This window comes from Notamacropus eugenii, chromosome 1, assembly GCF_028372415.1.
Source record: "Notamacropus eugenii isolate mMacEug1 chromosome 1, mMacEug1.pri_v2, whole genome shotgun sequence".
NCBI classification, from domain to species: Eukaryota; Metazoa; Chordata; class Mammalia; order Diprotodontia; family Macropodidae; genus Notamacropus; species Notamacropus eugenii.
The window spans coordinates 43,200,411-43,777,126 of record NC_092872.1 but is presented as its reverse complement, the minus strand read 5'-3'; the positions used below and the strand labels follow the sequence as shown (position 1 = coordinate 43,777,126).

The following is a 576,716-nucleotide window of genomic DNA, read 5'->3' as shown; positions in this document are numbered from 1 at the left end:
CTCACAAGATGAAAGCTCCACCAAATTATGTTTTCTCCAAGTTCCAAAATTAAGACTTATGAAAAACAAATATTAAAAGTAAAAATTTTAAGGACTTAAAGAGCTATCATGAAAGAGAGATTATATTTAACCAACTTCACCTTGGAGGCCAGAATTAGGACCAAATTGAAGCTACACAGGAGGAAGATTTTGGCTAGATTTAAGTTCTGACACTTAAAGCTGTCCCAAAGGGGAATGCGCTGTCTAAGATGGTAGTGAGTTTCCCCTTTCTAGAGGTCTTCAAGGAGAGCGTAGGTCACAGATGTCATAAAGGGAATTCTTTATCAGGTACCTGTTAGATTACATGACCTCTGAGGTCCTTTACTTTTCTAGCATTCTGTGGAAATCCACAGGTTCAATTCAAACAAAAAGCAGTACATTGGTATCTGATGACACAAATGTTTCTCCGAACATAGATTTCCAGGGAAGTCTCATCTGGTAGACCCAAATGAGCCTCTGAGCTCCTCCCAAATGTAGCTCTTATAAAAGGCACTCCCCCTTCTCTCAAGCCCCCCTCCTACTCTGCCCATCAGGCTATAGAGGTGGGCTCAGTCACACATCATGGCTTTTCACCATTGTTTAATCTGTGAGGAGTTGAAAATTCTGGCTGTGTTTGCAGGAATTCAATTACCCCTGAAGATTACACAAAGATTATCAAAGTTGTAAACAGCGGAAATATGCTGAGAGATCAACGAAGCACAACAAAGATCATATTTAACAGGAGAAATAAAAGTTAGAGCTGGCTGGCAGGCACTGACAGAGGAGTATAATGTCACATCATCATGCTGAAGGTTAGAAAGTAATTGAAATCTCTGTTAGATAACAATATATCCTCCTGCTCTGGTTTGTACTTGGAAAGCACTGTTCTAATTTCATATCTCAGCAATTCATTTGCGTTAAATAGACACAGTATTCATGATGTGTTTCCATTATGTCGGCCATGCTGAGAGGTTCAAATTGGGTTAGACAGTGCCAACCAGGTCTGGTACTCCCAACAAGAATGCGATGTACAGTTCATAAAATCCATTTATCCTCATCAGGGATTGTTCAGTCTAAGAATGGCAGACAGGTCTACATAAGGAGAAGATACACTCTCTCTTTGTCCATCCTAAAATCACAGTCCAGCTCCTGAGCACCAGAATGTTTCTTTTTGGGTTTTGTTGTGTTTGTTTGCTTGGGAGACATTTAGGCTGAGATTTAAATTGCTAGAAATCATAGAATTATCTAATTACATGTTTTTGATACCTCCCCAGAAAGGTTATTCTAAATCGTATGAAGTGGCAAGTAACTACCTCTTGGATCATTAATTATGTGCGTAATGTGGGTCAGCAACGACAGACATGAAGAATAAAAGTAATTATAATTATCCTGTATATTAACACAGCATTTTATATTTACAAAGCTCTTTCACATACTTTGTCTTATCGATTCTCAGAAAGGCCCTATGGAGATGATTATACAACTTATGATCCTCAGTTTAAAAATGAGAAAACTAAAACCAGATGAGGGCAAATGACTTCACTAAGGACACACAATTAGAAACTGGTAGAACAAGGACCTGAATGCCCATCTTTTAATTCCCAGATCTGTGCTCTTTCCATGACCATCGAATTTGTTATCAAGTCACTACAGTTAGTAGCTTTATGCTTCTTGTTCAGGTCCTGGTTCATCACACAATGCTTTACCATGAACAAAGGGGAAGGGATAGGGCCAAGGGGTGGGAAATCTGTGGCCTTCTAGGTCCTTGAGTGTGGCCCTTTGACTGAGTTTTACAGAACAAATTCTTTTATTAAGGAGATTTGTTTGGTGAAGTTTGGATTCAGTCAAAGGGCCACACTTGAGGACCTACAGGGCCACATGTGGCCTAGAGGCTGTAGGTTCCCTACCCCTAGGATAGGGTATTTCTGTCATAGGTTACAAATAAATTCCATGGAAAGAAATTCTTCATACTGGTGAAAAATAAAGCTGGTTGGTTATTGTCCCTCTTCTTCAAAGAGGACCAAAATGACATCACCATGATGAAGTGAAATTTTAGTATGTCTGACTGTGGCTGATCAGACCAATATGAGCTCAGAATGCTGTACCACAGGTTGGGCACAAATAATCCATGTGAATATTTGGGGTGGATATCCCAAATTTGTACATCCTGCATTTATTTTGTGTTGTCTCAATTCTGCTCTGCTCAAGAGCACAGCACCCTTTCTGATGTGGGAATGCCATGCTAAGTGGTCCTGTGCCAGTGTCTCCCATGTTGCACAGTCAAATCCAAAGTTCTTGAGAGAGACCTTGATAGTGTTGTATCACTTCTTCTGGTCACCATGTGGTCGCATGTCCCATGTGAGTTCTCTATAAAATAAGCTTTTTGGCAAGCATATATTTTGCATTCGAACAATGTGGCTAGCCCATTAGAGTTGTGCTCTCTGAAGCATAGTTTGAATACTTGGCAGTTCAGCTCAAGCAAGCACTTCAGTGTCTGGTACCTTGTCCTGCCAGGTGATCCTCAGAATCTTCCTAAGACAGTTCAAAAGGAAGCGATTCAGTTTCCTGCCATGGCATAGACTGCCATAGACTGTCCATGTTTCACAAGCATATAACAATGAGATCAACACAACAACTCTGTAGACCTTCAGTTTGGTAGTCATTTTAATACCTCTTCTCTCAGACTTTTCTTTGGAGCCTCCCAAACACTGAACTAGCTCTGGCAGTGCATGTGTCAACTTCATTGTCAATGTGTACACTACCAAGGTAAGTGAACTTACCCACAACATTCAAAACTTCTCCATTTGTTGTAACCTTTAGTTCCACATATGGATGGTGTGGTGGTAGCTAATGGAGCACCTGTGTTTTCTTGGTGTTAATTATTAGGCCAAAATGAGCACAGGCAGCACAGAATTGATCCATACTTTGTTGCATTTCAGCTTCAGAATCTGCAATGAGTGCACAGTCATCTGCAAACAGAAAATCATGCACCAACACTCCATTCACTTTGGTCTTGGCTTGTAGCCACTTCAAAATGAAGAACTTACCATCAGTACAGTAGTTGACCTTAATGCCGTGTTCATCCTCATTGAAAGCATTTCTCAATATGGCTGAAAACATCATGCTAAAAAGCATGACAGCAAGCACACAGCCCTGTTTCACTCCACTGGTGAATGGGAAGGCACGAGAGCATTATCCATTATCCAGAACCAAGGCAAACCTGCCATCATGAAACTGATGTACAATATTGATGAACTTCTCTGGGCAACCAAATTTTGACATAATTTTCCATAAGCTCTCACAATTAACAGTGTCAAAGGCCTTGGTCAGATCCTGGAGCCGTTGGGCAGCAAACACCATATTGACTATTCCTTGGCCCTTTTTGAAGCTACATTGGCTCTCAGGTACATGACCATCTTCCAGGTGAAGGATCAGTCTATTAAGGAGGACTCTAGCAAGAATTTTGCCAGCAGTGACTAAGAGAGAGATACCTCTGTGGTTGCACAGGACAATCTACTCCCTTTATAGAGATGGGAAATGGAGCCATCCTTGAACTCCTGGGGGATAATCTCCTCTTGCCATATAACCTGAAAAATTTCAGTCACCTTTTGTATGAGCAATGGTCTCCCTACCTTGTAAATCTCAACTGGAATAGAATCAGCACCAGGAACCTAATGGCCCTCAGAGCCTCTTCTTCAGTTGGAAGTTCAGCTAAGGAGGGATTGACTTCAACCTGAGGTAAATAGTCAACGACCTCAGCATTGATTGATGATGGTCTGTTGAGAACACTATGGAAGTGTGCAGCCCATCTCCCTAGGATCATGTCCTTATCACTAACCAATGTGGCTCCATCAGCATTGAGTAGTTGTGATACACCATAGGTTTTTGGTCCATAAATAGCTTTCAGGGAATCATGAAAGCACTTCTTCTGATTGTTACTATCTGCATAAAACTGAATTTCATCTGCCTTCTTACTGAGCAAGGAATCCTGCATCTCTCTAAGTTTTGCTTGTACTTTGTTTTTGATGGAATTAAATGCTGCCTTCTTAGAGGTGGATGAACTATCCTGCTGGCAAATCCTGCAGAGTTCTCATTTTTCATTTAGTAGCTTCTGGATTTCCCCATCATTTTCATCAAACCAGTCTTGGTGTTTGTGAGTGTTCTGACCCAGATGAGCAAAAGCAAATCTCTGAAAGCTGCTCACTCCTTTTTGGCTCCACTGTTGCCAACTGTGTATTGGCTCAACTTTCCCTTCAAGTTAGCAGTAAACTGTTCACGCTTAGAGAAGAGCTCTAATTTGCTGACATTAATTCTTCCGGTAGTCATTTTGCCTTGGGGTCAGCACTTTTGATGAATGTGAATATTTAGCTTGAAAAGGATAAGTCTGTGATCAGTCCAGCACTCTGCACCACACATTGTCTTTGTCACTCTCACATCTTTTCTGTCTCTTCTCCTCACAATCACATAGTCAATAAGATGACAATGTTTGCTGTGAGGGTGTATCCATGAAGTTTTATTGCATTTAGGTAAGCAGAAAACAGTGTTGGTGATGAAAAGGTCATGTGATGCACAAGTCTTCAGCAGTAAATGAATTGCTGTTGCTGTTTCAAACTCCATGCCTCCCTAGGACTCCCTGCCAAGACTGGTAGTCTGAGCCTACTCTAGCATTAAAGTCACCCAGAGATATAAGCTTGTCCTCTTTTGGCACATTGGCAATAAGGGTCTCTAGGTCTTCATAAATTTTTTCTTTGATTTCATCAGGGTTTGTCATGGTGGGAGCATGGCGTTTTCCTGTGAGTGGCAATCACATTGTCATGAGCCTGTCTTTTGCCAAGCATACGAGCTTGCTGATTAGACTAGTCTTGATTGCAAAACCCATGTCAGCTTCACAGCTCTCCCCTTCACTGCTCCCACTCCAGAAAAAGGTGTATCCAGCTCCACCTTCGGTAAGCTGGTCTTCATTTGCCAACTTTGTTTCACTCAGAGCTGCAATTTGGATGTGATACCTGTTGAGTTCTCTTGCAACAAGAGCAGTTCTTCTTTCAGGTCTACTGGATTTTGTGTTGCTATTAGTATGCACACTTCTATGTGCCCATGGTGAGTGGAATCATCTTTGCAGATGTTTTCATACATTTTGTACATTTTTTTGTGTTTTGATCACATAGTGGGATTCCCTACCTGCTGCAGTAATCAGGCCAGGGTTGGGTAAGCAGACAATGTTTAGGGAACCTTTTCTAGCCCCCTTCCTCACACCAGGAAGTGAGCAGTGTGATCCTTAAAAGGCTGCTCAGACACCCAAGGGGCTACCGAGTCCCACTGCTGCTTCCAGTGAGAAATGACGCTATAGCCTAGCTCGCCTGTTTGCAGGGTTGTGACTACAGCTCCCAGTGTATCTGCACCTGCTGCTTTATCACTTACCTGTCACCACAGGACTTTGAGGCATAATAGTGAAATGGTATGGGTGATGTCTTTTGATTCATGCATAAAATGGATTTAAGTGAGGCAAAATTGCATGAAGTCATCAGCCTCACTCTCTCTTCCAGAGTCCTCTTAGTCCAGTGGCAGGACAGAGTCAAGATGAATGGCAATGGCTCAGGATGCAGTAGATCACCTTGGTGTCTTCAGTGTCTAACCAAGCTCTAAGCATTCCATAGCTGCTATTTCATCTGCCTTCATGGCTGTTGGAACAAATTGTTCTCATCTGCCCATTCCACCAGAGGAAGTCTTCACATGCCTAGGGTAGATGCCTCCCTAACTCACCAATGGGTGTGAGAACCCTTGGTTACCCTCAACCTGGTGTTGCTCATGTGCCAAAACTGTTTACCAGAGTGTGGTCACTGTGCATGTTGCAGTTTCTTGGAGCCACAGGTGAGAGTTAGGTGGAACAGGTGGACACCAAAGGTGGAAAGAGCCCCCAAAAGGGCTTGGCAGCCATTACACCAAAGGTACCAGTCCTCCCTGATCACCCCCCACATCCCAAAAATAAAAGGTAGAGGGGACATGAAAGCAGAATTTGTGTCTTGCTCTTCACTCCTTTATCCTTCCCTTTTCTTTACACTCAAACACATAAGTGTCTAGGAGTTTTTAGTGGTTCTTCAGGTCTACTATGATTTGGCAACCAAGGAAGTCCATAGAGGGTCCAGAACCCAGGAGATGATTAGACTAATTTACTTTGCTGTAGCCAGATCAAATTTGGAGGATTGTGTCTGGGTTGGGGCCCTCTACTTTGAGAAGTACATTAATAAACTAGAGTGTCAAGAGAAGACAAATGAAGATGACACAGCATGAGGACCTAGTAGTGCGAAAAAAAGTCTATAGAAAGGTCGAAGAGGATGAGGGAAAAGACTAAGAAAAGGCCGTGGATTTAGTAATGTAGAGAATATCTACAAAGGCAAATAATCAACAAATATTTATTAAGCACCTACTGTGTGCCAGAAAATAACCTAGGTCATAATGAAGGTATAAAAATTTCTGGGAGGAAAAGGTGTCATGAAGGGAAAAAATGTTAGAAGCCCTGCATTAGGCATTTGGCATTAGGACCCCTGGACTGTACTTAGACTGCAGGCATGAGGCTTTTCTGGGGTAACCTCAAGGGCTCTTAGTCAAGTCTTTTCCAAATGTAAAATTATTGCAGTGAATTCCTTCTCATCAGTGACTGAGGTTGAGCACCACTGGGATCTCAAACAAACCCAAGCTCAGAGTAGAACAAAGACCTCTCATGGTCAAAACAGGAGAGATTAGTGAAGCAGGAACTGAGAGACCACTGCAAAAGCAAGGGGCAGTTTGTCACTTTTAATCTTTCAAATGTATATATTAATGAAGAAACCAGTTATCATTCACATTGCAATAGCCTCATCCTCCCATTAGGTCTTAATGCTCCTACTGCCTCCCCTTTCCAGCTCATTCTCCTTAGTGTTACCAGATTTCATCTTTTTCATGTACAAGAATGACAGCTGACAGTGATATGGCGTGTCACTTACATTATTGAGCCTCATGACTAACCTAGGTGATGATGATGGTGATGATTCAAAGACAAAAGCAAAACTTGTCCTACTCTTGTGAGTTCATATTCTACCAACACACATACCTACTACTAAGAGTTACCAACTATACTAAGACTTTTGGATCACCGTGTGCGTGCACGCGTGCGTGCGTGTGTGCGTGCGTGTGTGTGTATGAAAACAAAACAAAGGTACAAGGTACCTTTGAATGCAAGGCACTAGCAGCAGAGAGTACAAAGAAGGCTCACAGAGAGCTGAGTCTAGAGGCAAAACAGGAATTCTCAGAGTCAGAGGTGAGGAGCGAGTATTTTCAAGCATGGGGGAGAGCCAGTGCAAAGTCATGGAGATGGGAGGTTGCATGTTTTACACAAGCAATTTTAAGAAGATCATTTTGGCTGGAATTTGGAGGCAGGAAGGGGAAAATGGAGCCATATTGTGAACAATGTTAAATTCCCAAAGAAGAAGTGCATATGTAATTCTATTGGTGCCTGGGAGCTATTACACTTTATTGAGGGGTGTGGGGGAGGTATCCTTGCTTCAGGAAGTCACTTCAGTAGCTCTTCAGAGGATGGATTGGTATGGGGAAGTAAAGAGGTAGGAAGACCAATTAGGAAGGTATTGCAGGGCAAAAGATAATAAAATGGGTCTAGCATACCACAGCAGCTGGGTAGCACAATGGGTAGAACACTGGTCTTGTAGTCAGGAATACACACCTGAGTTCAAATCTGGTTTCCTGCACTTACTAGCTTGATGGCTCTGAGGCAAGTCCCTGAAGCTCTGTCTCCCTCAGCTTCTTCATCTGTAAAATGAGAATGATAATAGCACCTACTGCACAAGGTCATTGTGAGAATCAAATTATATAAGAACTGTACATTACTTAGTATATGGCCTGGCACATAGAAATTGTTAATAAATGCTTATTTCCTCCCTCCCTCTTGATGAAACCATCCTAGATCTTTGTGATTATCTTTTCTCCTTGAGGATATTTCTCTTTAAAAATACATCATGGAGTTTTGCCTGAAATTTAAGTGAAACTCTAGGGACTATGAAAGGCTCCACTCTCCACATTTTTTGTTTTTTGTATTTTTAAAAAATTGGTAAATTTGCCCTTCACTACCCCAGGGCCAGCTCTCCAATTTTCCATAATCTTCCAAAGATCACTGAAAGCACCTCAGCAATCAGATCTGCCTGTTTGCTCAGTCCTCTGGGATATACTTTATCTGAGCCTGGTGACTTGAACTCATCAAGGGCAGGAAGGTACATGCTTACTATCTCACTGTTTATCTTTTCTTCAATTCCTTATTAGCCATTTCTTTTCTGTTCTTTTTAGCCCAAAGATCATTCTCTTTGGCAGAAAAAAAAAAGATGGAACAATCACAAAAAAATTCAATAGCTCCATTTTCTAGCCATCATCCATTCCCATTATTCCATCCATCTTGAGCAGTGGTTCTATCTGTTCTTTGATACCCTTCTTTTCACTAATAATTGTTTTAAGAGGAAAAAAGAAAGCTTTTATTATCCTTAGTTTTCCGCCAAGCTTTATCATTCTTGATAGTAGCCTTGGAAAATTATGCCATGTTTCTTTTAAAAATTTCATCCTTTATTGCCCATGTTACATCCATTTTCTATTCATGTCTGTTTTTACATACATATTATATTTTAATGATGCTTTGGTTTTTATGTCACATTGATTTCTACATATACCCTTTCATTCTGCCAACAGACACCCCTCCCCACCTTGTAACAAACATTAAAAAAGGAGAGAAGAGCAATTCAAAACTAAACAACATAAACTGACAGTATATATATTCATGAATATATATATACGTAATATTTGTGTACAGATATATGCATATTGTGTATGTCTTGTATATATGCATAAGTGTATGTGTGTATCCACACCTGTAGTCCTAGGACTGTTTATTTTCTCAGTGTGTCTCTAGGGAACTATAAGCAGACAGTGCTCAGTTTCAAATCATTATCCTTTTTACTTACTTGTGTGTGTACTGTTTTTTTTCTATTCTGCTGACTTCACTCTGCTTTATTTCATATAAGTATTCCTTCCCATGCTCCTCTGAATTCTTCATATTCATTATTTCTTATGGTGCTGCAGTAATATTCCATGACATTTATGTACCATAATTTGTTAAGCCATTCCTCAAATGACGGGCATTTACTTTGTTTCTAGTTCTTGGCTTCCACAAAAAGTGATACTATGGTTATTTATATGAGCCCTGTCTTTGATTTTCTTGTGGGTACATGCTTAGCAGTGAAATCTCTAGATCAAAGAATTTTGAACAGTTTCATTACTTTTTATGACAATTCCAAATTACTCTCCAGAATGTGTGGACTAATTTACAATTCTCCCAACCATGTATTAAATGTGCCGATCTTTGGCTACCCCTTCTTCCACCAGTAACTATTTCCACATTTTGCCATTTTTGCCACATTTGCACTGATTCCCTATATCTTCAGTATAATACTCTTATCAGAGAGAGTCAACACTAAGAATTTCCCCCCAATCAATTGCTTTCTTTCTTATCGTTCCTGCACTGATTTTGTTCATATAAAAACTCTTCCCCTTCTTGTGGTAAAAATTACCTATTTGATCTTTTGTCACTTCCCCTCATCCTTATTTTGTTAAGAATTCTCCCTCTAGCTATAGTTGTGGAAGATATTTGAACTTATTCTGTCCTATTTTTTAAACGATGTCATCTTTTATATTTAGGACATGTAAGTTTATTTTGATATAAAGTATAAAATGTTGATCTAAGCTTAATTTTTGTCGTTTCTGTTCAATTTTCTCAGCAACTCTTGTCAAATAAAGAATTCCCTAAGTACTTTTTGTTCTTGGATATATCTAATTGTGATCTGTTGAACTGAACAGTCTTTGATTCCTGTTTATTCAGCTGTCTGTCCCACTGACCTATGTCTCTCTATTTTTTTATCGAGTGCCAAAAAGTTTAGATAATTATTGACTTTATAATAAATAGCTAGCACCTGTAATATAAGAGAAATAAGTAAATGGTGAAGTTAGGTTAACACTAGACCTGTATTCAGGAAGATCTGACTTCAAATCCATACTCAGATAACTACTGGTGTGAGACCCTGAGCGAGTCACTTAACAGCTATCTGCCTCAGTTGTTTTCATTTGTACAAGAGATAATAATATCTGACTCATAGCGTTGTTATGAGAATAGAATGAGGTGATATTGGTAAAACACTTTGCAAACCTTAAAGAATTTTAATGTTATATTATTATTGGCTACTCCATAATAACTGCTTATGAAATATTTTTGTCATTCATTGTTCAGTCATTTATAGTACGATTAAATCGCGAAAAATGCCATTCTCTTTTAATTCCCACTTTACAAACAATTATTTTCCTTGATATTCTAGAGTTTTTCTTCTGAAAGAATGAATTTTGTCATTTTTGTCTATTTCTTTTTCATTGGTATAATATTAAATCTGGCGAAAAAACTGTTGCAAGTTGTTTTATCATTTTTATTGTGTTGGCACAGCCCAGTCACTATTAATGTTTATCCATTCGTTTTCTTAAGTCCATATGTGTCTTTTTAAAATTTATGTTGCTGTGAATTCCTTGTGTATCCAGATCCATCTAGTTTCTTCAGGACAATTTTTCTTTGAATCTTCAGAATGCCTTTTTTAAGAGTTTTCTGTTCCACCTGACCTGACAAACTACCTAAAGTAGAATCATAGTTAAGGAGAAGATAGAAAGACCAGCTAAGTTATGAAGAACTTTGCTTATATTTGATCCTGGAAGTGAACAGATTATTATAGTTGTTCAACCACACTCATGGGGAAAATAGTATGTGAATAGATATCTACCTCAGGTAGCTACCAACCACCACTACTTGTCTCTTCTTCCCCTTTTTCTTATTGCATAATTTCTTACCCGAGGACACCTGTGGGTCCATCCTTTCTTTCTTTGGAGAGAAGAGAGGGGAAACAGCGACTTCTTCCTCAGAGTACTCTCATCTTCAGGAAGACCTTTTATATATCACTTAACTCCTAGGCATCAGGGTTCTTTCTTTTTCTCTTTCTTCTCTGTTTTACCTTTTTTTCTACCCTCCAATTACCTGACAAGTCAGAACACCATGCTGCCTCTTTCTTCTTCTTTTTAAATATTGGACATTTTTTTCTATTTTTAAAGAAAATTTCATCCTAACTGATGATGTGGAAAGTAGAGAGATGTTCACCCAAACCTTGTGCCTCATCTTCTACTGTCCTGTTCTTTCTCATGGATATACTTTTTATTCCTAGGTTTTCATGACATTGTTCTCTCTTCCTTTGAACATTCCTTTTCAGCCCCCATTTAATGAATTGTATCTGAATGCTTGGTTGTACCCAAAGGCCTGAGCTTACTTGTCTCCCATCTCTACATTGTCTCTTGGGCATCTCTTCTATAGGTTCAAGTGTCATTTTTTTTACAAGTGACTCCCACACTTTTGGCATTTAGCTCTCAACTTCTTCCTGATATCTGGTCTCACATCATATATTTTGTTGGATATCAAGAGTTGGACGTGACATCAACATTTCAAACTCAACTTGTCCAAAACTGAACTCATTTTTTGCCACCTCCACCTTTAAACATACTCTTCTCCCTAACCTGCATTTTTCTGTTGTGAGTACCACTAGCTTTCCAGGCATTACAGGTTCATAATCTTGGAGTCATATTCAATTTTTCACTTCCTTTTGCCTATGTCTTATCAGTTGCCAAATCTTGCTTTCCCAACAGCTTCCACATCTGCCCCCTAATCTTCCTTCACCACGTTTTGGGAACTTATCATCTCTCATCTAGAGTATATACAGCCTCCTAATTGTTTCCCAGTTACCATTTTCTTCTCTCTCTAATCCATCCCACACATAGCTGCCAAAATGTTACCTCTCGAGGAAACACATGATTGTGTCCCTGTCCCGCTATTGTCTGCAGAACAATAAAACTCTTTCACAATCAAGCTTCAATCAGTCTTTCCAGATTTATTTCACATTATTCTTCTATACATACTCAACATTCCAAAGTGAGAATCTGATAAGATCTTAGCCTTAAATGGCCAGGGTATCACATTGCATCCTGGGCCATCTCTAGCTATCCTGATAAATATCTGGCCACTGGACCCAGATGGCTCTGGAAGAGAAAGTGAGACTGGTGACTTTGCACAGCCCTCCCTCACTCAAATCAAAGTCAACTGCAAGTCATGTCATTATCTTGATGTCATGGTCATCTTTAAGAATGAAAGACAAACACACAACATTCCAGATAAACTGGTTTTTTTTCCCAGTCTGGATTATTCCACCCCTACCTCTGTGCCTTTTCCCAGGCAGTCCACCATGTCTAGAATGCAATCTATACTTCCCCACCTCCAGATCATGGAGTCTCTAGTACTCTTCACGTCTCGGTTCAAGTCTTGTCTCCTATGTGGTGACATTCTTGATGCCAAAGTTGTTAAGTCTGAACCAAAAAATTATTTTAAATTTTACTTTGCATATATTTTACACTTACTTAATTGTATATTTTGTCCCAACCCAAATGGAATGTAAGCTCCATGAGGATAGGACTGCCTTACTCTTATCTTTTCATTCCCAGCATCTAGCAAGACCACTGGCACTGAGTAGGCATTTCACAAATGATTTTATAAGTCAGGTCAACCCCCTTTCTTGACTATAGCAGTAAGACAAATATCATGCATTCTATGGTGGTCATTGCAAAATTCATGCTCCTCTCTTAACTTGATGGGAGTAAAGTTCTCAATCTTCTGTCTTTCTTGCTAGTAGTTCTTGGGCCAACTCCCTGGAGAACTAACATTAATCTCTGATGTTTACAGTTTACTAAGGCTTACAAAGTACTTTCCTAACAACAATTCTGTGAAGTAGAGTATCTGTCAAGGACAAAGGCCATTTTTATTCATTTAATTCTTCCCAAAAAATAATGATAAAAATAACAATATACTGATTTAATGTTTGAAAAGCATTTTACATAAAATATCTTATTTGCAGGAAGGAAAAGCCCTTTCCCCAGGTTACACCCTGGGGAATACCAGTACCAGACATGGAATTCCTAGATATAGACACCTAGGCTATGCCAAAACCCAGTAAGCTTGATGCCTCTTGAGAACTTTCTCAGACTTTATTTAGTATATGCTAACTTGCAGTATTCACTGCAGTTGAGTTCATTCTTAGAAAACCAAAAATATGGAAAGATACACAGTGCAGGGAGAGGAAGAAGGAGAAACTAGTGAGGCAACTGAAACACTCTACAGTTTGGAATGTTTGCAAATTTCTCCCCTGGTCTGATTCCAGCCCTAATTTCATTCACTTCTGAATGAGTGTCTCTCTCATAGACTATTTCACATAGCAGGTAAACACTAAGACAAGGGGATTAATCTGCATGAGCTAACCACGTGACTGAATTGATAATTCAATACTACAAAGTAAGAACTTCATCTTCTGTGTGGCCTTATCATAGAGATACCTCCCCACCCCACCACCCACCACCCAGCACATGTTAACACAAAGTTAACAGCATCATTATGTATACATACTCACATACCACATGTCTGTCATGAAAAATGTGTATTGTATATGTGTACATATTTCTACAAGTGTATATGTATATATACTTGAGGATTGCACACTTCCATACATTTTATGTGTACCTTTATGTCCTAGTTTTTATATATCTGAGTAAACATATGTACCTATATCCTAGGTGAATATATTTACATGCCTTGATCAATCAGTAAGCATTTATTAAGTGCCTACTATATGTCAGACAATGTGCTGTAAGTCATAAAGAATATTCAACTTCAATAAATTTCTAATTATACAATTTAATTGTATACAAATGTACAAATATACAATTTAAGGAAAACTTGTCTAACCATTAGAGCTATCCAAATATGGAATAGAATATCTTGTGTGATTGTGAATCTGCCATTCCCAGAAGCATTCAAGAAGAAACTAAAGGAGAATGACCACCTGACATATTCTGAAGAAGGAACTTTCACTGAATGTGAGGTAGGATTAAACGCCTGCTAAAATCACTTCAAATCCTGAGAATTCAGCATAAAGACTTGCTTCTCTGGCTTCCTAATATCCCACATTTTGCACCAAGTCTCCTTAATTCTAGTGTTCCTTCTGTTGATTATATCTAATTTATCTTGTATATAACTGATTTCTACATAGTTGTTTGCCTGTTGTCACCCCTATTAGATTGTGAGCTTTTTGAGAACAGGGACTGCCTTTTACCTTTCTTTGTATCTCCAATGCTTAGCCCTGTATCCATCAAATAGTAAGAATTTGATATATATTCTTTGACTGATTGAATGATTTCTTTCCTGAGTCACCAGGGATGGTTTCCCCTTTTCTGGAGGACACCAAGCAATGGTGGGGGTGATGATTTGGTACATATGTTGTAGAGATAGCTAGGTGGTATAGTGGATCAGTGCCATGATAAGAACCACCAGTGCCTGGGCCAAAAACTTAGTGGAAAGGACTGGATGATTTGTGTCCAACTCATAGAACTAGAGCTCTTACTTCCAAGACTTGCTTGGAAACCTAGGTTTCCTCAACCTTTTTTTTTTTTTCTTTTCTGGGCACAGGGTGAATACTTGTCCTATATATTCAAAGGATATTCCAAAGCCCCACATTGAAATTCACAAGGAATTTCTGTTTTTGTCAAAGCTGCCAGTTCCTTTTAACAGGGACTCTTCAAAGCAGATTAATTACTGTTATCTGTGCCCCTGAGGTTCAGGCCACCTGTCTCCCCTACTCCTGACAATCACAGCATGGGCAAACACAATGAAAGAAGACTCCTCCATCCCCCTCCTCCCCCTATTTACTTGGGCTTTAATCTGCATATTATCATCAGCACAAAGCCCTCAGAATAACATCTGACAAATGATGTCTATTAAAAAAACTGTGCGCACTTCTCTCTGGCCGCCTTCTAATTTGGAATAGTATTATAACTATGCATCAATAGACAAGCAATATTATGTTAAGAACATGATAAAATACCAGCAGCTCTGTAATGGCACCAACCAAATGGTAATTTCTGCTTCAGAAATTGGTCATTTATTTTGCTGGTCTGTTCTTACGTTCAAATTAGATGAAGTTTAATATACTGTAAAATTGAATGTATTCTGTCCCTTTCAACAAATATGGCACATGGGCCGATGATTTACGACTCGCACAAACCTCTGAAATGTTAAATAATCTCCGTTTTTTTCCCCTTTGTATTTCTTAAGTAAGTTATGGCCAAGAGTTTAAATACAGGGAAGCAAACTTTATTAGCTCCCGTCCATCCCCAGTCATCACTTTATTTGGCCTCAGCGAGAAGGAAGGCCACTGAACTGAGAGCACCAGGCTGAGTGGTAAGAGAAGCTACATTAATTGTTACATTAATTTTCTTCTATTAACTGTAATTGGGAGGAAAGCAAGACTTCCCCAGTGAGTGTTCTAATTTGTGACATAAAGTCACAATGAGCTCATGGGCACGGAGTTCAGATAATTTCTTCTTCTTAGGAGGCCAGGTTTTCCTTTGATCTTAGACCAGATCCATTCTAAAGGAAAGGTTTTCACTACACCTTCTACACCACCTTCTTCTTTCTAGGTAAGAGCCAAAGAGTAGGAGTCAGGAACTCTGGGTCTTGGATCTAGCTCAGCTATTGATTCCCTGAGGTTCTTTGGCCATGGAATGTCTGAGTTTTGATATCCGTGTGTCTGAAATGGAGATAATAATAGCTACTTTCCTTCATTAGAGTGGGAGCTCTTTGAGGTAAAAGACAGTCTTTGCTTTTTTGCTGTATCTTAACCATTTAGTCTAGTATCTGGAACATAATTAGCATTTGACAAATGTATGTTCATTGATAGTTTATTATTCTGCCTAGCTCACAACGCTACTGTGAAGACCAAATTAGATAATGTATGTGAAAGAGCACTGGGAAGTGTAAGGGACTCTGGAATAGCAGCTCATGTTTATAGAGCCCTTTAATTTTTAACAACGTACTTTCTCAGAAGAATGTAAGCTTTTTGCTTCTTTTTGATGTTTAGTTTTGTTCTTGGGGCACAGGGGACACTGCCCCAAACTTCTTAGGCTGGGGGCCAGGGAGCTGGTCCCTGGCTTTCCAAGCCAGGGCTTCAGGTGCTGGTGGCTTGCCCGCTGTGCTGGGGTGGCCCAGTTGAGTTCCACTTGTTGTGCCAGAGTTTTGGAGCTGGCAATTTGCCTTCTATGCTGGGGCTGGAGGCCTCGCATCTGGCCTGACTTACCGTGAACCTGCTGAGTCATGATGGAGGAGCCTCAGTTGCTAATCTGTGCTGTGGCTAAGAGCCTCCCACTGGTTTGCGGGAACACCATCTGCTCTGGGCTGCACTCCCGTTCTACTCAAGTGAGACAGACATTATCTGAAGTCCTAAGTTATCTTAAGCTGGAAAATTGTTTCACTCCATCATTTTGTGGGTTCTGTCACTCTAGAATCTGTTTAGAGGCTTGATTTAACATTGTTTCTGAATGAAATGGGAGAGCTCAAGTAACTTCCTAGTTTTTCTCCACCATCTTGGCTTTCCCTGAATGTAAGCTTTTTGAGGCACAACCCTGGGAGACAAGAAGTGTATTAATGTAATAACAGACCTGCTGGGTCCATGGGGCCTGAGGTGTTTGCCCTCTCACACTAGGGCACCTCTAGCTCTGGTACCATGTGGACCAGACTGAATTTAAGCTTGACAGAAGCCCCTCCTCTAAAGATAAGATGTTTAGTCTTTTTCTATTATGTCCAACTCTTCACTATCTCATTTGGAGTTTTCTTGACAAAGATGCTGGAGTTATTTGCCATTTCCTTCTCCAGTTCATTTTACAGATGAGGAAACTGAGGAAAACAGTGTTAAGTAGCTTGCCCAGGGTCACACACCTAGTAAGTGACTGAGGCTGGATTTGAACCCACAAAGCAATCTTGCTGATTCCAGGTCTGGCTCTCTATATATCATACCACCTAGCTGTCCTCTAAAGATAATAGATTCTTACATTCTCTGACTCATTACAACCCTTTCCCAGAGGCCCAGGAAAAATTAGTTAAATTTCAGGTCTGGTTCATGTCTCCCCAAAAGTGAAAAGAAAGGAACTCAATGCATAATTTATATCAGGTATAGGACAGCTATTATCAGGTATATTTATATCAAGCATAGGATACTCTCTTGCTCCCAGGAAAAAAGAAATACTACATTAAAGTTTCAGAAACATTTACTGACACTTAAAAATGGCAAGGCAATCTATAAACCCTATTATTCTATTCTAGAAGGGTGATGCTTAAAGTATTAAAATAAGAGATATTTAGCAGCACTATTGAATAGACCTTTCACATTTATCTTGGTCTTGAACTGTTTAAACAATTCTCTAAAGGTTCATACCTTTGGGCCATCCCCTCAGAGCTCTGGTTAGTCATTCCTTTGTTTTCACTTTTTTCAAGGAGGGTGTAATTGCTGCTGTCAGTAAGATTTGAGTGAGGGACCCAGGAGCTCCTGGGTGTCTCAAACTCATGTTTGCCTCCAAGGATGGAAATGTTTATCTCAAAATTACTATTTAGTAACCTCTGACCAGGAAAAGAAATAAAGGGAAAAGAGATTTCAGATGCCTAAGGCAGAGGTTTAGATTTGCCTAGACGACCTATATCTAGGAGCAGAGGGAGAGGAATCCCAGAAAGAGAATATGTATTTCTGTGACATACATTATAGAAAAAAGAAGAAAAGAAGGAGACCTTAAGCACAGTACATCTAGATTTATTCAAAGTGATTATCGTTTTTTCATAGCAAATTGCCTATGCCCTTTCTGCAGTGGGGCAGCTAAAAGTGAACACAATTCAGGTGGCTGACCAGGACAGAACCAGCAGCATTATCAGATCTCTGTCCCTATCATCTATTCCCATCAGATTTTTCACACTATCTATTAATGCAGTTTAAGAGATCATTAGATTTTACTGGCTGTCCAATCACACTTATGAACTCATTTTGAGTTTGCAATAATTAGCATTCTTTTACATGAAATTCTATCTAGCCTCACCTTCCTCAGATTCTTTCACCTTCTCCTCATGAAACTAAATTTTTGTACCCAAGTGCAGAACTTTACATTTATGTTTGCTCTTGCTAATTTCGTTTAGATAGATTAGATCCACTGTTCCAGCCTGTTGATATAAATTTAGATCCTATTTCTGGTCTCCTTATGTATTAGCTCTTACTCTCAGATTTATGTCACCTATGAATGTTATAAACCTGGCTTCATTTAAGTAATAATAAAAATTATTGAATAGAATAGGTCCAACGACAGGTCTCAAGAATATTCTACTCAAGAACTCCCTCCAATTAACACCAATCCATTTATCAACAATCTCTGATTACAGCTATTAAAATCAATTCCAAACCACCAAACTGTTGCTGCCTCTACACTCCTGGCTTCCAACTTAAGGAGAAAAAGTGGAAGATGCCAATGCTACTTCAGGCTGCTAACGAGAGAAAAAGACTCTGGAAAGAAGCTGACAGGAGAGCAGTTAGCAGTTTCCCTCATGTACCTATCATCATCTTGTTCCTTTAGACACTTAGCAATTTCCCCTTGGGTGAGATCTGGGACTCTCTCAGTTGAACTGTTACTTCTCTCAAAGGGAGAGCGCTTTCATTCTGTATTGTTTGGTACAGTGTTTGGTGGGAAGGGCCCTCCTTTCCCCATTAATGAAGAAGAATCAGACTAATATTTATGGGAATTGATAGTTATAATCTTAACCTGGCACTTTCTCTCACTGAGGAGAACAGAATGGCCGAATTTCTGGCCCCAACCTCCTTCTTCCTCTCCTTGCTTGAATTAAAGTCTTCTTTAGAGGACGGTTGAGGGGAGAAGAGGCTAGAGTGTCTATTCTGCCTCCCTTAAACCACCAAATGACACCCTAGGCTACATGGGGGATACATTACACACACACACACACACACACACACACTCAATTTTTATGTCCTAATATATGATTAATCTTTGGAAAGTTACCATAATCTGCTGAAAAAAAAGATGTAGCCTTTTCTGTTTCCATTTCATTCTTTCCAGCTATCTGTCATATCTAGCTTATTTAAAATTCTATTCCCTTCCTTGACTTCTTTCTTATTTATTTTTTGGTTAGATTTATCTAGTTCTGAGAGATAATAGATTTGCAGTTTCATGTGCAATCATCTTTTTTATTATACTATATTATGGAAATGCTTGTCTTATTCCATAAATTAAAAATAAAATAAATTAAATAAATATGCATACACAAAATATGTATTTTATTTTGGTCTGAACCCATGATATGAATGGGATTAGACGGTCTCAGGTAGGAAATCTCCCCTGTCAATGCAGATAAGCAACTTCACAACACATAATCTTAAAAAGTTGCTTGTAGTATTGAGATTTCAAGTGACTTGCCCAGCTCACACACGATTGTGTCAGAGGCAGGACTTTAATGCAGGTAATCCTGACTTGGAAGCCAGCGATCTATCCTCTTTATGATACTGCTGCACTCGTACAAAATATATGCAAGGCAAATTTTTCTCTTTGTGGGGGAAAGCATCTGCCTTCCCTTAATTTGGGGTAAATCAGGAAAGGTTTCATATGGAATGTCACTTGAACTGAGCACTGAAGGAAACTAGGGATTCTCAGTGGAAGATTTGAGGAGGAAGTGCATTTCAAGCATGTATACAGTCTTGTAAAGATATAGATGAGGGAGATGGAATGTCATGTTTTACAAACACCAAGAAGAAAATGTTGATAGACTACAGAATGTGTGGAGATAAATGCATAAGTACTGGAGAAGTTGATTATAACTAGAGAAGTAAGTTAGAACTTGCCAGGCCTAGAGGCCTGAGGGCTACCCGAGTCTTACCTTACCTGTCCCAGGTCTTCGGTTGGCCAAACCAGATAAACGTATGAGAGAAGAGACTTTCCGGAGTCTAACAAGGATTAGGCTTTATTCAGGGTCCTGGTTACATGTGCAGGGGGAGCTCTTCCTTAGGAGGGAGAGAGAAATCTCCCAAGGAGGCAAAGATCTTACAGTAAGAGATTGGAAGTAGAAGTGTAAGTGGGGAGAGAGGGGGAGGGGAGAGCGAAGAGAGGAAAAACAGAGCCTTCTGTCCTGTCAGGGCCCCTCTGCGCTAAGAGCACCTTCAGGCTTTCCTGACCCTAATTAAGGTCTCCGGCCGTGTAGTTTGCACCTGAATACCGTGCCTGTTAGATAACAATAGGTGTGCCCAGATCTGGGACAGTCTCGAGGGCGGGGATGCTCCTCCCATCACGTTTCTCATGGGAAGAGGCGGAAATACACGAGATAGCTTGGTCTCACTCCTCGATTCCCTGGTGTTTCATGGGGGGCCTCATGAGAACTCTAAGATTTAGAAGTTCCCACCTTTACCCGCCCGAGACTGTCCACATGGAATTGAGCTTCCACCCCCAACAAGAACTAAATTATGAAAGGCTTTAAATACCAGAGGAGTTTGTATTTGGTCCTAGAAGTTATAGGGAACCTTAGTGTTTGCTGAGTAATAATGTAGCATAGTCAGACCCATGCTTTAGGAAAATCACTTTGGTAATGGTGTGGATGATGAATAGGAGAAGGGAGAAATGAGGCATGGAAACCAATTAGGAAGCTATTATAATCATCCTGGGAAAAGTGAATGAGTGATTGAAGTAAATTAGACAGGAAGAAGAAAGAAGTGAGAGATATTGTGAAGCCAAAAACTAGAAGACTTAGAAACTTAAATATAAGGTTAAGCAAAAGTGAGGAACTTCAAGATTGTGAACCTGGGTGAGACAGTATTGGTCTCGACAGAAATCAGGAAGTTTCAGAAGAGGAAAGTGAGTTTGAAGGGAAAAGATAATGAGTTCTGTTTTGGTGTGTTTAATCTGAAACATCTACAAGACAGTAGTCAATATCCAACAGGCAGCTGGGAATGTAGGGCTGAAACTCAGGAGAGAGACTGGAGTTGGCTATGTAGATTTAACAGCCATTTGCATAGATGTGATAATTATATTCATGGGAGTAGATGAGAATCTGTCTCTTTCATTCTCCTTATTTTCTTTTCCCCATTCCCTCTTTCCTATTTAATTTGTATTTCTTTTCCCTTTTCCTCTTTCCATTCTCCTCCTCCTTTCCCTGTCTTACCATCCTTCTCTTCCTCCCCAACCCCTACATTTTTCCCCCTTCCCTAATGTGGGTCTCCAAGAATTTCTTCCGTAGAATAGGCCCTTGTCAATAAGATGCAAGAAGCTACACTGAGAAGAGAGAAAAGCGAAATCTTGGAATTATGTGCATAGTAGGCCCTCCTGTCACAAGGAATTATGGTCATGACAACTTAGAAGGAACCGCTAACCAAGCAGAAATCACATTGATCAGGTGCTGAGGAGAGGAGGGAGGGAGTGAAGGTACACTCACTATGAGCTAAATAACACAACAGATAAAGCATTGGAACTGGGATCAGAAAGACCAGAGTTCAAATCTAGCCTCAAATACGTATTAGCTGGGTGACCCTGGGCAAGTCACTTAATTGCTGCTTGGCTCAGTTTTCTTTTCTATAAAATGGGGATAATACAATATCTACCTCAGGGTTGTTGTGATGATAAAATGAGACAATATTTATAAAGTGTTTTGCAAACCTTAAAATGCTATATAAATGCTACTTAGTGTTCTCTAGAATGGGACATAAAAACACTTTAGAATAAACCAATCAAGAAAAGATTCCCATAGCACATGCAGTTGTTGAGTTAGGCTATGAGAGCCAGTAAAAATAACAGAGGGAAAAAATGTCTTGTAGCTAATTCTGGATCTAGAATTTTGGAAAACATCTTATACCAAATGTCCTTCTCTTATTCTTCCTCCACAGTTCATCAGCTCTAAGGATGACACCATCTCCTGGACAGGAGAAATGACTGGGCTGGGAAAAGCCAACAGCGGTCAATCAGCCCTTGGGAAGTAGTGTCGGGCAAATAAGCTATATATTTTATAATAATTACTATACAACTACTCAGTGACAGACAGACAGACAGAGAGATAGACAGATGATAGATAGATAGATAGATAGATAGATAGATAGATAGATAGATAGATAGATAGGGCTCATTATGCTGCCTCTGAGCAGGGGAACCAGCATATTGATGAGAATTGTACGCACGGAGGGATGAGGACAAGAGGGGACAGATACCCAGAGGGAGATGGAGCCATTATTGGAGTGAGCCCTGACATCCCTTTTGTGGACATCCTGCCCAAGGGAGATAATAATAGCATCTTCCTGACAGGATCGTGAGGCTCAAATGAATATAAATGATGTTTTACAAATCTCAAAGTGCTATGTAAATGTTAGTTTTTATGATGCCTTATGATTCTAAAAGGTTGTAAGGGGAACCAAAGGCCACTCGTTGAGGGCAGTTGATAGAGATGACTTTCTCAGGTGCCATCTAAGGAGGAAAACAAAGAAATGTAAGAGATACCAAAAAAATAATACATAGTATCATTTTTAGGATACATAGTATCATGACAGAAGGGAACCTCTGGCAAAAATGCTATGCTTACCTCCTTTCTTTACCCTCTAATCTCTCTATCTTAGAATTGAAGCATTCTTTCAAAAAAGATTTTTAAATAAATATACATTTGCCCTAGGAGAGTCAGTGTTGCATAATAGATGGAAAGATGGCCTTGATGCCAGGAAGCCATGGGTACATCCTTCCTCTGTCACACTGTGTGTGATCCTGGGCGAATCACTTTAACTACTTAATGATCTAGGCAAAAATCTATATATTCCAGAGAAGACACCAATCTGCATTAGTAGGTGTGCCTTCACCAAGAAATCCTCTATAATAGTGAAATTACAGGTGCAGTTCCTAACCCCTACATTTATAAAATTGAATGAAATAATTTGTTCCCCCTTCTTTAAACTCCTAAGAGTTTTTCAAATTTCTTTTTCTATAAAATAAATAAAACAAATATCTATGTTTAGATGCATTTACTTGTGTTATCCTCTGATTCTTTCTGTCCTTATTAGTGGCCTCAGGATTATTAGTATCCAAACTTCTCTCTAATTCTAGTCTCCAGCCAAATCATAACTAACGTATGTTGAATGGGACTTTGTTCCAGTTCACCAACATCTAAAAGGTCCAGGAACACAAGCTTTCTCCCAGCAAGATCTCTACTTACCCATAGTGCTTTGTAGCACAATTAGCCCCAGACTTCAGCTCCACCAATTATCATCACAATGGTACCCTATCCTGAGGATTGCTTTCCCCACACTCCTGCCAGGGTTCGTGTCTACTCTCCTACCAATGGAGCCCAGTTAATCACAATTCCTCATCCACTTTCATCCCCTCTAGCTCTCTTTTCAACTATTTTTCCTTAAATGGAGAAATTTCTGATTGTGTCTCTGGCTTCGGCTCTGCTGCTAACAAGTTGTGATCTTAGGGAAGTCATTTACCCCAGTTGATCTCTAAGGTCATTTCCAGCTTTAACCTGCTGTACTCTATGATACCTTTTATATCTAGAATTGTGCCCTGAAGTCCCCTTTCAGTTCTGCAGTTCTAGGAATATAGTCATAAATTCATAGATTACAAGAATTATTAGATTCCTTCCAGCTTTAACCTTCCATATATTTTTGTCCAAGCTTTCTTCCAGCTCTGACAATTTACAGTCGAAGATCCCTTTCAGCTCTAACATTTTGTGTTTTATATTTTAAGGTTCTCTGCAGCTCTGAATTGCCGTCTTCTCTGTCCTGAGGACCCTTCCAGCTCCGACATTATGGTCCAAGGACTCTTCCAATTCTAATAATGCTATTAGATTTTCTGTACCTAGCGGAGCTTCTATGGAAATACAGACAATCATCCAATCCCCTTTGTCCAACAATCCTGACTAGCCATAGGCAAAACTTGCTCAACTCTGAAAAGATGAAAGTCTTGACCCCATTGCTTCCTCTATCTTTCCTTCCCCCGCTTGAATGTTTTTCCTGTCTGCGTCTATGTTTCTAAGCCTTGGTGCTTTTCATTTACTCCTGGAAATGAGTTGTACAAAAAAAATGTCCAGAGGAAACGTATGAGGTTAATCAAAGCCATGGGTGGCATCTCCCAAGTCCCAATCTGCTTTAAAAACGGGATTGTTGTTTTTCCCCTTGTAGGCATTTGAAACAAGCCAGTGATTTATCACTTGAACTTCTGGAGCGGCTAAAGTCCCCAAATAGCTCAATAACAAATAGAAATGGTGTTTCTTTTCAGAAGCTCGGCTGGCTTCCTTGCTCATTTTATCCTTCCCTACAGTCACCCAAACTTTCTACCCAATCAGGATCAGATTGCCTTTTTCTTCAGTTAAGGACAAATGTTATTTTTTAAGCGAACATTTTATCCCTCTTCCCAGTTTAGCAGAATACTCTACACAGAGCAGGCACTTAATCATTGTTTATTTTTAAAGATTCACTAACTACCTAATATGTACATGGCACAGTAGAGGGGAAACTGTAGAAGACTTAGAATGCCAGGGGTAAAGAGTTTGGGAAAAAGATAATGAATTCTAGGAATGTATTCGGTTACTTCTCTATGATTTGAACTAGCTAAGTATGAATAATACAACATTCATCCCCATTTTATTTTATATTTATATCAGGCAAATAGAGGAATGCATTCATGTCTACTGACCCAGGAATTAAATTCAAAGGAAAGAATTAAATGGCATTATGAGGATTTGGCTGACACAAGAGGTGCTACTAAATTGTCCCCTTTCTCTACCTTATCTTGCCTCACCTCTTAGAAACCACTAAAAAAAAGACAAAAGATAGATCCAGTACTAAAAACATAATCAAATTTAGCATCTAAGTGACAGTGCTTCCCTTCTAAGTCATCATCTTGGGAAGCTATATATTAGGGTCCTAAGATCTCTGACTGCAAGGGTCCTGCAAATTAAGACAGAGAAACACCTTAGAGTAGAAAAGACCTCTCAACAGGCATTGGATTATACTTTTGAGTACTGAATTATATTGTTAAGTGGTTGAAGCTGCCACTGATCTTGAGATACAGTCAACGTTGCCCAAATACTTTGGTATTTTCTGTGCCCAGTACCTTAACCAATTCAAAGCATTGCCCAGAACGTAAGACTTCCCCAGGACACACAGGAGACAAGAGAATGCCAATGTAGAAACTAGGAAAAGCTATCTAGAAACACCAGAACTACCCAAAGCTCTGCTACTCTCCATCAGTACTCATTTAGCTCTTACTTCTGGCAACATAATAAATTTTGCAACCACAACATAAGGATTACTTTAGGAACACCAGCTCCGAGATTCTGGGTCTCATGGCAGGAAGCCCCAGAATGCAAAAGTGGCTACGGTTCTTCTCAGAGAGCTATGGGCAACAGCTGCTGTCTTTCTGCCCCAGCAGCTTACTGCCCTGCTTACCTGATTGAGGAACACGGTATACCTTTTTCAGTGGTGCTACTGAAGCAAAGCTGTTGCTTAAAATACTTTTGGCACTCCTCTACAGGAATTTCCTTAAAAGCCAGTTTATGAGTCAACAAGGGAACGAAGCTCATCTTGTTTAACCAAAATAATGTTTTTTAGCTTAATTACCAACGTTGTTCATCAGCCTTGACTCATAATGAACTTTGGCTACTTCCAAAAGTGAAATCCACCTTAAGAGGATAAAGATTGGACACACAGGATCATATATACATACACACACACACGTATATACACATACATACATACACAAATATAGAGAGGTATATGCATATATGCATATACATACATGTATATGTGTACACATACATATACACAGGTATACATATATACCTCTCAAATTAGCATTGGCTATCTCAGTTGTGTATCTCGCCAGTCATCTTGATTTTTGTCTCGCCCCTAGAATTTGATGACTCTGAAGCAGAGAATGAGGTTGGCTGCTTTGCACAACTCTCCCTTAAACCCAATTCACAAGCAATTTAAGACACCATCATCATAATGTCAGTGAGCCTCTGAGAACACAGGATGAAAAAGAACAACGTTGAGATCTCAGTGTGACTCTTTTGATTGGCAATACTCATTTTGGAAGGATGAATAAATAATAAGACTTCTTACTTTAACATTACATCCCCAAACCAAAGCTAATGAGAGCCACAGCAGATCATTCAGCAGAGCTGGTCCATAAATCTCCAAGCTCTCTTAGCTATAGAGAAATAGATAAAAGGAGAGGGAGAAAAAGGGGGCAGAGAGATAACCAAAGCCTTTCACACCGAAATTCACAAAGAAACAGCCAGCATCAGGTACCACACAGAGAATGATTTGCTGAACCTGTGAGTAATCTTGCCTTAGGTACAAATCAGAGACAAGTTAGACCACATGCACCCCTCCAGGTGCTCTAGCCACTAATTTCATTGTGGAATGAATTCAGAGAGTCATGGAAAACTGGAGGCACTGTTTTCCTTTATGACTTAGTTCATATGGCTCATAGTACCACAGGGTCAGGTCTAATTTGTTCCTCCATATTGTGGCTTCCTGCTATTTTGACCTTTCTCCATCATAGGATGAATTTCAATGGTTTTTTCCCAAGTCTGAGAGAGATGCATAATTCTATACCTTTTCCTTTTCTCTTGTTAAGGTTTCCTCTCTCTTTCCATATTTCCATCCTCTAATGGTGCCTTCCCTCACCAACAGGGGGAGTATTCTGATCCATATAATCCAGTGGTCCAGGTTTGGGATTCGAATGAGAAAATATGGACAAACTTGTTAAGACCTTATTAAAAAGCCTAATCTTTGTCTTAACTTTAACCTTGTTAAGGTATTTTATTTCAAAGTCACACCAAAACAAATCTATAATAATTTCTCCCAATACTTCAAAGGCACTCTCTCTCCCACACTATCTTGATATCTAGGTGACTAGAATCAAAACCAAGCTCAATTTCTACTAAACATTGGTGCCCCTCCTCCAAAAAAATTTCATATCCAGATTTAACTTAACTCTACAATGATTTCCTTAAAGCACTGATGTGTTAGTGCAATATGTAGCCTGGAATTCCATACTCAGATTCCTGTGGCTCACATCCTATGAATATAAACTTCATTCCTTGTATCTAGAATGGAAAAAGAATGAACAGAAAAAGTCAAAAGGGTCCAATTCCTCTGGGACCATGGGTCTCAGTGGGCAAAGGTCCTAAGGAAGACCTTTCCCTTTTGTTACACAGTGACTCATTGTTCATCAAGCTCCCCTAGATGCAAGGAAAGGACAGAGACAACTGAAGCTGACTCAGGTCTTTTTGAAGACATCAAAGATTCATCCAATTAAAAATATTTTCTCCCAATCATGTGGATAACCAATTGGAACTAGTTACAGAAAGTCCACACGTGGTCTGCAGTCTCTCCTTATATGTCATCATGATTTCCCTATTGCAACCTCTGGTCTTCTTCCCAATATTATTCACGTGGAAAGACTGCATTGGCTGAACAAACTGAAGGGGGGGGCTACAAAGAACCAGGCCCTCACTGTAGTTGGAAGAATTGGATTTGGAATCAGGTCACCTGAGTTTGAATACTAACTCTGCCACTTGCATGTCCCTGGGCAAATCACTTTCTGGGCAATGTGTTTAAAGGGAGAGGGTTGGATCAGGTCAAAGGTTCTTCACCTAAGGTCCATAGATTTCCCTAAAGGTCCATGGATAGATTCCAGAAGGATGTGAACTTGGGTGAGAAAAAATTAAATGTTTATTTTAAAATTTTCATTGAAATGGAGTATTTCCTTCAATTATGAATGTAGGCAATAAAACATTATTCTGAAATTTAGCATTTTCTTCAATTATCATTGTAGGAAAAAAAGCATTTTTAAGTAGATATCCATTGGCTTCACCAGACTACAAAAGGAGAACATGGCACATAAAAAGTTTAAGAACTTCTGTACTGAATAAGTTCTAAATTTTCTGAACCTTGGAACAAAAGTGGTAGAATTAGAACCCAGGACTCCAGTGTTCTGAGAGTGCTTGTGATATTCCTGTTCTTGTGAAGTCAAGGAAGAACTCAGAAACACAAAGGCTCAGTTCTCCTCTTACCAGGAATCTTTCTTTACTCCAAATTGCTAGAATGAGGAGGATGTGTGGGGTCAACTATCTCCTGATCTTGGATCTCAGAGGTGGCTCTGAGCCTACTGACTAGACAAGAATAAAGGCCTGACAGGTCATGAGACTGCAGTGGGTTTAGTGGGGGACTGACCCTCATAAGCATGCAACATGCAAACCTCACTTAGGCTTCACAGCATGCAACATATGCTTTGTTCACTACCAGTCTGTATGGAAAAAAATGGCATCCTGTTTCCACACAAGTGTAGTGACAGGTTATGGAAGTGCCCTGCTCCCTGATTCAGAGCATGGACAGGCATTGTTTCCAAGACTGCTTAATGAACTGGAATTGAGAGGCAGGCAAAAGATGTACAGGGGAAAACTTGGGCCTGGAGACAGGACCACAAGTTCAAATATTACTTCCGACACTTATTAGCTATGTGATCCTGGGCAAGTCAATTGATCTCCATTTGCCTCAGTTTCCTCCACTGAAAAAATGGGGATAATTATGTAGCACCTGCCTCCCAGAGTTGCTGTGAGGATCAAATGAGAAAATAATTGTAAAGCATTTAGAACTACCTGACACAGAGTAAGTGCTATATAAATGCGATCTATTATTATTAAATGAAATAATATTTGTAAAGTATTTAGCATAGTATCTGGCACATAGTAGGCACTCTATAAATGCTAGTTTTTATTATTATCATCATCTTTTCCCTTTTGCTGCAATCAAGAATTAGATGCTATAAATCTCTGTGTGAAGAAAGGATGCTAGCACTTAATCTCTCCATCCAGTTTAAATTTGACTCATGAATATGGGTTTTGTTTCTTTATGTCTATTGTTTTCTGCTTTTTGGCAGATTATCAAATTAGACTGTAACCCAGCAAACTTTGAGAGATTGGGAGAGCAAGACACCATCAATGTGGAAACTGGGTGCCTTGCCTGACTTTGTAGATAGCTGAGCTGAGCATGTAGAAGACCTGATTAACCTGTTAACCCAGAAAATGGAATGAATAAAATTCAACCAAGAGGAAAGAGCAGCAGTTCATCCATTGGCCATGCCACATTCAGGAGAGGACTTGGTCAGGCAAAAACTTTGTAGCAACTGCTTTAAAGTCTGAGTTCATTCTCTTCAAGGGCTAGGGTGGTATAGGGGAGAGTGAGCTCTCAGATGTTGGGGAAAGGGGAAATGATTAGTAACATGTTTTTACTACGCTTCCTCAGTAAATATTCTTTTGTAAAAAAGCTAACTGATGTTAATTGTGAAATGATGCCAAAGCACTCACTGTTGGTAGTTAACATGAGGAAGAACATGCTGGAAAGGGGCTTACACCAATTTAGAAATTCATTGATCCCTCCGAGATTCTTCTAGAACTCTGAAGAGGGAAGAGATAACCTTCCTATGGGAGTATACAGATCATCAATATGAGTGGAAGTTGAGATGAGAATCACCGGAGTTTATAAAGGCTATCTGGGCATTAGATGTGATTATTAGCACGTGACTGATACCCATTTCAAGGCTCCTGGGCCAGCCCCAGAGTTGTATAAATCACTAGCCTGACTGTCTAGTTCTAATGCAACAGCAGACATCAGAGCTGCTAGCATTTCACAGAGCAGCCATTGGTAAAGGGTATAAATTATTTTTTGATTGAATGAGAAAACACCCCATCACTGAAAATGATTCACTAAATTGTAGTCCATGGTGACAGTTTCGGAAAATGAAAATTATATGTGGACCTTACCTACCTAGCAATGAGAGGAATTCCTGGCCAAGTGACTGGAGCCCATGAAATGGATCAAGGAAGACCTGGGTTCAAAGGTCAACTCTGCATGGTGACCTCAGGCAAGTCATTTAACCCCTCTGAATCTCAGTTTCTTCATCCATACAATGGAAAGAACATGATGATGGCAACTGTCTCGAGGCTGTTGTGAGATCAGATGAGAAGAGTTGTGTAAGAGCTTTGCAAACCTTAAAGCATTATATCACAGTGCTTGGTACATAGGTGCTTAAGATTTATTGATTGAAATCCTATTTAACTACCCCTTTTACTGCTCTCTATTTTCCTTTCCTGGCCTCCTTCACTTTATCATCATTTTCCCTCTAGCTCTTCCTTTTTCCTCTTTTCATTCTTCCCTCTTAGTCTTTCTTATTTTTTCCTCACTCTCTTCTCTTGTTTTTTGCTTCCTCCCTCCCCTCTTCTATCTTCCTCCTTTACTACTTTTTCTGCTTGTGCTCCCTTGAACATTTTCTTTTGAACATTCCCCTTCTTCATTTTCTTCCTCTTTCTCTCTCTTCTCCTCTTCCTTGTTTTCTCTCCTCCTTTTTTAAGATGGTATCATTTCTGATCTAAGAGTATGAATTCCATGTAAAGAGGATAAACACCTTTAAATCCAATTGCTACAGTATCTAGATTAAAGACCACAAGCTTCCAACATTTCTGAAACATTTGAAATGATTTGGGTTTGCCAGTCTTTATTGTATACTTGTGTGAATTGTATGTTCCCCCAATTTGCCCACTTGGGTCTGGATCCCTAAAGTTCTGGATTACATGTTTCCAAGAAAGTGAGCATACCTAGGTGGGTACCTACGTGTCTATGGGAAACAAGAAGAAAGCAGAGGATAGTCAAAATGACTTTCTTCTCTGTAAGTTCTTATACGTTGAACTAAAACATCTTTCCATTGATCCATCACTCTTCTTTTGATGGGACCTAAAAATCATTTTAGAAAGCTGCTTACAATTTTTGTTTGGGCCTAAAGAAAGAAGGATCACTTATTCATCTCCACCCCTCCCTACCAAAGACCACCCTCAGTGAGGATACACAGTGCAGATAGTTTTTCTTTTCTCCAAGTTTAACAGCTAGGAAAGAGAAAAGTGCCTTCACAACTCCACAATTTTTTGGTAAGTTCCCTATGGATAGGGAGTAAGCCCTAATACTGTATTGTTTTATTAACCTCCTTCTCAGCATAGGCCTAAATGATTTCCCTGAAGGATGGGACTGACTATGCCATCCTATATTCAGTTGACTCCAGTAGCTCCCCATTATCTCTAGGATCAAATATAAACTGTCATTTCAAGCTGGCCCCTTACTGTCTTTCTGCTCTACTTATAAATAATTCCCCTGCCATGTTCTATAGGGTTCAGTCATACTGGCTTACCTGTTCCTCATACAGGACATTCCATCTCCCATCTGCAGGTTTTTGCAATAGCTGTCTCCCATGCCTGGAGTACTCTCCCTTCAAACCTTTGCCTTCTTGCATCATTGGTTTTCTTCAAGACTCAAATCAAGCACCATCTACCAAAGGAGGCCTTTCCTGATTCCTACAAATTCAAGAGCCTTCCCTCCAAGGTTACTTTGTTTTTTATTTGTACATGTCTTATCCATATCCATAAACCTCCATATTGTCTTTCCCATTACTCTGTGCCTTCTTTGAAGGCAATGTCTCTTTTTTCTTTTTTTTGTCTTTTTAATCCCACACGTAGGGCACAGAGACAGGCACATACTGCATTTTTTTAAAAATGCAATTAATTGATTGATGGAACAACACTGTGGGTCTGCCACGAGTTGGTCCACAGAAAGTAGCCAACAAATGCTACCTATCTCCCTAAACTTCCAAGACTATTTTCTCTTTTGTCTGTGTGTTTTAAAGTCAGATACAACCAGGCATCAAGTACATGGAGAAAACACTATCTTTGAGTTGCATAATACAAATGTGATATTATTGTCCTCAGTCTGAGTTTTTCTTCTTGATCATCACTTGACTAGGAATGCAAAAATCTGCTTGCAAACACTGCATCTCATCCATTAGGCAGACACCCTCACTCACTTCAACCAAGCCTGATAGCATGTGTGAGTTTCATTCTATTTGTTTGCCTACTGTAATTATGCCTGTTGCCCCCTTGACCTGTAGGGAAAGCTTGCCCCTAGTTGGGCTCACTGCTGGGTGCCAGTTTTCTCAGGCTTCTGCTGGGTTTGCATCTGATGCCCTCAGTGGGCATGGACAATATGTCATCCAAGTCAGGAGAGATTGCAGAAAAAACCAAAGGAAATCAATGGTGATGCTGGGAGCTATACGCCTGGAAATATTTCTCCCAAAGAACAGGAGATTTAGTAGGGGCATGATCTCTGTCTTCAAGAGCCTAAAGGGCTGTCATGGCGAAGAGGAAATACGTTTGTTCTGTGCTCCTCCAGGGAGGGAGAAGACAGATTTCAGTTGAATGCTAGGAAGAACTTCCTAGCAATCAGAGGTGTCCAAAAGTGGCACAGACTGACTCAGGAGATAATGAGTGCCCTGTCCATGGAGGTCTTCAATCAGGTACTCTAAAAATAGCTAACATTTATAGAACCCTTTAAAGTTTGCAAAACACTGTATTTATATTGTCCCATTTTTTGTGCTCCCAGTAATAGCTTCTTGGTACTATTTTTATTCCCATTTTATAGCTGAGGAAACTGAGGTAGACAAAGACCAAGTGACTAGAATGGCATCACACATCTAGTCATGTCTGAAGTAGAATTTGATTCAGGTATTTCTGACTTTGAGTCCTACACTGTATTCATGATGCCACCTAATTGCCTCCAGATAGCTCCTTGTTGAAAATGCAGTGGAATTCTTTATCTGCGTAGAGATAGGTTTAAAAGATCCTTGAGGTCGTTCTCACACCTAAGTCTATGTTTCTATGAGTACCCCCAAATCTAGGACACATCACAATGACATTCCCCAGATGGAAGGTTGCTATCCCACTCGTAAGTGAATGGGAAAATAAAACGCCCTTTACAAAGTGCTTACCATATGTTTGGCCAAGGAATGCAAAAAGTAAGACAGTCCCCATCCTCAAGGAGCTTGCATTCTAACAGGGAAGACAATGGGAGTGGAGGCCAGAGAGGGGAGGTTTTCATCAGTTAAATCACAGGAATACGGAGTAGAATCATTTGATCAATTGATCAACAGATCCCTTTCAAGAGTTGTGGTATTGACTTGATTCTCATTCCCAGAGCTAGAGATGGACACTGAGTAGTGGAAGGGTGTAGTAGGGAAAGAATAGGATGGATGGCATGACATGAAGATGGCTAGGGAGCAGCTAGTGAGTTTGAGATTGGTCTAAATATGGTCAACTCTCACCAATCAGAAGCCAAGGAGTATCATCATTGAAGGGCAAGGGAGCAGTTGACATTATTTTCAAGTAATTATCCTACCAGTTTAAAATAAGAGGTGACACTGTGCTATGCTATTTAACACCTTGGAGCTTTTACAACCCTTTTGCCTTTGGACAAATTACTATAGCCAGCTGAGAGGAAAAAGACTTGGATAAGCTTCCAGCATGTAGGGAATGGTATGGTGACTGCTGTATAGGCTGCATTGTTCTGTCCCTTCCATGGATTTCATGCTTTCAGTTTCCTAAGAGAGTGGTAGTAGATTGCAGAACAGGAAGGCTTTGTGGAAAAAAGTCATTGTAGAATGTCTGTCTCACTCATTTCCACTTTAATACATGGGAAGAGGGGAAGGGGAGATAGACTCTGATTGAAAATCCTAGCTCTATCACTTATGATTTTTTTCAATAGAATTTTTTTTCCTTTGGTTCTCTAATAGACCAGTTATTCTCCCCTCTCCTCACTCCATGTCCATCCATAGAGGTTAGGCTAGTTCTTTTCCTAAAAGCCAAGGAAATTGTCCTGATTAACTCCAGGGGACTAAGACTCAAACCATGTAGGAAATGATATAGCTTCCTGGTGGTCTCAGACCCTATTAAAGTGGCTTCTTGTTCACTTAAAAGCACAAAAGACCCATTTGCTTAGAGTTGAGGCCCTGTAGATATACCAGTTGTCAAGGAGTCTCACCCTGTCTTGCTGTCCAAATGATCAACTGAAGGTGAGTACACTATCCTTTCTGTTCGTCTAAGGAAATCTTTCATTAACTGGTGAATGAGATAAGAATGTCTCATTCCATTCCCAAACTGGATCTAAGCTGTCAAGTTACCTGAACCAGGTCCATCCACCAAAGAGCCTCAGTGTCCTCATATGTAGGTTGAACTAGATCAGAGTTGTCAAACACACATGGGGCCCATACTACCAAGAACAGCCTGAATCAGGTTAAACTGTAATTAGGAACTATTTAGCAAAATACATAAAATACAGTGGAACACAGAGAATGCTAATATGTAGTTTTCTAATCAACAACATCCTTGTGTATGGTTTAAAGATCCTGCTTTTCTTTTTTAGGTTGACACCAATATTCTAGATGATCCCTAAGCTTAAACCTCCTTAGTTTAACATTTTGTGATTGTGAGTTACTCTGATTTTATTTGTTCAACATGAAGGCCAGGAAGAAAGCTCATAGGAACTAGTTCTGCAGTAGGAAGACAATTAAATTTAGAGTCTGAAGAACAGCCTTGGTTTGAATCCCAGGTCTGTGATCTGTTTGTGCCGGTTGCTCAACCCACTTGATTCCTATTTCTTTGTGGCATTAATGATATCATTAACCGATAACTGATATCATTGATCACAAAATTTTGATTTCTTAGTATTCTCACCACCACCACCCTTAATGCAACACCTGGCATAAGTGGAATGTTTGATTAGTGCTTGGTGATCAACTGTTTGGATCACAGATTTAGAGTTGAAAGAATTCTCAGAATCCTTCTTGTCCAATCTTGTTTTCACAGATGAGGAAACCAAAACCCAGAGATGGTCAGTGACTTGTCTGAGGTCATATATGTACTGTGACATGATATCATATCACAGGATATCATAAATTTAGAAGTGGAAGGAATCTCAGACGCCAAGTACAACCCTCTAACTTTGCAAGTGAGAAAACTGAGGTATTAAGAGATATTAAGTATCTTGTCCAGGGTCACCGGAATAGTATCTGATGTACAAAGGTCAGGATTTGAACCCATGTTCTCTGACTTCAGCACCAGTGATCATCATTGTTCTATGCCTGTGAAACCTAGACAGGCTCCCAGTGCCATGCCAGAAAATTGAACCCCTTTCATTTGAATTGTCTTAGGAAGATTCTGAAGATTACCTGGCAAGATAAGGTACCAGGCACTGAGATCTCTTAAGTTGAACTGCCAAGCTTTCAAACTCTACTACAGAGAACACAACTCAAATGGGTTGGTCACATAGGCCAGATACCAAACATGCATTTTACATAAAACACTATTTTACAGAAAACTCACAAAAGACAAGTGCTTGCACAGAGGTCAGAAGAAGTGGCACTAGAACACTCTCAAGGTCTTGGTGAAGAACTTTAGAATCTATTGCGAGGTATAGGAGACACTGGTGCACAACTACCCAACATGGTGTGCCTACATCAAAGAAAGTACTATGCTCTAGGAGCAAAGTAGAATTGCAGTAGCACAATGGAAACATGAGATGTGGAAATTTATAGACATCTCCATCCCAAATGTTCAAATGGCCTATTTGTGCCTGATCTATGGGTAGAGCCTTCTGAGCTCCTATTGGATTGATTAACCACAGTCAAACACAACGTACTTTGACCTCAACATCATAATGTCATTGGTCCTCTTCAAGTATAAAGGATGAACATCTAAGAATTGGACACTTTATAATTGTAAAGCACTTTATCAGTGTCAGCGATTATGATGATGATGGGGACATGGTCATTCAGATTCTGTCTACACTTTATAACTGAAGTAGAATTCTTTCCTAATTTCTTTACAGTATATCTTAGGGAAACCTCAAACATTACAGACTGACTCTTTGTTATAACTTCTTGAGACTTTAGTTTCAAAGAAGAAAAACAAAAAATTAAAAGATGACCTTTCTTTTTTCCACAAACCCTGTCTGTTCTGCAATCCACTGCTGCTGTCTTAGGAAACAGAAAGCAAGATACCCATGGAAGGGACAGAGCTATGTAAACCACACAGCAGCCACCGTACCATTCCCCACGTGTCGGAAGATTCCTCAAGTCTTTTTCCCCTCAGCCTGCTGTAGTGACTTGTCCAAAGGCAAACAAACAAACCAATGAATAAATAGAAGTAATTAAATAAAAATAAATAGATAAAGAAAATAAATAAAAAATTTAAAAGAATAACCCAAATAAAATAAAAATATAATATATATTCACACATTTATATTTGCAAAATATCTCATATACATTTTTATATACATATATATACATACACATATATATGTATATAAAATATTCTGTAGCCCTGGACAAATCACTTAACCTTGTTTGCCTTAACTTCCTCATCTGTAAAATTAACTTGAAAAGACAAGGGCAAACCACTTCAGTATCTTTGCCAAGAAAACCCCAAATGGGGTCACAAACAGTTGGACACAGCTGAAACTACTGGACAGCAATACAAAATCTAGGAATCTGACTTTTAATACATAACCAGAGTTGAGAAACCCAAAGGAACATGCTATGGCTACAAGAATATGTTTCCTTTTCCACCTCTTTTCAATAACTTCTATGCCAAGAGATAAGGAGGTGTGCTTCATTAGGAATCTTCCGAATCTACCATTGATTATAGCCTTGATCAAACTTCTAAAATCTTCTAAAATTGTTCTCCTTTACCGTGCTGTTGTATACATTTCTTCTCCCTTTACTCCATATCATCCCATACATATTTTTCCAGTTTTCTCTGAATCTATTGTTTGTTATAGTAAATAGTGATCATGATATCTACATACCTTAATTTGTTTACACACACACATACACACCCTGTCTGGTATCTACATTGTTCCCTACCACATGGTAAGCAGAGGCAAAATACTACAATGGATGGGGAATTGTTCTAGGAACAAAGATCTGAGTTCAAATCCTATTTCTAAATCTACATCACTGGTTGTGTGACCCATAGGCAAGTATCATAACCTCTCAGTGCTATAGGTAACTCTCGAGGACTATAAGCTGCAGACAAGATTACATACATAAACAAAGGTAGTTTTCTTTTCCAGGGGTTCCTTATCCTGATGGCATCCAACATTTAGTCCTTATTCTAATTTTGCCATATTTACAAATGCTGCATTAAGTCTTTTGTATATTCAACAGCTTATTCTTTCCAGACCCACTCCTACTTGCATTAGGTTAGGTTCCCAGAGGGTGAGGTCACAGCTTTCTTCAGGGTCCTAGATATAACCTGAAAGGACTGAGGTTTCTAGTGTCATCAGTCATATGTACCTACTAGTATATTACTCATTAAAATGAGTCATGCAAATTTAAATTAACTGTGTTTTTCTTGTTAAGTAGTTGTTTATTGGAAAAAGCGGGCTGAGGAGGGGTCGCTAGATTCACCAGAGAGCAACAATACCGCACAAATGAGGGGTGATGGGAGAGGTCAGCACAAAGCTCTGTGATCTCAGCCTCTTCCTGGACTGTGAGGGATGGCCTGGAGTGTTAGGGCATACCCAGCTGGAAGGCCTTGACTTAAGTTAGTAGGCATGGTTAGAGATAAAGAGAGACTCGCTGGCTGCAGCTCCTGTCTTTCCACTTGGAGTATACTTGCCTTGAGCAGCTTGGCTATTGGCCGTGGCCCACTTAATATATTCCTCTTGGGCAGCCTTGACATTTTCCTTCTTTCCACCCCAGGTCTTGAGAGCAGATGCCTGCAGGGCTCGGCCATAAAAGAAGGTCAGGGCCCATGGCTTGTGCAAGGGGTAGGTATTGATGGCATTGAGTTTGATGGAGGCATCCTCTTCCCTCTGACCCTCAGAGAGGAAGGTGATACCAGTGACTGCAGGAGGCACAGTCTGGCAAAGGGCAGTTGCAGTTGCCATTGCAATCTCCTCATGTGAATATTTCTGGGTACAGGCATGGCCAGGGGTGACCATGTTAGGCTTCAGCAAGGTCCCTTCCACACAGATATGGTGGTCACTCAGAGCTTTGTAGACAGCAGCAGGACCTTCTCAGTGACATATTGACAACACTTCAGATCACGTTCTCCATGAGGGAAGATCTCTGGCTCCATGATGGGGACAATGCCATTCTGCTGGCAAATGCTAGCATATCAGGCCAGCACATTGGTATTCTCCATGAAGGCAAGTGAGGATTACCCCTAATCTTCAGTACACAATGCCACTTGGCAAAATCAGCTCCATCCTTCTTATACTGGGTACAGAGCTCACTCAGCTCATCCAGACCTTGGGTGGTAGTCTCACCATTGGTCCCTTCTAGAGGCACTATACCTTTGTCCACCTTGATGCCCACAATGTCACCCTTATCCTTTATGACTTTGGGGAAGGGATGACCATCATCAGTTTTCTGGTAGAGTGTCTGATGGAAAAGGATAACACCTCCAATGCAGGAGTTCATTCGATCATCTGCTATCAGAAGCAACTGCCTATAGAGGTGCCGATTTTCCTCTGTGTTCTCAGTTCCAATGGACTGTAGCCACTTTGCAATGCTACCAGTGGACTCATCTGCTGCCAAGATTTCCTTGCCCAGAGCAACAATTTAGAGAGCTATATCAAAAGTTCTTTCTTTTGCTCTGGTGTCAATGCTGGGTATTGGTGAGGAATGTTTTCTTTGGCAGTGCTGGTAGTTTCCTGGCTTCCAGGAGCAAGGCTGCAGGCCTTGGTGTTGGGTTTACTGGCAGAAAGCAGACCTTTTATGGTCGAGAACAAAACTTCTGCTAAATTAACTTTTAAAAAGGCTATTTACTAAGGTGGTATGGTAAGAACAGTTGGTACAAAACCTTTCCCTAAAACACACCCTCTCACAAGTGCACACAGATGCATGGAAGAGTGCTCTCTAAGTATAAAGTAGACCTTTAATGAATCATAGATGTGAATACCATGTGTGGCCAAAGGATAAACACACAACTCATGATAACTGGATGTCCTTTCTTGAGTCCATTTTGCAAGGGATCACGATCCTTGAAGCTATTTCATTTCTTGTAGGCTATCTCTATCCCCATTGATCTATGTTTGTTCTCAACGAGCCCTTGGCATATCTCTACTTCTGGCTGGATGTATTGCTTCCTATTGGTTCAATACCTCCACGATATAGTCAGTTGGGTGGGGGAGGAGCATAAAACACTATCTAAACTCATTGCCTCCTTTATCAGTCTCTGGTACAGAAAGATTCTGCCTCCTCAAAGTACTCCTGGGCCCAGTTCTCTACTGGTTGATTGACTCACTGCTGACATGAGTAACTGCTGAAATTCCTGTATTATCTAAAATCCCTCAGAGGCATGGTTAGCTTGTTTGCTTAGTCAATCACACTAAGTCCCTTACTGACCCAATCAAAGAGATTCATACCTCATAAAGAGATCCCAGGGTATAGCCTGTTCATCACAGCCTCACACTGATTACATTACATTAATTGAGGTGGGAATGTGAAAAACCATCCTCTACATACAAATTGGTCCTTTTCCCTGTCTTTGACATCTGGGGTACATGCCAAATAGTAGTATTGCTGGGTCAAATGATATGCACAATTGCCAGACTTTTTGGGATAATGCCAAATTGTTTTCCAGAATGGTTGGACCAATTCCCAGTTCCAATAACAGTGCATTAGTGTGCCTGTCCTCCCACAATCTTGCCAACAATTACCATTTTCCTCCTTTGTCCTTATTACCAGTTTGATAGGTGGAACTTCAGAATTGTTTTAATTTGCATATCTCTTATTGTAAGCAATTTGGAGTATTTTTATATGTTGTTGGTGGCTTGCATTTCTTTTGGAAACCATTCATATCCTGTAACTATCTGTTATGGTTATTAATTATTCTATGCACCCTATTTCATTTAATTGAATCTCCTATGGAGAACTTAAGAAACAGCATAGGCAAGAATTGCACAAGATGAGAGGGTATAGATCTGCATGGGCAGAGGGAACAACTATGTCAACCATGTTCCAGATACAGTCAAGTCTTGAAATCTGTCATTAAAAAAGCAGAGAATAGTATGATGTCCTTTAGGAAGATTTTATACTAAATGGTAAAACTTGAAATAATGTTGGCCAAAGATTCCTGGATTTTGCTGTTTAAGAGACATTAAAATTTGTCCAATTGAATGCCTTCATTTAACAAATTAATTAAAAAGTAGGGAAAGTGAGACCCATGTCTATGGTCATGCAGTTAGTAGGTAAAAGATGCAGATTTGGACCCAGTTCCTTTCATTATAAGGCTAGTTCCAGTGTGCCTAAAAGACAAGACACTACCTCTCTGGGAAATATAAGTATCTGAAACAACTAGGATTCTGGGATTTGGTGAGCAAAAAAAAGTTTGATAAGATACTATTAAGTTTTATTCTGAGGAAATATATAAACTCTTCAGTTTCAGCTCTGTCCTCTTTCTTCCCATTGGGTATAGTGGTGAAAATTGTCAGCAGCTGAGATCAATATATCAGTTTCTTCTCTCTAAGCTGTCTAGGAGCTTCTCTTATCAAAGTACTTCAAACAGGGCTGCCACATTTTTGTAGTTTTTCCTGTCACTTGACTGAGATGGAAGATGTATCTCTGGTGGAAATATGGCCTGTCTATGCAACAAAAATGCCCTTCCAAATCAGTTGCTTTTCCAGGTGGGATAGGCTCTCATAATGAGATTATAAACCCCAAGAAGTAGGGTCTAGACTTTTAGGGATCATAGGATCATACATCTCGAGATAGAAGGGACCTCAGAAACCATCTATTCCAGAGTTTCCTAACTTTTTTTTACATCATGGGTCCCTTTGACAAACTGGAAAAGCCTATGAATGTTCTCAGAATGTTTTTATGTGTATAAAATAAATGCATACGATTCCAAATAAACCAATTGTATTGATAAACAATTATCCAAATGTTTTTAAAGCAAGTTCACAGACACCAAGTAAAGAATCCTGGATCTACTCCAACCTCCTAATTTTAGAAATAAGGAAACTGAAAGTCCATGAATATGAAGTGATCCCAAGGGAAAGTAACCATGCCAATGCCTACATGAGCTAGGGAAATAACACTATATATTTAGACTTGAAAGAATGCTTAGAGGTCATCTAGTCCAATCTCTTAATTTTCCAGAATTCTACAGTATCAAATTCCCAAATGGTCAAAGAACAGTCTACTGATGTCTCCACTAGGGAAGTATCTTAAATATAAAACTCAGAATGTGTGAAGCGTATCATAAGGTATAAAGCACCTTAACACAGAAAACATAGAATATTAGAGTTAAAAGGGTACTGAGAATTTCTAATTCAACCCTTTAAAGAAGAGGAAACTGAGGTCTGAGAGCATACAAGTGATTTGCTCAAGGGCAAAAGCTAGTTAGTGACAGGAATGGCACAAAACAGATTTGAATTTTCCACTGAATCCTCTGTGAGCATTGGGAACATTTCAGCCCTTTGAATGGGAACAGCTCCCATCCAGCCATAGTGACAGATTTCTGTAGGCCCTCAACCCTAATAAGAATTTAAAGCATTTTCAAGGCAGAATTTCATTTTTTTTTAATAGTGGCACTCACAGGTACCTGGGCATTGATAGGGATCTAATCAGCCAGGATTCTTGCTCTACCACGTCAGATCCTCAATAATCAATCAATGCATATGTATTACATTCCAGACCCTGTATTATTTGCTGGGATTACAAAGAGAGAAGTGAAACTACTCCTTCGCATGAGGAAATTACATTCTACTAGAGGGATACACATGTTCACAGGTAATTAAATATAGGAAACATGCAAAAGTAATAATGCATAGTATGTGTGTGTGTATGTATATATATATATATATATATATATATATATGCATATACCTATGTATGTATGGAGAGAGAGAGAGAGAGAGAGAGAGAGAAATATTACACAACTGAATGGGGAGGGGCACTGGCAACTAGAGTAAGATGTGAATTCAAATCTGACCTCAGACCCTTATTTACTATGTGACCCTGAGCATGTCACAACCTCAGTCTGTCTCAACCATATCTGTCTCACCTTTTCTCAATGTAAAATGGGAAAAACAATAGCACCTACTTCACAGAATTGTTGTAAGGCTCAAATGGGGCAATATTTATAAAATACTTAGCACAGTTCCATAATAGATGGTTCCTCCTTTCCCTATAAATCTGATGCTTCAGAGGCACTGCACCTGGGAAGTACAGGGTTATAGGAAAAGCACTAGAGTAGGCATATGGACTCAGTGGTTTGAGTCCCAGTTGTCATGGCTTCTAAGCTACAGGACCTTGGGCAATTATTTTAGCTTTCCAGGTTTCAATTTCCTATTACATTTTTAAAATATAGCAAGAGAGTAATACTTTCACACAAGGTTGCTGCTAGGATGACATGAGTTCATGTAGGCAAAGTGCTAGCTAAACTATGTAAATCTGAATCATTAAAAAAATCTGCTTTAATTTCCAGTTTTATTATTGTAAAGAACCGTGGCCCAGAAGGCAGGATGACGCTCTTTCTACCTAGCTCTGAGCTCACACTGTCCAGGCTCAGTTCTTGTTGCTTCTGACCTTTACAGATGAACAGTAGCCTTTTTCTTGAACTTTTCTGGCTCATTATACCCCAACCCTGAAGCCCTGGGGAAAAAAGACTTAGGCTTGGTCCATTTCTAGGTTCTTCCCCAAAATAATTAATGTTGTTCCTGCCAGGTTTAGGAGAGTTATTTATTTCTTCTACCACAAAAGAAATACTTCAAACACAAAATACTCATAAACATGCATTGACAAACCTCTCATGCCTGTTATGCTATCCAAGGAGGTTGGTACTTAAATAATGAAATATCTTGTGATAGTGTTGAACAGGCATTTCACCGTCAACTTGGTTTGGCTTTGCAGCGTCTGAGTCATTGCCTCCCAGCTAATTAGCTTCTCATAAGCCAAGGTATGGCTTGGGTTCATTCTCCTGTTCATAGTTATTTTCTGCTCTGTGAACTTGTCTCAGATATTATCTCCTTCTGAAAAGTCAGTAACTAAACCTGAGGACATCTCCAACTCGTAAGATTGCTGCCAAGGTTAGAAACACCCACCTCATAATTCTGAGTCTGCTTTAACAGAATAGAAGAGGCTACTATAAACTATGGTTCCAGTACCAGACACATTTAGGTTTCACCAGTCACTGAAACATGTGAATGGTCATTGTTGTCATTGGGGCAAAAGGAAAATATATTCTCTCCTTCCCTCAGTGGAAGTCCAAGAGAGATGTCAAGTGTCCTGACTTGCTCAATAGACAGAAAGAGAGTAAATAAGATGGCAGAGTCACTTTTTAAGTCTTCTGAATGGACAGCTCTTCCTACTCAGTGTATAATCCTCTTTGGTGTAGCCCAGAGAAAGAAAAGGTTCTGTGCTCTATGAGCAAAGCAGATTTGAGACAGCACAAACAAAATGTAGGATGCACAAATCTCACCCCAAATATTCACACCGGCTATCTGTGCCCAATCTGTGGTAGAGTATTCTGAGCTCATATTGGTCTGATCAGCCACTGTCGGACACACTGAAACTCCACTTTATCATGGTGATGTCATTTTGGTCCTCTTCGAGAACAAAGGACAACAGCCAACCAAGCACAGAGATAACTCCTCAGTTGGGAGTTTCTGTTGTCTAAACCCTTCAGCAAAAGGCTAGGACACATGTATTATCAGAAGTGGTCAAGGAGCTAAGCTCAGCTTGATTCATGCTTCAGAAGATGACTCTTCCAGGCCCATGCCCAACTGTGCTCCATGAGAGGTGCTCCAATACAATCTTTGGGTAATTATTTTTACATTTGTTTTGCCACTGATGTGAATCATCTCTAGATTGGGGCTCAACTCAAAATTGAACCATTCATACTTTCTCATAGTCATATCATTACTTTTTATTTTACATCTATTACCTTTTTTGAAAAAAATGCTGATTTCATATGTTGTATCTATAGCAAAGTTCACACAGATTTTTTAAAAAGTTTTTTTGATGTCTTTTTTATATCAGAGTCATTTCCTGATATGGTATCTCCCCTGAGCCCCATCCTAAAGAACGCTATAATGGAGAAAAGACAAAAAGAGCTGAATAAAATAGAACACATGAAATTTTGTGCCACATTCCATAGCTATCAGCTCTCTACCAAGAAGAGAAACATTATGTTCTGTCCTCTGTCCTCCAAGACCAATACTGCTCATCAGATTTAAACAGTTAAACTGTTTGGATGCTTGTCATTTTGGGGTTTTTTACATTACTGTATATACATATATGCTAAAGGCCTTCCTAATCCACTCAGCCTCCAGCCACTGTTTGCTCTAGAGCCAGGTGCGCTCCGCGCATAACAAAGAAGGGGAGATGTTGGGATTGGAAGTTCAAATCCGTGTGGACGGTCTTGGGCGGGTAAAAGTGGGACTTCTAAATCTTAGAGTCTTACGAGGCCCTCCATGAACAGCGGGGATTCGAGAAGGTCAGACTGAGCTAGCTCGGCTAGCTCGGGTATTTCCACCTCTCCCCGGGAGATACGTGATGGGTGGAGTCTCCCTGCCCTCGAGGTCGTCCCGGATCTGGGCACACTATTGTTATCTAACAGCACGGTATTCAGATGCAAACTGTGTGGCTGAAGGTTAAGTAGGATTGAGGAAGCCTGAAAGCTCTCTTAGCACGTGAGGAGCCAAGAGGACAGTAGGCTCCGCTTCTCTTCTTTCCTCTCTCCCCTCCCCCTCTCTCCCCGCTTGTACTTCTACTTCCAATCCCTTAAGATCTTAGCCTCCTTAGGAAATCTCCCCCTCTTCCTCCTAAGGAAGACCCCCCTGCACTTGTAACTAGACCCTGAAATAAAGCTCAACCCTTGTTCGACTCTGGAACATCCTTTCTCTCATATGAGCATCCGGTTTTGGCCAACCGAAGACCTCGGAGGTGAGGTAAGAAGACTCGGGTAGCCCACACAGGCCTCTAGGCCTGGCACATATATATATATATATATATATATATATATATATATATATATATATATATATACGATATATATATGTAATATACTGTACTTTCTGTGTGACTGTGGATAAGTCACTTAATTTCTTAGTGCTCTAGACAACTCTTTAAGACTATAAGTAACAAACAAGGGGACAACCGGCATTGGTAGAAGCTTTCTCATCTAACAGTTCCCTATATCAATGAATGCAGTCCATCCTGTAATCTCTGTATATATCGTTCTCTTGATTTTGTTTTCTTTTGTCTGTATCAGTTCATACAGTTCTTTCCATGTTTCTCTGAATTCTTCATGCCCATAATTTCTTATGACATAATAACAATCCATTATATTAATGTACCACAATTTATCTAGCTATTCCCTACTTGCAAGACACCCACTTTATTTCCAGTTGTGCATGTGTTTAATTGCTACAACAGAAATTTTCTCAGATTTGTAGCCACTAAAACTCTAAGAATTAATTCACCAGTTTACTCAGAAATTTTCCTAGCCTGTCTTTACTTCTCCCTTTGATTCTTCTCCCTTCTTAACTCCCTCCCCAGAAGTTCCAAACTTGATGAATTAATGAAATAAATATTCTTTACCGTAGGACTAACCCTACTTGTCCCAGATGTGGATGGGGGATGGTGGGAAAGACCCTGTTGAAGGATCTGTGTTTGCTATTAACTAGCTGTGTGACCCTGGACAAGTGAGACTCAGGTTCCTTGGCTATAACACAACAGGGTTGAGCTAGCTGATCTCTAAGGTCACATGCCATTCTATTTATCATTGCCTCACAGCCTCAACTATACAGAAATCTCATGAAGAAAACTTTCCTTCAAGGTCTATGCCTGTTCTACACACATGGAAGTTGTCAGGTCCCAGTCAGTAGCCTGCTGAGCAGAAGCAGCCAAGAGGGGCCATCCCCGGATCAGTCAGACCCCAGAGGAGCAGTGTTTGACTGGGCACCCAGGCCTGGCTCCCGGCTCATTATCACACAGCAGGAAAATGAATCCTGTGAAGACAGGAAGTTGACATTCTGTCTAGGGAGAGACAGCTTTCTCACAAAGAGCAAGTTTTGTTGCTATCAATCAGGTAGAAGCTCTGCTGTTTCCCTACCTACAATAACAGGAGAAAAAAATAAACTGGAGGAGATGAAAGAAGAATATATACAAAAGGACTCAGAGTAAAGTAAAAACAGACCAAGATTTGAGGAAGAACTACTTTCTCATGTACAGCAGATATACTGGGTAGGACATACAGTTGTAGGAAAACCTTAATTAGCTGCAATCTGTGATGCACAGACAGGCACAAGAGGGACCTTAGAAGGTAGACTGTAGAATTGCAGGACTAGATGGAGATTTTAAAACACAGAACATAGAATGTTAGAGATGGAAGGGATAGAACCACAGCCTGCATGCACATTGTTACCTATAGGATATTGAGAGACCCAGAGGAAGGCCTTGACTAAATGGGGTGGACTTCTTGGGGCAGATGCATGGGAGAATATGGCCAAGAGTCACATAAGATGAAAAGGCATGGATGGGTGGTGATGTGCACCACTGGAGGGAAGGCCCACATCACTCATAGATCCACTTATTACATTCTGTGTAAATGTCGTCCACTGCTCAAAATTCTTCAGTGGTTCCCTGTTGTATCCTAAGTAAAAGTCAAATTGCTTTGCCTGGTATTTGAGGAACTCTTCTGATCCTACCGTGCTCTTTCACCCTCATCTCAAATCACCCTTCTCCATGTACTCTCCATGCATTGGATTGTAAATTCCTTGAGGTCAGAGACTGTCTTTTGTATCTTTTTGCATCCCCAGTACTTATCATAGTTCTTGACCCATAATAGGTGCTTAATAAATAAGCTTAACTGAACCAAGAGCAGAGCTGATGGAGTGAATAAGGAACTGGATCTGAAGTGAGGACAAATCAGTTCAAATTCTGACCTGAATACTTGTTGAGTCTATAACTCTGGACTAGTAACTTAACCCACTCTTGGTCTCCATTTCCTCATCTGCAAAATGGTGGTGTTAGATTTAATGACTTCTAAGGTTCATTGGAGATCCAAATTCTAAAATCATATGATCCCATAAAACTATTCTTTGTACCTCATGCTTTCCATGTACTTTCCTGCCTTACACTTTTACTTATGTTATTCTATATGCCTGAAACATTCTACAAGCTTCCTTTTATATCTTGGATTCCTATTTATCCATTAAGACTTCTTGGAAGCAGAGACTTTCCTATAAAGTTTGTGAATAACTGTACCCAGATATGTTCCTGTCAGAGAGATGTGTACTAAAGGTCGGAGTGAGTCTGAGATGGCCTTTTGACAGACCTCAACAGTGAACTACTAGGATCTGGGAACATGGAGGGAATTGGGAGTTTCATATCTGTACAAAGTGCATGGCCCCTCTCCCATATTTCCAAGAGAAAACATCCTGTGCCTATCACTTAGGTAGGAATTTAAGGACTGTCCAGAGCTATTGTCAAAGACCTCTGTAAAACAAGGTAGCTTTACCAGAAGGCCTCTCTATCCCCTTCTTGCTTAAATTTGTGATCATCTACTTTGCTGGCACATTCATGTGAATAGGTCCCTACATTTTACATGAAACATGTTGGGGTAAGGTGACTCACTTTTTGGTGACATCAATTCTTTCCTCAAATGCCATCCTTGGTTCCCCTTTGCCTACAAAATACAATTCAAGCTTTCTTTCTTGAATTTAAGGCCCTCTTCAAATCTGATACCACCCTCTCTTTTCTACCTTTCTCATATGACTCCCCTCCATACAATTTATATTCCAGCCAAAATGGACTAACCATCCTCTGTCTCTCGTGCATTCCTAACACACCTTTTGCTCAGGAATGTCCTTCCACCAGTCCAAATGACTTTTTATGTTGTTTGTTGAATACCTTTCCATCCTTAAAAGACCAATTAAAAAATACCACCTTCTCCAGCCAGTCTTTCCCGGTTCTCCCTGTGAATAATAATCTTCTCCTCCTACCTCAAATAGCCTCTTGAATGCATTAACTATATTGTTATGCTTTGTAATTATTTGTGTTGGCATATAACCCACCTCCCCCCCCACCATATCAAGTTGTAAATTCTATATGGGCAGGAACTTTGTCTTATCTGGACTCTATAACCTCTCCTAATGCAGTGATCTGCACGTAGATGATAATTATTATATTTGTAAAATTGGATTGCTGGAGCACCAGCACAAAATGAGGGGGGCCAGCCTACAAACACTCAGGTCGATCTAGAAGGTTATATTCAAGTGTTTAGCCCACTCTAGATGTGATTAATGGCGATCCATGCTTTCTAACTCCTTGCCACTTTCTGCACCAAACGGACACATGAGTAATTTCCCATTAACAGCTTTGGAAGAGATTTTTTTTAAACCATGATCTGTAAAATTAGATGTGTCTCCTGTAGCAATTACCAGTGAAAAGAGGAAGGAATGATTGGAATACCACCTGGAGGAGCTGTGTGCATCTCAGTCACTTGCAGGGAGTTGGGCCCGAATGAGACACGGTTGTTCCCAGGGATGCTCAAGAGGAAAATTAGAGGGTATAGGAAGCATTAAACTTAGGGAATGGAACAATTTTATTTAGCCATAGCTCCCAAGGTAAGAAGCTGCATGCAGCTGAAATGGGACTGCTTATATAAAGCCGACTGACCTCAAAGTTACCAATCCCAATTATTAAAAATGATGAGAGGGTTCCAAAAGTGGAATAGGCTGCTTTAAGGGATCTCTATCAACAAAGGTTATCAAGCAAAGGCTAAGTGGAAATGCTGCAGAGCAGAGACTCTTTGTCTTTTTGACATCCTGGGCCCTTTTAGCAACCAGGCAAAACCTATGATAATGCCTACTCAGAACTACATTTCTAAATGCATAAAAGAAAATGCATCAGATGACAAAGGAAACCAAAGGTTAATAAGAATGAAGATGTAACTTTTTTCTCATCTAGGTTCAGAGACCCCCTGAACTATTTATCTATGGACCCCTAAAGGTGTTAAAGAACCTCTGTTGCCCAGGGGCTCTTCCTATTCAGGTAGGAATTGGGAGCTGGAGGATACTAGTTGATTTCTGAGGCCTCTTCCAACTTGGAGATACTAGGCAGTGAGTGACCAAAGGTCACTTGGATATGACAGAGTGAAAAGTGGAACCTAATTCTTGTGTCTCCAAAACCCAATGCTCTTTCTACAACTTCCACACCTATAGAAGTCTATTTAGCTTTGCTTTAGATTTGCCTACTTGGCTCATTTTAGTTTAGTATGTATGTTCTTGAAATAAATTTTCTTTATTCTTTTAAATAATATTTTATTTTCCCCAATTACGTGGAAAAACTCTTTTAATATTTGCTTTTGGTTTTGTCTTCTTTGAGTTCTAAATTCTCTCCTCCCCTCTCCCTGAGACTGCAACCAATTTGATATAGACTATACATGTGTAATCACGTAAAACATATTTCCATATTAACGATTTTGTGGAAGAAAACTTGAACCAAAATTTAAAAAAAAATAAAGTGGAAAATAGTATGCTTTGGTCTGCATTCAGACTCCATCAGATTTTTCCCCTGCTCCCCTGGAGCATTTTTCATCATGAGTCCTTTGAGATTGTCTTAGATAATTGTATTGCTGAAAATAGAGAAGTCATTCATGTTTATCATACATTATTGCTGTTATTGTGGACTATGTTCTCCTTGTTTTGCTCATTTCTCTTTGTATCAGTTCATGTAAGTCTTTCCAGGTCTTTTTTAATCATCCTGCTCATCACTGCTTATAGCACAGTAGCATTCTACTAAAATTATATAACACAACTTGTTCAGCCATTCTAATGGGTATCACCTCAATTTCTATATCTTTGCTATCACAAAAAGAGTTGCTATAAATACTTTTGTATAAATAGGTCCTTCTCTCCCTCTGCTGCTTTTATGATCTTTTTAGGATACAGACCTGGTAGTGATATTGTTGGATCATAGTTTTATAGCCCTTTGGCCATAGTTCCAAATTGCTTCCCGGAATAGTTGGATCAGTTTACAACTCCACCAATAGTGCATTAGTGTTCCATTTTTTCCACATCCTCTCCAACATTTACTATTTTAATTTTTCCTATTTTAAAAAATATATATTCATATTTAATTATTGGGGGGAGGTGACAGGGGGATTAGATATGTCTGTTGCAATGTTCTGCTCTAAAATCATTACTATCTATTTGACACTGAGAATTCTCTTTAGAATTTTAGAAGTAAAGAGAATTCTCAGTGTCAAACAGATAGTAAATCCCAGAGGTCTTATTAATGCTAAGTCCACCTCTATCTATCATATCCTACTGCCTTTGTTAATCTTTAAAATGCTGTAGCAATCCTTGCCTCACTTTATCAGTAGTCAGACATACTTCTGTTTTTTTGTGTTTTGTTTTGTTCCCCCACCCCACCCCCAAATACCTATTCATCTTTGAGCAAATCTCTTCTCCTTAGTTTCAATTTTTTTATCTGTAAAATGAAAGGGGTTGGACTAGATGACTTCTGAAGTCCCTTCCTGCTCTGGCATTCAATGATTCTGTGACTCTTGAGGGAGTTGGACGATTTACATTATCAACTCATTCCAACTTTAATATACCTTGATTGTATGAACTATCTATGCCACATACACAAAGGGGAATAGTTAAAGACTCAGCAACCTGGTGTTCTCATAATTAAAATCTTGTCCTTAATATTGCCCAGCTCTAGCATTTTGCATTAATAATTTCCATCTATAAATTTATATCAGCCAGGACTTAATTGAAAAACACATCTGTCATCCTGATGTCTAAACTCGTAAAGTAGCTGAAAAAATCTCCAGCCTCTCCAGAAAAGGTCTTCCAAATGAGAAAAGGGAAGGAAGGAAGGAAGGAAGGAAGGAAGGAAGGAAGGAAGGAAGGGAGGAAGGGAGGGAGGGAGGAAGAAGAGGAGGAGGAAGAAAGAGAAAGGAAGGAGGAAAGAAAGAGTGAGGGAAGGTAAAAGAGAGGGGGAAGGAGGAGGATAAGGAGGAAGGGGAAGGGAGAGAGAAAGAGAAGAAGGAGGAGGGAAGACAAGACAAGACAAGATAAAACAGCAATGCAAAGACCTAAAACAATTCCAAAGAACTCCTGTTGGAAATTGTCATCTATATCCAGAGAAAGAACTATGGAGTCAGAACACAGAGTGAAGCAGACTATTTTCCTTTTTGTTTGGTTTTGTTTTTTCCTTTCTCATGGTTTCTCCCCATTCGTTACAATTCTTCTATGCAACATGACTAATGTGATAATATGTTTAATAGGAATGTATGTGTAGAGCCTATGTCAGATTGCATGCCCTCTTGGAGAGGCAGGGGGGAGAGGAGAAATTTAAAACTTATGGAAGTGAATGTTGAAAACTAAAAATTAATTAATTAATAAATTAAAAAAGAGAAAAGAAAGGGTAAGAGAAACGAGAAACTACCAGTTAATGAAGCTCAGCTCTGCAACCAACAACCTGTGCAACCTGGGCCAAGTACATTCTTTTCTCTGGGTCTGTGCTCTCTGATTCCTGTCCCCCATTCCATTATAATAAGTACAACCATCCAATGAAGGGGTTGAACTAAATGGTCTTTAAACTTCCTTCCAGTCTAGAAATTGCATATTCTAAAATCTCACCTGCTCTGACCTTCAATTACTCTCTGACATTTGGGATGGAAAGGTTTCTGTGTTTCTCTTTGCATTAAATTGTAGGGGTTGGATCATTTGTCCCCATTACCACAGTTCTCTCCCTCAAGTGTCCAGGTCCCTCTTGACATTCTCCAGCAGAGACCAAATGAGTTTAGTGTCTGGGACAGTTCTCTGGCCTCTTTGTCCTATGCCCTGGTCCAAAGAAAATTGATCATAGTGAAGGATGGAGGAATGGAAGGAGAGGAAAGAGGGATCAAAAGTAATCCAGGGTGATTTCTTATTACAGAATTTGTCATTTATTTAGAAATAACTCTCATACTAATTACAAATTATTCTCACCTATTCATTAGAGCAGGTGTCTGAACGACTGCTTATGGATGTCATTTTTAAAGCCTAGGCCTATACCTTAATTATTATTTCCTCACAAACTATTTCATTCATACAGCTCTATAGGACTGAAAAAGAACCTTTTCAATTGATATAACACCCTCATTATACCAATAAAAACACTAAGGATCAGAAAAGGGAAATGACTGTGACTTGCCCTCAAATCACATAGCAAAGTAGTGAAGAATCTCAACTAGATTTTAAGTCTCCTGAGGTCCAATGCAATGCACCTGCTTCTGCACTAGGAACCTTACTTCTATTTCTGTGTTGAAAAATACATTAATTATAATTAATTCTAAGATTGCGTTGCTATAACGTATCTAGGTCCACCAGTCCCATTAATCAATCCATTCTCATATTCAGGGTAGACTTTGAAAAGATTTTCCCTTTTCAAATGACAACCATTATTTTCTCTTATTTATCTTCCTCCCCTGGATCAGGGAGAAGTCGGTTCCCTCTCACCCATCAGCTCTGTGGGAATCTGCAACTCCTACTCTCTTCTAGGACAATTATTGAGAGGAACAAAGGAGAAGATTCCACAGCAGAGGATAAAGAAATGCGTTTCCTTAAATTAAATGCCCCCTGGACTCAAGTATCTATCCTGGTTACTAATATCTAGGGATGGGTATCAGCTATCAGCAGAGATGTCCCAGCTGAACCATAGGTAACTGAGATGAAGCACTTGTTACCAGTGTTCCCCCAGTTATACATCAAAGAGTCCACTTCTAATATCTAAGCCCCCTAATCTCTACCATCCCACTTCCCATAATTTGGTTTTCCTGAAATTTTAACCATGTCAATAGACATTAGTCCCAGATTTTGTCTCTATCTCCCCATTTTACTGCTTTAGGGAGGTCTTCACTGAGATCTGAAGTGGGCAAAGCCATCCCTATAGGCTATCCTTGCCCTAGGGAGCTTCACCTGAGTAAGAGAGGTAGCTCCGTGGGACATATGGTGAAATCAGAGTAACTGGGCTTTCCACAAGGCTGATCTTATAGTTAGGGGAGAGGGCGATGAGAAAAACAATGATTTTTATCATTTTAACTTTGGGCCATCCCACTTCCTTTATTATTCATATCTAATAATTACACGCACTAAAAGGGTCATGAATACCATCCTCAGAGACATGGTGCCAAGAAATCAGATTAATTTTGCTGTAAGCCTTATTTGATTACAATATTAAACCTTGTATATTATTACCAGTCCTCATACTTCCTGGCTTATGTAATATAGTTGAATGTTCATACTTTTTTTTCTTTAATTAGAGGAAATACTTTGTTGGAGAGAGATGAAGGAAAGGTGACTGAAATTGGGAAAATATAATTTTATGTTTAGGTTAGAGGTAGTGTTATTTAGTTGAAAGGACACTGAACTGGGAGAATATAAATGCACTTCAAATAGGGATTGTTTCATTCTTTATACTTGTATCCCCAGACCCTACACAGTATGTTCAAGGCACAGTAGGTACTTCATTAATAATTGTTGATTGATTGCAAAGAGACATTCCATTTCCTGAAAGGTCCCTTCCATTTCAACCAATTTATATTGTTGAATTATGAAAGAAGCAAAGGACATGGAGTCTAAGAACCTAAAGGTTCTAATCCTGGCTTTTCCATCAACTAACCAGGAACCTTGGGCTTGTTACTTCCTGTCTCTAGTGCTCAATTTTTAGGTTGGACAAAATTTTCTCTAAGGTCTCTATTAGCTTTAATGTTCCATTCAACTTGATCCTGGCCAATCCAGTCCAACAAACGTGTATTAAGAACCTAATGTATATATATATATATGTAATTCCCAGGCCCTTCTCCCCACAATAGTCTCTCTCCTCAAGAATTAAGTTTCTTTTAAGACTAAACTCTACATCTTCTAAGGTATGACTTATCCCACCAGTTGCCAGTGCTAAATTTTTACCCAAATTATCATGTATATAGCTACTTGTAAATATGTTGAATCCCCATTCCTACTCCTGTCTCCATAGAATGTAAATGAAACTTAGTTCTAAGAGGTGAAGAGCACTGTAGTATCCAAGGGTCAATCTATGGAAAGGGTGTGTATGTTTGTGAAAGATGGAATATTGAATTTAAGCAACAACACGGAGGCCTTTGCGGTTGGACTATGTGCAGGAGAGTAATGTAAAATGAGCTTGGACAGTTCAGAATGTGAAGGGTTTCAGACATAAAAACAAGGACTTTCTTTTCCATCCTAATGGCAATAGAGAACTAGGAAAGGTCTTTGACCAAAGAAGTGATAATGTTTGCGGATGTGCTTTATGGAAGTTATTTCAGTGGTTATGTGGAGGATAGATTGCAAAAGAGAGGAGCTGGAAGCCAGATGTCTTACAAGGATTCTGCTGAAGCAATCCAGGCCACAGTGATACTTATATTAAATACATAAGTTCCTTGTGAAAGATAGATAGATAGATAGACAGATAGATAGATAGATAGATAGATAGATAGATAGATAGATAGATAGATAGATAGATAGATAGATAGACAGATAGATAGATAGACAGACAGACAGATAGATGAATGAATAAACAAATGAACAAATGAGTACTATTTGTTGTTCTTGGGTGTGTCTATAAAAGAAATACTTCTTGACATGACTGCAATGAAATTGTCACTACCTGAAATACAATGGTTTTCATTGATGTACTTCAAAAATATCTAATGAAGTTCAAGAAAATTCATGTAAGATAGAATAAGCATTCATTCATCACCTACTATGTGTCAGGCACTGTCCTGCGGAGATACAAATACAAGCAAGATGGACATGCTCTACCCTCAAAAAGTTTACATTTTAAAACAAAACACAAAGGAGAGTTGGAAAAGTAGACGGGTCGTGGTTTAGAGCAGGTGCCTTGGAAATGATGAGTATGAATGGGGTGGGTCTAGGTGTCTGCCCACTGTTGGAACAAAGACTCAAAAACTGGGCCTTTTCAGCTTACTAAAAGCCGAAGCCTGAGAGAGAACAGAATTGAAGGCCAGAGAAGGAGCTCTGAGTGTTGTGGTGAGAGAACTGAACTCGGAATCAAGAGATCTGGGTTCAAGCTATTCCTCTTTTACTAACCAATGTATGACTTTGGACAAGTCATTTCTACTTTCTATGATAAAAATTTGGGGTTCTCCCCCCCACAAAACGTAGAGGTTGTATCAGTTGATATCTAAATTCCTAGCACTTAAGTAGAGAAAAAAAAGATATGCAATATTTTAAAGTTTCCACAGTGTTTTACAAATATGTCATTTTATCCTCATTCCAACCCTGGGAGGTAGGTCTTATTATTATTTCCATTTTACAGATGAGAAAACAGAGGCAGAGAGAGATTAAATGACTTGCCTAGAATGAAACAGCTAGTAAATCTGAGGCTGGACGTGAATTAAAATTGTCCTGACTCCAGGTCCAGCACTCCAGCCACTGCACCCTCTCTGTGGTTGTTCAATCATTTTCAGTCGTGAACATCTCTTTGTGACCCCATTTGGAGTTTTCTTGGCAAAGATACTGGAATTGTTTGCCATTTTCTTCTCCAGGTCATTTTACAGATGAGAAAACTGAAGCAAATAGGGTTAAGTGACTTGCCTAGTATCACACAATTAGAAAGTGTCTGAGGACAGATTTGAACTCAGGAAGGTAAGTCTTCCTGACTTGAGGCCCAGCATTTTATACACTGCACCCTCTATTTGTCTCTAAATACTTTCAACTTAGGATATTCTATAGTCTAAGGTCCTTCCAATGTATCACGTATGATGATATTGTAAAGTGTCAAATTATAAATTATCAAACAAATGTTATTTATTATTTTCTTGTCAGAATATTTCACAAGTCTCAGTTTTTAGTTTTCTTGACATTCTTATAGAGGTAATATTTCATATTTCTCCATTATATTCCTTTTAGCATGACTTCTTAAAATGAGTTAATTGGAGAGTTCCCCATGCAGCTACATCTTTTAGTCAGCTCCTTTCATTTCTCATCTGCAAGTAAATAAGCTGAGATTTTTCATTAGAATTTAATTCCTAAGACTCTGCCCTCTCTACTGAGTCAATTTGACTTTTTTAGCATATGAGGCTGTGGGATACTAATGATTCCACTCTGGTCTTTTTGAAATTTAACTTAAGGGCACATGTCACATTTTCCTGAAAGAACCACCTTCATCTGATTATCCAAGAGTCCTGATTAGCAAATGTGGTTGCACAAATGGGAATCCTATGGTCTAAAAAGAGGCTCCCCTCTTCCTCCTTCTGTCTGTGGATATCAGAACAACAGGATAACCATTCCCTGGAAAGCAGAGGTCTTAGGGTGGATTTGAGGGACAGAAAGGATGGGGCTTCTTAGCTAATTAAGTTCAGAATACTGAAAAGCTTGGCTTCAGAGAAACTCAGAGCTATGTTTGGGTTTGCCAAGGCTCATTTATTTTTCCTTCCTATTCTAAAATGCCAGCTGAGAAGAACTACCTTAGGAGTTTAAAAATATTAATATATAATCATCTTAGATTTCAATAGTGCTTTTTATCTTGAAGGATTTTCAAACTATTTTATAGGTTAGCACTCCTAGAGTTAGGTCCACTTTGTCTTCATTTGTGAGGAGTGAATTGGCTCTTGTAGAAGTCTGAAACAGGAAAGTGTTTATTAATGTGCTGTTGTTTTCAGATCAATGACTAGATTTATTGGGCAGACTCAGAATTTTCAGAAGCTGAAAAGGAGATCTCTCCTCTTTGCAGAATGAAATAATGGACATTGACCTAGACTTGGCTTGGGAAAAGTTGGGCTCAAATAATGCCTCTGATATTTACCAACTCTGTGACCATGGCCAAGTCACATAAAAATCTCCATTTCATCTTCTGTAAGGAGGGGATATTAATACTTAATCAATTCAATTAAATGCAAATTTATTAAGTATCTACAATATGCCAGGAACTGTGTCAAGTACTGGGGAATTCATGGTAGGAAGGAGGGTGGAGAAGAGCATAGTCTCTGTCTTAAAAAGTTTACATTCTGCGCGAAGCAAAGTTTATATAAATAAGCAAGTTATATAGCAAAGTTTATGTAGATAAGTAAATTCAAAATACAGGATATCCCGAAAGGCTTGGCTCACTTTTAAGCTTTGATAGATCATTCTAATGAAGAAGGACAACATATAAATGGAAGCTAGAAAGGAAGAAGAGTTACAGTTTGGAGCTGGTGGCTAAGACAGCTTTAATACTTTAAAACCGAACTAAGACTTTGGGGGTACCCTGTATATGACAAACAAATGCCAAGTAATTTCAGAAATAGGCAAATCAAATGATTGAATGAATTAGATCATGGTGAGCTGTAAATACCACACAGAAGAATTTGCATTTAATCCTAGTGATGACTGGGAGTCTTTCAAAGTTTGGGAGTAATGTAGTTAGACCTGTGCTTCAGGAATATCAATTCTGATGACTTGAAAAATGAAGCGATTAGATGCATGGAAACCAATTACATTGCATTAGTCTATGACACATATAGTGTGGGAATGGGGGAGGAGAAGAAAGAAAGAACTTGTTAAAACTTACATCTTTAATCAAGATAATAAGAGCCTCAACTAAGATGGCAACAATGTGAGTGGAGAGAAATCAGATGTGAGACATCTTGTCAAGGTAGAATTGCTAAGACATGGTAACTGTTTAGATACGGGGACTAAGTGAGACTAAAGAATCCAGGATGACTCCTGGATGAATGGAAAGATGGTACCATCAAAAACAGAAATAGGGGAGTGGATGGATACAGAAGGGGAAGATTTAGGGAGAAAGATAATGAATTCTGTTTTGTACAGTTGGAGTGTGCCGATGGGTTATTTAAGTAGAGATGTCCAGCAGGTTGCTGGTAATGGAACTAGAACTGAGGAGAGAAATGGCCTACTAAGACTGTTGTGAGTAACTCTTTTAGTCAACCATAGAAAAATATGAGTTATTATTATTGCCCCATACCCTTTACCTTAGTAATTCTCAACTGGGTTTTCACAGGCCAGCACTAATGACTTTAATAGTGAATACGAAAACATTTTCATGGGAGAGTCACAGAACTACAAAATATCAGATCTAGAAAAAACTTCAGTGGCCAAGTACTGCAACTCGTAGCAGAAACATGAATCCACCCTGCGACATACCCAACCAGAAGTCATGAAGGCATTCCTTGAAGATTTTCAGTGAGGGAGAACTGATTACTTCTGGAGGGATTCCTTCCACTTTTGGAAAATTTGTTGGGGGAGCCAAGATGGTGGAGTAGAAAGACGTACATACCCTAGTTCTTCCCCCACAGCCCATAAAATATCTGTAAAGAAAGACTCTCAACAAATTCTAGAGCAGCAGAAGCCACAGAACAACAGGGTGGAGGAGATTTCTAGCCCAGGGTGACCTGGAAGGCAGACTGGAAAGGTCAGTTGCTCTGGACTCAGAGAGCAACCCAGCCCAGTCTTGGCCACAAGATTCGGGGAGGAGCAGGGCTAGAGCAAGCCTCAGGGATGGAATCCCCAGCAGCAGCAGTTGTTTGCAGATCCCTTAACCCACAGGCACCAAAGGTCAGTAGAGGGCTTTTTCAATCACAGCAGGGTCCTCTCCTAGCCCAGGCTCCAGGTGGTGGTGGCTAAAGCAGTAGCCAGGGTCCATTGTGGGAGCAGCTCAGTTTAAAGCCCCTGGAGGAACTGGGCAACTGATCCGAACCTCAGCCCTGAGTGGTGGCCCTGCCCCCACCTAAAAACCCTGGGGAACTGAGCAGCTGCTGAATCTCAACCTTGAGCACAGTCCAGTGGTGTGGCTGAGCTGGAGGTCCCTGAGGAGTAAACTCCTCTCCCTTGATTGTGCCACCTTGGAGAAACTGAGAACTTATAGGTCCCCAGAGTATACCCTGCTCTTGACAAATGACCCAAAAGTCAAGTAACTGGTTGGGATGATGCCTAAAAAAGGGGAAAAAAATAAGACTATAGAAGGTTACTTTCATGGTGAACAGGTATTCTCTCCCATCATTTCAGATGAGGAAGAACAATGTTTACCATCAGGGGAAGACATAAAAGTCAAGGCTTCTGCATGAAAAAACCTCCAAAATAAATATGCAATGGTCCCAGGCCATGGAAGAGCTCAAAAGGAATTTTGAAAATCAAGTAAGAGAGATGGAGGAAAAATTGGGAAGAATAATGAGTGATGCAAGAAAATCATGAAAAGTGAGTCAACAGCTTGCTAAAGGAGACCCAAAAAAATGCTGAAGAAAATAGCACCTTTAAAAATAGGCTAACTCAGTTGGCAAAAGAGTTCCAAAAAGCCAATGAGGAGAAGAATTCTTAAAAAAGCAGAATAAACCAAATGGAAAAGGAGATTCAAAATCTCCCTGAAGAAAATAGTTCTTTAAAAATTAGAATGGAACAGATGGAAGCTAATGACTTAATGAGAAACCAAGAAATTACAAAACAAAACCAAAAGAATGAAAAAATGGAAGATATGTGAAATATCTCATGGGAAAAACAACTGGCCTGGAAAATAGATCCAGAGGAGACAATTTAAAAATTATGGGACTACCTGAAAGCCATGATCAAAAAAAGGGCCTGGACATCATCTTTCATGAAATTATCAAGGAAAACTGCCCTGATATTCCAGAACCAGAGGGCAAAATAAATATTGAAAGAATCCACCAACCACCTCTTTGAAAGAGATCCAAAAAGAGAAACTCACAGGAATATTGTAGCCAAATTCCAGAGTTCTCAGGTCAAGGAGAAAATATTGTAAGCAGCTACAAAGAAACAATTTGAGTTCTGTGAAAATACAATCAGGATAATACATGATCTAGGAACTTCTATATTAAGGGACTGAAGGGCTTGGTATATGATATTCCAGAAGTCAAAGGAACTAGGATTAAAGCCAAGAATCACTTACCCAGCAAAACTGAGTATAATACTTCTGGGGGAAAAATGGTCATTCAATGAAATAGAGGACTTTCAAGCATTCTTGATGAAAAAACCAGAGCTGAAAAGAAAATTTGACTTTCAAACACAAGAATCAAGAGAAGCATGAAAAGGTAAACAGCAAAGAGAAATCACAAGGGACTTACTAAAGTTGAAACTGTTTACATTCCTTCATGGAAAGATAATATTTGTAACTCTTGAAACTTTTCTCAGTATCTGGGTAGTTGGAGGGATTATACACACATACACACACACACACACACACACACACACAGACAGAGATAGAGAGCACAGGATGAGTTGAATAGGAAGGGATCATATCTAAAAAATAAAATTAAGGGGTGAGAGAGGAATATATTGGGAGGAGAAAGGGAGAAATGGAATGAGGTAAATTATTTCTCATAGATAAGGCAAGAAAAAGCTTTTCCAATGGAGGGGAAAAGTGAAGAGGTAAGAAGGGAAAAGTGAAGATTACTCTCATCACATCTGGCTCAAGGAAGGAATAGAATACACCCTCAACTTGGTATGAAAATCTATCTTACACTATGGGAAAGTGGGGGAGAAGGGGAGAAGGAGGGTGGGGGGATGATGGAAGGGAGAGTAAATGGGAAGAGGGAGCAATTAGAAGTAAACACTCTTGGGGAGGGACAAGCTCAAACCAGAGAATAGAAGAAATGGGGGGCAGGATAGGATGGAGGGTTATACATTTAGTCTTTCACGACATGACTATTATGGAAATCTTTAGCAAAACTACACATATATCACCTATAATGAATTGCTTGCCTTCTCAGTAGGGATGGGTGGGGAGGGAAGAAGGAAGAGAAGCTGGAACTCAAAGTTTTATGAACAAATGTGGAGAATTGTTATGTAACTGGGAAATAAGAAACACAGGTAATGGGGTATAGAAATTTATCATGCCCTACAAGACAAGAGAGAAGATGGGAACAAGGGAAGGAAGGGGTGTTAGATGAGAAGGCAGATTGGTGGAAGGGGCAATCAGAATGTAAGGCATTTTGGGGTGGGGGGAGAGGAGAGATGGGGAGAAAATTTGGAACTCAAAATTTTGTGGAAATGAATGTTGAAAACTTAAAATAAATAATAAAAAAGAAAATTTGTGAGGTTTTTCTCATTATACCAAACTTAAATTTGTCTGTCTGTAACTTCCATCTATTGTTCCTAGTTCTACTCTCTGGGTCTGGGGCAGCTAGGTGGTGCAGTGGATAGAGCACCAGTGCAGGACTCAGGAGGACCTGAGTTCAAATCTCACCTCAAATACTTGACACTCACTAGCTGTGTGACCTTGGCCAAGTCACTTTACCCCAATTGCCTCATCCTGGGTCATCTCCAGTCATCCTGATGAATATCTGGTCACTGAATTCAGATGGCTCTGGAGGAGAAGTGAGGCTGGTGACCTGCGCAGTCCTCCCTCACTCAAAAAACAAAATCAAGCGCAAGTCATGTCATCATTTCTCTGATGGTATGGTCTTCTTCGGCAATGAGGGATGAACACACATTCTCTGGGTCTAAGTAAAAAAAAAATCTATTCCCTGTTTCATAGAGACCTAGAACAGAGTTTAGGGATTATCTAGTCTCCCTCCTTTATTTTGTTGTTGTTATTCAGTTATTTTCAGTTATGCTGGACTCTTCATGACCCTATTTGGGATTTTCTTTCCAAGATGTGGTTTACATTTATTTTTCCAGCTCATTTACAGATGAGGAAACTGAGGTAAACATGATTAAATGACTTGTCACAGGATCACACAGCTCATAAGTGTCTGAGACTGAATTTAAACTCAAAAAGATTAATCTTCCTAACTTAATGCCCAGCCCTCTATCCACTATGCCACCTACTTGCCCCTAACCCCTTATTTTACAGATGAGCAAATATAGGCTCAGAAAGAGGAGGTCATGATAGGATCAAGTGTGGATTTTTTGGATAGTTGTGCTGAACTCCAGAGTGTTTATGAAACTCGTTTCCAAGACTGAATGTTCTGGGACTAAATGCCATCAGCACATCATCAACCACAAACAGATACTTTATTATCTATAGGGAGTTCCTATTCCATTTGTGGAACAACATTCTGTGCTGCCAGGTATACTCCAAGTAATCTGTTTTATAAACTGTACCTTCTTCAAACATTCATACCTGTTTTATAGATTCATAAGTTCATAGACCTAAAGCTGGAAGGGATCTCAGAGGCCATAAAGTGTGAAACCTTCACTTTACAGATGAGAAAACTGAGGCCCAAGCTGGTGAAGTGAGCTGCTCACAAGTGCTAAGTGGAAGAGATAGGATTTGACCAAAATCTCTGATGAAAGGAACCAGGTCCCTTCCTCTTGTTCCATGACTCACTCAAAATTAATAATCAATGGGACATTGAAAAAAGTCACCTCTATTACTTTAGCTTTCAAAGAATCTTGTATGGTTTTGAAACATGCATGGGATTCACCTTGTTGGAGGAGAAGCTTTAGGGTCCACTTTGCTCTACTTAATCAAATTCATGTTTAGACCGAATCAAATAAATAAATAAAACATAGGGATCTTGTCTCCTCTACACTTTTCAATTATTTGTGTGATTATAAAGATGTGCTCTGCTGTAGTGTATCATTTCCAAAATCTTCCTATGCCTTCTCATTCCTTCATCATGAATTCTCTTGACATATTTCTAGATCATCAACATGAAGATGCTGTAAAAATGGCCAAAAAGGGTTATAGGTTAGATTTTACTGACACTTTATATCAGTATATTTCATTGTTTTGGAAATAAGGCCTGAGACTTCTCCTAAAATCTTTGGACATTCATTCTTTTTAGAAATTTTGAGAATTTATTCCTCAGTGCTTTCAATATGGTGTAGACCTCTTGTGTATACTCTTCGCCTAATCCAGGGGTTCTTCCCACCCTGAATTTCTTTAGTATTATTTCTCATTTTCCATGCAAGTACATCAATGATTATCACATAGTCCAAATGTAGTCAGGTCACTTCACTATCATCAATGGAAAAATAATTTGTTATGGATATCTTCACTGATCTTTTCCACTTTTCTAATCTATTTATTTCTTTTCTAGTTTCATCCTTAAGTGCCCCAGGAATGATCTGCCTTATCCAGTTCTTTCACCAAATTTGGATGTTTTTTGTTCCCATCTCTGTTCCTCATTGTCTATGAGGTGATAGTTTTCATGATCCCTCTCCCCTCCCCCTTCCACACACACACTTCCACACACACACACACACACACACACACACATACACACACACATCATACTCCGTAAGATTTTATAAATTAGTGTAAATTCTATACTTGTGTTTTCTGGGTTGCTGTTTCTTGTCACTTGATAAAGAGGTCAAGTGTTTACTAACTTAAATATTCCCTAGGGTCTCTTGCTTTTGATCTCATTGTGGTGACTGAGTTAGGTTATATTCTTCCATTTCTCCTCTGTTAATTATTTCCTATTTGTCCTGCATATGGCTTATTTTGTAGATATTTTGTTTGCATGTTTTCTCACCCTTTAGACTGTTAGTTCCTTGAGGGCAGGGACTGCCCTTTGCCTCTTTTTGTAGCCCCAGTGCGTAGCACACTGTATGTGTGCAAAGTCTGCTGGCACACAGAAAGTGCTTAATGAAGGATTACAGATTGATTGATTGAGTTTAATTAAATTTCCATAGAAAATTGTAATAGTCAGGGGTGGAGCCAAGGTGGTGGAGTAGAAAGACACACATATGCAGGTTCTCCCCCCACAGCCCATAAAATAGGGACTCTCAACAAATTTTGGAACAGCAGAAGTGGAGAACAATAGAGTGGAGATTTCCAGCCCAGGGTGACCTGAAAGGCCCACAGAAAATATTGGTTGCACCAAACTTGGAGCAGAGCCCAGATCAGCCTTGGCTGCAGCGTGGCTGGAGAACAGACCTTGGGGGTGGAATCTCCAGTCACAGAATCCCCAGTCCCAGCAGCAGCAGGTTCAAAGATCCCTCAACCCACAGGCCCCAAAGGTCAGTGACAGGGTTTTTCCAGCTGGCCAGGAAGGTAGAAGGGCCTTCCCATAGCTCCAGCAGCAGGTAGCAACCACAGAGGCTGCACAGCAGCCCGTACAGACCACTCCATTGTTGGAGTGTAAAAACCCCTGGGGACATGGAGAAGCTGACTCTTGCTTATGCCCTGTGTGGAGGCCCTGGGCGAGCTGGTCTTTTTCTCACACTGAATGGTGGCCCTGCCCATCCAGCTTATCTGAAAATCAGCCCCCAGTGCTAACTGGGGAACTGGAAGCCAGGTGGTTGTGGAGAGGTAATTGCTAAAATTCTGGGCACAAAAATTCCTCTCTGCATCTAGACCAGTACACGCTTGATCATGCCACCTTGTAGGAACTGAGGTCTCACAGATTCCCAGAGTATACCCTATTCTTAACAAAGGACCCAAAAGTCAAGTAACAAGTTGGGAAAAATGTCCAAAAAGGGAAAAAAAAAAGCCTAGACATCATCTTTGATGACATTATCAAGGAAAACTGCCCTGATATTCTAGAACCAGAGGGCAAAATAAGTATCCAAGGAATCCACTGATCACCGCCTGAGAGATATCCAAAAAGAGAAACTCCTAGGAACATTGTGGCCAAATTCCAGAGTTCCCTGGTCAAGGAGAGAATATTGCAAGCAGCTAGAAAGAAACAATTCAAGTATTGTGGAAATACAATCAGGATAACACAAGATCTAGCAGCTTCTACATTAAGGGATTGAAGGGCGTGGAATATGATATTCCAGAAGTCAAAGGAACTAGAACTAAAACCAAGAATCACCTACCCAGCAAAACTGAGTATAATACTTCAGGGGAAACAATGGTCTTTCAAGGAAATTGAGAACTTTCAAGTATTCTTGATGAAAAGACCAGAGCTGAAAAGAAAATTTGACTTTCAAACACAAGAATGAAGATAATCATGAAAAGGTAAGCAGCAAAGAGAAGTCATAAGGGACTTACTAAAGTTGAACTCTTTACATTCCTACATGGAACGATAATGTTTGTAACTCTTGAAACTTTTTTCAGTATCTGGGTAGTTGGTGGGATTACACACACACACACACACACACACACACACACACACACACACAGCACAGGGTGAATTGAATAGGATGGGATCATATCTTAAAAAAATGAAATTAAGAGGTGAGAGAGAAATATATCAGGAGGAGAAAGGGGGAAATGGAATGGGGCAAATTATCTCTCATAAAAGAGGCAAGCAAAAGACTTCTTAATGGAGGGAAAAAGAGGGGAGGTGAGAGAAAAACATGGTTTACTGTCATCACATTCCACTAAAGGAAGGAATAAAATGCACACTCATTTTGGTATGAAAACCTATCTTACAATACAGAAAAGTGGGGGAGAAAGGGATAAGCAGGGTGGGGGGGATGATGGAAGGGAGGGCAATGGGAGGAGGGAGCAATTGGAAGTCAATACTCCTGGGGAGGGGCAGGATCAAAAGAGAGAATAGAAGCAATGGGGGCAGGATAGGATGGAGGGAAATATAATTAGTCTTACACAACACAACTATTATGGAAGTCATTTGCGAAACTACACAGATATGGCCTATATTGAATTGCTTGCCTTCCCAAAGGGAATGGGTGGGGAGGGAGGGATGAAGAGAAGCTGGAACTCAAAGTTACAGGAACAAGTGTTGAGTGTTGTTCTTGCTACTAAGAAATAAGAAATACAGGTAAAGGGGTATAGAAATTTATCTGGCCCTTCAGGACAAAAGAGAAGATGGGGATAAGGGAAGGGAGGGATGTTAGGAGGGAGGACAGATTGATGATAGGGCTAATTAGAATGCTAGGCATTTTGGGGTGGGGGAGGGGAGAAATGGGGAGAAAATTTGGAACCCAAAATTTTGTTGAAATGAATGTTGGAAACTTAAATAAATTAATTTAAAAAATAAAATAAAATAAAATAAAATTGTAATAGTCATGTTGATGTCCATTCTTACACAAATTTTTTTAGCATTAACATCTGTTTAAATAGACCTGGTTAAAATTATCCTAATTACGTACTCTATCTTTTCCTCAATTCCTTTTTGATCAATAGCAGTTATGTTAGAACAAAAAGCAATACATAATATACAATACTGTATATAATGCTGTATGTGCATATTTTATATCTATACACCTATATGAGAGGTAATGTGGCATAGTGGATAGAATTTGCTTCAGAGCCAGGAAGAGCTGGTTTAAAATCCAACTTCTGTTACACAACGCCTATGTGACCTTCAGCAAGACACTCAGCCTCTCATTGCTCTAGCCAACTCTGTAAGACGATAAATTGTAGAGAACCCTATTGGGGAAGGATGCTTCTTCATTTGGGAATTCTCTGTACCAATGAAATCAGTAGTCCAGTCCCTATCTCTATCTCTGTGGTCATATATACATATATGATTCCTACAATTATATGATATGATTCATATGATCATATGTATGTGATTCATATATACATATACATATGCATGCATAGCACACATACACAATAGTTATACATATACATACATATAAATATCTATATATCTATAAATAAATATCTATGTATGTGTATCCATATAAATATATATGCATTTATACAAAGATACATATGCATCTTTGTATCTGTTTGCTTATATATAATATGCTTATTTCAAAACATCAAGAACCTGTAATTTCATTCCAGTGACACAAACTGCAACCCATTCTATAAATGAGCACATGGCTTTCTTGAATTTCTGTGGCTAGAAAAATTTCAGGGGGAGGAGCCAAGATAGTGGAGTAGAAAGATACACATATGCTAGCTGCGAACTCACAGCCCATAAAATACCTGTAAAGAAGAACTCTCAACAAATTCGGGAGCAGCAGAAGCCACAGAACAACAGAGCAGAGGAGATTTCTGTTCCAGAGAGACCTGAAAAACTGATCTGAAAGGTCCATCAAGCCATGGACCTGGAGCAGAGCCCAGCCCTGCCTTGACCCCGCGGCACCAAGAGGAGCAGATCCGAGCAGGCTTCCGGGGCAGAATCTCCAGCAGTCACACAGGGCCCTCCACCCACAGGTGCCAAAGGTCAGTGAGAGAGTCTTTTTGCCTCACCGAGAGGAGAGTGGGGTGTCCCCATAACTCAGGCCCCCTCGGGAGGCAGCAGCAGAGACAGCAGCAGACAAGGGCTCCCAAAGCAGGCAGGAACTTGGATCCATTGTTGAAGGTCTCTGCATAAACCCCCTCAGAGAACTGAGCCCTGTATGGCAGCCCTGCCCCCACCTGAGCACCTGAACTTAATCTCACACTGAATAGCAGCCTTGCCCCCGCCGAAAGCCTGAGGCTGGGAAGCAACATTTGAATCTCAGACCCCAAGCACTGGCCGGGAGGATCTGGAGGCATGGTGGGTGTGGAGAGGACACTCAGAAGTCAAGTTACCCACTGGGAAAATGCCCAGAAAAGGGGGAAAAAAAATAAGACCATAGAAGGTTACTTTCTTGGTGAACAGATATCTCCTCCCTTCCTTTCTGATGAGGAAGAACGATGCTTACCATGAGGGAAAGACGTAGAAATCAAGGCTTCTGTATCCCAAACCTCCAAAATAAATATTCCATGGGCTCAGGCCATGGAAGAGCTCAAAAAGGATTTTGAAAATCAAGTTAGAGAGGTGGAGGAAAAACTGGGAAGAGAAATGGGAGAGATGAAAGAAAAGCATGAAAAGCGGGTCAACACCTTGCTAAAGGAGACCCCCAAAAAATGCTGAAAAAAATAACACCTTGAAAAATAGGCTAACTCAATTGGCAAAAGAGGTTCAAAAAGCCAATGAGGAGAAGAATGCTTTCAAAAGCAGAATTAGCCAAATGGAAAAGGAGGTCCAAAAGCTCACTGAAGAAAATAGTTCTTTAAAAATTAGAATGGAACAGATGGAGGCTAATGACTTTATGAGAAAGCAAGAAATCACAAAACAAAACCAAAAGAATGAAAAAATGGAAGATAATGTGAAATATCTCATTGGAAAAACAACTGACCTGGAAAATAGATCCAGGAGAGACAATTTAAAAATTATGGGACTACCTGAAAGCCATGATGAAAAAAAGAGCCTAGACATCATCTTTCATGAAATTATCAAGGAAAACTGCCCTGATATTCTAGAACCAGAGAGCAAAATAAGTATCCAAGGAATCCACTGATCACTGCCTGAGAGAGATCCAAAAAGAGAAACTCCTAGGAACATTGTGGCCAAATTCCAGAGTTCCCTGGTCAAGGAGAGAATATTGCAAGCAGCTAGAAAGAAACAATTCAGGTATTGTGGAAATACAATCAGGATAACACAAGATCTAGCAGCTTCTACATTAAGGGATCGAAGGGCATGGAATATGATATTCCAGAAGTCAAAGGAACTAGAACTAAACCCAAGAATCACCTACCCAGCAAAACTGAGTGTAATACTTCAGGGGAAACAATGGTCTTTCAATGAAATCAAGGACTTTCAAGCATTCTTGATGAAAAGACCAGAGCTGAAAAGAAAATTTGACTTTCAAACACAAGAATGAAGATAAGCATGAAAAGGTAAACAGCAAAGAGAAGTCATAAGGGACTTACTAAAGTTGAACTGTTTACATTCCTACATGGAAAGACAATATTTGTAACTCTTGAAACTTTTCAGTTTCTGGGTAGTGGGTGGGATTACACCCACACGCACTCACACAAAGGGACAGAAAGCACAGAGTGAATTGAATAGGATGGGATCATATCTTTAAAAAATGAAATTAAGCAGTGAGAGAGAAATATAATGGGAGAAGAAAGGGAGAAATGGAATGGGGCAAATTAGCTCTCATAAAAGAGGCAAGGAAAAGCCTTTTTAATGGAGGGAAAAAGAGGGGAGGTGAGAGAAAAACATGGTTTACTGTCATCACATTCCACTAAAGGAAGGAATAAAATGCACACTCATTTTAGTATGAAAACCTATCTTACAATACAGGAAAGTGGGGGAGAAAGGGATAAGCAGGGTGGGGGGGATGATGGAAGGGAGGGCAATGGGAGGAGGGAGCAATTGGAAGTCAATACTCCTGGGGAGGGACAGGATCAAAAGAGAGAATAGAAGCAATGGGGGCAGGATAGGATGGAGGGAAATATAGTTAGTCTTATACAACACAACTATCATGGAAGTCATTTGCAAAACTACACAGATATGGCCTATATTGAATTGCTTGCCTTCCCAAAGGGAATGGGTGGAGAGTAAGGGATGAAGAGAATTTGGAAGTCAAAGTTTTAGGAACAACTGTCAAGTACTGCTCTTGCTACTAAGAAATAAGAAACACAGGTAATGGCATATAGAAAGTTATCTGGCCCTACAGGACAAAAGAGAAGATGGGGACAAAGGAAGGGAGGGGTGATAGAAGAGAGGGAAGATTGGGATAGGGGCAATTAGAACACTCAGTGTTTTGGGGTGGGGGGAGGGGAGAAATGGGGAGAAAATTTGGAACCCAAAATTTTGTGAAAATGAATGTTAAAAGTTAAATAAGTAAATTGGAAAAGAAAAAGAAAAATTTCAGCATTTAATGGGTAACCCTTCTCATTTTCTCTGAGCTCTCTCTGACACAAAGATGTGTCCATCTTTGCAATTATACTGGAAGCCAAGTGGACTTGTTCTCTGCTATCACAGCCTTCAAGAACCTTAGATCACAATGAGCAGAAGCCAGTGTTCTGGTAGTGGAAGGCATTCCAGCTTGTCAAAACTTCATGTATATTGTGTAGTATTAATACAATGAGGCTATTAGTACTATAATACCCCCAAAATGTGATATATACTACAGTAGACTATAACACAGTAGAATGGTCACAAACTTTGAGATTATCTACTTTAATATGACATGAAATAATATTACGAAATATAACATGATATAGTACTATACAATGAGGCTGTTAGTATCACAATATATAATAAATGTGATATTTACTGTAATAAACCATAACACTCACATACATACACACAAAAAAACCTATTCATGTCTCAGATTCAATCTAGCTCAGACTTTGTCTAGCTGAGATTCTATCTGGCCTGCTTGTGAATACAAGCATCACAAATGCTTAAGCTACTTAAGAGTCAACCCAATATGGCAAATCTTAAACAAACTTTGTTTTTCTTTGGCCTTAAGAAAACTTGAATAGAATTCATTTGAGCAGGACCTGGTATGTCAGTATTTCAGAGTTCCCAGTACCCCTAAACCTCAACATATGGTTCTCTGACCAGGAATAACTGCTAAACTCAAGTTCTTCTGCCAAGACTGGAAGGTATGTAAACCTCCCCCTCTCCCTATGCACTTCTCGCTCTCCAAGTCTCTTGTTTTTTTCAAGGTTAACTCTCATGTTCTTCTTTACAGAGGGAGGGACTTCAAGCCCCATACCTGTAATGGATCAATCCTCCTCAATCCCCAAAAATTTGCCTTTGGGATGTCTCTTACAAAATTGGAAAAAAAAATTAGCTTCTCTAAAGAACTTAAAAAGAAAAAGTTGGTGTTCTTTTGCAATAGTTTGGTCTCAGTATCACCTGGAAGACCATGAAGTATGACCCATTTTTTGGACCTTACAATGTAATACTCTTTTACAGTTGGAGTTATATTGTTGCAAAAAGGAAAAACAGATAGAAATACCTTACATAAGGGCTTTTGTCAAGCTCTCTCAGGACCCCATTCTCAGAAAAGATTGTAAGATGCTTGTAGTCAGAGAAGCCTGAGACCTGGGAAGAACTACAACCTTTAATTGAAAAATTCCTAAAGTATAAAATCTTTGTCCCTTGTTCATCTCCATGCAACACTGGAATTCTTCCTGCAAAAAAGCTAAATGGAGAATACTCACAATTTAATCCTCATTTATTTGGCCAGGCCTTAGGAAGGAATTTAAAGGACCTGAAACTACCAGGTAGTAGCTTAATTCAGTTTGTGCATAATATTCTTATTTGTAGGCCCACCCAGGCTGCCTCTTTGGCTACCCTTAATTTCTTGGGCACTCTCATTTATATGGTCTCTTTGAGCAAAGTCCAGATACCATGCCAATCTGGAAGGGGTCTGGAACTCTTGGGTTATCAGGGTCACGATGCCCTCAGGAGAAATCTCTTGAGACGACATGTCCTTGCATGACTTATGTGATGGACCACCCTTATGCAATAACCAACCTTCACAATTATCTTGAGCAAGAACAACAACAGCCAAGCATGTAAGCTCAGCACACAGTGTTTACAAACCTCTTACATGAATGGAAGTAGAATGCCTATATATATTCGGAGCTAGCTGAGAATAAACGGAGTGCATACCATCCTTACTCCTGCCTCATTCATTCACGCCCCGAAGAAAGATCTCATGTAGGCATTAGATCTTTGGGAACTTAACACCAATCCATGAAGTACCTGTGCCATGAACTCATGCCCACCTCTCTCTCCTTAACCTCTGAGAGAAGAAGGAGAATCCTGTCTATTCCTGTTTCAGCCACTAAGAAACAAGTTCAAGTGTTTTTAGGCATGGCTGGATTTTGTAGACTCTGGATTCCTAATTTTGGTTTTATTGCTAAACCCCTTTGTGACTCTATTCAGGGCACTGACTCAGACCAGGCTAAAGCTTTTGAGATTCTGAAAACTAATTTGACCAGCACCCCAGCACTAGCCCTACCCAATCTAGAAAAACCTTTCCCTCTGTATGTTGATGAAAGGAGAAGACAGGCTTTGAGAGTTTTAACTCATTCCTTAGGACCTGACCCCAGGCCAGTTGATGCTTTTCTTTACTCAAAATATACTTTCCTTTTTCTATATGCCCATGCAACAATCTGGAAAGGGGATACCTGACAGGAAAAAACTACCCTGTCAAATATGCCCTTCTATATTTTGGCCTTGCCATAGGCATCTTTAACTCTTTCCACAGAAATTATCTTTTATGCCAGGGAAATTGTCTTTTCTTTATACTCCTTTTGCGCCCCTTTGGTCTTTGTCTAACCTCCTTGCCAGGTTTGTCTTTTTCAGAGTGCAAGCCAAGAACTTCCAGATGACTGCTCAGGCTGCATACCCCTTGAACAGGACCCATCAAGGCAGGGACAGCTCTACACCCCTTGCCAGCAGGAAGCAGTTTCAGAAACTGAGACCTTCACCCTTTACCCCAAAAGAATTTGGGTCCAATTTGTTTGAAGGGGGAATGATGGGGTACAGACTCTTGGAACCTCCTTGAATTCTCCTTGAATCTCCCCTCTTAACCTGACCTTTCATACTCAACTTTGTGGCCATTATGTGTTACCTCTGGATTGCCTCACCTGCTTCCCATCCAAACCCTCCATTGTCTGCTATCTCCTGATTGCCTCCAGGTGTTTCCAACCCTTGACCAGTCATCCCCTCTTAGGACTTCTCCTCAAGATCCTCTCTAAACCCCTCCTCCCATCACCCTGGACTACCAGACCACCCCCAGATCCCTCCTATAGTTTTTTCTGTATTTAAGTTCCATCTTGCTTTCATGAAGGCTCTCAGATTCAATCCAGCTCAGACTCTGTCTAGCTGGGATTCTATCTGGCCTGCTTGTGAATACAAGCATTACAAATTCTTAGGCTCCTCAAGAGTCAACCTAATATGGAGAATCTTTAATAAAATTTGTTTTTCTTTGGCTTTGAATAAAAAACCCTAGTCACAAATGTTGGTTCTAGAAGGACCTTAAAGATTATCTACTTCAATATACAAAATAATTAATACAATGACATGACATGACATGATGTGACACCACAAACCATGACATATCACATTACATAGATATCACTTTTGCTTCATACATACATAAGGTAGATTATTAAATTCTCAATCCAGAGGCTGCTTGGTGGCACAGTGAAGACAGCATTAAACCTAGTCAGGAATATAAGTTAAAATCCTACCTAAGACACTCAATAGCTGAGTGAACCTTGGTAAGTTAGTTTAAAAAAAAAAAAATCTCTTTTTGCCTCAGTATCCTCATCTGTAAAATGGTAATAAAAATAGCGCCTACCTCTCAGGGTTGTTGTGAGGACAAAATGAGGCATTCCTTGTAAATCACTACCTAAATGCTAGTCTTTATTATTTCTATTTCAAATGAAAAATGTGGCGCTATAAATTTGTCTCCCTGCTCTGTCCACAAAGGCAGCTTCCCCAAATATTCTTCAGGGTGGCACGCAGACAGGTCTTACACAGGACAAAGAAATAAAACAGCATAGGGCACATACCAGGGGTGAGAGTCTCTGGTTTCAGGTGCTGTGAGCAGTTTTAAAACCCATCACCCACTGGTGACAGGGAAGCCTGTGGCAAGGTCACTAGCACAGGTGAAAGGGCTAGGGATGGAGAGATCAAAGTAATGGCATGCAATGTGTTTATTTCAGGATGACAGCTCCAGATGCCCCCAATACACCAAATTCCTCTTCCCAACATCCCATTTTTCCAGGTTTTCCATGAGGCATGAGCCCCTTTTTACTGAGAAATAGTCAGGGTACAGTCCATTGTGCTCGGTGCTTTTGCATTGAAATATCCATCGTTATATCCTGTGGAACTGTTTGTTATGAGGAAATGTGTGGAGTAGAAAAAGTTAGACATTAAATCATTATTTCATGCAGAAAGACGTTGCTAAAGGGAGAGAATTACTCACTATATTAATCCTGTCCTTCAGCTACCAGTACATCTTTCTGCATAATGACCTCAGTTGAAAATGTATTGCTGAAACCATTTGAGTTTATTTCCACTGTGATTTTTTTTTTGCCTGAAAAGAAATAATCTAAAGCTTTCTGTCCATATTCCCCTCTCTTTCCCCTTTCTTTTAGTCTTCTCTTGCGGTCCTCTGCTGCCACCTCCACCAGTCAGTGCCCTTCCCACCACCTTCCATTCATAGGAACACAATTTTAAGTGCTGAAAAAACCTTGGACATCATGTACTCCAATTTTCCCCTCATTCCCCTTGCCCAGACAAATGTTTTGTGATTGAGGAACCTAAGACCTAGAGAGGGTAGATAATTTACCCCAGATCAAACAGGTTCTAAGGGCAGAGATGGAATTTAAGCCCCAAATCCAGTACTTGTTCTAATAAGACATGATACATCAGACCCTCTATATACAGAGGAGCCTCAGATGGAAGGAAGGAAACAAGTACTTATTTAGCACCTACTGAGTGCCAGACACTGTGCTTATTTTACAAATAGTTCTCATTAGATCCGCACAATAATCCTGGAAGGCAGGTATTATTATACCTATTTTACAGTTGAGGAAACTGAGGGAGACAAAGGTTGAATGACTTGCTCAGGGTCACACAACTAGCAACTGTCTGAAGCTAAAGCCATATACTCTATGCCTCTCAGAGCATATTGACTGAATTACAGAATCTCAGAATTACAAGCGACCTTACAAAGGCCCCTAACCCAAACCATTACCCAATGCAGGGATGCTCTCAGCAATATCCCTGACAGGTGGATTTCAACCCTCTACTTGAGCAATTCTTGTGTTTGGTAACATTCTAAATCCTTATCAATTTGTCAGCAAGCATTTATGAGTCACCTACTAGATGCCAGGAGCTGTATTATATACAGAGGATATGAATTTAAAGAATGAAGCACTCCTTACTCACAGGAAGTTTACATATAAAAGGCAATTCATTCTAATGTTGGACAGTTTAAATAATTGTAAAGTTTTTTCCTTATAGGAAGCAAAATCTGCCTCACCATAGCAACCACCCTTTGGTGATTTCTAAGGTCTCTCCCAACTCTAAATTCTAGAGTTGTACACCCTGACCACCCCAACACTCCCTCACCAAATAAAACCGCACAGTCTCTTAGAAACCTGACAATAACTCTCGTCTAACAAAAGTCAGGCATTAGGCCCAAGAGAAATCAGCACACTGTATTTTTGCCTTCTCATTAATTCATTTGAAAAACATTTATTAACAAGCATATGTTCCCAAGCACCTACTACAGTTCCTGGCACATTGCAGATGCTCAGTAAATGCTTGTTGATTCATAGGCTGATTTGAGGTTATTCTGTATCCAGACCTATTTCCATGGAAATCCATTGTGGTTTGGGGTAGAAATGAATGTCTGTTGTTAGCAGTAGATTCTCAAGCTAAGAGAAACATCAGGGCAACTGGGAAAGCGGAAGATATAGGATCATATGACTAGGGTTAGCCTCCCAGCTAATTCAGGATTACCCCAGTTTGGCTAAACCTGGTTTGCTCAGTTTAAAAAACAATTCTTGGAGCTGCATTTCCTTGTCAATGTGGCATAGCAGAAAGAGGGATGGAGTTGGAATCAATGGACCTAGATTTCAACGTTGGCCTTGACACTAAATTAGCTGTGTGACCATGGACAGGTTGTCTGATCTCGGAGCCTCTGAGGTTTCTCCTCTGCAAAATGGAGATAATATCTGTAGGAAGGCCCGAGTTCAAATCCAGCCTCAGACCCTTACAAGCTATATGACCTCGACAAGTCACTTAACCTCTGCTTACCTCAGCTTCCTCCTCTCTAAAATGGGGATAATAACAGCACTCACTTCCCAGAAGTGTTGTGAGGATAAAGTGTGACAATATTCAAAAAGTCCTTTATCAACTGTTTAATGCTATATAAATGCTAATAATGTTATTATTTAAATTAGATATTACATTTGAAGCACTTTGCAATCCTAAAACACTGCGTAAATATCTATTATTTTCATTATTAAACTTGTTCTTCTGTACCACTGAAAGAATGTTGGATTTGGGATTAAAGGGTGAGGGGAGACTTGGGTTCAACTCCCAGCCTCTCCACTTACTACCTTGGTGATCTTGGGTAAGTCACAACTTCTCCAGATCTCAGTTTCCTCATCTGTGGAGGATCTACAAGAGAATATGAAAGTCCCTTCCATGCCTAAGCCAATGATTCTATGACTATTAATACATCTTTACAATTTGTGTGGTTTATGGTGGTGTCCACACTGTAGCAAAGCACCCATGGACCTGCATGTAATAGCAAGCACCCTGGGACATCCAGGATGGCTGCTATCACAGGTTCTTTGATATGCTTTGCTAAAGGAAAGATAAATTTTAAAGGGGGGGGGTCAACGATCTTACTTTAATTACAGATGAGTAGAAAATACAAGTACAGAAATTAGTACAGAGATTTAACAGGCAGGGCTCCTACTGTCTGAACAAAGTAATACAAACACCTACATATACCACTGGAAAGAGAGAGCACAAACATCTCAGTAATTCAGGGGACCTCTTAACAAATGGCTAGTGAGAGTCCCACCCAGGGTAACAAAACGGCCTTCTCATAAGTGAACCCCCAAAACAAAATCTCACCACAGAATATATATACACTTTTGGCTAATAGGCTCAGAGCCAGAAGGCATCACAATCCTTGTGACTCAACACCTAATAAGTTTAGTACCAAAATGTGTAAAAGCCTTGCTACAAACAAGCCTCCCTGTATGCAAGGTTCTCTCTAGGCAAATTCCTCTCTCAATGGGCTCTATGTGACTCAGGATGTATCACAGCTGTGATTGATCTTTAGACCTGGGAACATGGCTCCTGTTTCAAGGGAAAAGGGGACACACATGATCACATAGGCCTCTTAATGGACAGGGAAGATCTTCCTATTCTATTAACATTACACTGAGTTGTAACATCTCTTTCAACCACAGAGGCAGAGATAATTTTCCTTTTAAATCAGATGTGAAAAGGCCTCATTTCTAGAATATATAGAGAACTGACTCAAATGTACAACTATACAATTGATAAATGGTCAAAGGATATGAACAGGCAATTTTCAGAGGAAGAAATTAAAGATATCTATAATCATATGAAAAAATGCTCTAAATCACTTTTGATTAGAGAGATGCAAATCAAGGCAACTCTGAGGTACCACATCACACCTATAAGATTGGCAAACATGACAGAACAGGAAAATGATAAATGTTGGAGGGGATGTGGGAGAGTTGGAACACTAACTCATTGTTGGTGGAGCTGTGAGCTCATCCAACCATTCTGGAGAGTGGTTTGGAACTATGCCCAAAGGGCTACAAAAATGTTCATACCCTTTGATCCAGAAATAGTGCTACTAGGACTGTATCCCCAAGAGATCATAAAAGTGGGAAAGGGTTCCACAGGTACAAAAATATTTATAGCAGCACTCTTTGTAGTTGCCAAAAACTGGAAATCAAGGGGATGCCCATCAATTGGGGAATGGCTGAATAAATTATGGTATATGAATGTAATGGAGTACTATTGTGCCATAAGAAATGATGATCAAGAAAACTTCAGGAAGGCCTGGAAGGATTTATATGATCTGATGCTGAGCAAAAGGAGCAGAACCAGGAGAACTTTGTGCACAGCAAAGACTACAGTGTGTGAGAGTTTTTTGTGGTAGACTTGGAAGTCCATAATAACGCAAGTACTTAAAAAAAAAAATTCCCAATGGTTTTCTAAGGTAAAATGCCTTCTACACTCAGAGAAAGAACCATGGAATTCATCCACAGAAGGTAGCAGATCATGTTTGTGTGTGTGTGTGTGTGTGTGTGTGTGTGGTTGTGTGTGTGTATTATGTTTTGATTTGTTATATGATTTCTTCCATTTATTTTAGTTCGTCTACATAGCATGACTATAGTGAAAATGTATTCAATAGGAAAGTATATGTAGATCCTCTATAGAATTGTATGCCATCTTGGGGAGGGAGGGCGGTGGTGGTGGGTAGGTGTGGAGGGGTAAAAATCTAAGTTTTATGGTAGTGATTGTATAACATTAAAAAAATAAATAAATAAAATATTTTTTAATAAATCAGATTTGAAGATGATACAAAGTTGCAAGAGATAGCTTAAAACCTTGAATGAAATAGGGTTCAAAGAGAAATTTCTAAGCTGAGATGTCTGGCTGAATTGAATAAGAAGAAATTTAATTGGAATAATTTTTTTAAGTCATACATTTGGGCTTGAAAATGAGCTTCAAAAGCCTAATATGGGGACTATATAGTTATATAACACTTCTTTTGAAAAAGAAGATGTGGGACCAGAGGACTGAAGATGAAGCACTCTACCTACCTCCTGCCAGACTGGGGAAGGACTTAAAATGCAGAATGAGACTTACCTTTAGGGTCTCACCAATGAAGGAATTTGTTTTGCTAGATTTTGCTCATTTCTTATGATGATTTATAGGAGGGAGAAAGAAATAAATGCTGCAAAACATATATATGTATATAATGAATGAATGAATGCACATACATATACATATAATATGTATATGCTTTCTTTAAAAAAAATCCTGGTAGTTTTAATGGACTTTGAGCTCAGTATGAGTCGGTATGATATGGCAGTCAAGAAAACTATCTTGAGGAGAGGGATAGTGTCCAGAATGTGGAACGATGACAGTTTCTCTTTACTTTTCCCTTCTCACATCACATGTGGAGTATTGATTTCAGTTCTGGTCACCTCATTCACTCATTCATTCATAGTTTGACACAAGTTATTTTATTTGGGTAATAAAATAGCATCTATTGTCATATAGCACAGAACAGGTTCCTGAAAGAGTAAGACAGAGGATGAGTCAACCTTGATGAGTGGTGGTTAGAAGTTCCATAAAAACTGTAATATGTGGGGATACTTTCCAGGAGAATAATTCTGGTTGGATAATTGCAACTAGAAATAAGACGAGAGCTCCAGGCTCTTAAAGACAGTACAATGGGAAGAAAAAAAAATAGGAGATTGATCAGGATAGGGAAGCAACTGGAAACTTTGCCATGGAAAGAATGGTTTAAAAATGAGAGGTAGCAGGATACAATTGAAAGTCAGAGGTTCTGGGTAAGAATCTTGTCTCTAACACTTAACTTTGTGACTCTAGGAAAGTCACATTGTCTCACTGGGCCTCAATATCCTTATCTAAATGATAGTGTGGTATGAGATGGTTTCTGAGATCCCTTCCCATTCTAGACCTATGATTTTATATTCTAGAGAGGGGTATGGTATTTATTCATAAGTGAATAAATAAATCAATCCTCAGCTATCTTCAGCTATTTGAAGAGCTGTCTTTTGAAAGAGACTAGATTGGGAGGGCCAACAGGTAAAAGATTGAGAAATGCAAATTTAGGCTCAATGTTAAGAAAGAACTTTCTAAGAATCATAGCTGTGGTACAAGCTGTCCAGAGGTAGAGGTTTTCCAGCACTGTCAATCCAGGCCAACTGACTGCTTGTTCAGGCCTGCTGTTGAAAGTATATGGACTTCAGGTAAGGTACTGACCAGATAGCTTCTGAGGTCCTTTCCAGCGCTCACCATCAATAATTCTGACATGAACAGGATGCTGGAGTTTTCAAAACTGCAGACACAAGATGAGGGTAGCCAGACTGAGCTATATCAAAATTACAGGAAAACCTGTATGAGCCAGGTTTTTCAGAGAACAGGTCATTCTGGGTTAATAGATTTTTTTCAGGTTAACTCATAATAGACAAAAACTCTTTTATTCCCTCTTTGGGTTGAAAATCTTTCTCAACCCATGAGCCGATCAATTACAGGATGTTAGTTCTGGAAGAGGCCTTGGAGAGCATCTTGGGTCACTCCCTCATCTTCTAGCTAAAGAACTATTGGTCTAGAAAACAGTAACGACAGGATTAATATCACATAGGAAACTCATAATGGAGCCAGACTGAAATGTGGTATCCCTGGTGTTCAGTTCACTTTTTCTGATATGCCACACTACCATGTGGTCCAGAGGCACTGAGAGTCTGAGGAGAGAGAGGATGTGTATACAGTCTGGGAGTCACAACTACCTTGAAGTGTGGATTTGCCCTTGTGGTATGGTGTAAGGGGGCAGCAAGGTGGTGCAGTGGATAGAGTGCCCATCCTGGTGTCAGGAAAACTCGTCTTCCTGAGTTCGAATCTGTCCTCAGACACCACCTGTGTGATCTGGGCAAGTCACAAAACTCTATTTGCCTCATTTTCTCATCTGTAAAATGACCTGGAGAAGGAAATGGTAAAGTGCTCCAGTATCTTTGCTAAGAAAACCCCAAATGGGATTACAAAGAATCAGACACAACTGAAACAACTGAACACTGACCACAAATGGTATAATATAATAATTAATATAGGTTATCACATTTGATCCTCACAGGCTAGACAGAGTTGATATGGTGCTGGACTTGGAGTCAGAAAGACCTGAATTCAAATATACCCTCAGACACTTGCTAGGGCAGTGACCATAGGATTTATTTAATCTCTCTTAACCTCATTTTATTCATCTATAAAATGGGGATAATAATAGAGCCAACTACATGTGTCTGTTGTTAAGATCACATGAGATAATGTACATAAGCCCTCTGCACACTTTAAAGGATTTACAGATCACAAGAGGTTATGAATTCCAATGGACAAATATTATCCTCATTTTATAGATGAAGACTTGAGGCTGAGAGAAGGGGATGGAACTGTCCAAGGTCTCGCAGTTGTATGTGCAAGTGTTCTGACTTTGATCGAGGTCTACCCTCTCCTCACCTAACGCACTGTCTGTCTGCGTCTGACCTAATGTGATTTTTATCCATTTAGATGAATCAGGCTCATTATCATCAACGTTATTATTATTCAGACATGGGGATTAACTAGCTAATTAATTAGGTGAAAGAGGGAAAAGAGAAAGATTTCTGGTGGAGAGGGAGATGTTCAGCTGGGGCCCTGACCATTTCAGGTGGCTGAACCCAAGATGATGGTAGAGACCTGTCAGCCAAGGGAAAGTACTAATGTCAAAGCCTGGAGGGGACGGGGAGCTCATTCTGACCTTGAATTTCAGATCAATGAACTGAAGGTAAAAAGCTAATGGCCAAGTCGAAAGGGAAAGGGTTTCCTTTAGCTTTTTACTTTTGATCTAATCATCTAATTAAACGGTAAACAGTGAAGAGAGGTTTGGTTAATTAACTAGTTAAAAGGTCAGGGTATCTCCATCTGAAGTTAATCATCCAGGCCACTATAGAATCACAGGATGGGAAAGCTGTAAAAGACCCATGAACAAAGGACACAAATGTTAGTGCTAGGATGAACCTTTGAACATAGCTCAGATACTGCAGCTGGTCCTGCAGGGGCCTTAAGAACAGAGTGACAGAGCTGGAAAAGAACTCACAGCGTAGAACATGGAATGTTAGAGCTAGGAAGGCTTTCCCATCATCTAGTAAACCCTTTCATTTTACTGATGGGGGAACTGAGGCCCATAGGATGGAATAACATGTCCAGAGTCCTATGGCTTATTAAGAAGAATGCCCAGGATTGTAATCATAATGATTCTAATTGCTTTGAAGTTTGCAGATAGTTTTACAAACATTATTTTATATGATCTTGGAAGCCAGTTGTCCTGAATTCCATCTCAATGCTCTCTTATCTCAAGCCCCGCCCCTCCATGCCACATGCCCTGTGGATTTTTTTTTTTTTTTACTGTGAGAGCTCATAATTCTTCTTATTGTATTATTGATTACATTTCATCCCTTCATAACTGGAGCTGAGTTTTTAAAACTTATTAATACAAAATCTCTCTGTAACCCTGCTCTTTGCTACATTGGTAGGTCTACAGCTTCCTCAGGGAGAGCTAACCTCCAAAGATGTAAGTCAAATTAGCAAGCATTTATTAAGTGCCTACTATGTGCTAGGCACTATGCTAAATGCTGGGGATACAAAGAAAGGCAAAATAAAAGATTCCCTGCATGGAATGCAAGCTACAATAGACAAAGTGTATACAAAATAATTTGGAAATAATCTCAGGGGTGAGGCACTAGCACTAAGGAGTTTCTTGAAGAAAGTAGGAACTTTGTTGAGATGAATGAAATTAGGGAAGCTAGGAGGTGAAGATGAAGAGGGAGAGCATTCCAGGCTTGGGGGACAGCACATCAAAATGTACTGATTCGTGCCTTCTATAATGAGCATAAAGGCCAGAGTCAAGGGATTGTCAAGTACAAGGAGGGTAGCAAGAAGACTGAAATGTTAGAAGGGGTCAGATTATAAAGGGCTTTAAAAACCAAACAGAGGATTTAATATTTGGTCCTGGAAGTAATAGGGAATAAATGGAATTAAAAGGCTGGGGTGGGGAGGATGAGGAGGAAGGGTGACCTGCATTTGAGGAAGATCACCTCAGCATCTGAATGGAAGGTAGACTGTCTGAGGCATTGAAGTGGTGTTGGCATGACAGGATGAGAGCCTGTGCCAGGTGGCGGTAATGTCAGGGGAGAGAAGAGGGCGTATGTGAGAGATGTTATGAAGGCACAGTCAACAGAACCTGTCAACAAATGTATATGGGAAAGGGTGAGAGTGAGTAGTTGAGGATGACATCTAGGCTGTGAGTTTGAGTGACCAGTACGGTGGTGGTATTCTCTACAGAAGTCATGAAGCTAAGAAGAAGGGAAGGTTTGGGGAAAAGATAATTAATTCAGTTTGGGGCATGTTGAGTTTAAGATGTTTAAAGGACATCCAGTTCAATATGTTCAGTGGGTAGTTGGAGATGAAGGTCAGGAGAGAGGTTTGTTCTTGTTGAATCATCTTTCAGTTATGTCCGACTCTTCATAACTCTAGTTGGGGTTTTCTTGGCAAAGATATTGGAGAGGTTTGCCATTTCTTTCTCCAGCTCATTTTGTAGATGAAGAAACTCAGACAAACTTAAGTGACTTGCCCAGGATCACACATCTACTAGGTGTCTGAGGCCAGATTTGAACTCAAAAAGAGGAATCTTCCTGACTCCAGGCCCAGTGCTCTATCCACTGTGTGGAGCTACTCTGGAGAAAGATTAGGACAAGATAAATTGAATGGAGAATCACGCACACAAAGATGGTAATTGAATTTATGGGGGCACATGAGATCACCAAACAAAATAATGTAGAGAGAGAAGAGAAGGAGATTCAGGAGATAACCTTGAGGGATACAGCCTCTCTATATCTTCTTATCCTTTGGAGTTCCTGTCCATTTCATTCCCTCCATCCTCCATAGAGGATTTACTCAACATTGTGCAGGCCCTTTGACCAGTTCTTTTAATCTCAAGAGGTACCAGTTCACCTCTCCTGCTGTTTATCTCTCGCCTATCATCCTTAATACACAGCATAATGTTCTTTGTTACCCTAAACTGTGTGTGGTTATATGGGCCCATCTGGCTAATAGGAATATTTTCACTAATAATATGAGAGGATTGTAGATTTACTTTTCAGTCATACATCTTCTAGAGAATGTCTTTCATGCTACTTCTCCCGTCTAAGTTCTCTTTGGTGATATAATATATCACCATAACATAACTCTTTATATCCACCATACGTCTTTCCATTTCCCCTTTGGGCAACTTTTTATTTTGATTCATTGAAGAGAAATACTTTGATTCAGCGTGATACAGTGGAAAAATGCTAGATTTAGAGTCAGAAGACCTGGGTTCAGATCATACCTTGGCCGCTTAGGAATTCTACAACCTTTGGCTAGTCATCAACCCCTCTGAGCCTCAGTTTTCTTGTTCATAAAATGAAAGTATAGGATTAGATGGTCTTTAAGGTCCCTTTGAACTTTAAATCTATTTTTCATTTATACAGGATGTCCCCCACATCTTCAGATTTAATCTTAGTAGCTTAAAACTACACTAAGGCGGCAGCACTAAGTTTACTGCTGACAATACTGGTGATAACTCGATGGTCTTGTGTAGTGACAGACAGTTTGGGATAATTAAAAATGTTGTGCAATTTCCCAAATTCTATTGATTCAGTCTGATCATTTTATCTTGTTACTCGGTTTAGTCTATTTACTTGTTGTGCTTGTCTAAGATAAAACTATCGTTATATAACCCAAAGGACAGCCCTTCTAGCTGAGCACCACAAGCTGAGTAATGTGTATTTTTGTTCATTTAGTATAAATATTGTATCCCAATACAAGGTAAATTGTATCCAAAGAAAACTTTCAAGGCTACATTCTGTTCTACTGATTTAAATGCTATTGGAAAGTCAATAAATTACTAAATAAGGAATCTTGTTTTATTTTATACCTCTAAACAAATTGTGTGACCATAAAGATCTTAGGAGAGGAAAAGCAAGGAAAATATTGAGGAGACAAGCAGTCTGCAAAGAACTTGTGAGATTCAGTCAAAGTGGATTGTTTTGCATGCGTCTGCAGAGGAAAATGGAAAGCAACAAACAGACGAAAAATGAAACAGATCTGCTGAAGCTGATACAGCTATTTTCATTGGTGACTATAGGGGACACAATATATTTGGACTCTGCTAACTCACTATTTGCTGTGAGGAAGTGAAAACAGAACTTAAGCAAATAAATGTTGTTTTTTTGTTTTTGCTTTTTTAAGGTGGGATGAATTTGACCAAATATGTAGAGAATGATGGAGGTGACAATTTTGAAAGCCATTAAGCATCAATTTTCAAGATATCTCAGATGAAAATATTCTAAAAGAATAGAAAATTAGATATTAAGAGTTGCTTTAACCAAAAAAATACTTTTTTAAGTCTTCAATAAGACACTGAGAACTACTATCCCATATATTTGGTTTCTCATCCCTATAACATCTACATGAGAATGGTTATTATGTTAAATGAAAATATGGGTAAAGAATAGACTGGCTTTTACAGATGATTTGCTACAGTAGGCCACAATTTTACACCCCTATAAAAGTGTTAATTAGATGACCATATTTGCTCTCCTGGTCTGACATGTTGGGGTCATCTTATGTCAACTTCTAGTAAGAAATATCTCTAGTCTAATTCTGGTAATTTCCACACTGTTTAGACTGGTTTTAACATTAAAATGAGAAATCATGGAGATATATGGCACATTTGGGAGGTGATTTCTGAGTCAAGTAAACACAGATGTGACAGAAAACTGCCCAGAGAGACAGAAGATTTAGGTTCTAGCCCCCAAACCAGAACCATCACTAGTTAATTTTGCATTCTAGGCAAGAAAGTCAAGTCCTGCTCCCCTATCCTGACCCCTTATCCTAATTTCATGCTTGCTTGAGATAGTAGACACACATCCTACTTCTATATAACTAGCCCATAACTTTGTGTGTCCTAAGAAAGTGAAACACAGCCCAGCTCAGGAGTAGGGAACCTGAGGCCTCACAGTCCCATGTGACCCTCTAGTTCCTCAAGTGCAGCCCTTTATTCCTCGAAATTTGGAACTGATCATTTCCAACAGAAATTGCACTCACACTCACGTCCTCTCACTGCTTCCCTAGAATACAGGGGCTGCTTAGGCAGCATATGCACTGAAGGACTATCTCAGAATTTATTTCTTTTTAGGACTGCCCCCCTCCCGCAGAATCCTACTGTCTCTAATAGTCTGCATATACCCACTCCTGTGCTCAAGCAACCAGTGAAGATACAATTTCATTTTGCATTTATTTATGGCAGCTTTAGAAGCTTTTAATGATCTCTGCAGGTGAAAATGGCACATTATTAAAGGTACTTTGTTTGATTGTCTAAAAATACAGTGCTTGCTCTCAGATCATCAAAGCAGCCTAGATTTCTCCTCTGCTCTGAAATCAACAGGCAGATCACAGGGCCAAAAATGGAACCAGGAGCTGAGCACGTTGTGTTAAATGCCTTCTTCCAACTCTCCTTCATCTCAGATACCTACGGTTCTAGGCAACAACCCTTAAAAAGAAAGACTGTTCTTATCTATGACTGCTAGTAAGAGTTTTGATACCTTCTGGAGAGGAACATTTGAAAGACTATCAAGTGACAGGGAGCAAACTTTGTCCATTTGGCCCCTGAGGTCATAATTAAGGGCAAAGAGTGAAAGTGACAAGGGAACAGATTTTTGCTTAAACTGAGGAAGGACTTTCTAATCCACTTTTTCAACAATGTGAGAAGGGATGCCTTAGTAGGTAGTGAGCTCCTCATCACTCTGAGTATCCAAGCAGAGGACAGTAGACCATTTGCCACGGATTCTATTTAGAAGATTCCTACACTTACTTGAAAATTGAATGAGGGTGATTTTTAAAGTTCCATCTAGGTTCAAGATTCCATGAGCCTATGATAGGGAATTGTGAAATGAGAGATTACACCCCCCAAAAGGCTGGATAAGAATCATAAGTATTCTCTCCTTGTTTAGTAAATACACCCAGTGGTTAATGGTGGTTAATGGTGCCTGTAATTGATGTCTAAAGTTATTTAAAAGTAAATTTACTAGAAAATAATTAGCAATTTTATAGTTCACTACTTCTTAATTTTGTGGATAAAAATTTCTCAATGGTTTTATCAGACGCCACAATACAACTGTACTGTGAAATAGCTTTCCCAAAATGGAGGGAAAAGTATGTGCCCAATAAATAAATATCTTTCTGTCTGCCTCATTATTATAATTTCAGCTCTAAGAGCCCACCTCTCTTTCCCTCCTCCTTCCTCACCCCAATTTTATTATGCAGTAAATTAGCCTTAATCAGCCCCAAGTGAAAGTTGTAAGAGACTTGCTCAGGGATGTGCTGACTTTGACCTTGAGAGCTCTTAACCTTAGCTGTGGGAGTAGAGAAGAAAATTGTTTCCTCATTAGACCCGATGCATCTTTCCTTAATGAGCTTGTAGAAATATTCATTACAACACATTAGCCCACCTCTCCTTCTCTCCTGCTTGGCCAAGCTCTGAGCTGAGAGAAGAAATGGAGAGTCTGAAATGAATTTAGAGAAGCCAGCGGACCCTGAGATCTGAGCCTGGAATTGTCTGTTAATGACCAGTGTGGGAATGAATTCTTTTCTGCCTTCATAGCTTGAGGCTTCGGCTATGTCTTTTTATCCTTCTCTAGTCTGTAATGAAATGACCTGAAGGGGAGAGCAAAAATGGCATTCATCCCTGCCTTCGGGCCAGCTGCTACCCATACCAGCCCATCTAAAACAGATTCTTCCACATATTTATGTGTCTCTGGGAAAGAAGGGTCCCCAGCTTCCTTTAAGATCCTATGTCAATATTTGAAATTATTAACGGAGGAGGAAATTGAGACCCAGGGAGATTGAATAATTTGCTCCAGATCTCATAAGGTAGTGACTGGCAGAGTTGGGATTGAAATCTTCATGGGCTGTCTCTAAATATAGGTGTTTTTTTTTTGTTTTGTTTTTGTTTTTCCCACTGATCTCTGCTGATCTCTGAATCTCAATCCAGGAATTTTCCAACCATAACCATGAGGTGGGCAGTGTGATTTAATTGAAATATGCCTGCACTGTATAACATGTGAAGGTCCAAGATCTAGTCTTGGATCTGACACTTGTTAGCTATGGGACCTTAGACAAGTCATTTCCCTTCTGACTATTGGTTATCTCATCTGTCAGATGGAAATAATAATATATTATCTGCCCTGCCTTCTTCACAGGACTTTATGGGGACCAAATTAAATAGCAGGTGTATTAGTGCTTTGGAAATATAAAAGTCCTACAGGAAATTAAAGGTTATTATTGATTCTCAATGATGTCTCTTTTACAACAGTTGAAGTTAATTTCCTCTGTAATCAAAATAGAGATGGAGAATGGTCAGTTCATTAGGGAAATGGTCCTTCATGAACCCACAGAATAGCAGTGGCATATCACCATTTTCTATTCTGTACAATCCTTGGGGGGAAATGGTAATTAGGTGCTCTCTATGCCCAGGTAGGAGCAAACAAGCTGAAATATCACCAAGTTAGAAGGGAAAGAATGCTAGATTTGGCATCAGGAGTCCTGGGTTTGAATCCTGACTCTGTTTAACTACGTAACCATAGGCTTAACTTCTCTTGGCTTGTTTTCCCTTTTCATTTTTTATTAATCTATAAAATTAGAATTTTTCACAAGGGTAGCCACAAGAATTCTTCAAGTAAAAATACCACAATTCTGAATTACATAGAATTCTCATGTCAGAAGGGACCACAGAGGCCATCTGGTCGAACCTCTTCCTATAATAACCAGGAGAAATATTCATACAGACTCAACTTCAAGATCTCTAATGAAGGGGAATTCACCATCTCCAAAGGCAGCTGTTCTATTTTTGGAAATTGTTAGGAGATAATTACTCACGTTAAGCCAAAATTTCCCTCTATTCAGCTATGGCCCATTGCTCCTGGTTCTGTCTTCTGAAGCCATGATGAACAAATCTGATCCCCCTTCCACATGACAGTGCTGATTTATTCATAGAGATATCATGCCCCTGTGCCATTTTTTAAAATCAGTAATATCTCAGTTGAAAAAATATTTGGAAGCCCTCTTACACTTGTTCTATTTCATTGTGGTGTGATGGAAGACAGGCTTTAAGGGAGTAGGACTAAGTCTTTTCTCTTGCAGGCCATAGATGCCCAGCTTCTTTAAACCATCTTCATGTGGCTTGGGTTCCATTTTTCTCACCATCTGGAAATAATAGTAAATTCTAGAAAGAGGTTTTTTTTAATGTAAATTAGCAATATTTTCTTGGCTAGGGTAAAAAAAATGCTGGAAGAGACTCAGTCAGGTTGTGAAATCCCCTGAAGAACAGGAAGAAAATATAAGACATCTATTGGTCCTAATGGGTTAGTCTTTTGCCTGTCCCTTCTGTTTCTTTCCAGTTCTGGGATTTCAGACTACATTCAATAATGTTATCTAGATATCAAGGCATAGTTTAATGGACTTCTCCTCTATGAAGTTTTTCCTGATCATCCCTGCCTAATCTCATCTTTCTTTCCTTCTTTCCTTCCCTCCTTCTTTATGTCCTTTCATCTTTCTTCCCTCGTTTTCTTTCTTCCTCTCTTTCATTATCCTTTCTTTTTTCTTCCTTCCTTCCTTTCTCCTTTTTCTCCTTTCCTTTTGATTTTTATTTTTAGTCTACACCTGTAATTTTATTGGTGTGGGGAACTTATAGTGGGGAAACTCCCTCTCCCTATGCAAATCAATAACTGATCATCTTAAAGGGTGACCTGGGGCATTGATAGTTACTTGCCCATGCTCATACAGTTAGTATGTGTCAGAGTTAGGAATTGAACTCAGATCTCTCTGAATCAAAGACTATCCCTGTACTGTACCATATTTTGATTCCCATTTGTATTCTATCCCACTCATTTGTATTATATTTATCATGTCTATGACTTAGCAACTCTCTCAACTCTAGCCTCCTTTAGGGCAGGATATTTATTTACTCATGTATCTCTTCTAGCTCCTAGCACAGTGCTCTGTATATGGTAGGTGCTTAATCAATGTTTGTTGCATGTCCGAATAAATAAAGATGATTGAGAGATCATTGTAGGCTAATCATATTTCCAATCAGAAATACATCTGTTAACAATTCAGAGGAAATTGGCAAGTTCTTCCTGTTTTAGATATAATGAAGTCATTTCTGAATGAATAGTGACTGCTTTCCCATGGCCCTTAGGGGCTAGCTAAGGAGGAGCAGCTTTTAGCATACTCTATCCCCACCTTAATGATTCAAGAACAGTTTGGGGGAAGAGGCCACTTGCTGTAGTTGTTTCATCATTCAGTTGTGCCTGACTCTTTGTGACCCTGTATGGGGTTTTCTTAGCAAAGATACTGGAGTGGTTTGCCATTTTCTTCTCCAGAGGTTAAGTGACTTGCTCAGGGTCACGCAGTTAGTAATTATCTGAGGCCAGATTTGAACTCAAGTCTTCTTGACTCCAGACCTAGCATTCTCTCCATTGAGCCACCTGGCTGCCTCTGAGACCACCACAAGCTTGCTTACTTAGCACCAGGAGAATTGCCTTTTCGAAGATAAGTCAAGGCAACATGCATTAATATAGCATCTACTCCATACTTGTCACTGTGCTAAGTGTTCTTTAAGGTAAGTAATTGAATTAACTGAAATAAAAACATAATAGAGGAGAGAGAGGACAAGAGGGCAAAGGTGAGTTCTACATTCTATGACATCAGAAGGAGCCCAGCGCAAAGTAAGCTTATTGAAGACAGGGATCATTTCACTTTTGCCTTCATTGATATCCCGAGTCCCTAATGGAGTCCCTTGCACCTAGTAAATACTTAATAAATGTAGGATGGATGTTAGAGCTGGGACCTTGGAATATAGTTCATAAAATGTTTGAGCTGGAAGGGACCTTGATGCATAAAACATGGAATGTCAAATCTGGAAGGGACATTTGAGATCACCTAGTCCAATGCCATCATTTTATAGATGAAGAAACCAGAGAGCCAGAGAGAGGAGGTCACTGAGTGGGTGAGTGGCAGACCAGCAATGAGACAAAAGGCCCTGCAGGGAAATGGCTGGCACTGTCCCTATTTGAAAACAAACAAAAACGGAGAAAGAACAGAAGAGAGCTGCTGATTTTCCACCTGGATATATGTTGCTTTAGAGCATTCGACAGTATCCTCTTGCCATGCTGCCTGTGGCATAAACAATGCCCATTGCATTCCGTTTTTTTTCTTCCTCTCTGAGAGGTGGCCCGATCCCCGACAGGAGGCTCACAAATGCCAAAGATGATGAAAGCTTTCATTTCCAAAGCCTTCTCCCCAGGCATTCCTGGGGAGTAGGGCTTCTCCCTTGGCCCCCTTGAAGGCTGCTGCACGGTGAGCAAAATGGAGCCAGATTTCTTCTTAAGTGGCAAAAAAAGGAATGTCTTTCCATCACCATGCGATACATGGACTCAGTAATGTTCCTCTGAGGGTCCTGTAGAATCTGCTGTGGTCACCTCCACTGCTACCTACCCTGGCTCGAGGGAAGGGAGAAGCCAAAGGCTTTGCTAATTATCGCTTTTTTCTTCCCCTCCCCTACTTAAATAAAAAAAGAAAACACTTATTTTGACCTTTTATTGTGGATTTTTAAAAACCCCCAAGGTTTCTTGGAAAGAAGCTGGTGACAAAAGCTCAGGGCCTCAAGACATTATACAATGAAAAGAAAAATCCTTTTTTCGTAACAAGGATGACGTTGAGTCATGTGATGAAATGAGATAACGTGTGGAAAATGTTTTGCCAACCTTAAATCACTATATCCGTGTGAGCTATTATCATATCATGAGTGAGAAGTGGAAAAATCAGCTCTTCATAGGGGTCAGTGACTTCTCAGGTGAGCAGCTCCCCTTAAATAGAGAATATATTTACTCTGATTCAGCATCAAACCGGGGCTTAGAGATGCCCAGAAGTGCCCTGGATTGCTTCTGTCACACTATCCTCCCCCTACTGCACATTCTAGCCAAAATTAGATAATAGCTTCCCCCTATGATGGCCACACTATTTCCAATTCTGGGCATCTTCGCAAGCCACCCCTCAGCCTAGAATGTGCTCTTTCCTCATTCTTTTATAGTGTTCCTTCACAATGACAGGGCAACTATAAATACCTGTCAAAATCCTACTTTCTTCCAGGCTTACATCATGTATTACCTCAAAGGACCATAAGATTTAGAGATGGAAGCATCTTTAGAGATTATTTACTTTGGAAAGTAAAGTGAGAGTAAGTTAACCTCAAGGTCACATAGATAGTATTTAACAAAGTTGCGTTCTGAATTGAGATCCACTGACTACTCCCACACACACATCTGAAAATCACTTTTCACTTGTCAATATTTTTCTTCAGTCTTATTTTCAAGATTCCCTCCTTTCCTTTCTCTCTTAATCCTCCTTCTGGGATATTTATTCATGTTGCATTTCTTGGTAGATTGTAAGCTCCTTGAGGACAGACTGCTATTTTTTCATCTTTGGATCTTCAGTACACTGTATAGTGCTCTAACCGTAGCAAGTGCTTAGTAAATGTTTGATAAGTGGCATTAAATTGATCCAAATCTTATCATATCCCTAAGTGGCTGGCACAATCTGTTGGCAGAGTAGTTGAGGGAAGCAGGTGCCAGGAGATTGTGCCGCTTTAGAACCAAAACTGAGAGATACATAAATGGTGAGGCACACATGGGAAAAGTGTCACCTCTTGGGGGTGATTGAAAAGTTAATAGCAAGGCTGCAGGAACATAAGGAAAGAAGAAAGCAGAGGACTAGTCTCTCTGTCAAGAAGCAGTTAGAAGTCAACCTGCATACTCAAAATGTTAAAGTATACTGAGGGAGAGGAATTGTGGGACATGTAATGACAAGCAAAGTAGGATCTTTTGCTGTCTTTGTTTTAGACAGTCAAGTGCTTCTGATTGAATCTTACCTTTGATTAATCTTGTCTTTAACTAGAAACAGTGTGTGTGTGTGTGTGTGTGTGTGTGTGTGTATGTGTGTGTGTGTGTGTGTATGTGTGTGTATAGTAGAGAGAGTTTTAACCAATCAGACATATGCAAGTGGGCTCAAACCAATCAGATACATGTGGGCTCTAGCCAATCAGATACTGAGTAGAACTCTGTGTGTGTGTGTGTGTGTGTGTGTGTGTGTGTGTGTGTGTGTGTATGAAGACAGCCAGAACTGAGAGAAGACATGAAGAGAGCCATCATTGAAAGGGTGAGCCAGCATTGAGCAGAAGAGAGCTGAGAGGAGACCTCTGAGAGCCTAGTGGGAGGCTCCTAAAGGAAGCCCTGTCTGTTGGTCTGTGTTGATTTCTCAGAAAGAAGTTCCATCTGTTGGTCTTTGTGAGTGAATTGAGATGATGATGCTGGTGGTGTGTGTTAGTATCGTTGTTGCCCTGCTGAGCTTCATTTTCCCAGAGACAGAAGCTGCAGAGTGGAGCAGTCCTCATGAGCTGAGACATGGAGCAGGAGCAGAGAGCTGTCCATGCATGAATGCAGGGAGAGTCAGGAGTGGTCAGCCCACAGACAAAGAGCCATGGGACTTGGAATCAACCTCTAGTTAAGATGAAAGAGGACTTTACTTGGACACTTGGTATTGATTAAAGACATTGTTCTTACTGTGACCTGGGGTGGATGATGTGTTATTTCAAAAAAGGATTTTATTTGGATATGTGGTATTGATTAAGGATGTTGTTATTGTTATGAGATATATATTGATTGAATGATGTGTTTTACTTAAGGATGTTGCTATGAATGTCATGCTTTATTGTATTAAGCAATGCTTAGTTTGTTACTGAATAAGTAAAGAGTTCCTTATACTATGTGATTTGACCCTTGAAATCATTCACAGCAGCAGTCCTCAGGTGTTCTGCCATGATTGGCTTTACACATGAATTATTTGAGGGAGTAGGAGAGATGGTGTTTGGTGGCTTAGAGATTTTTGCACTACAAGGCTTGCTATGAATGTCCTTCCTTTGGTCAATAAAATATTTTCATAGTAGAGAGCAAGAAAGGGGAAGGGAGTGGAGATGACATTAAAGCCAGCGATTAGTTGCTGGCTTCTCCATACCACGTACACTGGCACAGGATGAGCAATGGAGAGTGATACAAATCAGGTCCAGACTCAGTCTAGTACAATTTATCTCAATCAACTGAACTCATTTCCTGTTTCTGGAGAAGAGTGCTTGAGCTGGGGCAGGAAAAGCACCAGGCAACCTGATGCTGGTAGGGAAGGGATGGGTGTGTTCCCTAGGTGGGTTCCAATAAGAGAAGATCATTGAAGATTTTGTTCTCTTATGTGTGGAATGTTATTTGTAGACTCATGATGTCTTCTGGGAATCCATTTTTTTTAAACAGCATATGACTGGTCAAACTATGAATTGGTTTAGGCATTCTGGATGAGAATGTGGAACAATTTGAAGAAAGTGACAAAAAATATCTTTACTCTTTGATCAAGTGAGCCCCATTGTGAGGCAGAAGACAAGAAGGTCAAAGGTAGAAGGAAAGATTCCATGTGCACCAAAATATTTACGGCAGCACTTTTTACAATAACAAAATACTAAAAGCAACAAAGATAATCATTGAATGGCAACAGTTCAAATAGATTGTGGTATGTGGATACATGGTATGTGGTATGTGGTATATGATGATGGAAAATGGACTATAACTGCACCATAAGGAATGGAGATTATAAAGAATACAGAGAAACATGAGAAGGTTTATATGAATTGATACAAAGGGAAATTGGTAGGACCATGAAAATAATATACATAATGATTACAAGTTTAAAATGGAAAGAATAACAACAAAGAAAAGAAATTAACACAATGTAAGCGTAATGAACAAGCCTAACTCTGAAGAAGAAATATGAGAATATACTTCATTTCCTGATTTGCTAAGATGGCTAAGATTTGCTAAGATTAGTGTGAAAAACCATATATACTGGTAGACTTCATTGTGGATTATTTTATAACATCATTGTTTTGTCTCTCTGGGTGGAGGTGGAAGAGGAAAAAGATACATTGGGAAATATATGTACTATAAAATCAGGATATATCTTTTTTTAAAGCACCAAAACAGCATTAGTCACAATAGCAATGCCATCAGTGCACTTCTCTGCTTAGCCTGATTTTGTCATTCCCTCAATAAAGGAATCAAAAGTCTGAACATTAATGAGGTAGGTGCCACACTTACAGTAGAGCCATCATTCCTAAATGTTGGGTATTTGAGGGAGAGGATGGCTGGATGAGGCTAGACACTGCTATGTCTTTTAGGTCCCCAAGCATCAGGACAATCTGAGAGATGAAAAAGAACAAGAGGGAACATGTCATCTAGCCCTCATGCTCAAGCACTAATGTTGTTCAATATTCCTGGTAGATGGACATAATTTAGACTTAGTCAGATATAGTACTTTACAAGGCATCCTCATAGATTTAGGAATCTTAGGAAGCTTAGAAATCATCCAGTCAGTGTTTCCATTTGACAGAGCAGAAAACTGAAACATGGAGCATGGAAATGACTTGTACAAGGTCCCTAAGCTAAGTGGCACCATATGATCATGAGCCTTGATAACATTGTTAAATGGGAAGACATCCAGAAGAGTGAGACCAGGATGGCAGAAGGTATTGCAATCATACAATGTAAGCATCAGTTGGGAGATAAGAGATTTTCAGTGTGAAGAAGTGAAGAATTGTGGGGCAGGGAAAAAAGGGAACATGAGAACTCTATTAAAGTATCTGGAGGTTTTCATGTGGAAAAGGAATTAGGTTTATTGTGCTTGGCTTCAGAAAAGTGACCTACTGCAGAAGCAATGAATGGTGGATGTGGATGTAATGGGGCAAAGGTAGGCATCACACACACACACACACACACACACACACACACACAAACTTCCTAATGATGAGATCTATTCCAAGACAAATTAGATTGCTACTGGAATCAGTGGATTTATGTTATTAGAAATCTTCTGGCCAGATGAACCTTTCTCAGGTGTGTTGCACAGATGATCGATCCTCTTTCAGGCAAAGGTTGTTCTAGGTGACTTAGTCAACTCTTAGATTCTGTGAACCTAGATCTCTTGATTCTTCCAGTCCCCTTCTTACTCACTACACCACTGTTTCCCTTTCACATTTATTACCTCATTTGATTCTCTCAACAACCCTGTAAGGGTCACCATCATATAGATGTGAATACCAAAACACAGAGATGCCAAGTAAGTTGTCCAATGTCACACAACTAGTTAGTGGTAGAGCCAGGAGTTGAACTCAGGGCAGCGTCAGTCTTGATGTCAGGAAGATTCTCTTCTCGAGTTCAAGTGTGTGACTCTACACAAGTCACTTAACCCTGTTTGCCTCAGTTTCATCATGTGTAAAATGAGCTTTAAAAGGAAATGCAAACCACTCTAGGATCTTTGTCAAGAAAACTCTAAATGGGCCATGAAGAGCCAGATAGGACTGAAAAGTGACTGAAACACCTTCTGATTCTATACTCAATGCTCTTCAGTGAGATAGAAAAAGTTATACTTGGAGTCAGAAGCTCTAAGCTCATATTCTGGCTCTGTTACTTACATCTTGCACGACCTCTGACGAGCTGTTTCTGCTCTCTGGCCCTTGACTTCCTCTTCTGCAAAATAAGGTATTTGAATCAAATGATACTGAAAGTTCCATTTAGCACTGAGCATATGATCTTTGGCTTCCTTTGGTTGCATTCAACCATCAGCACGACCAAGATGTCTAACCTTTTGACCTGAGACTCAAAGAGAGTCATTTCTTTTTCAGGGATCTCAATCTGTACCCAGTGATTCCCAACATATGCCAGTTCTTTGGTACAGGGGTATTAGAGGAGGGTAATTAGACAAAGGGAGGGGGGACAAAGTTCAATGAGAAGACACAATAGTAGAGCTTGTCTTCATCTTACAGGATTTAGGATCCCCTTAAAAGTCAGTTAGTCTAACCCTCTCATTTTATACAGGAGGAAAGTGAGATTGGAATTGACTTGTCCATGGCTATAATGAATTAATAACGGAGCCAGGATTTGAACTTAGGCTTCTTAAATTTATTTAGTATTTTATTTTCCCCCAGTTACATGTAAAACTTTTTTAACATTTATTTTAAAACCTTTGTAACTCCAGTGTTCTTAATGAGAAAAGGAAGGGAAGAATTAATGAAAATGTGACATTCAGGAAGTAAATCTTTCCACAGAATGATTTGCAAAAAAGGCCTTTGTGGAGGCTGGGGATTGACTGGTTGAGACCCTATCAACTCTGAGAGATTATGAATTACTGAATTTGAGAATCTCTCAGATTTCAGAAAAACCTGGAAAGACTTGTATGAACTGATGCTGAGTGAAATGAGAAGAACTAGGAGAACATTGTACACAGTAACAACAGCATTGTGTAATGACCACCTTTGATAGACTTAGTTCTTCTCCACAATGCAAGGATCTAAGATAATTCCAAAAGACTTATCCACATGCTTATCCAAAATGCTATCCACATCCAGAGAAAGAACTATGGAGTCTGAAGGCAAATCATAACATACTATTTTTCCTCCTTTTGTTGCTTTGCTTTTTTCTTTTTCATGGTTTTTCCCTTTCTTCTAACTCTTCTTTATAATACAACTCATGTGGAAATATGTTTAATATGATTGTACATGTATAGTCTATATCAGATTGTACACCGTCTTAGAGAAGGGGGAGAAAATTTAGAACTTGAAATCTTATAAAAATTGAATATTGAAAACTAAGAATAAATAAATAATATTTTAACCAGACAAAAAATAACTCATTAATTCTTAATTCCTTGAATAAGGAGGGACAAAGGGGAGACATGGGCCTATGAGAAAGAATAAAAATGGGAAATGCTAGTTGATGGGGTAAGGTAACACAGGTATAAGATTTGGGTGAGTCTTAGAGTCAATGCTATGTATGTATTATAGATGTGAATTATTATTTTTTCCTTATGGATCTAGATGTCTCACAGCACCAGAATATTTATTTCCTGGGTACAGTGGAAGTCTCAATTAAGACAAAGTTTCTTGTTCTTAAAACACCATAGAAAGCTCTAATTCCATTTCATCACTGGGAGTTCATAGGCAACTTAGACATTAACTGCCATAGCTGGATCGTCTATCAAAATCCTATGTCCAACAGATTGGTATTTTGGTGGCAACTTTTTTTAGGATAAGAACTCCAGGATTCCATGTGGAATTGATCCTGGATTCTTAAGACTTCAGACTCTTGTAGGAATTCTAAGTTTGGATGCAGCTTTGAATGTTTTGTCTATTACCTGAGGAATGATGGGACCCAATGTAGAGAGGCTCTTCCCAAAAAGACTGACCATTAGTTGAATTGGGAGTTTTGGGGGGATAGGCTAAAATTACACTTGCAACAATCAACTAAAGAATTGAAGTTGAACTCTGCAATGATGGGAGTTTTGAAATATTGAAGGTAGGAGCATTTAAAATGATCCCAGCAGATCACAACCAGGTAAAACCTCTCCCTAAGCTCAGATGACCTTTTGTGGTAGTTGGCTTCCCACAGCCATGGTGGATGGCAGGTACAACCAAGCCCTGTTGTCTCAGTGAATCCATGACTGTGGAGCCCTTGAACTAGATGGCCTTTCATTTTACCTTTTCATCTGATTCCATCCATTTGACACCATTAATTTATGCCATGAAACTTAGTAAGTTACAAGTTGCTTAAAGTCAAGATATGCTATCTTTCTCACCTTAATAACAACCTTAGCATCTTGCACAATGATTTACACATAGTTAAGTGCTTAACAATTGTATTCAATTGAATTTCACCCAATATTTTCTGGAGAGCAGCTGCAGAAATAAACTCATTATCCAGCAGAAACATGTCCATAATTACTATTCCAGTCCATCCACAGCTGCCAATTGTGATTGCATACAATCACACGTATATCTGGATGTAGAGGACCTACATGTGGATAGTTGTTGGCAAAGGACAGTTGTAATGGTTGAACATAACAGAGTCTAATGGAAAGAATACTAGATTTTGAGAAAGGAGAACTGAGTTCTTCAGTTCATCCAGATGAGGAAACTCCTTCTACCAATGGAGATTGGTACCTGCTCAATACCTCAGTCTTAGAGAGTTGCCTGGGGACAAGTTAAGGGACTTGCCCGGAGCCACACACAGCATGTCAGACATAAGACTCAAACTCAGGTCATCTTGACCTCAAACTAGGTTTCTAGCTCCTATACCAAGTTGCCTTTTACTTACACTAATAATATTAGCATTTATATAGTTCCTTAAGGTTTACAAAGCATTTTAGATTCATTATCTCATTTAATCTTGAAACAACCTTATTAAGTACTATAGGTATTATTATCCCATCAACCCTACAGGGTGGCGAAGAAAAACATTTTGTGAACTTCAACATGATGCATAAATATCAGCTCTGTTATTGCTCATTGTACCCTGATGCCGTTTCCATCCTAAACTCAGCTAGGGATAAGGCTATGTCATTTGGACTGCCATTGGACTATTTCCCAGCAATATAGCAAAGACAATTGTCTCCATGCTTCCTACTTTGTTATTGCTACCAATGGGATCAGGGTCAGTATGACCCATTATCTGCCAAGGTTCATTGAGTGCCCTACTACTGACTCACTTCTTGCTCTGATTTACAGAACTCCATTCTTGGTGCTTCCTAATTTTTCTCCTATGGGTCTTTCCTTGGCTGAATTTTAGGGTCTCTGACTACCCCCTTAAGTCTAGTTCTAGAAACAAATAACAAATATCTTTGCTTTTCTTAAGTTACTACAAAAAAACACCCTAGTCTAGTATACCTCATGGTCATTATTATGAAATCATAGGATATCAGAACTGGAAAGAACCTTAGACCTCCAGTGAAATCTTCTATTTTTAATAGATGAGGAAACCAAAGCCAGGAAGAAACGAGTCATCCAACCAGCCCAACGTGATGAACAGAGTGCTCAATTTGGAGTATGAAGACCTAGGTCTCCACTCTGTCATGTACAAGCTGTATGACCCTATCCAAACATTCATCTCCATAAGACCCAATTTCTGCATTTGTAAAACTAGGGTATTTGGACCAGGCAATCCCCAAGATCCACTGCAGCACTAACGTTCCAGGAGTCTATGGAAAGTAGAAAAGTCAGAATTTGAACCAAGGATTTTTCACTCCAGATACCAGGTTCGTTTTAGGGGAGTGGGAGTGGGGAGACAAGTGGGGTCAGGTGACTTGCCCAGGGACACACAGGTCACAATCCAGCTGAGGTTGGATTTGAACTCAGGTCTTCCTATTCCATGGCCAACATTTTATCCTCTGTGCCACCTAGATGCACTCAAGTACGAAGTTTTAGTATTCACACAGAAATTCCTCAGGAAAATACATAGCTTTTGACAAAACATAAGCTCCGTAAGGGAAAGGATTATCTCATTTTTGTCTTTGTATTTCCATTGAGTAGAACAGTGCTTGGCACATAGTAGGTGCTTAACAAATACATCTGGGTGGTTGAGTGAATGGAGGGCTAGTCATAGTCAGAAAGACCTGAATTCAAATCTGGTCTCAGATACATCCTAGATGTGTGACCCTGGACAAGTCACTGAATCTGTCTACTTTGATTTCCTCATCTATAAAATAGGTATAAAAATAACATCTTCCATACAGTGTTGTTGTGAAAATAAAATGAGATAATATTCATAAAGTACTTTGCATACTTCTAAAGCACTATATTAATATAGTTATCATTATTACTGTTCTCTAATTTTCTAGGTCCATGCTAACAAGTTGTGTCTCCTGTGTATATTAGATGGCATAGGCAGCCATCATACAAAGCTAGGAATTCTGGGAATTCTAGAAATGTATTTTTCAAGTGACACCAATTATCAAACTTCATTTTGTCATGTTTACCCTTGCCCAAGGTGACGCAGACCATAGGAAAGCAGATGATCCATATCTGTACTTTACAGTTCTATTGAAGAAGCCAGAGCACCTTATCTGAGTCCAGTTCCAGGAGTATTGGAATGACTGGCTGGATTGGTCAGGATGGTGTAAAATCCCCAGTTTGAGAGTAATAAAATCTTAGTCAGGAAACCTTGGTCAAGTTACTAAATCTCTTTGTTTTTGTCAACTATCAAATGAGAATTAGATTAGATGATCCCTAGAGACCTTTAACATTTAATAATATTGATAACTTTTATATCGAGTTTTCAGGTTTGCAAAGCATTTTACAGGTTTTAATCTGATTTGTCAGTCACAACTTTGTGAAGCAAATGCCATTCTTACCCCCATTTTTCAGAGGAGGAAACTGAGGTTGAGAAAGGTCAAGTGACTTGACCACACAGGGTCACACAGCTAGTCATTGTATGAGGTGCTTCTTGACATTCTACAATATATCCATGATATATTATAGGGTCTTTAAATTTAAGGGAAAGTTGCATTAAGTCCCTACTATGTTCAAGTACTTACCTACCATGATAGGGACTAAGATTGGAAAGGCAAAACCAAGATAGTTCCTGCCCTCTATGAGCTTACACTGAATTGCGTTTAGAGAGGGTGGAACAACATGAAATAAGTAAATAATATCAAGAAGGAGAGAGAGATAATAACAGCTGGTCAGCAAATGGAGGCTTCCCAGAGGAGATGAAGTTCAAAATCCCATATTTTATGAGCAGCTGGCTTTTTCAGAATCTGCTGAGCAGAGTAACAGCGTTTGTCTGAGAGTGGAAAAAGCATGATGGGATATAAAGCAAGATTAAAAAGAAGAGACCTTACAGAATTGCAAAATGAAATGGGACCTCAGGGATTATGTTCCAGACCCCAACTTCAGTCCCTGACTAGATGATAATAAATGTAGAAATGTTAGGATCTGAATTATTAATATTATTTTGATATTCATTATTAATACTGATAAGAGTATTCCTTGGGATGGTGGACAGAGTGTTCTGAAATGCTAGCGTTCAAATCCTGCCACTGATACGTATCGGCTAAGTGATTCTGGGCTCATCACTTAATCTCTAAGCATCCCAAGCAACTCTAAGTCCATAAAGTGTAGAGAAGGATAGAGGGAGTTTCCACACTGGAAACTATCAGTAAATTGATAGCTCCAGTCCTCCCCAATAATAACAATCTAAAGCATTTAAATTGTGTTGTTATGATTTCTTCCACCTGTGAGTTGTATTTCCAAGAAGTGTTGGAGTAGAGACATGGCGAGGAGTGTCCAGGGACTATGGATCAACGCACAGTCTAAGGAACTGGAATTATCTCATTCCTAACAGAACTGTTTCTCAGTGACATTCTTCATTGCCTTCTCTCTGTGATTATCTTCAGTTTATGCTGTATATATCTTGTGTGTACACAGTTGTTTGTGTGTTATCTGCCCATTGGACTGTGAACTCCTTGACAGCTAGAGTCATGCTGTCTTATTTTCCTTGGAAATTCCCTCAGGGTATAATACAGTGTCCTGCACATAGTAGGCTCCATCAAAGATAGATTACAGTGAAAACCAGGATGCAATATTTAGGTGCTCTCTCTCTCCTGTATGTTTTCTATTATATGTCTGATGAAGTGAATTGAGTTGATAGGGAGCAGGACAGTCAGACTCCAACACCGTTACCCCTCCTCTTTACTTCCACAACTCAGCTGCTATTTGTGAAATAAGAATAGTTTTAGGTCAAAGTTTCTCCTTAAGGGTTGGATAGCCAGGTGACAGGTTGGGTACTGACCTGTATCTAGAGTGTTGGACTTTATGAAGAAAGTCTTAACCTAGGATCTTATGATAGATTTCAAGCAGTCTTTGATGGGGAAAAATGCATTTTTATTTCAATAAAATTGGTTTCCTGTGTGATTCTATGTATTTCACTGAATGAATTTAAGAATATTCTGTGAAGGGATCCATGGGTTTTGACAGACAGCCAAAGGGGTCCAAGATTAAACAGAAAAAAAGGTTAAGAAGTCATGGGATAGAGTCTGATTGTCCGGGTCTTCACCAAGAATATAAACTCTTTGAGGGAAGGAACTATCTCATTTTTGTCTTTTCATAACTGGTACCTAGCACAGTGCCTGACATATAATAGGCATTTAATCAATGTTTGCTGATTGGTTTATTGATTGTTTGCTTGTATTTTAGGCATGGTTCATAAGCAGAGGCCAATGATCAATGGAGCCCAGAGATGTGGCTGCCACAATGTTTTATTAGTTAGAGCTGGCTGGTTCAGTTTTAAAGTTTGAGATGGTCATCTCCTTCTGGTACTTAACAATACACAAAGAAAGAGGCCAGTTAGGCAGAGCTGTCAGCAGCAAGCATAGTGTGAAAGGTTAAATTCTCCATTTCCCAGCCCTAAACCACCCAGCAGCAGCCTTTCCAGAACAGTGAATCATCCACGCAGCTTGTAGAAAATTAAACATAATTTATGCTTTGCTAATTGAAATCAAATACAAAATTCAATCTCTTGTGGGTTGCAATGCTGACATTTAAATAGGAAAGAAAAAAAGTTATTAACCCAACTCTCCTTCCGCAGGTAAGCTACACCCACCTAACTAGGAAATAATTCCTTTTGTCAAGTGTCCCATTTAAAAAAAAAAAAAAAGGCAATTTGGGTTCAGCGGATCCCTTCAGGGGCCACAGAAGATGAAAACAAAGTCAACATGTGGAAAGCAGGACTTCACGGTAGAAAATTTTGTATTTCCTTTTGAATCTGGATCTTTCAAAAATGTCTCCGAATAGATGCTTTAAAAATTAATAAATCTCCCTCTCCCTCCCTATGTGACACTTCTGAAGAATGGTTCCCTATTCTTCTGCCTCTCTGGAGATGAGAGTGACCCTTTCCAGGGCTATTTTCAAGGGCAAGACATTTGGTAAGGATAACTATATCCTTGAACCTCGCCTGTCACTAAAGAGGAGATGGTGAGTCATTGATCAGGGGACCTGATGTGGTCTTTTTAAATCCCTTTCTGTTCAACATACAGAAAAAAAAATGGGGTATTTTTTTCACCTCAGTAAAACTCTGGGAAAGGTCCTATTGAGTCACTAAGCACTTTACTTCTCTGTGGACCACAGGGATATAACCTAAACAGAGAAGAAATCCTTGGAGGGATAGGAAGGAAGAAGCAATAGAAGTTACAAGCACCCTGGGCCATGTTTTTAATCCCTGGGAGTCAAATCTAATATCCCAGCCTTATCATACATGGCCCAGCATGGACTTTCTTCTAAAACCTGTTCTGTAGAAATCAAGATTGAAGGAAGGCTGAGGAAGCAAGGGAAGTAATGGTCTCAATAAACCATCTGAGTTCTCTCCTCTGGAAAACATCCAAACCTGATTGTAAATGCATTATTTTTCCTTGTCTTGTAAAACAATGCTTTTCTAGGTATGACAGACATGTAGGCAGGAGAGAGATGTGGTGAGGATACTGAGTCGACCCTACCACTAAAATGGGGTACATCATAGGATTTCAGAATACAAAGGATTTAAGAAATGATCTAATCCAAATTCACATTTGACAAAGGAGAAAACCTAGGCCCATAGAAAGGAAGGGTCTTGTTTAAGATGTTATAGAGAGTATTCCTTCCTTGGGTATGAGGAAAAAGCAGATGACCTCTTAGAGGCCTTCCAACTCAAAAGTTCTACACTATAGGCTCCGACTAGGGGATCCTCCAAGAAGGGGAGAAAAAGGCAGCTGGGATCTTGTATAAACACATGCTCTCAGGTACCTGTTACCTATGGAACCTCCAGTTTCCCATTTACTATCTGGTCAAGTGTCAAAGACTATTGAAAACCCAATTCTGCCTCTAGGGTAGGCTAACCTAGGCTAGATTGCCATTAGCTCCTTAACCACACCCCAAATCTCAGAAGCTGTCTTCCTTTGGGTCTATTTCATCACAAGAGCAGAAAGTGGGTAGTGAGTGGGAAAGAGGAGACATAATCTTTTTTATAATGGGCCATAGGAGCGTTTTTAGTGCAAACGTCTTGACCCTGTTACGTTTAAGGTTTTTTTTTTCTTTCAAATATTCACATACTACATATATTTTTTTCTATATCATATCTATATCTTCTTTTTGGTAATAAAGGTGTCTCTATTGCCTTCAGCAGTATAGGAACTTTCTCGTCTGAAAAAATAATTCTCATTTATAAGGCTCTGTTAGAGTTGGATATACTGAATTAGGCACAAGTCCATTCTTTGTCAGAACTGCCTGGGACAGAGAAAACCATGGCCTCAGGCTCTATCCTCCCCCTGAGCACAGCTCTGTAAATCATTCCCAAGAGCCTCCTTGCTTCTGCCGTATCCAGATCCATCAGGTGAAGCAGGTGTCAGGCTCCAAAAGAGAATGCAGCTGGAACTATCCATGCCCTTGGAGGGTGGGTGCATGGTTACTGGAAACTAGGGAGACTAAAAGAAATGCTATCAGAACCCATTAATCAGGTTGCATTCCATTTTTATAACAACACAGTTTTCATTTAGCGGGAGAAATGACATTTTAATAACATCTGAGAAAAATTAAACTCATCCCCACTACATATTTTCAGTTTTACCAGAATGATTTCTGGTTTTGTCGGTCTGTGGAAAAGTGCTTTGTGTCAAACGCTGTGTTTTAATTGAATCAAGCTAATGGGAACGGACATTTTATTCAGCCACACCTGATGTGCACTTTCCTATTTCGGGCCACCCCTCCAAGTCTGACAAATGAAGTTAGCTCTTTTGCCTCGGACTACAGCCAGCTGGTTGCAGCAAGACAGACTGAGAGGCCTAGCTAGAACTGGCTTCTCCCTGTCCCCAAGCTACGTGGTACCGTTTGCCTCAATTCCAGTAGCTTTGAGGCCTGGAAGTTTCCAGGGGCCTACTTATAGCCTATATGAACAGCGCCAGTTCCAGAAAATGAATGTGTTCCATGTCCCAGGCCCTTGGGGAAGAGGGGAGGGGGGAAGCAGAGGGGCATGCCTTGTGGGTTACAGGCTATAGCTGCCTGGCCCTGAGCAACAGACATAGCAAGAGATTTGGAGAATCCTATCCAGAAGCAGCATAGAACACTTTATCTTCCTGGGGAAATGGGCTTTTTTCCTCATCCCCAATCAAAAGAGGGTTGGACAGTCTTAGTTTTGCAGCCACTTCAGGAATCTTGCAAGAACTGAGAGGACACTCTCCTGCTTGCCAGTGGAATAATGCAATCAAGTTTGCTCGGGGGGAGGCCCCTGCTTCTAAAATGAGAGGGAATGCTAAGCTAACCTCCCTATCCCACTGGAGGAGGAGGTCCATCACCCTGAAAACTCCCTAGAAGCAATTCATGCTCTCTACAATAGGTGGAGAGGAGATGGCCCTGAGGAGCAGCCTGAGTGAGAGACAAATCTCTTTTGTCCCAACATCAAAGATGAAGGGGATACATGGGAGGATTTTCAGTGGAAAACTGAAGATCCCTGGCATCTAGACTCACCTCCTCAGTCTCAGGGTCAGAGTTCCCCAGGGCCATTTGGTCTTTGCACAGACAGGTAGGATCCCTCCTTTATCCCTCCCTATAAATGGCCACTTGGAATCTCAGGGGACTCCTAGTTGGAGGGCTAAATATGCCTGTGCAAGGAATAAGAAAATGAGGTCATTTGAAGGATAAGGAGCTGTCAAGCATAGGATGAATCAGACACCTTGGCAAGGGGGAGGGTGGGGTTCTTCAAGCTAAATTCCTCCCTTGTTTAACCATGATTTTTGCTAAGAGTGTGTGTGTGTGTGTATGTGTGCGTGTGTGTGTGGTGGGGAGGGATCTTCATTTTCTTCTTGATTGCCCTCATGCTGTACTGTCCAGAGACATTTACTAGCTAAGACCAAAGTGTTGGATCTTGGCTGGAGTCAGGTTAATCCTGTGCAGCTCTAAGGCAGACATTTGCCTTTGGGGGCTGTGCTGAAAGCAATCTCCCACTTACTCCTTCACTAAGCTCTTCTAACTAGATAATGAACACACCAGATTTGAGGGAGAACTGAAGGGAGAGAGAGAGACCCCAAAAGAAGATCTCTTAGCTGCTTGGACAGTAAGGTTTCAGCTCTGCAGGGGCGGGAACTCTGCAACCTGACCAGGAGCTGAGCGCTGCCTGGCTCCCAGGCTGTGACCATGAGCCCTCTGGGGATTTTCACATCTCAGACAGTGATTCACCTCAAACTATCAGATTGCTTTCCCCAGAATTTCTAGTCTCATTTGTCACTATCCTCCTGTTCCCACTGGAAATCTTGACCTGTCATTTGGTAAAACATAACATTGAAGGGTCTGTAAAATTTCCGCAGTCTGTGAATCACATCTGGATCAATCCTGGGGTGAGTCCGCCCCTTGCTTTTGCCCAAGCACCTTGGGGCGCTGCTGTCCTCTGGCTTCTTCAAACAAGGGAACCCCTTGGTTTTGTTGAAGTAGAAATGTTTCTCAGTCACGACTCGTTTGAGACCTAGGAAATCCTGCACTTTGGCCATCTCCCCGGCGGGGTCCACAATAAGCCTCTCACCACTGACAAACAGGATCTGAGACAGGGGGAAATACTGAAGCCAGTTTTCCAAGTGCAGGGCATAAATCCCAATGCGGATGGCACTCCAGGAGGCATCAATCAGCCCCAGGGTCCGGTTTTTGAAGGCTAGCACTTCAAAGGTCGGGATCTCTGGTTTCTTGGAGAGGGTCTGTGTGTAATCAGAGATTGCCCGAGTCACAGGGTTCCTCACAACCACGATCAGCTTGGTATCCTTAGCCATGGAGTGGATTCGTTTGGGAGCTTCATTGGTTACAAAGTAACTTGGAGTTTTCTCCATAGTTATCTGCCCCTCCAGGGTCTTGGGCATTACATTTCTGGAATAAAAAAGGGGAGAGATTTGTTATTCCCACTTCAAAATTTCCATTTTCCCCCCTTATCCAGCAAATAATACTTGAGATGAAGGAATTGCAGAGAGCAAAAGAAACTGATCCATCATAGAATTCTAGAATTTTTAAATTAGAGTGGATTTTAAAACGGAGAATGGCAAAGCCATCTGACACAGAACTTCTTGGGCGCCAGACTCAAATGATGCCACCTCTATTTTAGCCATCATCCTCACCTCCTCCCCATGGGAACTTTGGAACCTGACTCTGGAACCTCCCTGAGCTCTGATTGGTGAACTTTCCATTTCTCTTGCCCAGAACCAGGGCTCCACTTTACTAACCAAGCTCTAGACCATACCTCCTTGCTGGTAGCAACCGTTGTTCCTTTCCAACTTCCCTTTGTATGTCATTTGCCTTCATTAGAATGTAAGTTTGAGGACAGGGACTCATTTGCTTACATGTATCCCTAGTGCCTAGCACAGTGCCAAATATATATTAAGTATATAATAAATGCTCACTCTATCTATCCATCTACCTACCCATCTATCTCTCATCTGTTGGATTTCAGAGCTATGAGGGACCTTAAAATAGAGGAAAGGGGATGTTGGAGCTGGCAGGAAAATTAGAAGAAAAATGTCAGAGTTTGAAAGAACTTTGGAACATAAAATGCCAGGATATTGAATGTTGGAGCTGGAAGGAACCTTAGATTATGGAATTGTAGAGTTGTAAGTGAAACATAACGTTAGACCATAGGATATGATTGCTGGAAAGATCCTTAAAGAACACTTACTCTAACATCACCACTTGACAGAGGCCACTAAAGGTGAAATGACTTCCTTACAGTTTACACAGCAAACCAGTGGCAGAGCTGGAATTAAAACCTAGATCTCCTGACTTGTAAAGACTATTGTTTGTTCTAGTGTTTACTTAAAAAAAAATTAAACTCTCTTTGGTAAGAGCTTCAAGAAATCAAACGGGTTTTAGCATCATTTATCCCCCTAATCAGAGCATGGCAAGTCTATCAGGTGTTAAAGCTGGGCTCAGTAACATATTATACAGTCAATTTGCCATAGGCATATGTAGACAAAAGTTAATTGACAATAAACCTGTACAATACCTGTCTGTACAGCAGGCCATCTGCTACCATTTGCTCAATTAAGTCTATGCACTTCTGAGCCCTGCACCAAAGTGGTCCATTTAGGATTACACAAGACCTTTTTGTTATGATGACATGCTTTTAAATGTCTCAACTAATAAAACTTAATACGAAAGAAGATCCCCTAGCTTCTCCTACCATAATTAAATTTATTTACTATCTGGTGAGTGAGGAAAGAACGACTTTTCTTTTATCTCTAATTCGCATGCTCTGTCAATAATTAATTGCTACTGGGTATGAAGCTTCCTAAGTAAGCACTTTTATTAGGCAAAAGAAATTTGCCTAGCGGATAAATTAACATGTAGCTAGACTTTCTTTGAGAGGGTGTAATAATTCTGTAACATGAAACTTTCTGATCAAAGCAACCGTACCAACCCAAATCAGGAAACCATGAATTGAAGAGATGGCTTCCCTCCAAATGATTCAGACTAATTGCATATCCATTAAACTGCTTGTTTTCACTCATTTCTATTTTTAAGAAAATTTCACATAATGAAAATGAGAAAAGATGCGGAACATTATCGGTATTTTGTCAAAGGGTCAACAAAGCACTTGCTGGGCAGCAGAACATAATGTAAAGAGCGTTAAATATGAATGTTGAAGATCTTAGCTCAAATCTTCTCTTTAGCACTGACTCCCTGTGTGCCCTTGGGCAAGTAACAACATCTTTGGGCCACTAATTTTTCATCTTTAAAATGAGGGAATGAGTCTAGTTGTCCTTTATAATTCTTTTATATCTAAAATACTACAAAAATACTCTGATCCTATAATCCAGAGCAATCTAATGAATTCTGAACTTGGAGTCAAGAGATCTGGATTAAAATCCAGGCTTTTAAACTTAATAGCCATGGGATTATAGACAACTCATTTCATCTCGCTGAATGTCTCCAGTTCCCCTATCTGTGCAATGGTAAAGAATCTTTGCACTAACTACCTCACATGATGAATGTGAGGAAAGCTCTTTGTAAACTTGAAAGTGACAGATAACCCTGTTATTAATTTATTGTTAGTAAAGCTAAGACTAGCATTTGAGTCTTCTAGCTCCTACTAAGGAAAGGACATTAGATTAGATAAAGACTTGGACCTTTCCTTTCTAATTCTAAGAGCCTATGATTCTAGTTTAATGCAAAGGTTCAAAATGGATGAGTTACCATTAAGATAAGATTCCATTCAGAAAACTGATACACTGACTTGTTTCCCAGCTTAAGGGTTTTTAGAAAATAGAAGTAGTTTAAGTTCCAACAAGTTCACTAAGAGGTTAAAGCAAAACAAGAAAAAAATTTTTTTTGGTTCAGTTGAATAAACTGAGTTTACTTCAGCCTAGGGATTCAAAGAAAGATCGCAGTAATCATTCTAAATCTTTGGATTTAGGCCAGTTTGGTAAAAAAGAAAATGAATGAGACCAGACCGATGAAGAAATGAATTCTAGTTTCAACTCTGTCCTTTCTGTTCTATGTGAACTTTGCTTTCCTCATTTGTAAAACAGAGATAATAATGCTTTCCCTGATTCCTTAGGAGGACTGTTCTGATAAGCACATGTTTGTGAATGGACTATTAAACCTACAAAGTTCTATACCCACATATGGGAATATTTTTACTATTCATGTTGTTATCAGTTCAGTAGAGGGAGGAGACACTGGTAATGGTAATCATATTATACAATACTGCATAATAAACACGTTAGAGAATTACAGTCTCCTGTTTCCATTTAAAAAGAAAAGTAAGGGGCAAGTTTTATGATACCTTAAAATCAAGACTGACTTTAAAACTTGTGTGAGAGCAGTCCTTGGTACCTGTCAGTAGTAGCTAAGTGTCATGAATCCATATTAACGCTGAGATTGCTATAGGATGAACCAACCAACGAACTAATGAATTAAGAGATTATAGTCTTGGTGCTATCACATACTGCATAACAGTCAGCAAGTCACTTCTCCATTTTTAAATTAAAAAAATTTAAATTATCAAACACTTCCCCTTCTCCCCCCCAAAAAAACAAATCAAACCAAACCTGTATAACACAGAAGCATAGTCAAGACAAACAAATTCCCATTTGATCATGTACACAAATGTAAATTTTATTCTATATATTAGTCTATCATGTCTATGTCAGGAGGTAGGTAGCATTTTTCCTACTGGTCTTCTGTAATTATGGTTGATCATTGCATTACTCAGAGTTCTTAATGGCTCTTCTTTGGAATGTTGATATTATGTACTAAATAATAGTTTTCTAACTCTGCTGACTTCATCCTACAACAGTTTGCACAATTTCTCTAAGTTTTCTCTGAAACACGTTCTCTTTCCATAGATCCACTATAATTGCCTCATCCACTCCTCAATAAACGGGAAATTAGTTATTTTCCAATTATTTGCCACCATGAAAGGAGCTCCTAAAAATATTTCTTGTGCACATCGGAGCTTTTGTTCTTTGTTGAGCTCTCTGAGGTATAGACCTAATGATGTTATTACCAGGTCAAAAGATATACACAGTTTAGTAATTTGGGGGCATAGTTCCAAATTGCTTTCCAGAACATCTGACCAATTTACAGTTCCACCAATGTACAACAGTGTGCCTGTTTACCTGCAACCCTTCCAACATGTCATTTTCCCTTTTTTTGGTAACTTTGCTATCTGGTGGGCATAAGGTGAAATCTCAGAGTTGTTTAATTTGCACTTTTCTATTATTGATTTGGAGAGTTCGTTCACATGGCCAAAGCCATCACAGATTTCATCCATTGAAAACTGTCTTTTCATATGCTTTGACCATTTATCAATTGATGAAAAACTGTCATTCTTATAAATTTGAATCAGTTCCTTATATATCTTAGAAATAAAACCCTAACCAGAGAAATTTGTTGCAAATATTTCCACCATTTAACTCCCTGCTAAGGTTATTGGATTTGTTTGTACAAAATCTTTTAAATTTTATGCATCAGAATTGTTTATCTTATCTTTGCTCCTTTACAGTCCATGTTTGGTCATTTTGTCCTGTACATAAATCTGAAAGGTAATTTCATCCTTGTTCCCCTAAACAGTTTATGAGGTCACCTTTTACTTCTTAGGTCATATATTCATTTGGAGTTTATCTTGGTGCATGGTGTGAGGTGTTGACCTAAATCTAATTTCCGCCAGACTGTTCCCAGTTTTCCCCATTGATTTTGCCTAATAGTGAGTCCTGATACCAACAACTAGAGTCTTTTGGGTTTACCAAATACTAGATTTCTGGGTCATCTGCTTCACTATGTTGTGCACTTAATCTGTTGCTCTGATAGACCTCTCGATTTTTTTAACCAATACCAAACTGCTTTGATGGATATTGGTTTGTAGTTTGAGATATGGTAAAATTAGACTTCCTTCACACTACTTAATAATGATTTCCCTCAAGATGCTTGACCTTTTGTTGTTCTCGATTAATTTCATGATTATTTTTTAATTCTATAAAATACTGTTTTATTGGCATGACAATGAATAAGTAAATTAATAAGTAAATTAATTAATTTCATTTTTATTGTATTGGTTTGGCCTACTTATGAGCAAGTAATACTTTACCAATGATTTTTGTCTGTACTTATTCTTCTAAACTATTTTATATTATTCCTATAGTTCTTGTGAGTATCTTAGAATATCCCCAAATATTAATAAATCCTATAGTTGTTTTAAATCAAATTTCTTTCTATGTTTTTCCACTGAGTGTTATTGATAATATGCATAAATACTGATTCATGTGGATTCAATATAAAGTAAACTTGATATTAATTCACATAAGTGACAACATTTTCTAATTTATTTCTAAAAAATTCTTTGACTTTCTAGGGTTTTCTAAATGTGTCACCATATCATCTGCAAAAAAGCAATAACTTTGTGTCTTGTTTGTCTATGCTTATTCATTCAATTTCTTTTTCTTCTCTTATTGCCACAGATAGAATTTCTAGCACTATATCCAATAATAGTGGCAGTGGACATCTTTGCTTTACCTCAGATCGTATTGTAAAAGACTCTAATTTACCACCATTATTTACAATATTGACTTGGATTTAGATGTGTACTATTTACCATATTAAGGAAAGATTCCTTTATTCTTGTATTTTCTGGTGGGGGGGCTGTTTGTTTGTTTTTAATTAGTTGGTTTATGGGTTTTTACAATGTCACTCCTTGTAGGTTTCAGTTTCTTCATCTGTAAGAATAAAGGTATTGTCTGGATATTTTTGATCCCTTCCAACTCTAATATTTCAATTTCTATGTAGTGGTATTACATGCCCTTTGGAAAGGTGGGGTGGCATAGTGGAAAGACTATTGGTCTTGGAGTCAGTAAAGATTTGAGTTTAAATCCTCTCTCTAAAACTAGCTGCTTACCCATAGGTTAACCTGAGTTTCTGTTCTTTCATCTATAGAATGAGGATAATGATATCTGTAAGAGTTACCTCATGAGGTTCTTGGGAGAAATGGATGGCATAATGTATATAAAGCACTTTGAAAACCTTAAACCTTTTAAGTCCATAAAAATGTGAGCAATTCTTATTATCGCTCCTTTTAGCTCCAGTCTTCTATATTATAAAGTCTCTTCCAAGTCTAGTATTCTGTGCTCCGTGTTCTATGGTACCTTCTGGCTCTGACATTTTATGATGCTCTTATTTTATTTATTGGATGACTACTACATGTGTGTAATTTCTGAAGGAAATTATAATGGAATCTAGGATTCAACTGAGGAAGTCATAGGGGAATATGAAACCCCAAAAGGGTTAGGCTGCTTGTAAATATCTGCTAAGTCATTAGATGAAATTGAAGCCCTCATTTTTAGGAACAGGTGCATGTTTCACCCAGAGATTCCAGGTGATTGATTCAGATGTAACCACCAAATCAAAAAATGAGAAATGCCTCTTTTTTCCCCTTGAGATTGACCCAGAACTGAGACTTATTTATTTGTTAGGGATGAACCATTGCTCCCTGCTCTAAGTCAACAGAATCTTGGGGCCAGATCTCATCAGAGGCTAATTCCTAGTGTCATCTGCTAGACCTGGTCAGGTCCCCAGCTAATTCTCACAACCTACAGACAAAGACTGGTGAAATCTACCTAGAGTACTTACCTTTCTATAATTACAAAACAAATGTAAAACCTTTAGGAAGAACTGCCAGGATTCTGCATGACTTCAAAGAAAGAAAGGGAGAGAGAAAGAGAGAGAGAGAGAGAGAGAGAGAGAGAGAGAGAAAGGGAGGGAGGGAGGAGAAAAGGAAGGAAGGAAGGAAGGAAGGAAGGAAGGAAGGAAGGAAGGAAGGAAGGAAGGAAGGAAGGAAGGAAGGAAAGAAGGAAGGAAGGAAGGAATGCAAGATGAGAATCTGAGTTCAGGAATTCCCCAGTCTTTGATCTCGTCTCAATATTCCATCTGTGAATGTATCACAATGATGTTGTTACAAGTATAGGCTCCTTCACTACAAAATGACCAGACTTTCCCAGATCACCAGTGTGAGTACATCTATGTTCTTTTCAATCACTTTCGCTACAGCAGTAAGAGGGAGTAGATAGTTCTGCCTCTATCATGGTTGTCTATTGCTTTTTGAATTGAAAGCCCACTTCACTCATACCTTCATAGACCCATAGATTTAGAGCAAGAAAAGATCTAAGAAGTCATCTCCATCTTACAGATTAGGAAATTGAGGCTCAGAGAGTTTAAGAACCTTAATTAACACACCAATTGTAATAAGCAGAGTCAGCAATTGAACTCAGGACTGCCTGCCATAAAATGTGGTTCCTATGACTGCATAATATACCCCCAGAAATGACCTAGTCATTAGAGTCTACAGTGAGACTATGTTGATCTTGACACAATAGTTTAGTTATTTCAGTCTAAGGTTGTGTCTTTTCCCCACTCCTTGAGCTTATAGCCAAATCAAACCCAAGGTATTTTTCTAATGAATGTATGTTGATCCATAGCTCACCTTTTCTTCATGCCATACTTGTACACTATCTTTCAGAGAATGTTATTCACCAGAGCTAAGAATTCAGTACATAGTGAACATACTTTACAGTATGTTAGAGGATCATAGACTTAGAACTTAACAAAGTCTCAGATACCATTCAGTCCCTACACACGTGTACACACACACACACACAGAATAGTTACACTGTGTCATACTTTTTACTTACTTATTAAAGATCTTTTCAACCAGCACTGTGCTAGATACCTTTCCTGATGCATGCGTGGTAAGCAGCTCAGTCCTTTGCAATTTGATTTCTGAATTGATCACTCAAATGCATTGATTTCACAAAGGTTATCAATGGTCTCCTAATTACCAAATCCTTTCTCAGGCCTCATCTTTCTTGGTTTTTTCTGCAAATTTTGACACTGTTGACCAGACTCTCTTCCTGGACATTCTCTTCTCTTCCCAACTTGGCTCCTTTCCAAGCTTTCCTTTCTTTTAGCATATTACTGCACTCCAAGTCCCTTCTATGTTCCAGGCATACTGGTACACTTCCTGTTTCTCACATGTCATCCATCTCCTGTCTCTCAGCATCTGCAATAGCTTTTTCCTCTTTCCTCCTCACCACTACCACCCCAAATGCTCTCTTTCCCAACTTCTGCCTCTTAGGGTTCCTGTTACACTTAAGATTCAACTCAAGTATCACTTCGTGTACACAACCTTTCCTGGTCCTCCCAGTTACTTGTGCCTTCTACCCTAAGGTCACATTTTATTGACTCTGTATTTATCTTGAACATACTGACATAAGTATATGATATCTACCTCATTAGACTCTAAGGTCCTTCAGAACAGAGGCTGTTTTTCCCCCCTTTTATACCTTTAATACTTATCATGGTGCCTGGTACATAGTGAGAACTTTAATAAGTTCTTGTCAAATAATTCTCCAACACTGCACTATTGGTTTTCCCCCTTCCTCTATGAACACTCATTTTCACTGTCCTTTGCATGCCATCCTCTATCTTCTCTTTCCCTGTATTCTCTTGGTGATCTTATCAGCTCCACAGGGTTCAATTGCCAGCTCTAGGCAAATGACTCCCAAATCCAGCCTCCATCTCTGTCCAGAGTTCCATTTCTTTAACAGCAATGCCTGATTGACATCTTAACCTGGATGTCCTACAAGCATCTTAAACTCAACATGTCCAAAACAGAACTCATTACTTTCCCCTAAAAATATACCCTTTTTTTCCTGACAACCCTATTTCTTTCTGCAGTATTATCATCCTTCCAGACACCAAAGCTCACAATCTAGAGTCACCTCCAACTTTTTACTCTCTCTTGCCTTCCATATCTTATCACTGTTGATTTAAGCTCCCTGAGAAAAGGAAAGTAAAGATGAAGAGAATTTCTTCAAAATAAACTATTAATTGAATTTTGTGTTTTTTAACATATTATTACCAATATAATTGCCCACAAACCTCCATTGCTGCAGTACTAGACTATAAGTTTTCTGAGGGCAGAAACTGTGCTAGAAGGCCAGACACACTCCATATAACAACAGAATAACAAGTTCTTAATCATTCTGCAGACATATGATAAGAAGTAAACAGTCCTATATGCACTTGGTGACAGTCACACTTTATAAGGCTCTTATCAGTAAAATAAGATACGGAAGTTATGCACATGTGAAAGTGTGTGGGGGAAGAACCATAGAATTTAAGACAAACATACTGAGGTGTATTATCATAACCTCACATCCCCTTCTGTCTTTGATGTAGCAATTTAGCTTGACCTGTAAGAATCAGTAACAGGGACACTTCCGATACTAGTGACCTGACACTTATTAGTTATCTCAGCCTCATTAAACCAATTTCCTTCAAGAAAAACTGTAGCATGAAATGCAACTAAAGGAATTTTTCTCATGCAGTGCTTGTGTCATCCCATCCTTTTATGCACTGTATGAGTTTGCACATTTTCCTGGGAATCTGTCCTTTCAGGATTGTCCCAATGAGAATAAGCTTGTCTATGTGTTCCCACAAGATCAGAAACAGGCTTTCTGGTAGTGTTTATCTGTACGGAGTGGGAAAGAACCACAGAACTGGACTGAGTAGGAGAGAGTTCTGAGATGTATTGACACTGTTGAGAACTAGACCCTAACTAGGCAAATTTTCCTGTTATCCAGGAGTTTATCTCAAAGGCACTACCTGTTGTCTTTTAAATAATAATGCCTAGGAGAGAGAGACAATACCTTTACAAAAGTCTTCTGTTTCTTTTTAGGGCCTACAGTGCTAACCATGGGACTATAGTCATTCAGTCAATAACACTGTCTGAAAAAATGCATTTCCAATTATCTCTTTGGAACTTTAATCATCTGATACCCATGTCTCTGGCATTCTGAGTATCTTTACCTGTCCTGAAATCAGCTGCTTGGGGCAATAATAACCCCCAACAGACGAGGCAGAAAGATTCTATATTTGTTGGATGCCCTGGATGTGATCTTCATGGGATAGATCACTTTGAGACACGGGATTACCTTGTTGATTTGGCCCTATATAGCAAGCCGACTATGTTTCGGTTCTGAGTAATATTTTTCTGGGAAACTGCACTTTAATACAACCATATGGTGTGAGAACAATGTGTCTAGGCTTGGAATCACTCTTTAACAGTATCCTGGGTGTTCATCACAAGCATGACACTAGCATCAGCACCTTGGCCAGAAGCAAACAACCATTGCATGGAATTACCCAGCTGATATCACAACTCTGCATGTTTATTAGACATTGTCCAACTAGCTTTAACATCATCTTGTATGGATGACTGTGCTAATTACAATCTGCTATTAGCAACCTCAATATGTGTTACATTTATACATTTTTGGTGTTATTCTCTTCTGAACAGAAGCTTATGGTCTAAACAGATAGGGAGTCAGGAGATCTAGACTCCAGTCACAGTTCTGCCATTTACTAGCTGTATCATCTTGGGAAATTCACTTGTCTTCTCAGGGACACAGAAGTATTCTCTTTTATATGAAGGAACTGTATTATCTGGCCTCTAAGGTCCTTTGCAGCTCGAATATTCTCTAATCTATCACTTGCCCAGAGAGTCCAGAAGCCCCAGGAATCCTAGCAAGATCTACTTATGCAGTATAATTTGTGATATTCCTCTCTAGGGCCCCCTCAAGCGCAGCAAATGGACAATATCATGAATATCAAGGGGGAGAGCGATCATGAATATTAGACATGAAGTGGCTATTCTCAATTGAAGGGTCAATGGCACATATTGCCCTTGGTCTGTCTGAATTAAAGGGACAGGGGGCATCTTTAACTTCCCCAAATGCATTATCCAGTTGAACAAATGGTGCATAAATTAGCAATTTTCTTTCTCAAAGACTCCTGATGAAATGGATTCCAAGGAGAGGGCAGGGGGAATGATTAAAACAGGGGAAGAGTACAGGGAGTTCCTAGCCTTAGCCTCAGCACATCCACCATTTGCCCCTAGTAGAAACCTATCAAATAATCAGGATCAATAAGATATTTGTAAAATGCTGAGGCTATTTAGCTGAAATTTTAGGAGTCCTTTAAATATCTCTACAGGTCAAAAGGGAAACAGGCAGAAAACATGCATAATTTAAATGCGCATCTGGGGAGGAGGGAGCTAGAATGAACTATAAGCACCCTGACGTACACAGGGGGTGCTGCTATCACAGGTTCTTTGATCCGCTTTTCTAAAAGGAAAGGCAACTTTCAAGGGGTTAACCATCTCCTTTTAATCAAGCACATGTATCATTCCCTTAGTTCAGGGGAAAAAGGCAGCACCCTGACCTTCAGAGAAAATACAGGGAAATCTAAATCAACAGACAGCATTTCCAAACTATCTGACAGTAAACAATATATACATCACACATCAACAGACAGATGCAACTGCCTGACCATACATACACAGAGGGAAGCAACAAAATCTGGGTTTTCAAAGCTGGGAGGCTGCTTTGTGGTTTCCCAGAGTCTCATCTGGCACACAAACCTTTTTCCAAAAACTCAGCCCCAAAGTAAAACCACACCTCACAGTCTTTACACACTTCTTAGAGCCAGAGAGCATCACAACCCATGAGAACCAGTGCCTTATGAGAAAATTAACAGAAGGTGTGGGCCTTCCTATAAATATTCCCTAATCAAACTCCCCTTAATGGGCAGACCCATTAATGGGTGGGGAAGATCTTCCCATTAAGAAGCAAAATTATATTAACAACAAGCAAAAAGGCATTATCCATATAGTGGTGAATACAGAAAGTGTAAAATAGGATGCCTTTCTTTAAGACATTTATGGTCTTGTGGTAAAGACAAGATGTGGGTGCTATAAAATAATAATACTACAAAAGTATTGTGCCACATATTGCAAGAAGTATAGATTTGAGGGGGGGATGTCTCTAGTTGGATACCTGGTGATGCTAGCATGTGCCAGCTTCTGGATGTCTCCAGGCTTCTATCACTACCTAGGTTCAGGAATCTCTGGTTATGGATATAGGAATATAGATTTACAACTACATTTGTTGGCATTTTTTATATTGATGAGAAATTTAAGACCCATCCTTAAAAATTTTGCTTTGGGTATTCTTTGGGGAAAAAAGTCTTATTATATATTATTGTGGGTGCCTTCCCTATCCTGCAAATTGACCCGTGTCACAAAATGTCTTTTGATGGATAATCCAGGAGAGGAGAAGCCACTGAACTACATAATACTTTCATGTCATTCCTTTCAATTACAATTGGTTTTGTAGCAACAGGAGAAAATGCAAGCATAAACACACATGCACACACAGATACGAGAAAATCAAAGGAAGGTTCCTATTTATAACATGTGACTAGAGAATGTTAAAGTAGCCTTTTTATCAATCTGAAGCAATAGAAATGCTTTTCTTTTCTTTCTTTTTTTATTTTTTTGAACGGTTTTGACTATCCTGAGAGTCAAAAGTCCTGAGTTCTAGTGATGGTACTACTACTAACCAGCTCTGTGACATTCAGCAAGTCATATAAGCTTTCTGGATTTAACTTCCTCAATCAGAAGGTTCAGTCAGATCACCTTCAAATTCTTTTCTCACTATTACAGTCTAGGATCTATGTTCTAAGGACTTTTCTTGTTCCAACAGCTCATGTTTTCTATTGTAAAAGCTGTTGCTCTCCCTCTAACATTTTATATTCTAAGGTCTTTTTTCAGTGCTAACATTCTACATTCTAAGGTTCCTTTTGGCTCTGGTTTTTCATAGTTCTACTCATTCTCCCTAAAGGAAAAAAAAACATCCTGTCATTTTGTGACTGATTGCCAAGTTGTATTAATTCCAGGAGAGAGGGACTTGGAGTTGGAATCATATCATAAAAAATTTCTACAACTTGGCCTTTGATCAAGGCCCGTAGAGGAGAGAATATGATTGAAAAAAACTACTTGGGAGAGAGAGTTGTTACAAACACAGAGCCCTTCATATAGTCAGAATGTAATAAATATCTCTGTTAAAAAAATTTAAAAAAAATAGGCTCTCTAGGGTTGGATGAATCCAAAGCCCATTGCTTTGGGCTGTAATCTCTGGCACCATGGACTGGCCCTGGCTCAGGGAAGTATTATTCAATTCTGCTGTCCCTAATCATGTCAGGAATGTTGACATCCAGGACCTAATACAGAATTTCCACTTGATCCAGGATATGCTTTGGGTTTTTTTGGTGTTATTTTTTTTCCCAATTCAGTAGTTCGATTGTACAGTAGATAGAGCATTAGTTCTGAAGTCAGAAAGACCTAAGTTCAAATCTAGCCTCATACAGTTACTATCTGAGTGATCTAGGGTGAGTCTGCCTCAGTTTCCTCAACTGTAAAATGGTGCTAATAATAACACCCCATAGGTTGGTATGAGGATCTAATGAGATAATATTGTAAAGAGCTTAGCATAGTGCCTAGCACACAAAAGGTGCTTAATACATGCTTGTTCCTTTCCTTCCTTCAACTCCATAGGTCATATGTACATTGATATACGTTGGTACCAGGACTTATCCTGCCAAAATTGGTTAGTGAATTTTGATTTGGCAGGTCAAACAACAGGCATTTATTAAATGCTTACCATGTGCCAGTCACTCAGCTAAATGCTGGGGATCTCTCTCTCTCCCTCTCCCTCTCCCTCTCCTTCTCCCTCTCCCTCTCCCTCTCCCTCTCTCCCTCCTTCCCCCACCCCTTCCCTTCCCTCCCTTTACTCTGTGCTTGATTTTTACTATCAAGAATCCCACACCTGCTGTGGTGGGGAAATTCCTCCTGTACTGCCTCTCCCATTCTCACAGGTTGGCCTAGGGTTTTTGTAAGATTTCCCAGGACTAAGTGTGAACACTCACCTTTCCTCGCTTAGGAGTTCCAAGACATTTCAAAAGCACTTTATTAATTCTCAAAAGAATTAAGGTAAAAAAAAGTAAATTTTTAGAACTCAGTATTTTCAAAGTAAAAAGTCTCAAAATCTTATTCTAATATTTAACAGGAAGTGTGGCATAATGGAATGAATGTAGTTTTTGGAGCCAGAGTACCTGGGTTCAAACCTCAGTTGTTATTTATTATCTGTGCGACCTTGAGCAAGTCACTTACGCTCTGTGGGGATGAGTTTTCTCATCTACAAAATTATACAGGGGGTACATTATCTCTAAGGTCTCTTTCAGTCCTAACATCATGATCCTGCATTTGAAGTTTAGGTATGGAAGTCAACAAAAGCCTAGAAACTGGTCACTAGCGATACAATCCTGAGTGAAAAGACAGAAAATTCACAAATGTATTGTAGCTCAGTCAGTGAGGTTTTGGAAAGAGCTCTGGACTTGGTTAAATCCAAAACGGGGAAAAATTTTTGCATTGCCTACCTCATAGAGTTATTGGGGGTGATGAGGGAAGATATGGATTTTTAAATCTTACAGTTCTATTGAAATGTGAGTTATCACTACAGCTTACAAAATGAAGATCAAACTGCTCCACCTGGTCGGTATTCAATTTTCAACAAATCTAGTGTTGGCCTACATTTTACCTGTAAAAGGAGAGGGTTACAGTAGATGGTCTCTTTCAGTTTGGCATCTGTGATCTCAATATTTCCAACTTTATATCATGTCAGTCTACCATGTAAATCTCTTCCAGACAGAGCTGGCTCCTCACAGTTCCCTTCACACAATTCCCAACCCTGTGCCTTGTTGGCAATCATAAAATCTAATGTTGAAAAGGACCTGAGAGACTTTGAGTTCAACTCCTCCATTTTACAGATGAGAATGACTGAGATATAAGAGGCTAAAGCGACCTGCCTAATGTTGCTCAGCTAGTAAGTAAACAGAGCTGGGATTTAAACCTGAATTCTCTGTAAAACTAGTATTTTTGCTACACCACCTTATCCAGTCCTCCCTGCCCCAATTGTAATGTCCTTCTCCTTTTCTTGGTATATCCCTATCTTACCCACACTATTTTAGTTCCAGTTCCAGCCCACAGGAATGGGTCCAGAACATCTTCTGATATTCTAAACAATCAGAGAGACATCACTTGTTATATATGAATACAGCACTAGACTTGGAGGCAAGAAGATCTGCATTGAAATCCTGTCTCAGACACTTACCACCTACGTGACCTTGAGCAAGTCACTTAATTTCTTCAGCTTCCATTTCCTCATTTGTGAAATGAAGTCCCTGTTCTTCCCTCCCCACAAGACTGTTATGAGAATAAAACTGAATAATATAAGAGGAACATTTTGCAAACTATAGAGCACTATGTAAATCAGCTGGCAGCATCCTGGATGGTGAAATAGTTAATAGGAATTACATTATTTATGCATACAAGGAGGATGGGTATTAACTATACTAGGACTGAAATTTTAAGTATAGTTTGAAAGACCAAGCTGTGTCAATCAATGCAGTATACTTTTTAATCTATAAGGAAATAAAAGAGATATAATAGGATTACATTTTTATTTCAAAGTGAAATTGTAACACTTACTGGTAACAATTGGTGTTTAAAGTACATTTGTACTCTTCAAAGAAATTATAATAACTACAGCAAAATTACCAAAAAAATGGTTTTGCATCAATTGATACTCTTAATCCTTCCAGTGTTAATGACGAACATGACAGCAACAAAGAACGCTACTGGTTACCTACACCAGAGGTATTAAACATGGCAGTGCAGCCTGCAACATTCCTGAGTACCCCCATGAACCAGATTCAAATAGAATTGGAAAATATCTAACAAAATAAACAAAAAGCAATGAAATATAGATAATATTATTGTGTGGGTTTTCTAAATCAATATACAATGGCAGGGATCCTTATACAGTTATAAGTTAGAGGTGCAGTGCTCCCACAATCTAGCAAATCCATGCAAAATATTTTATCCCTTCCTTTGTACCAGAGAAGTCCAGATTATTATGTCATTAAAAGATAAAATATGTTGATATTATTCAATATTATACATATATTTTATATGTGTCTGAGTTTCTGAACTTTTTCTGTGTCATCTGCTGATTTTTGAGTGTCATCTATGGCTTCCATAAAACACCCCCAAAATGCCCATTTAATTTCTTCTTCCACTCACAATATATTGAAACCACAATGAGGAAACTCACAATGTGGAAGGGATAACTGTATATAATTTAGTGTCTCCCTTTTCTATTTGAGTTTGACACCATTGATCTACCCCACCACCCTGTTTACTGATCATCTTTATTAGCTACTCCACCATAGGCCATCTATATACTAAATAATTTCTTATCTCCCATCCTAACAGCAGCTGCTCCCATCATCAACTTTCGGACAAGTCAACTAGAGACAATTCTGACCCTTGTGCCTCCTCCCATCATCCTCATGATCTTTGATTTTCACTTACACAGCACCTGATCCTGGCCAAGGTGTTCATCCTGAACTTTACTCTCTGATTTCTTATTCATATGAATATAATATGCTTTCCAAGACAGAACTTCAAAGACAGCAGTACTTCTAAAGGCCAGGTGCAACAAATTAAGTGACGATTAAGGACACCCACCCCAGCAGGTTTGCACAAAAGTATCTAGTGCTTCCTATCTAACAGGTACTGACAGCTGAGGGTCCCTCCTGGGAGAAAGCTATCCAGTTCTCTCTTCTTCCCACATCTCCCCCAGCTGTGCTTCTGCCTGTCACCCCCTCCAGGATGCTGCCAACATTCTCCTCACCTTGATCCTGCTCTGTTCAAATCCCTCCCCTCATCTGTTCTCCTGCTCTGCCTGCCAGGGCTTCTTCCTCATTCTGCAAAGCACGGACATTTTCTAACATCCAAGGGGGCAGAAGGGGGGAAAGAAAACTCTGACAGGTCTGTGAACATTTCCAAGCTTAAGATTCTTGGATCCTCGGATGGAGAATTGGAAGGTACCTCTGAAACCATTTTGTTTAATCCCTTCATTTTATAGAGGGTGAAACTGAGGATGAGAGAAGAGATTGGTTCAAGAGGACACAATGGAGTAGTGGCAGAATCCCTCAATTTATGCTGCATTGCTAACATACTAAAATTAAAAGACCATTGGATTTGGAGTCCATCTTTGAGTCTTGACTCTTTTTGCTTTCTAAATGTAGGACCCTAAAATCATCACTATCCCTTTCTGGGTCTCAGTGTTCTCATCTGCAAGAGGGAATAATATTAGCTGTACAATTTACTTCAAAAGGTTTTTTTTTTCCCTTCAAAAGGCAATTGAATCATTTTATTAATCAGATCAGCATATTTATTAATAAAAGGATGGTCATTTGGCAGTCTCGCTTAAATCAAATGGAAGTGGGCTCACAGTTTATATGACCTTCAAAGAGCAGGTATTCCTCAGGGTGGCAATCAACTCTGACTGGTTAACAATTAATGAGGAAATGAATATTACAATGACAGGGTGGGCTATAAAACAATGAGGGTCCTGGAGTACATGACTTGGATAAGCCAAACCTTGGTCAAAGACCTTTATCAATTTCCATATCACCTGCTGACCAAAGGGAGGATTCACATTTTCCTAGATCTGAGCAAACACAATAAGCGGTAAGGTACACATTAGCCTAAACTTAGAATTTCTGTTACTCTCTGATTAGATCTTAGCCTGGATACATCTTTAAGAGAGATTTCCCACACTGGTTGGTTTCTGAATGAAGAAGTAGGAGGGGGGTGGAGGAAAGTTTATTTTTTAAAGGAAAGTCCTTTGAGAATTGTAAAGTGTCATCTGAATTTGAGCCATTATTATTATACATGCATGATCTAACAGGAAAAGCACTATCTTGGAGTCTTAGGACCTGAGCTCCAACACCTAACTTGCTCCTTGCTACCTGGTCAGGTCACTTAATTTCTCTGTCTCTGGGCCTTAGATTGTTTTATGTAAAATGATGCACTTCTTCTCAATGATCTCTAAGGGCCCTTGTACATCTAAAATATATGACCCTTTTCATACATCCTCAGCCAAAATCTACCAAGAATTTTTTTAAATCATGTATTAAGTGTTTATTCAATGGTGTTTCACCCCTGTAGTACAGAGGGATTCCTTAGAAGTCTTGACAGAGAGAAATAGATTAAGTAAACACCAGAGAAAAACCGGTACTGAGTTATGGTATGCAGACTCAAGGTTTCATCTTCTACCCTTAAGAGAAGGACTCCAGGTCTGCCATTCACTTCCAGTACAAGGATAAGAAAGAGATACTGAAGGGGGAATGAAACTTTTCCTTTCTACCATGTGGATAAGACACTACTGAATCTCTGAATTAGGCTCAAGTTCCCCACACTAGAAAGACTGCCTGCCAAGCAGACAACTGACAATGGGCTTTGGAAATTAGACATCTTAAACTGGCACTGGCATATCCTGTGATGATCAGAAGTTGAGATCCACATCTGGAATAGAGAAGCAAGTTGCTGAATTTGAGAAGGCATCACTGCAAATGGAAGTTTCAGAATGCAAGGGATAACCAGCTATCATAGCACATGGAGAAGTCTTGAGCCAAGGCCAGAGAAATGGACATTTCTTATTAAGGCACTCCAAAGTCCATATAGGGCTAAGATCCAGGACATATACATATCCTCCCTTATCCCCTTTCCACAACTGGAGAGATGGGAAGTTTTGAGGTCTATGATGGGAGAAAGTGAGTACTTCAAGATATTTTTTCCATATTTTCCTATTTTTAATAAAAATGATTTGGCACAAAACACTGACTGTGTCTTATAAAGATGCTTGGTGGAGAATGAGCCAAGAAATTTTCCAGATACCATTTGAGGATGAACTATGCAGATTTTATCTAACCTTTGTATTTCTGTGATGTATTTTTTAAAAACAGACTAGAATTCAGAACCTTGGCTGGTGAGAGTTTTTTGCTCTTTTTCAATATTTAGAGTATTGCAGCATTCCTTAGGGTGGGAATCTTGCATACATGTATCAAAGGAGAATGTTGCCATTTTCTGATATTCTGCAAAATGTATTATCTTGACTCATTGTTCCCGGCATTAGGGAGATCTTCAGAAAACCACAAGACAAGTGACTCAAGAGTAATGGGAAGGAAATTATTAATTACATCCCTCTGCTAGTTAATTGTAAAGTTGAATTGTCCACCTGTGGGCTTAAGAAAAGTGCTACATAATCCAACGTGGAGTGCTATTGCTATGCTGGCACAGAGGGAAAAGCCATACACAGTCACAAACTAATTTGATATAACAATTTTAAACATCTGGTCATAAGCCTTATTTTGACTAGAATTCACATGAAAAGTCAACGTAAGTAAGAATTATTATCATAAAAATCATTCTTGTCTTCTTGTTCAGTGAAGTTCAGTCCTGGGAGAAGTAGTTATTCTGATTTTTTAAATATTTAATAAGCCATACACTATTGCTCAGATGGATAAAATAACTTTTTGTTGTTAAATAAAACTATTATAATTCAAGAATACGTGCAGACTTACTGAAAGCATCCTAACTGCGATTCCTTTAACAGACAGGATGATGGGGATGATGAGTGCTTCACCCTGTTCCCCATGGTTTTGATTTCTTCCGGTAGGTCTCTAAAGTTTGAAATCTTTGCGTTCTACGTCACTTGGAGATTACAAGGATTTGGTGTGGCAGTATCTATTAAAAATGCTGCTTGTAAGTATTTATGGATAAATATCACGTCCAGGGAATTGTGAGCAATAGTTTGCTCTGTGACTATGTTCTGGTTCTGCTAGAATTCTCCAAGATATATTGTGGTCTGTATTTGTAATATCAAAATTTTTCATCTCTAATTCCATGAAACCTAGCAAGCTTCTGATGTATAATCCTAACCATCAGGTCATGTCTTGTTAGATATTTCGTAGGTGATAAATGTTTGGAGCTTATAGTATGTGTTGCATTGTCTACCTTTTCCATCAGTATGCACCAATCACAAAATATGGGCTGTTTAAGGATACCCTTTCTGTATTTTTTTTGGTAGTGATAACATGATCCTGAATTGCTATCATAAATCTCTTTTCCATACAAACAAATCCACGTGACTCAACCTTTTGTTCAATATTTCTTTGTCTATAGATTGTTGGTTGAGTTCAAGTGGATGTTGCCCAGAAACTGCCTTTTGAGTCTCCTCTTAGATCATAATTAATGAATTCCACTGGAATGTGAACCACTTTCAATTATGTTTCTCAAATTCTGTGTACTTATTCTTGGCATTGACCATGACTCAGTGACGTGATGTGTGTTTGTTCCAAAAGTAATTAGATAAGTTTCTGATCTGTTTATCAAGTGTTCTGAGAACATTTACCAATCTCTTTCATCCAATGTGGCAAGGAAATGTTAATCTTTCTGTAACTGTCTTAGGACAATGGGTTATGAGTTTTATTATTTCATGAGGTTTTGTTAGGATAATTACATAACTGTTATGATCCATTTTACAGTTCCTCAAGTGTACATTAAGACTGTTATTGCCTAAGTATTCATTGCATATGTTCTTTTCATGAAGTTTTAATTTCTGGATGCTAGAAAATCTCTCGACATATTCAGTCGTGACTGATAAATAGCTTTCTGCTTAGTATGTTTTGCCTAGAGGAGACCTGGGTATTTGGAAGGCCACTTTGACCTGTTGGTTCACGCTTGAATCTTTACATTTCTATCTTGACTTGACGTCCATTATGAATTTTACACCAGGACCAAATGGTTTCTTATATCGCTGGAGACAGATTCCATAGACGAAGGAGCTCTATAATATGATTTTTGGTGATGCTCTAGACTTTGATGCCATTTCTTTAAGTGATTCAAACATGTATATTATGATCATTATCAACAGTAATAAATAATAACTGGCATATAAATATGGTAACATATAAATATAATGCTTTATATTTTACAGAGTACTTTTTATACATCTCATTATGGTAATGATAAATGTGAGTTATTATTATCATCATTATTAGATCACAGACTCTTTGAGTATGAAAACTGCCATTTGAAAAAAGGGATTTTATAATCTTTATCTCCCTTTTAGCACATAATACTTTATGTGTTACTGAGTGTAGTGAGAGTGATGGGGGATCTTCAGATAAAAACTGCTGCTTAGCTTTTAGAAGCTTTCACAACCTGTCCCAAACCTAGGTTTCCAGCTTCACTAGGTATTACTGTCCTTCCTGCATATAATCTAGCTAAACTTGCTCTCTCTCTGTTCTCCACATAGTACCTTCTCCCCCATCTCTGTCTTTCTGTGTCTCTGTGTCTCTCTTGTTTCTCTCTGTGTTTCTATGTCTGTCTGTCATACACACACACACACACACACACATACACACACACACACACACACACATCACTGTGTCGCTCCACTGGCTATTCATCCAGGCTTGCAATACCCTCAATCCTCACCTCCACCTCCAAGAATCCCTTTCTTCCTCTAGGGCTCAGTTGAAGCACCACCTTCTCTATTAAAGCCTCTCCTATTCCTATTCTCAACTGCTAGTATTCTCCCTCCAAACCAGCTTGGATTTATTCCCTTCCTATTTATTCTGTACCTATTTACATGTGTGTTCACTTTCATTAGAATGCAAATTCTTTGCAAATGGAAGTCGTTTCATTCTACGTTTTTATATGCCCAGTATCTAATCCAGTTCCTGCTATGCAGTAAGTGTTTAATAAATATTTTATCAATCAGTTGATCAGGGCAGTTTCTGATCAATTTGTAAAGTCCCCCAATTTACTTGGTAGGCTACAAGTCAGGGAATTTTATGAAAAGGCACCTTCTGGGAAAATAGCACGTCCCCTAGCTAGGGGTGTGCTGGAACTAGCCTGAATGAATTCCTGAGAACCTACTGCTAAATTTTTATTATGAGCATTTACACCCTGGAAATTGGCAAACCCTACAAATCAGGGCTTGATTTTTTGGTTGTGTTGATTTGTCTAGGCTCAAGAAAGTGATGAAGAAAACGTTGATGCAGATTAAACTTAAAATGTGTCATGCATACATTTTCCCCAAAGAGCTGATTGTTAAACATTTACAAGCACATCCCTTCTCTTGACTCTTGCTGATAAGACAGAGGAAACTTCCCTGGTTGGCTCCCAGTGACTCTGGTCACCTCCAAGATGTAACGTCTGAGAGTCAGGGAGATGGATTCCCATTACAGAACTGTCCTTTCTTTAAAATCTCAAAGATCAAGCTGTCATAAACTTGCTTCATTTTCCCTATGCACTCCCTCCACTTTACTTTCAGACCAGAACGTAGCCAAGTGGAAAAGAGTGGGATGGGAATATCTTTCCCAGGGCTAGCAGAAAAGAATAATTGGCAAGAGAGTCATAACAAATTGCTTAGTTGGCCTAAGAGCAAAATTTGTGAACCTCAAATTCCTGAGTACCTCCTGCCCCTCTATTTCCTTTTCTGAGCACAGGGTAGAGAAGAGTTCCTGAGAATGGTATATAATCATAGATAAAGATAAAGGTAGTGTGGCAGAGTAGGTAGAGACATGACCTCAAGTCTCATCTCCAACACATACTGACTGTGTGACACTGAACAGATCACTGAACTTGTCGATATCTTGGGCAACTCTAAGACTATAATTTGCAAGGAAGGTGCTGCCCTGCATTGGTATAGAATTTCCTTATCTGAAGTTCCTTATATCAGTGAAATCAGAACTCAAGCCCCTATACCTACTTCTAATAGATGGTAACAGTAACAGTGATGGTGATGATGAGAGCTCACATTTGCTTAGCACTTAATAGTTTATAAGGGACTTTCCTAGCAATAATCCTGGAGATAAGTATTATTATCCCTATTTTACAGATGAAGAAGCTGAGTGGTTTAAATGACTTGCCTTTGGTCACTAAAGTCGTACATGTCGGAGCTCAGGTTTGAACTGGGATCTCCTTTCTTCAGTGCTTCCAGGAGCTGTAATGCCATCCATGTGGCCACCCTCCAAGCCTTAGTAGATGGTTTGCATCAGTTACTGTGGCCTAAAACATACCACCACCTGGTGAGCAGCCTTCTGGTGAGAAGTCCTTCCAAAATCTGCAAGGCTGGTCCTCAAACAGACATCCTTTCCATCACCAGACCTGTACTCAAAGATTTGCCAGCCCATTGTGGTCTGCCAGCTGGTATAGTCCTCAAGGATACAGGGTCACTTTCACCCCACAATGGGGTGTCAGAGTAGTGCTTTATTATATACATATACATACATACATACATGTATATACATATGCGTATATATGTATGTGTGTATATTGGAATACACAAAATGTATCTGCCCATATTTCACATGCCCTTGTGTATATGTGTGTACATGTATACATATAATTCATCATTCATTCAGCAAAGATGTATTAAGTTCTCCTGAATGAGGAGCCCTATGCTAAGCACTAGCATGGATGCAAGGTTTAGCTAAGACCCACAGAAAGTTCACTACCCACAAATAGCTCACCCCTTAGTAGGGAAATTAGGTTGAAATCCAGTGTTAGCATAAGTACTGGGTTCAGGGTCCAAGGACCTGTGTTTGAAGTCATGTTCTCTTGTTTGCTGCCTCTATGACTTTGGGCAAATCCTTCTCCCCCCTTTAGTCAGTTTCTTCCTATGTAAAATGAAGGGACTGACTTTGAGAACCTCTAAGATGCCTCTAAGATGTCTAAATCTTCCAGAAACACTTTATAAAGTTGATAGAGCACTTGCTTGCCATAACTGTGCAAAGAGATACAGTGTAATGTTATCATACCCATTTCATAGAGGAAACTAAGGCTCAGAGAGGCAAGGTTACTTGGCCAGGAACACAGAGCCTATATGGGATTTGAACCCATGGCTTTGGACATCCAACATTACTTCCAATTCTACCATATTGTTTCAAAATTGTGCAGATGTCCTACTAAACTGCTTATTGTTCTTGCATCTCAAGTTCAAAAGCTCTAATTCCACAAAGGCAAAATTCATTAGCATAGTTTAATGCAGATGTATTCAGACCTGATAGTCAAAGAATGAAACTTGTGAAATAATGAACAGATTCCTTAGCTAATCAGTCCACATAGTGACAGACAAACAGCCAGAGAGATCAGATACCTTCCAACGTATACTTCTACCACTAGGGTGACTGACAGTCACACATCCCTACCCCTCAAAATATATATACACACACGACACAATATACACATGCATGTATGTATACATATATAAACACACAAATATATGTATATACATATACATGTGTGTATAAACACATTCCTATGAAAAGTCATTCACATATTTACAAGCACAGAGACACACACCCCTCCGGAGATGCATACACAGTCCCACATCCCTACAGACACAAGGTCATTTGCTACAACAGAGATACTCGCCTACAACCTTAGCAGCAGAAAGACTGTTGGACTTAGAATCAGGTGAGGCTTTAACTTGAAGGCTTACTTTAACTTGGTTACTTACTAGTTCTTTGGCAATGAGCAAATCCCTTAACCTCTCTATGTCTCAAGTTACCTCACCTGTAAAAATAAGGGAGTTGAACTAGGTGGCATCTAAGTCCTTTCCTGCTTTGATCCGATGTTCCCATGACTACTTGTAAGTAGATAAATCTCTCTGAGCCTCAGTTTCCTTACCTGTAAAATGGATATGATAATATCTGTAATACCTCCTTCACAGAGGGTTGTGAACTTTGCATGAAGTAATACATACAACCTTTCTGAACCTTAAAGCATGCTATAAATGTGAGTTCCTGTTATTCTATGGTGACCCTCCCATTCATATACTCACATGTCCTTACAGAGACTGTGTTATTTACTATATTCACAATGCAATGCAGATACACAAATAGCAATGAAGAAGTTAACAAATGCATACAGCCTTATTTATGGACACAGACATTCTTACTCACACGTCTTTCTACAGATAAATTCACACATAGACCTTATGGAAACACAAGGGTATTTATGCATTTCAGTCTCTCAGTCTCTGTCTCCCTATCTGTCTGTCGCACACACACACATGTACACACACATACACACAAACATACACACACACGCACACACAGGAGCTTAGACAGAGTCATCCAGCATTCTAGGTACATCTTTTCCCTCTCCTTATCCATCCTTTCCCCTGTCTGCTTTTGACTCTAGGCACAGGAAGTGAAATGTGAATGCTTGCCTCCTCAGAGGAAGGAAACATGCTCACCTACTTTGGCTGCCCTGGGACAGCAAGTAGCCAGGTTAGAGAAATCCCTGATAAGGATTTTTTGAGCTCTCTGACCTACTACAATCCTAGATGCCCCCCTGCCTCCAGCAAAACCAAATGACCCATGGTTTGAAGGCAACTTGAATCTCAAGAGAGACACTGTTTTCTGAATCTTTAGGGGTCTATGTATAGGTGTGATTCTGATGGATTGCTCCTAACTGCTACTGAAAAATGCTGTGACCCTGCATAAAAATGAAGTCACTGAGGCCTCCCTTGTGTGTAAGGAATTCCCCAGTGTTCCTGTTAGCCTAGTGATTCTGATCCCAGTGAAAACTGCTGCCCATCAGAGGCACAAATGAATGAAAATGATAATGGAAGGAGTCCTTTGTTCATTCAAAGATGTAGTAGGCACCTACTATATGCAGAATGACACAACATAGATGAGTAGATACAAAAAATTACATAACTTCATCAGAGATTTACAGAAAGAGTCAATGTAAGGTCTGAACAGAAGGGAAGGGTTACTGGAGAATCCAGCAAGTTCATGGAATAGGAGGCCTTTGAGGGGAGCTTTAAACAAAGGAAAGGAATTCAATAAGGTATAAGGATATTTCAGACAGCATGAGCAAAGGTGAGGTCCAAGACTGTGGAGGATGTTCAAAGGGCCAGAATTGTCTAGATGACCTGAAGTATTGAAATGGGTGATGGGATATAGTATGAGATAAGACTCATGGGGGGTGGGTAGGGCTAGGTTGTATTAAGCCCTGAATGCCCTGAATACCTGGGAGGTAACAGTATGTATGCTTGGTAGAAAGGAAGAGGAAGAGGAAGAAGGGGAGGAGATATTGAAGATTTGGGGCTGAAAAATGACATGATTAAGTCAATATAAAGAAGTCCTGGAAGTAGAAAAAAAATAGATTGGAGCAGAGAGAAAGTGGAGGTGGGAAGACCAGTTAGGTGTCTCTAGCAATAGCTTCCTAATGACCAAAGAGTATGTGTGGGAGTGATAATTCAACCACCTCATGGTGATAACTGTCACACACTTCACTTCCTGAAGATTCTGCCTGTGCAACTCCATGCTATCTCAGCAATGTGGGCTCTAATTTTGACAGAATAATGGTTTACAGAGTCTTTCAATGTTACTGCTAGAAGTTGTAGTGGATAAAACCTAAAGACCACATGTAGAATCAAGGCCACAGCTTCCCCACTCTTGGCCCACATCCTGACTACTCTACTAACTTGAAGCATGCATGACCTTGGATAATATATGTTCCTTTCAGGGTTTCACTTTACTCTTAAAATGGGTGTGGAGGGAGGAAACTAGAACAAAAACTCTTCTTTTAGATCTGACATTCTATGAAGTTATATAGCCAAAACAGACCATTTTACAGCCCAGAGATATAAGGTCACAAGGCTAGTCATCGTCAAAGTTGTTAGAGATCCATTGTGTAAAGCATATTCATTTTCCATTAACTAGACATTATCCTAGTTTTTAGAATTCATTTAAAATTTAGTTTAAAATGCATACTATACCAAATGGAAACAAAACTATTTCTTTGAAAATGTTTTATGATTCAGGTTTGTAGATCATTTGGAGAGGATCCTTCAAAGTCTCTCCCAAATCTTATGGATTTTCCCGTCCACTCCAGGCCACAGTGACTTTTCCCTTACTTCAGACTGTCTCTTTCTGACAGCAGCTTTTACAATCAAATAGAATACTGTAGAATTCCATGGTGGGTTTCTCAGAAAAGAATACTGAGAAATCTGAAACCAGGGGAAAGTAATTCAACATGAACAGCAAACTGGTTTGCTACAATTGAGCAGAACTGATTAGAATGATGGAGCCCAGGTGATAGACTTTGTGGGCAGACAGAACAACTGTAGCAGACAGTACCATTTAATCTGGACGGTAATATGTGTGTGTGTGTGTGTGTGTGTGTGTGTGTGTGTGTGTGTGTGTACCAGACTGCCATGATTTCAATGCCACAAAGGTTATATGTCACTAAGACTGATTTTCCTTGCACCAAAGTACAATCAGAGACCTTGACTCCCTCATAAGGCAAATGTCCAGGATATTTAGGTCCAAACCCTAGGTGTTCTGGTGTGTCTTAGAAAAAACTCTTTCTCTTCTCCAGACCTGTTTCTTCATCTGTAAAATAAGAGAAGTCCATTAGATGGTCTCTAGTCCATTTTATTAGCTGGTAGAGGAAGGATCATACCAGAATTAAGAAGGTAGGGAGAAGTAAATATAGCACCTTGTACCAAGAGAGTGACCTTGGGGATTTTGTTGGTTTGCTTTTCAAACAAAGCCCCTATTCAGGGGCTCCGTGGAATAATCTTGTGAGAATGGAAGAGGCAAGGCAAAAATTGCTAGAGTGGATTATTCATATTCCCCTTCATGACATTATGGATGCAAAGTAATAATGGAAAAGCACAGAATGGGATGGGGGATCAGGGATGAAGGAGCAGTAAGGGGTATGATCCCAAATCTCAGGGAATCTCTCTCCTTTGCCAGTTTTTGAGCAGAGTGACATGGTCCTATAAGTAGAGTCATCTGCTTAGAGATACATCAATCAGCAAGCTTATATTTAGTGCCAACTGTATACCAGGCACATAGGAGATAGCAATTGAATCCAGAGAAATTGATGAGATAGCTATAATAAAGAATGTAGACAGAGAAGAGAGTCTCCAGAGGACAGATTCAGATGGTATGGAGAACCCACAGTTAGGGATGACAGATGAGCCAGCAAAGGACACTTCCAAGTAGTAAAATATCAAAAGATGCTGAGATGTCAAGAATGATGAAGAATAAGGAAAGACCTTTGAATTTAGCAGTTCAAAGATTGTAGATGATGTTTGAAAGAGCTATGATGGTCAAAAGGTGGGTAAAGAAGGCAACTAGGTGGCATAGTGGATAGAGTGCTAGACTGGAAGTCAAAAAGATCTGAGTTTGAATCCTGCCTCAGAAACTTAGTAACTGTGTGATTATGTCAGCCTCAGTTCCCTCATTTGTAAAATAGAGATAATAATATTCCCTGTACCACAGAGTTGTGGTTGTGAGGATAAAGCAAGAAAATATATGTAAAGGGTTTGCAAAACTTAGATCACTATATAAATGTTACTTATTAATATTATTAATAGATTACAAAGGACTGAGATGTGTAGGCAGGGAGGTCGGTGTAGCAACAAGATCAAACTAATAGTTTTTAATACCCAGGCAGTAAGGAGAAGAAAGGATGATAGCTTGAGGGGATGGCACACATGAAAGCTTTTGTTGTTTGTCCATTTAGCCTAAGGAATACTGAAACTTGATTTTAAGTAGCCAATGGGTGGAAGCCAGGAGAAAAAGAGAGGATGAAGTTGAGAGAGAATGTAGGAATGTAGAATTTATCATTGGAGAAAATTCCCCAAAGAAATGGATCAAAATGGAATCAAGGCGAAAAATAAAGTTTTGCCAATGGCAGAGTAAGGGCCACTTCTTCCTGAGAGACATTCAAAGAAAACAATGGATAGAGAATTACAGTGATTTGGAGGTAGAGAATAAGAGAGAAGGGTGAACTCTAAATGGATGGCCTTGATTTCCTCTGTAATGTAAGAAGGAAGTCCAATTGCTGAGACAGAAGAGGCTTAGGAGTATGGGACATAAGGAAAGACGAGAAAGTTTGAAACAGCTTTTGTGGGTAATATGATAGAAAATCAATCAGAGAAGACTAGGAAGATTGCTGCAGTGTAATGGTAACCCAGGTGAGATTAGATAATTTATAGAGGTCCAAGCCAATCTAATTATCATTTCCTGCTGTAGCATCCTACAGCTACAGATCAATAGCACAGAAAACAGATAGTGGGCATGACCCAACAGTGAGCATTGGTAGGGTGTGAATGGTCCTAGGACAAAGAGGTAAGGAATTCAAAGACTGAGGAGAATCTATAAACTACAGGGACAGATTCTGAAGAGAAGAAAATAATGATAGAGCAGAGGTGATAAACTAGGAGAACAGAATAGGATAGAATATGTGGATATCACTCTCAGTACAAAACAGTAAGTCCAAGAAGAATTTGACAAGGGGGAAGGTGGAAAGATACGACATTTTTGTCAGAAAGGAGTAATTCAAAGTTTGAGACCATAGAGGTAGAGATGTGATGAGTGATATTAAGGACAAAAGCATCCACAGTGGGGTGGGCTGAAGTGGAGTGAAGATATAGGGCATGGAGCCAGGTAAAATTGGAGGCTAGAGAATGTGATGGGACATTGAAATATATATATTTAAGTCCTGAGGGTGTGTGTGTGTGTGTGTGTGTGTGTGTGTGTGTGTGTGTGTGTATGTGTGTGTGTGTGTGTGTATGCATGTATGTGAATTTCGTCAGGGCTTGTGATGGAGAGGGAGTCAAAGACTCCATGAAAAAAGAGAGAGAGGAGCCTGGAGTCTAGTAGGTTATGTTGACAAGGGTCAGATGGGATGATGTAGACAGATGGACTGAATCTCAAAGAAAGAAAGGCCACTAAGTAATTTTGTTCAGAAAAGCATCAGAAGTGACAGCAGTGAATAGAAAGGAGCGGGCCAGCTTTTCCTCTTGGCCTTCTAGGTCAGGGCAGCATAACAGCAGTATTAACCCACACAGTATGTTCAGGAGAATGCCTGGTTTCCATGAGTGGAAAGAATTTAAAATGAGAAGAATTTTTCATTTTTTGTTTTTTTCTTTCTCTGGCTTTCCTTTTTTGTTCTAAGTCTTCTTTCACAATATGACTAATGTGGAAATATGTTTAACATGTATAACCTTAAAAAAAAAGAAATGAGAAGTAAGATAAAAAGGAATGTGCAAATGATATATTAGGGCAGCTAGCTGGTACAGTGGATAGAACACTAGGCCTGGAGTCAGGAAGTCAGGAAGTCCTAAGTTCAAATCCAGCCTCAGACACTTACTAGTTGTGTGACCCTGGGCAAGTCACTTAACCCTGTTTGCCTCAGTTTCCTCATCTGTAAAATGAGCTACAGAAAGAAATGGCAAATTACTCCAGCATCTTTTCAAGGAAATCCCAAAACGGGATCATCAAGAGTAGGGCATGACTGAAAAATAACTAAATAGCAAAGATAGATTGACAGTTCAAACAAAAATGGAGTACATAACAAAATGGGAGGAGGTAGTAGTAATAGTAGTAGTAGTTGTTGTCGTAGTAAGAAATAGTAGTAATGATAACAACTAAAACTTTAAAGTACTTTAAGGTTTGCAAAATACTCTGCATTTATTTCAATTGTTCTTCCCAACAACCCTGTGACATAGGTACAATTACTATAATTGTAATTACTATATAATTTTAAAGATGAGGAAATTGAAGCTCTAGGAGATTAAATTCTTTGTGCAAAGTTATTTAGACAATAAGTACCTGAAGAGAAATTTGAACTCATATCTTGCTGAATCCAACTCTAACGCAAGAGTGATAGCAGTTGTAAAATGGTTAAGATTGAACTGGATAAGGAGGAACACGCAAGTATAACAGGAAGAATGTTCATTGGCTTCATCCAATCTAAATCATAGGGGTTAGGAGAGTAGATCATGGTTGTTTGCCAGCCATAGGAATGGGGAAGCTTCCCTAGCCTCTGGGTTTGTAGAAGAATGGCATTGCTGCTGGGACAGTGACATCATCAGCTTCTATAGCTTATCACTCCAAGTCCCTGGGCACTGGATGGGCATCTGTATGAGTCTCCATAGCTGATGATCATGTCCTCAAAGATGGATGGAAGTCACATTTGGTGCCAATTCTTATAGCCTCATTTCTAAAAGAGGATGCTGGCTCCCTAGTACTCCTGGTTTCTTGAGGTCTGGGAATCTCTGAAGTCTGAGTCCTGGGCCATAGAAGACAAATGACAGTGACCTGGTCCCAAGTGGCTTGACTGAATTCACATGCTGTACCAGCCTCCTCTCTTTCCAAGTGGTAGAACATAAAGTACACCCTGAGGATTCCCCACACATTTAATACAAACTTAGTGCCCCAGTCTTTTTAAAAATGGCATCTAGTGGTCAAGAGAAAAATAAATGGGCACAGTTTCACAAGGTAAAGTTTCACAAGGTAAAGGCATGGGAAAGTTATGTTTTTAATAGCACTTCTCTGAGGTCTTCCTTATTTCCTTAGGAATGTCTGGGTAAGAAATTTTAGCAGATTCCTTCCAACCCTGACATTTTATGTTCTAAGGTTTCTACTAAATCTGATTTTCTATGATTCATCCATAGAATATTAATACTAGAAGATACTTCTCTCCCTCTTTTCCTTCTTTTCTTCCTTTCCTTCCTTTCTTGCTTCCCTTCATTTCTTATTTCCTTCCTTTTTCTCTTCTCCACCCTCTCCTTCACTACTTCTTTTTCCCTCCCTCTTTCTCCTTTCTTTAAGACACACTGCACACAATATACCGTACTGTGTTGAGGGAAATAAAGGATCAGCAAAGACATGATCCCTGCTTTTACAACATTTAACATAGTACACAGGAACTGCCATACCCTAGAAGTCATTGATCATCTCCTCTTACAGATGTGGAAAAAAGAAGCTTGGAGATTTGAGAAGCCTTGCCTGATATTACACTAAAAGACTGAAGCAGCTTAGGGAGTGGTCACCTATGACCCAGCATAGTGTGCTTGTCTCATCCCCATTCTGATTCCCTCTGGTGCTCCGGGACCCATAAGGAGAGTGAGGCACATGGCCACTGCAGGAATCCCAAGCTGTTTAGGGGAAGAAAGTAAGAAATAAGTCTTTTTGAGATGGTAGTACAATAGTACGGGGAAATTGGTTCCAAATGCAAGCTGCTGATTGGGTGTGCAAGGCTTGCTGAAGTCTAACACTTGGCTTTCTCATTCTCAATCTCTTTTTAGAAGAACTTTAAATGCATTCAGCTGGAGGGCTTTAATTGCTTTCCATGGTTATTGATTTCTGGAGGCTGATTTAGTTTTATTGAATGATCACTGAAACAAATGTCCAGATTACAAATGGCGATGTTATCCCTGACTGCATCTCCATAGCTGCTGGCCTCCCCCTATGAATTCCTGTGTGGTCGGTCCCCTGAGGATAAGAAAACTATCAGGGAGGTACTTTGCAATCCCATAAAAATAACGATAGGTGACATTCATAGGGGGCTTTGCAGCTTACAAAATATTCTATATACATTATATCATTCAATCATCATAGTAGCCCTATAAACTAGGTAAACCAATTATTATTCCTATGTAATAGGTGGGGAAACTGAGCATCAAAGAGAGGGAAGTGACCTTGGCCAAGGTCATTAAGCTAGTGTCACATATTCCAGAACGTTGGTTCTGGAAGAGACCCTAGGTCTCATGTACTTCCAATTTTTTGTTTTATAGACGTGGAAATTGAAGTCCAGGGATTTAAGATAGCTTGTTCAAGTTTACATACCTAGTGAATTAACAAATACTTTCAGGCCCTGAATCTAGTGCTTTTTCAAATGTGTGGTCTCTTATCTACCACTTATCTTTTGCTTACAATATGTATTATTTCATATTCTAGTGTATATATTCTAGTTTGCTGATAAACTACATATAAATTACATGAGAGCAGAAACTATGTATGTCTAATTCATTTTTCTGTATTTCCTCCAGAACTCAAAACAATGTTCTTTGTATAATAGCCATTTAATATATGCTTTTAATTGGTATTTAATTGAATTTTGAAAATATTATTCTTCACAGAATGTAACACAGCAGCAGATGTTTCATGATCTAAATACATGCTTCATGTACATTAATTTCAATACATATTTCATGAACTGAATCCCTTCTGAAATGAAGTTTGTTCAAAGGACCTTTGAAGGTAATGAAACTGAGGATCTTGGACTAACAAATGGGGAAAATGAGGTGCTGAAAACTGAGGTGACTTGCCCAAGGTCACATCACTTGTTAATCATAGAGCATGGACTAGAAAAGTGGGTCTCCTAAATGCACTTCCTGTTCAAAATGTGGTATAGGTCTACTGGGATTATAATTATTTTTCATTAAATTAACATCATTTTTATTTCTCCCATTTGTAAAAGGGTAGAGTTGGACAAAATAATCTTCATGGTTCCTTACAGCTCTAATAGTCTATGATTCCTTGATCCTTAGAAGCTATTTATTGCTTAGCATCCCCCACCAAGCAATTAGCATCATCATTATTGTTCAGAAAATGCATTGTTGAGAGCTTGTTACTGTGATAAAGATCCAGACTGAAACTGGTATGAGGCTCAGAGGTAGGTCAATTTCCAAGTAGGCCAATTAGCTTTATTGAGATCTACGATATGAGACTGTACCTCTTACACTGGTCAGTAATTCTGCCTGGACATGTTGCTGGGAAGGAGAGAGTGTGGATACATCAGAACAACTCTTTCCTTTTCCTGGACAGAGTCAGAAGTATCATTTGTATGGAAAGTGAAGCATACTTCAGCCTTGCCAATGATCGCAGAAGCAAGGAGGCAGCTAGGTGACTAATAGGGTAGAGTGCTGGACGTAAAGTTAGGAAGACCTGAATTCAAATCTTGCCTTAAACACTCACTGCATTAGTTGTGCAACCCTGAGTGAGTCATAACCTCTCAGACCCCGAGTTTCCTCAATAGTAAAGGGAGGGCATTGTACTTACTTTTCCAGGTCTAAATCTATGCTCCTATTATCATCATGCCCAAAGCCTGAAAGCATAAAACTTGAGTTTTTATACTATTTTCCCTCAATTACATGTCAAGACAATTTTTAGCAGTGATTGAAGTAAGATTTTGAGTTCCAAATTTTTCTCCCTCCCCTCCCCTCTTCTGAAAATAGTAGGCAATTTGATATGGGTTATGCATGTACTATCATGTACCATATATTTCCATATTATTCACAGTTGTGAAAGAAGAAACAGACCAAAAAGAAACACACACACACACAAAAAAAAGAATGAAGTGAGTGAAAAAAGTATGTTTCGATCTGCATTCAGAGTCCATCAGTTCTTTAAATGAATATGGATAGTATTTTCCTTCATGAGTCCTTTGTACTTGTCTTAGTTAATTGTGTTGTTGAGAAGATTTGAGTCATCCATTGTTTGATTATCACACAATGTTGCTGATACTGTATGCAATGTTTCCCTGATTCTGCTCACTTCACTTTGCATCAGTTCATACAAGTCTTTTGAGGTTTTTCTGAAATGTGCCTGTTCATCATTTCTAATTGCATAATAGTATTTCACTACATTCGTATTCCACAGCTTATTTAGACATTACCCAATTGATGGACATCCCCTTAATTTCCAATATTTTGGAAAAGGGATGCTAAAAATATTTTTTCACACATATATCCTTTCCCCTTTTCAATGACCTCTTTGGGATACAGATCTAGCAATTGTATTGCTGGATTAAAGGGTATACACAGTTTGGCTGCCCTTTTAAGCATAGTTCCAAATTGCTCTCCAGAATGGTTAGATCAGTTCACAACTCCACCAACAGTGCACACGTCCCAGTTTTCCCACATCCTCTTCAATATTTATCATTTTCTGGTTTTGGTCATATTAGCCAGTTTGATAGGTGTTAGGTGGTAATTCAGAGTTATTTTAATATTGTATTTCTCTAATCAAAAGTGATTTAAAGCACTTCTACATATGCCTGTAGATAGCTTTTATTTCTTCATCTGAAAAGCCCCTGTTCATATCATTTGACCATTTGTCAGTTGGGGAATGACTTATATTCTTATAAATTTGACTCAGTTCTCTATATATTTGAGAAATGAAATCTTTATCAGAGACACTTGCTGTAAAAATTGATTCCTAGCTTTCTGCTTTCCTTCTAATCTTGACTGAACTGGTTTTTTTTTTTTTTTTGTGTGAAAGCTTTTTAATTTAATACAATCAAATTATCTACTTTATATTTTGTAATGCTCTATGCTCGCTATCTCTTATTTGGTCATGAACCAAACAAAGAGATTGTGTGTGTGTGTGTGTGTGTGTGTGTAATTGATATTCATTAACTATGGTACCTTTTAGCAAAATGTAGTTTCCTTAATTATCTCTTTTAATTAGGTCTATTTTTGCTTTTGCTTTGTCAGAAATCAGGATTGCTACCCCTGCCTTTTTTATTTCCGCTGAAGCATAATAGATTCCCTTACCTTTACTCTGTGTATGTCTCTCTGCTTCAAGTGTATTTCTTGTAAACCATATATTGCAGGATTCAATCTTTACAGCAAATGTCTCTGATAAAGACCTCATTTCTAAAATATATAGAGAACTGAGTCAAATTTATAAGAATATAAGCATTCCCCAATTGACAAATGGTCAAATAATATGAACAGGTGCTTTTCAGATGAAGAAATAAAAGCTATCTACAGCCATATGTAGAAGTGCTTTAAATCACTTTTGATTAGAGAAATACAAATTAAAACAACTCTGAGTTACCACCTCACATCTATTGAATTGGCTAATATGACAAAAAAGGAAAATGATAAATGTTGGAGAAGATGTGGGAAAATTGGGACACTTTGATCCACTCTGCTATCCACTTCTGTTTTATGGGAGAGTTCATCCCATTCACATTCACAGTTATAATTATAACTATCCATCCTATTTCCCCCCCATTTGTCCTCTCTCCTTTCACCCTTTCCCTCCTCAATAGTGATTTTGATTCTTTCTACCACTTCCCCCAGCCTGCCCTGTCAGTGTCCCTCTCCCCCCCCATATTTACTTAATTTCCTTACCTCCTAGTTTCCTGACAGGTAAGATAGATTTATATGTTCAACTGATTCTGTATAATATTCCCTCTTTTAGCCAATACTGATAAGAGTAAGGTTCAAGTGATGCCTATTGTCCACCCTTCTATCTTTTCCTCTACTGAAATAGTTTTTTTGTGCCTCTTCATGTGAAATAATTTTTCTTCTTCTCCCTTCCTTCTGCACCCAGTGTATTCCTCTTTCTCATCCCTTAATTATTTTTTATGGCATTCCCTCAAATCCACCTTATACCCATATCCTCTAAGTGTATTCCTTCTAGCTGTACTATAAGTGGTATAATTTTTAAGAATTACAAGTATCATCTTCCCATGTAAACAGTTTAGCTTCATTGTGTTTTCTTTTCCCTTTTCCCCCTTTTCAGCTTTTCTTGCATCTTCATATCAGAGATCAAATTTTTTGTTCATTTCTGATCTTCTCCTGATGAAATCTTGAAATCCTTCTATTTCATTGAATGACCATTTTTCCCCTTGAAGTATTATGTTTAATTTCACCAGATAGCTGATTCTTGGTTGTAGTCCTAACTCCTTTGCCTTCTGGAATATCATGTTCCACGACCTCCAATCCTTTAATGTTGTAGCTTCTAGGTCCTGTATAATCTTGATTATGGCTCCCTTATAGTCGAAGTTTTTCTTCCTGGCCACTTGCAATATTTTTAACTTGATCCAATAGTTCTGTAATTTGGTTGTAATGTTCCTTGGAATTTTTATTTTGGGATCTCTTTCCTGAGGGAATTGGTGGATTCTTTCAATGCCTCTTTTGTCCTCTGGTTCCAGGTTATCAGGGCAGTTTTCCTTGATAATTTCTTGAAAGAAGCTGTCCTGGTCCTCCTTTTGATTGTGGCTTCCAGGTCATCCAATAATTCTGACATTCATTCTCCTGTTTCTATTTTCCAAGTCGGTTATTTATCCAGTGAGGTCTTTTACATATTCTTCTATTTTTTTCATTCATTTGAATGTTTGTTTGATATCTGATGTCTCATAGAATTTTTAGCTTCTACTTGCCCAAAACTTTTAAGGAGTTCTTTTCCTCAGTTATCTTTTGTACTTCCTTTTCCATTTGGTCAATTATACTTTTTAAGGAGTTGCTTTCTTCAATGAATTTTTGTATCTCCTTTGCCATTTGTCTAATTCCATTTTTTAAACAGTTGTTTGTTTCTTTTTTTGTCAAGGTATTGACTCTTTTTCCATAATTCATTTTCATTACTTTTATTTCTTTTCCCAATTTTTCTCCTACTTCTCTTATCTGATTTTAAGCTCCTTTTTGACATCTCCCATGACTTCTTTCTGGGCTTGAGACTTCATACTTTTCTTTGACATATTTTGCCCATAGGTGTTTGGACACTGTTGTCCTAAGTTTATGTCTTTTTTTTTTTTTTTTTTGCAAAACTGGTCATACCTAATGACCCAATGATTTCTTTACTGGAACTTTACCCTGAAAACATCTTTGAAAATGAAACAATCGTCCCTTTTGGGAGTGTTGCCTCCAAGGATGCCATAAGCATGGAATCAGGCCAGCTTTGGAGACGGCGGGGGCAGGGGAGGGGGGCAAGAGGAGGGGGAGGTTGGCGTCAGAGTGGTGATTACAAGCCCGGAGTGCCCTCAATGGGTTCTGCTGGGGAAAGGGAAAGATCCATTGGAGCTGGCACTTTTCAGCTTCCCTGGCGGTCACTTGGAATTTGGTGAAAGCTGGAAAGAATGTGCTGTGAGGAAAACCTCGGAAGAAGCCCCTCTCTTCACCTGAAAAATGTTCTCTTTGCTTCTGTTGTCAATTCAATCAGTGAGAAAGACGATTACCATTATGTCACTATATTGATGAATGAGATGGACATGACATGATCCAGAGCCAAAGAACATAGAACCTTTTCATGCTTCTCTTCACTCTTGTGTTTGAAAGTCAAATTTTCTTTTCAGCTCTGGTCTTTCTATCAAGAATGCTTGAAAGTCCTCTATTTCATTGAAAGACCAATTTTTCCCCTGAAGTATTATGCTCAGTTTTGCTGGGTAGGTGATTCTTGGTTTTAGTCCTAGTTCCTTTGACTTCTGGAATATCATATTCCATGCCCTTCGATCCCTTAATGTAGAAGCTGCTAGATCTTGTGTTATCCTGATTGTATTTCCACAGTACTCAAATTGTTTCTTTCTAGCTGCTTGCAATATTCTCTCCTTGACCAGGGAACTCTGGAATTTGGCCACAATGTTCTTAGGAGTTTCTCTTTTTGGATCTCTTTCAGGCGGTGATCAGTGGATTCCTTGAATACTTATTTTGCCCTCTGGTTCTAGAATATCAGGGCAGTTTTCCTTGATAATTTCATGAAAGATGATGTCTAGGCTTTTTTTTGATCATGGCTTTCAGGTAGTCCCATAATTTTTAAATTGTTTCTCCTGCATCTATTTTCCAGGTCAGTTGTTTTTCCAATGAGATATTTCACATTATCTTCCATTTTTTCATTCTTTTGGTTTTGTTTTGTGATTTCTTGGTTTCTCATAAAGTTCTTAGCCTCTATCTGTTCCATTCTAATTTTTAAAGAACTATTTTCTTCAGTAAGCTTTTGGACCTCCTTTTCCATTTGGCTAATTCTGCTTTTGAAAGCATTCTTCTCCTCATTGGCTTTTTGAACCTCTTTTGCCAATTAAGTTAGCCTATTTTTCAAGGTGTTATTTTCTTCAGCATTTTTGTGGGTCTCCTTTAGCAAGGTGTTGACCCGCTTTTCATACTTTTCTTACATCTCTCTCATTTCTCTTCCCAGCTTTTCCTCCACCTCTCTAACTTGATTTTCAAAATCCTTTTTGAGCTCTTCCATGGCCTGAGCCCATGGAATATTTATTTTGGATGTTTGGGATACAGAAGCCTTGACTTCTGTGTCTTTCCTTGATGGTAAGCATTGTTCTTCCTCTTCAGAAAGGAAGGGGGGAGATATCTGTTCACCAAGAAAGTAACCTTCTATGGTCTTATTTTTTTCCCCCTTTTCTGGGCATTTTCCAAGACAGCGCTTGGGGTCTGAGATTCAAATGCTGCTTCCCAGCCTCAGGGCTTTCAGCTGGGGCAGACCTGCTATTCAAAGTGAGATTAAGTTCCAGTGCTCAGGTGGGGCCTTAGTTCCCTCAGGAGTTTACTTGGAGACCTTCAACAATGGATCCGAGCTCCTGCCTGCTTTGGGAGGCCTTGTCTGCTGCTGCCTCCTGAGGGGGCCTGAGTTATGGAGACACTCCACTCCCCTCTCAGAGCACTGAAAAGACCCTCTCACTGACCTTTGGTGCCTGTGGGTGGAGGGACCTGCATGGCCACTGGAGATTCTGTCCCTGAAGACTGCTCAGATCTGCTCCTCTCGGTGCCGTGGTGGAGGCAGGGCTGGGCTCCGCTCTGGTCTGGTACGCGATGAACCTTTTGGGTCAATTTTTCAGGTCTCTCTGGAACAGAAATCTCCTCTGCTCTGTTGTTCTGTGGCTTCTGCTGCTCCAGAATTTGTTGGGAGTTCTTCTTTACAGATATTTTATGGGCTGTGGATTTGGAGCTAGCATATGTGTGTCTTTCTACTCTGCCATCTTGGCTCCTCCCCCCTGTTTATGTCTTGATCCTCCCTGTCACCATAATAACTTTCTCTGGTCAGATGCTTTTTTTGTTATTGTTTTAGCTCATCTTTTTTGGCCTTTTTCCTTTCTTTTAAATTTGAGCTCTGCTCCTGGGATGGAATGGCTCAATCGCAGGCTTTTTGTGCCAGGGGCTACAGACATTGACTATTTACCTGGTGCTACACTGATGTTGCGTGGGGCTCATGGGGGACCCTCATGTCTGGTGCTGTGCTGAAGGGGTGGGGTGGGGGTGGCAGCTTACCTGGTGCTGAACTGGGGTCTTAGTGCTGGTGTCTGGTATGTTCTGAGGCCAGTGGAATATCTCTGCATTTCCCCTGCGCTTCACTGAAATACGTGGATGTCTGACCTCTGGAGGTTGCCTATTTGCTCAGGGCTATGCAGAAGCATATGGAGGTGCCTGGTCTATCACACTGGGGCTCAAGATCAACCACTGGTTTGCTGATGTGGGGCTTACCACTGGCTTGCTGGGATGCTGCCTGTCCTAGACTGTATTCCCCTTTTACCTCAGTGGAACAGACCTTTGTTGCCAATCTTTCAAATCTCTTGAGCTAAACGATTGTTTCACCCTGTCTTTTTGCTGGTTCTTTTCTGGGATTTGTTTTGGGGCACTATTTTATGGTTGTTGGGAGGTGAATATGAGAGAGTTATGGTGATTTATTCTAGAAATTGAGTTTCAAAGAATTTAGATAGAAGACAGCTGACCAAAGACAAAACCACACACACAAACAAAACACCTGTTTCTTCCTGCTGCTGTTGCTCAATGCCATCTGGCCCCATCCCTGTGACAAACAGAGAAAACCCTAGGGCTTCTCAACTTTAGTGATGGTTCAGTGGCCAATGCATTTCATATACATTTCCCAAGGACTCTGTGACCCATACAGAAAGAAGGGATTAGGATCCCATAATATCCTTCCAGGCTGGGATTTGTTACTAAATACTCATCTCCTTGATTGGAATTGATTTTTCCTGTCACAAAGAAAATTCCTCTTGGCCTCCTGTTGCATTTGTGCCTCCTCTGCTGAGAATGTAGGTGATCTCAAAGGCCCAGTTTGTACAGTACCTTCAGGCAGGGAAGGGGTTCCCCTTAGAGAGTCAGAACTCTGACTTGAGCAGCACATGAAACCACTCTGGATTTCTTCCCTCTAGCTCCATAGGGATGGGTGAGGAGGAAGCATCATCTCTTAAAAGATGCTGTCCTTGTGTCTGTCTGTATGGACAACCCATTGGCGTAAAAAAATAAGAAGTGGTTTAGAAACCGGGAAATATATTTCTGTACCAGTATTAAATGGCTAGTGGGAATGGTCACACAGAATATAGAAAAAAATAGTAGGAAAAGTGACCTCTCCAAGGTCAAGTAGAACTGGTTGAGCAGAGATTACATGGTTCCTACTTAAGAATTATCGAACTCCATCACGGCTTCCTCCCACTTTCTGCCTTCTGGTTTGGGTTAATGTAAGTTAATACTGCACTATCATGTCTGCTGCCTAATGAATTCATTCTTAGTAGCAATGGGGAGCTATGGCAATTTGGGAAAATCAGAAGAGTTTGAAAATCTCTCTCAATCTCCTTCCTAATCCCTTTTGTTTGTTTGGTTGTTTGGGTTTTTTCCTTTATAACTAAAGCATATTTCTTTCCCCTTAAAAATGTTAATAACTGTAGAAATACACAGGCCATGTTGCTAATCATTATCTCAGCCTAGCAGGGGAAAGAAAGTATTGGACTGGGAGCCAGAGGACTTAAATTGAACCCTGTCACGACTCACAGGTTGTGTTGTGTGGTTTTACTTGCTGCTTTTCTGAATTTGGGCTGGTCACTTTCCATCTCTGAGCCTCAGTTTTCACAACTAGAACTGGAGTCAATGGTATCAAGGGTTCCTACTTGGTATAAATCCTATAATAGCATATATTTAACACTTTGCACTTATATATGCATATATATATATATGAATGCATATATATGAATATGTATATATACACATGCATACATATACATACACACACACATATATATACATGCATATATATATATATATATATATTATAGTCTCATTTGATCCTTGTGACAACCCTGTGAACTCAGTGTTATTATTACCCCATTTTTAGGTGCGGTAACTGAGGCTTGGGGAGATTAAGTGACTTGTCCAGAGGGACATAGCTAGGTTGTGTCAGAGGCAGGAATCATGTCTTCCTGACTCCAAGTCCAGAGCTCTTTCTGTCCTCAGACACTTAGTAGTTATATGACCTGGGGCAAGTCACAACCTTTCATAGGTTGTCTCAGTTGCCTCATCCATAAAATGGGGATATTAGCACCTACCTCCCAGCATTGTTGAGGATCACAAGCTAACTTGTATAAAGCACTTGGCACACCTTAAATCACTATATAAAATGCCTATGATTATTATTTTTGTTGTAGCTACTATGCCCAAGCTTCAAAGGGCTCTTTTCCCTTCAGCAGCAAAGCCCAAAGAGAAAAAAAGACCTTTCTGATCCCTCTCCTGTCAGCTCTGCTGCTAGCCACAGACCTCAGACACAGAGAAAGTCACTCCTGAGACCAGAAGATGTGTGGAAACCGGGGAAATGAGGCGGTCAGCAGGAACCGTCTGTTTCTCTTCCTGTCCCTCTGCATGGGAGACGAATTGTTGGGAATTCAAGTGTTCGCTCCAGCTCATAAAATTTCTGAATTCCTAATGCAAAAAGCCCAGCTAGCGGTATGCACACACACACACACACACACACACACACACACACACTCACACACACACACAGAGGCAAGATTTGAGGAAAATGTAGATTATGTTGTTGCCTGAGGTTGCTTCTGAGAACAATCCCACCAAAATGAAAATTGCTTACTGTGTTTACTATCCAGACGGCATCCCTACATCTACCGCCACAGCTCCTAGGAAAGGAGGAGTAAATTAGTTGTAAATATTTTACAACTTGTAATTTGCTTGAGTAAATCACTGTTCATTTTGCCAGGAACTGCGCTGAGTGCCGAGTTCCTTTTTCTCCCTCTGATTATCTGTGATATGATTTTTGCCTCTTCATTCCACTCTTAATTCAGTCTACCAAAGTTTTATACCCTTTCATTCAACTCAACCAAACCTACAAGGTTATACTGAAGCTTTGGTGGAAGCTGGGGAACATGTTAGATCTCTTCCCATACCTCGGGTACCAAAGTCTGCCAAATAGTAATCATTTATTTTGGAAAATAGTATATACTCTCATAAGAGGCATTGAAGGACGGTACAGTAGAGAATAGACTTCAGAGTGAACGAGACAGGGTTCAAATCCCATTTCTGACACATAACAGCTATGCCATACTCCCTTTCTTGGCCACCACCCCCTAATGTTTCATTTCTCATTACTGACTGTTAGAAGGTAAGTTCCTGGAGAGCAAAGATCGCCTCACTTTTGTTCTGGTGTCCCCAAAGTGCAGCACAGCATTCAGCAGAGTGACAACAAAGGCCTTGATAATGGCTCATTCATTCATTCATTTGTACTGCATATTTGGTTATAAAGTCCTTTCACATACTTTCATTTGATCCTCACAGCCTTCCTCTGAGGTACATAAGGTGGACAGAATAATAATAAAGCCCATTTTATGGATAAGGAAATGGAAACACAGAAAAAGAAAGCAACCTGCCCAGGGTCACGTAGCCTGCTAGTGATGGAGCAGGCTCTAAATCTCAAAGGCTTTATCTGGCTGGTCCAAAGCCAATTCTACCCTGGCTTCCTGGGGTGCCTGTTTTTCCAAGTAGACCTGTTAACTGGCATGTGGGAGGCCCAGCCCAATTTCTCTTCATGTATTTTACAACATGGTCACAGAATCTGCTTCTTTCGGCAGCATCTAATGGATGAGCCCTCCTTGCAGAGATCCACTGTTCCATCACATCCTGAGTCATTACATGTGAGCAAGATTGTGGGTTCCTAGCAGCCTCGGCTAAGTTGTAGGATCTGATTCTTAATATTTTTAAAAAAGCAGCTAGCATTAGTATAAGGTTCTATGATTTACAGTATACTTTTCATTTATAACTTATTGTTTCCTTAGCTTTCATTATTAACTTCTCCCCTTCTGTTCCCTCTCATTTAGCAAATTTAAAAATAACACGAATACTTCAATTCATATTTACATAATTCAGTGAAACAAATTCCCATATTATACATGAACAAAGACATATGTCTCTTTCTCCATTTTTTGTTCATCACATCTCTATCAGCTAGTGCATCATCTTCATTATTTTGAGACTTCTGGTTTATCATTGTGCTAACCTGAGTTCTAAAATCTTTCAGACTTGTTTTCTCTATAATGTTATCATAGGAAGTGTTCTCCTGGTTCTGCTCCCTTCATTTTGTATCAGTTTATAGAGTTCTTCCTAGTTTTCTTTGAAATTGTCCATTTAGTCATACCCATTACTTTCATACACCACACACATTTTCCAGTAGGAAGATGGCACCTTTGTTTCCAGTTTTAGACTACCATAATAAGAGATGGTTTTGTGAATGCAAAAAATTGAAAACAAAGTAGATGCCCATCAATAGGGCATCTATGAAACAAATTGTGGTACATGAATATCACGGAAAATTGCTGTGCTATTAGAAATGATGTATGTGATAAATACAAGGAAATATGGAAAGATTTACATGAACTGATACAGAGTGAAATTAGCAAGAAGTCACTATACACAGTGACTACAACAATGTAAATGGAAAGAACAACACAGCGAAAAATAAAAAATGAATGCAACAAAATGGTAAAGATCAAGCATCACTAGAATTGAGAGCCATGAGAAGATACACCAGCCCACACCTTTGTGGAGGTTGGAAGTCCATGGGTATTCAACATTGCACATGATTTCAGACTTTTTCAATGTATCCATTACTGAAGCTGACTTTTTTTTCTCTTTAAAAACTGTTATTTGTTACATGAGTATAGCTTTCTGGATAGGAGTGGGAGAAGGAAACTAGGTATAACTATGATGATATAAAACAAAAAAAATCAATTAAAAACTCTTAAAAAGCTAAGAAAAATGCAATAAATATGTTTATAAATATAAATCCTTTCCCTCTCTGATTTCTTTGGGGGATTATAGGCTTATTTCTATGTATGATCTAATTTCATCCACATTAACAACCCTGACAAAGGCAGTTCAAGTATTTTTATTCTTACAGACAGATGAGAAACCTGAGATTTAGAGAAAGGAAGTGATTCTTCCAAGGTTATCTTGTTAGCAAGTAGTCTAACTTGGATTCAAGCCCAGGGGTTCCGTCTGTAAATCCAGCGCTCTTTCTACTATGACACACTTTTTTTGAGAATGGGGGTGTGCGGCTATGTCTAGGGACATTATTCAAGAGAGAAAAATCATCACAAAAGAGAACTTTGAGAATTTTCTTTGTAAGACATTGAAAAACTTTGGCACACACAAAAAATTGATACAACTAGGACAAGGGAAGCTGTTAATTACTCACCTCTAATTCAATTCAGTTCCTGACTCTGGACTACTTTTCCATCTCTAGCCTGGAGGCTTTTCTTTTGAAGGAAATACCTCCCCAGTTCCTCCTTAGAAGCTCCATTTGAGAAAAACCCATGCCAGCCATACTCTTCTCTAACAAGGCCCCGCAACTGACTCTCTACTAATTTTCTATCTTGCCCCTTTCAGGGTACAATCCCTTCCTTCTCTTTTTCAGCTTCCTTACTGTTTTGTTTTCTTTCCATTTTCTTTCCTATACTATTTCTTTCCATTAAAATGTAAGTTCCTTCAGGGCAGGGACTTTGGTTATATCTGTATTTTCAATGCTTAGCATGGTGTTCAGCAAACGTCAAGTGCTTAATAAATGCTTTATCTAACTAGGTTGGGGGAAGAGGGGAGGAACTTGCATTGGATATCTCTAATAAGGTTCTGATGTCCAAGTTATATACCTAACTAAAACAAATATATATGACTAAAAGTCCCAATAGATAGTTATCTGTTATGGTTAGAGACTGAACAATCCTCAAAAGAAAAATTATGAATTATAATCACATGAAAGATCATTCTAAATCACAAATAATATGAAAAATGCAAGTCCAAACAGCTCTGGGGTTTCACCTCATCAAATTGGCAAAGATTATAAAAGATGAGAATAGTCAACATTGAAGGGATTGTAGAAAGACAGGCACACTAATACACCTTTAGTGACATAATAAATGCTCCAAACATCCTGGAAAGTAATTTGATATATGTGAAGAAAGAGATTAAAATGCCCATACCCTGCAACCTAGAGATCTCATTGCTAGGCATACATGCCAAAGAAGTCAAAGAAAAAGAAAAAATATATATACATCCAAAAATTTATAGCTATACTTTTGGTAGTAGCAAAGATCTAGAAACAAAGCTGATGCATATTGAGTGGGGAATGGTTCAATATATTGTGCTAAATTAATATAAAGAATTAATATGGCATATTAACATGGCCAACATGGGACTTTATTTTTCTTGACTAGATATATTTGTTTGTCTAGTTGCTTTTAGTTGTGCCTGACTTTTCGTGACCCCATTTGAGATTTTCTTGGCAGAGTGGTTTGCCATTTCCTTCTCTAGCTCATTTTATAGATGAGAAAACTGAGGCAAATAGAATTAAGTGGCTTGCCCAGGGTAACACAACTAGCAAGTGTCTGAAGTCAGATTTGAACTTAGGAAGATGAGTCTTCCTGACTCCAGGCCTGATACTGTTATCTACTGTACCACCCTGCTGTCCACATGAATATTTGTCACAAGGGTTTTAGTTATTTCCCACCTCCCTTTCAGAGGAAAATAATGGTTAGAGAAGAAATAAATGCTTTTTAATAGAAAAAATTAATACTAAAAAAGAAATGAGTAACAGGAAAGTTCTAGAAGATGTGAAGACTTTTTAGTGCTGATACATATTAAAATATGCAGAACCAGGAAAACAATATGATGATTAGAGGGTAAATGGAAAGAACGAAAACAATAGAAAATAAAATTGGATTTTTGTGTTCTTATGACTTGTGACCCAACTTGGTCCCATAGACAAAGAATTTTCCTTTATTTATTCCTTCCTTTATTACTGAGTTGAGGGGGGAAGACTATGTGTATAGAATATGCACATATATTGCCAGACTTGATAGATGTGTTGGTTAATTTTTCTGAATGGCTTTTTCTCCTCTTTCATTTTTATTTATTGTTACGAAGGATGACTCTCTTGGAGAAGAAAGGAGATACCGCTCAATGATGATAATATAAAGACAAAATATATTAAGACTTAAAACAAAAAAAGAAACATGGGATAGATTTCATGCTCCTTATTGGTGGAGGAGTGAATTATGGGAGACAGAGAGACGCAAATCTATCTATCGATCTGTCTATCTATCTGTCTATCTATCGAACTGTCTATCTGTCTATCATTTATCATATATCCAGACTGAACCTGTTATGGAGGGAGCTCTTGGTAAGGAACTTTCTCTAGCCAAGACAATCAGCACCTCTGTAACAAATAGTCTTATAATATATAGCAAGCTGCCTAGACCACTGAAATGTTAATTGACTTAGTCAGGGTCACAGAGTCAGTATGTGACAGAAGCAGATTGAATTGACTCTAAGATCTTCTCTCTATCCAGTATCTTATGCCTTCTCTCACCAGTGATAGAATTCAAGTTACATTGATAGAATCCAAGCCACATTGATAGAATCCAAGCCACACAGATACAGTGTTTAAGCACTGATGTCCAGTAGCACTCAGAGGGGCGGTAATACTGTCAGATTTAAATACAAGCGCATTTAGTGTTCTGACTCTAGCAGAAGTCAATGTGAGTCAGGCAGCTCAAATGCTCCCCACTGATTTGAATATGTACCCCTTCACACTGAAACAAAGAGCTATCAGTGAGAAGGCCTGGAGTGCTCACTTGCAGCCAATTTTTTAAAAATAAAGTGCAGGAAGGAGGTAAACCTCCCAGGCAGTAGTAGCCTTAGTTCAATCTCAATCAAGCATCTCTTTCAGGGGAACTCCCAGAACAACTTTCCATTGATCCTTTAACTAAAGAAATCAATGCTGTTATTTTTTTGGTTCTCTGCTGGGCAAAACTGTCATGTTTTAGGGTCATTTGTTAAAGAGGAAATGGCAAGTCCAGTGTATGAACTTTGGACCCAACTCTTTGACCCATGGGTCTGACTGACTAGTGGGCCAGTGGATCCAAGGTGGGCCCATTGGTTGATCCCAGAGGGGTGTGCCCTTATGGTAAGCAAATGTGGCTTCAGTCACTATATCCTTGAACTACCTTAGCAGACTTAAAGCTCTTTGAGAACAAGGGCCAGGCTTAACTAATTGTTGCATTTCTATCAGCTCCTGACACTGTTGATGCTTCATGAATGTTACTTAATGTCTGTTGGAAAAATAAAAATTATATCATATATTAATCTAATAGGATGACTAGAATGCCTGGAAACTACAGCTCCACTTGAACATGGAAAATAATGGAGAAACATGTTACAGGTATTCTAGGATATTAGCTGTGTAGTCTAATGGATAATACATGCATGGATATAGCAGCAGGAAGACCTGGATTCAAATCTCACCATGGACACTTACTAGCCAGGTGACCATACCCAAGCCTTAGTAGAACTTAATTTCCTGAAATACAAAACATGGATCAGTACACTTGCAGTATATAGGCTGCTACATGCCTCAAAGGACCTACTGCATATACATAAGTAAGCAGTACACTGCTGGACCTGCAAGAGGGACAGATCTAAATTCAAACACTGTCTTGGACACTTACTAGCTGTGTGACCCTGGGGCAAGTCATTTAACCTCTGTCTCAGTTTCTTCATCTGTATAACAGAGATAATAACAGTATTTACCTTCCAGCATTATTGTAAAGATAAAAGAATTTGAAAAACACTTTATAAATTTTAAAGCACTATAATTTATTATTATCATTCTTGTTGTTATATGTTAAAGTACTTTGCAATCATATAACAACCCACCACACATTTTATGACAGTGGTTATGCCTCTTTCTCTCTAAGTCTTCTCTTATTTAGGCAAAAAATCCTAGTTCCTTCATATTTCAAAGATTCAAGTCCCTTAATACCCGGGTAATAATCTTCCTCCTGGATGTGCTGCATCTTGTCAATGTCTGAAAATATGGCACCCAAAACTAAACACAACAGACTAGAGGTGGTCTAGATCTAAACTGACCTACTAGATGTTCCATAGATATCCCATCTCCCCGACCTGTGCCCCTGCCTTGACTGTCCCTCGGGTCTAGAATGCTTTCCCTCCTTACTTCTCTTACTTATTTTTCCTCTTACTCGCTTACTTTTCCTTACTTACTTCTAGGGCTCCCCAGCTTGCTTCACCGCTCAGTTCTGCTGCTACGTTGTCCAAGAAACTTGTTCTGATTCACCACCTGTTGAGAGTCTCCCTAGCCCACTCCAATTACTTTTTCTTTATTTTAAATGTACATTGCATTCACTTACCTGTCAAGATGTATCCACGATCATAAAGTAGCCACTTTAAGCACAGAAATGTCTTACTTTTATATTTACATCCCTAAATGCCTGGCACATAATATTTGCTTAATAAATGACTAGCTTCTTTTGATTGATTGATCGATTGATTGGTTGGTTGGCCTAAACAAGATAGAGCTTCCTTTTGCTTCTATTAATAGAGCTTAAGTTTATATTGGTTATTTTGGCTTCCAGGTCACATCATCAACTCATCTTGAGCTTGCAGTTCATTACAAAGCCCCAGGTTCTTTTTACATAAACCCTTATCTGTTCACATCTTCCTCATCCTATACTAGTTCAGGAAAGCTCATGTTAATCACATTATGTAACAGCAATAGCACATCTGCAGAGAAGACCTAGAAGGTAAGTAAACTTTAACAGAGGAAGACGTATCTAGTTCTACCTACTACTTACCCGTGGCTGTCAGACATAACTGTCAGAGTCAGATGAGATGTGCATGTTCATGAATGTGTGTGTGTTGGCCCCTCCATAGCCATACAGCTGTGATCAGTTGCTCCCTGGGGCCCAATTACCAGCTGGTAAATGAAGAACTCTTCTGTCAGTGATTCTGATGATAAAACAAGCCACTCCCACGGAAGGTACCAAGGGAATTCTTTGCCTTGATATAGATGCATAACTGGCAAGCACAAGAAACTCAGATCTGGAGCCCCAGGAAAATCCTATTACCCAAGGTGTCTTTGGGGTGCCCATAACAGTATGGCTACATTAAATGGAATGAAAATAATGGCAACAACTACTTGCATTTATATATGTTGTAAGGTTCATGAAGGACATATGTTAGTCTCCCCATTTGACAAAAAAAGAAACTGAGACTCAGAGAAGCTCAGTGATTTGTTTATGGTCACACTGCTAGTAAACTCACTCATAGAATCCTATAGATTTAGAACTAAATGGGACCTCAGTGGTCATTTGATTCAACCCTCTCATATTATAGATGAGAAAACTCAGGGCAAGACATGAAATTATTTTCCCAAGGTCACACAGATAGTAAGTGGCAGAAGTACAGTTTATACCTGGGTTCTGTTGTCCAGTTTAGTTTTCTTTGCTCTGAATTGTGCAGATGTAGATCAGGATATATCCATGTCTCTCATTTTCAAAACAAAGGAATAATGTAGAACAATCAGTTAAAATTACTACTGATCTTTTCCCAACCTTTTTGGTGTAGGATTAATTGAAATTGATTATGTCCTTTGAAAAGTTCCAAATGCCAGCATTTTGGATTTCATTTAATTCCCTAGTATTAATATTGCTGAAAAAAATTGTTTTTCCTATCTGTGGTATTTTCAAAGAAACATCAAAGGGGGGATGGATGGAAAAACCCTATTTTAAAGTTATAAGGGAATCATTTACATGTTGATAATAATAATAACTCACAGATAGCGTGCTACATACATAACTTCATTTGATTCTTCCAATATTTTTTCCAATTCTTTCAATAAAAACATTCCAGCAATGTTTTTAAGAATATTGGTTCAGAGTTGGAAGGGATCTCCTCTATTCCAATCCTTACAACAAGGCAGAAATCTCCCCTTCAACATCCCCCTATAATCGTTACCTAGCCTCTTCTTGAAAATATCCTGTGTCAGAGAATTCTTTCTAAATTCTCCTTTTCTATCAAGGACACCACCATCCCTCTAGTCACCCAGATTGGTTGTCTAAGAGTAGTCTTTGACTCATTCCTCTTCTATAACTCCTCTCTCTTCCAGCCAATCAGAAGCTAAGATTCATTGATTCTACTTTCACTTCTCTTGTGTATATCTCTATCCATTCACTCACACAACCATCATCCTAATTCAGGCTCATATCATTTTTTTCCTCAAGAACTGCTACGATATCTTGCTTCTCTCCTTTCTCTAGTCCACCCTCCATATAATTGCCCAAATGATATTTCAAAAGCAAAGATCTAATCCTGTTATTCCCCTCCTCAAGAAACTTCAATGGATTCCAATTTCCTATAGGATAAAATACCAATTCTTCTGTCTAGGATTTAAAGCCCTTACAATCTGACTGTTGACTACCTTTATTATCATCCAACTGGCCTGCTTAAGGTTTTCAGTAAATAATATTCCAAATAGCATCTCCATGTCTTTTTAAAATTCTTTCCAAGCCTGGAAGGCTCTCTCTCTCATCTCTGCCTCTTGGAATCCCTACATCCTCTCAAATATCAATTCAGAGGCCACCTCCTCTAGGTGCCTTTTATCAGTCCTCTTAGTGGTTAGTGTCCTTTTCACCCTCAAAAATCCCATTGTATTTATAATCATAGACTGCTGGAGTTAGAACTAGAATGGACCTTATAGACTGTCTAGTACTACCCTCATTTTACACATGAGGTTGCACAAAGAGGTTAAGAAAAATTAGAACTCAAGAGTATATGGTCAGCAAGTGATAAAGCCAAGATTTGAACCCAAGTCTTGTGACTTCAGATTCTGCATGCTTTTCAATGTACCATGATGTCTCATCTGTGTGTTTCTTCTAGTAAAATAAAATTTTCTTAAACCTAGGGACTTTATATTTTTGTTTTTTTATGCTCAGGGTATAGTAGCATAGTAGGAACTTGATAAATGGTCAACAAATGTAATACACATCCTTAAAGGTGGGGACTATTTCATATTTTACTTTGTATCTCTAATGCCTAGTACAATGACCAACACATAGTAGGCACTTAATAATTCCTTATTGAATGGCTGATTGATTCTAACTCTGTAGTCTCTCTCTATAACTCTAGATTGCCTTTCACACATCACTTAACCGTGGCCAGCTTAATGTTGTTTTTGTTGGTGGTGTTGGTGATGTTTAGTTGTTTTTTAACCCTGTTTGACTCTTTGTGATGCCTTTGGGGTTGTTCTTGGCAAAGATACTGTCATTTCCTCTTCCAGCTCTTTTTATAGATGAGGAAACGGAAGCAACCAAAGTTAAGTGACTTGCCTAGGGTCACCCAGCTAGTAAGTATCTGAGGCCAGATATGAACTCAGGTCTTCCTGACTTCAGGCCTGGCACTTCATTCACTGTGTTCCCTGGCTTTTAAGCTCACAGTGTGATCAAGTCACTGAGTAAAGCAAACTGCCCGCATACAGTTGAGTATGTGATGCTCAACTGAACGTGGGTCAAATTAATATTTCTTGAGTTGACCTCTTGTTTCTGGCTTCTGTCAAAACTTGGGTAAGCTGCTTAACTTTTCTGAGCTCGTTCCCTCATCTGTAAAGTGAGTATATTTGCTCTGCCCAGAGTTGTTGTCAGAATCAATTACAGTAATATATGCAATGTGTTTTTGCAAACCATAATGTTCCAAATGTCTTTCATTCCTTCTCTCCTCTCATCTCTTCTCTTTATTTTTTCTCATCTCTTTCTCTTCCCCCATTATGTATGTATGTATGTGTTAATTTGGCATGTGGAGGGAAAGAGAAATTTACAATTTGTATACAAAGCTCTTTGTATACATAATACATATAAAATGTTTATATCACACATATTTGTCTTTAAGCCATTAAGGTGGTAAGTTTAATTTACTTTAGGTTCTAAATATCTCTGCTTTATGACAAAATAACAAGAGTGATTTCCATGGGGCAAATCCCCACTCAGTCTTATTAAAGTCCTGCCATGGCTTCTGAAGAAGATAGCACTGAGATGAGGACATCAGAAGCAAATTAGAGAGATAAAGTTGGCAAAACATTTGAACTGGATTCAAGAATACCTGGAGTTGAATCTTAGCTCTGCCAATCATTTAACTATGTGACCTTGGGAACATTATGGCCTCTTTGGGTCTCAATTTTTCAGCTGCAAAATGTGGAGTTTGAACCAGATTATTTCTTAAGTCCCTTTCTGCCCTAAATTCCATAATTATAAAAATTGAAAGTAACAGTGTAATTGATTAATCCATATTGTAAAATTACTAAGTTGTCTATGGGACTTTAATCCCAAGGCAAATGCTCATGGGTCAAAAAGATCAGAGGGAATTGGAAATTCTTCACTTATCCATGAAGGACATATCACTACCCCAATTTGAGTTAACAGAATCTTCTGGGGATTTTTAACTCCCTTTCCTCAAAGACCTTATTCAGCCACAGTCATTTTTCTTCATAAGCATCCTAAGTTACTAGAACTAGAAAGGATCTAATCAGTCTTCTAGAAATTGAAGGGATATGACTTTTTCTAAGTCTCAAAGAGAAGTTATACACTTAGAGTCACACAGCCACCACTAACAGAAATGATACCCGGGTCTCCTGACTGATTCCAATACTCCCTAAGTGCTTTCCATCCACAGGCTGTGACCTTCTAAAAGATTCTACCATTTGGATCACAGGAATTAGAGCCATTCATGGGCGGAGAGATCAATAGAGCTAAAAGACATCTTAGAGATGATCAGGTCCAGTAGGAAGTTCAGGAATAATTTGAACTCAAGTCCACTAACACTATATCCAGAATTCTTTCCTTTACACAGGAGACTCAACAATATCAAAGTTCCTGCCTCAATTGCCCACAATACCTCAGTTATCCTATGTGTGAGGGGAAAAGGGAATGGAGCAAGAATTTATTAAACACCTACAAGGCCTCAGGTACTATGCTAAGAGCTATAAAGAGCATTACTAGTGATGCCCATGGCTGCCACCTGTTAACCTTTCGTCAAGTGGCTGTTTGCCTCTCACTGGTTCTGTACCTCAGGAACCCTTGCTCAGGTCAGGATGAAGGGAACCAGTGTCCTGCACTTGAGAATGAATGATGTTCTACATTGACTTGATTCCAGGCAGCAGCTTTGACATAGTTTGCATAAAAGCTTCCCCTTTGAGAAGTTCAACAGAATCAGTTTCTCAGGAGAAGTGAAATGATTTCTCAGATGCTTCCAGGAAGGAAGCTGGGGTGGTAGAGGGAGGTGTAAAAGGGTTAGTAATAGCTCTCTTCTGTAAAGTCACCTTGGAAAGTTGCTCATGCAAGGAAGAGATCTCCATATAGATTGTGTTCTTGACATCAGAGGGTAATAGGAACTTGAGGAAGGAAAGACTTAGACTATCTAGTCTTCCCAGTTTTCTGAATGAAGAAACTGAGGAGTAGAGAGGTGATATGTCTTCATTTTATGGTCAAATTAGTAGTTAGTTGTAGAGCCAATATTTGAGCTCAGGTCCTTTGACTGTAAATCAAGTTCTCCATGCTATCTATGAGATAAACTCATCAGCTCTTATGCACAATGTGAAAATTTCCTCAGTACGAATGCTATTTGGGTAGCAGAAAATACCCTAAATCTGTGGCCTAGCTCAAGAAAGGGCCAGAGTGTTTCTTCCTGCCTCAAGTCTCTCATCAATCCAATCCATCCTTCAAATAAGACTGAACTGATTTTCTGGTTTTGAAAGTCTTTCACATCCTGGCCCCTTCCTACTTTTTCAGTATTCCTACCCTGTATTCCCACCCACATATTTTATAATCCTATTTTCAATTCCTCAAACGTAGCATTCCTTTTTCCAAAATTTTACTGGCTCTCCCACATGTCTAGAATGCCTTGCCTTCTCATCTGTATCTTGGCATCCATCATGGTTCAGCTCAAATCCCACCTTTTGCAGGAAGACTTCCCTAGTGTCCTTCCCATACCTCTCAGAGACATACAGCGCTAGTCTCTTTGCTCTGAGATTACCCACTTATACAGCTAGGGTGGTGGGCAGCTAGGTGGTACAGTGGATAGAACACCAGTGCAGGAGTCAGGAGGACCTGAGTTCAAATATCACCTCAGACACTTGACACTCATTAGCTGTGTGACCTTGGGAAAGTCACTTAACCCCAGTTGCCTCATCCTGGGTCATCTCCAGTCATCCTGATGAACATCTGGTCACTGGATTCAGATGGCTCTGGAGGAGAAGTGAGACTGGTGACCTGCACAGCCCTCCATCACTCAAAACAAAGTCAAGTGCAAGTCATGTCATTATTTCTCTGATGGCATGGTCTTCTTTGACAATGAAGGACAAATACACACACCCACTTATAGCATATATACCATTTATATGTACAACTATTACGTTGAATCCTCAAATTAAGCTGTAAGCTTCTTTAGGGCAGGAAAGTGATTTTGCCTTTCTTGTATCTCCAGTGCTTAGCAGTCATAGTAAAAATATAACAAATGCTTGTTGACTGACTGATCACCTGCCCTGGTCAAAGAAACCAAGAAGAGTGTAAAGAATCCTCCAAAGTTCCAGATGAAAAAATCCCCTTGGGTCCTTGGGGAGTCAGTGTGGCTCAGGCTCTTTAAAACCAACAAGCAAACTCCATAGAGTTGGCATGCTGATGAACTCCCATCCGTTGAGATCCTATCTCCTATAATTATCACAAAAACAGAACTGGGTATCTCTTTAGACCAGAAGAAGCTAGTCTGGGGACTCTGTGACCAAAGCACTTAGAACTTAGCTTCTGCATCTTGAAAATGTGATCATTAACTCAAATTACCTCTGATTAGCACCTATTTCAGCTCTAAACTTTGGTGCAGTCTTCCAACTCTGGCATACTGAGTACTCTGTTTTATAGTCTTTTCCAGCTCAAACATTGTGTTCTCACGTACCTTTTGGTTCAAATATTTCATTTTCAACTGAATTGAATTGAAATGAATTCAATAAACCTTTATGAAGCCCCTGCTATGCACAAGGCATTGTTCTTAAAGTAAGGTTGCTTCCAATTCTGTAATTCTATTTTCTGGATTTTAAAGTTGCTTCCTGCTCTAACATTCTTTGTTTTAAGGTCCACTGCAGCTCTGTTCTGGGCCAGGCCAAATTTGGGCCAGTCTGGTGGTTCCAACCCAGGACTGGAATGAACTATGGAGCTTGTAGACCATCTAATATTTAATAAAAGAAGGCTTACTTAACAAAAAGCATGGAACAGCTATTCAGAAAGCATGTGGCATGGATTCAGTTGGGCCCAGCATCTCTGTCTCTGAGTTTGCCTGCGGTAGGTATACTTGGTCATCAACAGGAGTCAAGCCTCAGAATCCCTTATTCTTAGAACCCTTGTTCTAAGATGACCAAGAAGCAAAGTTGATGGTTCAACCCTTAGTCCCATGGACCAATTAAATCTCAAAGATTGCCTCAGTCTTTTTTTTTGGGGGGGGGGGGGTAACCAATCTAGCTTATGCAGCAAGATCCTAGTAGGCACTGTTCCTAATACAACCTTTAATAAAACCCATTCTAACATTTAGTGTTCTAAGGTCATTTGAGCTCTAGCATATTTTAACGTCAATTCTATTGCTTTAACATTATTTGTTACAAGATACAGTCAAACTCCAATATCTTCGGTTCTAATAATCAATGTTCTAGGGTTCAGTCTAACTCTCACATTCTTTGCATTGCCCTGGTGCTAAGATTCTGTGTTCTAAATTCTATGTGCTAAGGTCCTTCACAGTTCTGAAATTCTCTCATTCTAAGATTACTGAAGGAGGCGGGGCAGGAAAGCACAGAACTTCACCCCTGCAGGCTCATCAGAAATTACTTTGTTAGCTGTCCCATCGCCAGGGCACATTAAGCTACAGGATGTGGGGAATTTGCCAGCTTTCTTGGCTCAATGCCATCCTTTACTATAACTCAGTTTTAGTTATTTTCTTTTTTGTTGCCCAGAGGCCTCAGGATCTCCAAATTAAAATCTATTATGACTATTTATGATTGCGTGGCCTTTGGATAGAGTTACAAATCTTCTACATGGTCCCCTGGAGCTATTAGAGGGCTGAAGCTCGGCTCTCCATTATTCACGGGTCACCTTTATGAACGTGGGTAGTTTGATGGTCTCAGCTCTTCAGGCATCGTCCATTCTCAGGGATGAGCCAGTCTCGGGGGAGATCTGGTGCACCCTTTCTACTTTCTTCCACGGCATAAAAAGAATGTAAGATCCTTAAGGGAAAGTCTGGACTGTTTAGATGCCATCATATCTGTCTGTCAGCTCATTTACCCAGGGAAATATTGGCCAACTTGGAAGCAACTCAACTGTTAATAACTTCTGTACCCTGCCTGAGAGTTCAATATTCAACTCACTCTCAGAGTTTCCCGGTAGCTTTTTCACCCCCTTTTCAGCTGGAACAGAGGCTCTTTTAAGTGTCCTCATCTGGCTTTTTACCCTCCAAACCTTCCCCTCAATTACATTTTAGAGTTTTTTCTTACAACCAACCTACCATGAACTCTCTGCCTCCTGTTCCCACCTCCCTTCCACCACCAGGGCTTAACAGCTTACTGTGCTCAACAGAGGAAGGAAGCTTGACACTTAGCTCCATAAGTGTCAGAGCTTCACAGGTTGGTGATCGCCCCTGCACCTCCTGGGTCCCATCTGGGGATGGGCTTTGAGGGATGGGAGTGCGCCCAAGACTGCCAAGTCCTATTTCCTGTGACTCTTTTGCTTGGCTCTCTATTTCTTTGTGCAAAGGGTCTTGGGATACATTCACAGGCTTGATGAGAAAGGCCATTGTGATGCCACAGATGCTTAATTCAAATACCTTCTCCTAGAGATGATTTCTTAAAGTATTAGAGACTTAGCAGTGTCACAGGCAAGCAATTAAGAAGGGGAACAAATGATTACGGACAGAAATTCATGTATGTTTTTGTTCCTGGAAAACATTAAACATATAGAAAAGAAATCACTTATTGCCTCATGCTGCTCACAGGCAATCTCATCCCTAGCTATGTAGTACTGCCATACCCAGGACCAGTTTTCTGCTACCAAGACTGTGGCAATATGTTGCTTCTCTGTGCCTCAGTTTCCCCATCTGTAAAATGAAGGATTTGTGGGCTAGATAGGTTGTCCAGGATGGGATGACACAGGATCCTTGAGAAACAAAGGTATCCCTTGCCTACCCAATGGTTCCATAACAGTAGGGAGGTAGCATGGAATCCAGGAAAGATTTTTTAACATGGAATCCATGACCTAGGTCTGAGTGTAGCCTTTGCTACTTATAAATTGTCTGATCCTGGATCACTGGCTTCACCCCTCAATGTTAAGTATTTAGGATAATAATATTATATAGAGATTCACATTTTGTGTGTGTTTGTCTGTATATGGAGAGAAAGGGAAAAGATACAGAGACAGACAGACAGAGACCGAGAGAGAGCACGTAACCATAAAAACACAAGTTAAAAATGATTACTGTGCCTAATGGAAAATGCACTGGTCTTTTAAATCATAAATTGTGAATTTCAATTCCATCAAGGGTTCATATGATTCTTCTCTATTAATGAAAATAACCTCATCTTTTTATGCAAATTTATAGTCAAAGGACCCAGTTTTGATTCATAGATCTATTGCTTACTACCTGTGTGATTTGGAAAAGTTGCTTCATCTCTTAGGGCCTCAGTTTCCTCATGTAATCGATAAGTATCCTCGTTAATGATTAAGGATCATCATCTAGCTCTTCATCATCATTATTAGTATCTCAGGTACCTTGTATTGATGCTGTGGTTCTAGAAATCACCTTATGTTTGTTGGGAGACTCCCACAATCTCTTGATCAAATGTATATTTTTAAATTCAGAAATCTATTCGGTCCTGGCTACCATAATCCTTTACTCCATGTGTAATGACGATGATGATGATGACAGCGGTAGTGGTGGTGTTGATGATGATAAGTAGCATTTGCATAGTACTTAGTTGGAATTCAATTGCCTGGGGCGGAAGCGAGCTACCCAGGCAGCTTCCAATTTTAACCAGTTATTATTGCTAACTAGGTGTTAAGCTTTGTCATTTCTGCTTGATAAAGGAGAATAAATAATATCAGAGCCCCCCAAATTTTGGCACCCTGGGACAAAGAGACCTGTTTCCTACCCTCTACTTGCTGTTTTGTTAAGGATCTTTTGTGGAAAGGTCTAATGGAGAGCAGGGGCATGGAGAATGGCTTGGATCAATGGTCCGAAAGCCAAACCCAACCTCTACCTTTACTATAGCAGAAGAAAGGGAGCACTAAGTTGGTAGGGAGGGGTTTATTTACCGTAGGAAGAAATGATTCATTTTGATCTAAACTCATCAAGGTGATTTAAATCCCATTCAGTGGAAATAAATACATCTGAGCCCTTCCTTGAAGGCTGAGACTCTGCATGACAGGCTAACATGCCTGCAGCTCCTTTTTTTTAATGGCCAAATTATATAAGCCTAAAACCAGTCAGGGGCTTGTGAGAGAAATGCCAACAGACTCTTAATTACAGCAGATCTTCCAGGTGCCAGGATAATAAACAGATGCAGAAAGCAGGAGGACAACACACACACACACACACACACACACACACACACACACACACAAACACATAGCAGCAGCAACGATAAAAACAACAAAACCTCCCCAAATTTCACAAAGAGCTAATAATCAGGGCATTTACACATTAAAAGCTTTAAAAAAGTCTATACAGCACACAATAGAGGGAGATGGAGGAGAAGACTGACATTTCAGAATGACAGAGAAGAGAAGGAAAGTGAGGAGTTTATATCTAAGCTGATAAATGCAGATTCTGAAGACTTAACTCTGCAAGGGAACAGGTTTTTTATCAGAGAGAATGCAGCAAGCATAGAAACACTTGGTTATGAAGGACACTGCTGGAGATTAGAAGTTCATTAACAGACAGTCCAGTGCTCTGCAGCCAACTTAGCAGGGATCCTCTCTCAAACTTCCTGTGGTAGAGATGGTGGTACTGGGTCAGGGGTGAAGAGGGCATTCTCTCCTCGCCCGTGCTGGAACTTTTAAAAATTGCTCAGTAGCCCAATCTGTATTGGCTTTAAAAATGGGGAGTTTGCATCATAATCCAGCTCTACCACAATCTATGTGATCTTGAGTTAAGCTATTTCTCCTCATTGTTCCATTTGTGGATTGAGGACACTGGGTTTGATGATCTCCAAGGTCCTTTCCAGTTCTAACATTTAAATGCTCCTTTGAGAGTGAGATACTGACCAGAGAGGCATTTTATCTAGAGCCTATTTCTTTATTCATCCAGCACTGAAATCATTTATTTTTATTCAGTTGCATCTAACTCTTCATGACCCCATTTGGAATTTTCTTGGCAAAGATACGGGGAGTAGTCTGCCATTTCATTCTCCAGCTCATTTTACAATGAGGAAACTGAGACAATGACTTATCCAGGGTTACATAGGCCATATCTGAGACCATATTTAAACTCATGTAGATGAGCTTTCCTGACTCCAAGTCTGCACTCTATCTATTGCGCCACCTAGCTGCCCAATTGAAATCAATTTGATAGACATTTGGCAATCCTGAAAGGAGAGTGAGAATGTTGTATGTATATGTATATACATATACATATGTACATGCACATATATGTGTATATGTATATATATTTGTGTATATATATCTATATCTTTTTAAGATTGTAAAACATCTTATAAATATTATCTCACTTCATCTTCCCCAAAACTCTGGGAGGTTATGCTATTATCGATCAATAAATATTTGCTAAGCGCCTAGTATGTACCAGGCACTCTGCCAAGTGCCAGGGATACAAAAAAGGGCAAAATTCTGCCCCCAAGAAGCTTATGATTTAATAATTTTTAATTTTTTCACTTTTCATTACCATATTACATTATTACACTTTAAAAATATTTTACAGACGAGGAACCTGAAGCAGACAAAGATTGAACAATTTATTCAGGATTACACAGTTAGTTAATGACAACCTGTAATTCCTTAGAAGTTCATGAGCAAGAGCCAATTTACCTGCATCATTTCATTTAATTTTTTAAATTACTCTAGGTGGTAGATCTAGTAAGTATGTTTGGTGTTACTTTACAGAAAAGGAAATAAGGGGTCAGAGAGATTAGATAGCCTTTCCTAAGCTCAAACGGTTAGTAGAGAGGTGGGACTTGAATCCAGGCCTCCTGATTTTCAGTCCTGAGCTCTTTGCACTCACTCTTGTCTCCCACCGCAGTCAGACTATACTAGCTCTAATGTTCAATGTTTTGTGGTCTAAGATTCCTCCCAGGTCTATCCTTTGATAAATCTGTGAAAGAAAACATGTTTTTCTGGTTTCCTTTGATTTCCTGTAGGTTCTTGAGTGTCTGCATACTCTAAAAGTTCTATATCTAGATGGAGATTGATGGGATCGATCATGTAATATTCAGGATGTAATCTTGATAGAGAATGAATGAAGTGAACTTGGTGTGAGATTAAGGAAGTAGTCAATTTAAAGAAACTGGGAAGCTTCTGTTTCCATGTTTGGAACTGGGAAGAAAGGGACCATAGTTCCTCCAAGAAGGGCAATCTAAGATTGAAATTAAATGGAATCTTGACTATTGTGGGACTCTTTTAAATGAGGAGGGTTGGACTACATAATCTCAAAAGTTCCCTTCAGCTCTAAATCCTGTGATTTCTATGACACCTTATTTCCCCATCTGTGTAACATTTTTACCAGATATTTATAGGAGTTATAAAGATTTAGTGGGATCATAAAAGCAAAAGATATAGAGTGACAAAAAACCTCAGAGTGATCTGGTCCATCTCCCTTATTTTACAGATGAAGTAATTAAGGTCCAGAAAGTTAAGGAAATTTCCTCAAAGTCACATAGGCGCTAAGTAGCAGGACTGGGGTTTAAATTCAAGGTCTCCTACTCCAAATGTAATCTGTCCATTAGACTAGATAGTGCCTGTAAAAGTGCTTTGTAAAGGAGAATTGCTGTGGTTGATAATGATAATAACAAATCAAATTGATGAACTTACAGGATGTATTGAGGATAGTCATCAGGGTGTACTGGCCATTGGTTGTGCTTGTTTCCTTGGTAAGCCAACCGTATAATTAAGAATGTTCCATTTCAAATGGTTCTCCTGGTTGAGTCCACACTCTTATTTTTAGCCTAGCCTTCCTATACGTGGAAGATTCTCTAAGACACCTATCCAAGTAAACAACCTAAAGGAAATCCTAGAAGAACATTCACCACAGCAGGTAAAGGAGGCAGAAATAACCCCAGGCTCCAGGACACAGACTCAATAAAAATTATTCTCACTTTACTATTACCATTACCAAAGTGAGCTGACTGTACTGAAGGACTGCCAAGGGATCCAGTTTCATGACAGAGTGACAATACTCTCAGCAGCAGCATTCCTTGTCTGAGGGAGTGAGAAGTAGACTGTAAGACCAGCATCAGAAATTTTCTTGCTGCTGGTGAGCTGTCCTAACTCTGTGGAGTAGGGTTATTGCAAAGCAGAAAATGTATGTAATGTCACTTTGTACCTTGTTTTCATTTCTACTTTTTGTTTGTACTATATTTATAATACTGTACATTTGCATGTGCACCATATTCTCCTTGATAGATAGTAAGCTAAATCTTTGTATCTCCCTCAAAATTGAACAGAGGGCCTTGTATGTTGCACCTTTCTAACAAATTGTTGAATAGATGAATTTCACAGCTCAAACAGCCTGGTTCCTCATACAAAACCATGTTATATGAGAGATATTCTCCTCTTTTATTGTTTGGGATCTCTCCTTCGGCCATCAGGTTGTATGTGTTTCTGTCTTACTTTCTGGATCAGTCAATTCCAGATTTTCTGAAGTTAACTATATTTAGTCACTATATTTCTTAGGAAAATCAGAAGGCTTCCTAGCCTGTTTGTCTGTAGCAGGCATCAGAACACCAGGGAATTGACCTTAATTGGTTCTCTTGCTAGGGATGTCACCCATCTGAACTGGCTGCAGAGTAGGTTAAGTGGGTTTTTGTTTAAGAATGAAGTTCTGATATCTGTACTCTCAAAGACCAAGATCATGGAGAAAATACTCTCAGAAAATGTCACGGACATTATATTAACCTCATAATAACATTTCCATCTGTAAAAGTAAAGGAGCTGGATGAGAGTTCTGAAAAGGCCAATATCCTATGTTCTAAGCCCTCCTACATATAATATTCTATGTGTTTTCTTGTAATTGATGTTATTCATGAGATGAATAACTAGTTAAGATTTGTTTTAATAAAGTAGGAACTTAAGATTTGCTGAATTGCTTAAAAATCATTGATGAACTGAAATCCCATGCTTACTCCTGAGTATATCTGTACTTGCTAGGCAGATACTGAAGCTTATTGAAATGGTCTGTAGCTGACCAGAAAGTTTTATTTTGTGTAGTTTATACAAGGAGATAAAGGGATATATTTGTGAGATCACTTACCTTCTTTTATTTTTTACACCTGAAAGATATCCATAAGGGTGATGGAGCTTAAAAAGGTAAAATTCTGGAAGAAAGGTAGGATCAAGTCTTTGTCTCAAATCTCTTTCTGTCTCCCATACCCTGTCACATGGGCCACTTCCTAATTCTAACCATCTTGCAAGTGTGTGTGTGATTACTGTTCAAGAGAGGGTAGATATAATATGGGTTAGAGCTGGAAGAGACCTTAGAGATTATCAATCCTACCCTTTCCTTTATCTTAGAGAAGAGGAAACTGAGGTCCAGAGAAGCTAAATGTTATATTGGAGGTACCTGTTATTCAAACCCAGTGTTGGATTGGTATAAAGCCTTCTCCACTGGAAACAGAATTTACACTTCATTTTCTACTATTTCTGGCCCTTTGTTTACTCTTCATAAATATCAGAGTTGAAAGAGACCTTAGAGAAATCTCTAGGTCTGCTCCTACTGGAAATATGTACCTTCTCTGCAGTAAGTAATCATTCAACCCATGTATTGACATCTCTGCTAACACTGGACCTTACTGCCTCAGGTGAGACCAAATTTGAAATGAGGTTTTCCAGACTGCAAGTCCAGGGCTCTACTCACTGTGCCACTTTGATGCTCTATAGGTCTCTCTGAAGAACTTTGATATCAATTGTGAGACATGGGAAACACTGGCATAGGGCTATCTGGCATGGCAAGCCCTCATCAAAAAAGGTGCTATGTTCTATGGGCAAAGCAGAATTTCACTAGCGCAAAAGAAACATGAGATGTGCAAATTTAGAGACACCTCCATCTCAAATGTTCATAGAAACTATGGTAGACGTGTGGTAGAGCCTTCCAAGCTCATATTGGTCTGATCAGCCACAGTTACACACACTATACCCTGATCCCCAATGCAGTGATGTCATTTTGGTCCTCTTCGAGTATGAAGGACAAGCTACTTCTAATTCTACCATCTAAGGCCAAATACAACAAATCTAATCCCTCGCACATGATAGTCCTTCAGATAACTGAATACAATGATCAAATCTCAATTAATCAACAATTGCTTATTAAATCTTTACGATGTTCCAGGCATTTTCCTAAACACTAAACAGAAATCAAACAGTATTTGCCCTCAAAAGAACATAAATTCTCATGAGAGACACCATGAACATGCATCCTGATATACTTAATGCATACAAAATGAAAACAAGGTAGAAGCCTTGTGCGCAGAAAGCCCTTGATATCTGTACTTTTATTGAATCATCAAAAAACTCATATGGGAATAGATTCTTCACATAATTCACATGCTTCTTCCCCCCCCCCCCCCGGCATACATGGACACAGAAATATCATCTTTTGGGGACATGGAAGATAGACTGCATATGACACTGGACCTGGAAGCAGGGAAATGTGTAACCCTAACTTCTCTGTGTCTCAGTTTCTATATCTGTAAAATGAGGGGGTCAGAATCAATGACCTGTAAGATCTTTGTCAGTATTAAGTCCATCACTGTATGATCTGCTAACGTAGCTTATCTTACACTTCATGAGCTTATACGTAAATGGCATCATATGGCTACTGCCAAACAGGTGTGCCTCTCTGCAAATAACAGTCATGGCTATTGTTACTGTTGGTTTTTGTTCCCATTCCTTACTTTAATTACTCCTGTCCTTTCCCTCTAATTTCCAGTATCATCCTATGTGTCTGATATACATACTGTTTCTTCTTGGAGTTGTACAATTTCAAATACGTGTGTGTGTGAGTGTGTGTGTGTGTGTGTGTGTGTGTGTGTGTGTGTGTGTGTGTGTGTGGTTCTGAGGCAGGTTACAAGTAATTTTTCATGACAACACAGGACAAATAGCAGAATGAGATCTTCATAAATATCTGTTACTGATTATAGATGATACATTCTTTAATATTACACAAGAATTTCTCAATATCTACAACTGACTCATTGTATGACCTTGTATTTTACTTCCCTAGACTTCAGTTTTGTTTCATTATCTATAAAATGAGGGGGTTAAACTAGCTTGTCTCTAAGGTCCTACAATCTCTAGCTCTTGTGGTCCTGGAAACAAAGTGAAGCAATTGAAAGTGATCTCTCTTTAATATCATCTCATAGCATTTTGTACTCTTCTTATACATTTGTACAAGTCTAATGTCTTTTATATTTAGCCCTGTACTCCCTGTCCACTAATTCCAAAACAGTGTTGCCACTACTCCAGCCATCTTTCTCATCCTCATAACCTCTCTCTCACTGGAACCCTTGAACTTCCCTGAGATCTTCTATATTGTAGCCAGAACAAGGTTTTCATGTAATTTCCAGACTACCATGAACAACTGTGCCCTTCCCCTTGCCTTCTTCAGCCCCCTTGTAAGATTCTCCCCCCCTCCCCATTGGAATATAAAGTTCTTTGAGGCAAAGAATTCTCTTATTTTTTATTTTTGTATCTCTGGTGTTCTATACCACGTCTGGCACATAGTACAGTCCTAGAGTTAGAAGGGAACAGAGTTCACCTACATTAGCAATTCTCAAATTTTTTGGTCTCAGGATATTTTTACTGCTTCAAAATGACTAAGAACCCTAAAGAGTTTTTGTCTGTGTGGCTTATAGCTATTGATATTCATCACATTAGAATTTCCTACATCTTAATATCATTATTAAAATAGTTTTTACCCCAGAGACCCCCCCAAAAGGGCTTTGGGGAACCCCAGGACCTGTGGACCATATTTCAAGAATTACTGATCTAGTTCAGCCTTTCACTCAGTGAAAGAATTCTTTCTACAATATCCTTGACAGTTTTTGAGATTCATCTTGAAAAACTCTAGTGATAATGAGCTCGCTAACTTGATCTACCACCTACTAAATTAATAAACTCTTTGAGGCCAGGGACTATGGGGTGTGTGTGTGTGTGTGTGTGTGTGTGTGTGTGTGTGTGTGTGTGTGTTGGTTTATCTCCCCCACCCTCAGTGTCTAATATAATATATCAATATGATACTGTTCAGTCCTTTGAATCATGCCCAACTCTTCATGAGATCATTTGGGGTTTTCTTGGCAGAGATACTAGAGTGATTTGCCCTTTCATTCTCCAGTTCATTTTACAAATTGGGAAACTGACCAAACAAGATTACACGATTTACTCAGGATCACGCAGCTATTAAGTGTCTGAGACCAGATTTGAACTCAGGAAGATGAATCTTCCTAGCTGCAGGTTCAGCGCTCTATCCACTGCACCACCTAGCTGCCCAGTCACATCATTAGGTACATTAACATGTTTATTGAATTAATGAATTCCTAAACCATCTCTAAAGTGAAATTCTATATATGTAGATATATGTGCATGTATATACATATGCATATATGTGTGTGTGTATGCGTGTACATGTTATTGAGTCGATTCAGTTGTAATGTGACCCCATTTGGGGTTTTCTTAGCAAAGATATTCCAGTGGTTTGCCCTTTCTTTCTCCAGCTCATTTTATAGGTGAGGAAACCAAGGCAAACAAGATTAAGAGACTTGCCCAGGGTCACACAGCTAGTAAGTATCTGAAGTCAGATTTGAATTCCCAAAGATGAGTCTTCCTAACTCCGTGCCTGGCACTCTATCCATTGCACCATCTAGCTGCCTTTGTTTTGTACAGCATCACAGCAGTTTAGAGCTAGAAGAGGTGTGTAAAATGACTAACTCTCCAACTCTTAATTTTTAAAATGAAGGAAACAATTCGTGACCCATACAGGGTGAAATGATTTGCTCAGAATCCTGGAGCCAGAAAGATGCAAAGCTAGAACTGAAGCCCATGTCTCCTGACAGGCTTCTGAGAATCCTACAGAATTAAAATGCTTCTCCAAATCTGTCATGAAGATAAATCTAAAGACATATGCATCCACATTTGCAGAATCTACACTGTATTTACTTTGATCTTTACCAAATTCACAGAACTCTAGTCTTAGGGGTCTTGAAAGATGCTGGAGAGTTTGATGATGGGAGGAGGGGAGAGAGCTAAAACTTTTACTCTGAGAACCACAGCAGCGGGCCATCTGGCATGTCTAACTTTTAAGCTTAACTGAATGAATGAGACAAATATAATGACAAAGGGTCTGCAGGCATCCAGAGCATTACAAAGCCATTAGCAACAAGGAACTCTGGGGATTTATAAAGAGGAGATCACGCCACACAAACTCTAACTCTTCGGTTGGGAGAACAGCAACATTAGGAGGCAAATGCGATGACAGAAATGTGATAAACGTACAGAACTGAGAAGCATTTAGTACCTCAATCCGCAAAATCTTTTTGGAAAGGAAAACTTAGATTGTTTGGGGGATAAGCTCTGTGACATGAACTGAAAAACAGAGGAGGCATAAATGAAGAGGAATGCTAAGTATCATCCTGATGTAGAAGAATGTTCACACCTCAATGGGGGCATGAACTTGCTGGAAAGATGGTTGTTTTTAAGTTATGTCCACTTCTTTGTGACCCCATTTAGGGTTTCCTTGGCAAAGATGTTGAAATGGTTTGCCACTTCCTTCTCAAGTTCATTTTACAGATGAGGAAACTGAGGCAAACAAGATTAAGTGACTTGTCCAGGGTCACACAGCTAGTGCCTGGGACCGGATATGAATTCAAATCTTCCTGACTCAGCCAGGCTTGGCACTCTATTCATGTGCCACCTAGGTGTCTAATACTGGAAAGATGTGAGGAACAAAATTCCTGGGTACACCATAGTTAGAGCACGATGATGACAGTGGCTCATATCATGCTTTTTAATTTCAAAGAGCTCATTTAGCTGGTCAGTTAATACATATTTAGTAAGATCCTGTGCCTGCACTGTGCTAAGTGCTGGGGCCAGTACCTGTTCAGAGGAGCTCACAGTCTGAAAAGGGAGACAAGATGCAAACAGCTATATACAAACAAATTCTGTACACTCTAAATTGGAAGTTAACAATAGAAAATACCAGAATTAAGGGAAATGGAGAAAAGCTTCATGCAGGAGATGATATTTTAGCTGGAACTTTCAAGGGCTTGCCTATGTCAGGTGCTGTGCCCGGCATTACAGATTCAAAGAAAAGAATGAGATGACCCTTCCCCTCAAAGAGCTTACAGTGAACACTAGCTCATTCACTCTTCCCAACACTAATATGAAATATTAAATCATTACCCTTATTTTACAGAAAAAGAAACTGCCATTCAAAGAGAGGAGATGAGCTGCTCAAATTAGACTGTTCAAAAATGGCTGCCCAGAACAGAACTCAAGCTTAGGCTCCAAGGACAGACAGTATCTGAAATGCCTCTAGATAAGTGGGAAGATTGTTCCCTTAGACTGTCTCTCTAGCACTCTCTCTTGGTAGTGACCCTTCCTCCACAGAGCCTCAGTGAGGTTGAATTAGTGAGCTAAGCACTGGAATCCAGAGAGGGAAGATGAAAAACGTCTCAGAGCTGGAGACACTGATTCATTGGAAAAGATTAAATGAATTAAATGTGTTTAGCTTGGATAAAGAGTGACTATGGGGAGCCAAGATAACCACTCACAATCATTTGAAGGTTAAAACACTTGGGAGGGATGAGCATTATGGTGTGTAGTCCGGGGGGATCCAGCACTGAACAATAAGATGAAGTTAAACCAAAGAAAATTTAGGCTAAATATCGGGGCAGGAATCTTAATCAGGCAGTGTGGAAAACACAGCAGGAGATATGGCAGGAATTCTCATGTCTGAGAAATAGAAAACCTCAGTGGATTATGTGCTTGAAAACATCCCAGGACGAGTCAGCCCCTGGTGAAAGTCTGTGTGACCCCATGTGCCCACGATCAGGTCATATGAATGAGGCAGTCTGTGAGGGACACTGTTCAGGAAATGATGTGACTGCTTTCACTCATGCCTTATCTCTCTCTCTCTCTGCTTTCTCCAACGAGCTCACGACTGATTTAGAGACATTTCCCAATTTTAATCTCATAATGGTTTCCAAAATGACTTCTAATTCTAACATTCTGCTGTGACCCCTTTTGGAGTTTTCTTGGCAAAGATACTGGAGTGGTTTGCAACAAGCCAGGTTAAGTGACTTTGCCCAATGTCACATAGTAAGTGTCTGAGGCTGAATTTGAATTCCGGTCTTCCCGACTCTGCATCTAGGTCCAGCACTCTATTGACTGCACCACCTGGATGCCATCCATACATTGCTGTACTTGACTAATGTTTTATTTAATTTGTCTAGCTATGCTTATTTGCTATAAATAAGGGTTCTATGGGGAGTGGAGTAAGGTCATTCAGAAGTAATAGAAATGCTCAAACTTTTTTTTTTAAAACAGGGAAAGAGAGAAATAAAATTATTTGCTTATAAGTATGAGATGTTGCTTATCTATACTATTTTACCCTCACTAAGTTGATAGAAACATCAGCTGAACCCGAAGTCAGCCTTCTCCCAGAATGTGATCTCCTTACAGGTATAGATCTTTTTCATTCTTTGTATACGTATCCCCAATGCCAAGCACAATGTCTGACTGACTCATTGCAGCCACCTGAAAAAAAGTTTGTTGATTCTTGACGGGGATCTTGGGCAAAATCTCCTGACTACAATCTATTGTTCAGTTTATTCCTATTGTGATGTAGAAAGCCAGTGGAATTGATATGGTTTGAATTAACTCCTATGCTCCCTAACCAAGAATGAGGATTATTGTGATCCAAGTAACTGTGGAACAGACATGGCACAGCTCAAGTTTACATTGTCCCTGTCAGACTGATCTGGAGTCCGTGAGCTCTTTCAGCCAGAAGTGTATAAAGACAGCTCCAAGATTTTGGGGGAGACCTCTTGGATTCCATAGCATTTCCCACTCTTCATAAAGAGAAGCTAAGGATAGGACTCATCCCCCAGGAATTCCAGCCTCATAAGACAAAACCCAAAGAGAACAATACAAGTCACACTGAATGATGGTGTGAGGTTGGAACTCAGCATCATTGGAAGCTATAGTGGTAAATCTGACTTCTGCCATGACCAGATCCCAAAGTCATCACTAAAACACACAGCATTGGAATAATGTTCAGGATCATTCTCTCAGGAGAATTCCAACAATCATGTATAGGATTCTGGCATGATGAACTGCACCCCCACCCCAACCTCTCAGGGGTGTTAATAACCACCCGCAGCTTACTCCATACCAGTAAATGCAATTTCTGGCACCTCCACATTGCTGCCCTGAGCTGGCAGCCTCTATACTCACAGAAGTGTGACTAACATGGCCCCTCAGTCACTGAACTATTGACAGGAAGACTCAGGAAGTCACTTATTAATCCCAGAAGGGCCTTCCAGTGTCTTCACACCTAGTCCAAAGTTCTAGCTCCTAAAGGCATTGCCTCTCTACCCAAGTATCCATTCCTGTAAAGAATTCAGGTGTGAATTGATAATGATCAGGTCCAAAAAAAAAAAATCTGTGAACCTGAAATCATTTTGGAAATCACTTAGAGGAGTTTCACAAAAGACCACATTTTCTAGGACTGAGAATGATTTCAGAGAGGGCAATACAAGTTGCCTTCTCATTGGTTTAGTTAAAAATAATTATGGCACCCACTGCTCCTCCCACATTCATTACAACCAGCAACCTCGGCAATGCCTGCTCACCTCCTTGATGTTCTAATTATCTGGAAGGAAGCTACATACGCAAAGCCATACAAGCTATCATGGGGAAAATGAGGGGACCCCTTTGCTGCCTGCAGGCCACTGCTGCTGTTATCACCGATTCTGACATTGCTGCGCTGCTGCGTGGGGAGAGGACAGCTTATCTTCTAAAAATGCTCTCCAGATTTTAAACCATCATGTTCTTCCCCAGAAGAAATTACCAAAAAAGTCTTTCTTTGGGAGCCAAGATTGAGGACTGAATTGTACATGCTCACTATGGGAAGCATATTTGGGGTAGCCACCCGATCATACTGTAAACGGATTGCAGGTGTGAGTAGGTCAATCTGAAATTGGCGAGAGGGTTGGAAACTGAGTTACAGACTCTTGGTCAAGAATCTGGCTTTCTCCTGTACATGCAGGAGTTCACACTAGGCCAACAAAGTGTTTCCAAGTTCTGGGAGGCTGGCTAGGAACATGGTGGGTGCTCGATAAATATTTTGTTGACTGGTTGAAGAACCTAACACTCATTTATAATTGGCAGCCTACGAGGTCTGAGAGCATTCATGCAGAGGGTGGATGGCCATCTGCCAGGGATGCTGGAGAGGGGATTCCCACACTAGGAAGCAATTTGGACAATACAATACATGAAAATCTTTTCGCATTTGAATCTTTAAGATTCCATGATTCTAGGGAAAAATCCTTTCAAAAAATGTTTTCTTAAGTTGCACATATCCTTCGAGATGCTCCTTTACAACCTCTGATTAACTCAGTAACATTTGAACAAACGTGAAGTGCCTACTATGTATGGGGCTCTCTCTTAGGAGCTAAAGGAATATAAAGTCCCTTCCCTCAAGGAGTTTATAATCTAACAAGTGCATATGGAACACATATTCAGATAAATATGTGGGGGAGGGTTATTGGGACAAACATCATGTGATTACTCCCAGTCCACTTGATGAAATGACATGGGTTTGGGTCAGATAGAAGCACCTCTCATGGTGATGGACATGAGTTCTGACTTCTGCAGCTGAGAGGATTGTGTTGAAGAGGACTGGACATCGAGAATAGGAGTTCATTATCAGACTATAAAGGCTTTGGAAATAGTCCCTATTAATCTCTTTTCTTATCTCCTCCTTTTAGGATTCCATTCTAGTGCTTTTTTTCTCTTGTACTTTCAAGAAGGATGGGGTTGGGCAATTTCTCCCTCCATCTTCTCATCCCTAGTGATAAAGGCAGCTAGCACCAGGGCTATCTGTGCTGTTTAGGCAGACCAGAGATGGAGCCTCAAGTCTCTATCTGGCATCGACTTCCTTTAGTTCTTTAGTTAGAGGATGATGCCAGTGGTGGTCGTCACTTCTGAGACACTCCTGTCCCATATCAGTTCAAGCCTGAATCCAGGAACTCATGACCCTCAATGTTACTAACAAGTCTGGAAAGCAGGATTTTAGGATCATAGCTTTAGAACTGGGGGAGATCTTACCCACTTTCTCATTTTATAGATCAGGAAATTGAACACCAGAAAGATAAACTGACTTGTCTATGGTTACATAATAAATAACAGAGCTGGTATCTGAAGCTAGGTCCTTTGACAGTGGTATTTGTTTTATTTGGAGGTTGTTGACCATTTGATCTCTTTTGTTTTTCCCAAGGTAGCTAAGTGGTTAAGTGGTACTGGGCCCAGAGTCAGGAAGACCTGAGTTGAAATCTAACCTCCAACGCTTACTAGATATGTGACTCCCACCAAGTCACTTATTCTCTGTTTGCCTCAGTCTCCTCAATTATAAAATGGAAGAGAGGAAGATATTACCTATTTCATAAAGTTGTTGTGAGGAACAAAGAAATGGTATTTGTGAAGCACTTAGCATAGTACCCAGCATGTAGTAGGCACTATATACTGTATCATCTCTCTGTCTCTGTTTCTTTTTCTGGTCTTATTTCCACCCCACCCAAACCCCATGATGCCCTCCTGTTCCTCAAGATCAATAGTTGCCAACTCATGTTCAGAAAAAGGAAAAGAAAGCATTCAAGGAACAGAGGTGAAACCCCAGACCTAAACAGTCAAGCATATGTGCTCCTTTGTGAGCCATTGGTATCCAGGGTGGGGAAGACAAACTCAATTAGCCACTTTACTCTCAAAGTCCAAGGGAGGTAAAATTATGGAAGGATCCCAAAAGGAGAAGAGTAGAAAAAACAAGTGAGGTTCGTTTACATTTTTCTGTCTAACTACAAGACATACTTCTATCTGTGGCCAATCATCTTTGAAATAATAGCCCCTCTCCCCCAGTCCTGGAATTTTGGAATTTCTGTTATCTCAGCAGAGTATATATCCTGTGGCACAGAGTTAGAAAGTGTATCCAGTGACATAGGAGGTTATCCCTTTCTGATAAGGTTCATACCCAGTAATTCTGTGGGGACATCCAGGCTCTGGAATCCAGAGAAGAGACATGAGAAACAGCTGAATATATGGTTATCATTATTAATAGACTTGTATGTGGCTGAGCTAATGATGTCCCAAAGGCTAACATGCCTAGTATTTTACCTTATATTAGATTGGGATGTTCATTACTGAACTAAGAATTCCCTTAAGTCTATATTCTGATAATCCCAATTAAACACCTTTCTTTTTTAAAAGAAAAAAAAGTCTAGGTAGTTTGTGGATTTGGCTTTGCAGATATGACAAGACGAGGACCGGAATGCTTTTAGAATCCTGGCATTCCAATACATTTAGGGGTTCCATAGACTCAGTAAAGAGCAGGAATTGGGGGAGGGACAGTTTCCCTCTCCCCTGGTCTCATAAACATAAAGGAACATTTCTCGCCTCTTCAGGCAACCAAGACAAATGAAGCTTGTTTTTGTTTCATTTAAAGCCCTTCACTCTGTCGTTCCAGTAAAAGTTTTTATATTTCACCATCCATTACACACACCATATTCTAGCTTGCTGTTCTGCTTATACAATAGTATTTCATGTCTCATCTCCATGCCTTCCCATGCCAGAAGTACATTCCCTTTGCAACTCCAACTTATAACATCCTGGGAATTATTAGTTACTAGTAAACAGTAGGATCCTTAGTTACTAGTGCCCCCTCCTAACCCCCATCTCCCTGTATTTACTTTATACTTCACATTTGTCTTAGTTTGTGTTGGTTTACAAACACACACACATACACACACACACACACATACACACCAACAGAATAGAAACTGCTTGAGGGCAGGGATTTTTTTTTTGGTCTTTGTTTCCAGCACCACAAAGTATAAAATGTTGGTTGTATGAATAAATTAATAGAATGAATGAAGAGTCAAAACAAAGGAAAAAGCACCTGGACATGTAAAAGAGAACCCTGAATGCTATTAGAAATCTAGACAGTAGAAAAAAGGGCAAAGAGAGGGAAGGGGAAACAAGGGATAATGGAATACTTAGAGCCAACTAATAGATATGAGAACTTCCCATTAAAGATGGGGCAGGTATTTGACCTCCAAGGAATGATGCTGTGGATAAACATATACTGTCAGGAAAGAGATGACTGAGGGTCAGAGAGAGAGGGAATGAGTAGTGGCATGGATCAAGGGGTACTGAGGTTGCCATTTGTAAACTTGACTAAAGTCAGAAAGGTGTGCCTTCTTCGCACACCATGTATCCATGGCAAGGAAAGACTCCTAAAAACTTGTCAAAATGGATGACCACCTCTCAAGATGACACATTCGTTGTTGTTGTTCAGCTGTTTTAGTCATTTCTGACTCTTTACGACCCTAATTGGGGTTTTCTTTGCAAAGATACTGGAGAAGTTTGCATTTCCTTCTCCAGATCATTTTACAGGAAAGGAAACTGAGCAAATAGGTTTAAGGGACTTGCTCAGGATCATATAGGTGTCTGAGCCTGATTTGATGGAAGATGAGTCTTCCTGCCTTTAGACCCAGCACTTTTTCCATTATACCATCTAGTTGCCCCAGATAAGTCCTAGGGTATTAATTAAGGCATAATTTATATTTCTAGATGGAACCTAGGAAGAATTAATAGAAATTATGAAGTTATGGGCAAGTAACTAAAGATAAGGGCACAGGGGGTATTTTTACAGGTGCAGCCAATTGAAGGTGGGCAAGTAAAGCCCACTTCCCTCTCAAGATCCTCCCCTGGATGGGCTACAAATGAATCTGAGCAAGATCAGCCCTAAATAGGAAAGTCAAGACCAATGTCCTCCATCCTCCAGGCCCACGTCCTTCCCTTTAATTTTCTTTATCTATGAACAGCAGACCCCCCACCTCCACCCCCACCAGGCTTCTGTTATAATATCCTGGTCAGAATAAAACCTCCCTGACTCCTGGGGCTATACCAAAATGGAAATGTGCTGCCTAGGGAGGTAGAAGAGAAGACTGCATTAGTTTGTTAGGAATGTTAGACTTTTCTTTGGTTATGGGAGAGACAACATGACCTCTGAACTCCCTTCTAACTCCGAAATTCTGCAATAGTAAGAAAATTAGAATTAACTTCCAGATTGCAATGCCCTAGATTTCTTAGCTGAGTTGCACACCTATGATCTAAAAGGCCTTGGATTTTCACTCATTGTTTTAGTTTTTTTCCTTCAAACATTCAGTCTGAACTTCCTTTTTCAACCTTGAATTCTGACTGTGCTCTTACTGGTGTTTCAGTAGCAGCATTTCTCTGTTCAGATGCAGAAGTAGGGATGGGAAAGATGGGCAAGGGGTTAGAGAGATGGCTAAGGACCATAAGGTACCCATTCATTTTTTTCTCCCTTTACTCCATTATGATGATGTACACTGAATTGTGGGTAAAGCTATCTGGTGTGCCAATTGCCCATTTTTCCCCTACGGGAAAAATGGGATTCCAGCACTTTTTCCTGACTGCCAGCTTCAAACGAGCTCTTAATTTCAAAGGCTACATTTGATGAGTTTGGGAATTTGCATGCCGCCGAAAGCCCCCTGTGGTTACGTAAATCCAGATTAGGCTGTTGATTCTTTTGGTCTCTGATGTCGTTTATCTCTGTGTAGGCAGCTAGTTCATTGTCCCTAAGGTTTCTCAGAACCCCACTCGAAGGCAGTCTTTGTTAACCACATTTTAATGCCTCTGCCCCAGAGAAAGGCTCTTCCAAGGGTTTTCTCTGGCCAGTGTGGCAGGGCAAAGAGATCTGCAATATGGCAGGTGGTTTATGGCCCTGGAAATTCCCCATCCCACCAACTCCTTCCTAACCATCAATTGCTGGGAGTCAGATCTGGCCATTCTATCCTTCCTGGGACCCAGTGGAGGAATGCTGATTGTCTTGCTCCCAGTTCTTGCTAAAGTGGTACAAACAGCTGTTTACATTTTTAGACAAGACAAACACGAAATCATTTCCCTGTTTTATTATTAACACATTCTACTGTAATTGCTTGGGTTCTCAACTGTGACCTGTTAAGGAGTCACTGAGCCATAGAAGGTTCAAAGGGGAATACAGCCACTGTAGTTAAAGGCGCAGTGTGCTCTAGGAACAGAATCTATTTGTCTGGGAGCTCCCTCTCACCCCAAGTCAAATCTCTTCTTGAATTTATTCAAATATAAATCCAAAGCTGATTTTACATAGATTTAATGTTGTCTAATCTTTCTGCTCCGTGACTCTATATCCAAAACTGAATGCATTAGCTTAGGAATATTGTATTTAACATAAAAATAAGTTTAATCTCTCCAAAGTCCAATCCTTCTCACATTGCTAAATCATAGAGCCCTATCCTTTCTAGTAAGACACATAGAACCTGCTGTTACTGATTAATAAATGCATATTATTCCCATCTGGACATAGACATAGGTGTTAGGGAATAATTAAGCTACAAATATATTTCTAATATTTTAAAAGTAATTTTATGGGTATCTTTTATTATTTTTTAATTACCGAAATATCCTCCTGTATCATTTCTCCTCTTCCCTCCCAGGGAACCATCCTTTCACAAATATATTTTTTAAAGGATAATTTTTCGTCAGTTTTTTACTCCAATGTTTTCCCATCATTTCCCTGGAGTAAATTTGGGCTCACATAACAAAAAGACAGACACTGAGAGGTTGAAGTAAAAGAGACTTGGAAAAACAGGTCTAGAAATTGAACCAAGTCAATTACTCAGCACTCCTGAATGCAAAATAATTACTGAAATTTCCACACTTATGCCCAGGAGCACAGCCCAATGCTATCCTTAAAAGCCAGGGCAACTTATCATAGGACTTAGAGCTGGAAGGGACCTTCAAGATCATATACTCAATTCTCTCATTCAGTAGATGAGGAAACTGAGGCCCAGAGAAATTATGACTTGCCCAAAGTCATTGCCCAGATATTAAATAACAGAGCCAGAGTTCAAAACCAGGTTTGCTGACTGCAATCCCAATGATATTTGCACTCTGCTGTGCTGTGGTTTCTTCTGTGCCTACTCTAAAAACCTGGGTCTTCTCCTTTCCCACCAGAAACACATTTTTTTAATTCTAAGTACTGCTTCTAGAAGCTTTTTCCAAAGGTAACAACAGTCACCCTATTGTTCACTGAAGAGAGTGAAATGGTCTTCCTAATCTGCAGTGAAAGAAAAGACCAGATCACATTTATATTATTCTTTGAAGTCTACAAGAGCCATTTTCTCACAAGTCCTAAGATGTAGGTCGCATCAGTATTATCATCCCCATTTTACAAGTGAGGAAATTCCTGGGAGGTTAAGTGACTTGTGTGAGGTCACTTAGCTGAAAGGCCAAGTTTGAAGGTAATTCCCTCTAGATCTCATGGAACAAACAAGAGATCCCTGCCCAAGCACCAATCTATTTTATTTTGAGCCATCTTGGCTCAGAGTGAATGTTTCTCTTTTGGACAACAATCCTGCTTGTCTTCTCCTAAGGGACCATCCCTTGACTCACTTCTTAAAGAAGGCTATTCACTGAATGGGCTTTGCCTCAGTCAAACTGAGAACTTGAAATGACCTTAGCTGAAAAGGGCCAAGGTCTCCCACTGCATACTGAGCATCTCTGGACATCCTGATGAATATCTGACCACTGAATCCAGATGGTTCTGGAGGAGAAAGTGAGGCTAGTGATTTTACACATCTCTCCCTCACTCAGATCAAAGTAAATTGCAAGTCATGTTATCATCTCCCTGATGTCATGGTCTTCTTCGAGAACAAAGGACAAACCACAAACTAGTGTCAGGACTGAGATTAGGACCCAGACCTATCTGATACCCAATATAAGCCTTTTTCAACTAAACCACTCTGTGTCTCAGTGCTACATACTAATGTGTGCAATTTTTTTAGTAATATATGTAATTTACAAAAAAGATTTTGTCCTTTAGATGAGTTAGAAAACTAATTAACAATACAGTTAAGTTTTCATTGCTGCTGAGTCTTAGAGAGTTATCCTCTGGTTAGGGAATGAGAGCTAACATTAATAGAGAATATCAAGGTTTGCAGCATTCCAAATATAGAATAGAGGGAAGTTGGGGTAGCTGATCCAGTCATGGAGTCAAGAAGACCTAGTTTCAAGTAATGTTTCTGACGTTTGCTAAGTATATGATCCTGGGCAAGTCTCTGAAAATCTCAATGCCCCAGGCAACCCTTTATGTCTATACATCAAAGAGGAGTTGTTGAGCTGCCTTGACAACTGATGTTCCCATGCATGGAGTTCCCAACACTTTTAGAAATAACCAGACTGACCTCACCAATACATCTTGCATTCTATTGGATACTTACAATAACTTTGTGAAGTAGGAAGTGAAAGCCTTGCTCTTCCCATTTTCCAGAAGAGGAATTTCAGGCTTAGAGTGAAAGTGATTTGCCCAAGGTTATGTAGGTATTTTGCAGTATAGCCGGGTTCAAATTTACTCCTGATTCTAGATGTAGTGCACCACTTCTTTCCATTATACCATTCCTTAATAAGTAATATGGTCAAAGAACATGAATAGTTCTCAAAAGAAGAATTGCCATGTATTAAAAATCATAATAAAGAATGCTCTGAACCATTAATCCTAAGAGAAATGAAAATTCAAAAAATATTTAGGTTCAATTTCATACCTCACAAATTGGCAAAGATGACAAAAGATGGAGATAGTGTTGGAGGAGTGGTAGAAAAGCAGGGAACTAATGTGAATTGGTTCAACCATTCTGGAAAGTACTTTGGGAAAAAAAAGTGACTAAAATATTCATATCCTTGGACCCAAAGAATTCACTGATAGGTATATATATCCGAAGGAGATCAAGGGTCAAAGTTTAAGTTATGAAAGAACAATTCTATATATGCCAACATATTCATAACAGTCCTCTTGTAGTGTCAAAGAACTAGAAGGAAGGTAGAAAAGCCTACCAATTGGAGAAGGACTAAATAAGTCATAGTATTTGAATGCATGAATGGAATGGAACATTACTGTGGTATAAGAAAAAACAACGATGGAGACAGAGAATCATGGAAAGATGATGTAAACTGATACAAAGTGAAGGAAGCAGAACCAGCAAAATAATATACAGATGGCTATAAAAATGCAAAATGAAACAAAAAACAGTGAAAGCAAAATAACTGAAACTGAAGTAATGACTAAGCTTTGCCTGAAAGAAGAACTATAAGAAGGTACTGCCCCACCTCACCCTCCATACACCTCTATTCACAGAGGCCAAAGACTATGGGGTATATAATACTTCACACTGTGTCCGACTTTTTTGATGTATTGACTATTTTGGTTGATCCTCCCCCTCCCCCTTTTTTGTTTTTTGTTCTAGAAAATGCCTTTCTGGGAGAGGAGAATAGGAGAAATATTGGAAAGTGTAGTTGAAATGAAAACAGAAAATATAAACAATGTTTATTTATAAAGAAAGAAAAAAACTGGAGTTCTACATATCTGAAGAGATATTATGATGGAAGAATAAGGTTGAAGTGTTTGTCAAGCCTTTTCCTAACTTAGTTACCTTGTTGGGCACCTACATCTGTAGCGGAAGCAATAGGCAACTATGAAAGTTTAAGAGTGGCCCTCCAATTATATGATCTTGGAATTTTAACAATGCTTGTCCTTAAAGAACATAAAACATTACAGTTAGCATAAACTCTCTTTAAAAATCACCAAAGCATAGACTGAGCCCATCAAAACCATCATTCAATGTTCTCCCAGATCACACAGAATCACTTAGCTTCTTCTACCATTGGCTGTCCTTGTCTTGGCATCAGCTTTTGGTCCCTATGTCCCATGTAATCTCACCTGTACTTTTGAGTCATTCTAGTTCTTTTTTCTGGCACTATAAATTTTTTCCCCTTGGATCCAACAATATATAGATCCCAGATCTATTTATATACTGAAAAAGCTATTTGTATACTAATCCAATGTCCCAACATCCTAGCTATTAGTTCTTATTCCCCCCCCCCACCCCCAAGAAAAGCTATGGACTGACACTTTTTGTGACTCTTGCTTAGAATCCTGGTAGTTAGAACCTTCTGCTCTCACATCTTTCATTATCGTTTCCCCTTGACTTGGAAGAGAAAAAACACACTTGCAGTGTTAGAACCTGGGTGTGAACCCTGGCTCTGTTACACACTAACAGGGTACTCTTAGAGTGCTCATTTTTGCCTCCTTGAGTGCCATTTCCTCATCTGTAAATTAGGGGGCTGAACTAGGTGTCCTCAAAATCTCTTCTAGCTCTAAATCTATGTTCATATGATAACAATTGCCCCAGCTCTTAGCACTATGATGATGTATACGACAGAGAGAAAAGAAACAAGGGTAATAGAAGGAGGGGTTGTCATGAAAGGAGATGGTAAAAAAAGCTCATGATTCAATCATCTAGCAACATAGAAACTTAGAGCTCACCAAAGTCAATAAAAAGTAAGGCTCCATCAACAAGTCATCATTAAGCTTTTGTTATGTGCCAGGCACTGTTGTGGAGATTCAAATTTAAATAATAATAAGAAGAATGAAGCAATCTCTGTTTATCAAGCAGGTCCGGTTCTAATGGGAGAAGCAATATACATATATCTAAGATATGTATTGCGTATATGTATGTACATGCAAAGTAAATATATGTATTTATGTAGCAAATATAAGGTAATTAAATATAAATTAGTAAGAGAGAGAGAGGGTTGAAATCAAATGAACATGGACTTCTTCCACCAAGTTCCTTAATAATAACATATTTTTATCAAGCTTTACATTTTTAAGTGTTTTTCCATTCATTACTTCATTTAGTAATAATGACACTTACATCTGTGTAACAGTCTATTCTCTTAAATGGAATTTCACAGCATGAAAGCAGCAAGATCTGGTGGAGAAAGCACTGGACCTGGAGTTAAAAAGACCAGTGTTTAAAAGCTGGCTCTGCCACTTTTACTGTATTCCTTGGAAAGCTTGCTTTGCTTTTCTGGACCTTACTTTCTGTCATCTGTCAAATGGATATAATAATATTTAAACTGCTTTCCTTACACAATTGTTGTGAATATCAAATAATGTATGCAAAGCACTTCATAAATCTTATATTGCTCCTTAAATATGAATAATAATATGTAATTATATTATTTATTAAAATGATATGTGATTATGTGTAACAGCTTCTTGTTAATGTCAAGGGGTTCATTGGATCAGAGAGATGGGTCAAGGCCCCGGATTCATACAGTTCCAGTCCTATGGTCTTTCCCCAAAGAGGCACCCCTCCACTTTCTATTTTGTTCTTCCAAGTCAAGGAGATGCTCAAAATGTTGGGGGTGGGGTGTGTGAGTTTCTGGTTAGGAAAAAGGAATAAGACTTATAGAAACTTATGACACAGTAAGTAACCAGTGATACTATCTGGAAATATCAGAAAGATGATGATAGATCCAGAACTAATTGTTAAGGGAAGTTCAAATCATCCTCAGCAATCTAAGACTGATTTCATGAAGGGCAAGCATGTCTTCATGCAATCTGTCCCCTTGATGGTACTGCCAGAAGCTATTAGAGAACACACTTTGCAATCTACAGTGTTATCAAAACTAGAAGAGTCTAAAAGGTTACTTAGCCTGTTAGAATCCTATGTCCAACCTTACTTTTCTTCCCCGTCATTTTTTTTATCTGAGACAAGCTGAAATCCAATAAGAGAAAATGACTTATCCAGTGTCGTACGATGAAAGAGTGGCTAGGACATGATCAGAACCCAACAAGTGCTGATAGAACCAGCATCTATTTTATATGGGATGCAAAGTTCCTTTTAGGAGGCAAGAAGGCTGTCTTTGGGATTTAGCTGACCAGAGAACTAGGAACATAAAAAGCCCAGCCTATGGAAAGCTGGTGTTTCTGGGTTCTATGAGAATCGCTACTACCCTGTAAGTCATCTTCTTGAACTAGCATTGGTATTCTGTTGAATGTAGAAGCAGATGGAAGAAATATCGCTTCAGTAACTATATCCTTTCTGAATCCTTTATTATAAGTAAAGTTATATTCATTGCAATATATGGTCCATGAGTATTTAGCACTTTTCAGCCTCAGGCCTGAATCATTCTGCTGGTCTGAGTGAGAACACCAGGGAGTCATCTGACTCCCAAGCCAAGGATCTTTCCAGAACCTGATATCGATTCTCCCTCACTGCCTTCACTCACTCCACCCTTTCCCATCATTCATCACATTTTGGCTCATGTCTGTTCTTTTTCCTTTTCCCCATCTTACATTCCTACAAAGATCCACATGAGCTTTGCCACTTAAAGCAACCCTCCAGTCTTCCTGTAGAGTTTTCCTCTATATAAGGAAGAATTTCCTCACAAGGAGGACCTTGCAACAATGGAATGGTCCTATTCCTGTGGTGGTCAATTACTCATCACTGAAAGTATTCAAGTAGAAATTGGATAATCATTTGTCTAAGATGCTGTAAGGGGAAATTATCATATGGGGTAAAGGTTGGATAAGATAATCTCTAAGGTCCTTTCCACTCTGTGAGTCTAAGTTCTGTAATAGTTCTCTACCCTTAAATTCTTTCCAAAGCCTCTATGGCTATCCATCATGGACCTTCTCTATAGGCTTAACTGAATGCAAGAGTACTTTTTACACTGGGCAGAGTTCTATTTACCTCCCCCTCATCTAATAACAGATTTTCTCCCCAGGGTTTGTAACGATCTGTGTACATATGCCTTTGGGGCTCCATGCATAATTAATAACAATTCAGCTGCACATGCCCTTGCTTACAAATCTAGGTTCATTAAATATTTTTTTAAAACATGCTTTGCAACTCACCAAAATTCCAAGAGGCATTTGAATAGAGAAAGAAAAAAATCTATAAAAGCATTGAAACTCTGAGATTTCTAGTAGGAGGCTCAATAAAGGATCTATCCCCCAGAGGTACATTTCCTGAAATGCTTTTTAATTTCTTCCCCAAGTTTTCTCCAGATGAGTACAAGACTAAATAGCAGGCCTCTTCTCCAAAAAAAAAAAAAAAAAAGTCATTGGAATACATTTTAAAAAATGGTCCCAGGTTACCATAACAACCAAGGTTCCAACATCATGTTGACTAACTGCAAACTGATATGATCAGGAAGACCAGATCAGAGAACAAAAAAAAAAAAAAAAGTATCAGGTTGCTATGGTAACCGAAAATCCTGAAACTGGAAATTGTGTCGATAGATAGGGAAGTTCGTCCGTGCCAGAGTGAATGTAAGTCATGGTTTCAGGCCAAATACCTTGGAGTTCCTTTATTGTTTTTTTCTTTTTTCTTTTTTTTATTAGTTAATCACTAAAACATATATTTTGCTCAGTGTAGTAGCTCTATTACACCTCAAGGATTGCTTATGGGACGCAAGGCAGGTCAGAGAGTTCATCTGTCTGCACAGGGCATGAAAATACTGCATGGGCAGAGGAAAAAAGAGTACCAGTCCTCTGGAGGTCAGGTTCTTTCTCATTAAGTGTGAAGGTCTCTCTCCTGAATTTAGCTGAATTCTCCTCTCTCATACTCAGACCCATGGACACAGCACAGCCTGCCTTATAAACAAGCTACTCATCAAGGAAAAGAAATAAAGCTGGGCATGGACAAGAATGCCAATCTTATTCAGTGTTCTGCCTATGTACTGCCTGCAGGGCAGAGAGATTGGCTGAAACCAAAAGTCTGGCAGATGTGGTCTACTTATTGGCAAGGTAATATTACATCAGCTATATTGTCCTTGACAATATAGCTGACGTATATTGTCCTTGACTGTTTCCAAAATGTATTACCTCATTTGATTTTTGTAGCACTCTGAAGCAAGTTCTACAGAGATGATTGTCCACATTTGACATTTGAGGAAACAGTCCCAGAGGACTGAAGTGTCCAAGGTCACATAGCTGGTGAACTCCAAGACTGACCCTCCAATCTAAATCTTTTCATTCTAAGTTCTATATCTTTTCATCACTCCCACAGTTACTTCTCTTTCTAGGCTAATACTAAAGAGCGGTGGCTTAATTTTGAAGCTGTTTTGTCCAAATTGAATTCCTACTATTTGGGCAACTATACAGCCCAATGGAAAGAGCAGAGGAATTAGGGTCAGCAAGACCTGAGTTCAAATCTGGCCTCAGACACTAGCTGTGTGATCCTGGACAAGTCACTTAGACCTGTTTGCTTCAGTTTTCTCTTCTGTAAAATGAGCTGGAGAAGGAAATGGCAAACCAGTCCAGTATCTTTGCCAAGAAAAGCCCAAATGGGATCACAGAGTCAGAAACCACCAAAAATGAAAGAAGTAGATGTTCTAAGCTCTGATATTTTCTTGCAGGGAATTCACTGGTTTTGAGGGGACTTGAAAGTAATCATTATGCCTTTGGAAGATGCTGCCCAGAGGCAACTTCCTTCCACTTATATTCTTTCCAGGTTATAGAACCCTATAGCTTACAAGAGCTAAAGTTATTTAAATTATATTAAAAGAATATATAACATAGAAGGTCAGACCTGGAAGGGATATTTAAAGACAAAACCGAGATTATTAGTGCTGGCAGTGATGCTATAACATAAGACAGGGAGTGTTAGATCTGGAAGTCTGAGAGATGATCAAGTCTAGTCTCTCCATTTCTATGGGACTTGGTCCCATGTATAAATCTGTCCAAACAGGAGATAATCTAACCTGATCTGAACATTGATATTGATCATATCACCATGTTATTTTGGACATGAGTAAGCAACAGAGGTAGGAGCAGTAGTGATAGTAGTTAACATTATATAGTCTTCAAAGTCTATAAAATGTTTTACCTATCTGTTGTCTCATTTGAGCCTCACAAACAGCCCCACCAGATAGATGCTATTACTTCCATTTTGCAGATTAGGGAAACTGAAACTGACAGAGATAAAATGACTTGTCCAAGGTCACACAGATCCTAAGAGCTGCCATAGTAGAATGAATTGGATTTGGAAAAAGAGGCCTGGAGGTGTTTAGCTAGGTCTGCTCCTTGCTCTTTATGTGATCTCTGCAAATCACTTCAACTCTCTGAATTTCAATGAACTCACCTACAAAAAAGCAGGGATCTACGGGTTTGCTCAAAGTCAGACTGGGGAGTAGTAGAACTGAGACGAACTCAGGTCCTGAGATTCTCAGACATGAACTCTTTAAGTTTCTTGAGAGAAAGAGGACTGTGAAATTGTTTGTTTTAAATCTCTATATATTTTCAGCTCCTGGAAATGTCTGAGCACTCACTAAATGTGTGAGTTGAACTGCATTTCCATTATGATGTACTGACCTGGTATATTATTAGGCAAATGATAAACAGTAACTCAATAAATACTTGTGCATAAAATAAAGTCAAAGAAACCCCACAAATTTCTCTAGTCCAGTCCATCCTATAGGATGTTCTGTGCATTTCCCTAAGTCCACGGTGGGGCTCATAAAACAAGGCCACAATATTTTCTGGGTGACAAACAGCGATTTTTTAAAAGTTAGCATTATTTATTACTTAGTATTCATCTCTAACACTTCCTTCACTTGTTTTCATGCCCATTTATCCAATTGATCTGTCAGAGAGTACATTAAAAGAATGCATTAAGAGAGGTATATAGCATCCAAAATGAGAAAGATGATTGCCCTTGAATTTTCTGCTCTTGTCAGGATATATCTGAATCGTAGGCTCTATTTTCCTCAGTTCCTCATCTGTAAAATGGGGACACACTGAAGAGCAAAATGGCAAACCATTCCATTATCTTTGCCCAGAAAACCCCATTGATGAAGTCCATGGGGTCCTGTAGAGTTGGACATCAATGAATGAACAGCCACAATAACAGATATTTGGTTCAGGGCACGACAGTGTGGGAAGAGTCCTGCCAAGCTTCCCCTAAAATAGGTGGCTTGAAAAGTGAGAGGACTTTTTTTCAACAATGCCATACAAAACTGGTGGAAGAGACTTAATATATGCAGTCTGCTCTATTGAAATAGCTGACGAAGTCTCGTACAGAAAAGGTCTAAGGCTTAGTTCATTGTTGCCGTTACTTGATAGTCGATTTCTTGGCCCTGGTGGAGAAGATTAAGAAAACTGAGCAGAAGTTGGAAAAGCAGATTTCCACTCACCTAAGAGACAAAAAGAAACAAACACCAACGACAACAACAACAAAACTTGCTAAATTTAGGTTTATATAAGAGCAGAATGGGACAGAAACTTTTTTCCAACCCCACATAACTCTAGTGTCTTCCCTCTCTTTATTATTTCCTGTTTATCCTTTATATAGTGTGTTTTGTACATATTTGTTTACATCCTGTTTCCCCCGTTAGATTATCAGCTCCTTGGGGAGGGGACTGTTTTTATCTCTGTTTGTATCCCCAGCACTTAGTACAGTACCTGTCACACAGTAGGCACTTAATAAGTGTTTGTTCATTAGCCAGATGTCTTTTGAATTAGTGAATGACCCATCACCGAAGGCACCATTTTAATGTTCATTTGTCAAGAAGGTCATGGAAAGGATTCTAGTTCAGATCCCAACCTGTATGAAATTGTCTCTGAGGTCCCTTCCAGTTCACATTACTTTTTAGGCCTTCAGAATACAGAATGGTAGACTGTGAAAGGACCATGGAGAGAATGTAGATTAGAAAACTGAGGTACAAAGTGACTGGTTCAAAGTTAGTGCATCATTATCATCTTGCTTAGAAACAGATTTTTAAAAAATGTATTTAGAGTAGGTAGACATTGAGAATCACTGGGGGATATTTCATTTACCCCAGAATTCCAAAACAGGGGGTACCAATAATGAGAAAAAAGAAAAAAAGACTTTCAATCCAACTCATGCTTCCAGCATAACAGAACATCTGGGAAAAAGCAGGGTGTCTGTGGGAATTCCAACTCATAACCTCAGGGGAGAAGTATACTCATCTATAATAGGAAAATAAAGGACAGCACACCAGAGACAACTCAGTGATGTGATTATGAAATGTAAAATTAAAAATATTAGCCTTGGGTCTGCTCATAGTGAAACTACGTTGGATGAGTGACAGATAGCTAGAAAAGCCTTCACCAACTATAACCCAAAAGGAAGCTTATATTATCTGCTAAAAATATTCACATCTAAAATATTATCATGACTCTTCATTCATCTATGTCTATGCTAGATTTTTTTCCCCTACAGATTCCAATTAAAGCACAGAGACTATTAGAATTAGCAAGGAACATAGAATGGAAGGAAAATTGGAGGACAGAAAGCAAGATCTCAGACAGGTCTTTAAAAGACAGATCATCAGAAGAGGAAAACGTCTTAGCACAGAGGGTATTAATACTGAAAAAGAGATTGGGATATGAAATACTGAAAGGCAGATTTAGAAGGTCATGAAGTGATCATCCAATCTAGAACTTCCCAACCTTTTCGGTGTCAGGATCCCTTCACACCCTTAAAAATTGTTGAGGATGCCAAAGAGCTTTTGTTTGTATAGGTCATATCTGTCAACATTTACTTGATTGAAAATTAAGATAATTTTAAAAATATTTGCTGCATTTAAAGTAACAAAAATACCCTGCCATGTTGACATTTATATATTTTTTGTGAAAAATATTTTCCAAAACAAAAAAAGAAGTGAAATGAATGGCACTGTTTTATGTATTTTTGCAAATCTCTTTAAAGTCTGACATAAGACAGCTGGTTTCTCACATCTACTTCTGTATTCAGTCTGTTATATTATTTTGGTTGATGTATATAAAGGAAATCTGGCCTCATACAGATAATTAGATGGAAAAGGGAGAAATATTTTAATAAATAAATAATGCCTTAATATTATTATAAAAATTGCTTTGACCTCAGGAATATCCTAGATGATTCTTGAGTACCACACTTTGAGAACCACTGATCTAGTTCAACCTTCTTATTTTACAGATGAGTACACTGAAACTCATAAAAGTGAAGTCTCTGTTATAAATTTAGATATTCAAGAAATATATGACATTAGGAAGGTGATGTCATGACTTGCGAGTGAATTGGATTTAAGTGAGGGAGGGCTGTGCAAAGTCACCAGCCTCACTTTCTCCTCCAGAGTCACCTGAGTTCAGTGGCCAGATATACATCAGGATAACTGGAGATGGTGCAGGATGCAGTGGGAGACCTTGGCATTTTTCAGCTAAGGTCTTTCCCAGGTATCAGTTGACTGAGGCAATGTCCATTCAGTGATTAAGGCTGGGTAAGAAATGAGGCAGAGAATGACTTCTTTTACCTAATCAAAAAAAAAAAAAAAGATAACACCAATCTGGGATGGGAGGGTTTCTGGCCAAAACAAAAACAATTGCTATTTACACTCACTCTGAGCCATTCACAGTGCTTATCATAGTGCCTAGGTACATAGTAAGAGCTTAATAAATTCTTGCTAATTTGATGGACCCAAGGAATATGTTGTGTGCTATGACAACGGGTGTCATGAAATATTGGATAATACAAATAAATAAGTGAAAGAATAAAAAGAAGTTATTAAACACTATGTATTAAAGACAGCTATGAATTTGAAAAAAAAAGTGAAGGCAGTCCCTACTCTCCAGGCCCTCATATTTTAATAATAATGTCTAGCATTTATCCAGTGCTTGAAGGTTTGCAAAACACTTTATATGTTATCTTATTTGATCCTCATAACAACTCTGGGAGATAAGTGTGCATATCATCCACAAACTGAGGCACAGAGAGATTAAATCAGTTTCCCAGGATCACACAACTTGTAAGTGTCTGTGGCAGGATTTGAACCCAAATCTTCCTAACTCCAAGTCCATCGCTCTTTGTACTATGCTATCAGCTTAGTAGAGGAAAACAACACATATATGGATGTGATAACCAGGGAGAAAGGAGTTTTTTGACATGGCATGCAATCTGATACGATATATTCCTATCAAACATTTTCACATTAGTCATGTTGTGTAGAAGAATTATAACAAAGTGGAGAAATCATGAGAAAGAAAAACAAAATAAAACAAAATAAAGCAAAAAAGAAAATCATCTTTGCTCCTCATTCCACTTCCATAGTCCTTTCTCTGGATATGGATGGCATTTTCCATCATGAGTCCTTTGGAATTGTTTTAGGCAAGGCATTAACTGAGAAAGGCTAAGCCTATCAAAATCAGTCACTGCATATTGTAACTGTTTCTATGAAAAATGTTCTCCTGGTTCTGCTCAAAAAGGGTTAATTTCTCTAGGGCATGGCCTCTAGTCTGGACAACAAGGTAGTTGGTGAGAAGATGGTAGTCAAGCAAGTGGATACAAATTTTGATCAGGATTAATTTAGCAGCCAAGAAAGGCTCCCTCAAAGCTTTTAGAAGCTTTACCTTAAGTGGAATGAATATTTTCACACAGGATATGAAAAATTCCCTGGTAGCAGACCATTTGCTCCCTGCTATATTTTTCCTAATCACTGTGAGAAAGAGGTGACAGAGCCAACTGGTGGGATAAATGACAATCTTGTCACCGTCAAGTGATCGATGGACAGATGCACTGTAGAAAATGAAAGCCTGGGCCTGAACCAAACCATGGCCCTGGTAGTAGAACTGTTGCCCCTAATAGGCAGCCAAATAGGGAGAACTGAGAAAAAATGAACACAGTGAAAAGCTCATTTAAGTCAATTTGTTAAAAATCTAATTATGGGATAACCACAGCAAGAGTAATACATCTCTACCCCTCTAATTCTCTTTCCTTTCATAATAAAGATTCACATTTCTGTTAGATTTGACCATCCACTGGAATTTGAAACTCTGTCCCTGGAAAGCTCCCTCTCATAGGTGAGCTTTCTTCTTATCTTGTCTGGATCCAGCTTCCACATCACACCTTAGCTACCATTTCCAAATCCCTTTTCCTCCCCTGCTAGATTCCTTTTCTATACTGTTTTTCTCCATTAGGACATAAGGTGACTGATAGCGTGGTGAGTGCCATCAATGATTATCTTAATTTTTTTTATTCCCATCTCCAACAATTAGTACATAGTGCCCGGTACCTAGTACGTGCTTAATAAATATTCTGCCTATTCATCTCTCTGTTTCTGTCTGTCTCTGTCTCTGTCTCCCTCTCCCCCACCCCAAACACTTTCCTTACAACAGTCCTTTTGATTTCTAGTCCTGTGGTTGTATAGGGTTTAGTATCTCTATTTTACAAAATTAAAAAAAAAAACCCAACATGCAAAGTGTTGGATGAGTCTGTGTGAAAGAAAGGGCAGTGGAATGAAAATTAAGAAACCTGGGTTCTAATCCTAGTTCTTCTATAAGCTAACCATGCTACCTAGAAAATGATTCCTCCCCTCTCTGGACAACAATATTTTCATTCCTCCCATGAAGAGGGTAGACTAGGTAATCCCCAAGTTCCCTTAAAGTTCCATGTGTCTGGTTTGGAGCATTTATAGTTTCTATTAAGTTAATAAAACGGTAGGATAGAAGGCATCTATTAGTGAATCAGATCATATACTGTAGTCCAACTTGTACCTGAGTAAGAATCCAATCGACAAGATCTTTGATATAATATCATCTCATTCAACTCAAAGAACTCTAGTAACAGGGAATTCATTACCTTTCAAGGCAACCCAGTCTACTATTAGACAGTTCTAAGAGTCCAAATTTCAAGCTGAAATTTGCCTATTTGACACTTGTATCCACTGTTTCTAGCATTTCCACCAGGAGGCAAACAGAACAAGTTTAACTTCTCTTTATTTGTTAGCTTTTGAAATATTTAAAGACAGCTATCACTGTCCCCCCCCCCCCAAATCCTTCTTACTCCAAGTCAAACATCCCTAGTTCCTAAAAGAATCCCCAACTGGAATGGTTTTACTATGTTGATTTTCTCTGAAAATGCTCTGGTTGCTCAGTGGTCTCTCAAAAATGTGAACTGTAATAGTCTAGAAATGGTTTGACCAGGGCAGAGGACAGTGAGGCTATTACTCCTCTGATCAGATAGATAGATATACACATACATATATACACATATATGTATGTATTTTTTCTATTAATGAGTCCCAAGATTTTATTGCTATTTTGTCCCTCTTTTGTCGTTAGGAATACTGTAGGGAGAGGGGAAAAGGGAAGGATTTAGGTATATTTTCAGTCAATGACCTGAATAGCTCATTGTGGAACATATATTGCATAGAATGAAAAGAAAAAGTTAACAATTACAAAATTAATTTGATTCCATATAGAAAGCCAAAATGTATAACTATTACCAAAAAAAAAATTCTGGATGAAGTGGATGAAGGTATTCTATGAATCTACAACAATCCTATGATGCAGACATAGCAGGAATTATTGTCCCTATTTTATCCGAGGTTGACAGAAGTTAAGATGCTTGTCCAGGACTCAAGACTAGCTAGTGACAGAACCAGGTCAAGCATCCAGATCTTTTGATTTCTAGTTAAGTGGTCTTTCCATTACACTACACACACACACACACACACACACACACACACACACACACACACACACACACACACGACTCCTCTGTGATAGAATCAGATAATTTTATAGCTAGAAAGGACCTTAGACTTCATCTAATCCAAATCCTTCATTTTACAACTCCATGAAGACTGACAAACCAGATAATTCAGACCCAAAAGTGAATTCATCTGGCCCAATTCATACAGCTTTGTTATTCTCATGGACTAAATTGACTAGAAAATTGGCAGACCTCCACCTGCTCCTGAATTTTATGGAAGCCATTGGGAACTGCAGTATGCAATTAATCCCAGGAATTCCTGAGAGAAATGATGTGGGACCAGACTTTCTCATGTAATAAGGCCTTCTTTAGAGCACAGCAGTCCTGTAAAAGAACCCTCACAAATGGAACTCTAACTCAGCATTGAAGTCTGATAGAAGTTTAAGTAAAAGGGTTTGTCAATAGTCAAGGGAGGGATGCTTTGCCAACTCATAGGCATCATCATTTTGGGGAACTAAAGAAGAAAAACTGTAAAAGAATTTTGGAAGGCAAGTGAAATCAGAGCCCTGCAAAAGGGTAGAATCATTAAAGATCGACATTAAGGAAGGAGAAAGGTTCAAGGGTTCACTTTCAGTCAGAAACAATCATCCTTTAAAGACCAGTTTATCAGGCTGAAGTCTCTTTGAGGGACAACTCAAAGGTGATGAATAGAGAAGAGGAGGGATAGGGTGGAGAGGGAAATGACATCCAGATGCTTGCTACTACTCCACATTTTGGTTCATCCACTGAATAGAGCCATCCCTCATGTTTGCAGAAAGCCTTGTAATTTGCAAAGTTTTTTCACTGATATGATAGTGTTTGGTCCTCGAAAGACCCCAGAAGGGTAAGAAGGGTTAGGGAAAGGCAATGGACTGGTGATTTCATTTGTTCAGGGAATTCCTACATGAGAAACTCCCTCCACTAATGAAGGTATCAACTTTTTCTACACTTGATAGCTAAAGAGTTGGCTGGAGCAGAGGTGTCAAACATTCAGCTCTGGACCACATGGGGCCCATAACACTCCTGAGTCCTGTCTAAACCAAATCAAAATGTAATTGGAAAAAATTTAACAAAACAAATAAAAACACAACAAAATATAATGTTAATATGTAATTTTTTAAGTTAATATATTGCTTGCAGGAATCTTTATATATGGTTTAGTGAGTCTCCCACCCCCTTTTCTATTTCAGTTTGATACCACCAACCTAGAGCACTTTGGGGAAAAGTGATTTGCTCCGGATCACACAGCCAGTATGTGTCAGAGGCAGGTCTTGAACTCAGATCCAAGCTGGGTCTTGATCCACTACATTAAATTGCCTTTCAGGGCAAGAATGTAGGGACTATTATACAGATGAAAAAAACAAGTTTCAGAAAGTTGATATTACTTGCCTGAGCCCACTTAGTTACAAATTGGAGCTTTATTCCATATAACTCCCTTATACTCTAACTCAAACTTCCTTCCCTAGAATATCCATTAGGAGCATAAGGGCATAGATAAAGACACCGAAGAGACCTTAGAGGTCATCTAAAGGCATCATGAGTACAGAAGAATCAAGATCTAAGTTCAAATCCCACCTCCACCACTTACTAGCTGTATGACTTCTCGTTTAGCAACAAAAAAAGAGAATCATTTTAGCTGTGTCTAACTCTTTGTTACCCCATTTGGGGTTTTCTTGACAAAGATACTAGAGTGGTTTGCCATTTCGTTCTCCAATTCATTTCATGGATGAGGAAACTGAGGCAAACAAAGTTAAGTGGCTTGCCCAGGGGCACATGGCCAGTAAGTGTCTGAAGCCAGATTTGAACTCAAGAGGATGACTCTTCTTGACTTCAGGAAGTCTGTGCCACTTAGTTGTCCATGACCTCTCCAAATCCCAGTTTTCTCAGCGGTAAAATGAGGATATTGGGCCATGTGACCTCTAAGGTTCCTTCTAATTTTAAATATAGTAGCTCAGCCCCTTCATTTTGTAGATGAACAGTCTGAAATCACACAGCCAATAAGGCTGGGATTCGAACCTAGCCCCCACAAATTTCCAGCCTAGCAGCTCTTCCACTGTATCTTGTTGACCTGGGTTCTCCCAACTTTGTGCTTACTGTCCCCTCTTCCTGCCTGGAATACTCTCTCCTACCTTCATCTGCTGAAATTCTAACTAGCACAACTCATATGCTACCTTTTACTTGAAATTTTCCCTGATTCCCTTAGTCAACATGACCTTCCCCCTTGAATTTCACATAACAATAATAGATCAAATTCCCAAAGTACTTTAAGGTTTATAATGCATTTTTCTCACAACATTCTTGTGAGGCAGATGGAAGTTCAGTGATTTGTCCCAGGTCACAAAGAAAGATAACATCAGAGATGGAATTTAAATGTTGGTCTACTCCAAGTCCAGAGTTCTTATTACCCCCACTGAATTCATGGAAAACTCTGCAGCATTTTTATGCATGTTTTTTTTTTTTTAAACAGGATCTGTAATTTCTATGGTGTAAAAACCTTCCTGATGAGAAAAGTCCCCAGATCAAGATTAGTCTCTGTTGTGCCATTTCTAATTTTACATCACTGTTAGAGACACTGAGGGACACTGAGAGGGTGAATGACCTACCAGGATCACACAGCCAGTATGTGTCAGGCTTGGGACCTTAATCCAGGTTCTTCCACACTCTAAAGCTCCCTCTCTATCCACTGTGCCAGACATTAGTTTGTGAACTTATCTCGTATTATTTTGTACCTTAGTTATTTTAGTATGTACCACATACCAGTAATTCTTTAATACTTCAAAGGTCTCTTGACCTGGGAGTCCTAAGCCGCAGCAAGCTAAGCTGATCAGGCATCCACAGTAAGTCTGGGATCAAGATGATGAGCCCATGGGAGTGACAGAGACCACTAGCCAGCCTAAAGAGGGGCAACCTGACCCAAGCTAGAAAAATAGAGTGGATTAAAATTCTGGTGCTGATCAGGAGAGGAATCAATCTATGAGTGGCAACTGTACTTCTAGCCTGGGAGCGATAGGGAGACTCAGTCTCAAAAAATAACAATAACACAAAGTTTAAAATAATAATAAACTGGTATGAGACACATAGGTCCCTACAGGAACCATACTTCAATTTTTTCCAGCTTAGTTGAACCTGCCAGAGCTTAGATTCCATTGGCACAGCCTTCCAAAATCTCGAATCCCTTTCACACCAGAATGAGTTACTCCCACATTTGATGCTCACAATAAACCTGTAAGCTAAATACTAAAGATAACATCATACTCATTTTAGGGATGCGATAACCATGGTTCAGAGAGGTTATATGAGTGACCCATTGTCAAACAGCTGGTGTAAAGCTAAAGACAGAATTTGAGTATAGCTCTCTCTCAACTACAAGGTCAATACTCATGATTATTAAATAGGGGGGAATGCTTTCTTCAAGCTTCAAGTTTTTCCATGCCTATTGCTATCTTAAAAAGTATGTTTGAGTACTCAACAAGAGTTTGGGGTTTTAATATGTGACTCCACATGCCCTTATTACTACATAAAACTCTAATTTCCCCCAACTCTAACCCATACCTAGCACAATACGTTGAACGTAGTAGATGTTGTTCAGTCATTTCCAGTCATGGCTGACTCTTCAAGATGCCATTTGGGGTTTTCTTAGCAAAGCTACTGGAGTGGTTTGCTAGCTCATTTTACAGATGAGAAAACTGAGGCAAAAAGGGTTGAGTGCCTTGCCCAGGGCCACACATGTAGTAAGTATCTGAGACCAGATTTGAACTCAGGAAGATGAGTCTTCCTGATTTCAGCCCCTGCATTCTAGCCACGTACTACCTAGCTAGCTCCTGAATACAGTAGATACTTAACACATATTTTCTAATTTGATTTGAACTAACTAAAATGAATAGCACAGGAGTCAAACAACTAATTAATGAGCCAGGACTACAGAATTTAGTCCGAAAACACTGTTCTACACTTTGGACCATACGCCTGCCATCATGCTTGGTGAGCTATTTGACAGAAAAGAAGCCATATCAAACTCAACAAAGGAAGTAAAGTCTACCACCCTTTTCCAGGAATATGGAATTCTTCCTGTTTAATGGGATATAAAATGTAGAGAGAAGTAAAACTCCTCTCTCCCCCTCCCCCTCCTACCTCGCATTAAGACCTTTTCCAAGAGTAGTCTAACTAGATCAAAGAAGAACAGGTGAGCCTTCAATAGCTGAGCATTCAAAAATGCTCAGGAGATAAAAGCAGAATACAAACTATTCATGGAAAAGGCAAAAAAAAGAAGAAAGAAAGATGCAAGGATGCACAAGAGAAGCCTGAAATACCAGATGCAGGAATGGATTCTTGAACACACACAGAACAGAAGCAAAGGGTTATGTAGGAGAGACTGAGGCATATGACATGTCTTCTTCAAGTAAGCAGGTTAGGAGAGGTCGGAGAGTGAAGAGTAAAGAATGATTCTAGAAAGCAGTGAAGAAATGTATGGGCAGGGAGGTATGACCCTCAACAAGAAGGGGTTTTTTGTTTGTTTTTGTTTTGTTTTCTTTCATTTTAATTGGCAAGAAAGTTTGACCTTGCATAAGGAAAGGTTTTGTGTTAACCAAGAAGCGGATAGCTGACCATCATGGCTCAGAGGAGGGGAGAATTTTCCATGTTATGAGTCAAGGTGGCATGAATGAGGATAAATAAACAAGAGCAGACAAATCTGGGAAATTACTGTTTTAATGAAATGTTAGAGAGTCACTAGAAGCTATTTTGGTCCATTTGATGAATCAAGGCAATTTGAGGATCAAGACCACAGGTGATGTCACCGAGATCAAAAACAATGGAATTTGGTCAATTGGAGTAATGTTCTCTTCAAGCCCCTGTTCTTCTTTTATATCAAAGCCAAGGGGCTTTGATACCTGTAGGTAATGATCCAGGGGTAAAGGGATATCACATTTGTGAATTTCAGGAATTGACTTTTAACTAATTAACTAGCTAGGTAAAATGCAAAAAAAACCAAGCAAACAATTACTTAGTGCTCCACAAAAGACCTACCTATTTCAGTTCTTCATGATGGTATGTAAAGAACTCTAGATTCTCAAAGACTATGCTGGAAAAACATAAACTTTGAAAGATATTATCAAGCTGTGGCTACAGATTGGGCCTGTTGTTTAAGGATCAGACTAGCTAATTACAGAGACACTTGTCACCAGGAGGTGGAGGATGCTCTATCTATGTAACAAAGAATGCAAAATAGTCCTCAGTCTCACGTGAGTCCCCACTCCCCTCCCCAAAACCCATGCTAGCACACACACACACTCACACACACACACACACACAAGCATGCGGGCATACACACTCCTTTCATTTCTACAGTGAAAATGATGCAGTGGTACATATGTCAACAGGAAATGTTGGGTGCTAAAAATTTGTGTACATATTATATTCTCCACTAAAATGTAAGCTGCTTGAGGTGAGGGACAAAGTTGTATTTGTCTTCATAAACTCATTGCCTAGTTTAGGGACAACCTTTTTGAAATCACAAACAAAATAGGGAAGCATGGAATATTTTCCGTCAGATCTAAGGATAAGGGAAGAATTTATGACCAAACATGAGATACAGAGGATCATGGGAAGTAAAATGGATAATTTTGATTACATTAAATTAAAAAGCGTTTCCACAAACAAAAACAATGAAGTCAAGATTAGAAGGAGAGAAACTAGAGATTTTTCAATAGCAAGTTTCTCTGATAAAGTCCTTATTTTTAAAATAATATAAGAACTGAGTCAAATTTTGAAAAAATAAGAGTCATTGATAAATGGTCAAGAATATGAACAGGAAGTTTTCATAAGAAAATAATCCAAGTTATCTATGAAAAAATGCTCTAAATCACTTGCTTAGAGAAATGCAAATCAAAACAACTCTGAGGTACCATCTCACACCTATCAGATAGGCTAACATGACCAAAAAAAAAAAAATGACAAATGCTAGAGGGACTGTAGAAAAATTGGGACACTAATGTACTGTTGGTGGAGTTGTGAACTGGTCCAGCCATTTTGCATGGCATAGTGGATGAAATGCCAGGCCACACTCATCTTCTTGAGTTCAAATCTGGCCTCAGACGCTTACTAACTGTGTGACCCTAGGCAAGTCACTTGACCCTGTTTATCACAGTTCCTTATATGTAAAATGAGCTGGAGAAGGAATGGCAAACCACTCCAGTATCTTTGCCAAGAAAACCCTAAATGGAGTCACAAAGAATTAGATGCGACTGAAACAACTAAACAAACCATTCTGAAGAACAGTTTGTAACTATGCCCAAAGGGCATACCCTTTGACCCAGCAACGCTACTACTTGATCTGTATACAAAAGCAGTTAAAGAAAAAGGGAAAATACCTACACATACAAAACATATTCTTTTTGTGATGGCAAAGAATTTGGAATTGAAGGGATGCCCATCAAGTGGGCAATGGATGAACAAGTTGTGGTAAGGGACTGTTATGGAATACTATTCTGCTAGAAGAAATGATGAGCAGTGTGGTTTCAGAAAATGCTGGGAAGACTTATGTGAACTGATACAAAGTGAAACTAGCAGAACCAGTGAAACATTGTACACAGTAATAGCAATAGTGTAATACTGATCAACTATGCAAGATTTTACTACTCTGAACAGTACGGTGATCTAGGACAATTCGGAAAATTCATGTTGAAAAGTGCTATCCACCTCCAGAGAGAGAACTGATGACATCTGAGTGAAGATTAAAGTATAATTTTTTCACTTTCTTTTTCTTTTGACAACAGGACTATTTTTGCATGTATTTTGCATGATTTCACAAATATAACTGTCATCATATTGCTTGCCTTCTCAATGGGTTGTGGAGGGACTGGAGAGAGGGAGAGAATTTGGAACTCAAAATTTAAAAAAAAAGAATGCTAAAAATAAGTTTAAAAAGAATTTACAAGGAATAGCACCCTTTTCAATATCCCTATAATAATACCACAGTGTCATCAATTTAAAACTGAAAGGTAACTTAGAGGCTATTTGATCCAATCCTCTCATTTTGGAAATAAGGAAACTGAGGCCCAGAGAAATTAATATATTCCCTCCCCAAACTACCTTCTATTCATTTTGAAGATATTATGCTTATGCTATATTTATGTTTCCTTGTTGTCTATCTCATTAGAATGTAAGACCCTTTAATTCAGGGTTTCATTCACATGCATCTTTGTATCTCCAGTACTTAGCACAGTACCTGGCCCATAGTAGGTACATTAGGTTTACTGCTTTAGTGACTACCTAAGGACACAAAATTAAGGAACAGAGGTGAGATGTGAATTCAGGTCTTCTGATTCAGTGACCTATCAGCATATTTATTTGTTGATATTCTAAATGTGAGACCTCTATCTGAGGGAAAAATTTATTGAGGACTTTGTTGTAAGAAAACATAATCAAATCTACATTCTTCCTGTAGATAAAAGCATTAAAAAGTTGCAACTAAATGGAAAGCTACCCCTTAGGTTGTTTTCCTTAGAAAGGAGAATAATAGAATTTCTCAGATGCCCAGAGGAAAAAACCCATCATTTCACAGGACACTTGTTCATCTTCTTTTGCAGCACTCAAGATGAATATTGACACAAAAACAACCAGGAGGATGACTTTTAAAAGAAGAAGAAAATACAGAGAAATTATGTGAAACACTTGCCAAGATCTTTTTAGGACCATAGACCTTGGGCTGGAAAGGACTTCGGAGGACATCTAGTCTTACCTAGCTCAGTTTAGGGATGGGAAAACTGATGACCAAGAATACTTGTCCAAGGGCATATGGATAGGAAGCATCAGAGGCAGGATTTGAATTCAAGTCCTCTGATTCCTGGATTTCTTCTATGGTATACCAAGCTGCTCCATGTTGATTCTTGATGCTTTCTTATTGTAATCAATGCAGATGTGGGCCTTGGTGAGGCAGGCTTTTCCAAACGATTCTCCGTATTTGACAATATCTTTACAATCTACACAATTAACAAAAATGTGTGAAGAATACCAATACCTACTTTACTTACTGAACATTATTTTTTTTTTTAAGCATTTGATTCAGTAGAACACAAAGCCACCTTAAAGACTCCCTTTTTACAACTATTTGAAAGGCTATTATGTAAAATGGAGATGAGAATTCCTCACGTAGATCTGTTAACATCAGAAAGAATTCCATGATAAAGTCTACCTCAGATAAAATCCTATTTTTAAAAAGATCCTCTATCATTAACATTAAGAAATCTATAAAACAGAGAGATGTGTCTCACCAAAAGGTATTTTTCACTGTCATGGATGATGCCATGGGTTCAAGGTCCTCATGGAAGAGGGATTTTCATATAAAAGATGAGACACTCCAACTACAAGTGTTTGTGGGTGAGGGTCTGATGATTTTACCAATTCCCAGAATAACATGGGGCCTCCTAAATAACATCCATGATTACTCAAAAGAAGTCAGACTGGTAAACCATGCACCAAATACTAAGTGCAGATGATGACATGCAGTTAGAGGCCTGGTCTGTGTGGTACAGGTACTAGAGATGGAAAATGACCGAGGCCCAGAATTGAATAGGTCGAAGACACTAGGCAGCATTGCATTTAGCAAATTGTCATTATTTTTAAAAATGACAAGTTGCATATGACAGAAAAGAAAAATGGTGGCTTTTGGAGGGGATGTGGGAAAACTGGGACACTAATGCACTGCCAGTGGAGTTGTGACGTGATACAACCATTCTGGAGAGCAATTTGGAACTATACCCATAAGGCTATAAAACTGTGCACACCTTTTGATTCGGCAATAGCACTGCTAGGTCTATAACTGAAAAACCATCCAATAAAGGGGGAAAAGATCTATTTGTACAAAAATATTTATAGTAGCTCTTTTTGTGGCAGTTAAGAATTGGAAATCAAAGGGATATCCATCAATTGGGGAATGACTAAACAAGCTGTGGTATATGATTATAATGGAATATTATTGTGCTATAAGAGATGACAAGCAAGATGATTTCAGAAAAACCTGGAAAGATTTACATGAACTGATGTATAATGAAGCAAACAGAACCAGGAGAACATTGTTCACAGAAACAGCAACACAGTTTAATGATGAACTGGATGGTTTAGCTATTCTCAACAATGCAATGATCTAATTTAGTCTCAAAGGACTAATGATGAAGTATACTATTTGCCTCCAGAGAAAGAACTGATATTGACTGAATAGAGAATGAAGCATGCTATTTTTCACTTTCTTTCATTTTTTTGCCTGAGTCTTCTAGTACAAAATGACTAATATGGAAATGTTTTACATGATTGCACATGTATAACCTAAATCAGATTGCTTACCATTTCAGGGAGGGGGGAGAGGAAGGAGAGGGAGGGAGGAAGGGAAGGAGAGAGAGAGAGAGAGAGAAAAAGAGAGAGAGAGAGAGGGAGAGAGATAATTTGTAACTCAAAACCTTAAATAGAAATGTTTTTAAAAATTGAAAAATAAAAGCAAGAAACTATTAATCTAAATTACCACACAACAAGTGACAAGCTGTTTGTTCCCTGGAACAATTCAACTCGACTCTCCACAAGTGCTATAGCGGCCACATAGTATGGCTGTGAATCTTCAAATATTACCCTCTCTAATGGAACAAAAGTTGTGAGTGACCAAAAGGGGAATGGAGGAACATTTCCAATGATACCCTGCATGTAAGAAATGGCAAAAGTGATAGGTTACTTATCTGAGGATCTGAAATTTCATCATTAAGGAGAACTACTGGGTTGGGAGTTCCTTCCGCCAAAACATGTTGAAATCTAAATGACTTATCCAAGGTCACTCAAGTATTAAGAGTCAGAGGTATGATTTAAAACCAGATCTTTTTTACTTCAAGCACAGAACTCTCTCTACTACGGCATGTAGTCAGAAAGAAGGTCATTTAGCAAGTGTGAAAGATAGTGAGTAGACAACCTAAGAATTTCAGTGGTACCTAAAAATTAAATTATAGATTATACATATACATGTGTATAACACACATGTTTTCTACAAATACTGACAAGGATCACACAGGATGAAAAGGCACGGATGGGTTGTAATCTGCACTGAGAGAGGGAAATGTCTGATGAGACAATAAAGCTCCTGAAATATTAAAATACACAATTCCATAAGACACTTCAATAAGAGGATCAATGAAAACATTAAGAAATACATATTTAGTGTCTGCTCTCTTCACAGACTTTGCTAGGTGATAGGGCAGTTATAATATTCCATTAAGTGATAGTCCCTTTCCCCATAGATATTATATATAAATTGGTTGGTAAGACAAAAAAACAATGCCTAGGATTACCGTGAGGTCCTTAGGACTGAACATCATTGAGTATTGCTGTCCATATGTAATTCAGCCTGTTTGCATTGACTTTGTGGAATTCTGCATCACTTTGTTTACGTATATCGAGAGTCAAGCATACTCTTCCTAAGATTACGCCTCTCAGTAGGGCACAGAAAGCATAGGACTGGTAAGGCCAGTAAGGCTGGGGAGACATGCTTCTGGTAATCCAAAGGCAAAAAGAACCTCAACTGGTCACAGGAACATGTAATTTAGAGTCTCAAGAAATCTTAGCAGTTGAATCCAATCCCTTATTTTGAAGATGAGAAACCCATAGTTCAAAACAGAAATGACTTATCCATGATTACACCGGTAATAATTCAAAGGGGAAGTATGGCGTATTCAGGGAGACCAGCACTTCTGGTATAAGCTCTCCTCAGGGCTGCTTATCCACCTTTGGTGTCCAACCTGTCCCTCTCACCTGTGGTTCCAAGAAATTAGTATGTACAGTGTTCACACCCTAGCAAAACTGTCTCAGCAGATAGGCTAAAACAGGTCGAGAGTAACCAACAGGCCTCAAACCCATCCATGAGTTTGAGGAATGTTTCCCCCAAGCATGTGAAGACCATCCCCCGATGGAATGAGTAGACGAGAATAATTTGTTCCAAGAGTCATGATGGCAGCTGAGGCAGGTGCTTATGGAGTGCTTAGAGCTTGGTCAGATATCAAAGACCCCAACGTCATCCACTGCATCCTGGGCCACAGCTACTCAACCTTGACTTTTGTCTTGCCACTAGACTTTGATGACTCTGAGAGAGTGAGGCGGAGGCCTTTGTGCAACTCTGCCTCACTTAAATCTATTTCATGAACAAGTCAAGACACCACCCTGTGATGCCATTTGGTGCTCTTGGAAAACATAGGATAAAAGCAACAAAAATAATTCAAGAGTTGGATTTCAAGCCTAGGTCCTCTACCTCTGAAGCTAATGCTCTTTCCGTTGAGCCTCACTATCCTACCCCTGCCCATGACCTTCTGCTCCTTGCCACTGTTGCTGCCTAGAAGGGTGAAGACAGGAGATTACAGGATGGAAAAATATGTAATGAAATAGAGAAGGTAAACAGAGATTGCCTTTCCATATCGCAGATCGCTGGAATGAGAATGAGAAGGTTTCTTTGAAAGCCGAGCAAGGTAAGTTTATTGGATTGAATTTAGAACCAATAAAAAGAAGTCCTACTCTACACAGCAGGTAGTAAACTTATGGAACCTGTTATCCCAAGAGTGAACATTTAAATAGATACCAAACTTGTTTAGATAAATTCAAAGAAGACGGAGCTGTAAAAAGGGTACAATCCTTTGAGTTCTTTGTAGATTGGAACCATATAAGAGAAGACAGTTTGGATTCGAATCACAAGCTCATAAAATCAAGGTAGTGTTGTACTTCTGAAATTCAGCCAGATACCAATGAACATGTCTGCTTTTTTTTTTTTCTTTCCTTACATCAGAAACGTAACTAAATAGAAACCATCATATGGAGGATGGGACTGCTATGTGGAGCAGTGGGGAGAATATTTGATTTAGAGTCAGGGAGACCTGAGTTTGAATCTTATCTCAAACACTTATTAGTTCTGTGACCCCAGACAAGTCACTTAACCTTTCTCTGCCTCAGTTTCCCTATCTGCAAAATGATGATTAAAAATAGCACCTATCTTTCCAGACTATTGCCAGGATCAACAGAGAAAACATATTTAAAGTACTTTGCAAAGCTTAAAGTGCTATATAGTTGCTAGCAATTAATAATATTTTTAATTACAATATGTAGTATATTGCAGAGATCACTTGAGTGATTATCAGAAGACATAAGACTATTCTTCTGTTAACTAGCCGAGGGATCTTGAGCATATCACCTCTGATTCCTCATCTACAAAATGGGAATCAGAATGCGCTACCTACCTCACAAATTTGTAATGAAGAACAATGCTTTGTAAACATCAAAGCACACTAGAAATGTGAGATATTAATCTAAATAAAGTTCATTTCATATTCAAAATATTATGATACTCTAATGTTAATTTCATATAAAAGTTCATCTAATTTGGATTTTATAATAGATATTTGGGTTTCTGGTTAATGTACCTTTGAAATCCTCCTCTAGCCTCTAAGCTCTAGAGGCAGCTAGGTAGCACAGTAGATAGGGCACAGGGCCTGGAGTCACAAAGATCTGAGTTCAAATTCAGTTCCAAGACACTTACTGTGTGACCTTAGGCAAGTCACTTAACTTCAGTTACCTCAACTGTAAAATGGGAATAATAATGACATTGCTGTAAGGACTAAATGAGATAATATTTGAAAAGCCCTTAGCATGTGCCTGGCACGTACTAGGGTGCTATGTAAATCCTTATTTCTCTTGTCTGTAAACTCCCTGATAAGAAAACATAGGTTTATAGAATTTAGAACTCTAAGGCAATTTCCCAAATTGTTTAGTTCAATTTTCTCAATTAAGTCCTGAAGAAGGAAATTGACTTGCCCAAAGTCACACAGGTAGATTTCAATGCCCCAGATCTTCAAAGCAATATTAATTTCAGACACAGCCTATCAAGATTGTCTTAGAATCATAGATCATAATTAAATTCAATTTAACAAGCAATTATTAAGTGTCTATTATGTACTAGATTCTGTACTAGGTGCTGGGAATTCAAAGAAAAAGAAACTGCCCTTATCTCTAAGGAATTTACATTTTACCGAAGGAAAACAAGATACATAAACGTTTGAAATATAAATTGTGTACCAGTAATGTCAAGGTTTTTTCCCAGCACATTCTTTGGCTCCTGCCTAATTCTCTGGACTTCACTATATCTCAGCTCTCTGCTCACCCTGGAAGACACCCCAGCACTCCTTCCTCCCATTGGTGAGTTTCTCTTTGAATCTTCTTTTTGAGGAAGTACACAGGACAACCATTCTTTATTCCTTTCTCATGCAGTTACCCCCACCTACCCCTGGCTTACAATCCCCCATTTATGGATTGTTTCCCCCTATCAGAATGGAAGCTCCTTGAGGGTAGGGTCTAATTTCTTGTTTGTTTTTGTATTCCTACATAATAAGCCCTGGATAAATGTTTGTGTACTTGACTATAACAACTGGAGGAACCAAGAAAGACTTCATAGAGACATTTCTGAGGTAAAGAGAAAGTATCCCAAGTATGGAAGACAGACAACTCATGCAAAGGAATTGAAGCAGAGGATGGAGTATTATAAATGGGAAACAGAAAGACATTATAGGAAATTATCTGATCCATCCTCCCAACATTATGGAGGCAAAGTATTATTGTCTCCATTTAAAAATGGGGCAACCAAGGCTCAGAGAAGGGAAGCCAACCAGTTAGCCAATGAGCACTGGCTGGAGAATGAGCTAGCAACCCAAGTTTCTCTCCTCTCTCCCCATCAAAGGGTTTTCTGCCATACCAAACTATCCCAGTGAATGGAAATTCCTCTGCAACATAAGCCAAACTACCAAACACAGATGCCTGAATGCTTTCAGCCAGTGGTTACATGACCACCTATAGGTGATCACAGCCCAATTCCCTACTGCTATACATGAAAAGACTGAAGCTTAGGGAGACAAAGTGATTTATCTGAGGTCACAGAGCACTAAGTCTAAATTAGAATCCAGTGATCCCAAATCCAGGCCCCTTCCCTTTGTGTCACAGAGGAGATTCCTGTTCAGTTCCATGATGAACTGAAATCTGTGATGTCAAATTCAAATAAAAATGAATTGTATATTGACTTAGAAAACCTTAAAGTAACATTATTTATATTGTATTGTATTTTCATTTATGTTATTATAAATCTTTTTTAAATTTTGTAATTTTTATTTATTTTTATTTCACTTAATATGTTTATTATTTAGTTATTTTATTTGTTTAAACACAGTCTGCTTCTAGAGTTTTGTGGGTCACGTGTGGTCTGCAGACTGTATGATCCCTCTGGACTAGATGACCTTGGACAAGTTACTATTTTGTATTTCCCTCCCAAGTCTGAGATTCTAAAGCAGGCATGTGCAATGCTCTTCAGGCAGTGGGGACAGGGGTAGGGAGATAAATGATATCAATAGGGGATAGAACCTGGAGAATGAAAGGATTTAACCATTAGCTAAGATCTACTAGCCTATCTACCTCTTGGGGTAGAGGAGTCAGAATCTTATCTTCCAGCTAATTAATCCTGGGGAAGTCACTCAATCCTTCTAAGCCTCATTTGTTCATTAGTAAAACGATACTTATGTGACCTAGCTCGTAGGGTTGTTGTAAGGAAAAAGCATAATGGATTGTAAAGAACTATACAAATTGAGTTACCTTGAATTTTATTATTATTGCGGTTGATATTATTATTACTATTAGTACAGAGGAGAAAACTGAGCCCCCTAAAGAAGGAAGTGACGACTAGACCTGAAGACCTTCATGTAGGCTCCAACCCCTATAAGACAGAGGGGTCAACACAAAGACAATGAAGAGATTTTCTGCCTATAGGGAGAAAAGACCAGAAGCTGCTAAGATCACCCTTTCAATTAAAAAAAACAAGCAAAATAAAAGATAAGGACTTTTTCATGCACATGTGGGGTCCAGTTCACTAACATTTAGTGCAGGGTTGACACCTAGCAGGTGTCCAGTAAATGTTTCTTGATGTGAATTACAATCTGCTGTCTCTCCTGCTGCATGGTTAAAATCAGAAAAATGTGAACGGAGTTCAGGCAGATGTGCAGTTCCAGACTCTCTTATTATTATTAAATCTGACTTATGCTTGTTCTGCCTGCTCCTGAACCAGAAATATAGGCCAATGGTACAAAAAGTTAGTCTAGACTAAATCCAAGAGATTATAGGGGGGTCAGCTTCTTACTTCTTCATTTTAAGAAGACTATTTCACCTGTCCCTTGAGAACTCTGAGCTTCCATACCCTCATCCCCAGTACAATGGAAAGCACATTGGAATAACTATTAAGAGACCAGGGTTTTCAGTTCACATCTGCCATTAATACTGACATCATTCACATCACTTCCACTTTTCTGGCTGGATTTCTATAAAGAAAAAATAAAAAGGGTAGAAGGCAGTATAGCCTAGATGAACAGTTCTCAAACTTTTTGGTGTCAGGAATCCTTTACACTATCAAAAATGATTAAGGACACCCGATACCCACTCCCCTTACCCCTAAGAGGCTTTATTCATGTGAGTTATATCTATCCATGTTTAGTATATTAGAAATTAAAACAATGTTGTATCATAAAAATAGTTTTGGATTCCTTAAAAACATCCTGGAGACACTCAGGGATCCCCAGATCATATTTTGAGAACCACTGGTCTTGACCATATCTCTGGTTACACCCAGCTCCAAAACTGAATAGTTTCCATCCCCTTTCAGTGCTAACAAAGGTCTCTCTCTCAGCTCTGGTGTTCTGTTTTCTTCCCTCTGAAGCCCTTTCCCACTAACATTCTGTGATCCCAACAACAGCAGGGCTTGGTAGGTACAAAGGAGATGTCTGCCTGTGTTCTCACCAATGCAGTAGAGTCCTGGAAATCTGCATATGGTTTCTGCAGGTGTCAGTCAGCATGCATGAGATTTGAGCAGTAGCTAATTGTATGGCAGACAGGTGTCATTAACTCGTTAACCTGAAGTTTTTCTTTCTTAATGAGAAAGGAGTTTGTGAATGGTTTTGGACGAACCAAGTTTGACTTTGACGTTTTCTTTTCAATTATTCCACTTATTGTCCTGTGCTGCTGCTTGACTGGCTTGTTGCTTTTCATTCAGGGAATGCACATGATGAATCTAAAATATGTCTCTGGCAGGGGCAGAACATACGTCTTTCCCCTCAAAGCATCCAGCTTCTGAGGGTCCCCTGCATTGATCTTCTTTCTAAGAAGAAAACCCCTTCAACCCTCCCCACCTCCCACCCCCAGGTGTTTATTGTGTTTCTATGTACTTTATTGATCGGTCTCTGTTTGTCTGTAAGTGCTTCAGGATAGGGACTGCTCTTTTCATGTTTATTAGGAGTTCTATGTACTCCTCAGAATAGTAATTTTTGCATGCCATCCTGGTGGTCCATAGAGAAAACTCATGCAGTTTGTCTCAAATGACCCACTTCAAAGTATGTTCACCAAGGTCAATGGCTCTGCTTTTGGGGTCCTTTTCATTATATGACATTGACTATAATCTCTGGCTTCATCAATAACACCACCCTCATCTCAGTAATGCATGACACTGGAGTCATCTTTGGTTCCCCATCTCCTTCCAATCCACTATATCCCACCAGTTAACAAGATCTACTGATTTTGTCTCACTCTGCAATTTCTCCAGAATTCATACTCTTCTATTCCCACTGCCTTGACCCAAGGTCAAGCCCTTATTACTTCTCATCTGTATTATTGTGATAGCTGACTAATCCATCTCTCTGCATCCAGCGTCTCCTTCTCCTATCTATGCTTTATGACCCTTAGACCCAGATTGTTCTATGTATACAAGTGATCAAGTCACTCAACTCAACAAGCACTAAAGTGTCCTAAATACAAGGCACTGTACTAGCCTCTGAGGATACAAATGAACAGTCCTTGACCTAAAGAAGCTTGCATTCTTCTGGAGGGATGCATATTTGTGCAGATAAAGAAACAGAAGGTAATTTGAAAGGAGAGCTCTGGGAACTTTTCCTATTGGAGGTGACATTTGAGTTGAGCCTGGAAGGAAGGTTTTTAAGAGGTGCAATTGAGAATGGAATGCCCTCCAGGTCTATGAGACAGCCTGTGCAATAGGCCAGAGGTGAGAAACAGAATGCCACATTCAGAGAATAGCAAGTGCTCCAGCTTGTCTGGAAGACAGGGTCAGAGACTGGAAAGCCAGTCTCACGACTATCTAGGAAGAGTCTTAAAGGACAAGCTGGCAAGTTGGTATTTTTACACCACTGTTCAAAAATCTTCAATGGCTCCCCATTGCCTGCCATATAAAGTTGCAAATTCTTATTCTGACATTCACAGGCCATAATAATCTGCCCTATGTCACCTTTCCATACTTAACTCAAACTACTCCTATCATACTTTCTATATGCTACAACTCAACTTATTTGCCACCCCCACCCAAAAAAATACTCCAAAAATATATCCCATCATGCTTGAATTCAAAATCTTTGTTCAGGTATTTCCTACTCTTGAGATGCCTTTGTTTTCCTATCTTCATCTATTAACATTTCCCCCATCCTTCCAAACCCATTTCATTTGGCATCTCATGTATTCCAACCCTTGCCCTAAGAATGGATGCTCTCTAAATGGATCGTAATCACACTCTCCCTCGGTAGAATTAGGAATGCTGGAATGAGATACAAGAAACCTGAATTCTCATTATAATTCTATTACCTTGTACCTCAGAGCACAAATATTTGTAGACACTCTGAAAGAGAAGAGATATTTAGTCCAGCTTCCTAATTGAATATAGATGAGGAAATGAAGGCCTAGCTAGAGTAGCTATGTGACTTGGCCACAGTCTCTCAGACAGTAAGCAGCAGAGCTGGACTAGGACTTATGGACTTCCTGACCAGAGTGTCTCCACCACAACACTCGGTCTCTCAGTGTTTCTCACCAGAAACAATACTTCACTGTGGATTTATTTTTCTGTCCAAAATGGAACCTGCTTCCAGTGGATAGAAATGCAACTGATATTCATTCTTGGAGTAACCCACAATGTCTCTTATACACATGTGCCACATTAAAAGTTTCGGCTTCCCTTGCTCCTCCATAGAAATATGCATAGTCTGTTTTCCAATTTGCCACAACAAGCACAGTATGCAATTGTTAAAGGTATTGCAAGCAAAATAATAATAACCACAAAAAGTGGCATTTATGTACACTTTACGGTTCATGAAAGACCTCACATTCACTCTCATTTGAAACTCACAGAAACACTATAAAATCAGAAACACAAATATTAATTATTTTGCAAATACAATAATCAATATTCTATATTAAAGGTGAAGAGACTGCAGCTCAAAGTCTTGCCCAAGGACACACAACTCAAAATGTACTGGTAAAATTCAAACCCATGTCTTCAGATACCAAGGTCGGTGACACTTTGTTACGTCACATTGCCATGTTCAAAGTACACCTACGTTGAAAGGTTTTACATTTGCATTTCCTTGCATCTGTAATTTCATTGGTTTGGGTATTCCCTCCATTGAGGCAGATCACCAGTCCCCCATGTATTCTTAGTCTTTGGGCATTCTTGCCCATGTCCTCCTATAAATCTTCCACATTCACCCAATGTGAAGAGCTGTCCATCATTGAGCTGCCAACATCATCATCATCATCATCATCATCATCATCATCATCATCATCTTCATCATCATCATCATCATCATCTTCATCATCATCTTCATCATCATCGTCAACACTGCATTTACAAAACACATTGCCATTTACAAAGTGCTTTCTTTGAAATAAGTCTGATATCAATATTATTATTCAAGTAGTATTGACCCTGTTTTACAGATGTGGAAATTGAGGCTCAAAGCTGTTAAGACAGCATGAGGAACCTGTATCCTTGAAGTCACATGTAGCCCTTTTAAGTCCTCAAGCGCAGCTCTTTCCACATTTGAAGACCTAGAGGACCACATATGGCCTTAAGGCTGCAGGTTCCCCAACCCTGAGTTAAAAAATTTGACAATTGTTACATAGCTAATAAGTAATAAAAATGGGATTTGAACCCAGTTCTTAGGACTCTAAGTGAAGTGCTCTTTTTTTACAATAGTGTATATATAATATATATATATATGTACCCATACATATATATATATATATCCAAACATATACCTGCAACTGTAGAAATTTCCTTTTAAAGATAGAAAAGATGCATGCTTTTGAAAAATAATAGCATATTCTTAACATTTGACTGTTATCTGCTATATTCATAGCTAAGTGAAATTAAATTGGTCAATGCCAGAAAGCTGTTAATAACATTCGATGTTAATATTATAGGTTTCCTGGGAAAAAGAAGTTTTTCCAGTGTAAAATGATATAGCCCTAGAATAGTGTGAGGTTTAAAGCCCAAACCACTCTAAATATTGATTTGAATGAATTGAGCAATTGAAAGCATTCTCATTTCCCCAGAGGACAGTTATTCCTGCAGACAGTGGTGAAAATGGAATGTGAAAAATAAAATAATAAGAAGGAAGAAGGGAAAGAGAGAGGAAGGGGGAAAGAGATAGGAAAGTGAAGAAGAGAGAGGAAGGAAGGAAGGGAGGGAGGGAGGGAGGGAGGGAAGGAGGGAGGAAGGAAGGAAGGAAGGAAGGAAGGAAGGAAAAAAAATCTATACTATAGTTCTCCATTACATAGAATTGGGTTTAATTTGGGGGGAGATTTATTTCCAACACACACACACACACACACACACACACACACACACACACACATATACACACATATACAAAAAGCTGCAAGGAATGTCTCTCCAAATAAAACTGCTCCTGCTGTATCATGCTAAAAAGCTTTTAAGGGAAAAACAGTAAATAAATTCAACTCTTCCAATGCATTTGGATGTTATCCTAAAGCAGTACCCAGGGTAATAGGAGAGCAATCAGCAACTGAAAGGATTGAAACTATTATGGAGGGACAACAGAGGAATAATGGGTGTTAAGGAGGTTGAAGAACACAAATGATTGCATCCTCCTACCAGGGAGCTTTAAAGCTTATAATGGGAGGATAGAGAGAGACTCCATTTTATAACAACTGCACTGTGTTTTTCTTGGTTTAAAACAGCAACAACACAACAAATAAACAAGAAGGCCAAGAAATGTTGCATCTGTTTTATTATGTGGGTAGGCAAACAGTCACTGTTCTGCTTCCGTGTTTTAAAGCATACATAAATATTGTGCTTTTTCCTAGTCTTGGAGACAGCAAGAAAGAACTATCTTCCTCCTCCCCTTCCCTCCAGCCAAATGCCAATCTAGATGAAGTCAGACTTCATGGGTATCAGTGACAATTTCAGAAGCAAACACCTGAAATATGAGGCAATGATGCCTAAATACCTGTCATTTTTTGAGAATTTTTAGAGAATTGGCAGCAAAATGGCAGACTGGCCAAAGTTAATTCCCAGAAAAATTCTAGAGCACATTGTTATGAAAATAGTTTGTGAACAAAAGAAAAGTGGTGCTCATTAGGAGCTAAGATAGGTTGACTAAAAATAAATAAACTACCCTCAGGTCCTATTTGAGTTTTGTTACCAGGTGCATAGAGCAGGGGATGCCATAACAATTATGTATCTCAATTTAACAAAAGTACCCACAAGATATCCAACTGGACAGATGGTGAAATATGGGCTGGATGATGTTAATGTTGAATGAATACACAGGAGGCTGAATAACTGCACCCTACAAGTATTTATTAACAGATCCAAGTCAGCCTGGCAGTAGGTCTCTAGTAATGTGCCAGAGGACTCTTCTTCTTTGGTCTTGTACTATTCATATTTTTTCATCAGTGACTTCCTTAAAAAAAAGGAAGCATGTTAATAAAGCTTTCAGATGATTCCAAAATGGGAGAGCTAGCATTAACAAATAACAGTATCCACATATAAACTGCTGGTCTCAAACCAAAAAGAGACAATTCAATCACTCAATCAATTAAAAATGCACACTGAAAGCTTATAGTATATGAGGGATAAATTGAAAGTCTTGCACTTAAGATAAAAAATATACAAATATAGGATTAGGGGAATACAGCCTTGATAGATGTGGAAAATGTCTTGGGGAGGGTTTTCATCCAGCACAAACTTAATAGGTGCAAACAGGTAAGAGCAAGAGTTGCTAATGAAATTAACACAATCTCAGGCCATATTAATAATGTCATATTTGTCCAGAGCATATAAAGTAAAGCCATACTGTATTTAGCATTGACCAGATCTCATCTGGAGTATTATATCCAGTTCACAGTCCAGCTAAGAAAGAACACTGATGCCCTTTGTGTGAAATAGACCAAGAGATCCAGAGGATGGCAAAGATAAGAGAAATTATGTCAAATAATGAATAGTTGAAGGGAACTGGGAGTGTTTAGTCCCCAAAAAGAGAAGATTTAGGGCCACTTGAGGGATAGGAAACAACCTTTAGTCATATAAAGTGCTGTCGTATGGGAGAAAGATTAGAATTATTCTGTTCAACTCCAAAAGGCCAGACTGGACACAGTGCATAAAAGTGAACATGATAGAAGGAAAGGATTTCAGTTCAACAAATAACCAAGGATTTTCTAGTGAAAGTATGAGGTTACAAATGAAGGAAGGATAAAATCATTTATTAAGTGCTTACTGCATATTAGACATTGTACTAAGACTGGGGTTGCAAATACAAACAAATAAGCTCAAAGAGCTCATATTTTAATAGAAAAAGGCAACATTTCAAGAAGAGCCTAGGGATATGGAAATAGGTTTGAAGAAGAAGACATGAGAGTGGCAATGTGGTTTGCAACAGGTTGGGATGTGAGACAAAACATCACTTAGCAACCTGCTTCTCAGCAAGAGAATGCAAAAACTCACCTAGCAGAGTCTGGACTCCCAAGGGCAAAGTTCAAGTTTCTAGTGGTCAAGGAATGATGAAGTCATTTGCTCCTCATCACCAAAACTATTCAAGCAGAAACTGAATGACCATCTGTCAGGAGAGCTAGAGGGGTGCTTTCTATTCTAAATGACACCTAAAGTTGTTTTTTTTTTTCCATTGCTAAAAGTATGTGATTCCTTTGAATGAGGAAGGTCCAGCATGAATAGAATAGTTTTCATATGCAACAGATTCCTGGTTTAATCAAATTCCATTTTTTTTACAAAAATGTAATTAACACGTGCAAGTTAAAGGCAGGTACAAAAATGAAAAATGACAATCTCTGCCATCAAGGAACTTACAAACTAATGGTGCAGGGAGAAGACATGTATACAAATCATTACAATATTATGTGCAAGGCAGAATTTGATAAGTACAAAGGCAAGGTCATGACAACACACTATGAGAAATTTGAGTAGAGGGAGATCATTTTCAAGAGGGCATGTGTCATAGAAGGCATCTAAGGTGGGTCATGAAAGAATGGATAGTTTCCATGGGAGCACCAAGTAATCTAATTTAGCTTTACATGTGCAGTAACTAAGGATAAGGAAAGAAAGATAGTTTGGAATGTGGGAAGCCTTAAGTGCCAGGATCAGTAATTTATACTACACTTGGTAGGTCATGAGGTAATATTGAGAGGTATTTTATAGAGGACTAAGATGTTCAGAGCACAGTGCCCTGATCATGGCTTACCAGTCTCTCCCTTCCAGGGACTCGTAAGTCATTTCCCCTCACTAAGTCTCAGTTTCTCCTGTGTAAATTAAATGGCTTAGGCTAGAGAATCTTTAAAGTTCTTAGAGTTCTAAATATTTTGATCCTATGCCAGTCCTAATAGCCTCTTTTCACAGCCTTCAAGCAAAATGCTCTGTTCCTCAGGAGGGTGTAAAACAAAACCTAACTGGTCTCCCTGATCATGACTTATCAGTCTCTCCATTTTTTAGACTGTCTATAGATGTCAACTTAACTGCTGCTATTCTAAATATAAGATCCTTGTCTAGTGACAGAGTGGCCATACAGCTACACAGAGTAATACCAATATTGACATTCTCACTATAAATGAAACCAGAAGACAGATGAAAACTGCCTCTAAATGGAAGGATGACCCATATCTCCTCCTCAGAGACACAAATGAAGAAGGTAGTAGAGCTGGTTTGATTCTGAGTCCAAAGGCAAGAAGATATACTAATTAATACATGAAATACTTGGCAACCTATTGTCATTCACATGAGTATATGTACAAAAGACCATTCTGGAAATAATGAAAGTTTCTGCAACAATGTGTACTGCAGAAGATGAGGAAGATTGAGAAAGACTATCATGAACTAGATAGGATCCTCCAAATTAAAGTGATACATATTTTTGCAATAGGTGACTGAAACAAAGGCAGACGTAAAAGAAGAGGGCAAAAAGTATATTGGGAAATATGGATCTACAGCAAGAAACAGAAGAGGTCAGATGCTCATAGAGCATACAGAAATATCACATCTATTTATCATGAGTATTTTCTCAACAAGAGTCAGGAGGTACCAAAAATTTAATTGACTCTTTCTTAACAAGTAGGACACAACCAGCCACCTATGTTGTAGTCACTTCTAAATCAGAGATCTTTGCAGAGTCAGCCCATCAACTCATCAGAGCAAAAATCAAAATGAATACCAAATTAGAAGAAAGAATCAAAATAAGGAGAAGCTTTTTATTTCAAGTTACAAAGGATGGTTCTCTGGAGAAGGGAAGGAATATGTTTGAAAACCAAGTTGATTCAAAAAGAAAGTATCAGTGAAAGTTTAAAACTTAAAAATATAGCTTTATATCATATCTGTGACTTGATCAAGTATAGGAAACTCCTAGGAGAAATTCTCTCCATCAATGAATATGATTACCTACTCTGAAACTGATGGTCTTAGAAAGATGCTTCTGGCTGCCAATAGCGTAAGTATTTTTCATAGGTTCACATAGCCAGTATGTATCAGAGGTGGTATTTGAATGCAGATCTTCCTAACTCTGAGGTCAGCTCTCTAATCCCTAATGCCTTAAAAATGGAAGAAAATATGATATAAAATTAAAACAACTCTAGCCTGACCTACTTAAACTAGCTATTAATGCTGAAAAGATTGGAAATTGAAGAAAACAACAAACTTCAACCCGGACTATCACAATTCCCTAATGAAGTTTAACCAATGAAAACCAGCTAAGGACAATGCTAGTTTATCCTAGAAACCATTTTGCAGAAAGAGGACAGGAAATGCTTTAGACAACAAAAACAAGTGATCAAGAAAACATAAATAAGAACTAAGTTATATGCCCACTTCTCCATCTCTACAGAATATTGAGGAGAATAATATATACATATATTATGGGCATCCTTGATAAAGGAAAGAGAAGGAAGCAGGCAGATTTTCAAAAAAGATAACTTTGTACATCAGACCACATCTTTATAGTCATGTAATTGATCAAAAGAAGCAGAGTCCAAGATCTCACAGTTTTAACTGTTTAATGACTATAAAATTGCACTTGAATCAGTAGAGCAAAACTGCACCTTGTTTCTTCCAATAAGTTATTTCCCATGCAAATGTTAATGTCACTCAAGATTTCTTAAAAGATGCCAACAGAGAAAAACCTGTCATAGGTCCTCTGTTTGTAAATATAAAGGGAAACCAAAAAATGGATTACCAAAGGTTTGTATTTTTTCCCCACTGTCATCAAGAAGGTCCAACCCAGAGTTCAAAATTGGCAAGGAATCATATAGAGATGGTGTGTTTTTCCACCATTTTTTCTTTTTAAAAATAAATAGGACCTAATAGGCTATGGTTATGTAAACACAAATACCACAGCTACTTTGGTAAGGACCCACTACTCATCAAAATCAGCTGGGAAAACTGAAAAGCAGTCTGGCAGAAATTAAGATAGGATGAACATCTCACACCACACACCAAGATACACTCCAAATGGATACTTGTTTTAGATATAAAATGTCACATCACAAATAAATTAGGGGAGAATGGAAGAAATTACCTGTCAGGGTAAGAGAGGATTACACAAGAAAAAATTAACAATTTTGAGTACACATATTTTTTTGGAACACACAAAAAAATTAAAATTTGAAGAGAAACATTTCCCTTGGAGGGGAGGGAGGACATTACCATCAAGTTATTCTGATAAAAGTCTCATTCCAGCATGTGTACATATACACATGTATGTATATACCATACAATACATACATATACATATACATGAGACTGATTCAAATATATAAGAATAAGAACCAACTGATGAATGGTGAAAAGATATGGAAAGGCAGTTTTCAAAGAAAAACGTCAAAGCATGAAAAAACAAAAATGAAAAAATGTTTCAAATCACTTATAATTAAAGAGATGAAAGTAATTCTAAAGTTCCATCTTACATCCATCAGATTGGCAAAGTTGACAAAATAAAAGAAAATGATCCTTTTTGAAGCAGGGCTTCAAGGAAAGTGGTACCTTAGTGCACTCTAAATCAGGTGCAGTTGCACAACCATTTTTACCCAGTAACTCCTCAACCCTGCTGCATCAACTAGTCAGCCAGGTCTTCCCTTTCTTTTAAGTACTCTCAATAACGATAATAACAGCAATTTTAAAAAAAACAAACAAACTTTCAAAACCATTTGCTACAGCAGCTGTATGAGGTAGGTAGCTAAGTAACCTTATTTTATAGATGAGAAAACTGCGACCTACAAAGGTTACGTTACTGGCCCAAGGTAATATAGACAATAAATTAAAGAGTTAGAACTAAAACCCAGAGCTTCTAATGCTTTGTGATGTGTTCTACAGCACCCTGCCCCAACTGTCTCTTTACTTTCTTAAATTTCAGGACAAAGCACTATTCTCATAGCAAGATAAAGACAGAAACTCTGACTACTCCCTTCCCCCCTTCCCAAGCCATTTAAGTGGGTCTCCTGCCTTAATAATGATAAAAGCTGCTGTTTATATAGATCTTTCAGGTTTGCTAAGTGATTTTCATCCATATATCATTTGATTCTCATAACAGTCTTGAGATATAAAAAGCTGTACTATTATTGTTATCCCCATTTTACAGAAGAGTAACATGAGCCTCCAAGAAGGAAAGTCACTTCTCCACAGTCACATAGCTAATATATGTTAGAGATAAGGCTAAAACCCTGGTCTCTTCTGTCTCCAAGGAAAGTTCCCTTTCCCCTAATGATCTCCCTGCACTGCTCACCAAGCTGGGCCAGGAAAGGATGTGGGCAGAGGATATAACGGAGGGAGCCAAAGTTCCTGTCCAGAACATCCACGTACATTTCAGGTACATATGAACAGTAAGATTCATCCATCCTCTTGCTCCCAGTCTCTTCCCAAGGCCTCAGTTAAAGGAACCAGAGAGAACATCCCCGCTCACGCTGGCATCCTGACAAAACCACACTGATGCTTCTAAATCGACTCCATCCCCTAAAAATACACACAGTCGTGAGTCATCGCTGTGGCTTAAATAACAGGAACAACCAAGCTTGGTTCTAGGACACTTCAGAACTAAAACAAGCCCATTCAAGAGGATGTGATTGATTTTTCATTGATTTGACAGAATTCATTGAGCCTTAAAAAAAAAAAATCCCCCTTTCTCCCTCCTCTCTCCCCTCCCCAACTATTTATCCTTTTTATCTAATTTGGTCTCTCTCCCAAAACAAGTGAGGCAAAATAAGGCTTTTGCTTTGTGGGTTATCGAAATATCGTCTTTATGTTCTAATTCTTTGGCATCCAATCTGGCCAAATAATTATAGCTAATTATAATTATTATAAAAATTTATTGTCGTTGTTATTACTATCACAAAAGCAATAGTAATAATCGCTGACATTTATATGGCATTTTCAGATTTACAAAGCACTTTGCCTTCATTATCTCATTAGAACCTTCCCACAGCCCTGTGAGGTGGATACTAGCAGTATTGTCATTACCCTCCAGCTGAGAAGTCCTTTCCCAGACAAGGAAATTGGGACTCGGAGAGAAGTCAAGTCATGTGCCCTGGTTACATTGCTGAAAAGTGCCAGAGGCAGGATTTGAGCCGAGTTCTTTCTGACCAAAAGTCTAGTACTCTTGTCACTACATCATGAGACTACTCTGGTAATAACACAGTTATGTACAGTTTTATAGCTTACAGTGCAATTTGTATATGTTACCTCCTTTGAGCTTCTCAGCAACATTGGGATGTATATAGAGGGAGACAGTCTGGTATTGTGGAAATTGGTCTGGGTTCAAATCCTACCTCTGGCAGTTATTACTTCCACAACCTTAGGCAAATCATTTAACTTGCCTATGCCTCAATTTCCTCATCTTTAATGTAAAGGGAGTTAGATGAACTAGGTGAAGTCTCATGTCCCTTTCCTAGGTCTATGTAAAAAATACATCAATAAAATATAGATACTAAATCAATCGATATGTATTTATATTAAGATAGAACTTTAGTTCTTAGTGTGTAGTCCTTCATATAATGGATTTCAGTTTTTTGTCCAGTTTATAATAAAGCATAGAACATTAATACTGGAAGGGATCTTATAGAATGTTACAGGTGGAGGAAAAAAGATATAATAGTAGCTGAATTTTTTGGTAAAAAAAAAAGAGATAGGTTAAAAGTTTAGAGTAAAAAGTTTCACAGTGTTTTACAAATATTATTTCCTTTGAACATTATAATATTACTATGAAGGTGGTCCTAACAAATATTGCTAGTCTCATTTTACAGATCAAGAAACTGGATTTCAGAGGGGTGACATCACACAACTGGTACATGTCAGAGGGAAGATTCAAACCCAAGTCCTAGTAGATTCTAAGCTTAGTGCCCTTTTCACTATAACCCCACTCTTCCACCTTACTTTTATTTTGGAAACTGATGATCAGGAAGGGGAATTACTCCAAATTATGTGACGATTTAAATGGCTGAACCAGTAGCCAACCTCCTAGCTCATCTCCTGCCCCAATGTTCTCTTGATCATAATACTGTGCTTTATTTGTGTGGTCATTCACCATCAACAAAAACAATTTCATTAACTCTAGAAAGATCTCTATGAGGTAACTGAAGGAAAAGAACACTTTTATGAAGGAGGCAGGAGAGGTATTATTCTTATTTCACAAATGAAGAAAATTGGAACTCAAAAGCATCAGTTTGCCCAAACTACAAAGTCAGCAAGTTTCAGAGCTTAGACTGACAGCACATCTTCCAATTCAAAATTCATTATTTATTCAATGAATCTATATTTCCTCCTTTAGAAATGCATCCATGCTTGAGCTTGAGAATTCTAAACTGCAATAAAGCTAAAGTCCATCAGGGATATAAGCTAAGTCCTGTACTAATATGGTGAACCCTCAGGAATGAGGACCATGAGGCTGCCTAAAGAGAGATGAACCAACTCAGGTTCAAGAAACAGAGCACATTAAAGTTTCTTTGGTGATTAATATTGATATCAGTCTTTGAGTGGAGGAGGGGAGTGGGAAAGGGAAGACAAAACAAGGCAAGGCAAAGCAATGGAAGGGGAAGTAGAGGAAAGGAAAGCAGAGGAAGAGAAGGCAAGTGAGGGCATTGGAACAGAGGGCAGAGGAGGGAAGAGAAGAGAAAGGATCTGCTTAGTCCTAAGTATAATGGATTTCAGTGACCAGTTTATAAATTACAGGATTATTCAGGGGATCATAGGCTTACAACATAATTTTTGACTGTCTATACTAATGGAGAACAGAGGTACATTCAAGTTAAAATGTCATATAGTCCCAAAATCATTTATATCAAATAAATCCACCCTCAGAAATCAGGATTTCGGATAGGAACACCAATAAGTCTAACTCTGGCCTAGAACTGCCACAGTGATATCCCTTTTGAGCAGCCCACAGATGGCTGGCTGATGGCAGGGGAATTTTCATTCTGCCTCAAGATACCTTTCCTCTTGTCAGTGAAGGAAGAAGTATTTGTAGATACCAGTGACTCATATCAAGCTGATAACTTCTGTTGTCCCAGTAAAGATTGTTTCCTTAAAAGTTACTAGTGGTTGGGACCTCTCCTTTCTGTTTGACCACTCTACAAGGTGATCAAAGGTCATCAGAGAGGATCCCATCAAATCCAGACATGTCACCTAGATGATGGTGTGTGAGTTTGTGTTTGTGTGTGTTTACCGACTCCCTTGCTGAATATATCTTTCAGGGTCTCCACTGCCCCGGGACTTGGGCCAGGGGTATTAACAATTGGTAGTGAGTAGAAGAGGTAGAGGAAGGAGGGTGGAGGGGGAGGCAAGAATTGCAACTGCTGTTATCTTGAGCAGCAGGAGTATTTTGACAGTTTTCAAGATGGACATTAAATCAGCTGCACGAGAGAAAGTGAAGTGGGTGTCAGTCAGGCTGGGAAAAGAAGCTGGAGAGTCCCAATTGCGGTGACTGTGTGATCCGAGTCAGAATGAGAATCATAAATCTTGATTATTCTCTGTCTCAGCTGATTTGAACCAAACGCCTTGGACAGGGATATAGTTCACATCTCGCTGAAAACTGCAAAAAACTGATTAAATGTACAAACTGATATAAATAGCACTCTATCCATGTTAATGTTCAAACTGTCACTGCTCAGGGAGAGAGGTTACATTTTGCAAAGCCAGGATCTATTTTGATATGAAGTGCTCGTGGCTTGCCCCCCTCTCCCAACCCACCTATCCCAATCCCAATCCCCAACCCCAACTCCCTCCCACCCCTGCCATCTATTTGGTTCCAGGTACCATTTTATGAAGTACTTAATTCCTAGAATGTTAGCAGGTATTACGATGTAAGCCAAAAGCGTGGCAACCCTCTTGATTGTCTCTTAGTTCTTACAATTAAGCACCCTATAGAAAAATGCAAATGTCAGGTTGTTCATGTAAGGCAATAATGAAGTAAACCATTCAGTTATGGATAGAAAAAACAATACTTGGGTTAATAAGAATAGTGTATGCTTAAGAAACATTAAAATACCAGGAGATTACCATTTTGCATATGCAATAAATGGATTCAAAGCCCAGAATTATTAGTAGAAAAAAATCATAAGTGATAGTGTCCTCCTCAAAAGTCATCTCAGCTCCTTTTGTCTTAGGACAGAGAAACACATGGGCTAAAGAATGAAGTTCTGGCTCAGAGCAGGTGCTTACTAAATGATTGCTGACTGCTTGATTGAGATACAAGTATCCTGGATGAAGAAATCTGCTTAAGGAGACCCCTTGTCACCCTTCTGAAACAAAGGAACTCTTATTTTAGTTCAAACTGATACTCACATTGTGATCTGTGAATTTATCCACAGTTCAATGGAGTCCTAGTTTATGCCTGGCCTGATGCTACATGATGATGATGGTGATAGCTAGCATTTACATGGGCAGCCAGGTGGTGCAGTGGATCGAGTGCCTGGTCTGGAGTCAGGAAGATGAGCTAAAATCTGATCTCAGACACTTGCTAGCTATGTGACCCGGGGCAAGTCAGTTAAGCCCATTTGCCTCAGTTTCCTGATCTGTATAATGAGCTGGAGAAGGAAAGGACAAAATGCTTCTATATGTTTGCCAAGGCAACCCCAATTGGGGTCATGAAGAGTTGGATATGACTGAAATGACTGAATAATAGAAGAATTTACAGAGTCCTTTAAGGTTTACAAAACACTTTCCAATGTCATTTGCTCTACACCCTGGAATGGAGGAGCCATTATTACTCCCATTTTATAGAGGAGGAAATTGAGGCAGATAGAAGTTAAGGGACATGTCCATGACCAGAGTCACACAGTAAGCACACGCCTGAGGCCACAACTGAATCTGGGTCTTCCTGATTCTACGCCCAGCACTCTCTCTACTACATCACAACTGTATTCAGTTACAGTATGCAAATAAAAGTAGTTCAATGAAAAGAACAGGGTTAAGTCTAGGTGCCAGACACAGGGACGTGTTGTATTCCAAGGGCTCAACCCCAAGCAAAATTCTATAGAGGGCAAATTCAATTTAACTCAACAGACTCTTTTTAAGTGCTTCCTTAAAGTAGTGTACTTGGGGGCAGGGGGCAAAATGCAAAGATGAAAAAGACATGTCATGGCCCTCATGAGCCAGGCAATCTATAAAGAAAAAGACATACTTACAGAAGTATAGAATACAAGCTAGTGTGGCAGTGACACTGGCCTACAATGTACAAGATGAATCTCCTAGGAGTAAAGAAAGGCCATTTCTGACTGCAGGGATGAAGGGAGAGGAGAGGCGAGGAGAGGGGAGGAGAGGGGAGGAGAGGGGAGGGGAGGAGAAGGGAGGGAAAGGGAGGGAAAGGGAGGAATGGAGGGGAGGGGAGGGGGAGAGGGGAAGGGAGGGGAGGGGAGGAAGGTGGAAGGATTTCCAACCAGCAATGGGCTAACATTTGCCTTAGGGCCCAGCTCCAGGGCTCATTTGTTCCTACCATCTAACTGTTGTCACCTCCCCCTGCCCTCCAAGGCCCTAGGAGAGCAGAGATAACAGTAGATTTGGAATCAAAAGACAGGTTTGATCCCTGGTGCTGATACTTCCTAGTTCCGTGACCTTAGAAAGTCACTTCACATGAGAGGTAGAGAGGGCTCTCAACATGGGGCCAGGAAGACATGCCTTTGAATCTTGCTTCATATACTTAGCTGCATGAGCCTGGGTAAGTAACTTAATATCTCTGGACATTCATTTCCCATTTGTAAAATGTGGAAATTAGAAGCAATGACCTCAAGAACCCTTCTGGTTCTAAATCTGTTATACTAAAATCTCACTGTGACCCTATTTCCTTATTTGTAAAATAAGGAGGAAACTAAAGGGGAGAGGAGCAGTGCTATATAATGAAGGCTTCTTTCTAATTGCACTCTATAAATATATAGATGTTTAACACCGGGACATCCAACTCCCTTTGGGTAGATTTGTATTTATTTCTTCATCAGTTAACTTGAATGTGTTACAGGGTGGTTCAAAGCCTTTAGAGGATGGTGATTCATAGAGGAAGGTGTAAGTGTTTAGCCTTGTGGGTGCTGATAATGTATAACTGTGTTATCTCTCCAGTATTTGTATTTGAACTGGGGCCTCCTAGAGGTAAAAGAAGCAATCTCCATGGTTTGGATTTCAGACAAGAGAAAAGGGAGTAATTTAGAGGTAACCCTGCTGCCCAAATCATACTACATAGGATACTTCCTTTATAACTTGGAATCTGTCCTCTACTTGGGAAAAGTTAGAGCACTAAGGGCAAGTAAGTTACTATTATCTTATATGGATGACTAAAGCTCCTCTAATATTTGTTGCTTCTTTATTGAGAAGAATTTTGATCACATATGAAATGTCTTTCCAAACATTTAAAAACTGAAAGATTAGTTAGTTGCACATGAATTAAGGTTATTCCCTTCTCCAAATGCACAACCCTCTTAAACTCATTCCAAGCCTAGAAGACTGGACATTGGACATTGGTTCCACTAACCTTGACAAGGATATGGTTGAACACGTGAAGTTCAGGATGTGAACCTCATATTTTAGACCTTGACTCCTAGTCTTCCACTTAAGGACTTTTGTAACAGATGTATAAAGTCCTCGAGGATAGGGACCATGATTTCTCTCCTCTCCTGTCATCACTATCACCAAGAGACTGAAGGTTAATTGATACATCTTACTGTAGTGGAATGCTTGTGAAATAAACTCAAACTGACTGGAGAATGCTCATCCTTCATTCTCCAAAGAGGATCAATGACATAGGAGGGTGATATCTTGACTTGCAAGTGAATTGAACTTGAGTGAGGCAGAGTTGTACAAAGTCATCAGCTTCACTCTCTCCTCCAGAGTCCAGTGGCAAGATACAGGTCACCACAACTGGTGGTGGCCCCCAATTGAAGTAAGCAGATTGCTAAAGTGCCATCATAGCTAGATGGTGTGGTAGATAGCACACCAGCCCTGGAGTTGGAAGGACCTGAATTCAAATCTGGCCTCAGACACTTACTAGCTGTGTGATTCTGGGCAAGTTACTTAACTCTGTTTCAGTTTTTCATCTGTAAAATGAGCTACAGAAGGAAATGCAAACCACTCCAGTTTCTTTGCCAAGACAACCCTAAATGGGGTCATTAAGAGTCAGACATGATTGAAACAACAAAAACCACAAAGATGGTGACGACGATGATGATGATGATAAATCCAGAAAATATCCAGAGGTGTGGTGGTCCATTATTGTTTACTGTAGAATCTTAGAGTTGTTAGGGAGCTCAGAGATCATCTGACCAAATTAGGCATAAATTGGGGTTAGACAAGCAAGCAATCACTGGTCCTCTGTATAAACATGTGCATTTGCAGGGCCTCACTGCCTCCTAGGCATCTGTCCTATTTTCATACAGTTCTAATTGTTAGAAATGTGAAATGTGCAAATTTAGAGAATCTACACCAAATGTTTCTGTGGGTTATTGCCATACTCGTAGAACATTCCGAGCTAATACTGGTCTGATCAGCCACAGGCAGACATGTTGAAACTTAACTCTAGCAGAGTGATGTCATTTTGGTCCTCTTCGAGACTGAAGAGCAACAACCAACCAATTAGTAGAAAGTTCTTTACATGTGCTTCTCTGTAACTACTACCCCACAGCTCCTCCTATCACATTTAGGGGCCAAGAAGAATGAGGCTTTATCTAACTAACAAATAAGAAAAGGGTTGGAGATGACTATTAATTCCTTAGTTATTCTAGTCTTTCGCAAGCTAAACATTTCAGTTCCTTTGACTATCTACCCTATCATGGGAATTTACATCCTCTCTGCCTATCCAGTTTCCTTTTGGGGATTTGCCCCCTTTTGCCAATGTCTTTCTTAAAATAGAAGTCCACAATAAAAGACAACACTCCAGAACAGACTGATGATTCTACCACATACGCATATATACCTTCTAACAATGCTTCAATATTTCATCAAGAACGTGTGATTTCACCATTGTGAGTATAACCTTTGCTGATGAGGATTCCAACTTTCTAAACTACAGCTAGCAAATTTCACGAATTACTGGGGCCAAAAGCTTTCGCCATCCTATGGCCAACTTTGTGAGGAGTTTTTCTGAACTCCATTTTAAGCAGAAGTCCAAGCCAGCCATGTCTTCAGTCCTCCACAGGCTGTACTTCTTCCCACTCCTTGTCTCCCTCCCCCACCCCCAGTAGAATATAACCTTCTTAAGGGTGGGGACTGCTTTTCTTTATGCTTGTATTGGCATTCTCAGCAGTCAGCACAGTTCTTGGCAAACAGAAACCACAAGTCAACCACTCAGTGACTTGACTTGATTTAACTAATGTTCTGGTTGAGAGAAATTACTATTTCCAATTATATTAATAACATTAGGAGTGAGGCTTTTTGTTTCCTCATTCAGAGATCAGTCCTTGTAGGTCAGTCATTGGTAGACCAGGACATTGCTGATAGATGAAATTGTTCAAATCTCTGGGAACATGTTCCTTGATCTTGGACAGACCCCCACCCAACCAGGAGACCTGATTTCTGTTTAACGGGTAAACAGAATCCAATCTAGATAAATTCTAGCTCCAAAGCATCAAATCTATGCCTTTGAACTCAATCCATTGGAGTTTAGGGTAACCAAGCTCATGAAGGAGGAAATCAACCAGAGTGGTCTGGGTAGAGATGGATTCCTTTGTCCAGGTTGCTGGAGGGGGCTGTGTCTTAAGATCAAGCCATGTTCTCAGCAGCAGTAGCTGAAGACCAATCAGGGCTGATTTCTCCTATTGAGGCACTCCCTTTTCAAAAGAAAATTTTAAGGCATTTGGTGTCTCCATTAGGGGTCTTTGCTTGCCAAGAGAAGCCACTGACCATCAATTTATTATCAGATAGTCTTATTAATAAACTTATTATTAATTACCCAGAAATTCATTCATCCTACTTTCTAAGACTGAGATCTAAATCTTTTGACTTCATAGGATCCAACCACAGTTTTGTGCCTTGCCTAGTGTGATCTTTCAGAACCTCAAGTCACCTCCAGAGAATGATGAAATATCAGAAGAAAATGTCAAGGGATTATTTTATATATTAAGATAAATTTAAATTAATTTTCTTTGGATAGATTTATGAAAATACCCATGGAGGGAACTGGGATATTATAAAATCAGGACTTGGAAATATTGTCTTATGACAATGTTGGGAGGTAGAATGGAGTAGTGGATAGAGTACTGTACTTCAAGAGCTGGGTTCAGGTCTTGTTTCAGACACTAACTGTATGGATCTGGGTAAATTGCTTTACCTCTCTTGGACTCAGTTTACTCATCCGTAAACCAGGATTAATTATAGAAGCTACCTCATAGAATTGTTGTTGTGAGAAACAAGTAAGATAATGTGTACAATGCACTTTGTAAACCTTAAGATACTATAGAAATGCCAGTTGTTTTCATTATATGTAGTTTTCTCTTTGTATTTGTGCATAGCATCTGTCTGTCTGTCTGTCTGTCTGTCTGTCTCTCTCACACACTCACTCACTCACACACACACACACACACTCAGTTCCAAGTTAATTACTTCGTTCTCTCTTATCTACCACAATGAAAAGTCACCCTCTCTTCCAACCACCAAGAGCTCAGTGCTGCTCACATTCCAGTTGCATCTGCTGTCCCACTGCCCAGTTCTCAAAAGGCTCTGTCTTTGCAAGGAAAAAGAAGAAGAAATCAGTGTGGTAAAGCAGGCTTCTTTCATTTTGGCTCATAAACCCCATTTTCAATTCATAGTTCATGAAAACAGAATGCTATGACCCTGAAGGGAACATCTGAGTATCACTTAGATCTGTCTGACAGATTACTCAATGAAGGCTCTTGTCTTGACTGTCTGAACCAGTGAATTAGATAAGGGAGAGAAGCAGCCTGGTCCTTCCTGTCTACGTCCTCCACATAGGTATCAAGACAAATGTGCTGGAGCTGATGGGGAAAGTATGTACTAGTAGCTTATTCACCAATGCTAGCAAAGGCACCTCTCTGGCCTTATATCATGATGTCACTTCATATACTCTCCAAAATCCAACCAAATTAGACTGTGCACCAACCCCCAACACACATAAGGCTTTCTCACTTTAATACATTTACTTATACAATACTTTATGCTTCAAGTAATTTGGATTTTCCTTCCAACACCTCTTCCTTTTGAAATTCTGTGCATTTCACAAGGCCCAGATCCAATGCAATACCCTCACTGAAGTCTTCCCTGGTCTTCCCCAAACAGTAGTGGCTCTGCTACTTATTAAATTTTATCCTTTATTGTGTTTCCTTGAGTGCTCGTTTTTCCCCCTGAGCCCCAGTTACTCATCTATAAAATGAAGGAGCCAGACTAGCTGGTCTAGAGAGTTCTTTCCAGGTCTACATCATACAATCTTTTATTATTATTTTTTTTTGCTTTTATAAGAAATATATATAGGTACATATAATTATTTCAAGTGGGTGTTTAGTACAGTGCTGTGCAAAAGATTTTCTCATCTTGGAATAAATAGAAATGGACTCAAATAAAGATACATCATACAATCTCATGAGTGGACGAATAATTAATCCCTGTATAGAAGAAACCAAACTGGGGCTGACATAATGCTCCAGGGTCTTCAATACTCCCATGCTTTGAGTCAGGTGTGGGTTAATTTTTGCTAATGAGGCTGAGTCTTGAGCTATACTTGCAAATCTGGCTTAATGTTCAAGTATATAAGAAACCCCAGCAATTCTACTCCAGTCAATAAAGTAAACAATGCCTGGTTTAGATAAACCCCATTACTACTGAGAGAGTGGCCCAGGGCAGCCCTGCTCTGGCTGATTAGCGTAAATGCTAAACACAAACCAATTAACACACTCTAAGGCTGCTTATCTCACTTAGTGTGAAAATAAAGCCCAACACTAAATACACATATTGATTTAACCATTAAATCCAGCATCACTCAAAATAAACCTCATTATATTATTGAGTAAAAACAAAATCATCTTCATTTTCAGAATCAACTGTATTATATCATAAATTTATTTTTATACTTTCCCATTAATTTGCAAACATAAGGACTCATCTCAAAATTTGCATCTCGACTGACTTAATTAGTGGTTGGTCTTTCTCCTAAGGCTTGAGCTAGGAGGCAACGTTGGATGCTGGAAATGCTTTCATAGTCCAAAAATCTAGGTTAGAGTCCTAGCTCTTCCACTTAGTACCAGTGTGACCTGGGGAAAATTCCTAAACCACTCTGGGCCACAAGGGGACTTGACCATATGATCTCTTAAACCCTTTCCAGGTCTATAATTCTATTCTGTTCCATTTCATTCTCTACCTTTGTCTCTAAAGAAAACAGATTCAGATGTTTCTCTCTCCTTCAAAGGATACTACTTTTTTTTTTTTTTAATGTTTAACAATCGCTGCCATACAATTGAGATTTTATCCCTCCCCACCTACCCCCCACTACCCCCCTCCCTCCCCACGACTGCATACAATTCTGTATAGATTCTACATATACTTTCCTATTGAGTATATTTTCACTATAGTCATGCTATGTAGTCAGACTAAAATAAATGAAAGAAATCATATAACAAATCAGAACATGATACACAAACACATACACATACACAAACATGATCTGCTACATTTTGTGAGTGACTTCCATATTTCTTTCTCTGAGTGTGGAAGGCATTTTGCCTTGAGAACCACCTTTGGGATTTTTTTTTTTAATTTTTTTTTATTTTTTTATTTATTTTTTTTATTTTATTTTTTTTTTTATAAGAAGTTTTTGCGTTATTACAAAATTCCAAGTCTACCAGAAAAAACTCTCACACACTGTGGTCGTTGCTGTGCACAAAGTTCTCCTGGTTCTGCTCCTTTCACTCAGCATCAGGTCATATAAGTCCTTCCAGGCCTCTCTGAAGTCTTCTTGTTCATCATTTCTTATGGCACAATAGTACTCCATTACATTCATATACCATAATTTATTCAGCCATTCCCCAATTGATGGACATCCCCTTGACTTCCAGTTTTTGGCAACTACATATAGTGCTGCTATAAATATTTTTGTACACGTGGGACCCTTTCCCATTTTTATGATCTCTTGGGGATATAGTCCTAGTAGCAATATTGCTGGGTCAAAGGGTATGCACAATTTTGTAGCCCTTTGGGCATAGTTCCAAATTGCTCTCCAGAATGGTTGGATGTGCTCGCAGCTCCACCAACAATGAATTAGTGTTCCAACTCTCCCACATCCTCTCCAGCATTTATCATTTTCTTGTTCTGTCATGTTTGCCAATCTTATAGGTGTGATGTGGTACCTCAGAGTTGTTTTGATTTGCATCTCTCTAATCAATAGTGGTTTAGAGCATTTTTTTCATATGATTATAGATATCTTTAATTTCTTCCTCTGAAAATTGCCTGTTCATATCCTTTGACCATTTATCAATTGGGGAATGACTTGTATGATTATACATTTGGGTCAGTTCTCTATATATTCTAGAAATGAGGCCTTTATCCCTGAGCTTAGCTGTAAAAATTCTTTCCCAATTTACTACATCCCTCCGGATTTTGGTTGCATTGGGTTTGGTTGTGCAAAAACTTCTCAGTTTAATGTAATCAAAGTTATCCATTTTGCATTTCATAATGCTTTCTATCTCTCCTTTAGTAAAGAATTCTTCCCTTCTCCATAGATCTGATAAATACACTATTCCTTGCTTCTCCAGTTTATTCATGGTATCAATCTTTATACCTAAATCATGTACCCATTTGGACTTTATTCTTGTGTACGGTGTCAGGTAAGGGTCTATGCCTAATTTCCGCCACACTGTTATCCAGTTTTCCCAGCAATTTTTGTCAAACAATGAGTTCTTATCCCAGAAGCTGGGGTCCTTGGGTTTATCAAACAGAAGGTTGCTATATTCCTTGCCTATTGCATCTTGAGTGCCAAGTCTATTCCACTTGTCTACCTCTCTGTTTCTTAGCCAATACCAAGTGGTTTTGATAATTGCTGCTTTATAGTACAGTTTGAGGTCTGGTAGCGCTAGGCCACCTTCCCGAGCATTTCTTTTCATTAGTCCCTTTGATATTCTGGACCTTTTGTTTTTCCAAATGAATTTTGATATTATTTTGTCCAGCTCTAGAAAGTAATTGTCTGATAGTTTAATTGGTATGGCACTAAATAAGTATATTAATTTAGGTAGAATTGTCATTTTTATTATATTAGCACGACCTACCCATGAGCAACTAATGTTTTTCCACTTACTTAAATCTGACTTTATTTGTGCAAAAAGTGTCTTGTAATTGTGTTCATATAATCCCTGGGTTTGTTTTGGCAGGTAGACTCCTATACTTATACTGTCTACCCTAGCTTTAAATGGGATTTCTCTTTCTATCTCTTGCTGTTGGACTTTGTTGCTAATATATAGAAACGCAGAAGATTTGTGTGGGTTTATTTTGTAACCTGCAACTTTGCCAAAGTTGTTTATTAATTCAAGTAATTTTTTACTTGAATCTCTGGGATTCTCTAGGTAAATCATCATATCATCTGCAAAGAGTGATAACTTAGTTTCTTCTTTGGCTATTCTTATTCCTTGAATATCTTTATCTTGTCTAATTGCTACAGCTAACATTTCTAGTACCATATTGAATAATAGTGGTGATAATGGACAACCTTGTTTCACCCCTGATCTTATTGGGAATGCATCTAGCTTATCGCCATTGCATATAATGCTTGCTGAAGGATTTAGATAGATACTGCTTATTATTTTATGGAAAGTTCCCTTTATCCGTACGTTCTCCAGTGTTTTTAGTAGGAATGGGTGTTGTATTTTGTCAAAAGCTTTTTCTGCATCTATTGAGATAATCATGTGGTTTTTGTTAGCTTTGTTGTTGATGTGATCGATAATGCTAATAGTTTTCCTAATATTGAACCAGCCCTGTAGTCCTGGTATGAATCCTACCTGATCATAATGTAGTAATCTCATGATAAGATGCTGTATTCGTTTTGTTAAAATCTTATTTAAAATTTTTGCATCTATATTCATTAGGGAAATTGGTCTATAATTTTCTTTCTCTGTTTTGTCTCTTCCTGGTTTGGGTATCAAAACCATATTTGTATCATAGAAAGAATTTGGGAGGACTCCTTCTTCCCCAATTTTCAAGAATAGTGTATGTAGTATTGGAATTAACTGTTCTTTAAATGTTCGATAGAATTCACTTGTGAATCCATCTGGCCCTGGAGATTTTTACCTAGGGAGTTCATTAATGGCTTGTTCAATTTCTTTTTCTGAGATGGGGTTGTTTAAGTATTCAACTTCCTCTTCTGTTAATCTGGGCAATTTGTATTTTTTAAAATATTCATCCTTCTCGTTTAGATTATCGAATTTGTGGGCATAAAGTTGGGCAAAGTAGTTTCTAATTATTGTTTTAATTTCCTCCTCATTGGAGGTGAGTTCACCCCTTTCATTTTTAATATTAGTAATTTGATTTTCTTCTTTCTTTTTTTTAAATCAGATTGACCAAAGGTTTATCAATTTTATTAGTTTTTTCATAAAACCAACTATTGGTTTTATTTATTAATTCAATAGTTTTCTTAATTTCAATTTTATTAATCTCTCCTTTGGTTTTCAGTATTTCTAATTTGGTATTTACTTGGGGATTTTCAATTTGTTCTTTTTCTAGCTTTTTCAACTGCAAGCCTAAGTCATTGATCTCCTCTTTCTCTATTTTATTTATGTAAGCATTCAAAGATATACAACTTCCCCTAATAACTGCTTTTGCAGTATCCCATAAGTTTTGGTATGTTGTCTCACTATTGTCATTCTCTCGAATGAAATTGTTGATTGTTTCTATGATTTCTTCTTTAACCCAACCCTTCTTTAGAATTAGATTATTTAGTTTCCAATTGATTTTTGGTTTCTCTTTCCATGGCCTTTTATTACATGTAATTTTTAATGCATTATGATCTGAAAAGGATGCATTGATTATCTCTACCTTTCTGCACTGGATTGTGAGATTTTTATGTCCTAGTACATGGTCAATTTTTGTAAATGTTCCATGTACCGCTGAGAAAAAGGCATATTCCTTTTTATTCCCATTTAATTTTCTCCAAAGATCTATCATATCTACCTTATCCAGAGTTTTATTTACCTCCTTAACCTCTTTCTTGTTTATTTTGAGGTTGGATTTATCGAGTTCAGAGAGGGGAAGGTTGAGGTCCCCCACTAGTATAGTTTTGCTATCAATTTCTTCCTTCAACTCCCCCAACCTCTCCTCTAAGAATCTGGATGCTATACCACTTGGAGCATACATGTTTAGTAATGATATTGCTTCATTGTCTATGGTGCCTTTTAGCAGGATATAGTTTCCGTCCTTATCCCTTTTGATTAGATCTATTTCTGCTTTCACTTTGTCTGAGATTAGGATTGCTACTCCTGCCTTTCTTACATGAGCTGAAGCACAATATATTCTGCTCCATCCTTTGACCTTTATCTTATGTGTATCCCCCCGTTTCAAATGTGTTTCTTGTAAGCAGCATATTGTTGGATTATGACTTTTAATCCATTCTGCTATCCGTCTCCGTTTTATGGGAGAGTTCATCCCATTCACATTCACAGTTATGATTACAATCTGTGTATTTCCCTCCAACCTCTTTCCCACCATTTGTGCTTTTAGCTCTCCCGTCTCCCTTCCCCTCCTCAATAGTATTCACTTTTCTCCCCCTCCTTCTGCAGCCTTCCCCTCCTTCTTTTAGCCCCCCTCCCTTTTACTCCCCTTTACTCTTATTGCTTCTTTCCTCCCTTTTAGCCACCCTCCCCTTTCTTTCCCCTTCCCCTCCTACTACCTATAGAGCTAGTTAGGATTATCTACTTAAGATTATTGTTCCCTCCTTTGAACAAATCAGATGAGAGTACCTCTCAAACAATGCTCATCTCCCTCCCCTCCTTCCCTCTACTATAGTTTTGTACTTCTTCCTGTGATATAATTTGCCATTTTCTGATTCCCCCTTTTCACACCTCCTATTACAATCCCTTTTCATACTTAAATCATATTTTTGACATGACATCATTTACTTTATGCCCATTCCCTCTACATATATCCCTTTTATCATAATAGCTGCACAGTTCTCAAGATTAACAGGTATCATCTTCCCTTATAGGGAGGTAAACAGTTTGCCCTAATTGAGTAGCAAGTTTTTGTTTTTGTTTTTTCCCCTCTGTTTACCTTTTTATGATTCTCTGGAGACCTGCATTTGAAGATCAAATTGTCTATTGAGTTCTGGTGTTTTGGTCAGGAAGCTCTGGAAATCCCTTATTTCGTTGAATGACTTTCTCCTTGCCTGAAATGTTATGCTGAACTTTGCTGGGTAGTTGATCCTTGGTGGAAGTCCCAACTCCTTTGCCTTACAGAATATTGGGTTCCAATTCTTTCAATCTTTTAATGTAGAAGCTGCAAGGTCCTGTGTGATCCTGACTGTGTGTCCTTGATATTTGAATTGTTTCTTTCTGGCTGCTTGTAGTATTTTCTCCTTCACTTGATAGCTCTGGAATTTGGCAACTATATTTCTTGGGGTTTTGAGTTTGGGATCCCTTTCGGGAGGGGAACGGTGGATTCTTTCGATGACTATTTTGCCCTCTGAGTCTAGTACTTCTGGGCAGTTTTCCTTGATGATTTCCTGGAAGATATTGTCCAGACTCTTTTCTTCATCTTGGGTTTCTGGCAGGCCAATAATTCTTAAATTTTCTCTCCTGGATCTATTTTCCAGGTCAGTTGTTTTTCCAATTAAATATTTTACATTTTCTTCTATCTTTTCATTCTTTAGATTTTGTTTGACTGATTCTTGTTGCCTCATTGAGTCATTAGTTTCTACTTGCCCAATTCTAATCTTCATCGTATTGTTTTCTTCAGTTAGGTTTTGCATCTCCTTTTCCATCTGACCAATTTTTCCCTTTAAGGAGCTATTTTCTCCATTTAATTTTTGTACTTCTTTTTCCATTCGACCAATTTTCCCAGTTAGGTTTTGGGTTTCCTTTTCCATCTGATCAATTTTCCCAATTAGGTTTTGGGTTTCCTTTTCCGTTTGATTAACTCTTCCTTTTAGGGAATTATTCTCTCCAGTTAATTTTTGAACTTCCTTTTCCATTTGTTCAATTTTCCTTTTCAGAGTGATGTTCTCATCAGTGAATTCTTTTTTTATAATTTTAAAATCATTGGCCAGTTTTTCTTTTATATCCTTCTTCAGATGTTCCAGGTAATCTAGTTGTGCTTGCGAGAAATTCATAGTCCCATCTGAGGTTTCAGATGGAAGTACAGTCTCAGCTCTGACCTCTTTGGTGTTTGTGTTTTGGTCCTTATCCCCATAGAAAGATTCTATGGTTTTTTCAATTTTCGCCTGCTTTTTCCGATTCATGATGTTGGCTGAGTGTTGTAGCTTCTGGTTCTTTCAGTCAGAAGGTACAGATCTTTAAGTTGAGCTGATGTGTGTCTAGGCTAAAAGCAGGCTTTTTTTTTTTTTTTTTTTGTTTCCCAGATCAACCCTGGGGTTAGCTTGTTAGGTGTGTGGGAGGGGTGGTCTGGTCTCAGGAGACCTCCTCAGCTGACCTGAGGCAAAGGCAAGGTCAGGGGATGGTGATCCCAGCTTCCCTATTGTCTTCCCTTTTCCCCTGGAGGGCTGGGGCACACCTAGAAGCTAATGCGTGTTCCCGCCCCTCCTGGGGCTCGTCTCCCAGCTCTGAGGCTTGCCTGGGTCTCAGTGCGAATTTTCCCTGCCCTGGGTCGTCTGTCCTTCCAGATCACCTCTGCCACAGTAGGAAGAATCCCCCTTTGCTATTTTTCTAGCCTCTGGTGTTATGAGACTTTTTGCCCCCTTCTGCTGTTCCCGCTGATCCAGGATTTATCTGGGGAAGAATTTTATGGTTCTTTCACGGTCACCAGGGCTGAGGAGAGAGCATTTACTGATCACTCCGCCATCCTAGCTCTCGGAAGTTCCAGTAGGTGTCTTACCGAAGTTTAGTCTTCAGGCTGAAGGTTTCAAGGGCTGCTGCGCTGATATCTGGCGCTCAGCGGCTCTCACCGGCTCGGTTTGGCTTGTCTCCTGCTCCGCTGGTTTCGCCTGCCACTCTCAGGCTTCTCAGGTCCCTTCTGCCCTGCTGCGCTGACCGCGCTGCGCTGTGCGCTGGGGGCTTACCCCCGCGGAACAGATCCTTCCCGTGGACCTTCCAGTCCAACCTGGGCTCCGAATCTGTCAAAGTCTGTCACCTACTGGATTCTACACCTCCAAAGTCTGGTCAGATTCTCTTTTCAGAGATATCCAGAGGAGTTTGTGAGGGATACTACTTTTAATAGGTTATAAAAAAATTATGCCCCATTCCAGCACTGAATATTGAACTTAGATCTACATTAGGAGAGTACAAGTAAGTATGTATCATCATTAATTTTCAACATTAACCTAACAAACTGGCTAAAGTTAAAAGTGCATAAGAAAATTAGCTACCAAGTCACCAAGAAAGAGAAAGTATGGATGATAGATTTGGAATTAGAAGACTGGGGTTTGATTCCTGACTTGTAGTATTCTCTGCATGAATCTTGGACTAATTATTTACCTCTTTAAGGCTTCAGTTTCCTCATCTCTAGCTTGAGGGAGTTGTACTAAAAGACACCCAGTGCTCCTTCCCACTCTAAATCTATGATCCTGAGGCTCCAGTATCTAAAGGAAAGAACTATTCTAAAAATGTTACAGAACCTTCTTAAGGCACCCCAGGTAGTGATCAACTATTTGACTGGAGAGGGAAAAGTTGCAAGGCTGATAAAGTTTGTTTGGATCACCCTACCAGCTCCCTCTCTGTGTCCCTCTCCCTAATCCTGGATTTCCCAGGGTAACAGATATGGGTCTTTAGAGGGATGTCAGACACACTTCAAGTCCTGCCTTGTTCCTCCTTGCCTTCTCCAGATGGTTCCAGAAACATTCACCTGATACCAACACCTACAAACCTCTGTACTTATCCTAGGCCCACTCTCTGTGGAGCTATGAAGCCACGAATGATTTACTGGGTGACCTTAAGCCCAGGATTCTCCTTCCTCAAATTAATCCCCCCTTCTTTCTATGAGGAAACAATTCTAGAAAAAGCATTTGTGGTCCCCTTCTTACTCTTGGTGGGCCCCAAGTAACAAAAGGATCTGCCTCAAGGTAACTTGGGTAGAATCTCAAGAACTGGTCTATCAGTATAGTTGACTTCTCCCCAAGCCACCAACTTAAGCCTGTTTTCATGTGATCAGTATTGGTGTAACAGGATTTAGAACTTGAAGAGACCTTCTAGATCATTAGTTCAACAAGCCTTCATTTTACAAAGATGCCAGAAAAGGGAAGTGATTTACCCATGATCACACTGTTCATGACTGGTAGAGGCAGGACGTGAAACCAGGTCTTCTGTCTTAAAATCTTAGGCTTTTTTCAATATATTGTCCTGTTTCGTTCTTATATAGCAGAACCATGTGCTCAAAGGTTAAAAAAAAGAGAGAGGAATGTTGGACTAGACTTTATAGCTCATCCTGATAATTTCCCTCCTCATAGCTCACTGCCTAGGAATAGATTTCCCATTTGGTTATTTATATTAATTATCTCTCACTCTCCATCTTATCTACTAAATTCTCTCTTCCAGGTCTTACAAAGAGGAGGGGGAACTTAAGAGAGTTCCTGGAGGCAGTAAAGTTGTCCCTGGTGCAATATAAATGGTAAAAGAGAGAGAGGGTAAATTATCATGTGATTCTTGTAGAAATAGAAGGCCAGGGGTGAAAAGGTGCTTTATCTTTGGTCGTTCAGAACAGTACCCATTTACAAAACAACTCACTGATGGATCATGGGAGTCCTAGAGCATGGAAAGGGGTCTGGATCTGGAGTGAGAAGTCCCAGATTTGATTCTAAGCTCTGACACTCACCTCCTGTGCAAAGGAGCAACCCACCCAACTTCCTAGAGGCTCATTTCCCTTATGAGTGAGGAAAATAACACCTTCACCTACCTCTCTTCCAGGCTATGAGGATTGATTGACATTATGTTAGAAAAACCTGTTGTCTCTGTGGAGTGCTACCCAAATGTAAGTTATTATACTAGATATAGTTTGAGCAGAGTTGGTAAGAGAGGGAAGGAAGAGGGGCAGGGATTCTTTCTGCTCCCAACCAAAGTTATGACTTTACAATTAAGTTATAATGCTTGTCAAGTGTGACTGTAATACCATTCAGGAAAACAATTTCAAATTTTGTGAAAAATTCACTCACCTGTATATCTTTTGGCCTAGAAATCCCACTGCTGAAAATATTTTCTCAAGAGAGGTCAAAGAGAGAAAGATCCCATCTATATCCAAATACTCATAAGAGCACTGGTGGTAGGAAAAACAAACCAAGATAGTGAAAAATAAGTGCCCATCGATTAGGGAATGACTAGAAAAAATGATATGAAATTAAAAGTTATTGCAACATAAGAAATGACAAATGTAGAATTTGGGGAAAAACATATGAAAACATATATATAAACTGCTCCAGAGCAAAGTAAGTAGGACCAGGAGTATAATATACAGTGACTGCAGTGATGCCAATTAAAACCACAGGAAAAGGCTCTTGAATTCAGATTGATCACAGTGACCAATACTGCTTTCATATAAAATTATAAACTTTCAAAGACTGATAGATTTAAAAACAGAGAATTGGTTCAAAGTCACTCTATGCAACTTGGCACCTTTGAGGCCTTGGGCAAGTCATTTGACCTTGGCAATTCTGTTTTTTCCTCTATAAAAGAGGGGATCAAACTCAACCTCTCAGTTTTCTTCTAGCTCTAAATCTATGATCATACACATATACATGCCTATACATATATATATATATATATATATATGTGTGTGTGTGTGTGTGTGTGTGTGTCTATGTGTGTGCGTGTATGCACACACATTTTTCTCCTCTCTGTATAGTAGCAGGAGCACCATACGTGAAATAACAGGCATGGTTATGGTATACTTTGGATTTACTTAACTCTTTTACTTTGTTAAAATGTAGGGTTCCATTGTGGATAGGGGCTGCTGGACATCACAGAGGATAAAGTGCTGGCTTAGAGTCAGGAAGACTCATCCTTCCTGAGTTCAAATCTGACCTCAGACATTTACCAGCCATGTGACTCTAAGCAAGTGACTTAACCCTGTTTGTCTCAGTTTCCTCATCTGTAAAAATGAGCAGGAGAAGGAAATGGAAAAACCACTCCAGTATTTATGCCAAGAAAACCCCAGGGTTACTAAGATTCAGACATAACTGAAAATGACTGAACAACCACAAATACAGCAGTGGATAGCATACTGGGAAATGGTGGTGATATTCAAAATAATTTTTCTTTTGGGAACAAAAAAGTATAATATCCTAGGAAAATTTCATGTTTTATTTCAGAGAACACCATAAGGTAACAGGAGCACATATTTGAAAGCCCCTATATGGTGCCCTATAATTGTGAAATTATTCTTGGGGGCCATTTCTTAAAAATGGGAGAATGCCTCAGAATCACATATTCAGACAAGAATTAATTTGCTTACTCTGGAGCTAGTCCTCATCCCTGCTACCCACAGAATAACGCTGCCTCTGCTCTCCCACACATACACAGACAAGGGCATGTGACTCCCTGGACCAAGCATGGAAGGACAGAGCCAGGGAGAGTGATACCAACTTACACACAATGTCAGAAAGAGAGGTGGAATGAATCTAGAAACACTGGCCAGGGAATGCCCCATTTTATATGATCCTATTGGTGTGAAACTACAGGTTCTATTAAAATACCTTATTCTGGTAAAGCAATAGATTACCAATACTGGAGTGTTTTTGAAGCTGGTTCTTATAGATCCATCTGATTTCAAGTGGGAGCGGGGGGAGGCATGGGATATTGGGTAGGTATTGCCAGTGATGTGTATGCATACCTTCCAGTATGTTTGAAATATTACCTCTGCCTGTAATGGACAGATGGATAAGCATTTATTAAGATGTCTGACTGGAGTAAGTTGAGGAGAAGGGGAGAAGAGGGAATTCTCAGTAAACTGTGCCAGTGTTTTCAGACAAGTATGCACCACTGGTAATTTTACAACAAAACAAAAACATTCCTGGCAATCCTATGATACTAAACATTAACTTGGTCCTTTCTTCTTTTTTTTCAGAGTGGTCCAAAGCCCCTGAGGTTTGTGAGGTCACTTGGCATTCTGATCATAGGCTTTAAAAGATCACTAACCCCCTATCTATTTCAGCATTCAGAGTATTACAAACATTTTCAAATTTTTTTCACTACAACTCAGCTTTTATCGAACCACTGTTCTCTAAGCCCTGGCTTGTTCCTTCTCCACCCCTCACTGCCTTTCATTAATACATCTGAGAAGAAATATTCTTCCCTCTGTTTCCTCTGGAGACCATTCGGATTTAGGGTCAAACTATATCTGTGTCAGCCTGGCAGGAGTAACTATCACAATTGCCCCTGGAAGTTATTTCCCCAGTAGCTTTTAACACAGAAAAGGGGGGGGGGGGGGAGAGTGGATACACATAAATGATTAAGAACATTCTATTGGATTAAAAAAAATAAAAATGAATTGAAGGTTTGCTCCTGGAATAGCATTGTGCCAGGCACAGAAGGAGAAGTTTATGTAACACATTTCCCCTGTCCTCATGGAGTTTGTATTTTAATGGGAGATAGAAACAAACACATGTAAACATAATATATAACAGAGCATGAGGAATTCATTAGAGAACTGTCAAAGTGCTCTGTGGTGAGATCCCCAGTGGCTTAGAAGTTATTGGCAAGGATGCAGATAGAAACAACTCCTTGATAGGGTCATCATGGCCTAGCTTTTTGGTATTACCTGGACTCAAAACATCAGACAACTTATAGCATAGCCTGATATACAAGACTTTCCCAAAGGAAATCACAGACACTCCCAACAAAGGGGTATAGGAATATTAGCAGGCAGGGAAAGGCACTCCAGTAAGATTCCTCTGTGTCATACTGTTCTACCAAAAAGTGAGCTCATCTGCTTCTTTTGATTTGGCTAATATCAACACACAAAGCTATAAGCTTCATAAGGACATTGAGGAGGACCAATTTAAAGAACACAAATCCAAAGGCCTCCTGAGCTCTTCTTGCTTTTATACAGTTACCTATAGACAGCCTAAAGTGGGAGAGTAGCTGATGTCTTCATCTGGACCATTGTCAGCATTTTCAGCCTTTCCAACCTCAAGTTCAATTTCCCTACTTCTCTGACTCTGCCAACACCATATAATGTCAGAGCAGAGTAAAAGTAACTGTGGATAAGAAGACCTGGGAAGTCTAGGAGGTGTCAACAGAGTTGGGCTTTAAAGGATGAGTAGGAACTCAACAGGCGTTAGCTCGCATGTATAATAAATGGTACCAAATGAAACGTAATGCATCTACTATTTCCTTTGAGCTGTTACCTTTTGCATTAATTGAAACAAGATATGTTCCACTTAGTTAAAACATCTGCTTGGTACCCTGCTCATAAACACACCTGCAGATTGAGCTCACTGGTTCAGTGAGTTTAAATTAGTTGATATCAATGTTATTGATGGCATAGAGGGACTAGGAAAAAATACTGAGACTTTAAGGAGGCAGGCCTAGCTAAGCCTTTACTTAAGCCAACTGCTAAGGGGGTCAGTCTCATAGAAGATCCAATGTCAGTGTTTATAAGAGAATTTGGTGCTTCAGAAACTCATCACCCAATACTGAAGGACAACCATGCAAATCCCAGACATCCAAGTTGGCTGAAGGGAGTGAAGAAAAGTGTGACCTTTGCTACAAGAAAATGATGATGTTCTCCACAAGGCATAGGGATTATATGTAATGAATAAGCAGCTGCAAATGGTTTTGCTAGGAGCTAAGCAAGTGATTATTTTTATTACTACTACAATAATCAACATTTATAAATGCTTTTTGGTTTCAAAGAGATTTGCATATATTTTTCAAGTTAATTTACCCAACAATCCTCTGGGCAAGGTTATGCAACCATAATTATCCTCATTCTAGGATGTCCAGGTCACAGAGTTAAGTGACAACACTGGGACTCAAACGCAGGTCTTCCGACTCCAAATCCAGAACCCTTTCACAAATCAAACTTTCCGGCCTCAGTGGGACCTTAGACAACATCTTGTCAAAGTTTCCAATTTTACAGAAGAGTAAATTGAAGTTCAGAGATGAAGTGATTTTTCCAGGGTCACATGGAAATTCAAAAGATTGGGATTCAAATCTAAATCTTTGGAAACTAAATTCAAGGTGTTTTCCTCTACAGATTTGTGCGTTGGCTGTAGCAGACCTCTAAAAGCCAGTTAGACCTTCTTTTAATGGTCTGTTCCTTGCCGAGCTAAAGGAAGCAAGGCCTGGAAAGAAGCAAAACCTCAAGCTTGGCCAAAGGAAGCCTAGAGTTGTTTACATTCCTAATTACAGGAGCTAATTCTTCAGTTTAGCCAGGTGTCAGTCCTATAGACAAGGTTAATAGGATGTGAAAGGGCGCAGCTGCCACTGCACAAGAAAAGGAGGATGGGAGAGATGAGCACAGCAATATTAATAAGGAGGGAGCCATGGGAAACTGGTTATCTGGAACTGTTTGGAGACTGAGATTAAAAACAAATCTTGCCAAGTTTAAATAGTCTTCTTTAGTTAGTTCTGTCTGTCCCCCATTCCCCACCACCAATCTACCCCCTGCCTTTCTGATTTAAATTCATTAAAAATACCATCTTGGTCAGAGGGGAAAAGGAAGAAAATGAACTGAGCATTTACATAGTGCCTACTATGTGTCAGGAACTGTGCTAAGCACTTTGCACATATTATCCGATTTGATGGAGAAGCAGGGAATGAGCCCTGAACATGGAGAGAGAACACCAGGCTTTAAGTCCTGGCTCTTCCATTTGCTTCATGGGGCCTTCATGAAACTAGTCTATCTTTCTGAGAATCAGTTTTCTTATTTGTAAAATGGAGGAGAGAGAGGGGAAATACATCTGCCCTGCCTCCCTTACTGGGTAGAGTTCATGTACTTAAAGTACTTTGGACACTATAAAAATCTTCATTATCATTCGTGAATAATAATGCTACACTGCTAAAAGTGCTACTGATAATACTCCTGATAATAACACTACACTAGTGAGAGAGGCTTGACAATTAAGGATTTGCCCCAAACTCCTCATGCCTCCCTTTCTACCACCCCAAAATATAAGAAACATACAAGAACTAGTAGCCCAGCCAGCATACCCACTAACTGGGCATGCATAAATAACCTACATCCTGCCAACTGACTGGCGCCTTCAACAGACCGATTAAAAGCCTGTTTCTGATCAATGATTTATGGCTCATATTTTTCATGTTAATGAAATGTAATTGCTAAGCTCTTGATGTAATGTGGTGGCAAAACAAAAACGTGGCCCGAAAATTAAATCCCAGGTCCCATAAGTAAAACTATGGTGAAACATGGTGATTGCTTATTTCCAAAGTACAGCCTACAAGTTGTTCTGATTTGAGGTGCTTATTTTACTGGAAGAAAAGAAGTTCTTAGCAGTGTATACTTCTCAATAAAAATTAATGCTTTAACAAGACACCAAATTGCTGCAGCTAATGTATTTTTGAATGAGAACTAAATTTTATTCCTAAGCATCAGCATCGAGACTAAAATAATGTTTTTTTATGGACACTTTGAGCATAAACATTGCTGATTCAAAAGCAGCAACTGCAGCTCAGAATGAATCAGAATCATTCACTCTAAGGAAAGAAAGCTTTCTTCAAGTCCATCTAAAAAAAGGGGGCAAGTCCAGACAGAATATGTCAAAGGGAGTCTCAGACTAATAGATGAGAAATGGGCATGATGAGGACAAAGGAAATAGAATTCATTTGTATGTCTGGCTACCTGAAAGAATGGAAGCCATTTAACCATCACCTCCGTATTTAGGCCTGCCTTAGGGTCCAGGAGCATTCTAGGTCTGAGGCAGAGTAGATACAAAACTCTACAGATATAAAGATTCATAGACTCATCACGTATTAGAGCTGGAAGAACTCATATAATATAGAAAGAACATTAGAACAAAACAATTCTACAGTGGAGAAGAACATGGAATATACAATATCTGAGCCAAATGGGAGCTCCAAATATTAGAAATAAAATGGACCTTAGAGAACTTCCATTCAAGTTAATAAAAATTGACCTTAGACATCTTCCACTCAAGTTCTTTCATTTGTACAAAAGGTAGTAAGGTGATATAGTAGGCAGAATTCTGGACATAGAGTTAAGAGGACCAGAGAGTTCTGTTCCCAGATCAGACCTACTAGCTGTGTGACTCTGGGAAAGTCATTTAACCTCTGTCTACGTCAATTTCCTCATTTGTAGAATAGGACTACTAAGAGCGCCTTCCTTCCAGGGTTGATGTGAGGATAAAATGAGATAATATTTATAAAGCACTTTGCAAACCTTAAGGCACTATATAAATACTATGGTTATATTTTCAGGTAATTTATTAAATTTTAGCTATTATGGATAAACTGAGACACAGAGAGGTTAAAGAGTTTACCTGAGGTCACATAGGAATGGAATGTCAGCCAGAACCAGAACTCAGACCTTCTGACTCCAAGGTCAATGTTCTTGCCATTATAGTATGCTGTAGTATGGATGGGTTCCAACTTCTGATAACACTCCCACTTTAAGGAACAGAGTAGGCCACATCCAGAATAGGAAGATATACCATAATAATGATGCTGATGATAATATATAAATAAAATCTATATAGAATGTTGCATTTATTATCCTACTTGATCCTCATGGTAACTCTCTGAATTGAAAATTCAACATCTTTTTTGTTTTCAGATGATGGCACTGAGATATTCAGAAGTAAGTTGTGTTCAAGAGCACACAAGTAACAGAGCTAGGGTTTGAATTCCCCATCTTGTGATTCTAGATCATACAAAAATACAAGTAGCTCCTAAAAAGACATTATATTAAAGGGATAGAGTAAAAGCCTGTTAGTTGGTTGGCACCTGTCAGATGGCATCTTAATCTGGATTTTCTCATTATTTTGTTTATCTGAATTTTCTCATCATTTTGTTTATCTGGATGCCCCTACCTTGCCTCAATTGTTATTCCTTCATGTCTATTCCTTTATATTTCACCCTCCCTGAAACCCCCTCCCCCAAATTCTACCTGTGCTAATCTCTTTTTGATAGACAACTTTTTTTATATATTTTATTTGTTGTCCAGTTTTATTATCAGCCTCATACTCTAACTATTACTTTGTTATCTCAGTTTCTGATTCAGGCACTCTACTTCCTTTCCTTTCAAGAGACTAAAAGCTACTCCTGCCAAGTTATCAGCTCTCTTATTGGATGAGCACTGATGGACTGAATTCAGGCAAGTAAATTTTTCTCCTGGTCTTTTATGACCTTGCTCTGATTCTAGTACCTATGCTTAAGATTTGTCTCTTTTGCAAAAGCTTCCACTTTTTACCTCATATCTAGGACAAGGTCATTGTCTTGTTCCCCTAGGGTTAATTTCTTCTAGTATGTTGTTCTCTGATTCTTTCACTGTCATCCCATCTTATTCTTATCAAGAACTAGAGCCTTTCCCCAGACCTAGATCCCTGAGTCTGAATGTCCAGCTTTCCCTGACATTGTTAGGCCAGCTGACATGTTATACTAGAGCACCTCCTTCTGCCTACTATTAGACCTCCCTGACATTGATCACATTTTTTCCTGGAAATCAATCTAGTATTTATGGACATATATCCTTATATTCCAACCACTTATCCACATATCCTTCAACTGCCCAAAAAAGAAGAGTAGATGCAAGGAAGCATAAGAGTAAAGAGAGGGAGTAAAAATGGAGCAATAGCCTCAGGACCTAGGACAGTTCCTGTGCACTGGAAACTGACAGTGAAAGAAGAAAACTTATTAAAGTCCAACCACTATTAACTAAATCATTTATTAATCCTCTGTTCACCATGCTGGATTACATGCTATAAAAAGAGTATACACTAATATAAGCCTTGCTTCAGGAAGCTTAGGGTCTGAGACAGTGCAAGTGATGTATGATAAGTCTTACACATGACAATAAATATCAGCAGCTCATATTTCTAGAGAGTTTTAAGGTTTATAAAGAACTTTTCTAACAATGATCCTGGAGTGTAACTATAATCCCCATTTTACAAATCAGGAAACTAAGTCTCAATGAGATAGAGCAACTTGCCCAGGATTACAACTAGCAAGAGTTGGAGCCAAGTAGATCCAAATCCATATCTTTTGACCTCAAATCCAAAGTTTTCTATTCTACAAAATGTTTTTCCACCTATAGTCATCTCTTCTTTCCATCAACTTAGTCACAGTTTAAGTCACATATTTTAGTTCATAATTATATGCTATCCTACACTGTTCTGTTGCTGTTTTATATGTATAATCTCCTTTTCCCTAACATGATTATAAAGTCTTTGAAGGTAAGGTTTATTCTACTCGATAGTCCCCCCAGGACTGATTACATTACAGAAGCTTAAGAAATATTTATTGATTGATCCAATGATAAGTTGTTGGGGTTTTTTTCCCTCTGCAACACAGGAATGTATATTCCTTGGCAAGATGGGTAAGAATTGAGCTGCTTGATCCTAAATAACAGATGCCTGCCTATTTTCATTAAAATCTATATAAGCAAGTGACAAGCAGCCTGCAAAAGTAAAGATTGGAAAGCTAATAACAAGTTTGGCTACTTCCCTGAAGTTAGTCCCACCTCTTCTGGTCTACTGAGCTCCTGAAAATAAGAAATTATCTGAGACCTTGTGTTACACACTTATTTTGAATACGACTGCGGTCCATTGCTTTCTCTCCCTGTTCTCATTCTCTACTCTTGAGTAAAAGGAGTGCCTCAGGAGTACTCTCACAGGCAAAAGTTCAAGGTGCTCTATCTAAACTAGTCCATGCTCCCAGGTCACTTATATCATTCACCTGCAGAGACCACTGAAAGCTCTTCTTAGGAAACTAACCTCTCGGCTGGATAGGAATAACCTCCATTTATGGGTTTAATCCCACAAAAAGCAATCACAGAGGAACACCAAAATTCATAATACTGGTAATGAAGGGATGGGAGCTCCAAGCTACCATGGGTAAGGAAGCTGTCCTCAGTTCCTGTCTTCATCCTAACATTGCAACTCAATTTTTTCAAATAGCAGAGAGATAGGAATAAGTTCAGTTTGGTGAACTCTATAAAATGGAAACAGGAAGATGTCTAAACTAACGTTTTAAGAAATAAGAGAATGAAGATACCCCAAAGTATCCTGGATGTAGAAGTTATGTTGTATGCCTGACCTTAATCCCACGTATCTATAAAATGTACCACAAGAATATTGACTACAATATTTTCTAGCTTTCCCAGACTAGTTCATCTAGGACTAGTGAAACTCTAGTACCATCTTTTCTCTACTGTCTTCAGTCCCTGAGGCTACAATTTAAGGCAAATTGCCCTAAATCACGGACCTCCATTACTTGTGACCTCCTCTGTCATGAGCCTCTTCATACTTGAACCTATAGAGAAAGATGAAAATAAGTCGGAAGCTACCTCTATTGCTCCCCTTAGATTTCTGTGATTTTGAAGAACAGAGTATGTGAAAATAAAAAGAAATGGGAGAGAATTTTTAAGGTCACTAAAGATCTCAGTATACATTTTATTGAAACCAATTCTTCCATCTTTAAATTATGGTCTCTTAGGGCAATATTTTAGGAGAAAAAAAAGGAAAGAAAGAAGGAAGAAAGGAAGGAGAGAAGGAAGGAAGGAAGGAAAGAAAGAAGGAAGAAAGAGAAGCTAAACTAAAATGAGCCCCAAGAGACAATAGCACAATTATCTCTATACGAGGGTTGCTGCTATGACAGTTCGGGATGATATCACTTGAAAATACTCAACACACCTTCGGGAATGAAGAATTATGGATAGAAATACCAAAGGACCGATTTTCCCATTTGTTTCCTCCTTTTACAGGGGAAACTTGAATCAGTCTGCTAAGTCTCTATCACATTAATTAGAAAATAAACAATATACTTTTTTTTTCTTTTTTATGTCAAGCATCATGGGATTCTAGATCTGAATTCCAAAGAAGCTGGCAACTTGCTTCTATGTTTATGAAGTTGCAATTTTGATGCTTGTTTTTCAAAGTAACATGGTTTCAGGGGCAGCTAGGTGGTGCAGTGGATAGAGCAGCAGTGCAGAAGTCAGGAGGACCTGAGTTCAAATCTCACCTCAGACACCTGACACTCACTAGCTGTGTGACCTTGGGCAAGTCACTTAGCCCCAATTGCCTCATCTTGGGTCATCTCCAGTCATCCTGAGGAATATCTGGTCTCTGGAAGAGAAGTGAGGCTGGTGACCTGCACAGCCCTCCCTCACTCAAAACAAAGTCAAGTGCAAGTCATGCGATTATTTTTCTGATGGCATGGTCTTCTTCAGCAACAAAGGATGAACACACATTACATAGTTTCAATGAAATAAAGGGTGACAAAGGCACTTAGGGACAAAGAAATTGACTTCATTTTCTAGCTGTGAAAAATTCATTTGTGACTCAATTTTCCTTTCTGTAAAATAAAAAATTAAATATCAACTGAATAATGTGAGAACTTATGCTGAACATTTTAAAATAAGAAAACATTTTTTGTATTATAAATTCCTGATGTTTTGAAAACAAATTGATTTGTCTACGATTCAAAGTATTGAGGACCATTACCTTATTATCTTTGTTTCTATGTCATATGTATTTCCCAATATATCACATTCTCCTCACCCCCTCTAATAAAATCCATTGTAACAAAGAATAAAAATGAAAGTAAAAGATTGAGAAAAACTAACTAACCCATCTAAAAAAACAGTCTGACATTCTATACAGGGTTCCATTCATTCACCTCTGCAAAAAGCAGGGAAAGTATTGTCTCATCCTTCTTCTTCAGGGTCAAACTTGGTCAGAATTTTACAGCATTAAATTTCAATTGCCTTGCTGGTATTCTTTGAATGTATACTAGTATAGTCCACCATACATATTGTTTGACTGGTTCTGATTACTTTACTTTGTATCAGATCTTCCTAAGTTTCTCTGTATTTCTCAAATTCATGAGTTTCCTATGGCACAAGAATATATGACTGAATGTATGTACTACAATTTGTTTATTCTTTCTCGAATCAAGTAATTTACTTTATTTCTAGTTCTTTGACACTACCAAAACTAATGCTACAAATATGTTGTTATACGTGGGCTCTTTCATTTTATCATTGACTTTCTCAGGGCATATGTTTCAAGGTTAAATCTCTGAGCCAAATAAATCGTGGACATATCGATCACTTTTTAAAACAAGGTGAAATGGCTTTCTAGAATAGCTGGACCAATTCACTTCACCAACAGTGCCTTAGCATGTCGAGAAGAATTAACGCTATTCATTGTAATTAACAATTAGTAGTAGAGAAGAGGCATGGTGTGATGGGTAAAAGGCTGATCTCGGGGTCGTAAAGAACTGAGTTCAAGTCTTACCTTTGACACACTGGCTATGTGAAACTGGGCAAGACATTTAACCGCTCAATATGCTCCCCTAAAACACTCTGAAAGTGAAAAATACAAGTTGTCCACCTTCACTAATGAAGAGTTCCCTTTTTGCTGAAATTAGAGGTCCAGACCAAACAATGACAAGAAGAAAAGTTTTGTCAAGAGAAAGGAGATGGAGAAGCAGAAGAGAAAGGGAAGGAGAGGAAAAAGAGAATCAGAAAGAAAAAGAAGGAAAAGTGCAAGAAGTAGGAAAAAAAGAAAGTAGATAAAAGGAAGAAGATTAGAAAGAAAGAGAGAGAAAAGAGCAAAAGGAGGGAGAGAGGAGGCTAGAAGAGGAGGAGGAAAATCTATGAGCAGCACCTAGCCCAGGCTTTTGGTTTACACCCATCTGGAATTCTACTTGGGCTCTGCCCCAATCCCTAAAAGAAGATTACCCTTTCCCCCAAAACTCTTTGTGGAAGCATGAGAACTGGAGGGTTCTTCTTACAGATATGAAACAACCAACCTCTTCCAAGAAGCATTCCCTTATTCTTCTACCCACTGGTGATCTCAGGCCTTCCTGGAGATTGTAACAGTCTGTGTACCAGGCAAGGGAGCCCTCATCTATATGCAATCCACCATTGTTCCTTAATTGATACACATCTGGTTTTCTTCACTCTGCAAGACTGTAAACATCACAAAGAGGAGGGGCCCAGTCTTAGATTTCTTTTTATGCCCCTTCTCTTCTCTCTCCATTTTCTAGCAGAGTGCTAGCCAGTATTAAATATGTGTGGGCTCATGTGTGTGTGTGTTTATATATATATATATGCATATATGTGTGTGTATGTGTGTATCTATCTATCTATCTATCTATCTATCTATCTATCTATCTATCTATCTATCTATCTATCTGTCTATTTCAGTGGACTATGGTAGCATATTGTGACTTCCTCCATGCCACAGTGCTCTGCCCAGATTCGGGGAGAGGGATCACTAGAGAACTAGAATGCTAGGATGGAAAGCTTACAGAATAGGGACTCAGGAGTCTAGGTTATAATCCTGGCACTACCACTAATTAGCTACATAACACTGAGCAAATCACTTAACTTCTGAGTGTCAGTTTCCCCCTGTGCTAGATGAGAAGATTGAGCTATGTGATCTCTAAAGTGTCATCCACTTCCAACATTTCTGCGATTCCAAATGATAAGGACGTTGAGTTTTCCTGTATTTGGTTTGATTAGCATCTACTAAAAAACTACTGCAGATAAGTTACTCTCCAGTCTGTCTAGTACAGAAAGTTGGTTTCATTCACTGAACCATTATTGTGATATAGAAAGATTAGCCTGGGTTGATGACAGTTGAATAAAAATGTATCATGTGTGGGTGAAATTTGACATAGTATATAGAATTTAACCTCACTTTCCAGAACAGCAAATCTTTTTGATATATGTCTCTTGTGCACCTGGCACAATGCCCACCCATTTCATTTTCTTTGTCCAGAATCCTATGGGTCACTTGCTGGATACTCCCCTACCCCCCAAAAAAGACAACATCCCCAAAAACAAAACAAAAGCCTTAGGAAAACAGACTTCTTGACTGCTTTCCAGATTGAATGTTATTTTCAGTTCCAAAATCCAGATTTTTTTTTTTAAGCAGCTCTGGTGCTAGGGTCGCTTAGTTTGTAAGCTGCAGTTTCCACTTAATTGTTGTGTTATAAGAAGGGCCCTCCTGGGACTCAGTGCATAAAAGATGCCTGAGGAGCTTAGCTGAGATTTTGACTGAGTAGGTATAGCCACACTACCCCAATAATGCAGCTTCCAAGGTTTCAAAGGCACGAGTTAAAAATAGTCCTTTAAAGTCACACAATAACTCTAGATGGTAGAGTGCCTTTTAATGTCATGCAAAATCTGGTGTCAGATAAAACTCACAACTAATGGCTTGATGACTGATAAAAGGTTTGAGATAAATACAGCTCAAAGAGATTGAGGGATTGTTCTAGAAAGCAGAGACTGATAGATTATAAAAAATTCTCTGGAGGGGATATGCACACCCACTGTGAGGAAAGGAATTGTTTTTTGAATGCGGAGGGTGAGCTGAGCATCAGGTTGAACTATTATTTTTGCTGAGAGATTCGGAACAACTGTAATTATATCTTTTACAAGGCTCCCCCAAAGCCCCCACTCCTGCTGGCTTCTGAAAAATGGTGCTTCTTACACAAGCACAATCTTCAGGATGATTTAGGATTCACCCAGCCTGGTACTCTGGATTCCATTCAACAAGAAAGTTAAGAAAACACTTATTTTACAAAGATAAAAGAGGGGCAGGACCTCTACTTTAGGGACATGCTTTGGGGGGCATATAAAATGTACACATATATAATTAACACAAAGCAAGGAATTAAGAAAGCAAAAGATCCAAAATATTCTTGGACAATTTGAGGGTAAAGAGATTGTTCTCACTGGACAGAACGGGAAAGGCTTCATAGAAGAGGCCAAGAAAGATTTTGGAAGGGAGATTTTCTGCCAGGTTTAAGGGAAATCCTGCATAAATCAACTACATGGAAGATGGCAAATTGAGTTCAGGGAACAGTTACAAGAGTTACTATTATCTAATTAGACTATAGAGTGTATGAAGGAGTCAAATTAAAAACAGGAAAAGTGAGGGGGAGCCGGACTACATTGGGCTTTGAATGCCAGGCTGAAAGGTTGTTTTTTATTCTAGAGATAGTAGAGTCACTGAAAGTTTCTGAACAGAGGAATGAAAAGGTGACAACTATGAATCAGGAAGATGATTTTGGAAACCAAGTGAAGGATAGACTGACTAAGAGTAAATGAACTAGTTAGGAGACTACTGCAATAGTATAGACGAGGGAAGAAAAGAACCTGAACTACAATGATGTTCATTTAAGTGAAGAGAAGGCAGTAGAGATGAGATCTATGGATAAAAAATCAACACAACTTGGGAGCTCTGGAAGGGGAGGAGTCCACAACTACAGTTGTGGATCTGAGTGGCTGAAGGATAACATTGCCCTCAAAAACACAAGTCTGGAGGAAGGTTGCTTTTAGCAAGAAAGACGATGGCTTTAATTCTGGGCACTTTGAGCTTGAAGTATTAAGATAGATTAAGATGACTAAAGGACATTCAGGTGGAGATCTCCCAGCAGGCAGTTGATGATACATGACTAGAATCATGGCAGAGGTTAAAGCTAAATAGATACATCTGGGAGTCATCTATGTCAGTCAGTCAATACACATCTATTAAGAGTTTACTCTTTGATAGGCATTGTGCTAAGTTCCAGAGATTCAAAGAGAAGTCAAAAAAGTACCTCCCACAAAGAATTCACATTCTGATGGGGAAAGGGAGGAGGGGTTTGCAGCTGAGGACATTTAAATAATTAGCCATAAGGTAATCACAGAGTGTGTGTGTGTGTGTATGTACATGTATGCATGCACATATATACAGGCATGCACATGTATGCATACATATATGCACACGTGTAGATGTGTATGTGTGTCCCTGTGCATGCACATGTTTGTGTGTGTGTGCATATACACATACATGCACATATGCACGCGTGCACACACACACACACACACACACACACACACACATATATATATATATCGAGGGATTGAAAAAGGCCTCCTGCCCCAAGGAGAATTTGAGCTGAGCTTTAAGAAGGTTGGGGATTTAGGATGAAGGGATGGAGGTAGCGGGAGGAAGCCAGAATAAAGGCACAAAGGCAGCAGGTGCATTGTTGTATTCAGGGAACTACATGCAAGCCATGGTAACTGGCTCATAGAATATGCAAAGGAAAGTAAATATGAGAAGACTGGAAATGGAGGAAGGGGCAGATTATGCAGAGTTTTAAAAGGCAGTGCTTTCTAGTTGATCCTGGTGGTAAGAGGGAGCCACTAAAGTTCACTGAGCACATGGTCAGACCTGTGCTTTAGAAAAATCATCTTAGTAGCTAAGTGGAGGCTAGACGGGAGGAAGAAGAGCCTTCAGGCAAGAAGACCATTTAGATGGTCATTGCAATAGTCCAGTTGAGAGATGATGAGGGCTTGAACTTGGGTTATGGTTGTATGAGTTCTGAGAAGAAGGGCAAAAAAATGTTGGGAAGTTAGAAACAAGAAGATGGTATCCGAATCCAGGGAAGCAGTTAAAATGATTAAGGCTTACAGTTTGAGTTGGAAGGGATCTGAGAGGCCATTTAGTGCAACCTGCTTACTTTATAAATTAAGAAAGTAAACTCCAGAGAAATCAAGACATTTACTGAAGAGGACATGAGTAGAAAGTGTCAAATATGAGATTTGAACCCAGGTTCTCTACCTCCAGAACCAGTAAGGTCTCCATTGTACCACAATGTTCCCTCTTCTTCTCCCTCAAATCATCAAATGAGAGGATGGAGGCAGAAAAAGTGACCAAATCCAGAGTATTGGAAAGGGGAGGGGTAGACAACTGTACTTGGGAGTCAAAATACAATGAAAAATAATTGATGAACCGAATTTACAGTCAGAAGATCTGGGTGCGAGTCTTAGGTCTGCCACTATGTGACCTTGGGCAAGTCACTTGAACTGAGGTCTGTCTCCTTATCTAACAAATGAGGATTTCTGTTCTACCTCCCTCATGAAATTATTGTGAGAAAAGTGTGTATAAAGGGTTTCTCTCTCATTCTCTCACTTTTATGTGTGTATATAACAGTATATATAGACATATAACAGCATTTATACATGTATATGTGTGTATTATTATATATTATTAGAGGCATGTCATTTTATAGTCATCAGGACCCTTAAAGGTCACCTTGTCCCCTAGCTCTCATTTTACAGATAAGGAAACTGCTAATGCCCAGAGAGAGGAAATGACTCTCTCCAGGTAATACATCTAGTTAGCAGCAAAGCTTAAAGAGATTTAATTTAACAAACATCTAGTGGGTACCCACGACATCAAGGCTGGCACTATATCAGTTCATGCAAAGAGTTAAGATAGGTATATTCATCAGTGTAGTATAGAGTAAGATGTGCTAAATCCCAAGTGAATGGTGCAAAATGTGAAAGGGTTTCCGAAGAAGGAATGATCGCATCTGGTTGGGGATGCTACATACGTACGTCATGCTCAAAGCATGCTACTTTATAGCTATCTTAAATTTTGAATTAACAGTTTAAAATTGCCCGGATTCCTGGGTGATTTGGAAGGAAGGCCCATCTGTTCCTTATCACCGCTCATCAAACTCAAGTTAAACCATATGGCATGGCCTCTATTTCCCCTGGGGAAAAAAAATAAACTTGATACAAGAACTTGTGTTTAGTAGAAGATACCATTGGTTTAACATATATTAACTTATATTTATCTTGCCACATAATATAACCCCTTCTCACCCCCAACCTCAATAAGATGGAAAGAATTTTGCATACAGGGACTATGTCATATGTTGTCTTTGAATCCCCAGCATCTAACACACTTTTCTACGTATAGTAATAATGTTTGTTGAATTTAATTGGCTTCCTGATGTCTATGGATAATGTAGCAGAAAGAACAGTGGAATTGCTAGGGCCAACAACTGTGTACTATGAAGTCAACTGCATACTATAAACTATTGAGCACACCAGCTGTGTGCAGAGGATTATAGAACCCTACTCTGAAAAGCTACTATAGAAGAAGTGCTCCCATCAAGAAATGCCCCTGATCCACTCACCCATCTTCCCCCTCCCCCCAAAAAAAATCCTTTGGCAATAAATAATTTGAGGCACAAGGCTAAAGGCATCAAATGACCTGGGAGCTCATTTTCCTTATGCTCTGCACCATTTATAGAATCTGATGCCTAGAGTAATGAGAACCTCAGAAAGCAATTCAATTCGATAAGCATTTATCAGTCCCTGCTATGAATATAGCACTATGCTAGGCACTGGGAATATTAAGCCAAATGAAAAACAGTGCCTGCTCTCAAGGAGATAACATTCTATTGGTCACAAACTCTGATCTCATATATCTCTAACATTCTACTGGTCATAAACTCTGATCTCATATCATTCTGACCCCTGGTAGGCAGCACGAAAGCAGGTTGACACCAGGGAACTGAACTACTCTTACATTTGACTAGTCATCCTATCATGAGAGCACAATAAGGACCCTTAGAATTTCAAAGGACCTTGGAAATTTTATACACACACACACACACACACACATAGATACATAAAATTACAACTTGTATATATTTACACACACATTATATATTATACACACACATACATTCCTTATTTTGCAGCAATGACAACTGAAGACAAGGGAGATAAACAGATTTTACAAAATCTCATTAGAAGAAACATCTTTTCTGAGTCTCATAGGCTAGTCACACTAAGACAAGTCGATGCATAGGAAAATGTAAAAGTCCACTATTATTAAGCCAGGGAGTCCACTGAAGATGCATATACCATTTCCATCCTCTGTTGATGTATCTGATTGATTGTCTTGGAAGGTTATAGTGACAGTCCGAGTAACATGACAACCGTGTTCTTTCTAAAAGACTAATGAGGGTAGCCCTTCCACCTTCCTGTTGCTGTCCAAGTGTCAATTTTGCCCAGATGCTCCAAGAAAAATGGCGAGAGGACATGTGTCAGCTTAGGACCCTGGCACAGAATCATATCGACAAAATCTCTCAGTGGTGGAAGGGACTTCAGAACATATCTAGCTTGACCTGCTACCCAGTATAGGAATTCCTTCTGCTGCATCCCAGTGACAAGAGTCTTGAATCAGTTTCAAATTTCTCATCTGATGTCTGCTTCCTGTTCTCTAGGTGTCAATTTTCCCATCTGTAAAATGGGGCGAGGGGGTGGCCTAAATGGCCTCTGAGGTCCCTTTCATGTCTGGAACTATAGTCTTATGATCTAAATAGATTTTCATTTTAATGGGAGACTACAGTGTGTTGGAAAGGACACTGAACTTAGAATCAGAGGAATGGAATTTATTCCTGGATATGGCAATTAATAGGGATGTTGTCCCTAGGGAAGTCACTTCAGGTCAATGGGCTGACTCAGTTTCCTCATCAAATGAGAATAATAACATACTATCTAGTTTCAAAGGTGAAAAGGAAATTACTGTATAAATACTAGCTACAATTATCTTTCTTCAGTGTCTGCTTGAATAATTTCAGGGACAGGAAATTCAAGGTAATATAATGAATCCCAGTTTATTGTTAGAGCAGTCTAGAAGTAGACTTCATTCATTCACTCAATAGATATTGTTAAGCACCTAATGGGGAGAGAATATTGTGCTAAGTTTTTCCTTATAATAAATCAAAAATAGACCTCCCTGTCTAAATTTTACTCTTCCTCCTAGAGGAAAGTGAAGTCTTCTTCTCCACAATAATTTCTACAACACTAGCCTCTCACATCTATGTATCCAGCCCCATGATTTCTTTTGAGTTCTCCTATGGAGTTTCCAACAGCCTGCTAGACATCTTCACCTGAGTATCACTTTATTTCAAACTCAACATGTCTAAAGTTGAACTCATCATTCCCACCCCCAAAACTAAACCTCTTCTAATCTTTCCTCTTTCTGTTTACAGCATCACTACTGCCCTAATCACTCACATTCACAACCTCAGTCATCTTTGATCTATCCTTCTCCTTGACTCATTTATATGACAAAATCTACCACAACATCTCAAATTAACTCGCTTCTTTTCCATTTGAACTAAGATATCATCCTAGTTCTTGTCTTTTCAACATCCCAGGAACATTGCAATAGCCTGCTCATGTTTTTAATTGCATTCTCTTTTTAACCATGGCAATGGACATAATCATCTTCCTAAAGCACAAATCGGATCATGTCATTTCCCTGTTCAAAACTTTTCATGGCTTCCTATTGCTTCTAATATCCCCCCAGACTTAGCCTTCTTTCACATTACTCCCCTTCATTTCATACATTCTGTGAACCAAACCAAACGACTTAATGGGCACCACCAACCTCTCAGTCCCCTAGACTGGCAACTCCTCGCTAACTCCCCATATCCTATCAGTTGCCAATTCATGTCATTTCTACCTTTGTCACATCTTTTCCATGTGTTCTCTTCTCTCTTCTGACACTGTCACCACTCTAGTGCAGGGCATCATCACCTTACTCCTGGATTATTGCAATAATCTGTTGATGGAACTCCCTGCCTCAGGTCTCTCCCTATTCCAGTGAATCCTCATTCAGCTGTCAAAATGATCTTCCTAAGTGCAGGTCTGACTATATCAAACCTATTCAATAAACTCCTATGTTTCTACATTATTTCTCAATCAAAAATAAAACCTCCTATTTGTTTTTTAAACTACCTTTCCAATATTCTTACACTTTACTTCTTTCAGCTACGACACTGGCCTCCTAATACTCCTCACATAAGATACTACCTTCCCATTCCTTGGATTTTGGCTGTCTTGCATGTCTGGAATGTTCTTCTTGCCCTTCATATATTCCTCCTGGCTTCTATGGTTTACTTCAAGTCTTAGCTAAAATCCCATCTTCTACAGGAAGCATTTCCCCAGTCCCTCCTAATGCCAATGTCTTTCCCCTGAGATGAGGGGGGGGGAGACAGATATGCAGAGAAAGAGAATATAGATAAATATGTATACATTTATATGTATATAAATACATATAAAGTAAATGTAGATACAGACATACACACATAAATATACATATATGCATACACATATATCTATTTGTATATATATATGTGTGTATGTGTGTATATATATACATACATATACACATACAAATATCTATCTCTATCCATCTATCTATCCATCTATCCATCTATCTATCTATCTACATCTTGTTTGTACACAGTTGTTTGCATGTTCCCTCTCAGATTATGAACTCCTTGAGATCAGGGACTATCTTTTGCTTTGCTTTGCTTTGTATCACTAGCACTTAACACAGTGCCTAGAACATAAGAGGAACTTAATAAATGCGACTTGCCTTGTTCCTTGATTTTAAACATCTCCATCCACCCATCAAGCCCTTCCCTGTGACTGCAATGCATTCCTTCTTCCTAGAGACTATTTCAATCTTTTTCTTTCATTCAAGGCTCAGCTCATGTATCATCTCTTCCATGAAGTCTTCTCTGATTACCAGCACTGCAAATGGTCTCCTCAGATCTCCCTTGAGTACTTTTATATATCCTTGGTTCCTATTATATTGAACCATCTGCTTTATTATATTATATAATTACCTGTACATCAATCATACAGTTGAAGATCAGTACCTAGAAGACAAGGACTATGTTTTCTATCTGTATCTTTAGTTCCTTAAATATTATAGGAATTTGATAAATGTCTGTTGAATTGATTTTTTTCACCCTGTATTTGTATTATCCTTCTTAACAAGAATGAATAACTAGCACGACATAGTATTTGCAGACAGATTATCCTCACTAGGGTTGTGTTTATTTGTGGCAAATCTCCCTTCAGCTCTCGGAGTGAGCATTACCGACTACTCCTCACACTGTTGTGAGCTGTCCATTCCCTGAAAGAGCTGCAAGGGAAGGATATTTAAATAAAAACACATAATACAGTTTTATCCCATGGAAAGTTTGAAACAGAAATGCTTGAGGGCTACTTGTGGGTGCTGAGAGGATAGCTCAGCTTATCTCAAAAAGAAAAAAAGGTAAAACAGTCAGTTTCTAGAATTGGTTGGAAGCAAGTGAACAGAACAGATAAGTTGTAAAGCCTGATTCCCTATAATTCAGGAATTAATATTATGACCTCATCATTTTGCCTCAAGTAGAGTGAGTAACTTGAAAGATTTCTGTCCCATTTGTAGGTAAAATAAAAACACCTCAAAGACAAATATAAATGATCTTCAATCATTCACCATTTTATATTATCTAATCCAATCTGTTCTGTTACTACAGTACTACTCTGTGCTGCTCTCTGTACTCTCAGTCAAGAGATGTACAAATATTTTCCTCATTTTCCTATGATGTAGGTATGGCATATATTACAACTATACTGGGGACCCAACCAGTCAAACTGGACCAACATCTAAACATCTCTCATGCCTACCCACCCATTGCTGATTCCAATTCAAGTTAATCAAGCATGTATTCTGTACCAAGTCATGCTAGGTACTAGAGAAGATGGGAAGTAGGCAAGCACTATACCTGCCCCTGAAGGGACTACCATCACAACAAAGCTAAAGTCATAGTCTTCAGAAGTTACAGAACTTGAGAATTATATGGAGACTTTACAATCACCTGATATAATCCCTTTATCACACATTGGAGGAAACTGAGGCCTAGAGAGGAAACTGAGGCCTAGAGAGGTGGTCATGGGCAGATAGAGTCATGACCCAAGTCCAGTTCTCTATATGTTCATTTTCACCTCCTGGGAATATAAGATCTCACTGTCATAGAAAAGATACCACCATACTTCTGACACAACCGTCTGCCTTCCCAGAGAGATTCCATCAACATTTTATCTTCTAAATCATCAAAGAATTGAGTCCTATAATGCTTGAGGCAAAAGTCCTTCCTTTAGAGCTCTAAGTTCTCGTGCTTTGCAAACTCAATGATCCACTTTAGCTGAGACAGTAAATCCTCCCTGCTGAAATACCAATCCGGCAGTGAGGGAAGAAAGACAAGGAGGCAAAGTGACCAGATGCCCTGCTTTGGTCAGGACCAGCCTGGAGTTTACCTTCCCTCCCTTCTTTACAGTATGTGTTGTATAACTTTGGGCAAGACATTTCATCTCCTTAGATCTCCCTTTCCTGGTTTAATAAAATCAGGTGTTGTTTTTAAAATCCCTTCATGCTCCAGCATTCTGTGTTCTCAAATTCCCTTCCAACTCTGATATTTTGTCTCTTATGGTCCATTTCCAGCTCCAATATTCTATGTTCTATGGCTCATTTCCAGCTCTAATTTTTATATTCTGTGGTCCCTCTAGTTCTAACGTTGATCTAACGAACATCATTATATTTTGTTTTTCTCTGGATTCCTCTTCCTTTTTTAATTCGTTTTGTCCCTCACTATCTCCCTGTCTCTCATTTTCTCTAGCTTTGTCCCTGGTTCTGTAATCAATACAGATAATATTTAGTTGCTAAAGCACAGCCTCTAGATTTCTGATTAGTGGTTCTGGGGAATTTAATAATTGATTCTCTAGCTGTTACTCTGTGTGACTTTAAGCAGGATCTATTAATTAATAATGTAGCCCTTTATGGTTTAGAAGGAACTTGAAAACTTTCCATAGAGATAGATGGCTCAAGCAGAATTTGTTTTTATTGCTCAGTCATTTTTCAGTCATGTCTGACTCTTCATGATCCCATTTGGGGTTTTCTTAGCAAAGACACTGAAGGGGTTTGCTATTTCCTTTTCCAGCTCATTTTTACAGTTGAGAAAACTAAGGCAAATAGGGGAGTGACTTGCCCAGGGTCACACAGCTAGTAAGTTTCTGAGGTCAGACTTGAACTCTAGAAGATGAGTCTTCCTGACTCCAGGCCTCACGCTCTGTCTACTGTGCCATCTAGCTGTCTCCCTCAAACAGTGCTACTCTCCAGTGAAAGACTGGGAAAAGGAATACAGAAGGTACTTTCTGAAGCTCACATAACTAGTTTGTAGCAAAGCTAGTTCTAGAAGATACATATTCTGACAGCTAAGCCAGGGCTTTTCCCATCACCCCTTACTGCACCCCAACTTATGAGACCATGGACAAGTCATTTACCTACTCTGGGCCTCTCTACTCCTATGGAAAAGAAAGAGGCTGGACCAGATGATATCTCAGTTCTCTTCTAAGTCCCTATCAATGACTCTATAATCCTAGGATTCTAGATAAGATATAAATGTGATACTAAGACCTTTCTTTGATATATCCAAGCATGAACACCCATCAGACAAATGCAACTAGGTTTATGGAGGCTATCTGAGGGAAAGAGCTAACATAAAGAATCATAGAAAGAGAGAAAGGGAGGGAAGGAAGGAGCTGAACGAGTCATTTAGACTGATATCTTCCTTTAACAGATAAGGAAACTGAGTCATTAAGAGGTAAAGTGATGCAGGTGATAAGTGACAGAACCAAGATCTGAACCTGGGTCATCTGACTCCAAACCTAGCACTTCTGTCAAGTACCCCTGTGTGAAACAGAGATGACTGACAAAGTATCTAGAATCACACTTACATATGCTTTATTTTACAAATAGGAACACTGAGGCCAAGAGACGGAGTGACTTGACTAAAGAATCAAAATTTTTTTTTTTGCTTAATCTTGTAATATTACTTTGGACTCACTGCCACACTCCCTGATACTTAGAACCCTAGGATAATAATATTACTTTTCTCTGAATACCAACTACAAAGTGCTTTGAGACCTTTAGCACAAAGAAGCTATATTAACACCAGCATTATTTCAGTTCACCACATTGCCTAGTTGCCATACATTTGGTGCTGAGCTCTGCTCAGTGAGGACTTTGAAGTCGCTGCTAGTTTAATGCCAGACTCACTGCTTGGTTAGACTAGAACAACTAAGCCCTTTTCTGCTAATTCTGTAACATCTACTACATATGTTCTAAATAATTAAAAAAAAAATTTTCATGGGTTACTAACAGAATACAATAGGTCACTGTAGTGACGGGCCCACTGCTTAGTATACAATATGGCTACTATCTTTCTCATCAAACCCTTTATTAGAGTCATTCTTACACTGGTGGTACGGTTAAGCAAGCCTTGGGACATTTAGGTGGTGAACTTAGAACCAAGAAGATTCATTTTCATGAGTTCAAATCTGACCTCAGACACTTAGCGTGACCGTGGGCAAGTCACTTAAATGAGCTAGAGAAGGAAATGGAAAACCACCCTAGTATCTTTGTCAAGAAAACCGCATATGGGGTCCCAAAGAGTTAAACACAATTAAAACAACTCCGCAATAAGAACAACATGTAAGCTTCTCTCTGAATGGCAAATTATGGTGATGGTGAAATCCATCAAAATCTAGACTATCTAATTCCCAATTCACCCTAAATAAACCTAGGAAATTTACATAACCACATAACTACCTGGAGCAAAATTCTATCTCTAGATTGTAGGAGGGAAAACATTGACCATAAGGACAGAAGGTTCAGGTTCAGTTCTCAACAATATTCAACTTCTAGTTGTATGATCATGGGGATGAGCAGTTTCTCTTCTCTCAATCTGTTTCCTCATCAATAAAATAAGTCCATGATAATTATGCACATTTATGCTTTTATAGTAAGACAGAGGTATCTAAACTGTTTTCTTCATTTTGCAGACAGGGAAATTGGCATGTATTGTCACATACCTATAATGACATTGAATTGCTGATCTAGAACTCATACACGTATCTTTTGATTCCTACTCCAGTGCTCTTTCTCCTATGTGATATTGCCTTTAAATGAGACTAATTTCCTAGCTATTCAAAACAAGGAGGACTAAAAGAAAACTCTCTGTGCAAACCATAAATCCATCACAGAAGCACAGTGTGGGAAAAAGACCGATGGGTTTGGAAATGAGAACTGGGCTGGCATCCCAGCTCTGCCACTTATTAGCTGGGTGATCATTGAAAAGTTGTGCCCTCTCTGGGTCTCAACAGAGCTAAATGAAATAATTAAACATACCTTCTAGATCAAACATTTTGTGCAATGGCAGCCTTTCCTTTAAAAAATAAATCATAATGGTGCATTACACCTATGTCATGTACTTGTATTTTCAATTATATGATATGTCTTTGCTCATGTCCCACTTCCCCTGTTGGACTATCCACTGCATGAAGACAGGGCCAGAGTTAAATTTATCTTTGTTTCCTCCCAAATGTGTAGAGCAGGACTGGTTACACAATAGACACTTTGCTGAATGTTGTTATATGAATGTTGAAGTACCTTATAATTTTGGGAATGTGGAGAATGGATAATTGGTGTGAACACACATGACCCTTTTAAAGAGCTTTGATTGCCGACATATTATCATTAGTGGATGGAAACTGAACTTGTTCCAAATGACAGAAACACAAAGGCTCCTGGTAGTCATTCTACTGGTGAATTTGCAATGCCCACTATGTAAAGCAACATGTGCAAAGAATATTTACTCTTGGTTTTAAATAGATGCTAATCATTTTAAGAAAGACTCCATTGATTCCTACGATTTCTAGTATTTTTAATAGGAATAAGTGTTGTACTTTATCAAAAGCTTTTTCTGCATCTATTGAGATAATCACATAATTTTTGTTGCTTTTGTTGTTAATATTGTGAGTTTTGCTGATAGTTTTCCTAATATTGAACCTGCCCTGCATGCCTGGTATCAATCCCACATTGTATGTTTTTTGTGATATATTGCTTTAGTCTCTTTGCTAATATTTTATTTAAAATTACCGCATTATATTCATTAAGAAAATTGGTCTATACTTGTCTTTCTCTGTTTTTGCTCTCCCTGGTTTATGTATTAAAACCATATTTGTGACATAAAGCAAATTCGGTAGGATTCCTTCTTTACCTATTTTTTCAAACAGTTTATATAGTTATGGGATTAATTGTTTCTTAAATGTTTGGTAGAATTCACTTGTCACTCTATATGGTTCTGGGGATTTTTTCTTAAGGGAGTTAAGTGATGGCTTGTTTAATTTCTTTTTCTAAGATACTTCTTTAAGTATTCTATTTCTACTTCTGTTAATCTGGGAAGTTTATACTTTTGTCATCCATTTCACTTAAGATTATTAGTTTGATTGCCATAGCACTTGGAAAAATAACCTGTAAAATTGCTTTAATTCCACCTCTATTGAAGTTGCATTCAACCTTATAGTTTTTGATACTAGTGATTTTGTTTTTGTCTTTTTTTAAATCAAATTAACCAAGTTTTTCTATTTCATTGATTTCTTTCATTAAAGAGCTTCTAGTTTCATTTATTAGTTCTTTTTTACATTCAATTTTATTAATCTCTCCTTTGATTTACAGGATTTTAATGTTTTATTGGGGATTTTAATTTGTTCTTTTTCTAATGTTTTTAGTTGCAATCTCAATTCCCTGATCTGTTATTTCTCTCTTTTATTGATGTATCCATTTATATTCCACAAATTTTGGAATGCTGTCTTATTATTGTCATTCACTTTAATGAAATGTTCAATCATGTAATTTAACCAGACTCATTTGTTAAGATCAGATTATTTAGTTTCCAATTAGTTTTATCTAATTTTATCTAGTTTTTAGTTTTTATTGGATGTAATTTTATTGTATTGTGATATACAAAGGGTATAATAAATATTTCTGCTTTTCTGTATTTGATTGCAAGGTTTTTATACCCTAATACATGGTCAATTTTTGCGAAGGTTCCACATATAGGTGAGAAAAAGGTATACTCCTTTCTATTCTCATTCTGTTTTCTCAAAATATTCATCTTTTTGACTTCTTTCTTATTTATTTTATGGTTAAGTTTATTGAGCTCTGAGAGGGGAACGTTAAGGTCCTCCACCAATGTAATTTTATGTCTACTTTCTACTGTAATTCATTTATCTTTTCCTTTAAGAATCTGGATGCTATGCCATTTGGTGAATATATGTTTAGTATTGATATTACTTTATTGACTATGTTGCCTTTTAGCAAAATTTGGTTTCCCTTGCTTTTCTCTTTTAATTGGGACTACTTTTGCTTTTTTTTTTTTTTTGTCTGAAAACATTACTGCCTCCTTCTTTTTTACCTAGGCTGAAGCATAATAGATTCTACTCCAGCCCCTTATTTTAACTCTGTGTCTTTCTATTTCAATTGTATTTCTTGTAAGGAACACATTGTAGATTCTGGTTTCTGGTCCACTTCAATTTTATGGGTAAGTTCATCCCATTCACATTTACAATTATGATTGCTAACTGTTCCTTCCCTCCATCTTATTTTCTTCTGTTTATCCTTTTCTTTCTTTTTATCCTCTAAAGTCTGTTTTCTTCTGACCATTCCCTTCTTTTCTCTGCCCTTCCTCTATCAACCCCTCTCCCTTATCCTCTTCCTCTTCTGCTTCCCTGTGGAGTAAGATAGAATACTATTACTCTCATTGAATACATACATACATACAAATATACATGCATACATACAGATAGATACAAAGATACATAGATAAATAGATTTTTTTAAAAATTGATTTAGACGTGAGGTACAAGCCTTGTCTTCCTCCTCCTCTGCCCCTCATTTTTCCCCTCTACTGTAAAAGCTACTCCTTGCATATCCCTTTTATGTGAGGAAATCTCCCCCCATTCTACTTCCCCCTTCCCCTTTCTCATAGGACATTCCCTTTCCAACTATTTTTTTACACTGTCCTGACATAACTGATTCACTCCTGTACCCTCTTTTTATTTAGAATCCCTTCAACTGCCCTAATAATGATAGAGTTCTTACATGATACATACCTCATATTCCCATACAGGAAGGTATACAGTTTAACCTTATTGAGTTCCATATGATTTCTCTTTCAAGTTTACCTTTCTATGCTTAGGAATTCAAAATTTTTTTAAAAAACTAAATGTTAGATAAATAAATTTATTTACAAATATTATTTATTTATTAATTTATTTCATATTTATTTTTTTTAAATGTTTAAAAAATTGTAAAAACAAATGCTAAAAACTGTCTTTACATATAATTGAGAAAAAAGTAAATTCTGTTATGTAAAGATGAACACTAAACATATTTTACATGTAATTGGGAATTATTGAATAAAATAAATAAAAATTTATTAGAGACCAGAAAAAAAGGCATAGGTTTATTTTTATTAGCAGGATTATGTATCATTATCTGTGAAAGAACCCATGAAGACACACAGAAGTATAGGAAAAAATGCTTTGGTCTTAAGAATCGTAGAACCAACACTTATTGGATGTATTACCTTGGACAAGCCATTTTATCAGTTTAAGTCTTACTGTCCCCATCTAAATTTTTTTGTCATTCAGTTGTTTCAGTCATGTCCAACTCTTACCCCATTTGAGATTTTCTTGGCAAAGATACTGGAATGGTTTGCCATTTCCTTTTCCAGATCACTTACAGATGAGGGAATTGAGACAGACAAAATTAAGTGATTTGCGTAGGGTCATACAGCTAGTAAATGTCTGAGGTTAGATTTGAACTCAAGTCTTCCTGACTCCAGACCCAGTGCTCTATCCACTGTGCCACCTGGTTGCCTCATTTATTAAATAGGGGTAGTAACAATTGTGCTACCAGAGAGACTCATAAAACTGCTTCGTAAATTTAAGGTGCTATCATTATTTAGCTAAAGCCCAAACCACTTTCTCATCTCCGCTTTCTGTACTTATTAATAAGCTCTGGGTAACCATAATGCCCAGACCCATAGTTGTCTCATGTGGTCCTTTGCTTACTCACCATAGTATCTCCACCCACTTCTGCCCTCCTCAGTTATGGAATTCCAAGAGTCCAATAGTCAAACACATTCTGTCCCTTAATCTTCGAAGGTTGTGAGCAAAGAATTTTATGAGCTGGGTAATAAGAATGGGAAATAATGCTGTTCTACAAGAAAAACAGTCTCAGAAAATGCAGGAAAGGCAAAATCTCTGACCACTTTGGTCTGGTCAACAGTGAAATCCCCTACTTCTTGCCTGAGAAATGTAAGGAAGTTCTAAGCTTCTCCATTCCATATTCACTGCTCTGGCTACTAAAGCAAGAGTCTAGATGTGCAAAAAGCCTCAAACTCAATGAAACTCTGGCTTGTGTTTGTCCTCCCAATGTCTCTTCCCTATAAGGAAGGTCCTGGTCTATGCTGTTTTAAAAGCAAGGCCCCCAACATACACAGGAGGGACTTACTCATTAGAAGTATTTGGCCATATGAGACTCTGAGCAGCTGCTAAAGAGCCCCCTGGCTTTGAAAACCCAGATGCTGGTGCTTCTCTCTCTGGTAACTATGTATGTATGGTCAGACAGTTGCATCTGTCTGTTGATCTGTGATGTGTGTATTGCTTATGGTCAGACAATTGGAAGCCATGTCTATTGATCTTTATTTCTCTGAAGTTCAGGGTGCTGACCTTTTCCTCTGAACTAAGTGAATGATACATGTGTTTGATTAAAGTAGATTGTTGACCCCTCAAAAGTTGCTTTCCTTTTTAAAAAAGCAGATCTAAGAACCTGTACAGCTGACCCTCCTGTGTATGTTGGGGTCCTTGTTGTTACAGCTGTTTACATTAGAACCAAAGATTAAATTCAAGATCCAGTGAGGTTCCCAGCTGAGAGCTTGAGAGAGTCCTTCTGATTTAATCCCAGATTCTAACTTTTAAAAACTGGACCAGAGAGGACAACACCTTCTGCCCATCTCAGCAATAAGGCTTTCAAGGGAGCATGGTACCAAGCAGGAGATACCACTAGGCTTCAATGAACATTGAAAGACAGATCTGGAAAATTTACCCTTTGGAGACAGAGCACCATTTTTCTCTGCTAAGATTCAATTCCTAAACAACATATTGAGACTTATTTACCTGTCTTACAACAGCTGCTTGAAAAATAACAATTCCAGTCAATAAATAGCAATTTGTCTACACAATACCACAAAATTTCTGAGTTGTTTTTTGATTCCCATAGACAGAACCTGAAAAATTCATTGTTTTTTCCCCTCACTTTACAAGTTCAATGGAATCTCATGAGAGTATATACATACACAGATATGCACATACGTACACATATATGGACACACATGTATATGGTATGTGTATGTATGTGTAAAATACAGATATATGTGTATGTACGTGTGTATATGTTCACATTCCAATATATACATACATTCAGAAGCAGCTACGAAGTAATGGAAACCATGTTGGACTTACAGTTTAATGGTAAAGGTTCAAACAGGATCTGCCACTTACTACCCATAGTAACTGCTTAACTTCTCTGGGTCTCAGTTTCTGGCTCTATAAAGTGGGGAGTATAACACCTGTTATCACTATGCCTCATCACATTTATTCAATCAAGAAGTACATATTAAGTGCCTAATATCCACAAGAGGTTTGTGAGGTGGTGTAGGCATGAAGACAAAAAAGAAGCCAAGAAATCACACTAGAATCATTTACCTTTTCTGCTAAGTCTTATTCTCAAAGCATTTCTATTCTATTCTGTTCTGCTGATGAGGGGAGGATATAACCAGAAAGGTTAATACGAAACATGTGCAAAAAATTTGGGGGGAGGAACACTCCCAAAATTAGCATTGTCATGAAACTCAAGTGAGAAGCAATGCATGAACACTTCATAAACTTCAAAGCACTTTATAAATGGCAACTATTTTTACTTACTATGCCTCTATCTTTAGTATTTTTCTTTTGGGGGGAGGAGACCCTGAAGTCATTACACTTAAAATCATAAAGCTATGTTGCTGTTTAGTTGTTTCAGTCATGCTCGACTCGTCATTACCCCATTTGGGGTTTTCTTAGAAAAGGAGTGTTTGTCATTTCTTTCTCCAGCTCATTTTACAGATGAGAAAACTGAGGCAAACTAGGGTAAACAACTTGCCCAGGTCACACAACTAATAAGTATCTAAGGTCATATTTGAACTCAGGTCCTCCCGAATATGGGGCTGGAACTTAATCCACTGCACCACTTAGCTGCCCATCATAAAAATAACTTATAAAATATTAGAAACCATCTGTAACTTCAGTGGTTGATCCATATGAATTCTAAGATCTCAAAGCTCTAAATTTATGGTTTCTGTTTCTCCCCTCCCCCAGCCATGAACTAGAAGGGACTTCAGAGGCATTCTGCCCAAACTTCCTTTTTTATAGTTAAGGAACTGAAACCAATAAGGTCAAGAGACTTTTCCAAAGTCACACAGGTATTCTTTTATCATTATCACCATCACCACCATCGTCGTCATCATCATCATCATCACTGGCATTAAGACAGTACTTTATGGTTTCCAAAATGCTTTACCTGCTTTATTTCATTATAGCCTCACAAAACATCCATGAGGTCAATACTATGAGCAGTATTATCCCCATTATACAGATGAATGACTCCTGACAGAATATCCTAAATAGGTAATCAGTCATTTAGGCTCTGCTTGGACTCATCACCTATTAGCAGCTCAGCCCCATTGTTGGACAACTGCAATTATTGCGAACTTGTTCCTTATATTAAGATAAAAATCAAACTCATTCCAATCAAAGTCCTAGCCTTGGAAACTACCCAGAATAAATCTTCTCTATCAGCCCCTTAAAGTTCTGAGATGTTGTCAAGGCAGGTTTCTGCTAAGCACTGAAGAAAAGAGATTTAGCCTAGCCTTATGGATTTCACGATATGACACGTTATGTCCCACGACACACAACAATCTTAAATAATAAAAACCAGATGTTTTAATCCCATGTCCCTAACACCATCAAGAAATTTCACTGCAATTTTCAAAAATGGATCTCCATATTTACATGCTCCAAACTTCCTTAAAAAGCCATCTATACTGTATTCAAACCTGGGTTCAGATGCTGACTAAGCATGTGACCTTGAACAACTTACTAAATCTCTGTGTTCCTCAGACTCCTCATCTGTAAAATGGGAATAATCATAGCACCTACTTCTCAGGGTTGTTGAGAAGATAAAATGCATAATATCTTTAAAATACTTTACAGATCTTAAACTCTATATACACACTAGGTATTATTATTACTGGGAACATTATTATCTCATCAACCAACAATAATAAACAAAAGCTTTGGAAGCAGTAGAAGAGACTGGCTCATACTATAATAGAAAGAGGGCTGGACTTGGAGTCAGGGGATCTGGATTCAAATTCTGACTCCAACATCATTTATCAGCTGTGTGATTATAGGCAAGTTGCTTCACTGCTCTGAATCTCCTTATATAACAGGTATAAAAAATGCTTTCAAGACCTGCCTCACAAGGAAGTTGTGAGAAAAGCACGCTATAAACCTTGAAGTGCTATATAAATGTGAGTTATTATTATCAATAGAAATAACAACTGGTAGAAACAAAACATGCGGAGATTAAGTTGCTTTGGAGTATTAAAGAAACTACCTACTGAATGCAATATCTCCTTCCTCAATTTTATTTGAGCACTTTCCCCAGTTCTCTCTTTTGCCTTTGTCACCTTCTAACTTGAAGCTCACTTATCTGTGTACATGTCTTTTCCCACTCTATTACACAGTAAATCCCTTCATGGAAGAAGTTGAGCTGTTTTTTTTCAGAACCGCACATAATAAAAGCTTGTACATAGTAAATGCTGAATACATGTCTGCCAAATTGAATTAAATATGTCTTTTGATATGCAAACAGAGCAAGGTAATGGGGATTCTGTGGCACACAATGAGAGGAGTCAGGTATAAAGCAGAATGCCTGTTCCATTTTGATAGTATTTTCAGAACTGTCCAAAAAGTCTAAGAATCATCTCAGAAATGATTTTTTTCTGTCAATTCATATCATTCAATAAACCTCTAATTAAACATAAGAAGATGTTATTACTGATGAAACTGTCCTCAGTAGTTCTGCATCAAACACTCCTCCATTAGGACAGTGACCTGTCATAAACAAAAGAGAACAAAGATCGTTCATCCTCATCTATCTGACAGTCAACACAGACCCTGCACAGTGGGGAACTTAGCAAATATTTCGAATGACACTGGTGATGTATAGCATGGTGTCACTATGTATATTTTATAGCAGTGGCAAAGAGTTGGAGTTTCATGCCTTTTTATCCAAGGTTATATTTTCATGAAAAATCTGATTGAGTCATCATGGGATTCAGGGAAACTATTTTCTCATTAACAGGGAACTGGCTTAATGACAAGAAATAAAATGTAGGAGTAAACAGGAAAGGCTCTAAATTGGGAAGAGAGAAGGGTTTCCAGAAATCAGGGACAGAAACTTGACTTCCTTTATATTTGTACAAGTTGCCAGGAAAGGGAGTAAATGCCTTAAAGTCATCTTTGTAAAGAAATTATAAGCTGTTGAGAAGCCATGAAATATTGAGCTACCTGGACCTCCAATGGTTTGGCATCAGGTGAGATCTCTCAACATTCTTATGTTCTGACACATAGGGGTTTTTGAAAGTGCCCAAGAATGTCACACACGTAAGGAGAGATCCGGTCAAATGGAAGTCCTGCATTTGAAGTCAGGAATACCTACTGCCTCAGATACCTATTAGCAGTGTGATGTTGGGCAAATCATTTAGCCTCTCTTAGCTTTGCTTTCCTCTGTAAACTGGGCATAATAACACCTACTTCACAGGGTTGTTGTGAGGATCAAATGAGAGTATATACCTAAAATATTTTAAAAACCTTAAAACACTGTACAAATGTTAGGCTATTATTAAAATATCATTATTCTTGCTAGGACAATTCCACACACAGTAAGTGTCTACTATGTGGCTCAGAAAGAGACATAAAGATTAAATTAAGACATATCCCCTGCTGTCATGGAGGATAATGGAAGACACACATGATAATGACAAAAAAATAGTACAAGATAGAATACAAACAGAGTGTTCTGACTGCCCCAGACCAGAAAAAGGTTTATTGACAAGGGATTTGGGGGGAGGCTTCACGCAACAGGTGACCTCTGACATAGACTTTAAAATATGAGTAAGAATTGAATAAGTAAAATAGGGAAGAAAGGGAACATAGGGAACCATAGGGAACAACGCAAACAGAGCTACAAGGTGAAAGAAAAAATAAGGCAAAATTGTTTTGTTTTGGTTTGTTTTTTTAGTTTTGCTAAAATACAGAGTATGTGGCAGAAAGATATAAGATGAGGCTGGAAAAATGAGTTTGTTTTAGATATCAAATGCCAGGCAAAGGCTTAGTGCCTTCTTCAGGAGTAGTAGGGAGGCATTGAAGACCACTGAATGGAGGAGGAGTGAGTGACATGACCAAATCCATGAACTAGGAAGATGAATCTGGGAAGAACATGAAGAATCGTTTAGGCTGGAGTTCTTGATCTGGGGCTTGGGAACTTGGTGTGTGTGCACACGTATGTATTGTCTACATATGCATATATGAATATATATATGTTTGTGTATTATATATATATGCAAAGATGCATGTGTACAATACACATGCACCTACGTACGTATACACGTTATTTATTTTATATATAATCAGATGATTGTGTTTCAATATAATTGGCTTCCTCTATAATCCTATGCATTCTATTCTATGCATTTTAAAATGTTATTCTGAGAAGGGGTCTCTTGGCTTCGCCAGACTGCTAGAGAGGTGCATGTAATGCACACAAAAAGGAAAATCAAAATCCTTTGTTTAGACCAGGGATGGGGAACCTGTGACTTCAAGGCTCCATGTGGCCCTCTAGATTCTCAAGTACTCCTTAACAAAAGGATTTGTTCTGTAAAACTTGGACTCAGTCAAAAGGTTACACCCAAGGACTTAGAAGGCCACATGTGGCCTCCAGGCCTCAGGTTCTTCTCCCCTGGTTTAGATGGGGGATGAACTGAGGTAGGAACAATCCATTAAGAAGCTACTGTGGTAGGCCACTGAGGTTAAGTTACTTGCTAAAGATCAGACCTCTAAGTAAAGGTCTCCTAAGTCCTCTTCAAGTCCAGAGTTCTTTTTTTTAAGGAATAAAAAAAAATATATTCTCTCCTTCTTTATTCCTGACCCATGAGGAGAGGAGAAAAGAGGAGAGGGGAGGGGAGGGGAGAGGAGGTGAGAGAGAAGGACCTTGAAGCTAATATGCCTAGCTAAGCAGAACAAATTCTAGCACTGACCATGTCAAAAAAACACATCTCCCTAGGTAACTGGAGTCTAATACCTCTGTTGGGATCTTTCCTCTGAGTTTCTAATCCTCATTTCCAAAGGCTTACAGGATGTCTGTTAATATCCTTTCTAGAATCTCAAACTCAAATGACACATAACTGAACGTATGAACTTCTCCCCAAAATCTCCCTTACTTTCCAATTTCCTTTATCTTGTCCATGGCACCACAATCCTCCCACTGACCCAGGTTTGAAACCTCAGAGTCATCTGATTCTATACTTTCCTTTCCCCCATGTCTGCCCCCCCCCCCAATCGTTCCAATGGCACCTGCACGATATCTCTCCCATCGTTTCCTTATCTCCATTCACCCTGCTCCCTACAGTTCCAGTTCAGGTTCTTACCCCCTCCTGTCTGGACTATTGTTACTTGTTTGCTTTGGTTTATATTGTCTATTGACAAAATACATTATAAAAAAAATCGAAGCAAATCCTTTCCAAAGTATTACAAAATACAAATTTACTTATCAATTATTAACATAAAGAAAGATGTCTCCTTTAACTATTTGTCTGGAATATTTTAACAAGAACAAACACATTTATAAATAATATAATATGGCTTGTGAAGCATTTTCTACATACAGTAATATATCTTTAGTTAGGTCGTGCAAATATACATTCATTCATTTATTCAATAAGTGTTTATTGAGATCTCCATACACTCCAGACAAAGCACTAGGCATTGAGGATAAAAAGATAAATGCAGGGAGCTTATATTCTATTGGAGGCGGAGGGGAAGAAATATGTGCACAGATAAGGAAATGCAATATATATATATAGAAAGAAATATGGAGGGGCCACTCCCAACTGGGAGGGTCAAAATAAGCCTCCTGTAGGAAGTGATACATAAGCTGAGTCTAAAAGGAAGCTAGGGATTCTAAAGGGTAGAAGTGAGGTAGGAGTACATGGCAGGGATTGGGGTCAGCCTCTCCAGGTTGACCCCAGTCACAGACTGAGGCTCAGAGAGAGAAGCTAAGGTGCCCTTGGTCACAGGGTTAAGTAAGTGGCAGTCCAAGTTTCAAGACTACATCTGACACAGATCTTTCCACTCGACTGAACCATCTCATAACTGGCATTCCTGCTACCAGTCTTCAGTTTATCCCTCACATCGCTAGCTGCCAAAGTAATTTTCCTGCACAGCAGAACCCCAAACCTCTGAATCGAAGGCTCACTCAATTACACCAGGCTGACGTCTTGATTAGCAACCAGAAGAAATAGTTAAATATAACAGAATGCAAAATGCAGAGGTGACAGATTATGGAGCCTGGACATTTTATCCTAAGATAGCACTCAGCTTGCCATGGAGTAACACATCTAAGCCTTGGATTGCGCATGACCACCTGTTAGCAACCCATGCCACAATTATCCCTTAATTCAGAGGCACTTATTGGTAGACCATGTATCTCTAACTAAACGTCAATTGTATTACTTTGCAGTCACACTTTGTCACTTAGTTCAAACTCCCTGAGAGTTTGCTAATCTATAAAGTAATAGCTGGCATGTTTACACTAGCTACTATCTCTGTAGTGTTTTAAGATGTGCAAAGCACTTAATGAATATTATCTCAGTTGAACCTCACAGCAACCCTGGGAAGAAAGAGCTATTATTGGTTTTAATAATACAGATAAAGAAACTGAGGCAGACAGAGGTTAAGTGACTTGCCAAGGATCACATGACTAGTAAAGTATTTGAAGTAGAATTTGAATTCAGGTCCTCATGACCCCAGGCACTGGGTTTTATTTATAGCAGCTCTTTTTGTGGTGGCCAAGAACTGGAAACTGTCCATCAACTGGGGAAATGGCTGAACAAGTTGTGGTAGATGAATGTAATGGAATACCATTATGCTATAAGAAATGATGAGCAGGCAGACTTCAGAAAAACCTGGAAAGACTTCTCTGAACTGATGCTGAGTGAAATGAGCAGAACCAGGAGAACATTATACACAGTTACAGCCACAGTGTGTGAGGATTGTTTCTGATAGACTCAGCCCTTAACAGCAATGCAAGGACCTAAAACATTCCTAAAGGACTCTTGAGGCAAAATGCCATTCATATTCAGAGAAAGAACCATGGAATTAGAGTGCAGAATGAAGCAGACTATTTTCTCTTGTGCTATGTTTTGTTTTGGTCTTATTTTTCTCATGCTTTCTCGCATTCATTTTAATTCTTTTGTGCAATATGACTAATGAGAAAATCTGTTTAATAAGAATGTATATAGGAGCCTATATTGGATTGTATGCTGTTCTAGGGAGGGGGAAGGAGAGGGTAGTGGAAAAAATTTAAAACTTATAGAAGTGAATATTGAAAACTAAAAATAACTTATTTTTTAAAAAATTATGGATTAATATATGGAAAGTGCTTTGCCGTCTATAAAGTATCAATATAAATCTGAACTATCATGGTTGTGGTGCACTCAATCTGTAAGGACATCTAGGTGGTGCTGGGCATTCAGGAAGACTCATCTTCCTCTGGTCTCAGACACTAACTGTGTGACCCTGGGCAAGTCACTTAACTCTATTTGCTTCAGTTTCCCATTTGTAAAATGAGTTGAAGAAGGAAATGGCACACTACTACAGTGTTTTTACCAAGAAAATCCCAAATGGGTTGAAGAAGAGTTAAATATGCCTGAACAACATCAGTCTCTAGGCTCTCTCCCAAACCTACATGGATTAGCAAAATCGGCCCCCAGAGCTCAGCTGCTACATGTATGGAGTGAGAGCTTGTTTAAAGCCATAACTCATTAGACCCAATCAATGTGCTTACCATTATGACTATTAATTGATAACAATGAGTTAGCCAGGCTTTCTCAGAACTTAACAATGAGTATTACTAAGGTAGTATAGTAAGAAAAATTGGTATAAACATCCCCCAAAGTCTATGACACACTCTAACCCCAGAACATACAGAATCCAAGAAAAAGTAGGCTCCAACTTAAAAAGTACCTGTGGCAAAGGGTTAACTCACAGCTCCTGATTTCTGGGAAATTATTTCCTCACTTTAATGGAATTCTCATGAAGAAATGATATCTTAAGTGCAGTATTGCTTATCTGCTGAATTTTTTGTAGAAGCTTGTATCTATTTTTTCTTAATGCATACAGTCTGTTCTCAGATCCCAATACAGGTATTGTCACCAGCCAAAAAAGATTTTAAGATGGTGATGGAAGATGAGAAGTCCCAAACCTGACTCTTAGGAGATGCCAAGGTCCTCCTTTGGTCAAGATAAGTAAGTGGCATCTAGGTTAAGGATAAGATGTTCTCTTCCTTATCCCCATGGAATTCCTTTGCAGGGGCAGTGCTCTCTCCTTTCTACCACCAGACACTTGAATCTCTAATTTAAACTAGCTTGATGATATTGTATAGGCCTCAGAAGGCATTGCCAAGTCCCCAGCTAATGTAAATAGATTTCCTGTTTAATCCAGGAAGGTGTCCAAGCCTTATTCACACCTAGAAAATTAAGACTGTTCTCACCTGAAAAATGTGTCAAGATTATATGGAGTAAGGTAATTTCAACCATACACTTATATCATTATTATTGCTACCTCTAAGTTCCTGAACCAAACCAAATAGAAGTGACTTACCAAGGCCAAACAGTAAGTGGTAGGATCTAGACTTGACTCCCAAGTTCTAGACCAATTTTTCTCCTACTGTACTATATATTCCTATCACTACAAGACCTTGCACAACACAAAGGAAGATGCCACTGTCAACCAGCCTCACAGGAATGTCACGATGATGAATGAATTAATAAAGAGGCATTTATTAATTGCCTGCTATGTTCCGGGCACTGTGCTAAGTTCTGGAGATATAATCATAAAATAGAGATAGCTCTTGTACTCAATGAGTTTATGTTCAAATAGGGAAATACAATACGTGACAGGGAAATAGTGAGCAGGTAAAGACACTTTCATCATAAAGTCACAGGGATGGTGAATTGATGTAAAGAGCAGTAAACTTTCCAGAAATAATGACACTCTTAATCATTGCATTGCCAGAGCAAGAAGGAGAAATCTAGGAGAATGGGATGGAGGTTGGGCAGTAAGAGGTAATGGCAGGTGGAAAGATGACTTAGGTGGATAGATGGATAAATGGATAAATCACCCCAGGAATTAGGGGTATTGCTCCTGGAGGTCTAAGGTACAGATGTCTGGGACTCATAGATCTAGATCTGCTGTAGAAGCTGTTGGTATCCTGCTCCAGGTAACAAGAATCAGGTCAATGGTGTCAAGCCCTTAGTAAGATAGTCTGGGTAGAAGTCTGGAAGGGATATTAAACTAACACAGTCTGATGTGTAACACCAATACCAGACATACACATACACAGACTAAGTGATCTACTGTGCACTCAGACATTAATCTTCTCAGTGGAAGCTCCTGAGATAATATCTGATCAAATGTGATATCTATAAAGTATTTAACACAGAACCTGACACATCACAGGAACTTAAAGAATGCTTCTTTCTGTCTTTCCCATCCTTTCCTTACATGAGGGTTAAAGCGATTCAAAAATCTTCTGGAAAACGTATAGTAGAGCCAAGATAGTAGAGTAGAGGAAGCACTCAGCCAAATTCTCCTAGTATTCTCCTCCAAACTTTAAAATAACATCTCACACCAAATTCTGGAGTGGCAGAGACAACAAAAGGTCAGAGTGACATGGTCTTCCAACCTAAGACAATTTAGGAGGTCAGAAAGAGAGATCTGTGACACAGGGTTGGAGGCTGTCTGGGCATTCAAATGGATGTGACATCACTGATAGGACTAGGTAGTGATGAAAGATATAGCAACAGCTTCAGGATGTCGCAAGCCAGAGACAGTACGGGGACATGGAAACTGGTCAAAAAGGAACTAGGGAGACCCCTGTGCTAGCAGCTAACATAAAAGTAGATAGTGTTTGGTAACTGCATTGACTTTACTCACTTCTGAGTCACATTTCAAGGGCAGAGAAGAAAGAACACTCTCACTTGAAAGGAAGCAGGAGCCTAGAGGAGCAGTATCATTTTTGGTCACAAAGGATCAGAAATCCTGAGGAGCAATATCGTTTCTGGTTCCAAGGGAAAACGAGCCCTGAGAAGCAGTATCATTTTTGGTTACAAGGGACCAGGGGTCTTAAGGAATAGTATCACTTTCAGTCCCAGGGGAGCAGGAGCCACAAAGAGCAGTATTGCTTCTGGTCCCAAAGGTACAGAAGCCCTGAGAAGCAAGCAATATCGCTTCCAGTCCCAAGGGAATAGGGTCCCTGAGGAGAACTCATTGTAATCCCGAGATATGAGGGGCCCTTCCTGGGTAAGACTAGAATGCAGAGCAGGAGAACAGTGACCATCCCTCTCCCTGAATCCCATCACCTTGGAAGCACTGGAAACTTCCAAACCCTAAGAACTAGCTCTGAAAATAGGAGTTCAGAAAAGCCTAAGGCTTGAGACAGTGCCTCCCTCCCACTGGGAACAGAGTCCAACTTTAACATAAAGTTCAAAATCAAGAAATAAAGTAAAAAATGAGCAAAAAAAGCCCTAAAACAATTTGATCATAAGAAGCTACTATAGTGACAGGGAAGATAAAGACACAAATTAAGAAGACAATGAAGTAAAAAAACTACAAATAAGACCACAAAGAAGGGGGGGCAGAGATGTGAATCGGACACAGGCACAACAAGAATTACTGGAAGAGCATTTTTTTTTCAAAATCAAATGACAGTAGCAAAGAAAAAATTAGAAAAAGAAATGAGAGCAAAGAAAGAAAATTATGAAAAATCATTTAGTAACTTGGTAAAAAAAAAAAAAAGGCATAAAAATATCTAAAGAAAATAACACCTTAAAAAACAGAATTGCCCAAATGGAAAAAGGGTTACAAAACTTCACTGATGAAAATAAACCCATTAAAAAACAGAATTAAATAAATAGAAAAAGAAGTACAAAAGGTCATTAAATAAAATAATTCCTTAAAAAGTATAATTGGGTAAGTTAAACTTAATGACTCTATAAGACATCAAGAAATAAAATAAAGTCAAAGGAATGAAAAGAAAACATTACAGCATTGGAAAAATAGCTAACCTGGAAAACAGATTGAGGAGAGATAATTTAAGAACTATTGTACTACTTAAAAGCCAAGATCAAAGAAAATGCCTAGACATTGTCATGCTTGAGATTTTAACAAAAGGGTAAACTGAGGCAGATCTCTGTGCAAGATAACATTTATTAGCAGGCACAAGCTACCTGTCAATAAATGAGTCAATGTATTGCCTCCATTAATGCCAAAGATTCCTAGTAAAAGGACAGTTCCCTTAATATAGGTTTTGGGGAGTACAGAACAGAGAATAGAACAGGGTAGATGACATCTTGGAATTATTAGTCAACATGGTTGGTTACAGAGCCACCTATCTGCCTTAGGATATAAAATAAATCCACATAAATTATTAGCATTCCTATATGCTACCAACAAAACCTTGCAGGAAGAGATTAAAAAAACAAGAAATTCCATTTAAAATAACAGCAGACAATATAAAAGACATGAGAGTTTACTTGCCATGACAAACCCACATACTGTGTGAATATAATCACAAAACACTTTTCACACAAAGACAGATCTAAAAAAATTGAAGAAATATTAATTGCTTATAGTAAAGCTGAGCCAATGTTATAAAAATTATGTTCTGCCAAAATTTATATATTAAATTTATATATATGTATATAAAATGGTAATTTGATAAAAAAAATTACCAAAGAATTACTGTATAGAGCTAGAAAAAATAGTAACAAAATTTATCTGAAGAACAAAAGGTCAAGAATATTAAGGGAACAAATGGGGGGAAATGGGACAGAAGACAACCTTTATCTTCTTTGCAACTATGTTACAAAGGGATAACCATTAAAGCAATCTTGTACTTGCCAAGAAAATTGTGCGTCAGCAAAATAGATTAGGTACACAATACACAGTAGTCAATTACCTGAGTCATCTAGTGTTTGAGAAACCCAAAGATCCAAGCTTTGGGGGTAAGAATTCACCATCTAACAAAAATTGCTGGGAAAACTGAAACGCAGTTTGGAAGTAACTAGGCATAGATCAACACCTCACACCACGTAGCACATTTGGTCAAAATGGCTAAATTATTTAGACACAAAGGGTAACATCATAAGTAAATTAGGGGAATCTGGAGAAATATACCTATAAGATCTCTGCATAAGAGAAGAGTTTACATTCCCAAACAAGAGAAAGGATTGCAAGAAATAAAATGAATAATTTTGATTCCATGAAATTTAAAAACTTTTACCCAAACAAAACTAATGCAGCCAAAATTAGAAGGAAAATAGGAAATTAGGGATAGATTTATAGGAAGTTAATCTGATAAAGGCCTCATTTCTCAAATACATAAGGAACAGAGCCAAATTTATGAAAATAAGATCCATTCCCCAGTTGATAAATGGTCAAAATAAAATGAAGATGCAGTTTTCAGAAGAAGAAATTAAAGCTATCAAAAGTCACATGAAAAGATGCTTTAAATCACTACTAATTAGAGAAATGCAAATTAGAACAACTCTGAGGTACCATTTCCCACATATCAGATTGGCTAACATGAGAGAAAATCAAAATGACAAATGTTAGAGGGAAGGGGAAAATTGGGAGACTAATGCATTGGCTGGTGGACTTGTGAACTAGTCTAACCATTCTGGAGAAGAATTTGGAGCTATGCCCAAAGGACCATAAAATTGTGCATATTCTTTGACACAGTTAAACCACTACTAACTAGTTCTGTATTCCAAAAAAGATCAAAGTAAAGGGGAAAAGACCAATTTATACAAAAATATTTACAGCAAATCTTTTTTGTGGTAGCAAAGAATTAGAAGTCAAGGGATGCCCATCAATTGGAGAATGACTGAACAAGCATAACAGCAAGGACCCTGACATACACAGGAGGTCCTGCTACACAGGTTCTTAGATATGCTTTTTTTTAAAAGAAAAGCAGTTTTTGAGGGGTCAGCAATCACTTTAATCAAGAACATATATCATTCACTTAGTTCAAGGGAAAAAGTCATCACCCTGAACTTCAGAGAAAATACAGGGCTTCCAACTGTCTGACCATAGGCAATAAATACGTCACAGATCAATAGACAGATCCAACTGTCTGACCATTACATAAATACATAGTTACCAAAGAGGAAAGCAGTAACATCTGGGTTTTCGAAGCCAGGGATGCTCCTTAGAGGCTTCCCAGAGTCTCACTTGGCACACAAACCTTCTTCCAAAAACTAAGCCCCAAAGAAAAACCTCACCTCAGAGTATATATACACTTTTCAGAGCCAGAGGGCATCACAACCCTTGAGAACCAGTGCCTCATCAGAAATTAACAAAAGGTGTGAGTGTTCCAACAACAACAACAAAAATCTCCCCTAATCAAGCTTTCTTTAAGGGACAGGTCCATTAATGGGTAGGGAAGATCTTTAACTCTCATTAGCATTACAACAAGTTATGGCATATGACTGTGATGGAATACTACTATGCAAGAAATAAAAAGCAGGAGGGTTTCAGAAAAACTTGGGAAGATTTTTATGAACTCATGCAAAATGAAGAGAGGAGAACTAGGACATTATATGCAGTAATACAATATTTTAATGATCATCAACTATGAAAGACTTAGCTACTCTGATCAAGACAATGAGCCAAGATAATTCCAAAGGATTCATGGCAAAAATTATTATCCACATCCAGAGAGGGAACTGATAAACTCTGGATGCAGATGAAATATACTTTTTAAACTTTGTTTTTCTTGTTTGTGTTTCCTTTTGCAACATAGCTAATATGGAAATATGTTTTGGAGTACTTCAAATGTATAAATGAAATCAAAGTGCTTGCCTTCTCAGGCGTAGAGAAGGACAAGAGGGATGGAGGAAATTTGGAATTCAAAAATTTTAAAGATGAATTTTAAAATTTTTTACATGTAATTGGGAAATATTTAACAAAATAAAAACATATCAGAGTTTTTTTTAAAAAGGTAAGTAAATGAAAAAAAAATAGTAAATGAATCCTATTAACCTAATGATTGTGAACCAAGCATCCTTGATATTAGCATAGCCATGGGTTCATTGTTAACTCTTGCCTCCAATATCAAGTTTATAGGAACTGGAAGATACATTGTTACCAGCATTTCCTCCTCAGATCCTCAAGAAAATTCATCATTTTCCAACTGTCCTTTGGGTTTAACCTATAGTTTTATTTGTGAAAAGATACAGGGGAGAGATCAGCAATAACTCTGTTGCCACTAGAATCTACCCTTGGTCAGGAACCACTTAGTAAAGTCAACATCTTTTGTGGTAGGAAAGTTTTAACTGCGCTAAGATTTTGGGGATACACTATCCATGAACTCTAAAGACCTCCTTCAATACCTCATTATGATGCAAAGTATATCCTGGGTTCCTAAGGCTCTACCTTACTAAAGTTACATGCCTTCAAGCTGATAGGCTGTATATCTGTCATCTGAAGTCAGGCTTCTATAGGTACAGAAAGGTTTGCCCCCCCAGGGGCATCACAGAGGGTTTAATGTTTTAGCCACATACTCTCTGAAGACTTTCTGCTAAACAGATCTACAGGGGTTGCAACTGGTATCAATGGAGCAAGTTCCCACACCAATGAAATCACAGTTCCTCAAAGTAATAAAGTAATGTATGCAAAAGGATTTTTAAAAAGTGAAATCATAAGTGAGAATCCTTGTGTGTATATGAAGCTTTACCACTTTTTCTGAGTCTCTGCAAAGGGGAATCCTTTGAGATGCAACAGCAAGCTGTGAATACAAGAAGAGGTAAACAGACTTCTCTGCTTTAACTTAGGGCTCTACTCAGAAACTAAACCTTAAGAAAGTAGCACTAAGGCTCAAACACTTAGCAATGTAGACAGACTAGAAGAGTGTGATGGAGGGAATGGTGAGGTACAGAGAGATAAATTCCTTTGTCCAGCTTGGCACTACACAGCAAAGGTAATAAAACGTGCCAGCCTTGATGTATTTCTGAATCCCCCAACTATGTCCTCTTCAAAGGAGACATATTAAGAAGAAAACTGAATGGAGCTCCCACTTAACAGAAACATGCATCCTTATGTTTGATACAGAAAAGGTTCTAAAGAGAATTTAAAAAGTTCTTAGAGACATTAAACCAAAGAGGATAAGAGTATTAAGCCCAAATTAAAAGATGTGATGTTAAGTGCACATGTGCTCCCTAACAATAGACAGCAGTTCCCAATGACATTTATTTATTTTATTTCATTATTTCTTTTTTGCATAAGAACATAAAATAATCCTCTAAGGATACCCAAGTGAAGCATTTTCCAAGCAGGGTCCCTTCTGGCTGCTTTTAGGAGAGTTGCAGGTATTATTTCCTTTTCATTACAAAAAAGAAGGTCTCCTTAGATTTCCTTGTCAATAACTTGGCATGACAGACAGCTCAGTGGAGCCAAGAGGCTGTACTGGGATGGCCCCTAAGCACTGCATTTAGTTTGGGGCACTCTATTTTAAACAGAATACTGATAGTCTAGCAGGTACAAGAGTGAGAGAGATGGAAACCATATCATATCAAGGAGCACTGAAGGAACTGGTAATGTGGAATCTGGGGAGAAAGTATATTATAGGAGTCAAGTTAAGGACTTATTCATGTACAGAATGAGGGATATGATGGTGCCACTGTCTACTGCCTTATCTGGCTATATCTGGAAGGTTGTATTCAGGTCAAGGATAAGATTTCAGGAAGATCAATGGCAAAGTGGAATGTCTCTAAGAAGTCAAGTAGGATGTTAACAGCACTATAAAAATACCATGCAAGGATTTGTTTTAAGAAATAGAGACGTTTAAAAAGATAGAAATGTTTGCACTCCAAAAGAGAAAGAAAAATGGGAGGGGGGAGGTTATGATGTCCTCAAGAATTAACAGGATTAACATTGGAGGATTAATGGGGAGAAAGATCTTGCATAGTTCCAAAGGGTAGAAAAAGAAGTAATAGATGGAAGTTGTAGAGAAGTAAATTTGGGGTAAAGAATGTGTCAAAAAGTCAAATTGTGTGCAATAAGTCAATCAACAAGCAGCTTACAATATGTCAGGTAGCAGGTTTAAATACTAGGGATACAAAGAAAAGCATAAATATATTCCAAAAGGGCAGTCTATATGAATATATACATACATGCAAGATCCGTAGAGTCGGTGAAAGGTAATCTCAGTGGGAAAGTATTAGTCCCCATGGTGAGGACTGTAGAAGAGCAGGAAAGTAAGATTTGAGGACTTCAGGAGAGATTTGACATAAAGTCTTGAAGGAATCCAGGAGGGAGAAGGGAGAGGGGGGAAGAGAAAGCATTTAAGACTTAGGAAATAACACTACAAAGGAACAGATTTAGGAAATGGAGGGTCATGTTTGGACAACAGAGAGTAGGCCAGTGAAACTGAATCATAGGGTACATAGAAGGGAAGAAAGTATGAGAAGACTGGAAAGGTAAGAATAGACTAGGTTAAAAAGAGATTTAAAAGAAAATTCAAATCTAGAGGTAATAAATAGTCAAAATTTGTTTAGCAGAGCAGTGACATGGTCAGATCTGTGCTTTATAAGAATCACTGTGGCAGCTGAGTTGAGGATGCCTTGGAGCAGGGAGAAATCTGAGGTAGGAAGGCCATTTGGAAGTATTTTATAATAGTCCAGATAAAAGAGAATAAGTGTCTAAAGTAAGGTGGTAGCTGTATGAGTTGAAAGGAGACATACAAAAAAAAAAACTGTTTGAAGGCAGTAATAACAAAGTTTGCCAAAAGTGGATATGTGGGGTCAGTAGTTAAGGATAATACCAAAACTGCAAGTCTAGGTTTTTGGAAGGATGTTGGCATCAATAGCACTGGGAAAATTGGGAATAGAAAAGGGTTTGAAGGGAAAGATAATGAGGGTTTTTTTAAGATATGATGACTTTAAGTTGCCTCCAGGACATTCAGTTTGAGATGTTTAAAACTGAGTTGGAGATACAAGATCTGGGACTGGAACGCAGGAGGAAGATTAGGGTCAAATGTGGGAACCTGGGAATCATCAGCATGGAGATGATAAATGAATACATGGAAGCTGATTAAGTCACCAAGCAAGATGGTATAGAAAAGAGAAGAGAGCCAGGAAAGAGTTTATAATTAATAAGTGTGAAGATCCATCAGAGAAGATTAAGAAAAAGTGGTCAGACAAATAGGAGAACCAAGAAAGAGTAGCATAACAAAAACCTAGAGAGGTAAGAACACCTGGGAGAAAATGGCAATTAACTATGTCAAATGTTTTGGAGATCAAGAAAAAGAACCAGATTTAGAAAAGTTCATTTAACAACTGGTGACTTTGAGGAAACAGTTTCAGGTCAATGATGAAACAGAAAGACAGAATGGAGAGAGTTTAGAAGAGACTGAGAAGGGAAGTGAAGGCACCTAGCGTAGATTGCTTTCTCAAGGAAATAAGCTGGGAAGGGGAAGAGAGATAGTAGATAATATCAAGTTAGGATGAAAAAATCAAGTAATTAAAAAGAGATGAGGGAAACATGGGAGAGTCTGGAGGCATCAGAAAAGTGCTAGAATAGGGAGAGATGGATGATGAGACAGAATAAAACAGGAGAGAATGGGACTGATGGAGCATGCTGGTCTTAGCAATGGAAAGGACAATGTCTTCTTCAGAGACAAGAATTAAGAAGGCAGATGGTGGGAGTAATTTAGGGTTGGTGACTGTCAGGGCAAGAATAACAATAGGAAAGGGGAACAAGTAATAGATGATAGTGTAAAGCTGAACTGGTTCACCAAGAGCTCAAGACAAGGAAAGGAAAAGAATGTGCTCAGTGAAATGGTGATTGTCTAGCAAAGGACTGAGGGTAGCATGAGCAAAAAGTGGAACTGGGGGATGGTAAATCAGGTCCATGTACTGATGAGATAGAATGAAGAAATAGGTCCTGGAAATTAAGTAGATTGAGGGTTAGGAAAGTTAAGGTATTTGAGGGGGCATAAATAGATAAACTGAAGTCCTTATATAAAATTAGTAACCAAGGCTATAGGAAAGATTGTGAACCAGGCACTGAATTTATTAAGGAAGAAAGGAAAATATCTTGGGGTTCAATATATAACAATCAGCAGAATCTGAAATTGATGATAAATTTGTATTTCATGAACCTCAAAGGAGGGGATATTGCTGAGTTTGACAGTAGAGGAAGATCCTGGAAATAATAATGGGAAGGAAGGAGCAATCTGGCTCCCCATCATGAGCAGGGTGTGGGGGTATATGAATAAAAGTACAACCAGTATTGGAAAGGGAGGCCAGGGATGCTGTGTTGTCAGGAAAAGCCAGAATTCAATGAGGGCCAGAAGATGAAAAAGTGAAAAATAAAAAAAGGTTTGGGATGAAAGGAAGTTTTGTTAATTATGGAGCAAGCATTCTAGAGGGCACAGGGGAAGGGGCAGGCAGAGCAAGAATGGGACATTGGTTGGGGTGGAGAAGGTAGAACTGAGGTAGATGGAAAAAAGAGGGCAGGTAGCTAGGGAGAGGGAGCAAGGTTTGTACATTGGCAGTCAAGGGCTCAGAATCACTGGAAATGGGGAGAGAATGTGGGGATGAAAGTATCCTAACTATGGAGGCATGAGTCAGACAAAATGAATGGATAGAGATTCATTGAGGAAGATCAGCAAATATATTGTTCAATATCCTCTCCTCATGGTCTAACCTCATGGTAGGCAGTAATGTATCCCATGAAGCTCCAGGAGGTGCCCTCACTGAAGGCAGAAGCAGATTGAAGCAAATTTTTTGGGATTCTAGATAGGAGATAGGATGTGGTGACAAGAGGTGGGGAAATTAAAGACATCTGTTGGGGCAAGGATGGAAGCTATAATGAGGATAGAGCTGTGGGAGAAGGCTTTGGGACAAATGAAACCTGGGGGGAGAGGCAAGGTCCTTGAGATATTCCCCATGGCATTGGAGAAGATCTTGGAGCAAAGTGGGAGTTAAAAGTCAGAGTCTAGGGTGGAGCCAAGTGGTTGGGTCTGGTCATGAGTAAGACCCTAGGTAGGTAAGCAGTCATCACCATAGACATTCAACGGAGGGATGTGTTATAATTTTCTTGGGATGTCATGTAGAGAAATTCTACTTTAGTAAAGGTTGAACAAGAAGACCTCCAAGTCCTCTTTCTTGTCTCACCATTATACTTCTATTTATCCAATTGTTATGAATGCCATATAAGAGACTCCTATCCAGGTATTGATTGGATTACATAGCATCTGATCCTCCATGTTTCTCATGCTAGTGGATGCTGTCTTATTAGGCAGCTTTGAAAATCTGAAGAAATAGGGGGCTATGTTTGAAACTGCCTGAGTTCCCAGAGGTCATAAAAAGCCAATTAAACCTGAGTTTTCTGGAAACTCTAGGAAATTAGATTTTTGGGTTTTCTGGTTTTTCCAGATAGCTCTGAGGTTCACCCTTTTAAGCATCCGTATTTCCTTTTTTAAAATTAACTTGAATTTACAGGGTTTTTCTCCCTAAATCATAGCACAAACTGTTGCTCTGCCTTTTTAAATAGAGGATACCGAATACAATTTAATCTCTTCTTGATGCCTCTGGATTATTGCACATAGTAGGTACTTAATAAATAGTTGATGAAAGAATGAATATATGTACGACAAAAACTGGTGCTGTTTCAATTGCACTAGATGAAGCTTTAAGTCCAAACTTTAAAATCCTATCATTCTGGGGACCTAGAATTTGTGGAATGAATGAATGAGTGATGAAGCATTTTATTAAGTGCTTTTTGTGGGCTGAGAATGATAAAAGGATAGAACTGGAAGGAATATTAGAGGTCATCAAGTCCAACTCTTTCATTTTACAGATGAGGCAACTTCATCTCAGGGAGGGGAATTGACTTGCCTGAAGATTTCATAGCTGGAAAGTAGATATGTAAGACTTAGAAGCAAGGTCCCCCAACTCAGTTTTCCTTGCCCTACCCACTATACCATACTATCTATAAGTGGATGTGTTTATGTCTCAGACAGTGTCTGGAATTCTGTTTCAGGGTTGAATTCAAAAGGACTTAGACTGTTCCTTAAGATTATCCCATAAAAAAAATACTAAATGCCCATTAACTTGGGCAAAAGCTCAACGTTTGGATTTGGCAGGCCCTAATGTCAGAGAACCACAGCTCTGATGACTCCTTCCTCTCTAGGCCTCTCTCTCATCTGTTATGATACTGTGCTGTAATGGAGTGATACTCACAGGATTTAATAGGATGTTTACAGCTATTTGTCTCTGAATGGACCAGACCTGGCTCGGGTGATGTTTTTATGATTTTTCTTACCTCCCTTCCTAAGTCTTAGGCTGTCAGCTGTCATTTCTGCAGCTACAATTATCACTGCCTCTAGCAAACCCTCTGACCTTTTAATTTATTGTTTATATTTTTGGTGAGCGGGGAAAATATTAAATAAGCCTAATGAATCATTAAGGTTCTGAATGAGACTACTCATATGTAAAGTGGATGAATTTTATTGCAAGGCTTTGTGACATATTTTGGCTGCTCAGATTTATCATTATTTTTTCTTTCTGAATTAATGTTGAATTTCTGAATAGTGCTACATGTGGCTTACTGGAAAAAGTGATGGATTTAGAAGCAAAGGTCCTGGATTAGTGTCTCAAGTCTAATATTAGCTGTGGGACTTTGAGCAAGTCATTTAACTTCTTGGGAGAGGGAAAGGGAAAAGGAGGAGGGAGAGAAAGAGAAAGAGAAAGAGAAAGAGAGAGAGAGAGAGAGAACATATATATGTTAAATGTATATACATATATATGTATATACATATATACATACACACACACACACACACACACACACACACACACACACACATAAAAGACTTTGAAGACCCAGTCCTAGACTAGAAGAGCTTGAAAGTTACTTACTTTCAGCTATAAATTCTTTGACTCCTATGGTCAGAATTTTAGGAATGGAAGACAGGGGGAAGTTATGACAGAGGAATCTTTGGGAAATGGAATCTAAAATATAATCTAAAAATTAATAAAAAACAATTTTGTAAAAAACTTCTCCAAGTAAACAACAAACCCATATTTTTTTCTGTTGCATGTTAATGAAACAGAACTATGTATGGTAATGCAACAGATATTATCAAGTAGAAAAATAGCAAGGAGGTGACAAAAGATCCTCAGATCCAGAAAGGATCACATATGTAAACCGTCTGAGCATCAGTTACTTCAGACCTACTCTGTGTACAGCAACAAAAGAAAGTCTTTGGGATTTGGTTTGTTAAATTAATGTCTAAGAGATTTAGTCTATTTTCTTGTTATATATAGCACCCTTACTGTCATCCCTGGCAAATCTTGCTAAGTGGGGGTTTTGTTTTGGGTAAGGGTTCCCAACTTATCAAATATTTCTGACTTGAGTCACTGGCATTAACCTGCTATACTCTGGCTAACCGTCCTTCCAACAAGGAAGGCCCAGGCATCAACTTGTCCAAGGTTACAGGCTATAAAACAGATCCACGAAATGCAATAGCATTTCTATATGATAATAACAAAATACATAAGATAATTTAATAAAAAGTCACCTTCAAGATATCACCACTGGGCACTGTGACAAACAAGTGTAATCCCACTAGTAGGGGAGGCTGGGGCTGAAGGAATTACTTGAGCTTGGGAGTTCTGAGCTGCAGTAGAGCTAAAGGCAGTCAGTGGTCTTCACTAAGTCCAGAATCAAAATTATGAACTTCCTAGGAGCTAAGAGCTACTAGGCTACTTACAGAGAGTAAATTGACCCATATGAGAAACGAGGCAGGTCAAAGCTCCTGTGCTGATCAGCAGCAAGATCAGAATGTGAATAGCCACTGGACTTACAGCACTGCTAAGATAGACAAACCCAGTCTCAAAAGATAGGGAGAGAGAGACAGAGAGAAACAGAGAGAGAACGAACAAATAAATACAAAATATAGAAAACATTTGTGAGCTGGTCTACCAAAGTACACTCAAAACTTATGTAAATTCAGCACAAAATTCTAGGTAAAGGAATGAAGGACAACAAATATCTGGAAGAATCATCAATGCCCATTGGTTGGCCATGCCAATATAATAAAAAATGCAATATCATCAAAGGTAATTTACAGATTTAGTGTTATGCTAATTAGCTTCCAAAGGGATACTTTAAGAAGCTAAATTAAATAATAAAGTTCACTTGGAGGAACAAGTGGAATAACAAGGGAAATAATGTTTATAAAAGTAGAAGGAATTCAAGGAGATATAATTTTTATGTCAAATTATACTATCAGGAGCAATCATTAAAACCATTTGGTATTGATTTAAAAAAGAGAAAAGCAGATCGATCGCCACACACTAGATAAGGAAAAATCAGAAATAATGAAACTCAATAATCAAGATTTGATAAACCCCCAAATACAAATTGCTTAGGAAATAATTCCCCCATTTGATCAGAAATGCCAGGGAAACTAAAATTAAACAGCCTAGCAGAAATTAGACTTAGACCAATTTCTCATACTATATTCTATAATAAATTCAAAATGAATACATGAACTGAATATTAAAGATAATACCATTTCAAATTAGAAGAGAAGCAGACCAAACAAGGGACAGAGACAATTACAAGAGATAAAATAGATAATTTTTACATAAAATTAGAAAGCTTTTTCATAGACAAAATTAATCCACTTAGGGTAAGAAAGGAGACAGTCAACTTTGGGAAAAATATTTGTATAAGATCTCTTTGATATGTGCTTGATATTCAAGATGTGTAGACAATAATCAGAAATACATAAACCATAAGCCATTATAAAACAGATAAATAGTTAAATGATATTAGAAAAAACTTTGAGGTTTCACCTCACACTCAGCAAATTGGCAAATGTGATAAAGGATAGTTAGTAACTGAGGGGCTATAGAAAGACAAGAACACTGATGTATTGTTGGAGCTGTGAATTAGTTTTTTAAAAAACACATTCTAAAGAGCAATGTGAAATTATGCAAATAAAGTGACTAAAATGTTCATACTCTTTGACCACTGCTACCCAAAGAGGTCACTAACCAAATTCACTAAAATATTGATTGCAGTACATTTTGTGGTAGTAAAGAAGTGAAAACAAAGTAAATACCTTTCACTTGGGAAATGCCTAAACAAATTGTGTATGGATACTATACTATAAGAAATGATGACTATGACAGAAACAGAATATTATTAAAAGATTTACATGAACTGATGATGAAAGCGAAGCAAGTGGAGACAAAGAAAAACAGAGAGAGAAAGGTACACAATAAATTCGATAACGTAAATGGAAAAAAAGAACCACAAAACAATTACAAATGAATGCTGTGAAATTATAAAGAAAAACTCAAGAAGAAATATGAAAATGTACCTCCCCACTCCACCTCCTTTAAAGAGGCTGTTGTTTACAGGTGTGAAACATTATTTAGAACACTAGACTTTTTCACCATGTTCATGAGTTTGAATGATTTTTTTTTATTTCTCTTTTTTCTCTTTAAAAAAAAATATTTGTTATAGGACATGACACTCTAAGAAGGGTAAGAAAAGGGATATAAGGGGAACTCTAGGCAATATAAAAGTAAAATTTATCAATGAAATCTATTTTTTGAAAGAATCCTGGGGTCATAGAACTATAAAACAAGAAAGCACTTGGAAATATAGACTGTGAAAGCTGAAAATAATCTTAGAATAATGGAGTAGGGGGTGGGAAAGAGTCAAAATGGTTGATTAGAGGCAACACAGCTGAACTCTTTCAACACTCCCCTTTAAACAACTTTAAAATAATGCCTCAAATGAAATTTTAGAGTGTCAGAGCCAACAAAAACTTCAGAGTGAGACACCTTTCCAGAATAAGAAAACATAGAAAGTAGGTAGAAGAAGGTGGTGACACTGGGGTAGAAACCTGTCCAGAGTCTACAAACATGGTGGCAGCAACAGTAGCAGCTTCAGGAGCTGATAGTAATGGCGTCAGACAAGTGGTCAGAAAGAAATTACAGGGAAACCTTTCCTGGCAATGGGCATTGATTGACAATTCTATTGTCCATTCACAGTTCTGGGTCACAGGTCCAATGTGGAGAGGAGCACTGAGGAACTGGTCACGAGGGAGCAGCAGCCCTAGTCACAGTTTCAAGGCAAAGAGAGCACTATTGCTTGTGGCTGCAGAAGATTAGGGGCCCTTCCTAGGTAAAGACCAGAGTATAGAACAGGACAGCAATACCCATACCTGTCTCAGAATCACATCACCTTGGAAGCACCAAAAACTTGCAAACTAACAGATTTAGTTCTGAAAACACCAGTATAAAAAAGCCTGAAGCTTGGGATAGTGCTCCCCACCCCTACATGAGCAGAGTCCAATTTTAACATAAATTTCAAAGTCAAGAAAGACTTGACTCATGTTGGAAAATGAGCAAAGAAAAAAAAGAATTTGTCCATAAAAAGCTACTGTGTGGCAGGAAAGCCCAACATGAAAACTCAGAAGACAATAATGTGAAAACATCTACAAAAAGAACCTCAAAGAAAAATGCTAATTGGACCTAAGCCTAATAAGAATTCCCGGAAGAGGTAAAGAAAGAGGTGAGTGGTAGAAGAAAAAAATGGGGGGGGGGGAGGGTGATAAAAGAAAATTATGAAAAGAAAACTAACAGTTTGGTAAAAGAGGCACAAAAAAATAATGAAGAAAATAGTGCCTTAAAAACAGAATTAGTTTAATGGTAAAAGAGATGCAAAAATTCACTGAAGAAAAAGAATTTAAAAAACAAAACTGGAGAAATGTAAAAAGCAGTAAAAAAAAAAAAAACCTCACAGAAGAAAAAAATTACAATTAAGTTAGTGGAAGCTAATGACACCATGACTCTTCAAGAAACAAAATTGAAAGAATAAAAAAAAAAGAAGAAAATGTGAAATATTTCATAAAAAACTGATCTGGAAAACAGATCATGGGGAAATCATTTAAGAATTATTGGACTACCTGAAAACACATCATATTTCAAGAAATTATCAAGGAAAACTATCCTGATATCTTAGATCCAGAGAGTAAAATAGAAATTGAAAGATCCACCAATCATCTCTTAAAATAGATACAAAAACTCCCAGGAATATTATAGCCAGATTCCAGAACTCTTGGGTCAAAGAAAGAATAGTTCAAGTAACCAGAAAGAAACAATTCAAATACTATGGATTCACAGTTTCCACATTAAAGAAGCAGAGGACTTGGAATATGATATTCCAGAAAGCAAAAGAGATCAGATTACAACCAAGGATTAATGTGCCAGCAAAAGTGAGCACACTCCTTCTGGGGAAAAATCAGAATATTTAATGAAAAAGAGGACTTTCAAATATTCCTGCTAAAAAAATCAGAGCTGAATGGAAAATCTGACATTCAAATATAAGACTCAAGAGAAGCATAAAAAGCTAAGCATGAAAGTATAATCATAAACATCTTAATAAAGTTAAATTGCCTATATTCCTATATGGGAAAATGATACATGTACATTCTAAGAACTTTATCATAATTAGGACAATTAAAAATAATTTACAAAGAGGGCATTTGTATTGGAATTATCTTCAAAAATAAGGAGTGAAAAAGAGGGATACACTAAGAGAAAGTGGAAGGGAGAGGTAGAATGGGGAAATTTTTCTGACATAAAGAAGCCACACAAGGAAGAGCTTTTACAGTGGAAGGGAAAACAGATTTGGTTGCAGGAAATGATTAAAACAAACTCTCATTAGAATTAATTCAAAGAGGCAAGAATACACACTCACACACATACACTTACACACACGTGAGTATAGAAATGTAACTTAGGGAAATAGAAAGGTAAGGAGATTAAAAAGGTGGGGATGATTAAAAGGAAGATGATTATGGGAGATAGGGGTTAGAAGCAAAATAAACTTTTTGAGGAAGGACTGGATGAAAAAGAGAAAGAAGAAGAAACAGTAGAAAAGGGGGAAAATACACAGTTGGTTGTTGTCCTTCATTTTTGAAGAGGACCAAAATGATATCACCATGATAAAGTGAAATTTCAGTGTGTCCAACTATGGCTAATCAGACCAATATGAGCTCGGATTGCTCTACCACAGATTGGGCACAGATAGTCCGTGTGAATATTTGGGCGGATACTCCAAATTTAGGCATCCTACATTTACTTTGTGCTGTCTCAATTCTGCTTTGCTCATAGAGCACAGCACCCTTTCTGATGTGGGAATGCCATGCTGAGCGGTCCTGTGCCAGTGTCTCCCATGTTGCACAGTCAAATCCAAAGTTCTTGAGAGAGACCTTGAGAGTGTCCTTGTATCATTTTTTCTGGCCACCATGTGATTGCTTGCCCCATGTGAGTTCTCCATAAAATAGTCTTTTTGGCAAATGTACATTTTGCATTCGAATAACATGGTCAGCCCATTGGAGTTGCACTCTCTGAAGCATCATTTGAATACTTGGCAGTTCAGCTAGAGCAAGGACTTCAGTGTCTGGTACCTTATCCTGCCAGGTGATCCTCAGAATCTTCCTAAGATAGTTCCAATGGAAGCAGTTCTGTTTCCTGGCATGGCACTGGTAGACTGTCCATGTTTCACAGGCATATAACAATGAGGTTAGCACAACAGCTCTGTAGACCTTAAGTTTGGTAGTCAGTCTAATACTTGTTCTCTCCTGAACTTTTTTTCAGAGCCTCTCAAACACTGAACTAGCTCTGGCAATGCATGCATCAACCTCATTGTCAATGTGTACATTCCTGGTAAGTACACTACCAAGGTAAGTGAACTTATCCATAGCATTCAAAACTTCTCCATTTGTTGTAACTGCTGGTTCCATGTATGAATGGTGTGCTAGTGGCTGATGAAGCACCTGTGTTTTCTTGGTATTCATTATTAGGTCAAAATCAGGACAGACAGCAGAGAATTGATCTGTAATTTGTTGCATATCAGCTTCAGAGGCTGCATTGAGTGCACAATCATCTGCAAACAGAAAATCATGCACCAGCACTCCCTCCACTTTGGTCTCTTGTAGCCTTTTCAAATTGAAGAACTTACCATCAGTATGGTAGTTGACCTTAATTCTGTGCTCATCCTCCTGGAAAGCATTTGACAACATGGTTGAAAACATCATGCTAAAAAGCATGAGAGCAAGCACACAGCCCTGTTTTACTCCATTGGTACCTAGGAAGGCACAAGAGCATTGTCCACTATCTAGAACCTGGGCAAACATGTCATCATGAAACTGACGTACAACATTGATGAACTTCTCTGGGCAACAAAATTTTGACATAATTTTCCATAAGCCCTCAAAACTAACAATGTCAAAGGTCTTGGTCAGATCTCCAAATGTTGTGTACAGATCTCTGTTCTGCTCCTGGCATTTCTCCTGGAGTTGTCAGGCAGCAAATCCCATATTGACTGTTCCTCGGCCCTTTCTGAAGCCACTTAGAAGTGGCCTGGCTCTCAGGTATACGACCATCTTCCAGGTGAAGGATCAACCTATTAAGGAGGACTCTAGCAAGAATTTTGCCAGCAATGACTAAGAGAGAGACCTCCCCTCTGACTGTCACAGGAAAATCTATTACCTTTATGGAGATGGACAATGGAGGCATCCTTGAACTCCTAGGGGATAACCTCCTCTTGACATATAACTTGGAAAATTTCAGTCAGCTTTTGTATAAGCAATGGTCCCCCTACCTTGTAAATCTCAGCTGGAATAGAATCAGCACCAGGTGCTTTTCCACAGGAAAGGAGCCTACTGGCCCTCAAAACCTCCTCTTCAGTTGGAAGTTCAGTGAAGGAGGGATTGACTTCAACCTGAGGTAAATGGTCAGTGGCCTCAGCATTGATTGATGATGGTCTGTTGAGAACACTATGGAAGTGTTTGACCCATCTCTCTAGGATCTTTTCTTTATCACTAATCAATGTGGCTCCATCAACACTGAGTAGCTGTGATGCACCATAGGGTTTTGGTCCATAAATAGCTTTCAGGGAATCATAAAAGCACTTTGGATTGTTACTATCAGCATAAAACTGAATTTCCTCTGCCTTCTTACTGAGCCAGGAATCCTGCATCTCTCTAAGCTTTGCTTGTGCTTTGCTTGTACTTTGATTCTGATGGAATTAAATGCTGCCTTCTTAGAGGTGGATGAACTATCCTGCTGGTACATCCTGGGGGTTCTCGTTTTTTGTTTAGCTGCTTCTGAATTTCCCCATCATTTTCATCAAACCATTCTTGATGTTTGCGAGCGTTCTGACCCAGATGAGCAAATGCAGTGCTGTACACCAAATCTCTGAAAGCTGTCTACTCCTTTTCTGCTCCACTCTTGCCAACTAAGTGTTGCCTCAACTTTCCCTCCAAGTTATCAACAAATTGTTCATGCTCAAAAAAGAGCTCTAAATTGTTGACGTTAATTATTTTGCCTTGGGGGCAGCACTTTTGATGAATGAGAATATTTAACTTAGAAAGGATAAGTTTATTATCAGTCCAGCACTCTGCACCATGCGTTGCCTTTGTCACTCTCACATCTGATCTGTCTCTTCTCCTTACAATCACATAGTCTATTAGATGCCAATGTTTGATGTGAGGGTGCATCCATGAAGTTTTATTGCATTTAGATAAATGGAAAACAGTATTGGTGATGAGAAGGTCATTAGATGCACAAGTCTTCAGTAGTAAATGACTATTGCTGTTCCTGTTTCCAACTCCGTTCCTCCCTAGGACTCCCTGCCAAATCTGGTAGTCTGAGTCTACTCTATCATTAAGTCACCCAGAATTATAAGCTTGTCCTCTTTTGGCACATTGATGATAAAAAAAGAGAGAGATGAAGAAGAAGCAGTAGAAAAGGGGATGGAGGAAAATACACAACTGAAAATGTAAATCTGATGAGCTCGCCCATAAATGGAAGCAGATAGCAGAATGAATTAGTAGCCAGAATCCAACAATATGTTGTTTACAAGAGACAGACTTGAAACAGAAAGACACACACAGAGTTAAAATAGAGGGCTGGAGCTGAATCCAATATGCTTCAGTAAAACTAAAAAAAGGCAGGAATAGCAATCATGATCTCAGACAAAGCAAAAGTAAAAACAGACCTAACTAAAAGGGATAATCAAGGAAATTACATTTTTCTAAAAGATACCATAAACAATGAAATAGTATTAAAAAAATTTTTTACAGCATTTCTCTAATTAAGGGCTTGTTTCTCTAATTAAGGGCTCCTTTCTCAAACATATATTGAATATAGAACTGAGTCAAATTTATAGAATAAGATCCATTCCCCAACTGATAAATGGTCAAATGATATGAACAGGCAGTTTTCTGATGAAGAAGTCAAAGCTATCTATAATCATATGGAAAAAATGCTCTAAATCACTATTCATTAGAGAAATGCAAGTTAAAACAACTTTAAGGTACCACCTCACAACTATAAGAAATGACAAATGATGGAGTGGATGAGGGGAAAATAGGCACATTGATGAATTATTGGTAGAATAGTGAACTAGTCCTACCATTTGGAAGTAGGCCTAAAGGGTTATAAAACTGTATATACCCTTTGAACTAGAGATTCTACTACTAGACCATATCGCAAAGGGATCATAGGAAAAGGAAAAGGATCTGCATATACAAAAAATATTTGTATCAGCTCTTGTGGCAGCAAAGAATTGTAAATCAAAGGGATGCTTATCAATTGGGGAGTGAATAAGTAAGTTGTGGCATATGATTGTGATGGAGTACTATTGTAGTATAAGAAATGACAAGGGGAATTTTTTTTTTAAATGGCAGAATTTATATGAACTGATATAAAGTAAGATCATCATGTACAGTAACAGCAATGTAATAGTGGTGATCAACTGAAAGACTTGACTATTTTGATCAATCCAATGATCAGTTCCAAAGAATTCATAATGAAAAAATGCTGTCCACCTCCTGAGAGAGATCTATTGAACTCTGAGTGCAAATTAAAGTATAATTTTCTTATTTTATTTTTCTTGCTTTTAAAAAATATGGCTAATATGGAAATATGTTTTCTACAATTTCACACATATAATTAATATCATATTGCTTGCCTTCTCAGTGGGTGAGGGAGATGTGGGAGGAGGAGAGAGAATTTAGAAATAAAAATTTAAAAAGAAAAGAATGTTTAATAAAAAAAAACAGAAGAGCAAAAGTGGGAAAGGTCTTGAAATTTAGAATGTTCAATCTGGAAGAGACCTAGAATTCAAGGCTCTGATTATCTGTAAGCAAGGCTCTTCACAACATAGGTTTGTATTGAATGGGCCCTTAAATCAGATTAGTTGAGCTGGAAGAAATCCTGGAACACAGAATGTTAGATTTGTAACATATTTCAGGGCACATTAAGTCTGACCCTCATATTTCACAGAAGATGAAAATGAAGCTGAAAAGGGAAAACCTGGCAGCCTGAGGTCACACCGCAAATAATTAAGAGAGTGGAGACTCAAACCCAGTTCTCTTTACTCTAAGTACAACCTTCGCTCCAAGCTGCTGGCAGGATCTCATGCTTTAAACTGCCTTCTCCCAATCCCTCTCCTGTCATGTACTCAGGTAATAACATTTTGATTTCCCTGGGGGAATGTGAAGGAAAAAAAAGCGGAGGACAATGAAAAATGGTAACTGCTCAATGCATTGACCCAATTGTGAGTTTTATCTTGGTGAAATTCAGATTTACTATTTATTCTAGAAAATCTAAGTACCTTCTCTGCGCAGTTATGTGAATATTACTGGGGCCATTTAGCAATAAAATGTGACTGACTTCATTATGGAAAATGGAGGAGAGAACATCTCATCTTAAATCAGAAGGAGGCTGACCAGACTGTACTGGCATAAAGACATGTAAATTCCCCTTCAACGGAGTGAGGAGCACTATATCGGGAAAAGTAACTTTGTTATTAAAATTCAAAATTGCTTTAAGTCCTTTTGTTTAGGCTGGTGCCAAAAGGTAATTTATGTGTAAAGCTGTAACAGGCCATATGGAACTTCCCATATGATTCCAGCGCTGCTGGCTGCTAACTCTCTGACTTCAAGGCTTTCCATCCCCAAAGAGAAACATACTTTCAGAGATTGCCTTGATTCTCTAGTTTGTTCCAACAGAGGGCAGTTACATGGAAGTCCATTTCTACTGAAAAGGAGTCGACTGAAAAAGCTGAGCTTCATTTAGCAAATGTTTCATAAAACAGAGCAAATGTGAATATGTATTTAAAAGCCAATTTCCAAAAAGATGACATTTTTGGTGGGAAGACTAGTCTCATCATTATTAATAAGGACAATAATTCACTTTTCTATAGGACACTGAGGTTTGAAAAGTGTTTGTTCACAATGAACTTATGAGGTAGGTAGGGTAAGAACGATTGTTTCCATCTTGCAAAGGAAACTGAGGCTCGGAAAAGTTATTTCCCTAGGGCTGTGCAACTAATATCGGAGCTGGGAATCTAATCCAAGTCTTTTGATTCTTTCCACTGTACCATGCTATGGATCCCTTTAAACTGTTCAATCATCCACCCAGTAAGCCAACAAGTCTTTATTAAATGCCTGCTTTGTACAAGACACCATGTTCAATGTTGATGGGAAGGGAACAGGTATCTAGTAAGTGCCTGCTATGTACCAGGCACTGTGCTAAGTACTTTACAAATATTGAGAGATAAAGCTTATCACATACTTTAAAATATTAGCAGAGGGCATATAATACAAATAAACCATAAATTACACAGTAATAACTGCAAAGAAGAATGGGATATGAAATCATGAGAGATGGAAAGTGTTATGTACAGCCAAGGAAGTAAAGATAATTTCCAATTTAACGGATGAAACAGCATTTGAACTGGTCTTTTAAGGGAGGGTAACATTTCAACAGGCTGAGATGGGTTTAGAGGAAGAAAGGTATGGGCAAGGGGGAAATATCCTGGCCATTGAGAACTATCAAAGGAGAGGAGAAAGAAAATGAGTAACGGGAAACTCTGTATAAATATACCAACATGTATACATACATACACACATGTGGAAAGACACTAAAATTAGGGAGAATGACTACCAAACATCTAAAAGATTACAAAGCTCTCCAAATAAATATTATAAAGCAAAGGAAGTTGAATCAATATCTGATGAAACACAGAACCTGATAGATTCCCAAGAGTGCATGGAAGCACCACCAGATGTTTTAGAACAGATCATGAGACAAATAAGAATTTTAAGAGAAGTCATAACAAAAGAAATGGCAGCATGTATGGCTTATACAGCAGAAATGATTAGCAGAAGATTAAAACCTTGGGCAGTTGCAAGTCTTTCTAGAGAAATGAAGTAGAAAACATTAGATGGAGGATACCAGTATTACTGAAGTGGAAGACAACCTCAAAGAAGGCAATAAGAAAGCAAAATGATCTCTATATAATGAAATGAATCACACAGAAATTCTGAATGAATTACATTCTATGGTTCTGAGTGAACTTTGCTGTCTTAGTGTTGGTGATATTTAAGAAATCACAAAAGATGGAAGATGACGACAGCAACTGGACTGATGCTGCTTCAATTGTCAAAATACAGGCCAATAAGCTCAACTCCAACTTCTCTCAAAATTCTACAACACTGATGTGAAAGCTTAGAAAGGGAAGGAATGGCCTCGTCAAGGGCAAGTTGTGACAAATTAACCTAATATCCTTATTTGACAGTACTGCTAAAGTGGTAGACTGGAAAATGACAGAGATATGGTATACTTGAAATTTGACAAAACATTTAACAATACTTCTCATAATTTTCTTATGGATAAGATAGAGCAGTGTGCACTATATGAAAGTAGTTAAATGAATTCCAAACCTCATGAATGACCAAACCCAAAGATAAATGGCTAGTGCCAACCTGGAATAAAATACCTACTGGAGTATTCAGCAAACTTGTTCTTGAACACATTTCATTTAACATTTTTATCAGTGAATTAAGTCATAATAGGTACAAATCTGTAAATACTCAAAACATTTGATAACATATGATCCCCAAAAGAGAGAAGATTAATTATAATAAAACATTCAATTGAGATCAATTGAAATTCACTGGATTCAAAAATCAAATATACACATACAGCACATGGGAGATGTGGCTACACAATATCTGAAGACAACCTATCAACTTTAATATAAGTTCAGTATAAATCTGACCTGAAAGTCACCCAAATCACTGTAATCTTAGGCTACATTAATGAAAATAAAATATCCAGAACAAGGGAGATGGCAGCTCTTTGTACTCTATTGGTCAGGCCACATTTGGACAGCACGGTCCAATTTTGGCTACCATGCTGAAGGAAGAACTTTGACAAACTGGAAAAAAAAAGAAAGGTGTCCAGATTAGTGGACCCAAAACCAAGAAATATATAAAAGAACAGTACATTTAATTTAGAAAAGACAAGATTTGAGAGAGAGGGAGATAATAGCCATATTTAGGTATTTAAATGATTATTAGATATAAAGGAAATTAGATCCCTTAACTTGAATCAGGAAAGCAAAATTGGGACCGGGGAGAAGTTATATACGAGGTGTCAAACTTTGACATGTTATTAAAAAATTAATAACAATTAGAGTTTTCTATGAGCATGATGACTTGTTTCAGTAGATAGTGAATTTCCAGACCCTGGAGATCCTCAAATGAAAAATTAATGAGCATGTATTGAGCATGTCCTTGAAGAGAATCATGCCTCAGGTAGAAGTGAAACTAGATGCCTTTTTGTTGTCCCTGTCCAATCCAGAGATTCTACAATCCTAATCCTCAAATTTTTGAGGAAGATATAGATTCTGGTCTTCATATTTTATTTTTCATCTTTGCTTAGACTACGGTATGCCCCCTTGGCCTCTCTTCCATCATTAACCTGGAGTCTGACTTAAAATACTTCCCATTCCCCAACCCTTGCTCTGCCTGAGATGTGCTAAGTGACTACTGCCAAACTATTTCAGTTCTTTCATATTTCCATTCAATACCCTGTTCCTGGAGAGCATGCTTCTTGCTCAGCTGTGTTGTCTATCTCCACTGCACTTATCACTGAGGTTTCTTTGCTCTCAGGCAATCTCATTAAACTGACTTTAATTACTTATGTGAAGGAGAAGAGGGAGGCTTCTCATGTGCCTCTCCAGAAGAGCCATCTTTATTGATTGGGTGGTGAGAGGATTTTGTCAGACAGAGGATTAGAAAAGGTTAGTTTGCTTAATTCCCTAACACTCTTCCTAGTGATAATTGGTTCCCAGGTGAACCGCCATCCCAAACACATGCTCATTGCTGTTTGTTTTCCTTCTCCAGTTGCATCTGAATTGAAGTTTATCACCGCTGAAAAATATGGCTTCCCAACATCTCCTCTGGTGGATAACAGAGTTGCCTAATCAGCTGCTGCAGCTGCTGCTGGTGCTACAAAGGTTGCTTACAATTCACATCACTACAGCAAGGTGATTTGCCATCATTTTGCTCACGACACTGCTCAGGTTCCTATCACTCATCCAGCTCTTCCCAGGGCCCACGGCTAGTCTCTGGGAGCAGTTTAGGATCTTAGGCAAGATGCCTTTCTTAAGTAGTTAGACAGGTTTCTATTTGTTATATGGAAAATAAGGGAGTTAGAATAGATTTCTAAGGTCCCATCCAACTTATAAAATCCTGCACTTTTTTAAAAAATTTAATTAATTTATCTGTTTTTTGTTTTCAACAATCACTTCCATAAGTTTTAAATTTTCTCCCCCTCCCTGAGATGGCATGAAATCTTGTATGCGTTCTACACATACATTCTTATTAAACACATTTTCATGTTAATCATGTTGCATGGAAGAATTCAAACGAATGGGAGAAAGCATGAGAAAAATAAAACATAACACAAGAGAAAATAGTCTGCTTCATTCTGCATTCTGATTCCACTGTTCTTTCTCTGGATGTGGATGGCAGTTTGCCTCGAGGGTCATTTGAGAATGTCTTAGGTCCTTGCATTGCTGTGAAAGGCTATGTCTACCAGAAACAGTCCTCACACTCTGCAGCTGTTACTGTGTATAATGTTCTCCTTGTTCTGATCTTTTCACTAAGCATCAGTTCATAAAGTCTTTCCAGGTTTTTCTGAAGTCCTGCTGTTCCTCATTTCTTATAGCATAATAGTATTCCGTTACAATCATCTACCACAACTTGTTCAGTCATTCCCCAATTGATGGGCATTCCCTCAATTTCCAGTTCTTGGACACCATAAAAAGAGCTGCTATAAATATTTTTGTACATGTTGGACCTTTTCCCATTTTATGATCTTTTTGGTGTACATACCTAGAAGCAATATTGCTGGGTCAAAGGGTATGCACATTTTATAGCCCTTTGGACATAGTTTCAAATTGGTCTCCAGAAGGGTTGAATCAGCTCACAGCTCAGCCAACAACGAATTAGTGTTCCAATTCTTCCACATTGTCTCCAACATTTATCCACTTCCTATTTTGCCATGTTAACCAATCTGATAGATGTGATGTGGTACCTCAGAATTGTTTTGATTTGCATCTCTCTAATCAATAGTGATTTAGAGTCTTTTTTCCATATGACTATAGATAGCTTTAATTTCTTCCCCTGAAAACTGCCTGTTCATATCCTTTGACCATTTATCAATTGGCAAATGACTTATGTTCTTATCAATGACTCAGTTCTCTACATATTTTAGAAATAAGGTCTTTATTAGAGATACTAGTTGTAAAAATTCTTTCCCATTTTTCTGGTTCCTTCCTAATCTTGGTTGCATTGGGTTTGTTTGTGTAAAACTTTTCAATTTAATGTAATCAAAATTATCCATTTTGCATTTCATAATGTTCTCTACCTCTTGTTTAATCATAAATTTCTCCATTCTCCATAAATCTGACAAATAAACTATCCCTTGCTCCCCTAATTTGTTTATAGTATCAGTCTTTATACATAGATTGTGTACCCATTTGGACTTTATAAAATCCTGCACTTTTAAGAGAGATTAGACTTACTTTTCTCAGTCCCATATTGCATCACTAGGAAAAAAGAGAGAACAGATGTTACGTGGAGGGGTTCTCAACAAGTATATGCTTCTGACTGTAGTGACCATTCCCCAAATCTTAAATCTTGGTCCATTCCCTCCTTTAGACTAAGAGTGCATCCAAAGTAGTGAGGCCTGAATGGCAAGAGAGTCTGAAAACTACATCACAGGAAAATGTGTTGAAAAGTATGGTGACTTCTATCCTGGAAAAGGGAAAATTTACAGGGATATAATTGCCACCTTCAAAAATATGAAGGATTATTATGTAGAACAACTTGGTCACTACCTGTGCAACTTTCAGCATAGTACTTCCCCTCTCTGGGCTGCCATTTTGTTAGATGTAAATGAGGGGTTTGGACTAGGAGATCTCTAAGGTCTTTTCCAACTTAAAAATCCTGTGCTACCAAGAGAGATTAGATTGATTTTGTTTGGTCCCATATTATACAATTAGGAGAGGGGGGGAAAAAGAATGAAAGCTATATGGAGGAGGTTTCCATGATCTATAATCTGCCACTGGAAAGACCAACCATATCTAGCATCACATAACTCAGAAGAGTCAATGTCAGAGTTGAGACTCAGACTCAGGCCCCCTAACTTTAAAATCAATGGTCTTTATACTGCACCCTCTGAAATCCAAACTTTTGGTTTAACCCTGTAGTTTTACCAAGTCGTTATGTGTGACCAAGAGCTCTGTTCTCATGTCACAACACCCTCCCTGCACCCTAAGCTCAATAGTAAACTATGTTTGCTTCACTGTACTTACATGTTTGATTATTTAGCTTACCAAGTGAAGCCACTGGCCCCCTGTCTTTGCTATCCATCAACAAGGCTTGCATTCTGCCAATACTCACCCATAACTGGCTATGTACTCTACCTAACCCCAGTAGGGAAGGGAAGAGAAGGGAATAAGTATTTACATAGAGCCTCTGTACCAGATACTGCACTAATTGCTCATTTACAAACATTACTTAATTCTGTCCTCACAACAACCCTGTGAGATAGGTGCTATCATTTTCTCCTTTTTACAGTTGAGGAAACTGAGGAGAGATTAAGTGTCTTGCCCAAGATCTCATGGCCAGTAAGGGCCTGAGGCTGGATTTGAGCTCACATCTTTCTTACTCCTGCTCCAGTACTCTCCACTGTACCACCAGCTTCCTCAGTAACTGGTCAGGGGAGACTAGTACCTGCTCAGAAGAAACTTTAAGCTCTCTGTTATTCTCCAGGGGCTAGCCATTTTTCTCTGCCTATGCCTCTCTTCATGCTGCATCTTCAATGGAATATATTCATGGGAGTATGGTATAAAGGTCAGCCAGCTGGTTAATAAACCTTTGTTAAGTCAGGCACTGTGCTTACCACTAAGGCAGCTACACAAGCTTGTGTTGAGAACATACAATGCTCTATTCATACTGTTAGAATCAAAAGGAATAAAGTAAAATGTATTAGAACAATGAGCATAACCAGGGCACCCTTTAACTCACCTATGGACCCAAAGTCCCAAGAATACATTATAGGGACCCTCACTCAAACCACTCCATTAGCTATGCCCAGTAGGTCCTGGCAAACATTCTCCAACTGATTTAGAGACAAGATCTACCAAATGCAGGGCGTGGAGGAGAGAAGGGGGCGTTGCTTGAGCTTTGAGGCATCATTTTCCTCCACTAGTCACTTTTTCTTGTGCTTAACACACCATTCCTGCCTGGGAACTCTAATCCTGATCTCAGGGGGCATCTTGGAACTGCTGCTAAATGGCTGGCTTGGTCAGGTTCTGATCAATCCTTCCCTACCTCTATTGCTGGTAGAGTCTAGGACAATCTGAAGCACATAAAGATTCTTCCATCCACTACTCTTACTTAACCTTGAGGCATCACACCTTAAAAATTTGCCTGATCTCATCCTATGTCATTTCCACTCCAGCTACTCTTGAGTCCTTTTCCCTTTGCCTTGGCTTTGTGGATGGGGCTCAAATCAGGCTCAGAGACAATGTTTTGTCTTCTGGGACACAGGGATATACTAGCGAATGCTTAACAAGAGCTCTCTGGGAGGAAAAAGAGCATATGTAACACACTTCAGTTAAATCTGCATTATTAATATTTTCTCCATCACTTACTTAGCTATAGATAATCAACAAAACAATATAACAAGTCCTTATTTGTATCATTTGCTAACTTCCTGAAATGTAAATGTTCTCACTGAAAATTTAACAATCTGTTCCCAGGAACCTCTACAAGATGTCTCCAGAACCCCTTGAGTTAACTCCTACTATGCTCACACTCATTACTCCTTCCCTTTTTTAGAAAAAAAAAAAAGCCATTCCCTCCTTACTCCTTTCTTCCTTTACCTCAGGGTCTGGAGCTATCAGTTCAGCAGACATGGAGGTATATGAGAAAATTTGTGGCTTGGAAATCCAATGGTACCCCAATCCCTTAACATGTAGGCTTGCCACGGCTAGAGAATGTATTTGTCAATGTCAGCATGGGGAAGGACAGTTCACCCTGTTGAGATGTGCTCTTTCCCATGACATAATTTTTATATGCATGATCTAATGTAATATGTACTAATATACATGACAAAATCACTGTTTCTATCATTCTGAAATTTTGGGAACCCTGGCAACGCACGTGTGTAGTAAGGGGTATGGGAAGTGGATAGGTTAGGATTTGGAATCAAGTAGTAAAATAATCATAAACCAGAATCAAGCATGACTTATGTCTATTAACAACATGGGGCAAAATATTACCTCGGGAATTCTCAAGCAACTGTTGTTATTTTTCAATCCCTTCCCAACCCCCACCAAACATGAGAGAATTGAACTTACCTCACTTATTTGTCTGTTTATTTATTTATTTAACTTAATTAACATTTTTGATTTTTATGAGGGGGGAAATAGCTTCTATTGTTTAACATTATTACTTCACATTCTACCTTGCCATGACCCCCGTGGATGAAATCAATAGAAAATCTCAAGGTTGATTTAGCCAATCAAGAATTAAAAATGGTTTGGGGCTAAACTAGTTAGCTACACATGCATTCTCTATAGTATTCATACCTTTTATAGGTAATTCCTAAGAGATGACCTGGGAAGCACACAATAACATCCACCAGTCAAGACCAAGGCATTTACACCTATTAACACTTAGATCCCAGGTCTGCATCACTTAATGCTACTCAGACTAATGTCATTTCAAAACATCATTAAGTGCAAGGCCATCAAATCCTTCTGTGTTGTTGTGCAGGCAATTACTGGGAATCTGTCAGGATCTACTCAGCTGAGTCCTACTGATTCAATACCTAATTATATCAAGTTTCCATAAAGACTAAATAGAGTTTTAATGGTACCATTTTGGCCACCTAGGTATAGAGCCCCAATTTCTAACATTTTTTCATAGATAACTAAAACTACCTTCACATCCCTCACCCTTCATTTTATGGATGAGGAAATGGAACCCCAGATAAGATTAGTTCTTTGTCTACAGCAGTATAGGCACTAAGAAGAAGAGTTAGGATCAAAATGAAAATTTTCTGATTCTAAATCCATCACTACAATTCCTATGTGCGTCTTGCAGATGGCAGAGCAAGTTGTGCAGAGAGAAAAACCAAGAGGAGCTGGAGGATACTAGATCTTGGGATGGGGGAGAGGGAAGGGGAAGAAGAGCCATCCCTAATGGGCAAAAGAGCTGAAAGTATGTTACCAGAGTTTACTAAACAAATTGAACTATCATTAACAAATTCACATCTTTGCCAATTTGCATTTTAAGTCAACTGCTAATGTCAGAGGAAGGTATCAGCAAGATAACATTTCCAGGCTCATCATTCTAAACAGAAACACTCTTCAAAATGAAATGAAAGTGGAGGGAAGTGTTTGGTTTCTCAGTTGTTGGGTTTTTGTTTTGTTTTTTTTCTTTCCCCCCTAACAAAACTTTCACATTCGTGGACACTTAGGGGATTTGTAGCATCTTCTCTGAAAAGGCACTAGAGTCTTTCACTACCTAATCCAAGGATCTTTATTGTATGTGCTGCCTTCACCTTAGGGTTCAAGCACACTATAGTGTGTTTTATGTGGGACTAGGCTTTAGACCTATGAGTGGAACACTGGGTAAGAAGAGCCCAAGGCTTCATTTTTTAAATGATTATTTGGGGAGGGGTAGTTCGGCAAGTAGCAGCAGAAAATACATCAGGAAAAACAGAGTTGTTTTTGTTGCTGTTATTAAATGAAGTACAAGCAATTCATTATTAATGATGACAATTATTATATTATCTGTTGTTTTATCTATTTTGTTAAGTATGTCCCAATTACAGTTTATCTGGTTCAGGAATGTTGCAGGCTGCCTTGTGTGTTTGACAACTCTGATGTAGAATGTGGTTCTTGAGCTACATCTAGAAGGGCAGGAGGGATTCCTTGAGGCAGCCATGAAGAGGGAGTGTATTCCAGGCATAAGTAATGGCTTGTACAAAGGCAAAGAGACAAGGGAAGGAGCACTGTGTATGAGGAACACAGAGCCCTCTTTGGTTTTATCACAGAGCACAAGCAGAGGAGTGATGTACAAGGAGGCTGGAAAGATAGATTGGTTTGTCTATACAGCATGACTATAGTGAAAACATATTCAATAGGAAAGTATGTGTAGATCCTGTATAGAATTATATGCTGTCTTGGGGAGGGAGGGGGGTGGTGGAGGGTAGGTGGGGGAGGGATCTAAGTTTTATGGTAGTGATTGTAGAACATTAAAAATAAAAAAAATTCTTTGAAAAAAAAAGATAGATTGGGAGCTAGTTATGAAGGGCTTTAAAAGTTAAGCAGAGAAAGTTATGTTTTATCCTAAAGGCAACAGGGAATCTCCTGGAGTTTACTGAAGAGAGGAGTGACATAGATCTGTGTTTAAGGAAAGCCACCTTGACCTCCATGTGTAGGATGGATTAGACTAGTGAGAAACTTACAGACGGAAGACCAGTTAAGGACTGGGCAATTAGGTGATGTATTGGATAGAGTGCCAGGCCTAGAGTCAGGAAAAATCATCTTCTTGAGTTCAAATCTGGCCACAGACACTTACAAGCTGTGTGACCCTAGGCAAGTCACTTAACCCTGTTTGCCTCAGTTTCCTCATCTGTAAAATGAACTGGAAAAGGGAATGGCAAACCACTCCAGTATCTTTGCCAAGAAAACCCCAAATAGGATCACAAAGAGTCAGGCACAAAATAAATGACTGAATAACAACAAAGAGAGAGCTTCACGGACTCCATTGACTCACCAGGAAAGTCATTTAACATTTCTTTAATAAGTAACATTAGTGGTGTAGTACAGAGGCGCCAAACTTGAATCCCATGGACCATAAAGAGGCTTAAGAAATTGTTGCCAAATAAAATTAATATATAATTTGGAAATGTTTAATAAAATTTAATTAATAAATTAATAAAATTAACAAAATTTAATTAATAAATTAAAAGTAATAAAAAGTACAAATCAACATAGAGAATGTTAATGGGGGGGGGGAGGGAGGGTGGTTGTTAGTTGACCATAGGGATCTATGTCTATTTGGTCTTAGCATTTCTAGCGTAATTCATGAGAAAAGTAACTTGAGTAAGAAATATGGACACCCTTTACTCCTAGAAATAGACTAATATCAAGATTCCATATTTACCCTTGAAACTTTTCATCATACTCACTGGGAAGGAGAAATAAAACTAGATTTCATTGGCTAGGTTTTGGCCTTGACAAGTCCTTTCCCCTTCCTAAAGATCAGCTTTTGTCCTTCTCTGTCTCCATGGCGTAGGACAGTTCCTACACTGTAGTAGGTGCTCAATAAACGTTTATTGACTGGATGACAGCTCAGGTATTTCACCCTATAGGAGGCCTATGACATGAATGCATTTACATTTTAAGCCTTTACATCTTCTTACCCACCTACACTCTAGACCCAGCAATGACTAGATCATGGAGCCATGCAGGGAAAAAAGAAGCTTTCTAAGGTTGGGGAAATTGTAACAGCTGGAAAGATGCTTCCACACATTTTATTCCTGGCAGAGTACATAAGGTGAGTGGGGAGGTGGTTGAGATCTATAAGAAGTCTACTCAAAAAAAAAATTCCAAATATTGCAAAACCTGAGACTGCATTTCTTTTGTTTGTTTTATTTTTAAATTAAATATCCTGCTGGGGGAGTTAAACCTCATTCCCACTTAGAAGGAATATCTTTAATCAGATAATGAGATCAACATCAAACAGTGCTGGTGACTTCCCAGAGAATGGAAGCTTGGATGAGGTTAAGGAAGAAAGGAGAAATAATTTTAGGTTTTGGACTAAGAGGAGAGGTCTGAGTGGGGCCAGGCTATAGCTAGCCAACGAGGTTAAGGATATTGGGAACAGGGGAGAGGAGGTTACAAAGTGGGAGAGAGGTTCATTATGTGGTTGGAGAGGTACAGTCATACTCTTCTTCCGAATCTTAGTAGGAGCAAGTATGGAATTTGGCAAAACTTGCAAATTGATAAACAGGTGCAGAATGATGAAGTTTCATGGCTCCAGAGCCCAAGTGGCCACTGTGCACAAAAAGCATGGTCTTTTTTTTTTGAAGCTGCGCCTCTTTTATCATTCTGTCTAGGACCCTGATGGTGGCTGGAGAATGGCAATAAAAACTGCAAAGGGTAGACAGTTAATACCTAAGTTCTCAGGACTGATTGGAAAGGCTATAAACACTAATTACCCCAATTCAACCTAACCTCCCTAAACCAGACAAAACCAATTTGCCTAAATGAGATGAGGAGGAGGAGGAGGAGAAGAAGGAGAATGTAAAGTGTAAACAAACATGTACCCTCAGATCTTTCCCTTCTAGAAATCCCTATTCAGTGCAGTATTTAGAAGCACATTTTCTGGAAGGAAGCCACTACATTTAACATGAATATTTTCCCTCCAACTAGTTTATTAGTTCACCAATGGACAGTGGGATTATGAGAAAAGGAAGGAAGAGAAGACAGGTAACAGACTTGTAGTTTCACGTGCAATCATCCTTTTAAAATTATACTATGTTAAGGAAAGGCTTGTTTTATTCTATAAATTTTTAAAACATACCCTCAGAGAAACAGAGGACAAACAAGATAGCATGGTCTTACATAGATACATATGAATGTATGTGGCTATATATGAGTATTATAAATATCTAAGTGTATGTATGTGTATTTGTATGTGTGTATGTATGAATATGTGTGTATGTATATATGTATATGTGTGTGCATGTATGTATGTGTGAATCCACACTTAACTGTAGCCTTCATGGGGGAGGGAGTAAGAAGGGGAGAAAAAAAGAAAAAAGTAAAAAGTGCACAGCAGAGAAGAAAAGAAAGCTTACAAGGAAGCCAAGAAAGATGGACAGCTCTGAATACAACGTGTAGTCCTTATTATATAGGCTTTCTTGAAATAGAAATTTACTGCTGTATATTTTGACTCCTCGCTTACATTTTTCTGTGCACATGGCAATGCTTTTTTTTCTTTCCTTGTTTTATATTGAAGTTTATAATAAGTTTCTTTTTTTCTTATGTATTTAAGTTTCAATATTTAAGTTTAAAATAAATAAATAAAGAGAAGACTCAAATTAAAGAAAAAACAGTGAAAAAAGGAGGCAAGTTTTCTGGAGACAGGAACTCTGCCCAAGGAAAACAAGCTCTGTGGGTCATTGCTATAGGGAGTGAGAGTCATATAACTTTGTTACTGGAAAGAACCAGAGGATATATAAAATTATTTGGTCAGCCAAAATTTCTGAGATGCCTTCTATGTTCCAGAAAATATACTACATGATGAGGAAGCAAAGAGAGAAATGAAAGAGTCTGTGCCCTCAAGATAATATTCCAGATGGCAGAGAAAAGGCAGTGACTCACCTGAGCTCTCCCCAACACCCTTCTGAATACCTTTAAATAATGCCATAAAACAATTCCTGAAGCAGCAGAAGCCACAAAAGGACAGGATGAAATAATTTTCCAGTCAAAGAAAATTTAGGTCAGCAGGAAAGGTCTACCATACCAGGCTGAGAGTGGAGCACAGTCCAATACAGGCTTTGCCAATGCACACCAGTCCCCAAAAAACCAGGAGCAGGCTGTAGGAGTCATTGAATCAGCAGTGGCAACAGTTGCTTCTGGAGTTCTCAGCCCATAGATGGTAAGATGATCAGAAGGAGATTACAGAAGTCACTTTGCTGGCTGTCAGGGTAGGACTATAGTCCTGGGTGGTAGTCCCAGAGAAAGGGGGTATACTAACACACTAGAACCTATGGCTACAATTCCAGGGCAGAAAAGAGTGCTTGTGATCTAGACCCAGATACATCCAAACAAATGCAAAAGTTCAGAAAAATGCAGATCTAAGTGAGAAGTACCAAAGTTTCTTTTGACAAGTTAAAGATGAATGTTTGTCAGGAGGTAGACTTACTTGGAGCTAGTCACTGTAATTTGTTATCCCACTCACTCATTACCTACCAGAGAATATTGCTTGGCTTCTTGGAGAAAACAGCTCAAATGAGAATACACAGCTCAAACCAGAATCCATGAGGAATTTACAGGTTTCCATCCCTATGATGCACTAAAACAACACAAGAACTTTCCAGGTAAACTTTCTCAAGAACACTAAGAGGACAAAGTAGAAAATAATCTTCTTATAACTAATCTTGATAAGCTGATTTCGTTGGATGAGGAAAAAAGTGAATAAAGAAGTGAAAAGCAACAGAAAGTCACAAAGAAAACCATTTCTAAATGAGCTAGTTTGAAGCACCTCAGTTTACTGAACCTGAAATGTGGCAAATGATCTTCTTCTAGATTCCCTGGATGGAGAGGATTTTGAGAGGGAATTCTCATTTGTGAACAACCTACTGAGTCTTAGCTCCTCAGGTCCTCGAGAATTTAACCAAGAATGCCAAAATGTCTGTGGGAGCCCCAGTACCACTCTCTCTGCCCAACTCTGCTTCAGGAACAGAGTCTCTTGCTAAGTTATCAGGATTTCTCCTTCACAATTCTTTGACCTGAGCCACCATCCTGTTGGAAATTTCAGTAGCTGGACAGAGAGAATCAATATTTTCTCTTTCCCACAGATTCTGATAACCAGGTTGTGTCTTCACAGAGTCAACTAAAGAAACTGTCAATATCTCCAGAAGGTGGAAGTAATCAAGATATGTCACTCTGGTTTAACGTCTTTGCAGATCTGAATCCCTTTTCAAATTGAGATGCCATCAAACATTCAGATGATGAACTCCTTAATGCTTGACTAGAATTACTAAGTAAATAATTAAGTAGATAATTATAATGTCATGTCAATGGCCTTGAGATATCAAATTTTGTAATATATTGCCTTTGTGGGAAGGAGCTCAGATGGTAATTCAGACACAAGCAGTCAAATATTTGATGTCTGGATATATAGTAAAAAATCATGTTGAAAACAAAAAAGAAGAAAAAAGAAAGGAAAGAGTGCTTGTGGCCACTCACAGACCAGAGAACAGGGCAGGAGAGTAGTAAAGGCACCTGTCCGTAGATCCTACAACCTTAGAACACATCAGACACTTGACACTCACTAGCTGTGTGACCTTGGGCAAGTCACTTAACCCCAGTTGCCTCATCCTGGGTCATCTCCAGTCATCCTGATGAATATTTGGTCACTGGATTCAGATGGCTCTGGAGGAGAAGTGAGGCTGGTGACCTGCACAGCCCTCTCTCACTCAAAACAAAGTCAAGTGCAAGTCATGTCATCATTTCTCTAATGGCATGGTCTTCTTCAGCAACAAAGGACAAACACACTCCACCTTGAAAGAACTGAAAACTTGCAGGTCCCTAGAAGCATCTCTGAAAACAGTTGCAAAAAACCCCTAAAGCTTGGGACAGTATGATCTCTACCCTGAAAGCAGAGCTTCACTTTAATAGAATTAAAACTCAAGAAATAGACTAAAAAATGAGCAAACAACAGAAAAAAATCTGACTGTAGAAAGTTACTATGGTGACAAGAAAGATCAAAATGCACATTCAGAGTAAGACAACAAAGCCAAAATAACTGCATCTGAAGCCTCCAAAAGAAATATGAATTGGTCTCAGGCCATGGAAGCGTTCAAAAAGGATTTTAAAAACAAAGTAAGAGAGTTAGAGGAAAAATTGGGATAAGAAATGAGATTGATGCAAGAAAATCATGAAAAAAAGTCAACATCTTGGAAAAGGAGACACAAAAAAAATCCTAAAGGAAAACATCTTAAAAAACGAGAATAGGTCAAATGGTAAAAGAGGTACAAAAAGCCAATGAGGAGAAGAATGTCATGAAAAGCATAATTGGTTAAATAGAAAAAGAGGCAAAAAATTCACTTAGAAAAATTAAAACTCCTTAAAAAGTAGAATTGGTCAAATGGAAAAGGAGGTATAGAAGCTCACCGAGAAAATAATTCCATAAAAATTAGAAATGAGTAAATGGAAGCTAATGACTTTATGAGAAATCAAGAAACATGAAAATTAAACCAAAAGAATGAAAAAAATAGAAGATAACATGAAATAACTCACTAGAAAAACACCTGATCTGAGAAATAGATCTAGGAGAGATAATTTAAAAATTATTGAACTATCTGAAAACTATGATCAAAAAAAGACCTTAGATGTTATCTATCAAGAAATTATCAAGGAAAATTGTCTTAATATTCCAGAACCAGAGAGTAAAATAGAAATGAAAAGGATTCAGGAGTTGATTAAACTCCTGAAAGAGATCCCCAAAATAAAAACTCCCAAGAATAGTGTAGTCAAATTCCAGAGCTCCCAGATCAAGGAGAAAATATTGTAAGCAGCCAGAAAGAAACAATTCAAGTATTTGTGGAAACACAATCAGGATAACATAGGATATAGCAGCTTCTACACTAAGTGATCAGAAGGACTGAAATATGATATTCTGGAGGGCAAAGGAGTTAGGATTATAACCAAGAATCTCCTACCCAGCAAACCTGAGTATAATCCTTCAGGCAGAAAAATGTATATTCAATAAAATACAGGTCTTTGAAGCATTCCTAATGAAAATTCCTGATTTCAATAGAAAATTTGATTTTCAAATACAAGATGCAAAAGTAGCATAAAAACTTAAATAGATAAGAGAAATCATAAGGGATTAAATAAGGTTAAACTGTTTACATTTCTACATGGGAAAATCATACTTGTAAATGATAAAAACTTTCTCATTAATTTTGCAGTTAGGAATATGTATATAGACAGAGGGCACAGGTATTCATTGAATATGAAAATATGATATCTAAAAAGAATAAAATTAAGGAGTGAGAAAGAGGAATGCACTGTGATAAAGGGAGACATAGAATGGGGCAAATTATCTCACATAAAAGAAGCAAGAAAAAGCTTTTACAGTAGAGGGGAAGATGTGGGCTGTGGGATGGAGAGAGTGAATCTTATTCTCATCAAAATTAGCTCACAGAGGGAAAAACATATACAGTCTTGTGTATAGAAATCTATCTTACCCTACAAGAAAGTAGGATGGGAAGTGGATAAAACAAGGGTGAGGTAATAGAAGAGAGGACAGATTGGGAGAGGTGGTTGTCAGAAGCAAAACACTTTTGAGGAGGGATAGGGTAAAAAGTGAGAGAGAATAGAATAAATGGGGGGAATCAAATGGAGGGAAATACATTTAGCAATCATAACTGTGAAAAAATATTTCAAGGAAATTTCTTGGATAAAGGCCTCATTTCTCAAACATATAGATAACTGAGTCATATTTATAAAAATAGGAGCCACTGGGGGTGGAGCCAAGATGGCAGAGTAGAAGGGGAGACCTGCCTAAACTCTCCCCCCAAACCCCTCAAAACACCTGTAAAAATGATTCTAAACAAATTCTCAAGCAGCAGAATACACAAAATGACAGAATGAAACAGATTTCCAGCCCAAGACAGTCTAGAAGTCTGATGGGAAAGATCTATTGCACTGGGCTCAGAGCAGAGCATATCCAAGTGTAGGCCATGCCAAACACAGATGGAACTAAAGCAGGTTTCAGAGTGCTGAGTTGCTGCTGGAAGCTATAGTGTTTTTCGGACCTCAACCCACAAACACCAAAGACAGCTTCAAAGGTCAGTGGGAAATCCCTCTTATCTACGTGAAAGAAGAACATGGTCTGGACTCAGACCCAGGCTACTAGCAGCCACTGCTACAGTAGTGGCTGCTTTTGGAGCTCTCAGCCTATAGACAAGGGGGAAATGAGCAGATGATTTGGGTCACAGTGATGGGTGGAAATCCTGAGGCAAATGGAGTGCTGTCATGGCAGACTTGGTGGTGGTTGTGCAGAGGGAATACTATTCACAGTTCCAGGGCAGAAAAGAGTGGTTATGGTTGCTCATAGACCAGAGTGCAGGCCAGGAGAGGAGTAACCATTTCTTCTTTAATTACACCACTTTCAAAGAACTGGGAATTCACAGATCTCTAGAGATAGCTCTGAAAACAGTTCAAAAATGCCTAAAACTTGGGGGAGTACACCCTCCACTGAACAAAGTGTTCAAAGTCAATTAACTGGTTGAGAAAATGACCAAAGGCAGGGGAAAATAAGACTACAGAAGGTTACTTTCCTGGTAAAAAAAAAAAAAGTATTTTCTTACAAAAAAGGAAGATCAAAGCATACAGAGGTAGACAGCAAGGTCCTACATCTAAAGTATCCAAGAAAAATATGAACTGGTCTCATGCCACAAAAGAACTCAAAAAGGATTTTGAAAATCAAGTAAGAGAAACAGAAGAAAAATTGGGAAAAGAAACAAGAGCAATGCAAGAATATCATGAAAAATGAGTCAATAGCTTGCTAAAGGAGACCCCAAAAAGGCTGAAGAAAACAACTTTAAAAATAGGCTAACCCAAATGGCAAAAGAAGTCCAAAAAGCCAATGAGATTAGAATGCCTTAAAAAGCAGAATTGGTCAAATGGAAAAGGAGGTCCAAAAGCTCACAAAAGAAAATAATTTCTTCAAAATTAGAATGGAGCAAATGGAAGCTAATGACTTTATGAGAAATCAATAAATTATAAAACAAAACCAAAAGAAAGAAAAAGTAGAAGACAATGTGAAATATCTCACTGTAAAAATCACTATCATGGAAAATAGATCGAGGAGAGAGAATTTTAAAATTATTGGTCTACCTGAAAACCATGTTTAAAAAAAAGAGCCCAGACATCTTCTTTCAAGAAATTATCATGGAAAACTGCTAAGATATTCTAGAACCAGAGGGTAAAACACAAAGGGAAAGAATCCACCAATCACCTCCTGAAAGAGATCCCCAAAGGAAAACTACTAAGAATGTTGTAGCCAAATTCCAGAGTTCCCAGGTCAAGGAGAAAATATTACAAGCATCCAAAAGAAACAATTCAAGTATTATAGAAAGACAATCAGGAAGCAGGAAATTCCAGGAGCTCTGAGGCAATGACCACACTGTGGAATCTCAGGCATATCAGCCCAGGATGGGAGCCCAGTAGTACCAAGTGAGTGAGAGCCACGGAGCCCTAGGTATCTGAGCAGCTGCTCCTGAGACTATCAGTCCACAGATTAAACATCTATAAGTCACCTACCTGAACTCCTGGGAGCCAAATGGCAGAGTAATCAGTAAATTCTCTTTCCCCTTCCCCTTGTCGACCTTGAAAGAACCACAAAATATTTCCCCAGGAAAATCCTGGAACAGTGGGATCAGCATAAGGGGCAAACAGTCTCTTAGCATGTGAGGCTGAGAAAATCATTAAGGAGGCACCCTCTTTCTGTGGATGAAGGGGAACAGTGCAGTACCAGAGCTGTCCTAGTCAGCCCCACCTCAGCAAAGCGGGAGGAGATCCTGAGCCCCAGGGGGTGGAGTCCACAACCACCAACAACAGGACTCCAGATGTGCCTCAGCAACCCCGGGGAATCAGGAAGACACTAGGGCAGACAGGATAACCAACCACAGAGCATATCTATGCTCTAGTTCAGCAGAGGAGACCTCCTGTGGCCAGACCACTCCTCCCTCACATTTAACAAGCTAGCTCCAGGGTAAATCTGGGAAACACAAAAAGACTTCACCTGGACTCTGCTGTCTCACACCAGCTACCTCAGCACCAGGTAAGCTGCAACACTTTAGCTTCTAGCTAAAACAACTAGAGGCCACAACACACAAAGCCTCAAGTTCAAGGCAGAAAAACTGTGGGACAGAGTCCCTAGTGTCCTAGAAGCAGAGATCTACTTTAAAAGTAGGAAAAGGGTAATTATTGTCACCATGAGTAGGAAGCAAAGCAGAAAAGAAAAGACCACAGAATCTTTCTGTGGGGATAAGGATCAAAACACGAATAATAAAGAGGTCAGCATTGAGACTCTGACACTTCAGAAGGTACTATGAACATGTCACAAGCACAAAGATCACTCTTGGAAGAGTTGAAGAAGGATTTTAAAAGCCAAATTAGAGAAACAGAAGAAAAACTGGCCAATGATTTTAAAAGTATGAAAAAAGAATTCCCTGAAGAGAACAGATCCTTAAAAAGGAAAATTGGACAAATGGAAAAGGAAACACAAAAAATTAACTGGAGAAAATAACTCCATAAAAGGAATAATTGGGCAGATGGAAAAAGAGATGAAAAAGTTACCTGAAGAAAGAATTTTGATAAAAATTAGAATTGGGCAAGTAGAAGCTAATGACTCTATGATTCATCAAGAATCAGTGAAATAAAATCTAAAGAATGAAAAGATAGAAGAAAATGTGAAATATCTCATTTGAAAAACAACTGACCTAGAAAATAGATCCAGGAGAGAAAATCTAAGAGTACTGGCATACTAGAAAGTCATGATGAAAAAAGAGCCTGAATAATATCTTCCAAGAAATCATCAAGAATAACTGCCCAGAAGTGCTAGATCCAGATGACAAAATAATCATTGAAAGAATCCACCGTTCACCACCCAAAAGGGATCTCAAACTAAAAACGCCAAGGAATATCATTGCCAAATTCCAGAACCATCAAGTGAAGGAGAAAATATTACAGGCAGCCAGAAAGAAACTATTCAAATATTGAGGAGCTACACAGGATCACACAGGATCTTGCAGCTTCTACATTAAAAGATCGAAGGAATTGGAACATGATATTCCATAAGGCAAAGGAACTGGGACTACAACCAAGGATCAATTACCCAGCAAAGTTGAGCATAATATTTCAGGAAAGGAGATATACATTCAAAGAAATAAGGGATTTCCAGATCTTCCTGAATAAAAGGCCAGAACTCAATAGAAAATTCAATCTTCTAATGCAGGTCTCAAGAGAGGCATAAAAAGGTAAACGGGGGGGAAAAAAACTTGTTACTCAATATGGGCAAACTGTTTACATCCCTATAAGGGAAAATGACACTTGTTAATCTTGAGAATTATATATTTATTGTGAAATATAAAAGGGATATACATAGATAGAGGGAGCAGGTATAAAATAAATGATATGATGATAAAATGTGATTTAAGGATGTGAAGGGATTGTAACAGGAGATGTGAAAAGCAGGAGGCAGAAAATGGTAAATTACACCACAGGAGGAGGTACAAAATTATATTACAGTAGAGGGAAAGAGGGGAGGGAGATGAGCATTGTTTGATATTTACTCTCATCTGATTTGGTTCAAGGAGGGAACATCAAGCTTAATTAAGTATACAAATCTAACTAGCTCTATAGGCAGTAGGAAGGAAGGGAGAAAGAAAAGGTGAGGCTAAAAGGGAGGGAAGAAGTAGTAAGGGTAAAAGGGAGTAAAAAGGATGGGGGCTGAAAGAAGGAAGGGAAGACTGTGGGAGGTGGTGGTCAAAAATTAAAACTCTATTGTGAAGGAGAAGGGAGAACTAAAAGCACAAATGGGGGGGAAAGGATGGAGGGAAAGACACAGACAGTAATCATAATTCTGAATGTGAATGGGATGAACTCTCCTATAAAACAGAGATGGACAGCAGAATGGATTAAAAGCCATAATCCAACAATATGTTGTTTACAAGAAACACATTTGAAACATGGGGGGGGAGGGGGCGGAGATACACACAGGGTAAAGGTAAAAGATTGGAGCAGAATATATTGTGCTTCATCTGATGTAAAAAAAAAAGCAGGGGTAGCAATCCTTACCTCAGACAAAGCAAAAGCACAAATAGATCTAATCAAAAGAGATACAGAAGGAAACTATATCCTCCTAAAAGGCACCATGGACAATGAAGAAATATCATTACTAAACATATATGCTCCAAGTGGTATAGCATCCAAATTCTTAGAGGAGAAGTTAAATGAGTTACAGGGAGAAATAGAAAGCAAAACTATACTAATAGGGGACCTCAATCTCTCCTTCTCAGAACTTGGTAAATCTAACCTTAAAATAAATAAAAAAGAAGTTAAGGAGGTGAAAACTCTGGATAAGATACTTATGATAGATCTATGGAGAAAACTGAAAGGGAACAGAAAGGAATATACCTTTTTCTCAGTGGTACATGCACATATACAAAAATTGACCATGTACTAGGATATAAAGCCCTCACAATGCAGTGCAGAAAGGCAAAGATAGCCAATGCATCCTTCTCAGAAAATAATGCAATAAAAATTATATGTAATAAAAGGTCATGAAAAGATAGACCAAAAATTAATTGGAAACTAAATATTCTAATCTTAAAGAATGAGTGAGCTAAACAACAAATCACAGAAACAATCAATAACATTATTCAAGAGAATGACAACAATGAGACAACCTACCAAATCTTAAGGGATACTGCAAAAGCAGTTCTTAGGGGTAGTTTAATATCTTTGAATCCCTACATAAATAAAATAGTGAAAGAGATCAATGAATTAGGCATGCAGCTGAAAAAGCTAGAAAAAGAACAAACAAAATACCCAAGTAAATACCAAATTAGAAATATTGAAAACCAAAAGAGAGATTAATAAAATTGAAATTAAGAAAACTATCAAACCAATAAATAAAAGTAAGAGTTGGTTTTATGAAAAAAACAACAAAATTGATAAAACTTTGGTCAATCTGATTTAAAAAAAGAAAGAAGAAAACCAATTTACCAATATCAAAAATGAAAAGGGTGAACTCACCTCCAATGAGAGGGAAATTAAAACAATAATTAGAAATTACTTTGCCCAACTTTATGCCCACAAATTCGACAATCTAAAGAGATGGATGATTATTTTTAAAAATATAAATTGCCCAGATTAACAGAAGAGGAAGTTAAATACTTAAATAACTTCATCTCAGAAAAAGAAATTGAACAAACCATCAATGAACTCCCTAGGAAAAATCTCCAGGGCCGGATGGATTTACAAGTGAATTCTATCAAACATTTAAAGAACAGTTAATTCCAATACTATATAGACTATTTGGGAAAACTGGAGAAGAAGGAGTCCTCCCAAATTCTTTTTATGATACAAATATGGTTCTGATACCTAAACCAGGAAGAGCCATAACAGAGAAAGTTTAGACCAATTTCTCCAATGAATATAGATGCAAAAATTTTAAATAAGATATTAGCAAAAAGAATACAGCAACTTATCACGAGAATAATAAATTATGATTAGGTAGGATTTATACCAGGAATGCAGGGCTGGTTCAATATTAGAAAGACTATTAGCATTATTGATTATATCAACAACAAACCTAACAGAAACTACATGATTATCTCAATAGATGCAGAAAAAGGTTTGACAAAATATAACACCCATTCCTATTGAAAACACTGGAAAACATGACTAAGGTGAAAATGTATTTAATGAGAATGTATGTATAGAACCTATATAAAATTGTATGCCATCTCAGGGAGGGAGTGGAGAGGTAGTGTGAAAGGAGGAGGAGGGAGAGGGGAAAATCTAAAATATATAGAAGTGATTGTAGAACACTAAAAACAAATAATAATAATAAAGAAAGGGATGAATATTAAGAAGTAATAATATTTCATTGAGAACAGGTTAAAAAGAAAGACAGAAAGACAATCTGGATAAAACAAGATTTAGCAGCTTCTACACTAAGGGATCAAAGGGATTAGAATATGATATTCCCGAGGTCAAAGAAGCTAGGATTAAAACCAAGAATCACCTACCCAGCAAACCTGTGTATAGTACTCCAGGGTGAAAAATGGAACTTCAATGAAATAGAGGACTTCTAAGCATTCTTGTTAAAAAGACCAGAACTGAATAGAAAATTTGCCTTTAAATACAAGAATCAATAGAAACATGAAAAGGTAAACAGGAAAAAGAAGTCATAAGGGACTCATTAAAGTTGAACTGTTTACATTCCTACATTGAAAGATATTTGTAACTCATCAGACCTTTCTCAGTATTCGGGTAGTTAGAGGGAATGTGTGTGTGTGTGTGTGTGTGTGTGTGTGTGTGTGTTGTGTGTGTGTGTGTATTATATATATGTATGTATATGTTTATATGTGTGTATGTATACGTATCTATGTGTATATAAATATAAATACATATGTATATACACATATATGTGTGTATATATGTATATATATACATATTATATATATATATATATATATGTATAGGGACAGAGAGAGAGAGAGACAGAGAGAGAGCACAAGTTGAGCTGAATATGAAGGGAGGATACCTAAAAAATAAAATTAAGTTGAGAGGAATGTAATAGGAGAAAGAGAGAGGTAGAATGTAGTAAAAAGAGGCAAGAAAGAGGTTTTACAATGGAGGGGAACAGGGGGAAGGTGAGAAGAATAAGGGAGCCTTATTTTCATTGGATTTGGCTTAAGGAGGGAATAACACATATTCAACTGGGTATGGAAATCTATCTTACCCTGCAGGAAGACAGGGGGCAAGGGGATAGGAGAGGGAGCATAATAGAGGGGATGGTAGATTGGGGAAAGGGGTAATCAGAAATAAACACTATTGTGGGGGGGACAGGTCAAGGGAGAGAATGGAATAAATGGAGAGCAGGGCAGCATAGAGGGCAATGTAATTAGTCTTCCACAACAAGACTGTTATGGAAGTGCTTTGCGTAGCTACACATGTATGACCTATATCAAATTGCTTTCTTTCTTAATGAGGTTAAATGCAGAGGGAGGACGGGAGAGAATGTGGAACTCAAAGCTTAAAAAATGAATGTTAAAACTGTTTTTGTATGCAACTAGGAAATAAGTTGTACAGGCAATGGGGTATAGAAATCTACCTTGCCCTACAGGAAAATAGAGGGGAGGAGGATGGGAGAAGGAGGGTGATAGAAGGGAGGACAGACTGAGGAAAGGGGTGGTTGGGGTGCACACTGTCCTGGGGTGGAGGGAGAGGAGAGATGGGGAGAAAATTTGGAATTCAAAATCTTGTGGAAGTGAATGTTGAAAACTGAAAATAGATAAATTATATTTGAAAAAAACATAGGAGCTATTCCCCAGTTAATTAATGAACAAGAAATATGAATTACTTCAGATGAAGTAATCAAAGTTATCTATAGCCACATGGGAAAGTGATCTAAAACACTATTGTTTGGAGGAATGAAAACTGAAACAATTCTGAGACACTACATCATACCTATTAGATTAGCTAATAGAACAGAAAAGGAGAATGACAAATGTTGGAGGGGATGTGAGAAAAAGGAGACATTAGGTCCCTGTTCAGTTATGAGCTGATTCAGTCATTCTTTAGAGCAATTTGGAACTGTGCCCAACTGTGCATACCCTTTGACCTAACAGTGGCGCTACTAAGTCTCTATCTAAAAAGAGAGAAAAACCAAAGGGGAAAAAGACCTATATGTAAGGAAATATTTGTAGCAGCTCTTTTCTATTGGCAGGGAGTTGGAAACTGGGAGGATGCCCATCAACTGGAGAATAACTGAAGAAGTTTTGATATATAATTATGATGGAATACTATTGTACTATAAGAAATAATGAGCAGGATACTCTCAGAAAAATCTGGAAAGACTTACATGAGCTGATGCAAAGTGAAAGGTACTGTGTACAAAGTCAAAGCAATGTTGTAAAATGATCAGTTGTGAATGACTTAGCTATTCTCAGCAATAGAATGATCCAAGACAAGTCTGAAAGACTTAGGATAAAAAATGTTATCCACCCCCGGATAAAGAATTGATGATGTCTGAATACAGACTGAAGCACAGTTTTTTAATATGTTTTTCTTGAGGGTTTGTGTCTTTTGGCCTATGTTTTCTTTCACAGCATGACTAATATGAAAATAAGTTTTCCATGACTACACATGTATAACCTATATCAAATTGCTTGCCTTCTTAATGAGGCAGGTGGGAAGGGAGAGAATTTGGAACTCAGAGTTTTAAAAACAAATGTTAAAAATTGCTTTTACATGTAATTGGGGAAAAATAAAATACTAAATAAATTTTAAAAAGATCATATTCTGTTCAGAGACAATATGAATAATTCACAAATAAGTATATGTGAATGTATATGAGATAAATACAAGATGGCAGTATGGAGGTACCAGCTGCAGAAGGAATCAGGAAAGGTTTCACATGAAAGATGGAACTTCAGTTGAGTTTTGAAGAATAAGGATTCTAAGAGGAAAAGAGGAAGAAAAAATATGTTGTAGGCATGAGGGAAAGTTTATACAAAGACAGGGGGTGGATGATGGAGTGTAAGAAGGTGAGTAATATAGAACAAGGCTAGAAAGATAGTTGGTACTAACTTATGCCAGATAAAGAAGGATGTATTTGACTCTAAAGGCAAAAAGGGAGACATTAGAATTTATTGTACAAGGAGATGATGTGAGCGGATGTGGGCTTCAGAAAAATCACATTGGTAGTTCCATGGAGGATAGACTGGAGAGAGGGTTAAGGAAGGAGAACAATTAACTATCATATTACATTGGGTAAAAGGTGCTGAAGGGGAGAATTAGGATGGTATCTGAGTGAGTGGATAGATGGGGACAGATGTGAAAGATGTGGAAATAGAAATGATAAGCCTTGGCAGCCGAATGGGAATGCGGAGTGAGGGAGAATGAGGGGTGGAGGATGCCTCCAAGGGTTTAAACCTGTATAATTGAAATAGTGGTGGTACTTTTAAAAGAAATAAGAAGTGTGGAAAGACAAGGGTATGAGGAATGATGAGTTAGGTTTTAGAAATATCAGGTTTTACATGCCAATAGTACATCTGTTCAACATGTTCACTTGGCAGTAGATATTCAATTGGGAGTAGGTCTCTCAGAGGGGAGACTAGAGTTGGATACACACACAAACACACACACACACACACACAAAATCAGGGAACCAGTTGTTTAAAAAAGTAAACCCATGCTGGGGAAGGGAAAGAGAAATGGAAGGATGAGAGGGGGCAAAGAGAAAGGTAGGGAAGGAATGAGGGAAAGAAGAAAGAAGGAAGGGAGGGAGGGAAGGGGAAGATTGGAGAAGGAAAGGGAAGGAAGGGAAGAAGGGAAAGAAAGGATAGAGAAAGATGGGAAAGAAGAAAAGAGAGAGAGAAGAGAGAGAATATTATCATGAAAATCAGAGGAGAAAATATCTAAGTAGAGTTGATCAATAATGTTGAATGTTTCAGAGATAAAGGAAGATGAGGATTGAGAAAAGGTCATTAGATGTGGCAATGAAGAGATCACTGGTAATTTGGTAAATACTGGTTTCTATTCAGTAATGAGGTGAGAAGCTGAAATGTAAAGTGTTCAGAAGCAAGGGAATGGAGAAACAGTGAAGCTGATGAGAAGAGACTCTTCTTAGTAGTTGGAAAGGGAAGGAAGAACTATAGAAAACCTTGAGGGGACGATAGAGACAAATGAGGATTTCTTAAGGGGGGAGAGACTAATACAGCTGTAGGCAGTGAAGAAGGAGCATTTTAAGATTTGAAAGAGAGAGGGTTTGGCTATTAGGAGGTGGGGGCAATCTGCCGGAGAAAATAGAAGTGAACATGACCAAAGATAAAAGATGGCCTTATTGAGGGGGAAGCATACCTATTCATCAGAGACTAAAGATAGAAAGAATTACAGAAGAGAAGGTGATGTCACAGGTGTAGAGATAGACAGAAGAGAAGACTCATGGCAAATGACCTCTACTCTTCTAAATATCCAGGGCCACTGATGAGAGGGTAGGGAGAGGGATGGTATGAGAAGCTTGAAGAAAGAAAAGAAGGCCTGTAACAATCACTGGGGGGAGTGCAAAGAGGAATAAATTTGGAAGAAGTAGAATGATTGCCTTCTATGTTGAAGGCCCAGTTGGAAATATGACATAAATTGGTAATGGGCCCAATTAATACAGGTAGATAACTTTTTCTAGAGTCATCTAGGTGGCTCAGTGGAAAGAGTGCTGGCCTGGAGTCAGGAAGACCTGAGTTCAAAACTGGTCTCAAACACATGTAGTTGTGTAATGCTGGGCAAGCCACTTAACTTCTATTTGCCTTAATCCACTGGAGAACAAAATGGCAAAATACTCCAGTATCTTTGCTAAGAAAACCCCAGGGACAGTACTTGGGTGCTATGGTCCACAGGATCACAGAAAGTCACAAACCACTGAGCAACAACAAAGATAACTTTTTCTATCACAGTCATCAGTTTGAGAGAAGAGTCAAGGGAGGAAGATGATGGGGCAATCTAGGGTTAAGGTTTAACAATGCTTTAGTAACACTAGGGCAAGTGCCAGGGATTTGTGAGCAGAATATAATAAAACACTGAAACTATAAGGTCAACGTTTGGAAGACAGGAAAGTGAAGCCATAGCAGTGGTATCACAGTACGAAGGTGTGGGGGGAAATAGAGGCCAGTGTGAGAATATAAAAGAGATTTAGGAGGGGTGAGGTATAGGAACAGATGAAGTGGTAGTATGTTATACTCAGGGGGGAGAAAGGAATTTATAAAAGCAAATGTTAGAATTGGAAGGAGTCCTAGAAAAAGAACAAAAACTGGTAGAGCTTAAAAGGACCCCAGAAACTAAAACTTTAGAGCTGGAAAGAACCTTAGAGAGATCATTTAGATTCTAGTCCAAAAAAGGAAATAACTGGAGACAAGAGACAGATGACTTATCCTGAGTGACCAGGGGGAGACATATTAGGATATTAAATGTCAGAGAAGAGAAAGACATTGAATAAAATATATAGAAGGCCCTGAAGATTAAGTTCACCCACCTGACAATTTCACCACAGGTTCCTCTTTGGTAAGGTGGTGAGGATGATCTAGAACCAGGGATGCTTCTCACAAGCATCTGAAGTGAATTGGTATGTCTCTGGGAAGGAGGAGGTCAGATGCTCACAGCAAATTAGTATTCATGGGCACAGCCAATCATTAATCATCATCCTTGGCTATGTATTAAACACACTCTTCCACACAGTGCTATTTGTTCTAAGCACTATAGAGAATAATTCAAACAGACAGTCTCTAACCTCTAAGAACCCAGACTCAATGAAAAGTCTGTATTTCAAGAATTGTCCATATTTCAGCTTGCAGGGATAACAGGCATTTTGTTGCACTTTGTACCCATGATCATTTTTTATTGTTATAATAACTGCTTTGGGTAGATTCAATTCAACACAATCAACATTTATTAAGTACCTGTTCTATGTGAGATCCTTTGCTTCAGAGAATATAAAGAAAAAAAGAAACCCATTGCCCTCAAGTAACTTTTAGTCTACTAGGGGAGATGCAGCATGTATTCAAATAAGAATGATTTAAGGTAGAAGATGATTGCAAACAGAAGTTGTCTGTTCAAAGCATTAAGCTGATATTGAGCAACGGAGGCCGAAGAAAAGTCTGACCAAGGGGCAGCAGCAGCAGAAGAGAGAGAGGCATTTTACTCATGAGCTTGGGACTGCGAATGAAGGCAGGCGTTGGCAGAGAGGAAATGGAGCTCTGAAAGAACCCACAGAAAGGGTGGTGGGGGTCACTGCAATGATATCAACCAATGGAAGGACTTCTCCTAGAGAGGAAGCCCATCTCCATCCGCTCCCACCCTTGCTCATTGTTGCTGCATCAGGCCAAGGCCTGCTAGCCCTGTGCTAGAGAAAATTGAGTCTGTTGTTGATGGTATTGATGGTAATAGCCACTACTTATGTAATGCTTTTAGATTCATGAAGTACTACAACATATATGGAAATATAACTTTTAGTAGTAAGGATCAGCCAAGGCAATCTTGTCATGTCACAGATGGAGAATCAATACTATCCACATCACTGTGATGAAGGGTTCAATGGGAGAGTTTGATGGAAGAGAACAATGTTGTGCTAAGGTGATGCCATGCCAGGGAGGCAAAATCTGGTGTGGGGTAGTGGTGAACGTGGCAGTAGAGGTTGTGGAAGAAAGACAGATTCCAGAGTTTTTCAATCAAAGAAATCCATGAATTAATAGTGGGACACCTTAATGGTACTATGGAAAGAGTACGGTATTTGGAGTCAAAAGGTCAAGGTTACAATCCCAACTTTCTTATTTACTATGTGACTTTGTTTCTCCATTCTGCGTCTCATTGTCTTCACATGTAAAATTAGTTCAAGGGCTCAATGATTTCCTAGGTCTCTCCCATCTTCAGCCTTATGACCTTATGAATCAGGTCCCTTTCAGCGTTCAGTGTTCCCTAGCATGAATATTTCTACCTACCATTTCCTACAAATGGGGAAATTCTGAGAACACATATGCTGCTATTAACATCAGTGCACCTCCTAGAAAATAAAGGTAAGAGAACAAGCAATTTTTAAGTGCCTACTATATACCAGACACCGGGCTAAATACTTGACAGAAATCATCTCATTTGGTCCTTACAACAACCCTGGGAAGGAGATGCTATTATGATCCTCATTTTACAATTGAGGAAACTGAGGCAGACAGAGGTTAAGTGACTTGCTGTTATCACGCAGTAAGGCTGGATTTGAAATACATTCTTCCTGATTCCAGGACCAGTGCTCAATCTACTTCAAAAAGACGTTAGTAGTCTTCCATTTCAACTCATACTTGAAACGAAACATGGGCTACAACATACTGAACAAATAGTTATCTAGACTTTGCTTAAAGAGGTGAACTCATTGCCTTCCAAGGCACTACAATTATAAACACCTATATCGTTCAGGAGCTTTTCCTTACATCAACATGATGTTACTCCTTTACAGTTTTCACTCATGACTCCTGTTTCTTCCTTCTGGAATCAAATAGTACAAATCTCTCTTTCCCATGATATTCCTTCAAATATTTAAAGACAATTCTCATATCCACCATGAATTTTCCCTTTTTCAAGCTAAACATCCCCCAGTTCCTTCAAATGATTCTCATATGACATGGATTCAAGACCCTTGACCATCTTGGTTGTTTTCTTCTAGATGTTCTCCAAGGTACCAAGAAAAGGTTTCATGAAACTGGAAGCCCTTGAGTTATGTCTTAAAAAAATCTAAAGACTTTGAGAAGCAGAGGTGAAGCTGGAGTCCGTGACAGGCAGAGAGCCAATCTGTGTGAAGACAAAGGTGGAAGGGTGAGCTTGGAGAACTGTTATGGGGTTAGTTTGGGCTAGATCAAAGGCTACAAGAAGGACAATTTTGTTTTCATTTTTTGGTTTAAGTCTGTGATTTTATCATTTTAGAGAAGTCCTGATATGTAAACTCCCTCTCCTGATTCAGATCAATGAGCATCTACTGTGTTATTTTCAGTCTTGGTTGCTTGGAGACATGGAGAACTGAAATAATTTAATCCATGGTCATTCACCTAATATGCACTAGAAGTAGGACTTAATCCAGGTCTTATTAACTCCAAGACTGGATCTTTGCCCATTGTGCTAAGTTGATTTTCATGAAAGGGAGGAATATACAATAAATTTGGAAAGTTAATTTGTAAACAAATTGTGGAGGGCTCCCAATTGATAGGCTGAACCAATTTGTATTTCAACTTTGAGAAAAGAGTGAGCTAGTGAAGATTCTTGAGCAGGGGAGGTCATGGTCAGGCATGTGCCTTATGAAGATTATTTTGGCTACTGGGTGGATAATGTACTGAAAACGGAGGAAATTAGAAGCAGTGTGATAAATTAGCAAGCTATTAAAATAGTCTATGCAAGAGGGGAAAAGGGTTCAAACTAGGTAGTGGCAATTCTGAGTAAAGGAAAGGGAGAATATGAGAGAGATTGTGTGGAGGTATAATAAATAATAGTGGGCAAGTGCCTAGATCATGCTGACAGAAGTAGAGGAGGATAAAATAGAGACAGATACAAACCAAGGTGACTGGGAAGATGATAATATCTTTAATAGAAATAGTGAAGTTTATAGGTGTCAGGTTGGAAGCAGGGAAGGGAAGAGATGATGAATGTTATCTTGGATATGTGGACTTTGAAATGAAGATGTAAAAGTAACTACTAAGCAGTTGAAATGTAAGACTAAAATTATGAAGAAAAATTAAGGTAGATATATAGATTTATGAGTTATCTGAATTGAATCCACAGGAATTGATAAATTCACCAACAGAAAGAGCATAAAGAGAGGAGTATCACCGACAAAGACTTGGGGAGCACCCATGCTTAAGGGCAAGAAAGATACAGGCAATAATGCAGCAAAGGAGGCAGAAAAGGACTGGTCAGATCAGTCTGAAGAGGACAAAGGAGGGACAAATGGCATAGAGACCAGGAAAGAAAGGATAACTAGAATGAAAAAGTGATTGACTGAGGCTTTCCAAAGCTCATTATTGTAATCTATAAAAGGAACAGGTTATATTAGATGATCTATGAGGTCCCTTTCTGTTTAAAATTGATGATCCCATGGTAGCTACCAGGGATCTAGAGCCAAGACACTAGACATAAAAGAATCTGCAACAAAACAAGCAGTTAATAGGATGGAAAATTTATCATGGCCTGAGGCAGAATTTACATACCCAGAATTCTGTGCTTGTGGGGTATCTTCACCTCCCTATCCCTTTCCAAATTCTTTGTCACAGAACTCAAATAGATACGCAAATTCTAATTTGTTTTTCTAGTATACCATCTATGTAAAGAAGCAGCCAATGAAAAAGAAATCAGGCTTTGGTAAGGCCAAGCCAAACATTTGTGTGGAAACGAGACCAACTAACCAATCACTCTCAAAGCAACATCCTTACATATGTGTAGTAAATGGCAGAGCTTGATGTACTAACTGCCAACCTATCCCTCCTACATTAATGCCACAAAATCATCAGTGGGCTTGTTCTCTGTAGCACCTCTCCAACAATCGGCCAGGACTGTTTGCTGCTATTTCAGAGAAATCAGAGTCAGATCGATTGGGCTTGACAGGTGATGCACTTCAAGTAAACCCCTTCCATGTAGCCCTGGGTGCTACTGAATATTTGAAGTCTCAACTTCTGGGAAGAGAATACAAAGCAGACTAAAACACCAGATGCTCTAGAGAGAGCTTTTCTGCTTTAGAAAGTTGATTTGTTTTCTTTTTTTCCCCTTTCCTCTTTTGAAGAGCAAAATTACAAAATGACATCAGTGTTTTAAAAAAAAATCAGATGACTGGGCTCAGACATTTCTCAGGGGGAACATTTCAGTTCTTCTGTAAGGTCTTATCAGGCACTAAAATCACCAGGGACTAAGAGTCTCACTCTCAAGATAATGCTTATCTACATTGCTTTGCTAGAAGAGACCCATTCAGTAATTTCTTTAGACTCCATGGGAATTTTCTCATATTCCCTGAAACAATAAACTTCCACACAGTCACCGTCCTTTGGCACTTACAGAATACATTGCAAAGAGGAGGGCATTAGCAGGCATCAAGATACCTATAATTATTTTGTTTTATTCTCTTCTCCTCCATCTTCCTCCATCCTCCCCTCTCTCCCTCCTCCTCTTTCCACTCTCCCCTTCTCTCTACTTCCTTTCTCTCCCTCTCCCTTTCCCCCATTCATCTCCTTCCCCCTGTCTTGTTCTCTCTCTTCTCCCTCCTTCTCCATTCCTACCTCCTCATATATGAGGTTTCCCTCCCCCCCAGATAAGCAGCTCAAGCTGAGCAAAGTCCCAATAATCATTTGCCATTCTTGTGATGGGCTTGTAGATGTGCTTAGCACTGATATGAAAGTTAAAAGAGGAGCCATCTGTGGGTTTGACGGTTATGCAGTTTTCCTGGGTAATCCCATTAGTAATCTCTTTGTGTCTTCCTCTTAGGAACAGGGAAACACATATCCTTATAAAACTGAAATAGACCCTAAAGAGTCATGGAGGGGCCATCTATTCCTATCCTTAGGCAGAACTCAATTTGATATGATAGAAAGAGACCCAGGCTTGGAGTCAAGATACTTGAGCTCGTATCCAGGCTCTGATATTATGTGACTATGGACAAATGGCTTAACCTCTCTCATTCTGTTTTATCATCTGTAAAATGGATACAATACTTGTGCTACCAAGCTGATAAGGTTGTTGTAAGGGAGTCATTTTGTTCAGGTTGGTAGTGGGGGAACCATTTTTGCAACTTATTTTTGCAAATGAGCGTGTTATAATCTTCCACACACCCCTCAAAAAATCTCCAGCTTTCTGGTCTTCGTTGCTTGCCAGTTTCTATCAATGGCATATCCATTATCTCATTCTCTGGGCTCAAGATCCGAGTCATCTTGGACTCTTCCCCCTCTCCTATATTCAAATATCATTAAGTAAGATCAATCTTCCTTGGGTACTGTTCCTTATATCCTTTTCTTCAAATTCTACTTGTATTTCCCTAATTCTAGCCTTTATGGTTTCATAATTGGATCGCTGCACAAGCCTCCAAATGTACCTCTCTGATTAAGGTTTCTTATTAGAATCAAATCAATAAGTATTTATTGAATGCCTACTATGTGCTAGGTACTATCCTAGGCACAAGGGAGACATACATAAAAAGGACATTCCTTGTCCTCAAGAAGGCCACATTCTACCAGGAGGGAGAGAGAAGAATAAGCGGGCAAGGATATAACTTAAGATCACAGGGTCATAGATTTACAGTTGGAAAGTACCTTGGAGGCCAATTAGCGTAACCATACATAAACAAGAATCCCCACTACTAATATCTGACATGTACTTATCCAGTTTCTAAGGCAAGGAGAAATAGCGCATTTCATTTATAGGCAGCAATACTTGTTAGAAAGCTGCTTTCCTATTATCAAGCTTAATTTAGTCTCTTTTCAGCTTTCATCCTGGTATTCCATTCTGGTATTACCCTGAATAACCGAACAGAACAAGTCTAGTGCCTTTTCCACCCATTGGCTTTTCAAAGACTTTGGTATAACTATGATATCCCCACTGAATATTCTCTTCTCTGAGTTAAACACCCCCAATTTCTTCAACTAGTTCCTCATATTGAAGGCACATGAGGTCTTTCACCATCCTTGTTGCTTTTCTCTGAATACTCTCTAGCTTATCAATTTCCTTTTTAAATTATGGTGCCCAAAACTCATCACAGTGCTGCAGATGAGGCCTGATGAAGGCAGAGTATAGGACTACAGCCCTCTTATTCTTGGAGTATGCTTCTCTTAAAGCAACTCTAAATCACTTTGGTATTTTTGATTATTTTTAAAAATTTTAATATATGACATTGCTAACTGACATTAAATTTAAAAGTCCTCTGCAAATTCTGGATCCCTTTCAGATAGTTGTTTAGTTGCTTCAGTCATGTCCAACTCTTTTTGGTCCACGTCAGATTTTCCTGGCAAAGATAGTGAAGTAGTTTGCCATTTCCTTCTCTAGCTCATTTTTCAGATGAGGAAACTGAGACAAACAGGGTTAGGTAATTTGCTTTGGGTCAAACAGCTAGTATCTGAGGTCTGATTTGAACTCATGAAGATGAGTCTTCCTGATTCTAAGCCCAGTTTTCTGTCTACTATGTCACCTAGCTGACCATGCTGTGACCATCTTTTACTTGTGAAATTTATTGTTTTGTATTCAGTAGTAAGATTTTACATTTATTCCTACCAAATTTCACTTTATTAGACTTATTCCAGAGCTCTAGCCATCAAGATCTTTCTGGAATCAGACTGAATCATCCAGAGTTTTAGCTATCCATCTTACATTTCTGTCTCATACAAATTTAAGAAGATATTCCATTTATGCCTTTATCCTCCTCACTAAATTAATTGTTAAACTGCACAGGACCAAACAAAGGATAATCCAAAGATAATTTCCTGACACAATGATACTGAATCAATTAACAACTACTATTTAAATCTGGTCACCCAAACAGATCTGAACCCATCTAAATATATTATCATCTAGTCAATCAACTGACAAGCATTATTATGTACCAACTGTGTGCCAAACACATTGGCATTAGTCCAGATTTTTTCTATCTTCTACGTAAGAATAGTATGAGATACTTCATCAAAAGTTTTGCTAAAATTTAAGTGGACAATCTATAGCATTCTCATTATCTATCAGTTTTGTAATCCCATGAAAAAATGGAAATAAAATGAGTCTATTATCTGTTCTGCATAAAGTCATGTTGGCTCTCTGAAAGTTCTTTCTAGATGTTCTGCAACCATGCCCTTTAATGACTTATTCTAGGATTTTCTAATTGTGATCACTCTCACAAAAGGCCAAGGAGGTAAAAATTTCCAGAAAGAGGAGTTGGGCAGTAATGCCAAAGGTTGTAGCGGGATCCAGAAGAGCAAAGACTGAGAAAGGGTCATGAATGTAGCAAAAAAAGAGATCACTAGTAACCTTGAATAAAATCAGTTTCTGTTGAATGGTGGAGTCAAAAGCCAAACTGCAAATGACAAATAAGTGAGCGAAGAAAAAAGAGGCAATGAGCATAGTCCAATATTTTTTAATAATTATCTCACAAAAAAAACATCAGATTCATTTTCCTTAAACACACATTGTATCATATCATTACTGTATTAAAAAAAACTTTAAATTATCCATAAGATGAAGTCCAACTCTTTAACCTAGTATTTAAATCCTGCGACAATTTAGTCTCAACCTATATTTCATCCTTCATCTCCCCTTGTCCAATTCTATGATTTTTCAACCAAATTTCTCCTTCACTTCCTCCTTGCAAACCCTTGTTCATTAAAGAGGAAGTATTGAGTAGTAAAAAAAAAAAAAAAAAAGTCCTAGGGACAGAACCAAGATGGTGGAGTGGAAAGATGCACATACTCTAGCTCTTCCCCACAGCCCATAAAATACCTGTAAAGTAAGACTCTCAACAAATTCTAGAGCAGCAGAAGTCACAGAACAATGGAGTGGAGGAGATTTCCAGCCCAAGGTGACCTGGAAGGCTGACAGTAAAGGTCTGTCGCACCAGATGTTGAGCAGAGCACAGCCCAGCCTTGGCTGTACAGTGCCAGGAGGAGCAGAGCCATAGCAAGTCTCAGGGTGGAATCCCCAGCAGCAGCAGAGGTTCACAGATCCCTCAACCCACAGACAACAAAGACACTTCAAAGGTCAATGAGAGGGCTTTTTCACCTCTGTGACAAGGGAGCAGGGTCCTCCCCTAGCCCTGGCCCCAGGTGGTGGCAGAGGCAGCAACAGCCACAGGCAGTGGGGGCTGTGATGGCCATGGCCATGGCAGGAATTGTTGAAGCCTCAGCTTAAAGCCCCTGGGGGAATTGAGCAGCTGATCTGAATCTCAATGTTGAGCCTGGCAAAGGAGTAAACTCCTCTCCCTTGATTGTGCCACATAGGAGGAACTGAGATCTTATGGCTCTCTAGAGTACACCCCACTCTTGACAAAGGACCCAAAAGTCAAGTAACTGGTTGAGAAAATGCCCCAAAATGGGAAAAAATAAGAGTATAGAAGGTTACTTTCTTGGTGAACAGGTATTCTCTCCCATCCTTTCAGTTGAGGAAGAACAATGTTTACCATCAAGGGAAGACATAAAAGTGAAGGCTTCTGCATCCAAAACCTCCAAAATAAATATGCAATGGTCCCAGGCCATGGAAGAGCTCAAAAAGGATTTTGAAAATCAAGTAAGAGAGGTAGAGGAAAAACGGGAAGAGAAAAGAGAGCAATGCAAAAAAAATTATGAAAAGAGAGTCAACAGCTTGCTAAAGGAGACCCAAAAAATGCTGAAGAAAATAACACCTTTAAAAATAAGCTAACTCAATTGTCAAAAGAGGTCCAAAATGCCAATGAGAAGAAGAATGATTTAAAAAGCAGAATTAACCAAATGGAAAAGGAGGTTTAAAAGCTCACTGAAGAAAATAGTTCTTTAAAAATTAGAATGGAACAGATTGAAGCTAATGACTTTATGAAAAACTAAGAAATTACAAAACAAAACCAAAAGAATGAAAAAATGGAAGATAATGTGAAATATCTCATTGGAAAAACAACTGACATGGAAAATAGATCCAGGAGAGACAATTTTAAAATTATGCGACTGCCGCAAAGCCATGATCAAAAAAAGAGTCTAGACATCATCTTTCATGAAATTATCAAGGAAAACTTCCCTGATAGTCTAGAACTAGAAGGCAAAATAAATATTAAAAGAATCCACTGGTCACCTCCTGAAAGAGATCAAAAAGAGAAACTCCTAGGAATATTGTGGCCAAATTCCAGAGTTCCCAGGTCAAGGATAAAATATTGTAAGCAGCCTAAAAGAAAAAATTCAAGTATTATAGAAATGCAATCAGGATAATGCAAGATCTAGCATTCTACATTAAGGGATTGAAGGGCTTGGAATAGGATATTCCAGAAGTCAAAGGAACTAGGATTAAAGCCAAGAATCACCTACTTAGCAAAGTAAGTATAATATTTCAGGGGGGAAAATGGTCATTCAATGAAATAGGGGACTTTCAAGTATTCTTGATAAAAAGACCAGAAATAAAAAGAAAATTTGACTTTCAAACACAAGAATCAAGAGAAGCATGAAAAGGTAAACAGGAAAAAGAAATCACAAGGGACTTACTAAAGTTGAACTGTTTACATTCCTACATGGAAAGATAATATTTGTAACTCTTGAAACTTTTCTCAGTATCTAGGCAGGTGAAGGGATTATACACACACGCACACACACACACAGAGAGCACAGGTTGAGTTGAATGGGAAGGGATCATATCTAAAAAAAAATTAAGAGGTGAGAGAGGAATACATTGGGAGGAGAAAGGGAGAAATGGAATGAGGGAAATTATCTCTCATATAAGAGGCAAGAAAAAGTTTTTCCAATGGAGGGGAAAGGGGGGGAGATGAGAGGGAACAAGTGAAGCTTACTCTTGTCACATTAGGCTCAAGGAAGGAATAATATGCACACTCAATTTGGTATGAAAATCTATCTTACACTATAAGAAAGTAGGGGAGAAGGGAATAAGCAGGGTGGGGGAGAATTATGGAGGGGAGGGCAAACGGGAAGAGGGAGCAATTAGAAGTAAACACTCTTGGGGAGGGGCAAGCTCAAAAGAGAGAATAGAAGAAATGGGGGGCAGGATAAGATGGAGGGAAATATAGTCTTACACAACATGACCATTATGGAAGTCATTTGCAAAACTACACATACATAGCTTATATTGAATTGCTTGCCTTCTCAGTGGGGATGCCTGGAGAGGGAGGGAGGAAGGAAGAGAAGTTGCAAATCAAAGTTTTAGGAACAAATGTTGAGAATTGTTTTTGCGTTCAACTGGGAAATATAGGTAATGGGGTATAGAAAATTATCTTGCCCTACAAGACAAGAGAGAAGATGGGGATAAGGGAAGGGGGGGGTGTTAGATGGGAGGGCACATTGGTGGAAGGTGCAATCAGAATGCATGGCATTTTGGCGGGGAGGAAGAGAGATAGGGAGAAAATTTGGAACTCAAAAGTTTGTGGAAATGAATGCTGAAAACTTAAATCTTAAACAAAAAAAAAGAAAAAGAAAAAAGTTCTAGATTTAGTCAGAGAATATGTATTCAAAACCTGGTTCTATTACTTGGTACCTAATCAGGGGAGTTCCCTGATCATTTTAATGAATTTTCAAATAATTAATTCACCTGCCTTCTTACCCTGGAACTTCCCTCTGTCCCAATGACGTCCTCCTACTGGTAAACTCATCCACAGCCTCCATTTTGGGAAGGGTCTCAGGCAAGCAATTCTATATTCCTTTCCTGGGTCTGTTTCTGACTCTCTGAACTTTATGACAATGCCCTTCCCAAATCCCCATCTTTCCCCCATCTTCCACCCTCCCTACCCCCGACCTGCTTTCAAATTCCTTGTATATGTTTTCTTCCTCCATTAGAATGTGAAGACATTTTCATTTGCATTTATTTGTATCCCAAGCACTTAACACAGTGTCTAGGGAATAGTAAGTGTTTATTAAATGCTTGTTAATTGGCTGATCATCACTCAGTAGAGGACACGAATATGTCAGATGGCACCTGAAGATCCATTCACATCTCAGAAAGGATGAGTGATTGTGTGTCATAGACACGGGATGAAAGGACTGAATTCCCTCTCCACTAGCACTAAGCACATACTATCTTGTTCTATTATTTTCTCATGTCTTTGTACCCTTGTTTCTTCTCCCTTCCTATATGTCAAACCCTTCAAGGGCTACTCTGGAATATTGCCTTACATGGAGTAGTCTGAGATTATGTGAACAAAAATGACTTGGGTCAAAATCTTGAATGGTGATGTACCCTTCAATCTCACTGTAACTATATATAATAATGTTGTCTGGTACCCCTAAACTTGCCACAAGAATAGCTCTTCATTTGGTTCCCTTTTTACTGATACCACCAGAGTCAGGTTTATCTACATATTTTTCTCTATTTCCTAAAACACCCACGTTTTGCAATTTCAAATACAGGCAAGTTATTGTTACTATAGTTAGTCCTTGAATTATGGTGTTTTAAACTGAAGAGTACAGATTTAGAGATGGAAGGGACTTCAAAGCCCTAGCTCCTTCATTGTATTAAAGAGAAAACTGAGGCCTACAGAGAGGAAGTGATTTGCCCAAGGTCATGGAATTGGTAAAATGCAGTACCAGTATTTGAAACCAGTTCCTCTCACTCTAAACCTCATTACTCCTTTAGATGAAAGTCAGAAAGTGAATAAAGGCCTGGATTTCAATCTCAAGGTCTTCTCTGTAAAACAATGGTATTAGACTAGATGATTGCTGAGATCTCTTTTTTTTTTCCTGAGATTAAACTAGTCAGACATAGTTTGTGTTCTTCGTGAAAATCAGCTCTTGTTGCCCTTATAGCTAGTGTTGTCAGGTTGCTTACAATTCACTTGGACTCTGGGACTGTTTTTTTTTTTTTATCCAGTAATTTTCCAGGGAGGGAGGCTAAGTTTGTTTCTAACCTCACTAATGGCACCTTCCCTAAAGAAACACCATCTGGCTGAATATCGTATCACTAGACCTCCTAAACATAAATCTTCAGTATTTGCTCTGATGTAGCAACTACAGGTTACTAACATTTTGAAGAGGAAACTCCAAGATATTAGCTAATTTGTCTGTTGTCATGCCAGGGCTGGGCAGGTCTTTCTGACTTCATGTCTAGCAATTTGTTCACTATAACATTTTGCTCATTACCTCTTGTCTAGAGAGAAGTATTTAGTTAAATATGAAGTGCTATATAAATGGGAAAATCCTGAGTATTTTTTTCAAAGCTTTTTTTAAAAAAACATCTCAGTATGAATGTTTCAGTTCAATTTCAATTCAGTAAGCATTTCTTAAGTACCTACTATGACCACAGCACCAGTATGATGCAAAGTTTAGCCATAATACAGAATAAAGGTTATCATAAAATCATATACATCAGATCCTTCAGCTGAAGTTCTCCCCCTATATTAGCAAAGACTCCCTTAGCAAACACTTGATCTCTTTGACAAGCTAAGATATATGGCTGCCAAGGGCAACTCCAATTTAGAATATAAACTCATTTGTAAAATCTTCCAGGGGTGGAGAGCAGAAGATTATGAGCAATATTGTCTCATAAAACTGAGAAGCAGTAGAGGAATAAACAAGTTTACAGAAGGCTTGGCCAAGAATCTAATTAAGCCACATCATCCTGAGAGCATTTAGGGATGAAACTGGAAAGAAGACAACAGAAGAAAAATGGAAAAAATCTGTTAAGTCATCTATAATCTCTTCCTCATAGTTAAGGTAGATCCACAACATTTGGTCTCAAAAAACAGCACCATTAACGTTCTTCAGGACATTAAGAAAGTCATTGAACTCCTCTGAGCCACAGTTTTCTCATCTGCAAAATGAGGTAATTAAGATAGATAATCTTTTAGGTCCTGTCTATATCTAAATCTATTGTCCTATAATACCTGAAAGAGAGGAAACAAAATACTTGGAAAAATCAGTAATTTTGTTATGGAAAAAGGTAAAGGAGAAATTTTCAGTAATTACCATGTGTATACCTAATTTCCCATCTCTAAAAAGTCGTTATGAGAATATTCGGTACATTTATCAAGGCCACTCTTTTTGAAGGTATGAAATGGGAAAAGCTGACCTTAACAAACAATATTCTATAGCAAGTCACATCCTAGCAATCAACAACTGACTGAAAAGTATAGAGAATACAAAATCCCACTGTTCTCATTTTGGGAAAACATAAAATAAAAGCAGTTGAGTTGGTATGGCAAAATGTTGCCTTAAAGGCTCTCTTTCAACAAGATGTTTTCTATGCATATGTTGAAATAATACAAGATGACTTGAAAGTCGGAACAACAGAGATAACTTTGTTAAATAACCTTCAGATTATTACTGTCAAATGAAGCATAAAATAGGCAGATGTTTGGTTGCCAAAGATGCTTGCTGCTGTCACACAGTATGTTGGGGAGCTGAGTCCAAATGAAAATGGAATTCCTTATAATTAAGAAAGTCCCTCAGAGGTTCCCATTTGCAAATGATACTATGTTGATTTCAATAAGCCCAGGAATGTTCCAGAACCCCTTAAATGAAGCATGTAATGGCCCCAGAGTTTGCCCCAGAGTTTGTTCTAGCTATCCATATAGGGAAAACTAAATGGATGAAGAATGCCTATTGCCCCTACTATGATGTATACTTAGATGAACAGTCTATAAAACCATCAATAAATAGACATTGAAGAGACACTAGACATAGATAATGAACTTGACCAGAATTGAATACTAGAAATGTAGGATGGACAGATATTTGGGAAATTGCATAGTGCCTTTACTGACCCCAAGCTTTACCTTGAAAGGCCCATTTTTTTCAAATCAATATTCTTCAAGTGATGCTACATGTCTGTAAATCATAGAATGCTATAAGTTCAAAGAAGAAAAGATATAAGCCACCCAATGATAAGGCAAAAATATGATGTGCATAAGTATTCTAAAGTATATTACCAAGGATGAAATGCACAAGAGAAGAAATATCAATAATAGTATCAGAGGTCAGCAAATATTCAGTGTTAGTCATGCAGCAAGATCAAGGGATAACCAATAGAAGGCCACATGTTCCATTGGTCGCCACTTTCAATATCAAGAGAACTAGAAAAAATTCTCCAGTATAGCGATTGGATTCCCAATGGAGGATTTACTTCAACTGAAGCATAATATATTCTGCTCCAGCTCCTTATTTTAACTCTGTTTGTGTCTCTCTGTTTCAAGTGTTTTTTGTAAACAATACGTTGTTGGATTCTGATTTCTAATCTATCCTGGTCTCTACTTCCACTTTATGGGTGAGTTCAACCCATTCATTTTTACAGTTGTGATTGCTAACTGTGCATTTCTTTCTATCTTATTTTCTTTAGTTTATTCTCTCTCTCTGTCTCTTTCTTTCTCTCTTTCATTCTCCCTCTCTCTCTCCCTCCCTTCCTCCCCCTCCTTCCTTGCTTTCCTTTAAAGTCTGTTTTGCTTCTGAACACTGCCTTCTTTTATGCCCTTTTCTATCACCTCCTTCCACTAATCCCATTCTCTTCCTAGTTCTCTGTTGTAGATTTCTGTTACCAGTTGAGCATATATGTATTTTTCCCTCTTTGAACTAATTTACATGTAAGTAAGGTTCAAATATTGCCCACCTCTCCCAGCATTTTCCCCTCTACTATAAAAACTCTTCCTTGTGCACCTTTTATGCAAGATAATTTCCCCCTTCTCCCCGTGCATCTCTCTTTCTTGTCTATCTATTTTTTAACCTAATCCTAACGTATTTGACTCCTTCCCTCACCCTTTTTCTATGTAAAATCATTGTTAATAATAATAAAGTTCTTAGAAGTTACATATATTATCTTCATATATAGAAGGCAAATAGTTTAATTTTAGTGAATCTTTTTTTGATTTCTTTTTTATATTTTCCCTTTTATGCTTGAGTCTTGTACTTGATAGTCAAATTTGATATTCAGCTCTGGTCATTTGATCAGGAACGCTTGCAAGTCTTCTATTTTATTAGGTGTTCATTTTTTCCCTAGAAGGATTATACTTATTTTAGCTGGGTAGGCTATTCTCAGTTGTAATACCAATTCTTTTGCTTTCTAGAATATCATATTCCAAGCCCTCTGATCCTTTAATGTGGTAATGTTCCAAGGTATTTGAATGGTTTCTTTCTGGCTGCTTGAAACATTTTCTCTTTGACCTTAGAGCTCTAAAAGTTGTCTATAATATTCTTAGGAGTTTTCTTTTGAGAGTCTCTTTCAGATTGTCATTAGTGAATTCTTTCAATTTCTATATTACCCACTGGTTCTGGAATATTGGGGCAGTTTTTCTTGACAATTTCTTGAAATGTAATGTCTAAACTTTTTCTTTGATTGTGGCTTTCAGGTAATCCAATACTTCTTAAATTATATCTACTTGATTTATTTTCCAGGACAGTTGTTTTTCCAAAGAGATAATTCATATTTTCTCCTATTATTTTATTCTTTTGACCATGTTTTATTGTTTTATAATGTCTCATGGAGTCATGAGATTCCACTTGGCCTGTTCTAATCTCTAAGGAATTATTTACATCAATGAAATTTTGTATATTTTTCTACATTTGGCCAATTCTGACTTTTTAAGGTAATGGGAATCTAGATGGATAGAGTGTCAGCTCTAGATTCAGGATTCTTCTTCATGAGTTCAAATCTGGCCTCAGAAACTTACTGGCTATGTGACCCTGAACATGCCACTTATCCCTGTCTGCCTTAGTTTCCTTGTGTATAAAATGTGCTGGAGAAGAAAATGGCAAACTACTCCAATATCTTTGCCAAGAAAACCCCAAATGAGGTCATGAAGAGTCAGATATGACTGAACTGACCAATTTTCTTCAGTATGTTCTGATGCCTCTTTTACGAAGCTGTTAACTATCTTTTCATCATTTTCTTCCATTGTTCTCATTTCTTTACCTAATTTTTCCTTTACCACTTTCATTTAATCTTGAAAATCATTTTAGCTCCTCTAGGAATTTTTGTTGGGCTTTTGTCTTGTCTAGTTCACATTTTAGCTCAAAGCTTTTCTTGTATGTATTTTTTAACTTCATCATCTTCTTCTGAGTTTGGGTCTTGATCTTTCCTGTCACCATAGTACCTCTTTATATTCAGATTATTTTCTGTTGTTTACTCATTTTTCCAACCTATTTTTTTATTTTGAACTTTATTTTAAAGTTGGGCTCTGTTCCTGGTGTAAAGGATGGATTGAGGAGGGGCACTATATAAAACTTCAGGCTTTTTTGTACTGCTGTTTTCAGAGCTGGTTCTGGGGATGCAGGTTGGAAATTTTCAGTGCTTCTAAGGTGGTATGATTTGAGAAGAGATGTGGTTACTTCTTTCCTGGTGTGCATTCTGTTCCTTATCCAGGAAGGGTCCTTGGTCCCTTGGAATTGCAACTGATACTGTTCCTTAGGATTCTTCCTCCCTTGGGACTGGAAAAAATGCTCTTCCTCAGGGTCCCTGATCCCTTGTGACCAAAAGTGATATTAATCTTCACAGTTCTCCTGCCATGGAGGATTAATGGGAGGACATGGGAAAAAATTATATAGGATGAAAAGATTTAGATGGACTACAATCCACATCTATGCAAGGAGCATACATACCAACGATATCATACATCCATCAATGAATTATCAAATGCTCACCATTCTATGAGACAACATCACATTGTGGATGGAGATAGATATGGAACCAGGAAAACCTGGTTCACACTTTTGATATAACAACCATGTGATCTTGAACAAGTGATTTAAGTTCTCAGTGCTCTAGGCAACTCTCTAAGACTGTAAGCTGCTAAGATGTTGATCTACATTGGTATCAGGGCTTTCCTCACCAGGGAGTTCTCTATAACAATAAAATCATACATCTAGTATCTATCTCTACAATTCTGGAAAGCGTATGAAAAAATTCTAAGCAGGATTTCAGCTTCATTTCAAGGAAGTCATGTCATCATAGAATGATAGAGCTACAAAGAACCTTGGAGACCACATAGTCCAATCCCATCTGATAAATAAAATTATACCTAATGAAGTTAAATAACCAATATGTGACCCCAAAGCCAATAATCAGAAAAGGTGAGACTTGAACCAAGGTATTTTTATCCTAGTGGAGTACTCTTATTAGCAAACCATAACTGTCATGCCAAAAGCCTCTACAACTATATCACATCACTACTCAGATCCAGAAAACAATGGATCCCCAATGATGGCAAAGTCAGGTTCAACCTGGTCTAGTACAAAAAGTACTGAATTTGGGCACTTACTACTTATGTGACTTTTGAAAAGTCACTCTCTGGATTTTAATCACCTTTGCTATATAATGAAGAGATTGAATTACATGATCTCAAAGGTCCCATTACAGAACGAGAATAAGGTTCAAACCCTAGCTCAGCCATCCACTATCTGTATAACCTTAGGCAAATCTCTTTGGGCTCTAGTTCCCTCATCTGTAAAATGAGAGGGTGGGAGTGAATTAGATGACATACAAGGTCACTTACAGCTCTAAATATATGATCTTGCAACTTTGACAGGCGTAAAATTTTATGATCTTCATCCTACCATTCAAGACCATTCATGATTTCAGATTACTCTACCTGCCTCCTACTAGGACATAACTTCTATTCAAGTAAGTCCACTCTTCCCATGACTACCCAGTTGCTATCCTTAATACCAAGAATAGTGCCTGCCTCCCCTCTAGCTAGTCAAATCTGACCTATTCAAGTCCAGCTGAATTCCCACTCCCCAGACAACTTATACTGACATAGTATTAATGAATACTGGCCTATGTGTCATTCATTACACTAGGTTCATCTTCTACTCCATCTCTTTTTCCTAACCTCAACTCTCTTCTCTATGTCACCTGTGTTATCAGGCACTTCTGCTCCCTTACTTTCCTTGCTGTCTCTTGCACAGCTAAAGGGTTCAAACTTCTTAGGGTCTTCTACAATCAGGCTACAACCTACCCTTCTGTCACTTTACTTTCCTTTTGTGCCATACAAAACAACAAAATTATATTTTTTTCTAAATCTGCCAGAATATGTCCTGTTCTATCTCACTTCTATCCCTTTCTTCATGCTCTGGAATATCCTCTCGACTCTGCATGTCCTCCTGGCCTGTTGACATAATTAATGTGGCTGTTGCTGCTGTTCAGACATTTCAGTCATGTTCAACTCTTTGTGACCCCATTTGGGGTTTTCTTGGCAAAGACACTGGTTTGTCATTTCCTTCTCCAGCTCATTTTACAGATGAGGAAACTGAGGCAAACAGGGTTGGGTAACTTGCCCAGGGTCACACAGTAAGTGCCTGAGACCAGATTTGAACTCAGGTTCTTTTAACTCCAGATACAGCATTCTATTTGACATACTCACTATTCTTCGAATCATAACTCAAACAAAACTTCCTGCATTCAGCCTTCTATGATTACCTCCAGCTAAGAGGAATCTTTTCCAATATTAGATTATAGTTATATGTCTCATTCTGATTTTCATTATATTTATACCTCATATTTGATTGTAAACTCTTTAAGGATCAGGCCTACACATCTTAATAATCTTTATACCATCTCCAGTATAATGCTTTGATTTTACGAATCTAGTACAGTCAAAAAGAAACTAAACTACAAGTCAGAATTCTTGAGTTCTAGTGGCAGCTGCAACATGAATCTACCATGTGAATTTGGGGGCAAGTTATTTCCCCTTTCTGGGCCTCAGTTTCCTGATTTCCAATTGGGGCAGGAGAATAGAGAGAGGTGTTAGACAAGATGATTTGATGGTCTTTTCCAGCTCGGAAATTCTGGGTCTCTGATTCTCATAGGCACTTAATAAGCATTAACTAAACGAATGAGTAGTTTTCCTAAGGATCTGAAGTAACACTTGGCAATATTTGCCATCTAAAATCAAATCCACTTTTGAGCTGCCAGAGTTCAATGCTCTAAATCAGCAGCATGTCATCTTCTTGTTTTTAGATTTGCATGCTTGCAGTTCCAAAGTTAATGCTTCCTTTCAAGCTTAAGGAAAGGGCATGTTACCCTGGAGAGATGCTATGGAGAGAGTAGTAGATTAGAATCAGAAAACTGAGGATTTAGCGTAGGATCTGGCCCAAGCACCACCACTCAAAGATCATGTGAGTCTGCATAAATGACTTTACCTCTTGGTGTCTTGATTTTCTCATCTATAAAACAGGGTAGTTGTGAAGATTAACTTAGATAAGGTGTGTAAATACTTTGTGAATAATAAAGAACTGTATAAATGCAAGCTATGGAGGAACAGCTACTCAACTGTGGATCACAAAATTCTCTGGGACTGCAGAATGAGAGATTTTGACTAGATGACTTCTCAACTCTAAAATTCTATGACCTTAGGACTGCATATCCGAATTTCAATTTCCCCACCCTTAAAATGGATATGATGATCAATTTCCCACAGACTTGATGTGAGAGTCAAATGAGATGGCAGCTATCAAGGATTCTGTAAGGAAAAAGTCTGTTAAAAGTTGCTATTATTGTTACTATGTATTATTATATTGAATCACTTGGGAAGAAAGAGCTTCTTGCTATGATAAAAGAGAAAACTATCTATCTGGTGCTACTTTTCTGATCTCAAGCCATAATTATAACTGGGAAGAAGCACGTCGCTCATCTGCTTGATCCCAATGGGTGTGATCCCATCACGGGGGACCCCACAGCCCATTCTCTCCATGCTACAGTAGGCATGGTAGGTTAAATTTCTTTATCACCAAAGCCATAGCAAACTGTTTACGGCTGAGTTATAAATCCCCTGAGCATGGGTTTCTTACTGGAAATGCTGACTCAAACTTAACTTTAGCAGCACAAATGGTACCACAATAAAATGTATATATCAAAGTTGTGGGCGGCCATAAAGCCCTTTAAAAATCTAGTTGACATTGCAGTATGTTTCCTTGAGATAAGGTGAGGATTTACGTTCATAAATAGAACAGTGAGGCACAAGAGGAATAATTGGCAATTTTGGTGGCTGCAACTTGGAGATCCTTTGTCCTTGATCTTTAACTAAAGGCTTTATTTTTCTTCTGCAGGAGTCTCACTCCTTTCTTTCCCTCTCTCTCTTTGCACCAAATGTGAGTGCTCAGTACTGAAACCCATTTGGTGAGCCATCCCTACAAAGCACAGCTTCCCAGATGCATAGAAAGCCGAGACACAACAGAGCTATGGGTCATGGACTTTCTTCCACGTGTCTGAAATTCTCTTTTCAGTCTCTTCCCTGAGCCTTAGTCTCTCTTCTGCTCCTAGCAGAGAACTGAATTCCCACTGGCAACAGCCCCTGCCTGCTGGGCAGCACTTGTGTGGAACGGAGAGAGAATAAACAAGGAGAAGAGGGAGGAGGAGGAGGTGGAGAAGGCTGGAAAGAGAGTCTGAAAATAAACTTTGCAAAATGGTCAATATTTACAATCCTCAAAGTGGTTGATTAGAATTATTTCACAGCCACAGCAAGATAAAGAAACACCCCCACCGCTCAGCACTCATTCTGCATTGCAAAACATGTATTTTTAATATTGATCCATAAAATACAACACTGCCACATTGATTTTCACAGGATCTAGGAGAACAAGTGTGATAAGCCAAAGGCTCTTGGAGCTTTATCAGATCAAAGGACATGACTTATTTTGTTCTGGCTTGACTTCTTTCACAGCTGCCCTTTTCTTCTCTTTTTGTTTGCCTGATGGTTCCCCCCACCCCAAGAGATGATCACTTTTTATCAGTTGGTTTCAAAATCCTATAAATAACCTTGAAGATGAACCAAATAGATCTAAAGAATTAATTTCTCTTTAGGTATCCTAAGTCAAAAAAAGATGTGGGCTAGTGACAGAGAAGAGAGGGAAAATGAATCATAGGTGTGAATAATGAGATGAGAATCTGACAGCCATTCTCTCTACTCAAGAACTATGTGACTCCAGATTTCAGTAGATAGAGTATACCAAACCAGGATCAGATGACCTCTGCTCCATCTGGGTAGGTGAGTGTCTTTAGTCAATCAGCTCAACAACAAGGCTAGTTTCAGTTTCCTTCTAATGCAAACTGCCAAGCAATGGAAATGGACCAATGTGCAGAAATCTATAATGGAAATCAAATCTTGACTTTATCAATTGACTAGTTCCTTCACCATGCCCAACCTTTCTGAGTATCAATTTGTGCATCTGAAAAATGGGGATATTGATAATTATATAACCCATTTCATGGAGATACTGTGATGAAAGTACTTTGTAAACTCTACAGCACTATAGAAATGTGTTATTATAAAGATAATGTTATTGTTATGTAGAACAGCCATCAATCCATCAATGAAAGAGTCTTTATCCAAGCCTTGTGTGCTGTACTGTCTTCTGAGATACAGAAGCATAAGTGAACCTTACTGCAATTTCCTCTCATTGTTCCTACATGTCGCTGGGGACAAGGATGAGCCTAATATCACTTCCAAATGACAGCCTTCAAATCCTTCATGATAGCTATCATAGCCATCCCCATCCCTACCGCCCCCCACACACAAGTTTTCTTTTCTTCAGGCTCAACAACTCCTGCTCTTTCAAAAACCAAATAACAAAACTCTCACATAGTCTGATCTGAAAGCTTTGTTATATCTCGTCTTTGCTGATCCTTAGCGGATGAGGACTGGGTAAGCAAGGATCTTCTAGGGTTTACTGGGTGATTAACAAGTACAAGTCTCAACTAGGGACAGCAGTGACCTGAATGCCATATTAGTCCCAGAAATCCATCAAGAGAGTGATTGCATAGTCTGAAGTTCAGAGCCAGGACTGCTGATCACAGAGATGCCAGAGAGCAAAAGGAATCAAAGAATTCCACACAGAATAAGGGCAGGAAAACCACATAGAGAATCGAGCAAACTATTTAAATCAATGTTACTAACACAAAGCTAATCATCCTGAGTTTTCATCAGTTTATATAAGTAGTCCACTAGCTAGTTACCTTTCCCTACCTCCACCTTGCATCCCTCCACTAGATCGGATGGGCTTTAATAAACGTGTATAAATTCGATATCTTGGCACTTCCAATCTTCCCATTTAGAACCCTCCATGAAGCCTTTCCTGATCTCTCCAGCAACAAGTGCCCCAGGCACAAATTACTTTATATTGTTTGCATGCTTTATGCCAGTATGTAAGAGTATGTCAGGATAGGGACTGATTTCCTTTTTGGTTCTGTATCCCAGAGGCCCAACACAGTATTAGACACATAGTAAGCACTTTAAGAATCCTCATTCATTTGTACACAGTAACAGCTACATTGTGCCATGACTGACTTTGATAGATTTAGCCCTCCTCAGCAACACATGGACCTAAAAAATTCTAAAGGACTCATAATGGAAAATGCCAACCACATTCAGAGAAAGAACTACGGAGTCTGAATCCAGAGAGAAGCAGACTATTTTCTTTTTGTTTTTTTTTTCTTTCTCATGGTTCCTCCCTTTATTCTAATTCTTCTGTACACAATGACTAATGTGAAAATATGTTTAATAGCAATGTATATGTAGAACCTATATCAGATTGCATGCCATCTTGGGAAGGGGGCAGGAAAGGGAAGGGGAGAAAATTTAAAAGTTATGGAAGTGAATGTTGAAAACTAAAAATAAATAAATTAACTTCAAAAAGAAGGAATCCTCATTAATTGATTTATTGGGTTGAATAGGGAATGGCTGTTACATCGGCAAGCTTTCCTGGTTAACCTATGGGTTCTTTGTTCTACAGAAGAGTTTGTTAATATCTACACCTGCATGGATCATCTTTACCTCAAATTCAGCACCTTTTCTACTTCAGGTGTGTCTTCTCCGCTCTTGACCTCAGGACATCTACACAACAACAATGATAATGAATAGCTACAATGTATACAATACTTACTATGTGCTAGGAGCTGTGCTAAGTGTTCTGTAATTATTATCTCATTTGCTTTAAAATGACATCATTGTTTTGGACAGGGAAAGGCCAATCAAATCAACCAGAAATTAGCCATTGAGTGCTATGTGCTTAGTCTAGAAGAATATTGATTACCTGACCTCCTTTTAAGCCCTTTAGAAAGCATTCCTTTTGTGAATTTCTCTTTGTACTTTGTTTTCTACTTTCCTGTGTATCCAGCATAATCTCTTTGATGTTAAGGATGCATGTAAAAAGAGCTCAATTAGATCTGTAGTACCTACCCTTACAGAGTTGGTGTGATGACCAAATGAGATACCATACCAGTAAAATGGTCCTTACCCCTTAGAGGCAGCTAGTTGGCACAGTGCATTTAAAGTGCTGGACTTAAGGTCAAGGAGCCTTGAGTGAAGCTCCAATCTCAGACGTTTACTATCTGTGTTACCCTGGCTAAGTCACTTAACTTTTGCCAAGCCTCAATTTCCTCATCTGTAAAATTGCATAATAATAGCTGCTCTATAGCAGGGTTGTTGTGAAGATAAAATGAGAAAAAAATGAACTCTGCTAAAGTAAAGAGCTGTGTAAGTTTCAAATTCTTCCTCTAAGTATGTGGGGCTAAAGAGCAGTAAGTCACTCAACTTCTCAGTGCCTCAGGTAATTTTTCTAAGACAATAAGCTACAGATGAGTTTCTGACCTTCTACCCCAGTTTCCACCCTGAAAGCTTCCCCCGCATTAATGCCATCACCAATAGGCATTAAAATACAGAAACCATTGTCAAGAATTATTGGCATATATAAATACCATTGTTAAGAATTATTGGCATATTTAAATAAATTTAATATTTAAATGCTGGCATATTTAAATGCAATATTTAAATACTGGCTTATTGAAATGCAATATTTAAATATTGGCATATTGAAATGCACATTTCAATGTGGTTAAAAAGATTTTAAGTAAAGTATGCCTTATGATCCTCAGCTTGACCATTTCAGGCAAGAAGCAGATGTGCCATTGGAAGGGAAGTGTTATTGTTTCCTTTCTGGATGAAATCATTCCGCTTCAGAGCTGTCAAGGGCTTTGCATATAGCATGGGGCAATAAGCAGTGAAGGAAGGATACAATCCAGCATCTTCTGGCTCCAAGTCTAAGGGTTGGTTACCTACAACAGCCCACAACATGTCCCCAGACATGACAACCTAAAAAAGAGACCAGTAACCTTTCAGAAGAGGATACCAAGTGAGCAAGAGAAGTCTCTCTGGTCATCTGTTCTGGTTAGAATCAGTGCACTAGGGTACCTAAGACATAGCTCAAGGTCTGCTCACCACTGCCTGATGGAAGCAAATGCTGCGTACAGACAGATATATGCTGTATTCCCAGACACATCTGTCCCAAATGAGGCACCTTGTCATTTTCAGAACATGAGCTGTCAGAGCAAGAGTCATCATCCATTAAAATGAAGGGAATAGAAAGACCACCTTCCCCCTCTCCAAATGAATATAAACTTTAAAAAAAAGATTCAAAATCCTTAGCACAAAGAATATATCATCAGCTATGGAGAGTACAGTCAACGATGGAAACACAAGGGGAGTGTTGTCAATGAAACCTGATGGTGGAGTAGAAAGAGTACTGGGCTGAAAGCTGGACCTGAATGCTAGCCCAGACTTTGCTAGCCCTGACTTTGCTGCTAGCCAAATGGTGAACTTGTGCAAGTCACTTCACAGAATCTCCATTTTCCTATTTAAATAAAAGAAAAAATGATACTTGCACATAAGGTATTGGATGGAATATGCTTTGAAAGGATGAAACCAGGAGCAGTAGGTGAAAGACTGAACAGCTGGAGGAGTCTATGGCTCCACTTTTTTAAGCCTGCTTTCTATTACATACTGCTGATGTCCTTAAGACTTAAACAGTACCCTGTTCTACTGAGAACTGGCTGTTGAAACTCTCTACCAAGTTTGTTGGTGTAACAGTTATAATTCTGCCTTCCTCAGCCTGAGTAAGCCTTTCTAGATAATTTTTAGAACCGTCTTTTTACTACTGGTCCATATTCCCTGCCCCACATCACCTCCATGATGTGGCAGCTGTCATGGCAGACCCTTTGTCTGAAAACCTATGTAACTAAAGCCCTCAGGGCTCTAGGTTTTCTATCAGATGGCACAACCCACTGCTTGTCCAAACTGTACTGGACCATGGGATAATGAGGGAGGCCACCTGGGACTCTATCCCTGAATAATCAGTTATTCATCAGCCTGTGTCCTCCTATGCTGCACCCAGCTGTACCAATAAACTATTCAAACTCATTCTAGTGTTACAGTCTTCTATTCATCCAAATCCTGATTTAAATTTGCATGACAAAGTCCAAATGTGAAATGAAATCTCTCAGGAAGTAGTGGGCTGCCCTCACTGCAGGTTTTTCAGGTGAAGCCTGCATGGCCACTTGTCAGAGATGTCATAGAGGAGATCACTGTTAAGTTACAATTTATTTAAGATAACTCTCTCGGCCCTTCCAATTCTGAGATTCTGTGTAACTGTTAGATGGTATTACCTTACATTGAGCCTAGTCTGCCTTCTACCATAGCTCTTAGTCCAAGAGTAATCCCACTTACGTATGAGTCATTCAAATACTTGAAGGCAATTATAATACCTCTATTAAATGTTACTGCCTTCAGGCTAAGCGTCTCTGGTTTGCTCTATAAGTATGACTTTGAGGACGGTTACCATCTTGGTCATCTTTCCCCTGAATGCTGTCTAGTGAATCAACGTTCTTCTAGGTTCATCTCATTAGATCTGTCCTACTGTTCTAGCCAGCTGAGATCTCCATGATGATGACTGTCATTAACATTTATTAAGTGTTCCAAGCACTGGGGATACAAAAAGAGCAAAAGACAGACTCTGCCCTCAGGATGCCTCAAATAGAGAGCAGCTAACAATTTATTTTATTTATATATATATAAATATATTTATATATTTATTTGCTTATAGTATTTATCATGTGTCAAGCACTATGCAAACTACTTCACAAATATGATCTCATTTAATCTTCACAATAATTCTAGGAGGTAGGTGCTATTATTATCCCCATTATACGGATAAGAAAACTGAGGAAAACAAAGCTTGAGTGGCTTGCCCAGGGCTACAAAGCCATCGACTAGATTTGAACTCAGGTCTTCCTGACTCCAGGTCCAGCACTCTATCCACTTTACCGCCTAGATGTCGTCCAGGATGTTAATAATCTCTTCCAGTTTGGGGTCATCTGCAAGCTGGATCCACATGATATCAATACCTTCATCCAAAGTATCAATAAAAATTTTGAGTAAAACGACCAATAACGTGCCCCTGAGACATTCAAATAGAAACCTCCCTCAGCGTTCACATTGGGCCGTTAGTGACTACTCCTTCGCTACTACCATTGGAATAGTTCCCAATCTGTCCACTTAATCCACGTATCTCCTGTCTACAAGGCTATGACACTATAAAAATGCCTTACTGGAGTTTCAGTAAACTACATCTCCAACAATCCTCTAATGGACTAGCCAAATAACCCTATCGAAAAGGAAATGAAGTTGGATTGGCATGACCGGCTCTCCGTGAATTCTTACTGGCTCTTCATTATCCTTGCACTCCCTTTTCTTGATGTTCATCAACTATCTATTTAACAGTATGTTCTAGGACTTGGCTAGGAATCTAGCTCAAGCTCACTGACCTACACCGTTCAGACTGCACATTCTTGCCTTCTTTTTTGAAGACTCACAGGGAGTAAAGAAAAGGATACAATATCTCCTCTCATTTGCTGGCCCCTACCTGCCCTTCACCTTTGTCTTCTGAAAACTGTTTTTAATAAAAAAAAAAAAAAGCAATTCTCTGCTTTTAATGGGTGAGTCTTTAAGAATGGAGAGGGGGAAGGCCATGGGAAGAAATCTAGGAGACACTAAAAACAAAAGATATCAAAAAATCTGCTTTAAAAAACAAGCAGAGAAAGCCCATGGTTTTCCTTTAGCCTTTAGTTTAGAGAAGAAAACTTTCCAGGTTGTACCTTTTTCTCCACACCCAGACTCAAAATCTTCTAACATCTAATCCCAGCCCCATCAGCTACTGAATTTAGGCTCTTTTGGCTAGAGTTGGCATACCTTCATTTGAATATAACAAATATTTACTTCTCTACTCAACAGTTCAGATATATACAGTTATGCCTCCCATATCACAGGGGTTAGGGGTACAACATCCCCACAATCTGGAAAATTTATGTAAAAATTTTTGCCACCCCTTTGTTCTAGAGATGTCTGAATTTTTTTTTATTTTTCTCTTACGGGACGTTTACAGTACCTTATTGTAAAATTTGGGTTAAGTATTTTTCTGTGTTGTCAGTTAACCTTCATATGTCATCCTCAATACTCTCTAAAAAAATCCCATTTAATTTCTTATGCTGATCCACAATATATAGAATATATATAGAAACCATGATGTGGAAAGTCGTGATATGGAAGGGATAACTGTACACACACACACACACACACACACACACACACACACACACACACACACAAATATAGATAGGTAGATTGATAGATATAGAGATAGATGATAGATATCTCACAAAAGAAGCTACTGTGTATGAAATACTAATCTACTAATCTAAGTATTGACAATAAAAAATGGAAAAAAATTATTTACCCTTCAAAGAACTTTACCCTCTGTCTAGCAAGAAGGATATGGCATATATGTAAATAAGTATGATACAAGGTAGAATGTGATAAGAAAAAAGGAAGAATCTAAACAAAGAACTAAAAGAAAAATGAGCAGGGAGAGCTCACCTTTTCACTGGCCATGCCCCATGCCTGCAATGCTCTTTCCTCAATTGTACCTCCTACCTTCCCCGACTTCTTCAAGTCTCAGCTAAAGACCTGCCTTCTGCAAGAAGTCCTTCCCAATTCCCGCTTTGTGATTTTGCTTAGAGAAATCACCAGATTATCTTGTATGTATCTTGGTTATACATAGTTGTTTCAATATTGTCTTCTCCATTAGACTGCAAGCAACTTGAGAACAAGGAGTGTCTTAAAGTGCCTGGCACATAGTAGGTACTTAGTTAATCCCAATTTGTAGACTGACTTTCAGCTTCAAGGTGTCAGACTGGGGGAGGCAATAGGGAAAATGTGGCACCTGAACAAGGAGGTGAAAGAGGAAAGGAAGGATTTCAAAAGGTTGAGATCCTGAGAAAGTAGATGGCTTGGACAAATGCTTAAAGACAGAAGACAGCAAGAGGAAAGAGAAGAATGACTAAGACTCTGTTCTAGATGGAACATTCATAGTGTTGAAGGGGAATCGAGTAGAATGAGGTTGAAAAGGGAACCTGGAAGAAGACTGTGGAAAGACTGGAAGATTAAATTCTAGGGCTGTAGCTAACAACTTGCCTCAGTTTATAAGATCATAAACCTTACACAGAAAAGAAGACTTTGAACTAAAATTAAACAAAGTTTTTGAACAGATATTTAAATTGGTTTCATGTGGATCTTCCTCTCTTTTCATTTTTTCTAGGCATTTTCAAATATAATAGTGTTTAGCTGGATTATTTTCTCTAGGTATGGCAGCTAGATGGCACAGTACATAGAGCACTGGGCCTGAAGTCCAGAAGACTCATCTTTCTGAGTTCAATTCTGACTTCAGCCACGACTAGATTTGTGACTCTGGGCAAGTCACTTAACTCTATATGCCTCAGTTTCTCATCTGTAAAGTGAATTGGAGAAGGAAATAGCATACCACTCCAGTAACTTTGCCAAGAAAACCTCAAATGAGATCACAAAAAATCAGACACAAGAAAGATAGGTGGGAGGCAGGCTACTATTCCTTAACTATTATTAACATTTATTTAATATTCAACAAGCACTGAGTACCTGTGGTACTCAGTGCTTGTTGAATATTAAATAAATTAAATAAATGAGGAATATTAAATAAATGAGGAAGAAATAAGCATAATAAAGTAGTAGTAGTAGTAACAGAAATAATAACATCTAGTATTACATAGCACTTTTAATGTTTCAAAGCACATTAACAAATATTATCTTGTTTGAACCTTATACCAACCTTTGGAGAGAGGTGTTAGTATTATTCCCATTTTACAGATGAGAAAACATAAGGGCTGAAAAAGCATCATTCAGCTTAGTATCTGAGGTCAAATTTGATCTTTTTTACTCCAGGTCCAGTGCTCTACTGTGCCACCTAGCTGTATGAGTAAGACACCTCTAAACTAAACAGATGGTGCCCTTCTCTATGCCTGGAATGACTTCCTTGGCACATAGTAGGTGCTTAATAAATAAATACTAGTTGACTTTATCAAATTCCAATCCATCTTTTAATAGCCAACTCAAGTGTCACCTCCTCCATGGAACTCTCTGTGATTGGCAGCCCTTACTCCATATCAGAGTTTTAAAATAAAATTGTTTACCCTTTTCTAATGCACTTACGTTGCAATATTATTATTATAACTATCTGTGACAATATTATACAAATACACGCGCACATATACATAAACACATACAGCTACAAGCTGCTTAAGGATAGTGTCCAGGTCTGAACATGTCATGTATCACCAAGTCTAATACATTTGTACCTGGAGTTTGCATTTAAATGACCTATAATTGAATGGGTACAATAAGAACACTGAACTACATATCTTAACTATATATGTCTCCTAGTTCCTACCCTGACACTATGCATACTATTGGTTCATAATAAATATCTATTGAATTAAATAAAATGTGCACACAGGAATACATATATATATATATATATATATACACATACACACATATACATACACATACACATATAAAATATGTATGAGCAGCGATGAGAGAAAGATCACTTCATTGGATTCATCTGGGAATTGAATTCCAACTTTTTCCCAATAAGACACTGGGCAAATCACTCATATCTCTCTACCTCAGTTTTTTCATCCACAAAATGGAGGTAAAAATGCTTTCACCAGACAACTCGATTTGAAAAAAAGTGCTTTGGAAACCTTAAAATATATTATTATTGACATTCTTACTAAAATTAGTTTTAAAGGCCACTAAGAATAATAAATGTGACAGCTTAAACCTTTTCTGAGGATAGCGCACAATCTGAAATGGTAGCGACTTATAAAGCCTATGAGTAAAATCAGATCTTCACCATGCTGGCAAAGAGAAGAGCCTGTAAGAAGAGGGGGGAGTATAAAAGATTCAATTGTAATCCCACTAATGCATCTCCAGGAGGGTTGGTATCTGCTGAAGAACACTTCCCATTAAGGAAATCAATTTACTATTCGACTTTTCTTCCTGTGGTGCATATTGAAGTGGGATTTGACAATGATGGAAAATAGATTTGTGTTAAATACTGCCAATAGTGCCTCTGTAGCTCAAGGTTACAACTTTATGTGAGCAGTAGTCAATTGTAATCCAGTGCCTCCCAAATAGTGAGCCCTTCGTCCATCAACCAGGTGTATGAGGTTTGAAATGAACCAGCGGATCTGTGCGTAAGACACACACAAATAAATCTGGAGATTATTTTTCTGATTTCATTATTGTATGAAGCTAGCTTGGCTCAATGGAAGGCCAGTAGGCATGGCTAGGGAGGCCACTGTGGTGTAGCCCTGCTTTTTCACTACTTGTGTGATTACAATAGGGATCTTAGTTTACTAATTTATAAAATAGGGTTTCACCAAACATGAAGCTATATGGATGATCAAAAGTGAAAATATAAATAAAGTGTTTTATAAACCTTAAAGTGCCATATAAAATTATGATATTTATAATTTTATTATTATTAAAGATTGGTTGCCTGACAAGCATCTTTTCTTCTTTCCTCCTCAGAGAAATAGATAGATAGATAGATCCAGCGCTATACTTGATACTGGGTCAAGTGTTAAATGTCAAACTTTCAGTGTGAGCATTTACACCCCAGAAGTCAGCAAATGCTACAAATCAGAGCTTGATTTAACGTTTTCTTTATTGTCTAGGATGAAGGAAGTAATAAGAAAATGTTAAGGGTGTAGATTAAATTTAAAAGTGTGTAAAAGTTTTTTCTTCTAGGGAGCTGATTGTTAAACATTTACCAGCACATCCCTAGATAAATCATGATGCTAGAGCTGCAGATACGTAAGTTCAGGGTAAGTTGTTGGTATCATGTGTTCATCAGACCCTTTCTTGGTGACCTATACTTGTGGAAATTAGTTCTAAACTGACACTCAAGTTGCTATAAAGGAACTAAGCATCTGGATCATTTCTTACATTTCCCTTTCCCCTTACCCCATTCCATTTCCCTTTCTCTTTTGGGGTCAGCTGAAATCTTAGTTTCCTAGTTATAGAATCCTAGCTGGAAATTGCCTTGGTTCACAGAACACAATAATAGTCTTTCATAATTATTATTTACAATTATATATTTCTATACTATTATCTAGTAATTCATGTATGTATACATATATTAGTAAAGGTATAATATTAGTAATGGTATTGTAAAATTAGTAATAGTATTAGCAATTCGTAATATAATGGTAATTAATATATTAGCACTTAAAGGTTTACAAAGCATTTTTCTTAAAAACAGCCTTACAAAGCTTACAGATCTCCAGCTTACAAATGAGGGCACTGAGATGAAGGGATTTACCCAGGGACATCTTCAAGGGTAAAGGGCAGAATCACAAAACTATAGATAGAAGTACTCCTAAAGATGGTGCTTGTAATGGAAATAACCCAACTAGGATTTGGATCTAGATCTTTCCTGATTCCAAGTCCAGTGCCCTTCCCCACTGAACCACACTACCTGAGCTAGGAGGAACTTCTATGATATAGCCAGAAGAGTAGCAGATTTGGAATTGGAAGACCTGGATTTCAATAGTAGGTCTGTTGTTTACCACCTTCACAACCTTGGCCAAGTCTCTTAACCTCCATCATTTGCAGAGGGTCACATAGGCAGCAGCTAGGTGGTGCAGTGGCTAGAGCACCAGTGCAGAAATCAGGAGGACCTAAGTTCAAATCTCACCTCAGACACTTGACACTCACTAGCTGTGTGACCTTGGGCAAGTCACTTAACCCCAGTTGCTTTTTCCTGGGTCATCTCCAATCATCCTCTTGAGTATCTGGTCACTGTATTTAGATGGCTCTGGAGGAGAAGTGAGGCTGGTGACCTGCACAGCCCTCCCTCATTCAAAACAAAGTCAAGTGCAAGTCATGTCATTATTTCTCTGATGGCATCGCCTCCTTTGGCAACGAAGGATGAACACACATACATGGTTGCATAGGTGTTTTCCCTGAGAAGTAAGATTCAAGCCCAAGTCTTCCTGATTCCAAGGCTCTTGCCATACTGTTTCTTGTCATCTATAAAAATGAGGGAGGGGAGGAAGCATGCAGTATCTACTTTTCAGGTTGTGGTGAAGTTCAGATAAGATTTCTATATAAAGTACTTAATAAGGCTAGTACAACTTGTTTGCAGAAGATGACTTTGGCTCTACTTTGAGTCAAATCCTTCCTCTCTTGTCTCCTTTACATAAGCACAAGGAGTGAAATTTTTTGAGTTTAAAGGCACAAAAAGTTTCTACTCTGCACATTATTCCTTTTCCTCACCTGCGCCACAACACCTATAATAATAGAAGACTGGATTTTTCCTGATCTGATGGAAATTAATTTTAATGGTAATGACACAGGAAGGACAAGCTAGAATTGGAAGCTTATGTCTGCACTTGAAAATGGAACTGATCAAACAGATGGAACCTAGGACAGCTTTTCCTTGACTGGAATGTCAGCCCCAGTCTCATTGAATGATTGCAACCAAGAATAATTTGGGACTTGGATAGGAGATATTTCAGTGGAAATAATATGCCTTGATTCGCACTCACTTTTTTTAAACCAAAATAGATCAACAGCTAGGACTTGTGTCTATGAGTTATATGTCTTTTTTGTAATGCATACTTTTTCCAGAGTTCCAATCAACATTAAATGACCTCATGGTCCTTTTCCTATGCAATGAGGTTAAGTAGTGTGGTGCAGTAGAAAGAATACTGCCCTCTGAAGCCCATGGGTTGAACAACAATGGGTCCCTGCTCAACCTCCACTCAGGGGCTGTTTTTGGACCCTCCTGGCTTAGTGCGAATGTCAGTAACAACAGTTTCTCTTTGAACAACAACCTGGAGGTTTCTGCCCCTCCCAGCATCATTTATCTATTTATCTATGTTTTTCTTTTGTTCTTTTCTATGAAAGGGGCCATATCCCCCTGACCACTTTTTAAAGAGGCCTATTCACTAAATGGGCATCACCTCACTTTAAGTGAGTACCTGAAAAGGCCTTAGCCTAAAAGGCCAAGGTTTCTCATTGCATCCTTGGCCATCTCCAGTCATCTTGTTGAATATCCTGGTCACTGGATCCACATGACTCAGGAAGAGAAAGTGAGGCTCATATCCTTGCACAGCCCTCCCTCACTCAAAACAAAGTCAAGGGCAACTCACATCATCATTCCTCTGATGTCATGGTCTTCTTCGAAAACAAAGGACAAACACAGCAACAACAACTGGATTTAGAAGACATGCTTTTGAGTCTCAATTCTCACATTTAATGAGATGTGTGATCATGGGCAAGACACCTTCCTAAGCCTCAGATGGCTTATCTGTAAAATGAGGGATGGTATGACTCATACTGCCTAGATTACAGAACTGTTTTGATGAAATTACTTTATAAACCTTAAAAGGCCATATAAATGTGAGTAATTAATAATAAATGACTAGTACAAAAAATAATCGGGGGGAAAGGGAAATGAAATAGCCTGTTATTATAATATAGCCCCAGAGACCTTTCCAGACATAAATCAGTAATTCTGCTTCCTGCCTGGCACACAGTAGGAACATGAGAAATGTATATTGACTGATTAATGGGAAACATTTTCTTGCCTAAAATTATGGATATATAAAGTCTTAAAGTTAAAAGAAGCCTTAGAGATCATCTAGTGTCACCTCACATAAGAAAGTCTTCTTTACATCCTTAACAAGTAATTTTCCAGCCTCTGTTTGAACATTTCCAGCAACATGGAGCTCACTACCTCCAGGGACATCTTTTGACCTCAAGAATCGTACAGATTAGCAGAGCACATAAGACATGAATACAAATAATTACCATAAGGCAGAACTATCTGGGTGTCCTAGGATGGGTATAAGCTAAATGCCATGGGAACACAAAGAAAGAAAGGATTGTTTCCAGCTCGTGGGATCGGGGAAAGTCTCATAGAACAGGTGATACTTGATCTAAGGCTTGAAGGATGGACAAAATTTCAATAGTTGGGGAGGGTGTGGGAAGTCATTCCAACTGAGGATGAGCAAAAGCACTGAGGTAGGAAATTTCAGGGTATGTTCAGGAACCAGTACAATAGTTCAATTTAGCTGTGGCTTTGTGCTAATAAAAGGGAAGAGTGAGACATAAGGCTGGAAAAAGTGCATCAGGACTAGAATGTCAAGGGCTTAAATGGAAAGCTAAGAAACTGGGACTTCGTTGTTCAAGGAAAGAAATCATAAAAAGCTTCTGAATAAGGTAGTTCTGTGTTCAGAGGACCTCCACAAGTTCATATAATCTCTGCACCACCTCTATATGCTCAATAGTCCCCTACTCACAAACCATTGGGACTTTTCTTTTCCTCTCTGGTGTAGAGTTACGGCTTCCTGTGTTTACCAAATCCACCAGACTAACACAAGCTGTGTCATAGACATCTGTGTACTACAGGACTTGCAGAGACCCAATGGCATAAATCTGCCATAACCCTCTGCCTTCATTCTCCATTAACCCCCCCTGCTAGAATTGAAATTGCCAACAACATAAACTGTCATAAAGGCATTCTGAGTTTGGAAAAACTAGTCCTATGTTCCTCCAAATTCCTCTTTTTTCACCTTATGGGCTATTAACCAAGTCACATTTCCATCTGAAATCTAACAACTACTTTAGACAAGAAGTAATGGAGAAAAAACTGTCAAAAAGCAATCCAATTCCATTCTGCAAATATTTGTTGAATTGCACACTATGTGATCATAGGATGTCAGAGCTGGAAAGGGCCTTAGAACTCAGAACATAGACTATTAGAAATGAAAAGGGCATTAGGAGAGGTAGCTGAATATAGTGGAATGAGTATACGCCTTGGAAGGAAAAATTCTGAATCTGACCATTAGTAGCTACAGACACAGGCATGTAGGTGGTGCAGTGGATAGAGTCAGGCCTGAAGTCAGGAGGACATATCTTTCAAATTCAAATCTGGCCTCAGACATTTCCTAGCTATGCAACCCTGGGCAAGTTACTTAATTTAATCCTGTTTGCCTCAGTTTCCTCATCTGTAAAATTAGCTGGAGAAGGAAATGGAAAATCACTCTACTACCTTTGCCAAGAAAATCTCAAATGGGGTCATGAAGAGTGGGACCTGGCTGAAACAAATGAAAAACAACAAAATTTGTGGACTTGGGCTAGTCAAACAGTCAAGTCACTTCACTTTTAGGGATCTTAGTCATCAGTTTTCTCTTATACAAAATGGGGATAATAATTCTTATACAATCTACCTCACAGAGTTGTTTCAGAGAAAGCACCTTGCAAACCTATATAGCACCATAGAAGAGTAAGCTATTATTATTCGAACATAAAATGTTACCAGTGGATGGGACTTGAGACCAGTAGTGTCAAACTCAAAAAACAAAAAACAAAAAACAACTCAAAAACCACTTAATCCATATACAAAAATTTCTGCCATGTTGACTTAGAAAATCACAAATTAGCATTATTTCTATTTTGTGGTATTTTTACTTATTTTGTTAAATATTTCCTAATGATGTTTTCATCAGCTCAGCCTCTGAGCCTGACTGACATCTCTATTTCGGAACACATCAGACTTGGAAAGGGCCTAAAAGATCATTTTATCCAATCTCCTCATTTTAAAGAAGATAAAGCCAAAGTACAGAGATGGCCAGCAGCTGATCCAAGGTAATACAGTAAGTTGGCAACGCAGCTGAGATTAGAGCCTGTGTCCAGGCTGCAACTGATTTAAATCCCTGTAGTTCATAATCTGTCCTGAACCTACCTTTTCAAATCTTTCTTGCACATTATTCTCTATACTTTCTATGGGTCGGCCCCAATGCCCTACTCAGCATCCCACTCCCCATGCTAAGAACATACTCCATCCTCTACTCTGCCTCTAGTCACTGTCTTTCTTCAAGGTTCAGCTCAATGCTATCTCCTGCACAAAGCCTAACTGAATCTTCTCTCTCTCCTCTCACCTAGTTGCCCTTCCCTGCCTCCTGGAAATTAATTTTGTATATTTTTAATATGCACTTACCTGTGTTTCTATTGCCCCCCTCTCCACATCACCCAGCCCCAAGAGAATTTCAGGTTGTCACCCCTTTAAATGCAGGAATCATTTTGTTTGCCTTTTGGCCTCAGGGCCTGATATAGTACCTGGCACATATGTGTGTCTCAAAGGGACAAGGTGTCCCAAAAGTCTTAGTGCAAGTTCAAGCTATTACATCTTACATCTGCCCTAAGATTTTGGGGACACTTTGTATTAGACAATTGTATTCTTGAATTAATTCAGTTGTCATTGTATCATGCTGCTTTTGTACAGTTTTGCCTTTGAGTCCCTTGGCCAATAAGGAGCTAGCAGACTCTTCTAAATTTTAGCTACTTCTCCAGAAAGGTCTGACAATTTCCATCTAAGGTCAAAAACAGAAGGATTAGCAATAAGTCATTGAAGTAACAGTTAATAATAGACAGCATTCATGTAGCACTTTAAGGTATGGAAAGTGCTTTTATATACTTTAACTCACTTAATCCTCACAACAACTCTGTGTCCTAAGGGCTATTATTATTCCCATTTTACAGATGAGGAAACAACAGCCCAGGAAAGTAGCCCAAGGTCATATAGCCAGTAAGTATCTGAAGCAGTATTCAGATTCAGGACTTTCTGACACCAAACCCCAAGTTGTAATCACTGTGCCACCTAACTTTTGGAAAAATACAAATCCTCCACTAAAATCTCCTATTCACTAAGGTTTCTTTGCCCACTCCCTCCTCTTTCATTTCTGTCTCACAGGATGAAGCAGGGCAGCTAGATGGTACAATGGATAGAGCACCAGTGCAGGAGTCAGGAGAACCTGAGTTCAAATCTCACCTCAGACACTTGACACTCACTAGTTGTGTGACCTTGGGCAAGTCACTTAACCCCAATTGCCTCATCCTGGGTCATCTCCAATCATCCTGATGAATATCTGGTCACTGAATTCAGATGGCTCTGTTGGAGAAGTGAGGCTGGTGTCCTGCACAGCCCTCCCTCCCTCAAAACAAAGTCAAGTGCAAGGCATGTCATTATTTCTCTGATGGCATGGTCTTCTTTGGCAATGAAGGGACCAACACACACACATGATGAAGCAGACTTACTCCTTTCCAAAGCTAATCCCTCTACTTGTTTACAAGTTTCCATTCTATCCATCTCCTCCAACAGGTTTGTCTGTTCTGTCTTCTCTACTCTTTCACTTATTTTCAATCTCCTCCTCTCTACTGGTTCATTTCCCACCACCTACAAACATGCCCATGTCTCCTCAATTCTCATTTGATCCTTCCATCCCCACTAACGATTATTCTACATCTCTTCTGCCCTTTGTAGCCATCTGGCTGCACCGTTTAGTCTTTTCAGTCATGTCCAACTCTCCTTGACTCCATTAGGTGTTTTCTTGGCAAAGATACTGGTTTGACATTTCCCTTCTCCAGCTCATCTTACAAATGAGGAAACTGAGGCAAACAGAGTTAAGTGATTTTCCTGGGGTCACCCAGATCCTAAATGTCTGAGGCCAGATTTGAACTCAGAAAAATGAATCTTCCTGACCCCAGGCCCATAATTCTATCCAAAAAAAAAAAAAAATGAGAGTTTTAGTTTTGTTTGCATTTCCTAAGTAAATTTTAGCTGTTAGCTTAAAAATTGTTTAGTTATTAGTTTCTTTAGTTTGATGGATAAAAATAATATTCCTTATGACTAAGCATTCATAAATATTAACTTAAAAAATACCCTTGATCCACTGCTTATTAAAATACGCAGCATACACTTATTCTAAGACTTCTATCCTTCTGTCCCAATGCCTCATCTCTCCTAATCCTATATCATCCTCCTTGCAACCTCAAGACACTCTATCCCTCCCTACTTTTCAAAACTGTCAACGCTGCTCTGGCCTCACTTTTCTTCCTGTAAAATTTTGACCCTGTTATTAGCTAGGTCAACTTCACACTGTTCTTTACCCTTGACTTCCTTGTCTCCTTGTACTTTTCATCGTCTATTATTCCTTTCCAAATTTAACCATGGATTATGTTTTAAAAATCCGTTAGTTTTCAGTGGAGTTTAAATTTGCTGAGTTTCTAGGCCATGAAAACTTGTTTATTATCTCCATTTCCTTGAAAACATGTCTTAAGGTGCAAAGTCATGTTTCAGTCTTCCATCTCCATTTGGAAATTTTTACAATTCCATAATTTGATACTAATTCTTCTCAGAATACCAATGGATGTAACAGAACTCAACATTCCTTCTGTGGAATAATGTAATTTCATGCCTACAGAAAATAAAAAAAAATGTCCAAAACATTTTGGAAGTGGATGTCTTACATCTGGAAGATGCTCAGATCGTACAAGGTCACCTGGACCTCTGACAATGGTTTTGGTAACAGTCTTCTAAGAAAATATGAGTTTCATTAGTAAAAATTGCCCTTTTCCAATCTTCAATACTCCAGTCTATGTATTACCTTGCTCCTGACAGGTGATTGTTCATCATATAAATGGGTAGCAGCTGTTTTCTTTTTCTTCCCACCATTCTTCCAACTTTGAGAAGCCTATGCCATCTATAAAAAAATCAATACCAACTCCTTCAGCTGCCAGATCCCTCTGAAGGTCTTTGCCTTTGTTGAGGATTAAAGAAGTTATTTTGCAGAAATAGTTTGTCAGTTCTAGACAATTTCATTTTGCTTTTTTATTGGAAATCATACTTGAAATTCTTTGCACATCAGTTTAACTGATCCTGTGTCATTATGAACTTTAATATTTTTTTAAAAGCTAAGCTTCTTCATACCAACAGTTGTTAAAATAAATCTACTAGTCCTTGAAGTGTGCTCCTTCAGAGATGCAACTTTCGCACATTTTCTGTGAGTATTGCCCATTTTTGGTAACCATAGAATAAAGAACAACAAAAGAGAAAGCCTAAAACATGAATATTTTGAAAAAAATGAGAGATGAAACTTAGAAAGAATTAACGAAAAGTGGAGGGGCCAGCTCAATAAAGGGATAATAACATCATCACTTCTCAGGATTGTTACGAGGATCAAATGAGATAATATTTGTAAAATACTTAGCACAGGAGCTGGCACGTAGCAGGAACTTAATAGATAATAACTTGTTCCTTTCTTGACTGATTTTCATTGCTCCCCTTTATATATTCTGTATTCCAAGTCAACTAGCTTGCTTTTTATGTTTCTGGCATGAAATTCCATCTTTTGTTTCTCGGTATTTGTACATATTCTTATTGATGCATCGAATCTTATCCATCTCTACCCTATTTCCCTGGTTCTAGGCCACCTCCTATAATAAACCTTGTGTTTTCATTCTCCTAGTTGTCCATGTTCCTTCTTCTCCATCCCAGACACATACTTTGAATTTATGCTATAAATACTTTGTGTTTATTTCCTTGAAAACATGTTATTTTCCCATTAGTAGACTACAAGCTCCTTGAGGTCAGGAAATGCTTTAGTTTGGAGTTTTTTTAACTTGGTACTTTTAACATTGAGAAGATTGACAGGTACTACGTAAGGAACATTGAGAAGTGTTTGCTGAACAATAAATTTATTAGACAATCACTAAGGTCTCTATCAGTTTAATCTATAATCATGTGATCTTGATGATATTCACAGAGCAAATGAGCAAAATGGGTTAAAATTTCTATATCAATTATATATTCCCATTCTACTTCTTGGTATATTATTCTGTCTCATAATTTAGTAACACAAATACTTCATGAGTTCTTCTGTAATTATTCATCAGTATCTAAACCTAACATCATTGTGAGAAGGGGCTAGATTGAATACTTAGCTATATACATGTCCATTAGCACCAAGCTCAATAATAACTCCATAATATTCTTTTGCACTTAGCTGGTGAATGTCATATATTGAAGAGATCTCAAAGTATGTCATAAACCTTAATTAATTCTCAGTGCCCTGAAAGGAAGACACTAGACAAGTACGTGTAGTAATAAGATCACTGACCTAGGACTCAGGAGATCTAAATTCTAATTCTGACTTTACCACCATGAGTGGGTGACTTTCTTTCTGGGCACTTAGTTTCTTCATCTATGTATATAATAGTAAGGTTCCATTAAATGATGCTTAGGGTTCCTTCCACCTCTGACACCCTCTATTCTAAAGTCCTTTCCAGCTCTGATAATTCTCTTCTGTGGTCTATTAAAATGAACACCTTCTAGGGTTTTAGACCTCTTGTTTAAGTGGCGGGTAACCTGTGGGCAGATTTGGAGTATCACGTCGGAAAGGTCTACTGTTCTTGTTGAGTCATTTTTTCAGTAGTGTCCTACTCTTCATGACCCAAATTTGGGGTTTTCTTAGTAAAGATACTGGAGTGGTTTGCCATTTCCTTCTCCAGCCCATTTTACAGATGAGGAAACTGATATAAACAGGGTTAAGTCACTGGCCCAGGGTCACATAACTAGTAAGTATCTGAGGCCAGACTTGAACTCACAAAGAAGAGTCTTCCTGACTTCAAGTCTGACACTCTAAGCACTGTACCACCTAGTCAAATTAACTGCCCTACCTTGGTCTTCTAAACTTTAACCCTTCCAGCGCTTTCCACTGAGACTAAACAGCAAATGAGAGATCATGCAGCAAACTGCAGCAAAACCTAATGGACCAAGACATCCTGCACCTGCTCTTCTGCCCAAACATATCAGATTTCAAGCCCAGTTCTGCATTTAAGGGTCCCTCCAGCACTTTTAAATTCTTAGGCTATGAGATCCACACTTAGAGTCACACCCTTACTTTCCTCTCATGCAACTTATTTTTCTTAGGCTTCCACTATAAGAGCTTCTGGGATCTGCCAAGGTTGAATTCATTTCTAACAGGCCTGACGAACCCAGGCCTCTGGTATCTATTGTCTGGTGCAATTCTAGATTATTTTCTAACGTCCAAAGTGCCCTCACCTCAGTGATCTAGCTTTATCCATACCACAATTCAGTAAGGTAAAGGAAGCAGGGAGGGACTGATTATATTTTTTATAGATAAGGAAATTAAGATTAAGATGGAGAAATGATTTAAATAATGTCTCTAATGGGCCAATAAAGTGAAAGGAACAACCAGAATCCTATCCCCCTACACTTTCCCCCTAGAGTTCCAAAGGCTTTGAATAATGAGAGTGGCATGTAATCTCTTCAGTGCCTGCTTTAGCAAGCAGACAATATGAAAAGAGGGAAGGTGCATTTAAGATTAAAGCCACGTCTCCTTGTCAGCTCCAAGGGAAGGGGTGGCGGAAAGAGGGAGGAAGTCCCAAAAAGTGGAGAGAAAGGAAAGTTAGGAAGACCATGGCTGTGGCCTGAGTTACAGCCCTGGGTCATCATTTTAATGCTGTTGGGCATTTTATCTGCATTCATCAATCAGGGCAGATGGAAGGAGCTAGAGCCATGAAATACCATGCTATACCCTCTACTGTACATGCTCCCTGAAAGCTGATCATTTGCTTCCTTGCCATAGTCCTAGCACACCTGCATGAATTATGCTGCACAGACTTCCTGGATGGTTTCGTGGGGGAGGGGCAGAAAGAAATACACTTACAATTCATGATGCATGCAGGGCTGCTCTATTTTTGTATTTGGGCAGAAGATCATGTCCGAGAGACAAAGAGAGAGAGAGAGAGAGAGAGAGAGAGAGAGAGAGAGAGAGAGAGTTTGTGTGCTGTGCAGTAGCTTCTGAAAGAGGATCATATTCAAATATGCTTCATATCATGACATGGAGGGTTAGATTAACTATGATTTTCCATGGCACTTTTTTGGGCCCATCCATTTATTCAACAAACATTTTTTGAGTACTAATGATGTCCTGGGTTCTCTGTTCTAGGCATTAAGAATGCAAAGATAAAATGAAATAATTCTTGTTTTTGAGAAGTTCACATTCTCCTGAAGGGGAAATGACATAAATGCAAATACACATAATCCAATGTAGAATATGACAAGATAAAAGAAATACAGACCAGCTCATCCAAGAAACTTCATGGAGGATAAGAAATTACTTTTTGACTGCAGGGAACAGTGAAGATACATTGGAGGAAATGATATCTGAGATACACCATGATGAAAACTCAATACTCAAGAAAAGAATACTCAAAGGCAGCGATGAGGAGATTCACTTTATCATGTTGAAGGTGATGACTAGATTACTGCCAAAATGAGTTCTGCTAAGCACATCCAAAGGCATAGATTTTTATAAGTCCAAACAACAGATTTGACCTCTCTTGGAGGTCTCACCAATAATCAATGCCAACCTTAGAGGCTGAGTCTCTACCCTACTCAGGTGCATCTCTTATACTTAATGTTAAGCAATGCCACTCCTCCAGAGGGCTCTTGGACCAGCCTTGGTCATTTAAAAAAAAGCCATGCCCCAAATTTTACAGCTTCTCCCTTCAATTCAATTAGCAAACACCTAATGGAAAAAACAACAGCTCCCATATCTTTAATCCTTTACAAAATAGTTTCCTTACTTTGAGGTAACACATATTCTACCATTCCTATTTACACATGAGGAAACTGAAGCTAAGAGAGGACTGATCCATGCTCATATAGATGTCTGAGGCAGTGAGCCTTGGGGAATACCTAAACTCAGGAGATGGGAATAGCACAGGGAAAGGAAGCACAGAAGGAGGCAGAAAATTCAGGCTTTCAAGTTAAAATGTCTCTCTAAAGCAAGTGGAATCTCTCCACTGTGGTGCTGAATAAGCTTGTTGATTAAAAGGCTGCAGCTAAGTGTCATCTCTGCCACTCCTGGACAAACCTGCCCCTGTGAGTACCTTGACATTTAATGTTGTTGGCCAAGATCAGAGGTACCATCATGTCTGTTTATAATGCATGCCAGGTGAAGTCTGAAAGTGATGATATATTATATCCTCTGGTATCAGTTAAAACTTGGGGAATACTTCTTCATGTTCCTGCTTGAGAATTTAGGATGTTTATGCATGCCCTTTATGCACTATTAATGAAAACGTAGACTAATTAGCAGACTTTTCTTCACTGCTACTATCCTATATAAGCTGCCCACAAACTTACTTAGGATCTCCCCCTATTCCATCCCTTGTTCTTACCCCAATTTTAGCAAATAGTTTACACAACTTTCCTTTGTAAACAAACAAACAAAAAAAAACACTTAAGGACCAGACACTAGACTTTCCTCTGGAAATATAGACAAATCTTTCTTTCATCCTTTATATTATACAAAAACCAGCAGTTTCACTTCAGAGTCTAAACTGTGAAAGTGAAAATGAGTGGGAGGAAAAATAATAAAATTCATCTGGAAGAACAAAAGCTCAAGGATATCGAGGGAATGAATGAAAAAAAAATGTGAAAGAAGGTGGTCTAGCCATACCAGGTCTCAAACTGTATTATAAAGCAGTAATTACCAAAACAATGTGGCACGGGCTAAGAAACAGAGTGGTATGTCAGTGGAATAGATTAGGTACAAATTATATTATAGAAAATGATTATAGTAATCTAGTATATGATAAGCCCAAAGATCCAAGCTTTTGGAACAAAAACTCATTATTTGATAAAAACTGCTGGGAAAAATGGAAAATAGTATGGCAGAAACTAGGTATAAACCAACATCTCACACTGTATACCAAGATAGGGCCAAAATGGGTACATGATTTACAAATAAAGGGTAATATCATAAGCAAATTAAGAGAGCATGGAGTAGTTTCTTTGTCAGATTTATGGATAAGGGAAGAATTTCGGACCAAAGAAGATATACAGAGAATTACAAAATGTGAAATAGATAATTTTGATTATATGAAATTTTAAAAATTTGCACAAATAAAATTAACACAACCAAAATTATAAAGAAAGCAGAAAACTGGGGGAAATTTTTTGCAGCATGTATCTCTGGTAAATTTCCCAAATTTCCAAAATACATAGAGACCTGAGTCAAATTTATAAAAATACAAGTCATTCCACAATTGATAATTGGCCAAAGGATATGAACAGGAAGTTTTCAGACAAAAATAAAAGCTATCTACAGTCATATGAAAAAATGCTCTAAATCATTATGGATTAGAGAAAAGCAAATTAAAACAATCCTGAAGTATCACATCAGACTTATCAGGTTGGTTAATACGACAAAAAAATTTGAAGGGAATGAGGGAAAACTGGGACACTAAGGCATTCACTGTTGGTGGAGTTGTGAACTGATCCAACCTTCTGGAAAGCACTTTGGAACTACACTCAAAGGACTGTAAAACTATGCATACCCTTTGATCCATCAGAGTCTATTTCCCAATAGCACCCAAAAAACAGGGAAAATGACCTATTTGTACAAAAATATTTATAGATTTCTTTTTTGTGGTGGCTAAGAATTGGAAATTGAGGGGGATGCCCATCAACTGAGGAATGGCTGAATAAGTTGTGGTATATGAATGTAATGGAATAGTACTATTTCGTAAAAAATGATGAGCAGACAGATTTCAGAAAAACCTAGAAAGACTTACTTGAACTAAGTAGAACCAGGAGAACATTGTACACAGTAACAGCAACACTGTATGATGACCAGACATGATAGACTTATCTCTTCTAAGCAGTGCAGTGATCTAAGACTATTCCAAAAGACTCAAGATGGAAAATGCTACCCACATTCAGATAAAGAGCCTGAATGCAGATTGAAGTATATATTATTTTCTTTCTTTTTTACTAGTTTCTTTACAATCAATCTGGGTTGTGACTTTCCCAAGGATAAGGAAGTAGTTGTAGTAAAGCAAAGAAGGACAGATTTACATTCCAATAAAAAACAGAAATTCAAGGGTCCAAGCAAGAGAAGGAGCCTAGGGGGATTTAGGACCAGAAATGAATGCATTAATCCACTAGAGATTCAAGAATATGTACCTTCAAAGACTTTTACCACATTAAGGGGGAAAATAATCCCTTCATTCCTATGCTTTAGTGCTTTAAAAATAAATTAAGGGTCGGCTAGGTGGTACCACCTGCCCTGAAGTCAGGGAGCCTTAAGTTCAAATCCTACCTCAAGCACTTGACACTTATTAGCTGCATGACCATGGGCAAGTCACTTAAACTGAACTGCTCACCAAAAAAACAAATAAATAACGTATTGAATCAAAGACTTTCTGCACTCATCGATATATGCCTATATTTTTTATTAGTGATTTATTATGTTAAGGTTTTTCCTAATATTGAACCATCCTTGAATTCCTAATTCAGTTCAGTAGTAATGCATCAGTTTCGGCTACATGAAAGAAATAAAAAAACCCTAGCAAATGTATCACATCATCAATATTCATTAGTGACACTGGACTATTGTCTTCTTCCTCTGCCTTATCTTTTGTTGGTTTGGGTATCAGGACCACGTTCATTTCATAAGAAGGACTAAGGTAGAGTGCCGTTGCTTTATTTTTTAAAAACAGTTTATACAGTGTAGGGATTAGTTGTTCTCAAAATAATTGATGGAATTCACTTATAAATTTGTCTAGTTCTAGTACCTTTATTATGTAACAGTTCATTTATGGTTCATTCATAGGACCAATAAAAAAATCAATCTCAAGCATTTATCAAACTTCTACTATGTGTCAAGCATTATGTTAGGGACTAAGGCAATACCAAAGTAATTAAAATGAAATAATCCCTGCCCTCAAATAGCTGAAATGCTATAAACTAATATAATATGTGTGTGTGTGTATACACATACATATACATATACATATTAAGTAGAATGTCATTTTAGGGAGAGATCAGAAAAGGTCTCCTATATAAGGTGGCACTTGAGCAAAACTTTGAAAGAGACTAGAGATTCCAAAAGGAAAGAATACATTCCAAGATAGGGAACAGCTACTCAAAATCAACTCCCTGTGCAATCTGTTGTCAACCTGCCTTTCCAGCCTTTTGGCTGCACTTCTGTTACTCTGTGATCCAGCCAAACTGGCTTTCTCTCTGTTTCTCATTCATGGCACTTCATCTTTTCATCTCAATGCCGTTGCACCAGTCTCTCCCATACCTGGAATGCACTCCCTTCCGCAGCTCAAGGACAGTCTTCTGTGTTCCTCATCCTCATCCTCATCTCTCTCTCCAAATTCTAGTTCCCTCCTACCCAAAATACCTTGTATTTAACTACTTTGTGTGTAATGGTATGTATTAATTTTATAGTTATGCTATATATTTTTATGCATATTTGTCTCCTCCATCAGAATATAAGCTCTTTTTTCAGTAGGGATTGGATCATTCTTTGTAGTTGTACGTCCAGCATCTAGCAGAGTGAGCTGCACGTAAGAGGAGCTTAATAAATGCTTCTTAGTAGATTACTAGTTGAATTGATCCCGATGGTAATAGGGCACCACTGGATCTCATGTAGGTGAAGTTACATGCACTTACTTGTGCTTTAGGAATATCTTTTTAGCAACTATGTGAAACATGAATTGGAGAAGGGAGAAATAGGAGGCAGGGAGACTAATCAGGAGTCTTCTATAGCATCAGAGATTTAGAACTAGAAGAGTTTTAGAGATACTGCATCCCCACCCCCTCATTTTACAGAGGAAGAAACTGAGCCCCAGAGAAGTTAAGGGATTTGGCAAAGGTAACACAGGAAATATTTTCTTAAATTGACTAGTAGTTTATTCATTGTATTTGTATTCTCAAAAACCAATTCTTTAGACTTTTCTCTTTTTTTCTTAATATATGCATTCATGAATATAAATTTCCCTCTGCGGACTATTTCAGTTGCATCCTGTAAATTTTGAAATGTTGTATGGTTATTATCTTTAATTTTTAAAAAATGTTTCTTTGATCTGTTCTGTGATTTACTTATTTAGCAGTGTGTGCATTTGCGTGTGTATGTATGTGTTTTAAGTCTCTGTCAGGTCTGAATTATTTGCTTATATGTCTCTTATTGATTATGTCTGTTATTACATTATAGTATACTAAGGAATGATTGGTGTATACATGTATATACATATATGTATGTATATAGATAGATAGATAGATAGATAGATAGATAGATAGATAGATAGATATAGACATATATGTATGTGATTTGGCATTACTAGTTCTTTATTTTCCTAAAGAATGATCTATTTTTCTTAAAGCCTCATCTATATTTGAGGGGGGGAAAGTAAACTTTCAAATATTTCCATTCATTTCTTTCTGTCTGTCTATCAAATACAACTTTTATTCAATAGTCCTTTCAAGTCTAGAATTTCTTTCTTGTTCATCTTTCTGTTTGACTGCTTTACTTCCTGTTCAAGAGGGTCAGAATATCCTGCTATGATTATGTAACTGTCTAGGCCTTATCGTATTTCAGTTAACTTTTTGAGTACTTCATAACTATTCTACTTGTAAGATCTACATTTAACGTTTAAATGGCTTCACCATAAAGCCTGACAACTTGATCTAGCTTTTCTGTGTAGATCTCTTGTGGCTTCCTGGTTTAACTTTGATATTGTCTACAGATCATGATTACAGCGGTACCTCTTTTGGAGTCATCTGAGGCATAATAAATTTTACTCTATCACTCACTTTAAATTGCATGTTATGACATTTCAAACATATTTCCTATAGGAAACATGCTATTACATCATTTAAAAATTCATTCTGTGGCTCTCTTCCTTTTTATAGGTAATCTTAGTTCACTTACATTTGTTATTTGATTTTTCTTCCATCATATGTGATTGTATTAATTATATTAGTAACAATAGTACAATTTATTTTATTTCACCAATATAAATCCCATCACACACACACACACACACACACACACACACACACACACACGCACGCACACATGCACGTACTTCATCCTGCCCCAAACATAAACTGGAATTTTTATGAAGGTAAGTTTTTCAAATCTTCCTTGCCCTATATCTATTTTGAGACAGGACTATGATTTAGAGATTAACCACTCTGCCTCATTCATCCTAAATTTTCATTTGCTTGGTCTTTATTTGCTTCACTCATACTCAAGGAACAATAATCCTTTTCATTCTACTTCTTCATCTCTTCTTCAGGATAATCTGCTTCCTTTTGATCTGTGAAGAAATGGATAAAGCACTGGACATTGTGTCAGGAAGACCCAAGTTTGAATCTTGCCTCAAACTCGTAAGTGTATGATATGGAGAAATTCATTAAATCTTTCCCAGACTTACTTTCTTTTCCTATGAAATGAAGATAAAAATGGAACCTACTTCTCAGGGTTGCTGTAAGGACTATATGAAGCAACATGTAAAATACTTTTACATTTTAAAATGACATAAAAATGAGAACTATTTTTTTATTAAAAAGAACTGGCCTTGAAACCATAATGAATTGGGATTATACTTCTGACACATATAGACTAATGTGACCCTGGGCAAATCATTTCAACTTTCAGCACCCTAGACAACTCTCTAAAACTATAGGTTGCAGAGAAGATACCAATGTGCCCTGGCAGAGGAAGTTCCTCCTCTGGGAGTCCTCTGTACGAATGAAGTGGTCCAATCTCTAACCCTATCTCTAGAATTTGTCAAATAATTCCTAGCCATTGATTATACTATGTTTGTAAGGTTCCAATTTAGAAAGATAGTGTCCTTTTTTGCTCCCTACATGATGTAAATACATTCAGCCACAACTTCTACAGTCACTTTACCTTGTTAATATTCACCTTTTTAGCTAGATTGAAATGTCAAAGGACCCAACTAAGCCTAGTGAAACGTGATGTCATTTAAGGATATATGGAAGGTCTTAGGGAAGATTTAAAATGCATTTTGCTCATTAAAAAATATGCTCAGATTTTCTGGATAGATAATTTGGAACTGCAGGCTAATTTCCTTTGTTTTTAAAGCCTTTCTTTTCCCATCTCAGATGAGAAATCCTGAGTAATTTGAATTGGCAGCTTAGAGTAGGTTATTTGTTTCATCCTGCTTGCCTGCAAAACCCTCCTTTGGGACTGAAGCAACTTTGACTCTGATTATGACATTTCAGGAGGAGATGAATTTGAAGATACCCTTTATTTGTGCCCTGTGCATTCTGTCAATCTCCACTTTGTCCCCTCTTTTCAGTGCTCTCAGGACATTTTCTTAATTCTATGACTTCTGAAAATGTGGCATTTAGACTTTTTAAAAAAATATATTTTTTGTCAGCAAGCCAAAAAATTCTACAGTTGCTTCAGGTTGTCTGAAGATCTATCCTCAAGCTACATCTTTTAGCTCTACCACTTCTGTTTGTAACACCTTCTAATCCCCTTCCAACTGCATTGATTTCTTTTATTTAGCTATTTGTTCTGCTACTTCTGCTCTTTTTTCATCCAACAGGTCATTTTGTTCTTTAGAGAGTCCACCATTTTATTGCACATCTCCACTGAATTGTCCAGATTGGCTTTGCCTTTCCTTCATTGATTTTAATTCCATCTTTTCAGATGTTAGCTTTTCCTTCATTCTTCTTATTGACCTTAGCCAATTTGAGGAATCTCACAAAAGAAACACTTCAGCTTTCTAAGCTTTTATATTCCTTCTGATGGCTACTCTTCAGGGCATGTTCTTCTAACTCAATATTTATTTGTTCCATTGGAGTCTTTTTTGCTTACTGAGTGCTTTATAATCTCCCTTTGAATAATGCAATTTTCCTAGTAGAGTTTTATCATTGGGGGAACTGTTGTTTGGTTGGGTTTTTTTGGAATGATTCTTTTACTTGTTTTCCTCAAAATAATGAAAAGGGATCAATTTGTTGTACCACCTTGGATATCTTTAAATTATAATGCTTTTCCTTTGATTTTCCCAATCTGATTACTCCCTTCTCTTATAAAGTCTTACTACTGCATGATAGGTCACTGTAGCATAAAGTGACCCCAAATTCCTGAAAAGCTGATAATCAAGTTCAGGTTCTGGCTAGTACCCCCAAAATAGGAAAGCTTTGGTCTTGACTGAAGGTATGTCTACTGTCAAAAGACCAGTAAAGCCAAGTTCAGGGAGATTCGTTATTAGGTTGGCCATAGAATGATAATTCTTTTTCAGATACGTAAAGACTATACGTAATGATGGTGATGATGATGATGATGATGATGCCCATGATGCCCATGATGACCATGATAACCATAATGATGCTGATAGAATAGCTACCATTTGTAGAGTACTTTAAGTTTGCAAAGCAGTGTACATATATTATTTCATTTGATTTTCACAATAATCCTGTGAAGTAGGTGTTATTATTATCCCCATTTTATAGATGAGGAAACAGAAGCTGACAGAGATCACATAATTTGCCTAGGATCATACATCTTGTAAACAAGAGGCATGATTCAAACTCAGATCTTCTGACTTGAAATCTAACAACCTTCCCACTGCACCACCTAGTGATAGAGAACTTACAATCCCTATCAGTGGAGAAGGTACATATACTGATAAAATTATACATCCTTGAAGTATTAACGTCTAAAGTTTATGCCCTACATATTTCCATGATGTTAAGTATCTCACCCTCAAGAGTAAATAATTCTGGCCTCACCATATTAAAAAAGTGTTTATAAAGGTGTTTCTTGTGGTAATCAAGAACTGAAAACAAAGTGGACACACAATTAACCGGGGAATGGATAAACAAAACATGAATGGTAAGAACTATTGTTTTAATTTAAGTATTGATGAACATGATGAATACGGAATATTTATATGAAATAATGAAATAAATAGTACCAGGTAAATAATATGCTTAATGACAAAAACAATTTAAATGGGAAAAATAAAAAAAAAACTGAAACTTAATGCTGTAGAATGATAATAACCTAGCTTGGCCCCAGAATGAGAAATATGAGAAAACACTACCCCCTTCTGCTTTGTAGAAGTAGGGGACCAAGGATATAGGATACTACATATAATGGCCGACATTTCTGATTGGTTCTTCAGTTCAGTCAAAATTTCCTGAATAATGGGTAATTTATCATTTTGAGCATCAATATTTTTTAAAAATGTAAATCATTCTTTATAAAATGCATTTTGTTTTTCCTTTTTTCTTGAACAGAGTATAGAGAATCTAAACAAAGCTTTTTAATGATGACTCAGGTTTATCAATGTGAATATTATTCATTCTTAAAAAAAATTTTACATGGACAGTTTAAGCACATTTGTTTTTGAACTGCGATATAAAACAATGATGCCCTCCAGACCTAAGAGTGTGTATGATAGAGACCACACATATATATATATATATTATTACATGCAGACTCTGAGTGTTGGTTTCTTCTCCAGCATCCTCTAACCCCATGAATCAAAACTATGCCAATCAGATAAATGTCTATGTATGCTAGGATCTCTCGTTGGTAATTCTAAATGCTAATATCACTTCAGAGGAGGATGGTCCAAGCCAAAGTCTCAGGGTTTAGAAAATCAGTGGAATGGGTTAGGGCAAGATCGATTATTTCCATGCTCCTAATACTAAGTCACTAAACTGCTGAGTTCAATAGAAGTTATACCTCTCTAATATTTATCAATCTTCTTCTTCCTATGTTGACCCTCCTCCGAGTTAACTCTTCCAACACACTCTTTCCCTTAACCTTCAGTTCATTTTAGTCATTAATCATAAATACATGCAGAAGTCATATTACATCACCACCCATGCATTTGAACAAACTGAACGAGGACTTTAGCCTGACCATCAGTATCACTGATGCTCTATCCACATTTTGGAGAGATAATTCAGGCTATAGCTTTCTCTCTCCTTCCTCCCCCCACCCCAGCAACAGCTCTCTCTACCTCTTTAACCTTAGTAGATTGTTGGGTTATACTAAATGATTCTTGGGTGTACATGGCTCTAGAATGCTTGAGCATTGCTTCCCCTTATAGGCACTCTCATTGGTTTGTTTTGCCCCTCCTCATTATCTGTCAGTTTTTGCTGCTGTCAAGGAGCGTTCCTGAAGCAGTTCCTGTCCTTGGTTCTCATCTGCTATTCACATGGAAAGCAGAGAGTCAAGCGGGTTTGAATTCTGTCTTTAAAATTCATAAGTAGTAGTTATTTTTTAAAAATAGTGATGAGAAAAGTTTATGGGGTTTGTGCCATCGACTTTGACCGTTCAAAATATTCTTTCCCACCTTTCCTAGTTCATGGCTATCAAACAATTAAATCAAGTATTTATCAAACATCTCCTATGTGCCAGGCTCTGTGTTAGGAATCTGAGATAAAAGTACAAGGAAGAAATCATCATTGCTGGCAAAGAGCTGACAATATTCCAATGATGAAGACAAGAAGAACATATATAAATACATGTCATAAATATAAAGTGAATAAATCCAAATCCCGACAAAGCAGTTAAATCCAAGGTAATCTGGACACCATTGGTTTAAGGAATCAGGAAAGGTTTCACATGCAGAAGATGGTTCAGGACCTGCATCTTAAAGGAAGAGATGCTACAAGTCATGAGCAAGCAGAGAGTGCATTCCATGGATGTTTGACAGCCAGTACATACACCCAGTATATAAGGAAAAGAGAGAAGCCTGTGCTGCTCCAAGGTATCAAATGCCAAGAATGTTGGTACGTGGACGGCTAACTAAGGCAGTCAGTCCTGACAGCAGAAGAGTTGTATACATAGTGGTAGGAGTGACCATCTGTAAGCAGGGCCTCTCTGGTGGTTTAAATCCCTCAACAGCAGAGAATGAAACAGATTACTAGATGCTGATATGGTCAATCGCGCAGGATGTGAGAAGTAATGTGGAATGACAGAAAGACTTTTAGTCCAAACACCTAGGTTCAAGTCACTTGCTAAGTGCTCTGCTCCTTGCTAAATGTAAGCCCTTAAGTGAATGCCCTTTCTAAGCTCCAGTTTCCTCATCTATAAAATAAGGACAATAAACATCACCTAGGTACCATGAGGAAAGTACTTTGCAAATTTTATTCTTTTAATTGTATTTATTTATTTATTTTTAGATTTTGACTTTCATTTCCAAAAAATTTTGAGTTCCAATTTTTCTCCCCATGTTTCCCCTCCCCCCACCTTGCATACCTTGCATTCTGATTACCTTTTCCTTCAATGTACCCTCTCTTCTATCACATCACACCCTTCCCTTATCCCCACCTTCTCTCTTTTCTTGTAGAGCAAGATAAATTTCTATACCTCATTACCTGTATTTCTTATTTCCCATATGCAATAACAATTCTCAACATTAATTTCTAATACTTTGAATTCCAACTTCTCTCCCTCCCTCCCACCCTACTCATTCCCACTGAGAAGGAAAGCAATTCAATACAGACCATATGTGTGTCGTTTTGCAAAAGACTTACATAATAATTATGTTGTGTAATACTTACTATATTGCCCTCTATCCTACCCTATCCCACTCTTTTATTTTATTCTCTCATTTGACCTTGTCTCTTCCCAAAAGTGTTTACTTCTAGTTACTCCCTTTCCCCATTTGACATCCCTTCTATCATCCTCCTCACCCCACTTGTCCCCTCCTCCCTTACTTTTCTGTAGTGTAAGATAGATTTTCATACCAAATTTAGTGAGCATGTTATTCCCTCCTTAAGCCATATGTGAAGATGGTAAGCTTCATTTTTCCCCTCTCACCATCTCCCCTTTCTCCTCCATTGAACAAGATTTTTCTTATCTCTTTTATGAGTTATAGCCTGCCCCATTCCATTTCTCCCTTCCTCCTCCCAGTATTTTCCTCCCTCACCACTTAATTTTTATTTTATTTTTTTAAGGATATCATCTCTTCTGATTCAACTCAACCTATACTCTCTGTCTATATGTGTGTGTGTGTGTGTGTGTGTGTGTGTGTGTGTATGTGTGTATAATCTCTCCACCTACCCAAATACTGAGAAAAGTCTCAGGACTTAAAAATACAATCTTTCCATGTAGGAATGTAAACAGTTCAGCTTTAGAAAGTCTTTTATGATTTCTATTTCCTGTTTACCTCTTCATGCTTCTCTTGATTCTTGTGTTTGAAAGTCAAATTTTCTATTCAGTTCTGGTCTTTTCATCATGAATGCTTGAAAGTCCTTTATATCAGTGAATGACCACTTATTCCCTTGAAGTATTCTACTCAGTTTTGCTGGATAGGTGATTCTTGGTTTTAATCCCAGTTCCTTTGACTTCTGGAATATCCTGTTCCAAGCCCTTCAATCCCTTAATGTTGAAGCTGTCAGATCCTGTGTTATCCTGATTGTATTTCTGCAATACTCGAATTTTTTCTTTCTGGCTGCTTGCAATATTTTTTTCCTTGATCTGGGAACTCTGACATTTGGCCACAATATTCGTAGGAGTTTCTCTTTTCAGGTCTCTTTAAGGAGGTGATAGGTGGATTCTTTCAATATTTATTTTGCCATCTGGTTCTAGAATATCAGGACAGCTTTCCTTGATAATTTCATGGAAGATAATGTCTAGGCTCTTTTTTTGATCATGGCTTTCAAGTAGTCCCACAATTTTAAAATTGTCTCTCCTGGATCTATTTTCCAGGTCAGTTGTTTTCTCAATGAGATGTTTCACATTATCTTCTATTTTTTCAAACTTTTGGTTTTGCTTTCTAACTTCTTGGTTTATCTCAGTCATTAGCTTCCCTAAACTTGATTCTCCCTTTTAAAGAATGGTTTTGTTTGGTGAGCTTTTGAACCTTCTTTTCCATTTGGCTAATTCTGCTTTTCAAAGCCTCCTTCTCCTCATCGGCTTTTTGAACCTCTTTTTCCAATTGAGTTAGCCTATTTTTAAAAGTGTTACTTTCCTTAGCATTTTTTTGGTTTCTCCTTTAGCAGGCTGCTGACATGCTTTTCAAGCTCTTCTATGGCCTGAGCCCATTTCATATTCATTTTGGAGGTACTGGAGGCAGAGGCCTTGACTTCCTCTGACAGTATGCCTTGTTCTTCCTCATCCAAAAGGATGGAAGGAGACACCTGTTCACCAAAAAAGTAACCTTCTGTGGTCTTATTTTTTTCCCCTTTTGGGGCATTTTCCCAGCCAGTTACTTGACTTCTGAATCCTTCGTCTAGAGGAGGGTCCTAGCGCTCCTCCTCTCATGCTCAAGGCTGAGATTCAGGTCAGCTGCTCAAGTCCCCCAGAGGCTTTAAGCTGAGCTGCCTGGACAATGGACCCAGGCTGCTTTTGCATAGCTGCCTGCCACCCGCTATTGCCACTGCCTGGGGCCAGTGCTGGGGGAACCCTGTTCCTTTCTCTCCCAGCTGGGAAAGCCCTCTGACACTGACCTTTGGAGCTTTCTTTGTCACCAGGACTAGGCTCCACTCCACTCAGCATCCCATGAGATAGACCTTTCCTGTCAGCCTTCCAGGTTACCTTCGGCTGCAAACGTCTTTCACTCTGTTGTTTGGTGGCTTCTGCTGCTCTAGAATTTGTTGAGAGTCACTTTTACAGGTATTTTGTGGATTGTGGGGGAATGCTAGAGTATATGCATCTTTCTACTCCGCCATCTTGGCTCCACCTCTACTTTGCAAATTTTAAAGCACTACAGAAAAGCGAGTGACTATAGTTTTATTGTCTATGAGATAGGTCCTTTCTTAAGTAAACAGGGATCAGACTTTGAAAGAGGATCCAAGCCACTGCAAAGTCAATAACTAAAACCTGAAGAGGAAAATCTGAGCCAAGAGGTCAAGGGCAAACACAGAGCAAAATGGAGAGACTAAAGAAGGCAGAGACAATCAAAAGTCACAGATGTTGGCAATGCCCAGGATAGTCTAACCATCCCTTTAAAGCAGAATATTTGTGCAGGTCCTGTGCTTCTGGTTCTGGGCTCTTGACAACCAGTTAAGTTATTGGGCTGAGTTACTGAGTGTATAGAATCACAGAAAAAATATAATATCACAGAATCTCAGAGTTGGAAGGGATCTTCCACCTAGCAGTGGTGAGCCACATGGCACAGGGTCGGAGTGTGTACTTGGTCTCAAGAAAACCTAAGTTTGAATCCTGTCTCAAATACTTAGTAGTTGTGTGAACTTGGCACAGTCATTCAACTTCTGTGAGTCTAAGTTTCCTCATCTGTAAAATGGGGATAATAGTAATACTTATCTCACAGGGTATTTGTGAGAGTTACATGAATTAATGTATGTAATGTAATTGGTAAACCTTAAATATAGATAGTATATATACCATATAATAGTATAACTAATAATAATAATGATAGTAGTATATAGTATATACACTTTCGCATATATATGTATACATACTATTTGCTATTATTGTAATAATCACAGAGATCATTTAGTCCAAGTCTCATTTAAGAAGAGATGCCCTTTATAACATTCCCAATAAACGACTGCATGGACTTCACTTGGAAAATTCCAGTGACAAGGAGCTCACTATATCTACAAAGACAACCCATTACATTAGGGAAATTTGTATTGTTGAGTTATTTCTCTAATGAACCAAAATCTACCTCCCTATGACTCCCACCCATCTATAGGCATTTAACGTCTATTTTATACTTATTTATCTGTGTACATATTATTTTCCCCCAATAGTACATAAGTTCCTCAAGGGCAAGAAATTACATTTTTTATCCTTTTACCCAGAGAACCTTACATGGTAGTGGGCACAGAGTACTAACTTAAAAAATGTTTGTTGAACTGAATTGAGTCAAATTTAATTGTTTCTGTACCTACCCTCTGAAACCAAGGAGGACTAGTCTAATCTTTCCTCTCTTTAACATCCCTTAAAATAATGGAAAATAGCTAGTATTTTCCCTCCAGGCTTTTCTCCTTCAGCAGTTAGAGACATCCCCTGCTCTTCCAAACTTGTATGGCATCCTTTCAGTTCCTCTCATCATCTTGCTTATTCTCCCTTGGACAATCTATAACTTGTTAATATGCCTTCTGAAATTTACCTAGAAGTGGATAATATATGTTAATATTTGAGCAGGGGAAAAGACAATAAAACCATCAATTCCTCTACTTTGAACAGTACACTTTTATGTGTCTTCCTACTCTTGATGGGTAATATATTACTGTAGCAAAAATTGTTAGGAAATGTCAGATAACCTGATGCTTATTTAAGGAGCATTTGGGAAAGGAGGAGTGATTGGGCAGTGCATTCTGAGACCACGACTTAGTTGGGGAAAATTATATTCCTCTTGAAAGTGTTCAAGTAAGACAGCAAACAAGGAAGTAGGTCATGCTATTTTATCTTTTTAAAAATTCACATTTCCATAACAATTTTAAAATTTTATAAAATACTTCCTATGGAACAACTCTTTGAGGTAGGCAGTCTAAGGCAAAGTAAATAGAACACTGGATTCAAGTCAAGTAGATTTCAGTTCAAATCCAGCCCCAGATCCTTAGTAACTGTATAAATCTGGGCAAGTCACTGAATCTCTGTCTGCCTCTAGCATCTCTGTAAAATGAGGATAATAATAGCACCCCCCTCTTAGGGCTGCTGTGAGAATAAATTGAGATCTTTATAAAGTGCTTTGCAAACCTCAACGAGCTATGAAAATGCTACTGTCTACAACAATAATAGTAGTCATAGACAAGGATAATGAAGTTCAGAAAACTGAAGTGACTACAATCACACGGCCAGTAAATAATGGAGATTCAGTATTTGAAACCAGGTCTTCTGACAGATCCAATGTTATTTCCACTATAAATTGTTATTTCCAACATATATTAAGATTCAAGGCTTATGAATGACTTCTATTTGAGGACAGTGTCGAAGTCTTCACTACCTACATACCTTGTGTCTCTGGGCCATGTGAAGATGACAGACAAGTAGCTATGTTGGCAGCTATGGTGCAAAGGAAAGAACACTGGAGTCAAAAGACCAGCTCTTAAATCCTAGCTCTCCTACGTACTGGCTAGGTGACCTTGGGCAAGGCTGTTAGCTTCTCCATAACTGTTCCCTCAGCTGTAAAATGGGGAGGGGAGAGGAGAAGAGTAAAATCTACATCACCTACTTTTAGAGACTGCTGGATTAAACAAGATAATTTATGTAAAGTCTTTTTCCAATCATGAAGCACTATACGTGTATGAGCTGTTATTGGGAACATAGAACTATGAATTTGGAAGGGACTCTAGAAATCATCCCTTCCAGGATCCTAACTTTTCTGTGGGTCCTGGAACCCTATGGCAGGCTGGTAGAGCCTATGAGCCCCTTCTCAAGATCTTTCTTTTTAAATACAAAAAAAAGAATATTTAGAATCATCAAGAAAACCAATTATATTGTAATACAGTTATCAAAAAAAATTTTTTTAAACCAAGTTCAGAGACCTCAGGTGAAGAACCAGATCTAATCAAATCCCCAAATTTTGTAAATGAAAAAAACAGAGGCCCAGAAGAGAGGGAATAGGGTCAGCACCAGGACACACGAACAGCAATTAGAGGGGCTAGAGATCTCATTCCAGGTCTTCTGATTCCTATTAACTACTAATATGGAAAGCATATAGTACAATGCAAAACTATTGTGAGTTGGAGGCAGAATCAAAGCTCTGTGGGGCTCAGTTTCTTCCTATGGCAAATGAGACAGTTGGACCAGATGGTTGCTAAGGTTCCAGGGTGCTGGATTTAGAGTCAGAAAGTCTAGGTTCCAATGTCAGCTTCCTGTGAGACCTTATATAAGTTGCTTCCCTTCCCTGGGCCTCAAGGATAAAGTAAAGGGTTGAACTAGATTTTGAAGTCCCTTCCAGCTTTAAATCTATGATTCCTATGATTGGAGCCTTAGCTTGCTATTATTATGGTCTGAATTTAACAATATCTAAATGTATCCTTGAGAAATGTATCTTAGACATGCCATTCTCTACTTATTAGCAAAACTAGAAGGAAAAAAGTCTAGGATTTTTTTCCTGTTCAAGAAAAGGCTCTGCACCTTGTCTCCCCCAACTTGAGATAGTTCCTAAGGCAGAGCGGCATGCCAGTCTAACCCTGCCTCAGGCTACGATTTCGGATGTAAGCTTTCTCTATTCCTGGGCAGCAGATGGCTGGCAGGCAGCTATGGCCAGCTTTCATTTATCTCCTTCACATTACTCCAGCCAAGAAACCCTCAGTAATTACTGCAATCGTCCTTAAATTAAATAAGGGTTAATAAAATCAGGACTGACACACTACCACACAGGAGAAAAGATGAGGCAACCTGTGGGACAAAGGGATTTTGACAAGACAGTTTCTCCCTATGCCATAACCTAACTGGGTTTGTTTTCCTGCACCACCCACCCAAAGGATCCTCACTCCACAAGCATCTGTCATCTGATTTTCTCTTTCTGGAAGGTGCATGCTTTTTTTTTTTTTTTTAACCCTTCTTCTGCTACCTTCACTCCAAGCCTAGAATCTGAACTGGTAGAAGGAGAGGGAAGGGGTGGAGAGGTGGGCAGATATGAGCTTCTTTTACAAAGGACGATTCCTTCATAACCTCCTTCCTCCCTTCCCCATAAAGATGGCTACAAAAACAACCTCACTCTTTAGGACTATTTCTGATAAGACATTTACCCTGAAGATGAAATAAAATTTGAGTTTAAAATGCAAATCTTTTCAGAAAAAAAGGCACTCCACAGTCTTTATTCTTTTAAGTGAGTAGGGAGAACAATATTTTCTATTTAGGATTCTAGGACTTAAAAAACAAGAAGGAAATATAGAAATCACAGAGCTCATTTTATGGTTGAGAAGACTGAGACTGACACAGGGGAAGAGACTGGCTCAAGGTAACACAGCTAGGAACTCCAGATCAGATTCATCCATTCTATGATAGTATACAGAATCGGGGAGAAACACCAGTCTATATGATTATAAGTTTAGATTTTGATGAGACACTGGAGATTATCTGTTCAAAACTTTTCATTTTACCAATGAGAGAATAAGCCAAAAAAGGGTTAAATGACTTGGCCAAAGTTATTTAAATAGCGTCTAGGTGCCAGTGGTGAGTAGGGCTTCAACTTTATTTCATTATGCCCCTTACTCTCCACCTATCCCACCCTCACCAACTACCTCGTTACCTATACTAAAGACCATACTTTAAAGGTGTTTCCACCCTGGGGACCCACTTTCCCGACTGCTGACAGCCTCTAGCATCTTGATGTCTCAGGAAGGGCTGTGTTTTATTTCACTATCAGACTCACACCATCCCCTATGCTCCACAAACAACCTCATCTTTACTTTCCCTGACCTCTTTCAGGGCTGGCTGCTGGATAGAGTGGGGCATATGGTCCCACTCACGTGATAAATTTCTGGACCGAAACTTCTTTCCCTTGCCAATCAACTTTACTAGGTGTCTCCTCTCACCCATTAGAATATAAGCACTTTAAGACAGGCATTATCCTTGCTTTTGTGTTTGTGTCTCTCAGCTCCTAACACAGTGCTAGGCACATAGTAAATATTTAATCATGTTTCCTTCATCATGGAATATTGAATATTAAAAGGATCTGTGTCTTATTCTCCCCTAATAGACTTCAGACTTCGTGAGGGTAGAGACTCTATCTTATCTAAGCTTTGTACCTCTTTCAGTCTAGCACTGCTCTCAGTCCACTGTCATCACTTAATGGATCACTAAATAGAAATGGACAGTGTAGAACCCTTAGGCTCCAGCTCAGCCTAAATCATGCAATGAGGAGAAAGACACTGCTCCTATGGCCCTATCCCAAGACTAACATCATGGATACCATTTATGGGAAGGGATTCCCACCCCATTAAAACAATAGTTCAGATTTACATATCACTTCAGGATTACAGAGAGCTTTCATCTGATTCTCATAACAATCTTATGGAAGGTTTTGTTTTTGTTTTGGTGTGTGTGTGTGTGTGTGTATGTGTGTGTGTGTACATGTGTGTTCATCTGAGATTTCATAATTATAGCAGATTCTCAGTGAGAAAATTCCTCTATTCATGAAAATCAGCACCTGCTGGGCAATTTATTATCTGAGAGCTACCTGGAGCACTAGGAGGGTAAGTTATTTGCTTGGGGTCACACAGACAATATATATTGGAGGCAGGCTGGGAACCCAGATCATGCCGACTCAGAGGTCACTGTGCTGTCATCTAACACACATTCATTTTAAAAATGAGGAAATTGAGGTTCAAAGGCATTGACAGTGACTTGCCTGAGTTGAAAGAGGTCAGAAATTGGAGAAACAGGATTTGGATCTGAAGATCCTAGAGACGTTTGACTTCAGGCCCAGCACTCTTCCCTCTGCCAATCTGCCTCACCTTAAAAGTAGAAGTGATCTGTGCTTTTTGTTTCAGGCTTTCTAAATGACCCTGAATCTTATAACTTTCTAGTGTTTTTGTCTAGGGCGTGAGCTGATATGGACCTCAACTGTCAATGCCTTAGACTCCTACTGCCAGTAGGGAATGGGGGTGGAGGGAGTGGGTGGAGAAAAGTAAGAATAAAGGAAAGCAGGTTGTATCTCCTGCTGTTCCATCTACTTTTAGTAGCTTTTTCTGTGAATTTTCCTTTTAGAGAATACCACCCTGGCATGGAAGCCTTTCTGAAAGCCAAAGCTCTGAGAGGCTGTTACTCCCTCATCCAGGGCTCCAAGGGGAAGTGGTTCAACACCAGCTTCCTATTTGCTTCTGGGAACCATCCATCTTCACTTGTGTAGGAGGCAGGAACAGAGAAGGAATGCAGACATAAGAGGAAGGGAAAGCCATTTGGAAGCCAATGCCATTTAAAAAAGCAATATGGAGAATGCCATGGCAACACCTCAACTCTGCTCTGCTGAAATTCTGTTGCCTAAGCCCAACCATGGAAGACAAAGACCAAGAATGGTGCTAGGTATCTTTAGGAAAGCGATGACCATTGGGTGGTAGGATTTTATTCCAAAGGGGACCTTAAGAGATCATCTAGTCAAAACTTTTTTGTGTCATGGTTATTTGGCCTTACCCTTCTCAAAATGATGTTGGTTTTTTTTGAACACATAAAATATATAAGGATGACAAAAGAAGTCAATTATATTGACATATAGTTATCAAAATATTTTTGAAATCAAGTTCACAGACTCCAAGTTAAGAAATCTTGATTTAGTCCAATGTCTTCATTCTCAGTCTAGGACCTTGGAAGGCAAAGAGATTTACCCAGTCACTGTGGTACCTCTCTGGTACTTCAATATATCTACAGTTTCCCAGAGTTACAAGGGGGAAGGAGAGTGACATTGCCCTGCCTCAATTTCACTTTTTCCATTTGGTGGATGGACATGTGAACATAACAATCAGAAGACCTCTGCTTGATTTCTTTTGCTAGAAGTTACTAGTTATCTGAAACTGTATGAGTCATTTTAACCCATTAATTTCAGCTTTCTTCTTTGTAAATGAGAATAGTATTTGTACAATATTATGTCCTAACTCACAAGATCATGAGAAAATTACTCTGTGAATTATAGCATGTTCTACAAATGGGAGTTTTTGCTATTTCCACCCTGGTTGGGCTAATTTTACTCTTCTACTAACTGTACTTCTATTCTTGCTTCCTCCCTCACTTAGAACTATTGTTCATCTCTCCTGAGAGTTGTAATGAGCTGTATACACATCTGTGGTTTCTACCTTTGTGTCACTGATACTACCAGGATCTCAATCTTATAGAACCTTCAGTTCAGTTGGTACAACTCCCTCATTTTAAAGATAAAGAAAATGAAAAGTGGTTATGATTCACCCATGATCAAAGTAGATTAACTTGAGTCTGTCCCAGTTCCCCAAGTGACTGGGCTGTCTTTGAGATCAAGAATTCATCTTCTATTAAGAATCATCAAAGAAGACGAGATTTTGATTTAGAACTAGCAAGGATTATAGAGGTCATTGAATTCCAACTTCATTCATTTAACAGATGAGGGAAATGAGGCACTGAGAAGTTAAATGGTTTGTAAAGCCAATCTCACTAATGGTGTAACCCTGTGCGAGTTATTTAATCTCTCTCAGTCTCAATTTCATCATCTATAAAATGGGGATAATAATGGCTTCAATGTCACAGGCTCGTTGGGAGGATAAAATTAGATAATATTTTAAAGTATTTTGCAAACCTTAAAGCATTATGTAAATGCAAGTTATCATAATCATCATCATTATCCCAGCAAATAAGTGCTCAAGTGAAGACAAGAACTTAGGACCATGTGACTCTAAGTCCTCTATGATACCTTGCCTCTCCCCTTTTACAATAGACAATACCTTACCAAGATCAACCATTGCATCCTGGACCACTTCCAGTCATCTTGACTCTTGTCTTATCATTGGACTCCAATGACTCTGGAGGACAGAGTGAGGCTAATGACTTTGTTCAGCTCTGCCTCACTTGAATCCAATTTATGTACAAGTCATGGAATCCTTGGTCCTCTTCAAGAGCAAAGGAAAAACACCAACAGGTACTATCTTCCTGAGCTACTCTTCCCTGCCTATCTAAATTCCCTTCATCCTTCAAGTCCCAACATTTATTCTCTCTCTTTCATGAAATCCATATTAACCATGCCATCCAGATGGGATTCTTCCTTTTAGTTCTTACTGATTTGCTAGTCACTATTTATCATCTTTGTATTATTTCATCCATATTGTCATATGTGTTCATCTCTTCTCCCCAGAGAGACCACAGACTCCTTTGGTGAGTGGGAAGAATGTTTGATGTTTCCTTGTACTGTCACAATGGCATCTCTCTGATGTGGGAAAATTGCTGGAAGTTGAAGTCCTATATATCCATACACACACATACATATTTATGTATATACATATATACACACACACATATATAAGTATATATATAGATAGATATAGATATAGATTTGTTATAGAGGTTTGGTGAATAATGATAGACAACAGATCAATAAAACATTTTAAAAGATGCCCAAAGGAAAGGGTGGGAAAGTACAGGAGTCAAAGGTGATAAATGGAGGAATATGGAAGGATAAAGGAATATCTGGGCTCAGCTGGTAAAGACCCTAACCCAAGAGTAAGATTAATACCACTTCCATTCAATTGCAGCCTCACATAAACCTTCACACCCAGAAAGTACAAAGGCTTTACCCAGATTAACCATCAAGTGACAATAGAATCATAGTTTGTTGTGTTTTTTTTTATCATTTACAATTTACAAAGTGGTCTTACAAACATGATCTTACCTGATCCTCCTGATAACCCAAAACAGTAAACAAATCAGATAGCATCATTACCTTGCTAACGGAGATTCTCCTGAAGAAGTGAGTTACCCAAGGCTATACATACCTTTAATAAGTGGTAGAGCTAGGATTTCTGGTTCCCAATCTAATTTTCTTTCACATCAACTGATTAAAAAGAAACTGACCAATTGACAGGTTGGCAAAGCTGACCTGAATGGGTACTGCCAAGCTCTTGCTTTTTTTTCTCTTTTATTGTTAATTCAACCAGCACCAATAACCATAAGTATTTCAAGAGAAGAGGTTGGTAGAAAAAATGTACTTCTATCATAGACAGTGTTTTAATATGTGTGTATAAGTTTAACCGGGTAGTAACAAATTGCTTTATTTCTATTCCTTTCTGCACTCCTCTCCCATTTCTATGGGACCCCTTAAAATAAATTTTAAATCTTTTTTTCAGATCTATCACTACCCAACAACTCCCCATAACAAATAAATGTAACCAAACAAAACAAATCAATGAATTGGTCATATCTCCTTTCCTCCTCTCCCACCCCCAACTGAATTTCCTTTTGAGTTGTTTGGATATTTTCATTTGCTGTACATTCTTATTTATTAAACTGTGAAGGTCTAATAACTGTAGTCATTATATCATTTGCAAAAGAAGCAATTCCTCAGTTACACAGTCGGAGAACAATACAGACAGCTGCTGTAAATCACTCTCATTCACTTGCCTTCATGTGGTGGCAAAGAGAGTTAGTGGCAGGATGAAGATGGTGTGGTAGAAAGAACACCAAGCTTGGAGTCAGGAAATCCAAGTTTGAATTGGGCTTTGATGTTTTGATGTGACTTCAATACAATGGAATGAGACTTCACCGTACAGGCTGTCCCCAAAAGTCTTAGAGTAGTTGGGGACACTCAGTATTTTAGGACTGGAAAAAGAGGATTAGGCCTGATTCCTGGCTCAGTACTTACTACCTATGGATACAATGATCTGTTCCTAAAAAATTGTGCTTAAATTAAATCATATATTTATGTACACAGAATTTTATTTTAAATTCACTAAGGGTACTCACTTATTTAAATGAATCCAATTGTGAATCCTTTTGTAGAATGAAATGCTGTTTTACAAAGTAAATAATCTCTTCCTAATTTATAGAGGGAGGCAGCATGTTTCAGTGGAAATAGAAATGATTCAGAAATCAGAGGACCTAGATTCAAATTCCTATCCCTGATGCTTATTACCTAAGTGGCATTGGATCAATTACTTCATCTCTCCCAGCATAACTGCCCTCATCTGTAAAATGATGGGGTTGGGTTACATGACCTCCAAGGTTAGCTCTTGAACAATGATCCTAAATCATTGGACTTCTCTGAAGCTGGGTGTCTTCATCTTCAAAATAAGGATGGTAAGAATGCTCACATTACCTTTCTCACAGGGTTGGCAGGAAAGTACATTATGAACCCAATTGAAGTATTATATGAATGCGAGCTATGATGAAAGCAATCCTTTCCATTATACTGTTCCGGTGTGATATATGGTGCTTCATTTCCTATAAAGGGATGGGACTGGATAATCTCTGAGATTTCTTCCAGCTCCAAATCTTTCCCTGCATGCAAAGGCAACTACAACTGGGCTAAACCACTTTCTCATATTAAATAAATTCATCTACAATTCATTGAATGAAAACAACCACAAAACATTTATTGTTTTGTATGGCCTATACTGACATAAGTTTTAAATTATTTTTCCATTCATAAACCAAACATTTCTTTCATTGTTTCCTTTCATTGCACTATAGAATCTCAGTATTTATGTTTGCCTTTCCTTACCTTGGATTTTCAAAGAGTTGTTTTTCAAGTGAAAGTGAAGTCATCACTGATACCAAACTCTACTTCCACCATTTTATTGACTTGAACCTATACCATATTCCATTTGTATGTAACACACTGCATCTTTTACAAAAAGGAATTAAATTTACTTTCAAAGGTAAAATCATAAATGTATACATGGGAAGAATAATCCTCTTCCCTCCTGTACCACCTCAGTGTCAGGTGAGGGGAAGGGGAACAGATTCATAACTTGTTTCTCATTGAATACAGTTCCAGTTCTGTGTCAAAACTCCACCCCACCCCCAGGGCTCAAGTTCCAGGCAAGGCTTCCATCCTGGGCTGGATAACTTCTACACCAGCCCACCTGTAATCCTGAAGCAGCATCTAGGAGTCTCTGCTGCCAAAAAGATGGTGGAAAGAGAGCCCCCAGGCTTAGCCTAACTAGTTTTAAAGACTCAATCAAAGGAAACTGCCTCACCCACATAGTAGAGCACACAGTGGGCTCTATGTTAGGAAACCTAAGCCTGCTCACACCTAAGTTACATGTATATAAATTGCCAAAATCTTTGTAATATTTAGGAGCAGATAAAACTGCGTTTTAAGAAATGTCATGGACAGGGGCATGTTGTACATGCAGAGCAAGTGACCAAGGTGGGGATCTTCAGTCTTCTGTTTTCGCCTAAAAATTGCCACCATTGTCATTAAGCTTTCCACTTAATGTCATCAGAGGAATAAATGAGTCTGTCTTCATGAAATATTTTTGGTTTTATATGTAGCGCTTGAGTTGACAGTCCTCTCTCCTGCTAAAAGATGTGGTATGGAATTATACTAACTTGTGCTAGGTCTGAAGAATTGATGAGCTAAGGATCAAGCTTATAAAACTGCAAAGTCTCTACTAAGAAATACACAAGTCAAGTGGCACAGCGATAGAGGTTAAATCACATCAGACCTGGGGTCAGATAACCCAGGTTTCATTGCTAGCTCTATCACTTAAAAGACACTTAACTTTGGCAGAGTCAGCTTATGGTGGGGTTGGGAGATTTGAGAAGAAGGAGAGAGATGAAGATATTTCACACTCATGTACTGCTTTACATCTAACATAATACTTTAGTTGACTGATGTCACATACCTTTGTAGTATTCCCCATTTTAGAAATGAGAAAATAGAGGCTTTGAGCAATGAAAAATCAACCCAAGATCTTATGCTTACTGAATGACAATTACAATGAAAGCACACATCTTCCTTGAGTTTTTAGTGTTTTCCCTCCCTAGAGCATACATAAGAGAATAACATTTGCTTTACTTTCTTACTACATGGGGTTGCTGTGAAGACTAAACATGAACAAAACGCATTTTACCTACGAAAAGCTATACGCATTTAAACTAGTTTTCAAATTATAATCAATAAACAGGTATAATCCCTATAAAATATAATTCTTGATGCCAAAAATAACAGGACTAGGTAAAACAATGTTTCAAGGTAGTTATTTCTCTACCAGTTACAAATGAGAGCTCCTGACTGTAAAATTGATTTAGATTTGAAAGCATTCCCCAGAGGTCATCTAGTTCAATCCCTTCATTTTACAGCAAAGGAAGCTGAGGCCCAAGCAGGGTTAGGTGACCTGCTCACAGTCAAAATGTGGTAAATAAAAGGATCAAGACTTAAACCCAGCTCTTCTGACTCCAAATCCAGGATTCTTTATGTTGTATGACACTGTCAGCTCAAACCAAAACTATTGAGATGTAGTCAGTTCTTACAACCTGAAACTGCTCTGGATTAGGGTCAGGATGAGATAGCATGGGTTGGGCCACTAGAAAATACTAATATACCTGAGGTACGTAGACCTAAAATCTCAAACCACCAAGGCAAATCCTGTTTCGCATCTATTAAACTGTATGGAGAATGATCAGTCTCATTTAGATGGCAAAGCATGAGAAGGTAGAGGAAGGAGGAAAAAGTTGCCTCCAGCAGGGAAATCAAATGCGAATGAAGTCACCTTACCCTCAAAGACAGACTTTGTGGGGAAGATTTTTAAAATCCAATGATATCTTAGAAGAGAGTTGACTAAGACTTAATCTATTAATTAATATCTAGATAAAGAAGAAACTTCCTTCTTATCCCCCCTCCACCCTCTTATCCACAGCTAGGGAAAAAAATCCATTTCCTCAGAGGAAAAGAACAACAAAAAGGCAAAGTCTTCTCAGAATATGTGGAAAGGGAAAGAACTGCAAATAAAGAAGTCCCTATGAATTCATGAGTGATGATGTGGGATTGCAATGAAAGACAGAAGTACAGGGTGAAATGGTAAGTATGAGGATTTGGTGATTTGTCTGAACTGATGCGTAGCGAAGTCAGCAGATTCATACACAATAACAACAATTTAACTGAAAAAAGATCACTAAAAAGGAAGCCAAACTACAGGTAACTGAATAAACAGTCATGGTCCCCAAGAGTGAATAATGAAATACATCTACCTCTTTCCTCTAGATAGAGAAACTAGAGACTAAAAAAACAGAATGCTGTCAAATAAGGTTTCCCTAATTGGTAATAATCTCATCTTTCTTAGTCCTCATGGTGCAATTATTTACATGTATATATATATACATACACATACACACACATATATATATATATATACATATATATATGTATGTATTTACTGACTTACTCATACTTCTCATACACAGTGTCCCAATAGTGTTAGTTAAGTTTTGAGCTTTCATAACTCATAAGCTTTAACAGTTTTTTCATTTTATTTATTTATTTATTTTGTTAAATATTCCCCAACTACATGTAAAAAAAAATTTGACAATCATTTTTAAAAATTCTGAGTATCAAATTCTCTCCACCTCTCTCATTCCCCACCATCCTTCAGAAGGCAAGCAACTTGATTTTGATTATATATGTGACATCGTGCAAAACTTATCTTTATATTAGCCAAGTTACAAAAGATCAAACAAACAACATAAAATGACAAAAATGAAGTAAGCTTTAAAAAGTATGCTTCAGTCTGCATTCAGAGTTCATTAGTTCTTTCTCTGGAGGTAGATAGCATTTTTCATCAGGGGTACTTTGGAATTGTCTTGGATCACTGTATTGATCGGAGTAGCTAAGCTTTTCACAGTTGATCATCATTACAAAATTGCTGTCAGTATCTACAATGTTCTTTTGGTTCTGCTGATTTCACTTTGAATCAGTTCATGGAAGTCTTTCCAGGTTTTTTTGAAAGCATTCTGCTCATCATTTGTTATAGCACAACTGTATTCTATAACAATCATATACCACAACTTGTTCAACCGTTCGCCAGTTGATAGACCTCCCCTCAATTTCTATGTTTGCCACTACAAAAATAGTTGCCAAAAATATATTTGTTCAAATAGGTCCTTTTCTTTGATCTCTTTGGGTCTAAGAGTGGTATTGCTGGGTCAAAGAGCATGCATAGTTTTATAGTCTGGTGGACAAAATTCCAAATTATTCTCGAGAATGGTTAGACTAGTTCACAACTCCAACAACAGTGCATCAGTGTCCCAATTTTTCCACATCTCTGCCAGCATTTATCACTTTCGTTTTCTGTCATAATAGTCTATCTGATAGGTATGATTTGACATCTCAAGTTATTTTCATTTGTATTTCTAAACAGTAGCAATTTCAAGTGTTTTTTTTATGTGATTATTGATATCTTTGATTTCTTCTTCTGAAAACTGCCTGATCACATCCTTTGACCATCTATCAACTGGACGATGGCTCTTATTTTTATAAATTTGGCTCAGATTCTTGTACATCAGGGAAATGAGACATTTATAAGAAAAATATAGCAAATGTTTTCCAGTTTCCTGTTCACCTTCTAATTTTGTCTGCATTAGTTTCCTTTGTGCAAAAGCTTTATAATTTTATGCACTCTAAATTATTGATTTTACTTCCCATAATTCCTTCTATCTTTTATTTAGTTATAAACTCTTATTCATAGATCTGACAGGAACATTTTTCCGTGCTCCCTTAATTTCCTTATAATATCATTTTTGTCTAAATCATTTATCCATTTGTCTAAATCATTTATCCATTTTGACATTGTGAAATATTGGTCTAAGCCTAGTTACTGCTAAAATGATTTCCAGTTTTCCAAGCAATTTTTTAACAAATGATGAGTTTTTACCCCAAAAGTGTGGATCTTTGGGTTTATCAAACACTAGATTAATACGATCATTCATGACTGTGCATTATATATCTGATCTACTCCACTGATCTACCACTCTATTTCTTAGCCAGTACAAGATTGTTTTCTTGATTACTACTTTGTTACATAGTTTGAAATCTGAAAATAGTAGGCTAACTTGCTAAGTTTTTTTCACTGATTCCCCTGATATTCTTGACCTCTTGTTCTTTCAAATGAATTTTGTTACTATTTCTTCTAGTTCTATAAAATAATTCTTTAGTAGTTTGATTGGTATGGCATTGAATAAGTAAACTGACTCAGATTGAATTGGCATTTTTTTCATATTGGCTCAGCCTATTCATGAGCAATTAATATTTTTTCAGTTGTTTAGGTCTGTCTATATTTGTGTGAAAAGCATTTTAAAATTATGGTCATATAGCGTGTAGGTTTGTCTTGGTAGATGGACTCCCACTTAAGTGACCTGCACTTATTTTAAATGGAATTTCTCTTTTTATCTCTTCCTGCTGGATTTTCTTCGTAGCATATAGAAATGCTAGTGATTTATTTGAGTTTATTTTATATCCTACAACTGCTGAAATTGTTCATTATTTTGAACAGTTTTTTAGTTAGTTTTCTAGGGTTCCTTACGTATGCCATCATATCATCTGTTTCCTCCACTGTCTATTTTTAATTCCTTCATTTTTTTCTTCTTTTATTGCTATAAACTAGCATTTCTAATACAATATTAATAATAGTGGTGATAACAAACATCCTTGCTTCACTCCTGATCTTATTAGAAAGACTTCAAGTTTATCCCCACTACAGATAATGCATGTCTTTGATTTTAGATAGAAACTACTTATTATTTTAAGAAAGACTCCATTGATTCTTATGGATTCTAGTGTTTCTTACAAGAACAGGTGTTGTGTTTTATCAAAGACTTTTTCTACAACTATTGATATAATCATGTTTTTTGTTACTGTTATTGGCTGGTTATTTTCCTGATGTTGAACTAGCCCTGCATTCCTCATATAAATCCCATGTGTTCATAGTGTATGATCTTTATGCTATATTGCTGTAATCTCTTTGCAAGTATTTTATTTAAAATTTCTGCCTTGATATTCATTTAGGAAATTGGCTAATACTTTTCTTTCTCTGTTTTTGTTCTTCTTGATTTAGGCATAAATTTGTCATGAAACAAATTTTGTTGGACTCCTTTGGCTATTTATTTTTTCAAATAGTTTCTATGGTATTGGAATTAATTGTTCCTTCAGTGTTTGGTAGAATTTAATTGTCAATCCATCTGTTCCTGGGGATTTTTTGGAGTTAATTGATACTTTGTTCAATTTATTTTTCTAAGATAGAGCTATTTAAGTAGTCTATTTCCTTGCTGCTGGTGTGGGCAGTTTATATTTTTGTAAATATTCATTCATATCACTTTAAATGGGCAAAATAACTTCTAACAACTGCTTTAATTTTGTCCACATTAGTTGTACATTCACCCTTTTCATTTTTGATATTAATAATTTAACAATTTTTCTTTTTTAATCAAGTTAACTAATAATTTACTTATTTTATTGGGTTGGACTTTTTTTTAATGAAACTAGCTCCTAATCTGTTTTATTAGTTTCATGGTTTTTTAACTTTCTATTTTATTATTCTCTCCTTTCATTTTCAGGATTTCCATTTTGGTGTTTAATTTAGGATTTTTAATTTGTTCTTTTCTAGTTTTTTTTAAATTATATGCTCAATTCCTTGATCTGCTCTTTTTCTCTTTTATTGATGTGCACATTCAGAGGCATAAATTTTCCCCTAAGTGTTACATTTGCTACATTCCACAAATTTTAGAATGTTGTTTTCTTGTCATTCTCTTTAATGAAATTATTTATTATTTCTAGGATTTGTTCTTTGACTTATTCATTCTACAGGAATAGATTGTTTAATTTCCAATTAGCTTTTAATTCATGCTTCCATAGCCCTTTACTAAATCTCATTTTTATTCCATTGTGGTCTGAAGAAGGTGCATTTAATATTTCTGCTTTTCTGCATTTTGTTGTAAGGTTTTTGTGCCCTAATTCGTGGTCAGTTTTTAGGAAGGTGCCACAATCAGCCGAAAAAAGTATACTCCTTTCTATTCCAATTCAGTTTTCTTCAAAGGTCTATTATATCTAAGCTTTCTAAGATTTTATTCATCTCTGTGACTTCTTTTTATTTATTTTGTGGTTTGATTTATCTAGTTCTGAGAGGGAAAAGTTTAGATTCCTCAAAACAATAGTTTTACTGTCTATTTTCTCCTGTAATTCATTTAACTTTTTCTTTAAGAATCTAGATGCTATGCCACTTGGTACACATCATTGTCTATGGTTCCTTTTAGCAAGATGTAATTTCCCTTTTTATCCCTTTTAATGAAGTGTATTTTTGCTTTTCCTTTGTCTGAGATCATGATTATTAATCTTGCCTTTTTAATTACAGGAAAAGCATAATATATTCTGCTCCAGCTCCTTGGTTTTACTCTGTGTGTGTGTGTGTGTATGTGTGACTCTGTTTCAAGCGTGTTTCTTGCAGATAACATATTGTTGCATTCTGATTTCTAATTCATTCTGTTATGTGCTTCTCTTTCCTGTTCATCCTATTCACAGTTATGATTACTTAAGTGAGCATTTCCCTCCATTTATTTTTACTGTTTATCTTTCTCTTTTTATCCTGTCTCTCCTCTAAATTCTATTTTTTCTTTGCTACTGACCACTCCCTTCTTTGATCTGTGCTCCCTTTTAATTCCTACTCCCCAACTCCTTCTCCTCCTACTTCTCTGTTGGGTAAGATAGATTTCTATTATCAATTGAATATATGCATATCTTCCCTTTTTGAACCAATTTAAATGTGAGTGAGGTTCACATGTTGTCCCTCCCCATAACCATTTCCCCTTATAGTGTATACTGCAAAGTCTTTTATGTGAAATAATTTTCCCCATTCTTTCTCTTCCTTCTTTCTTTTCCTAGGCCATAACTTTTCTTATTACCCATCTATTTTTTTAATATCATCCCAAGATAATAGACTCACTCCTTCACCTTCCTTCTATGTAGAATTTTTCTAACTTCTAATAAAGTACTTAGAAAACATATGTATCATCTTCCCATATAGAAAGGTAAGCAGTTTAACCCTATTCAGTACCTTATGATCTTTTTGCATGTTTACCTTTTTGTGCTTCTCTTTAGACTTATAGTAATTGTTTCTCTTTTACCCAGGAACCCAGAGGGTCTTCCCCTCCCAGTTTGATTTTTGGGGGGATTAAAAATGTCCATCCCTTGAGTAACTACTTAAAGAAGCCTATTCATTGAATGGGTGTATCTCACTCAACGTGAGAATGTGATAAGACATTAGCCTGAAAGGGCAAAGTCTCACATTGCATCCTGGGTCATCTCTAGTTGTCCTGATGAATGTCAGACCACTGGACCTAGATGTCTCAAGAGAAGAAAATGAGGTTAGTGAACTTGCATAGCCCTCCCTCACTCAAATCAAAGTCAGCTGCAAGTCATGTCATCATCTTGATGTCATGGTCCTCTCAAGAATGAAGAACAAACACAACAACACTATTTGAAAATCAATTTCTTTTCAGCTTTGGTCCTTTCATTAAGAATGCTGGAAAGTCTTCTATTTTGTTAAATATCCATTTTTTTCCTTGAAGGATTAGACTCAGTTTTGCTAGGTAGGTTATTCTTGGTTGTGACCCCAGCTCTTTTGCCTTCTGGAATATCACATGCCAAGTTCTCCACTTCTTTGGATGGTAGCTGCTAAATCTTGTGTGATCCTGACTGTGAATACATGGTTTTTAATGACATCTATCTTGCTGCTTGAAGTATTTTCTCTTTGACCTTGAAGTTCTGGAATTTGGCTATAATATTCCTGGGAATTTTCATTTTGGGATATCCAGGTAGTGATTGGTAAATTTTTTCTATTTCTATTTTACCCTGTGGTCCTGGATTTGGGGGAAGTTTTCCTTAATAGTTTCTTGAAATACAATGTCTAGGCTCTTTCTTTGATCATAGCTTTCAGGTAATCCATTAATCCTTAAATTCTCTCTCCTCTCAGATCTGTTGTTTTTTTTTAAAATGAGATAATTCACATTTTCTTTTTTTATATTCTCTTGATTTGATTTCATTGTTTCTTGATGTCCCCTGCAATAATTAGCTTTGCCTTGCCCAATTCTGATTTTTAAGGAATTATTTTCTTCAGCGAGCTTTTATACCTCTTTTTTCATTTGGTCAATTATGGTTCTTAGGGAGTTATTTTCATCAGTGAAGCTTTGTAACTCTTTTTGTGTTTGAACAATTCTGGTTTTTTAAGGCTTTACTTTCTTAAGGATTTCCTGTACCTCTTTTACCAAACTCTTTTCTTTTCACAATTTTTTCCCTTGGTTTTCACTTCTTTATCTAGTTTTTCCTCTACCATTCTTATTTGATTTAGAAAAAAAAATTTAGCTATTCCAGAAATTCTTGTTGAGCTTGTATTCAATTCACTTCTTTTGAGTCTTTGCTTGTAACTGTTTTGACTTCATTGTCTTCTAAGTTTGTGTCTTAATCTTCCCTGCCATCATAGTAGTTTTTATGATTAGATTCTTTGTTGTTGTTTGCTCATTTTTCTACCCTATTTCTTGCTTTGGAACTTTATGTTAATGTTATGTTCTGTACCTGATGGAGAAGGAAGGGGTGGGGTTTGTCTCAAGCTTTTGGCTTTCTTGCACTGCAAATTTTCAGAGCTAGTTCTGGAGGGTTGGAAGCTTTCAGTGCTTCCCAGGTGGTGTGATCTAGAAAAAGATTTGGTCACTGTTCTCTGGTTCTGCACTCTGTTCCTTACCCAAGAAGGGCCCTTGATCCCTTGAGATTGCAACTGATACAGCTCCTCAGGGGCCCTCTTCTTCTTGAACCAGAAATGATACTGTTTGTCAGGGTCCCCAAACCTATGGGATAGGAAGTAATACCTCAGGGTTTCTACTCCATTTTAACTGAAAGAGGTCCTCTCCAGAGGACTGGGTATATGCAATGGAGTTGCCAAACAGCATCTTGTCCTGTATGCAGTACTAGCACAGGGGTACCCTGTAATCTCTTTCTGACCAATTGCCAAGTTCCCTTACCATCTCTGTCCTGAGAGCTCCCAAAGCTGCTACTGCTTCTGTCACCACCACCTAGTCCCACAACTGGTGTTTTGTCCACTTGGTCTCCAAGCTAGCTTCCATTCCCATGTCACAGATCTCTAAGTTGTCTTGGGTTGGAAGAATGTCTCACTCCAACCTTTTATTGGCTCTGCCTCTCCAGATTTCAATTTAAGGGACTGTTTTATGTTTGTAGATAAATGTTGGGAGAGCTTGGCTGAGTGGTTCTCTACTCTCTTGGCTCCACCCCCATAACACTTTAACAGTTTTAATACATTAGATTTCGCTAAAGCTTTTGGGACAATCTTTTACGTATTTAGTCTCTATCTCCCACGTTTGTGAGGATCAAATGACATAATACATGTAAAGCACTCTACAAACCTTAAATATTTGCTATTATTGCTATTATATTTGAATTTATTGTTCTGCACTATGGTTATTGTTTAGAATATGCCATACTATGATTTATAGCACACAATATGTAACATGAAATATTAATCACATTTTATAGTTTTATGGTATTACAATATTTGCATTAACTGTATTTGTAAAATGATTTTGGTGTATGATTTAGTTGTCTTGAAAGGCATGCTTATAAAAGTTTTTCACTGACTCCCTGAGCTGTTGTGAGTTTCTTGTACCATAATGGTTTTGGCCAAGTCCAGATCCATTGTTTCCCATTGCTAAAGGCCTTGATTGTTCTAGTAACCTTTCATTCTACTATTGTAATTGGTGGCTGCTCCAGGATTCCATCTGTTTCAGTATCCTCGCCTTCTAGCCCACATTTCCTCAGTGTTATTATTGTTGGTTTCACAGGGATGCTCCTACTGCTAATTCAGAAGAATCTGATCTCAGCACATTATAACACGATGAGAGGTTTTAGTCAAGTATAAAAATCAGTTTCAGTCATATCTGTATTCATGATCCTGGTCAGTACTGAAGAACAGTGCAGAAATGTTCACCTCCCCAGGCTTACCACCCTAGATCACCTACACACTGAAAAGGGAGTCCATAATGACAAGCAGAACCTTGTGGTCATTCTGGGAGTGATGCATCTCCCAGATCCCACTCCACTCCACCTCATGAGATTTAATAAGAAATGAAGAGTACCACTGAAGATCACAGGGGGTGAGCACACTGGAGCCAATTTATTGTACCAAGGGGCATTGGTTCTTGTCACAAGGATGATAAATGACAGATGAAGTTAAAGAAAGGATCCCACAGGAACACAAACATCTGAACCAATTTTGGTTCAATGAGCCAATCAATGGTCCAAATGCTTGGGCAAAAATGGAAGAAGTAAGTTTACAAGGAGGTTAAATTAGTCTTTAGTGAACCTATGCCCCCATGCTATCAATCACCAATGGATGGGAATGGAAGAGAATCTAGTTTTGAGATAGGCACCTCCCATTTAGAATGAATGACCAGGTCCTATATCAATGCTAGTGTAAGATGAATTCCCAGGTCCTTTCATGTGTACTTGAGATCAATCTAGGATGATAACTGACCTCAGAGTCATAGCCGTCACATTCATCTAGTCTGTCTGACAGAGTCACATTCACCACAGTATCAAAAATAGAATTGGAAGGGACTTCAGAGGTCATTTAGTCTAACACTCTTAATTTACAGATGAGGAAACAGACGTTCAGGGAGATTAAGTTATTTGTCCAAGGTCACACAGGTAGCAAGCACCAGAGTCAGAGGCAGGGTTTAAACCTAGGTTCTCTAACTCACAAACCAAGAACTCATGAGTTCTTGCGATGTTTCTGATAGATAAATGATTGGATAGATAGATAGACAGACAGACAGAAAGATAGATAGTCTCTATGCTTATCACCATAATTTTATGTTACCAGAGTTGCCTCCTCACCCAGGGACAGGAGACATGTAGCAAAAAGGACAAGGAGTGAAAAAAATTAAGGGAAAAAACAATAAAGTGATGCTGAGAACCAGGGACAATAGAATCTCTTTCATGAGTCAACTTTTTGTTCCAATGGCAAAACTCTGTAATATGAAGTAGGGCCTCTCTATTCACATAGATATGAACTACAGGAAATGATGGTGACAATCATTTACAAAGTGCCCACCTCAGAGGAATCTGGGACACCATGAAAATAATAAATACAAAATAGACCAAACTGGGCATGCTGCCCAGACTACCAGCCATCCAGCCACACGGAAAAAAAAATACATGAAATAAACGGCAAACTGAAGGAGAACCCAAAAAGAATAGAGAGAAACTGAAATATGTGAATGTACTGCTTTATTTACTACAATCCTAAATCAAAGAGAATGCAAATGTTCCTTTGAGTTTTCCTAGTGGAAGAATTCGAAGCTGGACTGACTATACACTCCTTAAGGATTCTCAGGGATCCAGGTCCAAAGACCTTTACTAGATACGATGCTAGCAAGGAGTTATTAGCCAAGGAGCCTCTGATCCTTCCTCAAAAGCTTCCTTACTGGTCCACAGGAGCTTTAAGGAGCAAGGAAAAGATAGTCCACTTCAGATGGAGCTAAGGAAAGGTCCCACAAAGGACAATGCTCCTTTTTCAAACTCTAGCAATCTCTGTTGTTTCCTTGACCAATTCTGATGTCCTGTTACAGAGGAAACCCAGAGATTTCCAGGACAATGTCAGTATAGCTCAAGTTCTGGCAGCTTACCAAGTTGGAATGGTTTCTAATATGAGTCCAGGGAAAGTACGTATTTATTGGCTTTATATTTATGCTAAATATATGTATACTCATATAAAAATATATATATTTATATAGAATTCATATGTATGTTATATTTACTTAGAATGGAAGCTTGTTTGGAGAGAGGATTGCTTCATCCTTTGTATTTGTATCCCCAGCACCTAGCATACTGTCTGACACATAGTAAGTGCTTCCTGAGTACTTGCTGATTAAGTAATTGTTGTTCAAGTGCATTAGCAGAATGAACCCAGTGATAGACTAGGATGAATTAGAGCAGAAGGAGAGTAGGTTTGGGAGGGGAATCTTAGAAGGTTGGTGCTCAACCTTCTGAATGGAACTCTCTGCATTAGTAGACTAGCACTTGAATAAAGATCAATTACAAATACTTAGGAAGCACTACTATGTGTCAGACTAGGCACGGAGGATGCGAGCACAAATTAATGAAGACCACCTACTAAGACATAAAAGGGTATGAACTGAATTGGAGAAAGAAGCAATCGACCAGTAAAATAGTGGGTGTTCAAAGTATGAGAGCTAGCACCGACTACCAAAGCCAATATCTTTGTTGAGCCAGAAAATTATCATTATCAGGGAGCCACAAACCTATATATCATGAACACATGAGGGGCAAACACTACTTCATTCTAGGGATATTGCATATCCCATCAGCAGGTACGCTCAAGGCCAGCTAATTGCCAGCAAGAGCACCAGAATATCGACCTAATAAAACAGTCTAGTACTTCATGATTACTTTATTTTTTTTTTAAACTTCAGAAACACCTGTGTATTTCAGAAACTCCCCTTCTGTACCTAAAGAAGACAAAGCCTGCTGTTCTCTACCATGCTGTCTATGTTGCCAGGAAGCGTCAAACCAAATGAATGGGATGAGAGCATATGACAACACAGTCTGTTACCATGTAACTCCCCAGGAGTCATCCTGGGTATACCAGAACCTAGCTACATTAAAAATAAAAAAGGAAACACTTTTCCTCTGCCAGAAGAAATCCATCTACAACTGGCCTCTGAGGATGCCAGGAGGAATTCTATGAAACCATACCGTGCGCTGACACAATTGCATCTTCTGGGGGGGAGGAGGCGCCCGGGGGCAAGTCCACATTTCTATAGCACTTGACAGCTTGGGGACCACTTTTCCTACAACAGCTCTGTGTGGCAGGTCTCATAGGTAGGTTGCCTTTACTTTATAGACAAAGAAACTGAGGGAGAAAGAGACAAATGACTTGCCCATGATAACACAGCCAGAGGTAAGACTTCAGCCCAGAATCTGTCCCTCCAAAACTAAAGTTCTTTCCAGTATACCACAAAGACCAGGTTCTCTGAAAGGGAACTTGGTCTTCCAACCATGGTAAAGGTCATTAGTGATAGGATGAATCTCTTATATTGCTAAAGGTATGCTCCACAGGTGCTCTGATACAACCAGATATTTCTAAACAACTAAAGAGCTCCATAAATATTAAATGGACGCAGTCACTACATTCCATAAATACATTATCTTTGTTCCAAGAAGTTAATCTTTAAAGATTTTTTTTTAAGAGATCAATACCTAGAAAAATATATACCAAGCATATTGAATTTACAAATGTTCCAGACTTTAATTCCAAAAGCTTTTAAGTGATATTAGTTACTATACTGGATGCAGTCTCTAGGTGGCAGTCACTGTTACTTGATAACTTTAAAATTAGGACATACCTAAACTTGCCAAATTGCCTGACTCAACTGCCAAGTTTTTACAATGCCAAGGATGATGTGGTTCCATTTTATTTGTGTCAAACAGCGACACCTAGTGGCAGGGGAGGCTAATCACAAAAGGGAAACAGAAATGCATTCCCCACCCCCACTTCTACCCCCTGGACATCCATCTACACCCTCATGAGATGGGGAGTAGGAAGACAGTGTGTCTCCATCATATTGCTGCTCCTGTCTGGGCTAAATGTTGATTGTCTACTACAAAGTTCAAACTGTGCCTATTCTAGACCTGGTTCAATTGGGATTGAGTGGGATTAATTCAGTGCATTGCAAATACCCTTATCATATCCTTGCCCCATAAGCTCCCATTTTAATGGCAATCCAAGATTTTTCACATGACTATCGCCTTCCAGATTGTCAGAATATGTCAAAAGAAAAAAAAAAGATTCCTTGAGGTTCTGGTGAAGAGACTATGATCAAAGGCTCTAGCATAGTTCCCAAATGGCTAGTTGCAAAGCTATGGCAGCCTAGTAAAATCCTAGTTGTCAGCAGCAGCCTAACTAGCTACTAAAGTGAACCTTCGATGCTTCCAGAAAAAGGCTCTTCCTGGAATCATCTGATGGCAACAAATCTGAAATGCTAGGGTTGAAGGGTAGAGAGAAACACCTGTATCCCCCAGTATTATCACTACCATGGGCCAGGTATACACTTCCCCAGAGCTTCATTGCATAAGATATAACAACCAAGACCCTCCATCAAAACTCAGACAGAGTATAGGGAGTAGAACTGAGCTTTGTTTTCAGCTAGTTTAATAAGGGAAAATGCATGTGACAGATGTTACACTTTTGCCATGGTGGAAAAGGCTCTGCATTAGAAATCAGAAAGTTAGGAGAGCTAAGTCTGGCTCGGCCATAATAAGCTGTATGACCTTCAGCAAGTCTTTCACCTTTCTGGGCCTTAGAAAGAAATGCCCTAGGCCAGGGGTGGGGAAGTTGAGGCGTCAAGGCCACATGTGGCCCTCTAGGTCCTCAAGTGTGGCCCACTGACTGAATCCAAACATCACAGAACTGTAAAACTTGGACTCAGTCAAAAGACTGCACCCAAGGACCTGGAAGATCACATGTGGCCTTGAGTCTGCAGGTTCCCTACCCCTGCCCTAGACCAAGGGACCTTAACCTTTTCTTTTTGTCACAGAGATCTTTGGCAGTCTGATGGAGGCAGCATACACCCGTTTTTGGAATAATGTTTTTAAATGCATAGGATTTAAAATATATGATTGTCAAAAAAAATTCATATTGAAATATAGTTATCAAAAAAATGTTTTTAAACAAGTTCACAAATCCCAGGTTAAGAATTTCTGCAGATCTAGATAGAAGACAACCTCAACTAAATGTAGTAGCTAGAATGTTTTCCATGTTATTTTCAGGCTCCTAATCTCTAACATAAGGTCAGATAGGTGAGCTAGATAGAGTCTCTCAGGTTCCTTCCTGCCTTGACATCAAAAATATTAGGAAGGGATGATTCATTTTCCAAAGCAATGTTTTATTCCATAAAAGGATTCACAATTATATTCCTTTAAATAAGCAAGTTCCCTTAGAGAATTTTAAAATTAATTTACATAAATCAACAAATAAGTGATTTGACTTAAACAAGAACATTTTAAAGGTAATTCAATTTATATAAACCAATGAATGAATGTTTTGACTTAAATACAATTTTCTGGAATGAGGCATTGCTTAAATTGAGGTTTACCATCACATGAAGGTTCCCATGTGCTTTTCTAATCTGTGTTTGGTAGTATTTATGTAGCTGATATTAGATGATGAGAGTCTCTTTCAGTTTTTTTAAATATAAAAGGGGGTAGGGATTGGGAAAGGTTTATATATTCCTACCTAGTAAAGAGGTGAGATTTGATCTCTAAGGTTCATTCCAGCACTCACATTCTATGATCTAGTTTGGTTTTTTTTGGGGTGGGGAGAGAGTTGTGGATAGCCTTTTTTCAGCACAGGTTCTGCTACCCCAATCAAGTGGTAGAGGCAACAACAGTGTCCTCCTCTCTGTGTGTATTCACAGTGAAAGAGGATGTAAGAGATGGTGTGTTTATATTGGCTGTGTACATGTTTCATCTGTCACAGCTGTGCACTGTACCAAGCATGAAATGCCACAGCAGTCTCCAGTCATGAGATTTGAGGGTACAATCTGACCACTTGCAGCAATGCCAGGACCAATGCATCTCCTTGATACCAGACACAGAACTGAGGGAAACAGATGACAAATGAAATGAAGTCAGAGTCCTTATTGCAGTCTCTGGTGGGGGCAGGCAAATGTACTCAAGGAGGACCAAAGAAGTCCTGGCTTCAAGGACAGGCTGAACCACAAGGGTAAGCCTGGCTTCAGAACAGTTTCTGTGAACAAGACCTGGGGGTGTTAATGGACTGCAAGCTAAAATGTGCGCCAACATTGTGATTCAGCTGCCAAGAAAGTCAGTGTGATCTAGGCTGCCTAAATAGAGGCTTAGCATCCAGTTCAAAGGAGGTGGTGGGCCAGCTGTCTACTCCTCATGTTAGACAACATCTGAAGCATTGCGTCCAGATAACCGGGCACCACAAAATCAAATCACAGGAGAAATTATGGAGAAGTAGCCTGAAGAAAAGAAGTTCTGAGGATACATGATTTCTGTCTTCAAATACTGGAAGCATTCTGATGCAGAAGAGGGAATAGGCACATTCTGTTTAGCTCCAGAGGACAGAATGAATACCAAAGAGAAAAAGCTATAAGGAGGAAGATTTCAGGTCAATATATAGGAAATATTTTATTAGTAGAATTTACTAGAATTACCCAAGATAGAATAGGCTGCTTTATGAGAGAATGAGTTCACTTTCAAGGAAAGGATTCAAGCAGAAACTAGGTGGCCACTGGTAGGGACAGTACAGAGAATTTTTGCATGGGCTGAGAGGCTGAACTTGATGCCTTTCAAGATTCATCAACCTCTGAAGTCTATCATCAGAAATGATGCCACGTTAACCAGCCATCCATAGGGACAATGTCTGAAGAGATAATGGACTAAAGCAGTCAGAGATAACTTCACAAGTATACCAGGCTGCCAAGGTAAAGGGAATGTAAAGGGACAATGGAAAGTGGCTGAGGAAGGAAATACCTTCACATTGTTCACACTTACTGATGTGAACAACCAATAGCAGAACACTGTGAAAGAATCTGGGACATAAATCACCATGACTAGGAGCTAAGTAGATATGCAGGATCATACAATTTCAGAGCTGGAAGGGACCATAGTGACCTATCCAGTCTAACCCACATTTGACTGAAAGGTGTTCAATCAAAGGCTGGGCAACCACTTTTCAGATGAGTTAAAGTCACACTAAACTAAATGTTGAAGGAACGAGTCAAACCCAGGTCTCTTGATACTGAGTCCAGTGCCTTTCAATATATTATTCTGCTTCTAATTACCTCCATGACCTTGGAAATGATATTGTAAATTCCATGCCATTTTCTTCTCTGTAAAATGAACTAATCAAACACAAGAACCACTGAGGTCTTTTCTGAAGTCATATATAAAAAGTTAGATTCCTCATGTGTAAAATTTTAGAAAACTACCACAGGTGACAGAAAATTGAAAAGAATGCTTAGAAACAAGACCAAGAAAGATGTTGTTTTATATCCATTAGAAAGAAATGGTCATTAACATCTCATTTTTTTTGTGTCTCTGAAAATATCCTCAGGCAAGTAACTTAATCTCTCTGAGCCTCAGTTTCCCAGCCTGTAAAAGGGGAATAATAGACTGCTTCTTTCACAGGGCTTTTAAGCACTATTACAAAAATATCATTAGATTCATCCCTGTTTGGGCTTCATTTCCTCCTTTCAGACTTGACTTTATGATTAGTTATTTCAAGATTGTCGTTTTCTCCACCTTCACAGCCACTGTTCCCAGACCCTTGATTTTCCATGGTTCTAGTTCTTACGTTAATCCCCATCCCCTTTACCAGCTGCCTTCTCTGCTCCTCCTCTCAATGCAGAGTGCTGCTGGAGGCACTCACAGAATGGTATATGTCCGGATCTGCTATTAACTGATAGTATTTGTCCTCCATTGGATCCCACCAACAGCATGGATTCAGTCTTATTGGCTGCCTATCTTAAGCCCCACAGTAGCAGTTGTGAGCCTTGTCCTTAACTTCCCAATTCTAGCTTGTCTGTCTCAGAACTGATTGCTCCGTTTCCTGGACTCTCTTGATTTCACCTCTCTACCCCTCAAATTTGCTCCATATTCTTTCCCACAACCTCTCATTCCATCAGGTCAGAGAGGATAGATTATCATCCTTCTTGACAAATGAACCCTAGGCCCTTGAGTCTCTCCCCACTCCCAAATCTCCCCCAACGCCTCCTCCTCATCATTGCCTTAACAATGATTTACTGTTTACACAAAGCACCTTGCATACATTTACACCAGTCATCTTCGGAACATTTGAGGTAAGTAGTACAAGCATTATTATTCCTGTTTTACGGCTGAGGAAAATGAGGTTCTGAGAAGGAAAGGAAAATGTCCCAAGTCATTCAATTAAAAAATTACATATCTAGACCTTGCACTTAGGTCTTTTGATTTCAAACTTATTATTTTGGGTTTTGTTTATCCATTATACCAAGGGCTCTGTCCTTGAAGAACATAAAACCTTTTTTTCTTTTACATTTTGACAACCACATTTCAATACAGTTGGTTTCTTTTGTACTACTGCATATTTCATTTAAATTAATTATTATTTTATTGTTATTTATTAATAATTATATTTAAATATAATTATATATAATGTATTATAACATGTAATATTGTATAATTTAAACAATCAATTATTATAACAGGATATATAAATAATTAATACAATTTATAATAATTTATTATTTATTTTAAATAAATAAATATATTCTTTCAATTTATTTCAATTACTTATTTTTAAAGGGGTGGGGGGGCTTCCATAAGCTTCTCTAGGTTGAGAAAGGGGATGATGATACACACATTACGCCCTGATGTCTTCCAAGGTCTCTCAACCTCTGAAGCTATCGTCAGAAATGATGCTACGATGTTAACCAGTCATAAATAGGGACAAAGCCTGAAAAGACAATGGACTAAAGCAGTTAGGGCTAATGACTTCACAAGGAGACCTGCCTTATCCCCTAATATGCTTCATCTTTGATCTCTCTTTCCTAAATTTTCCTTAAGGTCTACAAAGAAACTCAAGTCTCCCTGATCTTAAGAAAAAATAAAATACAAATTCCCTTGATCCTACCATCCTCTCTCCAGTTATCTTCTCCTCTTCAAGGACAAATCTTTGCTGATAATTCTGCAATTTGGCTTTCAACCCCAAGACTCTACTGAAACAATCTATCCCAGGGACCTCAGTTCAAATCCAGCTCCTTTTCTCAGTTTCATTTTTCTTTACCTTTCTAGAGCATTTAACACTAGTGACTATACCATCCTAGATATGCTCCCTCCTCTTGGTTTCCATGACTCTTCTGTTTTCCCTCCTGTTTCTCCTTCTGCCAGTTCAATTGTCTCATCTCCAATATCTTTCACTGGTTTCTCTTCCTTCTCTTATCTCCTAAAAGTAAGTGGCATTTTTTCTCTTGCTGCATGAGGAATTCTAAACCTGGGTGCATGCTCCTGTTTGTTTGTTTAAAATACATTAACAACTATATTTGAGTATAATTATTCTTTCCACATCTTGACTTTCCCCTTAGGAGTTTTGATATATAGCAGATCGGCATAAGAAATTAAATGGGAATTTTTTAGGAGTTTTGCAGAAGCCACAGATGACATGTGAAGGCCAGCAGATGACAAAGAAAAACATTTAGAAACTTACAAAGGCATGAAATATATGTATAGTATTGTATACTATCAACATATTTATCTTTCAATACTATAAACACCTCATAACAGAAAAAAGAAAAAATTCAGACTTCTTCTCTGGCACGAAGGGAGGGCCAAAAAATTTTATGTGGATTTTCCAGATCATTGGGGCACGCCACCCCTAACCCCCATGATATAGAAGGGTTAACTCTATGATCGGTTTTTTTGCAATTCTATGTATTTTATGCTTTTAAAAACATTATTCTGAAAAAGGGGTCTATAGGTTTCAAGAGACTTCCAAAGAGGTCCAAGACACAAAAAATGATTATGAACCTCTGTTCTACATTCTCCTCCATGGCACATTCCTCTACTTTAATGGCTTCAATTATTAACTATGTAGATGACTCCAGTCTTGGGGTCTATAGACATGTCTTCTCTCCTGAGCCTCAGCATCTTATTTTTAACTGCTGGACTTGTTTATCTTTACTTGGGCCACTCATACCTCAAACTTAACATGTCCTCGTAAAACTTGTCCCTCCTCTAAGCATCATTATTTCATTTGACAGAACCACCATCCTCTCAGTTTCCCAGTCTCAAAATCTCTAACTTACCTCTGAGTCTTTCCTCTCCTTTAACCTTCATGTCCTCACATTTGCCAAATTCTGTTGATTCTGGCACAACATCTCTCCTATATTAGTCTCTTCCCTTCTGCCAAAACCAGTCCTCATTTCTTTTCATTTGGACTACTGATATAGCCTCCTATTTGTCTTCCTGCCCTCTGTCTCTCCCTCTCCAATATTTCTGCCAAAGTCAAGTTTCCAGAGAATAAATCTCATCATGGTCATCCCATACACGTCACTCCTTGTTTAAAAAAAATCAGTGGCTACCAGCTACCTACCAAATAAATGACAAAACTTTTCAATCTGACGTTTATCCCTCCACAGTCTGACTTCAGCCTGTTTTTCCAGCTTTAACTTATACCATCACCCTTGATGAACTTAGCATTCTATCCAAACATTACTGTGCTGTTCTCTCCCAAAACCTTAAACCTACTGCACTCTGAAAATGGAATGCCAATGGGCCCCTGCCTGTGGGCTCCTCTGGACCCTCCTAGCTTTAGAGTGATTATCAGTAGTAACTGTTGCTGTTTCCCAAACTACTTGATGACTTTTTTTTTTCTTGGCCTCATTAAAGGGGCCATGCCCTGGCTACTTCATTAACAGGTCTATTCAATGAATGGACTTTGCCGCACCCTAAATGAGTACCTGCAAAGACCTTGACCTAAAGGGCCCAAGGTCTCCCAGTGCATCCTGGGTTATCTCCAGTCGTCCTGATGAATATCTGGTCACTGGATTCAGATGGCTCTGGAGGAGAAATGAGAGTGATGACTTGCACAGCCCTCCCTCACTCAAAACAAAATCAAGTGCAAGTCATGTCATCATTTCTCTGTTGGAGTGGTCTTCTTCAGCAATAAAGGATAAACACAAACCATTTGCATTCCTCAATCTCACCCTGGCCTCTCACACCTCCATTCCTCACTTTCCATATACCATCCCTCTTCCCCTAACACAGACTGTTTTTCTGCGTACTGAAAGACTTTGTTCCTTAAAGTCCTACCTACCTTGTGAGACACCTCCTCTAAGTCACATTCAGTGACTTAGAAATTATGCCTCATTTCTCAGATTCCCTCATTTTATTCAGTTTGGCCTCTCTCTGGTACTATTCTATCTTGTAGTACTTATTTGTCTGAGTCTCATCCTTTCTATTAGAGCATAAGCTCCTTGAAGGCAGGGACAACACAGATTTTTATCTTTGTATCAATACACCTTTTACATACTAAGCAACACTTGCAGAAGTGAACTGAACATCACTGAAGGCTACTGTCTTAGTATGATAGACTAAATTCCATAGAGGAATTCTTGTGATTCCTTGGGATCTGGCCATCGAAAACAAATGATCACCACATTAGCATCACCAACAGCAGGCTAGAGATGCTTTGGGACTGAGAACAGGAGTAGGCACAGCTGTTGTTTGTCAGCAAGATTCCCTTCCTACCTCTCAACACAGATGGGAAAGATGCCCAATGGAACATTTGATCTCAATGTCCACCTGGGCATTTGGTGACTTTAGGTATGAGCTGAGAGCTTACTATATAGCCTTGGGGCAGTTGGAAGCCAGCCTTGGTGCCATGTAAGTGGGGTCAAAGAAGAAAACACAGTGATTGCAACTAAGTGTGTGGAATGATCTCGTATTTCAGCATGAGATTGAAGGGTGTAAAATGAGGGTGCACACATCAAATAGGAATCCTCAGCACTCTGGGTGACAAGGAAATAGAGGATGAAGAGAAGGTGAGGCAATAGTTGTGAATATGTGCACTTCAGGTATGCTTTTAGTGTGAGAGATTTTTCCTTTATAAAATTACTCTGGCATGTGGAATGGGGTAGGGGAGCTACATACAAATACAGGGTTTGTGGTCTTGTCCCTAGAACCCATGACACATACCGTCTATCACTAGGGAGGGAGTAGTGATAGGAACGATAAGATATGATTCTCTCTTGTACGCTAAGGGTGTACGAAGTTCTGAGAATTGCTAATCTCATTTCTACACTTCTATTTCTGAAGGAAAATGCCTAGAAAAGGGGGTGAGGAAGTACATATCAAGCAATCTAACAAAGCAAGGTAGAGAAAGGTTCATACCTTAGCTCTCCTTGATAAAAAAAAAAAAATGGGATCCATTACTGATACCACTGTTCAGAGGTCCTATCTTCTGGTCAGACTCTGCTGTGTGTTATTTTGAGTTCTAGTCAACTATCTTATCTTTAGTGAGTCCTTTCATCTCCTAGCAGAAAGAAATGCCAGGCATTATAAAAATTTCTCTTCTTCTACCCTCCAAAATGAATTTTTGAACTTCCATTTTGGAGTTCAAAAATACTAACCTGCTTTCACCTGCATTGGTTTCCTTGGCTCCATGATGGACTTTTTAAAAATAAGTTTTTCTGACAGTTTTTGCTTTTATATTACATACATTTTCAGATATAACCTTTGCCTACCTATTTAAATCCTCCTTCATAAGAAAAGCAATTAAGCAAAATGAAGCAACACTAACTGTGTCTAATTATGAATATCACATTCCATAGTCATAATCCCCACCTCTCTTCTGAGAGGAGAAGATATGTTTCATCCTTTATTCTCTGTGACCAAGACTGGCTGTTATGATTACTTCAAGATCAAGTGCCTTTTCAGCACTCTTTTTGTTTACTATTCTTGTCATTGTACTTTTTTTCCTCTTGGGTCTGCTTACTTCATTCTGCATCACTTCTTACATATTTCCTCATGTTTCTCTGAATTCCACATATTCGTGGTTTCTTATGGTCCAATAATACTCGTTCACATTCATATATATCATAATGGGTTCAGTCAATGGGCAAATACTTTGTTTCCAAGGTTTGTTTTGCTGCCACAAAAACAACTGTTATGAGTGTTTTGGTACACAGTAGAATAGGTTTCAGACAAACTTCTACGTATAGAGTAAAGAAAACTCTAGAAGAGAATTCTGAGTCAGAACGAATAGGGCTACTCCTCTAACTTCAGAGCAGTTTTCCCTCACCATAAACTCAGTTCTTGCATCCCAAGTACTAGGCAGTAAGACCTCCACGAGTTCTTCTTAGGGACACAGAGACATGCTCAATGGGACATAGCTCTTTGAAGGTTTGAGATTCTTTCTTACTCCATCCTTGATCCTTAAATCCAGGAAAGACTTGATGAATACTGAGGGGTTGTTTTGACTTCAGACCCAATAAAAGCATATGAAAGAGAGAGCCAGGGCAGAAGAGTCCTCGGAAATGGAATCTCATCTTGAGGGGAAAAAAACTATATAGGAGACTATGTAGCATTTCTTTAATACATTGCTCTTGCTGATTTAAAAAAAAATAGGTGGGAATCCAAAGCATTTCCATCTAAAGAAAGTGACAAGTCAATGAGTGGCCAAGTGTGAAAATAACTCTTCTAATGACTTACATTAAAAATAATGGGGCATAAAAGAAATCACCAAAGATATTTATGACCAGAAAAGGGGAGGACCAGTCATGGAGTATGAGCCAGGAATAGCAGATGGACAGAAAGTCTGAGTACTGCATCTGTGTCCGTAAGATAGCATCATAACCAGAAGGGGGGCTTTGTTATCTTGTGCAGATCCTCTAAAAAAAGATTTACAGAAAGACTGGGCAAGAACTGCCCAAGCTGAGAAGGTATGAAAAGATTACTGTATGTACTGGTTAAGAAAGTACATAGTGAATTTCTGGAACCAACAAAATATTTTAATGATCCCACAGCCAGAATCCTCCATAGATGTCATAGAAAGAGCTCTAGATTTTTCACGTTAAGAGAGTCTGGGTTCAGTCCCTGGATCTGCCAACTGCTATTTGGCACAGTTTCAGTTAAGTTACATCACCTGTTTCAGTCTCATTTCCTTCATCTATAAAATAACGGTGTTGGACTAGATCGCAGTAAAAGTCTGTTCCAGATATAAATACTCTGATCGTATATGTTCTCTCCTCCCCTCTCCTAGACTCGGGAGTTATTTGGGATTATCTTTGAAGTCTATTCTTATTTAGCAATTGCCGTCCATGTCACTTTGGGAGCCAAGTCACCATCCTGAGTGACATCATTTTTCATTTCTAAGTGTCAAGCACGCCATTCCATCTACCACGTACACAGCAAGTTCCAACTCTTTTGTTACTTTTACCCCCATGCTGACAAACCAGTAGCTACCTAAAGGAAGCTTCCCCAATACAGAAGGAGCGCACTTTATTTATTTATAATTATTTGTTAGATTTGTAAAACTGCTCCCATCGCTGGAATGCCTCTGGCTAAATGCAAATTAAAACACTTTTTAAAGTAATAAAAACAGCAGAGGCATCATTTTAATTACCCATTGGGGGATGCCAGCTTAAAAGGATGGTTTTTACAATGTGCCTGCCTGCTTACGGGTGTGAGTTTCACTATTCGGATTTCCAAGATGCCAAAGCCAACAGTTCCCACTGGCTACCTAACATTTCTCTTTAAAAACAATAACAATGTCTCCCAATTTTTTTTTTTTTTTGGCATTCAAAGGTTTGCCTAATGCCTCCATCACCGCAGCCCTGTGTGGAGGAGAGTACAAACAAGCATTCTTGTATGTACTTACTTATATGTATATGTATACTTGTATATGTACATTAGTATATATGTATATAAGTATATATGTATACTTCCATGTATATCGTAGAAGCATAATTATCCCCAAAAACTGACGCTCAGAAAATATAAGTAGTTTGCCCAGGGACATGGTTAGCAAACGTTAGAAACAAGATCAAAACCTGGGTCTCTCAATTCCAAATCCAGCATGCTTTCACTACACCACATTGTCTCTGCAATAAGCATTATCATGCTGGATTCCACATCCAAGAAAGTCTTAACAGAGTGTTGGTACAAATCACAATTAGTAGTAAATGAGTGTCCAGTGCGGATTAAATGGGTTACCCAATAATGATCTGCACTGTGAGGAGCTCATAGGTCACAGATCCATTCAAGCACAAGGCAACACTTATATGATGAAGACCGGTTGGTAGTCTTAGATTCCTGGTTATAATCCCACAAATGAGGTGCATGAACCAGACAAATCATTCTCTGTCTCAATATTCGCATTTCTAAAATGGGGTGATAATACGCTGCCAACGTACAATGATGTTGTGTGTAAAGTGTTTCCAAAGCCCTAAAGCTATAAAAAAGTAACTTACTAGTTGGTTGATAAGAAAATTGATTATATATTTGGAAAAGTATGAAATCATATACTAATATAGAGGGGGCAAATTATGTTCCGTTGTGGTTTACAAATAGGACTGGACTGAGGCATAAAACAGGAGATCATTGTATTCATTGATTAAAGAAATTTTTATTTTTTATTTTTTAATTCAATTAATTTGTTTTCAATTTTCTACAATCACTTCCATATATCTTAGATTTTTTTCCCCTCCCTCCTCCACCTTTCCTCCTCTCTCTCCCCTCCCTTCCTGAGATAGCGTGCAATCTTATATAGGTTCTACACATACATTCTTATTAAATACATTTTCACCTTAGTCATGTTGCATAGAAGAATTAAAATGAATGGGAGGAACCATCAAAACAAAACAAAACACAAGAGAAAATGATCTGCTTCATTCTTTGATACAATTCCATAGTTCTTTCTCTGGATGTGGAAGGCATTTTGCCTCAAGAGTTCATTGGGAATTTTTTAGGGCCTTGCATTGCTGTGAAGGGCTAAGTCTACCAGAAAAATTCCTCACACACTGTGGTTGTTGTGTACAAAATTCTCCTGGTTCTGCTCCTTTCACTCAGCATCAGTTCATACAGATCCTTTCAGGCCTCTCTAAAGTCTTCCTGTTCATCATTTTAAAGAAATATTTATTAAGCTTCTACTATGTATAATGCATCCTGCTAGGTCCTATAAGGGATTAAAAAAAAAAAAAGATTCAGTGTCTTCCCTCAAGAGCATATAATCAAATGAAGGTGATAAGGTATACAAACAGTTTTAAAATTAAAAAAAAAAGAATGCAAATTAGAATACAGTAAACGTTTAAGAGGATGATTATGAAGTTCTATGGGATCAGATAAAAATATAAATCACTTCTTGCTACTGGAATCAGAGAAGATTTCATGGAGAAGGTAGCATTTGAACTAGGGAAGAATCAGCAGAGTAATGACAAGAATGGAAAAAGGGAGAAAATTCCAGAAGTAGAAACACGGGGAGTAGAAATATGGAGTACAAAGACCTGTTAATGGATGAACAAAACATTTGTTCAAAACAAGATTTGCTCAAGGGGCAACAAATAAGGCAACTGGATTGTAATGTCAAATAAGGAGAAGGATAAGTATGGAGATAAAATTGGAGAGCTAAGTCAGAGCTGTGTTACAGAAAATCTCAAATGCTGGGCTGAAGAATCTAGATGAATTTATTCAAGCTTCATTTATTATTTATTATAGATTCAACAACAATAATAATATTTACTCAAATTTATATAGTTCTATACAGTTTACAAAGTGGTTTCCTTACCCAAGCTCTGTGAGGTAGGTAGGGAAAGTCGTATTATTAGTAGCTAATAGGAAACCACACTAAAGGGTTTTGAGAAAAAGAGATGAATAGAACTGATATGGCAGATTAATCTGACAGAAGTGCATCTAGTGAATTAGAGGGGGGAAGAAATTGAAAGCCAAGAGACCTGTTAGGAGACCATTGCAATAAGAAAGCTTGAGCTAGAGGGATAGCAATGAGAAATACCAAAGTTAGAGCTCGCAAAATGAACTCTCTTGGTGTGATGCTGTACAACCTGAGACATTTATTATTAGGTTACTGAATCGTAACATTCCAAATTGCAAGTGGCCAAAGAGGTCATCCAGACCTACCCAATTATAAAGAGTAATCTCCATTGCAAGTAGTCATTCAGCTTCCAAATGAAGACCATAATTCGCTGTCTCATGAGAAACATCCCATTCTATTTTGGGACATCTGTAATTATTAGGAATTTTTTCCTTATAACAAAATCTGACTTCCTTATGCCCACTTTTAATTGTAACTTCTAAGATCAATTTAATTAAATTAGTGTGTCAGATATCATTGAGGATATAAAGACAAAAATGAAATGGTCCCTTCCCTCAGCGGGTTTAAATTCTATAATATACAGATAAGTAAATGCGAAGTATATGGGAAATAAATAGAAAGAAATATTAGAGACATTGAGAAAATATTAACAGCTAGGAAAATAAGGGAAGGATCGTGGAGGAGGAGGGGTCATGTGAGTTAGGACTTGAATCACATTAGGAATTCCAAGAGACTGAAGGGAGGAGTAGTGGGGAGGACACAAAAGGCTCCTCTCCTATATAACCACAACCTTTCAAATACAAGGGAGAAGACCTTTGAGAGCGTCTTTTAGTTGGGAACCTCTTTGAACTTATTTTCTTTGAGTCTTATCTAACACTTATCTAACTCTGCTCACAGTGTTACACAGGTTGGTTGTAGCGTATATCTTGGTGACACAATGTACCAGGGAAGTGTAACACAATGAATTGAGGGCCATCTGGATCCCTCCTGGGGTCGTCTAACTTGTGACTGGAAAAGAATATAATTTGTGGCAAGAGAAAGAATTCCAAATAACAAACATCTATTCATTAAACTCTTATACTGTGCAGGGTGATGGAGGGACAAACATAAAATGAGTCAAATACCTTACCTTAAGGAGCTGACTACACAAGGGGGATAATACAACATCTACACAAATAAGGATGATAGAGCATAGAAGAAGGTAAATGCAAAAGGAAAGTTTCAGAATGAAAATCGAGAAATTGACAGATCAAGAGATCACTTTTAGGTGGGGGTAGATAAATCAAGAAAACACCATTGAAAGAAGTGAAACCTGGTCAAAGCCTTGAAACAAAGAAGGGATCTGAAAAGAAGTGGATTCCAGACAGGGACAAAGGATGCAGATAAGAGAGGAAACAATGAGAAGGGGGGATGGGAAGCAGAACAGTTTGGATGGAACACAGAATATGAGGAATAAAAGTTTAAGATAAGACTGGAAAGGTAGCATGATTGTGGCCTTGAATGCCAGAATGCAGAGTTTATGCTTTATTTGGTAGGCAATAGGAAGATACTGAGCTATTTAGTATGAGAGTGACATGGTCAGACAAATACATTAAGAAGATTCATTCAGAAGAACTGAGAAAAATGAATTGGAAAGAAGTAATAGCAGAGGAATGAAGGCCAAAATTTCCTGCGACTTCTTGCCTCTTCAAAGAGGAAATATGTTAATTCCCCAAGTTTCAAAAGAGTCTTTCACTGAATAGAATTCTATAGCTGAGAAAAAAATAGGGCACAAAGACACATTACAATACCGTCCCTCAATATGTATTGTAACTCACATTTATATAATAACTTTATTGGTTTAAAAAATCCTTCCCACACCATCACTTCATGAGGTGGGCTGGACAAGTATTATTATCCCCATTGTACAGATGGGGTTGGTTCAGTGAGGTGATGAGTTATTCAGGGCCACCCAATTAATCAATGACACAGCAGAGACTCAAACCAAAACTTTCAGACTCCAAGCCAAGTGGTCCTACACTGCCTCTCCATGATCCAGTCAGTAGATATTTGGGGGTGGGGTTAAGTAAAGAGAGAAGGACTGTATTAATCACATCACTGCTACACCTGTGAATTATGGAAATCCAATTGTTAGGGAGCAAATGGGGGGAAGGTGTCAACACTTCTGATTAAAATCCGTCCCTGAAATCCAAAATTATGAACTAGAAACATGTAGCAAATTATTTCAACAACTCTCTTTCCCCCCCAATAAGAAATTGCCAGGCTCAGAGGACTTGAACGCCAACTGAAAAGCTGTTGATAAGGGCTGAAAATAAACAGGAGATTTAATTTGAAAACATATTTGCCAAAGCCTCTCTGTCCATCAGATGTCCATCTGGTACAAGTCCAGGTTGGAGAGCTGTGAACTTTAGCTGAAGAGGCCCCTTTATTATCGTGTGTTATTATGTACCATAAGACATCTTGCTAATCTGAACAGCTGCCATACTGAGAGTTTCAAGGAACATGCAGTGCAGTAGAAAGAATGTTGGCCTAAAAGAATCCCTGGATCACTGCCCCTGACATTGCTAGTTATGTGGCCATGAGGAAATCCCTTCAGCTCGCTGAGCCTCAGCTCCTCATTTGTACAACGGAAGAAATAATACTCATACCACCTACCTCATCAGGTTGCTCTGAGGAAAGAAACTGTTGCATAAACTGTAAAGAGCCCTGAAAAACTGTAAAGTGCCCTGCAAAAACAGGTTACTATTACAACCTCCTGGCCCATTCACATTCTGAAGCTACCTCTTTTTCTGTGACTTATTCTCCTGTCAGGAAATACCAAGAAACTAAGGCTGCAGAGGCATCTATGAGACAAACTGAATGATCATCAAAATAAAGTCAGCAAGATTTAAAAATATGGATAAAGGAAAGATATTAATACCCTTTCCAAGGTAATCAGTACTTTTTGTTTGACAAAGAAATTGTTTGGTATTTCTGTTTTATGCAAATAATCTATGTTAATGTCTAGGCTGTATATTATATAGCTCTGCATATAAGTGTTGGTAGAAAATACATGCCAATATATTGTAAACTGCTCCCTCATATAAGCACAACGATTTCATAAATATACAGTACCTTGTCCTTTAAAACATTTATTATAATTTTATGCAATGTGAATCATATTAGAATAAATTATTTCTGTAAAATATTGAAGTCAGCAGAATTACCACCAAGTAAAAAGCCATGGCCATTGTGTGGTTTTCAATTATATCAAAATGAACTGACACATTCTATGAGTTGTTGTGTTCCCAGGCATACTCTGAGCCTCTACAGTGCCTGCCCTGGGCATCAGCTCTGAGGTACTCTGAGCAGGTTATTGTCACCATGGCTCATCTTTGCTCCCTAACTCATTCTGGGACATAGGCTCCTCACAGTGTATTAACAACAAGAGCTTCCATGACAGGGAGATATCTGAAAATTGTGCAATGCAAACCAAATGACAACGATGAGGCACATAGACAGACATGGTGCTCTCATACAGCCACATCAGTAAAGTAAAGGGTTTAAAAAGCCAGTGCAGGTACCAATTCAATTAAACAAATATTGATTAAGGCTCTGTTGTGTACAAGGCACCTGTTCTGGGGAATGAGGGAAATGCAAAAATGAAAAGACAGAGTCCCTGCCTTACACAGCTTACAATCTAGGAGAGACAGAGAAAGACAGAGAGGCAGACAGAGAGAGACAGAGACACAGAGAGAGACAGAGAGATAGAGAGACAGAGAGAGATACAGAGACTGAGAGAGATACACAGAGAGAGAGAGATAGGTAGATAGATGTACACTATAATAAACAAGGACAATGCTCTACAATCCAAGGTGAGAAAGATCACTTGCAGCTGAGAGCATCAGAGGAAGCTACATGGAAGAGGAGGCACTGGAGCCAAGTCTTAAAGGATAAGAATTTCAACAGGAGCTCTGGATGCAATCCAACTATGGCAAATAATATAAGCAAAGAATCAGACATCTGAAGACCACTCCACCCAAGTAATCCCAGCCAATGATGATCTCATGTAAAAACAACTGAGACAGTTTGCTATTAAGGATAGAGCAGTTGGCTTGGGATCAGAAGATTGGTTTGTGTCCTGAGGCTACTAACAATTGATTGTGTGCAATGCTAGGCAAGTTTCTTCATCTGTAAAACTGAAAGGGTTGGATACAATTAACTTTAAGGTCCAGTGCAGCTCCAATATTCTAGTTCTGTCGAACAGATCTATATATAAATCTATTGATAGTGATAGCTATATGGTCTTGAGAATAGAATTCCTATTTCTGTATGTCTAAAGAGTAGGATCAAGTTTCACCCTAAGAGAAGAGGAAAGATGATGCTGACAAGTATAGAAGCATTTGGTGCTTATAATAAGTCTTTCTTTGCCAAAGACCTCCTGGGCCATTGCCATTCATCTTGACCTTTTCTTGCCACTGGACTTCAATGACTCTGGAGGAGAGAGTGAGGCTAATGACTGCAAAGCTCTGCCTTGCTTACATCCATCACCCTCAGAATGTCGATGGTCCTCTTTGAGAACAAGGGATAAACAGCAATGACAACAATCTTTGCAAAATAAAGGAAACCATCTCGAGATACTCAAAGTAGGATTCCCCTGTGGAAAAAGAAAAGAGGGTCAAACTGGAATAGGGAAGAGACTGACAAAGATTTTTAAATGTCTTCAACGTCTCCTCAAGCAGATAATAACAAAATCTAGATTAAGTTAATGTTTAGCCCATGATGACAAAGAGCAATAAGTCAATCAATCATCAATAAGCTTTTAATGGAAGTACATGCAAGGAGGGTGACCCCATGCTGGATCCTGAGTACACAAAGCTGAAAACAAAGGAGTTCCTGTCCTCAAGAAACAGGAGAAAATATGTACCCAGTAAGTATACATAAAATATGTGTCTACATGTAGAAATATATTTATGTAAGCATAGATATAGATATAGATATATATATACACACATATTTATATGTGGTAATCTTGAGAGGGAGTCCTAGTAGCTGGGGTGGGGGGAGGGTATAAAACCATTAGAGTTTAGTGATTCTTGGGATTCTTGAAGGTCCTAACAGATCACAGGCTTTTGTAGGGTCTAACCAGCTGGGGAGGTTTGGGATCCAGGGTCTCTCCTTCCCCACCATGAAATAGCTGCTTTTCAGTACTGGACAAATGTAGCTAATTGTGGAAGAACTCAATACTAGGAAAGCTAAGCACCTGTTTGATGAACTCTTGATCAATAGAAAATTCTTAAGATTGTCTATTAAGCATGGAACACTTATAATCTAAGGCACTGGAAGGATTACCTCATCACCAACAGCACATCATAACTACATGAAGAAAAATGTAGTCATTGACACAATTTTTGGGAAATCTTAGAGGATGGAAGGATCTGAAGGCTAGATACAGGTAAATGCATGGCCATTTATTACAAAGATGTAAAAATGTCCCTGGAAATCATATCCCTGGGAAGATCTGAGGTTTGATCACAATCCTTCTGCAAATGCCTAAAAGGGTACAAAGTGGTGCCTTTGTAAAGAATCAATCACAGAGGCCAAATTTAATTTTCAGCTATGATCAAGTAATAGTCCTTGCAGATAAAGAAATGAAAAGGATACATCCGTTCTTCCATAAAGTTGGTGGTGCTTTGTTTTTTTTTCCAAATTCTATCCCAAATGATATTTTCATCCACAATCTCTGAAGAGATCTTATAGGCCCAGCTGCTATCAAATAGAAAGCCTAGAGCACCTAATGGTTCAATGTCAACCTTGAGGGTTGCTGTGAATAGGGCAGTTCCTGTTCATATTTTTAATAGTGTCTTAAATAATATAATTGAGAACATACTCAATGAATCTGCAGAAAGTTAATAAAACTGGACTCCAATTCAGATGGCTTTGTACAATAAGAAAAAAAATAATGATTCATCTAAACTAGAAGACCATAAGCACATCCAGAGTGATGAGACAATGTATCAGTGGGTCAGGAAGATGGAACTACTGCCAAAAGGCTTAATTAGGGCATCGAATCTCTTCCCCTGCAAGGCTGCATGAAGGTAGAGAGTCCAGTCTTCTGGGCCAGTTGTGCCTAAAATGATCCTTATACATCTGAACTATTGTCAGGAGAAAGAGCAAAAGAGCCTGATGAAACATTACAGCAGTTGAGAGCCAGCAGCTCTGGGGAATGTAATTTCCTGGATGGTTTCATGTGTGTGTGTGTGTGTGTGTGTGTGTGTGTGTGTGTGTGTGTGTGTGTAATTCCCTGGTTAGGTATGTTTGGAAAGAGTCTCATGAATTCATTGCAAATAATCTGAGGTTTTGGGATAAAGGCACTGATTTGTTTTGTAATTTCTAATGGAGAAAATACATCAAATGATTGGGCAATAGAGAGAACCCTGATATCCCAAAACAACACTCTCTGGCCCTTTTTAATTCTTTCAGGTATGCCAATGACAGAGAAACCCTTGTAGTCCGAGGTCACAGAATAGGAATAGGAATAGGATAGGAATTCTATAAGGAAATGTGCAACGTTGTCCCACTAGAACACTTCAGAGGGTTCTACATGACCACCCCCCAAAAATTGCTTTAGGGCACATAAAGCTGTTTGCAAGTAATAATGGCTCGTAGTCAAGAACACAGTATCCAGTATATCCAACCTTCTTGAGCTTGCTAAATAAAACAAGCTAAAAATGATTTGGTGTGATAACAGTTATTGATCTAATATATATTACCCAACTACCTGCAATCAACCTGTTGAATTAGAGACAGTTCCTCCTCCCAATGACTGTATTAATATCTCCTGCAATGAGTAGATAAATTAGTGAATGACTGGTAAGTAAAATAACCAAACCATCATTCAATTTTTGATGTAGCTGCAAAATAAATCTGAAAAATGCCAAAAATAAATCACTGTTTAATGTGGACCTTGTGGAAATGAAACCCATTCCTCTTCCTGAGTTGTGAAAAACATGCATTAAGGCAAAAGAATTCTAGTCACTGAATGTTAGATCTGGAAAGGATTTTGAACAGCCCTCTCATTTTACAGATGAGGGGTATGAGGTGCACGATGACTTGCCTGAGCTTACACCATGAATAAGTGACAGTGCTGATTTTTAAACCCATTTCCTCCGATTTCGAGTCTGGTGCCTTGCTATTCCACATTATTATATTAAGCAATAAAAATGCACTTGTGGCAGACAAAAGTAAACAAGTTTATGTAGAGTCTTCCTCATGACTTAAATAACCTTACAGTATAACCCAATACCATCACAGCAAAACAATGTGGATGTCCTACAAAATAATTATAATGTGACTTTAACCTGCAGCAACCTTTCAGTTAAGAGTTCAGTCTTTCAACCACTATTGTCTAAGAATGGCAACTTGGAGATGACAGGGTGGCTGCCTTAAAACATTTTTAATTACTCCCCTGTGAAAGAGGATTATGCTTACTCAGAGGAGAACCAGGACAAACTGAGTGAATTCACAAGGAAGGAAATTTCAACTCAATATAATAAAAAGCTTTCAAACAATGAATGTTGAAAAATAGAAAAGACTACTTTGTAGGGGTAGTAAACCCACCATCACTAGAAGCATTCAAGCAGAGACTTGAATGTCAGAAGTGAGGTGGAGGGAATTCATATGATCACAAAATCTCATTTGCAAGCGTTCTTAGAGACCCTCTAGTTAACCCCTAGCCCTAAAGCATAAGCTCCCTCTAGAACATCTCCAACAAACAATCATTCAGCTTCTGCTTAAAGATCTCATCTGATAAGTAACTCATGATCACTGCAATTGTTAGAGAAATAAATTAAGCAAATTCTGGATTATCTTAGTTGTTCAACAAATGGCCCCTCTCTGAAGTCCTTCATAAGTCTAGACTACTATAAATTTATAATTTTAGGAGCTAAGACTATGATGCTTACAAGTGTCTTGGCCCAGTTCAAAAGGGAATGCCTTTCCTGAAGCACAAAGTAAGGGTAAGTCAACTACTTGTTTCAGGGGATGACAAGCAACTCAGGGAACAGAGAATTATTCCCCCTCAGAAAACTGTGGATTAAAATTTTCCCTTGATAGAATCAGAACCAGTAAGGGATTGAGCTGCTATCTGGACTGAATGACCTCACTTCATATGTAGCGTGTGTTCCAAAACACTTGTATGTAAGGTATATTTAAATCTCATTTTCCACTGATTTCTCATAATTCCAGAGAAATAGTTCACCAAGAGGAAAAAATAACTGAATTCAAGACAAGAGTCACATGTCAGATTCTATAACTCTGGGCCAATCGCTTTCCATCCCTGGATCTTATAATTTGCTCTTCTGCTTATAAATTGCTTGAACTGACCTGAATTAACTTTAAGGTCCTTACCAACTCTTTCACAGAACGAGGTCCTTTAATCCTAATCAGGATGTCCAAACAACACGCTGGAAGCAGTTGATGCACAGTGGACAGAGCACTGGGTCTACAGTCAGGAAAAGTCGAGTTCAAATTCAGTCTCAGACGGTTACTTGCTATGTCACTTTGGGAAAGTCATTTCACTTCTGTCTGCCCCAGTTTCCTCAGCTGTAGAGTGGGGATAGGACTCATACCTGCCTTCAAAGGTTGAGGATCAAATGAGAATATCTGCAAAGTGCTCAACACAGTGCCTGGCACATAGTGAATGCTATATAAATGCTGTTATTAATATTATTATCATTAGAGGCTGTATAGCTCTCGTTTGTATATTTTTGTTTACATATTGCCTCCCCCACTGGACTCCTTACAAGCAGGGACTGGTTTTTGTTGGTTTTTTCTTTGTATTTCTGGCCTTCAGGACAGTTCCTAGTTCTCTCCTAATAAATACTTGTTGACTTGACCTGACTTGACTATGGTAAGGGGCTTGGAAATTATGTTAAAGAAAGAACAGTGGGTGGAAATAGAGATCCTTTGTTAACAAAGACCTTTCAGAATAAGGGTTTGCTGCCTCTTTTGCTTTCATTGGGAGCAATGGAGAAGATTGCTGCTGAAAGCTTCTGGACAGCAGGCAGTGTCATCCCTCATCCTCTAGTCCTAGCCCTAGCCCTCCACACACACACACACACACACACACACACACACACACACACACACACACACACACACATACACACACACACACGCACACACTCACACGCACTTGCATACAGCCCTTTTCTTATCAGTCAGCAAATAAGTCAGTGCACAATCTACCAAGTCTGTCATACTCTTTGGCACATTTAAATCATTTCCTCTTTCTACCCACATGAATTTTATCTTATGTAAACTGAATTCTACCTGCTTGGATTTTCCCTAAGAAATGGATTTCTAAGGCACATAAGGAGAGGAGAAAATCTGTACTTACTGTTCCCCAGACTTGGCATTTCATCTCCTACCTTCCTGTCTTACCCAGGCTGGCAGCCATGCCTGGCATGCACTCTCTCCTCACCTCCTCCTCTTGGAATCCTGTGCTTCCTTCAAGGTTCAAATCAAGTACCAGCTCCCATAGGAAGCCTTCCTCGATATCCCAACTTGTTAATGTTCTCACTCTCAAAATATCCTGTCTTTGTCTGCCTAGAGGTTGTTATTTCCAAATAGAAAACAAGCTCCTCAAGGACAGGACAAGGATTTTTATTTGTTTTCTTTGTAAACTCAGTACCTAGCCCTGTAACAAAAATAATAATAATGCCACTTGATTAATATTACCATTATCATTAACATGGTATATTAAAGTTTGTAAAGCACTTTACATGTGTTTTGGGTTTTTTTTGATCCTCAAAACCACCCTACAAGGTAGGTGATATTATCTCCACTTAACAGATAAGGAAATGGAGGCTAAAACAATTAAGTGACTTGCCCAAGGTCACACAGTTAATAAGAGTCTGAGGTAGAATTTAAACTCTAGTCCTCCTAACTCCAGGTCCAGCACTAAAAGACCCAGATGCCTAATGGGTCCATTGTGTATAATGATAACAGGTAGTGTTCATAAAGTAACTTCTAGTTTAAAAAGTACTTAATTTATGTTACTAGATAAAGAACACAGAACTTAAGTCAGAAGACCTGATTTCTAGCCCTGAGTGCCTGGTAAATCCATCTCACTTCAACGAACATTTATTAAACAATAGCTGTGTACAATGTACTCACTAGGCATTTGGAATACAAAGACAAAAACAGAAGTCACTGAGCCCCTCAACTTGTTACCTGTTGGTGACTTTAGGCAAGTTACCTAAACTCTGTGGATCCTAGTTTTATTCCTCTGCAAAAAACAAAAGACTAGAGTCCTTTCTAGTGCTTACATCTTATCTTCTATGTTCTAGCCCCAATAGATAGATAGATTGATAGATAGATAGATATAGATAGATAGATAGATAGATAGATAGATAGATAGATAGATAGACAGAGATAGAGAGACATATATACATATATAGAGATATAGATACATACATGCATATGTGTATGTATGCATATGTATGTGTGTAGATAGACAGATTCCTAACCTTTTTTGTGTCATAGATCCCACTGGTAGACCAGAGGACTCTATGGACCCTTTCTCAAAATATCTATAAATGTATAAAGTAAAATACATGGGATTCTAAAAGAAACCAATGATATTAAAATACAGTTACCAAATTTTTTTAAGTAAGTTCATGGACCCCCAAGTTAAGAAGCCCTGCCCTAAAAACTGACATTCCCAAGGCCACATTCTAAAATCTCTCATTGCCCTACCATTCTGTATTCTACAATTCAAAAAAAATGAAATGAAAATAAGCCACAATGTAATGATAATTAGTCAAAAAGTACCAATCCTGCTACAATTTCATGTGGCATTCAAGAGGAGATGAGAGTGCTGAGGCCTCTAGAATTTAAGAGGTCAGAAAAGCAGTTACTCATCAAGGTTTTCTTGTAAGGATGATCATTTCAAGGCATTTAAAAACCGTTATCAGTTGCTTTGGTCAGTTAGAACCAGCTCTCAAGACACTGTCAGTAAGTCTAAAAGTTGAAGGATTCACTGTCAGACACAACACTCTCATCCCTAATATGTCTGAGTTGAGACCTAAAAATATTAGAAGGTAAAATCAAGGAAAATGAAGTTGGATTTGTGAAGACATGTAGACTTTACCTTCTGGTGTTCAGTCTCCTCCACCACCACCATCACTCCCTCCATACATACTTGCAAATGCCCAAGAAGTTTTGTTTTTCGCTATCCAAAATTTGACACAAGCTATTTCCACAGGGACCACACCAAGGTTCCCACGGTGTTCACTTCAGAAGCACCAATAATGGAATTTTTTTCATTTGAAATCATGGCCCTTACTTCACCCCCTATACAAACATGTGAGAATGCACACACACACACACACACACACACACACACATAAACTTAAACAAATTTCAAACTCCTGCAGATGGAGATCCCTTGTGAAACATCCAGCAAGCACCTGCTTATTTAGTATTCTGTTCAGAGACAACCATATCTCAAATAAGATCAATTTATAGGATTTACAGACTCTTATAATAGGTTAACTAGGTTAGGCTATTCCACCCCTCATTTTTACAGAAGAGGAATCTATGGATCAGGAAGGAGAAATATCTTGTCTGGAGTCATCCAGATAATGATGAAGTAGCTGAAAACTTGAACTGGGGTCTTCTTATAGTTAATCTGGTTCCATAATGCTATGTTATCTACTGGTATCAGCAAGAAGGGTTCAAGTTGGCCACTAAAAGGTCCTTTATCTTTCTGTATGATTGAAAAGTACTCAATGTTGGCTTCTATTAGTCAAAGTCATTCAATAAATATTAAGTGCCTACTATGTGCCAGGCAATGTGCTAAAGACTTGATTAAAAGCCAGTACACCTGATGCATTTCAGAGTTTACAAAGTATTTTATATGCCTCACCTTATTCTTCTTCACAACCGTGCTGGTATACAAGTGTCCCCATCCCTGTTTTACAAGATAAGAAACCTGAGACTCATGAAGTTGAAACAACTTGTCTGTGGTCACCTAGTAAAGTCACGTATTGGTAGCATCAGAACTCAAACCCAAACCTTGTGACTTCAAACACATTCTCTATGTGATTGTACCTTAAACAAAGGAAATGTAAGTAAGGATTAGCTTCGTGGGCTAGAATATGGAAAAAGGAGAAATGCATTCAGTTTATACATGCTATTAACCTGTAACTGGTTCACTCAATGAGACTCTTTTGACAATTCTCTTTACTCACAATATTCAATATATATTAAATGTCTACTGTATACAACAGACTGTACTGAATTAACACTGAGAAAAAGGATGAGGAGAAACAAAAACACAATTCCTAACTCCACTGGATATAATAAGGCATAATAAAAACTAAAAAATTAGCGTGTAAAGGGGAAAAAAATCCTCTGAGATAAGATGAGAGACATATTACTTTCCAGAGGGAAATCAAAGGCTTCATGGAGGTAGTGACATATGAAGGATGGGATATGATAACTTTGGAGATGATGAGGGAAAACATTCCAAGAATGAGGGATAGTACAACCAAAGGTTCAGAAGTAAAAAGGCACATTTTGGAAAACAGTGATGCCAAAAGATAGAGTGCCATTCACCTCTAAATCCAGGATCCCATGATGCTTAGATCAAAAAGGATTTCAGTTAACTCCTAATTCATTCTGATTTTTGAGAGAAGGCATTCCTGTCTCTTTATATAAGCCCAGTGATTTTTCGATGTATGCAGATAATCTCATGTCCCTCATAAATGGTGCCATAAACTCACTTTCCTTTATCACCCATAAAATGTATTAAACAGCAAAATTACCACCAAGAGCCTCATGAGAGAAACCTCTCTATGAATAGTGAAGTTTACGTTTGGGGAGGGGAGGAAAGGTATGGGAACGGACTGAAGCTTCTGACCAAGACTTCTGCATATTGAATGTCTAACAGGATTGGCCAAAATAAAAAATATTGGAAGAAGGATTGCAAGATTTTACATCCCTGCTGAATCCTCTAAAAGTAGCAAAGAACCAAACTTTAGCCAAGTATCAGCATGCCAAGTAGACACAGCAAGATGTAGGGGTAAGAACCCAAGACTTGGAGTCATCAGGTGGGTTACAAATTCCAGCTAATTTATTACTGTATATTATGAATCTAATCTTATGTTCTGCTGTTCACATGGCAATGCTTTTATTTCTTTTCTTATTTTTGTATTTAAGTTCTAATATTTATGTTTATAACCTGTCTCTTTCTTTTTATTGTGTATTTAAGTTTAAAATAAATTAATTTTAAAAAACCCAAATTCCAATTTACCACTTACTAGTTGTATGACCTTGGGCAGTTAAGCTGCACTCTCTGGCTTCAGTTTCTTCATCTTTAAAATAACTAGATTCAACTAGATGATTTCTAAGGACCCTTCTAACTCCGACACACTTCCATTCTATGGGAACAAATGTTGATCATTTTATTCTATAAAGCAATTAATGAAAATGAGTGAGGTCCACTCTACATTTTCTGCCTTTAATTGGCTCAGGAATTAGAAACTTAACTGGAGGATTTATTTACAAGCATAAGAGGGATGATAAGATGCAAAGGACACCTATTAAAATCAAGGAGAAACAAAGTCTAGGAGATCCTGTAATCAAATGATTGACCCACCACAGCATAATGGACTGGGAGCTAGGAGGCTTGGATTCTAGTCCAACTGGTTTCATCATCTTAGGTAAGTCATTTAACTGCTCTAGTTTTCAGTTTCATCAGCAAAAAGCTCAAGTGGGGCAAGCATGTGTGTGAGTCTGTGCATAATCTCTAACTGGGACTGGATAATCTCTAACACCTTTCCTTACTCTCAAATTCTCACTGTCTGCACATGAGCCAAGGGAAGAGTAAATCAAACCACAGCAGATCAGAAGCTCTTTGATGCTTCCTGTCAACGACCCAATTCCAACAGAGTGAGATATGCACTCACTCAGAAGTATTGGAAATCTATGTTCTGAATTGGGACTCAAGGCTCCACAGGTTGACAAGGTGTTCATTATTAGGTAGAAAAACCTCACAGCTAATGCTAGGGGATGTACCAAGGGAGTCAGAAGGCAGATAAATGCATTTCTTGACTATTCTTAATAATTCATGTTTATACAGTACCTTAATGTTTACAAAAAACGCTATGGCATAGTTGGAAGAAGTATGATCATGCCTATTTCCAAAAGATGAAGAAATGAATGTACAGAAATATTAAATTGCTTTGCCCAAAGTAACCCAGCTAATAAATAACAGAGATGAGACTAGTATGAAATAGTGGCAAGTAGACTTAAGTTGAAATCAGAGGACCTGGGTTCAAATTCTGGCTCTGCCACATGTTATATCTTTGTAACATTGGGCAAAGGTATCTACCTAGGGGGCACAGGGGATAAAGCATTGGGCTTGAATCAGGAATATTCCTTTTCCTGAGTTCAAATATGGTCTCAGATACACACTAGTTGAATGACCCTGGACAAGTCACTTCACTCTGTTTATCTCAGTTTCCTTATCTGTAAAAATGAGCCAGAGAAGGAAATAGCAAACCACTCCAATATCTTTGCCAAAAAAAAAAACCCCAAATGGGGTCATGAAGAGTGGGAAATGAACAACAACATTGGGGAAGGCACTTAATTTCTCTGGATCTCAGTTTCCAGATCTGAAAATGAGGGAGAGTTACACCAAATGACTTCTGAAGTCCCTTCATGTTGTAAAGCTATGATCCTATAACTAGATCCAGCATCCTTTCCATGACATAATTTCTTACTGAACTGTACTCTTTCAGATTTCTCCATCATGCCCCAGTTCTGGTAAGCTTTCTCTCTCTCTCTCTCTCTCTCTCTCTCTCTCTCTCTCTCTCTCTCTCTCTCTCTCTCTCTCTCTCTTTCTCTCTCTCCCTCCCTCCCTCCCTCTCTCTCACATACACACACATGCACACAGACATGCACACGTAAACATACATTTCAGATTTTGCCCTGTGCGGAGGTATCTTTCATTTTGCTTGTCTTTGTACTCCCAGTACTTAGAACAGTACCTGGCACATAGTAAGTGCCTAATAAAGGCTTGTTGATTAACTCTATATCCTGTGACCCCACCTCTATGCCAGTCAATCGCAGCTTTACTGTGTCTACCATTGATCTCATAAACGTGTTTTCATTCAGAATCATCATCTCTTCCTTATCTTTCTTGTGTATAAGTACTCCCAACCCTGACATTGCCCATGTTCTTCCATGAGTCAGGTCAGGACTAGGATAGATGCTCATAAACTGTCCAGACCTATAAGGAATGTACATTTTCCCTCTCCAGGAAAACAAAGGCAAACAACCAGGATTGTGGTGGGATGGGAATGTGATCTTGTCACTTGTGAGACCCCAAGGTAGTTGGCAGATTGATGTCTTAGCCCCATAACCTTTCACTTCAGGACCTAAACGTGATGCCAGATGACAGTCTTCAGTAGTTCAGTGTTGACTGGGTCAGACAAATGTTTTCTTATTTGCTCTAAAAGGAAATTAAGATGTCGTTTGACCGGGAGACACCTCACTTGTTAATAGAAGGTCTTTCTCTTCCAAATAACAAATGACTTTGCTCTACGGTGGCCTGCAGAGCATGTGTCTGCTGTAGCTGGGATTTTACTCAGGACCACATCCCCATGAGTTATCACTAGTTTCATTAGATTAATGACTACTCAACCACCAGCAGTATAACAGATGGGCCATTTCCTTTTGTACTTGGGTTCAGTAGCAGTGAGAAGAGGCACACCTCTATTTGAACAGAAAGGAAGAATGAATGTGAGGCTAATAAGAGGAAATCAATGGTTTCTTACTGGGTTTTGTAGAAGCAATAAGGAGCCAGATATCTGAAGTCCTAGCAACAGGAACTCAATACCACTATGTGGGCAATTCAAGCTTCTACCATTAGAACCCAGGAGTCAATGGAAAATAATAGAAAGAGCTTCTGACAGGGAGTCAAAAGCCTTGAGTTCCAGTCCTAAGCTTATCATTCACCAGATATGTGACTCTGGGAAAGTTACTTCACCCTCCCTGAATGGCAGTCAAAATCCATTTAAAGGGCAAGAACAATGGCACTTGCACTACTACTGTAAGGAAAATACTACCCCCCAAAATATTATCTCTAGGCACTTATTTTATATATACTTATAAACATACATATCATCTCCCCAAGTAGAATATAAGCTCCTTGAGTTTAGGAAATTGGAGGGTTTTTGTCTTCACATCCTCAATGCCTAGTACATGATATGTAAGTGCTATAATTAATTTATATATATAATTAATAATAACTTGCCCCCATGCCAAGTGCCTCAAATTTTTATGTCTTAAGTCCTACAAAATGTTTTCCTCACAACAACCCTGCGAAGTAGGTCATATGAAAAATTATTATCATTTTTGCCAGAAGCCTAGCCAGGGAGGATCATAGACTTTAAATTAACAGGGCAGGATTGGTGAGTGAAAAACAAGTTGAGGTTTGGTTCTTTTTGACATCTTTTACCTCCTTGGAAGTTATCCTAGTGAGTCATGGAAGGTTTAAAAATAGGAGAGTGACATACACCCTGCCACTGGGAACCCTTCCCCTTTTTCTGATTGGAGAAGATGGAGGGTGAACACCAGAGAACTCTTCCCAGTTCCTCCACTTAAGAAGTGCACCCTAGACAACCATCTCATCACTTCTCACCCTGCAGCACTCCTCTGCTCTTCTCTTGCCCCCATACTAAGTACCTGACTTATCCTTCCCCTCTGCTTTTTCTGTTTCTGCAGTGTTTAGTTAGCACAGTGCCTAGCACATAGCAGTGTTTAATAAATGCTTATTGGCTGACTAGCATGATCACACTTAGCTATAAGAAGAACCATTTCTGTGTATATGTTTGTGCATTTTTCCCTAAAGGTATACATACAATGTCATCATGAATCATGCATCATACATGGCTTCATTCCCATCTGACTTAATATTCACAAGTCCGGGGCATTCATCAGTATAGAGGTTTTTACTGTTGGTTGCCTCCGTGCTGTCTCTCACAGAAGATGATCCTACTGACCCAAAGGACATTCACCTCAACTTGTCAGGGAATGAAGCACCAAAAACAATAGTAACCAACAAATGTAAATGAATTCCAGGAAAGCATCCTTCCACTGCACTGTTCTATGACCTATCCGACTGTCAGCAGAGAATGACATATTTTCCAAAAACAAAATGGTTTTCAAATACCCTAATAATTTAGTGGCAGGTTAGAGGGCTTCCAGGATGACGAGGTGATGCACTTCCATACCACTAAGAGCACTTGAAGGACTTAAGGGTGTGCTTACCCCAGAGAAGAGACTTACAGAAGGATCTGATCACTACCTTGAGATATCTAAAGGGATGGCACATGAAATTGTTGTGAGCGCTCTCTCTCCTTCCTAGAATAATCACAAACAGCATGGATATATATATATCTCCTCCCCTCTCCCTGCACTAGTAGAACATAAGCTCCTTGAGGTCAGGGTCTGTTTTGCATTTTGCCTTTGTATCTCCAGCACCTAGGACAGAGTCTTGTTCATAATATATACAGTACATGTTTAAAAATACTTGCTGAACTATGTAAGAATGATAGCAATAATGAAGTGAATATCTGTATAGAACTTTGATATTTATAAAGCACTTTCCTCTCAACAGCCATCCTGGGGTATATAGGTAGGCCAAGTATCATTAGTCCAATTTTATCCACAATGAGGAAATTACAGCTCAGAGAGGTTGTGATTTGCCCAAGGTCACACAGTCAAGAAGCAGGAGATCCGCAATTCAAAGCCAAGTCTTTTGACTGAAAATGCAGTGCTATCTGCCCTCCGCAGCAAGCAGAGTGTAAGAAATTAGTGTTCTTCCATCTTTTTGTTGACTTGGCTTGAAATGATGTCCTTCACTCCCATAATGGGAGTTAATGATATAGAAGGTAAATTCCTACTGCTTTCTCACACTGGACCTTGGTAGTACCAGTGTCATCAATCAATCCACAAGGATAAGTAAAATCAGATAATTTCTTGTTTTGAGGCAACAAAGGGAGGGGATCTGGATTTGAATGGAAGAAATGGAAAAGGGATGAAAGTAGAAAACAAGTCAGGAATTCTGAAGATGAACTTATCAGGGAACTGACAAGGTAGGCACTCAGAGACAGGCAACCAAGATGATGATGATGATCATGATGATGATGATGACATAGTGCTTTGAGGTTTGCAGTGTTTTACAAGTTGTATCTCATTTTATCTTCAGAACAATCCTAGGAGGTTGGCAATATTATTATCCCTATTTTACAGGGGAGAAATTGATGCACAGAAGAGTTAAGTGACTTGCCCAGGGTCACACAGTTAAGAAGTGTCTGAGGCTAGTGCTAGCTTTGAATTCAGGATTTCCTGACTCCAAGTCAAATATTCTATCTCCTAAGCCAAGTAGATGCCTCCTCAGCTAATGGACAAGAGAATATGACTAAAGGCTCAAGGAAATGGTCATGTTTCACCTAGAGAAGATTTAAGGCTACAGTCAATATGCTCAAATAACTCCAGGACTATATACTGTGAAATTTCCATTAAAGCTCTCTTATGAAATGCCTTGACTTGGTATGGAGGTGAAGCTAGGTTTTTGAAGGCTCTGTAAGTGAAACTCAAGTTCTCACTGGTCTTCCACGAAGCTGAAAAGGTTGTAAATACCAGCCTAGCAATGAACTCTAGGGGCCAATAGCTAAATAGGACCTACTTGGTTAAGTTGGGAGAGACTTATTGCCAGGTGATGAATTTTATAGACACAGTCATATGAAGATGAAATCATAAGAAATAAAGGAGTTCCAGTCTGCATCAGTGGAGAGAATATTCAAGCCAGTGAACTCATAGATCTTTGGAAGTACCAAAGTCAAGTAGAAAGAAGGAGTCTACTCCATGAGAGCACCATAGGGCAGAAGGAGGACCAATGGGTGAAACGTAGAAAAAAACAGATTTGGGCTGAACATAAAGATAAACTTCCTAGTCAACAATGCTGTGGCAAAAATGGAATGGATTGCCATGAGTTAGCCTTCTTCGGAAGTATTCAAAAAGAGGGGCTGGGTGGTCATAGAATGGTCTCTCATCTAGGATTATAGTACAGAGAGTTCATAAATCAGGCAAGGATTTGGACTGGTTTCCCCTAAGCTATCTTTCATTTCTGAAAAGTTGCTCTCATGACTGAGTGGGTCTCATAGTTTTGCCAAAGATCAACTCTTATTTAGCCTCAGCTGGATATGTACAAACAAAAGTTTTGCTCAGAATTATTTGTGTCATGTCCCACTCAGGATACACATTGTTCAGATCCTTAGAGGACTTATGAGAGGAAAAAATGTTTAAAAAAAAACTCAAAATTTCAGATTTTTTTTGTTCCCAAATGTTTCATTAATTGAGCTTACCAATATCCTGTAAAGATGATAGGATTCTACTGTATGCCCTAGGACTGGATCCCAAATAATAACAATTCATATTTACATAGCACTTCAAAGTTTATAAAATGCTTTCCCTCATGATATAAGAAGGCAGCATAGTAGAGTTGAAATCACTCTTCTCTGAAATTTCCTTAATCTATGAAATGAATGGTAGATAATAAATGTACATATAATAGATGTCCTGTGAGGTCATTCAGGCTCTGAACCTATGCTCCTAGAATCATACAAGTAAAAGGCACAATGGATTAGAAGTCATTAGACCTAGCTTTGAGCCCTGACTCAGGTATTTATTGACCATGTGAACTTAACGTGGCAAGTCATAACTTCTATGGGCCTCAGTTCCCTCATCTATAAAATGGGGATAATGATATTTGTAACAGCTATAACTCAGAGAGGTGGTATGAAGATCACACTAGAGAAATTCAACTCTCTAATATACTTATCAAGCAACACTGTGTGCATCATTGTTTAGTCTTGCTATTAGATTATGAGCCCCTCAAGGGGAGAGACACTCTACTACTGTACTTCTCAAGTACTTGGCAAAGTGTTCTGCGAATAGTGGACATTTAATAAATATCTGATGAATGCACAATAAAGAACAAGTGTCAAATACTTTGTAAACCTGCAATTACTATATAAATTTAAATTATTATTCAAATAACAATAATGATAAATGTGATGACCATGAAAGCACAATCAGTCAACAAGTCTTTATTAACCGCCCCCCCCCCACTATATGCCAGCAATGTGCAACAAATGCAAAGGGGATACAAAGACAAAAATAAGATAATACTTGCCTTCAGGGAGCTTACATTCCATAAAACAATATGAACATATGTAACTACATACAAAACAAAAATAAAGTTATGAGGTACTCAAGAAAGCCCTAAGGAAAGGAAGCCATATTTCATATGAGTTTTGACATTTGGCCTAAGCAAACTGAGAATTTTCTCACTCAGGTAGACAAGTCAGATTCCCTAGAGCTAGACTGACTACATATCTCCTTATAAGGGTCCTAGGCCAACCCTTGAGGGACAATGGAGTGACTTTCTCTAAAGCCATTGGCTCAAGTTCCCACCAGGGTGCTTCCTCACAAGATTATCTGTTAAGAATCATTTTAGTCAACCAGCCTTAAGTAGCTTTTTGGAAAGGTATGTTCACTAAGGTTGTATAGAAAGAACATTTGGAACAAAACATCCTCCCAAAAGTCTGTGATACAATCTCCCACAAGTACATGCAGAATTGAGAGGATAGAGGATTTAAGCTAAGAGAGGACATGTGGCCAAAGGGTTACTTATTGCTCCTGGCTGCTGGAAGTTCTATTTTTCCTATTTGTGGGGTGCTTAAGAAGCTCCTTTTAAGCATGATGCATTATCTTCACTGGCTCTTTATAAAGCCGTGAATCCAGTCTGTCCTTGACTCCTGTTGATTCAGACACTACTGACAGCTGTTTTGGAGACACTGTTTAGGACACTGATGGAAAGATGAGAAGTTTTATGCAGACCATTCAAAGGTTCAAAAAGAGAGGGAAAAAGAAAGCTAGCCAAAGCTGAGGCCTCTCCCCCTCCAGGCCCAGAAGATTCCTTCTAAAGCTCAGTTGTGTGCTAAGAAGTCTTACACTCCATTTTTGGAGGGTGGGGGAAACATCTCATTCTAGCTCACTCAGTTGGCCGTTACACATGACCCAGACAATGTAACAAAATTCCAAAATTCCATTGCACATCACGAAATGATTTTCAAAAACTTTTAGCACTTGGTCTAAGGTCTTTTGAAGGATTGACTGAAACATGTCCTCACACAGTTACGGTTTCAATCTAAAATGAGGTGGGGTGGTTTAGACTCCATCCTTACAGAAAGAAATTAGAGATTTTAAGATATGGAAGTGAGGAGGAAGTGCATCCAGACATGGGGGATAACTCTGTAAATACAGATGAGATGAAAGATGGAATGTTATAAATGAGAAACAGCAAGAAGGCCAATTGGCAAAGTGAAGAACATATGAAGATAAATAATATATAATAAAGCTAGAAAGGTTGTTTGGATCCAGATTATGAAAGGATTTAAACAATAAACACAGAAACCTGTGTTAGATCCTAGAGGTCAGTAAGAGCTACTGGGGCACACTGAACAGTGGAATGACACAGTCGTACCCATGCTTTATGACTATCACTTTGTTAGCTGTGTGGAAAACAGACTGGAGAGGGGAGAGACTTAAGGGACACTATCCAGTACTGTAGATAATGATAACTCAAATTTATGTCTCACTTAAAGTTTACAATGCACTTGATCAAAAACCCTATGAGACAGGCAGTATGATTATTATTACCTTTGACAAATAAGAAAAATGAGACCAAATGAAATGATTTGCCTAAAGTCACACGGTAGAAAGTGGCAGGGATTGATTTAGGGCACCTATCAGGTCAGGATTAAACAAACAACTAGAATAAATTTTTGAAGCACTTTATATATCACATTTTAGCCTCACATCAACCCTGTGAGGTATGTGACACAGGCATTATCATCCCCATTTGACAAAGGGAGAAACTGAGGTTTAAAGAGGGTACTGACTGTTAATCACACAGCTAGTCAGTATCAGAAGTGAAATTCAAATTCAGTCCTACCTCATGGCAAATTCAGCATTCTATTCATTGTACCAAGATGCCTCTCCCCTTGTTCTACCTACCCTACTTGGCTTTAACTCATGACCTTTCTTGACTTTATTTTTTTTCCAGTTTCCATCTGTGATCTTATACTGTAAGATCTCCAGGGAAAGATTCTATCTTATCTCTGCTTTAAATACTGTAACCCCCAGTAGCTTTGTGATATGCTATAAATAATGAACAATATTAATAAGATTAGGCATTAGTGGGAATGATGTGGTAGGGGGTAGAGGTGGACTAACTAGGACAAATGGGCTTTGGGAGCACTGATCTCAATTGTATCGATTGTCTCTGAAGCAATTAGCAAGCAGGAAAAGCCTTCCTGTCACATGGGACTAACCTATGTACTTATGGTCTCAAATCCTGCAGAACAGTCTTCCTAATTTTTATTTTTAAAAGTAGCCTGAGCTGGCTTAAAATCCTTTCCTGGAGGCAAAGGGGGAGAAGCATAGGTGATAAACTCTGGGCCTTTAAAGATCATTCTAGCATGCCTGGAACTCAAGTGAGATTTATAAGATCTAGGTACCCTAGATCTTGAGGAAGTCAATCTCAAAGGGTTCAGAGAAAGAATTATAGGACCTCTTATACTAACATTATGCAGAGAAATTCAGTCCAGGATGAATGGAAAACTTTCAAGGATGAAATTCTGAAAGAGAATTCTGAATTCTGAAAGAGAATTCTGAAAGACTGATGAAAAGGAAAAGAGGGAATTTTCTATAGAAAATGATACAGATGCATAGGCCACTCATCCACCAAATTAAATTTTTTGAAGACATATATAGAAGATAGAAACAAGAGTAGGCAATAGAAGATGATTATATAAGTATGTCACAGTCTAGTAAGAATAATGTTGAGAGTTCTAAAACTTAGAATGAACTGGGACTGCTCAACAAATTTCAGAACAACCAAAAAAAGGTGTTTTGTTTTGGGAGTTTGGGTTATATTTTCAGAGAAGATGGAGGATAGGACCATGGCTAAGGGAGGGTGGTATGAAAATTAAGAACAGAGAGAAGTCAGAGCTGCTCAACCCTTACTTTGTTTCTGTGCCAAGGAGAATGATCTTTGGACTGGAAAGGACAAAACAACAACAGGGAATTTATTAAAGCCCAAAGATAAGTAAAGAAATGGGAAGTGAGCTCCTGGTTGTGTATGAATCAAATAAACAGACTCAGAAGAATTACATCACAATGTGCTAAAATAGCTGCCTTTGTTGAACCACTTTCAGTGATCTTTGAAAGATCATGGAAACCTACAGAGAAAGAACTGATGGCTCCTGAATACAGATTGAAACATACTTTTTAAAACTCTTGTTTTTTTTGGTTTGCATTTTCTATTGCAACATGGCTAATATGGACATGTTTTGGATGATGCATATGCATAATCTATATAAAATTGCCTGTCTTTTCAAAGAGGGGTAGGGCGGGAGAGAACTTGGAATTCAAATTTTTTAAAAAATGAATGTTAAAAAAGTTTTCTTTACATGTAATTGAGAAAAAGTAAAAGAAAGATTAAATATAAGAAAAGAAGATCATGGAGACAGGTACAAGATAAATGTTGTCCTGATTTTTCAAAGAAAGAAGAGTCTTCATGCTATATGCCAGTGAACCAATCCAATCCCTGACAAAATTCTAGGATGGATTGTGTGTGTGTATTTGTATGTGTGTGTGTGTATGTATACACATATGTACATATGCATATATATGCGCATGTATACATACATATGTATATGTGTGCATATATAATCTTAAAGCAATGTTTAATGACTATCTAGAAAAGGAAGTAGTCATCACAAAAAGTCATCATCAGTTTCTTAATAACAAGTCATGCCACACTAGCCTCATCTACTCTTTTGACAGGATGACTAAACTAGCACATTGGGAGAATGTGGAAGGTAAAGTTTACCTGGGTTTTAGCTAAGCATTTGACAAAGATTCTTATGCTATTTTGGTAGAAAAATATGGAGATAAGTAGGCTAAATAAAAGAACAGTTAAATGAATTCAGAATAGATATTACCCATGAGGTAGACACCTAAAATTTCTAAGGGTTAGTTTTCTCACCTGTAAAATGAAAAGAATAAGATACACGCACGCACACACACATACACACACACACATATCTATAATCCTTGCTTCTGGGAAAGTTGAAGCTGGATGAGCAATTGAGCTCAAGTATTCTGAGTTATAGTAGGGCTAAAACTGATCTGGTGTCCATGTTAACTCTAGCACTTATATAGTGAACCCTGGAGAGCAAGGGTGAAATAGGTTACCTAAGAAGGGGTGAAATGAGCCAGATCAGAAACAGAGCAAGTCAATGCTTCTGGGTCAGTCAGTAATGGAACCAGGGGTTGGGGGAGGGCAAGAAAAGGGAGAGGAAGGGGGGAAGAGAAGGAGAAGAAAAATTAGGAGAAACGGGGGAAGGAAGAGGAGAGGGAGGAGAAGGAAAAGGAGAGAAAGGAAAAGAAGCGGATGGAAAAGAAGTAGAAGAAGAAGGTTTATCACTCTTCTTCCATGAAGGATCACATTACAAATGGAATCAGCCCTTTTGCAAAAGAACTTCAGGAAAGAAATTCATTCCTTTACAACCCATTCATGTATGAAGCTACATCTTTTTGAACATCCTGCACAACTGTCACTTCTCAACAGTTTAACTCCAAGTCTTCTCTTTCAGTTCTCAATGGTCCTTTTTATAAGCCCCTGGAAGTGTTGTAGAGCCCTGGGTAGTAGAATGAAGGGCCAAGCATGGATCTGCAAGACACTTTGTTGGAGAATTTCTTCCAAGTTGACTTAGAACCATCTTGGTCTGGTGTTTGGCAAGTAAGGTGAATTTTAGCGTGTGTAAGGTGGATTTTTGTTGATCTTTTTAATAATTTAGTTCCCAGGATCCATAGTCATAAGAATCTCTTGTTCCCAGGTATTAGATATGAGTTCTCATGATCATGGTTCAAAATATCTCCACCACACTTGCATTATGATTTATAATGATCAATCGTATAAACATCTGTGCTTAAAATCGTAAATATTCGCTGTGACTGCACAGTGAGATATAACGGTGAGATAATATAAAGTTGTGAGGCTATTGCTGACAATATGTCTCCTTTGTTTGTTTCCCTATAAACGAAGTGGGTATTGGTCAGTGAGGGGGGAACCTTTAGGGTTGGATGCACAAGTTGGAATGCTATGCATGCTTGGGGGGAATCTGTGTTTGCCTCAACCAGCCCCATTGAGGCATGAGGAGATGTAGGGAAGTGTACAAGCTTTGCCTGTCTCAATGGACCCTATCAAGATGTAGGGGTAGTTGACCCACCTTCATGGTGGCCTCTAAGAGAAGGGTGATTAGGGAATGCTCTAGGAGTTGGTGCTCCCATTATGAGCAACCCTTCTGAGAAGACTAGATTAGAATAAAGTAAGATTATTAACCTCTTTGAAGCTGTAGTTCTGATCAACTTAGTCTACTTCTTCATCTTTTTTACCTAAGACTAGCATCAGATGCTTTATCAGAGGCTGCTAAAATCTAGGTAAACTCTAATTCAAGCACTCCATATACCTGCCAGTTTAACAGGGATAGGACATAGATCTGTGATTTCACTGAGAGGGAGAACTCCCAGGTGAGGAAACTCCCTATATCAAAGCAGGTCAACACCTTCTCGGCAGCTTATTTTAAGAGAATTACCCAGAACAGCACTGTCAAACAGATGGCTTGCAGGTCAATTCCCCAATGTGACCTGAGTCAGATTAAAATATAATCTGGAAAATATTTAGGAAAGTAAAAAAAAATACAATACAGCAGAGCTAACATTTCATACTAAAACTGAGTTCATACGTGGCCAGCAGAGATCCTTCTGTTTGGATTAATGGGCCCTGTTTCTATTTGAGCTTGACACCAATAGTCACAGGGGTGGAGAACCTGTGGTGGCTCATGGCCTTCTAAGTCCTTGGGTTCGGCCTTTTGACAGAGTCAAAATTTTACAGGACAAATCCTTTTCTAAGTGGATTTTTTCCTGTGAAGTTCGTATTCAGTCCAGGGGATGTACTTGGGGGCCTAGAGGGCCAAATGTGGCCTCTAGGCTGCAGGTTCCCCACCCCTGTTAGAACATCGTGAGACCAAGTGATTTACCTATGGCCACACAACCAGTACGTGTCAGAGCCTTGATTTAAATCTGGCTTTCGGCTTTAAGACTCTTTTCTATTTCATATATACACACACAAACACACATATGTATATATACATGCATGTGTGTATGTATGCATGTATGTATGCATGTACATATATCTCAGAACCTATCTCTAATCCCATGGCATCTTTCTTTCCTAAGTCTCAAAAATAAAATCTACCAGTTCTTTTAGGTACTTGGGCCATGAATTAACTTGAACTGATCAAGGGAATCTGGGAGCTCACTTACTGATTCCCTGAGTGTGCTTCAGTGAATACACATGTGCACACATACACGTGCATGCACGCGCACACACACACACACACACACACACCTCTCTCTGGGGTCCATGAACTCATTTAACTTAATCATGACACACAATATTTGCTCTATGAAGGAAAGAATCATATTTTGATGAGATAAAATATTCCTTATCAATTCAATTCAAACAACATTTATTAAGTACCTACTGCTTCCAAGGGAGTGAACTATATATTACTCAGGCTCTGTTCTCAAAAGCTTACAGAATGAAAGATGCAAAGGGAGGGAAAAGAGAAAAAAGATATCTGTACACAAAGGAAAATGAGAAAAGCACAAAAGAGAAGCCTAGCCAAAGTATTCTGAGAATTCTGAGGCAGGAAAAATCACTTTCAGCTGGAGGATCAGGGAAGGCTTCATGGAGGTGGTGGCACTGGAACTACACTGTGAAAAGAGAGGATTTCAACAGACAAAACTTGGGAAGAGGGAGGTGGGAGTACTTGATGATTCACTCCAGACTTCATGGACAGTGTGATCAAAGGCACAGAGAAGGAGGAATATATGACAAAGTAATGATGAGTCAACTAGACAGTTCACTGATAACAGCCATCACACTGTATTTCAGGGCCTATAGTTGTTGGACTTTTTTTCTCCCTTTCGTTCCAGGGGGAAAATCATACCATGGTTCCAGTAAAAGTTATCAAAATTTTCTTTATTATCATTATTATTATTTCCTGCATAAGAAACCTATCCATTTGAATGTGTGGAACACAGTTTTCCAAGAATTCAGTTGGTTTTTTTTTTACAGCCCATGACAGACAATAGAAACAGTAGCTGTCTCTGGTACTGAAATGAATGCTTTTTGTTTCCCAAATGGTTTATGATTAGTGTTCTTGAACCACTGTAGTATATAGTGCTTTGAATTCTATTAAGAAAATTCAAAAAGGGGGGGGTGGGGAGGAAGGAAAGAAAGATAAATGAAAGGAATAGTATAACCCTACTTTGCCAATCCAGAATGCAAGCAATACATTTCAGATGGGCCAGTAGCTTGAGTGCTGGACCTGGAGTCAGGAAGACCTGAGCTCCAATCTGCCCTCAGACACTCATTAGCTGTGTGACCATGGGCAAGTGACTTAATCTCAGTTTTCTCATCTGCAAAACAAAGATGATATTAATGACACTGACCTCCCAGTATTGTTGCAAGAATCAAATGATATCCTAATTGTAAAGTGCTTAGCACTGGAACACAGTAAGTGATACATAAATACTAGTTATTGTAACAACAATTATTACTAGTGTAACTAAAAAGTAATCACTGAAACATACCCAAATATATGTTTAAAAGTTCTCTCAATGTTCTAAAAGAGCTCCTGCCCAAATTCCAAGTACATTCTGAAGTTGGCCTTTTAGAAATTATGTATGTTTAGTTATGAGTCTGTAACTCCCAAGTTTAATTCACACTTAAGTCAATTCAACATCAGTGAAGTACTTATTGTGTATAATGCATTGTATGAGGCAGAGAGGACATAAAATCAAAAGCAAAATAATCCCTCCTCTCAAGAAACTTGCATTCTGTGGAAATGGGAGGGGGGGGAAGAGACACAATATGAACACAAACAATTAAATATACTGTATTATAAAGTAATACAAAGTAATTTCCAAAGGGAAGAAATCCAAACTACTGGGAAGAAGGAAAGTTAAGTCAAGAAAAATTGATAAGAGATGACCTCTAAACTGTATGTTAAGCTAAGGATTATTTTTTATTTAAATTTCTTTTATTTTTAACTAGTAAAATTTTTTTTTCTCTCCATTCCCTTCCCCATTGAAAAAGGAAAAAAACCTTATAACATGTTTTGTATGAAAAGAAGATGAGGTATTGAAGATGCAAAGATGAGGAGGGAGTTAGTTGCAGACATAGAAGGCCTACCTATCTGTGCAAAGGATCTAAGACTGAAGGTGAGATGTTATATACCAAAAAACAGCAGGCATGCTGGTTTAACAGGAATGGAGTACGTGAAGGGGAGTGATAAGAAATAAGTGGCCCTATAAGTAAATACTACATCCTGAAGCAAATATTAGGGAGTAAAATAAATCTAGGTTCTAGCTGTCTCTCCCACTGACTTCTTGCAGGACAACGGGCATGTCATTACTTCGTGCTTCCTCTTTTAGGAGCTAGCTTTGGGCTGCAGTAATATTTGAGACCACAAATAACCACACTAGAAATGAATTTGTAGGGAAGCCAAATCATACTTCAGTTGGAAACAGGGCTGATACCAAGGAGATGAGTCTGAGAAGTACAAAAGATGAGGCATCATTGATTGACAGCAAAGCCAAGGATTTTAATAACTCAGAGAATCAAGGCAGGAGTTCAAAAAAGAACAGCAGTAAATTTGAAATCAGAGTACCTGGATTCAATTTCCAGCTTTGTTACTTTGTTACCTTGTGATCTTGGGTAAGTCACAATATCTGGGCTATAAAATGAGGGGACACTAAATGGTCTCTACATTCCATTGCAGCTCTATATCTATGATTCCCCCTGCACTCCCACTCCTACCCCTGCAGTTTTGTAGGGTAGGCAGACAAAGATTACCTCCACCGTAGAGAAGAAGAAAATGGGGCTTAGAAAGTTTAAGTCTCTTCTTCAGGATTCCCCTAGGGAATAAGCGTTAAGAGCTGGAATTTGAACTCAGATCTCTCCTGATTCCAAATTCAGCAGTTGGTGGTCTAATAGAGCTTCCAGAATTTGCTTCTGTTGCTCTGACCCTGCCTTTATGTCTATACCAGGGGTGAGAAACATGAAGCTTCAAGGTAATATATATGGTCCTCAAGTGTGGCCCTTTGACTGAACTCAAACTTCATGCAACAAATCTCCTTAATAAAAGAATTTGTTCTGTAAAACTTGGACTCAGTCAAAAGGCCACACCCAAGGACCTAGAAGGTCACATGTGGCCTCAAGGTCACAGGTTCCCTACCCCTGCCCTATATCATTCATACATCCTTGTTTGATAAAAGAAATACCCTGCAGCTGAGATTGTACCATCAACCATTATCCCCCACCACCCTCAGTTACTGCCTTGGTAAAATAGAGGGCTCACCAAATGAGCTTTAATGTCCCACCCAACCATAACATTCCATGACCTGGACATAAAATATTAGTCCTGAGTAGGACTTGAAATATACAGAAAAATCACCCAGAGCACCAGTTACACAAATCCAAAGGATCCTTCTCCTTATCAGAGGTTTCTTAAGAGACATCTTTTCACTTCAGGACCACAAAGATCCAAAAAAAAAAAAAAAAACAGATAAGGCATGGAATCTTTGGCACTGACATATTTAATGAAACTGTCTTCGAAAGGTGTTTTTATTCAAAGGGTGCTTCAGGGTAAAAATTGCTATCTCCACTGGGCACACCCACCTTGGCAGTATTTTAACTGGAACACAATCACATGCCTTTTTGAGTCTGGCACTTCATCCTCAACCAGAGAATGTCTGAATTACCTCTAATTTAGCAAATACAAAGAAATGGATAATTTGGCAGATATTTCTCAATATATGTCAGAGACAAGGATTCTCCCAGGAGAATTTGATGTTCATAAAAGTAATTTTCCCATTCATGCTGTTGAGAGGTTTCCATCACAGTTCTGATCATGTGGCTGTCTCTGTAAAAACAGATTCCATCATCTGAACTTCCAAAATTTCTGGAACTCAGTAGGATCAAAAAATTAACCCACATTCTGAACAAAAAACAAATTACTAAAACACTAAAGGCCTCTGTCATTCTTCTTTGTGGCCCCTGGAAATGTTTTTACATGCTAGTGTTTTCTCAATGACCTTCATTCATTCGTTTTTTTCCCAGTGTCTAGAAATCACTTCTTATAGAGCACCATGCTAAACACAGGAGGAAAATACAAAGATCAGGTAAATCAAAATCTCCGCCCTCACTCCTAGGACGGCCACATGGTGATGAATTATCTGGTCACAGCAACCCATGAAAGAAAGAAAATTAAAAATGACGCAGTCCTGGACAATCTCATTCCACTTCTGAAGGGATAATAATGATGTAGAAAAAAGGGGACAGAGGGTACTAACAACCTTAGTCTTTAGATTTGTCTGTAAACATTAACTTAAACCCTCCAATGTGAGATTTACTCAACAAGTGAACACACTCCTGGAGAAACTCAGTCATATCAATTTAAATATTCTCATAGAGCTTACAAGATAAGGCATCTACACAGATAACTATCATTTATAATATTACATGATGCATGTATTATCAAGGTACCAAACAAAGTGCTAAGTGAGATCCAAAGGAAAAGGCCATTATGGACGAGAGGGTTAGGGAAGGAGTTTCGTAGAGGAGATAATATCTGTGTTGGACTTTAAGAACTGGAAAGGAATTTAGTAAAAATGGAAAGGAAAGGACACTCCAGACACACACACACACACACACACACACACACACACAAAATATCATGAGTAAATACACAGAGGGAGGAAAGTATAAGATACAGCTAGAGGTGCAGGGAGTAGCCTAGCTTGACTGAAGTGTAGAATACAAGGAAGGACCAGGAATGGTGGCATACTGCTACTAAGAGGCTGAGGTTGATGGATCACTTGAGCTCAGGAGTTCTGAGCTGGAGTATGTTGTCAATCATGCGTAAGGACAGACAGCACCAATATGGTGAGTCCCAGAGAGCCAGGGGCCACAAAGCTGCCTGAAGAAGGATAAACTGAGAAAAAGAACAGGTCAAAAGCTCACAATGAGATCTAGCCGATGAGCGGCTGCTGTACTTTCAGCCCTGGCAAGATAGAGAGACCCAGTCTCAAACAAACAAACAAAAATTGCCAGCAGGGGAAGGAGAGAAATAAGATGAGCTTGGAAAGTCTGAGGTAGTGTCAGATTGTGGAGGGTTCTTAACGCAAAAAGAGTTTCAATATCTTTCATAGTATAGGCATCAGCATTCAGCTGAAGATTTTTATGCTTTTTAACTACAGGGGGCAACGGCTGATTGTTTAAGGGAATCGACAGTCAAACCAGGAGTAGGATTTAATTGGTAAATGAAGCACGAAAGCAAAAAACTACATACATATACTGTGTTAAATAGAGCTATGATTCTGTTGAGATAGTGAGACAGTCATCAGCATGGAAAGAGTGCTAAATTTGACCCAAAGGGCCTAGGTTCAAATCTCAGCTCTGCCATTTAAAATGTAATAGCTGTGGAACCTCGGCAAGTAATTTGACCTAGATGGGCCTTGGTTTCTTAATCTGTAAAATAAATAAAGTGCATTCAATGAGCTCAGAGGTCCCTTTTAGCTCTATACTCTGTTCCTATGATCTTTGTGTTCTAACAGAACAGGAATCACAAATGCTGTGGTGCTACAGGATTATAAATGCTATTCCTATCATGTTTTCCTCCATCCGTCTTGCCGCTCACCTCAGGGGCTGGGCACCTGAAGGTTTGCCAAGCTACTTGATAAGTTATAACAATAAAATGCCCTTAGGTGTTCATTTGACCAAGATACCACCCAAATCTTACTGCCTCAATGCTAAACTTTTTCCATCCTAGTGGTTGACACCAAATTGGAGGGGCAAGTGAATGATGTAAAGGTATTACCAATGTGGGCCTTTGCCTGAAAGGCAAATGGTATTCAATCTGCACACACACATTTTTAAGTGCCTACTTTCCTACAGAGTTAGGATTTTAGTTAGGACTTAAAGGAAGCCTGTGAAGTCAGCAGATAAAGCTGAGGGGGGAAAGTGTTCTGGGAATGGGAGACAGCCAGAAAAAAAATATCAAGAGCTGAGAGATGGATAGTCTTGTCCATTAACAGCCAGGAGGTCAAGTGTGTCACTGGACTGAAGAGTATACATTGGAGAAAGAAGACTGGAAAGGTAAGGGAAGGATAGATTCAAAGGACTTGAACACCAAGCAAAGAGTTTTGTATTTGATCCTGGAGATAAAAGAGAGCTGATGGAGTTTATTTTTGGAGGGTGGGGAAAGAACATGGTCTGACCTGCCTATGCTTTAGGAAAATCACTTTAGTGGCTGAATGGAGGATGGGCTGGGGTGGGGAGAGACTTGAGGCAGACAGACCCACCATCAGATACTACAATAATCCAGACACGAGGTGATGAGGGACTGTACTAGAGTGCTGGTAGTGTTGGAGGAGAGAAGGAAACATTTTCAAGAGATGCTATAAAGGTGAAAGCATCAGATCCTGGCTACAGTTTGGATATGGGGCAGGGGGAGGGGACAAAAGGAGAGGGCAATGAGATAATGAGGAATACAGGATGACTCCTTGGGTTGAAAACCTGAGGGACTGGGAGGATGAGTTCAAATGATCAGAGTTCAATCTCATACCAATCCAGTAGAATTGAAAGAAAAAGAATTTTCTTTCATTATCAAGATTAGGAAATCTGAGGAAATCTAGAAAACTCTACATACACATACACAGGTTAGAAAGAAACCAGAGGCAACAAAGGTAGATGGGTTGTCAGTCTACTAGAGAGTAAGAGAATCTCCAAGGAGAGAAGATCTCGGGGAGGGGAAGGAGGGAATCAGCTATAAGGACTATTATCCTTCTCATCTGAGACATTTCTTTATACATGAACAAGTGAAATCTCTGGCCATCTGCCTTCCTAGTTCAGTAGCAAGTAAAGGCATAGATCATAATAAGGAAAATAATCTTATCTATACTTCAGATGTTTTGGCCCAGAATCAGTCATGGAATACATATTTGCAATAATGCACTGTTACTAACCATGGGGACAGAATTGTTCACTATTTCAAACTAGTCTATAAGATGAGTGGATTGGATTTGATGCCTTCTAAAATTGTTTTCTCTCTAAATTAGGAGTTCTTACCTTTTTTTTGGTCCTGGACCACTTCCAGCAGTCTAGTGAAGCTTGTGGATTCCTTCTCAGAATAAAGTGTTTAAGTGCACAAAATGAAATGCATCAGATTACAGAGGAAAACAATTATGTGAAAATATACCTTTCAAAATAAATTTTTTAAAGTAAGTTCACAGATCCCAAGTTAAGAACTTTTATTGTCTAAATCCTAGGGTCACATGAATTGAAGGAAAGGCCAGCTGGATTAGCGTAATATCTAAATAAAGCAATGTCTTTAAAAAAAAAAAGTTTAGTTTTTATTATTTTCAGTTCCTTAAAGTAATTCCAACTAAACTAAAACAGAAGTGTCACTGCTAGAGGGCCCTCGGGAGAAGTGAGTTAATTAATAGATAAGGATGATTTAAATACCATTCCTAATGTTTATCTGCAAAGTGGAGCTTCCCAAACCTTTGAATATTTGTTCTTTTGTGTCCTTTAAACATGAAACCAAGTAGAATGGGGAGCAATGGATTTAAAGCCAGAGAACCCAGGTTCATATCCTGACTCTACTACCTGGGTGATTTTTTGAAGTCACTTCTCAGTTTTGTCATCTGTAAAATGAGAACATCTGACTATATTTTGTATGTCTGACCTCCCTTTTGTTAATGTTATTTCAGTTGTGTCAAATGCTTCCTGACCCCATTTTTGGTTTTCTTGGCCAAGACACTGGAGTGGTTTGCCATTACCTTCTGCAGTTCATTTTACAGATGAGGAAACTGAGGCAAACAGGGTTAAGTGACTTGTCCAGGGCCACATAGCTAGTGTGTGTCTGAGGCCAGATTTGAACCCACAAAAATTAGTTTTCCTGATTCCAGGTCTAGTATTCTATCCCCTGCATCACCTAGCTGAGATCTCTTGTAATCTGTCAAATTATGATCCTATGAAATGTATTTCCCTAGAGGCAGCTAGGTGGCATAGTGGATAGCTCTCAGTTCAAATTCAACTTTAGACACCATGTAACCCCCTACAAGTCATTAAATTTCTGTCTGCCTCAATTTCCTCAACTGTAAAATGAGGCTTATAATAAAACCTACCTCATAGAGTTGCTGTAAGAATTAAAGGAGAAAATATTTGTAGTGCACTTAGCACATGCCTAGAACATAGTAGGTCCTTATTAGTGCTTGTTTTCTATGCTTAATAGCACAGAATAGTGGAAACTACTAAATTTGGAGAATGAACAGGAGTTCAAATCTCAGTTTTGCTAGTTTTCATCTATCTACCCTTGGCCTCACCTCTGTGAGGTTATCTGTTTCTTCTTCTATAAAATAAAAGGGTAAGGCTATATGGCATTGACGGTCCTTAATGGTCCCTTAAAGCCTTAAATCTATGATCCTAAGAACGAAACCTTTTTGAAAAATCTTAGTGCAAGATATCCTCTAAAATCATAATCCTCTAAAATCAAATTCCAAATTGGAAGTCTAAGGGAAGGGAACAATGCCTACTATGAGCCAAGTAGTAAGCACTTTTTGAATTATCTCATTAAATCCTCAGCAACCCTACAAGGTAGTTACCGTTACTGCCCCCATTTTACAATTGAGGAAATAAAGGCAAAAATTATTTAAGTGACTTGCCCAAGTTCACACAACTAATAGGTATTTGAGGTCACATTTGAACTCAGGTCTTCCTGACTCCAGGCCCAGAGCTCTAGCTGCTGCACCACCTAGCTACTTCTATCCTCTTGTATTCCATTTTATAGGAACTGATGGCCAGATACAGAAATATCATATACGTGCTTCTATTAAGTAGCAAAACCCAGATGATTCCAATCTGAAACCTAACTTTAACTACATGTGAATAATCACAACTACTCAATTATTGAATTATTAATTAATGGACTCTTATTACACCCCCAATTCATCCTCTCTCCCTAGCAAGCAGCTGTTTCCCAAGAAGAGAGGGAAGCATCAATAGAGTAGAGTATCTCAGGAGTAGGGATCACCATTCAGATAAAGGGCTGAAGATCTAAAACTGTCTTTGTCATATAAAGCTACTGTGAAAGTAGAGATGTGTGTCTCAACATTTAACATTCATGGGGGTGGTGTTAGGGCAAGAAGTAGCATAATCTGAGTCTCTGGGGCTCTTGCTGATTGTCAATAAACTAGAATTCTGGACAATTAGCAAAAGCCTTTTAAGACATTCTGGTGTGTGGAGGAGAGGGAGGGATGGAGGAGGAGGAGACATCTATAAATATGAGTAGCAGTGAGTTAAAGGGATAATTAGAATGGTGAAAAGAAATACAGTACAGTGAATTGAAAAGAATGCTTCTACTAACAATGAATTTTTCATATATGTTCTCAATCCAGTAAAAATAAGGCAAAAATACTCCACTGAATTCTTATGAAATGGGGAACTGAAAGCAAGGAACAAGGCAGATTGGTTAGGCAGTCAGCTCTCTGTCATATTTCTTTTTGCAAAGAAAGCAGCAAAATGAGAATGAGATTAGGTTTTCTTTGTGTTAGTTAAGTGGGGGAAAGAAGATGTTGATTACAAGGAAAAGTATCTGACAAGAGAATAGATATGTTTGAAACAGACAAGTCATGACCGCAAGTCAGTTTCCACCCAGGAGAATGTTAAAAAGTAGTCATCAGAGCAAGGTTGTTTATTTTTATTTAATTTGTTTCACTGACTTAAATGCACAAATAAATTCAGATGCACTATTTTTGGATAATCTATTCTGGTTAAAGTTCCTTAGTCTGGAATATAAGACTAAGAGAAATCTGTACACTGCGCTATGAATGATCTACATTGTTTTATCAAGTATTTTTAAAAAACAGATTTTAAATTCTTTTCCTTAGCATTTAAGGCTCTACATAATCTAGCACCAGATGAGCTTTATGACCACATCAATGCCCTCTGTGTACTTTACTCTCATAACAGATTGTACCATTCTCTGACCACTCCTTGTACTTTTTTTAAAACTTTCACTTTTGCTCACACTATTTGCTAATGCCTAGAATAGTCTCCTTTTCTTCTCTCTCTATTGAATTCTTACACATCCTTTAAAGCCCAACACAAATGATACCTCCTCTAGGGAGCCTTCCCTGGTCCCTCTAGTAAGTAGATAATGACCTTCCTCCTAAGACCTCACATATACTTTTTTTAAAATCTCCCTAAATGCACTGAGGTAAATTATGATTAATAACCAGTGATTTGGGGAGAATCAGATTTCCTCCCTTTTCTTTTATTCTCATTTCAAGACCTCAGTCTCTGAAGATTGAGTTAATCTTCTCTATACAGACCCCCCACGTGGGGCAGCTATTATGATCTGCTCAGGTTTCAGTGGGGATAAATTCTTTGAACAGATAGCCCAAAGCTGGGGCTAACTTAGAAGTAAATGATACAAGGAAAAGTTCAGGTCTACCCACTCATTGTAATATTCATTTTCTCATTCATTGTTAATCAATCAGAGTTGATTGCCATCCTCAGGAACAATCCTCTTCCAAAAGGGCATGTAAGCCATGAGCCTGTCACCATGATTGTCTATGGTCAAAGAGAGAGACAGCCAAATGACCATCCTTTTATTAAAATGCTAACATTATTAACACAATGATTAAATTACCCAGAAATTACGTCTCCTGAACCTTTTAAAACATCACAGCATTTATATGATATTATGTGTTATGGCTATTTGTACTGGGGATTTATTCCCGTATTAAGCTTGAAAGGGTATATCTAAACCTTTTTTTTAAACAATCCTACAAGCACATATGCACGCGTGCACACACATACACACGCACACACGCACAAGGTACTCTGCATTCAGCAGTTGTTTAATAAATGTTTGATGAATGAATTGAATTACATTGAATTTTAAACCATCTAGAACTGTCTTAATAAGATTTTACTGCATACAACATTCCTGAAATACCAGAAGGCAGCTGGAGGCAGTGCAGAGTGTAACTTTATCATGCATATAATATTTTTTAATGAAATGAAATCCAACACATCTAACTAAGCATCCAAGAGAAGACAGAAATCAAGCATTAGCCAGAAAAAAATGGTAGAATATGCACAAATGTCTATTAAAGATGAAGGTGTCAATCTGGGATGGACATTAGAGAACAGATACAGGCTGGACCCCATTACATTCAGAATCTTTAAGGGAACCTGGAAACCAGCCAGTAAGACTCAATTTACTGAGAGCCAAATATCAAGCGATATAAGCCAGATCTATTTTTCCCTCAAAAAAAAGAAGAAAAAAATGCAAATCCTTCTCTGTCTCCCCTAAACAATATTCTTGAAATAAAAAAAGAAAAATTAGTCATTCACTTGAGACAGTAGGGGACAGGTTCTAATAGTAACTCAGTCAGATCAAGATGCAGTATGCTATTTGCAAAAATATTATGATAAATATATTCTGTTTGCATTGGCCAATGATTTTGCTTATTATGTGAAAAGACAACGGCTTTCTACACTTACTTCATTTCCAGTTCTTTAAAGTGCTGATCAGATATTCAACACAAGGTTAGAAATAGAGTGCTCAGCCTAAAAACAGAATATTGGAACAGCACACCTTGGCAGGGGATAAGTGGTCCCTGATCATTTCATAACCACTAGCTTTTGCCCTGACTATTGCCTCCCTCTTGGCATCCTTCACCTTCCACAACTGCATTCATTTCCTGAGTCCTGCCCTCACCTTATTTTCAAGTCTCACATACACACATACATACACACACACACACACACACACACACACACTCACTTCCTTGCTTTCTCCTACTCCCTGTTCTGTTCCATTTGTCTCTTGTCCATAGAGTCATAGGCTATCAGCTCTGGGGCAGCTAGGTGGCACAGTGGATAGAGCACCAGTGCAGGAGTCAGGAGGACCTGAGTTCAAATCTCACCTCAGACACTTGACACTTACTAGCTGTGTGACCTTGGGCAAGTCATTTAACCCCAATTGCCTCATCCTGGGTCATCTCCAGTCATCCTGATGAATGTCTGGTCACTGGAATCAGATGGCTCTGGAGGAGAAGTGAGGCTGGTGACCTGCACAGCCCTCCCTCACTCAAAACAAAGTCAAGTGCAAGTCACGTCTTTATTTCTCTGATGGCATGGTCTTCTTCAGCAACGAAGGACGAACACGCACAAAATATCAGCTCTAGAAGGGAGCACAGAAACTAGACAGTATGACCCATCCATGGAATTTTGTCTACAACATCCCCTCCAAGGGGTCATCTTACTTACACTCAAAGGCTCCCAGGAAATATACCCTTCAAAATACTTGATGACAGATAATCATGTTTCCCTGTATGTCTTTTCTTCTTCAAGCTAAACACTCCTAGTTCATTCAGTGAAGTCCTATATGGTACAGTTGCCAAGTCCTTAATCATTATTATGAATGCTCTTCAGGCTTATTATCAATGTCTTCCTAAAAATATGAAAGCAATTTCCAAAAACAGCGTTCCAGAATATGCTCATACCTTAACACAGTATAACAGGACTATTAACTCCCTTGTTTTGGACACTATTCTATTAATATAGTATAAGATTTCATTCTCTACTGTACAAAAGAGAATACAATGGAAAGGTGCCAAGTGAGCACAAGTTGATCATGGCACACTACAAACAAGGAATTATTTTTAATTGAAAAAAGAATGTCATCAAGAATGTATGAGTAAAAAAAATATCTGTGTGCTGTCCATCAGGTATTACAAGGATTAAGTGGTGACCAGTTCCTTTTTGGTATTTTTGCCATGTCAAGAAAAATCAAGAAAAGTTCCCATTATGTTGGGCGGGCCACATGGCAAACATATGGAATGAAATCTAAAAGGCGTCTATTAAAAGCTGACTATGTGCTACATTTTTCTTAAGCACTGGAAATACAAAGAGAAAAAGCAACGTAACAATTCCCATTCTTAAAGAGTTCACATTTCAATGGTGGCAGACATGTAGAAGAGCTCAGCTTCAAGGCATGCCAAAGACCTTGGAGTCCCTTAGCACAGAGGTGTCAAACACACAGGATATATACACCAATGACCCACAAGTCCTATGTGGCCCACAACACTCCATGTGTGGCAGGAACCAGATTAAATTATAATTGGGAATATTTAACAAAATAAATTAGAATATAATATAAATAAAAAATAACATAGATGATGTTAATACACAGTTTTTATAATATGTGCCCACAGGGATCTCTACATAAGGTTTAGTGGGTCCCATTTCTATTTGAGTTTGACACCACTGCCTTAGGATGTATTGTTGGGAAAGGAAAACTCTGAGAGTGTTTTATGATGGTCTCTGGATAGGTGAGGCTTGGGATGGCTGATTGCAGAAGGGAAAAGTGGGTGGTCTAGAGGGCCCTTCCAGCAATTCCATGAGCCCCAAGGTAGTTACTGAGTGGGCAGAACTTGGGAGTAATATCCAAAGAGGTCCTCCTAAGGTTGTGCCAGTGAGCTCTGCCTAACATAAGGGAGTATGTTGACAAAAGTCATACAATGGGCAACCATGAATAGATTGTTACCCATGTCACTGAATGGAATATGTAGACTAACAAGATCAAAGATCCACTGGGATATTTAAATCAGACTAAATTAGCAATTTGACTGCCATATTGAATTTGCGGTCAAAAGTTTCATTTTTCACATGAACTTCTTTCTAGCCATGCATCCTTCATTCTATATTATATAACCATTTTTACCCCACTGCTTCCATTTATCTTTATTAAATGTCATCTTATTAGATCTAGTATAAAATTCTAGCCAATTAAGTTCATCTGGATCCTATGTCATTCAAAATGTCAGCTCTCTCTCCCAGTTTTATGTTTTATGAAAATCTTGGAAGTGCATCCTTATCCAAGTCATTGATAAAATTGTTGGAAAGCATAGGGACAAGTACAGATCCTTGGAGCACTCCAACAGATGCTCTCCTCTGGGTTAGCATCAATGCCGGGCATTCAAATTCTTTAGCAGTCACCTAACTGTATTATCATCTAGCCTACATCTCTCCATCTTGTCTGCAAAGCATGGCATTTGAGACATCATGAAATGCATTGCTGAAATCTAGGTATGCTTTGTCTATGACATTTTGCTAATCTACCTATGTGGTAACCCTAACAAAAAAAAGGAAATTTGTTTAATTTGGCATGACCTTTTATTGACGAAATCATGTTTATTCTGTGTGATCATCACTTCAAAGCAAAAGTTGAGTACTGTCTTAGCACATGTTTCTCAAGTGTCAAATCCCTCAACCAATTTTTTCTTTCTTTACTAGTCTTCATATTTTTGTCTGTCGTGGAAGGTAAAAGATTCCTTCCTCCTTCCACCCTACCAAACAGTGATATGTTCTGATAATAGAAAACGAACCTGGACACTAATGTTGTAGGGGCTTTTTAATATCTGAAATTACATTGCACAGAAATATAAAATTAAATAATATTTTTTTTAAGAATTGGATGTTAGCAATGATTTAAAGCAACACCTTCATTTTGATGAGTAGGAACCTGAGACCTTGGAGAGGCCATGAAATATATAATATAAAGGTAGTTAATAGCTGTTGGGGGTGTAAGCTCAGTTTTCACGTGGACAGTCTCGGGCAGGTAAAAGTGAGGACTTCTAAACCTCAGAGTTCTCACGAGGCCCCCCAGGGAACAGCTGGGGATTGAGGCGTGAAACACGGGCTATCTCGTGCATTTCCACCTCTTCTCAGTGGGAAACTTGCTGGGGAGAGCATCCCACCCTTGAGATTGGTCCGTGATCTGAGCACACCTGTTGTTAATTAGCTAGGGGTTGAGAGCATGCACGGTATTCACGTGCAAACTATGCCGCGGGAGAGCTTAAGTAGGGACAGGAAAGCCTGAAGGCTCTCTTCTGGATGCGGGGTTCCCTCCAGGGGCTCTTCGCACTGAGGGGCCCTTGGAGGGAAGAGGGTCCCTCCCCTCTTCCACTCCCATTCTCTTGCTGTATGATCCTTGCCCCTTGGGAGGAGGAGGATTCCTCTCCTCTGGGGAAGAATTCACCCTGCATTTGGATACGTAACTAAGACCCTGAATAAAGCCTAACCCTTGTTTGACTCTGGAAAGTCTCTTCTCTCAATACGTTTATCCGGTTGGCCTCCAAGGACTTGTGAAAAGGTAAGTAGACTCGGGTAGCTCATCGGCCTCTAGGCCGAACAAATAGCAAAGTCAGGATTAGAACTCAATTTTCCCATCATGCCCCATACCTTTATAAACTCCAATCCTTATTCCTCTGTTTATTTCTACATACATCATTTCATAATCATAGAATTCAAGTGTTGAAAGGGCCTTTAGAGGTCTAACTTACCTAACACAGGAATACCTTCTATAATATCTCCTATATTATGTTATTCATTCTCCACTTGAACAATTCCAAAGACAAGAATGTGACTACTCCTTCCATTCTAATTCTTGAATGTAACTGATTCCTTATATGAACTAGAAATTTACCTCTTGGTAACTTTCATCTAGTCTCTGTTCTGCTCTTTGGAGATAGAACAAATCTACCCCCTCATACACATAAGGGTGCTTCAAATATAAAAGATTGCAATTAGGTCTATACAAAAGTCTTTCTGTCTCTCACATAAATAATGTTTGATGATATCTGAGAGGGTAGGAGTGTGTCTCTAGTTCACTGTCAGATGGAAAGCCTGGTAATCTGCTGTGGACACTATGAAATGGAAATGACTTCAAGAAATGAAAAAAGAAGTCACAAACAAATTACAAAAAGTTGGAAGATGGAGCAGCAGAGAACTGAACTGAAAGTATTAAGTCTTTCAAGGGGAATGCTACTAACTTTTTATTCCAGCATAAACCCCTGCAAATGAAGATCAATTTGTTCAAGTGGAATGCAACAAGACCCAGTCCATCTGTGTACTGAGATACTAATAATGCAGCACAAGTTCTAGCCTTGGCAAGACAAGAGTCTGGCAGCTGGAAGGACAAGGTTTCAAGGCTCATAGAATTACTTGGGATGCTAGAAGGATCTGGTTTTTATGTTTTGCTGGATCCTGCTGAGTAAATTGATTAACACAGTTGGAAAACAAAGTCTGACACTAATGAGGGTCCAAATCTCATACTAAGGCCTAATATATGTATGAGCATGTGTATACATACACATGTATATGTGTGTATATATGTATGTGCATGTATATGCATGCATGTATGTGTATATGTATCTATGTATGTATATGCATATGTGTGTGCACGCATATGTGTATATATGGCACATGTATGTCATGTATATTGTTGCAACATATATACCTATATGGATTGCATTGTGATACATATGTATATGTATGTATATATATCTTCATGGTTTTCTTCCTCCTACCTCTACAGATCTATTACATATTAAAAGAAAGGGAATGGGGAATAAATATTTATATTGCACCTGTGATGTTCCAGGCACTGTGCTAAGCTCTTTACAAATATGATACCATTTGATTCTCACAACCTCCCTGTGAGGTAAGTGCTGTTATTACCCCATTTTACAGTTGAGTCAACTAAGGCAAACAAGAAGTTACATGACTTTTCAGGTTCACACAGGTAGGAAATGTCTGAGACTGGATTTGGACTTAGATCTTCTTGACTTCAGGTCCAGTGCTCTATGCATTATGGCATCACCTAGCTGCCCCTATACAAGCCTAACAGACAGAATCATAGAATGTCAGAATGGAATAGGACATTAGAAGACAGAATATCATGTCATATCTAGAAGGGAACTGAGAATAAAAAGCACAGAATATCTGAGCCTAAAAGAAACTTAAATGTCATTACAAGATCACCGATGCAAAAATGACTGGGATCTCAGAAGTTAGTAGGTCCAAATCCCTCACCTGACAGATAAGGAAACTGAGACCTTCAAAAAAGTGACTTACTCAAGGGTACAAAACGACTTGGTAGAAAATTCACCACTAGGACAAAACCTAGATTCCTGAGGCCAGAGCCAGCTCTTTCAACTGTAGCAGGCTGCATTCTCAGTTCACAGAGCAATTTTTGTGAGCAAAGTATTAAAAACCAGCCCTCCTGCAGAAAAAGGTAAAATTTCTACAACAGACCAATGGATAGATACAGGAATCCCTGACCTCAAATATGAGGGAGCAAGAGACTGAAGTTTCTTGTTCTACTAAAAAATGAGTGGACTTTTAGCTCTGAGAGGAAAGTAGCCGTACAATTTTAAATGTTAACACTAAATAAATAAAAACATTCTCTCTTCTGTATGAGGTCACTGACTCATTCTCAGAAGATGAGCTTTGGGTTTTTTCCAGCAGAAGCGATAGATCTGTGGTGATTCAATCCCACTCCTTTCACAGAATTTGAGAGTTGGAAGGTGCCTCAGCGACCATCTCCTCCAAAAGTATCTGCAGCACAACCTACCCAGAAAGTGGTCATCCAGCCTCTGCTTGAAAATTTCAATTGAAGGAGACTACTCCCTTTCTGATAGCCCTGTTAGGAAGCATTTTTGAATCTTTGTTTCCTTGTCTGCCTTCTGACATCAAGTCTAAAACTGTCTCTTCACAACTTTCACCCAAGGTTCCTGGTTCTGCCCTCTAGGTTCAATCTGACATATCTAGTACCTCCTTGATGCAAAAGGCCTTTAATTACTCAAAGGCAACTATCATGTCTTTCTGCTGGAGTCACCTCTCTTCCAGGTTAAATATTTCCAGGTCCTTCAACCTGTCATCAAATCAAGGCTCTTCATCATCATGGGCACCTTCCTCTGGGATACTCTTTAGCCTACCAATTCCCTTCCGGGACTTAGGTACCCAAAGCTGTCAGTACTAACCTGAGAACTGAACACAATATCCCAAATGTGGTCCAACTAGGGACAGTCACCTCCTTCTTGTTGGATACCTCTTAACACATGCCAAAATTATATTTATTTTTCTTGGTTTTGCTACCACATTGTTGACTCATGTTCAATTTTCGTTCAATTGTTTCAGTCATGTGTGAATCTTCATGACCTCGCTTGGGGTTTTCTTGGCAAAGGATTACCATTTCCTTCTCCAGGTCACTTTACAGATGAGGAAACTGAGGCAAACAGGGTTAAGTGATTTGCTTAGAGTCACACAGCTAGTGTCTGAGGCTGGATTTGAACTCAGGTCTTCCTGACTCCAGGCCTGGCACACTATCCATTAGCTGTCCCATGATGAATTTTAAAAATTTAAAAAAAAATTAAAATGAAAAACCAAGACCTTTTTCAGATATTTAACTATACCTTCCCAATTCAAATGTGTAAAGTTACTTTTTGAACCTAAGAAGACTATAGGCAGTGTTGTACAGCAGAAAGGGAAACCTGACCTAACCTCTTTCCTTTCTCATTGTACTTTACTGTTCCTCCTGAACTCTCAGAGCCAACCAAACTGGTCTTCTCTCTTTTCTTCATAAAACTTCATCTCTTTTCTCCCAGTCTCTTTCCTGGCCATCTCTCATGCCTGAAATGTACTCCCTCCTTTCCTCTGCCTCACAGAATAATCCCTTTCTTCTTTTAAGATCCAACTCAAGCATGGCCTTCTGAATGAAGCCTTTCCTGATCACCCAGCAGCAAGTGCCTTCTCTCCCTAACTACTTGTATCTAACTACTTTTTATGTTTGTATTTATGTCTTCATATTTATTTTGTATATGCCTACATATGTACTAACTGTATATGTGTATACTAATGGCAAGTATGTTATCCTCCCCACTGGAATATAGGTTCTCTGTTAACTAGGAACGATTCCTTTCATTGTATTTATAGCCCTACTGCATTGCACAGTGTCTGGCATATAGTCGGTGCTCAATAAATGCCTACTGATTGATATCAAATTTTATTACTGAGAATGGCTTAGTGGTCAGTTCTTTCATTTTCCAAGAATTTAGTTCATTTGGGCCACATGGCTTGAACCCATGAAGGTAAGCAAAGTAATCGCTAAATATCTCCTAATATTTCTTGGGGATCAAGCCTCTATTATCCTTTTTTATTCAGTCATTTCCAGTTTCAAAATCATTATCCTTGAGAGAGAAAAAAAAAGATGCAAAATAAAAATTGACCAGGTCTACCTTTACTATGCAATCACTTTCTGGGTCAGGGAGGGGCGGAAAGTAGGGATAGAATAAAGTCAGGTCCACCTCTAGGTATGAAATAATACGTAGCTTCCTACCTCAAAAAATAATTACAATAAGAGAGTAGCTGCATCAGACTTAGTGACCCAAATTGGACCCAGACAAAGATTAAAATATCAGGAATGCAGCAACACAAATCATGTTAAAAGAAACACAATCCCTATTTTGGTTCAGCTGGGTTATTTAGAAGCAGTAGGCAGTATTAATAATTGTAATAATAACTCATTACATTTGCATGATGCATTATAACATTCATGTACACCTGGCCCCTTTCTGAGAGCATATAGGTCAGGTATTATTATCCCCATTTTAAAGGTAAAGTAACTGAGGTTCATAAAAGCAAAGTGATCTATTTTAGGTCCCACAGCAAGGCAATTAAAGCTGAAACTGATTTCCTGATTTACCAAATGTTCTGGCAATTTGGCAGTGCTAAAATTCTCATCCTAAGGCAACCTTTTTCCTTGCAGACTAATATCCTTTTGTGAAGTCTCATTTTGCACATTTAAGCATGTGTGATATATGCTTGCCACAAACTTACCTATAAACCAAGAAAGATGCAAAATGGTAACCAACAACTCCTAAATTTCCCTTTTATAGTTATAATGTAGATGAAATAACAGTCTTAAAGGCTAGAATTAGAAAATAATCTTGAAAAAGAATTTCCCCAAAATAGTACTCCTATTTATACCTAGATGTCCATTGCAATAAAATCTCCAATTGAACAGGTCCAAAATGAAAGAGGCCATTTTTTCTCCTAAACCTTCCCCTCTTCCAAAGTTTCCCATTCCTGTTGAGACCACCATCATCCTCTGAGCCACGAGGTTCATAATCTCAGAGCCACTGTTGAGTCTTCCCTCTCCCCACATCCACATCTATTGAAGTTCTGCCATTTCTACTCTTGCAAGATCTCATGTTTCTCCATCTTGTCCTCTGCATTCGTGTAGCTATCATCCTCATTCAGGCCTTCATCACCTCTTACCTAGACTATTAAAATGTGTTCCTCATCAGTCTATTTGCTCCCAGGCTATCTTTTGTCCAATCAGTTGTACAGCTGCAAAAAGAATCTTCTGAAAAAATATGTCTGACCCATGATACTCTTCTCAAAACAAGCCTCCTTAATCTGGCATTTAAGGCCCATCACAGTCTAATTCCAATAGTTTTCCAGTTTCAATTCACGTACCCTTTAGACACTCTACAATCCAGCCAAAGAGGGAAATCAGTCTGTCAACAAGGATTTAGGCTTTACCACGTGCCAGGCACTGTGCCCAGCAATGGAAATTCAAAGAAAGGCAGAAATACACTCCATCTTCTCAAGTAGCTCACAATGTAATGAGAGAAACCACATGAAAAAAGCTATGTATGTATAAGATATATACATGGTAAATAAATGAAGATAATCCCTAAAGGAAGGCACGGGAAATGAGGATAACAAGAAAAATCTTCTGCCAAAGTGGCATTTGATTTGAGTCTTGAGGGAAGGCAGGAATGCTAAGAGGCAGAGGAGAGGAGAGAAAGCATTCCAGGCATTTGGGGCAAGCCAGTACAGGAGGTGGGAAATGGGAATGTTGTATGCATGGAACAGCATGAAATAAAAATTGTAGTTTGTGGAGAAAAATTATCTGTAATAAGATTGGAAAAGTAGAAAGAGGTAGATGATCACTTAGTAGGGAAACTACAAAGGATATTTCTATACTTGGTCATGAAATTTATTCTATCTCCTACCTCCATGATTGTGCCAAAAGAATACCTTTCTAACCTCTACTTGCCAGAATCAGGATTTCTTCTCTGTTTAGGTGCCACCACATCCTCAAAGCATTCCCTGACATCTTCCTCCAAGTGTTAATGTTCTCTACTTTAAATTACTTTACATTTACTTAGCTATACACATGTGGTACCTTGCCTGTAGAATGTAATATTCTCAAAAACTACTTCTTTTTTGTGCCTAGAACTGTACCTTAAACATAAAAGCACTTAAAACTTTTTGTGGTGAATTCCAAATAATTGCTAGGCCTGTATAATGTTTTTTTCCCTTAATCTAGAATTCTTTTCATTCTGCAATCCCTTGCTAAATTCCTATCCATCCTTAAAAACCCAATTCAAGCATTGCCCTCTATATTAAGCTATATCTGACCTGATCGTATAGCAAGAAATAGAGAAAAGGTGAAAAAAGGGGGGGCCTTAGCACCAGATGCAAAATGAGATCTCCTAGATCTATTAGACCAGTGAATTTTTGGTACAACACACTGCCTACTTTACTCATTTTTATGTACCTACTTTCTTAATGATGGAATCTCAGATCAGGAAGAGACCTTACAGTCTATATATAGTCCAATCTCCAAGTATAGATATCTCCTTTATAGCTTCCCTACCAAGTGATCATCTACCTCTTCCTGCCTTTCCAATCTTATTACAGATAACTTTTCTCCACAAACTACAATTTTGCCTTCATGCTGTTCCATGCATACGACATTCCCATTTCCCACCTCTTATACTGGCTGGCCCCAAATGCTCTCTCTCCTCACCTCTGCCTCTTAACTTTCCTGCCTTCCTTTAAGAGTCAAATCAAATGCCACCTTTGGCAGAAAGTTCTTTTCCTGTGCCTTCCCTTAGGGATTATCTTCATTTATTTACCATGTATATATCTTGTACATACATATCTATCTTCATGTTATTTTTCTCATTAGGATGTCAGCTACTTCAGAAGATGCCTTTCTTTGAATTTCCACTGCTGAGCACAATGCCTGGCACATGGTAAAATCTAAATCCTTATTGACAGATTGGCTTCCCTCTGAAACCACAAAGAAGTCTGCTCCTTCTTTCACATGACAAGCCTCCAAGATAACTGAAGATGTATAGTATCCTTGCAAAGTTTTCTCTTTTCCAGGCTAATTCCTGGTACTTTCTTGCCTCTGAACCTTTGTTCCCTCCCCCTTATTTCCACCTCTTAAATCCTAACCCAAATTCAACCTCCTTTGTGAAGTCATCCTTCATTCCAGCCCAGTCCCCAGCTGAGAATGATCGCTTCTACTTTTAAAACTCTAAATTCTCATAGCTTTATTCTGATACTGTTTTGTCTCAGTTATTTGCATTCTCGCCCCCTGCCACATGGGTGACTATGAGCTCTTTGAGGGCAGGGACTGGGTTTTATCATCTCTTTATGTACTCCTCCCTGACCCCAGTTCCCAGCAGAAGCCTCTGCACGTAATGGATGCAGGATGAGTATTCATTGATTTATGTGAGTAGAGTGAGCTGCATCTGAAATGTGCAGATAGAGGGATTATGAAGATGAGAGGCAAAAACCACAGACCAGTTGAGATCTAAAAACTCTGGCAAACGTAGGTGACAGTGAACTGCCGAATCCAAAATGTTGTCTGCACAATGGAAAACCAGGTACAGCTTCGCTTGGGAAGAGCCATGTCCAGGAGCTCCTGGCTCCTCACCAGAATGGGAGATTTGGTTTCTACACAAGTGACTAATTCAAGTTTGCCAAGAGGCAGTGGTGCCTTTTGTATAAGTGAACCTCCAAAGCTGGTCTTTCAGTCTCCTTAACACCTGGAGAAGAGGGATTATAGAAATACTCTCCCTCTCTTAAGATGACTGCCTCAGTACCCCAGAGACGATAGATTTCATTCTAAATGACATTACTCTTCTGCTATGATAAAGGAACAACTTTTCCTCAGTGAAAATCCTCAAGATGCTGCCAAATAGGAGTGAAGAGGAGGTATGGGGGGGATGAGAAGTAATTGTGACAGTAATTAATAGGGTTTGTCAGAAACATCAGCAATTACAGGAATATTTGAAATCTAGAGCAGGGCTTCTTTACCTTTTTGTGTCTTGGACCACTTTGGTAGTCTAGTGAAATCTATGGACCCCTTCTAAGAATAATGTCTCCAAATGCATATGGTCGCATAAACGATAATTACATTGAAATATAGATATACATTTCACATTCACAGACATTTTGGGGAGTTAGGGGAAAAATTCATGAATCCCGGGTAAAGTCTCCCTGTTTAAGAAATCTAAAATCCTAAAGACACGATATTATTAAGGTAAACACCTAAGTAGCCCATACAAGTTTCAAACAGGCTACACAAACTTTCTGGGAACATCTGGAAACAAAGTTTTCCCTTCACATACCAGGAGGAAAAATATATCCACAGAGTAATCGAGCTGGAAAGGATCTTGGGGAACATGGAACCCAGCCTCTTTGTTTTACAGGTCAGAAATCTTAGGCCACAAAGGTGAGTTTCTTGAGATCACAACATTAAATTAAATCAACTTATCTACATTACTGACTCAAAGTTCAGAGTTTTCCCCACTATTACACAGAACTTTGCACGATGAAGAATTGTAAAACAAATTATTTGAGAGAAACTACAAGAATATACAGGACCTCCATAAAATGCATAAAGTATTCTGGAGATCAGTCTACCAAAGTATACTTAATAGCTCTATAGAAACAATTACAAAACAATCATTAAAGATATCAAGAACAAATTAAATAATTGGAATAATATGTAATTGGAGTAATATACTGGGTTGGGTCACTAAAATAAAAATGGTAATTCTACCAATATCAATTGATAGACATTATCAGTAAAATTACCTAGTGGATATGTAAAAAAAATAATAATAACAAAATTCATTTGGAGGAAAAAAGAATCTAAAATATCCAGGGAAATAAATGATTTAAAAATAGGAATGAAGAAGGAATAGTACAGCCAGACTCAAACCATATTATAAATGTTGGTTATAACCATCAAAACTATTTGGTCGAAGTTAAAAATTTTAAAGTGAAAAGAACAGATCAAACAGAGAAGAATAAGAATTAGCTGAACTCAATAAGCCAGTGTTAAATAAATGAACAAACAAATAAGTGAATAAAGAAATAGATGAATGAATGAATGGCCTGAGAAAGAACTCCCTATCTGACATGAAAAGCTAGGAAAACTAGAATGCCATTTGGCAAAAATTAGGTTTAGACCAACAACTTATACTATATGCAATAATAAACTCAAAATGGCATATTGGATATTGCAAAGTATAGGATAGTAAGATCATAAGCCTAAAGCTGAAAGAAACCCTAGATGTCATCTACTCCTCTCCCTCCTACATATTACAGATGAGGAAACTGAGCTACAGAGAGATCTTTGCTTTATCTGTCCAGGATCACAAAGCCATTACATGTCTAAGTTAGAATCTGAACACAGGCTTTCTTGCCTTTAAGGTCGATGCTCTGTTCATGACATAGAGCTGCATCAAAATTACCTGTTCTCTTATAATTTTCCCCCTTTTTTCTTGTCCAAATTTTTGGAAACCTTCCAAACCTTGGTCAGTTTCTGTGACCTCTGTGAAGCCTCCCAGAGACTCATTGATTGTCTGATCTCCTCTGTCATTTACAGGGGGAGCACTGTACCATAGGGAACTGTGAAATTCTGACTTGTTTTGTTTTTTATTTTTACTTCTTTTCTCATCAACTAGACTGCAAGCTCTTTGTAGGCATCTTTCTCTTCTTAAAACAAGGTCCAGCACGCAGCCAATGCTCAGTAAATAGCAGTGCCTGGCACGAATGAGAATCTTAAACATTTACTGACTAATTAACCAAAATAAGCTATTGAATTAAATTAAGGCATTGAACTTGTGAATGCTCTTTGAAGTCCAAACTGAAGATCAAGCAATGACAAATCTGATAACGTCTTGAACCCCTTGATATTTTTCCTACTTGAGGTGGGAGGAGAAGGAATAAGCATTTCTTAAGCACCTACTATATGCCAAGGTACTATACTAAAGACTTTATAAGTATTATCCCATTTGATCCTCACAACAACTCTGTGAATTAGGTGCTATTATGACTCCCATTTTGCCACTGAGGACACTGTAGCTGAGAAAGGTTAAGTGACTTGCCCAGGGTCACTTAGCTAGTGTGTCTGAACTCAGAACTTCCCGACTCCAGGCCCAGCTCTCTGTGAACTATAGTGCCACTGGTAGATTTTTAGGGATGAATGAGTAATCAATTGTTCAGTCATTTTTCAGTGATGTCTGCTACTCTTTGTGACCCCTTCTAGGGGTTTTATTGGCAGAGATACCAGAATGCTTTGCCATTTCCTTCTCCAGTTCATTTTACAGATGAGGAAACTGAGACAAACAAGGTTAACTGACTTGCCATGGGTCACACAGCTAATAAGTGTTGGAGACCAGACTTGAACTCAGGCCTTTTCTGATTCCAGGCCTGGCACTCTATCCACTGCACCACCTAGATGCCCTGAGTCATCATTTAGAGATGCATGCAGAGATTTGTGGAAGTTAGAGCCAGGAAAGCACCTCTCATAACAATAATATAAGCAACTCATTTCTATAGTACTTCATGGGTTACAAAGCACTTTCATCCCAATAACCCTGGGAGGTAAATGGTATGAATAGCCTCATTCCTATTTTATGAATAAGGCAATGAAGGGTCAGAGAAGTTAAGTAGTGTGCCAGGGTCCACATAGCTAGTGAGACAGAATGAGCACTTTAACTCAGAACATCTAAGGCCCACAGAAAGTGATGTGCCCAAGGTTATATGGCTAGCTCCAGAGTCAGGATTAGAACTCAGGGTACTTGCTTGCAGTACTTTTCATGATGACACCACGACTATAGATTTTTAACGTACTGACTGATCTGCCCCTATGTGTTCATCATTCTGCTTAATGCCAGGGATGAAGAAAAAAGATGGGCCCTGCCCTAAAGAAGTGTCCACTACTCACTGGGGAGACAAAATATATACATGAAACAACTAGTAAACAATATTAGGCAATGTAAATGGATAATTAAGCGCTAAATTGATTTGTAAAAATGATATAAGTGCTGTCAGAGTCCTAAGGTAGGGAGAAACATTGAGATGTAAGGTAGCCGAAGATCATAGGATCACAAATATTAGAACTGAAAGGGGCCTTGGAAGTCATTGAGTCCAATGCCTTCCTATTTTACAGATAAGGAAAAGGAAGCATAGAATGGTTCAGTTATTTGCCTGGGGCTACACAGTTAGGTCTGACGTGAGATTCAAACCTAGTTCTTTCTCACCCCAAGCCCAGCCTCTTATCCACTAGTCCATGTGTCATCTTACAAAAGGCTCTGTGGAAGAGGTGGGCCCCAGTGTTGAGGAATGAGTAGGATTTGGACAGGGAGAGGTGAAAGGGAAGGGGGAGGAAGAATTCTAGGGGATGGGAAAAAGGGCAAAAGCAGAAATGAGCATGGAGTGTCCACGGAACAAGTCAGGGAATTACAGTCACAGAGGAACTCATTTGTAAAAGAAGTTGAAGGAGTGAATCAACAAGAAAATAAACAAAAATAAATCCATAAAACAGCTTTCTCACTTGCCTCCCAGGACTTTCTCATTACTCACGGTAAGAAGAAATGGAGCAGTAACCTAAACTGAACACCTCAGAATGAAATCGGTAGCACCTGACTCCTCCTCTAGAGCTTTCAACGCTATAAATCTACAGTTTGCAGCAAAAACCAACCTTGTCCAGCACACAAGTGCCATATGTTGGTTTTGTTTTTTTTCCTTAGTTTTCCCTGTTGTTTGAGAGCGAAGGGAAGGAGAGGAAGGAGTATTTTTTTAAATTGTTTTCTACTTGAACTTTCTGCCCCTACCCCCACCTTTTATTTCCATCACCAAAACTATTTCTCTGCCCAACCTCATAAAGTAAATAGGAGACAAAATTGTATCTCCCAAAAAAAGAAACTTATTCATCTCCAATGAACCAATCAGGATATGCATTCACATACTCTGACAAGCTCAACAACGGTGAATTGGTTCTCTAAAATTCTGCCAGTAATTTGCAGTAATGGGGCTGTTTTCCTGCAAGAATCACTTGAGGACATGGAGACTTTGCCTAAGTTATTTCAGGGTCCTTAGCACTCAGCACTGACCTACTCCAGCTAAAGGTATCTTAAAACTAGCTTTAATGAAGTAACAAGTGCTCAGGAGAAATATTTTTAAAAATAAGTTTAAAAAAAGTGTCATCTCTGGTTCTATGCTAAATCCACCTACACTCAGGACAAGGAAGAAGAAAGAAGGTGTTAAGGTTAAATGCTGTTCTCCCCCAGTTTATGGAGGGATAAATTAACTGTATTTTACCAATAGCCTCAATGACTTATTCAGAGTCCCTCAATGAGTTAGTGCCACAGTTAAGACTAGAAATCAGACCTCTTGGCCTCCTAGACAAAGTTCTTTTTACCACATCTCCTTCCATTCAATATGGATTGGTCATCTGTGGTCAGGAGTATAGGACAATAAATTACTCTCACTTAATGATCATTATAATAACTGGCATTAATAATAACTGACTTTAATGTTTATAAAGCACATTATACACATTCTCTCATTTAACTACGAGGGGGAAAACTAAGTTGATAGCAGAGTCCCTGTCCTCAAGCAGCGTACCTTCTAGTAAGTGGGACAAGATGAATGTGACTAAAGAACTGTAATGCCCAATCCATATTGGATACTTTCTTCCACTTAAATTCTTTAAGGATACATGATTTCTTCAATCTAAGTAGTTCTTTTCCAAATACATTTAATGACCCTTTGAAAATCTAGTGCACAGTCCTTAAGGGTTGTTGTGACTAAAAAAATTCATCATCCTTCAAACCACTAGCGATGAACCTCTCTGAAGTTGGCTACACCTATCCTTGGACAACAGATACACCAGTTTATCCATTCTTCCAGACTTAAAGCCTTTCCTACTTCACACAATCTACGGAAATTTGTGCTCTATTAGCATTGTTTTCAAGAACTCAAGGTCATTAGTGCTCCAACATGGTATCTTGAAGGACATTGTGGTGTAGCTGATAAAGTGCAAGACTTGGAGTTAGGAAGATCAAGGTTCAAATCCTGCCTCTGATAAGTGTCAAATCACTTAACCTCTATGAGTCCCAGTTTCCATATCTGTAATATAGAGAATATATATGTGCAAAATATATACATAATAAAATAATATTTACATAATAAAATAAATATATGATATAGAGAAAATAATTTTGATAACACCTACATCAGTGTCATTGTGAGGCTCAGCAAGAGGGCACATAAACCTTAAAACATAAGCAGATGAAGGTGAAGCAGATATTGATGTTACGTCTGGTGCAGTGGAGACATTGCTGGATATGATATCAGAGAACCTGAATTGTAATCTGTGACCTGCTACCTATGACCTGTGTGACCTTGGGAAGTCACTTAAACTCTCTGGATTTTAATCTCCTCATCTGTAAAACGAAAAGAACTAGACTAGGTGCCTTCTGGGGCGCCTTCCAGCTCTGAATACATGATGTGATGATGATGATTATTCATATTAGAGAAGGGAGGAGAAAGAAATCTAATATTTAACTAAATGCACTGAAATTCCTTAAGCTGAGCCATCATCTCTCAACAGAACATTTGCTAATGCCCAAAAGGAAAGGCTACACCTTTCTCTCAGTTTTATAAGATTAAAAATAAACAGCATAAGCATGAATTAAAATTAATTTCTTACTTGGAGTCATAGCTAATAATAATACCAGCTGATATTTGTATGTTGTTTACATGCACTTGGTACTTGCCATCAAATCTGATTCTCATAATAACATTGTGAGGCAGATAGGGTTAAGTATTATTATGTTTCTCTTTCCTCAAGTCATCAACCCCTTCACCATCACCACTGCTTCCCCTACACACACACACACACACACACACACACACACACACACACACACACACACACACACACACACACCAGCCATTCAAGTAACTACTTTGACCTCCTCCTTCACTGAGAAGAACAAGGCCATCCATATTGAATTCTTTCAACTTTCCTTCATTCCTCAAAACTTCTCCACAGCATCTCCTAAGTCTTCAATTTCCTTTCAGTTGCAAAGGAAGTATCCCTACTACTTCTAGCTTTAACTAATCCTTCAATATCTTCCCTCATTTCCACTCCCTCCCACTTCCCCCAAGACCTTGGTTCAGTCATCATCTCTTTCCATTGTCAACCTCTCCTTCACCAATAGGATGAAGTTCTTAGTTCTAGGATTCCCAAACCTAAAAATTAAAGACCATCCTTGGACCTGTCCCTTCAGTTACAGTCATATCTAGTACCCCCTTCAATTCAAAAATGATTGAAAAAGTTTTCTATACTCCATGCTTTCTCATACTTATACCACTTCTCTCAACTCCTTGTAACCTAACTTCCAAACTACTATTCTAATGAAACTCTTCTTTCACAGATCAGCAATGAGATCACTCTTTTAAAATATTTGTTTATCTTTACTTTTAAAATGAACAAAGAATTTCAAATTAATCTGTTCCTCTCACTACCACCCACTGAGAAAATGTAAAAGCAAATAAAGCTTTCAGTATATAGGGTCCTACATTAACCAATTCCTACATTGGCCATGTCAAAAATGTAAGTCTCTTTCTGCACTTTAAGTTCATCACCTATCAGGAGGTGAGTGATGTATTTCATGTTCATTCTTTTATGCTCTATCATATATCATCACCAAGTTAACTCAATCACCAAAACAGGTGGCTTGAATTTTTTTTCCTGTTTTCACTCTATTTGCCCTCTCGACATCATTCCACATTATTGACCAACCCTCCCACTGGATAATCTCCCCTGCCTCAGATGGAGACTGAGTATTTCCCTTGTCTCTCTTATCAATTCTTCTCTGTCCCCTTTATTGGCATCCTCATCCATATTACCACTTAACATGGGTATTCCTTCAAAGACGTGTCCTTGACCCTCTTCTCTTATTTCTCTATATTCTCTCCCTTAGGTGAGAATTCGCTCTCTCGGCATCAGCTATTACTTCTATGTAGATGACTCCAAGGGCAGTTAGGTGGCACAGGCAGCCTCAGTTTCCTCTTCTGTAAAGTGAGGTGGCTAGACTCCTTTAAGCTCCTCTCCAGTTCTAAATATATAATGTTATATCCAATCGCTTACCTGATCCCATTGGTGTGACTATCACAATCTCTCTCATATCTCCCTAATTCCATTCCCACTGCCTTTGTACAAGCTTTCATTACCACCCACTAAGTCCATATTAAGAGTCTCTTAACCAGTCTTCCAGACTTCACTTCTCCTCTCCAGCCAATAAATTCACCCTTCATATCACTGCCAGACTTCTTCACGCAATGATCTGTTCCTGTCTTGTCTAACTCAAAAATCTTCAGTACCTCCGTATTCTCATTTGCCTCCTAGAACATTTTCATCACTCACAATGAAAAGAAATGGAGCCATCAACCAGTCTGAATACCTTAGAATGAAACTGGTAGCACCTGACTCCTCCTCCAGAGCTTTCGACACTATAAATCTACAGTAGCTCCTTATTGCTTACTGAATAAACTTTAAATTCATCTGACTGAAATTTGCTCCCAAATCTGGCCCCAGTCTACATTTTAATCTGCAGGATTATAATGCTACTTTCCACATGGCTCTAGGCTCTAGCCAAATAAGATTACCTCTGACTCCCTGTTCCCAATGCCTAAAATCTTGCCTGTCTTTTAAAACTCCAACTGTATTGTCACCTTCTCCATGTATCTTTCCCTGATCCTCCCAGTCTCCCTTTCACCCTTCAATTTATAAAGAACATTGTTTCACAGCTTCCTAACCCACTTATTCTGACATTATTATATATTATAATTTTCAGGGTGTAGCATATCATTTATGGTGTTCATAATCTAGTAAGGGGGTGAGGAAACATGTCTCATCTTAACTTGGAGTATCCCCCATGCTTTTTAGTCCAGAGTTCTGTACTGGGCTGAATACACAATAAATTTTTATTGAATTGAATCTCCTTTTACAAATGAGGAAACTCAGGCATAGAGGCCATACCCAAGGCCATGCTGCTATTAAGTGTCATGACATAGCTAAATCTTCAGATTCCAAGCCCAAGACTCTTTCAAATACCCCAAAGCAAATTTAAAAAAAAAATCAAATCACATACTCTATAATCCCACCCATTCTTCCCCCTAAAAATTGATACAGGTAATATCATCTTACAATGACTCCCAGGGGTAGTTATGAAAAAGCTGGGGGTGGGGAGATAGGAAAGATAGTTATGAAAGGAAGCCTGGAAGTGTGTATGTACATATGCTTTGAGGAGGGATTTTTAAAGGGAGAGAGGAGGTTTTAAGCAGATTGTATGCGTGGATATAAACCTCAGGTCTTTTTTTTTATTTCTTTTCTTTTTAGTACCAACTGAAGGTAACACCTCCTTTTCCCACCTACTTATAGTCTCCCTGAATCTCTGCCCAGGCTCAAACAGCTTTGACAACCTAAGCTGTCCAAAGCACAGGCATACCAGGTACTTACTGAATGCTATTGTTACTGTTCAGTTAATTACAGTTGTGTTCAATTCTTTGTGACCCCATTTGGGGATTTCTTGGCAAAGATACTGAAGTGTTTTACCATTTTCATCTCCAGATCATTTTACAGGTGAGGAAACTGGATTAAGTAACTTGCTCAGAGTCACACAGCATCTGAGGTCAGATTTGAACTCCTGATTCCAGGCCTGGCTCCCTATCAATTGTGCCACTTAGTTCCCCCACATACTGATTAGCCTTCCCTTAAGAACAAATTTCTTCTGATCCTACAGCTCTAATCCTAACAGCCAGTCCCACATTAACTCAATTCTGAAAATGACAATGTAGGACTAACATTTATATTCCAAAAACAATTCCCTCCCAAAAGTCAAAGCTTCCTAATAGGTTTTACTGGAGTTGGAATTTTGAAAGAGATTTTTTTTCAAGAGCCCAAAATCACAGAACATGAGTTAGAGGGAACCATCCAAACCTAAACTAAACTAATGAGTACTCTCTACAATGTCAGTCATCATTTCGAGATGGCCAGTGGTAGAGAATTTAATACTTACCCCAAGCCAGGTCACTTTACTTTTGGACAGCTCTAATTTGGAAAAAAGTGTTTCCATATGTTGAACCAAATGAATCTACCTCCAGTGGGGTATAGAAATCTATCTTGCCCTACAAGATAATAGAGGGAAAGGGGACAAGAGAAGGGAGAGGTGTGACAGAAAGGAGGGCAGATTGGGAGAAGGGGTATTGGAATGTACAGTTTCTTGGGGTGGGCAGAGGGGAGAGATGGGGAGAAAATTTGAAACTGAAATTCTCGTGGAAGTGAATGTTGAAAACTAAAAATAAATAAATAAATTTAAGACTCTACCTCCAAATCTCAACGCCAGACATTTTCACTGGCTGCATCTCATCATCTCTACCTCCTGGTTTCCTTCAAGTTCTAGCTAAAATCCCATCTTCTACAAGAAGATTTTTCCTATCTCCTTTAATATTAGTGCCTTCCCTCTGTTGATTATCACTGACATCCTGTAGATATCTTGTTTATAGTTGTTTGCATGTTCTGTTCCATGAAATAGTGAGCTCCTTCAGAGCAAGGACTGTCTTGTTTTTCTTTGTACATTCAATACTTAGTACAGTGCTAGGCACACAGTAGGCACCTAATCAATATTTACTGATATGCCTACTGATAGCTTTGGACCACTAGTCTCCTTTTTGCCCTCTGGCGCCAAGGAGGAAAAACATATAATCTCTCTTCCAAAGCCTAGCAAAGTTCCTTGAACAAAGTAGGCTTGCTTTGTTGCTGCTGTTAAATTGAATTCCACATAACACTCTTCCAATATTCAAAGTCTTTTATATCCACACTCCCTCTTTGCCCCCTCGCAAGTCATCTCTTCTCCAGGCTAAACATTCCCCATTCCTACAATAAATTTCCATAACATATGGTTTTAAGTGTCCACAGCCCAGTCATCCTCTCCTGGAAGTACTCCAGTTTGTCAATTTCCAGCCTAAATGAACACAGCACTGAATACAATACTTGGACATAGTACCAAGGGACTATTGGCTCCCTTGTTCTGGACACTAACCTTCTAATTAATGAAGTCTAGAATCACATTAGCTTCTTTGACAACCCATCACGCTGTTGACTCTTACTGGGTTCACGATCCATTAAAATCCCCAGGTACCTTTCACTATTGTCTTTTCTTATTTCCCCACTCCTCTACTTGCGTTTTGTTGTTGTTTCTAACTCAAGTTCAGGACTTTGCATCCAGATATCTAAAGCACTGACCTAGAAAACTGGTGACAATTAAAACTGTAAGTGACCTTGGGGACAACCACTCAAACCTCCATTTTACAGATCAGGGAATTGAAGCCAAAAGACAGGAAGCGATTTCCACAAGGTCAGACAGCTTAGTAAATTGCAAATCTGGGATAAGAATCCAAGAACTCCATTTCTAAATCCAATATTCTTTCTCCACTCACCTCCTTCTGGTTGCTATCTCAGCTCAGCTATTACAGCTCCATTGTGAAAGTCTTTGACATAATTCAGTAGAAATGTCCAAAATGCAATCTGGGCAATGAAGTTGTTTGAGAAATACTGCTCTGGGTCCACTACAAGTAGGAACTATGAACTGAATTGTTGCTGTTGGTTTCCAGGAGTAGACATAGGTTTGTATTCATTTATTTTCACTCTCTAAGTTCCTCTTGCTCAGTAATATACATTTTTGAGGATGCAGTAGAATGTAAGCTTCTTGAGGGCAGGCAACTATTTTCATATTTGTCTTTGTGTCCCCAGGACCTAATACAGTACATGATGCATAGTGAGTGCTTAATAAATGGTAGATGAATCAAACTGAACCCGATACATGGTAGGACTATAGCCTCTAAGCATGACACAAGGCAAAACTAACTATTCCATAGGATTAAACTCTGATCTAGAACCTTATGAGCACCATACACAAAGCAACTCTATTTTCCAAACATAGAAACATAACCCAACATAGCAAACTAGGGGTTCAAATAAATTCAAGGGATTTAAAATTGGTAGGAATCCTAATCTAATCCATCTCTATTGTTTCATAGATGGGGAAATGAAAGCTTATGGCAAGTAAGATCCCAAGAAAAAGAAAGAACAGGCAGAAAATAAGTGAGCCTAGTGTCTTTTACAAATTCCAGTGGGTTCCATTCAGCAGCAGAGCATCCAATGGCCAAGTGGAATTCTCATTTAGTGGAGAGGTGAGGGGCAGACAACAGCTCTCTGTCCTATATACAGTCAGAGAAAACATTCATTGTTCAGACTCATTCTCTAGAATAGTCTGAATTGATGTCCTGCAAGCTGGTTGATTTCTTTTGCAAGTCATTGCAAGGCCCATCAAGCAGAAAGGGAGCTGTGACTAGGGTTCTTATACTGTTATGGAATAAAATAATCCCAGCTCCTGGAAGGCATGATGGATCAATCTGCCAGCTCAGAACTATACATAAACGTTGTGGGTGAGACGGCTGCTCAGTCACCAAGGCCCCCATATAAATAACACTGTATTTAGTCAATGTTAAAAGAGAAATCCCTAGGATGCATAATCTTACAGAAAGAAAAGTAGATCTGCCAGATTCTGAGCTAAAAACTGCGGTATGATGCAAGGAAGTTTTCTGTATCCCTTGAAATTCTGTGCTACTCAGAAGGGAGACAGTTGGTGGAGTCTACTCAGCAGTGCACTAATTAACCTTCCTTATACAACCCAGAGCAACATGACAAGAAGTGGGTATGGGTGTGAGTCCAAGAGGTAGGGGGAAGGGGAAGGAGGGAAGCAATGCATAGCAATAATATCGTTATTGAGTAATACGATATCACTTATTAATTCCCTGCTGCTCCAAATGAATTTAACTTTCTAAAGATCTGAGACTGTATGGTGCAGGGGAAAGATCACTGGCTTGGAGTCAGAAGCCATGGGTTAAAGTCACAATTCCATCAGTTACTTAAATGAAGCAAATCACTTCTCTAAGCCCCCACTTCCTCATCTGTGAAATGGGTATAGTGCTTGCATTCACAGGATCACCGTGAGGAAAATACTTTGTCAATCATAAAAGCAATATGCAAAGGTGAGAAAATAATAATGATATTGGTAACGATAATATTAACAATAAACAGGCCCAGTTTCATATTCTCCAAGTATCCAAACATTATGAATTCTTCCCAAATGCTTTCTCTTTGCCATTTTCCATAACAACTTTTCTTCCTAGCACTAATCAAGATGGTGCTCAATAGCTCCACTCAGTGATCAGGTAGATCCAATGAAATAACATGTCTACAATTTTTACTTGGTGAGCTTTCTTCTTTATATTGCCAAGATAATCCTGGAATCTGAAGAAAGAAAGGAACACAAAAGATTTGGTTTAAAAAGACAACACAACCAACCTTCAGGTGAATGAGAAGCCTCTTTCTTGATCATCAATATTTTCTAGGCAGCCAGATGTTATGATGGCTAGAGCACTCTGTCTAGAGTCAGTATGACCTAAATTCAAATCCTGCGTTAGACGTTAGCTGTGTGACCTTAGGTGAGTCACTTAACTTCTGTTTGCTTCAGTCTCCTTATCCGTAAAATGAGGATAATAATAGCACCTTCCTCCCAGAGTTGTTGTCTAAGGATCATGTGACTTAATGCATCTAAAGCTTTTTGCAAACCTGAAAGTACTATGTAAACGCTAAGCTATTATTAATTATAAAAGTATTTCATGACTCTTTCTTTGGTTCTTCCAGAGACATCCCCATGTTCATAAACTGGAGGAAGTTCACGAAGTTTTCCCAGTTTGGAATCACAAAACTGTTAGATTTTCACAGCACTGCACAATAGAAAGAACACACATATTTGAGAAAAGAAAGATTTGAGTTCAAGATCTGAGTGATACTTATTTACTCTTTGACCATGAGAAAGTCAATTAATCTCTGTGTCTATTTCTTCATCTCTGAAATGGAAGTAACAAAAATTATATTTCATAACCCACAGAGTTATTCTTAGGCAAGCACTGAATAACCCTTAAATGCTAGTCAAATATGTCATTATTAATTATAAGATTACCATTCAAAGGGTGGTATAAATGAATCTCACGGAGTCTCTTACAAAGGCTGATTACTCCACATTGCTAAGTTCAGTCTCCCTTCCCCTTCCTCCACCCACCTTTACAAGGCTTATTGGAAAGAAGACAATGAGGATCCATGAGGTAGCAAATCTCAACAATGGGAACAAAACGAGGGATAGGACAGGACTAATTCTCAAGAACTGAACTGACCTATAAACAGGGTTAGGAACTAGCATGCCTATCTCCCTTTTTATCTCTAGAAAGTCTAGAGAAAGCTACACTAGAAGCAGCTAGATGGAACACTGGCTAAAGCTCTGGGCCCAGAGTCAGGAAGACTCAAGTTCAAATTTGGTCTCAGACATTTATTAGTTGTGTGACCCAGGGCAACTCATTTAAATCTGTCTGCCTCAGTTTCCTCAAATATAAAATGGGGGCAGTAATATCTGTCTTCCAAAGTTGTTGTGTGGATCAAATGAGATATTTGTAAAGCATTAACAACACTGCGTGGTAGGGAGTAGGTACATAATAAATGCTTATTTTCTATAGCTTCCTTCCTAAAGAAGTGTTCTGTTTAAAAAAAAACTATTCCTTCAACCACTCCTCATATAACAAGATTCTGAGGCATTTTAATATCCTAGGTAAGCTCCATTGAATGTTATCCAATTGACAAATGATGTTCACGGAAGGTGGCACAATGCTGCAGATAATGATATGATGAGGACAGAGTCAGCCAGGCTATCACCTCCTCACACTGGATCTTATGCCGGCATTCAGTACAGCCCAAAATCACATTGGTTGCCATACTATGCTTTTGACTCCTATAAAGTTTGTAGTCCACTAAAATCCCCAGCTCTTCTTTCAGATGACTCATTATCTGCTGTCTCTCCCCATCTTATACTTATGAAGTTGGTTTCCAAACGCAAATACAATTTATCCCTATTAAATTTCTTATTAGAATTCAACCCAATGTTCTAGGTTGTTGAGATTTTTTTTTCAATCCTGATTATGTCATCCAATGTGTTAGCTACCCCTTCTATCTCTGTTTAATCTGAACATTTTATAAACATGCCATCTTGGATGTGTTAGATGGTGGGTGTGAAGATGAAATGCCAAAGTGTTCACATTACCAGTCAATGAGAACAGTGAGACCCTTACAAGAGAAGAACTTATCATACTTGCACGTCTCTCACTTTTCAACGCCTTGTTCTAGGATTTTAAAGGATATATATGGCTCATATTTCACTTCTCTGACAATTTTTAAGTTCCCATTTAAGTTGAAAGGGGATAGGGCAGGGGGACTGAAAAATATGTAGACCAAAAGTTCTTAAACTAGGGATGTAAAGGCAAAAAACTCTGCATCTTTATTTTCATCAACTCTATCTAAAATTTAGCACTTCCTTTAATTATGAATCTAAGTAACCATCCCCCAAAGGAGAATGTCTACCCTAAGCATGTGAAGACTTCTCTGAAGAAGGAGCAGATTTGTTCCAGCAGCCACAAAGGTTGATGAAGCAGGCACTGTGGAGCTCTTAGAGCTTGGTCAGATTTTCAAGACCCCAAGGTCATCCACTGCTTCCTGAGCCATCATCAGTCATCTTGACTTTTGTCCTGCTACTGGACTTCAATGACTCTGGAGGAGAGTGAGACTGATGAATTTGTGTAACTTTGCCTCACATCCAATTCATGCACAAGTCAAGATATTCTTGGTCTTCTTCCAAAATGAAGAACAAACAATAACAGGTAAACAACATTCTTCAAGGCTGCCAAAGGGTCAACTGCACAAAAAAGAATGCTAAGACCTCCCAAAGGAAAGTACAAAGGGAATGGAGAGTGGGAGACCCAATTCCCATTTGAGTCATTTTTATAGGACCTTGGGCAAATGCCCTAAGGGGAGGTAAATGGTACAGCTGAGGTTGTGATTCAGTAAGACCTGAGTTCAAATCCCATCTCAAGACAATTTAACTTTCTCCATCTGTAAAATTCAGATAATAACAGCATCTTCCTCCCAAGATTGTTATGAGAACTAAATGAGGTAATAATTGCAAAGTGCTTAACACAGTTCCTGACACACAGTGCTATGTAAATGTTAGCTGTAATAATAGTAACGATTATTATTATCTAATCTGAGCCTTAGTTTCTTCAGTAAAATGTGGGTTAGAATTTCTGCCTTTCCTGCCTCATTACAAATGAGGATCTAATGAGACGATATGCACATGATTTAGAGTAACAAAAATAGTATAAATATAAGCTAAGGACTATCATTAGTGCGAAAGATCGGTGAACTCAAGAGTGATGGTGCTTAAAATGCTTCTGGATATGACCTTGACATTAGCACAGGTCAAGCAGAGACACCGATTTTTCTTTGTATTTCAGAGGTTCCCTAGGCAGGAAACTTAATAATCGGTCATTTGCTGGGGAGTATGTTTGTTTTTAAAAAGCGTGAAGTTGGTGTCATTGGGTGAAGTAGACTTAAGAGTGGCTCTCGGGCCACTGAAAACCAAAATTCATGGTAATGGCAAGGAATTATGTTCTGTGATAAGAGAATCCTGAACATCTGGCCGCAGCCTCATCCTCGACTCCTTACATGAGATTGTGCTAGATGAGCTTTTCCAAGTCAAACATCCCCATCCAGGTTCAAGTAGAAAGGCCCCCACTGGGAGTCTTTTGTAGACTTAACATAAATCTCATGGTAGATGACAGGAAATAAATACTGAGAGGGTCATGAAAGAAATATGGGATGAGGGGCCACCTGTCTTTTTCATCCAAGAAAAGCACCTAACTCATTTATGTAGGCATGTATATATGCATTCAGCCAATTAAGTATCCATGGATTTTGTTGTTATATCATATTAAAAAGAATGCCCTTTAAACTAGAGGAGACACAAGAATTTTTAAAGTAGAACTTCCAGTTAAGTGGTGGAGACAAAACAAGTGTGTAGATGAATATAATGCAAATTAGAATGTAATCAAAGACATAGAAAACAATAGTTATTCTGCCACATGCCTTGGGTGAATGCTCAAGTTTGTGTTTCTTACAGTTATTTGGCTAAGTGAGGACACCCATCCTTTCCTCCCTTGATTGGCTGCTCTACCTGTACATAGTTATCTCCTGACTGGGCATTTAGGTTTTTTGATCCAATGTGTATTTTGGTTTCACCCCAGAATGGCATGCTGCTGAATCTCCTTGGTCAGGAGTTGAACTGAACCCACTGCCCCAAGCTACTTTTCCCTCTCTCTTGGACTCATTAATTGTCTTTGATCCAAAGAACGTAAGCCCTTTAGGGATAATCTATTTCAGCCTCATCATTTTTACAGTTAAGGAAATCGAGGACCAAAGAGAAGGAAATAACTTATCCAAGGTCACACAGGTCATCGGCATCAGAACAAAGAGTACTGCTTGTACTCTTTCCAGAGTACTCCACCTGTATTTCTCACTGGAAGTTAAAGAAATGGACACAAAAGTGATATGAAATCACTTCCCATCAAGCTGGAAATTATTTTGCCTCCTTGATGCAATCTTTGCCAAAAGTACCACAAAAGCCTCAAGTGACTTACAGGAAAAGTATTCAGAAAGAACTAGCTTATGAGAAAATTAATTTCAAGGAGACGAAATCACCTGAGCAACGTGGGATATTTGTCTTATCATTCTGTCTTCTCGCTATCAACATATTCACTTCAATTTATTAAAAATCTTTAGTGTTCAGAGCACTGAGCTAGGTGCTTTGGGAGAGAAAAAGTTTAAATAAGACAGAGTCCCTGCCCTTATGAAGTTTATATTCTATTAGGGAGCTAAGACCAGACACTGATAACTAAAAAAAACAAAAAAAACTACATGGTAAAATCCTAAGAGAACTATAAACCAAAGAGCTATGCAGTTTGGGTAAGGTTCATGAAAACAGCACAAAACAGGAGTCGGCACAGAGAAAAGTAAAGGAAGCCAAATTTGTTGAAAGGAAATGTTTACAATAAAAGAAACAGCCAAAGAGGATGAAAACAGATCGGGTCTACTGAGGTCCTGGGTGGAATAGGATGCCAAAGGCAATAGAGTTTGGTGAGTTTTTCACAGGATTCTTATCTGGGTCAAGTAGGATCAGGCATTGGAGAAGGGAGAAAGAAGGAGGGGAACCTAGACCTATTATAAAGCTCAAGTTTCAGGGACTGGTGCTGATTCATGCTGGGGTTGGGAGAGACGCCTGGGAAATTAGTGACTGGGTTGATATCCAAAGCCCTCCAAAGTCCAAGTCTTATGGCTAGGTGTTATTATCAAAGGGGGTGGTCAAGGAAAGAAAGCCACAAGTTGGGGAGGCCTTTGAAAAGGTTTTCAGAGGATAGGTAGGAATTCAATAAGCCAAGAGAGAAGGAAAACATTATAAACAATAGACAACAATGAGCAAAATCTTGGAGTTGGGAAAGTGGAGGATATGATGAGGGGGCCAGGAAGTCCAGTTTGACTAAAGCATGGAATAGATAAAGGGACATACTGAGGCTAAGAAGGGTAGGGTGATCCCCAAATGTAGAGTCCTGGTAGATAAAACATATCTTTGCTAAATTGTCAATGATGAGCATTTCACCTGAGAAATCAGCAAAGCTTAAATTCAGGCCTGATTTATTGTTTCGTTCATTGTTCAGACTTAAGAAAGTGATGGGGGAAAGGTCAGTAATGCAGATTGCACTTAAAAGTGTACAAGTGAAAGCCACCTACATTTTTCCCCCTCTGGAAAGCCAGTTGTAAAACATTTACCATGATGCCTCTGATAAAATCTTACATTTCCTTAGCCCTTTAGAGTCTGAAAAACTCCTTCACACAACAGCTCTCGTGAAGTAGTTAGCACAAAGATATCCACACCCATTTTACCAAAAAAATTAAATTTTCAGAATGCTAAGACAACTTGCCCATTATCACAAAACTAAGACTAACACCTACACATCCTCTGACTCAAAACATTTCACCCTACCAAGGGGTCCTTCAGACATCCTGGGAATTCACAAAAGAATGTGGGTAATGGATTCTAGCCATTTCTGAGAAGGTCCCCCAAAAGAGAGAGGGTGGGGGTCTATAAAAGGAGAGGAGTGGGACAGGGAAATTACCTGAAATTGAACAAAGGATAAAGACAGGAGAGGGGCCCACACTAATTGTGACTCTGCTAGGCCTCTATTTACTTTCATCTCCAGCTCCAGCTTCTGTTTTCAAATGGCCATTTGTGCATCAAAACTGCCCTAGCCCTGGCATAAATGAAGGCTAACCTTGAATTATCTGTAGCAGGCCCTGCTTTCATTATTTATTAGGAGGATCAATTAGAATATTCTGTTTGTAGAAGAATATAATCCAGCATGTACTTCAAGCACTAACAGCTAAATATATGCTTATTTAAAAATCAATCTAAAAGTCAAGGTTTCCCTTTTAAAGCCTTGCTATAAGGGGAAAAAGGGGGGGAGAAGAGGGGTGTTGAGAGCTGCCACCTGCTGAATGCTCAGATCTCAAGGAGGCAGTGATATATTTTAAAGCACTTCGAATGAAAAGTGATTGTAAGAGACAAACAAATGATAAGCTACCAAGATTCTAGGGAATCTCAGACAGTCACACCACAAGGCAACCCTGCCCCCAATCCAATTAGCCAAGGCTAACACTTCCAAACTGGTCAAGTTTGGTGGCAGGTGAGTAGGCTGTGGTGAAAGCTCATTCCGAGAAGCATTCAGACAAGTTCCAAGATGGAATCAATGGCAGGATGCCAAGCTAAGGTTTACAAGGCACTATCTTCATAGCCACCACGGAAGAGAGGGTATCAGGAATTACTATCCCCATCTTACAGAAAAGGAAACAGAGTCATAGAGTGCCTCATTCAGAGGGGTCATATGATTAGGAAGTGTCAGAGGCATGACTCAAGCCCTATTTTCCCTACCTTCATCATTTTCCCACTGTACCAAGCTTTCTCAGAGAGAGTCAGCAGCAATTGCCATTCTTCGTGAAGGGTAGAAAATAGCTGCTTCCAAGACTTCATAGTAAAAGAGGAGAGTGTTGTGGTAAGATGGAAGGTGCTCTGTTCAAATAAATCTCTCATTCTGGCATTCAAGGTCCTTGATCCCTAGCTCCTGATACCTATTCATCTTTATAGAATCTCAAAATCCCACAGTTGTCCAACCCAAATCTGATGAACAATGCCTTCTGCATCACATCCAACAATCACCTGATCTTTGTTTGAAGACCTCTAAGAAGAAATTGAGAGGGTAAGGACTGACCCTCAAGCCTGAGGCCTGCCAACCACACTCCCTACTAGTGATCTACAGTCATTCCACCTTAGCTTCTACTATTCAAATTCCTACTCTGTTATATGTGACCTTGATCAAGTCTCTTACCTTTTATGGGCTTCAGTTTTCTCATCTGAAATATGAAGGGAGTTGGCTGAAATGATATCTAGTTCTAGATCATGAGGGACTAACCCTCCAACACATATTGTTCACTCTTAGGAGGCCAGCTCATCCTCACACTATCATGAGTAAAACCTCAGTAAGCCCTTTATGTATAGTATCTTCTCCATCTTCTCTCAGTGTGGTACAGAGAAGATAGCACTAGTCTTACAGCCGGAATTCCAGTCCTAAGTTCATACCTGTATGTCCCTGGACAATTCACATCTTGAACAAGTCACTTAACTGCTCTGTGCCTCAGTTTCCCCATCTGTCAAATGATGGATTTGAGCTGGATGACCTTTAAGATTCTTTCTAGCTTTAAAATCCTATGATTACTTGGGCTACCAAAGAAAAGGAAAAATGAAAAGCTGTGGTCCCAAGATTTCCATTTTTGGAAAAGAAAGACCCTTAATTCCTTACCCTTATGTGAATGAAGAAAAAGCTAGGAAATCATCTGTTTTCTGCTGTCTGGTCAATTTCATCATGTACCTCATGGGCCTCTGGATATTTAGATGGTTTCTAAGTTTACTGTCAATCCTCATCTCTTTAAGTTGAAGAAAATGAAGCATGCCTGTACAGTGAACTGTGACCCCCTAGGTCAGGAGTTTTTAGCCTTTTCCTTTTTTTCATATTATAGATCCCATTGTCAGTCTGGGAAAGCCTATGCACTTTTTCTAGGAACAATGCTTTTAAGTACAAAAAACAAAATTCACAGTATTTGAAAAGAAACCAATTATACCAAAATACATATATATTAAAATATATTAAATATATTTATATAAATATAATAAATAAATAAATATTAATATATAATAAAATATATTAAAATATATTTTAAAAAAATAAGTTGATAGACCTCAGGTTAAGACTCCCTGGTCTAAGTCAGTGCTTTCTATCCTTTCTGGAAAGCTACTTCCCAAATCACACCTCCTGCCAGCTCCCACTGGCACACAGTCACTGTTTGGCAAGGGCAGCAGGTGGGTCTGGAGCCAAGAAGACTCATCTTTCCGAGTTCAAGTCTGGTCTTCCTCAGATACTTACTAGCTGTGTGACCCTGGGTAAGTCACTTAACCCTATTTGCCTCAGTTTCCTCATTCATAAAATAAGCTAAAGAAGGAAATGGCAAATTACTCCTGTATTTCTGCCAGGAAAACCCCAAATGGGATTACAGAGAATCAGATATGACCAAAAGACAACTCAACATGGCCAGCCACGGTTTAGCAATAGCAGTAGGTCAATGCATTTCCCAAAGTTATATCTGAGGGAGCAGATAGAAACTTATCTTTGTCCTCAAATCTCAACCACAATCAAACACTCCAGCGTTCCAGTTTCCTGGAAGAGTGAATGTTACCTGCATCCTAGCCTCTCAACTTGATGGATGATGGCATCCCCATTAGCAGTGTTGTGGCAAGTTCTGTCAGCCGGCAATTGTTTCCTTATTAAACAAAGACAGGGTCTTTCCTGGAGATCAGCCTAGCTTCAGTGTCCATCAGAGGATCAGTATTTCAGGCCAGGATTTACTTTAACAACAGCAGACAAACAAACAGTTGTTTGGGATTGGGTGTTGAGGAACTGAATCTTTCACAATTGATTTCACCAAGAGCCCTCTTGTAACCTCTTGGACCACAGAACAGCAACACCTTTCAGAATAAATTCAGTGGAACAGAATTTCACGCCAGGATTCATCTCCTTTTCACAAAAGTGAGCCTGCTTCGCAGGGATCAAAGCCTAACTTTTAATAAGGTTGCAGCCAAGGAGACTTCAATGATCACCACCATGCTCTGCTATCTCACAAAACATTCAACACTCATCCCATCCCATGCCATCCTTTAAAAGTAAAGAGCATTCAAACACACAGCTAGGCCATCATTCTCTCCTATTTCTTGCCTCTTGCCTCCCCTCCTTCCTTTCCCTTAAGCTATTTTCTTCTTTCATTTCTAAGCTTTTCTCTGGGTAGAAGAGAGCTGATAAGATCAGAAAACAGCCTTCTATGGGGTTATTCTTACCTCAAATAATATCACTGTAAGTTCATGCACACACACCATTAAATGGGGTTATTTTCTGATCTCTTGTTCATCAGTGGAAAAAAAAGTTATTTCACCAAGATCTATAGCAGCAGCAACCCATATGGCAGGGTGCAAATAGAGACCTCTGTATCAAGAATCTACCACTTCTGGCAGCACCCAAGCTTTATCCTCTTTTTTTCTTTCTCTTATAAAGCCATGGCAAGCAGTTTAGGGTCAAACTCCATTACAAAGAGAACAACTTCATTCCAAGAGCCGTGCAAATTAAGCAAAAGGAGGAACACTAGCTTTACAAAGGCAAAGTCAACCGTCAGGTGGCCAAATGATATCATTGCTCCCCATGACTTGGCAGCCCCTCATCAAATTAGGATGCATTGGTGATTAAATAATCCATAGATCCATGTACCCCACAAGCCAGGAGGAAAGTCTGCTCTCTGAACCGCCTTTCATTACTCTTTCTCTCATCAGAGGCCTCTGATTATGTTTCTGTGTCTCAGACCCATTCTGACAAGCTGTCAAAGCATTGATATAAAAAGAATTCTCAGTTAGGTTTTCGACATACCATCTTACTCCATTTCCTTGAGTTCCTATGCAACTTTCAGCCCAAACTGTAGGAATGGGGTGGAGTAGAGGGGGAGAGAAATAACTTCTGCATCTCTGAAATCAAATCAGAAACTTAGGAAAGTTTCACCTACTAACCTGGCACCTCTTTCAACAGAGGCTGGGTCTCCTAGGAATATTTTATCCAGATATCTCCACCTACTATACCTATATTCTTCCCCCATGAAATGCTCTGGGAATTTTTAAAGACCTTAGAACACTTGTGATGACCAAGGGGCAGCTCTGACAAGTTCAAAACATACCTAATTCCCTTTCTGGAAATGTCAGAAAGAACAGGAAAGAATCACTCCCATTTTACAGGATTGGAAGAGAACCCAGGGACCATCTAGCTCATCCAATAACTGAACAAGAATCTCTATAATATCTTTGACAAGTGGTCTAAAGCCACTGCCTGAAGACAGGCATCTTTGGAAGAATGGGGAGCAAACCACCTTCTAAGAAGGTCTATTCCATGTTTGGATAGCTCTAGTTATTTGAAATTTTTTTTTCTTTCATCAAACCTAAATTTCCCTCTCTGAAGTATCCATACATTCAGTCAAAATGAGACCTAGACAAAATAGTGACTTGTCAGCACTGCAGGATGTTTAGTAACAAAATCAAGATAAAGACTCTGATCCTCTAACGTCTGGTCGTGGGCCCAGTACTCTCCTTCTTTGCTTTAGATTCTTTTCTAGCTATTTCATCTTTTAACCAATGTTCTGTTACTTCATCTTGTATCTAGTAGCTGTTTAATAAATGCTTGTTGGATTGGTTTGGATTGAACTACGCAACCGTAGATTGCTACTTTTTGGTCAAATACTCAGTTATTTCATTCCATGAAAAATACTTTCATATTTGCCTAAATTTGGTACGTTAAAGAAACGTATGATGATATACCTCAGTTTTTCTATTTTGAAACAAATGGGCAGACCATAAGTGTTTTCCAGTACGTACATGTCCTGTGATTACACAACATTAGCTCTATGGGTATCAGAAACATTCGATATTTTCCCTTTTTTTACTAATAACTGCCCTTCCATAATCCTTCCTCCCCTAGGCTTTCCCACTGCTTAATTCTTTTCTCATGCTATCCCAGATTCGCCCTTCTGCTTGCTAAGAAAATACTGTCTTTGTTTATGGGGATCCTCCTTTTTAGACCTGTGACATTAAATTAATCAATCACCAAATATTTAAACAGCGCTTACAATATGAGGGGTACTGTGTGAGGTGCTGAGTATGCCAAGACAAAAATGAAACTATCTCTGCCCCCCACAAAGATCTTACAGTATATAAATGTGTAATTGTTGTTCAACAATTTTCAGTCATGTCAAACACACAAAAATATATATAAGGTGATTTTGGTAGGGAGAGAACTAGAAGTTAGCGGCATCTTTTATAAGATGACGTTTGACCTGAGTCTCGAAGGAAACTAAGTATTCTAAGAAGTAGAGATAAAGGAAGATATTTCAGGTATGAGGAACAACCAGGGCAAAGGTCCAAAGATAAGAAATGGAGGGTCATGTATAAGGAATAAGAAAGCTAGTTTGACTAACTCTACAGTATGTAAAGGAGAGTGAAATGTAATAAGGCTGAGAATGTAGGTGATGAAGAACTTGAAATGGCAAACAGAACAATCTGCATTCAATTCTAGACATAAAAGGGAACCATTGGAGGAGTTTATTGAAAGAGATAATGATATGATCAGACCTGCTGTTTAGAAGAATCTCTTTGGTAATTGTGAAAAGGATGAAATGAAGTGAGGAAAAACTTGAAATAGGGAGGAAAATAAGGAGACTTTTGTAATACTCCAAGTGAGAGGTGATAAGGGCCTCAACCTCAGGTGGTAGACAAAGAAGTGAAGAAAGGGGAACAGATGTAAGACAAGATGTACTGTAAGAAATGGCCACATTTGGAAACTTCTTGGATATTTGCGATAGCAAAGACTCACGGAAGACACCAAGATTGAGAACCTGGTTGGCTGAAAAGATGGTGATACTCTTAAAAAAAATAAATTGATGTTTAGAAGTGAGATGGGTTTGGAGGAAGAAAAGATAAAAGAGAAGTTCTCTTTTGGATATGTGACATTTGAGATGCCTAGGTGACATTCAGTTCAAAATATCTACTAGGTAGTTGCTGATGGAGTTCAGGAAAGAAACTAGATCTAGTTATATAGAAGTGGAAAGAATTTTCCTAGAAATGATCATTAAAACCATGGGAATTGATGAGGTCACCATGTGAAAGAGTAAAGGGAGAAAAGAGAAAGGACCCCAAAATAGACCCTTGGTATATCTAAAATAAAGGGGCATGATATGAATGATGTTAAGTAGCAAAAGAGACTGTGAAGGAATGTTTTGATGAGTAGGAGAACCAAAAAAGAGTAGCATAGTAAAATCCCAGTGAGAAAAAGGAGAGGGTAGTCACCAGAGTCAAATGTCGCTGTCATGTCAAAACAGACAAGGACTGAAAAGGAACAGCAAACTGTTCAACAAAGTGGTCATTTGATAAATTTGGAGAGAACGATTTCTACTGCATGATGAGGTTGGTAAAGAGACTGAAGGGAAAAAAAACTCTTTCTAAACTGCCAAAAACAGTTTACCTTGTGTATTGAATCCTACCCCTGAAAGAAAAGTGACAGATATTCTCAGCAACCAGCAGAGCCTAGGACCATATAATATCAAAGGTTGAATCCTATAGTGATCTGGCCAATCTCACCTCTTTCTATGGCTTACTGTTCATCATTCACAGACAGACTGAAAGAAATATCTCACAGAAAACTCCACATTCCTAGAAACACAATATGCAGAGTAGAATCCAAAGTCTAAAGGAAGAAACACAAAAGCTTAAATAAGTGAAAACAAAGGAATCCCAGAACACTATGAATAGAGGAGCTCCCCTGGATTACTGACTTCATCCAAGTCTGCCACCTAACAATAGGAAAATTTAGGCGCTCTGAGAAAAACTAGCTAATCTTTCTAGTTCAGAATCAATGATTCCTCTGATAGGGAAGGGGGAAGGGAGAGAGGCAGTACATTGGACTGCTGCCCAAGGGTAAAATCTCTTACCTCAATTGACTAAGCATTGTCTGCAGTGACAGCTCTCCTTGTGATTATATTACTGGAAGAGAATGGCTACCCTTCCCACCATCCCCCAGTGCCGAACTTTGGCTAATCTGACACACTCCTCTCCTATACCTTTCTGCATGGGATGCTTTCAGTTGACTATAATAGAGTAGAAAGTATACTTACCCACAGGTCGTAGAATTTGAGGTAGTCTCAGACATAGATTCCAGCCTGTCACTTCTTAGCATGAAACTCTTAACTTCTTGTTTCAACCTATATTCTTTCCAGGCTGTTTCTCTTAGTCTAGAATCTTGGTGATACAAGATCCTTTCTAGCTGGTCTCTAAGACCAAATCCTCCACAAGATGATACTCCTTGGAGCTACCTGACACTTAGGAGTCCATTATTTCTCCACTTGGATTCTTGTCTTGCTGAGTTCCTCCTAAGCCCAAGGTATGCTTCCATAAACAGTTCCTCTAACATCTCCCACTTGAGTGAATTTAATGCCTTCATCTCTTTTTGCTAAACAAGTTGTTTTCTTGACAATCCCTACCCACCTAGTTACATCTTGACCCTGGCCTAAGCCACTTCTCTCTGGTTCCAATTACCCTGACATTATCAATCCTGTGGTTCTTTGTGTTAATAAAAAGATTAGTAATAGCTGATACTCATATACCAGACTAAAAGATTTATAAACTATATTAGATCCCATCATCTCACTTGATCCTCTCAATAGCCCTCTCTTTAAATACTACAGGCATTAGTGATGTCCTGCTCCCCTAACTATGGGTTCCCCCCAACATTGTCCTAGGCCCTCTTTTCTCCCCTCTACATACCCTCTCTTCAGCTCCCATGGGTTCACTTATCATTTCTATACAAATTACTCTCAGATCAATAGCCAGTTCTGAGCCACCCATTACCTATTGGGCATCACCAAGTAAATATCCCATCAGCATCTAAAACTCAGCATGTCACTGGATAAGTCATTTAACTTTTCAGCAGTCTAAATTACCAAGAAGGTATTGACTTGCATTGGTGGAAGGAGTTTCCTCACCCTGGAGTTCCCTACACCAATGAAATCACAGATCCAGTCCCTATCCCTTTGACTATTTCAGTTTTAGAGAGTATCATTCATAAGTGTCATATTTATTAGGTAGAATTTTGGTTGTTATTTTTAAAAGCATATGAATACTCCCATCCTATAAAATTAAGAATGAGAAACCAAAGATCTAATTAAATAACAATACTTGTAATAATATTCTATTTATTACATTAAAATAGAATTTTCTATTTTTTAATTTTTAATATTAAAAGCATGTGAATGAAATATCTCTTTAAAATATTGCATTGATTTCATTTAAAAAATTAAAACTCAACATGTCTCAAATGGAGTTCATTCTCTTGCCCTGCCAATTCTGCCCCTTTCCCCAAATTCCTGCTATTTGTGGAGGATATGACTATCCTTCCAGTCACCCAGATTCAAAGCCTTAGAGTCATCCTCGATTCTCCACTCTCCCCCATAACAATCAGTTGCTTTATTCTGTTGCTTCTACTTGAATACCTCCAAGAAAGGAAAACTCATCTGCCTCTCAAGGCAGTCCACTGTAATTTTTTGGACAGCACTAATAGATAGGAAATTTTTCTTGATATCAAGCCTAAATTTGCTTTGCAACATATAACATCCTTGGCCAAAGAGAGTAAGTCTAATCTCTCATTCAAATGATAGCTAATGTATGCCATGTTGACATGAAAATTAACACAGCATATCCTCCCTCCCCACTCCTGCAACCTCTGATTTTTTTCCTTCTCCAGGTTAAACACTCCCATTTCCTCATATCACATGGATACAAGACCCTTCATCATCCTGGTTGCCCTGAATACTCTAAAACTTAATAAGGTCATAAAACTGTGGTGCCCAGAATTGAACACAGCACTCCAGTTGACATCTGTAAAAGTCAGAATTCAGTAGAACTATTATTTTCCTTTTTCTAGAAGCTTATGGATGAGAAAACAGGCTTATAAAAAGCCAGGTGACTTGCAAACTGTCATACAGCCAGAATGGTTAGAGGTAAGATTCAAACCCAGGTCTTTGCTGAGTGCCTTTCTTTCCACTACTCCGCACTGCCTATACAATTAACCACACAAAGTCTGTGGGACTTTGGACTACATCGGGAAGGAAGGTTCAATCACAAAGAATGTAATTAGGTTGAGGGGATGTTTTATCCCAGAGAATTCCAAGAAGCTATTTGGCAAAAAAATAAATATGACTTTAACACCTTCTGCTGCAATATTGACCCTGGATCCCAGGGGATGACTAGGAGAGGAGGTCTGTGATCTGGATCTAGAATATGGATGGAATCAGTAATTGACTCACTAACAATCCAGCTTTTATTTTGCACTTGTTCAGACATTTGTCTGTAAATGTTCTCTCGTGGCTTCACATGGGTATGCTTTGTCTCTCCATCGAGATAAGCTTCTGCAGCACAGAGGTTGCTCTAACTTCCCCTAGAAGAGACAGAGCTGGGAAACACAGAAAGAACTCAACAAGTGGCTATGGAATGAATGAATTCTAATAAATCCTCAGATACACATTCTACCTCTTCTCTAAAGTGGTTTCCATACATGTAATCTTTTCTGTTCCTCAAAAAATCCCTCTCTACTACAGGAAGGGATTTGTCTGCCTTGTTTCCTCTTCAGTACAATATAGGGGCTGTTATCAGGATTGCTAGCATGGGAGTGGGAGAGGGAAGTCCCTCAGTTTCCCCTTTTCCATCAGTTTCCTGCCACAAACCTTAGGTTCTTTTAAATAGGGCCAAGAGGCAGTGTCAATAAAACTAAATTCTATTAACAGATATACACACACCCTTTCCTTGAAGGATAAAGGCATTTAAGAGAGCACAGCACTAAAAACTACACATATGCACTCAGAAAATTTTTAGCTTTAATACAAACATGTAAATCTATCCCAAAATAGCATCTCTAAATCAAAAGCTTTCCTTTAATACCAACCCCAAATACACACACACACACGACTGAACAGGATTGTATATTTGCAGAATTCAAACCCTAGCCACCAATCTTACACTTTCTGCATCCCAAGCTCTGTTTTGATTTGATCCAGGTATTGGGGTACATCTAATATATAGGATAAAAAAAAACTCAGGAAGCTTGTCCTATCTTTGAATAGAGGGTCATCTCCCTGATCTAATAATCACCCTGCCTGTAAGGAGCCCTTTTTTTTCTCAGATCTATTTTTCTGGCAGAGATGTGACACAGTCACTTCAAGTATGACATTACCATGTTACCACCCATGGAAATGGGGATTTATTCAAGCTTTAAGTCCTAACATTCCATGTTCCATTTCTAAAATTTCTTCCTGCTATGACTCTGTGTTACAGCATTCCATGATGCCTTCCTGATATAACATTCAATATTCTAAGGTCCTTCCCTATTCCAACATTCTATGATTCTCTATTTAAATCTTAAGAAACTGAATCAAGCAGATGGTCCATGGCCATGTGACTAATCCTTATCAGAATCTGGCTGGAAGAAACCAGGTTTCTTAAGGATTTTACCCACTCAACATTTCTCCAATAAGGCCTAAAGGAGGTAAATGGACTAAACGTAAGACCAGTTCATCCATCGACAAGTGTTTACCAAACACCTACTGCACATGCTTTCTTAACTGTTCTGTGCTGTGAGGGACACAAGGAAAAGATGTGGCCCCTCTCCTCACAGAAGTTACCCTTCTTTGAAAGAAAGGGGAGAGTCAAGGCAGATATAGAGAAAGCATTTTTCAAGCCTTAAAACACTATAGAAATGGGGTTTCTTGCTACTGGAAGATAGTTTTGCTTTGGTTTTTTTCCATGGACTCCATGAAGTTTCAAAGAGTTTCATTGTCAGGGTATATGAAAGATTTGTGACTTCAAAGCAGTTTTGCCTCTCCATGTCCTGGGCTGTTTGGCCATTTTTACAGTATTTTCAACTTGATTGTTATTCTTTATCTTTCCTCATCTTTCTGCAGTAGCATCAGTGACATCTGTTTCAGACAGGGATCATTTTTATCAACAAGGCAGTTTCACTACAAGAATATATACTGTGGCTTCCAGGCAGCTACAGTTTCCTTAAAAGGATAAAGCTGACTGGGTCTTTTGGTCAATAGTGGATTGAAAGATCTATGGTTCCTTTGGGATAAAGGTGCAGAGAAAAAAAAGGGGTACAAAATGATGTCATCAGGTTGCCCTTTCTCTGCTTCTAGTGCCCTAGAACTGGAGCTCCCATGTTCAGTTGCCTAGGCTTTAGAAAGGTCTAAACTAGAGGATGAGAATTTCTCCATCCTTGTCTCAGGTCGACATAGTCCTGAGGCAGTTGAATCAATCTACAGGCATTTCAGTCTCCCCACCTGAAAAATACAGATAATACTCCTTTCTTTTACTCCTACCCACAGTAGCTCTTCACCATATGAGGCTTGACTTATGATTACAAAGCCTTCCCAAAATGACAGTGTTGAGCAAATGTCATTAGTAAGATCAGATATGCCCTGACATTTTGTTCAACTTTAATGTAACATGAGGAAAAGTGGTGGAGGGACTTGGGTGGCAGAACGTGAAGGGGGGAGGTAGGACAGGTGGGGAGAATAGGTAGGATAGAGAGGGCACTGAACTTGAAGTCAGGAGCCCTGGGGTTCTAGCCCCAGGCATGTGACCTTCACAAACTCATTTCTCCCTATCTAGGCTTCAGTTTATTCATCAGTAAAACATGGGGGTTGGCCTCAATCTCTAAGGACCCTTCTTCCTCTAACAGTTATGAAAATGTAATGGCAGCTCTGAGTGTATCCCCCAAAGTAACATGGAGAAAGGAGTCATAATACATAGTTATGGTGTATTATGATACTACCATCACTAGAATTACATTTGTTTAGAGACTGAATTCCCAGTGACAGTGCTGTTTTACTAGTGGATCTGCCATACAGTCCTGGCGTTATGGATTGTGAGTACCTTGGAGGTCAGATAACAATACAACTGAATCATATTTGTGACCATAACATATGTCAACATGGTATTTTGTTAAGAAAACCAATAAAGAGGATTGCTGGCAGTACTGCAGCATGCACTGTCTAATAAAGTCAGGGTAATAGTTTCCAGAAACAATTAAACAGTTTATGAGAAAAACTCTATCTGTGATTGTGGGACTTCAGCACAGCTGCTTTCTAAGGGGGAGGCAGTTGGAAACTATTGAGTACAGTATGTATTTAGCAATATGGCACCTAAATGCATCATACCAGATCTGTTGGGGAAATAAACAACATCCAAGTGTATTGTTGGGAGACAAATACTCAATACTTCATTTAAGGTATGGTTTGCAGTTAGTGGTTAATCTAAGACAATGAAGAGAGAACCATGTTTCACATGGCTATTAAGGAAATGCAGAATTGATTGTAAGAATGATTGAGTATTTTAAAAGGGCACAATGCCCAGGCTAGTGATACCCCTTGCTGTTCTTTTTTTTGTTCATTTAAATTTGTCTGTAATCTACTCAGACAAATCCTTTTATCATGTTGATTTCCTCTCCTCATTATGACCAATGTGATTAATTACTTAACTTTCTCATCCTCCTTAGCCTACTCAGTGATCTCATTTTTCATGCTTAAAATGGCCTTATATCCCATCAAGATACATCCTTCCCCACCCTTTAAGCTGATTCATTTTATGGTCAGGGATTTCAAATGATTCTGTCCATTGAACATGCATGGTATAAAGAGACCTTCACTGGTATCTGAGACATGCAAGGGAGCAGCCCAGTATCTTGAGCTCATAACTGGTTTCAAAACCAGTTAGTTTAATTAATGACCCCACAGGAGGAGGTAAAACACAGAATCATAAACTCTCAAACTTAGAAGGAACCTCAGGTGTCACCTCATCCAATAAGTACCTGATGCATTAATCCCTCCTCCAACACTTCCCACAAGGGGTCATCTACCCCTCGCTATGAAAACCTCTAGGGACAGCAACTTCCTTTCCACATCCTTTTTCTTTATGAGATGCCTTGAATCTCAGAATTAGAAAAACCTGAGCTATTCATCAAATGAAATACTTGATATAAAGTGCTTTGTAATCCTTTAAGTACTACATAATATGTACATAAGAACCTTCTAGGTCCTTGGAGGTGGTCCAAGTTTTACAGAACAAATCCTTTTATTAAGGAGATTTGTTCTGTGAAGTTTGGATTGAGTTAAAGTGCCATACTTGAGGACGTAGAGGGCCACATGTGGCCTCTAGGCCACGGGTTCCCCACCCTTGACATAAACATTAGCTATTATTATTCATTCTCTCTCTACCAGGATTTCCCAAAACAGTTCCAATAAACACTGTCCATCTGCAATCTAGTCTTGAGGCACTCACCCAGTACAAGAAATAATCTTGTAAATGGAAAAAAATGAGGAATTGTCAATAAAATGATAAAATACTTCTGAAACATTTTGGTCACAGAATGAAGTGGAAAAACCACTTGGAGAAAAATGTATTACACATCAAAACAAAGATGTTTCCTTTCATCAATTTCAAATATTAATATTGAAGTTCCAGAGCTTGAAGCAGTCCCATCTACTGCATGCTTACCATTCCAAGACATCTACTTGAGGTAGATGAATTGGACCTCTCAGCAAACAGCGTAAGTTGCCATACATCCTTGGGCTGTATGCACCCAAGCCAGACAGCCACAGGAAAAAACACAAGGAGAAGTTAGATTAAAATCACATTCCCTCTCCCAAACCATCTACCACTTTTTAAAATTTCTTTTTCCTTTCTTCCCTCCCCATCCAGACACTCTTCAAGATTATGACAAATAGGATTCCTGTTTAGCACAGTGTGGAACACGAATGAAGCGTGGCTCAGTTCACACTGCTCAGCAACCTGATGACATTTCAAACTCCTGAAAGGAGGCTTGAAATGTAGATTATAACAAAAACCTGGAGTGCTTTATAATTATTTGTATGTCATTCCCACATAATCAGTGACACTCCTGCTCTGGCAAGATGCAATGTGTTTTGCTATCCCTCCAAGCCAAATTACAAGAAGCACCTCCACACAGCTCCAATCACCTGCGGAATTTTTCAAGTAATGCCTATTGTTAAGGTGCCTTTTTAACACATCCATAAGTTGGCTGAAAATTGGCCTTTCTGAATCAAGACATACACACACACATGCACATGTACTTCTATGGAAACAAACCCTACCTATAGGGCATATTCATTTCAAAATGAAGAAGGGAGGTGGGGCAGTGAAGCCATTTCTAACCTGGCTCCTGCATGATCCATTTGTCAGGGCATGAAACTTAAAATGATGCCCATCAGGTGGGGAGCTTGTCTCTCTGTAGAGGCCATTCTCAGGCTGGTGGAGCTCAGTGCCCTTCATCAATTCTTAATGCTGCCACAAGTACACCAAGTGTCATCTTCTTGACTTCTCTTCTGCAGTGCCTTCCTTACACAACAGAGACTCCCAGCCAATTAGAATTCCCTTCCCTCTCCCTCCTCTCCCCCACAACTTCCTTCAGTTTTTGAAACATAACGGCCAACCAAATGAAATAATGAGGGAAACTCATTTTAATGCTGTGGAGGGAACCGTTTTATTGCAAAAGCAGCAAATAGAACTAATTGAATCCACTAGAAATACAGAAAAGAGGGTGAGGGGAAGGAGCAGCCAGACGGATGCAATGGGTATGACTCAAACACATGCATGTGGATGCGTGCATGTACACACACACACACACACACACACACACATACATACAGAGCAAGCTGGATTTTGAATATTCATGGAACAGAAAATTGTAAAACCATGAATGCAAAATAGCTTTCAAAATGGCAAGACTGCCAAGGGCTAGGCATACAAAATGCCCTGAGAGGAATCCAGACTCCTTGGCTGGCACACACACCGTACTTTTCAAAAGCAATGCCATCTTGGGGTGGGCAGATAATAAGTCAGGAAGGTTCAAGTCCAAAGGCGTACTCACATCTCAGTTGTTTTTGGTTTTGTGTGTTGTGATGTTTTCTTTTTCACTGGATGCCCCCAAAGAATATTCATTTTAAAACCTATGATTTACAAGAGTGGCATAACTTAATAGACACAGGTTTGGGAAAATGTTGGAGCACTAGACTTGGAAGGCAAATGTCTACGTTCAAGTCTTGGCTGCACCACTAAGCTATTGCATAATCTTAGACAAATCACTTCTTTTTCCTGTGCCTCAGTTTCCTGCTCTGTAAAATCAAAATGTTGGACTAAATGATCTTTAAGGTCCCTTCCCAGAATGAACATTCTATGTTTCATGTCATAAGGTCCATTCTAGTTCTAAATATTCTGTGTTCCAGATTCTAACATCCCTTCTGCTTTTAAAATCCTGCAATTCCCTACAAAGGCTAAAAGAGAAGAATCTCAAAAACCACTGGATGGTCATTCAATCTCCCCAGTCCCTGTGTTATGGTTCACCATAAGAATATTCATAGCATACATTTTACATACCAAGAAGATTTCAATTTCATGGTGTGCTGAATCTTAGAAATGCCCTCTTTAATCCTGTTTTTATCCTAAAGTAGTATAAAACTTTAATATTTCCTAATGGAGTGTACATTTACTCATATCTAACAATATCACTACAGTTTATGAGCGATAAAAGTCAAGCAATAGCCAGTAAGATAAGCTTGAAGCTTTGGTTACAAAGTTCAATCCGTTAACCTAGGACAGCAATAGCTTCTCCAGAATGAGTAACGATGCACCTAATATTTAGAGGGAGATAAACCCTTTTTGCATAGAAAATTGCATTATGATTTGCTGGATTTCAGCTCTTCTCAGCTGGATATGTTAGTTTACCAATAAGGTTATTGCTTCATGCATTTTTATCATGAGGCTCTGATTCCAAGATTTCCAGGGGATTCTGTATTGAAAGAGAAACCTGTAATGTTTGTATAATGTGCCATGCTCTCACAGAACTGCAGGTGTGGGGGTGGGAAAAGGGGCTCAGTGCCATGTACAAAGCTGTCGACATGCTTTTCATTCACACAGTGGCTGGTGTTTTGCATTCTACTTAGAAAGGAAACTTGAAAATGGGAACAAGTTCTTTAAAGAAATAGTCTTGAAAATAAACACCATGTCAATTTCAACTAATGGTGCACAGTGTGGGGGTTCCTTTGAAAAGAAGGAAGTAGCATGGCGCCTCTAAGGATAGCATGTTCACATCATAGGAAAGTATTTCCATCCATGCATGTCCACAAAAGCTCTGCATCAGGGAAATACCAGGTACATCCATCCAGGTACAATTCCCACTGGCCAAGTCATAAACCACTTTTATGGAAATAGCATTAGGAAGAAAACATGCTTCTGTCCATAGATAAGGTGTGCCTCTTACTGATACCAGTTAATCCCTATATTTTGCTGACTTCTCGTTTTCCCTGGCATTCGAGTTAGGCTGCTCTGATGATGCCTGCTTCGCCTTCTTGTGATTCAGTCATGTATAACCCTCCCTGATTCAGTGACCTCATTTGGGGTTTTCTTGGCAGAGATACTGGAGTAGTTTGCCATTTCCTTCTCCAGCTAATTTCATGGATGAGGAAACTGAGGCAAACAGGGTTAAGAGACTTGACCAGAGTCACAAAGCTAGGAAGTGTCTCAAGTCAGATGTGAATAAGTCTTCTTGACTCCAGGTCAGCCACTCTATCCACTGTGCCACCTAACTGCCCCTGCTGCCCCTTGAACACAGTTAAAATGGAGACATTTCTTCAAATTCAAGTGGCTGGTAAGCAATTCAACTCAACAAACATATACTAAGCACCTCTCTGTGTGACCCTGGGCAAGTCACAACTTCTCTGAACCTTAAATATCCTTATTCTAAACCTGAAGACTTTGGACTCAGTCTCTTCTAGCTCCAAACTTAAAATCCTACGATCGACTGTGTGCAGAGCACCTGTGTTACTATCTAAGGAAGGAGATAATGTAGTTCAAAAGAAACACAATCCCAGCCTCCATGGGAGCTCACACTCTAGTTTCTACTTGATAACAGCTCAAACAATGACAATACAAGATCATGAACTGAGAGCTAGGAGAGACATTAATGATCCTCTATTCAGGGTCCTTGGACTTCTTATGATATGAATATAATTATATTTTGATATAATGTGTTTCCTTTGGGATACTATGTATTTTATTTTATGTTATTAACAGCACTATTCTGAGAAGGGGTCAATAGATTTTACCAGATTGTAAAGGAGTTCATGACAAATAAAAACATCTAAGAACCCCTGATCTAATCTGATCTTCTCATTTCACCAATGAGCCAAATAAAGCCTTGGAAAATAGGAGCTAAGTAAGACCTTGTGGATTGTCCAAGGTCATAAGCAGAACAGTCATTTGAACCCAATTCCTCTGACTTCGAAGCCAATATTATATAAATTTTATTTATAGTAAAATATTTATTTTAAATTTATTAAACTAAATTATTAATGTCTATAAAAATAGCCAGAATTTAAAGAGAGTTTTAACGTTTGCAAAGCATGTTACATATATTATCCCATTTTTAACCTCACAACAACCCTGACAGGTAGATGCTATTATTATCCCCATTTTACTGATGAGAAAATTGAGGCATGTAGAGGTTAAATTACTTGCCCAAGGTCACATAGCAAGTAAGTTCTTTGGCTAGATTTGAACTCAGATCTTCTTGACTCTGGGTCTAGTACTCTATCCACTGCACTGCCTCAAAAACTTTATATTATTCAACGTCCAGGAATGCACTGGAGACATACAGAGTGCTCCATGAAGTCCAAGGGAGATTGGTACAAACTGGGGTATCAGGAAGTTACTAAAAAAGTGAGTAGTTGAGATTTTGCTTGGCAGGAAGAAGAATGGACAAGAACTAGATGACTTTCTCAGTCTCCCTTCTGCGAGTGAGATCCACTGCACTGCCAAAGGATCGTCATTCCCTAAAGTGAGGGAAGAAGGCAGGTCTGGGACAAACATATGGCCCCTCAACCCCTTGCTGTTGGTTGTAGCTGGAAGTGTCCTGGGACTGGCCAGAGATAGTTGGCCATCTGCCTTGGTGCAGGCTAGCTCATCAATCAGGACTGCAAGGTCCCAGGGTGTTAGTTGCAAAGTCAAGTGGATTAAGTCTAAGAACAATGGATAGAAACTACAGAAAGATGGATTGTAGGACAATATTAATGAGAATATCTCGATAACTAGAGCTGTGTGCCCCATTGTGGAACAGGCTACCTACAAACAGGTGAAGTCCCTGACACCAGGAAAGGTATGCATGAAGTGTTCAAATCAAATGCATTCCAGAAATCTTTATTAAGTTTCCAACATGTGTGAGACGCTGTCATTGGGGTTGGAGCTCTGACAACAATAGATTCGTATCCTCAGAGCCAGCAGTGACCTTCCTTATGGCCACTGATTCCAAAATTCTCATTTTACAGATGAGTAAACTGAGGCCCTGAGCGATTTGCCCAAGATTAGCCCAAGTGGTAGAACGACTCCAAATTCAGCCTCCTTCCATCCCTACCCCTCACTGTATTAGGTTACTTTTTTTTTAATTTCTCTTTTTAAGACTAGGCTTCCCTATCTTATCCAAGGTAGAAATGCTGAGGTTATTCAAGGTCCTACTCAGGATCTGAAGTTATGATGTGAAGAAAGCAATTAATAAACATTTACTAAGCACCTACTATGTGCCAGATCCTATTTTAAGTGCTGGATATAAATACTGGTTTTGACCACCTTGCCTGTAGGCAAGCTTCATAAGCTCTGAGTCTCAATTCCCCAATCTGAAGAAAGAAGGAAAGAAAGAAAGAAAGAAAGAAAGAAAGAAAGAAAGAAAGAAAGAAAGAAAGAAAGAAAGAAAGAAAGAAAGAAAGAAAGAAAGAAAGAAAGAAAGAAAGGAAGGAAGGAAGGAAGGAAGGAAGGAAGGAAGGAAGGAAGGAAGGAAGGAAGGAAGGAAGGAAGGAAGGAAGGAAAGAGAGAAAGAGAGAAAGAAAGAAAGAAAGAAAGAAAGAAAGAAAGAAAGAAAGAAAGAAAGAAAGAAAGAAAGAAAGAGAGAGAGAGAAAGAAAGAAAGAAAGAAAGAAAGAAAGAAAGAAAGAAAGAAAGAAAGAAAGAAAGAAAGAAAGAGAGAGAGAAAATAGGAGATTGGACTGTGTGTATCTCCATGTTCTAAATCTATGCTTTTACTGTTCTATGATTGGATGGTCTCTGAGGTCCCTTCCCAATTCTGAGGTTCTATGATTGGGAGAAAGGAAGAATTCCTTGCATTTGAAGAGGTTTTGAGGGAGGAAAGAAGGGAAAGGGTAAGAAGGAAAGAAGAGAGAAGGAAGGAAGAAGGGAAAGAGAAAGGAAAAGAAAAAGAAAATGGAAGAGGATAGAGGAAGAAAAAAGGGAAGGAAGAGGAGAAGAGAGGGAAGAAGAAGAAAGAATTTATTAAGTATCTAAAGCACATTTCCAAATGTTATCTCATTGGGTCTTCACAATCACCCTGGAAGGTAGGTGTCATTATGCTCATTTGAAAGATGAGAAAACTGAGGCAGACAACAGTTGAGTGACTTCCAGGGTCACACAGCTTGTAAATATCTAGGGCTGCATTTAAACTTAAATCTTCCTGACTCCAGACCTAGAGCTCTATATGCCATCTAGTTACCTCTAAAGTATGGAATGGGGAAGGAGGAAGGGAGGGAGGATATAAACAATATTTATTAAGTGTCTACCATGTGTCAGGTACTGTGTTAAATGCTTTCCAAATATGTTCCCATTTGATCCTCACAACAACCCTGAGAGATTGGTGCTATTATTATCCCTATTTTACAGCTGAGGAAATTAAAGCAAAAATAGGTTAAGTGACTTGCGTAAGGTCACAAAGCTAGTAAAGTGCTGAGGCTGGATTTGAACTCAGGTCTTCCTGACTCAGGCAATACAAATGTGGGGAAAACACGTCATGATTAGGAAACAGATATGGACAGAGCCCAGATTTCAAGGAGGGAAGTAAATGAGAACACTGGAAAGGGAGGGCAGCACCAGACACAGGAGAAAGACTGAGTCTTTCCAAATTCTCCAAGTTCCCTGTTGCTGGCCTCAGCTTATTCAGACACCATTCTAAGCTCTTTCCACCAAGCAGATTTTCAGCAAAGTTTGAAATTGAGCCCCACAAAGTCTTAGAATAACCTGCAATAGCTACAACGGAATTCCATAGCTCTGCATACCTTGATTTTATTCTTAATCAAGTTTTATCCATCACAGACCACCATACTCTCAAATAAGACTGAACAGTCTGAAGAGTAAATATTATTTTGCACAGTGATGTCCTAATGTGTGGTAGTAAGGGAGGTAGAGAGACCGTTCTTTTCCCTATGGAAGGTCATATCTCTATGGTTGTCGTCCTTCCTTCTTGAAGAGGACCAAAATGACATCACTACGATAGGGTCAAGTTCCAGTGCATCTAAAGGTGAATGATCAGACCAATATGAGCAAAGAATGTCCTACTACAGGTCGGGCACAAACAGTTCATGTGAACATTGGGGGTGGATTCTTTAAATGTGCACATCTTGCATTTCTTTTGAGCTATTTCAGTTCTACTTTGCTCATATGGCACAGCACCTTCTCTGATGTGGGCACACCATGCTGAGCAGTCCTGTGCCAGTGTCTCCCATGTCACACAATCAATTCCAAAGTTCTTAAGCGTATTAATCATCAAGGTCAGCTACCACACTGATAGTAAATTCTTCAACTTGAAAAGGCTACAAGCCAAAACCAAAGTGGAGGGAGTGTTGGTGTGTGGTTTTCTGTTTGCAGATGATGGCACACTCAATGCAGCCTCTGACTCTGAGATGCAACAAAGTATGGGTTGATTCTCTGCTGCTTGTGCTAATTTTGGCCTGACAATTAACACTAAGCAAACATAAGGTTTTCCATCAGCCACCACCATGACAGCCATACATGGAACCATCAGTTACAGCAAATGGAGAAGTTCTGAATATTGTGGATAAGTTCACTTACCTTAGTAGTGTACTTTCTAAGGATGTACACATTGATAATGAGGTTGAGGCATGCATTGCCAAAGCTACTTGAGTGTTTGGGAAATCATATTCCTATAATAGCTATCTAAAAGTTGGTACTTCAGACCAAAGTGTCAAGGGCAGCAATAACTGAGAGACAAGATAAAGGAGAGCCTAACCCAGGGTAAGGGAGCCTGCAGCCTTCAAGCCCCATGTGGCTTTCTAAGTCCTTGGGTTTGGCCTTTTGACTGAGTCAAAAGAAGAGGGAGGAGGTGAGAGGGAATGAGTGAACCTTACTCTCGTTGGATTTGGCTTAAGTAGGGAATAACATAAACAGTCAATTGGGTATCTTACCTTACAGGAAAGTAAGGGGGAAGCAGATGCGGGGAGGAAAGGTTGATAAGAAGGGAGGGCAGATCAGAGAAGGGGATAGTCAGAAGCAAAAAGTCAGAAGCAAAAGTCCCTTTTGAAAAGGGACAGGATCAAAGTTGAAAATAGAATAAGGGGGGTGGGCAGGATAGGATGGAGGGAAATACAGTTAGTCTTTCAAAACACAAATATTATGGAAGGGTTTTGCATAACTACACATATATAACCTATATTGAATGGCTTGCCTTCTTAATGATGGTGGGTGGAGAGGGAAGAAGGAAGAGAATTTGGAACTCAAAATTTTAAAAACAAATGTTAAAAATTGATTTTACCCGCAACTGGGAAATAAGATACATAGGCCACAAGGTATAGAAATCTATATTGACCTACAAGAAAGGGGTAAGGGGATAAGAAGGTGGGGTGATAAAAGGGCAGACTGGGGGAAGAGGTTATCAGAATGTATGCCATATCAGGGTAGGGGGAAGGGAGAGATGGGGAGAAAATCTGGAACTCAAAATCTTGTGGAAATGAGTGCTGAAACCTAAAAATAAATAAATTAAAGAATAAAAACAATAATCAATAAGGAAGAAAAAGAAAATACATTAAATTTGGGGTCAAATAACATGGGTTGCAACCTTATCTCTGTTGCTTACTTTCTCCTTGATCTTAGGAATTCACTTTCTAGATCTCTTTCCCCACCTATAAAAAGAGATTATGGATGGAGTAGATTTTAGTCTTAGGAGACCTGGGTCCAAATTCCAGCTCCTCCATTGACTATGGAGCATGACTATGGAGTATGACCTTGAGCAGACAACTTCCTTGGACCTCAGTATGACTGGATCATGTGAAATCCAAGGTTCCTTTCAGTTGCAAATCACAGCGTCATAGAAATTCTACCACCCCCCAACAAATGCAAACAATGAATCCCCTGAAGTAGTTGCATGTATTCAAATTTGCAGTATTCTAAATGGTAATTATGTAAAATACAATAATTGGCTTCAGCCCAATGGAAATACATGAATTCAAATACTGTAACCACTTCAGGAGGCTTCATTATTTGCACTAATGGGGACCTGCCTAATCCAAGTCCCTATTTTATAGAGCATATGCCTGATCCAGAGGCATGGCTCATACCTTGGATGACAGAATCAAAATTCAACCTTGACAGGCTGGAGCCAAAAATAACAAGTTGAAATATAACAAGGATAATGCAAAGACCAGCATTTAGGTTCAAATGAACAAAATCTGAGAGGTTCACATAATAAAACTCAATATAAGACAACAGTATGATATTCTTAATTAAGGAATAAAATAACAATCTAACACAATAGGCTACATTATAATTTCCACAATGAAAGAATGTAAGAGGCTCGCTTCTAATTACCCTTGTCAGTCAGCTCAGTCAACAAGTACTATGAGCCAGACCCTGTGCTGAGCGCTAGTGATACAAAGAAAGGCAAAAGACAGTCAGTCAGTCCTTGCCCTCAAAGAGTTTATGGTCTAATGATCAGACTGCATCTGGAACACTGTGTTCCATTTTGGGTGCCATATTTTAGGAGAGAGGGCAGCACATTAGAATATATCTGGAGAAGAACAACCAAGATGGTAAAGGGGTCTAAAAATCAAATCATTCAATTCATAATATTTATTAAGAACCTAGTATATGTGGAACACTTACAGGGCATTGGGACAGATACTAAGATTTTTTTTATCAAGTCTCAGATGTCAGAGAGTTTATACTCTAAAAAAGATATACATCTATGTATATGCACATATATACATGTATATATGTGTGTATATATGAATACATACATGCATATATACACACACAGGCAGTGGTATTACATATAATGATCTTTTGAAAGCTGAGGGTATTTAGCCTAAAGGAAGAAAGTCTTGGTATAAAGGGTGGGGGCTGGGAAGATAACGATAATTGACTTCAAATTTATGTGAAAGAAGGAATGGACCTGTTCTCTATGTCCCCAGAAAGCCTATGGTGAACATACAAAGAAAAACAATTCAGATCAATATAAGAGCTTTTCAACCACAACAGCTACACAACAATGAATCTAGAAAATTCCTTCCAGTCTTAAAATACTAACATTCTGAAGAAACTTTTCCCTCCCCAATCCCTAAATCACTTCCCAGCAATATATCTAATCTCCCTTTCTTCTCAAATCTAACTGGTTTTATGGCTCAAACTCGTATGGATTCTTCTGTCCCATAAAGCTCCTTTTTCAGTTTCTCCCACTTTTTCCTGAAATTCACAGGTGAACAACTCTGTGCTTTGCCTCAGCACAAAGGACATTTTGGGGTGGTATTTTGTTCAGCTCTGTGTTCCTTTCTAAATCTGTATGCTTTTGACAGGCATTTTTTAAAATGCAGGATATAGCCATTAAAGAATTACATTATCAGTACTTAAAAGTCAAACTCTTGGTAAGGTAAATTCTTTCATTTATGCAGAAAAGAAAAAGAGGGGGAAGAATGGAAGAGTTCAATGTTTAAAGTAATAAGAAAAACTTTATGATCCATTTTCAGTGCTCAGATGTAAAATCAGATGGAAAAAATGCATATAAGAATTTCACAACACTTACTAAAGTCCTGCATGAAAATGGAGGAATTACAGAAGATACAAAAATAGAAATCTCCTAGATTCAAATTCTTCTCACAAAACACAAATGATAAGCTTGTTATGAGTCACTCCCCCCCCCCCCCACTACCACGAAGTTAAAAGTGACAGGTTCTGGACAGAAACCAATAAGGGGGCGGCAGCATGGTATAGTAGGAAGAACACCCAATCTGGAGTCAAGAAATAGGAATCTGAATCCTGCTTGGCACTTACTAATTGTCAGTAAGTCGGTCAACAACCATTTACACTTATTAAGTATTTACTCTGTATCAGCTACTGTAAGTATAATTATATAACCAGGAATAATTCATTTAACTTCTCTGACCTTTAGTTACATCTTTGAAAATTGGGATAACAATATCCATACTATCTCCCTCACAGGGCTATTGTGAGGAACAAATGAGATTAGCTGTGTAAAATTCTTGTAAACCTTAAAAGAGTCATGTAAATACGAGTCATGATTGTAAGGGTCTTCCTTCATCCCATTCCAGTTCTGTTCTAAAGTCCTGTTCTAGTCTAATATCCTATGTTCTAAGACACCTTGCAGCTTTATCTTTCCAGTCTTCTTTCACTTTATGCCCCATCCCACCTCCCACTTCCTCTGTGATGAGTGACATGGTGACTTCCTTGCTGTTTCTCAAACAATCTGGAGCATTTTTTTCTCTGTCTCCCATTCCCAGAAGCCTGTCCCTCCTCATCTTTTCCTCCTGGCTTCCCTGAAGTCCTGGCTAAAGCTCCAACTTCTATGGGAAACATTTCCTTAATCTCCCCTCCATTCTAGTGCCTTTCCTCTGTTGATTACTTTCCACTTATCCTCTGCGTAGTTTGTTTGTACATAGCAGTCTGCATGTCATCTCACCTGTTAGATTGGGAGCTCCCTGAGAACAAGGACTGTATTTCACCTTTCTTTCTATTGCCAGCACTTAACAGCGGGCCTGACACCTGGTAGATATCTAATGAATGTTTATTGATGGACTGATTCTAACATTCTATATTCTGTCCCAATTAAAATGTTTTGGTTTTATTTTCTGTTTGTTTGTTTAGACTGTTCAGAAGAATGGTTCACACAATGTGTGACAATGAAAATTCAACCTTGACAGGTTGGGATACAAGGCCAAAAATAGCAAATTAAAACGTAATAGGGACAAATGCAAAGAGGTATATTTAGGTTCAATTGGTCAATTACACAAGTACAGGGATGGGGGAAATATGCCTTAATAGGCGACAGCTCCAAGTCATAGCAGATAGAATCAGGACTCGGAATCAGGAAGATCTAAGTTCAAAGCCGGCTTCAGACTTTCAGTAATTGTGTCTCTGGGCAAATCACCTAACCCCTCTCAACTTTAGTTGGGGCAGGTAGGTAGTGCAGTGGATAGAGCACCAGTGCAGGAGTCAGGAGGACCTGAGTTCAAATCTCACCTCAAACACTTGACACTCACTAGCTGTGTGACCTTGGGCAAGTCACTTAACCCCAATTGCTCATCCTGGGTCATCTCCACTCATCCTGATGAATATCTGGTCACTGGATTCAGATGGCTCTGGAGGAGGCTGGTGATCTGAACAGCCCCCCCTCACTCAAAAACAAAGTCAAGTGCAAATCACGTCATTATTTCTCTGAAGGCATGGTCTTCTTCAGCAATGAAAGACGAACACACACACACCTCAACTTTAGTATTGTTATCTTTAAGATGGGGATATAATGATTGCCCCTACTTTCCAGGGTTGCTATAAGGATCTTATGAGTAAATATATGTAAAATGTCTTATAAATTTCAAAGTGCTTAATAAATTGCTAGCTATTATTGTTATTATGGGTTGCTAGGTGTCACAGCAGATAGAGTTCAGCCCTGGAGTCAGAAGGACCTGTGTTCAAACCTGGCCTCAGACACTTACTAGCTGTGTGACCCTGAGCAAATCACTTAACCCTGTTTGCCTCAGTTTCCCCATCTGCAAAATGGGCTGGAGAAGGAAATGGCAAACCACTATAATGTCTTTCCCAAGAAAATGCCAAAAAGGGTCACAAAGAGTTTGAAATAACAACAATTATTATTATTTCAACTTCATAACAGGCTCCTTGTCTAGACACTCCCTCCACACCTGATCACCAATTTTCTTATAACCTATAATCTTAGGGAGCTGCTTCAGAACACAAAGTTAAGCCCCATGCCCACAATGATGCAGATAGTATGTCTGTGTCAGAGGGAGGATTTGAGCCCATGTCTTCTTGATGAGTAAAACCCCTACTCCCTACTTAGCTATTTCTAAAGTTATTAAAATAATGAATATTAAAAATCCATCACAAATTCCAGTGCCTTCTCATGAGGTGAAGATGATCGAGCATTCTCAAAGGCTATGTCCGCAGAAGAAAAACTCTTGAAAAGTCTATCCTGCTAAAAACACTTCGGCCCATGGGTTTTCTTCAGAGGCAAATTAAGGAGTTAGCAGAGCTGCTTTCAATCGGTACCCAAAGGCCATAAAGTAAGAAACATTTCATGGAGCCCTTGGTCATCCCAGTGTTTGATTCTCAAGCATAAAAGAAAGGAAGCAATGAAGGTAATCATACCTTATGCACCAATATCCATTAGCAGATGATCTGTTGAAATGAAGAAAAAAGAAAAGTGAAAAAAAAAAACTTGCCTTTCTTTATATCGACTTCACTTAGCACAGTGTACACAAGAAGCGCTTAAATGCTTGTTGACTGACAAACATCTAGGAAGAGCCTGACAACCTCAAACCCAATCAGCACATACTTTGATTCTTGGTGACTTCAGTGCAGTAGGAGAAGAGGATGGTTTAAAAAAAAAAGAAAATGTGGTTCATGTTTAAAAAATTAAAACAGTAAAGGAATTAAAGACTACACAAACTTCAAATCTGTATGCCAAAAATACATTCTTCAAAAAGCAGTTAGAAAGTGGTATAGTAAAGATCAAACAATAACAAAAAAAAGCAAAAATGACTACCTTTTAGCAGACAGGAAATGATTACTTGTTGATTTTGTTTTATTTTATTTCATATTATTTCATTTCATTTCATTTTGTGCTTGTAGCTTCATCAATGTAAGGAATGCGTGCTGTGGAAATTCTCTAGTGTAGGTTAGCAATTTCTCTGTAATTCATGGTCTTAAGATTCTAAGTTTCCTGGGACATCAGGAGGCTAAGTGACTTGCCCATGGTAATACAGCTAGTTATATGTCAGAAGCAGGATCTGAATCCCGGTTCTGAATCCAAGTCTAGTACTCTATCCACTATTCCACCCTATCTTTCTCCTACTAATACACAGTATTATCAGAATTCATTTGCATGCAGTTACAGCAAAGATCAAAATCTAAATCAAATTAGAAGAAAGGATAATGATTGGAAAATGCCACTACATAGGACTGCAACAACTCACCTTACCTATTGAATAAGTCACCCATGCTAAAAAATAGAAACAGAAAAAGGCAAAATATTGACAAAAGCTACTGTCACAATACAGAAAGAAAAAGAACCCAGAAATCACTTAACTCACCACAGCTCCAGTGAAAAAGGGATTCACTATAAAGGATCGGCTCCTCCAAATGTTGACTGCTGGTAAAGATATGGTATCGATTGCCCCAAAAACCAAAGCATAACAGGATCTGCTCAATGAATTCTATTCTAAAAAGATTATCATATTAATCCACATAAGAGTAACCAAATGGGTGAAAATTTTTCTTTTGCCCAGACTATGGCATGCAATTGGACATTCACTACCTTAGTAAATCATTACATACATTTAGGGCAGGCTCTGCAGCTAGACAATGAGATGGGCTCAGAGTTGAACAGAAAGAAGAAAATAGGAGAGTTGTATTTAGGAGACCAAGGAGTGCTTTTAACAATCCTAAAATGGAAGTGTGAGGGAGGTGGAGCCAAGATGGCGGAGTAGAAAGACGCACATACACATAGCTCCGAACCCACAACCCACAGAACGGCTAGAGGGGAGTAACTCACGGCGAATTCTGCACCCAGAGGCCACGGAATATTGGAGTGAGGGAGATTTCTGTTCCGGAGAGACCTGCAAACCTCTCGCGGGGGGTCCTTCGCGCTGTGGACTGGGCGCTGGGACTGGGAGCAGAGGGCAGCCCTGCAGCAGCCGCGACACCGTGAGGAAAAGATCCGAGCGGGCTACGGGATCTCCAGCGGCCACACGGGTCCCTCCACCCACAGAGGGACCTGCAAACCTCTCGCAAAAGGTCCCTCGCGCTGCAGACGCGGAGCCCAGTCCAGACGTGCAGCAGCTGGGGCTCTGAGAGGTACAGATCCGAGCAGGCTTCAGGGACGGGATCTCCAGCGGCCACACAAGCCCCCCCACTCACAGGTGACGAGGGTCGGTGAGAGAGTCTCTTTGGCGGGTCGAGAGGGGAGTGGGGTGTCCCCATGGCTTGGCCCCCCCACCCCCGGGAGATAGAAGCTGAGAGGCGGCTGCAGACAGGGGTTCCCCAAGCGGGCGGGAGCCTGGATCCATTGTGGAAGGTCTGTGCATAAACACCCCGAGGGAACGGTGCCTGAGAGGTGGCCCTGCCCCGACCTGACCATCTGAACTTAATTCTCACACTGAATAGCAGCCCTGCCCCCGCCAAAAGCCCTAAGGCGGGAAGCAGCATTTGAATCCCAGTCCCCAAACGCTGGCTAGGAGGATCAGAAGGTGAGGTGGGTGTGAGAATATTCAGAGGTCAAGCCACTGGCTGGGGAGAATGCCCAGAAAAGGGAAAAGAAATAAATTTATTGAAGGGTACTTTCTCGGAGAAAAGACACTTCCTCCCTTCCTTTCTGATGAGGAAGAACAATGCTTACCATCAGGCAAAGACACAGAAATCGAGGATTCTGTGCCCCACCCCACCCAATGGGCTCAGGCCATGGAAGAGCTCAAAAAGAATTTTGAAAATCAAGTTAGAGAGGTGGAGGAAAAACTGGGAAGAGAAATGAGAGGGATGAAAGAGAAGCATGAAAAGCAGATCAGCTCCCTGCTAAAGGAGAACCAAAAAAATGGTGAAGAAATTAACACCTTGAAAACTAGCCTAACTCAATTGGCAAAAGAGGTTCAAAAAGCTAATGAGGAGAAGAATGCTTTCAAAAGCAGAATTAGCCAAATGGAAAAGGAGATTCAAAAGCTCACTGAAGAAAATAGATCTTTCAAAACTGGAATGGTACAGATGGACGCTAAGGACTTTATGAGAAAGACAGATATCTCAGAACATAGCGAGAAGATTCGAAAAATGGAAGATAATGTGAAATATCTTATTGGAAAAACAACTGACCTGGAAAATAGAATCAGGAGAGACAATGTAAAAATTCTAGGACTACCTGAAAACCATGATCAAAAGAAGAGCCTAGACATCATCTTCCATGAAATTATCAAGGAAAACTGCCCAGAGATTCTAGAACCAGAGGGCAAAATAAATATTCAAGGAATCTGCAGAACACCGCATGAAAGAGATCCAAAAAGAGAAACTCCTAGGAACATTGTGGCCAAATTCCAGAATTCCCAGGTCAAGGAGAAAATATTGCAAGCAGCTAGAAAGAAACAATTCAAGTATTGTGGAAATACAATCAGGATAACACAAGATCTAGCACCCTCTACATTAAGGGATCGAAGGGAATGGAATAGAATATTCCAGAAGTCAAAGGAACTAGGACTAAAACCAAGAATCACCTATCCAGCAAAACTGAGTATAATACTTCAGGAGAAAAAATGGTCTTTCAACGAAATAGAGGATTTTCAAATTTTCTTGATGAAAAGACCAGAGCTGGAAAGAAAATTTGACTTTCTAACACAAGAATGAAGAGAACCATGAAAAGGTGAACAGCAAAGAGAAGTCATAAGGGACTTACTAAAGTTGAACTGTTTACATTCCTACATAGAAAGACAATATTTGTAACTCTTGAAACATTTCAGTATCTGGGTACTGGGTGGGAGTACATACACACACATGCACACACGCACACATACATAGAGACAGAGTGCACAGAGTGATTTGAAGAGGATGGGATCATATCTTAAAAAAAAATGAAATCAAGCTGTGAGAGAGAAATATTGGGAGGAGAAAGGGAGAAGTTGAATGGGGCAAATTATCTCTCATAAAAGAGGCAAGCAAAAGACTTATTAGTGGAGGGATAAAGAGGGGAGGCAAGAGAAAAACATGAGGTCTACTCTCATCACATTCCACGAAAGGAAAGAATAAAATGCACACTCATTTTGATAGGAAAACCTATCTCATAATACAGGAGAGTGGGGGACAGGGGCACAAGCAGGGTTGGGGGGAGGATGGAGGGGAGGCCATGGGGAGGAGAATGCAATCCGAGGTTGACACTCATGGGGAGGGAAAGGATCTTAAGAGAACAGAAGTAATGGGGGACAGGATAGAATGGAGGGAAATATAGTTAGTCCCATACAACACAACTAGTATGGAAATCATTTGCAAAACTACACAGATTTGGCCTATATTGAATTGCTTGTCTTCCAAGGGGAAGGGGTGGAGAGGGAGGGAGCTAAAGAAGTTGGAACTCAAAGTGTTAGGATCAAATGTAATGTTCTTACCACTGGGAAATAAGAAATACAGGTTAAGGGGTTAAGAAAGCTATCTGGCCCTACAGGACAAAAGAGAAGACGGAGACAAGGGCAGGGAGGGAGGATAGAGGAGAGAGCAGATTGGTCACAGGGACAACTAGAATGCTTGGGTATGGGGGGGGAGGGGATAAAAGGGGAGAAAATTTGTAACCCAAAATTTTGTGAAAATAAATGTTAAAAGTTAAATAAAAAAAAAAAACAATCCTAAAATGAACTTTTAGTGTGGAAAAAGCAATTGTTTAACTATTCTCCCTAGAATGCTAGTTTGTTATAACTCTTAGAACACTATAACCTCCAAAGGATCTACATTTTCAGGCAACCAGACGTCAGCGGAGAAATGGATGAGTGCAAGTAGGTTGGAGCATTTTTTCCAATAAAGTAGCATAAAGGGTATAAATGACTGGAAATGTATGTTAACTACTTACATAGCAAGAGATAACGCATGGATATCCTGACTGTTGCTTTGTGCAGGATCTATGGAAGGACATGGACAAGGAAGAAATATGTTGAAGAAGCATCACTGAGTTTCAATCTGTCCCCAATGGAAGACATACCAATATAAGGGAGATCTCTGACTCCATAAAGTATTCAAGTAATAATCATGGCAGCTTATCTGTATATAATGATAGAACTTTTTTTTCAGAGTGCTTTATATAAATCATTTCATTTACCTTGCTGACAGAGAGGGTCATGAAAGCACTGAATCCGAGAATATTACCTAGCACTGGAAGGAACCCTAGGAGGTCATCCAGTCGAGCTTCATAATTTTACATATGGGAATAATGTGGACCGAAGAAGTGAAATAATTTATCTCAACCAAAGTCACATACGGTTAATGATGAAACAAGGACAAAAACTAAGTCTTTTGATTTCTTGTTCTGAGATTTACAGCAGATAGGAAGAGAATGAGGGAAAGGGAGAATAGTATTAAAATGTTAATAATTTCAACAGCAGGCAGTGATACATAGAGAAAAAAGCATCAGATCTGACATCAGGAAGCCTAAGCACATGTCACAGCACTGTCATTTACTAGTTATATAACCTTGGGCAGTCCCTTCACCTCTCGAGGCAGCAGTTTCCTCAAAATGGAAGTAGGGGTGAGATAGGTAACCTCTAAAGTGTCTTTTCAGTAAAAGAGTCTTGTTTTTTTTTCTCTCACTGATTTTGCTCAAACCATTCCCCATGCCTGGAACAGACATCCCCCTCCCCTCTCAGCTCCTTCTACTAAAAGTCTATGACCTTGAGAAATTCACATCACCCCAATGCATCTGTGTTTTTTATCTGTGATACAGGAACAATTCTTTTGCCATATACCTTATAGAGCTGTAATGAAGATCAAATGAGAAAATATACATCAAAAATTCTGTAGCCATAAGACAATAACATAAATATAATTTGCTGATTATTTCTCTCCACAATGGAAGTAAATTTCCCTTATAGATTCTTGAATCTCGTGTTTGCCTTAACATTTAACTAGGATCAAGAACTTTACCAAATAGCTCCTCTATTTTTTTTATTAAATTCTATTTTTAATTAACAGAAATCTATTTTCTCTCCCTGACTATGTATATTTGTTAGGATGACTTTGTGTTTTCCCCTCTACTTTTACAGCTTACATCTACAATCTACTAAGAATTTCTACCCCTAATTTCCCATTCTGGAGTGCCTCATGCCTAGATGTTTTTGATTTGCAAAATTTATTTAAAATGCTTATAACTTACTGACATTTTCACTTCCAAAAGTAGATGTAAGTCAAGCAGGTATGCTCATTGCCAGAAAACAATATGGGAAAAGTTTGATGATAACAACTAACCTGTCTTAAAAAACAAACCAAAAAATCCCTTATCAACTGCAACAATAAGGAAGGTATATGAAGTTTTATCTTATCCAATAATCTCCTCCTTAGGCAATCTGCCCAACATGAAGAGAAAGAAATGTGACGTGGGCAAGGGAGTAAGATAGAAACCCATGGCCTTTATCACTTTGGCAGACTCACCTTCATCAATGCAAAACCATGCCATGCACAGATCAGATGAAGGAAGTAGAGAAGTCTAGCTTGGAGGACAGAAGATTAAGGGTAGAAAGGAAAGGGTGGCTAGATACCTTCAAATGCCTGAAGGTCTCTGATCTGGATGGAGACTCACAAGTGTTCTCCTTGGTCCCAGAAGGTAGACTGAGAACAATGTGTGGAAAGTATACAGAAGTAGTTCTCAATTCAAACTAAAGAACTATCTAACCATAAAACTGGTGCCAATGGTCTTCATTCCTCTCCAGGTCACATCCTGACTCTTCATACTTTCTCTACAAAGCCCTCAAGATGGGTGCCTTCTCTTCACACTCACCCCTTTGCAGCTTTCTTTTATAAGTTTCTTCTCCTATTAGAATACAAACAACTTGGGATGAGGGACTGCTTTCTGTCTGCATTTGCTGTATTAAGTGTCCAGCACAGAATTTGAACCCAGGGCTTTCTGTTTAAAGGAGGAGACTGGATTTGATGACATATGTCATCATAATTGTAAAGTATTAAACACAGTGACTGGTACTAGCAGCTGGCAGCTAGGTAGCTCATTGGATAGAGTGCCAGGCCTCAAGTCAGGAAGACTTAAGTTCAAATCCAGTGTCAGACATTTACTAACTGTGTGACCTTTGGCAAGTTGCTTAACTTTGTTTGCCTCCTCTGTAATCTACCTACATCCAAGGGTTGTTGTAAGAATAAAAAAAAATAATAACTGTAAAGCGTTTACATGGTGCCTGGCACATAACAAACACTATATATATTGGTGTTATATAAATGTTAACCATTATTATTGTATCTATATGTCTATTCCAACTTTGAGATTCTCTGATTCTAGCCTAAAAATGAGGGGGTGGGGAGGGGAGAGAGAATCAGATGCAGCCTTGTGCTATAAGGGAAACAATTCAGCACTCCAACAATGCTGTCACTGAGATTACTTGGATAACCATTTCCCCATGATGCCCACTAACCTCCACCCCTTAAAAGTAATAACTATTCCCCTGAATAAAAAATGTCTACTTTCAGATATAACATAAAACTTCAAAAAGTGATAGAAAAGTAACTTAAATAGATTATAATACTAGATAACATTTTTTTTTAGGAAATAGATAATAAAATGGGCTGCTGCCTATTTATATGCCACCAGTGAAATAATACTGTCCACATTTAATGCTCTGAAAAGCTTGATAGTATGTGCTTCTTACCTGGACTTGGTGCTAAAATCTCAGTCATTCATTCATACTCTTACCCTTCTCAATTCATTGAGAACCACTTCAAGCAAAAATCATTTGAAAGAAATTACTTCTGTGTATTACACCAGGAGCAGTGAAAAATGTCCCACATGAGGCTCTCCAGCCCCAAAGCAATAAAAAATTTTTTTGCTAAAGTGCAAGATGTAATAACTCAGGGAAAAGAAGTCCCCATGACAACAAGGAAGAAAAGGAAATGAGTGAAAAGCAAAAGATTCAAGTCTCTTATAATATAAGGTGTCACTAATTTGTACTTGGAAATCTGTCTTTAGCATCAGCAACACTTGAAAATCACTTCCTCTCTTTAGCTGTTGTTGCTGCCCTTGCAGTATGGTTCAGTTGAATTTCCCACCATCAAAATGAAGGCAGAGCTTTAAACTGGACACTTGAAACTTGGATAGACCTTGAAGGAAGCACTGTATAGGGAAAAGATCACTGGGCAAGGACATATAAAATGTGGTTCTAGTCTGATCTCTGCTACCTACTTGTTCTGAGATTGAGAACGAATCACTTGATATCTCTCTCTAAAGTTCTGACATCTTTCTCTGAAGTTTTTTTTGAGCCTGATTATCCTACATTCGAAGGTCCAGTGTGGACCTTCTAAGTGATTCAGTCTCTTCTATGGTTAACATTTACTTTAAGCTACCTTCCAACTCCGACATTCTATGTTCGAAGGTCCCCTCCACACGGTGTACTTTTAAGTGATACACTATCTTGGGTTACTGCTATTCTTCTTTATTCCAAGATACCCTCCAACTCTGACATTATATGTCTGAAGGTAACTTTCAGCTCCAACATGAATCTCTGTCTTGAATTTATTTTCCCATAGTTTTCAAAATCAAAGGTGGATGGATACGCTATAGAGCCAACAGAAATGCTTGTATTGTTAGGATTTAAATGTATATATATTCATATTGCAAGGCCTATAATAGTGAAGTGGCATAAAATGAATTTATAATTTTGATGTGTGGGGTTTGGATTTCTTTTTAGGGCTTCAATAAAACACTTGAATGATCTGAAGTCCTGAAAGCGTGTCACAGTTCCAAACACACCGAGTACCAATTGGCATAATTCAACACTGCAAATACTGCCTGTCTAAATGAAATAAATATGATTTAATGAACCTCATTCTCCCAGGGCATAAGCTATGTCATAGAAGCGAGATACTCTGGAAAGCTGTATTAACCATTAATTCTTTTGATATAAAAGAGTTAGCATCATCCCCTAAATCCCTTATTTTTTCCTAAACTGAAAGATCAGATCATTATAGGATTTAAGATGAAGAAGGGGCCTTACAACACAGTGCTGGTGCTGAAAGGATTCTTAATCAATCAATCCATACACAAACAAAAAAATAAACATTTATTAATCATCTACTATGTACCAGGCTCCATGCTGAGTGGTGAAGATACAAAAAGAGGTAAAAGGCAGCCCCTGCCCCCAAGGAGCTTACAATTTAATGGGAGAGAAAACATGGGAAAAATATATATATATATATATATGTAAAGGATACATACGAAATAATTAAAAGGGGAAAAGTACTAAGAGGGATTGAAAAAAAGTTGCCTGTAAAAGATGGGATTTCGGCTGAAACTTAAAGGAATAAACAAGCAGAGCTGAGTAGGGAGAGCATTCCACGCATGGAGGACAGCCAGAGAAAATGCCCAGGACTGAGAGATAGTGGAATACCCAGGAGGCCATTGTCACTAGATGAAAAAGTATGACAGGAAGGAAAGTATAAGAAGGCTAGAGAGGTAAAATGGTGCTGGATTATGAAGGGCTTTGAACACAAAGCAGAGGATTTTGTAATTGAAAATGGAGGCAAAAGAGCCCACAGATATTTATTGAAGGGAAAGGTGGGGACGCAGCACGGGGCAAGAGGGACAGTTGACAAGATTCATGGGCCTGAAAGGGCCCATAAAAATTGAATGTTAAGATCACAAATCAAAAGGTAGATGGGATCTTAGAAATTATCTAGTTGAATCCCCTCATTTTACAGATGGGGAAACTTAGGCCCAGAGATGTTAAATGACTTGTCCAAGATTACATGCGTAGTAAGTGGATGAGTCAGAATCTGAACCCTGGTCCTCCAATTCCAAATCCAGCAAACTCTTCTCTGTATCATGTTTCTTCTCATTCAGAAGAGAGGGACAAACAAAATGCTAACTGTAGCTCTCAATAACTTCTTTAAGAATTTAAGCTATTTCACAACTCCTCTTCTATACTATCTTCATTCATTTACTCAACAAATAATTGTTACTTTCAATAGTTCCCACATAGGCAGAAACTGACTATTGCCATGTTTCGAATATTATATAACTATTTTTAAAAAGTAGCCCTTCCTTAAGCTACCATGGTCCATGGGTAACATACACTTTCTATGCCCTCTGTAATGGGGACGAGTGACTTTCTTATGAGCAACATTTTATGTAGCAAAGGGGCACTAAAGAAAATGGCCATTCATTAATAATAAAAGCAATGAAGTGGTTGAAGATTAGACTTCAATTCAATTTAACAGATATTACTTAAGCAACTAGTATGGGTAGAGCTATTGGTAGATGCTAAGGAATGCAGAAAATTAAATATGTTCCCTTTTAACTGTGACATTGCATGTTCTATGCTCAAACATCCCCTCCAGCTCAAACATTCCAAGACCTTTTCAACTCTGGATGCTTAGAATCTAACAAGAAGAATGGCATGTTAGTCTTTCTATAGACAATTCAAGAGACCATTCAACTCATCTGGAATATCTCCAAAGATTAGACACAGCACCAGCCAGCTCCTTTGGTCCAGAAAGATCATTTTCTGGGTCACTTCAGTTTGACTTCCCAAGGATTTGAATCAACCTTCAGAAAGAACAAGAGTAGCCAAGATCTCAGAATCCCACCTGGGTCTGGAGAATTAGCAAGGTGGTAACTGAAGGTATATATGGCCTGGGTACATGCCTGCCCACCTGCCAGGCTTTGTCCCTGGTCAAAATGGCTAAACTAGAGATAGATTTCCCTAAAAAGGCCAAAATGCTGGAATTTTGAAAAACCTCCCTCAGCCATAATTGTGAAGACTAACATTACTCATAGTAGTAATTCACATCTCTCTATCCACATTATCTCTGGGGGGAAGGAAGGACGGACAGGTAATATTATCTCCATCTTACAGATGAGAAAACTGAGACACAGAGAGGTTAATTGCCTTATTGAAGGGCAGACAGTTATTAAGTAGCAGAGGCGGAACAAGACTAGAACACTAACTTCTCAGTCTACACTCTTTCCACTAGATTCTCTCTTCCAGGAATCCCATACATCTGGCTTCCTCTGTATCAGCAACAGTATTATTTTGCATGGCAGCCATCTCTAAGGCAATGAAAATGATTTTCCAATGTAATGCCATTCATTCCCATAGGAATCATGGGGAAAACACACAAGACAGCCAGCACCAAATCACCCCCTTCCCAATATTCTATTGGACACTATCCAGAAGTCCAAGGTACTTCTCCAGGAGTTGGTCAACTTCAATGCTTATTGACTAAGTGAGAACAACAGAGCTTCTCTGACCGTCTAGACTAGATAAATAATGGGCAAAATCATTCTATTATTAAGTGACCATGACTTATTTTTCACAGGAGTAAGGCAAGGGAATCAACCTGGTAATTTATCACTTCCTAAATATTTTCACATGCATTATAATATCTCCTTAAACCAATCCCATTGGACAGACAGAGGACTGCAGTATTGGATGTGTATCCACAATGAACTATGTCTGAAAGCCTGGATTCAAGTCCTGTCACAGCCACTAACTCATTGTATGGCTTTAGGCAAGTCAGTGGATTTCTTGGGGACCTGAGTTTCTTTCATTTGCAAAATGAGAAGGTTGGACTAGGTTATTTCTCCATTACCTTTACAGCTCTAACAACCCATGAATATGGAGGTACTCATCCCCATTTAGCTGAAGGGGCAACCTCAGATCAGGGTAATAAAGTGAACTATCCAAGGCCACACAGCTGGCATATGGTAGAGTAGTGACTCCAGTGTTGATCACCTAACCTCTTTGTGCTATACCAAACTGCCTCTGGATAAAGAAACATCAAATGGGGAAGAAATCCATTTGCATTATTATAAGGTGCATAAAACAACAGTTTAAATTTTTATAGTGTTGCTAGTTGACTCTCCAAAATGGAGGCTTTTTACGTGACAACCAAGAACCCCCAAAGGAGTATGTGTATAGGTTTCAGGGGGTATGAATTTGGTTGTTTAATTTGGATAATATTTTAATATAATTGGTTTCCTTTGTAATTATTTGTTTATTTTCATTTCATAATTACTACTATTATTGCTATATTTATTTATACTATGCTTTTAAACACATTATTGGGAGGGGGTATGTAACAGTCCTGGCAACATGACCAAATTGGTAAAGAAATTCATAACCAAAAACAAGGCTAAGAAGCCCTCCTTTAGAGGCATCCCCAAATGAACCTGGTTGTTTTTTCCTTCCCCAAATAGAAATACATCAGCAGTTGACTAATATACTGAAATTTTATGAGTAGGTCATTCGATACCTAAACATACTGTACACAATAAAAGCTTTGCAGTTGTAGTTAGGATTGGGTAAAAGTTGGGCGATTTAAAGTAGTCTGGGCACAAAATGGGCATGGGGAATTATAAACTCCCTTCTGCCTTCCAACCTCTTTCTAATTCAGTGTGAATACTCCTAGGAGACATTCTCATGAGTCCTGTCAAGAAAAAGGGGGAAAAGCACCAATACAAATCTGAAAAACAGCACCTTATAATAATTTTAAATATATTCTGTCTATATTTTATATAGGCTCATGACTCTCCCATTCATGCATAATCTCCTTAACAGCAGGTACTATTTATTTTATCTTTATAATTTCAGTACTTAGCATAGTGCCTGGCACTTAATAGGCACTTGTTGGTTGATTGATTGACGAAGATGGACTTGGTAAAGCAGAGGTTCTTAAGGTCTGTGGATAGACTTCAGGGGGACCATGATCTTGGATGGGAAAAATTACAACTTTATTATTTATTGCTTAATATCTTCTTCACTTATGATTTCTTAAACAAAATTATTCTGAGAAGAGTCTTTACCAGAATGTCAAAGGGGATCAGAACACAAAAATGGTTAAGAGCTGTTGCTCTAAAATCTCTTTCCCCTCTGATATTCTGCGATATGGATCATACTAGATGGCCTCTAAAATCATTCTACCTCTTGGATTCTATGATTTTGTGATTAACACAAAACAAAAATGTTAAAATGAAAAAGAAAGATGAGGGCAGCTTCCTGAGTTAAAATCTGGCCTCAGACATTTACTGGCTGTGTGACCATGGGTAAGTCACTTAATCCTATTTGACTTAGTTTCCTCATCTGTAAAATGAGCTGGAGAAAGAAATGTCAAACCACTCCAGTATCTCTGCCAAGAAAACCCCAAATAGGGTCACAAAGAGTTGGACCTGACTGAAAACAACTGAGCAACAAATTAAAAGGAGGAAAAAAGGCAGAAAAGGGTCAAGTTGTGAAGGGTTTTTGAAATCAAAGGAGTTTATATTTGATCTCAGAGATAATAGGGAGCCACTAGAGTTTGCTGAGTTAATAAAGAAGGGTGATAATCAATAAAGAACTAGAGTGTCTGAGGTAAAGCTGTACAGGTAGGTAGGTCAGAGTCAAAATGCAGAGGACACTGAATGCCAAGCTAAGTATGTATTTATGTAATTATGTTGGTAAATATAAACATGCACTTTATTTCACAGACAATGGAGAACTACTTAAGGCTTTTGAGGAGAAAGGAGACATAATTAGACTAGACCAGATTTAGAAGAATCAGATTCTAACCCTAGCTTGGCTACTAACTGGTTGTTGGATCAAGGGCAGGTCACTTAGAGGCTCAGAGTCACAGGTTCCTTGCTCCTTAAAATAGGGATAGAGATGATGATGATGACGAAGATGATGAAGATGATGATGATAACAGTAATAATTGACATTCATAGAGCACTTCTAAGTTTTCAAAGCTCATTTGAACTTAAAACTACCCCCATGAAATTGGCACAACAGGTGTTTTACAGGTAGGGAAACTGCCTCAAAAGGTTAAGTGCTTTGCTCATGCTTCTATAATGCTGGAGCCAGGTTTGCCCTGCCTTCCTCACTAGGCTTCTGTGAGAACTAAAGAAAGTCAAAATACTGAGTAGTCATATTAAAAATAAAAAAAAACAAACAAAGGAAGAAGGCAGGTATGCAGAATCAGAGGGCTGCTTTCCCTGAGGTGTGATGAATGACCCAACAGGTGGTCACCAGATAAAGACGTTCAGAAACCTAACTAGTTAAAGTTATTACAGCAGCCTCCAGAGGAGGCCTGAGGAATATGCCTGTCTGCCTACTTCTTTCCATCAGAACTACCTCTGGCCCACACATATCTGAAATATAGAACGTTAATCTCTCATTTATCATTAATAAGCACCAGAACCCACCGAAATGTAAGAATTTCTAGGCCATCATGTCACTGCAGTTGGGATCAATTAAGTTAAAAAGAAGCTTTGGATTCACTCTGAATTTTCATGTCATAAAGAAAAATGGTCCTGAGGAGTACAAAAGGAGCAGCACTATTTACTTCTTTCATAAAAAGGAGAGTGGCCATTAAGTGTTGTTTACATGAAATAAACCAAAATTTTAGATAGTAGGAGAATTGTTGAAAAAATAGAGGAGAGAAAGGAAGGGAAAGATGGAAGGAAATGGGAAAGGGAAGGGAATGAAAAGGATAAAGGGAAGGGAAGGGATGAAGTGAAGAGATAAAGGAAAAAGAAGATGAAAGACCTTTGGACTTGGAGGTCAGAAGACTTGGGACCTTCCCAAAGTATCTCTCAAGTAGGACATTCCACAAATACATGACTTTACATCATACTTTACTCTCCTTTCTTTGTAAGTAACACCCCATCTTAAGTAGTAAGAGGGCTCTAGAACTTTATAAGAGGAAGGAATCTAAAAGATCACCTTCTCCAGCCCCTTGATTTCACAGATAAGGCCCGGAGAAGAAGGTGACGTGCTCAATAGGAAAAGACTCTTCCATACCTTACACATGTATACTACTGTACAATTTAAAAAGTACTTTCTCTTACATTATTTCATTTGATCCATTAGATTATGAGCTCTTTGAGGAAAAAAAAACTGAACTTGGGGTAAGAGAGGTCCTGGTTCAAGTCTTATTTCTACCTTTTACTGTATAACCTAGGCAAATCATTTAATTCTCTGAATTTCAGTTTCCATCGTCATCTGTAAAAGAGGGAGAGGGCAATTATCTCACTCTCTCTTTTTTTATATGATGTCCTTTTGTTTAAATGTTGATCTCCCCTACTCCTTCATTATACCCTCCCTCATGACAAAGAAAAACAAGGGGGAAAAATCTGATACAAAAATCATATCTGACAACATATAGGACCCTGGGCAAGTCACCTAACCCTGTTTGCTTCAGTTTCCTCATCTGTAAAAATAAGCTGGAGGAGGAAATGGCCAAACTACATCAGCATCTTTGCGAAAACCCAAATAGGGTCATGTAGAGTTGGACTCAACTGAAGAACAGGAAAATAAAGGTGAAAATATTAAGAAATAATATTTCTCTGTTTGGACATCTCTCCAAGCTGGAAATTCCTAGATATTAGATTAATGATAAACAAAATTGTTTCTGGCAGACTTTTGCCTATAAGACAAAGTATAGAATTAATTTTTTTCCAACACCTAGAAGACACCCATCTTTCTGCTTTGTGGGAGGAGGTACATTTCATTACTGTTCTTTGAAATCCTTATTCATTTTTCAGTAACTCAGAGTTTGACTTCCTTTCGGGGATCTTTTCATTTGCATTGTGGTACCCTATATGTACACAATTCTCTAAGTTCTTGGCTCAGTCTGTATCAGTTTAGACAAATCTTCCTAAATTTATCTGAACTCACACTTGGAATAATAATTATTGTACTACGTACCTACAGAGTTATTAGGAGGAAAGAGCTTTGTAAACCACAAAATGCCATAGAAATACAAGTTGTCATCAGTGGACTGGAGAACCAAGCAGAAATCAGGAAAACAAGGTATTCCATGTTAGAGGAATCATTGCCACCTCCTTTACAGAAGCAGCTCTCAAGCATTTCAGCTTCAGGACCTCCTTAGGCTCTTAAAATTAATAAGAATCCCCAAAGACTTTTTTGTATATGTTACAACTATCAACATTTATTATATTCAAAATTAAAACATCCTAGTATCATTGTGAAAATTGTTCTAATTTCATAGATCCCCTGAAAGGGTCTCAAAGAACCCCAGGTATTGCCAGACCACACTTTGAGAATCATTGCTTTAGAGGGTCAGGCTTTCTGAGATAAATGGAATATATAAGTGAGGAGAAGTCACTCTAAATCAGGCAAATAAAAATCACTTGAAGATACAGGCCAGAAGTTCAAAAAGAAAGGTCAGCAATAGAAATGCGGATCTGGGAGTCATTTAGCATCCATTTGGAACCATGGGAATAAATGAGTTTGCCCAGGGAGAGATTGCAGAGAGAAGAGAAAGAGAAAAAGGCCAAGGACAGACTTCTGGGGAAGACCCTTATTAAGTAGCTGGAGCAAATTGAGGAAACAATGGGAGAGGAAAGGAATGGGAAAGAAAGAAAAAAGAGATAGAAGAGAGTATGCTATGGAAGAAAACAATAGAAAGGCGTGGTCAACCATGCCAATAGATGCACTAATCAAGGTTTTATGAGAACTGAAAAAAGGAGCCACTAGATGGGGTAATTAGGAGGTCACTCATCCTCTAGGAACTGTTTCAGGTTGGTAGAGGGTATAGGGGCCTTAGTGAAAGGGTTTGGGAAAACTGTGGGCAAGGAGGAAGTAGCTCTACCACAATACTTACTGCCACCACCAATCCCTAAATTTCATATATACTAATACTTTAAATCTCTATATTTACCAATTTTTTTATTATAGCTGCTGCTGAATTGCCTGTCTTGGAACTTATTTTTTCAAGAATTTCAGCAGTAATGGGGAGAAGAAAGGTGGCATGATACCCTCAAGGGTCAGAAGAGTATGAGAAGGGCATTTTTAATGGATTGGCAAGACATGGCATACCTGTAGACAGATGGGAAGGAAGACATAAAAAATGAAGTTTTTTAAAAAGGGAGACAATGTCTAGAGAAAGCAGGAGGGAAGGAGAACAAGGGAATGTATGGAGATACCAGCCTTAATAATTCCTCTTTGGGCTCCTCTCCTGACAGTCCAGAATTTCTCTACCATGCCACAGCAGCTTCTTCACTCCAGATGTTGACTCAGTCCCTGGACTGAGTATAATCCATCCCTGAAGCTCCTGCCTATGATTGGCTGGTTCCTCCCAGAACTTCCATTTTAAGGGAAGCACTGAGATCAGCCATGTCTTCATTCTTCTCTGAGTTCCATCTCTTACTTTCTCTGTCAAGCCCTTACACAGGTGTACGTATATATACACATACATACATACATACACACACACACACACACACACACACACACACACACACACACACACAGAGTTTACCCCATTGAAATTTCTCCTTGAAAGCAAAGGCTGTCTTTACTTCTGGGTGTATTTGTAGTCCCAGCACTTAGCACGGTGCCTGACATAAAGTCAACACTTAATCCATACTTAGTGACTTGAATTGACTTAAGGAACAACAGGTATATCTCATCTTTAGTGACTAGAGAGAAAGAAGGTCCCGTGGGTGATTATGCAAAGAAGGCTTGGGGAATGGATGGAAGGTGCTGGGGAAGTTCACACCTCTTGTTCTGAATCTTCTCCAGGAAGGAGAAGGCTGGATGATTTGCTGTTAAGTACCTGATGTAGAAGAGGCAACTAGGTGACTCTGTGGGTCAGCTTTGGGCCTGTAGTCAAGAGAATCTGTACAAGTCAAGTACAAATCTGGCCTCAGACATTTAATAACTGGTGTGAACCTAGGCAAGTCACTTAATCTCTATTTGCTTCAATCCACTGGATTAAATGGCAAGTCATTCCAGTATCCTTGCCAAGAAGGCCCCATGGATAGCATTGGGATGCTATGCTCATAAACAAAAACAGTGGGCATAGAGGTTTGCTTGGTACCCAGCAGATTATGAGATAAGGTATAAACAAAGGTAGAGAAAAAAGAAGCATGGGGCCTTGTAGATATAGGTCATGGTGAAGAAGCAGGAAGAGAAAGGAAAAAGAACATATGTACTGGCCTTAAAAGATAAGAGGAAATGATTGCTTTCATTTCTATTAAATTACTTCTAAGATTTTTAGGGCCCTCACAGGCTAGCAATATTACTCCTACTTTACAGATAAGGAAACTGAGACCGCCAAAAAGTGAAATCCATCAGGTTCTACAGGGGTCCTAGTGAAATGTTTTACCATGATGATTAAGCTCTACTCAGACAGCTGTTCTTAATGACAGTTTGCCAGCCATTATGTCAGTGTAAAGCCAGAGTTTATGATGTTTTATAAAATCCCATTCCTTCACAGCACATACCAAAATGAATGCTTGCCATCTCCCTCCCTCACCTGATCTCATGGCTTTAGTATAATCCTCCTAAGCACTTAAACATAATCATATTTGTATCGTGTTTATATGATATTTCCCCTAACAGACTGTAAATATCCATAAGAGGGCAGGGGTTTTCTTTATACTTTGTACCTTCCCTAGCACCTAACACTGTATTTTACAGTGTATTCTATTGTTTTGTTATTTACATGTTATTATTTAGTCATTTCACTTGTGTCCCACTTCTCATGACCCCTTTTGGGGGTTTTCTTGGCACAGATGCTGGAGCGGTTTGCTATTTCCTTCTCTAGCTCATTTTACAGCTGAGGAAACTGAGGAAAACAGGATAAAGCAATTTGTTCAGGTTTACAAAGCTAGTAAGTGTCTGAGGCCAAATTTGAACTCAAGACTTCCTAACTCCAGCTGCACCACCTAGCTGCCCCATTCTAGTAGGGTAGTAGGTACTTCATAGATATTTTACAGTTGATTAAAAATAACATTGAACCAATTATTCCTCCTCTATGTCTATAATTCCTTTAGGCCTGGATCTTTATAGAGAGAGAAGGGTCAAAATCTATTTCACTCCTAAATAATCAGTAGGATTCTGGTGTTGTTTCCAGCCCTCATAATGACTTGAAATGGTGATTGTTACAAGGATTTTTTTCCCCTTTCTTTCTTTTTAAAGACTACACCACCTAGGGCACCTCTCATACATCAGCTCCTATGGGTAAGTAAGGGCAGCTGAGTCACTGGCTTTCTGTAAACGCCAACTCACAGCAAGACCCAGAAAATCAATTCATCTTTCTTTAAGTTATCTGAAGTGCTGAGGATACAGTATATTCTCAAAAGGTCTTTAAACAACACTAAAGCAGATACAAGCTACCAGCAGTATCACACATCATTAGAAGATGTGGATTTATCTTCCAAATAATTCTCATAGCTGTACAACTGGAAAGGAAAGTGCTTTGTAAACCTAGAAGTGTTATATAAATGTGAGATATTATGACTGCTACTATTCTGATTACCTTACAGAGCCATTGATACTATACACAGATTCAGAAACGCCATTCTCCTTACATCTAGGTAGAAATGAGGACAGTGGTATGAAGGATAACTCCTCTAACAGAGAGGGATTTTGTAGGCATGGCAATTTCGTTCAAGCATACTAGAAGGGACTTTAGAGCAGAGAACATAAAATGTGAAAGCTGAAAGACACCTATGAGGTCCCGTATTTAACAAATGAAGAAACAGAAACCCAAAGACTGGTTCAAGGTCTCAACCCAACTAAAGAAGGTGAAACAGAAATTTAAACCCAGGCCTGCTGTGAGTCCATTGTTTGGGGGCCTTTCTCTTCTGAGAGAGTAAGACAGGTCAAATATATGAAACAGGTATTCTTAACCTTTTGGTTTATTTCATGGACTCCTCAGAATAATTTTTAAATTAATAAAGTAAAATATATAAGATTACAAAAGGAAATTATTTTATTGAAATACAATTATCAAAATATTTTTTAAAGTTTAAAGCCCTTAGTCTAGATTCACAGAGCTTAACAAGCTACAGCCCAAAGATCTAATTCACCTGTTCTTGTATCACCCAGCGCTAAGAATGACTTTGACATTTTTAAACCCTGCTTAGCAGGCCAGATTTAGCCCACAGGCCCTGGTTTGCTGACCCGTAGTCTGGAGTTATATTGGCACTAACTGAAGTTGACCATGGCAATTTAGCCACTCTAGGTGAATATTATTTCTCAACTTTACAGATGAGATATCTTGGGCCTAGAGAGTTGAAGTGCCTTGCCCTAGTCATCCAGGTGATAAGTGGGAAAGCCAGCATAGAAGCCTGGTCTCCTGACTCCTATTCCAGGGCTCTTTCTGCTATACTGTGCAATGCAGTTATCACTGTTATTCTAGCTGCTGAAAATCATGATCGTCATAACAGCTCCTTATAAGAGAACTCATCACCTAGAATGTTAAAAAGGACAAACACTCTTGTTATACCATAATTAAGGAAACATAAACTAAGGCATTAAAGAGCATGATCCCTTTGGAACAGCACAAGGGCCAACATTATTAAGGTACCCTGAAGGTCAGTGATAGCCAAGGAAGTAACTAATACAAAAGAGTTGCATCTTTTCTATTGAAAAGATTTCAAACAGTTCCTAATGGACTCTCTGAATACTCACACAAGGACCTGGTCGTATGAACCTAGCTCATTTACCATTCAAAATATCTTGTTCTCTTACCACTTCCTGAAGTGTGTCCCCCTCCCCACCCTAAGAAGCTAGTTGCTAGACAGTTGCTAAGGGGAATCAGCATGCTTACCTGCCCACTCCCCTTCTACCAGGTTGGGCACACACAAGAACTCTATCCCTGGCCCACACACCTGCAACACAGAGTGTTAGTCTCTCACTTCATACTTGTAGGCAGATGATTATTAATAAGCACCATCATTCTTTGAAATGTAAAGATTCTGAGGCTGTCATGTATTCCAATGGCGATCACTTGGGAAAAGTTAAAAAGAAGCCTCCACTTGCCTCTGAAGCCCCATGCCTTAAAAGAAGAATAGTCCTTCAACAATTAAAAGGCAGCAAAGTTATTTATTTTTCTTTTATAAAGAGAAGAGGAGAGGGTGTTAGGGTTGTTTTCATAAAATAAAATCAGATAAAACACACTAAAGAAAGAACTCAAAAGCAGGGTAGTCAGACTAAATGATTAACATGTTATGTTCTCAGGTCCCTTGAAGCTCCCAGAGGTTCATACTAGCTCTAACACTCTGTGTTCTAAGCTATCTTCCAGGCCTGACATTCTGAGGTTCTGACTCTAAGCAGCCTTCTGGACTTTTTCAATAGTGAGGAAGACAGGAGCCCCCTGAAGATGGGTAGATAACAGCAGCAAAAATGGGAGGATGGCAAAATCATCGAATGCCATGAACTTCAATGGAAGAACACTCAATGATTAAATCAGGAAGAGCCTAGGAAGAGCAGGGGGGAACAAATGATTCCTCCTCCCCCCTCATGAGAGGAGTGGCCCACCTTGGTGAGTGTGACAAGGAATGAGTCATCAAGGAACTGCCAGGTTTGGGTAAGTGCCAGGAAATCGAAAGAGGATCAAAGAAAGCTTTTGAGAATGAAGGGGATTTTGCAGGGATTCCAGAGGGCATCAACACAGCAGATATGGATGGAGCAGGACTGAAATGCACCAGCATAAGAGTTTGGGAAGATGCAGCAGAGGAAAGGGACTTTGGGGCTAGCCAGATGGTAGTTCTGAACTTTAGGATTTAGAACAAGCAGTGGTAGAAATTTGCTATTCTTTTATACAATGGTTGTCCCAGTGGAGAGATTCTTGTCCCCAAGGTTCTAATTTGAACACTGGGATGACAGCTCCTATTCTATGCTATGCAAAACCCACTTGAAGTGATTATAAATAATTCAGGGAGGGGCAAAACCCACTTTAGGTTGCTTTAATGGGAAAGGAGAAAAGCCTACCTCAGGTCACTAGAATAAGAGAGGAGGGGAAAGCCCACTTAAGTCAAAGAAGAGTCCTGGAGGCTGAAACAGTCCTCTAATGACTGCTTCTCTCAGGAAGAACTTCATTGTCTTATTTGAGCATCCAGTGAAATAATGGACATAGAAGTATTTTTGAAGGTGTTAAGTGCTACCAAAAATGTGTTCTCATTATCATCAGGAATACTATTGGAAACAAAACAGAAAACATTATCAGACCTTCCTGCCATGTACCCAGAATACTGTGTGAATTTCTGTTTCCCATACTTCAAGAAAGAAGGGACAGAATTGCATAATCAAAAGAAGACAGGAACTTCTTTACATAGAGAGAATAAAATTTTTAAAAAACTGAAACCCATCAGCACAAAAATATGGGAGCCAAGAGAGGACAGAATCTGAAGGACCGATGGTTGGGAAGAACACACATTGGCGGCAGTCACAATGACTGCATGAAGCAGAGCATCATGGATTGTGGATACAGGACAGAAGACAAGGAAAAGCTCTAAACATGGAAAGACTGATGATGGAGGAAGAACCAAGGGTTTAGCCAGTCCAATGAAGGAGGTTCATCCAGGAACAGAAGAAAGACAAGTCGGAGTCCACATACATGGTGAGTAAGGGCAAACAGCAACTCAGAGACCAGCCTAGGAGATGTGAAAACCAGAGAAAATAATAAGATCAAAAGCCATAGGCTAATAGAGGCAGTGAATAGAGTGCTGGGCTTAGAAAAACCTGAGTTCAATCCAAAGCCTCAGACACTTAGGGTGTGACCCTAGCAAGTCATTTAACCTCTATTTGCCTCAGTTTCCTCAAATGTAAAATGGGGATAATAGCAGCACCTACCTCACAGAGTTATTGTGAGAATCAAATGAGATTATTTGTAAAAGTGCGTGGCACATTGTAGATGCCATATAAAAACTTCTTTCTCTTAAGAGTGAGAGCTGCCAAAGGACCTCGGAGATCACATAATCGAAAACCATCATCTTAATGATAAGGAAACTAAGTCCCAGAGATATGTAATGACTTTCTCAGGCTTACATGGCTAGTGTAACAGCCAGGATTTGAACACAGGTGACTTCACTCCAGATCCATCACTTAATTTTGATGGCATCTTTCTGCCTCCAATATACTAGGAACCACTGAGTCTTCAGAAGCTATAAAAGCCAAGTAAAAGGGGAGTAAGCTCAAGATACCAAGAGGTATCGATAAGTTAGACAGCTAGGCCATGCCTCAAACCTTGCTTTAACGTAAGATCATAGGATTTGAAACAGAAGGAAAAGACCTTAGGATCATTTCATTCATTGCTTCCTCATTTTGCAAAAGAGGAAACTGGGGTCTGAAGAGGAAGATGGACTTGCCTAACATCACAGGGACAGTAACACATCCAGCATCTTCTGATGCCCTTTCCACTACACCACACAGTTGTAAAAGCAGGAATCAATCCCAACACCTGGAATACTGGGCCCTGCAGGTACAAACAGGCCATTGGGAACATCTGACTGAAAAGTAGGCTCTGTATGGAAAGGAGGAAACGAAAGATTTTTTTCAGAGATACTGGAATTTTTTTCACTAAATTATATGGCACTAGAACCTGGAATACTTCTTGAAACTTTGAAGAAGATAGCCTTAAAACAAATATAACTGAAGGAGCATTAAGTACTGGGAAATCAAGAATCAAGAAAATTTGGATTCCATTCCCAGCTCTGACACATACTGTCTGTGTAACTCTGGGCAATTCATTGGACCTTTCAATGTCCCAGGCCATAGCCTAAGAACCTGTTACAGAGTGGCTAGTGATCTGCACTGGTGGAATAAGAAGTGTGTTACAGAATACTATTTACATCCAGAAAAAAGAACTATGGAATCTGAATGCAGATCAAAATATTTTATTTGATCTCTTTTTTTTCTTTTTTCTTGTGGTTCCTTCCATTGGTTCGAATTCTTTTTTAAAACATGACTAATGTGAAAATATGTTTAATATGAATGTATATGTAGAGCTTTTATTAGATGGCATGCCATCTTGGGTGGGAAGAGAGGAAGAAGAGAAAATTCAGAACTCAGAATGTTAAAAACTAAAAAATATATTAATATTTTAAAAATTTTAAAAAGGGATGAAATGTAGAGTTTGGAGAACAAGTGAAGTCCAGTTTGGCTAGAATATACAAAGTGTGATGAGGAGTTATAAGAAGTATCTAGAAAGAACAATAAGAAAGAGAAAGCACACTGTTAAAGACTTTAAGTGACTGGCTAAGAGATATCTTATCCTACAGGAAATAGGAAGTGCTAAGGTCTAACCTGTGACGTAAGAAGATTAAGTTGGCAGCCTATGTGATATAGGGGACAGAGGAGAGCCTGGAAGTGGGGGGACAAATTAGGAGGTAATCATTCATTGAGTTAGAGTGGAAGCCATGTGGACAGAGAGAAAAGGGTGAATTTGCAAACTTTTGTGCCAGTAGAGTCACCAAGACTTGGCAAGTGATTGGATATGGAAAGAGACAGAAGTCAAAAATGACTCCAAGTTTGTGAATCTGGGATAACTGGAAGGATCATAGCTTGAGGGCTAGAAGAAACCTAAGAAATCATCTAGTCTAACTCCCTTATTTTATAAATTAGGAAATAGAGATCTAGCTGGTGGTGCCCTCCATAGAAACAGGGAAGGTTGGAGAGAGGGTGCGTTTGGGAGTGGACATAGTGAATTCCATTTTGAATACGCAGAGTTTGAGTTGGTGATGATGAGCATCTCATTGGAGTCCATTGGTACTCTGGGACCCAATTTTGTTTAAAAATAATATGATGATACTTGGACTCATGGGAGTTGATAAACTGTACCAAGAAGAGTGTACAGAGAAGGAGAAAGAAGAGACACTAGAAAAGAGACTTGGAAAGTATCCATATTTAGTGGGCAGGAGAGAAATGAAAATCCAGCAAAGGAAACTAGAAGGTTGTACAGATAGGAGAGCCAAGAGAGATCAATGTCACGAAAGCTAAGAGAGGACATTGTAACAAGGAGGAAGGAGTGACTGATGGTGTCAAAACTTGCAGAGAGGTCAAGTCCCATGAAGACTAAATCAATCAACAAGTATTTAGTAAGTGGTATGTGCCAAACCCTGAAGAATAGTCCACTGAAATTAGCAATTAAGATACCATTAGCACTCTCTGAGAGGGGAGTTATCAGTACTGTCGGAGTCAGAATACAGAGTGCGAAGGACTGAGAAGTGAGAGAGATGTGAGAAAGCCGAAGCAAAAAGTATAATGATATATTTAAGTCTGGCTATGAAAGGGAGAAAAGATAGGTGGCTAGTTTAAAGAGATGGTAAGGTCAAGGAAAGGAATTTTTTTAGTGTATTTTTTTAAGGATGGAGGAAATGATATCTTTAAATGATTGTAGATAGCAGGGAATAAGCCAGTGGATATGGAAATATTAAAGATGAGAGAATAATGGAGAAAAAGAAAATAGGAGAAGCTAGGGCAAAAATACAGGAGTTAGTCTTAACAAGAAAGGTCACTTCTTACTCAGAGGCTAAAGCAAAGGAAGAAAATGGCAATAGCATGGCATACTGGTGAGACCACTGGACCTGAAGTCAGGAGAAGCTGGGTTTGAATCCTTCAACAGATACTTATTAGCTGTGTGACCTTTGACAAGTTGTTCAACTTTTGTTTGCCTCAGTTTCCTCATCTGTCAAATAAGGACAACAAAATACCTAACTTCCAAGACTATTGTGAGGAGCAAACAGATAATATTCATAAAGTGCTTTGCAAATCCTAAAGAAATAGATAAATGTTGGCTGATGACTGGATTAGTTAGATGATAGGATTTAGAATCAGAAATAACCTCAGTTTACAGAATGAGCCAGAGACAAGAAGTGAATTGCCCAAAGTCACACAGCTAAGAAGCAGCAGAGTTGATTCAAGTTTATCCTCTGCATTAACACCTAAATGCGGATTTGTAAAATGCTACTATGCTATATTGTGTATGTGTAGGTATACATACGTACACATAAATGAAAATAGATGTTAAAAAAAGATGCACACATAGATGATGAGGCTAACACACACTGGCAGAGCTAGCTCTGTGTATGGGAGGCTCCAAAGGAAAGAGGAAAAGAGGTATTAGACTGACTACCAAACTGAAGGTCTCCTGAGCCATTGTACTGACCTCATTGTATGCCTGTGAAAACTAGACTGTATACCAGAACTATGCAAGGAAACTGAATTGCCGCCATTTGAATTGTCTTGGGAAGATTCTGGAAATCACCTGGCAAGAGAAGGTACTGGACACTGAGGTCCTCTTGAGTTGAACTGCCAAGCATTCAAACTCTTCTGCAGAGAGCACATCTCTGATGGGCTGGCCACATTGTTAGAATGCCAAACATATGTTTCCCTAAAAGACTATTTTATGGAGAACTGAAGGCAAGTGCTCACACGGAAGCCAGAAGTGATACAAAGACATTCTCAAGGTGTTGCTGAAGAACTTTGGAACTGACTGCAAGACATGGGAGACACTGGCATAGGACTGCTCAGCATGGTGTGCCCACATCTCTCTATGAGAGAAGTACAATTGCAGTAGCACAAAAAAAATGTGAGATGTGTAACGAGACATCTCCAGATTTTTATATGGACTATTTGTGCTGAACCTGTGGTGGAGCCATCCAAGCTCATACTGGTTTGACAGACCACAGTCGGACACATTGTGCCTCTACTCCAATGCAGTGATGTCATTTTGTTTCTTTTTGAGAGCAAAGGACAACAACCAGCTAACTAGATAAAGGGCAGCATGGTATACTAAACAGAGAGCTGGCCCAGGAGGCAGGAAGATCTCAATTCAAGTCTCACTTTTGACCATTTTGCTGTGTCATTTAACCTCTAGTAGGTCACTTAACATCTCAGTTCCCCTAAGCAACTTCCTTAACACTGCAAGTTCCAAAACAGATGCTGATCTGACATGTGGGAAGAAGTTCTTTCCACTGATGAAATCACAAGTGCACCGTATGATCATGCACATATAACTATATGTTTGTATACATGTGTGAATATGAATATATGGGGTCATAAAATAAACACATTTAAGAGGGTCTATTGTTCACAGCAAGAAAAGCAGCACAGGACACCAAAGCAACGACAGTTCTGTAGAGGAAAAAAACTTTTTGGCAGTTTGAAATTGCAACCTTGTTGCATTTTATAAACATCCTGGGAGTTTCTTGTTAAATTACTTGGTAAGTAACTGTTCTTTAAGTCACCAGTTGCTGAATTTTTCCTCTATGCCTTTAGGATAATGCTCATTAAAGTGAAATTGATTTGGAGGAATTCAATACTGTGGGCAAATAGAAACATGGTGGTCTGTGCTCACATGGAGCCAGTGATGAAGACCATGCCTATTTCTAAAACTCACTAATTGAATAAGCTTTTAGGGAACGTTTGAGATGTGAAGGAGAAGAGGAGAGGGAATTCACATTAGATAGCCTTTTGTTCAGAAAAGTGGGAAGTGAGATCCTCTGCTGGAAAGGAAAGGGTGTAAGAAAACATGAGAAGATTTAGAACAACTACTGTGGAGAAGGTACTAGTGAATTGGGGCAAAACAAAAGAAATGCAAAACAGAAGTAAGAATCCAGTTGAGATTATATAGCATAAATTTGTAGTGGACGAAATACGCATAATTATGTAACTTTCTCCAGTAGTGTTCAGCAGGACAAGAATAGAAGCAGAAATAAACGATGAGGGAGTACCCTAAGGGTTGGGGTTTGGCAAAGCGTGAGCAGGAATAGGACAAAGAAAAGGGGATTCAAGGAAGAGAGTTGTATATAAGTAAATGGATCAGCCAGTTTAAGTCAAGTTAAGAATCAAGACAATGAAAGGAAGACAACGAAGACAAAACATTATTGACAAAATAGGAGAAAAAGAGTGGAAGAACTGAGGTCATGGTGAAATGAAGAACAGATTTAGGAGTGAGACAGAGGAAGAGATAGAAGGATAGGAGTTTCAGAAGAATGTCAGAAATCAAAATCATGCTGATATATATGTATGTATGCGTGTATATATATATATGTGTGTGTTTATATGTATGTATGTATGTATAATCAGCTCTTTTTATGGTGGCAAAGAATTAGAAATTGAAGGGATGCCCATCAATTGGGGAATGGCTAAACAAGCTGTGCTATATGATTGTGATGGAATACTGTTGTGCTATAAGAAATGATGAACAGGATGGCTTCAGAAAACCTTATATGGCAAACTCATATGAATTGATACAAAGTGAAGTGAGCAGAATCAGAATACGGTACATAGTAAGCGCAATGATCACTGTGAAAGACTTAGTTACTCTGATCAATACAATAATCCAAGACAATTCCAAAAGATTTGTGATGAAAAATGCTATCCACCTCCAGACAGAGAATTGATCAACTCTGAGTGCAGACTCTCTAAGCTATTGAGGACAGCAGCAGCTCAGGATATAGACACATGAATTATTGTGACTCATACAATCCATTTTAGATGTGATTCAGGGAAGGGTAAGAACATAAATAATTATGTAAGTAAATAAGATGTCTTAGACAGCAAATAAGAAACTTATGGAACTTGTGAGACAGAGAAAATATAGACTTGTTTGTGCATTCATTTTTTAATTTTCCTTTATTTTTGAGTAATATTTTCCCCAATTACCTGTAAAAACAATTTTTAACATTCATTTTTATTGAGTTGCAAATTCTCTCCCTCTAGTCTTCCCATCCCCCTCCTAAGGCAATAAGCAATTTGATATAGGTTATACACATGCAAGCATACAAAACATATTTCCATGTTAGTCATGCTATGAAAGAAAACAAAAAAAAACACATGAGATTATGCATTTTAAAAGGGGTAAAAGTAAATTAAGGAATGAGGAATCAGTAACAAGTTAGTAAAAACAGTAGGATATTACTTATTAAAGATCAGGATCATGAAAGGTAAACAGGCTTTTATTCAAAATATGCCTTAGTGTAATTATTAGTAAAGACTAGAATGGATGGATAGATGAATGGATGGACAGATGACTTGCTTTAATGTATAATGTCCTATGTTCATTTCAAAATCCAAATAAAGAATTATGAAACCATAGATGTCAGAGCTGAAAGAAGATCACAGAGTCTCAGATCGAACAAGACACTTCATACCTGTTCATTTGATGGACGCAGAAGCTAAAGGGATCAGAGGAAAAGACTTGTCCAAGGTCACATAGCTTAATGTGAAAGTCATCCTACCTAGTGATATAAAAACCCACAAAACAATTGCATTTATTTATTCAACAAATATTTTTTATGAAATTAACCAATAAGCATTTAAGCGTCTACTACATCCCAGGCACTATATCAGCTGTTAGGAGAACAAGTACAAAGAAATGACTAACCCTCACCAAATGGAGCTTACATTCTAATGGTGTAGGCAACAAATACATATGTAAATACCTGCAGAACAGATATACAGGGAATAAATATAAATACAGTTATGCCTTCTACACTGTGACTTTCCCCATTTTGGTTTTGATATATCACAGGTTGATGTAAGAAATTAAATCGGAATTTGGGGAGAGTTTTGCAGAAGCCGCAGACAACACAAAAAAATTTAGAAACTCAGAAATGTATAAAATATAGGTATAATGTTGTAAATACCAACATATTCTATCTTTTAATACCATAATAATTCAGGCTTCTTCCCTGGTACAAAGGGAGGGCCAAATTTTTTTACATGGATTTTCCAAATCACAGGGATGCCATGCCCCTTAACCCCTGTGATGTGGAAGGGATAAATTTATATACAAAATAGCTAAATTCAAAGTAGCTTGGGATTGGGAAAACTAGAAATTGGAGGGAGAAGGAAAGGCCTCATGTAGAAAGTGGTGCTAGCAACTTTATAAGACTGAAGTGAATAGAAAAAGGATTTCATGCAAATGGGACAGCCAATGTACAGACATGGAGACAAGACTTGTAGGGTCACATGTGAGGAACAGAGGTAAGACCAGTCTGGCTAGGTCGTAGAGTCCAGGCTGGGGGATGATATGCATTGAGGCTTGGACAACGCACTGGGGCCTGGTTATGTAGGATTTTAAAAACTAAACAGAGAAGTTCACAGAATAGAGGCAACAGAAAGCCATTAATGTTGGTTGAGAAGAGAAGTCACATGGTTAGATCTGCACTTACGGAAAACTTTGGCATCAGTGCACAAATTAAGAGGTTGTAACAATAATCTCGGTCAAGAGTGGTAAAGGTTTCACCTAAGGCGATATCTCTGTGAGTGGCAAGAAGGGTTCACAAGTGAGAAACATGAAAGTAGAAACTAAGATTTGGCAACCAATTGGCTATGTGCAGTCAAAGGAGTGAAGAGTGAAGGTAAATGCCAATGTTACAAACTTGCAAGGCTGGAATGAAGGTACTTATGACCAAAAGAGGGAAGGATTTAGAAGGAAAGATAATGAATTCTGTTTTGGACTAATAAATTTGAGATATCTAATTTGAAATAATTTTGCAATGTATTATGATAATTGATGTGAGTCTCTGCCCTCAAAACACTTATAATCGAGTAGTACAACAAAATATTCTCAGAAAATTATACAACTTAGAAGTATATAAATGAATATTAAGAACTACGAGATCATATTTTAGTTAGAAGAATTAAGGAAGAATTCATGAAGTAAAGCATTTGAATTAGCCCTTGAAAGATAAGTGGTTAACAGTTGGAAATGGGGTTATAGGAAAGAAAAGTCATATTCTTTTAAATAATAGCTATGTAAGTCTTTAAATTTCTTGGTGACTATAACTTTGTGTTGAAATTACCAAGATGTTTGGAGGATTTTGAAATTAGAATTAAGTCAATCTCTGCCAAAGAATAACTCCAAAAGATATATTCTCTATTAGACAAAAGTGAAATCTTGGAAACTCTAAAGTATGACCCAAAGAATCTTTTTATTATTTAAAATATTTCTCCTACTTAAATTTAAATACATTGTTCATTAAGAAGAAATAACCCCACCACCATGACGTCTGGGTGATAAAAAAAAAATACTGTTGAGTACAACCAGATCACTAGTTATGGAATTTTGTTTCCATGAACAACATCAGAGTCTCAAATATGAGATCATTTCTGTAGAAAAACTAGAGGATAAACATGTCTTTGGAATTCCAAATGCATGTGAACCAGACTAGTAACGCCCCTGATGAACAAGAAAATGCAAGAGATTGAGCCTAAACCTCCCCATGGCTCTCTTAAAACAAGTCATCTGTTCGGATTTACCTGGAGAAACTGAAATCTGTCCCAAGACCTGCTAATGTTACAAGAAAGCAAATTCTGAAATCCAGTTCTGGCTTTTCTCTAGAGAGCTATTTTAAAACTGCTTCAGGTTTGGAAATCACCCATTCAAACATATTCTTGAAATACAGACTGTCTTAAAATGAGAAACATATTGTAACTTTCTCTTCAATGGCTTTTAGTGCCGATGTAACTATTTTAGAAACCCATACTTTTTATACTGGAGGTTATCACAGAATTATACTATCTGGGGATCTTTTATGTTATTCAGCTGTATACTCAACCCTATGTTAAAGAAGGGAGTGACTTGCCCAAGGTCATTCAAGCTAGTTGCAGGCAGAGCTGGGATAGAACTCAGGTCCCCTGACATCCAATCCAGTGTGCCTTCCTTCCAGCTAACAATATTTTGTACAATAAGTTATTTCAGTGTTGTTAAAAATGACTACTTGTGATTAATGAGGTCAGTAAGAAACTTCTCATAAGTATGACTTCAGATGAACAATGGTTTCTCTTTTTATGCCTCCATGTTGCTCTTGGTGACATCAAGGGCTCTTTTGGCTGCAAAAATATCTGGATAATGTCTCTTCGTTCTGCTGCTATTTGTAAAGTCTCCACGTAAATGTAAGAAAACATATTAGAGCAGTGAAATACAAATAACATACATAAACCACAACTCTGGCAAGGGGAGAGATGTCACCGCACCTGCCACTTTCTGGAATGATTTTAAAGTGTTTAAACAGGGCTCTGTCCTCGGTCCTGTACTGTTCAGCATTTTTACCAATGACTTGAATGTTTATCAGGTTTGTGGATGATAAGATGCTGGAATGGCTAGCTAATGCATCAGAGAGAATTGAGGTCCAAAAAAGATCTAAACAGTTTGGAATGATGAGTTACATCTAATAAGAAGAAATTCATAAAATGACAGAATGGAGCAAGAAAGGACCTCAAAGGCCTTGAGTCCTGAGCCACTCACTTGACAGCTCTCTTAGGCTACATTTTCAACATTACATCTGATATTGCTGTCCCTGATCAGATTCCATATGGAATATTGTATCCTGTTCTTGGTGCCACATTTTACAAAGGACACCGACCAGTTGGAACTCATATAGAGCTCTTTGTTCTGAGCACTGCTGTCTCTCCCATCCTGTACTTGTGAAGTTGTTTTTCTCAACACAGATATGGACTTTCGTATTTAATCTTACTTAGAGACAACATGGCATAGGGGATAGGGAACTGAACTTAGAATCTGGAAGACCTGGGTTCATATATTGCCAGACACTTACTAACTGTGTTATCCTGGGAAAGTTACTTAACCTCTCTATGCCTCGTTTCCCTTACCTATAAAATGAAGGGATTGGACTAGATCAGGGGTGAGGAACCAGTGGTCTTGAGGTCATGTGTGGCCCTCTAGATCCTCAAGTGTGGCCCCTTGACTGAATTCAAACTTCTCCTTTGTTCTGTGAAGTTTGGATTCAGTCAAAGGGTCACATCTGAGGACCTAGAGGGCCATATGTGGCCTCGAGGCTGCAGGTGCCCCACCCTTGGACTAGATGATTTCTAATATCTGCATTCTATGATTCTGGGTTCATAAAATCTAGAGTTAGATAGAACCATAAAGATCAACTGGCCCCCAACTCTTTCATTTTAGAGAAAAGAAAACTGAGACTTATGATCCTAAAAATTTTATCAGAATCCCTGCACGTCAGGGGCAGAAGGGACCTTAAAAGATCATCTAATCCAGCATTCTCAATATAAAAGTGACCCCAGACCCAAAGCCCATTGAGATCAGGGCTACATTTAAAAGGAGGAAATGATTTGCTCAAGTCTAATAGTAAAGCTAAGTTGGTCAACTGGTATTCCCAAGTTTTTAACACCATAGCATACTGCCTCTCTATACATAGAATGGGGGACCTCTGGTGGCCATATCCTTGAGATGAAGAGACACTGAAGGAAAATCCTAATCTTCCTACCACTCCACTTAAGACATAAAGAGTCCATAACTGTCACACTCCTGCCTCTGGATTGGGAGAGCCTGTGCAGGAAAGCTCTGTGCCTGACTCTGTTTCACAAAAACAAAGATTCTTCTTAGGATCAATAAGAGCTGAAGAAAAACCCTGTGATACAAACTAAGAACTCCTAGGAGAATCCCATGAAGCCACTGTTATAAGATCAAAAAACTTAAAAACTCACATCCTCACAACCCCTACAGGGGTTAATACTTCTGAAGAGCTTTTTTCATAATGCTATGAGTTAAGTAATGTAAGCATCATTATCCCCATTTTACAGATGAGGAGACTGAAGCCCAGAGAGGTCAGTAATAACTCACTATTTTGAAGCACTTTAAGATTTTCCCAAAATGAAAGTTATTGTCCCCATTTTACAGATGAGGGAACTGAGGCCCAGAGAGGCAAAATGACTGGCCCCCAGCCACAGAGCTAGTAATATCACAGACAGGACTCAAATTAAGGATTTCTGACTCCTAGTAAACATTCTTTCCATTACACCACACTGGCTGGCTAGTTAGTTAGCATCAAGATCAAAACCAATAAAACTTCATGATTCTACGATAATACGACTGATTTGGATGTTTCTGAAGTCAGCCTTCTCAGGGTCAGTTAGATTTAGTGGTGAACAACTGACAGTAAAAATGACTTAGACTAAAAATGACTCCCTGGTTTGCCTAACCCTAGAACTGAAAGGGCCGTTATGGTTCCAACCCCTACCTGACCTTTCTATAATTATTTCCTATCATTCGGTAACTGAGTGGAAGTCAAAGAAAAACAGAGAGACAGCAGTAATGGTGCAGTTTGGGGAAAGGAGCAACGGGATAGCCTTATTCACAACAGCTATTCCTTCTGTGTTGGTCATTTCTGCCCCCATCTGTTCCCAGAACTAAGAAGAAAGTCTGGGTTCCAACTTCTAGATGCCAGAAGCAACAGGTCTGTGTTGAAAGATTTAAGCTATGTCATTTGTGTTTCCTTATTGTTAATACATCTTTACGAAAAGTCCTTGAGCTGTGTCAATCCAAGAAAAATTATTACATGGAATAACGTAAGAAGCCCCAAAAAACTCCCATGTATACACTGAATCAGATTAAAATGCAAGTGGGAAATAATTAACAAAATAAAATATAAAATACAATAGAGATAATGTTAATTTATGATTTTTCGAGTCAACATGTGACCTCCAGAACTCCATTTCTATTTGATACCAGTGTATAAGGGACCTTCAAGGGTTTCCAATCCAATCCCCTCATTTGAGACATAAGGACACTGAAACCCAGGAAGATGACTTGCCCAAGGTCACAGAGGTAGGATCAGAGGTTTTTGAACTCGGGGCACTTCTCTATTGTTCTAAGACTGTTCCATAATTCAGCAGTCTACCATCGCCTCATACAGAGCAACAAAGGGTAATGGAAAGAACACTGGCTTTGGTATCCATAGACATGTATCCAGCTGCCATTAACTAGCCAAGAGAGCTTGAAAGAGATACTTGCCCTCAGTGGGTTTTAGTTTTCTCCTCTACAAAATGAAAAGATTAGACTGAAAATGCCACTTTCCATACTAGCATTATATACAGCAGAGTTTCTAAAGTCCTTCCCTTTCAGCTCCATAATTTTCAAAAAAAAAAATGCATGAAATTAACAACATAATAGAAAACAATAGGAGTGAGTGATCCTGAGAATAAAAATAGCAGGGCTGTTCATCTGAGTATGAAGAAAAAATACCCAGTTCCACAGAGATCAACCATGAATGTGTCCTGCTTACCTTTTCTGAAATACAGAAACAAGAAACACTCCACAGAATTAACAGGTGATAGAAGCAAAACATAAAAAAACAGAGAGAGGAGGGGTAGGGGAACTCAACCTATAATTAGGTGGCTCTCTAATTAGGTAAATGGTGCTGTGAGATTCCAAAAAGGATAAGAGGTGCAAGCGAAGAACACATTACATTTACTATAAATACCACAACCTAATAGATTAGTGAACCAGACTGGAAATCATAAGCCACCATTTCTATTCCTGGTTTCCCTGAAGACTTCTTTTTCTCTTTGGGCCTCAGTTTCTTTGTCTGCCAAGATGAGAATGAAGCCCCTCTGTTCCCTTTCCTATTATCATCCACTATACAGAAATGGAGGAAGAATAGGCGGGAGGAATTAATGAAAGATTCACCATCAGATTTGGTATAGAGATGCCAGATTTGGGAATCCCTCTCTGAAAAGGCTTAACACCATCAACTCCCATGCCAAAAAACATCAACTACATGAGGAAAGGAGAGACTCCAGAGGAATTACAAAATCAGAAAGGGCTAGCATAGGAAAGGCATATAGCATGTCTGAAGTACCCCTTCTTCACAGAGGACAGGAATATTAGGAGGCTATGTTATGAATAAGCCCATATTAGGTATAAAAGAGTCCCAATTTTCAAACCGTCAGTCACCAATATTCATCATCCATCTTCAGGCCTACCTGTAAGACATTCTGCTAGGCACCAGAGATACAACAAGGTGTTGATTTACATATGCCTTGCTCTGTTGGCACAGCATTTCCGTTGCCCCCACAATACCAAGGAGAAGCTAAACATCAGAACAATTCAAAAGAACCCTAATAGTATGCCAACACCAGTGACTTTACATAGCTTCTACTTCCTGGAAGCCAGAAGTAACGACTCACCTTATCTCATGGTGTGGGCATGGGAAAACATAGAAAAACCCTGACATATATAGCACACTCTGTCTTGAACAACTCCAAACCAGATTACTTACAGGTTTTCCTTCACACTTCTAAACTTGGTTCTCAGACCAGTACATTCTCTGCAGATATAACAATACACTCACTTCCCTTTACCAGATTTCTGAACAATAATATGTACATGGAAAGATTTGGCCTTTGTTTTTCTTTCCCCCAACTGGTCATTTACCTTAGGTAAAGTTACCTGGAGTTATCACAAAACACTCCCTAGACCAGAACTTGTCTATATCTATATATAAATAGATACATCTATATAGATATATCTATATCTGTATGTATACACTGCATCCAGTTTCCAAAATACCAAAGATCCCCATGCAAAGGTGCTTTGTTTGAAACTGCAGCTGGGGTAGTAGGAGAAAAAGGAAAGGAAAGGTAACCATCCTCCATATAACAGAAGAATGAAACAATATCAAGAAGAAACCAGCCATCTCCAAAACCAACTGATAGTTCATTCAAACATCCCCAACTTCCAAGGGTCAGCCATCATGGCAGTTACTGTTTTGGCTGATGTCTGGCTAATCATTTTAATGCCTTCTTAATGACCATCACATTCTGGAAGCCACAGCTTCTGAATGTAGTAAATACTGTCCCCTTCTCAGTTAAATTAGGGGTTTGCTGTTTTATGTTTTGATAGGAAAGGGATGTTTGAAGCCTCCTAAAATATTCCAATTAGTTCTCTCTGTTGAAACTGACAAGACATTAACAGACACATTTGCTGTTTCAGTTTAATGTACCAGAATGTTTGCACATCAATGTACCCCTCACAAGTTTTTTTAAAATGTGCAGCATATTTTCAAAAGTGGAATAAATTGATCACAATTCAGACACATTTATCATATATTTCTGAAGATTGGTTGTATCTTTAAAACAAACTAACTTTCACAATGCATAATTTAAGCTGGGGTAAGGACCTGGGACAAATGCCTATAAGTACACCAAAGTCACCTGTCAAGAAATAAATGCTCCTTATTCACTTATTGCTTCTTTAAAAGGATTTCATCCCCTTAGCAGACAAGCCTGTGTTTGTATTTGACAATTGTAATTAATTACAGAAATGTAACAGAACTGGAGCCAGCCACTCAGATCTCTGGTTTACAGGATGACAAGACAGGAACAAAGAAAAAGCCTATTTTCCTCCTTGGTTTCTATAATAGAAGATGTTCTTTTGAATGATATCAGCAATAATAAAGAAGGGATTGTTAATTTATTTTACCTGAACTTAACTTTCTCATCTTCTCTTATCTATCTCATCATTGGCTGATACTAGCAGAAAGTAAATTTATATGGAGTCTCATATAACACAGGCTTCCATCTGTTGGAAGGGAGCCCATGAAAGGGGACAGGTGCACAACATAAAAGCTCATAGGTAGCATACTGCCATTCAGAAATTGGTGCACCCTAGCGCAAAAGAAGTATAGCGTTTTTCTGCTCAAGAGGATGAGAGGGAATGGCTCTGGGGGTTGAAAACATCTTGGGTCTTTAACAACAGAAAGTCAGAAGTATACAGTGTTCTCAGTGGCATCTTTTCTATTTCCAATAGACCTAAAAACCTTGAGCTGTGCCTTCCTTTAACTCAGGTGCCTGTGTGTCTGGGGAAATTTTCAAAAGATCCCAGTGAATCTGGAAGACCTTCTGCTTTTCCAGTCTTCTAAGCTCTGTTCCATAATAAGGCTTTGTCATTCAACACTGAAAAGGGAAAGGAAGGGAAAGCCAAGGGCAAGGGTGCCTTGGTTTCAGAGACACCTGCTGTCCACAGAGGCGATAGGAAGCGGGCAGGGGACTCTGGCTCGGGAGGCAATACAGTCCCAGCACTAGCCAAGCGGGTAACCACAGCCCCCGGGCTCTGACCCTCGGAGAATTAAAGCCGAGATGCGGAGTGGAGCTCTCCTCACCTCGCAGCAAAATGAAGCGATCCGTAATTCTCCGGAGATGGGATTACCCAGTGCTCCATCTCTAGGTCTACCCAGTGGGGTTGAACCTGCTCCTTAACAGAGGTTACGGAACCACATTTCTCGGGCTCCTGTAAAGGGGGCGAGTCCTTAAGTTGATGACTGCTCTTTAGACAGAGAAGGGGCTATTTCTTCTCCCTACATTCTCCCCATCACCTTGTCAGCAGGCTTCCTTTGCTTCTCCAGTTCCGCCCCGTCTCACCCTGCCCTTGCCAGTACCCCTAGCCCTACCTGTACCACTCCAGCCCTTTCTCGTAGTTCCTGTCGAAGAAGTGCGGCTCCACGCCCACAGCCCGCACGTCTGGGTGCACTCGGATCGCCTCCAGCAGAGCCCGGGTCCCTCCTTTCTTCACCCCGATGATCAGCGCCTGCGGTAGCTTCTTTTCTCCATAGTCAGGGGTAGTGGTGCCAGGGCCAGGGCCCCCCTTTTCCCCTCCTCCTCCACTGGTACTATTGCCCCCCCTCCGGCCGGTCAGCTCCTCGTCCGTGGTGCTGGACTCATGGGCGTCCCTCTCGAAGAGCCCGCTCTGCCCCGTGATCATCTCGGTGGGGGCCAGAGGGGTCCGGATCCAGGCGTCCCGGTTGGCTGCCCCCTCTCCGCCGCTACTCCCCAGTCCCCAGTGGTCTCCCGGGGCCTGGGGGGAGTCCGGGGACTCCCTCCGGCTGGCGTTGGCCAGCGCTCCCAGGGACGGCGGCGGCGGCGGCGGCGGGCGCGAGGGGCCAAGCTGGACACGGGGAGGCAGGAGGGAGGGCAGCAGCGGCGGGCTGGGAGGGGGGCCGCCCGAGGGCTCCCCGGCACCGGGCGGCTCCTGCAGCGCCAGCGGGAACTGCAGGGAACTGTAGCAGCTCATGAGGCTGTAGCACAGGTAGGTGACGGACAGAGACAGGGTGCACATGAAGAGCAGCTTGCGCGCCGGGGGCCCCTTAGAGGAGGCGGTGGGCGGCGGCGGCGGCGGCGCGGGCCACTGGGCCATCGCGGTTCCCCGCTCGCGGCAGCGGCGGCGGCGGTAGCAGCAACGGCGGCGGCAGCAGCAGCCCCCGGCGCTGCCCGGACATGATTTCAGCCGCCGCCCCCGCCGCCGTCGCCGAGCCGCCCGGGTTGCATGGAGAGACGCCGATGCGCCCCCGGCCCCGGCTGCTCCTCCAGCCGCCGCCGCTGTCCCGCTGCACTTGGGGGGAGCCCCGCCGCATGGCCCTCCCGACGCTGCCCCCGGAGCCCGGCTGTTGGCCCCGGGCTTCCCCCACCACCCCCCCTCAGCCGCTGGGAAGGGGACTGAGGGGGGCGCGCGAAAGTCCCTGCGCTGCGGGTGGCACCTGCTCCAGCCTCCGTCTCCAGCTCGGTGTCCTCCTCCTCCTCCTCCTCAGGCGCTGCCGCCGCCGCCGCCGCTACCTCTCCAGCAGCCGCTGCCTCTGCCTCTGCCGCCGCCTCACACTGTTGCAGCCCCGAGTTCCTTCCCCGCTGCTAACTTTCTGCCGGGAGAAGAGCAGGGAGGGGAAGAGGGGGGCAGGGCGCGCGCCCGCCCGCCACTGGGAGGCTTGGGGGGCGGATCATGCGCACCCCCGGGAAGGAGGGGAGGAAAGCAGAACGCGCGCTGGGAATAGGGCAGGGAGGGATGCTCGGGGTGGGGAGGGGGCGTGCCTCGCGCGCCTCACCTGAGGCAGCCCTGGGGTCTCTCCTCCACGCCCTAGTCTTTGCCAGTCTGGATGCCTGTGGCTCTCGGTACCCTGTCCTTCTCTGGCTATGTCGCCAGGTCCCCAGGGCGCACACGGGCATCGCACGGGGCCCCGGCCCGTGCCACGCGGGCCCAGGAGCTTAGCGAGAGCGCGTCAGGGATTCGGTCTCTTCTCGCCAGGGGGCTCTCTGGCTTGGGCTTTCCCCCCATTCCTGCCGGACCGCACCCCTAAGGGATTTCTCTCCATTGCGTTGACAGTGTTTCCTAGCCTGATTTTCCCTCTGCTTCCTTCCTCGTTTCTGTTTTCAAACTACCTTCCTTAGCACTCACTTCTCCTCACCCCACCCCAAGCTTTGAAGGATGAAGACTACACAGTCCTTCCCCGCAGATGGCCCCTGGCCCTGGGCTGTGCAATTTTGCTGGCCCCTTATTCTCATGGGAGAGGCAACCTGCTGGTTCTTCACCTCCCTAAGAACACCTAGGCTAGCTACAGGTGGTTATGTTTTCCTCCCCCATTACTAGGAATCTAAAGGATACTACAGCTGAACCGTATTATGAAGCAGCTTATTAACTGACTTTTTTAGATACATTGTGGGTTGGATCACGTCCCTAGAAAACACAAAGATAAACATTAAAAGGCCAATTACAATACAGTTAGCCTGTACTCAGTACTCTTGTTGTACCAGAGACACCATGCTCTTGGCCAGCGACCTTTACTGGGAGAGAAAGGATCATCAGAATGGAGAATCAGCTGGAAACAAGGACAATTCTCTTTTCTTTCTTCTTTCTGAGGAACTAGAGAAAGATAGAGGGAAGCCCAGAGTAATGGTGCAAACCCCCTGGTAGGGTCACTTTCCTGGGGCAGAGCTGCCCTGTGGCAGCTTTATGGAAAGGAAACTAACAATTTGCCCGTCAGTCTGGCTCTCCAGGGGAGAGTGGCCTCCTTCGAAGCCCCTTTTCAAAAGCCAGCTGAGCCTGGGTATTTCATGGGGCTGCCTTGTGCCTCTCATGGTAATGCAGCTGGCATCTCCAGCTTTGTTTGATCATATAATAGGTCCAACAGTTGAAAGAAAAACGTATATAGTGTCTAAATATTAACTAGATACCTGGTGCCAAGGAAAAAAAAATGTTAATCAAATAGGATGAAGAATGTGGACTTCTCCCATGGTGAACAAAGCTCAATGCTGCTCTCAGCTGGACATGTGTTCTTCCTCTGCAGCTTCAGTTCAGATCAAGATTATTCCTTTATAATATATTTTTTATGGTACACTGGAGACCTCTGAAATGCAGAGTCTGGTGTCCTGTAAATCATTTCCTGTAACTACGGATTCTTTTTCAAACACCACACAACTGCATTACAGTAACGTTAATGTTAAGGGGCCAATTTGAGTTGGCAACAGCTCGGGCTGGCCCCACTTCTACCTAGCCCTTTGCCTAGTCATGCACGTGAAGACGTTAGAATCCTCTGATTGCAAGGCAAAGGAAGTTGAGTCAAGTAAACATTTATGAAAGGCTTACTGTATGTCTATGCTAAGCTCTGGAGACGCAAAGAAGGTGGGGGTCAAGGGGGAAGGGAATAGCCCCTGCCCTGAAGGAGCATACATTCTAATGGGGGAATACAACTGCAAATAATTCTGTGCAAATTATATCTAGATAGATAGATAGATAGATAGATAGATAGATAGATAGATAGATAGATAGATAGATAGATAGATATAGATAGATATGCATTTATACACACACACACACACACAAGTGACTTGGGCTAATCTCAAAAGGAAGGCACTAACAATGGGGACTGGGATGAAGAAGGGATGGGAAAGGTCTCTTGCAAAATTGTGAATGAAGGAAGTTTGACTTTGCTACCCTTCTACCTCCCTTCTGTACACTTTCCCACCTGATGGCGTATCCTATTTTTCCATATTCCTCCTCTATTCACACCTAGCATGATGTTCTAGATGCCCTGAGACAAAAGTAGGCTTTAAATTTGGGTCTTCCTAACTCCAAGTCCAGCATTCTATACGCTACCACACCACCTACCTATTTCTATTGCCTATTGAGTACTTTTCAAATGCCTTTAAGTGTTTGTAAACCTTAAAATCCTATGTAAAAACAAGTAGTTGCTTTTAACTGTGACTGTATAATATGCTAGCTTAATTTTATAACTTTATCTCATATTAGGCCCTTCTTTGTATTTACGTTATATTCCAGCCAACCTGGACAACTCTCACTCAGCTCCCCAAATACTCCTTATGCCTTCCCACCCACATGCCTTTCCTCACATTTCTTCCTATATCTGGAATTTACTCTTTCTCCCTTTCTTGAAATTAAATTCCTACCTATTCATTACAGTCCAACTCAAATGCCACCTCCTGCCAGTTTTTCTCTCATCTACCCTGCCCATAATGATCTTTCATTTAGGTTGCAGAAGAACTTTATTATGTAATATAATACATCTTTCATGAATTATTGAGTTTACCACTACCTATATATGCATCTTCTATTAGATTGTAAGCTTTGTAAGGGCAAGGATTGCATATGTCCTCCCTCAAACAAGGAGAGGGGCTTAAGAAGTTCATTGTATTGAACTGAATTGAACTGAATTGAAAAATAATGTGATGATGCAATGTAAATAACCTTTTTTATCAACTTTAAAAGAAACTTGAAGTCAAATCCTTCGCTTATTCAAGAATAAATTTCTAATGGTAGAATTTCAGGCACCACGATGAATGAGTTGCAATGTACTTGAAAGAAAAAATACAGTGGAAGTAGGTAAAGGATGCTCTTTGGCATCTACTCTTTTTATATTTAAGGTCAGCTATGCCTGACTAAAATGTTCTTGTAATACCTACATCTGATGAGAGGCTGATAATGAGAAGACTAAAGGAAAGAGAAATGAACCATCTTAATTGGGCAATTCTAAATGGGGCCAGGAACTGGCAATATCCTTTTAGAATGGAAACTGCCACCATCCTGGTTCATGCTCTCATCACTGTCTCTTAGACTCTCTCAGATTTCAGTTTACCTTCCTAGAGAAGAACTCAAATCACAGGACTTCCTTGCTCTAAAGTCCTTAACAACTTGCCTACAAATTAAAATCCAAATTCCTGAGCCTGGCACTCAAAGCCCACGCCATAATCTGGTCCTAGCTTCCTTCTGCAGCTACCCTTACACAGTCCTTTTCTTCATGTACCCTGTGCTACAACCAAATTGAACTCTGTACCTTTCCCTGAACCCTGATTGTGCTTTCTTGCCTCCATATCTTTGCCAGGTTCGTTCCCTCTTCCTAGAATGTTCACCACCATGATTGTTGCTTAGGAAATCAAACCAGTCTTTCAAGGTCAGGGTGAAATATGACTTCCTCCATGATTTCTACCCCGATCATTCCAGGTCTAAATGATGACTGCTGCTGTCTGCATTATTCTAACACTGAAGTTTTATCCGTTATGTGACATTTAATGAATTCTACCTTGAACTACATATATTTACAGAGAAAAGAATGCTGGCATTAGAGTCATAGAGACCTAGCATCAAATCTTAGCTCTTTCACCCTGTAGGAACTGTACTGTATATATGTGTTTCCACTAAACTCTTTTCTTAATGTCTCACTATAGAGTGTAAGTGACTCTGGCTCCTGCAGAGTCTGCTATCTGTGAATCAGGCTCTTCCAAACTGGAAGAATACAGCCAATAGTCCTGGCTAATACATGGCAAGCAACTGGACTTTGTTCATTGTATTTTGTCAGGATTTGACTGTGACCAGCCTAACCAAGTTCAGTGATATCTATCACCAGGTTAGGTATAGAGCTATAAATATGGAAACCACAGCAACTCTCAAAGACCATCTGTTATGTTATAGAGGGATTTAATATATATCTCTGAAGGAACTGTCCAATCCAATGAAAATATGGATCTTAGAAGCACTGAAGTATAGCCAAGTTCTTTAACCTCTCTACTCTTGCTTCCTTATTTATAAAACAGGCTTTTTGTCACCCCTCTTACAAAGCCAGTATAAGGAAAGAGCTTAGAAAACCTACATAAATGGGGTTCGTTGTTATAGTGTAACAATTATCTTCCTTGTTATCATCCCGTCAGTCATCATCTATCATGTCTCATGTACTACCTCTTGATTCTGGAAGCTCACTCTTCTCCTGGACTTCACACTAGAAGTACCCTCCACTCCTTCCACTCTCCCTCTGATTGGCTGGTTCCTCTCAAAGCCTTTATTTTAAGAAGAAGGCCCAGGTCAGCAATGTCTCCATTCCTCTCCAGGCTTTACTCCTGATTCTGGTGGACTTTTTTTACAACACCCCCAGAGAATTCTTCACCCTAGAAACTCCCTCTACTCCTGACCTTCCCACACTGGAAATACTCTCTGCCATGAAGCCTGTCCTTCTGATTAGATGGTTCCTCTCAGAACCTCCATTTTAAGAAGAAAGCTCAGTTTAGTCATGTTTTCATTCCTCTCCAGACTATGCTCCTCACTCTCTCAGATTTTCTCTACAACGTCCCACACTTTGGTACTTCCATTTTTCCCTACCTTCCCCTTTTCAGCTCCCTTTTATGTGTCTTCCCTAAGTTTCTTGAGGACAAGCACTGTCTCTCTTTCTGCTTGTATTTAAGAGCACAATGCTTGGCACATTGTAATTGTTTTTAAAATGCTTGTCGACTTGACTACCAAGCTATAAGTTCCTTAACGGCAGAGATTGCCTTATTTAGCTTTGTGTCATTCACAGCCTGAGCAAAAGGCCTTTCCTATACCAGACACTCATGAAATATTTGTTGAGTGAATGAACAATTTTGTCCTTTCTCTGCTTTTGAATCAGTGGCTGTCTTCTCTGGGGATACTTTGATTCTCTCCATTCTAAATTTCAGGCTATCCTTATTGCTCCTTTAGTGAGATATGAGTAGATTAAAAAGTGATGTCATTGGGTATAATACACACTACTATAACAGGTATTTTACCAACTGGGTATTTAATGGTTCAAGAAAATTCTCAGAATGGCATTGAATGACAGTTAGGATTCTAGATGCAGGATTCAGGATTTCATCAAACTAAAACAGTAGGCTAAAGGTAGTAAGATTAAATTCAATAGGGATAAAGGTAAAGGTCTACATTTAGATAAAAAATAAATTCACAAGTACAGGGCAGAAAATATATGGTTCAGATGACAGTGATCTGGAGGTTTCAGTATGCTATAAGCTCAATAAGTCAACAGGGGAACATGACATCCAGATAATCCAATATGATCATAGACCGTATGAAGAGAATCATGGCATTCAGGAGTAAGGGACTTTTAGATCCCCTATGCTGTACCCTAATCAGGTCACAAATGAAGTTTTCTGTTCTGTTCTTGAGACCTCATTTTAGTAAAGTCAGTGTCAAACTGGAACATATCCATGAAGAATAACCAGGACAGCAAGGGGAGTTGAGACAATTCCATATGAGTTGATTATTAGAACTGAGAATGTTTAGCTTAGATGTTATTATTCACCATTTCATTTTCAAGGAGGATCAACGACATCACAGGATAATGTCTGGACTTACTCATGAATTGGATTCAAGTGAGGTAGAGTTGCACAGTCAGCAGCCTCATTCTTTCCTGCACAGTCATCAAAGTCCATTGGCAAGACAAAAGTCAAGACAAGTGGTGAGGGCCCAGGATGTAGTGGATGGCCTTGCTGTCTTTGATATCTAATCAAGCTCTTCGTGGCTATAAGGGGGTAGACTATCCTGCCCTAATTATGCAAATTGTAGTGAGGCATACCCTCTGAGAGAATATTGAGGTACCAAAGAAAGAAGAACTCATGCCAGCGGGGTTATTAATAGATTTTATTACTATTAATTAGGTTGATTGGGTTATTTAAGGGAGTTTACTTATAAGACTCCACTTGTCCTGAGTGGCAGCAGGACAAAGTAACACGGTGGATCCTCACAGCAACCCCAGGCCTGGGCAGGTATTATATAGAAACAGATCCAGGCATAGTGCCAGGATGGCCCAGGGTCATGCTCAAGTTTTCACATAGGGTAGTTGGAGCTTCTTTTCCTGTTCACATTTACCCAAGGTGGTTTACATTTTTTCTGTGGAGTCACAGGCCCAGCCCTGCACAATGGCCCAATGGCCACTTGAACAAATTGTTCTTTCCGCCCATTCTGCCTGGGGGAGTCTTTGCGTGCTTGGGGTAGACATTCCCTTATTCACCAACAGGTTTGAGGCCTGTTGGTTACCCTCAGCCTGGTTTAATCCATCTGCTGAGATGGTTTTACCGGTGTCTGGCTGCTGTTCATGCTACGGCTTCTTGGACTAGAGCAGGAAGGAGAACACAAGAGCTATTTCCAAGTATTTGACGGGTTTTCCTATGAAAGAAGGACTTGACTTTTTGTCTTTGTTCATTTCGGTCATAGAATAAAAGATTTCATGCTAGCAAAAACCTTCGAGGTTGTCTATCCATCACATCCTCCATTCCCACTACCACCATTTTATGGATGAGAAAACTGAGTGCTTTAGGGTTAAAGTGACTTTCCCAGAGGCATATACATAATAAGGCATAGAACCCGCTTGGCCCCAAAAAGACAGAACTGGAATCAATAGATAGAAAGTGCAAAAATGTAATTTTCCACCTGATATAAAGAAAAACTCGCTAACAATTAAAGATTTCTGGAAATACAGAAGGCTGTGTTAGGAAATGCTGCCTTCTTCCTCATTGGACCTTGAATGCCAGACAAAGGACTTTAAATTTACAATGATAATAGTAATATTTGATGCTTATGCAGGTTTACAAATCAATGTGAATGCAGCAGAATTTGAATGATCACTTGTTGGGGATGTTATAGTGAGGATTTTTGTTCATTGTGGACTGGACTCTGGACACTGAAAGCCCTTGCAACACTGAGACTTAACTATTCTGAAAATCTGTGAATTCTGATCTTGTCCCATGTGGCAATATTTAGATCTGCACAGTTGCTTTCTTTATATAATTCAATTAATTTTCCAGTCTAGGCTCAAATGAATATTTCTTTGCAATTCTAGTTAAATAGCTATATTCATTTAGGTCCCTGACAGAGTTGCCTCTATAATATATTTCCACCCCCTAATAAGGGAAAATTCTTCAACAGCTCTTAATTTTTGTTTGTTTATTTATTTTTACACTGGATCTTCCCGTGTAACTCAGGCTGGAAACACAGGAGCCAGTTTAATACCAATTCTATTCTGATGGGCAAAGGAGATTTGACTTAAGCCATTTTCTGATGAGGGCTGGTTTGTCCCCCCTTAAGGAACCTAGTGCCCCCCATTCCTGGGGATCACCATATTTATGCAGAACTTAGTGCAGGCACCCAATCAGCTTAGCCCTCAGAACTCCTAAACTAAAGAAATCTGCCAACCTCAGCCTCCCCAGCTGCTGGGATTACTACCCAATAGCTCCCATTTATTAAAAATAGCTCACATTTCTATAATGTTTTGTGGTTTGCAGAGAGCTTTACTCACAGCCCTGTAAGAAAACTAGAACAAGTGTTATCTCCATTGCATAAAAGAATAAAATGAGGTTTAGAGGGTGAGTTACACAGGGGTTCACAGCTATTAACTGTCACATAGCTAATAAACATTGGTGCTTTCAGAGTTGATATCTGAACCCAAGACTTTTATCTTCAAGACCACAAATTTCTCAGTTCCACTAGGGGGAAAAAGCTATTTCATCCTACAGTTCCTCCCCCCAAAAAGTATTAATGACTGCTCTCAGATTCATTTCTGAGAGTGGGTTTTGATGAAAGAAAAAGAGGAGTTCCATATATGGAGTGAGGGATGGAAGAGCTAGAGTCACTGAAGCCTTCTACTTAGAATATTCCCTTGGGTTGGCTCTGTTTGGATCACAGAAATATTGGCAGCATGTTATAACACCCAGCTCAAATGCCATTTCTCCTTAGCAGACCTACTAAACTAGAACTGAATTGACCCTGCTTTGGTGCCCCACCACCACCACACCACCACTCCATGGTTATTATGCCCCTTTGATAGCACTTCACAATCCACCTTGCTTTGTAATCCTGTCTGCAAGTCTTATCTCCGCTTTTAGATTCTAAGCCTCAGGAGAGTAGGTACTGTTTCATATTCTTTCTGCTCCCCTGAGCATTGGGCATGGTGCCTTATCTATAGTAGGAGTTCAACATAGGTGTGTTGACCCAAACTCATGCCCATAACCTGTTTGATGTTCCCAGGAGTTATCATGATACAGTGGAATGAACCCTGACTGGAATCAGAAGTCCTGGGCAGGTCAGTTTGCCTGGAGCATGGAATATGTGGTGGACAGCAACATGGAACCAGATTAGAATGGAGGGGTTTTCCAGATGGAGGGCCTTAAATGCTAAGGCAAAGAAGTTTAAATATCATTCAATAGACAATGATAATACTAATAATAGTTGATGTTTATGCAGGTTTACAAATTAATTTGAATACATTATCTCATTTGATTCTCCTGACAACTCTGTAAAACTACAGGGAAATTCCTGAATATTTCTGAGCTGAGGAGTGATATGAAGAGATCTATGGAAATTGAGAATGGTAGCATAAAAAGAAAGGATTTAAGTAGGTGCTAATGAGGGAAGGGGAAGACCATACAGCAAAGCTAGAAAGAACTGTTGGGAGGCTATTGTAATAGTTTAAGCAGTTGGCAATGAAAGCTTGACTACGGTGGTGGTAAAAGGGCTAGAGTCGAGAGGAATAAATGGAGAAGAGAAAGACACAGAAGGCCTAGCCATCCTGGTGCCAATGTTGATATTTCAGAGGCAGGAATTTTGTTTGACCTGATTAAAAAAAGATTTTTTAAAGGCTTTTAAAAATCATTTAATCTAAAATTCAATATAAATACCGCTATGTGTTAATCTTAGAAAACAAACAAATCAATCCAAGACCTGCTCTTTTCAGATGTGAAGCTAATTTGGCAAAGGGGGTTTGGGTTTATTTATTAGAAGGGTCAAAGTGGAAAACTACGATTCAGACTCTTCTCCCAATCCTCACCACTTGGGAACTACAGTAATTACGCACCTCCCTCCCCACACTCCAGGCAGGCTATTTATTTTCAAAGTGCTTATGGAGATATTGCTAATAGAAGGATGCCCACAGGACCCTTGGGAAATCAGTTCACCTGAAAATATTGCTTATTTTTTAATCTATGCCATGCATTATAATCATTACCCTTGCAACTAATGGAACAACTTTTCACATGTAATAATTAGGGAAATAAAGGCACAAGTAGATTAGAGAGTGTAATAGTTGGGGCTAGGGTGTACCTCTAAACTGCACTTAAAATTGTACTAAGACCACTGGGATGCTTATATTATACATAATATATATGTATATATATATGACATCATATATTTTTATATTACATACATGTACACACAAAAGGACACAAGATTGACTCTTATTTTTCCTAGCATCATATTATCTGAAAGAGACAATAGAACCTAGAAAAATATAATGTTAGAGCTGGAAAAGACTTCAGAATACAGAAAACATAAGTTGAATCCTTCCCAAAGACTATGCCTACTCTACCCTCCTCTCCTTGCTATGTACTTGGTAATCTTCATTCTTGCTCCTCCGCTACCACCTCTATACAGATACCTCACAAATTTATATCTTCAAGCCTAGATTCTTTTATGAACTACATGCCCCTGTATGCGATGGCCTATAGGATATCTCCACATGGGTGTTCCACCAGCACCTTAAATTCAATGTGCCCCAAACTAATCATCTCTCTCCTTCAAACCTGCTCCTTCTTCTGACTCCCTATTTCTGGCCATGGTACTACCACTCACCCAGTCTCCCATGTTCATTTGTTATTGTGTATTCTAGTTATCTGTATATTGGTACTATCTCCTTACGTGACGGCAAGCTTTCTGAAGACAGAGAACATGTTATCTAAGCTTGATGAGGCAGTGGTTCTCAAGAGATGTGATGTCCTCCGACTGTAAAAAATGTATAAAGATTCTAAGGTGTAGGTTTTATTTTGGGGCTTATTGGTTTTTACACGGGATCACTTAAAACAACTCAAAAAATATGTTGAAACTAGAACTTGAAAAACACCTTAGAATGGAGAACATAGAGTATTTGCATTTATAGAAATAAAAGAACAAAGAATGCTAGCTCCAGAAAAAAGCCTTAGACTATAAACTTTCTGAACTGAAAGAGGTCGAATCCTCCCCTTCATTTTACACATAAGGAAAGTAAGGCCAAGGGAGATAGAACTCACTTGTCCAAATCACTGAGACACAGTCTGTAGCAACTGCAGAGCTGAGATCCAGGCCCAGCATTTGCTCTTCCCACTAAACCTTTGGGTATAAAGAATAAATACTAGCATGTCATTGACTTTTAGAACGTGTGTGCATGTGTGTATGTGTGCACATGGATGTGTGTACATGCACGTGAGGAAGCAGCAACATATTGGTATGTTTATATTTTGTTAATATAGTTTGTCTTCACTCTGGTTGATGGCTGATTGTCCTTATTTCCTCCCTCCTCTTTATATTTGAGGTCTAATACCTATAGGCCACTCTCAGTCTCTCTTTGTACTCTGTGTCTCCACCTATTTCTCCTCTCTCCCCCTCCTCTTTTTCTCCTTCTCGTCTTCTCTTCTCCTTCTCTCCTCTTCCTCCTCCTCCTCTTCTTTTTCTTCTTCTCTCTGTCTCTCTCTCTGTCTCTGTCTCTCTCTGTCTCTGTCTCTCTCTGTCTCTTTCTCTCTCTCTCTCTCTCTCTCTCTCTCTCTCTCTCTCTCTCTCTCTCTCTCTCTCTCTCTCTCTCTCCTTATTACCTCTCCTTCTTCTACTCCTTACATGAGGTCAGGTACTATAACAACTCATTTCCTTCTCTATAGCTTTTTCTGAATTGTCTCATTGTTTTCTGACTCCCAGACCTCAGTCACTGAGTACGTAAAGCATCATTCATTTTCTTTTTGTTTTGAAATTCTCTCAGTTATTCCTCATTACAAATTGGTTTTCATTCCATTCACAAAATCATAAAAGTTCCATGCTGGAAGAGACCTTGGATTCCCCTCTCCTAACAGCCTATCCAAAGCATGAATCACACCTATATAATTAATGATAATAATCATAATAATCCCATTTATAAGCACTTTATGGTTTCCAAAGTGTTTTACATTCATTATCTCACTTGACTCTCACAAAAATCTTGTTAAATAGGCAAATATTATTGTACCCACTTTGGAGATGGCAAAAATGAGGCTCAAATAGGCTGACAGATTTGCCTCAGGGCACACAGACATTTAAGAAGTAAACTTTTGATTCCTAATCTTCTGACTCCAAATCCAGTCCTCTTTCCAAAACAAGATTTTCTCAAAGAATGACAACCCAACCTGCAACTTGTATCCACTGACCCTGGTTCTGTTCTCTGGAACTAAATAGAGCAAGTTTCTGTTCTGTTTTATTTTTTGAGATTACATCTCTCTGTCTCCCCCATTGAATTAGGCACCTCTGGTCTGACCCCATGGCTGACCATAGGGCATGGAATCTTTGATCTGCTCTATTTCCAACCTTGGCTTGTGCCACTGTATCAGTAAGCACTCCAACATACACGGGCGGGGGGGGGGGGGGGGGGCTGCTATCACAGGTTCTTAGATCTGCATTCATAAAAGGAAAGGCAACTTTCAAGGGGTTAACAATCACTTTAATCAAGCACATGTATCAATCTTTAACCAACTACATACATCATTCACCTATTTCAGGGGAGTCAGCATCCTGAACTTCAAAGAAAATACAGAGAAATTAAAGATCAACAGACATGGCTTCCTCTACCTGAATTCCACACACAGTTGAACCCCAACTGCTTGACCATAGTTGCCAGAGAGAGAAGCACAATATCTGGATTCTTCCCAGAGTCCTCATCTGACCAAACAAACACTTCCAGTCAATAAGCCCCAAAATGAAACCCCCACTTCAGAGTCTTTATACATTTTTTAGAGCTAGAGGACATCACATCCCTTGAGAACCAGAAGCTCATTAACAAAAGTCATGGATCTTCTTACAAATCTTCCCAGGTCCTACAATGGGTGGGAAAGATCCTGTTTAATCACATTCAAATGGAGCGATTATATTTCTTGATTATACTAAAACAAAAAACAGCAAAAGATCCTATTTTACTTGCCCTTACAGCCACTTGCCTCTCCTCAGGTAGCCTGATAGCTTCCTTATTCTAGGGCCTGACTATAGTGGTGATGGACCTTAGTGAGGACCCCAGATTGACTGGAGTCCTATTCTGTTCTCCCAAAATCTCAGTAGAATATTCAGCTACCCAGCTTTCCCTTTCTTATTTAAAACAAACTCTTAAGATGGAGAAGTTACCTCTTCCCAAAGTTTCCGTAATTTTTATCACTCAGTTCTACCTCATGAGTAGCCGTGAACTCAAGGATAGTTAGTCGTCCCCCTCATGACTTCCTCCACCTTTGAAAGAATTAAATATCATTAAGACAAGTCAAAAACTTATCAGCTACTATGTTTTTAGGAGAAAGGAAGAGAGTGTGGGAAAGGAAGAGATGAAGGGATAGATAAAGCAGAATCATAACTAGATTAAATCCCCATCATATGTTAGGTTTGGCAGGTTGGTTAATCTGTTTCTCCAAACTATCATTCAATTCTTCCTTCTAACTCAGTATTTTACATTTTAAATTCAAAACTTGGATTTAATGAATATGTCTTCTTGATAAATAATGCTACTTACTGCTTCCTTTTTGAGACAGCTATTGGCACAGTGGATACAGTGCTGGGCCTGGAATCAGGAACCTGAGTTCAAATCCAGCCTCTGAGACTTACTAGCTGGGTGACTCCAGCCAAGTCACTTCATTTTTGTTTGCCTCAGTTTCCTCAACCACAAAAAATAGATGATCATAGCAACTACCTTGCAAATGAGATGTTTATAAAAGTGCTTAGCACAATGGCTGGCACATAGTAGGCACTATATAAATGCTTATTCCTTTTCTTTCTTCCCCCTCCCTTCTTTACACAAGTGAATGAATAGTTGGTTGAATAAATGAATGAATGAAAAAGAATTTAAGTATTTTCTATGTGCAAAGTACTATATGCTAAGAACTGGGTATACAAATACAAAAAAATAAGATAGTCCCTGCCTTGAAGGAGTATATATTCTTATAGTGGAAGACATTATGCATAGGGAAGTGACAGCCAGAGAACGATGTTTTAATTTGACAAGTCACAGGAGTGGTAAGTGGAGTGATAGGTTAATTGATTAACATCTGAATCTCTGCATTCCCTCATTACCCATCTTCTTAAATATTATCTTCTATGAATATATTTTCAATTGAAAAATTCATCCTATTTCATACTTGGAACTCTCAACAGCATCTGTCTTGGTAGATGTTTCTAGGCAGTTTTCTCCTATTTACAATTTCAAGCCCCCACCATCATATTTGAAAGCCTCGAGACCTATTTTACTGACTCTCTTGAGATGAGCTCAGTGCTCCTTTAACTTAAACCTTTTGTTTCTAGAAATCTAAATCCTGTTCTCAGATAACAGCTTTTTAATCATCTTCACAAATTTATCCTCCCTTCAATTAGCAGCAGTAAGAAAAATATCACCTTACCTCTAAGGTAAGAGTTCTTAACCTGGCATACATAAACATGGATGAGGGGGGTGGGGAAATTACATATTTATTTCAACATTCTTGTCTTCCTTTGTAAATACCATGTATTTTATTTCATAAATTTAAAAATATTATTCTTAAGAGAAAGGGATCCATGGGTTGTACCAGACTATTAAAGGTTTCGTCACACAGAAAAGGTTAAGAACCCCTGCTCTAAGGATTTCAGGGATTTTTTGCCCAAGGCTTCATAATCCCTTAGCAATGCTTTCTAGGTTCCTCCATACTGGTATTATTGGTTTCCATATGAATCACTAAAAGTAGAAATGAGAAATTCAGTTTAACAAGGGTCCAAGGGCTCTCTCTCTCCCACACAGAATAAATGCCCCAGAAGACAGCATACCTCCTTATTGTTCAAACAAACATAACAAATGGCTGCCTCTGGACCCTCAACTAAGCCCCACAACTCTTCTCCTCTTTCTTGTACCAAAAGTGACCCCAATAGTGGAAAGTCTATTTCGTGGCAGTTCCTGTGTGTCATCTCAGCTCTACTCCACAGATCTTATTTCCAATCTTTTGCTCTCTTTACATGAACAAAAAGGGAAGAGAAATGAATTCAAAAAGACAATTTCCCTTGGTCTAAATGAAGTAGAGCACAGACTCTTTGCTTTAAGAAAACCCAACATGTGATGATCAAATCAACAAAACAGATAAATTAGGGGGTTTCATATTATGAAAAGAATCTTTCTTTGACAAAAGGACTTAATCAAAGACTCTCTAATATCTTCCAGGAATTGTTTAGAGATGATTAAATACTAAGAGGATGGAGGCAGGTGGGCTGGTAATGGAGGTAGCCAGACTGAAAAACTGAAAATATTAGCAACTTCTCTTCCCAAGAGAGTACCCTAGAGTTGGTTGTGCTACAAGTTGCAGGGAAACTTAGAGGATATAATGCACCAAAAAGCTTAGTCAGTAATTATTTTGTATCATGAAATCATCAAGGGCTGTGTCCTTCATACCAGCTTCTCACAACCCAGTCACTGGGCTGTAATTCTATACTGGAAAAGAAAGATTGGGAATTGTTAATAGCTGCATGATATCATAGGCTTTAGAAATGAAAGTAATTTTAAAGATTAGTCCACATATCTCATTTTACAGATGAAGAAACTGAGGCCCAAAGATTGATTGACTGATAAGAAATTTCTAAAAATTAAAATAAAGCAATATAATGTAAAAGTCCTCTGAACATTTGGGTGCAGGTGTCTAAGTTTTATACATATGTAAATTGTAGCCCAGGATTCTCCATGACACTGGGATTGTAAAGAGTGGATATGTTCTGGGGACCAAACATAAGAGAGGTCATTTTATCCCTGGCCTGTTGTCTCCTATCTGGAGTTTTTCTAAGAAAATCAATACACTCAGAGTAGAAGCTCTTGTTCGGGTTTACCCAAAATTGAGTAAAAGAGGTCTCCAATTCCAGTAAAGTACTCATGGTACCAAGTGTACATTGCACATAGGATTCTTTTCTCTCTTCTCAAAGAATATTCAGAAGATGAAAGAGACTCACAAGTGTTCATAAACAAACACAGTAAAAACATGTAATAATCTATTAACCCATCAGCTTCCAAAAGAGAAAAGAACTTGGAGGCACTATCAAAACAACTCCCTAACATTCTATTATATTCTCTTGTATACCTCTGTCTCCCATAGGGTCATACACAGTCTCTACTAGTTTTTTTAATCACTGTGGTTTAGAATGTTCCCAGCAAGTAAACATAAATTGGGGGTTGCTGAGCAAACAGTCCTCTTCCCATAAGATCTACATTGTCCAATTAACTCATGGGCTTTGCTCTCCAAGTAAAATTACAATTCAGGAACTATATGGACTCTAGTCTTCTTTTTCTAAGGAGGATACTGCATCACCTTCTCTCTTTAGAAGGACTAATTCTTGAACTTAGCAAAGCCTGAACTCTGAATCCTGGCCACTCTTGAATGTGAGAATTCCTAACTTGGCAACTCTTAAATCTGGAATTCCAAAACCTGATGCCAAAGGGGTATTCACACATCTCCTTTTGCCATATGCTCCTTCAGGATTTCCACCTGCTATTGTCTTTTGAGAAAGGAAAGTCCACTGCTAGGTCTCCAGCCTCTGATTTGTGTTCAGAAAAGGAAAGAGAAAAAGAGAAAAGTGATCAGGAACCTAAGGTCTAAAAATGTCCTTCTCAGGCCAACTAGGCAAGAATGTGTAGCTTGCCATGTGCTGTTGCTGCTGCAAAGAGGGACAAACTATATATAGGGACAGGTGCCCTTTCCTTTCCCTCTGCTGTCCTCACCTGGATAACAGCTCCACATTTTTACACTATAATCTGTCTTCTGAAGGTGTAAAGGGAAGTCTGAGTGAGAGACGGCAATCAATCAGCTCGCTTTTATAGTCAACCAGGGAAGCATGACTGATTCTCAGGATGAGCATCATCAGAATGCAGCCCTAGTCTCTGAGATCCAATCAGTATGGCACCGGTGGACATGCTCACACTTCATGGGAAGGTGCCCCTTGGATGCCTCCACACAAAGGTTGATATCCTCTAATCTAACCAAGTTGGTTGAGAAGGGGGAGCTCATCAAATTTATCAGAGAATACCCTGATCCACTCATTTACCCATATATTTATAAATAGTAAGCCTATTTATTATTATGTCGGATCCTGACTCATCCTCCGAATCTGTACACTTCCAATGTTGGGGATGGAAGCTCAATTCCATGTGGACAGTCTCGGGCGGGTAAAGGTGGGAACTTCTAAATCTTAGAGTTCTCATGAGGCCCCCCATGAAACACCAGGGAATCGAGGAGTGAGACCGAGCTATCTCATGTATTTCCACCTCTTCCCGTGAGAAACGTGATGGGAGGAGCATCCCTGCCCTCGAGACTGTCCCGGATCTGGGCATACCTATTGTTATCTAACAGGCACGGTATTCAGGTGCAAACTACACGGCCGGAGAGCTTAATTAGGGTCAGGAAAGCCTGAAGGCACTCTTAGCGCGGAGGGGCCCTGACAGGACAGAAGGCTCCGTTTTTCCTCTCTTCGCTCTCCCCTCCCCCTCTCTCCCCACTTACACTTCTGCTTCCAATCTCTTACTGTAAGATCTTTGCCTCCTTGGGAGATTTCTCTCTCCCTCCTAAGGAAGAGCTCCCCCTGCACATGTAACCAGGACCCTGAATAAAGCCTAACCCTTGTTCGACTCCCGAAAGTCTCTTCTCTCATACGTTTATCCGGTTTGGCCAACCGAAGACCTGGGACAGGTAAGGTAAGACTCGGGTAGCCCTCAGGCCTCTAGGCCTGGCATTCCAAAAGTCTAGTCATTTCCTGACAAACTACTGTAAAGCACCAAGGTTGTATATGCACCAGCCTTAAGGATCTGAATTGAAGTCCTAATAAAAATAAATCCCCATTAGAATCCATCTTCTATTCAAAGCTCCAATGTTAATAATACCTCTCCCCTTTATCTTTAGGAAACCAGCATGGTGAAGGAGTACTGAATGCAAAATCAGAAGATAGATGGTTCAAAGTCCAATTCTGTTACTTACTAGTTATATGACTTTGAGTCAGTTAGTAGCTCTTTATGGGAAAGTTTTCTTCTCTGCACAAGTTGGGTATTGAACTAAATGCTCTCTGATTTCCCTTTAATTTTTTCATGTTCTAAAGTCTCTAGCTGGAGTATGCTGCCAAATATTTAAGAACTAGCTCTCCAAAATGAAATGTAATCTCACACCACACCTTTAAGCTTAATCTGGATTATTAACATTTTCCTCATCACTTTCAGTCTAGACAATTTTAAAAAATTAAATCAAGCCCTGATTTGTAGTGTTTGCTGATTCCAGAGGTATAAATGCTCACACTGAAAATTTAATATTTGTCTCTCTTGAGTTGAGATGATGCCAAAATGCCATGCTCCTGGTCTCTTCCAACTTTGATGTTCCCTGAGGTAAGGTTCCTCCTGGTGGTGGTATTCAATTTCTTATGGTCTTGTCCTCTTCTAATACATTTTAAATTCCATATTCTAAGGTTGGTTCTGGCTCCATGATTCTAGGATTGAAAATTAGAACCTGTTCTATTAGAAACCTAGAAGATTAGGAACTGGAGAGTCAGTTCAAGACTCCAGATACAGAAAATATTCCTTAGGTAGATGCAAGCAGTAGCAGCTAGGTGGCACAAGAAAAGAGCACTGGGTCTGCAATCAGACCATAGTTCAAATCTGACCATAGGCACTTACTAGCTGTATGATTCTGAGCAAGTCACTTAAATCCTGCCTGCATAAAACTGGAGAAGGAAATGGCAAACCATTTTGCCAAGAAAACCCCATGGACAGTTGATCCATGGGGTT

The 576,716-nt window shown here is 38.9% G+C and overlaps 1 protein-coding gene and 2 pseudogenes across 1 annotated transcript; 1 reads left to right on the top strand and 2 right to left on the bottom strand.

Moving 5' to 3' along the window:
• Nucleotides 1-37,315: 37,315 nt before the first annotated feature.
• Nucleotides 37,316-47,588, bottom strand: LOC140500616 (fructose-bisphosphate aldolase A pseudogene; annotated as a pseudogene).
• A 54,447-nt stretch (nucleotides 47,589-102,035) lies between these two features.
• Nucleotides 102,036-558,058, bottom strand: HS3ST4 (heparan sulfate-glucosamine 3-sulfotransferase 4). Its single transcript, XM_072597846.1, has 2 exons — nucleotides 557,292-558,058; nucleotides 102,036-106,760 (listed from the first exon to the last, which is right to left on the bottom strand). The coding sequence occupies exons 1-2, from the start codon at nucleotides 558,032-558,034 to the stop codon at nucleotides 106,124-106,126; spliced, it is 1,380 nt and encodes a 459-aa protein (XP_072453947.1). The 5' UTR covers nucleotides 558,035-558,058; the 3' UTR covers nucleotides 102,036-106,123.
• LOC140528939 (islet cell autoantigen 1-like protein pseudogene) lies at nucleotides 315,819-319,114 on the top strand (annotated as a pseudogene).
• Nucleotides 558,059-576,716: the final 18,658 nt, after the last annotated feature.

What these genes read in the sequence shown, in the direction of transcription:
- HS3ST4 (XM_072597846.1), bottom strand. Translation starts at nt 558,034, where the DNA reads ATGGCCCAGTGGCCCGCGCCGCCGCCGCCGCCGCCCACCGCCTCCTCT. An exon ending in AAAGGGCTGGAGTGGTACAG is followed by an intron (nt 106,761 to 557,291) that starts GTAGGGCTAGGG and finishes TTTTTATTCCAG; the next exon opens with AAATGTAATGCCCAAGACCC.